Source organism: Thalassophryne amazonica, chromosome 15 (assembly GCF_902500255.1).
Source record: "Thalassophryne amazonica chromosome 15, fThaAma1.1, whole genome shotgun sequence".
Lineage (NCBI taxonomy): Eukaryota > Metazoa > Chordata > Actinopteri > Batrachoidiformes > Batrachoididae > Thalassophryne > Thalassophryne amazonica.
The window spans coordinates 62,039,091-62,549,290 of record NC_047117.1 but is presented as its reverse complement, the minus strand read 5'-3'; the positions used below and the strand labels follow the sequence as shown (position 1 = coordinate 62,549,290).

The 510,200-nt window shown below is 41.0% G+C and overlaps 7 protein-coding genes and 1 long non-coding RNA gene across 16 annotated transcripts; 2 read left to right on the top strand and 6 right to left on the bottom strand.

Annotated features, from left to right (window-relative positions):
• Positions 1-18,978: 18,978 nt before the first annotated feature.
• LOC117526181 (zinc finger protein OZF-like) lies at positions 18,979-33,620 on the bottom strand. Of its 4 annotated transcripts, none has more exons than XM_034188221.1 (3): positions 33,553-33,620; positions 22,695-22,783; positions 18,979-21,304 (listed from the first exon to the last, which is right to left on the bottom strand). In XM_034188221.1, exon 3 carries the CDS (start codon positions 21,282-21,284, stop codon positions 20,193-20,195), a length of 1,092 nt encoding a protein of 363 aa, XP_034044112.1. In that variant the 5' UTR covers positions 21,285-21,304; positions 22,695-22,783; positions 33,553-33,620; the 3' UTR covers positions 18,979-20,192. The 4 variants fall into 4 exon arrangements, with proteins under 4 accessions (XP_034044112.1, XP_034044111.1, XP_034044110.1 ...); XM_034188220.1 differs by having other exon boundaries at positions 21,705-22,783; positions 33,553-33,614; XM_034188219.1 differs by lacking the exon at positions 22,695-22,783 and having other exon boundaries at positions 33,553-33,618.
• A 6,771-nt stretch (positions 33,621-40,391) lies between these two features.
• LOC117526104 (zinc finger and SCAN domain-containing protein 26-like) lies at positions 40,392-60,142 on the bottom strand. Its single transcript, XM_034188120.1, has 3 exons — positions 60,073-60,142; positions 51,621-51,686; positions 40,392-40,858 (listed from the first exon to the last, which is right to left on the bottom strand). Exons 2-3 carry the CDS (start codon positions 51,667-51,669, stop codon positions 40,665-40,667), a joined length of 243 nt encoding a protein of 80 aa, XP_034044011.1. The 5' UTR covers positions 51,670-51,686; positions 60,073-60,142; the 3' UTR covers positions 40,392-40,664.
• An 11,717-nt stretch (positions 60,143-71,859) lies between these two features.
• LOC117525876 (zinc finger protein 501-like) lies at positions 71,860-87,889 on the bottom strand. Of its 2 annotated transcripts, XM_034187810.1 has the most exons (4): positions 87,467-87,889; positions 81,641-81,706; positions 74,235-74,297; positions 71,860-73,184 (listed from the first exon to the last, which is right to left on the bottom strand). In XM_034187810.1, the coding sequence occupies exons 1-4, from the start codon at positions 87,834-87,836 to the stop codon at positions 72,103-72,105; spliced, it is 1,581 nt and encodes a 526-aa protein (XP_034043701.1). In that variant the 5' UTR covers positions 87,837-87,889; the 3' UTR covers positions 71,860-72,102. The 2 variants fall into 2 exon arrangements, with proteins under 2 accessions (XP_034043701.1, XP_034043702.1); XM_034187811.1 differs by lacking the exon at positions 81,641-81,706.
• Positions 87,890-89,694: 1,805 nt separating this feature from the next.
• LOC117525875 (TBC1 domain family member 24-like) lies at positions 89,695-118,143 on the bottom strand. The gene is made up of 11 exons (XM_034187809.1): positions 117,875-118,143; positions 117,177-117,382; positions 116,821-117,082; positions 116,573-116,686; positions 107,337-107,753; positions 106,990-107,229; positions 106,722-106,877; positions 91,234-91,297; positions 90,997-91,095; positions 90,579-90,861; positions 89,695-90,471 (listed from the first exon to the last, which is right to left on the bottom strand). The coding sequence occupies exons 1-11, from the start codon at positions 118,075-118,077 to the stop codon at positions 90,275-90,277; spliced, it is 2,241 nt and encodes a 746-aa protein (XP_034043700.1). The 5' UTR covers positions 118,078-118,143; the 3' UTR covers positions 89,695-90,274.
• Positions 118,144-121,136: 2,993 nt separating this feature from the next.
• stx8 (syntaxin 8) lies at positions 121,137-211,460 on the top strand. The gene is made up of 8 exons (XM_034188586.1): positions 121,137-121,249; positions 127,984-128,083; positions 128,201-128,295; positions 128,544-128,654; positions 137,259-137,395; positions 145,782-145,874; positions 197,359-197,460; positions 211,235-211,460. The coding sequence occupies exons 1-8, from the start codon at positions 121,233-121,235 to the stop codon at positions 211,300-211,302; spliced, it is 723 nt and encodes a 240-aa protein (XP_034044477.1). The 5' UTR covers positions 121,137-121,232; the 3' UTR covers positions 211,303-211,460.
• A 13,476-nt stretch (positions 211,461-224,936) lies between these two features.
• On the bottom strand, positions 224,937-373,923 carry ntn1a (netrin 1a). Of its 3 annotated transcripts, XM_034188208.1 has the most exons (7): positions 373,782-373,923; positions 372,647-373,697; positions 285,179-285,367; positions 262,458-262,607; positions 258,120-258,173; positions 235,927-236,001; positions 224,938-226,076 (listed from the first exon to the last, which is right to left on the bottom strand). In XM_034188208.1, exons 2-7 carry the CDS (start codon positions 373,662-373,664, stop codon positions 225,748-225,750), a joined length of 1,815 nt encoding a protein of 604 aa, XP_034044099.1. In that variant the 5' UTR covers positions 373,665-373,697; positions 373,782-373,923; the 3' UTR covers positions 224,938-225,747. The 3 variants fall into 3 exon arrangements, with proteins under 3 accessions (XP_034044101.1, XP_034044099.1, XP_034044100.1); XM_034188210.1 differs by lacking the exon at positions 262,458-262,607 and having other exon boundaries at positions 224,937-226,076; XM_034188209.1 differs by lacking the exon at positions 373,782-373,923 and having other exon boundaries at positions 372,647-373,700.
• Positions 287,297-290,137, bottom strand: LOC117526175. Its single transcript, XR_004565224.1, has 3 exons — positions 290,128-290,137; positions 288,417-288,422; positions 287,297-287,413 (listed from the first exon to the last, which is right to left on the bottom strand). It is a non-coding gene; the product is annotated as an uncharacterized LOC117526175 (long non-coding RNA).
• Positions 373,924-399,297: 25,374 nt separating the features above from the next.
• pik3r5 (phosphoinositide-3-kinase, regulatory subunit 5) lies at positions 399,298-502,915 on the top strand. Of its 3 annotated transcripts, XM_034188481.1 has the most exons (19): positions 399,298-399,480; positions 430,758-430,879; positions 433,200-433,315; positions 473,836-473,951; positions 474,901-474,969; positions 475,174-475,312; positions 480,922-480,991; positions 481,380-481,554; positions 485,527-485,695; positions 487,013-487,081; positions 488,298-489,169; positions 490,566-490,691; positions 490,957-491,088; positions 491,170-491,263; positions 491,633-491,709; positions 497,160-497,253; positions 498,578-498,660; positions 499,114-499,229; positions 502,505-502,915. In XM_034188481.1, the coding sequence occupies exons 3-19, from the start codon at positions 433,216-433,218 to the stop codon at positions 502,653-502,655; spliced, it is 2,652 nt and encodes an 883-aa protein (XP_034044372.1). In that variant the 5' UTR covers positions 399,298-399,480; positions 430,758-430,879; positions 433,200-433,215; the 3' UTR covers positions 502,656-502,915. The 3 variants fall into 3 exon arrangements, with proteins under 3 accessions (XP_034044372.1, XP_034044373.1, XP_034044371.1); XM_034188482.1 differs by lacking the exon at positions 430,758-430,879 and having other exon boundaries at positions 499,117-499,229; XM_034188480.1 differs by lacking the exon at positions 430,758-430,879.
• The last annotated feature ends 7,285 nt before the right edge of the window (positions 502,916-510,200 follow it).

Genomic DNA, 510,200 nt, shown 5'->3' with positions numbered 1-510,200 from the left:
AATATTTGAAAAGGTACCCTCAGGATACCACATAATGTGGTACAGCTTTCTATATGATTGGAGCATCTTTTAATTTTGGCCCCTGTGTAATTCCTCAGTTGACCCTACCTACTGCCTATTGAAAATTCAAGTGGCCAATCAGTTTTTTCAAAAGAGTAATGCCTAAGGAGTATTTGTGCCAAATTTGGTGCTACTATCATCACTCGCAGGATTGTTTTAGTAATCTGCTGCATTACTGGAAATTTTCATTGAGAATATTTTTTAAATCAACATAAAAAACCTTCAGTTCCTATAAATTTATGATAAATCAAGTGGCTCCACTAGTAATTTGGAAACTTTTAGGGATGTGGATATTATGAAGTTTGTGAAACTATCACAATAATTATGCTTTATAACCTTTGTGCTGGTAAAGAGAAACCAGCAGTTGTAGTTCATCTTAATCACTGATGAGGAGCAAATAGGCCTCATTCTTGACAAGTTAAAAAACACCGTAGAACCTTCAGAACCACTTATTAAAAGATTTAAGTGAATGCATGCATACGAGGGCTGTCCATAAAGTATAAGTCCTTTTTATTTTTTTCAAAAACTATATGGATTTCATTCATATGTTTTTACGTCAGACATGCTTGAACCCTCGTGCGGCATGCATGAGTTTTTCCACGCCTGTCGTCATTCGCCTGTGAGCACTCCTTGTGGGAGGAGTCGTCCAGCCCCTCGTCGGAATTCCTTTGTCTGAGAAGTTGCTGAAAGACTGGCGCTTTGTTTGATCAAAATTTTTTCTAAACCTGTGAGACACATCGAAGTGGACATGGTTCGAAAAATTAAGCTGGTTTTCGGTGAAAATTTTAACGGCTGATGAGAGATTTTGAGGTGATACTGTCGCTTTAAGGACTTCCCACGGAGCAAGACATCGTGCAGCGCTCTCAGGCACCGTCGTCAGCCTGTTTCAAGCTGAAAACCTCCACATTTCAGGCTCTATTGATCCAGGACATCGTGAGAGAACAGAGAAGTTTCAGAAAAAGTCGGTTTCAGCATTTTATCCGGATATTCCACTGTTAAAGGAGATTTTTTAAATGAAAGACGTGTGGACGGGTCCGCGCGTCGGGACGCAGCCGGCGCGGAGCGGCGGCACAGGAAAAACACCTCCGTGTTGATAACCATTTGTAAAATCCAGGCGGCTTTTGATGGCTTTCAGTGGAGTGAGTATATGAGAAATTGTTTAACAGCTGGACATGTTCCAACTTGTCCTTAAGGCTTCCAACAGAGGTGTTCTTCCTGTGGTGGAGCGTCGCGGCAGCTGCGAGCCGACGCGCGGACCCGTCCGCACGTCTTTCATTAAAAAAATCTCCTTTAACAGTGGAATATCCGGATAAAATGCTGAAACCGACTTCTTCTGAAACTTCTCTGTTCTCTCACGACGTCCTGGATCAATAGAGCCTGAAATGTGGAGGTTTTCAGCTTGAAACAGGCTGATGACGCCGCCTGAGAGTGCTGTGCGACGTCTCGCACTGTGGGAAGTCCTTAAAGCGACAGTGTCACCTCAAAATCTCTCATCAGCCGTTAAAATTTTCACTGAAAACCAGCTTAATTTTTCGAACCATGTCCACTTCGATGTGTCTCACAGGTTTAGAAAAAATTCTGATCAAACAAAGAGCCAGTCTCTCAGCAACTTCTCAGACAAAGGAATTCCGACGAGGGGCTGGACGACTCCTCCCACAAGGAGTGCTCACAGGCGAATGACGTCACCGACAGGCGTGGAAAAACTCACGCATGCGCACGAGGGTTCAAGCATGTCTGACGTAAAAACATATGAATGAAATCCATATAGTTTTTGAAAAAAATGAAAAGGACCTATACTTTATGGACAGCCCTCGTATATTTGAACCTGGATATATAATTATGACCCTGTAGGGATTAGAGAGGTGCAGGTGCAGTTTTGTTCAATTTACAAAAATAAAACATATGATTCTCTTGACATACACCATTAATCACCTTTAATTGTCTATGAATCTGTTGAATTGAAAATCAACAAATAATGGGAATTCACCAAAATTAAATGTTTTTTTTAATTGTCACACTTTTGTAAGCCTACCATAAATGTAATAACTTCAACATGCTCTCCTTAATACTAGGACTAGTGGAACCTAAGACCAGTGAGAAGTTCCCTTCCTTAGAAGGTGGGGGGGTAATACAGGTCAGAACAGTGAATGAGATGTTGTTCTGAGTGTCGTCCCAAAGCTGGAAGATGTTACATCTGGTTTTATCTTCCTGGTTTAGCAGGACGGAGCCACACAGTCACAAACCATTCACCGAGTTATCAACTGCAGCTGCAACAACTTGGTTTTGGCAAATTAAGAAATGCTTGAGCAAAGCCCTCCTGCTCTATGGAGTATCAAATAAATGGGTAAAATGTCAGAGTACTACATCACAAAAACACAGAGTATTTGTAAAATTTACCCCCCTTGTGATTATTTGAATCACTCCACAATAGACATCAGAAACAAATCATCACATGTCACACAATAATCACACAGGCCGGATTAAAAACTGTAGAGGAATTTTTTTGGTCTCTATTTCTCTCTTTCTTTCTTTAATATTTATTTCATTCATTTAAAAGAAAAAAAAAATAGAAAAGCAGAAATAAAGCATCACAAAACACCTGAATGAAAAGGAGCAGAGAGAAGAACAAGTCTTATGTTTTCTGCCCCTTTTTACAATACAATCTTTCAATAACTGTGTAAACTGTGGTGAACTTATCAAGTGTCCCAATCTGAACTACATGTCCTCTGGGTGACCTCACAGGTGTCTGTCTTATGAGTGCCAATTCAGCAGCTATGCTGGCTGACAACCAAACAGTAATATGCTGCAGCTGGCCGTGGAATGAGGCCAGCTGGCAGCACATGATGTTAAAAAAAAAAAACACCAGTCGTAAATCTTTCAAGAGCTAACACCTGCTTAGGGTGCATCTGAGGACACTGTCATTAGAAAACCATGTTTTGGAAATAATTAAATAAAATCTCAGAGGTGGAGCAATGCCCACGGGTTTTCTATAAAAAGACAGAGCGGATAGACTGCTTCCAGTCTCTCGCGCGACAGACTCAGTTTGTCAAGGGTTCTGTTTTGCTGGACTTTTTGAATAAACTTAACCTCTGTGCATTTGTCCTGTCCAAGGCTGAGTTTAATTTTAATGTTGTGACTTCACTCTGGAAAACAACCTGCAGTCATTTTTGCGTTATCTGAGAAGGAATCCTGAGACCAACAGAGGGAAGGACCACGACAAAACCTTCAAGGCAAATTTAATATAATGAGGTGGAAAAAAAACAGACCTGAGCATATGGCCCTTAAAAAAACAAAGAGAATTTACCTGGGTGGAGAGAAAATGAACAAAATGAACAAGCATGGTGCAGACAGTCAGTGAAACTTCAGGCATTCCTAAACACAAATGAATAATTAAAGTGAGTCAGAAATCAAATACTCACAATGAAATCTACTCACACACACCAAGTCAAAGGAAACAGTAATACTGTAATACAAAAGGCACAAGAAATGAAGTTCTTCCAGGGTGTAGGACTCAGCGCCATGTTAGTGGCACAGATGCTGGTCTTATGGTGCACACCCGTTCTGCAGACACGTGCACATCTCTTGTGGGTGGAGCTGACGAAGCTGAGCTCTTTATGGAGTAAACCGTTCAGGTCAAAGGTCACCACCGGGGTGTGTCTTATGTGCTGTGTGTGTTCCTGTGTTCCTCTTCAGGTTGCAGGCTGCGTGCGCCCGTACCTTTTTGAAGAATGAGCTCAGACAGAGGCCGTGCTGGTGCAGCCCTTTGTTCTATGTGTTTGTGTCAGGGTGCAGGTGCAAAAGTTTGACGCTTTCTTGTCCTGCTCGCTGTCCTCAGGAGGTGCAAGTACCTTCCTCTCCCAACACTCATTAACTACCTTATATCATTCATTACGTGTTCCACATATGACCTATTGTGTTGAAGTTTGGGGAACTACCTATAAAACTAATACAAATCCAGTATTTTTACTACAAAAGAAAGCTATAAGAACTATTAATAATAAACCATATCATGAGTCAACAAACCCATTATTTGTCTGTTTACATATTTTAAAATACTCTGACTTGATTGATTACATCATAATACAAATTATGTTTAAAGTTAAAAATAAATCTTTTTACCACAACATGTCGAGGACCTGTTTAAAATGAGGGAGTCCAGTTATAATTTGCGAGGTACATTATTATTTGTGAAATCAAAGATTCAAACTACTGTAAAAAGTCATTGTGTTTCTATGAAGGGTGTTAACATTTGGAATAAGTGTCCTGATAACATCAAATTATGTGGTGTGCACATGTAACGTGTGTAACAGTTTATCTGAACAGGGAACGTGGAAAGTACACATGAAAAGTTTAAAATGACAAAATAAGATGTAACAGTTTAATCACATAACTGTCTTAAATCTGAATGCAAAAATAAACATGTTTTACTTGCAAATACTCGAAGTGAAAACTTCGTCTATTTTCCATACATGCTATATTGTTAGCAACTGCTAGCTTGTTAGCCAAACCACCGACTGCAACATGAACTTCATGTAGCTGAAAACCAGAATGAGACTGGATATAAAATGTGGCTCAGTCCTTGACTTAAATCAAGTTTGAGACAATGATCCAGATCTGAAGTTAATACAAAGCGTTTTATTCAGATTAATAATAAAATAAACAGAAGTAGCAGCAGTGAGGTGATCCAGGTCTGCTGCTACTGTGACATTAAAACCTTCTTCACTGATTCAACCTGGTCTTTTGAAAAGGTCAGACCACAGCTGCTGCTTGGGGATCTGCCTCTCCTGTGGGACACTCGGTTCCTTCCTGAACATCTGCCTCTCCTGTGGGACTCTCATCTCCTTCTTGGAGGTCTGCCTCTCGTGTGGGACTCTCACATCCTTTGGTTTCTGGATGGAGGAGACGCAGACTGGTTTCTGGATGGAGGAGACGCAGACCCCAGACTGTAGATGACGACCTCTGGAGTCACGCTCTGGTCTTTTTAAAAGATCAGACCACAGCTTCTGCTGGTGGTCTGGTTTGCTGGCAGGCTGATGAGGTCTCTTCTCATCCTTGTGAAGTTGGACCTCTACATGCTGCAGACCTTCAGCTGCCTTCTTCTCTATCACCTCTTCTTTTTGAGAGGGACCCACCACTGTTTTAGGCTGTGGAATGGGGTCCCTCTTTACGAAGTCTGAGGCCAGGAAGTGGACTGGTCTCCCTAAAGGGACATGAGGAGTCTCTGTCTCGAAGTCCTCGTCACCTCGGCGGAGAGCATCAAAGACCATATCGGCCTCTTGAATGCTCTGCCAGTTCAGGCCTCCCATTCCACCTCCATTCTTCTTCTTCTTCTTTCGTCTCCTGTTCTTACTGCTGGTTGCTGGTTGCTGGGTCCACACATCATCCATTCTAAATTGCGGTTCAGGCTCCACTTCTCCTGTTGCCTCCAGAAAAGCCCGATGGAGCCTCAGAGTTTGTCTCTGAGCTTTACCAAGCCGTTCCTCCCCGACGTACTCTAGGTGCACAGCCATCTGCAGATAAAAACAAAGAAACAAGTTAAAGGATTAACCAAATATAATCAAACGATTTGAGCTCAGGCTGTGTTGGTGATGTTATTATGCAAAGTTAAAGTCAGGTCCAAAAATATTTGTACCTTTGAAATGTAAAAAAAATGTTAAAACTGAAAATTATTTTTTGTTTGTTTTTTAGCTTAAGGAAATATTTAAAATGTGGCCATCTGCTTTACCTCTAAATGTGTGGCTGTTGATTTCTTCACAAAAAACACTGGAGTTTGTCGGATATTCAAGAGGTTCTTCCAAAAGCTGCAGTGTGATGAAGGCCATACTGAACAACTGATCTGCTTTGCTTTCGTGAGTTTTTAGCGCTTTGTGACTTTTTTCTGCTGATACATATTTGCTTTGTGGCTCATTTGCATTTCTTTGTGACTCATCAGCGCGTGTAACCGGGCGGGCGGGGTAAGGGAAAAAAAACTGACGGAAGCACACGTCACTCGTACAGTTCATCGCGATTGGCTGAAATACTTCGCTCAACGTGAAATGCATGATGGGAAAGGTAGTTTACCTAGCTTTTTTTATTTTGTGTTGTTGTTTTAAGCCTCGTTACCTCACAGTTGTTGGTCCCCACAAGAGACGAACATCAGTGTTACTGGAGTTTTATAAACGGTTCTCAACAAGATCCAGTTGTCTCATATCTATTTATATAACAAGTTAGCTAGCGAGCTAACTGTGTAGCTGTGTCCCTTCCAAGCTAACTCGCTCTCTTAATTTCTCTGTGTAAATCAGGTCCATGTGATTTTAAAATGGTAACAATTTAAGTGGAAATACATAGAGTCAACACTGTGATTTTATTTTTTCAGCTAACGCTAACGCTAACATAAGTCAATCAGCTAAGGAAAGAGGAACTCAACCCTTTTGTTTAAAATGTGATCTTTAGTCCAGAAGTCTAGCTTGTTTTCCAGTCCAAATCTTAGTGCTAAATTTGCTAAATATGTTGACGTCTGCACTTCTATAGGGATACAGTTTCAATTTATTTCAATTTATTAAGATCTTATTGTTCTGTTCGTTTTACTTACTTATTTTATTTTTATTTTTGGTATCCCAGTGTAAATTATATATATATATAATTAACTATACATTTATTGCTACTTGCATGAATTAATGAGATTCTGGTGTCACACTTGTGTTCTGTACATGTTCAATTGAGCTCCTCAATGTTGTCAACTGTTAGCCTCACAAGGACAACAATGGAAATAAGCGTTTATGTTTTACTGTGTCCTCCGTGTATCATTGATATAGTCCCCTTTCTGTGTTTATATTTATTTTACAAAATAAACTCAATCAGTCAACATGAAGGCGCTGGACACTTGTGCACAGAGTACAGTAATAAACAGCATATCTGGCCTGGTGTTCAGTAGGGATGGAACGATAGTCTTAATAGTCGACTACGACTAACATCCGATTAATCGACTATTCTTTATTAGTCGACTCGTCGAAAGTCATTTATTAAGTTTGTTTAACCCTTGAAAGAACCTGCTGGAGCTGCCATCACTGCATTCATTCAGTGAAGAAAATGTGTGAACCTTGGCGGGTGAATTAGTCAGCTCAAACGGGTAGTCTATGCCTCGTAAATTAATGCAGTTGTCTTCATGCTAATGCTGCTTTGTGTATTTGTGATTTTGTGCTTATATTTGTTAAAATAAATGTCACACTTGAGTTTCACCATGAAGATTTAAAATTGGCTTAATTCATTCAATGTCAAATTTAGTCGCAGACTAGTCGACTAGTCGATGACTAATATTACCCAAAGTCAATGAATCATTTTCATGAGTCGTCCCAACCCTAGTGTTCAGTAAGTGACAGACCAACCACATGTAAACTGAATGATAGCTGTTCCTAATTATCAGTAATCCTTGCAGCATCCACAAATCACCCACCAGGTGGCAGACTCGTATGGGATATGCCTAGGGAAAAACAAAGCTGCATTTTCAAATTATTACACCAAAGCTCACCACAAAGTAATTAGTTCATCCTCATGATGTGATCTTTTAGCCTCGTGACCTACAGGATGGTCGTGTTTATTGTCTGGCTGTGGTGGACTGATGAACCCGTCCACTTGTCTACAATTAATGACAATATTGTTTTGTAGAAGCATTTCGACTCAACTTCATATTAGTGGCTCTTAAAGGCTGGACAATAAGCATTTATATCAAATAGCAAGGTTTATGAAACTTTAACTACAAATAAAATGTTGGCTTTTAAGTAAGATGTAAAGCAGATTTTACCTATAAACAGAAAACAAAGATCGACTTGCTTTGGTGAAGAAGTGACAGAGCAGAACATCAAGTGGAAGGAATCTGAAGGAGAACCAGAACAGAGGCCGTGAGTGGGTCACGGTCAAGACATTTTTCAGAGTGAGGTAGAATTCTGATTCAGCATCAGAGAATCAGTCAGTTTACATTTGTGACTGATATAAGAACATATCTGCATGTTTCTGTGGAATTCATTTTGTGCCAGATCATGTTTATCCCTCAAGGCCTCAAAGCTGCACACAGTGTTTCTCTGAGTAAGTGACAGGAATGTTGTGAAACCACACACTGTTCTTGATTTAAAGCTGGAATCATGTCTATTGGGAATAAAATCAGAGTCATGAGCAAACCATCAGAACACTCTCAACATTCTATGTATCCTTCAGGTGTTAATCACCTTCTGCCAAACTTGAACTGTGTGGATTCCCCAGCTTTTCCAATTGGCAAATTAAACCCTTATCCGCTTTTACCGCTTGGATGAGAACTTGAGTTGACAGGTTGGACTCTATCTCCTTCCATTTAGCAATATATGTTTCATTACAACAGTGTAGAAGGAGGATTATTTGTGCTGCATAATAGTAGTTCGTTAGGCAACGGAGGCCCAACCCTTTCTTTCCCTTGGTGAGTTGAGGGGTGCCAGATTTAATCCATTGTTTTCGGCCCTGACAAATAAGTCTGGAGATCCATTTGTTTATCGCTCACTTCTATAGGCAAATTCCTAAAAACATAAAGCAAACAGGGTAGCATATTCATTTTAACTGCACTTACAGTGAGGAAAATAAGTATATGAACACCCTGCGATTTTGCAAGTTCTCCCACTTAGAAATCATGGAGGGGTCTGAAATTTTCATCTTAGGTGCATGTCCACTGTGAGAGACATAATCTAAAAAAAAAATCCGGAAATCACAATGTATGATTTTTTTAAAATAATTTATTTTTATGTTACTGCTGCAAATAAGTATTTGATCCCCTACCAACCAGCAAGAATTCTGGCTCTCACGGACCTGTTAGTTTTTCTTTAAGAAGCCCTCTTATTCTGCACTCTTTACCTGTATTAATTGCACCTGTTTGAACTTGCTACCCGTATAAAAGACACCTGTTCACACACTCAATCAATCACACTCCAACCTGTCCACCATAGCCAAGACCAAAGAGCTGTTTAAGGACACCAGGGACAAAATTGTAGACCTGCACAAGGCTGGGATGGACTACAGGACAACAGGCAAGCAGCTTGGCAGAAGACAATTGTTATGATTATTTATTAGAAAGTGGAAGAAACACAAGATGACTGTCAATCTCCCTCGGTCTGGGATTCCATGCAAAATCTCACTTTGTGGGGTAAGGATGATTCTGAGAAAGCTCAGAACTACACAGGACGACCTGGTCAATGACCTGAAGAGACCTGGGACCACAGTCACAAAGATTACATTAGTAACACATGATGCTGTCATGGTTTAAAATCCTGCAGGGCAGCAAGGTCCCCCTGCTCAAGCCAGCACATGTCCAGGCCCGTTTGAAGTTCACCAGTGACCATCTGGATGATCCAGAGGAGGCATGGGAGAAGGTCATGTGGTCAGATGAGACCAGAATAGAGCTTTTTGGAATCAACTCCTCTTACCATGTTTAGAGGATGAGAACAACCCCAAGAAAACCATCCCAACCGTGAAGCATGGGGGTGGAAACATCATACTCTGGGGGTGCTCTTCTGCAAAGGGGACAGGAAGACTGCACCGTATTGAAGGCAGGATGGATGGGGTCATGTATTGCGAGATTTTGGCAAACAACCTCCTTCCCTCAGTAAGAGCATTGAAGATGGGTCATGGCTGGGTCTTCCAGCATGACAATGACCCCAAACACACAGCCAGGGCAACTAAGGAGGGGCTCCGTAAGAAGCATTTCAAGGAGTGGCCTGGCCAGTCTCCAGACCTGAACTCAATAGAAAATCTTTGGAGGGAGCTGACACTCCAAACCTGAAAGATTTAGAGAAGATCTGTATGGAGTAGAGGACCAAAATCCTTGCTGCAGTGTGCGCAAACCTGGTGAAAAAGTACAGGAAACGTTTGACCTCTGTAATTGCAAACAAAGGCTACTGTACCAAATATTAACATTGATTTTCACAGGTGTTCAAATACTTATTTGCAGCAGTAACATACAAATAAATTATTTAAAAAATCATACATTGTGATTTCTGGATTTTTTTTTTAGATTATGTCTCTCACAGTGGACATGCACCTAAGATGAAAATTTCAGACCCCTCCATGATTTCTAAGTGGGAGAACTTGCAAAATCGCAGGGTGTTCAAATACTTATTTTCCTCACTGTATTTGAGCACTAAGACTCAAGAAGGGGACCAGGTTCCATCTGTGTAAATCTGTTTTAATGCTGAAAGAGAGTGGTTCATAGTTTGCCTGGAAGAGCCCTGAGAGGTCCCCAGTCAGATGTATCCCTAAATATTTAATACTTGCATGATACCAATTTTATACTGTCACCACAATAAAGCTTTTGTACTGTTGGAACTCCATTCAAGAATAGAGTTTCAACAGTACAAAGGCTTTATTGTTACTGTCTGTAATTGATTTCTTCATCAGCTTTCACTTTTTGGTAGTGGATAACAATAATTTGTTTTATCCTGATGCAGATATTGTGTTTATTCACAAAATAGTTGTAATAAATTTTTCATGAGCAAATTCAGCAAACTTTGACCATTTAGCTTCCACTAAATTTAGGACAGCTAAATTTAAAGCCTTGGTCCCACCAAATAATAAAGCCATAGTAATGAGCCACGTATGGATTTGTCAGTGATTATTCGAATAATGAACCACGTATAAAGCCTGGGTCCCACCAAATAAAGAAGGACGAATAATGAGCATGTTTTTTTTTTGCTACGAGAGGGTTTCTTCAACTATCGTGGGAGAATTGTGGCTCTTAGAGGCATTACCTTCAGTTAACGAGGCTCCTCTCTGAGCGTGGCACTAATTTCAAGATGTTCAAAATTTAGCAACAACAGCGTGGAGCAGTTTGTGTACGAGTTACTACGATGATTTAAAGGCATGTGCATGGTGCTTACGACTGGGCACAGTGATCAGCAGCTGAGCTGTAATCAAGTGCACACAAGTGATAAATTATTTAACGGGGTCATACTGTATACATTTTCAGCAGGCTAATATAGGTCACATTATGGTTTATTAACATAATACATATCGTGTACAAAAACCCCTACAGCTTTTTTGTTTTTAACTTTAAATAGAGAGAACCTGCAGCTCACAATGCCCCTTCACTCTTTATAAATGTTTCTGTGTGAATGTGGTGTGTCACACAAAGTGCAAACCAGCTCAGATGCCTCACAGAGCAAGCAGAAGTACAGATATGGGTGCTAGTGGTATGTACCATAGAAGTCACAGACGTCTTAATTATTTAACTTTGATCATTTACACTGTCTGCTTGGCGACAGTGGATTCAGTGCTCATTTGGAATCTTGAGAGCAGACGTGATCAAGAATGAATGCTTCAAATGTACTATCACGCCAATTCCAGCCCTGTAGAATTTGGGGTAACGTCCATCGTTGTGGTTCTCTGCGTTGGAGTCCATTGCCAAATCATGCCAATAACGTAAAGGTATCAGACATAATTATTACATTCTAGTTGTCTCGCAAGTGTTAGCCCCGTCCAACCACCTCTGTGTGTTGACATTTACCCGGGAGCTCAGGGGCTGTCAGACACGTTCGTAGCTGAACCATGTTCATGGACGTGCATTGGAGACAGAACTCATTCAGCTGACTAAGACAGCCACGTCAGCTGCACGCGAGCTGATTTAGGTCTTCAGCTGAAACACGTTTTCTGTTTAACACATTTACTAACAGATGCTCATTATAAATAGAATCACCTCTGTTCCCACTCACAGCCATGCTGCTGCCAACACTCCTGAAGCTCCAAGAAGCGCCATGAAGCTCCACAAAGCAAGTGGAATGAATGTTGCAGAACCACTTAGCCACTGGTGTTATGTGTAATATTTTATTTCAAAGGCGATTCAGCATCTTTTGTGCTCTATTCAGATTTTAATCATGTGACAGTAATTTCACAGCTCACCAGCACAAAAAATTGAATACAGTCAACCTGGTGCATTATTAAAATGGATATTCAGGGCCATATAAGAGAGAAAACTGACCCACCTTTTGTCAAAAAGTGATTAATGACCCTGTCAGCCAATCAGAATCGACTACGTCACTAAGCCCCGCCCCCTTATGACGTCACAGCCAATCAGAATCGATGACGTCACTATGTCCCGCCCCTAAGCCCCGCCCCTTATGACATCACACACAAAAAAGGGAATGCTGTATGTCACTCTGTCGTCGGAAAGGGGATTTTTAAACCACAAATTTCTGGAAACTTTGTGGAATTCCGGGGTCATCCAAGTCCCAGACAGAGCTCTCTGCTGCTGACTGTGTGTGCACGCCGCAGCTTGATTATTTTCATCAGCGCAGGTGCGACACAGAGTAAACACCAGTTTACCGTGGGGAGTTCTGTGTGGGAGGACGGGGAATTTTAGCCCCCGGGGTGGGTACACGATGGCTTTGATGAGCCCGAAATAAGTCCTGGGGTCTCGGAAATTTCTCTTGATAATTTCCGGATGCCCCGTGGGATATGTGAAATTTACGTTAACGTAAGGATACAGCGAGGTCACGTCGACGTAATAGACCCTCTCATCTTGCTTAGCCGTGTACCTCAGACGGGCCGCGCAAATCCGACCGCCGTATAAAGCGTCCCGAGGTTCAAGGGGCGCCGAACGCTCTCATCCCTCAGCCTCATTTCAAGCCAGTGATGCTCCCAAATTACGCTGAGGGTGACGCCCGGCATAGTCCGCAGAAAGGCTATTTTTTTCTGACACGCTGCGTGGAGCTCTCCAAATGAGGTGTTTGTGAGAGGGTTTATTTTGTGCTGTGTAAAACACCTTGCACACCCGTGGTAAAAACACCCGAGAAACTCCCACACTTTTATCTGGCCTTCAATCTGAGCATACCCATCAACATAATAACCTCCTATTTTTTTCTCGCCCCTGTTTAGAGCGTGATCAATGATAATGTTTTGCGTCTCAGCAACCCATTCTAACCACTGCACGGCCACGTCCGAAGCGCTGTTTTTAGAAAACGCTATGTAATACTCGCGTTTACATCGAGAGCATTTTTTTCTGTTATCACACACATTAACGAACTTACCGGCGGAAGGACGATACTTCGGCTGTTTATGCAGGCTGTAACAGGTGGGAGAGCGACACTTCTTGTTACATTTGCTGCAGAATACCGGGTTATTTTTCTCGTAACACTGCGTGGATTCACAAATTTTACAATATGACTGACAATTATGGGAGGCATGGTTATTGTACCCCTCAAAGCAAAACTTACATACATATTTCACTCCCAAAAATCTCTTTAAATCGATGATTCCGTAAAAATGATTATTAAACAGAAAAACGAAAAGAGCTTTCTGCTGCGCCAGTATTCCTGTCTGGAATTTTGTCAGCTTTCTCTCCCCTTCGGCTCTGAAAAACACCACAATTTTACAACCCAGAACGTTTTCAAATTTTCCCACCTGCTCTAACGCTACCGGCGTAGCTTCCGTTAATCCGACGCTATTTTGTAACGCCAGCCCGCGCTGCTCCGCCTCGTGCGTAGTCAGATGAGGATTCAATAACTGAACGAGGTTTATCGCGAAACATAAACTGTTGTCAGGATTATACACGATATTAAGGCATTTGGATTTTTTCCTCAGAACCTCGTGATGGAAGAGGTCATCTATTCTGCGCTTCCCTGCGCCGTTCTGGTTGCGGATGACTTGGACCACTAATTCCAGAGACTCGTCGGATAAAACGTTGGAATTCGATTGTATCAATCGTTCTAACAGATTTTGGAAGCCCGTCACATCGCCAGCGTCGTTATATGAGTTGATCAAAGCGGCCTCGTTGTAGACTGAGTCCCCACGAATCTCCATTTGGATAAAGTCCCCGACCCTGGCGTGTGTTAAAGCCTTTTCGACCGAGTTATGAAGAGCCCCTACGACGTTACGGTAAAATTCCGCGTAGTCAGGAATTTCGTCGGCGCGCTGGAAATTTAGAGGCAGCCTGATTTCGATATTGTTAAAAGCAGGTCTCCTGATGACGTTAGCAGCCCCACCGCCCATCATGGGAGAGTGTCGGCTGGGCCCCGGGCATGCATCATCCCCGTCTTCCATCAAAACAGAGATTGCCGCGTTTATCGGGGTTAAACGAGCTCTGTTTAAAATATCTTCTCCGTGCGCATTGCGCGGGGAGGGACTTCTTAAAGGTGAAAAAGCGCGAGCATCGTTAGGCGTTTGATTTAATTCATCCAACGCGGATTGGACGTGAGGATTAACTTCACACGCGAGGAGGTTTACGGCATTATTTAGTGGAGTCAGGCGTACCTGGTTCAACGCCGCGGGACCGGACTCGTCTGGAGGCGGGGTGTGCGGGGGGTCAGGGGGCTCTTCAGTATCAGACAGGGCCGTCGAATTTATAGCGTTAATCGCAGAAATGATGTAGGGGTTAATTTCTTCCGATTCTCGTTCAGCCGCTAAATTGTTAAGAGCCTCATTTAACGGTGTTAAATGAACACGGCTTAAAAGTCTCTCTCTGGACTCGATGTTATTTCGAGGCGGCGAATTTAACGCCTCGGGTAATGGGCCATCTGCTCCAGGAGCGCTCCCTGCTGAGTCGATTATTGAAGCGTTTAAATCCAATACACGTCCGAAGTTATTTTCCCGATGTGAATTCTCTCCTTCCATCTTTTAAAATCTGTAGCAGGAAGAATCTACCTCAAGAAATTCAATTAATATACCTCTTCAAAATGAATTCCCCCGTTCCATCGGAATAAGAGAAAAAATAAAAACAGACTACACATTTTCAAAAAAGTTGCGAGATGAGGTTAATCCCAGCTCAGAATATCTTCAAGCCTTGCGTGTCGGTGGAAAATAGACGGTCTCCCTCCACCGTGTGCTGAAAAAAAAAAAAGAGAAAATCGTTAGTTATTAAATATTTAAAATAAATAAATACATAAACTCCGACTCCTTACCGTGTACATCCGTGGATCGTTTTACGGTTCTCTCCCGCTGACCTGCTTCTCCATGGGCTGTGACAGAAAAAATCGAGTTATTCCAGAGTTTTAACCGTGATTTAATTTCGATCGCTGTACTTACATCTGCGTGGTGAAGTCGGGGCTTCCAGCCTTCGAACTTCTTCAGGGGGCTCTGACTTGATTTCTAGAATTAACATAAATAAATGAATACAAAGCAGTACCCTCGCAAGCTGATATTCTGTAATATTTCAAATATATTACCGAGGACGGGTCCGAACGCGCTCTGGACCGTCTGCGTGGTTTTGTCTAAAAAAAAAAGAAAAAAAAAAAAAGACAGTTTCAGACGGCGTGCATCATTTAAAAACACTCATTTCTATCAAAACAGATTACTTAAATCACTTACCCTGAAAGCTGATGCGGTTTTCGCACTCTGCTCGAAGACAAGAAAACTTAATTAAACAACATGGTTTTTCAGGATTTTTTTCCGCAAATTTATTCTATTTTATACCCATAGCAGGGGGTCCAGGCATCTTCACTCTTCACCGGTCGTAATGAAAATGCTCGGTGACTCCTTCCCAGGGACGTGAGCGAGCCCAAAGTTTGTTGATTTTTTCGGGTTCATCACCTCGGGGCAGGATCTCCGATCAGCAGCTGTCCAGCAGCCCGTGATCGATCGGCTAATATCTTAAAAGAAACTGCATCTGGCGTGAGTGAGAAGGAGCTTTGTTTTTTCAGCCGTCAAAACATGCGTGACGAACGACCCCGTTCTCAGGAAATTGGAGGTAATTAAACATTCAAGCTTGAACCAAAGATTCAAGCTTCTCTACTATGTTATAAAAGACCATCCGGCGTGACAGCCCCGCTCCGCAGGTCACACACACACACACACACACACACACACACACACACGCAGACACAGACACAGCTAGCATCTGCAACAGGTATTACAGCCGTGGGGTCATGTTTCCGCGAGCGGCTCTATGCGTGGGTATTTGACCGTCTTGCTGCAAAGACTTACACCCGAGAGAGACGGCTATTTGTTTCCCTTCTTTAATTTACGAATTAAGAAATATTAAAGGGGTATTAAAATATTCGTGTTTAATCACTAAATTGAAGAAAACCTCCCATAATTATGCATAAGATACGGTATTTTTTATTCCTTCTTTAATTGAGGCATTAAAAAACCATAAAAGGAGGCGCTTTAATTTAAGAATTAAAAATATTAAAGGGGTATTAGATAATAAACACTGATTTATGTTTAATTATTTCAGAATTAGTTAATTCTTTAATACATTAAAAAGATCTAGGTATTTTTAATCATTCTTTAATTCATGAAATAAAATGACATTAAAATATTAGACCCGGGTGGGAGGGGAGGTGGGGCGTGGAGGCGGTGCTTGGGGTGGGGTTAGGGGAGGAGCTTGGGGGTGGGGCTAGGGGAGGAGCTTGGGGGTGGGACTAGGGGAGGAGCCAAGGGCGGGGCTTAGGGGTGGGACATAGTGACATCATTATGACAGGCTGTGACGTCATAAGTGGCGGGGCTTGGAGGCGGGACATAGTGACATCATCGATTCTGATAGGCTGTGACGTCATAAGGGGGCGGGGCTTAGTGACGTAGTCAATTCTGATTGGCTGACAGGGTCATTAATCACTTTTTGACAAAAGCTGGGTCAGTTTTCTCTCATATATATTACCATAATACAATTTTCAACACATTAAAGGACACTTTTTTTCATCTTAATCACTGATGAGGAGTAAATAGACCTCATTCTTGACAACTTAAAAGACACTGTAGAACCTTCAGAACCACTTATTAAAAGATTTAAGTGAATGCATGTATACATTTGAACCTGGATAAATACAACCCCTGGCAAAAATTATGGAATCACCGGCCTCGGAGGATGTTCATTCAGTTGTTTAATTTTGCAGAAAAAAAGCAGATCACAGACATGACACAAAACTAAAGTAATTTCAAATGGCAACTTTCTGGCTTTAAGAAACACTATAAGAAATCAAGAAAAAAAGATTGTGGCAGTCAGTAACGGTTACTTTTTTAGACCAAGCAGAGGAAAAAAATATGGACTCACTCAATTCTGAGGAATAAAATATGGAATCACCCTGTAAATTTTCATCCCCAAAACTAACACCTGCATCAAATCACATCTGCTTGTTAGTCTGCATCTAAAAAGGAGTGATCACACCTTGGAGAGCTGTTGCACCAAGTGGACTGACATGAATCATGGCTCCAACACGAGAGATGTCAATTGAAACAAAGGAGAGGATTATCAAACTCTTACAAGAGGGTAAATCATCACGCAATGTTGCAAAAGATGTTGGTTGTTCACAGTCAGCTGTGTCTAAACTCTGGACCAAATACAAACAACATGGGAAGGTTGTTAAATGCAAACATACTGGTAGACCAAGGAAGACATCAAAGCGTCAAGACAGAAAACTTAAATATGTCTCAAAAATCGAAAATGCACAACAAAACAAATGAGGAACGAATGGGAGGAAACTGGAGTCAACGTCTGTGACCGAACTGTAAGAAACCGCCTAAAGGAAATGGGATTTACATACAGAAAAGCTAAACGAAAGCCATCATTAACACCTAAACTGAAAAAAACAAGGTTACAATGGGCTAAAGAAAAGCAATCGTGGACTGTGGATGACTGGATGAAAGTCATATTCAGTGATGAATCGCAAATCTGCATTGGGCAAGGTGATGATGCTGGAACTTTTGTTTGGTGCCGTTCCAATGAGATTTATAAAGATGACTGCCTGAAGAGAACATGTAAATTTCCAGTCATTGATGGTATGGGGCTGCATGTCAGGTAAAGGCACTGGGGAGATGGCTGTCATTACATCATCAATAAATGCACAAGTTTACGTTGATATTTTGGACACTTTTCTGATGTTTGAGGATGATGAAATCATTTTTCAAGATAATGCATCTTGCCATAGAGCAAAAACTGTGAAAACATTCCTTGCAAAAAGACATTGGGTCAATTTCATGACACAGGGTCAATGTCAACGAGCAGATGTGATTTGATGCAGGTGTTAGTTTTGGGGATGGAAATTTACAGGGTGATTCCATAATTTATTCCTCAGAATTGAGTGAGTCCATATTTTTTTCCTCTGCTTGGTCTAAAAACGTAACCGTTACTGACTGCCACAATCTTTTTTTCTTGATTTTTTTATAGTGTTTCTTAAAGCCAGAAAGTTGGCATTTGAAATGACTTTAGTTTTGTGTCATGTCTGTGATCTGCTTTTTTTCTACAAAATTAAACAACAGAATGAACATCCTCCGAGGCCGGTGATTCCATAATTTTTGCCAGGGGTTGTAATTTTGACCCTGTCGGGATTAGAGAAGATCCAAAATAAATTCACACTTCTACACCCAATTCTTGTTTTTGTAAAGCCATTAATGATGTATGCTGTACAATAATTACACTCCGGCAAAAGAACGGTTCAAAGACATCATTAAAAGCACGACCTTGCCATGACATTCATGTCCATGATGAGTGTATGTATGGTGCACCTGGAAAGTATTGACAGCATTTCAGTTTTTCCACAGATTCCAGCCTTATTCCAAAATGTAGTAATTTTTTTCCCCTCAAAATTCTACTCACAACACCCCATAATGACAACATGAAAGGTTTTTTCCCATTTTTTTTCTGAAGTTTTTGCAAATTTATTAAAAATAAAAAACTAAGAAATTGCATGTACGTAAGTATTCACACACTTTGCTCAATATACTTTGTTGATGCACCTTTGGCAGAAATTACAGCCTCAAGTCTTCTTGAATATGATATCACAAGCTTGGTGCACCTATCTTTGAGCAGATTTCCTCATTCCTCTTGGCTGCACCTCTCAAGCTCCAAGAGGTTTGATGGGGAGCGTCAGTGCACAACTATTTTCAGATCTCTCCAGAGATGTTCAATCAGATTCAGGTCTGTGCTCTAGCTGGGCCACTCAAGGACATTTAGTGTCATCCTGAAGCCACTCCTTTGATATCATGGCTGTGTGCATAGGGTTATTGTGCTGCTGAAAGCTGACCCATTGCTCCAATCTGAGGTCAAGAGCGCTCTGGAACAGGTTTTCATCCAGGATGTCTCTGTACATTGCTGCATTCATCTTTCCCTCCTGACTGGTCTCCCAGTTCCTGAAGGCAAAAAAACATCCCCACAGCATGATGCTGCCACCACCATGCTTCACTGTAGGGATGGTGCTTGGTGGTATTCACCCCAAAGAGTTTAAACTTTGTCTCATCAGACCAGAGAATTTTTTTCTCATGGTCTGAGAGTCCTTCACGTGCCTTTTGGCAAACTCCAGGTGGGCTGCCATGTGCCTTTTCCTCAGGAGTGGCTTCTGTCTGGCCACTATACTATACAGCATGATTTTTTCTCAGAAAATGGCATACGTTTATTCACATGTATGTGTTGTAAGAAAAACATAAAATTTGACAGGTGCATTGCATTTGAAAACAGTGAGCCACAAATTCAGGTACCATTAAAAATCTACTTGTATTGTCTCAGAATTATGTTAGATAGGATCACAGCCTTAGGTAAGCAGAAATGGTATTTAAGCCCATATGCTGCTCTATTTGAGATGTCAGATTAAAACTGCAAAGCTAATTAGTTTGATCAATTGTCAAACATTCCCTTATTTATTGTTGACAACATTAAGTACCTGATCGCTGTGTTAAAGGAGAGACTGTGGCCTTGAGAAGTGAATGTTAGGAGTGATATCCATACACTGCTCCACTTGACATGTTTTTTGTAGCACATGCAAGTCTGGTTAGCTCAAAGGCAAAGGTTCCATAAAGCAAATGGTTATTCCCAGTGTATAAATGTTCACCCAGCTGTTAATGTAGAAATTTATGCAAAATATACAATTGTCTAGTCCTGGCCTTTAATATACATTTACTCATTTATGATATTGAGAAAAAAAAAAAAATTGAGTCCAAGGCTTCCAAATATACACAACTCATTTTACTGCTAACAGCATATTTTAATTCTGGCATTCATGGCTAAATAAGCTACGATTGGCCGTATCAATGAAAAATTCTCAACGGTAATTTGAAGTGGAGATTGTAGTATGATGAACAGTAAACAGCTTAACACTAGTCACTAGTCACATGTCTTCAAAGTGAATCATCTAATTAATGTTCAATGAACTGGCCACTTAGTTTTGACTGTGTCACAGGGACCTTGTCTTTCTGATGTCATCCATTTATTTTTAACATCAGGCACTCTCAGATGGCCCGTCCACACTTAAGTCTTTGGATGCTGCCATGCACATCTGTTTGTGTGTGAGTGACCTCCGATGCCGGCTGAGTCCGTGACTCCATGAAAACGAGCTGCCACAGGGGAGGCACACGTAAGGTTTTTCTCCCGTGTGCACACGCTGATGCTTCGTCAGTGACTTGTACTGTGTGAAAGTTGCACCGCACTCATTGCAAATGTACTTCTCTTTCTTAATATGAACATTCTGTTCATGTTCCCTCATATTACCCACCTGTGAAAAGCCTTTCCCGCACACTGGGCAAAGATGTGGTTTCTCTCCTGTGTGGGTCAGATCATGAACATTCAAATCCCGGCGAGAAAAAAACCCTTTGCCGCAGATAAGACAGGTGTACGGTCTCTCTCCTGTGTGGCTCCTCATGTGTCTCCTCAGTACTTCTGAGCGCGTGAAGCAGGTCTCGCATACAGTGCACCTGAATGGTTTTTCTCCTGTGTGGGTGCGCATGTGGCGCCGGAGTTTCGAAGCCTTGAAGAAACACATTCCACACTGTTGACAGCTGTGAGGTTTTTCTGGCTGATCCTCGTGCGTCTTCTCATGGGATTTGCAGTGACCCAACTCGGAAAAGCATTTGCCACAGACTGTGCAGGTGAACGGCTTCTCACCGGTGTGCACCCGCTCGTGTCGCACAAGTTTGTTTAGTTTACTGAAGGTTTTCATGCAAAATGAACACTGATGAGGCACCCTGGGTTTCTTTGAGTGTGTGCGCCTGTGCCTCTCTAACCTCGACGGTCTATTAAATACTTTCCCACAGTCCAGACATGGGTGCTGGTTGGTCCGATTGTGTATCTTCTGGTGTTGAACCAGTTTCTCTCGTTCTTTGAAACTCTTATCACAATGTTGGCACTGATGTAGAGTCTTTGGCGTCTTCATGTGTACATGTTTATGCCTCTCTAGCTTGGATGGTCTGTCAAATGTCTTCCCGCAGGTGGGACATGGATAACATTTATCCGAAACGTAGCTCATTGGTTGTTTGGAGCTCTCTGGCACAGCGTCAGTTGATACATCACTGGAATCTGACTCTGAGATCACCATCACGGTGACTTCACCTGTACCTGAGAAAAAGAAATAATTTCACAGAACAATCTTGAATGTGAATACTTTACTAACATCAGTGGGAAAAAAAAGACTCACAATGGTGTGACACAAAATGACTAAAATCAACACTATGCACACTGATATCCATACATGTCCCATTTGTTAAGATTGCAGAAAGTTTCCACAACATGAAAATATGTAGTGTAATTTATTATTTTTATTAAACTTCACTACACTACATAATTGTTTCTTGATATGATACAATATGAATACAAGACATTTTAATGCCAGGTGTAAATGGGGCCTATGAGGAAAAACCTCATCTTGACCACATTATTTCTTTGTGTGCTCTTGTGGCATGAATTTTCCTTTTCCTTTTTAACTTCTGGCACTCTCAGATGGGCCACCAAAACTTACGTTTTTGGATGCGTCAATGCACATCTGTTTGTGCATGTGTGACCTCCGGTGCCGACTGAGTCCGTGACTCCATGAAAACCTGCGACCACATGTGAGGCACACGTAAGGTTTTTCTCCCGTGTGCACACGCTGATGCTTCGTTAATGACTTGTACCGTGTGAAAGTTGCGCCGCACTCATTGCAAATGTATTTTTCTGACTTAATATGAACATTCTGTTCATGTTCCCTCATATTGCCCAACTGTGAAAAGCCTTTCCCGCACACTGGGCAAAGATGTGGTTTCTCTCCCGAGTGCGTCAAATCATGAACATTCAAGTCCCTTTGAGAGTAAAATCCTTTCCCACAAACAGGACAGGTGTACGGTCTCTCTCCTGTGTGGCTCCTCATGTGTCTCTTAAGGCCTTCTGAGCGTGAGAAGCAGCTCTCACATACGGTGCACCTGAATGGTTTTTCTCCTGTGTGGGTGCGTAAGTGGCGCCGGAGCTCTGAAGCCTTGAAGAAACACATTGCACACTGCTCACAGCTGTGAGGTTTTTCTGGCTGATCCTCGTGCGTCTTCTCATGGGATCTGCAGTGACTTGACTCGGCAAAGTGTTTGCCACAGACTGTGCATGTGAACGGCTTCTCACCGGTGTGCACCCGCTCATGTCGCACAAGTTTGTTTAGTTTACTGAAGGTTTTCATGCAAAATGAACACTGATGAGGCACCCTGGGTTTCTTTGAGTGTGTGCGCCTGTGCCTCTCTAACCTCGATGGTCGATTAAATACTTTCCCACAGTCTGGACATGGGTGCAGGTTGGTCCGATTGTGTATCTTCTGGTGTTGGACCAGTTTCTCTCGTTCTTTGAAGCTCTTATTACAATTCTGACACTGATGTAAAGTCTTAGGTTTCTTTGTGTGTATAGGTTTATGTCTCTCTAACTTCGACAGTCTGTCAAACGTCTTTCCGCAGGTGGGACAAGGATAACCTTTATCCGAAATATTGCTGACCGGTTGGTCGGAGTTCTCGGGCACATCAGCAGCTGATGCATCACTGGAATGTGATTCTGAGATCACCTTCATGGTGACTTCACCTGTACCTAAGAAAAATAAATAATTTCACAGAACAATCTTGGATGTGTTTATGTTCCAAAATAATGTTAGCTAAACAATGGTCTACAATGCTTACGAAAGGACTCTGCACACATCCTGTTCCTTAATACTGTAGCGATGTTCTACAACAGGAAAACATGAATAATAATAAAAATAATACATTTAATAACTTTGTTAACCCAACTGTTTAAAACTGTTCAATTTTGAAATCAATTCATCCAATATTTCATGGCCTCAAGCAAAATGGGATAAGCAAAAATAAATCAGTTTTAGAAATAAGCACTGAATGATCTCTTGAGGCAGAAATCGTATCACCTGAGACAAAAAGTCGTACAAAAATCAGAATCATATCCCACCAATCTGTTATCAGTTTAAATCCCGTCAACCATTCCAAACCATGTTTTCAAAGGCTGTAGAACATCCTTTTCAACCCATATTTTACAAAATGTATCCCCAATATCAGACAAGAACCCACTGCTAAAAACTACTGAAGTACCAAAAAACTGTTTGCTGTAAACAGTGTATATTTTGCTTATCATCATTAATGAATAAAAACTGCATGATATAAATGAAAAAAGTTAAGCTATTGTTTATGCTGAGGCAACAAAATAACTGTAAACTGTAAAACAGTAAACCACATTTATTACTCCATTTTTCATTTCATATTGATTTTTTATCACATTTATTTATTTTTCAGTTTACATGCATTTTCATCATCTTCATTCCTTCCACCCTCAACGTTGCTTACCTGTAGCAATTTTACATTGTAACAAATGACAATGACGATAAATGACGAATACATGGAAAATGATCAACTGAATAAAATCACAAACTGTCAATCTTTTAATTTTACATTTTTTTTTTATAGGTACAAAAAGAGCTGTGAAGAGCTGGGGCAGAATCTCTGACTTTTTTCACAGTGAATTCTGGTGTTCCTCAGGGATGTGTTCTGGCTCCTACAATGTTTAATGCTTGCATGGACTGGGTGTTGGACAAGGTCATGGAAGGCAGTGGCTTAGGTGCCTTTCTTGGCGAGGAAACCTTGACTTAGTGGACAATGCTGTGATCTTTGTGGAATCTATGGATACCCTGACTGCAGCACTTGAGAAGCTTGAGTAAGGAGTCAGAGTATCAGAGTTTATGGCGGTTTTGGATCAATATTAAGATCCATGGTTTCAATAAATTCCTACATTTAGCCATCAGAAGTGTATATGTGTTGAAAGTGTCGAACTTGGAACATTCACCTATCTCAGCAGTGACATACTTGTCTCTGGGTCCTTGGCCTGGGATAAGATTAAAGAGTCATGAGGTCACCGGGCAGAAGTCTGTGGCAATGTAGATATTCTTGCAGAAGAAGCACAGTCCTCCTTTGATGGAACGTTAATTATAATATGGCCATGGAATGTGTTTCTCTGAGCATGATCCAGTATGAAGGTGCTTCAGCATTGGGGATTGTAGCAATTTGAGAAGGCCAAGGAAACACCCGCATTTCACCTGGCTGCACCAGATAGATGGTTACTTTTTAAGGCAAGGATGGACTGGTTTTCTGCCTACGTGGTTGCCATCCAAGACTCAAGGCAGTTCTGTAGTGTTGTGGAGGCAATGACATGCGGCACGAGCACATGCTTTCAGACCTGACCCTGTCTTTTTTTTAACATTCCATTTTTCAATTCACATACATTTTCAAACCTCCAGGAAAATTTTGAAAAAACTATTGCAAAATGAAGCCATTTCCTGCAATTGAGCAGTCTCAATGCAACCTGAAGATGGATGTACAGTGGGGTAAAAAAGAATTTAGTCAGTCCCTGATTATGCAAGTTCTCCTACTTTGAAAGATGAGAGAGGTCTGTAATTTTTATCATTGGTACACTTCAACTATGAGAGACAAAATGAGAAAAAAATTCCAGGAAATCACATTGTAGGATTTGTAAATAATTTTTGTAAATTATGGTGATTTGGTCAATAACAAAAGTTCAACTCAATACTTTGTAACATAATCTTTGTTGGCAATGACAGAGGTCAAATGTTTCCTGTAAGTCTTCACCAGGTTTGCACACACTGTAGCTGGTATTTTTGCCCATTCCTTCATGCAGATCTCCTCGAGAGCAGTGATGTTTTGGGGCTGTCACTGGGCAACATGGACTTTCAACTCCCTCATCAAATTTTCTATGGGGTTGAGGTCTGGAGACTGGCTAAGCCACTCCAGGACCTTGAAATGCTTTTTACGGAGCCACTCCTTCGTTGCCCGAGCTGTGTGTTTGGGATCATTGTCATGCTGGAAGACCCAGCTACGTTGCATCTTCAATGCTCTCATTGATGGAAGGAGGTTTTGGCTTAAAATCTCACAATACATGGCCACGTTCATTCTTCCCTAACATGGATCAGTTGTCCTGTCCCCTTTGCAGAAAAACAGCCCCAAAGCATGATGTTTCCACCCCCATGCTTCACAGTAGATATGGTGTTTTTGGGATGCAACTCAGCATTCGTCTTCCTCCAAACACGACTAGTTGAGTTTTTACCAAAATGTTCTATTTTGGTTTCATCTGACCACATGATATTCTCCCAATCCTCTTCTGGATCATCCATATGCTCTCTGGCAAAACTTCAAAATCTTGCTTGTTTGTTATTGACCAAATACTTATTTTCCACCATAATTTACAAATAAATTATTTAAAAATCCTACAATGTGATTTCCTGGAATTTTTTTTCTCTTTTTGTCTCTCATAGTTGAAGTGTACCTATGATGAAAATTACAGACCTCTCTCATCTTTCTAAGTAGGAGAAATTGCACAATCAAGGACTGACTAAATACTTTTTTTACCCCACTGTATTTTTTTTTTTTTTTTAGCAATATCAACCTTGCTAATTCTTTTCCTTCCTGTCATGCAACCTGCCATATAGGACAGCATATTCTTGCAGATATCTTCCATATTCTTATGTAGATTTGGTGTTTTGGGTGCTGTGCACAATTAGCTTAATCCATCCATCCAACCATCCATTTTCTACACCACTTACTCCAATGGGTCACAGCACAGCTGAAGCCTATCCCAGCAGTCATAGGGCGAGTGACAGGGTACACCCTGGACAGGACGTCAGCCTGTCACAGAACCACACATAGACAGACACATTCACACCGACACTTATGGTCAATTTAAAGTTCCCAATTCACCTAAAGCCCTGGTCCCACCAAATAATCAAGGATGAATAATGAACCAAATAACATGTTTTTTTTTTTTTTTTTTTTGGTACAATTCCAGTTATTCAACAATCGTGGGAGAATAGTGGCTCTGAGAGGCTCTTAGGGGCAGAATATTTGGCTAATGATACTCATCTCTGAGTGTGGTGCTAATTTCAAGAAGTTCAAAACTTGGCAACAACAGCGTGGAGTAGTTTGTGTGCGAGTTACTACAAGGACAAATGAGGATTTTAGAGACATGTTTGTGGTGAGGACGAGGCTGTTAAAAGCCTATTATCCGAGCACCTGGCGGCTACAAGGACAAGACAGGCTATTTTGGCTCTGCCCTCTTGCGCACTTCGGCGTGACAATCCCACCTGCTTTGTGCACTGGACACAGTATATAAGATAATTATTCTGTCGTGGATTACTCATTTTCTGTCACAGTCTGGCAGTTGAAAACACTTCTAACCACTTCTGAAATCACAGAGGACCATTTCATCTGGACACTTTTTCCCCCTCTCTCTGTGTCTCTCTCTCTCGTGTGCTGAGGTGGAGAACATATTTGGAAAAGCCTAAAAGGTAATTATTTGTAATGTTTACATTGTAATAGCTTAGTAAAACAGTTGCATGTTCATTCTTTCTTTATAAGCAGCTGTAAAAGTATGTTTATGATAGATTTAACATCTGGTTATAATGGATCAGATAAGCTCCTCGCTCCTGTGTGTGCACTGATGCACTGACTCGCACTCAAGACGAGAATTTATGCAGAGCGCAAGCTTGCAAAAGAGCAATTTTGCAGACAAATACAAAGTTAAAAGTTGGATCAAGCTTGGTAAAACAGTTGCATGTTAATTCCGTCTTTATAAGCAATTGTAAAGTATGTTTATGACATCTTGTAATAATGGATCAGATGAGACGCACTCTGTGCCCGCTGACACAATGACTTGCACTCAAGGGAGAAGAAGAGCGATTTTTCAGACATTAACAGACGAACACAAAGTTGAAAGTTGAATCAGCCATGGAAGAAATAAAGCCAGTGAAGAAGCGCATTTAATGTCTCTGGAACACAGGTGAACTGCAGACTGGTGCACGGATGCGCACACCAGACAGACTGTGCAGGAGCATCTTTTTTTGGACTACCTTTAAAAACTGTGACAACATCTTGAATGGATGCTGTGAATTGAAAACCCACACTTTAAAGGGACCATGTGTGGGAGGGCTGGAGGGTTGGACCAAACCCATACCTAAACGTGCACCAATGTAGCGTTACATGGCGCTACATGGATCATATGTGGCTTGACGTGGATCATATGCGGCAACATAAGCCATTCAAGGCTGGACGGGTCTCAAATGACAAGTCAGTCATGGCTCACTAGAGGCTGATACCTGGCACATGTGAGGTACAAAGAGGCACATAGAGGTGCCTTAGTAGCGGATACGTGATAGCTTAAAATGTGGATCATTCTTCGAATAATAATAATAATCGCTGACACACCCATGCGTGGCTCATTATTCATGGCTTATTATTCAGTGGGACCAAGGCTTAACATGCATGTCTTTGGATGTGGGAGAAAGCCAGAGCACCTGGAGGAAACCCATGTGACCACTGGGAGAACATGCAAACTCCACACAGAAAGACAGCAGGTGGGAAGCAATCCCACAACCTTATTGCGGTGAGGCAACAGTACTAACCACTAAGGCACTGTGCTGCCATAATTAGCTCCTAACATTTAATTTTGTCTTTACCTTTTATGCTTTTCATTTTAATTAGCACAAGCATGCATATCCTATATAATCACCCTAAGCAAGCAAGCTAATTGTTCAGAATTTGAGCAACTTTATCTTGGAACTGGAAATGGCACAACTTTCTTTCTTACGTGCAAACCCCATAGCTACTGTTAATATCCTACTGTATACAGCACAAAACAATTATTCTGCATATTTATCAATATTCACTTTCAGTGTAATGTCTATGACGGGGTGGCCAATTTCGGTCCTCGAGAGCCACCTTCCTGACACTCTTAGTTGTCTCCCTGCTCCAACACACCTGAATTCAGTGAAAGGCTCATTTAAAGTCTGCTAACGAGTCTTTCATTGGATTTAGGTGTGTTGGAGCAGGGAGACAACTAAGAGTGTCAGGAAGGTGGCTCTTGAGGACCGAACTTGGCCACCCCTGGTCTATGACATCCCCCACCCCCACCACACACACACCAAACAAAAAGGGAACTACCATCACAGCACGAGTGTTATGAAATTTAGAAACTGAAAAACATACTTTACCTGTGGAAAGTTCAACAATTATAATAACTTTAAATAACAATGTATTCTTAGGGTTGTTTTCATATTCTGAATCTAAATGATGTGTTCTGTGGAGCTATATTTAGTGATGTCTTGATCCATTTGTTTTGTTTTTTTGCATTTCCATACCATCTAAACTTCTTCTGAGTTGACATTGTATTTTCATAGATACGAGGTCTATTAGAAAAGTATCCGACCTTATTATTTTTTTCAAAAACCATATGGATTTGAATCACGTGTGATTACATCAGACATGCTTGAACCCTCGTGGGCATGCGAGAGTTTTTTCACGCCTGTCGGTTACGTCATTCACCTGTGGGCAGTCTTTGAGTGAGGAGTCGCCCACCCTCTCGTCGATTTTTTCATTGTTTAGGAATGGCTCAGAGACTGCTGCTTTGTTTGATCAAAATTTTTTCAAAACTTTAAGGCACAACTGAGTGGACACCATTCGATAAATTTAGCTGGTTTTCAGTAAAAATTTTAACGGCTGATGAGAGATTTTGGTCTGGTAGTGTCGCCGTAAGGACGGCCCACGGTGCCTGATGGCGATCTGCGCTTCGAGGCGGCAGCGTCTCGCCGTTTCAAGTTGAAAACTTCCACATTTCAGGCTCTGTTGACCCAGGATGTCGTCAGAGAACAGAGAACTTTCAGAAGAAGTCGGCATGAGGAGTTTATTCGGACATTCCATTGTTAACGGACATTTTGTAATGAAAGAATGTGCGGGCAGAGTCGCATGTCGGGCTGGACCCGACCGCGGGGGGTCGCGACAGGAAAAACACCTCCATTGGAAACCTTAACGGGCAAGTTGGAACATGCCCAAGCTGTTAAACAATTTCTCAGTTACTCACTTGTTGAAAGGCATCAAAAGCCGCCTGAATTTTACAAATGGTTTTCAACACGGAGGTGTTTTTCCTGTCGCGGCGCACACAGATTTGCCGAGTCGTCACGGAAACGACTCGGCGAATTTGCGCGCATGTCTTTCATTAAAAAATGTCCTTAAACAGTGGAATGTCCACATAAAGTCCTCATGACAGCCTCTTCTGAATCTTCTCTGTTCTCTCACGACGTCCTGGGTGAATTAAGCCTTAAATTAGGATGTTTTCAGGTCGAAACAGGCCGACGACGGCGCCTGGAAGCGCTGCACGACGTCCCGCACTGTGGGAAGTCCTTACACCGACAGAAACACCCCATAATCTCTCATCAGCCGTTAAACTTTTCACCGAAAACCATCTTAATTTCTCGAATAGTGTCCACTCGGATATTCCTCACAGGTCCAGAAAAAAATTTTGATAAAGCAACACGCGCCGTCTCCAGCAGCGTGTGAAACAAAGGAATTCAGCCGAGAGGGTGGGACCACATCTCACTCAAGGCCTGCCCACAGGGAAATGACGTCACCGACACGCGTGAAAAAACTCATGCATGCGCACGAGGGTTCAAGCATGATTGGTGTAATCGCACGTCATTCAAATCCATATAGTTAAAAAAATAAATAAAAGGGTCGGTTTATTATCTAATAGACCTCGTATACTTGCACAAAGCACATCTCGAACACATTAAAATAAATCCAATGTGCATGGTTGACAGTTTAACAGCGATTTCATGCCTTAAAGGACATGTCGCACCGAAATCATAACAATTTCAATTTAGGCTGTTAGTGACCATCCAATGATCCACTGGGATTACGTTGTGCACTTCTGTGACCGGTTTCAAAGTATACGGCATTCACAGCAAACAGCTACAGAGGCGTCAGAAAACAAAGTACTCATGACTACTCGGTGTTTTCCGACAGGTGATGTAGCTATTAGAAGCATTCCAGCGTGTGCTTCAATGGAATGTAGCTGTTAATGTTAAGAACTGAGGTACAGATCGATTCATTCCAAAGCTGACATAAGTGTGATGTTGCGTTATGATGACTAATTTTTAAGTGATAACTGTTCATTTTGATGCAGTCACAATAAAAGCTGCAGCTCCGAGAAGGTTTATATGCACCTGCAGCCACGAGTCTTAAACGCAGCCTGTCAATAATGATCTCTGCTCCAAGTTCAGCTTTGTGCATGATGAGTGTTGTTACAGTTGAATATATAAGTTTGGGCACGCCTGATGATTTCCATTATTTTCCTTTATGAATCATTGGCTGTTTGGATCAGCAATTTCAGTTAAATATATCATATAGCAGACAAACACTTATTTGAGAAGTGAAATGAAGTTTATAAAATTTACAGAAAATGTGCAATAATTCTTTAAACTAAATTAGGCAGGTGCATAAATTTGGGCACCCCAATAGAAATAATAAATCAATATTAGTAGATCTTCCTTTTGCAGAAATCACAGCCTCTAAACGCTTCTTATAGCTTCCAATGAGAGTCCAGTATCTGGTTGAAGGAATTTTGGACCATTCTTCTTTACAAAACATCTCAGGTTTGTTGGTTTCCGAGCATGGCCAGCCCGCTTAAAATCACACCACAGATTTTCAATAATATTCAGGTCTGGGGACTGAGATGGCCATTCCAGAACGTTGTACTTGTTTCCCTGCATGAATGCCTTAGTAGATTTTGAGCAGTGTTTAGGGTCGTTGTCTTGTTGAAAGATCCAGCCCCGGCGCAAATTCAACTTTGTCACTGATTCATGAACATTGTTCTCAAGAATCTGCTGATATTAACTGGAATCCATGTGACCCTCAGCTTTAACAAGATTCCCAGTACCCGCACTGGCCACACGGCATGATAGAACCACCTCCAAATTTTACTGTAAGTAGCAAGCATTTTTCTTGGAATGCTGTGTTCTTTTTCAGCCATACATACCGCCCCTTGTTATGTCCAAATAACTAAATTTTAGCTTCATCAGTCCACAGCACCTTATTCCAAAATGAAGCTGGCTTGTCCAAATGTGCTTTAGTATACCTCAAGCAACTCTGTTGTGGTGTGTACAGAGAAATGGCTTCCTCTGCATTACAGCATCATACAGCATCTCTTTGTGCAAAGTGTGCTGTATACTTTAACGATGCAGAGAAACACTATCTGCCACAAGATCATGTTGTAGGTCTTTGGAGCAGGTCTGTGGGTTGACTATGACTGTTCTCACCATCCTTCGCTTCAACTTATCTGAGATTTTTCTTGGCCTGCCACTTCGGGCCTTAACTAGTACTGTGCCTATGGTCTTCCATTTCCTCACTATGTTCCTCACAGTGGAAACAGACAGCTGAAATCTCAGACAGCTTTTTGTATCCTTCCCTTAAACCATGATGTTGAACAATCTTTGTTTTCAGGTCATTTGAGAGTTGTTTAGAGGCTCCCATGTTGCCATTCATTAGAAGAAATGCAAAGAGGGGAAACATTTGCAAATGGCCACCTTAAATACCCTTTCTCATGATTGGATTCACCTGTGTAAGGAGGTCAAGGCTCAATGAGCTTACCAAACCAATCTTGTGTTCCAATAATTAGTGCTAAATATATTCAAATCAATAAAATGACATGGGTGCCTAAATTTATGCACCTGCCTAATTTTGTTTAAATAATTATTACAATGCATACTTTCTGTAAATACTAGAAACTTCATTTCACTTCTTAAATATCAGTGTGTTCATCTGCTATATGATATATTTAACTGAAATTTCAGATCCAGACAACCAATGATTCATAAAGGAAATCACGAAAACTGTATCAATAAAATCTAAAAAAAAAAAATTACATTTGCTGCTGGGGAAAAAAAAATCTCATCAGCTGCAAAGCGCACACATTCACACACAGCAAGCTTCGCAGCACACATACACATTCCCGCTCCAAATGTACACTCTCTCAAAGTTAAATCTTGCCACAAACACAAAGGGTTAAAATCCTGAACATGCCAGACTCACCGTGTTACAGATTTAATTCCAAATGTAAACTCCTCACGATCAAAGAAGCATGTGCGCGAGATCATCGTCTGTAACTCCGCCTTTAGTTCTGACAATTGTAGCACGTAAAATAACGCCCATTAACCTCCTGGAAATAACGTATTCTTATATACAAATCCATCTCCGTGTCCAGGCAGCCTGTTAAAAACGTGTCAGATGTCCCCACATCCATGTCCACAAGCTTCAGTAAATCAGCATCCACACAAACATCACATCACCACACTTTAGGTTCCAAAATCATACACTCTGAAAAAGTTAAGAGTTTTGGGGTGAAGTGGTCATCTCCTGTCTGTAAATCCTCTGTAAATCTGATCTATCACTTTCAAATGGCAGCTCAGAAGCTTCATTTTTGGATGGAGCAGGTTCGTTTCCCACAGTCTGTCATTCATCGGATGTTTCTGCTCATTCTAAAATGTGCGTCACACGCCGAAAAATGCCGAGAATTGTCAAGTGACATGTTTTCTGGAATGCACCTGCCAACGCTTAGAGTGAGAGGAATAAACTACATCAGCGATCACTAATTATTAGCATGTGTGCGCGGAGAGACTTACAATCATGAGTACTTTCATGTTGTCTTGCTAACTGGGATGTTAAAAGCCATGCGACATGTCCTTTAAAACAAAACACCTTCAATCCAAACTTTAACTTGTCCTCAGAGATTTTCTTGCTGCATTGGACAGCTGTTAATTGAGCCTGTTCCTAAACATTTAGAGACGTCACTCATCCTCATTGCTTGGGCCCCAAATTTGGAGTGCAATGTGAGCACAGGAGGAATTTAACCTTCTTTCTGTCAAAATGTATGTCACACATGGGTTTTCAGGTCTCACAATGTCATCCTTATGACTATTCCCAAAGTATGGACTGACAGGCAAGAACACCTTCATGTTTTCAGCATCATCTGTTTGGAATACTTTCCTGAATAAGATCAAACTCCAGAACAAAAAAAAAAAAAAAAAAGCCAGAGTCTCTTGCAATCTGTAAATGATTTGATTGATAATACTGTGTTTCCTGCATTGTTTTTGGATTTCATTTTGAGGTATCTATTGTTTGTTATGATACTGATATGAGTCTGAGACTGTAGGAAATGCTGCCATTCTTGTCCAGGTCTCTTGGGAAAGGGGAAAAAAAAAAAAAAAAAGATTTTAATCTCACTGGGACTAACCTGGCTAAGTAGAGAATAAATAATTAAATAAAATAGCACTCATTACAATGAATGTAGTTACCAAATTAGCAATCTTAATGATTAGCTGCTGCAGCCCTTGGTACTCACATCCCCAGAACTCAGGAGCGACTTTGCAATTACCTCATCTCAAACTGATTTGTCACTTAAATACATGATTAAAATTGCAAAAAAAAAGAAAAAAAAAGAAAAAAGAAACAAATACTTACTTTCATCTGAGGACTCTGTTTTAACACCTGCTGCAGCTTCTGGTCCCATGATTCTTTTGTTGAAGTCTATTACATACAGCACACACACAGAAGAATTGAGAAATCATGTCAGCATTACAATATAATGATGCTCTTTAAGTAAAGGTTGTAATACGGCAAAATGCCAGCAGAATATATATCAGGACGTGTTGATGATCTTCAAGACACTTCACCCCTCATCCCAAAACCCTTCTTCAGTTTTTGAAACTTAAATACCACACTGGTCTGAATAGAAGTTGATATTTTTCCCCGAAAAACATATTTGAAAATCATGGGGTGTCGCAGACTACACTTTTGAATGTCATATATCTGCAGCAATAGATGACACTAAACAGTGGTGAATAGCATGAGCTGAATTCACCAGACTTGTCTATTGTAACTGTTATGGTCTCAGATACAGTTCACACTTAAGGTGCCCAAGCAGGGCACTTGTCTGCATTTTAACACCCACAATTTATCCACACAAGTTAAACCAAATCACAACAAGAACCAGCAGTCAACATTTATAAACAACACATTAAATCGCCATTATTTAGGGCCCCTTGACACATAACACGTAAGACGAGAGTGCGGTGTGCACGAACACAGTGCGAGCAGCTGGAACATGTTGCACCACATCGCACCACTGTTGTGGAAAAAATTAAAACCAGCTGGAACGTGTTGCACCACATCACATCGCTGATGTGGAGAAGAAAAAATACATGCCACCTGCAGGATGTGAACCTGCAATTTACAAAAGCTCTGATTAACAGACAGATACTTTACCACTGAGCTACCATCACTGTCTTATAACAGGAGCGTAAAATGGCTAAAATCAAGTAGGAGAAAAACTATTTTAAAAAAAAAAAGAAAAAAAAGAGAAATTAGATTATACAGACGAAGAGGAAGTCTTTAATTTTCACCATAATAACTGACAAAACAGCATTTGTTACGGCGTATTTTTGGTGATACGTGACTGAAAGTGGCATATTTGCCATACTGTTGCTCTTAGTCCTGCAGCATGCTGGCTCTGTGTGGTCAATGTGACACGTCGTGTGCACTGAGCCGTCCATTTCAGCTGAAAGGCAGGGCTCCTTGGGCTGTGTGCGCTGTCTTCCCTTCTGTACATATCAGCTTGTCATGCAAGTGTGCACAGCCCCCCCCAAGGTGGGGCGTGTGAAACACACACACACACACGTGTTGTGGGGGGGCGCAACACACAAGCACAGCACATTTGTTGATGGGGGAAGCCGACACTCTGGCACACCATGTTTTGCTTGGCAAGTCCACAGTTGTGGGTCACTTAGACAAATTTCACCTCAAATTAGACCTCAGTGCTGCTTTTGATACTGTGACCATAAAATTTTATTGCAGAGATTAGAGCATGCCATAGGTATTAAGGCACTGCGCTGCGGTGGTTTGAATCACATTTATCTAATAGATTACAATTTGTTCATGTAAATGGGGAATCTTCTTCACAGACTAAGGTTAATTATGGAGTTCCACAAGGTTCTGTGCTAGGACCAATTTTATTCATTTTATACATGCTTCCCTTAGGCAGTATTATTAGAAAGCATTGCTTAAATTTTCATTGCTACGCAGATGATACTCAGCTTTATCTATCCATGAAGCCAGAGGAACACACCAATTAGCTAAACTGCAGGATTGTCTTACAGACATAAGACAATGGATGACCTCTAATTCCTGCTTTTAAAACTCAGATATAAACTGAAGTTATTGTACTTGGCCCCACAAATCTTAGAAGCATGGTGTCTAACCAGATCCTTACTCTGGATGGCATTACCCTGACCTCTAGTAATACTGTGAGAAATCTTGGAGTCATTTTGATCAGGATATGTCATTCAATGTGCATATTAAACAAATATGTAGGACTGCTTTTTGCATTTACCGCAATATCTCTAAAATTAGAAGGTCCTTGTCTCAGAGTGATGCTGAAAAACTAATTCATGCATTTATTTCCTCTAGGCTGGACTATTGTAATTCATTATTATCAGGTTGTCCTAAATGTTCCCTGAAAAGCCTTCAGTTAATTCAAATGCTGCAGCTAGAGTACTAACAGGGACTAGAAGGAGAGAGCATATCTCACCCATATTGGCCTCCTGTTAATTCTAGATAGAATTTAAAATTCTTCTTCTTACTTATAAGGTTTGAATAATCAGGTCCCATCTTATCTTAGGGACCTCATAGTACCATATCACCCCAATAGAGCGCTTCGCTCTCAAGACTGCAGGCTTACTTGTAGTTCCTAGGGTTTGTAAGAGTAGAATGGGAGGCAGAGCCTTCAGCTTTCAGGCTCCTCTCCTGTGGAACCAGCTCCCAATTCAGATCAGGGAGACAGACACCCTCTCTACTTTTAAGATTAGGCTTAAAACTTTCCTTTTTGCTAAAGCTTATAGTTAGGGCTGGATCAGGTGACCCTGAACCATCCCTTAGTTATGCTGCTATAGACTTACACTGCTGGGGGGTTCCCATGATGCACTGAGTGTTTCTTCTCTTTTTGCTCTGTATGCACCACTCTGCATTTAATCATTAGTGATTGATCTCTGCTCCCCTCCAAAGCAATGTCTTTTTCCTGGTTCTCTCCCTTAGCCCCAAACAGTCCCAGAAGACTGCCCCTCCCTGAGCCTGGTTCTGCTGGAGGTTTCTTCCTGTTAAAAGGGAGTTTTTCCTTCTCACTGTCGCCAAGTGCTTGCTCACAGGGGGTCGTTTGACCGTTGGGGTTTTTACGTAATTATTGTATGGCCTTGCCTTACAATATAAAGCGCCTTGGGGCAACTGTTTGTTGTGATTTGGCACTATATAAATAAAATTGATTGATTGATTGATCCAGCTCGAAAGTGGTTGCCGCTCACTATTTTCATGCTGACAGCACGAATGACCACATATTTTCTAAGTGTCCAGTGAGCGGTGTTAGATGTTTATGTGTGTCACCTGGAATTTGGCCAACACCTGCTGCGAGAGGGTTTGAATGGACTCTCTGTCTTTCTGCCGTTGGTGTGCGCGAATAGTTGTAGCGACACCTGTACGAGGTGTTAGAGGCAGCTCTGATTTTTAACGACTGGCATGCAATTCCTCCTTTGTGCGCTAGTCAGCTTCAATCATGTTACAGTGAGGAAAATAAGTTTTTCAACACCCTGTGATTTTGCAAGTTTTCCTACTTAGAAATCATAGAGGGGTCTGAAATTTTCATCTTAGGTACACGTCCACTGTGAGAGACATAATCTAAAAAAAAATTCCAGAAATCAAAATGTATGATTTTTTAAATAATTTATTTGTATGTTACTGCTACAAATAAGTATTTGAACACCTGTGAAAATCAATGTTAATATTTGTTACAGTAGCCTTTGTTTGCAATTACAGAGGTCAAATGTTTCCTGTAGTTTTTCACCAGGTTTGCACACACTGCAGCAGGGATTTTGGTCCACTCCTCCATACAGATCTCCAAATCTTTCAGGTTTGGAGTATCAGCTCCCTCCAAAGATTTTCTATTGTGTTCAGGTTTGCAGACTGGCCAGGCCACTCCATGACCTTGAAATGCTTCTTACGGAACCCCTCCTTAGTTGCCCTGGCTGTGTGTTTGGGGTCATTGTCATGCTGGAAGACCCAGCCATGACCCATGTTCAATGCTCTTAATGAGGAAAGGAGGCTGTTTGCCAAAATCTTGCAATACATGACCCCATCCATCCTCCCTTCAATACAGTGCAGTCATCCTGTCCACTTTGCAGAAGAGCACCCCCAGAGTATGATGTTTCCACCCCCATGCTTCACGGTTGGGATGGTTTTCTAGGGGTTGTTCTCATCCTCTAAACATGGTAAGTGGAGTTGACTCCAAAAAGCTCTATTCTGGTCTCATCTGACCACATGACCTCTCCCATGCCTCCTCTGGATCATCCAGATGTTCACTGGTGAACTTCAAACGGGCCTGGACATGTGCTGGCTTGAGCAGAGGGACCTTGCTGCCCTGCAGGATTTTAAGCCATGACAGCATCATATGTTACTAATGTAATCTTTGTGACTGTGGTCACAGCTCTTTTCAGGTCATTGACCAGGTCCTCCTGTGTAGTTCTGAGCTTTCTCAGAATGATCCTTACCCCACAAAGTGAGATCTTGCATGGAATCCTAGACCGAGGGAGACTGATTTGTTGTCTTCTACCGAGCTGCTTGTCTGTTGTCCTGTACTCCATCCCAGTCTACAGTTTTGTCCCTGGTGTCCTTAGACAGCTCTTTGGTCTTGGCTATGGTAGACAGCTTGGAGTGTGATTGATTGAGTGTGAACAGGTGTCTTTTATACAGGGAACAAGTTCAAACAGGTGCAATTAATACAGGTAAAGAGTGCAGAATAAGAGGGCTTCTTAAAGAAAAATTAACAGGTCTGTGAGAGCCAGAATTCTTGCTGGTTGGTAGGGGATCAAATACTTATTTGCAGCAGTACCATACAAATAAATTATATTTAAAAAAAAAAAAAAATCATACATTGTGATTTCCGGATATTTTGTTTGTTTTTTTTAGATTATGTCTCTCTCTCACAGTGGACATGCAGCTAAGATGAAAATTTCAGACCCCTCCATGATTGTAAGTGGGAGATCTTGTAAAACCGCAGGGTGTTCAAATACTTATTTCCTCACTGTATGTGTGAAGGGGCCCTTACTGTTGTCCCAGCAACATTCCTTTCACTGCTAAAACTTAATCAGGAGATTTACAGTATAAAATGAGAAGGAACATCTGATCAGTGATCATGTTAGCTGCACTTTCTCCATTCTGGAGCCAGACAGCTTTTCAACAGACTGTTAACAGGGACTGTTGTTTCTGTACATTGCACAGTTAGGTTTTTTTTTCTCCAAGCATTTTAAAATGTGTACAGCGGCTCCCTCATCCCTTCATAGGAATCTCTGAGGGCTTTTTGGACATTTGCACATATGAAATGGCCCAGACATATGCTGTGAATCTCATTACACAAGTGGTGAGCTAGTGACAAAGAGGACATGACAAGTTAGGCCAATTTGCACTGTTACTGCATTTTTCACTTTATTACAATTTCCTGCAACCTCACTTGTTTTCCCCCTCTCCATGTGCTTTTATTCACAATATTTTCATATAAAAGTACCTTCTTTTTAAAAACAAGAGTTAGTCTTCAAAAAGTATTCTTCAAAAAAACTAAGAAATCACATGTACATAAGTATTCACAGCCTTTGCCATGAAGCTCAAAATTGAGCTCAGGTGCATCCTGTTTCCACTGATCATCTTTTAGATGTTTTTACAGCTTAACTGGAGTTCACCTGGGGTAAATTCAATTGATTGGACATGATTTGGAAAGGCACACACCTGTCTACAAATAAGTTCCCACAGTTGACAGTACATGTCAGAGCACAAACCAAGCATGAAGTCAAAGGAATTGTCTGTAAACATCTGAGACAGGATTGTCTCGAGCCACAAATCTGGGGAACTGTACAGAAACATTTCTTCTGCTTTGAAGGTCCCAATGAGCACAGTGGCCTCCATCATCTGTAAATGGAGGACGTTCAGATCCACCAGGAATCTTCCTATAGCTGACTACCTGTCTAAAGTGAGCGATTGGGGGAGAAGAGCCTTAACCCTCTGGGGCCGACGACATCGTATACGACGGCTAACACCAAGCTTTACTTAATGATAAATAACTTTTGAATGATATGAGATAGAAACTTTTTTTTTTGCTGAAAAGTTAACTCTGCGGACTTTCGAGCCAGCCATCGGCCATCTTTGTACTCCTCACAGAAGCTGTGTGATGACGTGCGCAATGTGAGTGTCCAATCAGAATTGGTTCACCGTCACATGATTTTCCAAAATCCAATCGTAGGGCAGATTTACCTCACGTGAAAAGCCAAAGATCGTTTTCAGGAGTGATATGTTAGTAGTTGGCCCGTTTGAATAGCCCACTGGGTGTCCAATAAGTACATACTATTAGTACATACTCAGTGCGCCCTGCGCCATTATGCACAGCGATCAGTGAAAGCAGGAGCACAGGGAGAGCCTCTGATGACAATCTCACGTGCTCAAACAAAGAGTGTGTAACTATAGGGATTGCTCCACTAGTTTGCATGTGAATGTTACTGGATAACTCTGTTGCTTTCTCTGTGTAAAGCACTGTTTACCATATCAATGGACAACAAAACGCATAGACCATTTTGTATATATGTTCAAAATGTGCATTTGTGTTTATTGTTTGAACCTTTTTATTGTACAGTTTTTCACACAAGTCCTCAAATTATCTTTATAAAGTGTCAAAATAGTTGTTTATTATAGTTTGCTGTGTGTTTTGAATAAATGTGTGTGGAAAATTATTTTTCGCTTTATTTTTTCCTTGCCTATTTTTTATTGTAAACCTTTATTACACTTATAAAACAACAAAACATATATATTCTGAAAGCACAGGTTGTCCTGAAAAAAAAGAGACATAAAGATGATTGTGGGATGCAGGGAGAGCTGTTAACAGCAATAATAAAACATTTATGCTAGGCGAGTGAACTGTCCAAAAAATGCCCTCAGACCACAGAGGGTTAATCAGGGAGGTGACCAAGAACCTGATGGTCACTCTGTCAGAGCTCCAGCATTCCTCTGTGGAGAGAAGAGAATCTTCCAGAACAGGACAATCATCTCTGCAGCAATCCACAGACAGGCCTGTACGGTAGAGTGTCCAGACGGAAGTCACTCTTTAGTAAAAGGCACATGGCAGCCTGCCTGGAGTTTGCCACTGGCTGATCCTCGTGCGTCTTCTCATGGGATCTGCAGTGACTTGACTCGGCAAAGTGTTGCCACAGACTGTGCATGTGAACGGCTTCTCACCGGTGTGCACCCGCTCATGTCGCACAAGTTTGTTTAGTTTACTGAAGGTTTTCATGCAAAATGAACACTGATGAGGCACCCTGGGTTTCTTTGAGTGTGTGCGCCTGTGCCTCTCTAACCTCGATGGTCGATTAAATACTTTCCCACAGTCTGGACATGGGTGCAGGTTGGTCCGATTGTGTATCTTCTGGTGTTGGACCAGTTTCTCTCGTTCTTTGAAGCTCTTATTACAATTCTGACACTGATGTAAAGTCTTAGGTTTCTTTGTGTATAGGTTTATGTCTCTCTAACTTCGACAGTCTGTCAAACGTCTTTCCGCAGGTGGGACAAGGATAACCTTTATCCGAAATATTGCTGACCGGTTGGTCGGAGTTCTCGGGCACATCAGCAGCTGATGCATCACTGGAATGTGATTCTGAGATCACCTTCATGGTGACTTCACCTGTACCTAAGAAAAATAAATAATTTCACAGAACAATCTTGGATGTGTTTATGTTCCAAAATAATGTTAGCTAAACAATGGTCTACAATGCTTACGAAAGGACTCTGCACACATCCTGTTCCTTAATACTGTAGCGATGTTCTACAACAGGAAAACATGAATAATAATAAAAATAATACATTTAATAACTTTGTTAACCCAACTGTTTAAAACTGTTCAATTTTGAAATCAATTCATCCAATATTTCATGGCCTCAAGCAAAATGGGATAAGCAAAAATAAATCAGTTTTAGAAATAAGCACTGAATGATCTCTTGAGCAGAAATTCGTATCACCTGAGACAAAAAGGCGTACAAAAATCAGAATCATATCCCACCAATCTGTTATCAGTTTAAATCCCGTCAACCATGTCCAAACCATGTTTTCAAAGGCTGTAGAACATCCTTTTCAACCCTATTTTACAAAATGTATCCCCAATATCAGACAAGAACCCACTGCTAAAAACGACTGAAGGTACCAAAAAACTGTTTGCCTGTAAACAGTGTATATTTGCTTATCATCATTAATGAATAAAAACTGCATGATATAATGAAAAAAGTTAAGCTATTGTTTATGCTGAGGCAACAAAATAACTGTAAACTGTAAAACAGTAAACCACATTTATTACTCCATTTTTCATTTCATATTGATTTTTTATCACATTTATTTATTTTTCAGTTTACATGCATTTTCTATCATCTTCATATCCTTCCACCCTCAAACGTTGCTTACCTGTAGCAATTTACATTGTAACAAATGACAATGACGATAAATGACGAATACATGGAAAATGATCAACTGAATAAAATCACAAACTGTCAATCTTTTAATTTTAACTTTTTTTTTATAGGTACAAAAAAGAGCTGTGAAGAGCTGGGGCAGAATCTCTGACTTTTTCACATGGAATTCTGGTGTTCCTCAGGGATGTGGTTCTGGGCTCCTACAATGTTTAAATGCTTGCTGGACCTGGTGTTGGACAAGGGCATGGAAGGCAGTGGCTTAGGTGCCTTTCTTGGCGAGGAAACCTTGACTTAGTGGACATGCTGTGATCTTTGTGGAATCTATGGATACCCTGACTGCAGCACTTGAGAAGCTTGAGTAAGGAGTCAGAGTATCAGAGTTTATGGCGTTTTGGATCAATATTAAGATCATGGGTTTCAATAAATTCCTACATTTAGCCATCAGAAGTGTATATGTGTTGAAAGTGTCGAACTTGGAACATTCACCTATCTCAGCAGTGACTACTTGTCTCTGGGTCCTTGGCCTGGGATAAGATTAAAGAGTCATGAGGGTCACCGGGCAGAAGTCTGTGGCAATGTAGATATTCTTGCAGAGAAGCACAGTCCTCCTTTGATGGAACGTTAATTTAAATATGGCCATGGAATGTGTTTTCTCTGAGCATGATCCAAGTATGAAGGTGCTTCAGCATTGGGGATTGTAGCAATTTGAGAAGGCCAAGGAAACACCCGCATTTCACCTGGCTGCACCAGATAGTGGTTACTTTTTAAGGCAAGGATGGACTGGTTTTCTGCCTACGTGTTGCCATCCAAGACTCAAGGCAGTTCTGTAGTGTTGTGAGGCAATGACATGCGGCACGAGCACATGCTTTCAGACCTGACCCTGTCTTTTTTTTAAACATTCATTTTCAATTCACATACATTTTCAAACCTCCAGGAAAATTTTGAAAAAACTATTGCAAAATGAAGCCATTCCTGCAATTGAGCAGTCTCAATGCAACCTGAAGATGGATGTACAGTGGGGTAAAAAAGAAATTTAGTCAGTCCCTGATTATGCAAGTTCTCCTACTTTGAAAGATGAGAGAGGTCTGTAATTTTTTCATTGGTACACTTCAACTATGAGAGACAAAATGAGAAAAAAATTCCAGGAAATCACATTGTAGGATTTTTAAATAATTTTTGTAAATTATGGTGATTTGGTCAATAACAAAAGTTCAACTCAATACTTTGTAACATAATCTTTGTTGGCAATGACAGAGGTCAAATGTTTCCTGTAAGTCTTCACCAGGTTTGCACACACTGTAGCTGGTATTTTTTGCCCATTCCTTCATGCAGATCTCCTCGAGAGCAGTGATGTTTTGGGGCTGTCACTGGCAACATGGACTTTCAACTCCCTCATCAAATTTTCTATGGGGTTGAGGTCTGGAGACTGGCTAAGCCACTCCAGGACCTTGAAATGCTTTTTACGGAGCCACTCCTTCGTTGCCCGAGCTGTGTGTTTGGGATCATTGTCATGCTGGAAGACCCAGCTACGTTGCATCTTCAATGCTCTCATTGATGGAAGGAGGTTTTGGCTTAAATCTCACAATACATGGCCACGTTCATTCTTCCCTAACATGGATCAGTTGTCCTGTCCCCTTTGCAGAAAAACAGCCCCAAAGCATGATGTTCCACCCCCATGCTTCACAGTAGATATGGTGTTTTTGGGATGCAACTCAGCATTCGTCTTCCTCCAAACACGACTAGTTGAGTTTTTACCAAAATGTTCTATTTTGGTTTCATCTGACCACATGATATTCTCCCAATCCTCTTCTGGATCATCCATATGCTCTCTGGCAAAACTTCAAATCTTGCTTGTTTGTTATTGACCAATACTTATTTTCCACCATAATTTACAAATAAATTATTTAAAAATCCTACAATGTGATTTCCTGGAATTTTTTTTCTCTTTTGTCTCTCATAGTTGAAGTGTACCTATGATGAAAATTACAGACCTCTCTCATCTTTCTAAGTAGGAGAAATTGCACAATCAAGGACTGACTAAATACTTTTTTTACCCCACTGTATTTTTTTTTTTTTTTTAGCAATATCAACCTTGCTAATTCTTTTCCTTCCTGTCATGCAACCTGCCATATAGGACAGCATATTCTTGCAGATATCTTCCATATTCTTATGTAGATTTGGTGTTTGGGTGCTGTGCACAATTAGCTTAATCCATCCATCCAACCATCCATTTTCTACACCACTTACTCCAATGGGTCACAGCACAGCTGAAGCCTATCCCAGCAGTCATAGGGCGAGTGACAGGGTACACCCTGGACAGGACGTCAGCCTGTCACAGAACCACACATAGACAGACACATTCACACCATCACTTATGGTCAATTTAAAGTTCCCAATTCACCTAAAGCCCTGGTCCCACCAAATAATCAAGGATGAATAATGAACCAAATAACATGTTTTTTGTTTTTTTTTTTTTGGTACAATTCCAGTTATTCAACAATCGTGGGAGAATAGTGGCTCTGAGAGGCTCTTAGGGGCAGAATATTTGGCTAATGATACTCATCTCTGAGTGTGGTGCTAATTTCAAGAAGTTCAAAACTTGGCAACAACAGCGTGGAGTAGTTTGTGTGCGAGTTACTACAAGGACAAATGAGGATTTAGAGACATGTTTGTGGTGAGGACGAGGCTGTTAAAGCCTATTATCCGAGCACCTGGCGGCTACAAGGACAAGACAGGCTATTTTGGCTCTGCCCTCTTGCGCACTTCGGCGTGACAATCCCACCTGCTTTGTGCACTGGACACAGTATATAAGATAATTATTCTGTCGTGGATTACTCATTTTCTGTCACAGTCTGGCAGTTGAAAACACTTCTAACCACTTTCTGAAATCACAGAGGACCATTTCATCTGGACACTTTTCCCCCTCTCTCTGTGTCTCTCTCTCTCTGTGTGCTGAGGTGGAGAACATATTTGGAAAAGCCTAAAAGGTAATTATTTGTAATGTTTACATTGTAATAGCTTAGTAAAACAGTTGCATGTTCATTCTTTCTTTATAAGCAGCTGTAAAAGTATGTTTATGATAGATTTAACATCTGGTTATAATGGATCAGATAAGCTCCTCGCTCCTGTGTGTGCACTGATGCAATGACTCGCACTCAAGACGAGAATTTATGCAGAGCGCAAGCTTGCAAAAGAGCAATTTTGCAGACAAATACAAAGTTAAAAGTTGGATCAAGCTTGGTAAAACAGTTGCATGTTAATTCCGTCTTTATAAGCAATTGTAAAAGTATGTTTATGACATCTTGTAATAATGGATCAGATGAGACGCACTCTGTGCCCGCTGACACAATGACTTGCACTCAAGGGAGAAGAAGAGCGATTTTTCAGACATTAACAGACGAACACAAAGTTGAAAGTTGAATCAGCCATGGAAGAAATAAAGCCAGTGAAGAAGCGCATTTAATGTCTCTGGAACACAGGTGAACTGCAGACTGGTGCACGGATGCGCACACCAGACAGACTGTGCAGGAGCATCTTTTTTTGGACTACCTTAAAAACTGTGACAACATCTTGAATGGATGCTGTGAATTGAAAACCCACACTTTAAAGGGACCATGTGTGGGAGGGCTGGAGGGTTGGACCAAACCCATACCTAAACGTGCACCAATGTAGCGTTACATGGCGCTACATGGATCATATGTGGCTTGACGTGGATCATATGCGGCAACATAAGCCATTCAAGGCTGGACGGGTCTCAAATGACAAGTCAGTCATGGCTCACTAGAGGCTGATACCTGGCACATGTGAGGTACAAAGAGGCACATAGAGGTGCCTTAGTAGCGGATACGTGATAGCTTAAAATGTGGATCATTCTTCGAATAATAATAATAATCGCTGACACACCCATGCGTGGCTCATTATTCATGGCTTATTATTCAGTGGGACCAAGGCTTAACATGCATGTCTTTGGATGTGGGAGAAAGCCAGAGCACCTGGAGGAAAACCCATGTGACCACTGGGAGAACATGCAAACTCCACACAGAAAGACAGCAGGTGGGAAGCAATCCCACAACCTTATTGCGGTGAGGCAACAGTACTAACCACTAAGGCACTGTGCTGCCATAATTAGCTCCTAACATTTAATTTGTCTTTACCTTTTATGCTTTTCATTTTAATTAGCACAAGCATGCATATCCTATATAATCACCCTAAGCAAGCAAGCTAATTGTTCAGAATTTGAGCAACTTTATCTTGGAACTGGAAATGGCACAACTTTCTTTCTTACGTGCAAACCCCATAGCTACTGTTATATCCTACTGTATACAGCACAAAACAATTATTCTGCATATTTATCAATATTCACTTTCAGTGTAATGTCTATGACGGGTGGCCAATTTCGGTCCTCGAGAGCCACCTTCCTGACACTCTTAGTTGTCTCCCTGCTCCAACACACCTGAATTCAGTGAAAGGCTCATTTAAAGTCTGCTAACGAGTCTTTCATTGGATTTAGGTGTGTTGGAGCAGGGAGACAACTAAGAGTGTCAGGAAGGTGGCTCTTGAGGACCGAACTTGGCCACCCCTGGTCTATGACATCCCCCACCCCCACCACACACACACCAAACAAAAAGGGAACTACCATCACAGCACGAGTGTTATGAAATTTAGAAACTGAAAAACATACTTTACCTGTGGAAAGTTCAACAATTATAATAACTTTAAATAACAATGTATTCTTAGGGTTGTTTTCATATTCTGAATCTAAATGATGTGTTCTGTGGAGCTATATTTAGTGATGTCTTGATCCATTTGTTTTGTTTTTTTGCATTTCCATACCATCTAAACTTCTTCTGAGTTGACATTGTATTTTCATAGATACGAGGTCTATTAGAAAAGTATCCGACCTTATTATTTTTTTCAAAAACCATATGGATTTGAATCACGTGTGATTACATCAGACATGCTTGAACCCTCGTGGGCATGCGAGAGTTTTTTCACGCCTGTCGGTTACGTCATTCACCTGTGGGCAGTCTTTGAGTGAGGAGTCGCCCACCCTCTCGTCGATTTTTTCATTGTTTAGGAATGGCTCAGAGACTGCTGCTTTGTTTGATCAAAATTTTTTCAAAACTTTAAGGCACAACTGAGTGGACACCATTCGATAAATTTAGCTGGTTTTCAGTAAAAATTTTAACGGCTGATGAGAGATTTTGGTCTGGTAGTGTCGCCGTAAGGACGGCCCACGGTGCCTGATGGCGATCTGCGCTTCGAGGCGGCAGCGTCTCGCCGTTTCAAGTTGAAAACTTCCACATTTCAGGCTCTGTTGACCCAGGATGTCGTCAGAGAACAGAGAACTTTCAGAAGAAGTCGGCATGAGGAGTTTATTCGGACATTCCATTGTTAACGGACATTTTGTAATGAAAGAATGTGCGGGCAGAGTCGCATGTCGGGCTGGACCCGACCGCGGGGGGTCGCGACAGGAAAAACACCTCCATTGGAAACCTTAACGGGCAAGTTGGAACATGCCCAAGCTGTTAAACAATTTCTCAGTTACTCACTTGTTGAAAGGCATCAAAAGCCGCCTGAATTTTACAAATGGTTTTCAACACGGAGGTGTTTTTCCTGTCGCGGCGCACACAGATTTGCCGAGTCGTCACGGAAACGACTCGGCGAATTTGCGCGCATGTCTTTCATTAAAAAATGTCCTTAAACAGTGGAATGTCCACATAAAGTCCTCATGCCGGCCTCTTCTGAATCTTCTCTGTTCTCTCACGACGTCCTGGGTGAATTAAGCCTTAAATTAGGATGTTTTCAGGTCGAAACAGGCCGACGACGGCGCCTGGAAGCGCTGCACGACGTCCCGCACTGTGGGAAGTCCTTACACCGACAGAAACACCCCATAATCTCTCATCAGCCGTTAAACTTTTCACCGAAAACCAGCTTAATTTCTCGAATAGTGTCCACTCGGATATTCCTCACAGGTCCAGAAAAAAATTTTGATAAAGCAACACGCGCCGTCTCCAGCAGCGTGTGAAACAAAGGAATTCAGCCGAGAGGGTGGGACCACATCTCACTCAAGGCCTGCCCACAGGGAAATGACGTCACCGACACGCGTGAAAAAACTCATGCATGCGCACGAGGGTTCAAGCATGATTGGTGTAATCGCACGTCATTCAAATCCATATAGTTAAAAAAATAAATAAAAGGGTCGGTTTATTATCTAATAGACCTCGTATACTTGCACAAAGCACATCTCGAACACATTAAAATAAATCCAATGTGCATGGTTGACAGTTTAACAGCGATTTCATGCCTTAAAGGACATGTCGCACCGAAATCATAACAATTTCAATTTAGGCTGTTAGTGACCATCCAATGATCCACTGGGATTACGTTGTGCACTTCTGTGACCGGTTTCAAAGTATACGGCATTCACAGCAAACAGCTACAGAGGCGTCAGAAAACAAAGTACTCATGACTACTCGGGTGTTTCCGACAGGTGATGTAGCTATTAGAAGCATTCCAGCGTGTGCTTCAATGGAATGTAGCTGTTAATGTTAAGAACTGAGGTACAGATCGATTCATTCCAAAGCTGACATAAGTGTGATGTTGCGTTATGATGACTAATTTTTAAGTGATAACTGTTCATTTTGATGCAGTCACAATAAAAGCTGCAGCTCCGAGAAGGTTTATATGCACCTGCAGCCACGAGTCTTAAACGCAGCCTGTCAATAATGATCTCTGCTCCAAGTTCAGCTTTGTGCATGATGAGTGTTGTTACAGTTGAATATATAAGTTTGGGCACGCCTGATGATTTCCATTATTTTCCTTTATGAATCATTGGCTGTTTGGATCAGCAATTTCAGTTAAATATATCATATAGCAGACAAACACTTATTTGAGAAGTGAAATGAAGTTTATAAAATTTACAGAAAATGTGCAATAATTCTTTAAACTAAATTAGGCAGGTGCATAAATTTGGGCACCCCAATAGAAATAATAAATCAATATTTAGTAGATCTTCCTTTTGCAGAAATCACAGCCTCTAAACGCTTCTTATAGCTTCCAATGAGAGTCCAGTATCTGGTTGAAGGAATTTTGGACCATTCTTCTTTACAAAACATCTCAGGTTTGTTGGTTTCCGAGCATGGCCAGCCCGCTTAAAATCACACCACAGATTTTCAATAATATTCAGGTCTGGGGACTGAGATGGCCATTCCAGAACGTTGTACTTGTTTCCCTGCATGAATGCCTTAGTAGATTTTGAGCAGTGTTTAGGGTCGTTGTCTTGTTGAAAGATCCAGCCCCGGCGCAAATTCAACTTTGTCACTGATTCATGAACATTGTTCTCAAGAATCTGCTGATATTAACTGGAATCCATGTGACCCTCAGCTTTAACAAGATTCCCAGTACCCGCACTGGCCACACGGCATGATAGAACCACCTCCAAATTTTACTGTAAGTAGCAAGCATTTATCTTGGAATGCTGTGTTCTTTTTCAGCCATACATACCGCCCCTTGTTATGTCCAAATAACTAAATTTTAGCTTCATCAGTCCACAGCACCTTATTCCAAATGAAGCTGGCTTGTCCAAATGTGCTTTAGTATACCTCAAGCAACTCTGTTGTGGTGTGTACAGAGAAATGGCTTCCTCTGCATTACAGCATCATACAGCATCTCTTTGTGCAAAGTGTGCTGTATACTTTAACGATGCAGAGAAACACTATCTGCCACAAGATCATGTTGTAGGTCTTTGGAGCAGGTCTGTGGGTTGACTATGACTGTTCTCACCATCCTTCGCTTCAACTTATCTGAGATTTTCTTGGCCTGCCACTTCGGGCCTTAACTAGTACTGTGCCTATGGTCTTCCATTTCCTCACTATGTTCCTCACAGTGGAAACAGACAGCTGAAATCTCAGACAGCTTTTGTATCCTTCCCTTAAACCATGATGTTGAACAATCTTTGTTTTCAGGTCATTTGAGAGTTGTTTAGAGGCTCCCATGTTGCCATTCATTAGAAGAAATGCAAAGAGGGGAAACATTTGCAAATGGCCACCTTAAATACCCTTTCTCATGATTGGATTCACCTGTGTAAGGAGGTCAAGGCTCAATGAGCTTACCAAACCAATCTTGTGTTCCAATAATTAGTGCTAAATATATTCAAATCAATAAAATGACATGGGTGCCTAAATTTATGCACCTGCCTAATTTTGTTTAAATAATTATTACAATGCATACTTTCTGTAAATACTAGAAACTTCATTTCACTTCTTAAATATCAGTGTGTTCATCTGCTATATGATATATTTAACTGAAATTTCAGATCCAGACAACCAATGATTCATAAAGGAAAATCACGAAAACTGTATCAATAAAATCTAAAAAAAAAAATTACATTTGCTGCTGGGGAAAAAAAAAATCTCATCAGCTGCAAAGCGCACACATTCACACACAGCAAGCTTCGCAGCACACATACACATTCCCGCTCCAAATGTACACTCTCTCAAAGTTAAATCTTGCCACAAAACACAAAAGGGTTAAAATCCTGAACATGCCAGACTCACCGTGTTACAGATTTAATTCCAAATGTAAACTCCTCACGATCAAAGAAGCATGTGCGCGAGATCATCGTCTGTAACTCCGCCTTTAGTTCTGACAATTGTAGCACGTAAAATAACGCCCATTAACTCCTGGAAATAACGTATTCTTATATACAAATCCATCTCCGTGTCCAGGCAGCCTGTTAAAAACAGTGTCAGATGTCCCCACATCCATGTCCACAGCTTCAGTAAATCAGCATCCACACAAACATCACATCACCACACTTTAGGTTCCAAAATCATACACTCTGAAAAAGTTAAGAGTTTTGGGGTGAAGTGTGTCATCTCCTGTCTGTAAATCCTCTGTAAATCTGATCTATCACTTTCAAATGGCAGCTCAGAAGCTTCATTTTTGGATGGAGCAGGTTCGTTTCCCACAGTCTGTCATTCATCGGGATGTTTCTGCTCATTCTAAAATGTGCGTCACACGCCGAAAAATGCCGAGAATTGTCAAGTGACATGTTTTCTGGAAATGCACCTGCCAACGCTTAGAGTGAGAGGAATAAACTACATCAGCGATCACTAATTATTAGCATGTGTGCGCGGAGAGACTTACAATCATGAGTACTTTCATGTTGTCTTGCTAACTGGGATGTTAAAAGCCATGCGACATGTCCTTTAAAACAAAACACCTTCAATCCAAACTTTAACTTGTCCTCAGAGATTTTCTTGCTGCATTGGACAGCTGTTAATTGAGCCTGTTCCTAAACATTTAGAGACGTCACTCATCCTCATTGCTTGGGCCCCAAATTTGGAGTGCAATGTGAGCACAGGAGGAATTTAACCTTCTTTCTGTCAAAATGTATGTCACACATGGGTTTCAGGTCTCACAATGTCATCCTTATGACTATTCCCAAAGTATGGACTGACAGGCAAGAACACCTTCATGTTTTCAGCATCATCTGTTTGGAATACTTTCCTGAATAAGATCAAACTCCAGAACAAAAAAAAAAAAAAAAAAAGCCAGAGTCTCTTGCAATCTGTAAATGATTTGATTGATAATACTGTGTTTCCCTGCATTTTTTTTGGATTTCATTTTGAGGTATCTATTGTTTGTTATGATACTGATATGAGTCTGAGACTGTAGGAAATGCTGCCATTCTTGTCCAGGTCTCTTGGGAAAGGGGAAAAAAAAAAAAAAAAAAGATTTTAATCTCACTGGGACTAACCTGGCTAAGTAGAGAATAAATAATTAAATAAAAATAGCACTCATTACAATGAATGTAGTTACCAAATTTAGCAATCTTTAATGATTAGCTGCTGCAGCCCTTGGTACTCACATCCCCAGAACTCAGGAGCGACTTTGCAATTTACCTCATCTCAAACTGATTTGTCACTTAAATACATGATTAAAATTGCAAAAAAAAGAAAAAAAGAAAAAGAAACAAATACTTACTTTCATCTGAGGACTCTGTTTTAACACCTGCTGCAGCTTCTGGTCCCATGATTCTTTTGTTGAAGTCTATTTACATACAGCACACACACAGAAGAATTGAGAAATCATGTCAGCATTACAATATAATGATGCTCTTTAAGTAAAGGTTGTAATACGGCAAAATGCCAGCAGAATATATATCAGGACGTGTTGATGATCTTCAAGACACTTCACCCCTCATCCAAAACCCTTCTTCAGTTTTTGAAACTTAAATACCACACTGGTCTGAATAGAAGTTGATATTTTTCCCCGAAAAAACATATTTGAAAATCATGGGGTGTCGCAGACTACACTTTTGAATGTCATATATCTGCAGCAATAGATGACACTAAACAGTGGTGAATAGCATGAGCTGAATTCAACAGACTTGTCTATTGTAACTGTTATGGTCTCAGATACAGTTCACACTTAAGGTGCCCAAGCAGGGCACTTGTCTGCATTTTAACACCCACAATTTATCCACACAAGTTAAACAAAATCACAACAAGAACCAGCAGTCAACATTTATAAACAACACATTAAATCGCCATTATTTAGGGCCCCTTGACACATAACACGTAAGACGAAGAGTGCGTGTGCACGAACACAGTGCGAGCAGCTGGAACATGTTGCACCACATCGCACCACTGTTGTGGAAAAAAATTAAAACCAGCTGGAACGTGTTGCACCACATCACATCGCTGATGTGGAGAAGAAAAAAATACATGCCACCTGCAGGATGTGAACCTGCAATTTACAAAAGCTCTGATTAACAGACAGATACTTTACCACTGAGCTACCATCACTGTCTTATAACAGGAGCGTAAAATGGCTAAAATCAAGTAGGAGAAAAACTATTTTAAAAAAAAAAGAAAAAAAAGAGAAATTAGATTATACAGACGAAGAGGAAGTCTTTAATTTTCACCATAATAACTGACAAAACAGCATTTGTTACGGCGTATTTTTGGTGATACGTGACTGAAAGTGGCATATTTGCCATACTGTTGGCTCTTAGTCCTGCAGCATGCTGGCTCTGTGTGGTCAATGTGACACGTCGTGTGCACTGAGCCGTCATTTCCAGCTGAAAGGCAGGGCTCCTTGGGCTGTGTGCGCTGTCTTCCCTTCTGTACATATCAGCTTGTCATGCAAGTGTGCACAGCCCCCCCCAAGGTGGGGCGTGTGAAACACACACACACACACACGTGTTGTGGGGGGGCGCAACACACAAGCACAGCACATTTGTTGATGGGGGAAGCCGACACTCTGGCACACCATGTTTTGCTTGGCAAGTCCACAGTTGTTGGGTCACTTAGACAAATTTCACCTCAAATTAGACCTCAGTGCTGCTTTTGATACTGTTGACCATAAAATTTTATTGCAGAGATTAGAGCATGCCATAGGTATTAAAGGCACTGCGCTGCGGTGGTTTGAATCACATTTATCTAATAGATTACAATTTGTTCATGTAAATGGGGAATCTTCTTCACAGACTAAGGTTAATTATGGAGTTCCACAAGGTTCTGTGCTAGGACCAATTTTATTCATTTTATACATGCTTCCCTTAGGCAGTATTATTAGAAAGCATTGCTTAAATTTTCATTGCTACGCAGATGATACTCAGCTTTATCTATCCATGAAGCCAGAGGACACACACCAATTAGCTAAACTGCAGGATTGTCTTACAGACATAAAGACATGGATGACCTCTAATTTCCTGCTTTTAAACTCAGATAAAACTGAAGTTATTGTACTTGGCCCCACAAATCTTAGAAGCATGGTGTCTAACCAGATCCTTACTCTGGATGGCATTACCCTGACCTCTAGTAATACTGTGAGAAATCTTGGAGTCATTTTTGATCAGGATATGTCATTCAATGTGCATATTAAACAAATATGTAGGACTGCTTTTTTGCATTTACGCAATATCTCTAAAATTAGAAAGGTCTTGTCTCAGAGTGATGCTGAAAAACTAATTCATGCATTTATTTCCTCTAGGCTGGACTATTGTAATTCATTATTATCAGGTTGTCCTAAATGTTCCCTGAAAAGCCTTCAGTTAATTCAAAATGCTGCAGCTAGAGTACTAACAGGGACTAGAAGGAGAGAGCATATCTCACCCATATTGGCCTCCTGTTAATTCTAGAATAGAATTTAAAATTCTTCTTCTTACTTATAAGGTTTTGAATAATCAGGTCCCATCTTATCTTAGGGACCTCATAGTACCATATCACCCCAATAGAGCGCTTCGCTCTCAAGACTGCAGGCTTACTTGTAGTTCCTAGGGTTTGTAAGAGTAGAATGGGAGGCAGAGCCTTCAGCTTTCAGGCTCCTCTCCTGTGGAACCAGCTCCCAATTCAGATCAGGGAGACAGACACCCTCTCTACTTTTAAGATTAGGCTTAAAACTTTCCTTTTTGCTAAAGCTTATAGTTAGGGCTGGATCAGGTGACCCTGAACCATCCCTTAGTTATGCTGCTATAGACTTACACTGCTGGGGGGTTCCCATGATGCACTGAGTGTTTCTTTCTCTTTTTGCTCTGTATGCACCACTCTGCATTTAATCATTAGTGATTGATCTCTGCTCCCCTCCAAAGCATGTCTTTTTCCTGGTTCTCTCCCTTAGCCCCAACCAGTCCCAGAAGACTGCCCCTCCCTGAGCCTGGTTCTGCTGGAGGTTTCTTCCTGTTAAAAGGGAGTTTTTCCTTCTCACTGTCGCCAAGTGCTTGCTCACAGGGGGTCGTTTTGACCGTTGGGGTTTTTACGTAATTATTGTATGGCCTTGCCTTACAATATAAAGCGCCTTGGGGCAACTGTTTGTTGTGATTTGGCACTATATAAATAAAATTGATTGATTGATTGATCCAGCTCGAAAGTGGTTGCCGCTCACTATTTTCATGCTGACAGCACGAATGACCACATATTTTCTAAGTGTCCAGTGAGCGGTGTTAGATGTTTATGTGTGTCACCTGGAATTTGGCCAACACCTGCTGCGAGAGGGTTTGAATGGACTCTCTGTCTTTCTGCCGTTGGTGTGCGCGAATAGTTGTAGCGACACCTGTACGAGGTGTTAGAGGCAGCTCTGATTTTTAACGACTGGCATGCAATTCCTCCTTTGTGCGCTAGTCAGCTTCAATCATGTTACAGTGAGGAAAATAAGTTTTTCAACACCCTGTGATTTTGCAAGTTTTCCTACTTAGAAATCATAGAGGGGTCTGAAATTTTCATCTTAGGTACACGTCCACTGTGAGAGACATAATCTAAAAAAAAATTCCAGAAATCAAAATGTATGATTTTTTAAATAATTTATTTGTATGTTACTGCTACAAATAAGTATTTGAACACCTGTGAAAATCAATGTTAATATTTGTTACAGTAGCCTTTGTTTGCAATTACAGAGGTCAAATGTTTCCTGTAGTTTTTCACCAGGTTTGCACACACTGCAGCAGGGATTTTGGTCCACTCCTCCATACAGATCTCCAAATCTTTCAGGTTTGGAGTATCAGCTCCCTCCAAAGATTTTCTATTGTGTTCAGGTTTGCAGACTGGCCAGGCCACTCCATGACCTTGAAATGCTTCTTACGGAACCCCTCCTTAGTTGCCCTGGCTGTGTGTTTGGGGTCATTGTCATGCTGGAAGACCCAGCCATGACCCATGTTCAATGCTCTTAATGAGGAAAGGAGGCTGTTTGCCAAAATCTTGCAATACATGACCCCATCCATCCTCCCTTCAATACAGTGCAGTCATCCTGTCCACTTTGCAGAAGAGCACCCCCAGAGTATGATGTTTCCACCCCCATGCTTCACGGTTGGGATGGTTTTCTAGGGGTTGTTCTCATCCTCTAAACATGGTAAGTGGAGTTGACTCCAAAAAGCTCTATTCTGGTCTCATCTGACCACATGACCTTCTCCCATGCCTCCTCTGGATCATCCAGATGTTCACTGGTGAACTTCAAACGGGCCTGGACATGTGCTGGCTTGAGCAGAGGGACCTTGCTGCCCTGCAGGATTTTAAGCCATGACAGCATCATATGTTACTAATGTAATCTTTGTGACTGTGGTCACAGCTCTTTTCAGGTCATTGACCAGGTCCTCCTGTGTAGTTCTGAGCTTTCTCAGAATGATCCTTACCCCACAAAGTGAGATCTTGCATGGAATCCTAGACCGAGGGAGACTGATTTGTTGTCTTCTACCGAGCTGCTTGTCTGTTGTCCTGTACTCCATCCCAGTCTACAGTTTTGTCCCTGGTGTCCTTAGACAGCTCTTTGGTCTTGGCTATGGTAGACAGCTTGGAGTGTGATTGATTGAGTGTGAACAGGTGTCTTTTATACAGGGAACAAGTTCAAACAGGTGCAATTAATACAGGTAAAGAGTGCAGAATAAGAGGGCTTCTTAAAGAAAAATTAACAGGTCTGTGAGAGCCAGAATTCTTGCTGGTTGGTAGGGGATCAAATACTTATTTGCAGCAGTACCATACAAATAAATTATATTTAAAAAAAAAAAAAAATCATACATTGTGATTTCCGGATATTTTGTTTGTTTTTTTTAGATTATGTCTCTCTCTCACAGTGGACATGCAGCTAAGATGAAAATTTCAGACCCCTCCATGATTTGTAAGTGGGAGATCTTGTAAAACCGCAGGGTGTTCAAATACTTATTTTCCTCACTGTATGTGTGAAGGGGCCCTTACTGTTGTCCCAGCAACATTCCTTTCACTGCTAAAACTTAATCAGGAGATTTACAGTATAAAATGAGAAGGAACATCTGATCAGTGATCATGTTAGCTGCACTTTCTCCATTCTGGAGCCAGACAGCTTTTCAACAGACTGTTAACAGGGACTGTTGTTTCTGTACATTGCACAGTTAGGTTTTTTTTTCTCCAAGCATTTTAAAATGTGTACAGCGGCTCCCTCATCCCTTCATAGGAATCTCTGAGGGCTTTTTGGACATTTGCACATATGAAATGGCCCAGACATATGCTGTGAATCTCATTACACAAGTGGTGAGCTAGTGACAAAGAGGACATGACAAGTTAGGCCAATTTGCACTGTTACTGCATTTTTATCACTTTATTACAATTTCCTGCAACCTCACTTGTTTTCCCCTCTCTCCATGTGCTTTTATTCACAATATTTTCATATAAAAGTACCTTCTTTTTAAAAACAAGAGTTAGTCTTCAAAAAGTATTCTTCAAAAAAACTAAGAAATCACATGTACATAAGTATTCACAGCCTTTGCCATGAAGCTCAAAATTGAGCTCAGGTGCATCCTGTTTCCACTGATCATCTTTTAGATGTTTTTACAGCTTAACTGGAGTTCACCTGGGGTAAATTCAATTGATTGGACATGATTTGGAAAGGCACACACCTGTCTACAAATAAGTTCCCACAGTTGACAGTACATGTCAGAGCACAAACCAAGCATGAAGTCAAAGGAATTGTCTGTAAACATCTGAGACAGGATTGTCTCGAGCCACAAATCTGGGGAACTGTACAGAAACATTTCTTCTGCTTTGAAGGTCCCAATGAGCACAGTGGCCTCCATCATCTGTAAATGGAGGACGTTCAGATCCACCAGGAATCTTCCTATAGCTGACTACCTGTCTAAAGTGAGCGATTGGGGGAGAAGAGCCTTAACCCTCTGGGGCCGACGACATCGTATACGACGGCTAACACCAAGCTTTACTTAATGATAAATAACTTTTGAATGATATGAGATAGAAACTTTTTTTTTTGCTGAAAAGTTAACTCTGCGGACTTTCGAGCCAGCCATCGGCCATCTTTGTACTCCTCACAGAAGCTGTGTGATGACGTGCGCAATGTGAGTGTCCAATCAGAATTGGTTCACCGTCACATGATTTTCCAAAATCCAATCGTAGGGCAGATTTACCTCACGTGAAAAGCCAAAGATCGTTTTCAGGAGTGATATGTTAGTAGTTGGCCCGTTTGAATAGCCCACTGGGTGGTCCAATAAGTACATACTATTAGTACATACTCAGTGCGCCCTGCGCCATTATGCACAGCGATCAGTGAAAGCAGGAGCACAGGGAGAGCCTCTGATGACAATCTCACGTGCTCAAACAAAGAGTGTGTAACTATAGGGATTGCTCCACTAGTTTGCATGTGAATGTTACTGGATAACTCTGTTGCTTTCTCTGTGTAAAGCACTGTTTACCATATCAATGGACAACAAAACGCATAGACCATTTTGTATATATTGTTCAAAATGTGCATTTGTGTTTATTGTTTGAACCTTTTTATTGTACAGTTTTTCACACAAGTCCTCAAATTATCTTTATAAAGTGTCAAAATAGTTGTTTATTATAGTTTGCTGTGTGTTTTGAATAAATGTGTGTGGAAAATTATTTTTCGCTTTATTTTTTCCTTGCCTATTTTTTATTGTAAACCTTTATTACACTTATAAAACACAACAAGAACATATATATTCTGAAAGCACAGGTTGTCCTGAAAAAAAAGAGACATAAAGATGATTGTGGGATGCAGGGAGAGCTGTTAACAGCAATAATAAAACATTTATGCTAGGCGAGTGAACTGTCCAAAAAATGCCCTCAGACCACAGAGGGTTAATCAGGGAGGTGACCAAGAACCTGATGGTCACTCTGTCAGAGCTCCAGCATTCCTCTGTGGAGAGAAGAGAATCTTCCAGAACAGGACAATCATCTCTGCAGCAATCCACAGACAGGCCTGTACGGTAGAGTGTCCAGACGGAAGTCACTCTTTAGTAAAAGGCACATGGCAGCCTGCCTGGAGTTTGCCAAAAGGCACCTGAAGGACTCTCAGACCATGAGAAACAAAATTCTCTGGTCTGTTGAGACAAAGATTGAACTCTTTGGTGTGAATGCCAGGCATCATGTTTGGAGGAAACCAGGCACCATCCCTACAGTGAAGCATGGTGGTGGCAGCATCATGTTGTGGGGATGTTTTTCACCTGCAGGAACTGGGAGACTAGTCAGGATTGAGGGAAAGATGAATGCAGCAATGTACAGAGACATCCTGGATGAAAACCTGCTCCCGAGCGCTCAACCTCAGACTGGGGAGACAGTTCATCTTTCAGCAGGACAATGACCCTAAGCATAACAGTCAAGATATCAAAGGAGTGGCCTCAGGACAACTCTGTGAATGTCCGAGTGGTCCAGCCAGAGCCCAGACCTGAATCCGATTGAACATCTCTGGAGAGATCTGGAAATGGCTGTGCACCAACACTCCCCATCCAACCTGATGGAGCTTGAGAGGTGCTGCAAAGAGGAATGGGCAGAACTGCCCAAAGATAGGTGCACCAAGCTTGTGGCATCATATTCAAGAAGACTTGAGGCTGTAATTGCTGTCAAAGGTGCATCAACAAAGTATTGAGCAAAGGGTGTGAATACTTAAGTACGTACACGTGATTTCTTAGTTTTTTGTTTGTTTACAAATTTGCAAAAATAATTAAAAAAACAACAACAAAAAAACAAACAAATTTTATGAGGTGTTGTGAGTAGAATTTTGAGGGGAAAAATAAATGTACTCAATTTTGGAATAAAGCCATAACATAAAATGTGTCAAAACTGAAGCACTGTGAATTCTTTCCAAGTGAACTGTAACATTAAAAAAAAATGTTCTGCCATTTTTTTGAAGGCCAAAGTTGCCAATACCCCCCCCCCCCCCCTTAACAACTGTTCCTACACTCATGAATATTATCTTGTCTTGACTCAAGTTTAATGATGTTTAATATCTTATTATGAACTGTAATTTTAAAAAAGGCTTCTGTGACAGTGTGCAGGTGTAATCTCTCATTTGTTTTAAATCAGTCTGCTGAGGGGGAAAATGAGAAATGATTAAAAATAACTATTGGCCATTACAAAAGAGTGGGTTAATTAAATCCTAACTTATTACACAACAACGCATTTGGGATATGGCTAGGTTAGCAATATTCTAATCTACAGGAAGAAAACATATTTGTGAGGATGATACGAGGTACAGAATGAAGGCCGAATAAGAAAACGTGTTTTTTTCTAAATGAATGACGCACTTGAGCTGACAGTAGTTTATATACAACTTAGAAATCGGTGAGGGAACATTAAAGCGGTACATTTTGAATAGAGTTCTGCTGTTAGCATAACTGTCACTGTGGGAGAATTGGCGTTTGTACACATCAATGATGTATTGTATAATGCGTATCTCTGAAATAAACGTAATTTAGCATTCCCCCCAAAATATAAACCGATCCAAAAACCAAGCAAACAAAAACGTGTATGGTTTATCGCGCTAGCTTGTGATAACAACAGCCGAACCGGGAGGGGAGATACACTGTATATAGCCTTAGCTCGGTAATTATCTTCTCTCGAGGCATAAGAGTCAGCTCCACCTGTTCCCAAAATTTAAAATCGCACTGCCAGAATGTATGTATTCCTAATTTAATGTGCAAGACATGTATATCTACCTCTCAGCCGCAGACTCGAACCTGCGTTCTCCTCTCGGCCTGATGCGCGACGCTTCCTCGTGCTGCCTTCAAATACCTCACGTAAATCCCCGCTTTCATTCCAATTCCACTTTAGATTTGGTTTTAAAAAGCACAAAAATGTATTTTGTTCTTTTTCCAAAGGCAGAATTATAATTTACATCGAAAGGGAGGAAGCCGTTATCACACAAGCTATTTATCCTATTGTGTCTGTGACTTTTTAAAAACTATTGTTAGGAAAAAAATTTTTAATCTGTAATTTTATTGTCAAATTAAAAGTCAAATTCATGAATTCAAAATGATCATTAAAAAGACTCAGCCTCTGTCCTGATGATCAGCCACAGAAAAAATGTATCTGGCTTTCGGTGAAAATTTTACGGGCTTCACAGAGAATAAGGACTTTAACTACAGCTTTAAGGACCCCTTTAAGGACGGTCGGTGCGCCGCGCTCCGAGCTGCGACGTTGCGGCACAAACCACTGGATCATTTCTAAGCTGATGGCTCTGTGGATACGAGACCTTCGTGTGCTCTTTCTCTGGTTATCACAAGAGCTGGACATCAGCCATTTTCCGGCAGATTTCACTTTTAACAAGAGATTTTGTCATGGAAAGCCACATGGAGGCTTCGCACTTCACGACCGATTCGCTGATGAAGCGAGACAAAGGAACACCTCTGTTTCGGAGTGTTAGAGGACAAGTTTGGTCATGCCTATCTCGGCTTTCAGTGCTTACCAGTCGAGTGAGTATAAGAGAACTTGTGGAGAGCTGGACATGTCCCAACTTGTCCTCTAACACTCCGAAACGGAGGTGTTCCTTTGTCTCGCTTCCAAAGCGAATCGGTCTTTACACGCGAAGCCTCTGCGTGGCTTTCCATGACAAAATCTCTTGTTAAAAGTGAAATCTGCCGGAAAATGGCTGATGTCCAGCTCTTGTGATAACCAGAGAAAGAGCACACGACGGTCTCGTATCCACAGAGCCATCAGCTTAGAAATGATCCAGTGGGTTGTGCCGCGATGTCGCAGCTCGGAGCGCGGCGCACCGACCGTCCTTAAAGGGGTCCTTAAAGCTGTAGTTAAAGTCCTTATTCTCTGTGAAGCCCGTAAAATTTTCACCAAAAGCCAGATAAATTTTTCAAATGGTTTCCAGGTGCCAGTCTCTAACAGCTTCTGAAAAAATTCTGATGGAAAAAAAGTCCTTTTCATTCCGCCATTTCCAGACAATGAAAATCCGACGAGGGGGCGGGACTACTCCTTCCACAAGGCGTGCTCACAGGCGAATGACGTCACCGACAGGTGTGGAAAAACTCACGTGGGTTCAAGCATGTCTGACGTAAAAACATATGAATGAAATCCATATAGTTTTTTAAAAAATAAAAAGGACCGTTACTTTATGGACACACCACGTATATACAGTAGTGTTCAGCATAATAGTAGTGCTATGTGACTAAAAAGATTAATCCAGGTTTTGAGTATATTTCTTATTGTTACATGGGAACAAGGTACCAGTAGATTCAGTAGATTCTCACAAATCCAACAAGACCAAGCATTCATGATATGCACACTCTTAAGGCTATGAAATTGGGCTATTAGTGAAAAAGTAGAAAAGGGGGTGTTCACAATAGTAGTGTGGCATTCAGTCAGTGAGTTTGTCAATTTTGTGGAACAAACAGGTGTGAATCAGGTGTCCCCTATTTAAGGATGAAGCCAGCACCTGTTGAACATGCTTTTCTCTTTGAAAGCCTGAAGAAAATGGGATGTTCAAGACATTGTTCAGAAGAACAGCATAGTTTGATTAAAAAGTTGATTGAAGAGGGGAAAACTTATACGCAGGTGCAAAAAATTATAGGCTGTTCATCTACAATGATCTCCAATGCTTTAAAATGGACAAAAAAAACAGAGACGCGTGGAAGAAAACGGAAAACAACCATCAAAATAGATAGAATAATAACCAGAAAGGCAATGCTCACCCATTGATCAGCTCCAGGATGATCAAAGACAGTCTGGAGTTACCTGTAAGTGCTGTGACAGTTAGAAGACTCCTGTGTGAAGCTAATTTATTTGCAAGAATCCCCCGCAAAGTCCCTCTGTTAAATAAAAGACGTGTGCAGAAGAGGTTACAATTTGCCAAAGAACACATCAACTGGCCTAAAGAGAAATGGAGGAATATTTTGTGGACTGATGAGAGTAAAATTGTTCTTTTTGGGTCCAAGGGCCGCAGACGCTTTGTGAGACGACCCCCAAACTCTGAATTCAAGCCACAGTTCACAGTGAAGACAGTGAAGCATGGTGGTGCAAGCATCATGATATGGGCATGTTTCTCCTACTATGGTGTTGGGCCTATATATCACATACCACGTATCATGGATCAGTTTGGATATGTCAAAATACTTGAAGAGGTCATGTTGCCTTATGCTGAAGAGGACATGCCCTTGAAATGGGTGTTTCAACAAGACAATGACCCCAAGCACAATAGTAAATGAACAAAATCTTGGTTCCAAACCAACAAAATTAATGCCTCGCAGATGTGAAGAAATCATGAAAAACTGTGGTTATACAACTAAATACTAGTTTAGTGATTCACAGGATTGCTAAAAAAGCAGTTTGAACATAACAGTTTTGAGTTTGTAGTGTCAACAGCAGATGCTATTATTGTGAACACCCCCTTTTCTACTTTTTTTTTTACTAATAGCCCAATTTCATAGCCTTAAGAACCTGGATTAATCTTTTTAGTCACATAGCACTACTATTATTCTGAACAATGTATATATATATATATATTCTGCAGTTAAAAGAAAGAAGGCACTGGTTCTTCATGCAAGTCATAAAATGTTGCCCAAATTTGGAACAGTTACTTTTTAAATGTCTACAAGAAAGTCGATGTTCAAACTGCTGAAATGTGTATTTTTCAAAATGAAAATGTGTATTTTTGCTAAATCGTACAGAATACAGATCAGACATTATCAATTCCTCGTACCACTGCCCTCAAGCTTTTCTGACAGTTATGCATTTGCAAGGTCATGTATCATAATTACCTCTGCCAATGAAGTTTTTCAGCTAACTTTGTAGCTTCAATTAGACAATCAAACACTTAAATGAAAGAGTCACAACTTTTCACTCCAGTTTTTGCCACCCTTCTTGAAAAGATATGATCAATGTTTATACCATTATCGTTTTTGTATGTTGGACCAGTTAATTTTTTGATTCCGTTTCAGTTCCTGATTAATTTTCTGTGGAGAAAAATGAAGGCCTACAGACACTGTTAATAACATCAACACAGCTGTTTTCATGGTTCCTAGAGGCAGAGTTTGACATCATGATCTTACATCTGAAATAAGCGCACCGCGCTCATACAGCACAAACCTCCGCAACTCATTTCCAATTCCACAAATTTCAAACTTGGAAAAAATTTTCAAGGTCAAAGTCCTGTTAGTGGCTTTTCCTGAGCTAAATTAGATGTGATCAAATGCCAGGAATATGTATTCAGTTTACACACTTAAATCAAAGGGGTTTTTTTGTGGCATTGTTAGGATTTTTGCGACAGACTGGCATCCTGTCCAGAGTGTACCCCACCTCATGCTGGGATAGGCTCCAGCCCCTTGCAACCATTAATTGGAGTAAGTGGTTGAAGATGACTGAGTGTTAGGATTTTTTTTCCTACTTTTTCTCTGCTATGCACTACTTTTTAGCACTTGGTTTCTGACTGATAACTGGAAGACAGACAAATAGGCTTAAAATTGGAACCTCCACCCATTTTTGGCAGTGTAGGTAAATCCATAACAGAAAAATGAGAGTGATTGAGGCACTTTTGATTAAGATATAATGGAAAATGTACACCAAACGGGCTTTTCAATATTAAATTCATAACTCCACAAAAACCACAATCCGAATCAGATCAGGATCAAACTTTGTCAGACAATATTGAGTGCCAGTCTGCACCTCACTTTCAAATGTGAGAGTGATTGGGGCATGTTTATTTAAGAGAATGTAAAATATACATTAAATGGGGTTTTCAATGTTAAATTGAATTGGCCATAAAATCTGTAATCCGGATCAGACTTTGCCAGTCAGTAAAGGATACCATTCTACATAACAGTCTCAAATATGAAAGAAATTTGATCTTTTGTGACAGTTGTGAATTTTTGAAAATTCATTTCATATTAAAGGCAGATTTTTCCAATTTTACAAGATTTTTTCCTGACTTTGACCTATGACCTTGAACATGGAATAATTTCTTGACTATCAGGATATGAATCTTAAGTAAACATTTTAATTACAATATAAAAAATTGTGGGCTCCAGGCTGTTCACAAACAAACGGGCAAAAACATTACTTCCACTCAACTTTGTTGGTGGAGGTAATTATGACATGAGCTTGCAATGCAGAACTGCCAGAAAAACATGAGGGCGGTGGTAAGAGGAATTGGTCACACCTGATGCGTATGATTCCAATGGAAAAATAAGAATCTGATTCTCAAGTGAAAATGGTCTCCAATCCTATCCCTACACTCATTCATTGGATATTATGTCTTAAAATACCCATAGTGTTGGCTATAGCCCCACATTTCAAGACTGGGGCGAATGACAATATTCACTTTTTTCACAGCATAAAAACAACACTTTGAAACTGCATGAATGGAGGCTGCTGTGCTGTCACCACCACAGGGACAATGCAACATTCAACTGGGGAGGTGATGGTCTAGTGGTTAAGCGCTGGGCTTCAGACCAGAGGATCCTCGGTTCAAATTCCAGCCTGACCGGAAAATCCTTAAGTGCCCTTGGGCAAGGTCCTTAATCCCCTAGATGCTCCCGGTGTGTAGTGAGTGCCTTGCATGGCAGCACCCTAACACTGGGGTGAATGTAAGGCATTATTGTAAAGCGCTTTGATTGTCTCACCCAGATGGAAAAGTGCTATAAATGTTGTATGGCTGGGGGGGCCTGGCTGCCGGTTTGTTTGCCTTTTGTGTTTCCTCCCAGGTGGCGTGCATTTGGGACTGAGTGGCTGTGTTGCTGAGGCTGTTAGGACTTCACCCTGATCACCTGCGACTCGTCAGGACTCACAGCTGAGGTGCATCTGGAGGGATTGGAGTATGTTGGCATTTAAGACTGAAGTGCACAGTGTGCATTTGCCAGAGACTCGACCTTGTGACCAGACGGGTGAGATCGTCGTCTTGGGAGCCATCTCATCAGCAGCGGACGCTGAGAATGTCCAGGTTTGATGCACGGTCTGTGAAAGAGGAGAGGGTGAGGTCTCACGCTCGTCAGCACACTTCCTGAGGTACGTTGGATTTTGTGACTAACAGTTATACAGTCAGTAAATGTGGTGTCCCTCACACCTTATTGTATTGAGCTGTATGTTAGTCATGTATCAGCTTCCACTGCGGTGGTGATTTGTGAACGGGATGTTCCATGCCTGCAGGTTGGAAGCTGATCAGTAATCAAGCCAGGAAGTGTTTGCTGTTTGTACACCTTTAAGTGTTCTGTGTGTAGAGTGTGGACTCACATAATGGTTCCTTCTTTCACAGACTCGGTTGTTGCGGCCACCTGGGGGGTGTCGGCGGGGTCCTTGGGTCCGAAACAGCTTCTGGCTCCGGACCATTAGCGCTGCTGGGAGCGCACCACGCCAGACCGCACCTGTTATTATTATTATGATCACTGTTATGTATTAAATTCAGTTAGCCTTTGTACCGTGCTCTGCTTATTTCATACTGGGTCCTTCAAACGCTGGTCGGTTCTCCGAGCTGCGTCCGACACATAACAATAAAATGCAGTCCATTTACCATTTTACAACTGGAAACGCACTTGTCAAAACAATGAAGACTGTGACTAAGACGTTAGCTTGATGGAAGCATTACTGAAAAGAGTGAGTTGGGTTAACAGCTCAAAATGGACACCAGATTGTCTGACAGAAATATCAAGATGAGTGGTAACAAGAGAACTCGGCCCCCGGGAGAACTTGGCAGGGTAGGGTTGTGTTAGCCCTAGGCCCAGTTCACACCTGGGGCCAAATTTGCATCAAGCCGACTTCTCCTGTATCCAACAAATAATGTCTAAAACAACCCAAGTGGCTGAGACATGGGCAGTGAAGGGAGTGCAGCGGAAGCTATTGGCTGTTGCTCTTGCCAATGTGCAGTTACAAATTTAAGCCGAGTAAAACATTAGTATATCAGAGGTTCACCAAAGCAGAAGACCTGTAAAAGAAAGTGGAGGAAAGTAGGCTGAAGTGATTTAAGAAAGAATAATTATCAGGAAACCTGATTGTATGGAATGTACAGTGGAAGACAAATTATTATCCTAATGCAAAGAAAACTCAATAATAATAAAAATAATGATAAAAAAAAAAATACATGGACCATTTTAATTTGTCCATTTTCTTGTTTTAAACAATCTAAACCACATTGCTATTTTGTTTTTCTTTTAAAACAAATACAAAAAGTACAAAATATACTGTGATTGAGAAAGCACTGAATATCCTGTGTCAAGGTGCACAAGAGGTCTGGATAGAAAGAGACGAACAGAAGCGTCAATTTCAATTTATTTTCATTTATATAGCACCAAATCACAACAGAGTTGCCTCAAAGCGCTTCACACAGGTAAGGTCTAACTTTACCAACCCCCAGAGCAACAGTGGTAAGGGAAAAACTCCCTCTGAGGAAGAAACCTCAAGCAGACCAGACTCAAAGGGGTGACCCTCTGCTTAGGCCATGCTACAAACATAAATTACAGAACAATTCATGAACGAATATACAAGAAATGCTATTGGCGCACAGGACAGGAGGATCGCCAACACGAATACAGCTCCCATCTCTGGATGGAGTTGCACCTTAAACAGAGAAAAAACAGAATCAGGCATCAGAAAAAAAAAAAAAAATGCTGTATAATTTGCCAGCATGAAACAAGAAAAACAGAGAAATACTAAGGTGATTGCCGGCCACTAACCCTAAACGTCACTAAAAGACCCAGAATTTAGGTAAAGTTGAGACCGCGGCCTGCTCCAATTACTAATAAATGAATTAAAAGAGTAAAAAGCGTAAAACAAAACTGTACCAGTATGCTAGCGATATGAAAGGGAAAATAAGTGCGTCTTAAGTCTGGACTTGAAAGTCTCCACAGAATCTGACTGTTTTATTGACGCAGAGAGATCATTCCACAGAACAGGGGCGCGATAAGAGAAAGCTCTGTGTCCCGCAGACTTCTTATTCACCTTAGGGACACAAAGTAGTCCTGCACCCTGAGAACGTAAAGCCCGGGCCGGTACGTAAGGTTTAATTAGGTCAGCTACTGTAGGTAGGGAGGTGCCAGTCCATGAATAATTTTATAGTTTAGTAGCAAAACCTTAAAATCTGATCTCACTGGGACAGGAAGCCAGTGAAGGGATGCCAAAATGGGTGTAATGTGGTCAAACTTTCTGCTTCGTGTCAAAAGTCTGGTTGCAGCATTTTGAACCAATTGGAGAGCCCTAATGCTAGACTGCGGTAAACCAGAAAATAGAACATTGCAGTAGTCCAATCTAGAAGAGATAAATGCATGGATCAGGGTCTCAGCATCAGCCATAGACAGGATGGGATGAATCTTCGCTATATTTCACAGGTGGAAGAAAGCAGTCCTAGTAATATTTCTAATGTGGAGGCCAAAGGACAACAAAGGATCAAAAATTACCCCAAGGTTCCTCACTTTGTCAGTGTGATGTATGACACACGAGCCGAGGCTGACCGTTAACTGGTCAAATTGATGCCGATGTCTCACTGGACCAAGAACTATCATTTCAGTCTTATCAGAGTTTAAAAGTAGGAAGTTTCTAGACATCCAACTTCTCACTGCTGCAAGGCAATCTTCTAAGGATTTTATGTGAACGAGATTACCAGCAGTTATTGGCATGTATAACTGAGTATCATCTGCATAGCAGTGAAAGGTAATCCCAAAACGCCGCAATATGTGCCCAAGGGGTGCTATATAAAGGGAGAAAAGCAGGGAGCCTAAGACAGACCCCTGTGTAACCCCAAATTTCATGTCACTAAGGTTAGAGGTGTGTTACTGTACAAAACACAGTGAGAACGACTGGTCAAGTATGACGTCAGCCATGCAAGGGCACTCCCAGTAATCCCAAAATGATTTTCCAGCCTATCAAGTAGAATATGATGATCCACTGTATCAAATGCAGCACTGAGATCTAACAGCAACAGAACCATAGTGGTGTCCGAATCCATTGTAAGCAGATCATTCACCACTTAGTGAGAGCCGTCTCTGTGGAATGATATTTTCTAAAAGCAGACTGCAGTGGCTCAGAGATTATTCTCAGTAAGATAGTCTACGAACTGCCGCGACACCACGTTTCCTAGAATTTTAGAGAAAAATGATAGATTTGATATCGGCCGATAGTTTTTCAATACACTAGGGTCAAGATTAGGTTTCTTAAGTAATGGTTTAATCACTGCAGATTTTAAACATTTAGGAACAGATCCAGAAATTAAAGAAAGATTAATAATTTCCAGCACAGTCAGCCCAAGAGTGGGCCACAGGTCCTTAAACAGTTTTGTTGGTATAGGATCAAATAAACAGGTTGTGCTTTTTGTTGACATTACGAGTTTTGTCAGTATGCCTAGTGAGATACTGTCAAATTCTGTAAATCTAGTTAATACCTCAGTAGTGGCGCCCACATCAATAGCAGGGTGTAGTGGCTGGATTAAGGCATGCTGGGATATGTTTAACCTGATGTCTTCTATTTTCTTCCCAAAGTAATCCAGGAAATCTTGTGCTGTAAAAGGAGAGCGAACTACAGGTGGTTGTCCATGCAAAAGTGTTGCCACCGTGTTGAACAAGAACTTTTGAGTTGTGCTTGTTTTTGTTGATCAAATCAGAGTAGTAAGTCCGCTTTGTAGCCAATAATGCATGCTTATAGTCTAAGATAGCATCACGACACTCGAGGTGAAATACTTCTAATTTTGAACGACGCCATTTCCGTTCTAGACCTCTTGCTTTATGCTTGAGGTCACGCAGATAATCATTGAACCAAGGTGACTGTGATTTGGGGGAACGCGGTTTTAACACAGGTGGTGCAATCTTATCGAGTGTAGTTTTGAGCACTGAGTTTAAACTATCCACAAGTCTGTCTACTGACTGGGTATTTGTCAAATGTGAAGCTAAGACATCAGGCAGTCTAGCTTCAAGTTCAGTCTTAGTTGGAGTTGATGCATCGCCGTAATGATATATAAGGTTGTTGTTCCACTAAACGCGGCAGCAAAACTGTAAACTGAGTGATCAGACACCACTGATATAAGAGGCATGATGTCAATATTCGTGACAGCAATATCACGTGCGAGAACCAGATCCAGGGTATTTCCACTAATGTGCGTCGAATCCCGAATGCATTGCCGAAATCCTAATGCATCCACAATTTCCATAAATGATTTGCAGAGGGGATCAGAAGGCTTATTTATATGAATGTTAAAGTCACCAATGATCAAAATGCTATCTACACTAGTTGACAAGTTAGAGATGAACGCACCAAATTCATCTAAGAATTCAGAATATGGGCCAGGAGGCCTATATACAGTGACAAAGTAATACCACTGATTTTTATTCTTCTGACCTTGGCAATGTGTGATTTCCTGAGCAGAGTGGAGAATCAGATGCTCAAACGAGTGATATTTGTAACCCCCAACAGTTAATAAGCTAAACCTAGATTTATAAACAAGAGCAACACCCCCGCCTTGCTTCGCATCACGAGGGACGTGACTAAATGTATATGCTGGTGGGCAGGCCTCATTTAAGGGGAGGACAGCTGTAGGTTTAAGCAAGGTTTCACATAGTCCAATCATATCTAAGTGATGATCAATAATTAGATCATTGATCAACAATGATTTTGAGGACAGTGATCTTATGTTAATGAGACCCAGTCTAAGGACCTCAGTGGGGTTGACAGTTGAACTGTTTGGCTTTAGGTGTGGTTCCAGAGTAGCATATATAAGATGCCTAGAAGTAGGTTTAGGTTTAAGACATTCCACGCGCGTTGTAGGTAGCAGAAACAAAATCTTTGCTATTGCTGGAACAACCACTGGGCCAACCTCAATTTCAACATCATCCAATATAGTAATGGGTATTAAGTTTGGAAAGCATATCCCTCTGTGATTTTTATGGACACAACTACGGAAGCAGGCCACAGTCTCAACTTGTTGAAATTCCCTTCCTGGCAAATAAACTGCACTATCACTCTAGTGGATTTTCTGCACTAAATTCCCCGCTAAGCTAATGGATTCCACACCCACATTTGTCATAAGCCTTGCAGGGTCTCCAATCACCTGCTCCGTGGCCTGCTGTAGATTCCTAATGTTACCCTCCCTGTAGAGCTCTATCTATGTTCGCAGACAAGATGGCGGTGCCTTCCCCAGTAGGGTGGAGGCCGTCCAGCATCAGAAAGCCACGGCGGCCCCAGAACGAAGGCCAGTTGTCAAAGCTAAAGCCTTGCTGTCTACAAAACTGCACCAGCCACCTATTTAACGATGTCAGCCTGCTAAACGCCTCATCAGTACCCCGGGAGGGGAGACATACAAGTGTTTAAAACAAAATCAGAGAAAAGGCCTAAAAAAAAAATCTTTATGGACAACTTATAGTCAAAATACAACTTCTGCAGGGTTGATATCAAAATTCATTCAATAAACACTGAACATGTACATTTAAAAAGTCATCATTTTGCATTATTTACTTGGATAATATACTAAATATTGCAGATAATACAAACAATATATGCATTATAAATACAAACAATATATGCATTATAAGAGGCACCAACATGGGCTGTGTTTTTGTTAAGAAGGCTGAAACACCATTAAAACCATGAACAACTAAAAGACATTTACATTCAAAGCATTGATCTATCAATAAATGTTGTTTGTTATATAATAAATCCATTCCAAGACTGGGGCGTTCCTTAAGAGCAGACTTCAGAAAGCCATGATAAGAAGAGAATGGAAAAGGGAATCAATCACAAACCGAAGTACAAGACCTCCTCTCTGAAGCATGGTGGAAGTTTAATGCTTGCTCAGTTTGAGAAAACATCATTGGGAGAAGATTTGATCCTGAAGGTACACACTAATGTAGAAAGTGTGAAAGTTAAGCCCTTTTCAATGCAAATGGTTTTTTCTGACTTAAAGCTACTGTGTGTAGGATTTAGGAGCGTTTATTACAGAAATGGAATAAAGTGTTCATAACCATTTGTTCATTAGTGTATAAATTACCTGCAACCACAAATTAGAGTTTTCATGATCTTAGAATAAGCCCTTCATATAAACACAGGAGTGGGCCCCCTCATGGAGGCTACCATATTGCACATCCATGTCAATACAGTAGCCCTGAAGGGACATACTTACTGCACCTTTTGCAGACTGGCCAGCAGACAGAAGGGAGAGGGAAAGAGAGGATCAGTGTTTGCTCCCTTATACACTGTGTAGTGGTTGCTTGTGCAGATTAACAAGAAATCCCCCACTTTTGTGTAACAGAGGATCATAGATAGTGCTCATCACAAGAGAAGGCAAGGGAGCAGCACCCCCTGTTGCCAAAGAAGTGAAAAATTTAAGCAAAACAAAATTATGAACAGTGATGGCATAATGCAATCTGCAACCTCACCACTAGATGACACTAAATCATGCACACTGTAGCTTTAATATGTGCAATTCATCTGTGTTCTCTCTCAGAATCCTAATGTAAATATTATGTACCACACATACATACATACATAAAATTACACTGATTCTCTCAAATAATTTGGCCAAAGATGAATAAGGTTAATGCTTAGATTTTACTTCTGAAAACCAGGATTTAAAAAACAATAACTCATCTTCTCTACATCCTAATGCCACAATAGTTTATTCTCCCGTTTTAAAAAAAAAGTTTTTACAGTAAAAGTCTGACAGCAAGTAGTGCAGTCACATGGCTTCAAAGTTACTTCTTGAAGTAATGTACAATAAACTGGATGTTATTTTCTTGTTGCAGGCTCCTGGACATTCTTCCAATTTATTATTTTCAACATATGGTATTCTCTGAGGGCCCATCTTTGGATGCTTCCATGCACATCTGTTTGTGCGCCAGTGACCTCCGGTGTCGATTCAGACAGTGACTCCAAGAAAACCTGCACCCACAAGTGATGCACAGGTAGGGTTTTTCTCCCGTGTGGACGCGCTGGTGCAGCTGTATTGATTTGTACCTTGTGAAAGTCGCGCTGCACTGACTGCAGATATATTTCTCTGCCTTAATATGAATACTTCGTTCATGTGCTTTCATGTTGCTCAGCTGGGAAAAGCCTTTACCACACACTGGGCAAACGTACGGTTTCTCTCCCGTGTGGGTCAGGCCGTGAGAGTTTAACTGAGCGCGAGAAGTAAATCCTTTTTTGCACACGATGCACGTGTGCGGTCTCTCTCCCGTGTGGCTCCTCATGTGTCTTTTGAGTCCTGACTGGCGGGTGAAGGACTTCTTACATACAGTGCACGTGAATGGTTTCTCTCCTGTGTGTCTGCGAAAGTGTCGGCGGAGCTCGGAGGTCTTGAAGAAACTCATACCGCACTCATCACATCGGTGAGGTTTGTCTGGCTGATCCTCGTGCGTCTTCTCGTGGGTCTTGCAGTGACTGGAATCGGCAAATCGTTTGCCGCAAACGGGGCAGGTGAACGGTTTCTCCCCAGTGTGCACCCGCTCGTGTCGGACAAGTTTATGCAGCTTACTGAATGTCTTCATGCAGAATGGACACTGATGAGGCACTTTGGGTTTCTTTAGGTGCGTTCGTATGTGTCTCTCTAACTTTAAACGTCTATCAAATACTTTTCCACAGTCCGGACACGGGTGACTGTTTGTTCGATTGTGTCTCTTCTGGTGTTGGATCAGTTTTTCTACTCCTTTAAAACTCTTGTCACAGAGTTGACACTGATGAAGAGTCTTACGCTTCTTTGCATGTATCGGTTTATGTCTCTCCAGCTTCGATGGTCTGTCAAATGCCTTTCCGCAGGTGGGACAAGGATAACGCATCCGTGGTGTGGAATTCTCTGGCGCAGAGGCAGCTGAAGTATCACTGGATTCTAATTTTGGAATGACACTCTCAGTGACGTCACCTGTACCACAAAATAATTAAAGTAATAATTACATATGACCTTTTATAAAAAGCAATTGTACACTCACACACATATGAAACACAAACAAATGTGTTACTTCATGAATTAATTACTAATTAAGGAAGTCGTCAACAAAATTTAATTATAAAAAATAAAATAAATCCCACATTTAAAATTGGGGCAGCACAAGTCACCCGCCAGGTCCCAGGTCACCTTCACAGATTCTTCTGAAAAAATTCACAGTGCTCCTAAACCCCAAAATATTAGGTCTGCATCTCAAATAGTGTTGAAGTCACAGCCCCTGGAAATTTTTGTTAATTATTTGAATTTTACCAAATGAGGCTCTCTGTGCACTTTCCAGCATGAATATCTCCAATAGTATAGAATGCACAGTTTTGAAAGCGTGTTTAGGGCTAAGGTTTTCTGTAGAATTCGAAAATACTGTCAGATTTTGTATATCTTGTGCCCTTTTTCCCTCACAAGGCTCTTAAAATGGTTGAAAATTAAAAATGCAAGAAAATGCTGCTACATTTAAGTGCTTATTACTCAAAAAGTATGCTAGATAAAGCTATTTCAGGAGTGCCAGAACAATTTTTATAAATGTGTTCGATTTATCATTTTTTCTGTTTTCACATCCTCATTTTGCTATGTGGTCACTTAAATAACAGTTCCATATTTTCACCATGAGTTCTTACTTATCCGAAGATGATATGATCAAAAGATTGTGTTGTTACTGGCCTTCTGTCTGGAGTTATCCGAAAAAAGAAAAAACTGTGATAATGAAATTATACATCACACGAGGAAAAGAGTCACCACTCCACTGCATTTTTAAAATGACAAATGTTTTCAACCATGAAAAATTGTGGTGGGATGGCAGTTCTTCTGCAATGATCTATCAAAACGGAGCAAAAATGACAGGGGACATGCAGAGCTTCTAAACAATTATGATTGTTATTTTTTTAATGACACAGGATTAATAGCTCAACCCAACTTGAGTATCAACTAAAACAAAAAACTGTATAAAAATAAATAAATACAACAAAAACTTACTTTCCTCCGAAGACTCTCTTTTAAGGCCAATCGTGGTCTCTGAGCTGTTTTCTTGACTGATCCCTATTTACACACACAGAAATTGGAAAATCACATTTGTGTCTCAATATAGTGATTCAAAGTTGGTCTTTAATGAAAATGGAATTAATTAATCTGAAGCAACTGAATAGAGGATGTGGTGGCAGCAGGCAATCAGGTCACATCTTACAATACAGAGTCTCTCATGACATACAAACAAGCTCACTGGCTAGATGTGATATGCACGTAAACCTTGACTGAATAATGAATCCCTCGTTACATCAATTATTTTGGCAAGATAGACTTCATATGAGGAGATGGTGTGAAGTAATTATTACTAGAAATGCTCAGTATTTTGCGCAAACCAGTCATGCATTTTACCTTCTGTAAAACATTCCATAGGAATTCCTTCAGGTTATATTAATATTATGTGAACAGAAGCATCTGTATAAAATGAGTTTTCCATTGTTTATGTCTGACATTGAGGCACAAAAAGATCCATTTGAAAAAACACAGTTTGCATCATTGGCTCATCTATGTTGTTGCACGCAAAATAGTCCACAACTGAACACAGATTAGTAATAAATAAATAATCAAAATAGGTCTTTTTGTATGTCTAATGCTCAGGATCACAGCTTTACCAATGATTGCTTTCCAAGTTTCAGTTCACAACCTGTCTTTTTTTTTTGCTTTTACTTACTGCCCAGTCACACTGCACTTAACGAAGGGTGAGGAAGCCCTGACGGTTGACTGTCGTTGGCATCGTTTAACCTTCGCGCAGCTTCATTCCTGCAGCTGGCACTTCGTCAGGATTTTTAAACTGTTGAAAAATTTGAACGAAGGGCAACAAAAACCTCAATTCGTCTGTGTTTCATTTTGCTGCTGTTCTTGATGTTTTTTAATCGTTTGTGTAGTTTTTGTAACGTTATTGTTTAATTTGACTTCATTGGAGCAGCTGAATGTTTTCACGCAGTGCAGAAGCCGGTTTGTGAGCGCTGAGGCTGCTGCTGCTTCATGTACTGTTGGAAATTACATGGCAAACTCAGCCTGCTTGCTTGGATTTTTTTTTTTATCTGTGTGTGTGTGTGTGTGTGTGTGTGGGAGGGGGGGTCAGCTTCAATGTGCTCAGGCACCTTATATAGGCCAGAATTATTTTTTTGTGTGGATATAATTAATTATTTTGCCAAAAGCAACTGTTGAATTTAAAACAACAAAAAAGTGTAATTTCCAACAGTACTTGAATGCAGCATTAGCAGCAGTAGCAGCTCCTGCGTGCGCTTATTATTTTGTATTAAATATACCAATATGAGTGTAGGAATGACAATCCAGTCCTTCTGTACATGTGGGAACAGGTAGATGAATCAAAATGATATAAAGAGCTGTTCTGGAAGGCAGAATTCACGTTGTGGATCAGTGATTAGCTGGTGGAATAACTGCACATGTGAGTCAATGTACGCGTTCACATGCACTGATTAATTTACTGCTCTGATATATTCAATCATCTTTACACATATTTATATTTATTCTCTCTTTTGACAGTTTTCTGTTATAAATAAATATATATGGCTTAGAACATAATACAGTGATACAGCAGTGACCACAGTGCACTTTTTTTTTCTTTTTCTTTTTTTTTTTAATTGGAGCAAGACGGAGCGCACAGCGTGTCAACAGACAGTGAGGATTCTAATGATGATGGAGATGATCCCTCTTTTGTTCTGGACGAGGAACCAGAGCAGGTGGTCCACTGACGTGCACACAGATCTCCACAGCTTCTGTTTGCAGTTTCTCCAGGACTCAGGCGCTATGAGCTCCATCTCAGCGCCGAGTCCTGGAACACAGAGATGCAGACACACACTGCTCCAGCTGTGGCTCCAGGCGTGTTTCGTTAAAGCGTCGAGATTGTGAGCTTCGGTTTTGTTAAGTTCCTCTTTCGTCCCTTTTGCACTCTTGCTTCGCAGACTGTTCGGTGATAAAAGCTCTTTCGTCCACTTTTTCTCAATGAATTGTGACATTTTTTCCCTTCATTCAGGAATCGTCATGTGCCATGTGACTGGGCCATTACAATCAGTGTTTTTCTCTCCAACCTTATTGTGCCAGCTGCAGACATGTGCACCTCTGTGGAACAGACACCACTGCTTTAAAACCAGTCACAGCACATATTTTGAAAATGTTCAGGGTAAGCACTGTGGCTGATTTTCAGCCCGTGACACTTTGAAGACACCCATTTCACCAGTGACAGTCAAGTGCACAAACTTCAAACACTTTGTCTTGAACCTGTGGCAGGGAGGTCATAACCCCAAGTATGACTGTTCCCTCAGAGAATGAGTAAAATTGCTAAATCACTCACTCTCACACTGAAAGACCACAGTCATGAAAAAGACTATCTGTGCACAGAGAGCAAACAATTAAGAAAGCAAATACACGAAACCAAGATATACGCTTAGAAGACAACACCGAGTGACGGTCGAGACTAGGGATGGGTATTGATAAGATTTTATCGATATTGATGCCATTATCGATTCCACTTATCGAGCCGATTCCTTATTGATTCCCTTATCGATACCTCTTGTGAATTTTCTGTGTATTAAAAGTAGGCTTTACAGGTTTTCTATGCCAACAACATTTTATTGAGTATTAAACTAAATAAATATGAAATCTGTCACTGTATCCTGGATCTCTGGACATAAATAAAAAATAAACAAAATCTGTAGTTCTTGTCAAAAGCATTTTCTTTCAGACATTTTGGCATGAATGTCTCTCCATACCTCTGAGCTGAGCCCAGCCGGCTGCTGCACGTCAGCACAGGATGTCTCATTTTGGGAGGAAAAAAAATGTTTTGATCGATTGTAGTTTGTTTGTATTACAACATTTGGAAAGAGGTGTCATTTGATTTAAATGGTGTTTTGCTTTGAAGTTATTAATTCCGACTGGATTCTATCGTTCTAACTTGACTTGGCAGAGAGCCGTGCAGTGTTTGGAGCTGTGTGAACAGAACGAAGGACGATTCTCATTTATTTATCCCAAGAAGACAGGAGTCCCAGTTAGTGACCTTATTCCTCACAAAAGTGACTCACGATTGACATACGAGGGCTGTCAATAAAGTTACGGTCCTTTTTATTTTTTTCAAAAACTATATGGATTTCATTCATATGTTTTTACGTCAGACATGCTTGAACCCTCGTGCGCATGCGTGAGTTTTTCCACGCCTGTCGGTGACGTCATTCGCCTGTGAGCACTCCTTGTGGGAGGAGTCGTCCAGCCCCTCGTCGGAATTCCTTTGTCTGAGAAGTTGCTGAGAGACTGGCGCGTTGTTTGATCAGAATTTTTTCTAAACCTGTGAGACACATCGAAGTGGACACGGTTCGAAAAATTAAGCTGGTTTTCAGTGAAAATTTTAACAGCTGATGAGAGATTTTGAGGTGATTCTGTCGCTTTAAGGACTTTTCACGGTGTGAGACGTCGCGCTGCGCTCTCAGACGCCGTCATCAGCCTGTTCAAGCTGAAAACCTCCACATTTCAGGCTCTATTGATCCAGGACGTCGTGAGAGAACAGAGAAGTTTCAGAAGAAGTCGGTTTCAGCATTTTATCCGGATATTCCACTGTTAAAGGAGATTTTTTTAATGAAAGACGTGCGGACGGGTCCGCGCGTCGGGACGCAGCCGACGCGGTGCGGCGCCACAGGAAAAACACCTCCGTGTTGATAACCATTTGTAAAATCCAGGCGGCTTTTGATGGCTTTCAGTGGAGTGAGTATATGAGAAATTGTTTAACAGGCAGGACATGTTCCAACTTGTCCTTAAGGCTTTCAACAGAGGTGTTTTTCCTGTGGCGGAGCGTCGCGGCGGCTGCGTCCCGACGCGCGGACCCGTCCGCACGTCTTTCATAAAAAAAATCTCCTTTAACAGTGGAATATCCGGATAAAATGCTGAAACCGACTTCTTCTGAAACTTCTCTGTTCTCTCACGACGTCCTGGATCAATAGAGCCTGAAATGTGGATGTTTTCAGCTTGAACAGGCTGACGACGGCGCCTGAGAGCGCAGCGCGACGTCTCGCACCGTGAAAAGTCCTTAAAGCGACAGAATCACCTCAAAATCTCTCATCAGCCGTTAAAATTTTCACTGAAAACCAGCTTAATTTTTCGAACCGTGTCCACTTCGATGTGTCTCACAGGTTTAGAAAAAATTTTGATCAAACAACGCGCCAGTCTCTCAGCAACTTCTCAGACAAAGGAATTCCGACGAGGGGCTGGACGACTCCTCCCACAAGGAGTGCTCACAGGCGAATGACGTCACCGACAGGCGTGGAAAAACTCACGCACGCGCACGAGGGTTCAAGCATGTCTGACGTAAAAACATATGAATGAAATCCATATAGTTTTTGAAAAAAATAAAAAGGACCGTAACTTTATTGACAGCCCTCGTATTCAGGGATGAAAGTGGTGAAAAACAAAAAAAGCTGTAACCCAAAATTACCCCCAACATCACCCGCACAAAAAATTTTGAATTCTGAAATGCAATCTGGGTCTATTCCAGACAAACTGCAGCGAGTGCAGCATCCATTTTGGTGAGAAAACCCCCCCCCCCCAACTTTCCTTATTCAAATTCATTCTAGTAGTCTTCTGCTCTTACTAGGATGCAACAGTTTCCTAGCTTGGCAGATAATTCTGGAGGAAATCACTGAAGGAATTAACAAATTGAAAATATGGTTTGACCGAAACAAAGTGTCATTAAACTTAAATAAAACAGGGATGAAGTGGAGGTGTAAGAGTCACTAGGTGTTCACAGGAAACAGTTATTTATTTCTGTATTTATATATTTATTTATTTATGTTGATTGTTAGATGGTTTTATATTTTTTCTGTTGTGTTTTTAATCAGGTTCTTTTTTGTCTCTTTCTCTAAAATTGTATTGTAGCATTATTAGTTATTTTAACTATTATTGTTGTTGTTGCTATTATTATTATTAATATACAAACAAAAATAAATTTAAAAATATTACAATACATTTGACTCTTTCACGACAACAGAAACCAGAAAACAGAATGCACACAAACGTGCTGAGATGCGAAATGCTAACTTTAACATTGAAAACACCACAGACATGCTAACGTGTTAGCATCGGTCCCATTTTTAAGTTATAAAATACATCTATCAACTGTTTCCGAAGACCATAACAGGTCGGTTTAACATAAAAAGGTAAATATTACTCAGATATATGCTCTTTGGGGTTTTAGCGGGGGAAAATGAAGATAAAGCGAAATAAAACAAAGAACCACGAAGCAGCGGGTCGGATCAATGCTTCATTTCTTCAAGCTACAAAGAAGAGCTGCGCTGCAGAAACTGTTTATTACAGACCCTGCAGGGGTTCTGTAATTGACGTAGAGTCATGATCATTTTCCCGACAAACACCCCCAAAAACAAAGGCCGCTCTGAAGGACCGATAAGGGAATTGTTAAAGCAAAAAGGCTATTGATGTCGGGGGATTGAATCATTTCTTAACGATAAACAAAAAGAACCGGTTCTCGATACCCATCCCTAGTTGAGACAAATCCATTTTGTCACAGAGCAAACAACATGGAAATGAAAAAACCTGTTTGCATCCTGATGACAGCAATGCATCATAGCCCATATCCACAAAGCAACTTAAAGCCCTCTCAAAGAGCTCCTAACTCAGCCTAAGAGTGAGTCAACAGGTGTCTGAGAGCAAGTCTGAGCAAGGAGGAGACAGAAACTTTTATCTTTGTGAGGAGGCGGGGTTGACCCCGTTGCTAGGTATGATGCAGTCCTCTAAGAGCTGTGACTGTTTGTCACAGAAAGGGGAGATGAAATAAAAAACAAATGTGCACCGCCGTCCTAGTCATGAATGAACAGTGAAATCAACAGATCATATAACATGAACTTCATTAAGACGTGTAACTATGAGGATAACTTTGTTATGATGATGAAACCCAGCTATTTTATGAAGCCCAGCTATTTTTACCTCAAAGCAGCCTAAGGCTAAAAATAGCTCCTAGTGACATTATTTTAAGAAAAATTTTAGAATTCCTCAAATTCTTAGACATTTCTTAGAATTTGCCCTTGGTAAGATGAAAGTTGTCCAAAAACACCTTGGGCCTTAAGAGAGCTCCTAAGGTGCCAAACTGGTAAGAGCAGGGAGGAGGACTTTTAAGAAGCCTAAGAGTGTCTTAAGCAGAGAAGACGGCAGAAAAGACAGAAAGGAAGCAGAGATATTCTCCGTATTTAGGACGGCAGTGAGTCAGTAACACGCTACCCGCTTGATCTACGTAATTATTTTATGTTAATTTACTGTATTAATGTATTTATAAATTGTTTAGGTTCTTGTTATCATATACACACAGTTAATGTTATCATTATCTGTATTATTAATATTATTTTCTTTTATTATTACACCTATATTGTCATTTGATTTTAAATGGACCATGGAAGGCAGAATTCACATTGTGGATCAGCTGCAGCTGGTTGAAATAATCGCACATGGGGAGTCAATGCGCAGCGCTCATACGGACTGATCAATTTACTGCTCTGAAGATATATTCAAACATCTTAACACTTATATTTATTCCCCCTTTTGACAGGTTTCTGTTATAAATCAATCTATATGGCTTAGTAATGTAATACAGGGAAGTAACAGCCACCATGGCAAACCAGCGTTTTTTTGTTTGTTTGTTTGTTTTTTTAATTGGAGCAAGACGGAGTGTGCAGTGTGTCGTCAGTCTGAACCAGATAGTGAGGATTCTGATGAGGAGATGATCCCGCTTTTGTTCTGGATGAGGAACCAGAGCAGGTGGATCCACCAACGTGCGCACAGATCTCCACAGTGGGTTGGATCGTGCACTTCTGTTTGCAGCTGGAATGCAGAGCAGGATGCAGACACACACTGCTCCAGCAGTGGCTCCAGGCACATTTCGTTTAAAGTGTGGAGATCAATGTTAGCTTCAGTTTCATTTTGTTCCTCTTTCATTACTTTTGTACTCTTGATTCGCAGGCTATTCTATGATGGGAAAAGTAAAAGCTCATTCGTCCACCTTTTCTCGACTATTTGTGACTTTTTTACTTTTTCCCTTCATTCAGGAATCATTGTATGCTGTGTGACCGGGCCATTAGGCTAAGATTCTTTGCCAGGAAATTTTAGGCTAAGTTAGGAGCTCTTTGAGAGGACTTTGAGCTGCTTCATGGATACGGGCCCAGGTCTTTTACATTCAGTACCCAAGCCCATTTCTGTAATTTTTACTGATATTTCTTATCCCATGCAAATTGAGGGAAATTACTAAAGACATGCTGTGGTAAAATAACATTGCTCCACTTCCAAATATAAAACGAATCCTGCTCAAATAGGGCTTTAAATGTACAAGAAGCACCAACACTTACTTTGTTCTTCAGACTCTGATTTTGGAAGAACTATTGATTGTGGGCTCATTATTTCTTGACCAAAGTCTGTTTAAACAAACAGTGGACACAGAAGAATTGTAAAATTGTATTAGAATTTCATGTCAACTTAGGACTGCTGTTTCAAAATTCACACAAGTGTGGAAGACAGCACAGCTCCAATATTACTTCAGTGTTTCAGTACTAGAACAGTAATTTGCCACGAAAAGCTTATGGTGTCATGAGGTCACCAGACAGAGATGTCTGGTTATACCTTCAAGAGGATTTAGTGTCTCATCCTTAATTTACGTCATGTCTCCCTTACAGTATTATAGGACTGGCAGGTCACCAGGTTAACAAGAAGCCCCACCAGGCCACAAATATTTTGTGAATAACCCCAACACAAAATACAGCCAAATATCCATTAATTTAAATGTCATTCTGGTATTCCTCACAAACAATCTTCTGTGGAGTGACTTATTTTTCCTAGTGATTTGGCAATTTGCTAAATGGCTTATTGTTATCATTTTTATTAATTATATTGTTATGATGTTAAAACTCTTTCTGCTGTCTGCTTCAGATAAAGTTAGCAGTCAGAGCATTCAAAAGAAGGCAACAGATACCAGAATCTGAGATGTACACCACGGGTTTTGACTAGTATCAACATAAATAAAAGTCGAAGATTACCCTCCACCTCCAAATATACCTTTGCACTACATGTTTTTTTTTTTTCATCAAACGCTCTCACACCCTTCATATGATATGTTGGTGGCATTAAAAACTGTCTAAAAGGTAATTATCTGTAATGATTATATTGTAATAGCTTGGTACAACAGTTGCATGTTCTTTCCTTCTTGTGAGTAGCTACAAAAGTATGTTTATGACAGATTTAACATCTCGTTATAATCTTTCAGATGAGCTGCGCTGTAATGTATCACTTGCAGTGTTTTTGAATTGTTTGCGCAATGTTCACTTGAAGTTCACGTAATTAATGCGTGATGGAGATTTTGAACATTTGTAAATTTTCTTTGTGCACGAAGCCGCGCATAGTTACAACAGTTTACAACAAGTTTGAGATGAGTTTACTCTCCTGCACAGCAGAGTGTGTGCAAGTACACAGACCAAAGTCGTGCAAGTGTCAGGGCACCTTAAGAGTGATACAGGAGGTGTCTGAGAGCAACTCTGAGCAAGGAATTACAAACTTTTATCTTTGTGAGGAGGCAGTGTTGAGCCCATTGCTAGGTATGATGCAGTCTTCTAAGAGCTGTGATTTGTTGTCACAAAAAGGGAAAGAGAAAAAAAAACAAAAAACAAATGCGCTCCTAGCTATGAATGGACAGTAAAATCAACTGATCATACAACCTGAACTGTATTAAGAAATGTGTAATGATGAAACTAATTTTATGCCATGATGATGAAACTCAGCAAAATGACATAATTGTTACACAGCTTCAAAATGTTTGAACGTACCTCATTCACATGCCAATTATATTGATTAGCTTATTGTTTTTTGGTTGTTTTTTTAATATCTTTTTATTGTTTTAACAAAGAACACAAAACAATGTCAATATAACAAGTGAATAGAATCTTTGATTAGCTTATTGTTATGTTTACTTTCCATGCTGGTAATTGCACACAAGCAATGAGTTTGAGAAACGGTGGCACGTGTTGCGATCCAAAGCGAGCGGAGATTGCTGCTTGCCAGTATCGCTTACTTTAATATTCAGAATTGTATGAATGTTATAGAATTTACACGCAATTTACATTTTTCCGGTAGCCACATATCACAATGTTGTGATAACCCTCATCTCAGGCGTTATTACGTTACTACGCTGGGTGGGAAGAGTGATCTGATTCCTGATGAGGTCAACCACAAACACTATCCTTGCATGATCAAGCTGGTAGCATGTTACTGAATCACTGCTATTCAACATACAGACAATATCTCTCCTCCCTCTCTGTCTTTCTGCCTTCTTGTCTAATTAAAGACACTCTGAGGCTTCTTAAATGTCCTCCTCCCTCCTTTTAACAGTTTTTCACCTTAGGAGCTCTCTTAAGGTCTAAGATTAGGGATGTGGACAAGTAGGCCAGTGCCTCGATATAGGTTCTGCATAATTGCATGTGACCGCATTTTCGGGAGTAACACAGAGAGTTCCCTGCGATTCGCATTGCTATTGGCTGTTGGAGAGATATCTTGAGCTATTTTTAGGTCGAAGATGTACAAGAATTACCCAGCTCCCACCTCGTGTTCGAATTTTTGTCACAGGCAATCAGAGAGAGAAGTTACCTAATTTCTTGTTTTTGCTTAGTCAAAGTCACTTAAATTGTACCAGAAGGAAGAATAGGGATTAAAAATCAATGTATAGGGAATAACGAGTAAGTATTTCTCTTCATTTTTGCTGAATTTCAGAAGGAATTGCCGCTTCACAAAGATTCTGGCCAATCGCCAAAATCCAGTGACTGCCAGTGTTGCGATGATATACCATTTAAAATGAAGGAGAATGGAGGAGAGATGGCAATCCATCATTCCTGAAAATTTCATGGAGATATCTTGGATATTAAGGAAGTTATGAGAAAAAATATGAAGGAACAAGTCCAACTTGGTCACAAAGGCCCTATTGTTTCATCTATTCATTAAGGCCAGGAAAACAAGCTCGATTCCCAGCACAAAAATGCCCATAACTTCCTTAATACTTAAGATAATCACATGATTTTGGTGTCATTTGGTGTCAGTTTTTCATGTTCTTTCTGAATTCACAGTCAAGAGTTTATATTGGTATGGGACAGAATTTTTATACACATCCCTATTAAGATGCTTTGTGAATAACTTTTATCTTGCCAAGGGAAAATTCTAAGAAATGTCTAAGAATTCGAGGAATACTAAGATTTTTCTTAGAATGACGTTACTAAGAGCAGAGCTACTATGGGATTGTTAAGTGTGATGTAACGCATCATGTGATTTTCAACTTCCAGGTCAAAAAAAATAAAAAAAATAACATGCGCTTTGTCAGCTGTTTGTGGTTGTTGGTCATCTGCATCAGCTGAGCTTCTTTCGAAGTAAAACATCATAAATATGCCACAGTGTTGTGTGCCAGAATGTCTCAATTCACCCTATTGAGGTTTCAAATCCCGCAAAATGTCGCAAAACTTCAAAGAGGACGTGGTGCTGTGAGATGTCATTAACACTGAGAACTGCATTGAGACGCTCTGATCAGGCTGCACTTAAACCGCTGCACATGGACAACAGCATAAACGTCGCAACATAAAACTCTTTGTATATTGTGCCTAAAATTCTCATGAATATATTATCTGGGTTTATAAACATTGTTATTATGTTTGTTTATGTAAAAGTGTGAGAAGTTCAGGTTGTTTCTCCGTTATTTTCAGTGGGAATCACTGTGAGCTCCGATCGCTTCCTGTTTGTGCCGTTCTGGGGGAACGTGAAGTTCTTTAACGTCCTGATTATTGTCCTTTACAACACTGTTTGTCCAGTTTGTCCCAGAGTAATACATATAAAATGTCTTAAATTCGGTTTGCGTTCATTAAATTCCACACAGATTAAACAATGCAGACACGGATTATTTGGAATATTTTGTTTTATCAAGTTTTCAAGGTCTCATCCATGCAGTCTCTTATTAATGTGATGAAAAGCACAAAAAATGACATTTTGGTAGTATATGTCATGTGGATTCTCTATGCTGTTTTGACTGCAGTGACTCTGGCGCGCAAGAAATTATGGGATATCTCAATACGGAAACATCACCGGAGCTGTCGTTTTATAGATTCCCAGCCGATGACAAACAGAAACAGAAGTGGCTACAACTGATCAGATAGGCCCCCTACCCTGGCCTTTTTGTTTTGATTGTTGACGCTGTAGCGGCTGTACCAACCATTTATGAAATGACTCTCATCAACTTACATAACCATAAGTGTTTTGTTTCGGCCCGGGAAACAGATTTATCACGTGATACATTAAGTCAGAGCTTAACAGTCCCATTAGCCTTAGGATGCTTTGTGAATATAGGCCCTGGTGTTTCCTGTCCTACTCTATGGTTGTGTAACTTGGATCTAAGGTGATGACTAGATGTCTTTGGTATTTTGTGTCTCTGGGGGAGACTCTGATGAGGAGCGTCACCTGCATTGCAAAGGAGCATTAGCTACAACATTTTGGCCATCTGGCTCACTTCTCTAGACATGATCTAGCACACAGGGATAGGGTTGCCACCTGTGTCTGACAAAAATCCTGGACATTTTCGCCAAATCGCTCTTTTTGTTTGTAAGCAATGGCGCCATTCGCACATCTAACCCAAGACAAAAATCGCCCCTCTACGCTGAAATTGTATTGCTCTAATTAGTAACAATGACACTTTTGCTAGTTATTTGTTTAGTTAATTGCTTTACATAACAGCAGGTCTTTATTATTTTGGTTTATTTCCAACAGTTTTTAGTTGTGGACACCTGGGGGCAGTAGTGGGCACAGGTAAAAGGGGAATAAATAATTAAGTTCTGTTTGTTTGCTTATGTGGAATAAAAACAAATGTAATTTTTCACCGTCTGTAAGAATACCTGAATGTAGCAATGTAAGGTGTAGTGTCAAACAGCTTACCTGATTGCTTAGAGTGTGGTGTGTGCTTTGCTTGTGCTTGCCTGTGCTTCTGCTGCTTGCTGCTCTTGGCTAAACAAATACATAGGAGGACATGTAACTGATAACTGGGCACATACACTACATACAGGAGTAGGCAGATAAGACTATTTGGATTTCATTTAATTCACCAAAACCTTACCTAATCTGACCATAAAGGACGAAATTGCCTTGGATTGACGTGAGCTCTGGATTCGATTTAGATGTTTTTTAGACTTGGCGTGGTCATCTAATGCGGTTTTACCTTTATGTTTCAGGAGAATTTTCGCTGGGCACAGGGAGCAGCTAGCATAAAATGGATCGTCTGGACATGGTCTTAGCCACATAGCATATTTCTCCTGTTTTAACCACTCATTGTTAAAGCATGTTGACCTTTTACATTTTTTCTTTACTGGCCTGTCACTGCCACTCATCGCCTCCTCCTGTAGCACCCTCGTCATTGGTCTCTCCACCCATTTTCACGTTAAAACTTCACTGATTTTAGTCACTGGATCCCTTCCTTTCGTTGTCTCTCCTTGTCCCACACACTATCCGTCTCCACCTCACCATTCCGAATGAGCCGCCAGCCCCACCACACAGTATGCTACGTCATTTTTGTAGAGCCAATAAGGCTGTGCACAAGTTTATGGACGTAGGCACGCTACAATTAAACTGAAATACACATTTTGCCCAACATGTACAAAAATCCGAGACATTCAGTGTCCCGGATTTTTTTTTTTCCCCAAGAAAGACCATGAAAATCCGGGACAATGGGAAAAACCGGGACAGGTGGCAACACTACACAGGGACCTCAGCAGCTGCAGAAGTCCAAACAGGACGTCCACGTGTTCCCTGGCTGCAGCAGACAGATGGTTATATTAGAGAAGTTGGGACAGGATGGGTGTCTGCCTGGATGGTTCCAACCCAGGACCGGAGCGGTTCTGTCTTGCGGTGGATCTGCACACATGCATACTCCCAGACCTGACTTAGGATAACAGCTGTATCATCCTAATTCAGGCTGCAGTAGATACAGTGGCCAGTACTTGTCCCACGGCGCAAACGTAACAGGAAACACCGGAACAATAGCTGGTACGTGACTGGTCCAAGCCCGGACCTCTGGGAACACTTACAATTTTATTTCTGTCCAGTAGCCTATTGTCTAAAGTTATCAAGATGTTGTAGTTAAAATGTAGGAGGGTAAAAAATACCTTCCACTGAAGACGTTTCTTCACGCGTGGACTCTTTTGGTCCTACGTCTCCGTTCGACGAATGTTTGTGTCCCAAGATTCGGTCTAAAGTCGGGAACCATTTACTTGTCTTCTGGTCGGCGCCGGTTCGCTGGTTATGATCCTTAATAACTTTATATTTCTGCCGCAATTGGTTGATTTTGTCGCGGCACTGTTGTGCAGAGTGCCGAACCCCCATTTGGGCCAAACGTGTGGAAATGTTGCGGTACAGTTGATTCCGAATGCTTGTATGATTCTTACACGTCGACTCAAAATCTTGTTGGATTCCGTCTTCGGCGTAAATACCGAGTAAAGCTCGTACTTCATAGTCTAACCACGGCGTTTTCTCCATGTTTGACAAATACGGTTTTCAGTCTGCAGCCAGCTGCCCTTCTTCTGCCCGCTCTCCTTTGATTTATCAGAGGGTGATGCTCTGTATCGCCACCTGCTGCACCGGCTGTGTGATAACAAGGCTGGTATTTCTAACCATTTTGTTGCTGACAGGACGCACAACAGCTTAGTTGTTAGCACTGTTGCTATGCATTTTAAACTAAATATCAGGAATATAATGCTATAATTTGATAAACATTTGTTCAGATGTGTGTTTGTTGCACTACTCCTCTGAAGTTCAATGACGTTCGATGATGTCAACTCCAAAATTCCCCTGAAAGGATTTGTTTTGGCAAAGGTCAAGGTCACTGGGGTCAAATGTCAAAATGATGATTTTTCAGCCTGATGTACATCACACCTGGCACACAGGGAATTCTCCAAGTGACATCAGATTCACCAAAGGTTATCACTGGGATCAAGGTCATTGGGATCAAAGGTCAAAATTGTGAAGTTTTTTATACCAATTTGTGCCACATGTAAACATTTGTAAGCAGGTTCTGGAATTGCCCAGATGAGATTAAATGTATCAAATGTTAACCATTGGGGTCAAGAGTCAAAATTGTCATTTTTAACACTGATTTGCACAATACTTAACACACATATGGGAGATGGGTTCTGCAATTGCACAACAAGGTCAATTTTGCCAAAGGTCAAATCACTAGGGTCACGGTCATGTCTGCCTGTGTGTTGGACCGCTCCTCCCAAGTTCTTTTGGTGATATCTACTAAACGTGGTATGTCATTGAAGGCTGGACTTAAAATTACTCTTAAAACAATACTTTTGGCAGAGATCAAAGTTAGAGAATTTGATTTTCAATCTGATTAGGACCAACTGCAGCACAAACGCAGGAACTGTGACAGGACCAAAGATCAGCAATAAGAATCAAAGGTCAGTTTGAGCAAAGGATTATTCTATGTTAGCTACAGGTACATAGATACAGTAAGTTACTGTCAAGTTAACCTGCTAGAATTACTCAGTAAGTGTTACCTGAAGTCCCTCATTTACTCTGTCATTCAGTTGCAGTAACTCTCCTGTTGTAATGGTTTAAGCATGACTGCAGACCCCACGGCAGAGAACAACACAGGCAGGATTGTGTTAACAGTCTTTATTCGTAACCGATGTGTAGATAGGTGTTGGTAAAGACAGACAAGGCAGTCCACTGGGTGACAGTATCCATGGGGCCAAACCAGGAACATAGTTCTGAGATACAGGCAGAGGTAAATACACAAGAGATCATCACACCAACAGAGAGTCCAAAACATCAGGCTAGCTGAAGGAACATGAGGAAACAACAATGGTTACTACAAGGAACATTCACAAGGAAGATAATTCTAGAAACCTTGTAGGGAGCAAGACATAGCACCTAGTGTGACTTAAAAAGCCTCACAGGAGCTTGATCACCATATCAAGAAGTAGTACCTGGGTACAAGAACCGATTGCTGCTGTGGAAATCGTATAGTCCCCTATAAAATGCATTGCGTGAATGACTAGATAGATGGATGGATGGATGAATGGATGAATCCATCCCCTCCAGGTTGTTACCATGATAGCGCAAAAACACTAAATGTTATCATCTTGTAAGTCTCTGAATGAAAAGGGCACAGAGGATGAACTACCAAACTTTTGCAAGGAATAATCGTATCATCACATGCATGTTGGAAAAAAGGAGCAGATATGGTTAAATTTGCATGTAATTAGTTTGTAAGTTCCTTTCATTGCCAAAGCCTATCTGAGCACATTTATTTTATCCAGACAAGAAACAATGTGAAGTCGCTGTGAATAAATCACGTTGTGTGGAAAAAGACATGTAACTGCAGGGGTCATACAGAAATAATAAAGTTTAATGGTGTATCAAATGCAAACACATTGTAAAGTGTGAAACAATATGAAAGCACATCAGTAAAATAACAAATCAATTTTCATATAACACATAAAAAATGCAAGACATTTATAAGATATTTAATCTTCCTGCCAAATAGTAATGCATTCTCATGCTTAAATGTTAAATCTACAGTAGCTGTAAATTAGTACTCATACAGTATATGAATACAGTATTCATACAGAAAGAAAGGAAGTTGCAAATTATTAGGATACATTATTAGTAAAAAGGATTTGTTGTATTGCACAATCTTATCATCATGCATGATGAAAAATATGAGCAGATATGGCTGAAGTGACATGTAGCTTGACATAATCATTTGTGGATTTCTTTCATTTCCAAAGCCTACGTCTGGTGGACACAAAGGTCATTGTCTCTTGTCAAGTACGTCCTCCCCCAGGCGGCTCAAATTATGCAAGCACAATGTATATTTCACACAATAAATATGAGGAAATAATTTAAAACTCAAATCCAAGCAAAAATCTTCAAGAATAAATTGTTTCGTTGTTGTCTCACTCACATTATAAATTGTCACAGTTTATTTCACGAGTTAAAAAAACACAAGACAGGGAAATTGAGTTCTGGATGCCCCAAACTTCTAAGGACTGGATCTTGAAATGTCTCTTGCAGAGTGGGATGCTCTTGAACGTGTCACAGGGTTCCGTGAATCCGCTGACAAGGTCGTGTTGTAAGCAGAGGGCATGACCCCCATCACCTCCTGAGAAAGACGGCAACAATTCACCAGCCACATGCCATTATTCTATTCTATTCTATTCTATTCTATTCTATTCTATTCTATTCTATTCTATTCTAGATTTGACTTACCAATAATGAGCTGCTTGTCACTGCCTGCTATGAACTTTGAAGCTTTTTGTTCCTTCTGTATCTTTGATACTTTGGCGGTCATGGGTTCTACAGGTGGGGCAGGGTAGGGGACTGTCAGGTAGCTGGGGTCCTGGGGGATCTCTGCCGGGCAGGTCGGGGTGGCAGCACTGCTGACTGTGGGGGAGACTGTGAAGCAGCTGTCACTGTTGGACCATTGAAGAGTTGGGCTTCTGGTCATGATGGTGGTCATAGTCTGCTGGTAGCGCTCCATGCTGGGACGAAGCTGAAAGAAAACACACACACACACACACACACTTCTTTATCTCCTCATACAGTATAATGGAGATTTGTGAAGTTGACAATGTCCCTCTGAATGTGACAGATAAAAATTACAACAGATGACAAATTATAATCTCACTGTGAAAACGAAGCATTCCCCAGTTCCAAAGTACACAAGACTGTCAGAGTTGTACTTTGTTCTTTCTATCATATCTGTGGACAGAAAGGCCCCAAAGACCTGTGAAATAAGAAATGTACAGTAAATATTTACCACTTTGTGCATGAAGTCATTTTCATGAAACAGGAAATCTTAGATTAAACCTTATGTTAAACAAAAAGGGCAAGCACATTAGTGATTAAAAGTAAAATTAATTACCTCTTCATCCACAGTTTTGATGACCAAGACAACTGGTTCATGTCCTTCCACGTGGGAATAGAACCTTTATAAAAAACAACAACAAATAGACTATTGGAATGTTTGTTTATTAGTGTGCCACAAATTAGCACAACATAATACATTCAAATGTCACAATATGCTATTCTTACGATGATGATGATGAAGATTATTATTATTGCTAAAATTATATAATCAGATGCTAAATGATTTATCATTCACTAAGTTGTAATTATATATTAGTAAGTTGTAATTATGTCATAAGTCATAAATATAAGTGTTGGGAAAGTGTAGTGACACGGACCCACAACAGGGGGCGCAAATGAACGGTCAATAGATGAGCCAAAAAGTAACAATTTAATGTTGTGAATGTGCACAACGAACATACAGACAATCTCAGAATATCACAACAGTCAATACACAAAGGTGACGTGTGGGCAGGCTCGAGGATAGAAGACGTCTGTCCTGAGGAGAGCCGGAACCACACAATTTCCGCTGCCCCAGAACCTGGTGAATACTGGAGCCGCCAAGTCCCGAATTCCCAGGTGATCACCGTCCCCGACTGTCGGATCTGGTACTGCTGGCGAAGAACAAAGATAGTCAAGTGTGGGTGTGTGTACACCCAGTAACAACAACGGTGGGAATGCCACCTCCACCTCTCACTCAATACTTGCAGCGGTCTCAGCTGAAAAGGAGCGCCGTCTTGCACAGCCTCCTCAAAAACGACCGGTTCTCCTGCAAACACTCACAATAAACAGATTTACAAAAGGCTGATGATATTACCTCCTATGAAGTATGATATCTCGGCAATGAGGTGGAGATGACGTCTGGTCTTTATGGAGTGAGATGATGTTGAGTAGATGGGTGACAGCTGTCAAGAGGTAATGAGCGACAGCTGTCACCCCCGGCTGTGTCTATGGTGGCAGCGCCCTCTCGTGCCTGAAGCCCGCACTTCAGGCAGGGCGCCCTCTGGTGGTGGGCCAGCAGTACCTCCTCTTCTGGCGGCCCACACAACAGGACCCCCCCCTCAACGGGCGCCTCCTGGCGCCCGACCAGGTTTGTCGGGGTGTCGGCGGTAGAAGTCGGCCAGGAGGGCCGGATCCAGGATGAAGCTCCTCTTCACCCAGGAGCGTTCTTCGGGTCCATACCCCTCCCAGTCCACCAAGTACTGGAACCCCCGACCCATCCGACGGACGTCCAGGAGCCGGCGCACCATCCAAGCCGGCTCCCCGTCGATGATCTGAGCAGGACGCGGCGCCAGTCCGGGAGCACAGAGGGGTGAGGTGTGGCGAGGTTTGATGCGGGACACGTGGAAAACCAGATGGATCTGCAGTGAAGCCGGGAGTTGGAGCTTCACTGCGGCAGGACTGAGGACTTTGAGGATCCTGAAGGGGCCAATGTACCGGTCCTGAAGTTTTGGGGAGTCCACCTGGAGGGGGATGTCCTTCGTGGAAAGCCACACCTCCTGCCCGGGCTGGTAAGCAGGGGCCGGGGATTGCCGGCGGTCTGCATGGGTCTTCGCCCTCGTCCGGGCCTTCAACAAGGCAGAACGGGCGGAGCGCCACACCCGACGGCACTTCCGCAGGTGGGCCTGGACCGAAGGCACACCGACCTCTCCCTCCACCACGGGAAACAACGGGGGCTGATACCCCAAACACACCTCAAATGGGGAGAGGCCGGTGGCAGAAGACACCTGGCTGTTATGCGCATACTCGATCCAGGCCAGATGGTTACTCCAGGCCGTCGGGTGCGCGGATGTGACGCAGCGGAGGGTCTGTTCCAAGTCCTGGTTGGCCCGCTCTGCCTGTCCGTTCGTCTGTGGATGGTACCCGGACGAGAGGCTCACGGTGGCCCCCAGTTCCCTGCAGAAGCTCCTCCAGACGTGTGAGGAGAACTGGGGACCACGATCAGAGACAATGTCGGAGGGTATCCCATGCAGACGGACGACGTGGTGGACCAGGAGGTCTGCTGTCTCCTGGGCTGTTGGGAGCTTCGGGAGGGCCATGAAGTGGGCCGCCTTGGAGAATCGGTCCACTATCGTGAAGATGGTGGTGTTGCCCTGGGACGGCGGGAGGCCCATGACGAAATCCAGGCCGATGTGGGACCAGGGGCGATGAGGCACCGGCAGCAGCTGGAGGAGTCCTTGGGCCTTCTTATGTACTGCCTTGCCCCTGGTGGTGCAGGCCTGGATATATTCCCAGACGTCGGCCTCCATAGACGCCCACCAGAAGCGCTGCCGGACAACTGCCACGGTCCTTCGCACCCCTGGATGACAGGAGAGCTTGGAACCGTGACAGAAGTCCAAGACTGCAGCTCTGGCCTCTGGTGGGACGTACTGACGGTCCTTCGGGCCGGTTCCAGGGTCCGGGCTCCGTGCCAGGGCCTCCCGGACGGTCTTCTCCACGTCCCAGGTGAGGGTGGCCACAATAGTGGACTCCGGAATGATGGGCTCCGGTGGATCCGACAGCTCTGTTTTGACTTCGTCTTCGTGTACCCGGGACAAGGCATCCGATCTCTGGTTCTTGGTCCCGGGGCGATAGGTGATCCGGAAGTCGAAACACCCGAAGAACAGTGACCAGCGGGCTTGCCTGGGGTTCAGCCGCTTGGCGGTCCTGATATACTCCAGTTTCCGATGGTCAGTGAAAACCGTGAATGGCACAGACGCTCCCTCCAACAGGTGTCTCCACTCCTCAAGAGCCTCTTTCACCGCAAGGAGTTCTCGATTGCCGACGTCATAGTTCCGTTCAGCCGGGGTCAACCTGCGGGAAAAGTAGGCACACGGGTGAAGAACCTTATCGGTCTCTCCGCTCTGGGACAGCACGGCTCCTATCCCTGAGTCAGAGGCGTCCACTTCAACCATGAACTGGCGGCTAGGGTCGGGCTGCACCAAAACTGGCGCAGTAGAGAACCGTCGTTTCAACTCCTTGAACGCGGCTTCGCACCGATCCGACCAGGTGAAGGGGACTTTTGGAGAGGTCAGGGCGGTCAGGGGGCTAACTACCTGACTGTAGCCCTTAATGAACCTCCTATAGAAATTAGCAAAGCCGAGGGACTGCTGCAGCTTCCTACGGCTTGTTGGTTGGGGCCAATCTCTCACCGCCGCAACCTTGGCCGGATCAGGGGCGACGGAGTTGGAGGAGATTATAAACCCCAGGAAGGACAAAGACGCGCGGTGAAACTCGCACTTCTCGCCCTTCACAAACAGTCGGTTCTCTAACAACCGCTGCAGGACCTGACGTACATGCTGGACATGGGTCTCAGGATCCGGAGAAAAGATGAGAATATCGTCCAGATATACGAAGACGAATCGGTGCAGGAAGTCCCGCAAGACGTCGTTAACCAAGGCTTGGAACGTCGCGGGGGCGTTGGTGAGGCCGAACGGCATGACCAGGTACTCAAAGTGACCTAACGGGGTGTTAAATGCCGTCTTCCATTCGTCTCCCTTCCGGATCTGAACCAGGTGATACGCATTCCTAAGATCCAGCTTAGTAAAGATTTTGGCTCCATGCAGGGGGGTGAACACGGAATCTAACAATGGCAACGGGTATCGGTTGCGAACCGTAATCTCATTCAGCCCCCTGTAATCAATACATGGACGAAGTCCGCCATCTTTCTTGCCAACAAAAAAGAAACCTGCCCCCATCGGGGAGGTGGAGTTCCGGATCAGCCCGGCAGTTAATGAGTCCTGGATGTAGGTCTCCATTGATTCGCGCTCAGGTCGTGAGAGGTTGTACAGCCTGCTGGACGGGAACTCAGCGCCTGGAACCAAATCAATGGCACAATCGTACGGACGGTGCGGGGGAAGGGTGAGTGCCAGATCCTTGCTGAAGACGTCAGCAAGATCATGGTACTCAACCGGCACTGCCGTCAGATTGGGAGGGACTTTGACCTCCTCCTTAGCCTGTGAACCGGGAGGAACCGAGGATCCTAAACACCCCCGATGGCAGGTTTCGCTCCACTGAACCACCACCCCAGACGGCCAATCAATCCGGGGATTGTGCTTCAACATCCATGGGATGCCCAAAATCACGCGGGAGGTAGAAGGAGTCACAAAAAACTCAATCTCCTCCCGATGGTTTCCAGACACTACCAGAGTTACTGGTTGTGTCTTGTGTGTGAGTAAAGGGAGGAGGGTGCCATCTAGTGCCCGCACCTGCAATGGCGAAGGAAGCGCCACCAGAGGGAGCCCTACCTCCCTTGCCCATCTGCTGTCTAGCAGATTCCCTTCTGACCCCGTGTCCACCAGTGCTCGGGCTTGAAGGGTTAAATCCCCGCTCAGGATTGTGACTGGGAGTCGTGTGGCAATTTGTGTGTGTCTCACTTGAATGGTTTGACCCCTCCTTAGCCCAGTCTCTAAGGGCGGTTGTTGTCGTTTTGGCCGTTTGGGGCAGTTTCTCTGTGTGTGCTCAGTTGAGCTGCAGAGAAAACACTCTCCACGGATCAGCCTCCCCATTTTGGCCCTGTGCGTTTCCCTAACAACGTCAGCAGGGGGAGCTGTTGCCCCACAAAGCGCTGCGGCTGTGGAGCGTGGGGAGGGCGGCGCCTTATCGAACCCGGAAGGGAGAGGGGCGGCGCATATCCGGTCACGTCCTTCGCCTCGCTCCCGACGGCGTTCCTCCAACCGATTGTCTAACCGTATAACGAGATCGATAAGCCCATCTAAATCCCGTGGTTCCTCCTTAGCTACCAGCTGCTCCTTCAGAACCAACGACAGTCCGTTTACGAAGGCGGCGCGGAGCGCAACGTTATTCCAGCCGGACCTCGCAGCCGCGATGCGGAAGTTGACTGCATAAGCGGCTGCGCTCTCGCGTCCCTGTCTCATTGACAGCAGCACGGTTGAAGCGGTCTCTCCTCTGTTAGGGTGATCAAACACTGTTCTGAACTCCCCCACAAACCCAGTGTATGCTGATAACAACCGTGAGTTCTGTTCCCAGAGCGCCGTAGCCCAGGCGCGTGCTTTACCCCGAAGCAGAGCAATCACATAAGCTATTTTACTAGCATCTGACGCGTACATGACGGGACGTTGTGCGAAGACGAGCGAACACTGCATAAGAAAGTCCGCGCACGTCTCCACACAACCTCCGTACGGCTCAGGAGGGCTTATGTATGCTTCAGGGGATGGTGGGAGGGGTTGTTGAACCACCACTGGAACGTTCATATTCTGCACAGGGTCGGCAGGAGGACGAGCTGCAGCAGTGCCCTGAGCGCTCGCCGCCATCTGTGCGGAGAGAGCCTCCACCCTGCGGTTCAGGAGGATGTTTTGCTCAGTCATTTGATCCAACCGAGCCATAAAGGCGGTGAGAATGTGCTGCAGCTCACCAATCACGTCTCCTGCAGACGCCTGCGCTCCCTGCTCTCCCATTGGTCGTTCAACAGCCGGGTGACGCCCCTCGGAGTCCATGACGCTGGCCGAGATATCCTGTTGGGAAAGTGTAGTGACACGGACCCACAACAGGGGGCGCAAATGAACGGTCAATAGATGAGCCAAAAAGTAACAATTTAATGTTGTGAATGTGCACAACGAACATACAGACAATCTCAGAATATCACAACAGTCAATACACAAAGGTGACGTGTGGGCAGGCTCGAGGATAGAAGACGTCTGTCCTGAGGAGAGCCAGAACCACACGATTTCCGCCGCCCCAGAACCTGGTGAATACTGGAGCCGCCAAGTCCCGAATTCCCAGGTGATCACCGTCCCCGACTGTCGGATCTGGTACTGCTGGCGAAGAACAAAGACAGTCAAGTGTGGGTGTGTGTACACCCAGTAACAACAACGGTGGGAATGCCACCTCCACCTCTCACTCAATACTTGCAGCGGTCTCAGCTGAAAAGGAGCGCCGTCTTGCACAGCCTCCTCAAAAACGACCGGTTCTCCTGCAAACACTCACAATAAACAGATTTACAAAAGGCTGATGATATTACCTCCTATGAAGTATGATATCTCGGCAATGAGGTGGAGATGACGTCTGGTCTTTATGGAGTGAGATGATGTTGAGTAGATGGGTGACAGCTGTCAAGAGGTAATGAACGACAGCTGTCACCCCCGGCTGTGTCCATGGCGGCAGCGCCCTCTCGTGCCTGAAGCCCGCACTTCAGGCAGGGCGCCCTCTGGTGGTGGGCCAGCAGTACCTCCTCTTCTGGCGGCCCACACAACAATAAGATTAAATAGACATAATCATAACGTGGTAAGTGACCATAGTCCAGTGAGTTAACAAGTCACCACTGTTTAACTGAGTCAGGTTTGCTCAGTCAGTCAACATGCAGGTACTGTCAAGGAGCAGGGTTGGTGAACCCTGTTCTAGCATTAACTGGAATCACAGCTTCATTTGGATGGGACACCAGTCAATCACAGATTACTTCCTCAGTCAAGGCTGGTACACAGTAGATTTTGCAGAGTAAAATACACTCTGTCAGGATAACATTTGGTCCCAGTCCAAATAGAGTTAAATACACTCTATTATAGAGTGAAATAAGCTCTACCATCTTGTCAAATGTTTTTCAGCTCCAATAAGAGTCATTCACAGCATGACAGAATTGATTTTAGCCTGTGATAGAACTGATTTAGCACTGTGATAGAGTATATTTAACTCTATTTGGACTGGGACCAAGCAGATGAAGCATCTTGTCTATGGACTTATGTCAATGTATATGTGTGCCAATTTTGGCTCAGTTCTGCAGCACAAAAGTGTCTCTCCGTTTAACTACTACTTCTGCTACTATTTGTACTACTACTGCTACCGCTACTACTAAAGTGCTTAATAGCCTATGTCTTTTCCCATATGTCAAAGTATATGTGTGCCAAGTTTGGCTCAGTTCCAAGGTGTGTCAGGATGGGTGGGTGCCAGGCACCCAAAGCTGCTGGACCCACAAAGCAGACTCCCAGACTAGTCTTAGGTGTGAGAGAAATCATGGCCTTTATTCCAGGCTCTGGTATGGTACACAGGTGGTCAGTCAGCGGAGCAGAGGTACAACTGGGGTCAGGAAAAAAATGCAGATGTATTCAGGCAGGGTTTGATGGCACCAGCAAACATAATTTTCAGGGATGAGGCAAAAGGTGTGGTTGAGATGAACAGAGCAAGATACGGTACACGGCTAGGCAAAAACAGGACTGTAGACAAGAGGCTGGAATGTGTGCAAAGATGACAAACTGGCAGGGAAGTGAGGGACTGTGAGGGCTTAAATGCTGGCAGGCTAATTAGGTGAACAAAGTGCACATGTGGAGTGATCTAAAAAGGGGGCTTGGCTGGAGGACAAAGATTATGCATGGTGCAAGATAGTGAGGAAGGGAGTGCACAAAGTGGGGTGAAGTAAGACACAAAGATGCGTGAACAGGTGCCAAGAGCATGAGTGAATGAAAACACAAAGCAGACAGAAACAAAGTGAGAGACAAAGACACAATGGCAGGTGCAGTGATGTGGAGTGAAAACATAATCAGATGGGAATGAGGGAAACAGAGGACAAAGGTCAAACAGAAACACAGGACTATGAGCAGAGCATGAACATGAGAACAAAAAGTGAACCATCAGATAATAAACACAGAAGATAAATTACATAAGAACTGAATAGGAAAATAAACACTAAGACAAAACTAAACTGGAACTGACTTATGACTGAAGAATACAACCAGATGACAAAACAAACAAAGACTAATAATTAACAGAAAACAAAACTGGATACTACAGCATAACTGGTAACACAAATGAGATGAACAAAATAAACAAGTGACAAACTAAAGATCAAAAGCACAAACCGGCTGAACAAAACTAGAACAGATCTGAACAATGGCTAAAGTATGAAAAGTAACAAAGAAACAAAGTGGCAACGTAAAACATTACAGAGAATAAACACATGATGTAAATAAACAACTAATTAAACAAAGCTGGGGCAGATGGCCAGCAAAAGAAAGGAGGAAAAACGGAATTAATGCTCTGATCAGGGCCAAATCGTGACAGCCCCCCCCACACACACACACACACACATGGACGTCCCCAGGTGCAGAAAGGTACAATGACACAGGGAGGGAGGCGGGGGACCCAGGACGGGGGACAAAAAAAAGGCAGGAGAAACATAAAAAGGCCTAAAAGACTGGAGACCCCAAGGATGACCGATAACATGAAAATCCACTGGGTGGATCCCGGTGCATAGATAAGTTGGGGGATTGGTGTAAGGCCAGATCCGGAGGGCAGCCATGAGGCTTTTCAAGATGTATGCCAGCATCAGAGAAGTGACTAACAGGGGCACTGGACTCAGAGGCGGAATTAGAGGCACATAAAGGAACCAACTTCGGGCCAAAACACTGGGAACCACAAAGGGAGAGAACCAGATGCTTAAAGGTAGAGACCACCATACGGGGAAGCTAAAGAAACTGAAAAAATAACAAAAGCCAAAACATCCCAAATACCCAATGAGACAAAAACTCACTATTTGTCTCCAAACCCCAATCCCGGATAACTATCCTGTCCAGGGAGCTCGGAAACCAGTTAGCTACAGTACTTAAATAAGATTTTATCATTTTAATTAAAGCGCTAAGGAGAACACAAAAAGTGAACAGACATAGGGTACCAAGGTGCTTAATCCATAAACACCAGGAGTTTGACACACAAATCATCACAAATTTTCTAAGAGCTGAAAAATCACAATCTGTCCCAAAACCCCAGATCCAGATAACAAACCGCTCTAACCAGTACAGGAACTAGTGATCTAATATATACTGACGAGACTTTGACATTGTAAATAGAGCCTTAACGTGAGCAGCAAAAGAGAGCTTATAGGAGGCACAAAGGTGTTGTGTGGGCCGCCAGAAGAGGAGGTACTGCTGGCCCACCACCAGAGGGTGCCCTGCCTGAAGCCCGCACTTCAGGCAGGGCACCCACCCATGGACACAGCTGGGGGTGACAGCTGTCACTCATTATCTCTTGACAGCTGTCACCCATTCATGCGTCATCATCTCACTCCATAAAACCCGGACGTCATCTACACCTCATTGCCGAGATATCGTCGAACCGTTCAGGTACTATTCTCAGCCTTAAAGTAAACTGTGTGTCAGTCTGAACTTTTTTTTGCAGCCGCTTTCCTGTGGTGTTCCTTATCTGTGAGACCGGATCACTTGGTGTGATCAGCGAAGGCTTCGCTTCACACCTCTACCAGATAAGTGGGTAGACAGGAGCTGCACGAGTGTGTGTTAGAGGTGGAGGTGGAATTCCCACCATTGTTGTTACTGGGTGTGCACACACCCATATCTTATTGTCTCTGCTCCCTGCCAGCAGTACCAGATCCGACCTTCGAAGACGGTGGCCACCTGGGGACTCGGGACTTGGCGGCTCCAGTATTCTCCGGGTTCGGTGGCGGAGGAAATCGTGTGGTTCTGGTTCATCTCAGGACAGACGTCTTCTATCCTCGAGCCTGCCCACACGTCACCCTTGTGATTGACTGTCTTTAAAATTTCACATTCCTCTGTGTTGTGCTCATTCACAACAGTAAAGTGTTCATATTCGACTCTTTCATTGTCCGTTCATTTACGCCCCCTGTTGTGGGTCCGTGTCACTACACTTTCACAACACAAAGGTGCATAATCCAAAATTCCAAAAGGCTCATCACCCAATTGCAACACAGCCAAAAAAAAAGAAAAAAAAAAGAAAGAAATTCCACCAGAGAATGAGATAATTCTGAAAATCTTCTCCCTTAAAAAGTGCAAAAAATAATGGATTCCGTCAGATGAGTCCAAAACGCGATTGGAACAAGTCGGTAACCAATGACAGGACTCTATAGGTGTGTGAGTGATGTTAAGTACCACAAAATAACAACCAATTTCCAGGGAGGAAAGAATGAAATGATTTTGAAGCTAATTAGACCATAATCATTAAAGTTAGAAGTAATTTACCAATAAATCATCTGTGGTTCTGATGTAACACAGATTTCCAACTGCTGCACAAAAAAAAAACAAAAAACATTTCAGGTTTAGACGTGGTGCTTTTAAGAAATTTCCAACAGATTCACAGGCATGAAAACAAATTAGCACAACCCAGGGGAAAAACAAAAAGTCACTAACCGTCCCGCAGTTACTGTCCTCCGGAGTTGTCTTTGGGACGAATGCTGGAGCTGGCTGAAGAAGTTCCGGGACGGCTGAACTGTTCAGCTGCATATGTGCGCAGAATGCTTCCCCAGGGGCCGCCGCTGGCTGCGAAGCAAAGCGCATGGAGATTCTTCTAGTGGCCACTGAGGATGAATCTGCGGCGGGACATGTAGAGGCTGAGATGAGTGCAGGCAACAATGAGGCAGAGCAAGCTGGTATTGACACAGCTGGTGTCACAGAAGCAGCAGCTCTGAGTGACGTCTCCAGCAGAGCGGCCGAGGTGCGCACTGAGGCGGAGCTGGCAGATGCAGCCGAGGAGGTGGAGATCCCCACAGGGGAGTGCAATGGGGTTCTCCCGGAAGAGATCACCGGTGGTGATGTGCATGTTCCTGAAGGCTCAACTGGAGATGACGAGGACAGTGACTGCCTAGAAGGACAGATGGGTGTGGCCGCCAGAGAGTTGTCAGGCAAAAACTAGTGCTACGGTGGTCATCGACGTAGGAATCTCAGAAGTGGGTGTCGGTGGAGTAGGCATGGGCACTCTGAGTTTCCGTGGTGCTGGGACAGGACCTTCCCGGAGGGGGCCCGCTGACATGCTTGCAACCGAGACGAGTGGTTCTACTGGATCTGGATGAGTGACAGTGAAAGTCACTTGGTTCCTCCGTGGAGCAGGCTTAGGAGGGATCTGGAGTGAGACTGGCCTCACTGGTTACATTTTGGGAATAGTATGCAGGAGGAAAGCAGCCGGATTCTGTGCTGCTGCGTGCCAGGGTGGAGCAATGGCGGTATCTGAGAGCATGATTATGCATGGTTCTTCACAGCAGGTTGCGGTAATCTCAGACTCAACCAAAATGTCCATGGGGTCCTCGATGCAGGGAGGAACCCAGCCCTGCTCAAACTGCATTTTAATGTCTCGTAGCTCAGGGAAAGCAGTAAACAGCTCAGACGCAGCTATAAAGATCTGATCGAGAGCCAAGAAAATGTACTGTTTGCTCCGCCGACTGGAACAATTCTGATACTCAAAAAATAAGTCTTGGATTTTGAACAATAACGTAGCCATGTCCTGGTGAGCTGTCTATTTCAGAAAAATCATCTTCTTTTAAGTCAATCCAGTCCGACTCATCATCTGCAGTCGAGTGCTCAAGCAGGTGCGCCTCAGGGTGCCTCATCCAATCCAGCAGCTTCTTTTCACCAAAAATATCATCCAGGCTCTGAAGCTCTGGGAAAATGTCAAAAAGTCAAGGGTTTGATTCCACTAACTCCCAGGCTTGCTCTAGATAATGAAACTTTTCCCTGGGAGCATAGCAGTCAGGAAAAAAAGAGAGGTCAGAAAAAAAAAATCCTCTTCATCACCTCAATGTCCTGGTTCATGGCAATAGAGTCCATAGCAGGGGTAGAGCCACAGTGAAACAGGAAATGTCAAATGTTAAACACTTCCTGGATCGACACTTCCTGGACTGACAGACGAGATCCCATGGAATCTCGTGGGAACCCAGTGGCAAGCTCACACTCAAACAGAAAATGCTAAATTCTTAAGCCACAGTGAAACAGGAAATGTCAAATGTCAAACACTTCCTGGCATGGGTGGAGCTAGGGTGGAGGTCAGGGTTGCAATGGACTCTCCTGAAATTTGATTGGACACAGATGATTGACATGTCACGGCACCGCACGTCTGGTTGAAAGAGCTGCATTTTGAAATCAGTAGCGAGTCACATAGACTGCTAGGTTTCTCATGTCCAGTAGCTGGTGCTATGTACCACAAAAAGTTCCAATCCACTTTAGTAGAAGTAGAAAAATGTTCAGATCTGAACTGAACAAGTCGTTTGAACTATGTACTTCTAACACCAAACTTATATTGGTGAGTCAACGACCATATTTTAGGCCAGAAATGAGGTCCTGGTTGTTAAAAGCAGCATCTCATCACTCACTCATCTTCAACCGCTTTTCCGGGTTCGGGTCGCGGGGGCAACAGCTCCAGCAGGGGACCCCAGATTTCCCTTTCCCATGCCACATTGACCACCTCTGACTGGGGGATCCCGAGGCGTACCCAGGCCAGTGTGGAGATATAATCTCTCCACCTAGTCCTGGGTCTTCCCCGGGGTCTCCTCCCAGATGGACGTGCCTGGAACACCTCCCTTGGGAGGTGCCCAGGAGGCCCGAACCACCTCAGCTGGCTCCTTTCAACGCATACCTTTTGGAATCTTTATGATCAGGCAAATAATGTAGTGCAGTTTTCCATATGATTGGAGCATCTTTTAATTTTGACCCCTGTGTAATTCTTCAATTGACCCCTACCTGGCTGCCTATTGAAAATTCAAGTGGTTAATCAGTTTTTTCAAGAGTTCATGTCTATGGATTATTTGTGCTGAATTTGATGCTTGTATCACCATTTGCAGGATTCCAATCTAAATATTCTCGTATCTGCTACACTATATATGAGATGTAAGATGCTGCTCCTCAGTGTTTCTCAATTGCCCTCAAAAGTATTGGAACACTTGGTATTTTACACATTTTAATTTGTTTATTACATTTCAGATACTTTTTTTTTTCTAAAATTACCTTCCTTAAACTCAAACTGAAAGCATATCTCTACAACTTAATATAAATTAATTAAAAATCTAAAATCCAGCTTCCTGATGAAGTAGTGTAGAGGAGGATTTTCTTAAAAAAAGACATGAAAGTTCAGCTACAATTTGACATAAAGTACATTTGAGGTGAAAGCCTAGATTTGATGTTTTGGTGAAAGAAACTTTTGGATTTCTTCATAACTGATGTAAATAGAATCCAAGACATATTCAGTGAGTTGGAAATATTCATGTTTTCATCCCCTTACTTGTCCGAAGAAAACTGGCAATAAAACTGATTATTATTTTTATCAATTTTTGAGTTTGAGGAAGATAATTTTAGAAATTTTTATTCTTTCTTTCTTTTTTGTATTTCTTGTATATGAAATGGCATAAACAAATTAAAATGTGTGAAATACCAAGTGTTCCAATACTTTTTATCCTAACCTTATGATGAGTGCAAAATGAGTGTGGTATTACTCCTGTTTTGTTTAAGGATGTTTAATTTTCACTGTTGCTGCACTATGTGTGAAATCATAGTCATATCATATATCATACTGGCATGACAGTATTGAGAAACATGTTGCACAGCCATACTGTCAACTAGCTGAAAACTTTGAATATTAATTTACATCCACATAAAAAAAATGCTTAAAGTGGCAGGGGGTTAAAAGGGCTGTAATGGGGGGGGGGGGGGGGGTGGTCACCTCAATGGCAAAAAAATTCCAAAAATGCTTAAAAAGTCTGGGTGGTCTGGGAGCGGAGCCCCCCAGAAGCTAAAAGGTTTTAGCAATGCTAATGCTCCCAAGTGTCATGATTTTGGCATGATCAGGGCGTTGAGCCCATTTCCCCCCCCTTTCTGTTGTTCTTTTTCTGCCCCAGCTTTGATTTGTTAGTTGTTTATTTACATCATGGTTTTTTCTCTGTTTTGTTTTACTTTGCCACTTTGTTTCTTTGTCACTTTTCTTACTTTAGCCATGGGTCAGTTCTATCCTAGTTTGTTCTGCCAGTTTATGTTTTCATTGTTTATCATTTAGTTATCTGTTATGCTGTAATATCGGGTTTTGTTTTCTGTTAATTATGTAGTCTTGGTTTGCCCTGTCATCTCTTTATGTATTTTTCAGTCAGTCAGTTCCAGTTTAGTTTAGTCCTAATGTTTACTTTTCATTTTTTCCCTGATCACTGCTCATGTTGTTTCTTCCTTTGCTCTCATTTTATCTTGGTTTACTTTTAGTTCTCATGATCATGCCTGATTCTTGTTCCTGTATGTTCTGTTTCAGCTCAGTTTATAGTTCCCTGTAGTTCCTCAGTCATATCTGATTATGTTCTCACTTCACATCATTGCACCTGCCCCATGTCTCTCACCTTGTTTCTGTCTGTGTTGTTTCTACTCACTCACACTCTTGTCACCAGCTCACGTGTCTTTGTCTTTTACATCACTCCACTTTGTGCACTCCCTCCTCACAATCTTGCCGTGTATAATGTTTGGTCACTAGCCATGCCACTTTCTAGAACCTTCCCTCCACAGGTGCACCTCATTACCTAATCAGTCTGCACATGCACCTCATTTACACCACCTGTTATTTAAGACCTTACAGTTTCACAGCTCACTGCCAGATTGTTGTCTTAGCACACTCTCCAGCCTTTATTCACAGTCCTGTTTTTGTCTAGCCGTGTACCATATTTTTGCTTTGTTTTTTGACTGCACCTTTTGCCTTATCTCTGATGTCTGTGTTTGTCTGTGCCACTGAATCCTGCTCGTCAATGACTGCGTTTTTGCCTGATCCTGATTGTACCTCTGCTCCGCTGACTAACCACGTGTACCGTACCTGTGCCTGAAATAAAGACTATGTTATCTCTTACACCAAAGCCAAGTCTGGGAGTCTGCAATGTGGGTCCAGCCGCTTCAGGTTCCGGGCTCCTACCCGGCCTGACACCAAGAACCATTTGCTCAAAAAAAGTCTGAAGGACCTAAATGGCATGGTTCGATGGCGAGAAGCTTCCGGGCATGTGAGAGGCAAATAAAGAAAAATGCTTAAAATGGCAGAAACACCCCCCCCCCCCACCCCAGAAGCTGAAAGTTTTTAGCCATGCTAATGCTCCCCTGAAGCATTTATTCAAAAAATGGTGACACAATATGACATGGTGAGATGGCAAAGAGCTTCACTCGTTCATGTCCACGACATATGCATATTAATTAACAGAAAACACAAATGAGATGAACAAAATAAACAAGTGATAAACTAATGATCAAAAACACAAACCGGCTGTCAGCTGAACAAAACTAGGACAGAACTGAACAATGGCTAAAGTATGAAAAGAAACAAAGTGGCAACGTAAAACAAAACAGAGAATAAACACACAATGAAAATAAACAACTAACAAAACAAAGCTGGGACAGATGGTGAGCAAAAGAAAGGAGGAAAAATGGAATCAAAGCCCCGATCAGGGACAAATTGTGACAAGGTGCAGTTTGGACAGAAGAGGGACACACACACACACACAGAGTTGTCACATATTACAGTAATCGTGATGTGACTAAACAAATCCTCTGAGAAACAATTCAACAATGTAGGAGGATATTTACCAGCACTGAGTCTTGACTTAACCTTCACACAAAGACCATATGTTGACAGTGAAAACATGGCCGCCTGGTTTTTCACTGATGGGACGTGCTGTTCAGCAGGTTTCACTTTATAATTAAGAATACACCAAAAGAGGCTATCTGATACAAATTATTTTCATAAACAGAAACAGCATAACATTGAAGCACAGTAATATCTCACTATCACGAAGCATCAAAGATCATGTCAAACAGCATTTATACTTACGAAGTAAGATTTCTCTCATGTTCAGCTGTACTAAACAGCCTAATGGGGCTAAAAAGCCCAAAGCGCTCAGGTATCCAAGCCCAGATGACTCGCATCTCTGTCCCAGTCACAGCAGTGGAACTGAAGTGGGTAAAATCCACCGACTCCACTGACTGCCTATTGGAACATTAACAGAAGCATACAAGTTTAAACACACACAAAGGGAAATGTCAAGAGTATATCAACAGGTCATGCATCTCTAAGTGGCAGAAATTTCCTTTTGACCCACTTCCTCTGGTGGATGCTGACACCTTTTTGCATAAGGGAATCCTTATTGGTATTGAACAAGAGATTGAGTTCCCTCCGTGTTGCCATGGGAATCATGAAGGCCCTTTGTAGAAGGTTTTCGGCTGTGCAGTGGCGAGATACATTCTGCACAAACCTTTTCATATCGGTTCTGAAGTCTTCCACATGTGCCACTCGGGATGACACTGATACTTTATAGAGGCTAAGTAAAGCCAATGCCACCCTGCAGAGAATTATCAAATGGTTTTACTGTTTGGTGAATCGATGTGAAGTGATTGTAATCTCATAAGTATTTATAATTACTCATTCAGCAACCTCAGAAGCACATACCTGTAGAGGACTTTGTAACCCTCTAATAGGTAGACATCCAGCACTCTAATGGCATAAGTGAATGGAAGGTCAGCAAAGATCCACATGATCCAGTCAGAATAAAAATAAAAAAGGTTCTGGTGAGAGCTGGCAATCAGTTTACGGATGCCACGGCAGCACTTATTAGCAAGGTCTCCAAAGGTCATGCACGAAGCACGGTAGGTGAGGAAGGTCTGGTCGATGTAGCGTTTGTTGGGATCGTTGTAGCAAATCAGCCGGGAGATGCTGTAGAAGCACTCAGCTTCATCTTGGCTGAAGTGAAGGACGAGGGCCACCAAAGCAGGCAAAATAGGACAGAACTTCATTTCTGGGAAGTAACTGCCCAGGCAAAGAAGGATCTTTCTCACAGAGTTCAAGCCTGCTTTGTTGAGACAGTACCTGGATAAGAGAAGAGGAACCAAGCCCTTACCTCATCTGTTGCTCTGTATACCCACCATAATAATTTTCAAAATTAGAAGTATTCCACCTTGCGTGGCATGATGCTATCTTAGACTATAAGCATGCATTATTGGCTACAATGCAGACTTGTTACTCTGATTTGATCAACAAAAACAAGCATAACTCAAAGTTCTTGTTCGACACGGTGGCAACACTTATTCATGGACAACCACCTGTAGTTTGATCTTTTACAGCACAAGATTTCCTGGATTACTTTGAGAAGAAAATAGAAGACATTAGGTTAAACATATCCCAGCATGCCTTAACCCAGCCACTACACCCTGCTACTGAGGTGGCTCCATTAATGAGGTGTTACCTAGATTTACAGAATTTGATAGTATCTCACTAGGCATGCTGACGAAGCTCGTAATGTCAATAAAAAGCACAACCTGTTTATTTGATCCTATACCAACAAAACTGTTTAAGGACCTGTGGCCCACTCTTGGGCCGACTGTGCTGGAAATGATTAATCTGTCATTAACTTCTGGATCTGTTACTAAATGTTTCAAACCTGCAGTGATTAAACCATTACTTAAGAAACCTAATCTTGACCCTAGTGTATAGAAAAACTATCGGCCGATATCAAATCTATCATATTGCTCTAAAATTCTGGAAAAAGTGGTGTCACGGCAGTTTGTAGACTATCTTACTGAGAATAATCTCTTTGAGCCACTGCAGTCTGCTTTTATAAAATATCATTCCACAGAGATAGCTCTCACTAAAGTGGTGAATGATCTTCTGCTTACAATGGATTCGGACACCACTACGGTTCTGGTGCTGTTAGATCTCAGAGCTGCATTTGATACCGTGGATCATCATATTCTACTTGATAGGCTGGAAAATCATTTTGAGATTACTGGGAGTGCCCTTGCATGGCTGACGTCATACTTAACCAGTTGTTCTCACTGTGTTTTGTACAGTAACACTACCTCTAACCTTAGTGACATGAAATTCGTGGTTCCACAGGGGTCCGTCTTAGGCCCCCTGCTTTTCTCCCTTTTATATAGCGCCCCTTGGGCACATATTGTGGCATTTTGGGATTACCTTTCACTGCTATGCAGATGATACTCAGTTACATGCCGATAACTGCTGGTAATCTCGTTCACATAAAATCCTTAGAAGATTGTCTTGCATCAGTGAGAAGTTGGATGTGTAGAAACTTTCTACTTTTAAACTCTGATAAGACTGAAATGATGGTTCTTGGTCCAGTGAGACATCGGCATCAATTTCACCATTTAACGATCAGCCTATTGTTGTGTGGGCCGCCAGAAGAGGAGGTACTGCTGGCCCACCACCAGAGGGCGCCCTGCCTGAAGTGCGGGCTTCAGGCACGAGAGGGCGCAGTCGCCGCACAGGAGCAGCCAGGGTGACAGCTGTCACGCATCACCTGCAACAGCTGTTACCACTCATCTGATCAGCAGGGGAATATCAGCAGGACGACATCTCCACCTCTTTGCCGAGATATCGTTCTACCTGGAAGGTAACGTACTCAGCTAACTGTGTGACAGTAAACCTTCTTGTGACTTTGTGCGTTGTAACAGACTTCTTTTCCAACGAGAGGTGGAGGTAGTTTTCCCTGCCATGCGGATTGCTGGGTGCAAACGCGCCCTCGTTTAATTGTCTCTTTGTTCCTCGCCAGCAGTACCAGGTCCGACACGCGGAGGCAGTGGCCACCTGGGAATTTGGGACTTGGCGGCTCCAGTATTCCCGGGGTCTGGTGGCGGAGGAAATCGTGTGGTTCCGGTTCTACTTTGGACGGACATCTCCTATCTTCGAGCCTGCCCACACGACACCTTTTGTGATTTGGCTTTTTGTCCATTATTGTAATCTGTTGTATTTGTTGTGCCCATTCACAACAGTAAAGTGTTGTTATTTGACTTCCTCCATTGTCCGTTCATTTGCGCCCCCTGTTGTGGGTCCGTGTACCGACACTTTCCCAACAGGATATCTCGGCCAACGTCATGGATCCCGAGGGGCGTCAACCGGCTGTTGAACAGCCAATGGAAGAGCAGGGCGCACAGGCGTCTGCAGGAGGAATGATCGGTGAGTTGCAGTGAATCCTCACCGCTTTTACGGCTCGGCTGGATCTGATGACCGAGCAGAACGTCCTCCTTAACCGCAGGGTGGAGGCTCTCGCCGCGCAGGTGGAAGCGCGCCCTCAGGGCGCTGCTGCGGCTCCCCCTCCTGTCGATCCTGTGCACAACAGTGACGTTCCACAGGTCGTTCAACGACCCCTCCCACCTTCCCCTGAAGCATACATAAGCCCTCCGGAGCCGTACGAGGGTTGTGTGGAGACATGCGCGGACTTTCTTATGCAGTGTTCGCTCGTCTTCGCACAACGTCCCGTCATGTACGCGACTGACGCTAGTAAGATAGCTTATGTGATTAATCTGCTTCGCGGCGAGGCACGCGCTTGGGCTACAGCGCTCTGGGAGCAAAATTCGCGGCTCCTTCTGATATATGATGGGTTTGTGAGGGAGCTCCGAACAGTGTTCGATCACCCAAATAGAGGAGAGACCGCTTCAACCGTGCTGCTGTCAATGAGACAGGGGCGTCGGAGCGCAGCTGCTTATTCAGTCGACTTCCGCATCGCGGCTGCGAGGTCCAGCTGGAATAGCACTGCCCTCCGCGCCGCCTTCGTAAACGGACTGTCGTTAGTCCTAAAGGAGCACCTGGTGGCCAAGGACGAACCGCAGGATTTAGACGGGCTTATCGATCTCGTTATACGATTAGACAATCGGTTAGAAGAACGCCGTCGGGAACGAGACGAAGGGCGTGGCCGGGCATGCGCCGTCCCTCTCCCTTCCGGTTCCGACCGCGTTCCGCCCTCCCCATGCTCCACGGCCCCTACGCTCCGTGTGGTTACAGCTCCCCCTGCTGACGAAGCTATGGACATGAGCAGGGCCACATTTAGGGCACCAGAGAGACAGAGGAGGCTGGCCCGCGGAGCGTGTTTTGTCTGTGGCTCGATAGAGCATCAGGTAAGAGACTACCCCGAGCGGTTAAAGCACCAACGCCCGCCCCTAGAAACTGGGCTAGGGGTGGGCCGAGACATTCACGTGGGACACACACACATTGCCACACGACTCCCAGTTACAATCCTTTATGAGGATTTAACCCTGAAGGTCCCAGCACTGGTGGACACGGGCTCTGAAGGGAATCTGTTAGACAGCAGATGGGCCAGGGAGATAGGGCTCCCTCTGGTGGCGCTGACCTCGCCTGTGCAGGTGCGGGCACTAGATGGCTCCCTACTCCCTCCAATCACATATAAGACACCACCAGTAACTCTGGTGGTGTCAGGAAATCACCGGGATTAGATAGAGTTTTTTGTGACTCCTGCTACCTCCCGTGTGATTTTAGGGTTCCCCTGGATGTTAAAACACAATCCCCGGATCGATTGGCCGTCCGGGGTAGTGGTTCAGTGGAGCGAGACCTGCCATCGGGTATGTTTAGGTTCCTCGGTTCCTCCCGGTTCCCAAGCTAAGGAGGAGGTCAGAGTCCCGCCCAATCTGGGGACGGTGCCGGTGGAGTACCAGGACCTTGTGGATGTGTTCAGTAAGGACCTGGCACTCACCCTCCCCCCCCACCGTCCGTACGATTGCGCCATTGATTTGATTCCAGGCGTTGAGTTCCCGTCCAGCAGGCTGTACAACCTCTCACGACCTGAGCGCGAATCAATGGAGACCTACATCCGGGACTCTTTAGCTGCCGGGTTGTTCCGGAATTCCACTTCCCCGATGGGTGCAGGTTTCTTTTTTGTGGGAAAAAAGGATGGCGGACTACGTCCATGCATTGATTACAGAGGGCTGAATGAAATCACGGTTCGTAACCGATACCCGTTGCCCCTGTTGGATTCAGTGTTCACGCCCCTGCATGGAGCCCAAATATTCACGAAGCTAGATCTTAGAAATGCGTATCACCTGGTTCGGATCCGGAAGGGAGATGAGTGGAAGACGGCATTCAACACCCCGTTAGGTCACTTTGAGTACCTGGTCATGCCGTTCGGCCTCACAAATGCCCCCGCGACGTTCCAAGCATTAGTTAATGATGTCTTGCGGGATTTCCTGCACCGATTCGTCTTCGTATATCTAGACGATCTACTCATCTTTTCTCCGGATCCTGAGACTCATGTCCGGCATGTACGTCAGGTCCTGCAGCGGTTGTTGGAGAACCGGCTGTTTGTGAAGGGCGAGAAGTGTGAGTTTCACCGCACATCTTTGTCCTTCCTGGGGTTTATCATCTCCCCCAACTCCGTCGCTCCTGATCCGGCCAAGGTTGCGGCGGTGAGAGACTGACCCCAACCCACTAGCCGTAGGAAGCTGCAACAGTTCCTCGGCTTTGCAAATTTCTACAGGAGGTTCATTAAGGGCTACAGTCAGGTAGTTAGCCCCCTGACAGCCCTGACCTCACCAAAAGTCCCCTTCACCTGGTCGGATCGTTGCGATGCCGCGTTCAAGGAGTTGAAACGGCGCTTCTCATCTGCACCCGTTCTGGTGCAGCCCGATCCTAGTTGCCAGTTAGTGGTTGAAGTGGACGCCTCGGACTCAGGGATAGGAGCTGTGCTTTCCCAGAGCGGGAAGACTGATAAGGTCCTTCACCCGTGTGCCTATTTTTCCCGCAGGTTGACCCCGGCCGAACGGAACTATGACGTCGGCAATCGAGAACTCCTTGCGGTGAAAGAGGCCCTTGAAGAGTGGAGACATCTGTTGGAGGGAACGTCCGTGCCATTCACGGTTTTCACTGACCACCGGAACCTGGAGTATATCAGGACCGCCAAGCGGCTGAACCCCAGGCAAGCCCGCTGGTCACTGTTCTTCGGCCGTTTTGACTTCCGGATCACCTATCGTCCCGGGACCAAGAACCAGAGATTGGATGCCTTGTCCCATGGTACATGAAGATGAAGTCAAAGCGGAGTTGTCGGATCCACCGGAACCCATCATCCCGGAGTCCACTATCGTGGCCACCCTCACCTGGGACGTAGAGAGAACCGTCCGGGAGGCCCTGGCACGAAGCCCGGACCCCGGAACTGGGCCGAAGAACAAACTATACGTCCCACCAGAAGCTAGGGCTGCAGTCCTGGACTTCTGTCACGGCTCCAAGCTCTCCTGTCATCCAGGGGTGCGAAGAACCGTGGCAGTTGTCCGGCAGCGCTTCTGGTGGGCGTCCCTAGAGGCCGACGTCCGGGATTATATCCAGGCCTGCACCACCTGCGCCAGGGGCAAGGCTGACCATCGCAGGGCATCAGGCCTACTCCAGCCGCTGCCTGTGCCTCATCGCCCCTGGTCCCACATCGGCCTGGATTTTGTCACGGGCCTCCCGCCGTCCCAGGGCAACACCACCATCCTCACGATAGTGGACCGATTCTCCAAGGCGGCCCACTTCGTGGCCCTCCCGAAGCTCCCAACAGCCCAGGAGACAGCGGACCTCCTGGTCCACCACGTCGTCCGGCTGCATGGGATTCCAACAGACATCGTCTCCGATCGCGGTCCCCAGTTCTCCTCGCAAGTCTGGAGGAGCTTCTGCCGGGAACTGGGGGCCACGGTGAGTCTCTCGTCTGGGTACCACCCTCAGACCAACGGGCAAGCAGAACGGGTAAACTAGGAGGTGGAACAGGCCTTGCGCTGCGTGACTGCCGTGCACCCGGCGGCCTGGAGTACCCATTTGGCCTGGATCGAGTATGCCCATAACAGCCAGGTGTCTTCAGCCACCGGCCTCTCCCCTTTTGAGGTATGTCTGGGGTATCAGCCCCCGTTGTTTCCGGTGGTTGAGGGAGAGGTCGGTGTGCCCTCGGTCCAGGCCCACCTACGGAAGTGCCGTCGAGTGTGGCGTGCCGCCCGTTCTGCTTTGCTGAAGGCCCGGACGAGGGCAAAAGCCCATGCAGACCGTCGGCGGGCCCCGGCCCCTGCGTATCGTCCGGGGCAGGAGGTGTGGTTATCCACAAAGGACATTCCCCTCAAAGTGGACTCCCCCAAGCTACAGGACCATTACATCGGCCCATTCAAAATCCTTAAGGTCGTCAGTCCAGCCGCAGTGAGGCTTCAGCTTCCGGCCTCACTGCGGATCCATCCTGTGTTTCATGTGTCCCGGGTTAAACCACATCACACCTCACCCCTCTGTACTCCGGGTCCGGCGCCGCCTCCTGCCCGGATCATCGATGGCGAGCCGGCTTGGACTGTACGCCGGCTTTTGGATGTCCGTAGGATGGGCCGGGGCTTCCAGTATTTGGTGGACTGGGAGGGGTACGGCCCCGAAGAACGCTCCTGGGTGAAGAGGAGCTTCATCCTGGACCCGGCCCTCCTGGCCGATTTCTACCGCCGCCACCCGGACAAGCCTGGTCGGGTGCCAGGAGGCGCCCGTTGAGGGGGGGGTCCTGTTGTGTGGGCCGCCAGAAGAGGAGGTACTGCTGGCCCACCACCAGAGGGCGCCCTGCCTGAAGTGCGGGCTTCAGGCACCAGAGGGCGCAGTCGCCGCACAGGAGCAGCCAGGGTGACAGCTGTCACGCATCACCTGCAACAGCTGTTACCACTCATCTGATCAGCAGGGGAATATCAGCAGGATGACGTCTCCACCTCTTTGCCGAGATATCGTTCTACCTGGAAGGTAACGTGCTCAGCTAACTGTGTGACAGTAAACCTTCTTGTGACTTTGTGCGTTGTAAGAGACTTCTTTTCCAACGAGAGGTGGAGGTAGTTTTCCCTGCCGTGCGGATTGCTGGGTGCAAACGCGCCCTCGTTTAATTGTCTCTTTGTTCCTCGCCAGCAGTACCAGGTCCGACACGCGGAGGCAGTGGCCACCTGGGAATTCGGGACTTGGCGGCTCCAGTATTCCCGGGGTCTTCTGGCGGAGGAAATCGTGTGGTTCCGGTTCTACTTTGGACGGACGTCTCCTATCGTCGAGCCTGCCCACACGACACCTTTTGTGATTTGGCTTTTTGTCCATTATTATAATCTGTTGTATTTGTTGTGCCCATTCACAACAGTAAAGTGTTGTTATTTGACTTCCTCCATTGTCCGTTCATTTGCGCCCCCTGTTGTGGGTCCGTGTACCAACACTTTCCCAACACCTATAGGCTCGTGTGTCATACATCACACTGACAAAGTGAGGAACCTTGGGGTAATTTTTGATCCAACATTGTCCTTTAACCTCCACACATGGAGATAAAAATAACAAATCAATACAAAAATGTGGCTCGGGGCATTTTGGTAATGACTCCAATTAAATCCGATCACCATTGATCAATTTTTACCAACACTGAAGGCACTGTAAAATGACTTCCAACCATCATGCTTTATTGTTGCTGTTGTCCCACTTGCTTATTTACATACTTTATCATTTCGGGTATTTATTTCATGTCAGTTTATTTATGTAGACCAAAATTAAAGAATGTCTCAGTAGGGTATACTTTGCCCAAATCCTCCGGGACACCCCCGTGTCACACCTTGTCCTTTCATGCTCAGCCTGGATGAGCTGAGGTCTAAGAGTATCATGTTAACTGAAGACATTCTGGCAATTAAAAAAAACATGCATTTTGCCAAATGGGAGATGCAAAATGCAAACTAGAGAGCAGTAAGTAAAGTTGAAAGCTCTGAGAAGGCACAATAGGCATTTCTACCACATCAAGCCCAAGTTATGAAGTAGTCCAATTGTTATACAATATATAGTTATAGTTGTTTTAGACTGTTGATATGTTTTATATCCTAGGTTGAAAGCAAAAAGGTTTGCATTAAAGGAAACTGAACAGAGTTGATATGATTTTTCAGAGTTTCTATACCACCACACTTTTTGGAGTTATGTAAATAAACACTATTAATAGTGTTAAACATTACTCTTTTTCTGGAGTTCCAATTTTTGACTTCCACCAGTGTAAGTCTGAGGTCTATAGAAATTTTTTTAATGCTATTTGGATTTAAAGTTGTATTTAGTTGTGCAAAGAATATTTATATGGGATAAGCAAGTTTTCAGTACCACTTAAGGTGGCAAGACAACACTTACAATCCAGCTTCAGTATACACTGGCCTACACAAAAATGGATGATGGTCATCCCACGGTGGTACCTATTGCTAGGTTGGGGTGAATGAAGACTTACACAGGGGCCAAAATTTGAACATCCTTCAGTCATATTGAAAAGTATACCCCATTATTTGTCTGATTGTAAAAATTCCAAAAAGATATAGTTTGGACTATCTATGTCTGAATGTTTTGGAGTTATGTGGTAAAAAGAGCAAAAATGGTGACAAAGGTCATTTTCATGTTGAACAGGCATTAAAAGTTAAAGTGGCTCCAGTTTTGGTAGAACATGATGCGACTTGTTGGTTGAGCATATGCAAAAGTTTTAAATCAACTCCATAGCCGTATAACATATTTAATAAATTCTGTTAGCGTTAAATCAAGTTGACCAACAATAATAGAGATATTTAACCGACAGAACTGATTTAACACTATTTAAATGTAAACATATGCAGACGATGTAGTGTTAATTTAACACTGAAATTTATAATGGAGCTCTGGATATGCTTCAAAATTTCCGCACCTCTTTGCCTCCTGTTCTGCCCCTTTCATAATCCTGGTGACAACCAAACAAACTGTATAGATATGATCATACATGACATTCTGTCATGATTTGTTCATCTCATATTAAAGGACAAGCAACTGTAACATTATCATAATATTTTGTTTGTTATTTCAGTGAGCAGGTGCATCTTTTATTGTCATGATTTTAATACAGTAATAAGTGTATATGTTCATCATTGTAAAAGTACCTGGGTATTTCTCCAGCTCCCATGTATTCTGGAACTGGATGAGTGCTAATTTTTTCTTGTCCAAAGAGTTTCTTCACCACATTGTAGTAGACATCCCTTTCTGGACTGACAGACCTATTGCAATTAAACAACCCACATTTAGATAGATTGGCTATACAGATTTCTAATCATTTCTAAATCTTTGTGACATTTAAGATGCTGGTCTAACTTTGCACCATTCGTATCAAGATCAAAGTTGCAGTCTTTACCTGGGATTGATGCCGTGGATGATGTGGCAGTAAGCTTTGGCCCTGAGTGTATGGGGCATCGCCCAGAATCCTTCACGAGCCATTGTCTTTAAATGTTGGCGCTCACTTTTCAGGATTTGCTGGTATTTCTCTGCAGCTTCAGGGTCAATCTTCTCCCAGTCCACAAACTGACCGTACTTCATCCCTGAGCTGGCACTGATCTCCCAGTTTTCGGACTCCGAGATGGTCATCATGGACACAGATTTCAGACTGCCTTTGGTGCCTGAACAAAACCAGGATTGAGTGTCAAATGCTTACAGATCTTTACATTGCAGTACAATTGATGCCATTAGAACTCTTAATAAAATTTTTAGTACCACTGAGTTCTCTGGAGTACAAGTGTTTGCTGGTTTTAAACTTGGTGTTTTTGGAGCCAAGCTGACCAACAGCACTGTTGCCTGCTTTCTTCTCTTTTTGGGTCACTTGAGAGGAGCTTACCGTCTGCCTCAAGGGGCTGGGTGTGCTAAAGTCTTCCACGTCATAGTCGGAGTACAACTCCGACGTCGCATAACTGTAAAAAGACCTGGAGAGCAGTTGGTTCAGTGATACAGCATGTCTAATTCTCTTCACTGACTTTTTTTTTTCAATTCGAAGTGCTTATTTGGTAATTTGCATCAAAGGACAACACAAGAACAAAGAAGTAATACTACGACTAAGCCCATCTCAAAGATTAGTATGATGCTTGATCAAGGCATTTTTTTATCAATCATGATCAGCGTTATTTAACATGAGTTGTCCTCAAATGCATCTACATATAGTCCATTTCATTCATCAGTTAGTTAGTGCTTTAGTTAGTTAATTACTTTATTCTTAATGTATTACAGAACTATTCAATTGTCAAGCATATATGCTGGATTTACTTCAATGCACTTGCAGTGGTCCTGGTGCAAGTATTACATGGGATAACACAAGCATCGGATTGGAACTCAGTAGTGGAAGATATTCAGTATTACTCAAAAACATGACTGGGAATAACAACTAATGACCATAAGTAATCCGAGAAGTGAGAACATACCTGGAGCGGGGTCTTAGATAGGTTTCCTCAGTCTTTGTCTGAAGGCCGTAGTTCTTTGAGTCCTCTGCATTGTAGTATGAGTGAGATCTCTGCTTGTTTCTAGCTCCTGTTATAGAGCTCAGGTCATCAGATTTTGAAGGTACTGAACCTGAATTTAGGATTCCACAATTGGAAAACCCAGGCGTTCTTGAAACATGAATCATGACGTTGTATTCTTCACAGAAGTCCAAAGTAGAATTGTCAAAAGTGTAAGCCTGGCCTGTTTCTAACTGAGGGTTGTGATGATGAGGGTGTTATATAAGGTTGTGGGCTGTGGCCACATGATGCAAAAACAAGATGTTGCTTCTTCATGGAAATTTCAGGCACTAAAAGTGAAAACCTCCATTGATTTTCCAGTTCTTAGCTCTGGTGACATTGTGGCTTTTTCTCAGAAGTAATCTGAGCACATTGAGACTTCAGCTACAAACATACACAGAATATGCTTACATGACAGAACATGACCTTCCAAAAACCCTTCTCAGTGAATTGCTCTTAGGTATAAGTACAGTTTGGTGGAGATTAACCCAAGTATCCCAAAGGAGTAGTGGAAGAAACACACAAACAAACATTTCTCAAATTACAGTGTGATTTGTATACACATTAAAAAGCTATATTCTAGTAGTGCATCTCACAAAATTAGAATGTAGTGAAAAAGTTCAATATTTTTTGTCAGATATATCAGAGAGCAAAAAATGTACTTACTGTCATCTTGCTAAAATAATGGCCTAAGTCCTGTATGACTTAGGCCATTATTTTGGGAAGGTGACCATATTATAGTTTCAATACATAGAAACTAATATGTTTCAGTCATTTTTTATTTTAATTTTGATCATTATGGCCTAGAACTCTAAAAAATAGAAAATGTAAATCTCAAAATATGAGAATATTTCAGCAGATCAGTTAAAAAAAAGATTTATAATCCAGAAATTTCTCACTTCTGAAAAATATGTTCAATTATGCACTCAGGATTTGGTTGTGGCACCTTTTGAATGAATTCCTGCACCAGTGTGGTGTGATGCGGAGGCGATCAGCCTGCGGCACTGCTGAGGAGTTCTGGAAGTCCAGATTGCTTTGATATAAACCTTCAGGTCATCTGGATTGTTGGATCTGGCGTCTCTAATCTTCCTCTTGACAATACCTCATAGAGAATCTATGAGGGATTGTCTATGAGGACAATCAATTACAGTAAGACTATGGTCAGCAAACCATAGTCTTACTCAGTCGGTTTTGGCACTGTGGGCAGGTACTAAGTCCTGCAGGAAAAGGAAATCAGCATCTACATAAAGCTTGTCAGCAGATGGCAACATGAACTGCTCTAAAACCTCCTGGCAGACAACTAGATTCACGTTGGACTTGAGAGAACGCAGTAGACCAACACCAGTAGATGACATGGCACCAAATCATCATTGACTGTGGAAACTTCACAATGAACTTCCAGCAGCTTGGATTCTGTGCCTCTCCAGTCTTCCTCCAGACTCTGGGACCTTGATTTCCAAATGAAATGCAAAATTTACTTTCATCTGAAAAGATGTCTCTGGGCTATACTGAGCAAGGGTCCAGTTCTTTTTCTCCTGAGCTCAGGTAAGGCATTGTTGCTGGTTCAGGAGTGGCTTTGCACCAGGAATACAACACGTGGTGCATTTCCTGGACACATCTATGTGTGTTGACTCTTGATGCACTGACTCCAGCCTCAGTCTACTCCTTCTGAAGCTCCACCAAGTTCTGGAATTGGCTTTGCTTGACAATCTTCTCAAGGTTGCGGTTATCCCTGTTGCTTGTGCATCTTTTCTGACCACACTTTCCCCTCCAGTCAACTTTCTATGACTATAATAATTTCCTTTGGGATAAATAAAGTTGATCTTCATCTGTATCTATACTTTAATCTAGAACTCTGTGAACACCAAGAGTTTTCAGCAATGACCTTCTGTGGCTTACCCTCTCTGTGGACAGTATCCCTGAGCATCTTCTTGACAACTGTCAAGTCAGCAGTCCATGGTTGTGGTTGTGTGAACTGAACCAGGTTTGAGAGACTCATGGTATTTATACTGTAGAAATAATGACTGGAAATAAAATATTCTAATATTTTGAGATATACACTTTCTATTTTTTTTGGAGCAAGAGGCTGTAACAAAAAATGACTTAGTTTCTATGTATTGGAAGTAGAATATGTAAATTTTTCACTTTCTGAAATACCTAACAGAAAATATTGAATTTATTTCATGCTATAAAATTTTTTTTAGATACACCTGTATTTTCGATACACTCACTCACAAACTGCAATATGAATCTGAGTCAGCTTCTGGTATAATATCAAAATGCCATAAGAAGCTATTCCAAGAACTCTGCCAAGGGTTATTATTCTACAAAACAACTATATGTTTGATCTCAACACAAGCATTGTTTGGTTAGGAAACACTAAACTTCTACAAACACTTAACTCATGTGGACATCCATGTGGGTTCTATGTTTAAGGGACTTTAAAAAGCAAACGTTTGTCCCTCTTCTGTGAAGAACTTTGTTATTTAGAGGGCATTTTTTTTTTTTTTTTACTCAATACTGATTTCTGTTAAAGATGCAACAGTGCAAAATTCTTACATGTATTGGTAGTTACAGGTACAATCTAAGAAAAGTGGAAAAGAAAGATCCAATTGCACCGTGATGCCATTTGATGGCCATAATAATTGAAAAATTAAAATTATGATGTAGTGGGGAGAAAAAAATCATCTTGACACAGAGAACCCCACAAAATCTGACTGTTCCTTTGAGACATTTTAAGAAAATATTCATTATATTTGTACTGGGACTCTACATACATATGACTGTCATTCCTAAATTTCTATGTGATGTTTTTGAATTAAACCTATTTGTCTACATGCAGACTGCTTATAAGGGCCAGTGGTTATAGAAATTTTGCAGGAAAAGAAGGTTCTGGGTTCAAAGCCCACACCCACGCCCATTCTTTTTATCTGATCAAGTCTGAATTTGTGTCACGATTCAGGAAGTACACCGGTGTAAAATATGCGCCAAATCAAGATCCATCAGGAATCAGCTGTGGCAGCGACACGCATAAAAGGCGCATTTACTATTGGATAAAAGTAAAGTTAGAAAATTATCACAATAATTACATGTGATATGCTTTCAGGAAGTTCTCATGTTGGTACAATTTAGCAAAAAAATCAACACACGAGAGTCGCCTTTCTGGTGGGGTGTGTCCCTTCCTGGGTGCTGTAGTGACGTCACACAAAAACAATAAGCAGGCTGCTAGCTGCTTGTGGATGTTTCGACGTGTATTTAGTTTTTACACGTAGAGTTTATCAACATGTCTCAAGACCCCTGGTAAGTAAAACGTTCAGGTGCGACCACTAATAGCCTCAGTTGTGACTGCTACAAAAAAGAGGTGACAAACAAATATTTTGTCTTTATTTTTGACGCATTTCCTTTAAAGCTCAGCGCGACTCGGTTTCAGTCTTTCATAGTTTTCAATGTTGCTAATGCAATTAAAATTTATGTCTTGTTGCGAATTTTTTTTTTTTTTAACTGTCATTCTGTTTGCCGTTTAATTTAAAACCTTAAGCGGTAGCGCTAAACAATGTCACATGATGAAATATGTGGCTGCAGGACGAGTTACATTGGCTCCCGTATCGTTGTTTCTGAATACACTTACATTCGGTGCCCGTTCTACACTGAATTACTGCGAGACACCCCCCCCCCCCCTCCACAAAATTTTGCACAAGCAGACATTCTTAATATGTACAGGTGCTGGTCATATAATTAGAATATAATGAAAAAGTTGATTTATTTCAGTAATTCCATTCATTACACACAGACTGATATATTTCAAATGTTTATTTCTTTTTATTTTGATGATTAGAACTGACAACTACTGAAAATCCAAAATTCAGTATCTAAGAAAATTAGAATATTGTGAAAAGGTTAAATATTGAAGACACCTGGTGGCACACTCTAATCAGCTAACATACAAGTTTCACTTTTTGAATGGAATTACTGAAATAAATCAACTTTTCATGATATTCTAATTATATGACTAGCACCTGCATATGCCGCGGACATGAAAGACCGAAGCTCTTCAGCATCTCACCATGTCATTTTCCGGTTTGTGGCTTTTTACGACAATGGCGGTTTGTGGCTTTTTCTCCACTGGGCAGATTTTTTTTTTTTTGTGCCAATTCCGGATTGTTTTGTGCCATTTCCGGTTTGTGCCTTCGCTCATATTATTTTTAATATTTTAGAATTGCCCCTAAAATTGAAATTGACATCAAAAGACCACAGGCCAAAGACCACCATGAATTGCAAATTTGAAAAAACACGGCCTTACATGCTAAATGTCTGTCATTAGATGCTATATTAATCTGTCTTTCAGGGTGGAACATTTAGCTCCTTGGTTACTGCCCTGAATTGTACGAGGGCTGTCAATAAAGTATAGGTCCTTTTTATTTTTTTCAAAAACTGTATGGATTTCATTCATATGTTTTTACGTCAGACATGCTTGAACCCTCGTGCGCATGTGTGAGTTTTTCCACGCCTGTTGGTGACATCATTCGCCTGTGAGCACTCCTTGTGGGAGGAGTCGTCCAGCCCCTCGTTGGAATTCCTTTGTCTGAGAAGTTGCTGAGAGACTGGCGCTTTTTTCTAAACCTGTGAGACATATCGAAGTGGACACGGTTCGAAAAATTAATTCATTAAAAAAATCTCCTTTAACAGTGGAATATCCGGATAAAATGCTGAAACCGACTTCTTCTGAAACTTCTGTTCTCTCACGATGTCCTGGATCAATAGAGCCTGAAATGTGGAGGTTTTCAGCTTGAAGCAGGCTGACGACAGCGCCTGGGACCGCTGCACGACGTCTCGCTCCGTGGGAAGTCCTTAAAGCGACAGTATCACCTCAAAATCTCTCATCAGCCGTTAAAATTTTCACCGAAAACCAGCTTAATTTTTCGAACGAGGGGCTGGATGACTCCTCCCACAAGGAGTGCTCACAGGCGAATGACGTCACTGACAGGCGTGGAAAAACTCACGCATGCACACGAGGGTTCAAGCATGTCTGATGTAAAAACATATGAATGAAATCCATATAGTTTTTGAAAAAAATAAAAAGGACCTATACTTTATTGACAGACCTCGTATACTTGTCACACTTTTGGTTATGACTGGTTAAACTATGCTTTGCCACAAAACAGAGTTGTAGCAAATAGCAAATGTTTGTCTTGGAAACTACCTATAGATATGAAAACTGTGTTGGCTAATTACAGGGCCCAACATTAACCCAAATGATGGATATAAATAACTGAATTTGTAACAGTTTTGTTGCAAGTTTAAGTCATTCTTCTGTTGAAGCATGTGTTAATTTTACACACATTACTGCTTTAATATTTAATATTTGAAATTCTGCCCCTAAAATATTCATCCCAAAATAACAGAAATTTATGTTTGTGCTAGTTAAAGAATTATTTTATTTACCTGTAACTCAGCTTCAGCCAATTTACTTCACAATATTTCATAAGGGGTAATTCAGAAATTAGGTAACACTGGGGGGCAGCCTCCTCCTCTTCTTCTTCTTCTTCTTGCAATTTATAGAGGGTTTTCATGTGACGTATCGGTCACGTCATTTTGTGTCCCGTGGCCATTCTGGATTACAACGCAGTGGCCGCTGTGATTACACTTAGTGCATTTGGCGAACAATTGCACAAGCTTCAACGTCGATGTGAAGAAGCCTCACGGCACCGTGGCGCTGTGAGAGATCCGCCGCTAACAGAAATCCACTGCTCCCAGAATTTTATTTTATTCTGCAATAAAATTATATAACAATACATAAAAAATACTGCAGAGGACAACAAAAGAACGCTTCCAATACAGATGCTTATTTGCATTGTGGTCCTCGAGCACCGAGCTGCTGATCCACAAGCTGCCCTTTCAGCGCCTGATGAGAGAAATCGTTCAGGACTTCAAGACCGACCTCCGCTTTCAGAGCTCCGCTGTGATGCTCTGCAGGAGGCCGGCGAGGCTGACCTGGTCGGCAGCTTCCTAGTTGACAATATCGCAGTGTGACACGGTCGGCCAGTTCGTTACATTAACACTAAACTCACTATCTGGTATAAGATACGGATCCACTGAACCAACTGCTACACATTTATCACGATAAATAGCTTTATCTCGAGGATTTAAAGCCTCGTAATAACCGTACATTCTCTTAATTTTTCTATCACGCGTCAGCCTCCTAGTAATCCAGAATGGCGACGGCACCTGTCCTGCAGCAAATCGGTCACGTGATTGAAAACCCTCTATAGGCGGTTGGCATCCAGAATGTTGCATTATCGCCACCAACTGTACTATTGTGAAACTACAGATGTGGAGCATCGACGACGGAGTGACAAAATAAATAAATAAAAAAGTTAACTAAATCCTACTAAGTCCCTGCAGTTAACACACTGACCCGTAGCATGCTTGCCAATAATGTGGAGATTATGGTTCAGCCTAGTGTGCCCTATCCTAAGCCTTGTTATTACCTGCTCTTCTTTACAACTCCAACTACACTGTCTTCTAGTGGGAACCCGTTTTTGAACAGTGCGAAGGAAGCCGCCCTCACTCTCCCTGTCCCACTGCCCCTGCAATAAGCCTAGCATTTTAGTAACTATTATGTGCTTAACTTCTGCTTTACTGAGTGGAATGTTCAACTGAACCGCAGAATTCAGAGCATCCTTAGCAAGCCGGTCCACTACTACTACTACTACTACTACTACTACTACTACTACTACTACTACTACTACTACTTCTTCTTCTTCGTCTTCTTCTTCGTCTTCTTCTTGTAATTTATTGGCGGTTGGCATCCGGAATGTTGCATTAGCGCCACCAACTGTGCAATTGTGTAACTACAGATGTGGAGCATCGACGGAGTAACAAAATAAAATAAAATAAAATAATATTAAAAAAAAAGACAGAAAGAAATAAAAATAAAGAAATAAATAACTAGATAAATAAGGTCAACTAAATCCTATCAAAAAGTCCTGTGTTCCTAAGGAACTTAAACACAAATCTCCAAGCTGATGGCACAGAGAAGGAAAGTAGTCCCTCAAGAGAGAGCCTGGTCTCCCCCAGTCCTCTAGCAGAATGCTTCTTTCTTTGCTGTACGCTTGGCAGGCTAACAGAACATGATGAACAGTCTCCATGTCCCTGCAGTTAACACACTGACCCGTAGCATGCTTGCCAATAATATGGAGATTATGGTTCAGCCTAGTGTGCCCTATCCTAAGCCTTGTTATTACCTGCTCTTCTTTACAACTCCAACTACACTGTCTTCTAGTGGGAACCTGTTTTTGTACAGTGCAAAGGAAGCTGCGGGGGGCAGCCTCAGGCACACCTGTGCAATAATCATGCTGTCTAATCAGCATCTTGATATGCCACACCTGTGAGGTGGGATGGATTATCTCAGCAAAAGAGAAGACCTCACTAACACAGATTTAGACAGATTCTTCTTCTTCGTGTTTAATGGCGGTTGGCAACTAGCTTCAATGGAACATTACTGCCACCAACAGGATTGCAGCGAAGGTCAGGAGTCTAACAGCTCCAAAACCAAAAAAAAAAAGACCCTTGACTCATATCCTGTGTAGTAATCCGGTATTCCTCAGATAGTCACAAAAGTATTTGAAGCAGCTCCCACCAGACCCTAGCTGAGGCATGTCCTGTAAACTGACGACCATTTAGACAGATTTGTGAACAATATTTAGGTCTTTTGTATATATAGTAAATATTTTAGATCTTTGACCTCAGCTCATGAAAAATGGGAGCAAAAACAAAAGTGTTGCGTTTATATTTTTGTTCAGTGTAATATTATTAACGCGATGTGTGTTATTTAAAAAAAAAAAAAAAAAGTTGAGGTGTAACTGACTTTAGCCCACTAACCACCCCTCTTGTCCCTTCCATTAGAGCAGAGGTCTCAAACTGGTTCCAGAAAGGGGCGAGAGGGTGCAGGTTTTCTGTGCAACCACCCACTCCAGCAGGTGATTTCACTGATTAACGATTTCACCTGCTCAAAGTGATGTTAATCGATGAAATCACCTGCTGGAGTGGGTGGTTGCACAGAAAACCTGCACCCTCTTGGCACTTTCTGGAACCGGTTTGAGACCTCTGCATTAGAGAAACCCAGAGGTGAACTGTCCCTTTCCCTTTCTTACACACTGTGTACCGCTCAGCAAGCAATGGCTCCTGTACAGCTGCAGGGGGCGCCAGTTTGCCAATTCCACACACTGACAAGAAAACTGCTTTGCAGTGGAGATGATTTTTTAAAAATTTTTATTTGATTTATTTCTTTATATATATATATATGTATGTGTGTGTGTGTATACGCTCACTCACCGTGCATCCAGAAAGTATTCACAGCACATCACTTTTTCTACATTTTGTTGTTACAGCTTTATTCCAAAATGGATGAAATTCTTTTTTTTTCACCTCAAAATTCTACACATAATACCCCATGATAACAGTGTGAAAAAGTTTTTTTTTTTCTTCTTCTTTTTTTTTTTTTTTAAGAGAGTGATTTTTGCAAATTTATTAAAAATAAAAAACTAAAATCACAAGGATGTAAGTATTCAAAGCATTTCCCATGAAGCTCAAAATTGAGCTTGGGTTCATCCTGTTTCCACTGATCATTCAGAAGTTTCTATAACTTAATTGCAGTCCACCTGCGGTAAATTCAGGTGATTGGACATGAATTGAAAAGGCACACACCTGTCTACATATAAGGTCCCACAGTTGCCATGCTTGTCAGAGCACAAACTAAGCATGAAGTCAAAGGAATCGTCTGTAGACCTCAGAGACAGGATTGTCTTGAGGCACAAATCTTGGGAAAGGTACAGAAACCTACAGTGAAGCATAGTGTTGGCAGCGTCATGCTGTTGGATGTGTTTCAGCAGCAGGAACTGGGACACTAGTCAGGACTGAGGGAAAGATGAATGCAGGAATGTACAGAGACATCCTGGATGGAAACCCGCTCCAGAGTGCTCTTGACCTCAGACTGGGGCAATGGTTCATCTTTCAGCAGGACAGTGACCTTAAGCTCACAGCCGAGATATCAAGGAGTGGCTTCAGGACAACTCTGTGAATGTCCTTGAGTGGCCCAGCCACAACCCAGATGTGAATCCAATTGAACATCTTTGGAGAGATCTGAAAATGGCCGTGCACCGACGCTCTCCATCCAATGTGATGGCGCTTGAAAGGTTCTGCAAAGAGGAATGGGCAAAAATGCCCAAAGATAGGTACAACAAGCTTGTGGCAGCATATTCAAGAAGATTTGAGGCTGTAATTGCTGCCAAAGGTGCATCAACTAAGTATTGAGCAAAGAGAGTGAATACTTATGTAAATGTGATTTCTTATTTTTTAAATTTTTTTTAATAAATTTGCAAAAATTTGATAAAAACCTTTTTCATGTTGTCATTACGGGGTGTGAAAACAAGGGAGCAGCCGAAGGGACTTACTTTTTGTAACATAAATGTGGAAAATGTGAAGTGCTTTTCATACTTTCTGGATGCACTGTGCATACATACACGTTTGTGTCTACACTTTTGAATGAATGTATCAAAAGTGTAGACACACTTTCCCTTTCAATTGGATGGGGAAAATGAAATAAAAATCCAACAAGGCAGAAAGTGAAAAGTAACAAGATTTGAATTATCGTTCAGCAGTGTCACATGTAACACTAAGGTCTAATAAATAGCAGCATTTTGGTGGTATCTGAGGCCATTGAAGGCAGAAGTTCATTCAAAACTTCATTCTGTGCTGTCTCCATGGAGTGACGTGTTCTAAATGCAGATTGCAGTGGCTCAAAGAGGCTATATTGAGAAAGATCTACAAGCTGCTGTGAAACCACCTTTTCAAGAATTTTAGTGCAGAAGGGTAGATTTGATATTGGTCTATAATTTTTCAGTGAAGCCAGATTTAAGTTACTTTTTTTAAAGAATGGTTTTTATTATTGTACATATGTTCTCACTGTGCCTACCCAAAAACTGATCTGTAGAAACTATTTGTCATAAATCAGTAACACCAGGTTGATTGTTTAGGTTACAGAATTACGTTGCTACCTGTCACCTGGCACAGGAAATTGCAGAAAACATCCACGAACGAAACCGGCAGCAGAGAACAGGCGGGAACCCTGCAAAGGCAAGCAAGTTTGTACCCAAATACTTCCATGAATGTTATGGTATGCTTGCATGCTGTTTTCTGTAATAGTTTTCTCTGGAGGTCAGTTCATGGGAATATGTTCTATCCTCCATTCAGCTTAACATGACATTGCGGGCATCACTGCAGAAGCTGAAACAGAGTGTCAATCAGCTTAAAGAGGGTCTCCTGCGAGCATCGTCATCTCGTCGCATGTATCCTTTCTTGCAATTATATTTAAGAGGTGACTGAGTTTCGTTCGTTAGGTTTCATAGCTTGCAATAACACTTCTGGTCCTACAGAGGGCAATAGAGTGTTTTGAAGTTTGTGTTGTACTACTTTTGTAGAAAAGTGTCTGATCATAAGATCACTGACTCAAGATCAGCATTAACATCTTCTACATTACAACTGCATTCATTTGAATTACCATATTATATTGTGAATGACCTTAATGTGTTCTCAGAATGCAATCAGAAGCAGATCGAAGGCAGAATCTCATTGATGACTTGCTAACCAGGGAGAAGCAGCTCACTGCCACTTTCAAGGGTGACACTGTGGAACCTGAATCTTCCAGGTAGCAAATTCCAGAACATTGTTTTATTGCAACGGGGGGGATCTAAGTGATATTTGTCAGAATTTGCACCACTCAGAAATAAATCTTCAGCTGTAGGAATGAGCAGGATTAATTCAGATTTTACAAGAGCATTTTGACGGATGGTAATATAGCACGTTTGGGAGAATCTTAATATGAAGTTTTGTGTAAAGGTTTTACACACCACATAATATTGGAAATGCAGGACTGTTATTAAATTAGTAGGTCAACAGAAAATCGAATTTGAAATATCAAACATAATGATTGTAACTAAAATCTAATGTGACAATTTTTCTTAAATCATAAAAAACCCTAGTTATTAATTTGCAAACTTTGATATTTTAAAATGTTGGCAGTACACCAAACATTTCGTTTTTTGGTGTGTTGTTTGGTACATGACAAATGATATAATCACTCAGTCATAAAATTTGATGAAATTGAATACTTTTGCTCATAAATTGCAGGGGACCATCTCTCTCTCTCTCTCTCTGTCTCTCTCTCACTCTCTCAAAGTTGAAAATTTAACAACACATTGTCTGTATACACTCATAAACTCTAATTAACAGAATTTTGTCTTTGAAGGTTGTAATTACCAATCCGCATTGGTGCCTTACATATTCCGCTCTGAGTAATGTCTTTCTTATAGTTCCTCTATTTAGATTGTAAAACTGGTACAATTTTTTTATTTTTATTTTACTTCTTTGGTTTAAAAAAATACAAAATAAAATGAAATCACTCCACGATGCTTCTCAGAAGATGCCATCTTTCATTTTGGGATTTTTCTCTGAGATGTTTGTTGTAATATCTAGCCGTGCTTGGCCAATTAAAAATAATGACTCCTCACTCACTCACTCACTTGACTATCTCCTTGACCAGAGAGGTCACACATACGTGATCTGCTTTGATGATGTGCAACCAGTCACTAACTTTCTGTGAAAGTCGTTGTACATCCGCCATGACCCACGCCTTGACCTCTCCACATTGGACGGAAGTCTGCCTGTCACGCATTTGACGGGGTCACTCACTTTGTGGATAACTCTTTTTCATTGAGTGCTTTGCACATTTGGCAATGAAACACACACACACAGTGAACTTAATTTAGAATGTTGGGAAGACTGAGTTTGCCATTGATAACACACTGCCAAGTCTTTATTCTAATGCTTGTAGCATGAATCAATGTGTCAGATGTTACAATTTATAATCTAATGTCCTGTCATTCTGATAGTTGAGGAAACTTTTGTCAGCACTTGTTATGCTGTGAGAGGTCTGTCCTAGTGTGGTCCATCTGAAAATGATATGGACAGGAAAAGGAAATGTTGGCTTGTTGTTGACCTTGTGTACCTGCTCATATTTAAACCTCAGAATCCACAGAGGAATTCATTTGATAGACATTTCGGTAAACCAGCAGCATAGGCATAGATGCCCATTTGAGGACCAACTGAAATAGCAGACAGTTCTCCTCACAGTGTTCCTCAGGCGAACACTGTATGCCTTCATATGAGACTAACTTTCATCTTACACATTTGATCCATTTAGTGGTGCTTTGCACAGCCTTTCATCTTTTGTAGAGTCCGTGCACCCTATTACATAAAAGGCTCAGTTAAAAAAAAAATCTTGTGATATTGGCCTATAAATGAGCTCAACAAACCTTAAGCATGTGGTCATACAGTTTTTAGTTTGCTTGGTAAGACTTAACTTTAAAAGTGACATGGTGGGTAATTGGGATTTGTGGGTAGGACACATTCCCACTGTGTGGTCTCTGAGGACAGAATGTTAGAGGGGGTGGGTAATGTCTAGAACTTACTCGTGTGTAGCGCTTTGCGGTAACTAATGTTATGATTTGGCACTGTATAAATGAATTGAATTGGGGAGGATTGGTCATGCTTGGATACCATAAGCTTTTGAGGGTGAGCGGAGATGGAAATCTTTCTCTGAAACAATGCAGGCATCCCTATTTCAGACTAAACAGAAGAGCATTGTACCTAAATTATTAGGCATACTTCACCCTGTTGCCCTTTGATGCACACCCTCCATTAGTGAGTCAGCATTTTCATTGAATATCATTGACCTGAAAATGTGTAATTTTTTGGACCTTCATGTTCAGAATGCATTTTTTTTTTTTTTTTTTTTTACTCTAGTGTTCTGTTGCTGCTAAGAAATGAATACGCCTGGCTGATTTAGGCACTGTTCACTGAGCGGCTAATTGGATTTTTGCACACTGAGCAATAGTATGGAGGAAGTAAAGGCCTTGCTTGCACACAGTTTTGGGACAATCCAACATTTCAGAAATTATATTAGACCCACCGCCTTGTCTCACCTTTGATAACACCAGCCTTTGTCCAAGATGAGCAGACAAAAGCAAACAGGAATAGGTATTAGTGCAATTTAGTTGAGATGAAAGCAGTTTCTTCATGCCTCAAGGGATCTGAAAAAACTGAAGGGAATATAGTACTTTGCTGATTCGAAAACCTTTGTACTTTAAAAAAAATAGAATGTTATACTTTTGGTTCTTAATTTGAGTTTTGGTAAACAAGTTCCAAAAATGACAGCAACGTGAATATCAACAATGAATCGTACGTCGAATAAGTTATGGGCAAGTTTGGTATAAGTTAAGAGCACATTGAAGCATGCTGGTATTCATTGTGGACAGCATGGTGGCTTAGTGGTTAGCACTGATGCCTCACAGCAAGAAGGTCGTGGTATCGCTTCCCGCCATTTCTGTGTGGAGTTTGCACGTTCTCCCCGTGTGTGTGTGGGTTTCCTCTGGGAACTCCAGTTTCCTCCAGCAATCAAAAACATAGTTTTACAACACCTTCGGGTAACAACAGTTCACTGGTTTCAGTTCTTAAAACCACATCAGTCTTCCGTAGGTGTAAATGAGCCACATTTGCATCATACGTGTCCATTGAAATTTATGATACCGCAGCACCAGTATCCAATTCCATATTAATCACACGTCCTTCAGTCATAGGTTTCACCATTATCATTGATCCAGCTGCATCCTTCTCAACAGCCGACATTACATGCAGTCTCAGTCCCGAGTCAGAGTCCGGTAAAAACTGTTATCGCGATCAGAAGCATCAACTTCCACCGTATGAATTTTTCCTCGTTTCTCTTCCATACGGTTTCCTTGATTTCCCCTGGTTTCATATGGGTCTCTTATATGCTTCCAATCACTTTTTCTTTTTACAAAAACAGGTTCTGTGACCTGTTCTCTTACAAGTATGGCACCGTTGTTTCCTGTAAAAGCAGTCTTTTTCATTGTGATTTGATTTAACACATCTGAAGCATTTGTCTCCCTTTACTGGTGGAGAGACTGATGCTGCATGCACCTCCTCAAGCATTTTCAGCTGCCGGGATTCTCTTGCAACAGCTTCCATTGCCACCGCTGTGTCTACAGCACTCTGGAACGTTAATGCTTCATCAGTTAGGAACTTTCTGTAAATGTTCTCATTAATTAAACCAAACGCAAGTCTGTCACGCAATGTGTCTTGCAGCTACGTGCCAAAATCACAATGTTCAGAGTTTCTTCAATGCAGCCACATATTGTGCGACACGCTCCCCCTCTTCCTTGTTATGTTTGTGAAAACAAAACCTCTTCACAATATAATGGGTTTTGGAGAGAAATGGTCACAACGTTTTCGTCAAAGCTTCATATGGTGCACTTCCTGATTTGTCCGGTGCTAACAAACTGTGCAACAAAAGCGTGTCTTCGGTCCAGTAACATTCAGAAATGCTGCAACCTTCTTCACAGATGGAACTTGATTAGCGGCAATAAAATGCTCAAACCTCTCGACATACGTTGACCATTGTTCCGTGGCTTCATCAAAGGCCTCAATATGACCGATGAACCCCGCCATTTCTTGCTCCGCTTCGCTGTCTTTGTCTTGCAACAACAGCAGTGGGTCAATAATCATTCAGTCATCCTCGTCGCCAGCTTGTTGTGACTCATTAGTCTTACAACAGAAGAATTACTCACATGCATAGCATCAATATGCTTAAGTTTAAGGAAGCCAAACGGATGCCTGAATTGCATTGCAACTGGTTTATTTGTCGACGCACTGGAACAGACACCAGCATGCACGTAACACCACACACTGGTGTGGAGGAGTAATGGCCTTTTTATACCCAAATGCATCACCACGTTTTTGGACGTCATATTAGGAGTTCCACTCAACAGCTACGAAATGCAAATTCAATATTTGGGCCCCTATGCTATGATTTAACCAGCATATGGGGCTTTTTTCCCTCTTTTTTTAAAGGACATGTCGCACATTATTTGACGTCCCAGTTAGCAACACAAAGTGGCCCTTAAAATGCAGGAAATAGTGTTTCAAAGTGTTATAAAATTCAGAAATTTCTGGGGGGGTGCCCCGGACCCTCCTACAATACTCACATCTGCAGTGCTCGTTGCGCGGCTTTGCCCCGCTAAGTTCCCCCCTATGCTCTGAAAAAATCCTGGTGAGAACTCTTTGCATCACTTGTTGTGGAGTAACAAGTGACCAGATCACACCTGGCTATGAAACTGGTTGTCAGTCAGTTGCTGAATTACTTTTATTCTCTGAAAATGGATGACATATATAAATGGCTGTAACTGATTAATGATTAATCCAAAAAAAATTTTTTTTTTTTTTTAACTGCTCAAAGTAAAGTTGAAAGTCTTCTGCACATCTTGATTGTATCATTTCATGGTGGTGTAGAGGCAAAAGTACAAAATTGTGTTAATGTCCAAATACTTGTGTACCCCACTGTATTTCATCATCGATATGCTTAATCTGTTTTATAACGTTTCTCTTGATGAACAGATGACTTTCAGCATTCCTGGTTTAAATCCAGCTGAACGACCCTGAACCTGTCACCACAACACAACGTCAGGGGGTCTGAAACACAGCTTTAAGCTATTATGAGACAAATAGCTATAAACCACCCAGAACTATTTCACCCCACACAGCATCGTGCAGAGCACACTGTTCTCAAAGTGTTGTGCAAACACCCACAACAATCTAATACACTGTGACAGATTAATGCGAAGTATTACAACATTCCTATTATCTTTCTCTAAAATAATTAAAAGCTGTGTGTCGAAATCCTTTTTTTAAATGATCCGAGTTGAAGTATATAAGACTGTGACTGTGTCGGGATTGTGTAGTATGCTTTGTGCTCATGTCCCATTCAGTCATATTGACTCTGTAATATGAATTGTAATTGTGCAAAAGTATTTCTGGTTGATCAGTTATGACCATTTTAATGCTGCAGTCACACAAAGAAAAATGATTGGAGACTGTGGCGCCAAATTAAGGTGACTGTGTGCATCACCTTGCTATCATGTTGCAATCACGAATCCCTGAAATGGGTTTGTCAAAGAAAGCAACGAAGTCGGTGACCACCCACAGTCAATGGCACAGACAGATGGAGATCAAATGACCACAAGAGTCTGACGGTGAGTCGGGTGCTAAGGTTCTGTGAATCTGTGTGCAGTAATGCACCAAATGACTGTGACAAAAAGGGGAACTGTGCAAATCTGATGCTGTCTGCATACAACAATCGGATTGAGGGTATTTATACTGGCCAGTTCTGGATCTTGACACCAGTCCCCTTGTGGCTGTAGAGGTGTCATATCACATGTTGGCTCTCCAGAGAAGAAGAATGATAAATGAAAAAACTGATTAATTTGTATTGACCATGATTGGATGAAATAAATTATAGAGTAGTAAAACATGTTACAGGTGAGCCCCATTAACTCGTGTGAGTTAGGTTACACAAAATCGGACCACAAGTTCATTAAGTTGACAAAAAAAAAAAACTTGCCATATTATAATAGTTTCGACCATTTGAAGTATGATTCCTTCCTCGATGGTGATGATTTCTTTATCTGGAGTGGGTTTGGGATCTTTTTCTTCCTCCTTCAGCTACTGCAGGTCAGCAATGAGGACTTCGTCAGTGTGGAAGATTCATGCACCTGTACGCATGTGGCAGGGGCATGTAGAAATTCTGGGCTGATCTGAAGAGTCGCATTCAAAAACTTTGAATCATCAGGAATCTTTCACACAGAATTGTCCGCCCTCATCGCTGAACTGCAGCAACATGGAGGAGGAAGAAGAAAAATTTTTGTGGTCCACAACTTGACTGCGAGTAAAGCCGAATTATGACTTATGCGTGCGCAACTTAATGGGACTCACCTGCATGTTTCCACTGTTTTCTTCCCACACGTATGATCTCGTGTGTACCACACCCTTTTTACACATCACACCACACAAAAATTCTTACTGCTCCCGTCCTCTACTGTTTCCAACCAAAAGTGCTGCTCTATTTAAACACTCAAATACGCTACATCCATGCGGGTGGCCACGTGCTTTGAAGGTGGTTGGAGATCTTAATTTTGCACACACACACACACACACACACCCCCACCCCCCAATTAAAACACCATTCCACCACCATACAACACACTCATTTCTGTCCAAACTGAGAATTAAAATGATTCTAATAACGATCAAGAGGGAGGCGGGTGGCTGATTTGTGTCGTAGTGGGTTTGTATGATGTTTTTTTTATAATTTTTTTTGTATGTTACTGCTGCAAATAAGTATTTGAACACCTGTGAAAATCAGTGTTAGTATTTGGTACAGTAACCTTTGTTTACAATTACAGAGGTCAAACGTTTGCTGTAGTTTTTCACCAGGTTTGCACACACTGCCGCAGGGATTTTTGTCTACTCCTCCATACAGATCTCTACATCTTTCAGGTTTGGAGTTTCAGCTCCCTCCAAAGATTTTCTATTGAGTTCAGGTCTGGAGACTGGCCAGGCCACTCCAGGACCTTGAAATGCTTCTTACGGAGCCCCTCCTTAGTTGCCCTGGCTGTGTGTTTGGGGTCATTGTCATGCTGAAAGACCCAGCCATGACCCATCTTCAGTGCTCTTACTGAGGGAAGGAGGTTGTTTGCCAAAATCTCACAATACATGACGCCATCCATCCTCCCTTCAATACGGTGCAGTCGTCCTGTCCCCTTTGCAGAAGAGCACCCCCAGAGTATGATGTTTTCACCCCCATGCTTCACGGTTGGGTTGGTTTTCTTGGGGTTGTTTTCATCCTCTAAACATGGTAAGTGGAGTTGATTCCAAAAAGCTCTATTCTGGTCTCATCTGACCACATGACCTTCTCCCATGCCTCCTCTGGATCATCCAGATGGTCACTGGTGAACTTCAAATAGGCCTGGACATGTGCTGGCTTGAGCAGGGGCACCTTGCTGCCCTGCAGGATTTTAAACCATGACAGCATCATGTGTTACTAATGTAATATTTGTGACAGTGGTCCCAGCTCTCTTCAGGTCATTGACCAGATCCTCCTGTGTAGTTCTGAGCTTTCTCAGACTTATCTTTACCCACAAAGTGAGATCTTGCATGGAATCCCAGACCGAGGGAGATTGACAGTCATCTTGTGTTTCTTCCACTTTCTAATAAATAATCATAACAGTTGTTGTCTTCTACCAAGCTGCTTGCCTGTTGTCCTGTAGTCCATTCCAGCCTTGTGCAGGGATTGATTGAGTGTATGAAGAGGTGTCTTTTATACAGGTAACAAGTTCAAACAGGTGCAGTTAATACAGGTAAAGAGTGCAGAATAAGAGGGCTTCTTAAAGAAAAATTAACAGGTCTGTGAGAGCCAGAATTCTTGCTGGTTGGTAGGGGATCAAATACTTATTTGCAGCAGTAACATACAAATAAATTATTAAAAAAATTATACATTGTGATTTCCGGATTTTTTTTTTTTTTTTTTTTTTAGATTATGTCTCTCACAGTGGACATGCACCTAAAATGAAAATTTCAGACCCCTCCATGATTTCTAAGTGGGAGAACTTGCAAAACCGCAGGGTGTTCAAATACTTATTTTCCTCACTGTAAATGGGAAGTTTAGCATTTTTTTCAACCTTGCCTGTATTTTTTTTAATTTTTGGGATGTCATCTCTTCACTCAAGCCAAAAATGTAATTAATTGACATCTAATTGATTTTGAAGAAATTGCCATGGACTAACTTGCTCATTAATTTAATGGCTCAGTGACAACAAAAAACATTCTTATTAACTGCTTCTCCCTGCTGAACAGCTGAAAATGTCAATAGCAGTGTCTGGTAACAGGGACATTGTCTCTGCATAGCCAAACATGAATTTCTACCTCATTAAATACAAATGTAATGAAACGAACAGGTGTGCAATTAGCTGCTTACCTAAGCCTGGCCATCCTATCCAGGTTCTGCGCTTCAGAGTGATGACGAAAGGGATTGTGTCTATAGAATGAATGAGCCAGTTACCCAGTGATGGTGTTTGCCTTTAAAATCAATATTGCCTCGAGTAATTTGTTTTTGTCACAAGTGAAAAGATGACTCCCACAACATCTAAATGTAGAGCCTGCATTGGAAAATCCCGGAGTTCTCCTTTAATGGATAACCTGGCTTCTACTGTTTCAGTTCAATTCTGATACTTCTCCATCAAACCGTTTTAGTTTGATTAATGGTGGTTGAAGTGAGGAGCTGCTTTAAAAACATTTATTTTTTATACTTTGGTACCAATATGATGATGCTGTATTTTTAAAGGTTGATGTTGTTGGCTGGCGCAGCAGGAGGAAGTGGAGGAAGTACGACACCAAACCCCTGGCTGATCAGTGAACCTGAGGAGACAAAAGGGTTGACCATTGGAGAGATAAAACAGCAGCAACAGCAGATCATTGAAGGTAATTACACTTTTGTTTTATTATGTCTGTATGATGCCATTCGTGTTGCTTTTAGCAGTGCTTTTATGCACTGTATAAACGGCAAAGTCATTTTGGACACACCTCGGATGCACTCTGTATAATTTGCAGCTTCCAAGACTTGTTAATTTGACTAGTCTCCAGGTTGTGTTGTTATTATTGTCTCAGTAAGTTGAAAGATAACCATCTAGATGTTCACTGTGAGATGTTCTGGCCAGCCACAGATGGTCTCAGTGAAAAGTGAAAAATGAAAAAAATATATAAATCTGCATTTCATCACACACTTTGACTTGTACATTGTCATTGCTCTTTTTCTAGTGAGATTCTAAATTGCTGTATACTGTTGTTTTTCCTCACACTCGGGCTACGTTCTGGTTCCTGAGGAGAATGAAGTTTTCAGATTATGTGCCAATATAATTTTGGCCAGAATGCACTGAGTGGTTCAAAATGTGTTTCGTGAACCAGAACAGAGCTGGTTCTACCTTCGATGAAAAGGCATGATAAAGTGTGAAAAGAGAAAGTGGAGCATAAATTAGATGGAGCTGCGGTGTACTTGTTACACAGGAATCATGCTGTCTGTCCGTGGGTTTTGTAAGTGCAACTCGTCCTAAACCAGATTTCAATCAAACTTCACACAGTGGTGGTACAACATATGTTTCCAGAATGAGGTGCACTACTTGCATTGTGAGCGAATGTCAACTGTGACATTTTGGCCATCTGGCGCACTTCTCTGGGCATGAACACATAGGTGCGTCAGTGTTGAAGACTCTAGCAACTGGGAAAAAACCAACAGACAACCAAAATTCACCTCACCGTGCCAAACAAATGGCTACTTTTGAGATGTATAAAGGGACCAGTTGTCAGTTGTTACCATCCAGAACCCTAGTGTTTCCAGACTGTGCTGGATTTGGTTCTGCCTGGCTCCAGTGCATTCTAACAGACATTACCTGATATGATGTTGTCCTATAGATATAAGTATGTCTCAATAAATCAGAAAAGTTAATTTATTTCATTAATTAAATTCAAAAAGTGATACTCGTATTCTCTGGAGTATATAGTAAGTCACTTTTTTCTCTTTTTTTTTTTTTTTAACTAGTTTGAGAGCCCTGCAACTCCGGAAAATATGGTATATAGATTCATTAAACACAGAGTGATATATTTCAAGCAGTTATTTCTTTTAGTTTTGACTATTATGGCTTACAGCTAATGAAAACCTACAATTCAGAATTGCAGAAAATTTGAACATGAGTTAAGACCAATAAAAAAGAATTTTAATACAGAAATGTTGGCCGACTGAAAAGTATGTTCATGTACCGTACAGTATATGCACTCAATACTTGGTTGTGGCTGCTTTTGCATGAATTGCTACATCAATGTGGTGAGACAAGGAGGCGATCAGTCTGTGGCACTGCTGAGGTGTTATGAACACCCAGGTTGCTTTGATAGTGTTCTTCAGCTCATCTGTATTATTGGGTCTGGTGTCTCTCATCTTCCTCTTGACAATAACCCGTAGAGAATCTATGGGGTTTAGATCGGGCAAGTTTGGTGGCCAACCAAGCACAGTGATACCATGGTCATTAAACCAGGTGTTGGTACTTTTGGCACTGTGGGCAGGTACCAAATCCTGCTGGAAAATGAAATCACTTACTCATTCTTCAACCACTTATCCGGGATCGGATCACGGGGGCAACAGCTCTAGCAGGGGACCCCAGACTTCCCTTTCCTGGGCCACATTGACGACCTGTGACTGGCAGATCCTGAGGCGTTCCCAGGCCAGTGAGGAGATATAATCTCTCTACCTTGGGTCTTCCCCAGGGTCTCCTCCCAGATGGCAGTGCCTCGAACACCTGAGGTGCCCAGGGGTCATCCTTACAATATACCTAAACCACCTCAATTCGCTCCTTTCAATGCGAAGGAGCAGCGACTCCGAGCTCCCCACGGATGACCGAGCTTCTCACCCTATCTCTAAGGAAGACAACAGACACCCTCTTAAGGAAGCCCATTTCAGCTGCTTGTACCTGTGATCTAGTTCTTTTGGTAATGACCCAACCCTCATGACCATAGGTGAGAGTAGGAATGAAGATTGTCCAGCATATCGAGAGCTTCGCCTTTTGGCTCAACTCCCTGTTCGTACAGTAGCGCGAACGCAGTACTGCCCGTGCTGCGCCGATTCTCCGGCCAATCTCATGCTCCATTGTCCCCTCACTCGTGACAAGACCCCGAGGTACTTAAACTCCTTCACTTGGGGGAAGACCGCATTCCCTGGAGTAGGCAGTCCATCGGTTTCCTGCTGAGAACCATGGCCTCAGATTGAGAGGTGCTGATCCTCATCCCAGCTGCTTCACACTCTGCTGTGAACCAGTCCAGTGAGTGTTATCACAGGCTGATGAAGCCAACAGGACCACATCATCTGCAAAAAGCAGATGAAAGTGATCATAGTGTTCCTTACAGTGGCGGATTACATCCTCAACAAAGTCCCATCCTTACTGTAGACAGCTTGGATGGTTCTCCGTTTTCCCCTCCTGAGGTTCCTCATGTTCCGCCAGAAGCACCTTGGTGCCGACCAAAAGTCCTTCTCCATGGTTGCTCTGAGCTCCTCCCACACCTGCTGCTTGAAATCAGCGTCTCCTTAAAGCTTGTCAGCAGAGTGAAGCATGAAGTGCTGACTTTAGACTTGATAAAACACAGTGGACCAACAACAGCAAATGACCTGGCTCCCCAAATCATCACTGATTATGGAATCTTCACACTGAACCTCAAGCAACTGGGATTCTGTGCCTCTCCAGTCTTCCTACAGACTATGGGACCTTGATTTCCAAATGAAGTGCAAAATTTACTTTCATCTGAAAAGAGGGCTTTGGACCCCTGAGCAACAGTCCAGTCCTTTTTCTCCTTAGCCCAGGTAAGATACTTCTGACATTGTCTTTGGTTCAGGAGTGGCTTGACACAAGGAATGAGACAGTTGTACCCCAAGTCCTGGATATGTCTGTGTGTGATAGCCTTTGAAGTATTTACTCTAGCCACAGTGCACGCAGCTGTGAATCTCCCACAAATTCTTGAATGGCCTTTGCTTCACAATCCTCTCAAGGTTGTGGTTATTCCTGTTGGTTGTGTATCTTTTTGTCCAGCACTTTCTCTTTCCACTCAACTTTCTATTAATGTTTCCATACAGCACTCTGTGAACAGCCGGCTTCTGTCGCAATGACCTTTGTGGCTTACCCTCCTTGTGGAGAGTGTCAATGACTATCATCTGGACAACTGTCAAGTCAGCAGTCATTCCCATGGTAGTGTAGCCTACTGAACCAGCCTGAGAGACCATTTACAGGCTCAGGCAGTTATTTAGCTGATTAGCGTGTGACACCATGTGCTAACAACCAAATCCTGAATCTGCTGCAAATCGGAAATTATCGGGAAATCGTGAATTGCAAAATGGTTATACTGAAAAGTATCTCATGTAACGTGAACGCATAACTCACAAAACATGAGTTTCTTCACGACTACGGATATTTCATGTCACTCTAAATTAATTTTTGATCATTAATGGAGCAAACCACAAGAACAAGATAGAAAATGTGAACAACGGTTTGCGGATAATTCACGATTTGCAGCAGATTCACGTTTTGGGGGTCAGCACCATGGTTTACCATATAGAATTTTTTTCTCAATATTCTAATTTTCTGAGATAGTGAATTTTGGGTTTTCATTAGATGTAAGTCATAATCATCAAAATTAAAAAGAATAAATGCTTGAAATATATCGCTCTGTGTAATTAATCTATATATTAAATGAGTTTCACTTTCTGAATTGAATCACTGAAATAAATTAACTTTTCAGTGATATTCAAATTCATTGAAATGTACCTGTATGCCCTAGGGCCCATTTGTGTTAAGGCCCGGTCCCAATGGGGAGAGGATTAATTGTGCATGAATTGAGTATACAAATTTCTGGCGTTCGTTGTCGTCCGCAACAAAATTGGCCAAAAATGCCAAATTCCTCAGTATGAATTACAGATATATTAATAATGTATAGTAAATATATGACGAACAATCACGGATATATGACGCATGTATTGAGGAAACGGATCTGACACATTGCGATTATTATAGATGTATTGAGGATGCATTGTGCATGTGTTGCGGGAACAGCGGTTGTATTGCGCATACGCGGCATCTGCATTGTGGTCATAAAAGAAGCACACTCGGGCCTTTCGGCATCACTGTTCACACCAACACCACAGCCTCTGGAGCAATAGCTGGACATGGACAAGTTGATTGGTATGTTGTTGGATGGCAGCAACTATCACACTACGTCTTTGGGGATCCATAACTACATCTGTACGTCTCCACAGCTGGACTGGCAATGACTGGCAAGTATGTCGTTTTCTGCCACATTTATATAGTACTTTGAGTTTACGTGAAGTGTTTGTTATGCATTCGCAAATTGTCCCACAAAGCAGGCGTCATACAAACGCTTTATTCATGGCCAATCTGTATGCAGTCGCTACAACTTATTTTAGTTTGTGATGTGGACGTGATAGGCACGCTATATATCCGTTTTACACACTGTCCCAGTCCGCTGCCAAGCCGCAATACCCCGTCAGTTGCGGATATCAGCGGATAAAGGCGGATATACAGCGCATAGATTATGTATTGCGGATGTCATCCGCAAACAAAATTTGTGCAGCTCAAAAATCCTGGCAATGGAAAAACGTGCCTTTGCGGATGTGTGCGAATGTTGGCCGACTCATACAAGCGTGTTTCACGGATATTGCGGATGTTTAGCGAATATAAACCAATTTTGTGCGCAATTCACACGCAAATCTTCCTAAACACCAGTGGGACTGGGCCTTTAGTGCTTATTCCTGGATTCTGTAGTGTGAAGCAGATGTGAGTCTACAACTCTCCCCTGGACTATACACTACTCTGACACTGGATATTTCTGCAGTCAGTACTAATACCTCTTTACAGCTGGGTGGACTGAGATAATGCAGATGAACTGTCTTGTCCAAGAACATAGACTGTTGGCATGACTGGGAATGGTACCCAGGTCTACAGAATTGTGGTCCAGCTCCTTATCGCTTACAAGGAGAGATTGAGTTTTTGAGCCTGACCCAGAAAATGTAGGGTGTAGTTCTCCATCTTTTGCATTCTGAGAAACCAGTATTTCTCAGCAGTGCATCCAGTGAGTCAAAACTTCACACATTCTCGAGAAATATTGGTTCAAAACGTCTCAATCACCCCTTGTAGCTCTGTAATAGCTCTATATTATGAAGATGTGCTATAGTTGACACTGTATGCTTTATAAATTCCATACATTTGTGCTGTTCTGGTTCCAGAATTGCTCTCATCAAGTATAACACACATCTGTCATGTCAAATGACAGTCGGTGACACTTCATTCCTGCATCTCCTTTATGACTCTGGTTAGTGTCAGTATTGACATGAGAAGGTTTCCCAACCACAGTGGGATTTCTTTTGGAGTCGGGTAATGGCAAACACATGATATTGCGGTTTAAAAACAAACTGTGGTGGAGTGTCTGTCAAAGTTGTAGACTTACAGAGACCTCCTGCCTCCTCTTCTCTCTGTAGTTTTGTCGGTTCTGCTGTTCAGTGTTTTCTTTACTTTTATTTGAAGTCTTCTTTATTTTAGCCACCTTGGTCTGTTGTAAATGCGGTGACAGGATTTACTGGCTGACTGTGGTACAGTATTGAATGACTCCTATGTCGCACTGTATCCATAAACCCCAGCAGTCAGTCAGTTAGTCCCGTTTCCCAAATCGTTGTCCCATTATATCAAAACTACAATTAGTATGTTAAAAAATATATGATCGGTGTACAGCCCTTATTTATTTTGCCGACCACTGAACTTTACGTACATTCTTTATCGCTATGGTCCATATCTGTTTGGACAGTGACACAATTTTTTGTCATTTTGGCTCTATACACCACCACAATGGTGTTGAAATGACAATCCAAAAAGTGATTGAAAGTGTAGATGTCAGTTTTAATTCAAAGCATTCAACAAAAGTGTGGCATTAACCTCTAATGACTTACAACCATTTTATACATAGTCCCTCCATTTTCAGAGGCAGTAAATAATTGGACAAACTCAGTATAAACATTATTGTGAATACAAATAATCGTTTTTTGTGATCACTTTTTTTAACGAGTCAGATCATGGACACATGGATATTGCCAAGTCACTGAAGATGTTTTTGATTTCATTTACATCAGTCATTTAGACATACAAACTGTGTGGTACTGTATGAAATAAATCTGTCTAGAGTAGGTAGTTCTTAAAAACTGAGTGATTGTGCAAGAAGGAAACAAGTGAGGGAAGCCACCAGCACACCCATGACACTGAAGTGGTTGTTGGCTTCTGTGGCTGTATTTGGAGAAATTGCATAGCGGAACATCCGTCTTTTGCATCAGAAGTCTCATGGTGGAGTGACACACAGAAAGATTTTCTTAAAAAGAAGACATAAAATTTCAGTTACAGTTTGCCAGAAGGCACATGGGAGACACACACGTACTCTCATCTTCAACCACTTATCCAAGATCAGGTCATGGGGGGCTGGAGCCTATCCCAGCAGTCATAGGGTGTGAGGCGGGGTACACCCTGGACAGCACACCAGTCTGTCGTAGGGCCACATATGGGAGACATACACACATACATATATATATAAAAGAAAAGAATAAGAAAGAACGATGCACACTCTGTCAGTTTCATTAGTCAGGTATCTTGATGACATAAAAGCCTGGATGGCTTTGAATTTTTTTTAAATTTTAATGACAAGAAAACTGAAGTGATGGTTTTTGGTGGCACCACTTGGACCTCTCTGCCAGATCTGGGTTCCCTGGCCCAGTATATGAAGCCAACCATAACAAATCTAGGGGTGAAAGTGGACACAAGTTGGAATTTCGAAAGTCATATCAGGGCCGTTGTTAAATCAAGCTCTTTCCATTTCAGGCAGTTGGCTAAAATAAAGCCGGTTATTTCTAGGCAACACTTTGAGACAGTAATCCATGCCTTTGTTACTACTCGGCTGAATTACTGTAATTCAGATGGTACAGAACGCTGCTTCATGTCTTTTAACCGGTACACATAAATACGAGCACATTTCCTCTATCTTCCCACATCTAAAGACATGCAGGTTTTACGCCGGATGCCTTTCCTGATGCAACTCCACAGTACATGGAGAAATGTGACAGGGGTGGGATTTGAACTGGGAACCTTCCGCGGTGTAACCAAGTGGACTTAACCACTTGGCCACCACCCCTACAACAGTGTATTACTGTAAAAAGATTACAGTTCTGTCCCACTGTTAAATTAGATTAAACAACTGTTTTTGTTAGACTAATTCTGTTACAAAACAAACAAACAGGAAAACATTTCAGTAAGATTTCACTGGACTTCGTTCCATTATTCTCAGGGTCATCCACACAGGAGGTTCGGTTTGGGATCCAAATGCTTTTCTAACACACCTCTGGCTCAATAAGGAGAATGGAACATGGCTGGTATTGAATCAAGGATATTCTGGGAAGCAAGTGCACTAACTGTGTACATCACCATGCACTGTTGAATGTACTTGACTGATGCATTGGTCAGTTTAACTCGGCTGTTTTTGCATAGTGATATACCTTATTCAGTTCTAAACAGGCCTATTTGTCTAAATTCTTCATATTGAAAATATGTCTGTGTAGAATTGAGTCAGCTATATGAGTAGGCTAAAACAGTTGACCAGTACATTAGTGTACTGCACTGTGCATAGTCCTGCATGCATTTAGCGCACTTGCCTCTCAAGCAGAAAATCCATGGTTCAAGGCCAGTCATGTCTTGTTCTCCTTGTTGCATTCGATAAGTCAAATCGCCATTTGAATCCTGAACCTCCTGTGGCAATGACCCCAAGAAAAATGGAAGGAGTCCAACGAAATGTCATTGATTATTTTGTAATTTTATTTATTTATTTATACAGAATTAGCCTGGTGACCACAGCTACTTACTGTAATTGAACAGTGGACAGTACAATACTATAATCTTTTTGCAGTAATAAACTTATATTTTACAGTAGGCACCCTGCAAAGAAACAGTACACTAACACCGTAGAATAACAATATAATGCTGGCAACTGTAGCTGCCAGTAGTTTGCTGTAAACTAAAATGGAAATTTGTTAAAGTCTCCAGGCAGAGTTATCATACTGGTGGTGTACAGAGGGGAAAATGACAATTGTAGCTAGACAAATACCTGTGTTTTTTTTTTAGCTACATTAACTGTATTTTTTCTATCTAAAATGTATAGTTTTCTCAGACTGTTTCTCTTTCTCAGACTGTGTGTGATGTTTGCAACTTTCTCTCCGCTCTCTTGGCAGATCAGGACGCTGGCTTGGACGCACTGGCGGTTGTCATCAGTCGTCAGAAGGCAATGGGCCAGGAGATTGGCAATGAGCTGGATGAACACAACGGTAATGTTCAGTGTATCTGTGCGTGACTCTGTATATATTAGTCAAAGAAAAATCCAGACACATTACACACCTCATGTGAAAGTCTTCAGATGTGTTCTTCAAAGGAACAACTCACCTCATGTAACTCCCCAGGCAATAACATTCTCACCACAATGCTGACACACACACACACACACACACACACACACACACACACACACACACACACACACACACACACACACACACACACACACACACACACACACACACACACACACACACACACACACACACACACACACACACACAAAATGGTCAATGCGTGCACACAGCTGTCACCTACCATGCTGAGAACCACTGATCTGATGTTGATATCACTACCACATATTAGTTATCATATTCTTCTTTAGATAACCCCCCCTACTCAGAATCCACATCAGGGCTGCACATTTGTACAGCTTACAGCTGATTGCAGAGTATACTGCTATGTCATTGTAGCAGCATGTACTTTGACAGGGCAAAAGTTTTATAAGAATATATTAAGTGGCACGGTCTGCTAATATGACGTCACCTCCATTTTGAACAGTATCTGCTGCCACCTAATCAATGGTGAGCAGTATCATGTTGCGTTATGATTGATCATCAAAATTATGTGTCAAGGTTCACTCAGTTGCCATAAAGTGTTTGTGCAGATTACTTCAGTCATTGTATTGCCTCCCGTAGGATTCCAGACAAACCCACTTATCACAATAAATTATATTTCAAATGATTTGAAATTTCATAGCCAAAAGGTAGTGTGACTGCGGCAGGAAACTATCCAAAAAATTGCCCAAATTAATATCAGACGGGTTGGTGACTGTCTGACTATATTTTCATTTAATAGTATTCTGACAGTACAGTTAGAATCAGACAAGTCCAATGTATATTTAAGCACTTTTAGACGGGAATAAATGTTGTGCCGTTCTCCTGAGAAGGCCTGGCAGATGTTTGGCTAAAATTAGTTGTCTTGAATGGGAGAACAGAAAACTGAGAAATTAATAAAGCTGATTGTTTTATCTTGTTTTATGTTACCTTTTAGAATCTTGCAACTAGTTATTTGTTCTGTTGGATTTCTGAACTTGATGGTCGTGTTTCCAAAAATGTAAATCTGTATGGATGATGAGAAATCTGTTATTCATTACATACGTCTCACTAAATGAAGCAATTGGACAAGTAATTTCGGCCCAATGAACAATCGTCTTTTTTCCCTATTGTGACTCGACTCAAAATGGCTCTTAAATTTAAATTTGATCAAACTTAATTCTGTTTCTGTAAATAGCCAATTGTATCTTTGTTACTCTTTGGTATTGTGATTATGTGTACCCCTCATAAAGAAAAGTATGGGTGGGGTATTTCAGACTCACACTGGCTGTCCGACTGTACGTGTGGTTTGTATGCACATATGGTATCCTCATACACCAGTTGGTGGAATTCAGTTAAACTACACATGATGGTAGGACACCATATGGGCATGAACAAAAAATAATTCTGGTATACTGTCTTCAAAAGGAGATGATTAGACTTTTGTGTTTAAATGATGCATCATGTGATGCTGACTTTATAAGTGCGACTCCACCTAAACCGGTTGGTTGAGTTCATTGGCATGTCACACAATGGTAGCACACCCTATGAAGATGGGTATAAAGGGAAAAAAAATTGTAGTCCGACATCTTCCAAGGGAGATAAATGGAATGTAGGGTTTGTCAACACACATTTATCAATTTACATGGATAAACAGGCCTGTTGGGCTCTTCACCACAGAGGTTGCCCAGTTTAACTTTATTGTTTTTGTGCAAATATTTGCTCATTTTGAAATGGATGCCTGCAACATGTTTCAAAAAAGCTGGGACAGTGGTATGTTTACTACTGTGTTACATCAACTTTCCTTCTAACAACACTCAGAAAGCGTTTGGGAACTGAGGACACTAATTGATGAAGATTTGTAGGTGGAATTCTTTCCCATTCTTGCTTGATGTATGACTTCAGTTCTTCAACAGTCCAGTGTCTTCGTTGTCGTATTTTGCACTTCATAATGTGCCACACATTTTCAATGGGTGACAGGTCTGGACTGCAGGCAAGCCAGTATAGTACCCGCACTCTTTTACTACGAAGCCACGCTGTTGTAACACGTGCAGAATGTGGCTTGGTAATGTCTTGTGGAAATAAGCAGGGACATCCCTGAAAAAGACGTTGCTTGGATGGCAGCATGTGTTGCTCCAAAACCTGGATGTACCTTTCAGCATTGATGGTGCCATCACAGATGTGTAAGTTGTGCAATTGCAAGTTTATCAGTTTGAACATTAAATATCTTGTCTTTGTGGTGAATTCAATTGAATATAGGTTGAAGAGGATTTGCAAATCATTGTATTCTGTTTTTATTTACATTTTACACAGTGTCACAGCTTCATTGGAATTGGGGTTGTACTATCCTTGATATATAATTCACTTGTAGGAAGGATCATTTTGTGAGCTTGCACATAAATGTCAAGTTTGTTTATTTTTTGTGTTGACACACAAACTTGAGGTACTTTCCAGTTCTTCAGAGTGTGTAAAACTTGTTGTAGCCTTTGTCTGAGTTTCTAATAGGCATGTTTCAAGTCTGTTGGGCAGACAAACGTTCAGTCAGGGATTTTTCAGCAGTACTTTGCATCCTGGTGGGTAAATGTTGACAGTGTATGAGGATATGAGGAACGTTTTATGTCCTTCAGTTATAGATTTATGCCTGTTTTTAACATTGATTAGATACAAAGTGTGTTTAATACAGGTTAAATAATAAAGGTTAATTCTGGTGTTGTATAATTTCAGATATTGAGGATTAATGAATCAATATTGCCATACAAGATAAATAATAAAATACTTTACTGGAATGTTTTTCCAGTGGACTTATACTTAAATTCCTTTGAAAAGGGTTTCAGACATATTTATGGGTGCCGCTGCATTTCTTACAAATATTAAATATCAAAATCGACTTCATGAATGTAAGGGGATATTTTAATGTTTTTGGAGAAGTTAAGAAAATGGATTTAAGTTATTAAGCAATGGAAAAGCAGGACTGTTTGTTGATCTTAGCAGTCGGCACGTAATCATGGCGTCCAACCGTCTTTCCTTCTTGTAGGTTTCCTTTTACCCTGATGGCTGTACTGTGGCAGTGTTTTTCTATAAATAGATTAAGCTGTTTTTAAATTTTGTCTGTGGGATTTCAACTCATGATCCAAGTGCAGTGAAGGTTACAGTCATTTCCTTTTCGGGAAACAATTTCAGCAGGGGTTGACGATTATGATGACCCTTTCCAAAGGTTTGGAGATGAACCCAAAGGCCCTGCTTGTTTACTATATATTGCTCAAAATGGACTCCTACAGACTCTGAGGCCCATCGGGTTTGTGCTTAAACACTGATAAATGGGCTATCATGTAAACATAAGAAAGCAGGATGATTATTTCCATTCTCAGCTACAGCTCTGTTACTTAACATTAGTTCATTCCCATCCTATTTGCATTATTGTTTATAAAACAAGAAATTCCAATGCTGTGTAGAAATTGGACTACTCTATGCACGGGGTGCATCATGTCACGTGATCAGGTCACTGTTATGCTCAGGGCAAAAGCATAAAAAAAATCTCCAATTCCACAATGTAAGTGTGACTGTGCTGAAACTTTGACATCTAAGAGCTAGATGAACCAGATTGATGGAACAGTTTTACCTGAGACTGTGAGTAATTTCTGTCCCAAATCTCATCAGAAAAAAAAGGTTGGCATATGGGGATCTTTATTGGGCAGGAATCTAAAAATTGTATCATGAAATTACTTACACTTCAACTATGTTTTCAGATATAACAGGTTGAGTTTGGTACTCCTCTGCTTATCATGTTAGGGACATTGAGAAAAAGGTGGTTGAGATCATTAAAGCCTACCCAAGCATGCATTGGACACATTGGATACCCTGGACACTTGCTGGTAGAGTTTCGCCAATATGGATTTTTTTTGGGGGGGGTGAGCAGGATTTAAAATTTTCAGTACAGATGCACCACAATATAAAAGTGTTTATTTCTCACTAAATTTTGCAAAATCTGAGAAAAAGTGCCAAGTATGTTAAATATATAGAGAAATACAGCTGTCTGGGAGTGTATTCCAACATCTTGGATTTTTTTTTTTTTTTTTTTTTGGGCATAGACATCTAAGGTACTTCACACCACCATCACACTCCATTCAAGCTGCCTTCCCTTGGAGTGCCAGTTGCTACATCGCATCTCTCAGCATTTGCATAAAATAGGATTCTCATCCATTTTGGCCCCGTCTTCTCTGATTGAAACTGAATGGCAAAGGGGTCACTTTGCCTCTGTCTGTTATAGCTAATATGACAAAGGGGTGATGGGGTTCCCAGCCATGATTGACAGCATCACAAACAATGACGTTGGTGTACCTTCTGCTGGGGAACCTATGTAATGACACCATTTCCAACAACCCAAGTATATTTCTACCCTATTTATTCAGTAAAATAGCACTTTTCATATTGGCAAAAATGTCAGTAAACATATTACGGCTACACTCTGTGAAGTCATGTGATGACCATCATGTCAATCACTCTGCTTGCATTCTTCACACCACCTGTTCTGCATTGGTGCCCTTGTCCCTGTATAGTTGTGAGGACACTCATAGACATAAGCCATTTCATAGACCCTAACTCCAACGTTAACCATCACAAAGATATGCCTAACAGTAAACTTAATCTAACGATAATCCAAAAACCAAGTCTTAACCCACAGCCCTTTGAAGTTGTGCTGATCAATCAGAATGTCCTCACAGTGCCAACGTTTCATCAGAATGATGGTTTAAAACCAAAACTTGTCCACACAACTATACAAAAGCATGAAAACACACACACACACACACACACTGCAGTTGTGCACAGAACAAAGACGGCCAGAAAAGAAGAAAACACACACACACACCCTGCAAATAAAATCCTGTGAAGCTGATGCGTAACAATGAACTGTGCTGTCAAACACAGATTTGTAAAATGCACAAGATAATGTGAGCATGTGTATATATTAATACATTAATTCATGACCATTCATGTACCCTTACTGAAAAGTGTTACCCATTCTTTACGGAAATATTGGACAGTGGGCAAATGCATGAATAAAATAATACAGACAAATTAAAAAGGCAGCTGAAGCAAACTGAAACAACAAAGGCTAAAATTTGATGAAATGACGAGGTCTTGCAAGAAACTTCAAAGGATAAAAAATAAAAATGTGTTTTTAACAGGCAGGCTGTTGAACAGTCTAGGGGCTGAATGCTTGGTTACCTCTCTGCTTCAGTCTTGACTCATGAATGGCCACAAGACCCATAACAGGCGAGCCAAGAAATCTAGGGGCTGAGGAGGTCCAAAATGCAAGACTGACCTTGACCACTGAATAACTTTGAAGATGAATGGGAGACTCTTGAACATAAATCTGAACCAGACTGGAAGGTAATCAGGTCCAATTCTGAAGCCACCGGTGTCAAAATAACCCTGCATACTCTGCAAGTTTCAAAAGCACTGCATTAACAATAAATAAATAAAATAAAATTTAATTTTTCCCCCTAAATTTCCAAACATTTTTTTCTTTAATGAAGCCTCATTTTAAATGTACTCTACTTTTGCCCACAGGTGTTTCAAATGTCCTCCACCAAGGCCGAGCCTTTACATCTTGCCTGCTTTTAGTTCAAAGTGTCATCCTTTTAACCATTAACCTACACTTATTACTGCCTTGTTGGCTGCTTCTTCACCCTTTCAGTAGTTACAGCCAGAACATAGGGTGGCAGAGTTGAATTATTAGTGCCTCTACAGTGTTGTCATTTCGAACATTTAAGGAACATCTCTTCAAGAATGCAACATATCCCTTTGCAAAAATATCTTTTGTCTTCAGTCAATGTTAAGCGGGCAGCATGGTTGAAAGACCATTTAACAACACTGGTTCATCTGTAAACTTTGATCCACCAGATTGACAAAAACCATGTTAGCTTTGCCACCTGCTGGGAATGTCTGGAATTGTTGTAAGGAATATTCTTATCACATGCATGATCAAAATTAGGAACACGTGAGGTTGCAGTTGCATATTGTTTGTTTGATTCATTTACAAAACCGAGGTTTGGTGGCTGTTAAAGCCATTGCTGTTTGTTAGCAGGATATCTCAAAAACACAAATACATCTTAGGGAGGTTTGCTGGTCCTTAGGTCCAGGAAGAGTTGAAGAGATGCTGAGGCAGGTCCTGTTCACCTATCATGTTGAATTCAGATTTTTTTTTATTTATTTATTTTTTATTAATTTTTGTTTGAGTTCTAGCTTATTTGTACTTTGATGACACAGCATCCCCACATACTCGTTACCCAGAATGAGGACAGATAAATGGCCCCTCATGCTCTCTGACTGTTCTCTTGTTACACTGGCATTCATGATTACTACACACCACCTCCCATTTGTCCATTCTGTCAGTAAGTCAGCCACTTTGCTCCCATGATGCAGTTTTGTTGTCTCCACTTGTGGCTAATTATTAGATCACTGATTTGCTCCTTTGTCAGCACAGCATGTCCATTGCCTTAGCTGGGCAGCACTAATGACATCCAAATAAATAGCAGTGCGAGAGGAGACACACTTGGTGCTGGAGCACAGTGACATCAGCAGCTACCCCAGAAACACAATTCTCAGCTTGCTTCTCCTGTTCGAAGCCATTCAATGAGCAAATAAACCAGACTAATGATGGCACTCAGCATAGACTCAGCTTTGTTAGGGTCAAAGATTGATTTATGGTTTGTTTGTCTCGCTCAATTTCTAAGTGCAACTGGTAGGAGTGAATGGCGTTTTCCAGACGGCATGAAAATTACGCAGTCGCGATGTGATGTTTGATAGAGTGTGGTCATCCAATGAATGTCAAGCTTTCAATGAGCTGTGACAGAGCGCATCATCTTGTTTGACCGCCAAGTTGGCTGACTGCTCGTTGACTTTGGGAATTACTCAGAGCTATGCGTAAATGACTGAGGGATCGTTTTGGATTTTGGACACCCACACTGTCATGTTCTTTGATCTTATTTTCCACTTTGTAGCAGTTTTCCCAGAAGATCTAACATTTAGCCCGTTCTCGAAATGCCTGTGCATAAATCGGCCATGTAGCTGTTTTTTTTTCTTTCTTTAAGACCGTTAAGATCAACTTTATTGATCCTACAGCAGGGAAAATCACTTGTTGCAGCAGCAAGAGTTGCACAGTAGTAAAGAAAAGAAAAATATTTACCTGAAAGACAGTTGACTAAAGTGTATTGCAATGTTTGCTGGTGGTTGCATAAATACTAATGTGAACAGATTAACATTTTTTGGTATTCTAAAGTCTAACTGCAGTTGGAATAAATGACTTGCGGAGGCATTCTGTTTTGCACCAAGGGTGCAGCAGTCTATTACTGAAAGAGCTGCTTAAGGCTCCCACAGTCTCATGTAAGGGGGTCAGTTTAGCTAACATTGTCCTCTCACCTACCACCTCTGTGGGGTCCACAGTACATTCCAGGACAGAGCCAGCGCTTGTGGCTAATCTGAGTCTCTTCTGTCCCTCTCAGAACTTGCACAGCCCCAGCAGACTACAGTGTAAAGTATGGCTGATGTTACCACAGAGTCATTAAAGGTTTTCCAGTAGTGTCCTGCACACAGCAAAGGACCTCCTCAGTTCAGTTCTCCTTTATAGTTACTACTACTCAAGCTGTTTTGTGTATGTGCACGGTTATAAAGAGTGGTGGGCACAGTTCACCTAATCAGTGAACTTTGAAGAGCATTATCAGACTAATTAGCTTCCACTAAATTTAGATCTGCTAACTTTAGGTCAACTAACATTTAAAAAAAAAAAAGAAAGTTTAATGGTCAAATCATTGGTTACCCTAAAATCATACACTGTTGCTTCTGTTGGTGTGTACACAGTCAAATCAGCAAAATCGACACCGCGTGAAGCCAACAAGCATTACCTAAAAGAGGTAGAGGAGCAGGAGATCAAGCCAAAGTAAATGCATTAATTAATTTAATAAACTTAATTGTCCAAGTGTATTTTTATTTCTCAGTATTTCATAATCGATTAATACTTTCTGCACAGTGAATAAATTGTATGTTGAACATATGTAAACTACTCTTTAATTTTGTTTGTTTGCTTGTTTAAATATGTGCATCTTGATCATCCTCTGATCTTGGCATGCTAATCCTTTTTGGGAACCTCCATGTTTCTGCTTCATTGTATTCAAGCTTTTGTTTTTCAAGGTTTATCAAACCAACACAGGCCAGTGCTAAATTCATGCGATAAAAGTTTTTGGTTATCGGTAGCTTCAGCTAACCATTTTAGTGCTTTATTGGTTTAGTGTTATCACAGTTAACATTTCAGTTAGCAGATTAGTAGATATCGAAGCTCACCTTTGGGTTGGTTGTGCCCACTAATGCTTATTAAGTAGAATGGTTAGTAGTGGAGATTATTAATTTAATCCAGAGACGATTCCAAGAAACAAAGACTAAACCTAATATCTCTGAACTACACGATATTAATGTGACAAGCCTCACATTTGAGAAACTGCAATTACATAAATACGGTAATGTTTGTTGACTTACCACGTTAAACTAACTGATGAAAGATAGATTCCAAAGCTCACATTATGTTGGCTAAACTTTATGCCAGAAGAATGATTTAAAAATTTAAATTCTATAGACTCAGCTGTTTTTTTTTTTGTTTTTTTTTTAGAATATTTGACACCTTTAATTTGTGCTGTCTGCATTTTCATGAGTCACACCGAAGACTAAATAACCACTGAAAGACATTTTCCAAGCTCCACAAATGTGAGGTTCTCCTATACTTTTGGCAAAAAAAAAAAAACTGCTTTATTTGGGAGGTGGAGAGGAGCACTGAATAAAGATTCCAAATTAAAATTGATGGCTCTGGATTGAAATGATTTATTTTAAAAAAAAGCCAGAGGAGGACACACTGCTAGCCTATGTGTTATAAATCCTAACCAGGGTACAATCAATCATGAGTCCTTGCTTTATTTTTTTTCTCTCTTCCTCTCCATCCATCTCCACATCTATCTCTGTCTAAGGCCTCTTGGTGTCATGTTGATAGAGTTGTGGAAAAAACAGTGGGCTAACAATGGAATGAGGAGTCTGGGTCACATCAGTGATGAATAAGGCAGTTTGGTTGCAGCAAGGAAATAACTATTCTGGGATTCCTAAACCAAAACATCTGAAGGTGGTTTCATCAGTCACCCCTTCTTGCCCTTAATGGATTGATGCCTCTTTTATCACTGACAAATGATGGGTTTAGATTTTAGTTTTCCCTAACGCTTGAGAAAAGCAACCAGCTCTATATTTGTGTTTTCTTGCACCTCGTCATTTTAGTTTGTTTGTATTTTGCTTGGCTGTTTTCGAAGGTCATGTAGTAACTCTGTAAACAATTTTATGAATGTAAAAGTTAATTAATACAGATGTCATTAGTCTTGTTACAGCTTTTTGTGCATTACAGTTTCACATCTATGTTTGGTTGTTTAGTCTGAGTAGCACAGTGCTCATGGTTCATTCCCAGTCATGCACTTGTCCTTTTTTTTTTTTTTTTTTTAATATTCTTATTTGTTGAAAAAGTGTTATTAATGACTGTGCAATAAAAAAAGTGTTCACACCTGACAATCTAGGCATACCATGTTAATTATTTTGTTAAACAAAAGCAGGGTTTTCACTGGCTCAAAATGAGTACCGTGGGGGTGTCTTAACTTTGCCGTTTTCTTAACCCTCAAGCGACCAAGCTATTTTAGCGACTAATATGTCCAAGTGGGGTTATTTATGACTCCATTGACTTTATATTGAATACTTCTATATTCGCCCCATTGAGATATCCCATAATCCCTTGCGCACCAGAGAGTTGCTGCAGTCTAAACAACATAGAGAATCCACATGATGATAAATGCAAATGAACATTATCCTGCCAAGATGTAATTTTTTATGCTTTTCATCACGTTAATAAGAGACTGCTGCTTGAGCCCCTGAAAGCTTGCTAAAACAAATATTCCAAATAATCTGTGTCTGCTACGTTTAATATGCGCGGAATATAATAAATGCAAAACGTATTTCAGACATTTTATATGGAACAAACAGTGCTCTAAAGGACATGATCAGGACGTTTAAGAGCAAACTTCACTTTCCCCCAGAATGACATGAGCAGGAAGCGATCGCAGCTCACAGCAACTCTCATTGAAAATAATGAAGCAACAACCTGAGCTTCTCGCATGTTTACATAAAACAAACACAATAACAACATCTAAAAACCCAGATAATATATTCACCAGAGTTTTAGGCACAATATACAAATGTTTTTTGTTGCGATGTTCGTGGTGTTGTTCATGTGCAGCGGTTAAAGTGCAGCCTCATCAGAGTGTCTCAGTGTGTTTCTCAGTGTTACTGACATCTCGCAGAGCAGCAAACTCTGACGTTTTGTGAGATTTTGCGGGATATGAAACCTCAATAGGGCGACATGCGGAGGATTTCACGTGTCGGCACGAAGCAGCTCAGGACGCGCAGCAAAAAAAAACACCTCCGTGTTGGAAACCATTCAGAAGATTCAGACGACATGTCCTGTGAGACTTCCAAGACGGAGGTGTTTTTTTGCTGTGCGTCCTGAGCTGCTTCGTGCCGACGCACGAAATCCTCCGCACGTCTTTCATTACAAAATCTCCTGTAGCAGTGGAATGTGCCGCAAAAGTGCTATGTCCAGCTCTGTTGCCATTTCTGTGGTAGTCACATGATGTCCCGGATCAACACAGCATTCAGTTTAGAAATGATCTGGTCGATCCAGCCTGTCGAATGGCCGCTCGGCGCGCCGCGCGCCCTCCGCCACTGTGGGCCGTCTTTAAAAAGGTTTTAACAGTCCATAATCCGCGTGACGCCGACAGAATCTTCACCGATATCCAACTGAATCTATCGAATGGTTTCCAACTGCCTGTCTCTAACAGTTTCTGAAAAAAATTTCATGGAGCAAAGCGGCAGTCTCTCAGCAAGTTCTCAGACAAAAGAAATCCGACGGGAGGGGTGGACCAGTGCTCACTCAAAGCCTGCCCACAGGTGAATGACGCAACCGACAGGCGTGGAAAAACTCACGCATGCGCACGAAGGTTCAAGCTTGGCTGATGTAATCACACGTGATTCAAATCCATATAGTTTTTGAAAAAAATAAAAAGGTACGATACTTTTTGGACAGACCTCGTAGACTTACCAGGTGAAATAGTGAATGTATTACTGTATATATTTTGTTATATAACATTTTGTTTCTGATGTTATGACTTTTTGTGCTGCTCTGATGAATTCTGCTTTCTACATCATTTGGCAGATGTTAGGATCTGCTAGAGGCTGGTGATAATATTAAAGCCATGAAACAACAAAAATGTTACTGATCAACGATAAAGACTGCAAGTTATTTATGCCCAACTGGGCAAACATCATCAAATTGTTGTTTTGCTTTAACGTCTGGCAAAGCCCAGCCAAGGCCGAGACAGCATGAAATTTGACTGAGGCAGCCGTCTTGCATTTCTCTGTGTAGGTAAAACCTTGAATATGTTGTCCCAGAAGTAAAAGAAAAAGGTGCTAAACACACATGGAGCTTATGTTATGATAATGCAGTAGATTTGCTGTCATTACAGATGAGCTGCCTGGTTGGCAAATGAAGGCAGAAGCACTCGTGTTGTAGAGTATTGCTTCACCCCATTAATGTTTCACCGTTACTTCTGTCTTCTGCACAGTCATTAGGGTAATCTTGCGTTATTACCGCTAAATCAACATGGGAAGCCAGTGTTGTGGTAATGTACTGCTGTCTCATAACTTAGCATGACTCCAGAAGGAGACCTGCTAAAAGAAAGAAGTTATAATGTCAGAATTGTGTTCATGACGCTGAATCATTGCTATGACTTTTTTGAGAGCTGCGTTTTCTAAGAGCTGTGAACTGATGCCGATACTGTCGCGTAATCTCTCCTTGTGGAACATTTGTGGCTGTTTGTTTCAAGTAAGCATGTTAGCTGCACTTTCAGCTGCCAGTTCCTGTGGCCCAAGCAAAGGATTCTCCGCTGTTTACACACTGAGTCAAGCTTAGCCCAGCAGGTTCCTTTTGGATAATGCAAGCGACTGCGGGAACAAATCTTCCTCTGTTTATTTAATTGCTCACCGCTCCGGTTTGGAGGCGATTTTCAAAGAGGCCGCCGAGCGGAGCACCGCCTCACTTTACTCTCAGCCTCGGGGTAGCATGGGTCATCCCACATAATGAATGGAAGGACTTACTTTACGAACTCTCCTTCAATCCAAAACCAGCACGTGGTTCCCATTTAACTGCAGGGGGAAGATTGCACCTTCATCTGTTGGGCATTTTTATGCATGTGTGTGCAACTGCAGATAATCACATCTGTTCTCTAGCAGCAGACATTAACTGTGCGTGTGCACTTGTGTGAACAGAACTGAGTGTGCACGCTGGAGTGTGTGATAAGTGCCTTTTCTGAGTGTGAGATCACAGTATTGTTTTTGAACTGAAAGTTTGCAGCACATGTCCAGCACATGTTGTCAGGTTGTGATTGGCACACAGGCTGTATTTATCTCTGCATGAGGAATGGTGAGGCCACTGGCCAGTCTGGGATCAAGTTGGAGTTGAACAGCAGTAGAGAACCTCATGGACATGCTTCTGTGTGTGCGTACACATACACACACACACACATAGTGCATTAGAGATCAGGGTGGGCTAAGTTTACCGATGCACTATGCACACTGTGAGACAAGCTCGACGGAGATTTCATAGAGTGAGAGACTGGTTGGAATGAAGGGAAATATGAGAGCAAGAAGTGATAGAAAGAACAAAGAGATTCTGATTGGCTTAGAAAACAATCATCCGTCAGGGACTCATTTTCAGGTTTTTCCAAAACCCATTGCAGAGTTCGGAGTGCTCAACTCAAGAGGTTGGAGTGCTCAACTCAAATAGCTCGACTTTTCTGTTGAGCTATTTGAAGGGCGTTTTCTCTCTTCAGGGGAACAGGATATGCGCGGAGAGAGACATCAGTCAGCGGCTTCTTTGTTTACATGAATGTGTTTTTGTATTTATGTGTATATACATGTGTGCATGTATGCATATTTTAGTAAACTCCACTCTACAACAGTTTGAGATGGTTGACCTCCCCAAAATATATTTAGTTGTCTGTGTCTGAGGCAGGGCCAGATTAATGCATTGGCTTTCCCAGGCTGAAATCCAGGAGCACCAAGTCGAATTGAGCCCCTCATTTTTTTTAATCACAAAAATGATGATGATGATGACTTATTTATTTTTTAAAGCATGGGAACATCTGTTGTTTGTTTACCACACATGTGCATGTTCTCTGTTATGGTTCACACAACATGCAAGACCCAGTAAGAATAATGTGAAATAACTACTAATGCTGTCGAGGCATACCAATTAGGGAATAACCCTGTTGTGTCTGATGATTTGCGGACGTTTATGCTGGATTTTATGGTTGAAAATTGAGTTTTAGCAGCGACGTGTTAGTGGAGCTGGTAAAACAGATATTTGCGACTGTAATCCAGCATGAACATCCCCAAATCAACAGACACAAGGGGGTTATTCCCATTATAATCCAATTCCATCATTTGCACGGTTTATTTTTCTGTAAATAATTTGGTCGGGAATACATCAAATGTGAAACGGTTGAATATTTTGCCACCGTCAACGCAATATTTTATGGTCGGAAATTTCATATGATTAACCAATCAGATTTGCAGATCAAATGTAATTGGATTAGAATGATGGTGAACAGAACACTGCCCTTTTTCATGAGGGGAAACTGAGGCACCTCCGGACACTACAATATGTCAATGTTAATTTATCAAACTTTTATCAATGATTTTATTTAAAACAGATTTTCACATATGCCCTTGGTATATATTTTGCCGCAATTTAGTACTAGAAATTGGGGGGGACAAAGTGCGAGGACTGCAGGGCTGAAGCCCATAGGCCAGGGGCCAGGGGCTTCTGGGGGCCTAAAGCGGCCCCCAGAAGCCAACGGTTTCTAGATAAGCTCAGATGCATTCTGAGCATCCAGAATAGTAATTTTAATGTCTTGAGAAGACCATAAAGTGGACACCATTTGACTTATGCAATTTGAAACTGTGGATATAAGTACTTTATTCTGAGAATAGCCAGCATTGATTTTATTAACATCCTAGTGTAAATAAGGTATCACCACATGTGTAGAACTCAAAAAGAATGATAGGTTGAGTTTTCATTTAAAAAAGCTACTGCAATGTGGTAAAATGTATTCATAAATATGAAAGAACAGGCTCTTAATAATTATTAACTATTGCATACTGTATTTTTTTCTCAAGATTTGTTTTTGCATAAGTTTGAAAAAACAACAGATCATAAGTTTAGGATAAATTACTTATCATGAATTTAATTTTTGAAGTGGCACTAATGACAACACTCATACTGAACATAATTTCGCTTGCATAGACTTGATTTTGGAGATCAAGCAATAATTGCAGATGGGCTTTCTGAGGTCCCAGATAGCTTTTCTGATTTCCTTTTCTAACTTTCAGAATTTAGTAAATTAGTATATGGTCCATTGATAATGTGTAGACACTAGTCCCTAGAGGCAGCTATTTTTGGTTTCAAATCTGGGCAAATGCAGTCCCAGAAAATTCCGAATGTGACAAATAAGAAACAGGTGTTGTAAACAAGTCAATGCTGCTAAAAATACAAACTTGCAGAAACAAAGATACTATTCTGACATGGTTTTGCACATATGACTGACATGGTTTGCACATAAGACTGACATAACATGTTTCAAGTACACACATATATGTCAGAAGGTGGGGGGGACATACCATATTCTGTCCCCCTGGTTGAAAAGGTGTCCCCCCCCATCCCCCACCAAATTGCGCCCATGCATTCTCCAATGATAATGAGATTTTTAAGGGCTCATAGACAAGTGTAGCCAAGGGCCTAGGCATGGGCTACATCTTCTTCTTTGTCTTTCGGCTGTTCCCGTTAGGGGTCGCCACAGCAGATCAATCGTTTCCATCTCACCCTGTCCTCTGTATCTTCCTCTGTCACACCAACCACCTGCATGTCCTCTCTCAGCACATCCATGAACCTCCTCTTTGGTCTCCCTCTTCTCCTCCTGCTTGGTGGCTCCATCCTCAGCATCCTTCTCCCTATATACCCTCGGTCCCTCCTCTGCACATGTCCAAACCATCTCAATCTCGCCTCTCTGACTTTGTCTCCAAACTGTCCCACCTGAGCTGTCCCTCTGATATGTTCATTCCTAATCTTGTCCATTCTTGTCACTCCAAAAGAGAATCTCAAAATCTTGAGCTCTGCCACCTCCAGCTCTGCCTCCTGTCTTTTTGTTAGTGCCACTGTCTCTAAACCATACAACATAGCTGGTCTCACTACTGTTTTGTAGACTTTCCCCTTCACTCTTGCTGATATTCTTCGGTCACAAATCACTCCTGCCACCTTTCTCCACCCACTCCACCCTGCCTGCACTCTCTTCTTCACCTCTCTACCACACTCTCCATTACTTTGAACAGTTGACCCCAAATATTTAAACTCATCTACTTTCACCACTTCTACTCCTTGTAACTGCACTATTCCACTGGGCTCCCTCTCATTCACACACATGTACTCAGTCTTGCTTCTACTGACTTTCATTCCCCTTCTCTCCAAAGCATATCTCCACTTCTCCAGACTAGACTCAACTTGCTCTCTACTCTCACTACAGATCACAATGTCATCTGCAAACATCATAGTCCATGGGGACTCCTGTCTGATCTCATCTGTCAACCTGCCCATCACCACTGCAAACAAGAAAGGACTCAGAGCTGATCCTTGGTGTAATCCCGCCTCCACCTTGAATGAGTCTGTCATTCCGACTGCGCATCTCACCGCTGTCACACTATTCTTGTACATGTCCTGCACTACCGTAACATACTTCTCTGCCACTCCAGACTTCCTCATACAATGCCACAACTCTTCTCTTGGCACCCTATCATAAGATTTTTCTAAGTCCACAAACACACAATGTAACTCTTTCTGTCCTTCTCTGTACTTTTCCAACAGTATTCTCAGAGCAAACATTGCATCTGTAGCGCTCTTTCTCGGCATGAAACCATATTGCTGCTCACAGATCTTCACCTGTTTTCTAAGCCTAGCTTCTACTACTCTTTCCCATAACTTCATGCTGTGGCTGATCAGCTTTATGCCTCTGTAGTTACTGCAGCTCTGCACATCACCCTTGTTCTTGAAAATAGGAACCAGCACACTTCGTCTCCACTCCTCAGGCATCCTCTCACTTTCCAAGATTTTATTAAACAATCTGGTTAGAAACTCTACTGCCATCTCTCCTAGACATTTCCATGCCTCCATTGGAATGTCATCTGGACCAACTGCCTTTCCACTCTTCATCCTCTTCATAGCAGCCCTCACTTCTTCCTTGCTAATCTCTTTTACTTCCTGATTTACTCTGCACATCCTTTCCAGCCCTGTCCCTTTGTCTGGCCAATCGGTACAAGTCCTTTTCTCCGTCCTTACTATTCACCTTCTTGTACAGCTCGCAATATGCCTTTTCCCTTGCTTTTGCCACTTCTCTTCTCGCCTTATGCCCCATCTCCTTGTACTCCTGTCTACTTTCTTCATCTCTCTGACTATCCCAAAACTTTTTCGCCAACCTCTTTTCTCCTTATGCTTTCCTGGACCTCTTCATTCCACCACCAAGTCTCCTTGTCTTCCTTCCACTGTCCAGATGTCATACCCAGTACTGCCCTAGCTGTCTCCCTCACCACATCTGCAGTACTTTTCCAGTTGTCCAAAATTGCTTCCCCTCCAACTAGTGCTTCTCTCACCTGTTCGCTAAATTTCACACGTCTTCCTCCTTCAGCTTCCACCATCTGATCCTTTGTTGAGCTCTCACTCTCTTCTTCTTCTTTACCTCTAAAGTCATCCTACAAACAACCATCCTATGCTGTCTAGTGACACTCTCTCCTGCTACCACCTTACAGTCTGTGATTTCTTTTAGCTTGCATCTCCTATAAAGAATGTAGTCCACCTGTGTGCACCTTCCTCCACTCTTATATGTTACCCTGTGCTCCTCCCTTTTCTTAAAGTAGGTATTCACCACAGCCATTTCCATCCTTTTTGCAAAATCAACTACCATCTGTCCTTCCCCATTCCTATCCTTGATACCATATCTACCCATTACTTCCTCATCACCTCTGTTCCCTTCACCAGCATGCCCATTGAAGTCTGCTCCTATCACCACTCTTTCATGCTTGGGCACACTCTCCACCACCTCATCTAACACACTCCAGAAATCTTCTTTCTCCTTCATCTCATAACCTACCTGTGGGGCATATGCACTGATGATATTCATCATCACCCCTTCAATTTCCAACTTCACACTCATCACCCTGTCAGACACTCGCTTAACCTCCAACACACTTTTAACATACTCTTCCTTTAAAATGACCCCAACACCATTTCTCTTCCTGTCCTCACCATGGTACAACAACTTGTACCCACCGCCGATGCTCCTGCTCTTACTTCCCTTCCACTTGGTCTCTTGCACACACAATATGTCTACCTTTCTCCTCTCCATCATATCAGCCAGCTCTCTCCCTTTACCAGTCATACTACCAACATTCAAAGTCCCCACTCTCATTTCCACCCTTCTAGTTTTCTTCTTCTCCCACTGTTCGTGGCAACGTTTTCCTCCTCTTCTTCGTCGGCATGGGCTACATATGCTTAATATTATAATATTTTATTGTATTTTTTACAAAGACAACACAAATATAAGATATCAGAGGGCTGATGTATACCACACATGTTCAACATGATCATGATATAAATGTCCAAGTAAAAATACATCTGTAATTGTGTTTTTTTACTATGTATTACTTGATCATGTCCTTTCATGTCAGTCAGTCACAAATGTTTTGATGATCAATATATATTTTATTTCATCATCTAGGCTTTTGGTTGTTGAGATGTGCCAAAGAAAGATGTTTTTCAGACCATGTCGTCATTGACTTTTGTCCTTTCACCAAACTACTTCAAAATCTGATCACCTCTAGAGATATCTGTCTAAGTAATATTTCCAAGTTTCAGTGAAATCCGTCAAGACATTTTGAGTTACCTTGTCCACACACACACACACACACACCAGTGAAAGCAATACTCCGACAAGCAGGGTAATAATGAATTGAAAATATTGCTGTTCATCACTATCTTTTTGGTCACATGCAGTCTTGAGAACCTTGCAAACTCAAAATTCAGCTAAAAAAAACCTTAACCATCAAATATTAAGATAGACAAATTAAGCAGCCTATAAAAATGAATATGAATTTTATTCACAAGTTAAAATTCAAGGAAAAACTCAAACTCCAATACTTGTGAAATGACACTGCCTTTGTCATTTCGGCCCAGGGTTTATTACTCTAAACTTCATAACGAACGCAACTGGCTAACATGAGGATTCTCTTTTGAGTTCTAGGTATTTATTTATTTATTTACTTGATGGTTTCTCATCATGCCACTTCTAGCTTTCCTCATATTCTGGCCTGTATCTTTGCTGTAGGTAGAGGAGCACATTTGTCTGATTTAATAAATCAAAGCTACAGGTATCTTCTTTTGGCCATTAACTCTTCTACCTTTACGACTATTATTAAATTAACAGAAAAGTATTTGGCAAGTATTTTGTCATGTAATCCTGAGCTAGTTCTACTGTCATCACAATGTGTTCTATTTCTTTTTTCTTTTTTGTTTTAATCATTGTGAATTTAATATGTTTTGGACTGGGAATTGGAAAAAACAAGCCGGGCGTATGGTCCGTGTAAAATTATAATTGTGAGGTTTTGTCACCTTTTTCCCTCCCACCAGAGTGCTACTTAAATCTTAAAAAATAAGTAACAAAAAGAACAATGTGCAGCCCTACGCTCATCTTTAAACTGCCATGACTTTGACATGTGTTCGACTAATGTGACAGCGTAGTCATAACATAGTGACTTTATATTTTATTAGAACAATATTTGACAAAGGTGATCGTTTTAGCGAAGGCTGTCACTAAGCCTTCAAAGTAATGCTTCAACACCAATCTTTAAACTGCTCTAAGTCTTTGATCATGCTGAAAAATATTTTATCAATCTCTCCTCTGAAAAGAAAATAAGACTTCATACAGTAATGACAGTCCTTTGCGCTCTCTCCATTTTGTCTTTTATCTGACAGACCTGCCTGCGTGCAGACACAGCTTACAAGCCAAACTAAGAACAAGAAGACCTGCCTCGTGTAATAACGGGGGGGGCTTCAAAATGAGGGTTTGCCTCGAAAATGTGGCCCTTTATTGTGTAAAATTCTGACGTCCATTTCATATTATGAATGTTGTACAGATTAAATCCACACGTGCCGAAAAAGGGATTTGATCTCTTATCTAATCATTTTCATCTGTTCATTCTTGGTTCAATGCCAACCTCCCATTTTGTTTCCAGGTTGCTATTGTTACACATTTGAGACCTTTTACTGTGAACACCACCCGTACAGTGCTTGTATACTCATCCGGGCCATCTATAAATTCTTCACTAGCAAACTTGCTATATATTTGTCTTTTTATTGATTTTATGTGGATTACATATTCATGGAATACAATTAAATGAGTAAGAAGAAAGGTTTAGGTTTGTATTCTTTGATTTTATTTGTTTCTGTTTATGAAATAAATACCAGAAAACTTTCTCGACCCATTTTTTTATGTTTCATTATATAAAATGTCTGGAAATATGGCTTGATTTTCTACTCTTTTAAAAAAATTCTTTCCTTTACAAGGTTGGTGTTGCAATCTGGAAATAAATGTGAGTACTAAAAAGTGTACGTGCACTGCAATTGTACTCAATGAAAATTTAACGTGTTTTAACATTTTGCTGACAAAAATCTTTGGTACTTTCATTTCATGTCAGTGTTATAGATTCACGGCGTGACGGGAAGATTAAGTCTTAAAGATTTTAAATTCAAACTGTGATGAGACTGAAATATATTCTTTTCCAAGAAGAGCACATTGTGGATTAAAAGAAAAAAAGAAACATCACTTTGAGCGTTCTTAGTTGTTTTTCCTCAAATTTGTTTGTAGTGTGAGACAATAGTTTTTGCTGCTGATAGACATAAGTGCGTTTCACAGTGAAAGACACTGATGCACTTTCTAGTTACAATAAAGACAATTATGGGAATAAGTTCATGGATGAATCAGTTTCTGGCAAAATAAACCATGATTCATGGGATATTATTCCATCATTTGATCAAAGTATATTTGTACCCTCACTGGGTGGATGTCTGTGGATTTATTTGACTTAAATACGTACATCGGTCCCACATGATCAGAACATCATAATTTTCTTCTGTAGTTAATTCAAAATTGTCTTAGTTGGTCACATTCATGTTGTACCAATGTACATATTCAAATCAGGCAAATTCTCAGAGTTTTTAAGTACTTCATCAATCAAACAGTTGGTAAATAAATTGACGTATCAGCAATGTCCTTTGTTTCATTTGTCATACATGGAGAATGTGCAGTGGTCTTGAACAGGAAACTTGGCCACTGTACTGCCCACTAATTAGTCAAGACAATATTGCTGGGTCCTTAACCACTGGGAGTCATTGTAACATTAATCGTATGTGTGCATGTCAGAGAAATACTCTCTACATAATTATTTTACAATGACCAAATGTATCAACAAAATGGATCAAAAAACACCACAAAATTGTTTGAACAAAATTGATAAAACCTTTTTTTCTGATTTTTGTCACAGAATTGAAAATCCAGCAACCAGAAGGTACTTTGACTTGTTGAGCTGCACATAGCATCATGAAAATTTTATTGTTTGCCCAAATCGGGGATTTAGGAAAGAGAAGTGTATTTCACAAAGTACTATCACAGTACAAATGCTATTAAAACTGAAATGACAGGGACACACAGTTTTAAATATGTTCTCAGGACCAGTTCACGAAAAACCAATAACAAACATGTTCTAAAATGGATGTATGACATAATTTCGCATTTTATGATTCCAAGCACTTTATTTGACTGATGTTCTTTCTGGTTCAGTTACAATAAATTCCAATAAGGTGCATCAAATTGAAATCAGAGACCAGCTGTTTTTGTTTCCTTGTGCAAGTTGCATTTGAATCCACTAGTGGGCAGTAGTGGCAGCGTGGGCCTCTGATAGTTGTAGTTTGTGATTAATTGAGTATCTTGTATATCTGTGTGCTTTCTCCTCTGTGGGGCAGATGTGTTATTGGGGTAGAATGAGCTGAGCTGGTGCCACAGTCCAAATATGTCACACAGCATTTGTTAATTTGTTTAATTCCTCTGAGGATGTTTGTTCTTCTCCTCAAGTATTCAGCACCTCCTTCCTTTCGCTCATTGCCCGGCGGAGCTGTGTAATTAAATGACAGCTGTAGGTGCAGCTGTTTAAATGGCTGCATCATGTGGCACTGTCAGACCTCAGCAATTTGATTTGGAGATTTGTTTTGTAGAATTGGTGGTATGTCTGATTCACAGCTCTGTGTGTCTGCGTGTGAGAGAATGATTATTTTTATGATTAGTCGACTAATCGTATCATATGTTAATTGCAGCTTAACACACCAGCATGCAGCTGTTCTTATTTATATAATGGCTGAGTGGATTCTTGACATTTGATTGATGCTTTGTACGAGGTCTGTCCAAAAAGTATCAGACCTTTTTTATTTTTTTCAAAAACCATATGGATTTGAATCATGTGTGCTTGCATGAGCCAACCTTGAACCTTCATGCGCATGCGTGATTTTTTTTCACGCCCGTCGGTTGCATCATTCGCCTGTGAGCAGGCTTTGTGTGAGCACTGGTCCTCCCCTCTCGTTGGATTTTCATTGCGAGGTGGAACGATTTGGAGCTTTGCTGCATCAAATTTTTCCAGAAACTGTGAGAGACAGCCAGGTGGAAACCATTCGGAAGATTCAGACGGCTTTCGGTGACAATCCTATGGGCATCACACAGATTAAGGAGTGTTACAACTGGTTTAAAGACAGCGCACAATGGGGGAGGGTGTGCCGCGCTCCGAGTGGCCATCGACAGGCTGAAATGACCAGATCCGGGACGTCGTCTGACTACCAGAGAAATTGCAGAAGAGGTGGACATCAGCACTTTTTCGGCACATTCCACTGTTACAGGAGATTTTGTAATGAAAGACGTGCAGAAGTTGGAAGTCTCACAGGACATGTTGTGACATGTCCAGCTCTTACACAATTCCTCGGATACTCACTCGACTGAAAAGCCACCGAAAGCCGTTTGAATCTTCCGAATGGTTTCCACCTGGCTGTCTCTCACAGTTTCTGGAAAAATTTGATTCAGCGCTGCTCCAATCGTTCAGACATTTTACTCGCAATGAAAATCCAACAAGGGGGGAGGACCAGTGCTCACTCAAAGTCTACTCACAGGCGAGTGACGCAACCGACAGGCGTGAAAAAACTCACGCATGCACACGAAGGTTCAAGGTTGGCTCATGCAAGCACACGTGATTCAAATCCATAAGGTTTTTGAAAAAAATAAAAAGGTCTGATACTTTTTGGACAGACCTCGTATGTCACGTGACATGGAGTATTTGTCCCATTTGTGTTGCATTGCAATTACAGTGCAATTTGTTTCCATACATTTGGTACCATTGCATTCTGCGCGCGCGCGCACACACACACACACACACACACACACACACACACACACATAAACAAATCCACTGCACTGTAAGCTGTCTGGGGGCATGAAGAGCTGTTAGGAGGAAGTTAGAATGAAAAACTGGACTCATTTCTGATGTGATTTTTTTTTTTTTGGAAGTACAAAGTCAGTGCGCACACAGCATCACCAGACTACACGTCACAATTTGGACTCCTATTTAAAGTTTGTGTTGGACTTCAGCAGCAGTGGAACGCCAAAATGTAAGTCCCTTTTATGTTGTTTATAAATTAGTAAAATATCAAATGACAAGGATCTATTTTAGCCGTTATATAAACAAATAATGAATGTTTTTACATTCTTTCAATGCAACAAATGGAACAATATGTTCCAGCTTTCACCTCATGAAATACAACCCCTGGCAAAAATTATGGAATCACTGGCCTCGGAGGATGTTCATTCAGTTGTTTAATTTTGTAGAAAAAAAGCAGATCACAGACATGACACAAAACTAAAGTCATTTCAAATGGCAACTTTAACAATAAATTATGGAATCACCCTGTAAATTTTCATCCCCAAAACTAAGGCCTGCATCAAATTAGAGCTGCTCGTTAGTCTGCATCTAAAAAGGAGTGATCACACTTTGGAGAGCTGTTGCACCAAGTGGACTGACATGAATCATGGCTCCAACACGAGAGATGTCAATTGAAACAAAGGAGAGGATTATCAAACTCTTACAAGAGGATAAATCATCATGCAATGTTGCAAAAGATGTTGGTTGTTCACAGTCAGCTGTGTCTAAACTCTGGACCAAATACAAACAACATGGGAAGGTTGTTAAAGGCAAACATACTGGTAGACCAAGGAAGACATCAAAGCGTCAAGACAGAAAACTTAAAGCAATATGTCTCAAAAATTGAAAATGCACAACAAAACAAATGAGGAACGAATGGGAGGAAACTGGAGTCAACGTCTGTGACCGAACTGTAAGAAACCGCCTAAAGGAAATGGGATTTACATACAGAAAAGCTAAACGAAAGCCATCATTAACACCTAAACAGAAAAAAAAAAACAAGGTTACAATGGGCTAAGGAAAAGCAATCGTGGACTGTGGATGACGGGATGAAAGTCATATTCAGTGATGAATCGCAAATCTGCATTGGGCAAGGTGATGATGCTGGAACTTGCCACAATTTTTTTTTCCTGATTTCTTATAGTGTTTCTTAAAGCCAGAAAGTTGCCATTTGAAATGACTTTAGTTTTGTGTCATGTCTGTGATCTGCTTTTTTTTTCTACAAAATTAAACAACTGAATGAACATCCTCCGAGGCCGATGATTCCATAATTTTTACCAGGGGTGTATTCGTACCATTAAACTTATAAACATTCATTATTTGTATAGAGGGTTTTCATGTGACGTATCGGTCACGTCATTTTGTGTCCCGCGGCCATTCTGGATTACGACGCGGTGGCCGCTGTGATATGCTATGTGCATTTGGCGAACAATTACAGAAGCTTCAACATCGGTGTGAAGAAGCCTCACGTCACCGTGGCGCTGAGAGAGACCCGCTGCTAACAGAAATCCACTGCTCCCAGAATTTTATTTCATTTTATTCGGCAATAAAATTATATAAGAATACATAAAAATACTGCCGAGGATAACACAAGAACGCTTCCAATGCGGATGCTTATTTACATTGTGGTCCTCGAGCACTGAGCTGCTGATCCGCAAGCTGCCCTTCTAGCGTCTGGTGAGAGAAATTGCTCAGGACTTGAAGACGACCTCCGCTTTCAGAGCTCCGCTGTGATTCTCTGCAGGAGGCCGGCGAGGCTGACCTGGTCAGCAGCTTCCTAGTTCACAGTATCGCAGTGTGACACTGTCCGCCAGTTTGTTACATCACCACTAAATTCACTATCTGGTATAAGATACAGATTCACTGAACCAACTGCTACACATCTATCATGATAAATGGCTTTATCTCGAGGATTTAAAGCATCGTAATAACCGTACAATCTCTCCATTTTTCTATCACGCGCCAGCCTCCTTGTAATCCAGAATGGAGACGACGCCTGTCCTGCAGCAAATCGGTCACGTGATTGAAAACCCTCTATAGTAACCATCAGTGCTAACTACAAAATAGACAATTGAAAGCTTGGTCTCATGTCAGTCACCAACATGTTCAAGATTGCTTCGGTCAGGATATTTGCTTGCTGAGGTGTGCATGTTGTTGGCTTGGTAACAAAGTCGTCCATTGAAGAGGAATATATTTTTTAGCACTGTAATGTAGCGTTATAAAACATTAGCGTTATCACATTTCCTATTCAGACATGACATCACTGTTATAACGTTACAGGAAACGCATAACATATGTTACCGTTTACAGCTATGAATATAAGCAAGTAGCCAGGGGCATGCTGGGAACATTTTTCAGCCCGGGAGTTTCATATCCTACTGGCCCACAAACCGCCAGTGCACAGGGATAATAAGAGTTCTGCTGTGGCATTTATGTGCTGACTGACTGTGAAAATTTGGTGGCTTATAATAGAAAGTAAAAGTTCGTTAAGCTGGGCATACACTGTACGATATTTTCAGTCGTTGTACTTGGCTCCAGCTCAAACTGTGTGACAAAACCGCAGGGTTTAAAAGTTCAGAGCGCACGATCCATGTTCTCACACTGTACGGCCTGATGCTCTGATGCAATCTGACTGTTCACATTGTACGTTCAAAAACCACGTCAGGAAGCAAAACGTAACAGAAGCTTTTTTTTTTTTCTTTTTAAAAAAAATTTATTTCATGCCTATCAGCGCGCACAGTGAGTGAAATCAGGTGGGGGGAGACTGAACGCATATGCACGCACGCACACACAGCAGACAGCAACATGAGTCACGAGAGGATGGTAAAAAAGAAAACAAACATTCATAACAGGTGTTGCTACTTAGACTGTTGTATAAATAAACTATATTTCATACGGAGGCTTACAGCTGTGTTCATCTGTCGTAAATCCTGTTGTTGTCTGCTGTGTGTGTGTGTGTGTGTGTGTGTGTGTGTGTGTGTGTGTGTGCGCGCGCGCGCGCGCATATACGTTCAGTCTCCCACCACCTGATTTCACTCACTGTGCGCACTGATAGGCATGAACTTTAATATGATATTAGGTTATTGCGAGGGAACACAATAAAAAAAAAAACAACACAAGACTTTACATGAGATCATTGTTTGCTCTCTCCGGTGTTTGCACATGAACAGTGCGCGAGGTAATCAGCGCGTAGACGCTTGTAGTGCTGCTTCAGTTTATGAGTCATGACGGCTGACCAAAATATCAAACAGGTTTGATTTTTATCCGACCATATGATTACCCATCGGGAGGTGTTCGTGAGATATTAAACACAGCTTGTTACTCCATGTAGACTGCATGATGCAGGACACACGATTAAGCTGAAATTCGGCGCAATTCAAAAAATTCTCGCACAAGTGAAAAATCGGCTGAAAAAGGGCCAAAAGTCGCACAGTGTAAGCCCAACCTTAGTTAAAACAAGAACGATTTTGTTAAATTACCAGTACACCACCTAAGGCTGGTGTACAATGTGAGACCATGAATCGTGCACTCTGAACTTTTAAACCCTGCGGTTTTGTTGCACAGTTTGAGCTGGAGCCAAGTACAATGATTGAAAATATCGTACAGTGTCTGCCCAGCTTAAGTCAGTGAAGTCTGTAAGTAGCTGGAAGAGGTGGTACTGTACTACAAATGTTGATACAGCTGACATCCTGGCATAACAGGCATGTAGCCTGTTATGCCCGGCCCTATTTATCATTTCCCTCTTCGCTCTGTCTTCTTGAAAAAATATCTGTGAGCTTTGCACACTTGGCAGCATCTTCCTCCAAAGCTTTTCTTTTTCTTAATCTAGCTTTTTCAGCTCCAACTGGCTTTTTGTCTGTCCGTCTTTTCATTCACGGGCCACTCCTCCTATACTTGCTAGTAGCGCAAGTCCCATCTGGGCACACAGGGCTTGGTTGGACTGAACTAACTGTAATGAATGCATAGGGGTGTTAAACGTGTAATGGTATGTCCCTACCTTAGGCTTTGGAATAGATAACAGCATTGCAAAAGAAGCAGTCGTAAGTTATTTTCTTGTGAATTTTCGTTATTGTAAAACATTTAGAACACTTAATGTCTTCTCTTTAAGATACAGCAGCCCAAGTGTCTTGCTGTGTAGCCTAACAGTTAGTGGTGGCCATATATGTATGCATATATGAGGTCTGAGAAAAGTATCCGACCTTTTTATTTTTTTCAAAAACTATATGGATTTGAATCATGTGCGCTTGCATCAGACAAGCTTGAACCTTCATGCGCATGCGTGAGTTTTTTTCACGCCTGTCGGTTGCGTCATTCGCCTGTGGGCAGGCTTTGAGTGAGCACTGTTCCACCCCCACTCGTCGGATTTTTATTGTCAGGGAAATGGCTGAGAGGCTGCCGCTTTGCTCCATGAAATTTTTTTCAGAAACTGTTAGAGACAGCTAGTTGGAAACCATTCGAAAGATTCAGATGGATTTCGGTGAAGATTCTATCGGTATCACACGGATTAAGGACCATTAAAACTGGATTAAAAACGACCCACGGCGGCGGAGGGCACACCGCGCCCTGAGTGGCCATCGACAGGCTGGAACGAGCAAATCACTTCCAAATTTAAGGCTCTGTTGATGCAGGACGTCGTGTGACTAGCAGAGAAGTTTCAGAAGAGGTCGGGATCAGCACTTTATTGGCACATTCTACTGTTAAAGGAGATTTTGTAATGAAAGTCGTGCGGACGGATTCGTGCGTCGCGACGCAGCCGCTCATGGTGCGGGACAAACAACACCTCCGTGTTGGAAGTCTCACAGGACAAGTTGGAACATGCCCAGCTGTTAAACAACTTCTCGGATACTCACTCGACTGAAAAGCCACCGAAAGCCGTCTGAATCTTACAAATGGTTTCCAACATAATATTGGCATAACTTTTTCAGTGACATCACAGCTGACCCAGATTGCCACTATTGTGCATCTGCGTCAAGGACAGAAAGGCAGCTGAAGGTACAGCAGCAGTTTTGAGAGAAAAACAAAGCTTAAAAAATAAACGTCGATTATTAAATTAGTCAAAGACGATTTTGAGGGAAGACATAATTGTGACTAGTCGACAAGTTGTGGCAGCCCTAATTGAGGGAAAGATGAATGCAGCAATGTACAGAGACATCCTGGATGAAAACCTGCTCCAGATGCTAAGTACCCTAAGATGCTAATGACCCTAAGCACACAGCCAAGATATCAAAAGAGTGGGTTCATCTGTACAGGGCATCAAATGTCCACCATCTACTGCCATCTTTAAGTTTGTCTTAGGAAAGTCAAAGTCAGAACAAGTAAACAGACCGAAAATAGCCAAGGTGCATTAGACAATCTCAACATGCAAAGACCCTGGGTGTGTATTGAGCATCCAGAAACCACAGCCTCAGTCTGGGTTAAAGACAGTTGCCTCCCGAGTTGGTATCTAGTGCTACATGAAGTCGCCTACTGACAAGTAAATTGCCTGCCTACTCATCAGTTTGTCCAACAGGAGACTTGATTAACACTCACTCACTCACTCATCACTCATCTTCAATCGCTTTTCCGGGTTCAGGTCGTGGGGGAAACAGCTCCAGCAGGGGACCCCAGACTTCCCTTTCCTGTGCCACATTGACCACCTCTGACTGGAGGATCCCGAGGCGTTCCCAGGCCAGTGTGGAGATATAATCTCTCCACCTAGTCCCGGGTCTTCCCCGGGGTCTCCTCCCAGATGGACATGCCTGGAACACCTCCCTAGGGAGGCGCCCAGCAGGCATCCTTATGAGATGCCCAAACCACCTCAGCTGGCTCCTTTCAACATGAAGGAGCAGCGACTCTACTCCGAGCTCCCCACGAATGACCGAACTTCTCACCCTATCTCTAAGGGAGACACCAGCCACCCTACTGAGGAAGCCCATTTTGGTGTCTTGCACCCTCGATCTAGTTCTTTCGGTCATGACCCAACCCTCATGACCATAGGGGAGAGTATGAATGAAGATTGGCCAGTAGATCGAGAGCTTCGCCTTTTGGGTCAGCTCCCTTTTCATCACAACAACACAGTAGAGCGAATGCAATACCGCCCCTGCTGCACCGATTCTCCAGCCAATCTCACGCCCCATCGTCCCCTCACTCCTGAACAAGACCCCGAGGTACTTGAACTCCTTCACTTGGGGCAAGGCCGTATTCCCTACCCAAAGTAGGCAATCCATCGGTTTCCTGCTGAGAACCACCGCCTCAGAATTAGAGGTGATCCAGTGAGTGTTGGTCACCGGCCGATGAAGTTAACAGGACCACATCATCTGCAAAAAGCAGTGATGAGACCCTGAGCCCCCCAAACCGGAAAACTTCCTCCACTCGACTACGCCTCGATATCCTGTCCATGAATATCACAAACGGGATTCGTGACAAAGCACAGCCCTGGCGGAGGCCAACCTCCACTGAAAATGAGTCCGACTTGCTGCTGAGCACCCGAACACAGCTCTTGCTTTGCGAGTACAGAGATTGGATGGACCTGAGGCCCTGAAAAGGGACCTCCTCACTCCATACTCCCGCACCACCTCCCACAGTATCTCCCAGGGTACCCGATCATACGCCTTCTCCAAGTCCACAAAACACATGTAGACTGGGTGGGCATACTCCCAGGCACCCTCCAGGATCCTTGTGAGAGTAAAGAGCTGGTTGGTTATTCCACAACCAGGATGGAACCTGCATGGTTCCTCTTCAATCAGAGGTTCGACTATCGGCTGAACCCTCCTTTCCAGCACCGTGGAGTAGACTTTACCAGGGAGGCTGAGTAGTGCGAGCTCCTGTAGTTGGCACACACTCTCTGGTCCCTCTTTTTAAATATGGGGACCACCACCCCAGTTTGCCACTCCTTAGGCACTGTTCCAGACCTCAACGCAGTGTTGAAGAGACGTCTCATCCAAGACAATCCCTCCACACCCAGAGCCTTCAGCATTTCTGGACGGATCTCATCAACCCTTGGGGCCTTGCCACTGCAGAGTTGTTTGACTACTTCAGTGACTTCCACCGGGGAGATTGATGAAAATCCTCCATCAGCTTCCAGTTCTGCCCCTACTATAGAGGGCGCTCTAGTCTGATACAGGAGTTCCTCAAAGTGTTCCTTCCGGCGCTGGATTACATCCTCAGTTGTGGTCAAGAGAATCCCATCCTTACTATAGACAGCTTGAATGGTTCCCCGTTTTCCCCTCCTGAGGTGCCTCACGGTCTGCTAGAAGCACCTTGGTGCCGACTGAAAGTCCTTCTCCATGGTTGCTCCGAACTCCTTCCACATCTGCTGCCTTGCCTCCCCCCACAGCAGAGGCTGCTGCCCTTTGGGCCTGTCGGTACCATGCAACTGCCTCTAGAGTCCTCTGAGATAACATATCCCGGAAGGACTCCTTCTTCAGTCAGACGCTTCCCAGACCACCAGTGTCCACCATGGTGTTCGAGGGTTGCTGCCCCTTGAGGCACCTAAGACCTTCAGGCCACTGGTCCCCGCTGCAGCTTCAGCAATGGAAGCTTTGAACATTGTCTATTCTGGTTCAGTGCCCCCAACCTCCACAGGGATGCTAGAGAAGCTCTGCCAGAGGTGTGAGTTGAAGATCTGTCGGACAATGGGCTCTTCCAGACGTTCCCAGTTCACCCGCACTATCCGTTTGGGCTTACTAGGTCTGTCCAAAGTCCTCCCCCACCCTCTGATCCAACTCACCACCAAATGGTGATCAGTTGACAGCTCTGCCCCTCTCTTCACCCAAGTGTCCAGAACATGCAACCTCAAATCAGATGACACGATCACAAAATCTATCATCGATCTTCGGCATAGGGTGCTCTGGTACCATGTACACTTACAAGCATCCTTATGTTCGAACATGGTGTTCGTTATGGACAATCCGTGACGAGCACAGAAGTTCAATAACAAACAACCACTTGGGTTTAGTTCAGGGAGGCCGTTCCTCCCAGTCACAGAGTGTTTTCATTCAAGTCGAGCAGAAATTTATTGTCACACCAGCCATGAACAAGTATACAGTGATACGTCAGGTCACAGTGCAACATGAGCGGGCTGTATGTACACAACGACTGCGACAAAATGTCGATTACTTGTTCTATTTTCATTGGGACAGTCACATATTTTGCAGGACCGCATACATACAGTAGTGTTTAGAATAATAGTAGTGCTATGTGACTAAAAAGATTAATCCAGGTTTTGAGTATATTTCTTATTGTTACATGGGAAACAAGGTACCAGTAGATTCTCACAAATCCAACAAGACCAAGCATTCATGATATGCACACTCTTAAGGCTATGAAATTGGGCTATTAGTAAAAAAAAAAAAAAAAAAAAAAAGTAGAAAAGGGGGTGTTGACAATAATAGTAGCATCTGCTGTTGACACTACAAACTCAAAACTATTATGTTCAAACTGCTTTTTTAGCAATCCTGTGAATCACTAAACTAGTATTTAGTTGTATAACGACAGTTTTTCATGATTTCTTCACATCTGCGAGGCATTAATTTTGTTGGTGTGGAACCAAGATTTTGCTTGTTTACTAGTGTGCTTGGGGTCATTGTCTTGTTGAAACACCCATTTCAAGGGCATGTCCTCTTCAGCATAAGGCAACATGACCTCTTCAAGTATTTTGACATATCCAAACTGATCTATGATACCTGGTATGTGATATATAGGCCCAACACCATAGTAGGAGAAACATGCCCATATCATGATGCTTGCACCGCCACGCTTCACTGTCTTCGCTGTGAACTGTTGCTTGAATTCAGAGTTTGGGGGTCGTCTCACAAACTGTGGCCCTTGGACCCAAAAAGAACAATTTTACTCTCATCAATCCACAAAATATTCCTCCATTTCTCTTTAGGCCAATTGATGTATTCTTTGGCAAATTGTAACCTCTTCTGCACATGTCTTTTATTTAACAGAGGGACTTTGCAGGGGATTCTTGCAAATAAATTAGCTTCACATAGGCGTCTTCTAACTGTCACAGCACTTACAGGTAACTCCAGACTGTCTTTGATCATCCTGGAGCTGATCAATGGGTGAGCCTTTGCCATTCTGGTTATTCTTCTATCCATTTTGATGGTTGTTTTCTGTTTTCTTCCACGTGTCTTTTTTTTTTTTTTTGTCCATTTTAAAGCATTGGAGATCATTGTAGATGAACAGCCTACAATTTTTTTCACCTGCGTATATGTTTTCCCGTCTCCAATCAACTTTTTAATCAAACTACGCTGTTCTTCTGAACAATGTCTTGAATGTCCCATTTTCCTCAGGGTTTCAAAGAGAAAAGCATGTTCAACAGGTGCTGGCTTCATCCTTAAATAGGGGACACCTGATTCACACCTGTTTGTTCCACAAAAATGACGAACTCACTTACTGAATGCCACACTACTGTTATTGTGAACACCCCCTTTTCTACTTTTTTTTTTACTAATAGCCCAATTTCATAGCCTTAAGAGTGTGCATATCATGAATGCTTGGTCTTGTTGGATTTGTGAGAATCTACTGAATCTACTGGTACCTTGTTTCCCATGTAGCAATAAGAAATATACTCAAAACCTGGATTAATCTTTTTAGTCACATAGCACTACTATTATTCTGAACACTACTGTACATACAGACAGTTAAACAAACACAGTAAATGGGTATAGAAAATGAATGACTGAATGAATAATCACTTTAATCACAGAATCATAACAATTTTGGTAAATTTGAACTTTGACCAAAAATTCCCCTGACCTTTCCACTTTTCCAAAAAAAGACATGGGGTGGGGTGGGGAATCAAACTGCTTCATAAAGCACTGCTTTGGCTTGCATCACTCAGTCTATAATGTCATAAAGCAGCACAAAGCAGCATAACACAGCCATAAAGAATAGTGTCTCCAGACTGACCAGCTTCATTCAGCTCACTTCTGTCACTGAACGTAGGTCCATATTTACATTGATCGCCAAAAACTCAGTTATTAAGAGGACCAACATGCCTTACACTGGTAGAACGACTGAGAATCATCTTGGACAATATTGTAAGGCTGTTGGTTATTTTTGTTTCTTGTTACATGTAATCATAATTATTTTCTGTTGTCTTTCTGGATTAACTGTGTTAGTTACTTTTAATTTCACTGTGCTTGTGTGTATGCGTGTGCATGCATGTCTGTGCACACCCTTTATTTTAGAGTTTTTCAGTTCATGTTAAGCAGAAAATTAATGTCACACTATCAAACACAAGTATACAGTGATTCAAGACACCAGGACCACAACAAGAGATGCACAGGGGCTGTATGTACACAACTACTGTGACAAAATGTAAATTAAATGTTCCATTTTCCTTGGGACATTCACATATTTTAGTCCTTTTTAAGTTCATTGAGAGAAAAAAAATCCTGTTGTCAAGGCTCAAACAGGCATCTGTCAGTCTGTGAGCTTTAGGCTGCTTTTATTATAATTAGACGTGTTAAAATGTTGCCAAAATGGGGATAGAAAAAAAAAAAAAAATGCTCCAGTATTTTGAAAAGTATAATGCGTTGCTCATGATTTCATTGAGAATCCAAAAATATGTAATTTGCCCCATCTCTGATACTCACTTAAGTCACTCTGACTGAAAATGTTGAAAAGTCAGTGTAATTTTGAATCAAAGTTCAAATTTACCAAAACTTATGATTCTCTGATTTAAATTATTGCTAAATTATTGAAAATCTGTTGTTATTGAGTGAATCTTCTGATTATATTATGGACCGTAGATGATGGAATCCCTAAATTCCTTGCAATTGAACATCGAGTAACATTGTTCTTAAACTGTTGAACTATTTTTTTTCATGCAGTTGTTCATAAAGTGGTGATCCTCACCCCATCTTTGCTTGTAAACGGCTGAAGCTTTTGGGGATGTTCCTTTTATACCCAATCATGACACTCACAATTAGTGCCCTCAGTTCCCAAATGCTTGAGTGTTGTTAGAAGGAAATGTGATGTAACACAGTGATAAACATACCACTGTCCCAGCTTTTTTGAAACGTGTTGCAGGCATCCATTTCAAAATGATCAAATATTTGTACAAAAACAATCAAGTTAATCAGTTTTAACATTAAATATCTTGTCTTTGTTGTGTATTCAGTTGAATATAGGTTGAAGAGGATTTACAAATCCTTGTACTCTGTTTTTATTTACATTTTACACAACGTCCCAATTTCATTGGAATTGGGGTTGTATTAAATACCTTAAATAGTCCTCGGTGAACTCCACTTTAATAACCACAATGTCAGATTTCATGCTGGTCAGACTTTAGCTAACAAACAGCTGGTGCTGAAGAGTCTTTTACATACATAATAAAACATTTTTATCACAGATGTTGAGGTGCTACATTTTTAGTGTTATGTTCCCCCTCTGTGGAGATGACTCCTCTTCAGTCTAAGCGAGGGCGTAAAATGGTTTACAGAACGGAGTCATATCCAGGAAAGGTGTGTGCTCACTTGCATGTGTTTCTTCCTTCGTTACTGGACCTTTCACCATGGGTGCTCATATGCCAGTGTTTGTGCATGTGCGCTTGTGTCAGTGTGTGAGCGTATTATGAGTGAAACGGCATCTGGTATTAAGATCACAGTGCCTCATGACTCCTTTGTCGGTCAGTCATCTGACAGCCGAGTGGGTGGGAAGCTCCACTCTCCACCAAGATACTGGCGTCTTAGTTTTAGGTCATTTGACATCAAAAACAGCTCAGTTTGTGAGCATTTATTTATTTTCTTCCTGTCATCTATTTTTTACTTTGAAGATGCTTTGTGTTGAAACCTAACAATTAAGGGCAAGTCCTAAGATTTGATTGCAAGCTAACTTGGTATTTCCCAGGACCGAGAAGTTAAAGTGACTTGATAGTTGCTTTGATTCATCTCCAGGGTTGGACTGGGAACAGATTTCGGCCCTGGCATTTTTCCTCTGGACCAGCCCACTATTGGCCCGACGAATCCACCCCCAAACACGCACACCCACCCGTCCATACCGAACCCCCAATGAACAAATACTATACACCTAAACACCATGAACACACACCTAAACACACACTTTCACTGTCATTTCACCTTGATCATAGTACAAAACGCGGACCCGGCGCCACGAGGGGGCGTCCTGATAACATTAAAGGCAATTCCATATTTTGACGAAATTACAAGTTTAAATGACTGTATGTGTGTGTGTGTATATATATATATATATATATATATATATATATATATATATATATATATATATATATATATATATATAAAACATCATGAGGTTTATGTCACAGAAATCCTACTTTACAATCACACTGCAGTCATTGTTAAATTATTTCCTTTTGCATTTATAATAAACATTTGTATTTATTTAGTGTTTATTTTTCTGGTTGAAATAAGATATAAATAATCTACCAGACTTCAAAAAAATATACAAGTTTCCATGTTATTTTATTTGTCTAAAAATAAATGTCTGAGGTTCCTTATGTTAAACAAGAAATGATCTAATCTGAAATAACAGGTGGTTTTAATACAGATGAAAGGTTTCTAAAGAACCACTTATTGATTTATTTACCTGTTTTAATTACAAGTGTTCTAACCTTTTTTTTAACAGTAATCACAAATTTTGAGGTAACAACAACAAAAAAACATTTCCAATGATTTTTCTTCAGAAAACTGCTCTGTAAATGAGCAGTCCTGTCACACGTTAATGTTTTGTACAGATCAGTGGTTTCTGCACCAATCGGATTGGTCCAATCCATTTTGTAGAGATCAGTGGTTTCTGCCACGAGTCTTCCATGTTTTGGCCCGACGCGTCGTTCCTATTGGATAATGCGAAGGTACGTCACAGCTCAGAGTGTCGAAAGTTGGCGCATCTCATCTCGACAGAACACCGGCTTTGTGGTATGCAGGAGATCACTTGACCGAGCGTCTATACGTTCAAATAATAATAAAAAAAAAAATACTGTCATCACTCTTCACTCTTAGTCAGTCTCTTACAACGGTGCAGCGTAAATACACGAGCTTTCCAGCAGCGCACATCTCCTCTGGTGCGCACTTTTTTTGGGGGGGGCAACCCCGCCCCTGTGATATATATATATATATATATTTATTTTTTTTTCCCCTTCTGTCGCCAGGTTTGACAAAATGGAAGCAAAAGCACACAAGCGGGAAAAAAAGTTTTTGTGTCTCCAAAGTGTGTGTGTGTGTGTGTGTGTGTGTGTGAGAGAGAGAGAGCTGTTGCATTTAAAGGTTAATTAAGATAAAAGAAACGATTCCAACCTTGTATCAGTAGAAGAGCGAAGAGAAGTCCAGGCACCGAAGACTCAATCCATTCACAGGGGCGGGAGCGGCCCCTGCTCTTCCTGCAATCTGATTGGCCACCCTGTATGCTTCTCCATTGTCATTGGCTGTTGGTCATGTCAATCATTGTGCTCGATGTAAGTCTCCGTTGTGTGATCAAACGGAAACAAAACTGAAACCTAGAATAAGACTGCGCTGTGTATGAAACACTACAGAACTTTTATTTTGACACAAATTCAGGAAGTGGCTCTGCAGCTGCGCCGATTAAATGCTGTACCTTCACCGATCACGGATTTTCCTCGTGTTGACAGCAGCGCACGGTTCGAGAACACTGTATATTTCCATAATCTGTATAAATATGGGACGGCCGGCCCACACACGTCTAAACGTGCAGCGGCCCACCGGGCAAATGCCCAAAATCACAGATTACCAGTCCGAGCCTGTTCATCTCCATGTGAACATCAGTCAGCAAGTATATGTGTAGATTGTAGATCTTTTTGATGTCACATGGCAAGAATATTAGTGAAAGCAGGAATTAAGTTTTACGCTGACCACCACAAAAATTGAATTGTACCTTCTGTGTCCCAGCGGACAGTTGCTCCACAAAAGCTGGTTGAAAGCCATCTGCTATTTTTAGCACTTTTCCCCCTCAGATAGGGCTGATCATACACCATAACCTCACATCTCTTACTTTTAAACAAACACTTCGGTGTAAAATAGAAAAGCCCTGAAAAAGTCTTAAGAATCACACCCAATCATCGTCTGTTGTTTTTCCTCCTCCTCCTCCTTCTTCTTCTTTAATTAGTTCCTTTTTACTGAACATCACAGTTCGTCGTGGGTGTCCGTGCTAGTGAAGTGTGATTTTGATGATGAAGTGTAACAGCAGTTTGTGTGCAGGTGCTGTTCTTGTGACAGGGTGGTCCCTGTCTTACTGCTGCTGCTGCTGCTGGCACCCTCATGCTCATCATGCACATATTGTTCAGGCTGTGGCACCTGGCCATAAGAACGATCATAATGGAAATCCTTTTAATAACTAGTCTTAGCAAATAATTGAGTCTCTGCATTACTGGCTTTTTCAAAGTTCAGTTCTGTGTTTTCATTCATACTGGAATGATGTAGGAAATTGCTAGTATATTCATTTGCTTAATGCTGTGTTTAATGAGCTTTGCATTATTTGTATTCATTATTCAGTCTGTGTGAATATATAGAATGATTAATGTTGGTGAACCTGGGGGGTTGCAAGAGGAATAACGGCATACAGTATGAAGAGAAAACTTGTCATTGTTCTTGTATCGATGATCAAAGCATAGCAAATATTCTGTTTGTGAAATTTGCTCTTAACATGAATTGGTTTTCATGTGTCTTGAGGTGCTCATTGTCACGGTTTTGATGATGTCTCTTACTCCGCTAACAGAATTTTGTTTTTATCCATCCTGGATTGTGAGAACTTAGCATGACACTCTTTGTTTCGATCACTTCCCGTCTTTGCACACAGTACAGTCATGTAGTGCTCCTGAAAAGGACATGGCTATTTAGAATTTTATTGTCCTCAACCATGGAGTGAACAGTAAGGATACCGGAATGCATTCTGTTTGTACTTCAGTGCATAATCCAGATTTGGGTTGGGACAACAAATGAAAATCATTTGTCAACTAGTCGGGTACCATTAGCGGTTGACTGATGTTGATTGACTAATCTTGACAATAAATTAGTAACGCCAAATCTAAGCAGTAAAACTCCAAAATGACATCATCTTAGAAAAATAAATAAAAAAAAATCTATGGAATAACAAGTTGAAAACATTTAATTAACACAGTGAACTACATAGATTCATTTGGAGTACAACAAAATAGAAGATAGTTTTTTTTTCAAAACCCTTAAGTGAAGGGAGTGCTGACTGCTAGTGGATGTTGGCCAGTGTTGGTTACTGCTTAATCTCTGTCCTCAACAAAACATTGTCTCTGATCTACACATCTCTGCTTCATTTGATTGCTGTGCAGTAGAAGAATTTTATCCACTGCATCTGAGTCCAGATGTGCAATGTCCTTGGCAACAGAAAATGGTGTCTCTTTGATTGAACTGAAATGGATGGCTTCCTCTTAAATTGTAGGAAGATAATGCCATCTGAATCATGGGACTAGTCAGCTAACACTAGCTATTTGTAGTCTACTATTATAAGTCATACCAAATTGGGTCCAGATGATGTAAAACTACTGAAAGAATTATGCAAGAAATTTTCCAGGTTTATCAGTTATGTATTGAATAATAATCAACCACATGCACATCACCGCTATTTTATCTGTTAAGAGATTTTCCAGTTTAAATTTTTATAAAATTTACTGATGTCCGCGTACCCTGCTAATATTGCATGTACTGCAAAGCAGATTATTATTCCAAATTATTATTACAAAACTGCAAATTATCCTGCAATGGACTGGCACACCATCCAGGTTCAAGTCATAGGTTGGAGTTACTTCAGAAATAGGTTCTCATGATCCAGGCGAAAATCTGAAGCTTCCTGAAGTTTAGTTGCAGCAACTGGACTTCTTGTTTATCTGAGAAACTTTTCGCCACTCATCCATATGGCTTCATCACTCTGGGATTGATGACTGAAGTCGCTTGGATGAGTGGCTTCAGTTCACAATGTACGGTGCATCCGGAAAGTATTCACAGCGCTTCACTTTTTCCATGTTTATTATGTTACAGCCTGAATGCTTATGTATATGTGATTTCTTAGTTTTTTATTTGTAATAAATTTGCATTATGGGGATTGTGTATAGAATTTTGAGGGAAAAAAAACTGAATTTAATCCATTTTGGAATATTGCTGTAACAACGAAATGTGAATATATTATAACGAAGTGTGAATATTTTCCGGATGCACTGTATATATTTAAATCATTAAGTCCAACAAACTTTTTTTCTGGTGTGTACAATATGTGAAATAGTGCTTTAATTATGGGTAATGGGGCACAGACTCTGAGTACTGTTTATTGCTATATGTGAAATATAGATAAAATATTATGTTAAATGTTCAGAAAACATGAGTACGGTAATTATATTTCAATGCTGTTTTAGAAGGATTTGACCAACAATCTGGAGTGAATCATAAAAAAAAAAACAGTTTCATTAAAAAAACATGTTTCTCATGTTTTTCTTTAAAAAAAAAATGGACAGGTATGTATCATATAGAGTGGGTTTTACACATGTTCTACAAACTGCATTTTTGCCTTTATTCGAGCCTTTTTATTTATCTATTTATTTTTAATTTGATAGGCATGTACTTACATTTGCTGGATTATAAGCTAAGTTTATAACTAGTCAAGCTCTGAGGTTTTGAGAGAAAGTGGCTGAAATTCTCATTCCCCACAAACACATGGGGTGAGTTTGTTTGCAGTAAGCAGCTGCATTAAGAGAAAAATGAAAATAATTTGAAAGTGTTGTTTTAGTCCAGAGAGGACTTTGTTTTGGTTGGCAGTTGACTTCAACCCTGCATATACACATACCAATTGGTAGCAGTTGTGGTTCTCCCCAACCCCCATAACAACAAGGGGTACAGAGTTAAGAAAACTACTTATTGCATGTTGACTTTTGCCCCCTTCTCTGTGTTTTCTCCAGTCTTTCCTCATATCCCCAAGAGGAATCATCTCCTGAATAAACTCAACAGAATTACCTCCACTGAGTCAGATTGTGTTTAAATCTGCAAGGGAAAACAAGCATTTTGTCTGTGTGCTATGCCCACTCTGGGAATAAGTCCCACAATAACATTCAGAGATAATGGAGCACATTGTGGAGTCGCCGTGAGGTGTCACTGTTTATAGTAATGGTGAACACCACATGTATGCAAACACATTGTAAACCAAAACCACTATCACTGTAGCCTCTGTGAGGATGTTTCAGCAGTTCTGAGTTTGGTTGAATTATTGATCTTAGATGTGGTAATATAATAATTAAAATAGAGAATGTTTTCCACACATCTGCATGGAAGCTTCATGGTTGATATCTAACTTTGTGGGTATTACAATAATGGAGTGAAGACTTTCTTTGAAAAGTAGCTTTGGACTGTTGCTGTTGCAGTTGTATTGCTCAATGTCTCATGAGTGTCTGCAAATAAATCACTGAAGTTATGTACCTGAATGAATGAATGAAAACTGTTTGTTTTGAACATTTGATACAACAACAATTACAAGATAGATCAGTAAAGACAACAACAAAAAAGTTCCTACTGTGTACCCAACATGTCCGAAAAGGGGTAGGGTGAAGCATCAGCTTATTTATCCCTACCCCTTCTTCCCCACAACCAGTAATACCCTTTGCCACATATACACATAGATTCCTACACACCTAAACCGATATCAAAATATATATATATATATATATATATATATATATATATATATATATATATATATATAATATACATACCTACTTACATACAAAATACTATATATTTACAAGCCGAAGCAAAAAACAAAAACGCCCTAACCCTCATTACCCTTCCTCCTCCCTATACCTAGAAAAAACATATTTTTGTACCGCTGTTTGAACTGGTTCATGCTTGGACATTGCTTGAGCCCCACTCCCAATCTGTTCCACATCCTCACCCCACAGACAGAAATACAGAAACCTTTTAATGTTGTTCGTGCCCACTGATGCTTTAAATTAAATTTCCCCCTCAGACTGTAATCCCCTGATCTGTTAAAAAACATATTTTTAATATTTGCTGGAAGTAAATTGTTTATTGCTTTATACACAATTTGTACTGTTTGAAAATGAACCAAGTCTGTGAATTTTAAGAATTTGGATTGTAAAAATAGTGGATTTGTATGATCTCTATAGCCAGTATTATGAATAATTCTTATAGCTCTTTTCTGCATTACTGATAGTGATTGTGTTGTACCTTTATAAGTATTACCCCATACCTCTGCACAGTACTGTAAATATGGTAAAACCAGTGAGCAGTAAAGAATGCGGAGTGAGTTGTGGTCCAGAATATAATTCGCTTTGTTTAGAACTGAAATGCTTCTTGACAGTTTACTTTGTATATGTTTTATATGAGTCTTCCAGTTTATCTTATCATCTATTATCACCCCCAGAAACTTATTTTCATGTACCCTTTCAATATCTACCCCCTCGACTTGTAACTGAACCTGTATGTCTGTATTACAATAGCCAAATAACATGTATTTTGTTTTACTTAAGTTTAATGATAATTTGTTTCTGTCAAACCATATTTTCAATTTTCCCATTTCTATACTGATCCTCCTCAGTAACTCCTGCAAATCCCCCCCTGAACAAAAAATGCTTGTGTCATCTGCAAATAATACTAATTTTAATATTTTGGAAACATTGACAATATCATTTATATAAATTAGAAACAGTTTTGAACCCAATACTGACCCCTGTGGGACGCCACAAGCATTGTCCAAGCATGATGATGTATATTCCGCCAACTTCACAAACTGTTTTCTGTTACTTAAGTAGCTTCTCACCCAGTGCAACACCAACTCCCTAATCCCATACTGTTCAAGTTTATTGATTAATATGTCATGATTGATTGTATCAAAAGCCTTTTTAAGGTCTATAAATATTCCAACTGAATGTAATTTGTGGTCTATGGCGTTTGTAATCTCCTCAACTGATTCTATTAATGCAAGTGATGTTGAACTATGTGCTCTGAATCCATATTGACTATCAGTAAGTAATTTATGTTTATTTATGAATTTGTCTAATCTATTATTGAATAACTTTTCTAATAATTTGGAAAATTGTGGAAGCAAAGAAACAGGTCTATAATTTGTGAAGTGGTGTCTATCCCCAGTCTTATACAGCGGCACAACCTTAGCTATTTTCATTTGATTGGGAAATTTACCGGTTTGAAATAAGTTACAGATGTATGTTAATGGTTCTACAATCCATTCAATGACCTGTTTTACCACCACCATATCAATTTCATTTAAATCGGTAGATGTTTTATATTTACAATTATTCACAATGTCTATAATTTCTTTTCCATCCACTGCTGTGAGGAACATTGAACAGGGATTTCTTTCTATGAGATTATTATCCCAATCCTCAGGTTGGGAATCGGGAATTTTTTCTGCCAAGCTTGGTCCAATATTTACAAAAAAATTATTAAAACCGTTGACTACCTCATCCTTATTTTCCTTCTTGACATTATTATCAATGAAATACTGAGGGTAACTGTTTTTTATTACCATTTTTGATAATGCTATTTAATATATCCCATATTCCTTTAATATTGTTTTTGTTATTATATAATATGTTACTATAATATTCCTTCCTACATACCCGTATAATATTAGTTAATCTATTTTTGTATTTCTTATATCTATTTTCTGCCACTTTAGTCTTTAGTTTTATGAATTCTCTATACAGTGTATTTTTCTTATTACATGCATTTCGTAACCCTTTCGGTAACCCTGTCCATGGTCGAGCTTGGATTTTTTGTTTTCTGTAGTCTTGTTTAATTGGACAATTTTTATCATATAATGATGTAAATATTTGTAAAAAGGTTTCATATGCACTATCAACATCACTTTCACTGTATACCTTTTCCCAGTTTTGCTCCTGTAAATCCTTCTTTAGTGTGTTCATGTTTTCCTCTCTCCGCACTCGCCTGTATTTTATTTTCTCCTCTGGCTGATTCCGCCGATGGTTTCTATTATAAACGATGAAAACTGGTAGATAATCACTAATGTCATTGATTAATAATCCACTCACAGTGTTATTCTCAATATCATTGCTGAATATATTATCAATTAAGGTAGCACTATGGGATGTAATTCTGCTTGGCCTGGTGATTTTTGGATATAAACTCATACTGTACATTATACTGATAAATTCATCTGTTATTTTATGCTTATTTGGATTGAGCAGATCAATATTTAAGTCACCACAAATGAACACAGTTTTTTGATTAGTTTTTGAGAACATTTTTCCCATACAGTCAGTGAATGTTTCAATACAAGATCCTGGTGCTCTATATATACAGCTGACTAATACATTTTTGCTTTTTTCTTCACATATTTCAATAGTTATACATTCTAATAAGTTATCAATCACAGTTGTCATATTGTCTACTATTTTATAATCCATGTTCTTATCCACATACACAGCCACTCCTCCTCCACTCTTATTATTTCTGTTTACACAATTAAATTCATATCCATCCAGTTCAAAATCCATTCCTTTATCTTCATTGATCCATGTTTCTGATATAGCAATTATGTTAAATATTTTTTTAAACTGACTTAAATATTCTTTAATGTTGTTAAAGTTTGCATATAGACTTCTGCTGTTGAAATGGATTATTGATAATTTGTTATCCGTTCTAATGATCCGATTAAACTGTTCATCTGTATAATAGCAACAACTGTCATTGATATTTGAGAAGAAATTATTGTCCGGGTCTATATCGTGCTCCAAGTCCAGTACATTGTGGTCTGTGTATTTAAATGTTCTCAGTTCTACTTTTCCATGATCAGCAATCCTTTGAGTTATATCCTTCTTGTCTCCAGATGTAGATGAATAGGTAGTAGATGAATAGGTTCCTCTGGTCTGTGTCATGGTGTTGTGATGTGTTTGTGTCCTCATACCTTATTGGTCATATTTGTCCAGATCCTCGATGTTCCTGATTACCATAACCTTCGCTTGTTCTGGTGTTCCATTCAATTTGATAAATGTTTTGCAGTTGGATGTCCATGTCTGTTGAATTTTTCCCTGCTTTTTTAAGAAACGAGCTTTCCTGGCGATGTCTGCGTTTCTTTTGGTCAGATGTTCATTGATGAATACGTTTGTTCCTTTGAGTTTCCGTCCCTGTTTTACCAATGCCATTTTATGTTTTCTGTTGACAAACCTCATTATAACTGCTCGCTTGTCTCCATCCTCTCTCCTGGGCAAGGGGTGGCACGCTTCAATGTTATTACAGTCCATTTGAATACCTTTAGATTGCAGGAAGTGTACCTGTGTAACGGCGTCTTAAGCATTGTGTGGCTCTCTGGCTGCTATAGGTTTTTGAAGTATCTTGAAGAGTAAGATGAGACTGGAGGAAATTCCTCACAATGGTACATTTCCATATCGCAATATACCTTAGTCATCCCAGAGTGTGTGCATGCACAAATACCCGCGCTTGACCCCAGCATACCAGACATATCTTATACCAGAACTAGGGTTTAGAAATAAAAGAAACAGGCAAACAAGCTCATTTCAAGCAACATGCAACTTTAAAACCAACCACACACTGAGAGATGTGTAAGAAGTCTGCTTTGCTACATTCATACAAAAGCCTTTCACATGGGTTGTGTGGACTATAACCACTGTGAAACAATTAGATAATAGTGTTTTTTAAGCATTGTACGGCTCCCTGGCTCAGTTCAATTTATTTCATTTATGTAGCGCCATATCACAACATAGTTGCCTCAAGCTGCATTACACAAGTAAGGTCTAACCTTACCAACCCCTAGAGCAAGCACACAGGTCACAGTGGTAAGGAAAAACTAACTCTGATGATATGAGGAAGAAGCCTCAACCAGACCAGACTCACTGGGGTGACCCTCTGCTTGGGCCATGCTCCAGACACAATTGACAATAAGAATTTTTGAAATTTTGGGAGTCCATGCTGGTGCACAGGATGGGAGGCCTGCAGAAGAAGACACCCACTCCCATCTCTGGATGGAACCACACCTCAAACTGAAAGAAAAGAGAACCATGTGGCAGAAAGACAACAAATACAGTATAATTTGTCAACATTAAGCAACAAGAAAAACAATTGTTGTGGGTTATTTCCCAGATTTAGAAAATTTCTGGGAAAAAGGTACTCTATTTCATGGATAGTAGTCACCAGGATTCTAGCTAGGACCATTTTAGTGCTGGGTAATTTATGTGATCACGGATCACCACTGGGAATCGAGGGGGCAGAGCCAGGGATGTGGCCATCGCCACATCCTTGCCCTTTCACACTTCAGCCCTCCAAACTGACATGCCTTCCTTCCCTTCTCCAAATTATATTTTCAGTTTAATTATCTGATGTCAGCAGTTTTTCTGTCATGGCAGTTATGTGTTTGTTTTTTTTTCCCAATATTTTTGAGTGGGATCGCATTACTTAAAAAAAATAAAACTGAAACTATTAATATGTCTATGTCAAAAACATGAAAACTGCTACCTTTTCATGTGGAAAATGAGTGAAGCCCTCTTCCAGCAGATGAAGCATTTTGGAATCACAAAGCCTTAAACCTTAACTTAAACTGTAAAATAAACCATAAATTTCTGAATGTATCACATCTGTGGACACAGACTGAACTCTGGATCATTTCATTAAAGATTAAAGATTCTGATGGAGTTGTTTTTTTCCTTTCAGTCAGAGCGGAGGAAGCTGTCTGCTTAGAGCTGCCTTCAGCGCTGTGGCTTCACAGAATGCTGAAAGCAGCTGACTGCTGATCTCTGCTGTTTGTGACAGATTTGATAAGAAGAAAATGAGCTATATATTTCTTATTTCTTTAATTATTTGGTTGAAATTGCAAAATAACGCAAACTATGAAATATGATCGAATTTGTACATTTTCAGCAACATTTCAGTTAATTTTTTGGAAAATCTGTGCTGGGTGGTACAGCCAATTTGAAACTGAGAGCCGGGTGGAAATTTGCCGAACCGGACGGTGCCGCCCACCGTAGCTAGAACCCTGGTAGTCACTCATTGTTACCTTATCGCAGTGTGTGCGTGTGTGTGCACCCGCTGTAATCTCTCCCACACTGTGGCTTTGGAAGTTTATCCAGTCTAATAGGATGTAAAATAAACAGTCTTTGCAGAAACAGGGCCTTCTTTGTGGTGTTACAGATCCTGAGCCGAACTTGCAGCTGTCATACAGGGAAGCACAAGTTCCACTCGGAATTTGAGAATTATGTCATTACAATCATGATGCGATAACAGGGATGAGTTGAAAACCATATGATTTTGTGTGTGTGTGTGTGTGTGTGTGTGTGTGTGTGTGTGTGTGTGTGTGTGTGTGTGTGTGTGTGTGTGTGTGTGTGTGTGTGTGTGAGAAAGCCTGACCTTCTAGCTCAGCCTTTATGAAGATGTTTTTGCAGCTTTTCAGTATTGTTGGTGTAACGTCATGTGCTTGCACGGTTTCATCTTGTCATCTTTAGGAGTTCATTGGTGAAATGAAATGTTTTTACGGGGGCCAAAACTGAATTAAGAAATTTGGCACACTGGACCAAAAACATCCTTTTTGACGACTTGGAATGGCATGTCACACAACTGCTTCAGTGTTTACACCCCTTCCCTGCCAGTAAAGGAAGAGGTCTTTCCTTCTAAATCATTGCCTGATGCTTGGATGATGATGTGAGAGTCTCAAGAGACACTGTGCATACGGGGCTCTCACGTCTTCCATCGCCACATCCTTGCCCTTTCACACTTCAGCCCTCCAAACTGACATGCCTTCCTTCCCTTCTCCAAATTATATGTTCAGTTTAATTATCTGATGTCAGCCAAACACAGGCAGCCTTTAATTGGTGGTGACTTGGAGGTGAGGAAGAATGTTTTCTTACTAAATTTGAAGCAACTAGAGCTAAAGACAGTTGGGCATATGACAAACACTGCACTCAACCTTGCTACCTGTGGGAGTTCAAGTGAGCAGCCCACTTTTTGGAGAACAAAACAAACTAGAAGGCCACTCAGAGTGCACATGCAACTTTACTTATATGTATTTATTTATTTATTTTCTCCCATTACTCCTGTGGGCACTGACATGCAGACATTCATGTGGAGATACTGCTGCTCCCAAAAATCATCATAACGTAGTGTAAATCTTGCAGGAGATACAATTCATACAGCATGTGGCATAGCTATGAGTTTCAGTCACATCTGTCTTAAAGTGTGTGAGGATGTTACATCAGTTTATTTCCTATTTATACAGTTGATCAGTTGCTGTACCTAAAATGCATCACCTATTAAGAGAGATCACTGCAGCTGTGTTTACATGAAGGGTTCCAATGTGAATGGAATCCTTGTGATCAGTGAATCCAAACACATCCTTTACATTGCTGTTGTATCATTACATAGGTGTTCATACGAGGTACATTAAGAAAGTATGCCACCTTTGGCAGTGAACAATACATGTACTCACCTGGCGGACACAAATCCTAATACACTTCAAAGTAGTCCCCTTGATACTGCGCACACTTCCCCCAGCGGGTCTGCCATTGATGGAAGCATTTCTGGAAGTCCTCTTTTGAAATGGTGTCCAGCTGGACATCTTCTTGTGACTCAAATCGAGTCCCTTTTCATGTGGTTTTGATCTTGGGGAACAGCCAATAATCAAAGTGAGTCATTTCAGGAGAGTAGTGAGCCTGACAAATCACAGGAGTGTTGTTTGGCCAGCAAAGCCTAAATCAGTTGAGCAGAACGGGCGAGTGCATTGCCATGATGGAGCTGCCAGCTTTTTGCTGCACACAAATCCGATTGTTTGCGTTGCACAGAATCACAAAGGTGACATAGGATCTCCCAATAATACTCTTTATTAATACCTCTGCTGCGTATTCATGATCAATGTTACCACAGTTACTTTGAAAAAGTAATCCAATTACTGATTAGTCCTTGAAAATGTAACTTAGTAAATTAGATTACTAGTTAGTTATTTTCAGCGTCTTCCGACAACAGCCCCCTGCCACCACAATATGAAAATGATAACCCATTTTGCCAGTACTCACTTTATTGTCACCCTTTCTTGACTTCAATGAACATAAATACTTGTATAAAACAAGTATTTATGTTCTTGACCTCATATTTAACTGTTGACAGCACTGTAATGGTAAAACCTGTTGGGGAAAGTGTAGTGACACGGACCCACAACAGGTGGCGCAAATGAACGGTCAATAGATGAGCCAAAAGGTAACAATTTAATGTTGTGAATGTGCACAACGAATATACAGACAATCTCAGAATCTGATTATAGTCAATTCACAAAGGTGACGTGTGGGCAGGCTCGAGGATAGAAGATGTCTGTCCTGAGAAGAGCCGGAACCACACGATTTCCACCGCCACAGAACCCGGTGAATACTGGAGCTGCCAAGTCCCGAATTCCCAGGTGATCACCGTCCCCGACTGTCGGATCTGGTACTGCTGGCGAGGAGCACAAACAGTGAGATGTGGGTGTGTGCACACCCAGCAACAAAAACAGTCAGAAGGTGGAAAGTCACCTCCACCTCTAATCACACACGTGCAGCTCCTGTTAAAGCACTTATCTGGAAGGAGTGAGAGGCGAAGACGTCGGCACTCTCATAAACCACCAATCAGCTGACAAGGCTCCACAGGAAAACGGCTGCAAACAGATCACACGTAAGTCACAGTTCTGACACAGCAGAGAATATTACCTTCACAGGTAGATGATATCTCGGCAATCAGGTGGAGATGACGTCCGGTCTTTATGGAGTGAGATGATGTAGAGCAGATGGGTGACAGCTGTCACTCATTATCTCTTGACAGCTGTCCCGGTTGTGTCCGTGACGGCAGCGCCTTCTCGTGCCTGAAGCCCGCACTTCAGGCAGGGCGCCCTCTGGTGGTGGGCCAGCAGTACCTCCTCTTCTGGCGGCCCACACAACAAAACCTACAATTTCTAACCTACATTGTTTTTAAATGTACCTATCAAATTCTTTCTAACGTTTTTCTAACATTTAAATTCTTTCTAAACATTTTAGTTGTTGAAATTATTATTATTAAGAAGTAGTAATAGTATGAAAAATGTCAAAGTGGACCTTTATTCTACACCCCACACCCCCTTCCTGCATGGATTCGCCCCTGACTTGCTGTTTGAGCAGAAGAATGGATAACATTTATTTATGCAGAAAATAACTAGATTGAAAGGTAAAAAAAAGTTTTTATCAACATTTTTTTTTACATCATGTCGTCCTCAGAAAGAGACTTTAGGTGCATTTGGGTGGGGTAAAAAAAGCATTTCCATTTGTGTGTCGTGGATCAGCTGATTTTAACAAGGAGACACACTGCAGCACAGAGTTTTAAAGAAAAAAAAGTGTAAAAATGTCTTTGTAAAACCATAGCTTTGAATGTCACTGCGCTTTGAGAGACAACTGTTTTGAACTCACAGCTGCTGCACAGTGGGTACAGCTCTGTGCAGCAGCCCACTGAAAGCCGGTGAAATGGGCAGTTCGATAGCCATTTTGGCTTGTGGATGGCTGACTGGAACGTGTGTTGCTCCCCACTGATGTTCCCTCATTTTTAAAGCAGTTACACCACTCTTTTTTTTTTTTTTTTGGTGTTATGCCCATTACATCATCACCAAAAGCTTGCTGGATCTTGCAAATGGTTTCTGCTTGGGTATCACCAAGCCTTTGGCAGAATATGATGCAAAGCCTTTGCTGAAGTCGTTCCATCATGTTATAGCAAATGATAATCCAAGAGGTGTATAGTACATCTAAGGCTGACTGCTAGCGATGGAAAATTCATACATATGCAGGGATGCTCCCTACAGCTCCCCACCAAATGACAACATGCACGCTTCATTTGTTTTCCTGTGAAATTTAAATTTTTTAATTTTAATTTCAATTAATTTTACTTTGAGAGTTTGTCGGATTTTGGATGTGCACATGGAACTCTCTGCTGATTTTCAGGCTGTCTAATGTATTTCTTACATTTTTCACTTACATTGATGACAACATTTACAAGCATGTACATAGCTGAGCCTCTAGGGGACTGTTTTTAACAGGCTACGTTCATGACTAATGGATGTGCACACGCACTGTCTTCTCACAGTGGAGAGCAGCCTCTGCTTTTACTGTAACTGCAGCAAAATTAACAGTTATCACTTAAAAACAAGTCGTGATAACACGGCGACACTTACGTAAAGTTTGCAATTTATCTGTGGCTCTGTTCTTAGCTTTAGCAGCCACATTCCATTCAACAGCGCGCTGAGACGTTTTCCTCAAAGCTTGTAGATGCTGTCCGAAGCACTCAGAAAAATGAGTACTCACGAGTCCCTTGTTTTCAGCAGTCTCAGCAGCTGTTTGTTGTGAATGGTGTATACTTTGAGATCGGTCTCAGAAGTCTGCAAAGTAATCCCGGTGTATCACTGGATGGTCACTAACAGTCTAAATCTAAGTTTCTGATTTCTGTGCGACATTTCCTTTAACACAATTCATGTCTTTTGGAAATATAGTCAGACTTTCTCTGGTGCTGCAGAATGTCATTATGTCAGGTGTTGCAGTTATTCCCCTCTTGAAGTACAAATTGGGAACCACCCCTGTGATTGACTTAGGGCTTCACTGTCATACGGTGTTATTCAGAGAACTCCGTTATCTCCCATCTAACAAACAGGATGCAGTGTATTTGAATCTGGAGTTGCGTCAGGAAGGGCATCCGGCGTAAAACTTGTGCCAGTTCAACATGCAGATCCACCTTGGATTTGCTGTGGCGACCCCGAGTACAAAACAAGGGAGCAGCCGAAGGGACTTTAATGGCCATCTCTATACAGTCCTCCAACCCTGTCAGACCATGAAATCAAAAATGATCTCCAATACACTAGTTTTCTTCCCCACAACGGAACTGGAAAAATTTTGATTGTCGGGCAAACCCTGGACTTGTTTATTTTAACTTGGGGGAGGAAAAAAAGTTGAAATGTTTCATGTATTATTATCTTTCTTATCTTTACATAAGATTAGCTTAAGTCTTCTCGGACATGAAATTCGTTGCAATTTTTGAGTACTTGTGGCTCAAACCACAACTCAGAATAAATAGTACTCTTTTCAGCGTAACATTTTCAAAGCTAATTTAAACAAACCTATCATTTTGAAATTTTTATTCCGTTATACAGTTATCTGCTTTTGTTGTTGAGCCAGTTCTCTGTGGAGAAAATGTTCACAAAGTGCCTGATTCTAGCAAATCATTTGGTTTCAGCTGGATCGTGTCAGCAAATCCAGCTGAAGGCCCACAAAATCTCCTCCAAAACTCGACATGCAAATGTAGTATTTTTTTCTGGAAGGCTTTACAACATTGTAACTCATGAATAGTGCGGTTCTGACTATATCCAGAATGGAACTAGGAAGTAGTGAAAGCATTTGAAAGGGTGAAGAGAGCTTTTACTCAGCTGTCTCTTTACATCATCACTTCTCAGACGTACATTTTGGCCATTTTTGCTTATGACTCTGTTAACTTCCCGATATCACATCTTGCTGAACATTTAGACTAATTTCTTTTAGGCCATCAAGGGAAAGAAAAATGCTTTAGGAATCATCTATTATGGCAGCAAGCAGCATAATAGAGAGTAGAAATAAACTTTGCTGACCTTGTATCTGTTTTTCTTCTCTCCCCAGAAATCATTGATGACCTTGCACATCTTGTGGACAAGACGGATGACAGGATTCGTAATGAGACACGAAGAGTGAAACTGGTGGAGAAAAAGTCAGCCTCCTGCTGTAAGCCTTACCTTTCTCCATTTTAGTGACACTAGACAGTAGGGCTACAGTTACACATTAGAATTACTCTCATTCTGTTGATTTATTTTTACAATTAATTTAGCAATCTGAAAAGACAAAATAAATGTAGGAATTTAGTTAAATTTATTTAAAATTGAGCAGAGAAAAGTGGTTTTGATCAGCCTGAAATCAGGTTGGTTTCAGTTGTAAAGCAGAAATACAATCAATATATTCCAAGTTGTGACAAAATTCAGAAACCGTTGGCTTAGCTAATTGCAAACAGGTATGCAGTGAATGATCAGCACATCAGAATACTGAACGTGTGGATTGAAAGGTTTGAATAGATACAATCAATACCTTTTTCCTGCATCTTCCAGTGCATTCATTACATTTATTCCTTTTTTCTCGCATTCATTTAACTGATGCTTTTATTCCAAGTGACTTACAAGTGAGGAATCCCACTCAAGTTATGGTTAGTGTAGCTGCATAAAAATAAATTCTATCTTTATTTATTTATTTGTTTATTTAAAGCAGACTTCATTGTAATAATAAATACCATCTCTATACACTTGCCGGCCACTTTATTAGGTACACCTGTTCAATTGTTTAACACAAATAGCTAATCAGCCAATCACATGGCAGAAACTCAATGCATTTAGGCATCTGGACGTGGTTAAGACGACTTGCTGAAGTTCAAACCGAGCATCAGAATGGGGAAGAAGTTGTGCGGTGGAGCTCATCTCGACGAGACACTTCACCCCTCGAGTTGTGCTCCCTTACCGAAGAAAATCCACCTAAGTTTAGTCTTTACATAAAAATACAGTAATAAGTGTCTTTTCTATTTAAAAAAAGTAAAAACTTGCATGTACAAGCTGTCTTTAAAGCAGAATATTGTCATTAGATGACGAGGAGTTCACCTCGATGGAGGAGCTCAACTCCACACACATAACTGTCGATTTATGCTACAGGGAGCTCAACACAATGGGGGAGCTCATCTCGACAGAACACCGGTACTAATAAGGTGTACCTAATAAAATGGCCATTAAGTGTACGGTCAGCAATTATAGACTGTATATACGTATACTGAGCAAACCCTTTATGATGTCAGCCATAGGTTTTCTGGTTTCAGTTCAAATGGAGCAGTTCCAAGTGTTGCCACCTTGGCAGTGCCTGACTCTGCATAACTCCCAGCCTATCCCTAAATAGATAAAGAGGTGCAGTGTGGGTAAGATTGGCAAGATGGATAAAGCACAAATAGATCCCCCATCTCGGAGTTTCCAAATAAGCTAAAGCTAACAAGCAAATCTTGCTTTGCATGCTTTAACACACTTTTTTTCCTCATAATGGTTGGCTTGGGCTTGGGTATTAAAAATTATGGCTGGCATGTTGTCAAAGTCACCGTGGAGTTACAGTGGAGAAAATTTCACCAAACACTTGATAACTGATAATCGGTGCTAATACTCAAATAATACTGAAATTTCACTCAACAGAAATGCTGGATCATAGACTCCTTAGATGGTCTTTTAGTATAATTAATCACCCACCAAGCCATATTATCTCAGACATTTGTTCTAAAATGCTCAGAAAGGAAAAATCCTGCTGCACAGTAGCTAGCAGCCGTTGCTTGTGGGGTTCTGGGCTCAGTTTGCCAGCACACAACTGTCACGCAAAGTAACAATTATTCATAACTCTGTGGCTTAAAATAGCCTAAATTGATGAGCTATTAACCCCCCACCTTCTTTCAGTTTGAAACATTTTTGTTTTTGCTGCTAAAGTTCGGGATTGTAACGTGTGAGTCAGTGGGGAATGACTCACTTTTGGAACCAGCCTCAAGTGGCCATTCAGGAGACTGCAAGATTTGGCAGCTCTACGTTGGCTTCATTTTCTGCCACCGGAGGTCAGGGCCTGTCACTAACCAACACTGTACGTCTCTTGTGCAGCAGTGAATAGCCTGCTGTCCATGCTCACTGCACCACTGTACAACAGTACCATGCAGAAAATAAATCTAGGCAGAAAATTTGCCTTGATGATTTATTTAGTGATCCAATTACTGAACATAATTAAGGAATCATTTCAGCTTTATTATGGCATATCCAAGTCCAGTCTGTTAATTCAACAGACATAACAGAATTGATTTGTTTCCTTGTACCACAAGCACAGTGCTTATTCATACATGAGTAATGCTTGTGCTGTGACCACGAAGGGACAATTAACTCATCTTATTCATTAGATATCAAAATAATAGCAATAATAAGCATGTGAATATGTTTATAAGACTATTTAATGATCACTTGTCCGTGTTAGGATTACAAACCATTGCATAGAAGCATCGAATGAAATGTATTTAAATAAATGTGTGGACAAACCAAGGTCTTGCAGGAAAGCTCACCAACCTGAAATTGTGTGTTTATTCACAAGGTGTTCGTGCAAGAAGACTTTGTTCAAAAAGTGATGCATTTTTTGTTCAACATAATATGTTTGTGAACCGATTTGTTCGTAAAGAGAGCCGTTCTAAAACCAAGGTTCCACTGTATGTGGAAAAGCCCTCTTGTGGTGACAGTGGGTGGAACTGCAATATCACACTTGTTAACATAATTTGTTCTGCTTTTAAAAGGGATTTTCTCATCCTCATGCTTTTAGGAATTCTCAAATAAGGTTTACAAATCAGGCCCTAAGTCGTCAAGCCCTCTGTCTCAGTGCCAGCTTGGCTTGAGTTGTTTTCTGAATGAAAGAGTCCCTCAGTTTGATGAGCTGAAAGTTTTTCTTTCTTTGTCAGATTTTGTTTGTTTGTCTCTTTGTGTTGCTTTGTTCTTTCGGAGAAAGGCCCGTTTCATGATATTAGTTGTTAGCGATCTAAAGCTAAAGATGTGTAATGTGCAAGAAGCTTTTTTGTTACTAAAAGTAGAGCTCAGTTTGCTCAGTACAACTTCAGTCGACTTTGGTTGTGTTGTTGCAGTAGGTGGGCTTGCAAACAGGCAGTCAGGAACAGAAGAAGTGCACTCAGTGTGAAGGTCAACCTCCAGAATGCTTCAATCTGATGGCCCGTCCCCATGGTGCCCAAACACAAGTTTGTTTGACGATCCCAGAGCTCATATTGTACTGTGTCGCATACTTAGAAAAACAAATCTGTTTCTCTTGTTTTTCCACAACACTGCCACACCATTGGATACAAAATATTGAGCGTGTGCGTGTGTATGTGTATGTGTGTGTTTGGGTTGTTTTGTGTGAATGGAAAGTTCCTTTATGTTCTTCGCTCTCACCTCTATGCTCTCCTGTTTTTCCATTCCACTCTGTCATCCCCCCGTTTGTTTCCTCAGTTGTTTGACACTCGTCTTTGTGTCGAGCAGTCCAGAATTGAAAATACTACATGCCCCACATTGTTCGGATTGTTTTCCCTCTTTCTCTGTGGAAACGTTTCTAATTTCTTTGGTGTAAGGTTTTATTTATTTTTTGTTTTATTCTTAACCAGCGCTCATCCAAAACTGGTGTTTAATATTACGTTTTGATTAAGTCCTTGTACAGTAATGATTGTCTGAGTTTGAAAGGTAGCATTTCTGTTAACAAATGTTTTGCTGGTGTTGTACAGGGGGGATCTATGTGTTCACTGCAGAACGCATATATGCTGGATAAACCCTCCATGATGTCACCCATAATCTGGCACCACAGAGGCTGTGGTGCCAGATTATGAACAATTTTATACACTAATCTTCCATTGGAGAAGAAAATAAATTCTTCATATGTTAATAATTTATATTTTTTCCACAATGTTACAATAGTGGTATTTTTATCTAAAATTTTAAGAGCCTGTTTATAAAGACTTTTTAGTGGCTGTAACGCTGTGTTGATCAACTGAGTTTCACAAATAAGTTAGCATTATGACATTAGGTGACATATTTCTCAAATCAGTGCATAAATTCAATGCACTATACTTTAAAGAAGATGCACAAAAGTACAGTATTATATGCTGTAAACATCAAAATTTGATTGTAAAAATGTAAAATTAATCTAACAAGCCATCCTTCTGAGATAGAACCAAACCCCTCCCCAAGTTCAGTACATAAACTGTTGAGTTAGACAGATGCAACTTTAAACTTTCAATAGAAAAATTATTTAAATCTCATTAATTTGTTGCTATTTACCTGGTGCTGTTAAGTCTTACACCTTTTTGAAATAGTAATGCAACTCGTAATATTATGTTTTTGAGTTCCTGAATGTAAATGCTGCTGTCACATAATTATTACGTAATGCATTGCGCATCATGTCACGTGTCGTGGTTTCGAGACATCCATTGTGATCACTACTTTCTAGGGGTGTTTCAGTTTACCCATAAGTACAACTACATTGATGCATGGAGCCCTGAATTGATCTAAATGTACTATGAACTGGTCAGTGGCTTGACTTTAACTTTATAAATTGGTTGACTTTAGCTGATCACACTGCTGCTTCCACATCTTCTACCAGCAGCATCAAAGACTGAGACTATTTGCTGACATTAAATGTGGAGGGGGGACAACAAATTTACTTGGATTTGCAACTCACTATTTTGGAGGTCCCCCCCACCTCCCACCCCCCCAAAGTCCTCGTGCCCCAAAGGATAGTTTTGCTTTATCCTGGCATCAAAGTTCTCACTATTAAATTACTGAAATTTGTTATAAGGGTGGAGGGGTTGGGGGCATGGTCTTTGTTCATTTCTTCAGCCCCAAGCGATGTGTGTGGTAGCTGTTATGGCTTTTAAAACTTAGACCTAAGTACAGAAGTATAATAAGTATAATAAGTATAAGTATAATAAGTATAATAAAAATGTCTGTGTTGGTAGAGCATAGAGCATAGTAATGTGGATTCAAAGTAAACACTGACTTTTGTCTTTCTTTTTTGACCTTTTAAGATTAGGCTTAAAACTTTCCTTTTTGCTAAAGCTTATAGTTAGGGCTGGATCAGGTGACCCTAAACCATCCCTTGGTTATGCTGCTATAGACGTAGACTGCTGGGGGGTTCCCATGATGCACTGTTTCTTTCTCTTTTTGCTCTGTATGCACCACTCTGCATTTAATCATTAGTGATCGATCTCTGCTCCCCTCCACAGCATGTCTTTTTCCTGGTTCTCTCCCTCAGCCCCAACCAGTCCCAGCAGAAGACTGCCCCTCCCTGAGCCTGGTTCTGCTGGAGGTTTCTTCCTGTTAAAAGGGAGTTTTTCCTTCCCACTGTAGCCAAGTGCTTGCTCACAGGGGGTCGTTTTGACCGTTGGGGTTTTACATAATTATTGTATGGCCTTGCCTTACAATATAAAGCGCCTTGGGGCAACTGTTTGTTGTGATTTGGTGCTATATAAAAAAATTGATTGATTGATTGCTTTATTGTTTTAAACTCAAGGAAACTGTAGTCACTTTTGAAATTGTTGTATACATTTATATGTTACATCAGTGAAGCTGTTTAGTCATTGAACACATAGGGCCCAAGAATGGATCCTGGGGTAACACCGCACATTTGTTTTCAGTGTTTTATCTATTCAATATTTTCTCTGTATTATAAATACACAACAAAGGCAAAGCTTTTTTTTTCTGTCACCCAACTCTGTGGGAGACAAATGATGCGCTATCCGCTGACCTTGTTAGACTAAATTTTGTCCCCTTTCTTTGGAGTTCCAAAAGGTCTTTAAACCACGACGAAAGGGCAGTAAGAAAGTAGTGCATGAGGTTCAGGTCTCTGCCTTCCCAGGGCTTTTGTCCATTATTCATTTCCACTGTGATTCGTGTTACTGATGTGTCTGAAAATTGCTTAGATGGGATGAACCCAGACACCAGCTTCTAAAGCTCTTGGGTGGTCATTTTGTCAGTAGACACCAGCTATCTCGGTCAGCTTCAGTGTCACAGCACAGGCTTAATCCAATTGGCATGCAAATGCCATTATTGCCATTAGTGTCTTGAGGGCTCCTGATTATGAGGAGTAGCTTGTTCAAACTTACCATGAGACAAGAAGCGTGAAGCTCAGAATGAGTCTCATACTCTATCACAGTTCTTTTCAGACATAGAAGCTGTAACTTTGAAAGTGTCACTTTGTCATTAAACTAACTGCCTTTGGATATTCAAACCTGCCAGAGAGTGCAGGATTTCCTTGCAACCGATAGCCTCAGCAGGTCAGTTCAGTTTTTTCAATTCATTTTATTTTTATAGTGCCAAATCACAACATGTCACCCCAAGGTGCTTCACAGTTGTAAGCTCTAACCTTACCAACCGCCCTGAGCAAGCACCTTGGCAACAGCAATAAGGAAAACTCGTAACGTTTTTTTTTTTTTTTGTTTTTGTTTTGTTTTGTTTTGAGGAAGGAACTTCAGGCAGACCAGACTCGGCAATGTTCTACCTGCTCTGTTTGCAACAGTCACACTACCTATCTGTGTGCTGGAACAAGACACTTCATCTGCATTGTCCCAGTCCACTCAGTTGTAAATGGGTACTTGCCTTTGCTGGGGAAGTAACCAGTAATTTAAATAATCTGGGTATAGGCACTGGCATAGGGGTTCGTGGTCTACATACTACATAGGGTTAACCTCTCCCTCTTCTACACACAGGCGATTGGCTCAGTCAGGTCTCTGTTTGCTGTTGATTGTCTAAGCACACCTGAATGAGCTAAACTGCTTTTTGTGGTCCACGATGACCACGATTGGCAACCAGTGGTATCGGTGGCTTAGATGGAAATTGTACAACATCCTACCTCATCTGGTGAGAAATTTATTGTCAAGTTACTTGTGGTGTTTTCAGACTTGACACAGTGGTGTGAAATTGGAGTTAAATTGACACCATAAAGTGGATGTCTGGAAGGGACATCAGTGAGTGTGAGAAGGTCGTTCTGCAGTAACATATGTGCATTCCATGCCATTTTCAAATGAAGGTGCTGAAAGATGTTGGACTAGACTAAATGAAATTCAGATGTTTAAATCTCATGTGTATTGCGTGTTGTAAGTTCCTTCAGTACCATTTACACCCTAACAAAGATAATTGCTTGGAATTTTGTGTGCATTTGCTTAAAGTGTGATTTGTTTAGAACCATCATAAGAACTATTTGAGCACGTGTTTGTACTTTGACGTGTATATTGCACCCACATATGCAAGTTATCAGCAGGAGAGGTCCTTTGTAGTCAAATAATAACTAACATTCATGTCTTGTGGCTCTCAGATATGAACAGTTGACTTTACAGACTGTTCAAGAGAAGAATCATAACCATGCAAAAGAGGAAAAAAAAACTGAGCCAAATAATATCTGAAACAATACAATGGAGGACAGAGTGGCAATGTGAGCCTGAGAGGTGTAAAGACATCTGGAGCTTTTACAGCCATTCTCCATATCCAGACAGAGAAGCTAGCATTGGTGTTGCCTTTCGCAAGACCACCACCAGCACCACAATGAGCAATTAGTTCAGCATAGCTTTATCTCAGTGTTTTTGTCCCTGTGGGAAAGACTACCAATTAGGACATTGTAGAGGAGAAAGCCAAAAAATGAGAGAAATGTAAACCCAAAGTGAAAGGCCAGTGAAAATACCAGCCACATTCTAAATAACAATGGACAACCTGAGTCAGTGAGGAAACTGTCGACAGCTCTCAGACCAGTAAGCTATCTCCCCCCCCCAATTTGCCCTGGGAGAACATTTTCCGCAGCTGGTGTGTGTGGCATGGTTTGTGGTGTAGGTCATGTGTGTGATGCTGAGGCAAAGACCACCACATCCTTAAAGTATTCAGTGTTTATGTTGTGTATGAAATAAGCCACCCACCTCCGTAGTTCAGCTTACAGACATGCAAACAGTCAGGCTTTAGAAGAGACTGCTAAATAAGCTTTTTTGGGGGGGAATTTATCCCTTTTTGAATGAATTCTCAATCATTCATGTTATTGTGCTTCAAGGATTTATTTTGGTTTTGTTGGAGTTGCCGATTTAGTATGAAGTTGGTTAATTTTATTAACTCTGTTGTTTTCTTGCATTTGTAAAGCATTGTACATATAATAAGTGTCCAGAAGCAGTTTCTGGTAAAATAAAAGGATTTGAGTTTTAGGGATACTAACTTGTTTGAAATGATTCACTTTCAGAAAGCAGATTCAACAACCTGGTGAACCCTGAGCTATGTTTTATGTCTTAGCTTTTAACGACAAAGTTTGTAGTAGACTTTTTTTTTTGAACAAGGAATGAAAATTCCACCTGCAGTGGACTTTTTTCCTGGGTGGCAAGTATAATAAAAACTCTAAGAACTGTAATATTTTCAGGTCCTGGGGGTAAAGCACTTTTGATGAAGTGTGAGTGAGTGTTTGCACATTTTTCTCCATTGTATCGGTGGAAAACAATGATTATCCTCTCAAACCAGAATCAGAAACATATGCCTATCGCAGTGTGCAATCTGTGGCTGTAAAGGTTTTGTAGCTGTTGAATGCATGTAAATTGCATTAAGTCATCAGGAGGAGAATGGTGATATGCTGTGAGTGCACAAGCACTTGGGACTTGTGTCAGATCAAGGGCTTTGGAAATTAAAAACGAGCTATGTAGGCTTCTTACCTCTTCCAATTGTAGTCCCTTGGTTGTTAATCATTCCCATCCTGGTGTCTGACGCTTGTCTAAAATCAGGTTTAGAGTTCCTCAGCTCTTTGACGTTGGAATTTTAAACATTAAACTTAAGCAGCAGTAAACTGCAATGTTTCTTTATTGATCATAAAAGATAAGGTGATATTCAGTTAAGATATTTGACAGATGGTCTTTCTTACTGCTTTTATAATCAGATCTTTGTTAATTTTCCCATTTCAATTACTGGATTTATAGATTTAGGGCAAGCCACTCACTAGTTATGCGTGACTTTGACACCTCGATGTGTTTGACCGTTGACAGGCGAAAAGAACATATGAACTGTGATTTTCATATGTCCTCACTGCATCAGTAGTTACCATCATCCAGGCTTAGCATCAGTCACAGTTGGTCATTCATGGTAAACGTAACTACCGTAGCCTGCGGGTCGGAATGGCCAGGGCGTTCCACATAAAATTCGGCCTGACAAGGGGGTGGTCAGATGCACAAGTGTGTGGCCAGTATTATGTTCATTAGAACACTTAACCCTCCATATATTTCAATTGCAATAAAATGTCTGATTTTATGTGCCAGGTCTGTTCATCCTCGTGTGCAACTCTTGTACTGCAAACTCTCACAGTGATGCTATTGTCATTCGAGTACTAACGATTAAAAAGAGAAAACAAAAATTTTGAGTGCATGTGTAAAATAACTAACTGAATTTACAAAAATGTGGGTCAGAAGCAGACCCTGAGAACTGTTTTGTACCCTACTGCTTCTCGTTGATATGGTCATATGATAGACACAAGAAGGGCTCCAGTCTGAGGTTTGATCGTCACCACTTAAGAACGGTAGCTCAGTCGACAAGGAGATGGCCTGCCAACATGTAGATCTTGGACTGAATCGTACTCATGCAACCTGCCTGTGTTTGTGGTCAAGACACTTCATCTGTGTTGACCCAGTCCACCTAGCTGTAAAAAAAAAAAAAAAGGATACCACCTTGGTTGGGGAAGTAAATGTGAGGCATTATGGTAAAGCGCTTTGAGCATCTGCTAGATGGAAAAGGGCTATAGAAGTGCAGTCTTTCTTCTTTATTTTTTGTAAGAAGTGATGAAGAAGACTTGCAAAAATGATACAGACTGTTCCCTGTGAGCTCCAGTTGCTTTTGAAAGACATCACCAGAACCCCTGTGGCTCCCATATTTATAGTGTTTGCAGCTGAAAATGAAAAGCAATGCTATTTCCATTGGCTTCAATTTGAGAACCATAAATCTGTGGGCTTTTTAATGCAAGATCAGTAAACAGCAAATCCATGATTTTGCAATAATTTATTCTTGATAATATACTGTAGCTTTTATGTATAACTAAAACCCTCCACACACCACAAGACTGCATGTCTCAAATGAGACAAAAACATATAACTTTTAATATATTGACCAGCCACAAAGAAATGGGAGAGGGAGTGCTATAGGATTTCTTCATAGAGAGGATTTTACGATTTTGAAGATAGAGTTCCACACATAATTTTTTGAGTGTGTCATGAGCAAACTCACCTTGTCATAATAGCAGTTATTCATCATTCCACCAAAATACAGTCCCCTTTTCCCCCCCTCTGAACCAGTTAAAACACACTGTTTACCTCTTACGATTTTCATATTCATGTTTATGGAAGTACTTCATCCTCTCCTTCACAGTTCCAGGAAATGGAAACTGCTTTAATCTCAAACAGCATGCAAATTTCCTCACATGTAGCCACAAACACACATTGGACCTTGTTTGTACATCCCCTTCTGTTAAAAGAATCAATATGTTTGGCAACGACCTGTCCATATCTGACCACAGAGCTGTCTTGCTGGATTTTATTGGCCCAGCTCTTGAGGAAAAAAAAATCCAGCCAGACCGTTTCCTATTGGAATATTCAAGTATTGAAGGATTGCATTTCTATAGCACTTTCCATCTACCAGATGCGCAAAGCACTTTACAGTGTTGCCTCATTTTACTTCCCCAGCCAAGACCAGTATCCATTTTTATAACCCGGATTAAGTGCCTTGTTCACAGACACAGACAGATAGCATAATTGGGATTGAACCAAAGTCTACATGTTATACAACTGCAAGCATCTTATCCACTGAACTACCTGCTCTGCAATTACTACTGGATCCAGCTTTTTTATGGGCAGGTCTATGCCACTCTTTTTGGAACTATAAACTTCCACAAACCCCTCAGGAACTTGTCAGTTTGTATAATGACTATCATACTTAGTCTACTACACAGTCTCCCTCCTGAAAGAGTTTGCTCTGTTTTCTTTGAGATCATGTCCTTGCTACTGAACAGTAAGCTTCGATGGGCTCAGATGAAGCCCACCTGGAAGATGTAATGTAAAAGCTGCAGTTCCTTGACTGGCTGCTTGAGGCCGATTTCAAAAGTGAGCAGCTTCCCATCCAAGCCCATGTTAAAATGTCCAGCTTAAGTGCAGAAATAAACTTTTACAGCCTGACACAAAAAAAAACAACAGTTTTTGTCTCTATAGATAGCTCCCCCCCCTCCGTGACAGCTGTACGTAGAAGGAGTTGGGGAGGTGGTGTATATTTGTAACACTGGAAACCAGTTGGACATATACATGTAGTATTCTTAACTTATATATAATGTTTCAGTGAACTTACACCAAAGACTGCGTATTGTGTTGCCGGCGTACACAACTTATACGCCCAACAGTAGTTCCACTTACAAAAAACGTGCAGCAGCATATCACTGATGAGCACATGGAAGTCGTACAGCAGCACCTTGACACTTACACAAATTTGATCCCCCCCCCCCCCCCCCCACTGGCATGAAATCTGGCGTGCCAGTGAGTAAACCTATCGTAACCTGTTGTAAAACTGCTCAAAGAAAATTTTGAGATGTTCAAAACCTCTGTCAAAAGTTGTTTCAGTTTGTAACACCTAAATGATTTCAGTTGTTTGAACATAAGTTAGTAAGGTATATCAACTCTAACTTACAAACTTAAGTTCAAACAACTTAATTAATTTAATTAATTTAATTTTTAATTTAGGTTCACAGCACATTACTCATAGGTTATAAATAGGTTTTGGGTATGCTAAACATTATCTTGCCATATTTGTGAGTCAATTACAAGTAACTTGTGTAGGTGTGTGCATAACGTACCTACAACCTATGTCCCGCGTATGAGAGACGTATGAGTCATATGCTGGCATGCGTTCAATAATATTGTGCATCGTGCTTCAGCATGCTCTTAACGTATATAAAACCTACCCATAACTTCTTAGACGTACAGTTGTGCTCAAACGTTTACATACCCTGGCAGAATTTCTGCTTTTTTTTGGCCATTTTAAGAGAATATGAATGACAATGCAAAAACTTTTTTCACTCATGGTTAGTGGTTGGGTGAAGCCATTTATTGTCAAACAACTGTGTTTCCTCTTTTTAAATCAAAATGACAAGAAAACTACCCAAATGACCCTGATCCAAAGTTTACATACCCCTGTTCTTAATACTGTGTATTGCCCCTTTAACATCAATGACAGCTTGGAGTCTTTAGTGGTAGTTTTGAACGAAGGTCTCTGATGGTAAATCTGCCACTGAATATGCCTTAGACTTTATTTACATTAATTACAAAGAAATACAAACAGTATGGCACTCTATGGTAAATCTGTATGGAGTAGACAGTTCTCAAAAACTGAGTGACTGTGCAAGAATTAGAAGAGTGAGGAAAGCCACCAGGACACCCAGACAACCCAGAAGAAGTTATAGGCTTACGTGGCTGTGATTGGAGAAATTTTACACAGTGCAAGCTTTGCATTTTGCATCACTACTCTTAGTTTCATAGTTAAGGATATTCTTTCACCAGAACTGATCAGATCCAGGCTTGCATCTCAGATGTACCTTCTGGCAATTTGTAGCTAAACTTTCAGGTCTTCTTTTTAAGAAAATCCTCCTCTGTACCACTTCATCATGAAGATGGATAACTGGTGATACTGTTTGTATTTCTTTGTAATTGATGTAAATAAAGTCCGAAACATATTCAGTGGCAGCTTTACCATCAGAGAGCCTCGTCCACAACTACCACAAAAGACTCCAAGCTGTCATTTATGTTAAAGGGGCCAATACACAGTATTAAGAACAGGGGTATGTAAACTTTTGATCAGGTTCATTTGGGTCGTTCTCTTGTCATTTTGATTTGAAGTGAGGAAACACAGTTGTTTGACAATAAATGGCTTTACCCAACCATTAACCATGAGTGGGGAAAAAGTTTTTGTGTTGTCATTCATATTCTTTTAAAAATGTCCAAAAAAGCAAACATTCTGCCAGGGTATGTAAACTTTTGAGCACAACTGTATGCCAGTGTTTTTAATTTGCTCGGCATATGCTAGCTAAATCGTCAAGGTGTGACAGGGTTTTAAGCTGGAGTCAGATGAGCTACAAATGAGGGCGACAAGCAGTTGGCATTTATCACTTGATGGGCGTTCCCAGGGCGTGGTCAGTTTATAGTTACTTGTCATTACTGTGCATGATGTTTAGATAGACTGCAAAGGATGGGAAACCCCCACACTGTCACTATGAACTTTGACTTCATGCTTGGTTGCTTAATGGAACCACAGTTCAGGTGATTTGCTTCAGTCCAACGTCTTTCAGGGTGACATTCTATTAGCATACTCTGTAAGATGTAAATCACTGCAGATGTTTTATCTGGATACAAAAACAGTGTTTTTAGATTTAGAAAGGTTTATTTCTCACTAACATTTACAAAATCTAAATTTAAAATGGCAAACATTGATTTATGTGGAAAAATTTTGGAGCATATTCCGCCATTTTGGAGTATTTTGTTCGAGTTAGCAACCAACCAAGCTAACACTGCCTTCACTCGGATTGGCATTCACCATGTCACATCTCTCAGCATTCACATGAAACAAAGTTTTCATCTATTTGGGTCCTGATTAGCTGGCGGCATGGCGACCACTGGTCTTTTGTCACTGTAAAACGTCCATTCTGATTGAAAATGCTTTGCCTCTGTCATTAATGTGACCAAGGCGTTATCTTCATTTCCTGTCACTCTACTATCAAATAATGGCAAATATGACAATGAGAAATATATATTAAACACACTTTTTATTAATTCACAACATTATTCTACACATGTGCCTTTCAGTTACTCCTTCCTTTCATGCAGGTAATCATGTGCATTCTGAACTTTTCTTTGTTTCTCTTTGTCCTCTTCCAGGGATGCTGGTGGTGATTGTGCTGCTTCTTATAGCCATCGTAGTTGTTGCTGTGTGGCCTGTGGGGTAGCGAGTGGCATGGACCTGCGCTGGACTACAAGTAAAACTATAAACTACTCTTCAGACCAGAGCACACACATTGTCTCTTTTTTTAATGTTTTTATTGTCTTACCCCTTGTGTTCTCAGAGAGGTGCAAAAGAAGGCAATACAGAATGTAAATAGATGGCCATAGCGCAGTTATTTTTTTGTAAAGTGTCACCTGAGTGAAGTTACTGGTGACCTGAGAGGATATTGTTATTTTAATGTGCATTGTGTAAAGCTCCTATTTGTAACACTGGAAAATCCCCCCCCCCCCCCAAAAAAAAGCCAAAATGCATCATAACCGCGGCTCAGCCTAGCTGGTGCGAGTGACAGGACTGTTTTTCTTAGCATTTCTTAGCATTGTTTTACACTGGAACACAAAATTATTCAGCCAATGTACAGAACAAATTCAAAGGTAAGCTGCTGGTGTGCACAAAAAAGAGGAATAATAATGCTTTATGAGTACACACACAGAAGCTTTAAGTACCTGGGGAATGATGTACAAAGACTTGCATAGATTTCCTACTAAAACATGACTTGCGCCAAAACCCAGAAACTGGCGTAAGCACAAAAAAAATTCAGATGTATCAGTGTGTGTACACATGGATCCAAGCACGTTCCTTTGTACATCCTAATCAATGCGGAATTCAGCACACATGCAGAAGTACCAAGCATCTCCCTGTCCACGCCCCCTCTGAATATACAAATGTATTTAAATAGCTTGGTTGTGTTATTTGCCGGTACCATAAGTGTGGACTGTAGTGTGTTCGATGACTTCTACCATTGTCTCTGTGTTGTCGTGTGTAAAAACTTAAAGCACTTGTGGAGGCAGCGTGCAAAAAACATCAGTTACCCGTTCTCCCACGCAGCCCGCCGCAATGTAAAACAAAAATGAGTGCATCCATGTGTGTAAATGCCAAGGCTCAGAGGAGCGCGCACACACTGAAGGAAAAAAAAAAAAATTAAAGAGGATAGAGAATCAAAATCATCTTTTTCATGTTTTTGGTGTTAGTTCAGAGTCTCCCCACTGTGGGGAATACACACAAAGTGCCAGCAAGTTTCAGAACCTCTGTTTCAAGTATTTCTCCTTTTTTGAATTGCCCCTAGAAAACAGGCCAATCTGTTTTTGAGAGAAAACTTACGTCACTTTTTCACCAATAGCCCCCCCACACACACACCCACACCCACCCCCTTTCACACACGCCCCTTCGAAATTAATTATTCATAAGGTTGTGCCCACCCATTCGTAACACTCGAAGAGAAGCAATGGCGAGCTACAGGTGTGCTTTCCCAGGCTGTTTTAGCGGACTACGATCTTCCCACGGAAAGCAATGTACGCGATCACTGGCATTTATTCATTTTTAACCGCATCCCCAGTACATACAACCGCCGACTATTTCTTTGCTCTGCGCATTTCACGGAGGACTGTTTCATAAACCTTGCACGATTTCGAGCTGGCTTCAGTCGGCATTTAATACTCAGTAGAGAGTCAGTTCCGACTCTGCAACAGAATCAACCCCAGCAATCAGTACAGCCTGTGAGTATCACATTTTCTTTTGTTTTAAATTTGTGTTGCGCCATATTCCTGTTGTAAGAATTGCACGTTAGAATGGCACGTTAGCTCTGGTTTGTTCCTCTAAAGGGAATGAGCTAACCCCTTAGCAGCTAGGGATGTGTATCACGAACCGGTTCCTTTTGGGTATCGTTAAGAAATGACTCGATCCACCGACATCAATAAGCTTTGTGCTTAGCGATTATGTTATCGGTCCTTCAGAGTGGCCGTTGTTTTGGGGGGTGTTTGTCAGGAAAATGATCATTTCTGTATTGATTACAGACCCTGCAGCGGGTCCGTAAACAACTTTTTTGCAGTGCGGCTTTGCTTTGAACCTTGAACCAATCGAAGCAGTGCTTTGCAGATTGAAGCAATGCTTCTTTCTTTCTTTTGCTTAATTTTCTCCTGCTAAAATCCTAAAGAGCATACGTCTGTGAGTATTATTTACCTTTTCTATGTTAAACCGACCTGTTATGTTCTTCTGAAACAGTTGATAGATGTATTTTATAACTTAAAAACGGGAGCGATGCTAACGCGTTAGCATGTCTATGGCATTTTCAATGTTAAAAGTTAGCATTGCAGCTGTCATCACGTTCGGGTGCATTTGTTTTCAAATTGTAATATTTCTTAAATTTATTTTTGTTTATATATTAATAATCTAATGATTATTATATACAATTTTAGAGAAAGAGGCAAAAAAAAAACCTGAATAGAAACACAACAGAAAATATAAAAGCAATGAAAATAAATAAATAATGCTTTCTTTTCAGTGAGAGCAAGGGCAGCCAATCAAACAACGGCAACCGATCAGCGCCACCTACTTGCATTTCATAATGAGGTTGCCAAATAAGCTCCGAAACGACGCCATTAAAGGCAAACGAGGCATTCTAAACCCAGCATAGTAACATAGCTGTTTCAGAGAGCCTTTTAGGAAGGTTCTGAGCCATTACAGACCCAACCAATTTTTGGGGGGTTACATATCACATCACAGAACAAGGATTAATGCCACATTCAACCTCTCTCTATCATCTTTAAGTGGGCTGCGGCTGACATTGTGTGACATTCACAACATTATACACGTATTTACTGTAGTATTTACTGACAAATACTGAACACAGGGAGACAGTCAGGGCTTGTTAAGAAGCTCTCCAGCTTCACCATCAAGAAAAAGAAAACTTATTAATAATCATAACAAAAAACATGTTTGAATGCGCACATTCCCGAATGTGCCAGTGCTGGTTTTTGTTAGGAACAATTACACAAATAAACTAATTAACCACCAAGTAGCCACCCATCGTGCACTGTGCCAGCCTCTAGCCTGTTCCCAACCCAACCCAATGCATATGCATATCACATATGATTTGTACATTAATGAAATGAAAATGTTTCCTGTCAACAAAAACAAATTCATCATATGGTGGCACCTTTATAGCAATATGTGTACAGTCAATAGCTCCGATTACATTATGGAAACCGACTCTTGCTGCAAATTGTGCTTTAAAGTTGGACTGGGACGTACCTGGATGACATTCAGATGATTGCTTTCCACACAGCTGGCTTGGCTCGGCTCAAAGTTGACAGGCACTCTCCTGACCAGTCGGCCAGCTCCCAATGGAATGCTCCTGTTGCCAGGAAGCACAGTGTGGTCAGCACCTGCACACAACCAGTGGCTCCTCACCGTATTGCACTCTGATCCAACCATGTTCTGCGAGCAACTCCAGTAACACTGGCCTTAGAAATTGAAATCAGCTTATGAGCCAGTTAAGTAAATCCTTGCATTCCCTGAATAAATGCCCATGTCGAATTGCACCATTTGCAATGTCCTTTAACAATGCTAATGCAGCCATTGTTAATGTAATTTTACGCATCACTTTGTGTATGCTTTTATGTCCACCCGTATAATTGCAAACATGTGGGTGTGTTAATTGTTCAGTGTGTCACTGAAGTGCACACTATTAATGGTTCCCAGCATCAATGCTACATGTCACCAGTGGACCAATATCTGTAGAAACGTGCGTACGCCAGCCAGGATTTTTGAGTGATGGCCATATCAGTTTTCTGAACATTAGCGTGGGGATGAACGTATGCAACATTTTTGTGCGTATGCACGCTTTGTACATGAGGCTCCTGGACCTGTTGAAGAGAGACGTGTTTGGGGTTAGTAAGGTTTGACTTTACTCGTGTAAACTGCCTTGAGGCAGCATTGTGATTTGGCGCTATACAAATAAAATAAATTGAATTGAGACATGTCGTATTTGATGCAATTTTTTTTCCTTCTTCCTCTTTATTAGTGGAAGAGTAATAATAACAATAATAGGTAAGTCGTATGCAGGCCCTAAGGTCCACTGGTGCCGGTGATTAGCCCCGTATTCCATAGCGTCAAGTGGATGGGCATCTATGATGACTCACCCTAGATGGGACACCAGCAGGTTCCTCCCCAACCAAGGCTGAAAACCTTTTACAGCTGGGTGGACTGGAAGAAGCAGATGAAGTATCTTTTCCAATGACACAGACAGGTAGCCTGAGCAAGAATCACACCCTGGTCTACATATTGATAGCCCGTCTCCATGTTCCACAGAGATACCTGCTCCAATAGTTATTAGTGGACCAAAAAAAAAAAATCAAATTTGAGATGTACACAGATTCATATTTCATCAAATACTGAGACTGATTTATTTTAATATTAAATTATCACTTTAGAAATTATCACTTTATGGGCAGTTTATACTTCTGAGTTCTTGCATTTTGGAAGATATGGTTGTGTAGCTAAAGTTTTATATCTCCACTACAGGCAGTGTCACATAATGGTAAGAAGCCTGGAATGGAAACTGTTTCACCCAGATAGCATAGCATATATCACTCCTTGGAGGATGTAGTTAAAAAAAAAAAAAGAGGGTGGCGGCAAATAACCTCATCTGTGTTGAAATTTGCCTGCATATCAATCAATCAATCAATCAATTTTTTTTATATAGCGCCAAATCACAACAAACAGTTGCCCCAAGGCGCTTTATATTGTAAGGCAAGGCCATACAATAATGATGTAAAACCCCAACGGTCAAAACGACCCCCTGTGAGCAAGCACTTGGCTACAGTGGGAAGGAAAAACTCCCTTTTAACAGGAAGAAACCTCCAGCAGAACCAGGCTCAGGGAGGGGCAGTCTTCTGCTGGGACTGGTTGGGGCTGAGGGAGAGAACCAGGAAAAAGACATGCTGTGGAGGGGAGCAGAGATCGATCACTAATGATTAAATGCAGAGTGGTGCATACAGAGCAAAAAGAGAAAGAAACAGTGCATCATGGGAACCCCCCAGCAGTCTACGTCTATAGCAGCATAACTAAGGGATGGTTCAGGGTCACCTGATCCAGCCCTAACTATAAGCTTTAGCAAAAAGGAAAGTTTTAAGCCTAATCTTAAAAGTAGAGAGGGTGTCTGTCTCCCTGATCTGAATTGGGAGCTGGTTCCACAGGAGAGGAGCCTGAAAGCTGAAGGCTCTGCCTCCCATTCTACTCTTACAAACCCTAGGAACTACAAGTAAGCCTGCAGTCTGAGAGCGAAGCGCTCTATTGGGGTGATATGGTACTACGAGGTCCCTAAGATAAGATGGGACCTGATTATTCAAAACCTTATAAGTAAGAAGAAGAATTTTAAATTCTATTCTAGAATTAACAGGAAGCCAATGAAGAGAGGCCAATATGGGTGAGATATGCTCTCTCCTTCTAGTCCCCGTCAGTACTCTAGCTGCAGCATTTTGAATTAACTGAAGGCTTTTTAGGGAACTTTTAGGACAACCTGATAATAATGAATTACAATAGTCCAGCCTAGAGGAAATAAATGCATGAATTAGTTTTTCAGCATCACTCTGAGACAAGACCTTTCTGATTTTAGAGATATTGCGTAAATGCAAAAAAGCAGTCCTACATATTTGTTTAATATGCGCTTTGAATGACATATCCTGATCAAAAATGACTCCAAGATTTCTCACAGTATTACTAGAGGTCAGGGTAATGCCATCCAGAGTAAGGATCTGGTTAGACACCATGTTTCTAAGATTTGTGGGGCCAAGTACAATAACTTCAGTTTTATCTGAGTTTAAAAGCAGGAAATTAGAGGTCATCCATGTCTTTATGTCTGTAAGACAATCCTGCAGTTTAGCTAATTGGTGTGTGTCCTCTGGCTTCATGGATAGATAAAGCTGGGTATCATCTGCGTAACAATGAAAATTTAAGCAATACCGTCTAATAATACTGCCTAAGGGAAGCATATATAAAGTGAATAAAATTGGTCCTAGCACAGAACCTTGTGGAACTCCATAATTAACTTTAGTCTGTGAAGAAGATTCCCCATTTACATGAACAAATTGTAATCTAGTAGACAAATATGATTCAAACCACCGCAGCGCAGTGCCTTTAATACCTATGGCATGCTCTAATCTCTGTAATAAAATTTTATGGTCAACAGTATCAAAAGCAGCACTGAGGTCTAACAGAACAAGCACAGAGATGAGTCCACTGTCCGAGGCCATAAGAAGATCATTTGTAACCTTCACTAATGCTGTTTCTGTACTATGATGAATTCTAAAACCTGACTGAAACTCTTCAAATAGACCATTCCTCTGCAGATGATCAGTTAGCTGTTTTACAACTACCCTTTCAAGAATTTTTGAAAGAAAAGGAAGGTTGGAGATTGGCCTATAATTAGCTAAGATAGCTGGGTCAAGTGATGGCTTTTTAAGTAATGGTTTAATTACTGCCACCTTAAAAGCCTGTGGTACATAGCCAACTAACAAAGATAGATTGATCATATTTAAGATCGAAGCATTAAATAATGGTAGGGCTTCCTTGAGCAGCCTGGTAGGAATGGGGTCTAATAAACATGTTGATGGTTTGGATGAAGTAACTAATGAAAATAACTCAGACATATTTGCCAATGAAACATTGAGCTTCTCTGCCTGCTTAGTTGTTTTGCTATGGTTCAGTCACTTCACCCAAACACTATTTAAACAATGTCTATCGATGTGTAGCTTTTGAGAGTTGGCAGGGTTGCACATCAGCGTGGCACCGAGCGGCTGCAGTGTTTGATTACACATACACAATGCCAGAATTGTTGCTGATGTCCAGCAACACAGCCTTCACAGATCTCACAAAAATAAATATTTCTTGGCATGTGTACTGTATGTAACATAGAATAGAATCTTTATTATCATTGTACATGCCATAATTTCCAGACTATAAGCTGCTACTTTTTTCATACTCTTTGAACACTGCAGCTTAAACAGTGATGATGTGGCTAATTTCTGGGTTTTTTCTTGTAATTTACTTTTAAGTTGAAATACGTCCATTAATGCAGTCCATTGATTGGCTGAAAGCCACGGTTCTCATGCGGGGTAAATGCAGTCTTACCTGTTAGTTTCAGTGGGATTCATCCTAACATCCTGAAGAAACATTATGCACATAAAGCCTCCTGATTCTGGAAAACGATGTCCAAAAGTCCCCCTGTGACACCGGCACTTTGCACCACAATTGCTCCGTCAGATCATGGTTTCTGCACCAGAGGTTGTCCACCAGGTGGCTGAGTTGCAGCACTGGATATGCCTGTTGAGGCCGATGCGAGACTGGCTCGGTCTGCTACAGATGTAATCCGTTGGTTGGGTGTCTGTGGTGCTGTCAGTGGAGCGTCCTTCCCCCACGACCCATTGTTTGCACCAAGTTGAAAGAGTCATAGCGTGCCTGATTCATTAACGTCTCAGTTACTACAGGCATTGGGTGATTTTGTCTGTACGTGATGAATTTATCCCATGATACACAAAGAAAAAACAAAATAAAATACAAAATAATGTTAAAATTACTCAGTTTTTCCTCCGTGTGGAGCAGAGACGCCGTGCAACACTGGGTGTATGCTTGATGTCGTGCTCGTCAATAATTGCATGTTCCACCTTCGGATAAAAACATTTACGGTACGTATTTGTGTATATTACCTGTGTGTATTTAATTAAAAGAAAAAAAAACCTTTGTGTAACATCTTTCTGTATAAATATCCCATGTTACAACATGGACACCTGTGGCTTATAGACAACTGCGGCCAATGTATGTACAGTTATTTTTTTTTAAATTGGTGGGTGCGGTTTATATTCAGGTGCGCTCAATAGTCTGGAAATTATGGTGTGTATATATATATAAAACAAAATTTATCCTCTGCATTTAACTCATCCTAATTACAATCACATCCAACCAAGAGCAGTGGGCAGCCACAGTCCAGAGCCCAGGGGCCAACTCCAGATGTAGAGATGCTGCCTTGGTTAGGGGTAGAGAAAGGAGCAGACCCTAAATAAGTATGTTTTTTGATATTGGGAGGAAGTACAGGGGTGGTGGCCAAGTGGTTAATGCGCTTGGTTTCAGTTCAGCAGGCTCCGGGTTCAAATCCTACCCCTGCCACATTTCTCTATGTAATGTGGAGTTGCATCAGGAAGGGTATCCGCCGTAAAACCTGTGCCAATTCAACATGCAGATCCACCTTGGATTTGCTGTGGAAACCCCGAGTGCAAACAAGGGAGCAGCCAAAGGGACTTACTTTTTTTGATATTGGGAGGAAACCGGAGTACCCACAGGAAACACACACAGACACAGGGAGAACATGCAAACTCCACACAGAAAGGGCAGGAAGCGATCCTATGACCTTCTGTCTGTGAGGCACTAGTGCTAACCACTAAGCCACTGTGCCGCATGCCACAACAAAGAGCGTTACCAGTGATCACTCAGTGATAATAAAAACCTGATTAAATACAACCCGATCTTTCTTACAAACCCCATAAATATGAAAGCATTTAAACACTTTCTGTACGCTTACCAGTTCTTTTTGTTTGTGTATACGAAGCATAGTGAACATGCCGAAAATATTTACATATTCTTTTTTATTAAGCATCTACATAGTCAACATCTTCATGCCTTTTCTGTAGCAGCCAAACAAGTGAAAATGCAGATGTTCAGTTCTTGCGAAAGTAACCAACACCTCATCGTGGGAAACAAGTTAAACAGTTGTGCATGTTTATCTGCTCAGGTCATCTTATTGTACTGTAATTTGTCCACTCTTGTAATGGTTCAAGTGTTCCACTGATCTGCAGTTTATTTATAAATTGCTCAGCGTAGTGAAGTGTTTTACTCTGACTGGTTCATGTTGACCCAACGGTTGGACATCCTGCAGGTCAAAGTACTTTTTGTGTCGTACATCTGTCGTCTCTGGTGTGAGACTTGCACCGACAATTTCCACAAGCTGTGCAACATTAACACTCACATTTATCCTTTCATGACTAAAGCAGCACTAATGTTGTCATTTGTGTTGGGATTTCTAATGTTTATAGAGTAGCAGTCAGCCAGAACAAACAGTTGTGTCACTAACGTGACTGTTTTCCTTCCCTGTGAATATGTTGAGCTTGTAAATTCTAATAAATGATATTTCCAGTTAAGTTCTTGACTTGTAACTACATTTATTCTTAGCCATCACGTGAGTTTTACAACTTCGAGTCAGGTAAGTAAGTATTTTGACAGACACAATTTTTGTTATTTTTCTCTCTGCAACCACCACAGTGGAATTGAAATGAAACAACATATGTTTGTAGTACAAACTTGAAGATTTAATTTAAAGCATTTAACAAAATATAACATTAACCAACAACAGCAAACCGAGATTTCTGACTGGATCCAGATCACCTCCAAAATTCAGTGGAGTCTTTCCGTGGCCTAATATCTATCTGTGGTGCAAATTTTGTGAGAACCTGTGAAGTAGTTTTGATGTAATCCTTAAAAGCCTATATAAAGTGAAATGGTTCAGAATCCACCTCCAAAATTTAATGGAGTCTTCCATGCCTTAATATTGATCTCTGATGAAAATGTCATCAAAATCTGTGCAGTAGTTTTGATGTAATCCTGCTAACAGACAGTCACGTAAATAAATAAATAAATAAATAAATAAATCTTGATCCCGAATTTGGATCTGGATCACTTCCTGAATTTAATGGAGTCTTCCATGGCCTAATATCTATCTATCATTTTGTCAAAATCCGTGTGGTAGTTTTGACGTAATCCTGCTAACAGACAAATAAATAAGTAAATACATGCCAATGATTTTATTACGTCCTTGGCAGACATAATTAGGAATCAGATATTGTTGTGCACAGTCCCTTTATTTTCAGAGACTATTAAGTAACAAGTAGAGGACAACCTTGTGCACTCAGAGACCCTGTCATGACTCTTGCCTTTGAATGTGAAATTCATTATTTTTTATTTAAATGTCAACGTCTTAAATTTTCCTGCGGGTTCCAGAGCAAGGATCAGAATGGAGGTGTTTGAGTTTTCAAAACATTTAGAATCATTGTTTCAAATTAGTAGTCACTAATTTGCAGTACAGATGATTAGTTTTGGGGAAACCTTGTGCACATCTGATGATGTATCACAAAGAGTCACAGTGTATGGATTATGATTCTATGTAATATTGTGACATCTAAAAGCTCACAAAGGGCATAAAGTACAGGATTTTTGTGCAATTTCTATGACATATGAGTATTCACTTAGCACAATTTTAATTTGATTAACAAAATAATTATGTAAAATAACAGAGTCAAATTATCTTTTTAATGTAATAAGTTTATTTCAGCTGAAAATCCGAATTCTACCATGTTGCTGTGTTCAGTAGTTATTATTTCCTTCTTTAATGGCAACAATCTAAACAACCACAAACAAGTAAAAAAAAAAAAAAAAAAAGTTGAAAAGACCATAAAATCCACGTCTTGTCATTAAATATATTCATATATAATAACCATAATATATTAGTACACATTATAAAAAAACCTGCAAAAAGTCTCTGCAATGGTGACAACTAAACAAAATTTACAATTCATATGAACACGGAGCTTTGCCATTAGTGTGTGTGTGTGTGTGTGTGTGTGTGTTCAGGTTTGCAGAGAGCTTTGACTGCAGATTGCAACATGCCAAATAGAGAATCCCACATGTACAGACCCACCACATCCACCATAGCTGCATGTTGTCACTAAAAATTATACTCCTTAATCTCAAAGTAAAAAAATAAAATAAAACATTGAAATAATGGATTGCATAATTACTCATTTTGAGATTAAAGAGCACCATTTAACACAATTCTATTTATGTCATGAAACAAAAACTTGCAGAAGCCCATAGGGGTGTCAGCTTGAATTTTAGGCTCGTACGACTTCAGTTTTATTTATTTCGTTATTTTTACAGGAACCTGTCTTGTAAAACAGTTTAGAAGGAGATAAATGTGATTTTGCAGCAGGTTTTTAGTTGTTTTTTTTATTTTTTGGCAACACTGTTTGACTTTTGACTCATGACTGATCTATAACTACTTTGCTGTTCTTCAGCTGTAAGCGTTCAGAAGACCTACAGAACACGGACCAGATGGAATCATCCTTTCCTCAAAGTGCAGCCATGAATGTTCCAAAAGAGCACAAATTCCTCTTGAAGATTTTTGAGAACAATAAATAATTGCACAACTGCATGAATTTGATGTGGTTTTCAGAATTATACACATACATATTTTTTAAATGCTGAACACTTTTCATCTTCTGCCCGAGCAGATCTTCATGTTGATTTAGCACAAGTTTTATGCCTGATGCAACTCCAGATGTATGTTCCGCACAGTACGCACATGCAAACTGTTCTGGAATTGGACTGAGATCATATCAGAATTCTGCTACTGTGCAAGACTTCCAGAAGTGCACAAAGCTGTGGTCCAGATGTACTGTTCAAATTTTCAAACCCTTTATGCATATCAGAACAATTAAACCTTGGTTGTTTCCCTGATCCTAATCCTTCATCAGTGATTCCTAAAGTATGGGCCGTGGCCCTTTAGTGGGCTGTGAAGGTAGGGATCAATTTTGTCATAAAGTTTCGAATTGCCTTAAACATTTGATTAAACATTTGATTTCAAATGTAATCAGACGTAATAATACAAAACCATGGGATTTAAATTGTATTAGTGTTCATTATCTGTTTAACAGAATATAAATGGAAACAATCTTCCTCTCATGTGTCGGTTAAAATTCTGATCAAAAATTTGAGTGGGTCACAGACCAGACCAGTGGGTTTTAGTTTGGGAGTGGGTGTCCTCCACCTTTTATGAGGAAATCATTTTCAAGGTTGCTCGGCAGCTCAGACAAAAAGCTTAGAGCCTCGTTCAGGACCCGGAAAGACGGCGTGCCCCTCCAAGGAATGGCAATCGCTTTCAGTGCAAAATCTTGATGATTTTGTGCACATGTCCGTACTGCGTGGAACATGTACCTGGGGAATGAGGTATGGGCAGCTTTGAATCGAGGACCTTCTGTTTGGTGGCCAGACGTGCTCACCGTGTCTGCTTAAATATCAGATTTATTGCTCAGTATCCATTCTCATTTTTCTACCACATAGAACAGCAAATTAGAGGCAAATTGAAAAGATATCTTACATTTTAAACACTTGCTTATTTGTTGTTTTTCAAAAAAAAAAGAAAAAAGAGGATCTCACTGAAGATAAATGTCAATTTTTTTTTGTTTTGAGTTTGTATGGAGGAAACACATTTTCAAAATACTGAATTGTGCAAAAATCTCCATTACTGTACTTGGATTCTGCCTTTTTTTTGTAAGTATGTGTGCCTGCAGTTCAGCAATTTCATCTGTGTTTTAATGTTGTACCTTTAGTAACCTTCACAACTTCATTTATTTTGCTTTCTATTAATAAAAGTAAGTTCCTTCGGCTGCTCCATTGTTTTCACTTGGGTCGCCACAGCAAATCCAAGGTGGATCTGCATGTTGAATTGCCACAGGTTTTATGCTGGATACCCTTCCTGACACAACTCCACATTACATGGAGAAATTTTGTCCTCCAGTTGGACACCACTGGAGGACAAAATTATTATATTGTTATAAAACTGCAAATAAATGAGTGTTATTCGGTAGCAACGTGACTCAAAAATTTTATGTTCATTTTTGTATACCTCTACGAATAACCAATGAGTTTTTAAAACTCCTATTCAGCAGTAATCATTAACATGATTAATAATTGTTAATGGTGGTGGCGGGCCTTTTCTATGTGATTCGTAAAAGTATAAATGTAAAAAATGGTATAAGAAACACTGACTGTTTGAACACTGGAAAATAAAATATAAAAATTCACCAAAATAATAATGTTAAAATGGTAATACAGCACTAATTGTTGCAGGAACCATTAAACCTTCACATCCAAATGCCTCTTTGCTAATACTGAACATCTACTGATATCCTGTGTGGAAAAACAGGCAGGTGAAACTGTAACGTGCTGAACTCGTTGAATTCAGTTACTTGCATTATCAGTGTAAGTGTTTTTGTTTGTGTGTTTGTTTGTTCCACTACTCCCCCCAGGTCCTTTGTTTGATTTCCATAAAAATTTCTTATGTGGATAAATGTCCGTTCCAGCAGTGCCGTCAAAGGGCAAGTTTCAGCAAAGGCCAAAGTCACTGGTGTCAAAGGTCAAAATTTGGATCCCCCACAACCTGGGCCTGGTTTAATAAAGCAGTGATATCTTTTAGTCTATGAAACTACGGTTAGTCGCCCAACATTATCAGTCTAATCACCATTTCACGTCGACTGCTAAACTTGTAGATTAGCAGTCTTAAATTAGTCTATGATTTTCACAGGCATAATGGCCTTGTGAGTGCCGTTCTCAACACCTCCATTGCACAAGAGTTCGGTTTACTTCTGGGTTGGTCTTTGTCATGAACTATCCAGCCTTTGTTTCGTTAACTAGCTTTATTAACATTTATGGACACATACGAACTGCAAAATGACATGCTTAGCTCTTAGCCTAGCGGTTCTTCTTCTGCACTTCTGTCAAGCCATTTTGTACACACAACAGTACTCAGCATAACAGCGACACCTGTTGGCTAATGTGAGAACTGTCACAAACACATCATGACAGTTGTCTGCTCTCCTTTTGGAGGAATACAAGTGATGTAGGGGTGCTCTTGAGTATTTAGCCAACTAAGCGCTTTGTGCAGCAACTAACATCAAAAGATTAGTCGATTAAGTGAGTTTAGTTGACTAAACAAGAGTAGACTGCTTTATGAAACTGAGCTCAGGCACGCATGTAGGTCAATTCCACAACTGCTCTCACAAGGTTGGCCAGAGGTCAATCATTTGGGTGAAGGTCAGATGTCAGATTGCTGTCGCCCTTACTGTCTTCATGTCTACAGCTACTGTTAAGTACTACTGTAAAATTTGGAAAATGGTTAAAACAAAGAATAGCTGACGACAGAGAACACCAGCAGCTCATTTAACTCGAAACGCAGTGTGCATTTATGAAATTCCCACTTTCCATGTGCCTCAGAAGACCATTCTACCTGCTGAATGACATATTTTCACTGCTAAAGAAGATATTCCTGTCTCAGTCTGAAAAATTATAATTTTTTTAACAGCTCAAATTTTATCGCTAAATGTGGAGTAAGATGATGTGAAAATGCAGTGGTCATTACTTTTATCTGTCATTTTTGCACCAGCAGGAAAAAAAATGTTCATAAAACCAAAACATAAAACATAATGGAGTCAAACAACATTTTAAAAAAATTATATACTGATAATACCGGTCGGTGCAAATTTGGCAAATCCACGAGTCTCTGCAAATCCACAATCTCAGAGTAATTTTTTTTTTAATCTGCAAGGTGAACTCCTTCAAGAAACATTCACTACAAGAAAAACCTAAATCTCTTCATGCTTCTACACAAAAAAAAAGCAGCGACATAAAGAGTCTCTTCTCTGTCCGTAGTCTACTGTCTCTCTTTCAACCTTTTTTCACATCACCCGTTCAGTTTCTCTCGTGAATTCATCTCCCCTGGTGCCGTCTCCACCTATGGTTTCTTGCACTTGCCTTTTTTCTCGCGTTGCTGGAACTTCCTCAGCCTGCGCGCCCACGTGTCCCTCCACTGGATGACCAGGCTGCCTTTGTCGGCCACCACTCCGCTCTGACTGGGGGAGTCTTCGTCATTCCCGAGAAGCAGGTACTTCTTCCCGGGTTTGATCTTGGGACACTTGCAGGCCACGTCTTTGGAACGGACCCACAGGAACTGGTCCCCCCGGCGGATTCGGTTCTCTCCCTGCTTGTAGACGGAGATGATGTTGACGGTGAACTTCCACCACTCTCCGGCCTTCTCTGCTTTCAGGATGTGCACCTGGACAGCTGCAGCGTGAGGAAAAGTCATAATGTGTCACTGTCACATTTTGTGAGATTTCTTCTCTGATGTAACTGATCAGGGTTTAGAATTTTTATTTCAAATTCAGATCCCAAGTAATATATTCATCTTATTTCCAACCATTCATCACCAGCTCATGTGCTATTTTCTTTTGAAAATATATTTAAGATGAGCCACGATTGTTCTGTATGACTCTATGTAGCTCCACCCTTCATGTTGTAGCCACTGGGCAGCACTTTGGGTGGGGAGTCACTCATTCAGGTGACCCTTTATTTGTGAGCAAGATAATTTCAGTCATACTGGCCTGATTCTGACCACATTTGGCATAAACACATAGTTTACGCCAAAACAAAACTGTTTAAGGACCTGTGTGGCCCACTCTTGGGCTGACTGTGCTGGAAATGATTAATCTTTCTTTAACTTCTGGATCTGTTCCTAAATGTTTCCTATCTGCAGTGAGTAAACCTTTACTGAAGAAACCTAATCTTGACCCTAGTGTTTTGAAAAACTATTGGCCGATATCATTTTGCTCTAAAATTCTGGAAAAAATAGTGTCACGGCAGCTCGTGGACTATTTTACTGAGAATAATCTCTTTGAGCCACTGCAGTCTGCTTTTATAAAATATCATTCCACAGAGATCCTACATGGTCCTTTGACCTCCACATTAGAAATATTACGTGGACTGCTTTCTTCCACCTGTGAAATATAGTGAAGATTTTTCCCATCCTGTCTATGGCTGATGCTGAGACCCTGATCTATGCATTTATCTCTTCTAGATTGGACTACTGCAATGTTTTATTTTCTGGTTTACCACAGTCAACATTAGGGGTCTCCAATTGGTTCAAAATGCTGCAGCCAGACTTCTGGCATGAAGCAAAAAGTTTGACCACATTATACTCATTGTGGCATCCCTCCACTGGCTTCAAATGTCATAGTCACTGGAGCGATTGAGGGATGATTGAAACGTTTTGAGCCCTACCGAGAAGAAACCACAGCTGAATTAATATAATGCTTTATTTTTCTACATAATTTTCAGAAATGGACTGCATTTATATAGCGCCTTTCCATCTGCATCAGACGCTCAAAGTGCTTTACAGTTATGCCTCACATTCACCCAGATGTCAGGGTGCTGCCATACAAGGTGCTCACTATACACCGGGAGCAATAGGGGATTAAACACCTTGCCCAAGGGCCCCTAGTGATTTTCCAGTCAGGCGGGGATTTGAACCGAGGACCCTCTGATCTCAAGCCCAGCACCTTAACCACTAGACCATCACCTCCCCTTTTCATGTAAGTTCACACACATTTTTCAGCAACACAGCAGTGCCTTAGTACCCTTCTCATAGAAGGGTACTAATCCTGGAGTTCAAGGAAGTCATCCACTGCAGATATGACATCATTATCAGCATTATAATGTGCTCCAGCATCATGCCTTTTCATGTTTGAAACAGATGGAAGTCCAAAGAAGCCAAATCAGTGGAATAAGGTTGGCGTGGAACACGTTTGAAGCCACATTCACGAATGGCAACCATTGCAATGACCAGCATGTGCACCGGAGCATTGGCCTGGTGAAAAGAACACCTCATTAAGGCATTCCACACTGCTTCTGCTTTATTTTCCCCCGCAGTTGTCCCAAAAGGGAAGCAAAATAGGTCCAATTGATAATCTGTCCCTTCTGGAGATAGTACATCATGATGCCTTCGGCATCCCAGAAGACCAAAGCCATGACTCTTCCAGCAGATCAGACAGCTTTGGCTTTCTTCATTGGCGGAGAGCCCATGTTTCCATTGCTTCGACTGTTGTCTGAACTCCGGTTCAAACTGACAGACCCAGGTCTCATCCATAGTCACAAATTGTTGCATGAAGTTACCCAGATCTGCCTCAAAAAGCCGAAGATTCTCCCTGGACATCTGGAACCTCGTGTGTTTCTGATTGGCTGTGACAAGCTATGGGACCCACCGAGCTGAGAGTTTCTTCACTCCCAGTTCTTCTGCCTGATCCAAATGACCTCTCTTCTGGGAAACGCTAACAGTACTGGCTATGTGATGCTCAGTTACTTTTCTGTCAGTGAGTATAACGAGGCCACTGGGAATTGCTGTGCAGTTGAAGTCAGTAAGTCTCACTCCCCAATGGCAAAAGATGCTTTAGCAACAGATGCTACAGCCCATGGTTTTTATCCTCACGGTTAGAGTGCCTGCCTCCCGTCTGGGAGATCACGAGTTTGCACCTCAAGGGGAGAACACAACACAGGTTAAACGAGGGCCATATCATGGATCTTCTGGATCATATCTGTTGAGGTGGTGGTCTTCCAGCTCTTGCTACATCTTCGACACTTGTTCTGCCTCCTTTGAATTTGGCTGACCAGCATTTAACCATTGCATAAGATGGGGCATCCTCCCCTAATGTCATTAGCATGTCCTCATGGATGTCCTCAGGAGACATTCCCTTTTCGGGAGGTACTGAATCACAGCACGCCCACCAGCTTTGTACATTTTGCCAATCAGACACATCCCTACTCACTTGACTGAAAATTTCACACTTTTTTAAGAAAAATGTTGGTTTCTCAGAATGCAAACAATGCAGAGCCACACCCTACCTTTTCTGGATCAAACTTAAAACTGTTCAATCGCCTCTTGTACTTTGTAAAAAGCTGGTGAGCGCAATAACTTCTTTCCTAATTGCCTGATTGTCACCAAACATGGTATGTGACTTAGGCAAGGTGACCCAAACAAGACTACTAATTTTGGGCTCAAAGATCAAAATCATTGACCTGTACTTTGCGAAACCTTCAACAGCAAAGTATCACTTGTCAGTGGTAAGCTTATCAACATTCGCCCGGGGCGCTGTGGGTTAGTGCATATTGTGCTGCTGTCAGTGATATTTCCACACTGTTGTCTGTTGTTCTGTGATGTCTGCTTTACCTGCTGCCTCCTCGTTTGGTCAACAAATCTTTTTGACATGGAGTAACTGTATAAATCAGACAGTTTCACCTCCTCCCTGCTGCCTCCTGTGGTTTGTTTTATTGTTTGTTTATTGTCCACAGAAACTTGGAGCACCATTTCCTACCGGTGCATGGAGCTCGGTACCCTGCTCAAAACGATCCAAAGTTGCGTCTCTTGCAAAATATTTTGCAGATCTGCATTGTGTTTGACTTCTGGATCAGTGCCGTTGGGCTTGCTTGTGGTGGGAAATAGAAACATCACCGTGGTGCGTTGTAGGTCTTCAGTATGATATTTCATGTTAAGGGTAGGATTTGTTAAAACAGTTCTCATGTACAGCACTGATGCAAAAACACTCCCAGAGAAGTTAAGATGAGATTACTCTGCACCCATGTGGATCTGTGCACTTTTTTCATGGCACATCTTAGACTTGCACCAGCAGTGTCCATGTGCACAATTGACCTGACATCACCATTGCTCAGTTGAAGGAAATAGAAAAATGAGTACTGTATTTTCCCCGAGTATCAGTCACATTATTATTATTTTTTTTTACTAGTTTGAGGGGTGGTGCAACTTAAATACAGAGAAAAAAAAAATCATGATTCATAACCACGAATTTTCTTTACACTTGAAATGAGTAAAACTCCATTAAGCTTTTTTGTATAAAAAAAAAAAAAAAAGAAAGAGGTGGAAGCTTCCTAACAGGGCTTGATTACTTTCAGCACACGTTTAAAACAAAGTCAGGTAATAATTTATAATTTATTAATTTATATAGCGCCAAATCACGCCTCAAAGCATTTCACAAACATTTAAAAGCAGAATAAAATGAAATAAGATTAAAACACAATAAAAAAATGTAACCATAAAAGGTAAAAGAAGTAAAATAAATAAAACGAATAAAAAAAAGACACACAATCATATAAAATACTAATGATAAAACAGGGAGAACAGATGTGTCTTCAACCTGGCTTTAAAAGTCTCCACAGAGTCCGACTGTATTAGCGCAGACAGATCATTCCACAGAGCTGGGGCGCGGTGATAAAAAGCTCTGTAACCCGCTGACCTTTTCTTCACCCTCAGGACACACAATAGTTCTGCACCCTGTGAACGCAGAGCCCTTGCCGGCACATAGGACTCAACCAGGCCGGCCAGATAGGGGGGCGCCAGTCCGTGAACAATTTTATAGGCCGATAGTAACACCTTAAAATCCGATCTCAAAGAGACCGGAAGCCAGTGAAGGGATTCCAGAACAGGCGTAATATGATCAAACCTTCTGCTTCATGTCAGAAGTCTGGCAGCAGCATTTTGAACCAGTTGAAGACCCCTGATCCTGGACTGTGGTAAACCAGAAAACAAAGCATTACAATAGTCCAATCTAGAAGAGACAAATGCATGAATCAGCGTCTCAGCATCAGCCATAGACAGGATGGGACGAATCTTTGCTATATTTCTTAGATGAAAGAAAGCAGTCCTCATAGTGTCCCTAATGTGGAGGTCAAAGGACAACGTAGGATCAACAATTACCCCAAGGTTCCTCACTTTGTCAGTATGATGTATAACACATGAACCTAGGCTAAGCGCTAGCTGATCAAATTGATGCCGATGTCTTGCTGGACCAAGAACCATCATTTCAGTCTTATCAGAGTTCAAAAGTAGAAAGTTGCTAGACATCCAACTTCTCACTGCTGCGAGACAGTCCTGTAAAGATTTCATGTGGACAGGATTTCCAGCAGCTATCGGCATATACAACTGAGTGTCATCAGCATAGCAATGAAAAGCAACCCCAAAATGTCGCCAAATGTTCCCAAGGGGTGCCATATACAGGGAAAAAAGCAGGGGACCAAGAACGGATCCGTGCGGAACCCCGAACTTCATGCCCCTAAAGTAAGAGGTAGTGTCGTTGCACAAAACACAGTGGGAACGACCAGACAGAAAAGACGTCAGCCACGCAAGAGCAGTTCCAGTAATCCCGAAACAGTTTTCTAGCCTATCAAGTAGAATATGATGATCAACTGTGTCAAACGCAGCACTGATATCCAGCAACACTATGGGTCATGCTTAGTGTTCTTTAAATAAAACACGCAGCAGGCTGATCTGTGTCACATCCAATCAAGAAAAAAAACCCTTTTTTTTAGCTTTAAAATATATTGATTTTCTAAATGTTAAATGCAAGTATCCAATCAACAATCAACCTTTTTGAGAAGCACGTTGCTGTTCTTCAAATGGGAATGCTCACACCTTGTACAAACTTGTGTAAACTTACAGAATTTTGTCTTTTTTTTTTTTTCCAGTTTTATGGCATCTTACTATATATATATATATATATATATATATATATACAAAACCCCTGGCAATAATTATGGAATCACCGGCCTCGGAGGATGTTCATTCAGTTGTTTAATTTTGTAGAAAAAAGCAGATCACAGACATGACGCAAAACTAAAGTCATTTTAAATGGCAACTTCCTGGCTTTAAGAAACACTATAAGAAATCAGGAAAAATAATTGTGGCAGTCAGTAACGGTTACTTTTTTAGACCAAGCAGAGGGAAAAAAATATGGACTCTAGGGTGGTCCATAAAAATGGTCAAAATTTTTTTTTTTTAAAAGTCTCACCCTCTAAATTTGTTGTACCTAACATAAAAACACATCATGTACAATTTCAGAAAACTCTAATAATTTTTACTGGTAGCACACAGCCCTTAAAGATTTTGCTCGCAATAACTTTGTCATATAGTATGGTCATTTCCAGATATTTCCAAATTATTTCTGTCAGTTTAATATTGATATGTCAGGACAGAAATTATGGCAATACATTGGAAAATCAAATCTTTTCATATCCCATAAAATAGTTAACACTAAAACATGAATTGTGAGATGCAGTTATTCTCGTACATGTATCATGCTCCTACAATACCTACATACTGGGGTAGCGAAGATTTTGTAACAATCAAACATTGCATTTTCATTTTATTGATGAAATACTGTTTCATTATTGATAGATTTAAATAAGTCTATGCTTTATATATTTCCACATATATTTTGATCTAGCTCCAAACAATAATATTCTTTATGCCTTGCAGTACTTAATATTCAAAAATGTATGAATCAGCACAAAAACCAATTATACAGCTGTGTAACATAAGAGAACATCCTTTACATGATAATGATATTTAAGTTGCTTGCATCATGACCAAGACTTGCTGCCGTTTCAGTCAGAATATAGGTGGCACTTCTGTCTGTTGTTTTGGTCCTATCCAATGCTGCTGCAAGTCCTGGTGTTACAACAGCTTTAATTTTACTGGCTTTTTGTGGCACTGGCATAACAAATTCTTCATCTGGACATTGTGTTCTCTTTACTCTGGCTGGAGACAGTGTCAGGTAGTGAGACATTAGATGGTCCAGGCTCCTCCAGTTTCTCTTTGTATTTTGCTTCTGCAGCTTTCCTTTTTTCTGCTCTTTGTTCTTTGGCAGTTTGTATTTTATCTATGCCTGTCATGCATCCCCTTCTACCTTTCTTTCGCTGAGCAAGTAGGAACTGTCTGTCATCTTCAAACTTTATCATCCTGATGTGCCATGTCAAACAAGTCCTCCAAAGATTCACAAAACACTGTTTCATCTTTCTTCTGCTTGTCTGTATTGCGATTCTTGGTCTTTTTCAATGTTTTCCATTTTCCGAACACCTTTTCTAACTTTGTGATCAGATGCTGCTTTGCCCTCAGTGGGATTCTAGCTCTCTCCCAAAAAGGAATTGCCATGTCTATAGAGGTCACAGCAGCATCATGGACAGTTTTCTTCAAATCAGTGTGTTTGAAGAAAAATACCTTGAGTATTTGCCCATTTCAGGGCAATTTGTTTCCCTTTATTTCAGTCGGTGGAACCAATAAGGTATACAAATGTTCTACTTCTAGTAGCTGACATGTTTTACTGAAGTTTCCAGTTAATGGTTAAGCATGTTAAGTCAGCAAGTGTCCCTTTTTACATTTATCTCATGTTAGATTCACCATCACCAAAGATCTGAAAGAAGAAGCTGTGAATTGAAGCAAAATTTTCAGCTTGTAGCCTAAAATAACATTTTTGAAAGTATGTTTGTGAGAAATATTTAAACCCAGGTATAGTTTTAAATTGAATATAAAATTATACTTTAGTTACACTAAGGTGGTTAACTTCTATCCTCTTTATAAGTGATGTGATTAGATACTGGATAATGGATAACCTATTGCACGGGCACTCGGGCAGCGATAATTGATATATTTACAACCTTCAGCTATGATGTGCTACCTCTAAATATTAATGTATGACAAAAATATCTGGCAGGCTTTCTTTTTTCCCAAAGCATCATAAAATGAAGGGGTGAGAGTAATGAATTTCCAACTTTTATTTTTTTGAACCACCCTAATGGACTCACTCAATTCTGAGGAATAAATTATGGAATCACCCTGTAAATTTTCATCCCCAAAACTAACACCTGCATCAAATCAGATCTGCTCGTTAGTCTGCATCTAAAAAGGAGTGATCACACCTTGGAGAGCTGTTGCACCAAGTGGACTGACATTAATCATGGCTCCAACACGAGAGATGTCAATTGAAACAAAGGAGAGGATTATCAAACTCTTAAAAGAGGGTAAATCATCACGCAATGTTGCAAAAGATGTTGGTTGTTCACAGTCAGCTGTGTATAAACTCTGGACCAAATACAAACAACATGGGAAGGTTGTTAAAGGCAAACATACTGGTAGACCAAGGAAGACATCAAAGCGTCAAGACAGAAAAGTTAAAGCAATATGTCCCAAAAATCGAAAATGCACAACAAAACAAATGAGGAATGAATGGGAGGAAACTGGAGTCAACGTCTGTGACCGAACTGTAAGAAACCGCCTAAAGGAAATGGGATTTACATACAGAAAAGCAAAACGATAGCCATCATTACCACCTAAACAGAAGAAAACAAGGTTACAATGGGTTAAGGAAAAGCAATCGTGGACTGTGGATGACTGGATGAAAGTCATATTCTGTGATGAATCTCGAATCTGCATTGGGCAAGGTGATGATGCTGGAACTTTTGTTTGGTGCCGTTCCAATGGGATTTATAAAGATGACTGCCTGAAGAGAACATGTAAATTTCCACAGTCATTGATGATATGGGGCTACATGTCAGGTAAAGGCACTGGGGAGATGGCTGTCATTACATCATCAATAAATGCACAAGTTTACGTTGATATTTTGGACACTTTTCTTATCCCATCAATTGAAAGGATGTTTGGGGATGATATCATTTTTCAAGATGATAATGCATCTTGCCATAGAGCAAAAACTGTGAAAACATTCCTTGCAAAAAGACACATAGGGTCAATGTCATGGCCTGCAAATAGTCCAGATCTTAATCCAATTGAAAATCTTTGGTGGAAGTTGAAGAAAATGGTCCATGACAAGGCTCCAACCTGCAAAGCTGATCTGGCAACAGCAATCAGAGAAAGTTGGAGCCAGATTGATGAAGAGAACTGTTTGTCACTCATTAAGTCCATGCCTCAGAGACTGCAAGCTGTTATAAAAGCCAGAGGTGGTGCAACAAAATACTAGTGATGTGTTGGAGCGTTCTTTTGTTTTTCATGATTCCATAATTTTTTCCTCAGAATTGAGTGATTCCATATTTTTTTCCCTCTGCTTGGTCTGAAAAAGTAACCGTTACTGACTGCCACAGTTATTTTTCCTGATTTCTTATAGTGTTTCTTAAAGCCAGAAAGTTGCCATTTGAAATGACTTGAGTTTTGTGTCATGTCTGTGATCTGCTTTTTTTCTACAAAATTAAACAAGTGAATGAACATCCTCCAAGGCCAGTGATTCCATAATTTTTGCCAGGGGTTGTGTGTGTGTGTGTGTGTGTGTGTGTGTGTGTGTGTATATATATATATATATATATATATATATATATATAGTAGTGTTCAGAATAATAGTAGTGCTATGTGACTAAAAAGATTAATCCAGGTTTTGAGTATATTTCTTATTGTTACATGGGAAACAAGGTACCAGTAGATTCAAGACCAAGCATTCATGATATGCACACTCTTAAGGCTATGAAATTGGGCTATTAGTAGAAAAAAGTAGAAAAGGCGGTGTTCACAATAATAGTTGTGTGGCATTCAGTCAGTGTGACTATTATTCTGAACACTACTCTGTGTGTGTGTGTGTGTGTGTGTGTGTGTGTGTGTATATATATATATATATATATATATATGTGTGTATATATGTATGTGCGTGTGTGTGTGTATGTAATTAGCAACTTGTCATTATTTTTGCATACATTACTGTAAAAGTGATTTTTTTTATAATTAACTGTACATTGTATCACATCATTGAAATAAGAAAAAACTATTCATTTATAAATATTAGTCAACTTTTAATTGTTTTTAATATTATGTGCATTAAATGTGCCTGTCGTTTGCACAATGCTATGTACTTACATACTTTTACATTTCTCTTTATTTTTTATTATCCATTTGTCATATTGTTCACATTATGATTTTAAAACACATTCATGTTTTGTATATACTAGATATTTAAAATGTTTTCATTTAGATTTTTAAATTGTTTCCTTCTTGTTTGAAACATGAATGTGGGCTTCAGTAGAGTTACACTGTTTGATTCAGATCAGTTATTTTTAGTGTTCCCCTGCAGCCGCACCACTGTTGGAGCATGTACATTTTATTTACAGATGTATTTATTTTATTGTACACCAGTATGGCCTGGGCAACACTACTGAAAATGAAATAAACCCAGTACATCACATTTCAAATGCACACTAATAAACATGTTTGAAGGCTGTTTTCAACTGAATTTAAAAATAAATTAAAAAGTCATGCTTCCTGCAGTAATAAACATCACGTTTCATGTTGACTCACCATAATCTTTCTTGCAGTATTTTTTCATGTTGATCTTCAGTTTGCCTTTAGATGCTTTGCAATAAGAGTCGCAGTCTGCAGACAGAAGCAGGAAAACAGATTGGGATGTTAGTTGCAGAGTAAAAAGATTGGGGAAAGTTTTTTGTAGTTGCTCATATGTGAGGGTTTACTTACAAACATTCTCACATATAACATTTTTCAAAATGTGAAAAAGTTTAACTGTTTTTTTGTCCACTTTTTTTATCCAATAAAAAACAAATGTATAATAAATATGTACAGAGAAAATAATTTTGAAACAAAAATGTTGAAACATTCTAAATTCAAATGTTTGAAATCATGAAGAAAGTGAAGATACATCTGAATGTGATTTTTATTTAACATAATTACTTGATGGGACGATTCCCATTTGTAGGGAATTTATATATATATATATATATATATATATATATCGATATAACAGAGATATGTGTGTGTGTGTGTGTGTATATATATATATATATCGATATAACGTGTGTGTGTGTGTGTATATATATATATATATCGATATAACGTGTGTGTGTGTGTGTATATATATATATATATATATATATATATATATATATATGTACCTCATTTTCTTATTTTATTGTACTGTTACAAGTATTATTATTATTGCTTATCTTTGTACACGCTGTTTGATGCACATCTTCCTCCACTTGCACTCATCTTGTGTGTTTTTAAGAGCTGACGTAACATGAATTTCTCCACTGTGAGATCAATAAGGTCTTATCTCTTATCTTACTTTAACACAATGACAGATAAATTAATAGAGTTTCCATCATTCTGATTAAACTTATTTAAAGAAACACTCAAATGGCATCTTCCATACATCATCTGTCTAGAAAAATAATTGTACAAATTAAGTAAATATATCTGCTGAACTAGCAGTGTTTACCTTAATGGCCACCAAACATCAGCTTTGGAAATAAAAAAACAAAACAAAAAAAACTAACAAACAAGCTCATTTTGAGATGCATGTCACAAAACTACACATATGTTCAGAGAGAGAAGGAAGAAGTGTCTGTTTTGGCTACATTCATACAAAATGCTTTTCACGGGGTTGTGTGGACTCATGGCTATACTATGAGTTTTATGATATAACCAGTGTTAAACAATACCTTTCTGTGTGGAATCTCTCTCTCTCACTCAATCACTCTCTCACACACACACGCACACGCCATTCACAGCGTACCTCACTCAACCATCTTCTTCGCTCTTTTTCTTTTGCAGCTAAATTCCATCAAAACTGTTTCTGCTGGGTTGTGTGGATGTTATGACTGGTATTTGAATTTGAAAACATAACCACTGTGAAACAATCAGAAAGTAATGGGTTAATGTTCTTATTTAGTGAATTTCTCTGCTGAAACATCTGTGTCTCTCTCACTGACAACCACACCTGTTAATTTTTGCATTTATGGGATGTTTCATAAGCAAACAAAAATAGTTCTGGTGCATCAGATCAGCTATAAAAGGGTTTGTATTATTTGCTATTTATTTGGGTGTATTAAAAATTATAGCCTTTATTTTTTCTTCTTTTTTTTTAGTTATCTTGTTGGAGGGGATGACTCATCTATTGATCAGTTCACTCATTCTATTTTACAGGGTGCATGCCTAGGCTTTTTTAAAGTCCTAGAACAACTGTGTAGAAAGCCGAGGCTGCCTTATGAGCTAAAACTGAACAGAATTTTTTGTTTTCTCTTCTAATATAGTTTATATGAAGTTACATTTTTAATATTTAACACATCATCGTGTAGTCCTATATACCATAGGCCTTGGTGCCAGTGCTTAGAACCGGATTCTGTAGTGTGAAGTGGATGAGGGTCTGTGACTCCACGTGGACGTGGGCTGTTGATCGGAACAGTGTGCACGTGTGGTGGTGGTAGTCCTGGAGTTTACTCTCTAAATGTGTACAGATGTCACCAGTGAAGGTGACCTGATAGTTCCAGCAACAGGTTTGAACATCTGTCTGAATTGCTTCTGTCACAGCAGCTTTATGAAAACGATTCCGTAAGACCCCCCACACCACTACCACCATCTCAACCACTTCAACCCCCATCTTCATCCAAGCCTCACCCTGCTTGTCGCCTCACCCCAGAACTCCCCCATTTCTTAAAAAAAAAGAAGAAGAAAACTTAGGGGTCACCTCACGGTCCCACTGAGGGCCATATTGCACTTTTTCCTTTATTGTTGCACGGACGGTGGGGAGGGCTGGTCGAAGAGCTGCCAGATGTTATGGAGAGTGGATAGCAGTGGGTGTGAAGGGGATCAGGGCACCACAAAGGGAGGTCAGGAAGGGACAATTAGCCATCCAGGAAATGTTAGTCAGAGGAACCTTTACGCATTTTAGAAGCGTCCACTCTGAGGTTGTGACAAAACAAAAATACTTCACACAGATCAATCGATCGTCCAAAACCTTCTGCACATACTTTGGAAATGGAAACATGATTTTGGCTTGATTTACCTTTACAGGTAGACTTTACCAACTTCTAAAGAAGACATGATTTTTTTTTTCCGATATATATTCATACTTTTTGTCGTGGCCTAGAGGCTGATGGGATCCAAACTATAATGGACCATTCTTCATGTTTGAATGGATCCATGAGGATTTGACAGTTTTACAATAAGAAGATGGAGACAGCATCATAAATCCACTCTCCACACACAGTTCCAAGCACCAGTGATTGTCCCACACTAACCCACAGTACTACAGTCTCTCAGAGGTCTTTTAGTGCCAAAATCAGATAGGATGCTTTCGCCAAATTTCATCCATTTTTCTTATACATTGTGTTTAAAACTGCAAATCACTGAAGACTTCATTTGAAGACAAGGGTGCTTTCATGCCAGTCATTTGTTTATTTGACCCTGGACCAATATATAATTTTTCCCTTGGTTTTGTTTGTTTTCACGCAACAATATTTCATGATAAACAAAAACATGTACATTGAAAAAAGAACACGTTAATCTGATTTATTAACTTAATTTCAAAGAACTTAATTCATTCAGGTGTTTGCAGTTGATACAATTCAATTAAGTTAGTTCAAGCATTTTCTTATTTCAGTGTATGACATTAGTCAGAAGTGCCGTGCTTTTGTTCCAGGGTTTTCGTTATTGCAGCAACTTCGGGAAGCTGCTAACCTGAGGCGCTAACATCAAAGCTACTGATTAAATTATTGCTTGACTCATTAAGTTCCAGTGATTTATTTATTTGTTTGACAGTACCCTGTTCTGCACACCAGTGAAAACTCTTCTCAGTGATCAGCCGTAACACTGGGACCTCTGACAGGTGACATGAATAACATTGATTATGTTTTTATAATTGTGCCTGTCAGTGGGTGCGATTAATTCAGCCACAATTTAGAAGATTTAAAGGATGTTCTGCCAACGTCTTGGTGCCAGATACCACAGCACAGCTTCAGAGGTTTTGCATTTCCAGACAAATGTTGGCCAAAAAATAGTCAACTGGCTTCTCTGAAATGAACGGCATTTGGCTAATCTGCCAAATGCCAGAGAGCCATAAGGAGGTTATTTACTTATTTTTTTGGAACAGTTAAAGGCAGCAACATCCTGCTGAAAAACAACCCGGTAAACAAAAGTAATTCACTTTGCAAATAAATTTGCTTTGCAAAATTCTCAATTTGAGAATTGGTCAGAAATTCAAAAGAAGAACCATTCCACCCAGTAAGTGGCAGTAATAAACATTAAAGCTGAAGATTGAAAATGTGGAGTGTTTTTATGTTAAATGTTCATAAATTTGTCTTAATTTGAAACTGTTCGTCCACCTTGCACCTATATGGAAATGTAAACCTTTATTCTTCATATTTAGTACACATAGTAAGATGGGAAATAAATTTTACGTAGAGATTTGCTGAAGGAAAATGGATATTTGGACACATTCCTGGTATTTGTCCTTGTCCAAACACTGGGTTTGTATGAGGTGAGGTTTTGAAAGTCAAAACTGTCAGACACTTACAGCAGTGACCAGAATATTGTGACGTGAGACTGTCTCGTGAAAACAAAAGTATTTAATTTGTTTTTCCTCCCTTCTCTTAGCCCTTTGCCAACTGGATCCAGAGGACTTGTTCCGTTTGCACTTGAGCGATGCAGGTTGCAGTCAAAGAAAAGAAAGAAAAAAGGAGGGAGGAAGAGATGGATGGACAGCTTTCAGGCAGCCTGAATATGAACAGACGTCATTGTAGTGATCAGATCGTTGCTCCACGCCTTTACTCTTCTTTATACTCCATGAAAATGGGGTTGCCTGGGGAACGAAACAACCAGCAAAAATGCACCCAAAAAAGGGGGGGGGAAGAAGTGGGCAAATGGATGGTGGTAGCGAGTGAAGGGATGGTAATGTTGACAGAAAAAAAACACAACATAACAGTGAAGCTTATCAGTGGGAGAAGGTTTTCACCAAATCAGCAGAAGACAAAACCAAAGCTGGCCCACGAGGCCACAGAGCCGGCGTGAGTCGTGCAAAATAGTGAAACGAAAATGGCAAAGTAAATGAAGTGAGTCTGTATAAACTGCACCTGATTACCATGTAAATGACAGAAGGGGGAGCTGTGGAAAGGAAGCTTTGTTTTCTCATAACCCCCCTTGATGCCATCATGATACTTTCCTTTGATAGCCTTTCGTTCCCCATTAGTGGACCCCTGAGACGCAGCTCTGGGCCCTGCTGAGAGAACCCCAAGATCCCCATTTAGGGCCGGGCAGTCCCCAACCGCGAGGACAAATGTTCCCTTTGTGCACACGTTCTGAGCAGGGGAAGCAGGAGCGGTCCCGTAGCACCGAGCTAAAATGTGCTTTTGGTGTTCTGAGTAGATGTAGTTACGCCGTCGCTTTGTTTCCTGCCTTTCAGAGCACTGAGAAGTGCGTAACTGAGAGGAGGACCTTTGCCCCCTCTATCAAAGTCCTGTCCAACCCTTTAAGCTAATCGTTTTCAATCGGGATTCCTCTTACTAAGACGGGACACAGTGAACTACAGTACCACATGGAGCAGCATTTACAGGAGCCAAATGACACCTCTTAGTTCTTTAGTAGAAATGTTCTTTAGATTGTAGTTTTTCAGAACTGCAAGGATTTATTATGTTGTTAAGATTCATGTAGCTTTTGAGGTCTTAATTTGTACATCAGGGGCAAAAATCCTTCATGCCTCTTCAAACATGTTGGTACTATCATACAACAAATATGTCCCTGAGTGCTCTGCTCTGAAGTCCCTCTTTCTTACGCTTTGGAAAAGCCAAGGCATGAATTAGGAGCAGGTGTGGTGAGAGAGTGTTTCTTCACAGACATTTACTGAAGAGAAATCAGCTATTATTTCTGATTGCTTCACAGCAGTTATGTTCTACAACTCAAATAACACTGTCATACCTCCACACAACCCACCCGATAGGATTTTGTATGAATTTAGTCACAAATGAAAAATAGTGAGGAAGATGGCCAAGCAAAGGATGCACTGTATGGGGTCTGTGAGCAAGTGAACATTTAGTAACAAATTTAGTAAATCTGGTAAAAAAAACCAAAACAATTATTTATTTATTTTTTCATAGCAGATAGGTTCCAAAACCCAAAAAACATGGTCACAGATGCACACAACCCAGCTGAAGGGACTTTGTATGAGTATTACAGAAGCAGATACTTCTTCCTTTTCTCTCTGTCTCTTAATATATGTGTGCTTTTGTAGTTATGTGTAGCTTGAAATTAGCATGTTTGTCAGTTTTTCATTTCCAAGGCCAAGGTTGCTTGTTCTACAAAACTGCTGAAACAGAAACAAATGATTATTAATGTGGCACCCGCAACAGTACCTTCAACTTTTGCAAATCTTAAAAATGGCATAGTGCAGTTATTATTGTGGGCTTCTATTTTATTAATACCACACATATTAGTGGCCATATAATTACATTCCTCTACAGACTGTTTTACCTACTGTGATTATCCCACTTCAAACTTCTGCTGAAGAGTCCATTTCTGGCCTTTGTTGTAGAATGGCCACAATTTTAGTTTTTTGTTTTTTCTTGGGGCGGGGGGAGCACACCTATATGTTAGTTGTTTTGGTTCATTCTAAACAAGTGTCATTTCCGCCTTCACCAGCTTAGCTAAGAGGCTCCCACCATCATTTATTTTGTAGTGGTATTAGTGTCAGATTTTGGTTTTGTTCTGTCCTATATTATGTGTTCAACATGTTATGTTTAAAGACAAAAAAAGGATTTGTAAGACATGATGCATGCATGGCATTGGTAGTAAATAAACTGATTAGCGCTAACTTCTAAGACTGATGCAGAGCTGCTATAAACCAGTATATTAGTACATGAAGGTGGAACTGTTTCTTCACAAATGTACCAATGATTATGAAGTAAGCTGCTTGCATTATTTTGGTGCTAGTTTGAGCAAACAATGGATGTTTTTAACACCCCTCATGGCTTCCCTATCCAAACAAGAGTCATCAGGAGATGACGTATCCCCCCGGCCCCCACAAATCAGTAATACAAAGTGTCAGGGGATCACCCAAGTACACCCTTATATGCTAAAAATGATATTACGCAAATGGCCCTGTCACACCTTGATGACTTAGCCTGTGTATGCTGACGTATTAAAAATATGCAGAATACGCTGACGTACATCTAATAAGTTATGGGTAAGTTTTGTACAAGTTAAGACCACGTTGAAGCACACTGGTATACATAGTAGTATGGCGAGTTCATCGAAAAATTTTGGGCATGCACAATATTTTTGACATATGCCAACGTATGACTTGTATGTTCTGCATACGTGGGACATAAGTTGTAGGTAAGTTAGGCGATTGTTGACACACATTTCTTGTAAGTTACCCATAAGTTGAAATGCATCCATTGATGTTGTCCATTGATTGGCTGAACAACTGAAAGCTGCACTCCTTATGCGAACAGTTCAGACTATTTCAAATATTAAAACTATTCATGTGCAGAGTAAATATAAAGTCTTAATTTTACCTGTGTGTTTCAGTCGGATTCATCATCACAGCCTCATGAAAACGTATCTACATAAAGCGTCCTGATTTTTGAAAACGACGTCTGAAGATACTTTAGTTCCTTGTTGTGGCTGAAGAAATGTACGTTTTTAAAGAAGTCCATCTGTGACTGTCTGCTCCCGGTGCGTTTCTCAGCCTGAACCAGAGGATACCGACACTTTGTTCCACAACAAGGAAATTAACTTATTTTAAAAGTCAAAAGAGTCACAGCACCTCATTCACGTTAGTGTTTACGAAAGACATCAATTGATTCTTCAGCATTCTGCACACGATGACCATAAATCCGATGAACCACCAAGATGAAAATTAAATTAAACTTAAAAAAATGTTAAATTACTCTGTTTGGCCTCTGTTGAGGGGCGAGGCTGCTTGAAAGTGTACACTGTATGCACTCTCAATAACATGCATGTCAACATCTATGTGTTCCAGGGTTCAAGGGTTCAAGCTAGGCTAAACCATTCCGACCTGTACCATACCATGCCATACCAACATGGACCGCTCGGTGGAAACGGGGCTGTCGGCATACACTGGCTAAATCTCATGGTGTGACAGCTGCATAACTTATTCAACATAGCCAAATTTTTCATAAGTTGGCATACGCTGGATAAATCATCAAGGCGTCACATGCCCATTACAAGTGAAAACGGATGGCCGGATATGCTGATCGGTATATCCCCCCCCTGTATTTCGTACCGGGGGAATAAATAGCGATTTCATGCAAATGGTGCAGTGGTCAAAGAAAAGATGTTTTAATATGACCAAGGATGTAAAAAAGTGAACTTAATCTTTCATGGACAGTATTTGGCACAAAGTACGTTCGTAACCAAAGATCACTCTATAAGGTGGTGGGAAGCTGATCCACAATATAAAACCAAAAATCAAAATACAGAGTTCAATAAGAGAAAAGGAAGCGTAAAGGAGAATCATCTATTCAGACAGCAGCGCCGGTGTGCAAATAATAAAAAAAAATCAGCCAACAAATCACTGCAGCCTGCAGAGCAAAGGTCTTCATGGACCCTAAATCTGAAACAGACCCGTGGAGAACTGACTTAAATCTGCCGCGCATAAATTGATTTTCAAAAAACACACCCGACCCGAGGACAGTCAGAACTGATGTGTTCCAAAATGTGGCTGACTCAAAACAGAGCAAGAATTCCAACGCCGGCAGCAGCATTTAACACCGAAAGCTGCAGTGGTTTGGAGAGAAGTAAGACTTTAAATCTTGCTTCACATTCCTCATCTCATCTAAGAACAAAAAGGGTTTTTTTTCTGTTCCCATGCACCATATGCACTCTGTTTGCATCCACTTTGGATTTCAGTACAGAAAGAGGGAACAGAAATCAAGCCAAACTGAAACTATTAGTCAGGAATAAGTCTTATAAATTCTGAAGTCGACTCAGTGTTGAAGACCCCACGTATCACCTGGCTGCAGCAGATAGATGGCTAATTCCAGGAGGTGAGGTTCAGCCGGTTGTGCACCTTAGTGGTTCCCACCTGACATGTGGGGCGGTCCCATAGTGTGGTGGATGCTCTCTGACCTGACCTGCTAGCCCATGAGAGTGCACGTGGCAGCTGTATCAGGAGTTAATGGCAATAACCTGCTTTGTATTTGTTGGCATCAGACACATCACGCCCATTCAGGATGGTCATTTATTTGATTTGAATTCATTGGGCAGTGCAGTGGGCAAGCAGTTCTTGCAACTGTTTGTAGATCAGAAGGTACATGGGTCGAGTGACCAATAGTCTGACATAAGCAATCAGCAAATGCACAACTGCGCTAATAACTAGACTATTTGATTTTAAGGTGAAAAACAGTTTGAATGTACGAGAGATGCCCATCTTGATACCCATGCATTTCCTTTTCATCTGATTTTCTTCTTTTTTTAACAGGATGTCTCTCATAAAATAATTGCTAAAAGTGATGGCCGACAATTTTTTTATACGACCGAAGTTGTAAAAAAGAAGTGAATTTTGTTATTAGAGTTTGCATCTTTGAAGAATGATCGGCTTCACGAAAGATTCAGATTTTCAAGGAATTCTAGTTTGTCTGTAAAAATCACATCTGAGTGTCCGGTTGGAGGTTTTGCTTGATATCCTGGCACCTGGTAAAGAGACAAATCTCTTTGTTTTAGCTGATTGGATAAATTCAGACTTCAGTCAACTTTGACAAGGTGTTGAAAATCAAATTAAGCTTGCAGTGTCCCTTCTACAGTCATATCCTGAAGCTCAAACATTTTGAAATTCTGTCTTGTTTTATGTCGAGCGGCGCTCACAGATTCCCCAAAGGTAAAATAATCCTCCGTGCAGTGGGCAGTGAAATCTGATCACAGCCAGATGTGACCATTAGCGCATCTGAACTGGATCAAGAGACACGATCTCAGATTGTGATGGAAGAAACTCAGTGTGAACACAGCCAGAGGCGTGAATAATGACCCGGGAGGAGGATGTTCTCAGACAAATAGACTGATTGAGAAACAAATTGCAGCAAATAAAGCATGTAATTAGATTATGAGGCCAGTGTGGCACTCTGCTCTGTTTTTAGGCTGTTTGACACCAGAGCAGGAGAGAAGGAAGAGAAACTAACATCCCACCGATATTCTATGATTGGCCCTTTGTTCGCCTTTGGTCTAATGAAGTGACAGTAATCAAATCCCACGCTGACATGACTGTGAAGTGGTGACAAGCACTAAACAGGGTGTGTGCAGTAAGAGTCACGGCTGAAAAATCCAAGGAGGCGTCTACCACGGATTTTGATCACTTCCAGCTTTGGACAGACACGCACATGCAGGACTGATCATCATCATCATCATCGCTCCACTTCTCCTCCTCGTCATCACTTACTTTCACATCCTGTGAGTCCCGACAGGCCAGAGTGGCCAACACGGGTCACAAACGGTTAATTTCCACCACATTCTGTAGCCGTGCGTACGTCTGTCATGGCCCATGGGAGTGGCAACTCACACCAGCCGTGACCTGGCAGCACAATGCGTGTTTTGTCCGGGCCACGCCATCGGAGGGATTCTCCATGCATTCCAGCCCTCCATGTGGTCAGACACAAATTAAGATCAACTCCAGTGTTTGACCGAGGGGCAATGACGCACCTGCCCCACAGCCGTCAGCCTGACACCCCCACACTCGTCATGTCTCCCCGACACATTTTATTTCGTTTAATACTTCCAACACATTTCATAAAAAAAAAAAAAAGTCTCCCTCTTTGCCATCCTCTTCCAGTCGCGGTTCCAGAAGTTCTTTTATCTTTGTGTGTGTGTGGGGGGGGGGGCTGCTTATTTAGTGGTGAGTTGACAGAATTTGTTGTAAATATGCAAATGTGTGTTTCAAATTAAATTTTAATATTCGTGTCTATTGACTTCAACAATAAAGCCAAGCTAGAACAAAGTGATTGTTTAAAATGTCCCGCCAAAAAGAGAAACAAAAATAAATTCTGTAGGCTTATAAACAAGAAAGTGGTGCTATCCTGCATCAGTCATTTTGAATGTTGGACTGTGGTCGTCTTGCTCATTTTCATCAGGTTTCCTGGATGGAACAATTTGGCAAGAAAATAATCCATGTTTGTCACATTAGCATAAAAAAGTTGAATAATAAGTAAAGTAAATATATTTTGTGTTCTGTGTGGAGTTGCTCAGTTGATCCCTGTTACTGTTGCTGTTGTTTGCCTTTCAGCTGCTCACTATCCACAGCAGATCCGTATTGGGATTTGGCAGAAGTTTTACACCAGACGCATCTTCCTGATGGAGCTCCAGTTGGGGTTTAGGGGTTTGTGTCCCATTAAGCCCCACTTTAGATGTGCCTTTGTTCTCTTGTCTTTCTCATTTCAGTTTTCTGTTTTTCAATATATTTTTTCAAATGACTGTATTTTACATAAACTTCATTAACATCTTACATCTGCATTATAACTTATGAAGTCACAATGCACAAAGATTTACTTTAATGAACCTATTGGAAAGCAGAGCTTCATGACTGCAAACAAGTGAGATTTTGGGACTGATCCATAAGTTGATCCTTTAATTTAAGATGTAGATGTTTCAGTGTTGAGGGATGGAGCATAAATAAATGGTCTTTTATAATCAAAACTACTGAACATTTTAAACCAATCAATACTGCCAAACAATGTGATATGATGGAAAGATCAAACCATAATCCACCTCTGGATTAAAAAAAATCAAATGTTACCTTTTACATGCATGTGATGATTATCAATAGTTTTTTCTACACTTCTACGTGTATTTAATATGTTTTATGGTTTTGGCTCAGGTTTTTACAGCTTGATGCTGTTACTGCGCCAACCCTGCCTGGTTTTATTGGACCTGGAACAGGGATCAAGATGGGGTTCTGTGTTTTGCTCAGCAACACTTTAAATCACAGATGTAGTCAGGAATCGATCTACTGACCTTCTGGCTAACACACAGCTTTAGTTATTCATGTAATGCAGCTATATGCACATTGTGTTTTCTTTGAAATGTTTCCACCAGCTTGATAACATAACAGCTGTCCATGTTGTAGTTATAGTGCAATATGAATATATTGCTAAAAATGTATTCAGAATATTTTTGGAAATACCTCTCTCTCTCTGTCTCTCTCTCTCTCTCTGTCTCTGTGTGTTTGTGTGTGTGCATCTTACCAAATTGGATTACAATTATCTTTATGATTTAGGAAATGTGTTTTCTTTCATTTGTTTGTTGCTTTCCAGGATTGCTCAGAAATTATGAAATGTTTGAACATGACATGGAAGAGGAACTACAGGGCCAGCTCGGAATAAAAATAAATAAAATAAACAACAGGCACAATAATGGATTAATCATTTTAAATTAACTGTAGTAGGATTCAAAATCCAAACATTTTCACCGATGTAATATACAACCCCTGGCAAAAATTATGGAATCACCGACCTCGGAGGATGTTCATTCAGTTGTTTAATTTTGTAGAAAAAAAGCAGATCACAGACATGACACAAAACTAAAGTCATTTCAAATGGCAACTTTCTGGCTGTAAGAAACACTATAAGAAATCAGGAAGAAAAATTGTGGCAGTCAGTAACGGTTACTTTTTTAGACCAAGCAGAGGGAAAAAAAATATGGAATCACTCAATTCTGAGGAAAAAATTATGGAATCACCCTGTAAATTTTCATCCCCAAAATTAACACGTGCATCAGATCAGATCTGCTCGTTAGTCTGCATCTAAAAAGGAGTGATCACACCTTGGAGAGCTGTTGCACCAAGTGGACTGACATGAATCATGGCTCCAACACGAGAGATGTCAATTGAAACGAAGGAGAGGATTGTCAAACTCTTAAAAGAGGGTAAATCATCATGCAATGTTGCAAAAGATGTTGGTTGTTCACAGTCAGATGTGTCTAAACTCTGGACCAAATACAAACATGAGAAGGTTGTTAAAGGCAAACATACTGGTAGACCAAGGAAGACATCAAAGCGTCAAGACAGAAAACTTAAAGCAATATGTCTCAAAAATCAAAAATGCACAACAAAACAAATGAGGAACGAATGGGAGGAAACTGGAGTCAACGTCTGTCACCGAACTGTAAGAAACCGCCTAAAGGAAATGGGATTTACATACAGAAAAGCTAAACGAAAGCCATCATTAACACCTGAACAGAAAAAAACAAGGTTACAATGGGCTAAGGAAAAGCAATCGTGGACTGTGGATGACTGGATGAAAGTCATATTCAGTGATGAATCTCGAATCTGCATTGGGCAAGGTGATGATGCTGGAACTTTTGTTTGGTGCCGTTCCAATGAGATTTATAAAGATGACTGCCTGAAGAGAACATGTAAATTTCCACAGTCATTGATGATATGGGGCTGCATGTCAGGTAAAAGGCACTGGGGAGATGGCTGTCATTACATCATCAATAAATGCACAAGTTTACGTTGATATTTTGGACACTTTTCTTATCCCATCAATTGAAAGGATGTTTGGGGATGATGAAATCATTTTTCAAGATGATAATGCATCTTGCCATAGAGCAAAAACCTGTGAAAACATTCCTTGCAAAAAGGAAATAGGGTCAATGTCATGGCCTGCAAATAGTCCGGATCTTAATCCAATTGATAATCTTTGGTGGAAGTTGAAGAAAATGGTCCATGACAAGGCTCCAGCCTGCAAAGCTGATCTGGCAACAGCAATCAGAGAAAGTTGGAGCCAGATTGATGAAGAGTACTGTTTGTCACTCATTAAGTCCATGCCTCAGAGACTGCAAGCTGTTATAAAAGCCAGAGGTGGTGCAACAAAATACTAGTGATGTGTTGGAGCGTTCTTTTGTTTTTCATGATTCCATAATTTTTTCCTCAGAATTGAGTGATTCCATATTTTTTTCCCTCTGCTTGGTCTAAAAAGTAACCGTTACTGACTGCCACAATTTTTTTCCTGATTTCTTATAGTGTTTCTTAAAGCCAGAAAGTTGCCATTTGAAATGACTTTAGTTTTGTGTCATGTCTGTGATCTGCTTTGTTTCTACAAAATTAAACAACTGAATGAACATCCTCCGAGGCCAGTGATTCCATCATTTTTGCCAGGGGTTGTAGATTACAGATGACTCGTACTCTGCATAATCATTGGGTAATCCAGATGACAGGTTTACTTGAATGAAAATCTGATTTCATCTGATGTTATACTGCTCCAGTTGCTACATCTTAAACATTAGCAAAATGCTATAACTACCCCCCCAACACACACACACACACACATATCACCATACCCTCCCCAGAGGCACAGCACAATCATACTTTAAATTTCTTGGGAGTTCTGGGATCCCTTGAATAGAATACTGATTTCAAGTGAAATCACACCGTCCTACTGCGTCTTAAACATTATTGATTTTATGGTAGTTTGCAATACTGATTAACCCTTTCTAAGCCTGTATATCCAATCAATGGGAAATTTCACTTTTTATTTGTGAGATACCGACAAGCCAACATGAGTTGGTGGTGGGGGGTTAATGTTGAGCTCACACAAATTAAGTTACTTCATAACACAGTGCATTGTTGTCCTGATCCCAGATTATGTCATCGTCGTCGTTGTCGTGGCTATCCCTCGTTGCTGAGGATGATGGTCTCCTAGTTGTTGGCATGGACTCTTAGGTGATTTAGGACTCCCAGTCGCGTAGCGCGCTGCCTCCCACAGGTTGGACAGGTGGTAGTTGGTGGGATTTTCTGCCTGTTGGAGTCTTGTAGTCGCTCTTTTCTTCTTCTTTTCTCTTTTGTGTAGGAGATCCTAGCCTCTTCGAAGGCCTGAGTGCCAAGGTGAATGGCGGATTATGGCAGAGCTATGAACGATGATGTCATGTATCCATGACAGCCATTGAGCTGGCTCTATCCCATCTCGTCAAAATGGCCATTTTGTGTTATCAAGACCAACCTGAGTACAAGTGGTTTGTGCTCTTGCTTTCAAAACAGAAGGTTTCTAGTTCAAGCCTGCCCATGCTCATTCTCCAGGCAATGTAAGGGTATCCGGCATACAAATGTGTGCACTCGAAAAACAAACATCGGTGTTGTTGGTTTTTATGTTACACGAACGTGAGTCTAACATGTAGCTTCTACAATGTAGAATCAAGTTTTATGGGTGAACACATTTAAATTGTAGTTTTAACATAACATGCAAGAACTTAAAATTTAATTTGCTTAGTCAACATAATAAAATTATGGAAAGTATTTCAACCCAAGTAAACTCCGTTAATGTAGCCAGAAACAATTTTGCTGAGTAACCTAAATGTAAATTTGAGTCAACATAGTGAATTTGCGTTACTATTGCTTAATTACCATGGGTCAGGCCAACTGGATTTATAAGGGTAAATGTAACAACAAAAAAACAGTAAGTCTCTTTGGCAGTTCGCTTGTTTGCACTCGGGGTCTCCACAGCAAATCCAAGGTGAATCTGCATAAATTGTGCTGATCCAACACAGCAAAGTTAAGTTGACATGTAACTGTGCTATTTTAAAAGTAGCTGTAACTATTTACAGGGCAGGGGTGGTGGCCAAGTGGTTAGTGCACTTGGTTTCAGTACGATCGGTTCCCTGTTCAAACCTAACCCCTGCCACGTTTCTCCATGTAATGTGGAGTTGCGTCAAGAAGGGCATCTAGTGTAAAACCTGCACCAATTCAACTTTGCAGATCCACCTCAGATTTGCTGTGGTGACTGAGTGCAAACAAGGGAGCAGCCGAAGGGACTTACTTTTTATTTTTGTTACATTTACACTTACAAATCTTGTTGGCCTAAACCATGGTAATTAACTAACAGTAACGCAAATTTATCATGTTGACCCAACAAATTTACATTTAAGTCTACATTTATCTTTTCAAATCTAGTTGGCCTCAACCATGGTAATTAGGTAACAGCAACGCAAATTCATCATGTTGACCCAACAAATTTACACTTAGGTCACTCAGTAAGATTGTTTCTGGCTACGTTCATGCATTTTACTTGGGTGGAAATACTTTACATAATTTTTTTATGTTCACTGAGCAAGTTATTTTTTGATTGTGCCAAATCACCACGCTGATCCATATCAGGTCACAGTGATGTCAGGGTGCTGCCATGATGTGAGATGCTCACGTGCACATCGGGACCAACTTGGGAATTTGCTGCCTTGCTCATTCGAGGGTACTTTAGTGATCCCAAACCTACATGTCTAACCTTTCTTCCCTGCTTCTGATAATATAACCTCCGGTCCTCCTGTGGAGGTGTGTATGGAAGTGACACCTCCGTTCTCCTCAGTTGGCGGCGGTAACGAATAAAAACCCAACATTTAATCCTCCTTTGACGCACTGTGCTTCCAGGTGTCGATGGAAATCACAACAGCTGTTAGTAATCATACATCGGATGATATCATATCCGTTCAAACACCAGGCTGGGCAGATGTGCGTTTTCTCTGTGACCTTCTGATGAGACCCGGACAGGAAACGTTTCTGTCCTCTGGGCCTCAAACCCAGGTGGTCCAGTAGGACCGTCCATGACCCGTGATTCTAACGTATGGTGTCGAACGTGGTTTTGGGTGCTCCACCTTGGAGCCTGTTTGATTTCACTTCATGGTGATTGAACAAACTCGTGTTCATCATTCTTTCATTTTGAAAAAATTATTTTTCTCTACATTTTGCAGTTCATTATCACAGGGTTTCCTGTTAAACATCCACAAATTTCACACCAGATGGACATTTTCATAGTTCTTAGTACTGTTGGAAGAAGTACCTCCTTTTTTGTGTGTGTGTTTGCACTGAATGGAACTGGGAACAATCACAGTTCTGGGAGATTTTTAAAGCTCCTAATTCAGGGTACAGACTCTTCCAGCACTAGTGATGTAAGTGGGTTTGGTAACACCGTGTTTGTCGTCACAACTAGATGAATTGTGGGTAATTCTCTTAGCCAGTGTCTGCTGAAATGACGTGAGGAGGAATATTGGGATTTATCCGTAGAGTAATGAATAGTGTTGTTTTTTAAAAAGAACATCAATTCACTGTCTGTGGTGTACTTTTAGCTATAAACTTAAATATGGTTCTAGGACGCCTTGGGACCAATATTAGTGTGCTAATGAAGTATGTCACATGAACCCCTTTAAATGAGGAAAAGCCCACAATCTTCAGCCATAATTTTATCTGTAGCTCCATATTAAGCATCACTACAAAGTGACTGTGGCCTGATTTAATCGACATAATAAAAACAATTACCCACAGAAAAAACTTTGCTAAATGAAATCTAAAATGACTGCATTTTTTTTCCTCACTATACGCTTTCTATAAAAGCTGTCCAATTCTGTCCAGTTGAAATTATTTGTATGATCAGATGTTTCATTAAAAAGTTGGCACAAATAAACTATTTGGTTCAGCAGAACAATCCAGATCCTCTGCTCACAGAGCCAGTAATCCCTCAACGAGGTGAGGAAAATATCTACCACCTCAAAAGTGGACAGATTCCCGACAAGAGGCCCGAGAAAGTGCAGATGCTCTGGCTCGACACCACCCACAGTGTTGTGCGTTGACAAAGCGTGAAACAGAGGAAGACAAAGTAGGTGGAGGAACGTGAAAAGAGGCTGAAAGAGAAAAGAAAGAGGTGGAGGAGGGGTGGAGAGCGTCCTGACGGCGCTGTCAATCGAGGCTTGATACCTCAGAGGATCCCACAACAGCTGCAGGAGAATTGTGCACGCCAAAAGAGGAGTCAAACACACGCACGCACATACACCGTGGATGTCCCACTACCTTAAAAGAACTACTGCAACTGTAATTTAAAATCAAACAGGAAATTTCTGTTTCAATAATTCAAATTTATGACTCCTGAAGTAATCAATTAAAAATCAATTTTGAACCATGGTTTCATTAAAAAATAAACACATAAGAAAGATCATCCAGCAGTGAGAACTGTTTTTGTACCCTGTGGAGTTAATGTTTAGCACTGACATGTGCTTACTGTCAGTTTTTTGTTTTTTATTTTGTTTTTTGTAGGTGGCACTATACCTTCTTTCTTTTTTTGACTTCATAAAATAATGGACTGCTGACATACCAAAAACAAAAACATCAAGCTCAAAGGTCAAATATCAATCACAGATCAAAGGGATGGTCCACCCCTTAATTACTGCACCAGACAGGACAGAGTGAGAAAGATGAAGCTGGACAGACGCAAGACCAGATCACAACGCCTGCACAATGCGCTGCTCGTTAGAGAAACACCTCACTGTGCCATGATTTGACTCATTAACTGTGAAAGTGAGAGAGATTAAAGGACACGCCAAAGCTGGTGCCATCCAGCTGGACTTGTGATGTATTTTATGGAAACATACTGTTTAGTAAAACTGTGCACATCAACATTCTTCCTGGTTATCTCCTCATTTTCCCTTAGAAAATGCCACATAAATATATATGTATGTCAATGTAGGTAAAGGCATCGGTGGCGGCGATACATCCAGGCCCGAGGCGTCGGCTACATCCGCGGCTAGCAGCGGCTACGTCCGGGGCTGGCGGCGGCGGCAACCGAGGCTGGCGGCGGTAACATCTGAGGCCGCCTACGGCTACATTCCTGGCTGATGGCAGCTACATCCGTGACTAGCAGCGGCTACGACCGAGGCTGGGGGCGGCTGTGAACGAGGTTAGCAACGGGGAGGGTTGGTGCGCGGCGACCGGACCTGTGGTGGTGGAGGTTACGGGTGAGAATTGTTTTTTGCAATTAACAGTGGCCATACTAAGCCACAATAGTTAACATGGCACCACCCAAGAAAATGTAGAAACTTGAGGAAAATATAGAGGAGATAAAGACCTCAATAAACCAGATATTAAAAGACATGTCTAATTTAGACAAGCTGATGGTGATTAAAGAACTCCAAAAACTGGTTAAAGAGAAGGACAAGATAATTAAGAAACTTGAACAACGTGTAGATGAACTTGAACAATTCACTAGAAAAGATGATGTTATAATATCTGGACTAGAAACAAGGCATCGGACATATGCAAGGGTGGTGGATTCTGGTGGAACCAGTGGGGAGAATGCACCACCTGAAGAACGACAATCATTGGAACAGCAAGTTACAAACTTTTTATATCAAAAAGGTGTTGACATCCATCAAGACACGATATCAGACTGCTATACTGTTCCAACTAAAGATAGAAAAAATAAAATATCTAACATTGTTATATGGTTTACAAGCAGAAAATATAAAAATGAATTATTAAGACAGGCAAAGAATTTGAAAGGAACGAGTGTCTACATAAATGAGCATCTAACCAAAAAAAAAAAAAATGCAGATATTGCTAGGGAAGCAAGACTATTAAAAAAACAGAAACACATTGTTGCTACATGGGTCTGGAATTGTAGGGTGTGGATTAGAGTAAAAGAAGGAACAAACGTTATACAAATCAAAAACATGGAGGACCTTACAAAATACAGACCTGAATAGACAATCAAATATGACTTCTGTTGGTAATTGGACAAAAAAATCAGATCAAACATGGAAACAGATGATAAAATATATGACATAGACACTAATACTGAAGAAAGTATATCTGACTTAAAAACGATTGGTTGTGAGTATTATATGGTAGAACAGCTAAATAGTGAAAAAATTGCAGAAGATACCCTGTCACTCATACATATAAACAGTCGAAGCTTGTATTGTAAAATGTCACAAATAAAAGATTATTTAAATCAGTTTAAAAATAGATTTAATATTGTTGCAATCACTGAATCTTGGCTTAATGATGATCTCATGGCTGATGTTCAAATGGAGGGATATGAGCTGTATTTTGTGAACAGAAGAGATAAAAGGGGCGGTGGTGTTGCTCTGTACATAAAGGCAGATCTGATATGTACAATTGTAGAAGAAATGACAACTGTGGATGACGTCATAGAAATTGTAACAGTGGAACTTGTACATGAAACATCTAAGAATATTCTAATCAGTTGTGTATACAGAGCACCAGACACTTGTGTTGTGAAATTTACAGACAGAATAATAGTTATTCCATCAAATTAAAAACAAAATGCTTTTTATATGTGGAGACTAACATTAACATAGAAAGCTCCAGTTGCCAAAGAATAAGTGATTTTGTGAATTCAGTGTATAGTTTGGGGTTATTCCACTTGATAACAAAACCAACTAGAATTACATCGCAAAGTGCAACGGTAATCGACAATATATTTACAAATAGAACAGATGAAATTATCAGGAATGGGATCTTGATGACAGATGTTAGCGATCATTTACCAGTTTTTCAATATTTAAATATAAAAATAGGTACAAGAAAAAACTGTTATAAACTTTAAAAGAGATAAGTCAGTAAAAGCCTTAGAGGCATTAAAATATGATCTTAAAAATCAAAATTGGGAAGAAGTTTGTCAGTGATGTTAATGTAGCATATAACTCATTTATGAAAATATTGATGAAATCATATAATAAAAACTGTAAATTAATAGAAATTAGTAAGAAAAGAGTAAATAAACCATGGCTGACAAAGGGAATAAAAAATGCTTGTGCAAAGAAAAACTATTTATACAGGTGCTTTTTAAAAATGCAAACGAAGGAAACAGAACACAGATACAAAAAATATAAAAATAAACTATTGACAATAATTAGGAAACAAAAAAAAGATTATTAAAGTGAACAATTAAATAAGAGTAAAGATAATATGAGTGTAACATGGGGAATTATAAAAAGTGTGATTGAAAGTGATGGAGCGAAAGCAACTTTTCCAAATTACTTTGTCAAAGAAAATAAAGAGATATATGACAAAAGAAGTGGCAAATGGGTTTAATGATTATTTTTCAAATGTAGGATCAAGTCTGGTGGGAAATAAACCAATAGTAGAAGATACATTACATACACTTGTAAATACGGTCAATAGTATTTTCCTGGACAATGTGGAAAAAGATGAAATAAGAATTATTGTAAAAATCTGTGTAAGCACATCACTTATATTTGCAATCTGTCTCTGTCAGCAGGGATTTTTCCAGATGAAATGAAAATTGCCAAGGTAGTCCCATTATATAAAAATGGAGACAAACATAATTTCTCTAATTACAGGCCAGTGTCATTGCTTCCACAGTTTTCTAAAATTATGGAAAAGGTTTTTGTGACAAGGTTGGATAAATTCATTGAGAAACATCATATTTTAAATAATGCTCAGTATGGATTCAGAACAAAACATTCGACAGCTATGGCAATTATGGAATTAATAGAGAAAATATCAACAACAATAGAAAATAAGGATTATTTTGTAAGTATTTTTATTGACTTGAAAAAGGCTTTTGATGTTATTGACCACTCAAGATTGCTTCACAAGTTACAACAATATGGAATAAGAGGTGTTGCACATCAGTGGGTTTGTTCAGATAAATAATACCAAATCAGAATTGTGTAATATTACTTATGGAGTACCACAAGGATCGGTACTTGGACCCAAACTGTTTATTTTGTATATCAATGATTTTGTGAATGTATCTAATGTGCTTGGTAGCATTTTATTTGCCGATGATACAACACTGTTTTACTCTGGATCAGATATACAGGAAGTAGCACAAGTGATAAATACAGAATTGGAAAAGGTTAAACATTGGTTTGATATAAACAGACTATTACTAAATATTAATAAGACAAATTTCATATTGTTTAATGACAGAGCAAAAAAAATAACGTGTCATTACAAATAGATGGAATGGATATACAAAGGGTAAAAGAAATGAAATTTTTAGGAGTCATGATTGATGAAGATCTTACATGGAAGTCACACATAAATTACATAAAAGGAAAAGTAAAATATTCATTAAATAGTTATGGATTATTAATATTGTACAATTCATTGATTGTCCCATATTTAACTTATTGTGTAGAAATCTGGGGATATACATATACAACTTATATACAACCTTTGTTTAGTCTGCAGAAAAGGGCTTTAAGGGTGATTAGCAACAGTGGTTTTAGAGATCCATCTAATCCATTGTTCATTAAGTATAGGGTACTTACATTTTGTGATTTGGTCGATTTGAAAATATTACAAACAATGTACCAAGCTAATAAAAATGCTTTACCAACAAACATTCAAAATATGTTTGAGAAAAGAGTAAGTAGTTATAAACTGAAAGGAATAGAAGTCTTTAGAAAACCAAGATTTAGAACTAAAGTAAAGGAACGGAGTATTGCAGTAAATGGTGTAAAATTATGGAACAATCTCAACAAAGAAATTAAAGAATTAAGGTCGCTTAAATTATTTAAAAAACGTATTAAACTAGCTGTATTAAGTATGTATGAAACTATGAAATAAGTCAGTGGGCTGTAAGGAAGTCAAAAAGGTAATTTGTTAATAATGTTTAAAATGTTTTAAGTTTAAAAATGTAACCTGTCAGAGATGTAATCTATTAAATAATGGTCATAATTATGAAATAAGTCAGTGGTATGGACAAGTTAAAGAAATACAATCTGTTAAATAATGTCGAATAATGACGCTGGATATTGAAAGATTGTATTGTAAAAAGGGGCAGAAAATATAAGACATGTTCTTCTCTCTGCTCCTTTTCATTCTGGTAATTGAGATGCTTTATTTCTGCTTTTCTGTTTTGTTTTTTTCTTTTCTTTTAAATGAATGAAATAAATATTGAAGAAATAATCAAAAGCGATCTGATGTGAGCGAAAAACAAACTCACCGGATGGTTCCTCTGTACTGCTGGCCGGGGTCGTTGGAGGTACAACTGGAATCTCTGCTCCCACGCACAAAAGACAAAAAGACATATCTGTTATATACCTCCGTGTAAAGTGTGGAGTGTTTACTAGTTGGGGGGAGAGAGACAGATGAAAACAAGTCCGCTGCTGCTGAGAGAAAAGCATCGTCTGACCTCCTCACTTTGTGGTTATTTGTATGATCTGTGAGCTGATGTACAGATCGTTTGCTTTTGCATCATTTTGTTTATTTATTTAAATGAGGGCGACACAATATGCGTCTCATGGGCCACATTTGGCCCCCGCTCAATTTGTTTTGGGTCGCAATGGCGATTGACAAACATCCTGTAAATTGCTTTTAAGCAGATTAAAGAGCAGTGTTTTTTTCTATTAAATATGATTTTCATTTTGAAATTTAGAATGTTCATTTTGTATAACATATAATACGTTTTATTTTAATGTAATTAATTGTATTAGTGTAATTCACACAACATCAACATGCTTTGTTTTTGTTTGTTTGTTTTTAACCTCCAGTCAGATTAATTTATGGCTCTTCAAAAGAAAGAATTTTGGAACTTCTGATATAAATATATTTCTTGTCATTCACACTGACTACTGCACCTCCTCTGCAGGTTTTTACGAAAGCTTTTTGGCTCTGAAGGTAACCCTGAATACCTCCTATCTTCATGGGCCTTCAGATTCATCTGTTTTGATGCATCATCTTGATAATATTACCCTAAGAAGAATGCTCTCTGCACATCCGAAGCCTCCTAACCTACTGATTAACCACTGATCTCTAGATACGTGATTGTGTGGCGCTGTTGTGAAAATCACATTACACAGTAATGATGCCACTTATAAGGTCTACTACTAAAAATACAAACCCATCCATGTCATAGTTTTAAAAATTAAAAAATTAACAAAGTTTAAACAAATTACATTCTTATTCAATAGAAACTACAAAAGCAATTAAATTCAGTTCAACAAATATTTCTTATTTTCTCTGCTATTTGTATCATATACAGATAATACATGTGATGAGTAAATTAAATTGTCTAAATTTAAGTATGTTCTATCTTAGGCTAATGTGAATGCTTTCTTAACAAATACTTATAATATTTAAATAACTTCATGAGCTATCAAAAACAAAAAAAAAGTCAGTAAACTGGCTAGCTAGTGATGGTCACCGTGAAAGCTGCAAATAACACTAGTCATAACAAGGACATTATTGACATCACTGCATTGCATTTACTACTACAACTGCTTTTTCACTTTTTTTAACAATCGTGCACATTTGTCGTAATTCTGCATGATTGTTTTTGCAAATAAACCAGGATGTTTGTTTTAATAGGTCGCTGTGCCAAACTAATAATATAATTTAACTGAATAGCAACATTTATCCAAGTCACAGTCATGTGACTAAGCATAGTAATAATGTGGTTGAGCGTAGCAATGGGAGACAGGCAATGGTATTAAAATTTTTTATAAAAGTTTCACAAGAAATGCTGTAGCAGTTTAGATTGCTGGTGGAATAGAATAAAATTGGAACACGTGTCACTATTAAAAGTTGATAGACGAGACCCATGTGGACAGTTAAATCACACTCATAACCATAAGTACAAAAAGTTCCTCTAAGGATCATATTAAAAATGCAACATACTTTAAATGTATGTTTTGTGTTGAATGAAGAGACACTCACTGTAAAGGGATAATATAGGAAAACAAAATGTTTGACCAGTTTTAATGAGAAAGATCCCAAATGCATCTTTCCAAGAATTGTAATTTGAGGAGTCAGGAGGCTGATACTATAACATTTGCCAGCCACAGTTCACAAAATAGGTGCTAGTAAACATTATTATTCATGTGTAACTCATTTCTCCACATTAAAATAATTGTTCTTCCTCTTCACCAGGACATTTCGTTGTTCAAATGTCCCAACACTTGATTGTCTCAGTCCTCCTGAGGACACTGAGACTCAGACAGGCCAAGCAGGAAGAACACACTTATCAGCAAAAGATGGCAACACAAAGGCGCAAAAAATACCCCCAAAAACACTTAATGCATTTTTGTTACTATGGGCCCACAGAAACATCTGTGCTGAGCAGCTGGGAGGGTGCAAAAGACAAAACCACAGAGACACATCAAAGACATGCACCAAGAAAGAAGCAGTGCACATCACAGGTGTGCTAAAGGTATGCAGGCTTGTGAATGAAAACTGATTGTCAGACCTCCTGCTGTGAACATTCAGATATTTAGTGATTCACACAGTAAAAACTGGAGCCGATATAGTGACACTTTACAATAAAGTTGTATTAATTAATGCAGTAATAAGCATGAAGTAACAGTTAATTAAGAGTTAATGTTGTTTAGTGATCATTTATTAATGGTGTTCTTGTTAGGCAATCATAAACATGAACTAACAGTTAATTAGGAGTTAATGTTTAGTAATCATTTATTAATGGTGTTCTTGTCAGGTAATAATAAATGTGAACTAACAGCTAATTAAGAATTAACACTGTTTAGTAATCATTTATAAATGGTGTTCTTGTCAGGCAATAATAAACGTGAACTAACATTTAATTAAGAGTTAACATTGTTTAGTAATCATTTATTAATGGTGTTGTTAAGCAGTAATAAGTGTGAACTAACAGTGACTTTACTGTTTTTAGTAATTGTTTATTAAAGGTGCTCAAGCAAAGTAAGGCTTTAATGTATACATTTCATATTAATTTATGCATTTGCTAATTTATAACGATACTGAACACCTATTATAAAGGTACATCTCAATAAATTACAATATTATTGAAAAGCTAATTTCAGTAATTCAATTCAACAAGTGAAACTCATATAAATTCATTACACACAGAGTGATATGTTTCAAGTGTTTATTATGGCTTACAGCTAATGAAAACCTAAAATTTAATGTCATAAAATTAGAAAATTGTGAAAAAAAAATCAATATTGTAGTCTCATGGTGTCACACTCTAATCAGCTAAATAACTCAAAACACCCGGAAAGGTTGTGTGAGACTTTAAATGGTCTCTGTCTGGTTCAGTAGGCTACACAGTCTTGGACTTGACTGCTGACTTGACAGTTGTCCAGAAGACAACAGCCATTGAGGGTAAGCCACAAAAGGTCATTGCTAAAGACACTGGCTTTTGCCAGTCATGTCAGCAGTCAAGCATATTAATGGAAAGTTGAGTGGAAGGAAAAAGTGTGGTAGAAAAAGGTGCACAACCAACAGGGATTCTCTATGAGGTACTGTCAAGGGGAAGATGAGAGACACCAGACCCAACAATACAGATGAGCTGAAGGCCGCTATCAAAGCCACTTGGGCTTCCAGGCTGATCGCTTCCACATCACGCCACATGGATGCCGTAATTCATGCAAAAGCCACCCCAACTAAGTATTGAGTGCATATACTGTACAGTACATGGGACATACTTTTCAGTAGGCCCACATTTCTGTATTAAAATTTTTTAAAAATTGGTCTTATGTAATATTCCAATTTTCTGAGATACAGAATTTTGGGTTTTCATTAGCTTTAAGCCATAATCATCACAATTAAAAGAATTAAAGCTTCAATTATATCACTCTGTGTGTAATGAATCTATATAATATATGAGTTTCACTTTTTTTAATTGAATTGCTAAAATAAATGAACTTTTCAATGATATTATAATTTATTGAGATGTACCTGTAAATGATTATAAAACTCATTTAATGCTGAGCGAGAGCTCAGAACTTGGTGCTAAAACAACCTGATGTTTATTTTCGTTGCTCCCCTTTTCTCGGCATCTCCTCAGTAGATCAGGTATGGATCCAAAGTTCATATATCATAAATTTTTTTTTATCCTGGATCCCCTTCTTGATTCAACATCAAGAAAAAAGACCTTTGAACTCCAGAGCTTCTTGCTATGAGGCAACAGTGCTGCCACTCGTGATTTTTCCACTTTCATTTTAGTACCTTCAGCTTTGCAGCTAGTGTTCGCAGCTCTTATTTTAAAGGGGTCACATTCATTTAAAGCAGCAAACACAATAACATGGAGACTTAACAATGATTTAGGCTCCCCCCCCCCTTAGCATGCTTTACCTCAGTGTCTGTTGGGTGTCTTTGACTACAAATTTTACCCTTTGTGTTTAAGACCTGTTTTAGCTTGCTGATCCTGTATATATGTTAGTTGTTTCCACACTGGTTTGGTTTTGGCCATGTGCATGCATCGTCAGAGGCAAGACGCCCCTTCCACACGCATGCACCAGACCCGATCGCACACCACATTTTCCTCGAGTGAGACATCAGACATGGCAAAACTACTTCAACGTACTTATGCAAGGGGCAATGGGCGAGCGACTCTGCTGGTAGCCTTTAGCGCAGCGGTTGCATGTGATACCAGTCACGCCGTCTTTACAGGGACATTGTCCTGTGGTTTGGTTACAGGTTTTGCCAGCAGCACCCACGGGATGGCAGTCACATGCTGTGAGGAAACAGGAAGACAAAGAGGTAACGTGAGTGGTGGAGAAACAAAAACACGGCGAGTGCATTCAGAAAGGCATCACCACGCTGCAGCTTTTTTTAAATTTACATCTCGACAAGCAACACGGACAGTGGAAAAAAGGATTATAAGGGTTTTGAAGCAAATTTATCAAAAATAAAAACTTATCTATCACGTTGACACAAGCATTCAGGCTCTTTCCTACGATGCGACCTTCAGCTCAGGTTAATTTAATTTTACTGAAAATCGGTGGAATGTTTACAGATCTTCTTCGTGGCAAATGCAGTTGACTTGACTCTGCTGATTTTCCCACTTTTGACATTTCTGAGCAAAACAAAGAGATGAAAAGAATTGACTGACTAAACGGGAACAGTAATAGGACTTGTGCGAGGTTCAGATCTGGATCGTGAAACAAAGATATTTCTGACACATTGGCAGACACAAGCAGCACAGTTCTTGATAAGACGACATATTGGGCAACCCATCTAGTCCTTGAGCTGGGCACCTGAACAAACTAAGCACTCAGAGGAGAGCGACTTGTCAGAGAGGTTGCCAAAAACCCAAATGCCACCTCAGTGACCGTGTGACTGCTGGAACCAAAAGGACAACCACTGATCTGTTTTTTACAACAGTCTGAAGCCTCTCTTCAGCTAAAAATCCTGCTTGCTAGATGCAAAAGTTCATCTCAAGGTGTCTCAACTAGGAGAAGTAAGATTCTGTGGTCTGATTGAGCTGTTTGGTTTCAATTTGGTTTCACACCGTACAGTTTGGACCACATCAGGGGTTTTATTTGTTTGTTTTTGCTTGTTTGGGTTCACGTTACTATTAGGCGAGTACACCTGTATGATCTGCCGCTCCCAATACTTCCATTTGATTAGTTTCTAGACTTCCACTGTCCCTTTGTCAATTCTGAGTCTAAATCTGCCTTCACGATGATGGTAGGAAAACCATTATACCGATCACTATAGCAATGTTTCTGTGATTACAATGGGGTACTCAGGTCAAAGCAGTTTCAGTCTTTTGTTCACGGTAATGAGTCATTCACGTCATCAGGAGAGTCGCCAGGAGAGCCGCCAGGAGAGCCGTCAGGAGAGGCGTCAGTCCCATTGTTAGGAGGGACAGCGGCCCGGTCATTAGGAGGGTGCTAACTAGAGCACAATAAGTGCTAATGAGAGCAATTGTTTAGTCATTAGCCTATAGCAGACTGCCTCTCGGTAGGAGGAGTCTGGTTTGGTTTAAAACTCCAGCTTTTGTGGCTTCCTTTATTCTTCTCTACAAGAGTCAAGACAGAAGTCAGACTACCAGAGCAAGAATTTTAGCTGAGGAAGCTTCTGCAATTTGAAGTGAAACATCCTTGCATCAAGCAACCCAGTCCAGTCGAAGATTCAAGCTTCTCTACTATGATCACTCTAGCAGAATAACTGCTGTCCGCCTGAGACATGGTCATTTTTCAGTGTTGATGAGATGGACAATAATTTACTTAACTGAAAGATACAACAGAGTGTTGGCATTTTGCACAGCATTATTCTGGAACAGGAAACTGTGGCGCTGAGAGTTGCTTAAAAACTCAGCTTTGTCAGCGTTGTTCTTGTTGCTATGACAAGCTAAAATTTAACTTATCACCGTGGTTGCTGCACTCTGCTTGCAGCCAGGGGTGGAGGAATTTTTCCGTTCTTCTTATTGTAAACAGTTGCCCAGCTGGTCTACACTATTTCATTATATTCTAATTTTCATTATAGCCGATTTTCATTATAGCCCTGACCGTGTTTACAGGCAGCAGCTGCACTTCTCAAACCAAACTGAAAATACGATGATCTGAACCAACCTAGGGTGGTGTGATGGTGAAGCATGGCGCCGTTTGCATCATACTGCGGGACCAAGGAAAAATGAACGTATCAAAGTCTAGGAATGTCTCTGAAAACCAGATCCAAAGTGTGGTGAACCTCTGATTGAGCTGAAGGTTCGCCTTCCAACGGGAACATCAGCTCAAACACAAAGCAAAGACAACACAGAGCCTCCTCAAGTGGTTCCAACCTGTCAGGCGACATTTGATGACACCTGTCCATGATTCCGGCTCTTATTTCTGCCAAATGTGCTGCAAATATTGAATGCTTGTGTCAATGTGATACTTCATTTGTTTAACACAAAATTGCAAAAACCTCTCCCATCCTTTCATCCGTCTGTCGTTCCGGAGCGCTGGATGCTGCTCGTTCAGGGGAAAACTTTGTGCAAACAGTTTAAGACTTTCTGAATGCTCTGCAGAAACACATAGAGAGTGCATGTGAGGAACCAGAAGAATCAACAACGGAGGTGGCAACAATCAGCATGTGCTGAGAGACAGGCAGAGGGAGGCGAGCGTGGACAGCTTTACTCACGTTCAACACCAAGTCCTTCTTTCTGCAGCAGCGCCGCTGACAGAGCGACAGACGCACTAGACTCCAGACGTTTCTTGACATTCTGGTGGCTTTAGTTAGTCACCGCCGGGACGTGTGTATGTGTGTGTGTGTGTGTGTGTGTGTGTGTGTGTGTGTGTGTGTGTGTGTGGCTTTGAGTGCGGCCTCGGCGAGGCTGCAGCTGCATGTGTGAGGTAAAAAGGAACATTTGAGGGTGTTTACCAAATGATAAAATAATGAGGGATAATCCTAATCGTCTGTTTTTGATTACTGCCAGACTTTGAACGTGAGTCCAATGCGTCTGTCGCGCTTCCTCCCAAAATCGCGGGGTCTGTTGAACACACATGCTTCAGGAATGTAATCGTTTTCCACTGGCTCAACCCAGTCTGAGCCATTACATTATTTCACAGCCATGATCAGTGATGAATAAGAACGGAGTTAGAATTGTTTGGATTTAAACAGTCATACTTTGACATGGATTGGTGGTTGAATTTGTCCATATTGTTAGTCCTAATATCCTAATTCATGTGGCCAGTAGGACCCTGCAATTAGCAACAAGGATTCACGAGCAGCTTCATACCGCTGTCTGTTGTCTGTATTTATGTTATGTTATGGTTGTTGTGCATGCTAAAGCCCAAAAGAGGAGACTCACAGGTCCTCATCTGTATCTATCAGACCCCAAAACATCAGAGCTAAACATATGATAATGGGGCTACAGCCCCCTTAAGCATCACCGTGGAGCCCAACATGAAAATCCTGTGAATTCCAGTGAAATAATTATCCATATCCAAAATCATACATCAAGTAATGTTTGACTTGTGTATTTTTTTCATAGCTGATGTGTTTTTACAAAGTATTAGCTAATATTTTGTCATTTTTATTTTGTTTACTATAAAAATTAATTGTCCCTTCGGCTGCTCCATTGTTTTCACTCAAAGTCACCACAGCAGAGCTGAGGTGGTTCTGTAAATTGATTTGGCACAAGTTTTACACCAGATGCTCTTCCTGACACAACTCCACAATACAAGGAGAAATGTAACAGGGGTAGGGTTTGAACCAGGAATCTTCTGCACTGAAGCCAAGCACACTAACCGCTAGTCCACCACCCCTGCTTAATGTTGACTATAGATGACTTTAAATATACGAGGTCTGTTAGAAAAGTATCCGACCTTATTATTTTTTTCAAAAACCATATGGATTTCAATCACGTGTGATTACATCAGACCTGCTTGAACCCTCGTGGGCATGCGAGAGTTTTTTCACGCCTGTCGGTTACGTCATTCGCCTGTGGGCAGTCTTTGAGTGAGGAGTCGCCCACCCTCTCGTCGATTTTTTTCATTGTTTAGGAATGGCTCAGAGACTGCTGCTTTGTTTGATAAAAATTGTTTCAAAAACTGTAAGGCACAAACGAGTGGACACCATTCGATAAATTCAGCTGGTTTTCGGTAAAAATTTTAACGGCTGATGAGAGATTTTGGTCTGGGAGTGTCGCTTTAAGGATGGCCCACGGCGCCTGACGGCGATCTGCACTTCGAGGCGGCAGCGTCTCGCCGTTTCAAGTTGAAAACTTCCACATTTCAGGCTCTGTTGACCCAGGAAGTCGTCAGAGAACAGAGAACTTTCAGAAGAAGTCGGCATGAGGAGTTTATTCGGACATTCCATTGTTAACGGACATTTTGTAATGAAAGAACGTGCGGGCAGAGTCACATGTCGGGCCGGACCCGACCGCGGGGGGTCGCGACAGGAAAAACACCTCCGTTGGAAACCTTAACGGGCAAGTTGGAACATGCCCAAGCTGTTAAACAATTTCTCAGTTACTCACTTGTTGAAAGCCATCAAAGGCCGCCTGAATTTTACAAATGGTTTTCAACACGGAGGTGTTTTTCCTGTCGCGGCGCACACAGATTCGCCGAGTCGTTTCTGTGACGCATGTCTTTCATTACAAAATGTCCTTAAACAGTGGAATGTCCGCATAAAGTCCTCATGCCGGCCTCTTCTGAATCTTCTCTGTTCTCTCACGATGTCCTGGGTGAATTAAGCATTAAATTAGGATGTTTTCAGGTTGAAACAGGCCGACGACGGCACCTGGAAGCGCTGCACGACGTCCAGCTCCATGGGAAGTCCTTACAGCGACAGAAACACTCCATAATCTCTCATCAGCCGTTAAACTTTTCATCGAAAACCAGCTTAATTTCTCGAATAGTGTCCACTCGGATATTCCTCACAGGTCCAGAAAAAATTTTGATAAAGCAACGCGCGCCGTCTCGAGCAGCGTGTGAAATAAAGGAATTCAGCCGAGAGGGCTGAACCACATCTCACTCAAGGCCTGCCCACAGGGAAATGACGTCACCGACGCGTGAAAAAACTCACGAGGGTTCAAGCATGATTGTTGTAATCGCACGTCATTCAAATCCATATAGTTAAAAAAAATAAATAAGTGTTGGTTTCTTATCTAATAGACCTCGTATCTTGGATAAGTACAATGAGAAGTTTCAGTGCTGTTATTTTTATCTTTGCTTTACCATATACCAAAACCAACAAAATTAAAAGTGAAATTATGAAAAAAGAGATATGACAGCAGTGTGATATCTCAGCCATGTTATTTTAAATGCTTATACAAATACAAGTACATGATTTTCAGGATGGAATGAAATTTTTGTTTGAGATTCAACTTAAAAAGCTGAATTGTCACTGTATGGACAATTCAACTCTTACTAGCATTACTATTATCATTATTATTGTTTTTCCCTTTAGTCATTTATTTAATCTATTTATTATTTATTGTATTGTTCATTTATTTAACTTTGCTATCTATGCTTATATGTGGTTTGTTTTTTGTTTTTCTTTTGTTTGTTTGTTTGTTTGTTTTTTCCCTTTACAGCAGTATATGGGTGTTGTGGCTGGGTGGGTTTTGTTTGTTAAAAAGAAAACAAATCCAATTCAAGATATTGTATTTAAATGCATCTTACTTTGTGCTTTCTTGAATAAAAAATATACTTAAAAAAAAAAAAAAAAAAAGCTGAATTGTGAGTTTGACTATTGGAATGTGTTGGCTTGACCTAAAGCATTAATGTGGTCGTGATTCCGTTTCGTGCTGAATGAGAAATCTACAATACTGCGCGAGCCATAACATAATATAGAGCTGTCACTAATGACTACTTTTCTATCAATTAATCTGACTACTATCAAATTTATCAAATCAAATCAAATTTATTAATTTATATAGCGCCATTTCGTGATAAAATTGCCTCAAGGCGCTTCACACAACACTAAAACACAACAAAAGAATTAAAAGATTAAAACATGATATAAAGCAACCCATAAAAAAGTACAAAAAATTAAAAATATAATATACATAATAACACATAAAATACTAATGATAAAACAAGGAAAACAGGTGGGTCTTGAGTTTTGATTTAAAAGTCTCCACAGTGTCCGACTGCCTTTTGTGCAGCAGGAGATCGTTCCACAGGGCAGAGGTGACCGGCAGACTTTTTATTCACCCTGGGAACACAGAGGAGTCCGTACCCTGCAAACGCGGGGCCCGAGCCGGTACATAGGGTTTAACCAGGTCCACCAGGTAGGGAGGTGCCAGTACTATGTGTTTAACTGATTATCTGATTACTGCAGGAGCCCAGTACAAGCACATTAAAGTTAATCCAGTGTACATTCTTAAAACTTTAACAGCTTTGCCATATACTCAAAAAAAAAAAAAAAAAAACCTTCATGCTGCTACTTAATGTATTTATTTCATTATTTTTTAACAAAATAGACTCTTCAGTGCCACCTATTGCAGCACTGTAGCAGTAAAAACAGAACCCTTACAGTAATATTTAGTTGTTTAAAATATATTTACTATTGTTCTTCCTCTCATTCTTCTTCTTCTATGCAAAAATGTCTTTAAAATAAGTTGTCAAAAGTGGGCCTTTACTTGGCAGGGAGTCTTATTTATCTGAAAACTACCTGATTGAGCAGTAAGAAGAACATCACATGTGCCATCTGGAAAAAAAACATTTAATGCATATTTGAAGCAAATAAAATTTTAAAAATATGGTTTTATAATGTGCACTGTGCTATCACATTGATAAAGCAAAGCAAGTTGATTCGGTGACTCGGGTTTAATTTATCTGATACGATCAATTTAAAAAAATGCTTTTATCGAGCCTGATTCTGATTGTTTTGGCCAGGTTGAGAAATCCCGATTCATAAATATAATTAAATATGATGTGTGTAAAAAATATTAATGTCAACATACCAGTGATATCAGCTAATGATAGGCAGCTCTTATCAAAGCTCTTGGAAACAACATAGCTGCTCTTACATGAGATATTTTGACAACTCTCTGTCCTCAGGGTGAGTTTTGGAGGAGGTGCACGTCCTCTGTGGCTCTTTTATCTCGATTGGCTGTTTCCTCACTCAGCTTCTGTTGCTGCTCTTATCTCTGGCGTGTGCACTCGTGCTCCTTCTTATCAGGCGTAGAAGGCCTCCTTAAAGTGTCTGTACCTATTAGGATGCTATCGCACCAATCTGTCACTGCTTTCATTGCTCAGTTGTGTCTACCTCAGCGGGCCAGACAGTGCACGTTACATGCACGCTGCCCTGGGGTGAGCAATAACGCGCCTGCAGGACTCTGAATTTATCAGCATGTCGGTGGCGTTTGAGGGCAAAGTGTGTTTGTAGTCAGAGACTACTGCAGAGAGCTCAAGTTGTATTTTTAAGACGTCTGCAGATCTGAAGGCTGCCAGTAAATCAAGGTGCACAAAAACATGGCTGGAAGATGGGCGTCTCTCAGTACCCATGTCTTCTCCTCCTCTTCAGCTTTCTGACTGACTGGAAGACAGACAAACTGACTCGATGACTCGATGTCAAGCTGGCTGACTTCCTGGCTAGATCAACCAGCTGCTGGTTGAAGGACCGTCTTCTTATTTATTCTCTCGTCTCAGCAAGTGTCCACTGAACTGCTAAGTGGATGTGGGCTCGGCTGTACTCCAGATGGCTCAGTGAGATATGTGGGGATGCTGCCAGGGGGTCTGTGTCACTGCTAAGGAAGTTATGTGGTCACTTTCATCTGTTTGTTAGCAAGATCACGTAATACGTTTTGAGCTGATCTTAGTCCATCAGTCAATGTAAATATTTAAAAATGTTGTATAGAATCTTTGAAGATACACTTTATTTATCTTTAGTGGCCCATAAAATAGGAAACAGGTATAAGGGTTGAATCACATTAAAAAATTAAGACAAAAAGTTTGTCGTGTATTTGTTGGTGTAGTCTTTTGGCGATTATTACTCTGATAATATTTCCTTGCTTCTTGTATCTTTTATGAGCCCTTTTGAGGCGTGTTAGTTCTTCCTCATTATCACGTTCCTGACAGTAGAATAGTTGCATCTGCAAAAACATGCTGTTATCCTCCACAATGACACAGTTCTGTACTTGCCAGCACACAGCTGGTACAATTTTCATTATCTGTTGGCAAACAGTCACAATATTATTTGAAGGATTTGGCATTTTCCCCTCAATATAAAGAATACTTCTGGAAGTTTTTGATGTATAAACAATCCAGTCCAGTTCAAAATGAGAAAAAATTATTTAAACTTATTTAAATCATAAAATCATGAGAACATTTGGCTTCACTTTGTTGATTGAAGTTACAGCAGTAATGCAGCTCACTTAGTGTTTTCCTACGCCAGCCTTTCGCTGATGTCCAGTGTGATGAGCGCAAAATAAATGCAGCGAAAGCGGTAACCAGTTAACGCCGTTTCTACGTGTTTCCTGACTTTTAATTAGTACGCAAACAGAATATATTAATTCATTTTTCCGAAATACTTTGTTGATGGAAGCCGTAACGCAGCTCGCTCAGTGTGTTCCTACGCCAGCCTTCGCTGGTGTCTGACAGGTCAACCGCTGCAGCGACGGCGGTAACAGCGTTCTCCCATCATGCACCTTGGTTTCTCCCATCATGCTTCTTGTGTACTTCCTGTTTTAACTTCCTGTTTGCAGTGATGAAAGTGTACTTCCAGTTTGCGATCATGGCGTCAGATGGACTATGACACTGACGTCAAGAGGTCCACCACCTCACGCTTCTCGGTATAATTACAGTATTTTGTATAAGATACTATGGATATTCTTTGTATTTTGTCTGCCTTTTATGCATGAAATTCTGTTAAACAGGTAAAAACACAATAAAGATCCATTTTACCTTGTTTCTTATGGGAAAATTGATTTTGGTTTCAGAACAGCTCTGTTTAAGAACAACATTTAGGATCCAATTAAGTTCTAAAACCAATGTTCCACTGTATTATGCTTTTGTGATCACAGTTATTTGTAAATTTGTCATCTTTTTTACTTTCAGCTTTACTTTTACTCTGCAAAAATGCAATTTCAAGATTTCAAGAACTCTTAAGTGAATTTTCACTTATTCCATGGGTAGACTTTTTTTTCTTGACGCAAGTTTAAAACACCTTGTTTTAATGTAAAGTCTTTCATCTTCATTTTAAAAAATCTTTCATAAACATCTTAGAAATCTAATCTGGTTCTCATTTTGAGCTATTAGCTTTTGGGAGTGTTACACCTTTTACAAATTACACAGCATGCCCGTATATAGAGGGGGTTCAGGGGGTTCAACCCCCCCCCCCCCCCCCCCAAGAATTCTGCTTTTTTTCTGATCTGGATATCAACGTTATGTATTTTCATTGATAATAAGCAACAAGCACTAACTGTTACACAGCTATTATCACACACCCTCAAGTTTCAGTTTCCTCTGCCAGAGTAATCCCTTAAGTGATGAAAGGGGAAACTGCTAGATAAACTTTTTCCATGGGGGTTGAGAATTTTTGCTCCCTGGTCCCTATCCTCCTCTGATATCAAACAGATTAGTAGGCTTGTAAATACACATGTAGACACACAATTACACTTGTCTGGTTTGTAAAAACATGTTTGTATGTATAAGCTGAGAAATAAAGGGAGCTTCTCCTTCCTGTTGCAAATACTGTAAAGGTGCAAATATTCGCGTGGGATTATTATTATTATTATGCAAATTTCGCGAGTTAAACAAGGTTGCCAAATTAAATACCGCTATTTTAATACATAACGTACATATACGTACATATTCATAATGTAAACGCGAATATTAATACCGCTAAATATGAGGTCTGTTAGAAAACTATCCGACCTTTTTATTTTTTGCAAAAACTATATGGATTTGAATCATGTGCGCTTGCATCAGCCAAGCTTGAACCTTCGTGCGCATGCGTGAGTTTTTTCATGCCTGTCGGTTGCGTCATTCGCAACCAACAGGCAGGTATAAAGTTTGCATTAATGTTATCTTGGTTCTTCCTGGGTGGTTCTAATGGCAACTGATCCAATCCCAAGCAAGGGCTATTTGTATATAAAAATGTATTTCCTAAAATGATACATTTTGGGTTTCAAATGAAATTTATGTAGCTTTTTACCCTTCGAAATCCTCAAAAAGCGACCCCAAGGTGGATCTGCATGTTGATTTGTCACAAATTTTACACTGGATGCCCTTCCTGACACAACTCCGCAAATGTGGCAGGGGTGGGGTTTGAACCGGGAACTTTCTGCACTGAAACCAAGCACACTAAAAATTGTTTCATCCCAGATATGAATGAAAACTAGATGTTTCCAAGACATTTTAGATAAACAAGGTTTTTCAGATGTAAAATATAAATAGCTAAAAACAATATATTTTCATACATAAAAAATATCTAAAAACAAATCCTGATATGTTACTGATGCTTTACTTGTTAAGTGTCATACATTAAGTGTAGATCAGATAGTTTAACTTGAAATTAGACAAATACACTTGGTAAGATTTTGTGTTTGTGAGTCGGAGCTTTTTTCAACATATCCGTCCATTTCTCAAAAGGTTTTCAGTCAGTGTCCAAAACACTTCATGGAAATGTCATGCAGACATTAAATTTTAGAGTTAATCATCATTCAGAGGTGAAGTCCACCTCATTTTATGCCGTATATTTAGTTTAATAAATGTAATATTTTTACTTTAAACTACCAACAACACAAAGTATTTTGTCGAACCACAAAACACATTTAAAAATGGTTCAGATAAAACTTCCCTGAAGTCCTGTGGCTGTGCATGAAGATACCTCCCTGTTGTAAGAAAGCATTTAGACAGAGACATAGCCTCTTTTTTTTAATAGAGAGGGTGTGGCCAACAACAGCTCATTTCCACTTAAAGTAACAGGCATAGAACAGCCCAGCTCACGCTTTTGTTCGTAGACCTGTCACAAAAATGGGGTGCTTTTTGTGAAGTGGGATTTTTTTAATTTTACTATTTATAATCCTCTTCTTCAGACATTTCAGACATTTCAGACAACTTTATTGATCCCTAAAAGGGCAATTATGTTTACACTCCAATTACCTCAGACAAAATACAGCAATTAATCCACAGTTATTACTTGTTTACCGTAATAATGGCACACATCAAAATTAAAGACAACACATATACATTTGACATTGTTTATGTGCTCTAAACTTGAAGCAGTCCGTCATCCGAATTGAGGCAAAGTGGGTGAAGGCCGCAGCAGGAGGGGCCTGCACCGCCCAGCTTGGGGGTTGCAGGCTGCAGCAGTAAAAACTGCGCTGCCTTCGAGGTGGCAGGGAGGAAGCCAGGGTGCGGGGAGTGCAGAGACAAGGGGGGGGGGGAGGTAATAGGGATGCAGGTAGGGAGACATGCGTTGTGTGGAGATGAGTTAAATTTCTGTCTGCGTGTGTGTAAAGTCTGACAGTTTCTGTCCATGTGTGTGTAAAGTCTGATGTTACTAGGCAACAGCAGGCTGGAGGGGGGGGATAGATGAGAAGGGGGAGCCGAATTCCTTCACCAAGGCCGTAGGTCCTTCTGGGGGAAGAGCAGGGAATTTGGCCTTCAGGACCCGATAAGGCTGCCATGTTGATATTAGGCAGAGAGATATAGAATTCCATTTACTGCAACTCTGACCATCTAGAGTCCAAATTTATGAAGAATATTCTCCTTTCCTCAGCAACACATTCGTTTGCAGTGCAGCGATTTGCTCTGAGATTGTATCCATTCTGTGTTTGAGTTCAAGAGTTCACGCAGTCTGAGATTACACAGCATTGCCCAACTCATTAATCATGATGGACTGATGAGGGGACGAGATTCTGGAAGCAGCCGTCTTGCTAATATTCCTGTGGGTCAGGGCAGCACATAATCCAATCTCATAACTCTAACCATAACGTAAGTGTTTCTGTTCCCCTAACCCTAACCCCCCCAGACTCCCCCACCCCACATTTTGTGCCCCCATCATGAAATGAATTCATGCCAACGTCATGAAAATGGGGCACTTTTCTTCACAATGTCGCAAACCCATAGATTAATTGACTTTTCGTAATGCCGTCACAAATTGCCATGAGACTGGTTGGCACAGAAACATATGGCGCTCCTCTGGCTCATTCGCTGTTTCGCAGTTGTGAATCTCATGCCATCTGGCAGTCCGTGACTCAGGCAGGAGATCGGTTTCAGTAGAGTTCCGGTGTCGCAGACCAAACGGTCCCCCTAAAAATCGGTCCCCCCCCCGGTGATGCAGTTCACGGATTATCACCTTGTTTCTGCTTCAAACTGCACTCCAGTGTTTTCCTATCACTCATCACAAAAAAGCATTCACGGTGTCTACCTATGACTTTGTGGTATTTCAAGAGGGCAGCACTCAGATGCACATTACATCAGCGGGTTCACCACACATGCACACTCTGTGCATAGCAGCAAGCACATACCGGTAATATGAACATGAAACAAAATTTAACATAAAAATATTAATGAAATAAAATGAATAACTAATGGATGAAGCACAAGGTCAAAAACTCTGGTGCCATATTTTAACATCTCAAATGAATGGCGCTTGAGAGACACTCATACAAGGTGCACAGTGTGTACTGTGTGTCATGTTATGGGCATGATCCGGCACACCAGTGCTTCAGTGATGTAGCACAAAAAAAGGCCAAGGGGACAGACCTTCTGCCTGGTTGCAGCAGATAGAGGGCTACTTTCAGGAGGTGGACTGGGGAGGGGCCAGTTTTCTCCCTGGGTGGTTGGCATACTGGAATCAAGCTTGTTCCGTAGTGCGGTGCATGCTGTGAAGCACGGCCCTTCTTCTTTGATACAGTATCAAACAGGGCTCATGTCAATTTTTTGCTCATAACACCAGAATCGAAAGATGTTTTAGCCACCCAGAAAGCATGTTTGTAATCTATTAGACAATCTGATGACTTTATTCACTTTTTCTATTCTTAGCACATGAAATAATGTTGGTTTTTATTACATGGGCTGTGATATGTGCTCAGAGTGCCCTTCCAGTTTGTTGCCAAGAATTTGTCATTTCTCTTTCAGCTACCCCCATTTTTGGTTAGGGGTCACTACAGCAGATCCAGCACTGAGATGTGTTGAGATTTGGCACAAGTTACTCCGGATTCCCTTTCTGACACAACTCCAGTATCAACACACACAGCCACTGGTCTTCCTACGAGGTCTCCTACCAGGACCAACCCCGTTTAGCTCCTGAGATCTGACATGATCAGACTGACACAGAACAGACTGGCTACATATTTGTTCCCAAGATTACATTCTCAAAACCCTATAAAATACTTTGTGTTGATCACACCCTGAAAGAGATTTTGTAGTGAAAATTTGGTTAAGTTGGGAGTTGGGATGCTTTTCTTTTTTTAAACCGCAGTACTTTGATCAGTATCACCAGTAGACATTCTGCACGACTCCTGGTGCCTGGAGTCGCATATAAAAGAATGAAAAATGCACTTCTTAATGAGGAAAGTATTTCAAAGACAGGTTGCCAGTCCAAGCAACTTTGCAGCAGCTTGTGACTGCACAACAGTTGCCAGTCATTTACCATAAAGCTGGTGTTTGAAGCTCGTTCCCCCGTTTGGTATGTGTGTTCTGGGCCAATATGTATAAATTGTTGGAATCTAAGCTCGCAGAGTCTGTCTTCTATTATAATTATATTTCTGCTTCTCCACAAGTATCTTTGCAGAGCAGAAAGACAGTTTGTTGTGGGGCTGTTGTGTTCTACATAAACATCTTATGGAATGACGTGTTTACCTCATAAAGAGGGTGGTTAGTGTTGAATTTGTTGGTCACGTTAAAAAGAGGTCGCCGGAGCTTTGAAATATGGGCACCCGCTTGTTTTAGAAATGATGTGTGATATATGGAGCTGAGCGTGTGCGTTTGTGCCCACGCTTTATTCTAATTGAAAACACAAATTTGAGGGGAGGTTGTGTTTTTTAAGGTTACTCTGACTGAAACAGAAATGCCCTCAATCGAAGCCTAATTTTCATCCGTATGCAAAACACGTTCCTCGTCGTCGCACTGACCCATATACTTGCGTCTTGCTTGCTGTTTGTATTTGAATGTGAAGTACTGAATTTGCTCCATTACCCACAGAACCAACAACAACATGCTCAAGACTGAGTTTATTAGGTTTCGATGCTCTTTAGAAATCAGCGTCGGCGCTCGTCATTCGGTATACAATTCGGCGTATCGTTGCTCTTCGGTACAAACTCCAAATGAAGCTGGGTTTCCATTACAAATTTGCGTAGAAGTTAAGCAACATTTTCTGAATGTTGACTAAACACTGTGGCAAAATGACAGCATTTCCACTAAGTGATTGAATGCGACTGATGGGTTTTGTCATCACATGAACTGGAATTCTAATAGTCATGGCGACAGAAGTGTACGTCCCACTAAATACTGACATTTTTATAAATCCAGTATTGCCGTCAGTCATCTTTTATAAGGTTTAAGAAGCTCTTCAATTCGTCCTCTGCCCACACCATGAATTGCAGTAGTGAAAAAAGTGTTTAAAAAAAAGAGACTTTTTCATATCACCTGAAAAAACACATCAATTGACCACAAAAACATTTTCTCAAACACATTTACATTAAGCGTATTTTCAATTCCCTTCAACTTCAAATACTCAATCGGAAGGGTAATATTTCATGTGGAACAAGCCTCAGGTGGTGAAATAACACTGCGTCTCCAAAATGGGCAGATTTTTTTTTTTTTTTTTGAAGGTGGAAAAGGCCCTGAGGCCTGTACAGAACTAATGTTTTTTTAAAAGTGCAAAACATTTTTGTTATGCAACTTCCAGTTGTTGAATTGATGCAGGTGTTTTTGTATTTGTATTTTCAGCATTTGGTGGTACTGTTTTGATGTGGGAGTGTTGTGGCCTCTCTTGGCCACCGTATCGCTCCCCTTATTGTGGCTAACAAACGGGTGTGTGACAAAGCTTTGGGAAGCACTGAACTGAAGACCTCTCACAGCAGCACCACAGAAACAAACATGGATAACGGAGGCAAAGAAGCACTTCATGTAGCTTTATCACTGCGGAGTCATGTTTGTTATCTGACTCGGGTCCTGCACACAGACCACCCGGAACGCTGCATCTGTTGGTGTTTTTCTATCTGAATAAAACTCATGCTTTTCTCTGTCAAACTCATCGGTTTAACTCAGTTTGATAAATGGCATAAGAAAGTTTAAACGAAAGCTACAAATTCAAACGTAGCCACTGGACACATTAAAACGTGAACCGCTCGGGCTCCTCCAAACCCCACACAGAAAAGGCTGTAAGTGTGAGATTAATAACTAACCGGAGCTGACGCTTTGGTGTGGCACTCTCAGTGCTTGAGGAGCAGACAGAAATCTGTTGATTTGACGGAATTGTCTTGGCGTTTATATTTTAATTAATTTATATCAAGTTGTAGAGATTTGCTTTTAGGTTGATTTTAACAAAGATAATTTTAGAAATTTGTATTTTTTGCAATGTTTTTGTATTTTTGCATTTGAAGTGGCATAAACAAATTAAAATGTGTGAAATACCAAGTGTTTCAATACATTTGGAGGGCACTATATATATATATATATATATATATATATATATATATATATATATATATATATATATATATATACACTCAACAAAAATATAAACGCAACACTTTTGGTTTTGCTCCCATTTTGTATGAGATGAACTCAAAGATCTAAAACTTTTTCCACATACACAATATCACCATTTCCCTCAAATATTGTTCACAAACCAGTCTAAATCTGTGATAGTGAGCACTTCTCCTTTGCTGAGATAATCCATCCCACCTCACAGGTGTGCCATATCAAGATGCTGATTAGACACCATGATTAGTACACAGGTGTGCCTTAGACTGCCCACAATAAAAGGCCACTCTGAAAGGTGCAGTTTTATCACACAGCACAATGCCACAGATGTCGCAAGATTTGAGGGAGCGTGCAGTTGGCATGCTGACAGCAGGAATGTCAACCAGAGCTGTTGCTCGTGTATTGAATGTTCATTTCTCTACCATAAGCCGTCTCCAAAGGCGTTTCAGAGAATTCGGCAGTACATCCAACCAGCCTCACAACCGCAGACCACGTGTAACCACACCAGCCCAGGACCTCCACATCCAGCATGTTCACCTCCAAGATCGTCTGAGACCAGCCACTCGGACAGCTGCTGAAACAATCGGTTTGCAGAACCAAAGAATTTCTGCACAAACTGTCAGAAACCGTCTCAGGGAAGCTCATCTGCATGCTCGTCGTCCTCATCGGGGTCTCGACCTGACTCCAGTTCATCGTCGTAACCGACTTGAGTGGGCAAATGCTCACATTCGCTGGCGTTTGGCACGTTGGAGAGGTGTTCTCTTCACGGATGAATCCTGGTTCACACTGTTCAGGGCAGATGGCAGACAGCATGTGTGGCGTTGTGTGGGTGAGCGGTTTTCTGATGTCAATGTTGTGGATCGAGTGGCCCATGGTGGCGGTGGGGTTATGGTATGGGCAGGCGTCTGTTATGGATGAAGAACACAGGTGCATTTTATTGATGGCATTTTGAATGCACAGAGATACCGTGACGAGATCCTGAGGCCCATTGTTGTGCCATACATCCAAGAACATCACCTCATGTTGCAGCAGGATAATGCACGGCCCCATGTTGCAAGGATCTGTACACAATTCTTGGAAGCTGAAAATGTCCCAGTTCTTGCATGGCCGGCATACTCACCAAACATGTCACCCATTGAGCATGTTTGGGATGCTCTGGACCGGCGTATACGACAGCGTGTACCAGTTCCTGCCAATATCCAGCAACTTCGCACAGCCATTGAAGAGGAGTGGACCAACATTCCACAGGCCACAATTGACAACCTGATCAACTCTATGCGAAGGAGATGTGTTGCACTGCATGAGGCAAATGGTGGTCACACCAGATACTGACTGGTATCCCCCCCCCCCAATAAAACAAAACTGCACCTTTCAGAGTGGCCTTTTATTGTGGGCAGTCTAAGGCACACCTGTGCACTAATCATGGTGTCTAATCAGCATCTTGGTATGGCACACCTGTGAGGTGGGATGGATTATCTCAGCAAAGGAGAAGTGCTCACTATCACAGATTTAGACTGGTTTGTGAACAATATTTGAGGGAAATGGTGATATTATGTATGTGGAAAAAGTTTTAGATCTTTGAGTTCATGTCATACAAAATGGGAGCAAAACCAAAAGTGTTGCGTTTATATTTTTGTTGAGTGTGTGTATATATATATATATATATATATATATATTTCACCTGAATTAAGCAATTTTAAGTGATCAAACTACATACTTGGTTTTAGATGGCCTTTTGCAATCAAGTTGTATTTCATCAGTTTTTTACCAATATTTTATTATCGAGTGCTCCTGAGCAATCGTCTTTGCGTTATCATGTGTCAGGCAGCACACAGACAATTTGTCAAAGAATGATATTGAAATCAGTTCTCTACTGAAGTAGAAAAACAAATAGTTTCATTTGAAATTAAAATGTTTGTACTTTTCCAATGAAATTTTCTGTTGCAGAAAATAAAGGTTAGAGAAATGGCTAGTGTCACTCGAAGATCATAGGTTCAATCCCCTTAACCAGATGGAAAAAATATGGGTGAGGAAGCAGAAAAGAACAACACTCGTCTCAACTGCATTGCTTGTTATTTGGTAATTGGTATTTGGTAATGTTGCGTGTTTGCTTACAATGTCTTTCATTGTTGTGACTTAGAAGAAATTATTATTATTATTATTGGTAGTAGTAGTAGTATTTATTATTCTTTTATATGGCTCTTATCAGTTCCACTTAGTGCAGCATTGTAGTGGTAAAATGAGAACACAGAATAGTCATTAAATGGTATGGATGAAAGTCTGGAGGCTGTGTTTTTGTTAACAATACATTCATCTTTATAAGAATTATTATTATTATTATTATTACTAGTAGTAGTAGTAGTATTTATTATTCTTTTATATGGCTCTTATCAGTTCCACTTGTAGTATCAGTGCAGATTGTAGTAGTGAAATGAGATCACAGAATAGTCATTAAATGGTATGGATGAAAGTTTGGAGGCTATGTTTTAGTAATACATTCATTCATCTTCATAAGAATTGTTAATAGTATTATTATTTAGAATATACTAATAAAGACCTATCTTGTAAAACAATCACTACTTTAAAGCAAATTGTGGCTTGCTCATAAATAATACAATAGTCTACTAATTCAGATAAGGTTTAACAATTTACTCTACATGAAGATGAAATCAGACAAATTTATTATTATAGTCTAATTTGTTTCTTGTCTACATTTGTTTACTAATTCAGACATGGCTCACCTTCAAGTCTATCTGCGATCATTCCACCCCTATATATGAGTAAATACAAACGGGAACAAAACTGTGTTCCTCGGGATCCTTGTCTTGAACGATTTACTGATGAACTACATGAACGTGGAAATTTTAATAATAACTACGCTCTAATTAAAAGAAAACTTTCTTACATTACTTCTTAATCTACTTCATAGGCTTATCATATCTTGTTTTCTTATCAACAGTTTGCAGAAAAGCGCACAAAAATTACTTTTAGACTTCTGTGATGTATGGCGCCCCTTAATATAAGAATGACTCATGGTTAGTGAAAGAATCAAGTCTTGAACACATGACAAGGGATGTAAAAATAACAAAGAAAGATTAAATCTCCACAATTAGCCTGCGTGGTAGACACAGCAGGCGATAGGGGTTAATGATACACAACGCCGTGTGGTGATGAATGTGTGTTTGCATTCCTAGCCGACAGGAGAATGCGCCCGAAGCTAAGGAAGGTGTCAGGGACGAACAGACGGATCCATCTGTCACAGTGCTGTGGTATGAATTTGTGTTCATGCAAAGGCTGGAAGTCACGCTTTTGCAACAGATCACATTTTTGCTGGAATTAATGGTATCGCCTGTAAACATCGCTCCTGTAGCAGATGTTCTTCCCCTGCGACTGCTGTCACGCTGACTGACTGTTCAGTTTATTTATTTACTTCCTGATGAGTGATGCGGGAAAAAGCAAGCTCAAACTGTCAGCGGGCGGCTAACGTTTCCTCATGGACGCGGTGTGGAGGTGAAGCCCTCACACAGGTATGCATGTGTGTCCAGATGAAGGTGCTGTGAGGTGTCTCCAGGCTTGTTTGCACAGGGATTTAGCTCCTCTTATTTTCCCCTCCAGCTGCAGGAGAGGTGAGGAAACACATCCTCTCTCTTTTCAGTCAGCCCCCCCCCCCCCTTCTCTTCCTCCTCCCTACTTTCTTTGACCCTTATTAGCCATGGTGAGGGCTGATGGCAGGCAATTCATCCCTGCGCAGCGCACACCTGCATGGGGTGGGGGGTGTATTCTTCTTGTCCTCCCCCATTTCATCCCTCCCATCTTTCACACTCTTGCACCCCTCTTCTCTGAATCTGAATTTTGTTTTTCTCTTCCACTGTTCTTCCCGGGTCTCATTCGTCTTTTCCCCACACCAGGGATCACTTCACACCTCGGGTCTGTTTATTTTGCTTGCTCTGTCACTCCCTCCACCCCGCTCGACTGAAGCAAAATAATGCAGCCTCCATGAGGGAATGACGTTCCCAACGTGTCCATACCATCACGACCTCTGAAATCTCAACAGACCCCCAGCTCATCCCTGGTGACAGAGGGCGATGAGGGTGAGACAGGCTCAGAATGCAAAGACTAGTGGTCTTTTCTGGTAGCTTCCTGTAATTTGACTAAAATTCTCAACTATCAAAATTTGAACTTGGGATCAGCTGCTTTAAATTGCGTATGTGCAGAAAAATTCAGTAAAAATTGTGTAAAATGTAGCAATAATAATAACATTAAAACTATAGTGTGTAGGATTTAGTGTCATCTAGCGGTGAGGTTGCAGACTTCATTATGCCGATGCATGTTTTTCTTCATGTTTTTTGCTTCTTTGGTGACGGGGATTCATCCTCCCTTGCCTTTTCTTGTGATAAACATGAGGGTAAAAACAAAAATGTGGGTTCTTAACCCTCTGGGGTCGCTGCCGTCGTATACGATGGTTAAGACCAAGCTTTATTAAATTATAAATAACTTTTGAATGATATGAGATAGAAACTTACTTTTTTTTGCTGAAAAGTTAACTCTGTGGATTTTCGAGCCAGCCATCGGCCATCTTTGTACTCCTCATAGAAGCTGTGTGATGACATGCGCAATGTGACTGTCCAATCGGAATTGGTTTATCGTCACATGGTTTTCCAAAATCCAATCGGGCAGATTTACCTCAAGTGAAAAGCCAAAGATCGTTTTCAGGAGTGATATGTTACTAGTTTGCCCGTTTGAATAGCCCCTGGGTGCTCCATTGAGTACATACTATTAGTACATACTCAGTGCACCCTGCGCCATTACGCACAGCTATCAGTGAAAGCAGGAGCACACAGAGAGCCTCTGATGACAATCTCACATGCTCAAACAAAGAGTGTGTAACTATCAGGATTGCTCCATTAGTTTGCATGTGACTGTTACTGGATAACTCTGTTGCTTTCTCTGCGTAAAGCACTGTTTACCATATCAATCGACAACAAAACGCATAGACCATTTTGTATATATTGTTCAAAATGTGCATTTGTGTTTATTGTTTGAACCTTTTTGTTGTACAGTCTTTCACACAAGACCTCAAATTACCTTTATAAAGTGTCAAAACAGTTGTTTATTATAGTTTGCTGTGTGTTTTGAATAAATGTGTGTGGAAAATTATTGTTCCCTTTATTTTTTCCTTGCCTATTTTTGATTGAAAACCTTTATTACACTTATAAAACACAACAAAAACATATATATTCTGAAAGCACAGGTTGTCCTGAAAAAAAAGAGACATAAAACTCGATTGTGGGAAGCAGGGAGAGCTGTTAACAGCAATAATAAAATATTTATGCTAGGCGAGTGGACTGTCCAAAAAAATGCCCTCGGACCCCAGAGGGTTAAAGTTGTTAGCCTTCAGTAGTAACCACTAGACAGTATATGTATGGGAGCAGCCACTTATTCCTTCCTATTCTTTTTCTTCATTCATCTGACTGTGCTTCAAAATGCGATAGCTGGAGAAGGTCTGTCCCTTTTGGACTACTGTCTCAGACATTACAAAGTATCAGCCACCATGAGGGGGCCCATTCCCATTTAGATATGAAGGGCTTATTTTAAGTTATGTTGGTTATGAATGCTATGTTCCATTTTCATGAGGGATCAAAGATTTCTGGGAATGGTTGGTTTGCCGGATGTACAGTGCATCCAGAAAGTATTCACAGGGCTGAACTTTTTCCATATTTTTTAATGTTACAGCCTTATTCCAAAATGAAACAAATACATTTTTTCCCTCAATATTCTACACACAATACCCCATGAAGACAATGTGAATTTTTTTTAGATTTTGCAAATTTATTTAAAATAAAAATAAAAACTAAGAAATCACATGTATACAGGTATTCAAAGTCAAAGTGTATTTATTTGTCTCTCTAAGGAGAAATTCGCCTTGTATTCATAGCCTTTGCCATGAAGCTCAGAATTGAGCTCAGGTGCATCCTGTTTCCACGGATCATCTTTGAGATGTTTCTACAGCTTAATTGGAGTCCACCTGGGGTAAATTCAGTTGAATGGACATGATTTGGAAAGGCACACAGCTGTCTACATATAAGGTCCCACAGTTGACAGGAAACCAGGCACCATCTACAGTGAAGCATGGTGGTGGCAGCATCATGCTGTGGGGATGTTTTTCAGCAGCAAGAACTGGGAGACTAGTCAGGATTGAAGGAAAGATGAATGCAGTAATGTACAGAGACATCCTGGATGAAAACCTGCTCCAGAGCACTCATGACCTCAGATTGGGGTGACTGTTCTTTTCAGCAGAACAATGACCCTAAGCAATACCCAGCATGTACTGCAATCATCCAAGGCCACGATGAGGCCAATGGCCAATGCCTGGAATCAGTTTCTCCATCTGCACTAACGTTGTTTAGGAACCTATTACCCAACTGTTACTGTAGTGTAGTACACACTGGAAGTAAGCGAGCAAATAGGAGAGCCTTTCCACCCAGATGTTTACAGATGACACATATGCACATAACTACATATGCCGCAAAAATGTCTATTTTGTAACAGCAGACTTTTTAATGCGGTTCCTGACATATATTTGTATAATGCCCCTTGGTCGCTGCTACTATTTTCATGTAAGTCCACTGTCTAGTTTGAATTTTCCCAGTAGGTGGTTCTTATTTGGCTAGCAGCCTTATGGGATAGCATAGTGTATCCATTTGCACACTAATGAGGTCAGTCATCGAATACCATTCGACTAGTGTGAAATGGCTCAGTATTCGGATACCCCACAATTATGACATACTGCTTTTTGACTGCTAATATGAGTATTTGCATGTGGCCAATGATACTGTTTCTATGGCTGCTAGCCTGCTTGCTACCCGTTAACTAATATCCAAACTTGATTTTAGAACACATTTTTTTCCCCATAAATGTGATTTTTGTTGACAATGAACAAATAACTTTTGTTCATCAGTAATTTTCATTTCATTCATTCATTTAGCGTGCCACCACTTGCTTCTGTTGAACTGCTGTTGGTTGGCAAGCTAGCTGGTTGGGGTATTACCGCTGCCACCACCTAGACTAAGGTGTGTATCTCATCCCAAGACAATATATAAATATATATCTATAAGTCACATTTCTCTGCAATGACAAAAGTCGCTGCAGTTTTGTTTGACCACACCAGCTGATAAAAGTCTGTCAAAAAGATACAAGAGTCCCAAACCTTTGCAGGCCTTCCGATGTGAGATGGGCTTGGACATGTCTCTGTAGTAGCCCTCCTTGCAGTAGTGACAGTGGCGACCGGCTGTGTTGTGACGACAGTTGAGGCATACGCCGCCGCTCTTCCTCCCCGACAGCTTGTACAGCTCCATGTTGAAACGACACCTTCGAGCGTGAAGGTTACAGTTACAGGCTGTGGAGGAAAAAACAGCATGAAGACCACACAGATGTTGCAGTTGATTTTTATTTCAGCTCTGAAAATGATGCATTCAGTGAAAATTGAATTGACTCAAAGTAACTGATTGGACACATTCAGTTTGGACCTGTTTAGTGGACTGTACTCCATCCATGCATGCGTCCACGGACATTATACCACATCTTCTGAAGTATACGAGGTCTGTCCATAAAGTATAGGTCCTTTTTATTTTTGTTCAAAAACTATATGGATTTCATTCATATGTTTTTACATCAGACATGCTTGAACCCTCGTGCGCATGCGTGAGTTTTTCCACGCCTGTCGGTGACGTCATTCGCCTGTGAGCACTCCTTGTGGGAGGAGTCGTCCAGCCCCTTGTCGGAATTCCTTTGTCTGAGAAGTTGCTGAGAGACTGGCGCGTTGTTTGATCAAAATTTTTTCTAAACCTGTGAGACACATCGAAGTGGACACGGTTCGAAAAATTAAGCTGGTTTTCAGTGAAAATTTTAACGGCTGATGAGAGATTTTGAGGTGATTCTGTCGCTTTAAGGACTTCCCACGGTGCGAAACGTCGCTCAGCGCTCTCAGCCGCCGTCGTCAGCCTATTCAAGCTGAAAACCTCCACATTTCAGGCTCTATTGATCCAGGACGTCGTGAGAGAACAGAGAAGTTTCAGAAGAAGTCGCTTTCAGCATTTTATCCGGATATTCCACTGTTAAAGGAGATTTTTTTTAATGAAAGACGTGCGGACGGGTCCGCGCGTCGGCGACACAGCCGACGCGGTGTGGCGGCACAGGAAAAACACCTCCGTGTTGATAACCATTTGTAAAATCCAGGCGGCTTTTGATGGCTTTCAACAAGTGAGTAACTGAGAAATTGTTTAACAGCTTGGGCATGTTCCAACTTGCCCGTTAAGGTTTCCAACGGAGGTGTTTTTCCTGTGGCGGAGTGTCGCGTCGGCTGCGTCCCGACGCGCGGACCCGTCCGCACGTCTTTCATTAAAAAAATCTCCTTTAACAGTGGAATATCCGGATAAAATGCTGAAACCGACTTCTTCTGAAACTTCTCTGTTCTCTCACGACGTCCTGGATCAATAGAACCTGAAATGTGGAGGTTTTTAGCTTGAACAGGCTGACGACGCCGCCTGAGAGCACTGTGCGACGTCTCGCACCGTGGGAAGTCCTTAAAGCGACAGAATCACCTCAAAATCTCTCATCAGCCGTTAAAATTTTCACTGAAAACCAGCTTAATTTTTCGAACCGTGTCCACTTCGATGTGTCTCACAGGTTTAGAAAAAATTTTGATCAAACAAAGCGCCAGTCTCTCAGCAACTTCTCAGACAAAGGAATTCCGACGAGGGGCTGGATGACTCCTCCCACAAGGAGTGCTCACAGGCGAATGACGTCACCGACAGGCGTGGAAAAACTCACGCATGCGCACGAGGGTTCAAGCATGTCTGACGTAAAAACATATGAATGAAATCCATATAGTTTTTGAAAAAAATAAAAAGGACCGTTACTTTATTGACAGACCTCGTATGTCATAGAGTCTTCATTTATGAGCCATTTATTGATAAGATATACGTTACATACGATATATAAGTTTCTATCAAGTCATTGAAACACTGTTAAGAACCGAAGTGCTGCCGTGGTAATAGCTGAACGCTGAAAGATTCTACATGGTACATTTTCATGTACATTTTCCCTGAAATTACCTTGAAATGCCTGTTTTGACCTTTGACACAGACATGGCCCCTATTATCTTAGTAATTGCTGGCATTTCCAGTTTTACTGTGTGGTTGGGAAGTATGCAGTGCCCTCTAGAGGATATTTTTCTTAACACAAGTGCCAAAGTAAAGAACATATGGAAGTATGTCGGCGGTGATGGCTACACCATCTGAAACACACAGATAGATTTGCAAAATAATTGTGCATTTTTGTGATGAAAGCATGAAATTTTGCACACATATTCTAAATGAGCTAAAGTTTATTTTCAGGTGTGGAGGCATCCTGGAGCTGACCTCTAATGTCCTACAAGGGTCACCTCTGGAACCACTAATATTCTTACTGTGGGTGCTGCTTTCAGGTTGGTCGTATAGTTGTCCCTGAAAACTGCATCTTGCTAAAGAATTAAAGTTGTTTTAACTCACAGAAAGGAAGAAAAACAATTTTACATCCTAAGGTGGTCTGTCTTTCCCTGAATAACAATTTATATGTGTCACTGGATGCTTGGAATGTGTATTTGTGATCATTTATATTCTGTTGGGTGTCTAATTTTAACATTGCACTGTTTTCTGTCTGACTGTAAAGTCCAGATAGCCCAAGCTTTTGGTGTCTGCCAGCTGAACCTGCTGCTCATAGCTTAACTGGTGGTGCAAAGAAAGCTGCAGTAGAAAGTTCCTTCAGTGAGAAGCTGCTCCATCCAAAGGGTGTGAAGGAGTGATACTGCAGGTCCTCCCTTCCGGCTGCTGTCAGACTCCACAACCAGTGCAGATCACTCAAATCATTAATATCGTTATAATAACATTTTTTCAGCCATTTGCAATAATACTACACATTCTGTGTACACTCGTGTACAACATCATTTGAACACTTGCATGCAATATTACAAAACATTCTTTCTATGTCTATATAGTGTAATACTGTATATATTGTTAATCCAGGAAGAACTTGACTTCCATATTTTGGTAATTATTTTTCTTTTACCTTATTTCTGCATACTTGTTCAGTGACTGCCTGTGTGCTGCTGTAACATTGTAAATTTCCCCATCGTGACACTATTAAAGGATTACCTTATCTTATCTTAGTGGAGCAGATAACTGTAATAATTGTTCATTTCTGGAAAGAAGCACCAAAGTTGGCACAAATACTCCTTAGACATTACTCTTTTGAAAAAAAGAGTAGCCACTTGAATTTTCAGTAGTCGGCCAGGTAGGGGTCAATTAGGGGTCAAAACTTAAAAACGCTTCAATCATATTGAAAGCTATACCACATTATTTGTCTGATCACAACAATACCAAAGAGGTATAGTTTGGACTATCTATGACTGAATGCTATAGAGTTATGGGGTAAAAACAACAAGAATGGTGACAAAGGTCAATTTCAGTTTGTACAGGGGTCAAAAGTTAAAGTTGCTCCAATTTTGGTAAAAAGTGGTGCAAATTACTGGTTGAACTAATAGGATTAATAAATGAAATAGTTTTGACTGTGTTGAATGCCTGGTCTGCAAGGTAAAGGTAGAGCAATCTCGACGTCCATTGGATTCTATGACATGTGACATATGTTACCCTGTAACATGATAACTAAGCATGCCACATAGTGCAAACTATTCCTTTTAAAACCCTATTAACTCAACCAATAATTTGCATCACATTTTACAATATTTAGAGCAACTTTAACATCTGACCCCTGTACAAACTAATGCTGACCTTTGATACCATTCTTGCTGTTTTTACCATTCTTGCCATTATATGAGAATAGCAGACAATGTCGTTACTCCCAGCTTACTGGCACACCTGGATGTTTTCTTCCACAAGATGTCACTTCACTGTGTGACTGCCAAACGGCAGGTCAGGAACAACCACAGCTTGCTCTCTCTGAACCTGCCTGCAGCTGTTTGTGGATTAGTGCGGACACTCCTCTGTCACACCACAAAGACACCTTCACACCCGCTTCAACAAAGACAGAGAGGACTTCTAGTCCTAATGACAACAATGCTGAAGTTCTGGAAGGTGTCTTGTTTGTTTGTTTCAAGTTGAATGTGAAGATTGTGCTTGAAGGCATCATACTCTCAGATAAACAGGACATGTTACCGATGCCCCGCCACACACACACAAACACACACACACACACACTCTGTCTTCAGTGGAATGAACAACTCTCACAGGACTAGAAAACGTCACACTTTCTTCCTCACAAAAGCCTGTTTCATGAAAACAGCTGAAAGCTTGATGTTCAGGCATCTGTCCAACTTCATGGTTTCACAAAGGAGTGACAGAGTGAATTTTATGTGCAGGAATGGAGTTTTATGTTGACTTTTTGGTACTCCTGCTGCAGCTGTTGTGCGCTACTGACCATCATGCACGGATATGTATTGTCACTCATCTAACATGAATGTTCTTTTCAGTAAAAATGAACCTTTATTTGACTCACAATATTTTGTCTGAAGGTGCAACATCTTCCACATACTGAATATTGGACAACCTGCTCGCCATCTCCACTAAAGTGGCCTAAAAAAATAAATGACATCTAATGCACTATATTCCATTTGTCTTTTTATCCGTGCGTGCAGCTGGCAGTATTATGCCACACTCCTACAACTGCTTATTTTTGGAATCAAAATATGTGCCAGATACAAGAATCTGTAGGAAGTGTTACCAAGGTGACATCCAACACCAAAAATCTGAGGGACTACTGACATTAGGCAGCTCCTTTTTTAACAACCCTCATCACTTTAAAAGGTTGCAAGTAATTAAGGTTCTGCAGCTGTAATACAATCCCAATTCCAATGAAGTTGGGATGTTGGGTGAAATGTAAATAAAAACAGAATACCATGATTTGCAAATCCTCTTCAACCTATATTCAATTGAATACACCACAAAGACAAGATATTTAATGTTCAAACTGATAAACTTTATTGTTTTTGTGCAAATATTTGCTAATTTTGAAATGGATACCTGCAACACATTTCAAAAGCTGGGATGGGGCAACAAAAGACTGGGAAAATTGTTTAATGCTCAAAGAACACCTGTTTGGAACATTCCACAGGTGAACAAGTTAATTGGAAACAGGTGAGTCTCATGATTGGGTATAAAAGGAGCATCCCCAAAAAGCTCAGCCATTCACAAGCAAAGATGGGGCGAGGATCATCACTTTGTGAACAACTGTGTGGAAAAAATAGTCCAACAGTTTAAGAATAATGTTTCCCAACGTTCAATTGCAAGGAATTTAGGGATTCTATCATCTACAGTCCATAATATAATCAGAAGATTCAGAGAATCTGGAGAACTTTCTATACATAAGCAGCAAGGCAGAAAACCAACACTGAATGCCTGTGACCTTTGATCCCTCAGGCAGCACTGCATTAAAAACTGGCATCATTGTGTAAAGGATCTTACCGCGTGGGCTCAGGAACACTTCAGAAAACCATTGTCAGTTAACACAGTTCGTCGCTACATCTACAAGTGCAAGTCAAAACTCTACCATGCAAAGTGAAAGCCATACATCAACAACATCCAGAAACGCCGCTGCCTTCTCTGGGCCTGAGCTCATTTGAAATGGACAGATGCAAAGTGGAAAAGTGTGCTGTGGTCTGATGAGTCCACATTTCAAATTGTTTTTCAGAATCATGGACGCCGTGTCCTCCGGACAAAAGAGGAAAAAGACTATCCAGATTGTTACCAGCGCAAAGTTCAAAAGCCAGCATCTGTGATGGTATGGGGGTGTGTTAGTGCCCATAGCATGGGCAAATTACACATCTGTGATGGCACCATCAATGCTGAAAGGTACATCCAGGTTTTGGAGCAACACCTGCTGCCATCCAAGCAACGTCTTTTTCAGGGACATCCCTGCTTATTCCAACAAGACAATGCCAAGCCACATTCTGCACGTGTTACAACAGCGTGGCTTCATAGTAAAAGAGTGCAGGTATTAGACTGGCCTGCCTGCAGTCCAGACCTGTTACCCATTGAAAATGTGTGGCGCATTATGAAGCACAAAATATGATAACGGAGACCCCGGACTGTTGAACAACTGATGTCGTACATCAAGCAAGAATGGGAAAGAATTCCACCTACAAAGCTTCTACAGTTAGTGTCCTCAGTACCCAAACGCTTATTGAGTGTTGTTAAAAGGAAAGGTGATGTAACACAGTGGTAAACATACCACTGTCCCAGCTTTTTTGAAATGTGTTGCAGGCATCCATTTCAAAATGTGCAAATATTTGCACAAAACAATAAAGTTTATCAGTTTGAACATTAAATATCTTGTCTTTGTGGTGTATTCAATTGAATATAGGTTGAAGAGGATTTGCAAATCATTGTATTCTGTTTTTATTTACATTTTACACAATGTCCCAACTTCATTGGAATTGGGGTTGTATATCATCAGCTGTAAAAGTATGTCTATGATAGATTTAACATCTTGTTATGGATCAGATGAGCTCTGTGCGCACTGACGCAATGACTCGAAATAAAGCCAGTGAGAAGAAGCGCAGAGGTGACTGTCCGGGAACCTGTGCTTCGGTTCTAGCTGGTCTGCTGCATTTAATGACTCTGGAACACAGGTGAATAGCAGCCTGGTGCACGGCGCATGCTGTCCGGACTGTGCAAGAGTGTCTTTTTTTGAACTGTGACAACATCTTGAATGGATGCTGTGAATTGAAAACCCACACTTTAAAGGGACTAAGTGCGGGAGGGCTGGAGGTTTGGACCAAACCCATGCCTAACTGTGCACCAACATCGCGTTACATGGCATTACATGGATCATATGTGGCTTGACGTGGATCATATGCAGTGACACAAGCCACTCGAGGCTGGACGGGGCTCAAACGACAGGTCGGTCGTGGCTCACTAGAGGCTGATACCTGGCACATGTGAGGTACAGAGTGGCACATAGAGGCGCCTTAGTAGCGAATACGTGATAGCTTAAAACGTGGATCATTCTTTGAATCATCACTGACACACCCATGCATGGCTCATTATTCATGGCTTATTATTTGGTGGGACCGAGGCTTAATATGTAATAGGAAGGCTGCAATACCTGCTGCATTTTTTCAGCAGAGAACAATGCAAAAGGAGCAATGCTTTACACACACACACACAGATACACACACCTGCTCTTTGCAAACACTTTCTTTTCTCACACAAAAGCAAAGCTGTAGTTTATTTGAGCCAATCACTCAACTCACACACCTTCAGGCAAACAAATCAGCTGCACACACACACACACACACACACACACACACAGAATCTCCATTTAGTTTAGTTTCACCTCATTTACGATGTAATCTTAATGTTATTCTGAGGAGGCAGCTGTAACTATAGATGGAATAGATTATTTTATTCACAACAACACACGCTTTAATATACGTATTTTATCAAATGTTTGTGGGACTTGTTATTTTTGAATCATGGATTTTATTCTGGAGTTCTGTCAGGTATGACAACCCATATTGGAATTTTGACATTTTCTATGATTCTGTGTTTGGGTTGGAATACTGGGGCAGGGGTTTACAGAGACAGATGTGAGTTATTTCTGTCTTATTTGAACCGTCTGAAGTCAATTGGAGAAATTGTGCATAGTGCATGTTTGGCATTTTGAATCCCCAGTTATACAGCTTCATGATGAAGTGGTATAGAGGAGGATTTTCTTAAAAAGATGACCTGAAAGTTCAGCTACAATTTGCCAGAAGGTATATCTGGTATGTAAAGCTAGATTTGATGTTTTGGTGAAAGAAAATCCTCCTCTATACCACTTCATCATGAAGCTGTATAACTGGGGATACAAAATGCTAAACATGCACTATACACAATTTATCCAATCACAGCCACAGAAGCCTATAACATCTGGGTTGTCTGGGTGTCTTGGTTGCTTTCCTCACTCTTCTCCTTCTTGCACAGTCACTCAGTTTTTGAGAACTGTCTACTCCACACAGATTTACCATAAAGTGCCATACTGTTTGTTGTTGTTGTTCATTCGGCTGCTCCCGGTTTTGTTAGGGGTCGCCACAGCAGATGCAACCAGATCTGCATTGGTAATTGGCACAAGTTTTACGCTGGATGCCCTTCCTGACGCAACTCCAGTTTTACCTGGAGAAACACACACAGCCGCTGGTGTTCCAAAGAGGTCTCCCATCCAAGTACTAACCAGATCCTGCTCTGCTTAGCTTCTGAGATCTGAAGGGATCAGGCTTACACAGAGCAGACCAGCTGCAGTGCCACACTGTTTGTATTTCTTCATAACTGTGACTTAGAAATGTTCATGTATCCATCCCTTTACATGTCTGAAGAAAACTGGCAATAAAACTGATTATTTACAGGTATTATACCAAAGGGGCCCATTACTTGTGCAACCCATCTTCTTGGCTTTTATATTTTTAATTAATTTATATCAAGTTGTAGAGATTTGCTTTGAGTTTGAGTTTAAGGAAGATAATTTTAGAACTTTTATATTGAGAAACTTGATTTTTGTATTTGAAATGCATAAATAAATTAAAATGTGTGAAATTCCACAGGACCAAATACTTTTCCAAGGCACTGTATGGTTACCCAAAATCAGGGATATTCTGATTAAGCTTTTTGCCCCAATCCTGATCTTGGTCATTTAATATTGATTATCTGTCAATACCAAGCCCTGATCCCCATACTTGTATTTCCAAGATAATACACTTGTACAAAGGCAAATGTTTGACAATTAGCAGTGATGCAATGCATTAAGAAAAAAACTACCTTCAAGCCAAGCTGCTCCTTAATGTTTATTTATATATCTATTTATTTTTACAAAACAGATTATTTTATATGGCTCTTATCGGTTCCAATTAGCGCACCATCGTAGTAGTAAAATGAGAACACTTAGAGTAATACTGATTGAATGACATGGATGAAAGACTGAAGGTTGTGCTTTAGTTGTCAGCAATACATTTATCATCATAAGAAGAGGAAGAATTATGATGTTTATACTCAAAAATGTCTTTAAAATATATCTTCAAAGGTGTGTGTGAGGGTGTTAGGACCCTTCGCCCTCCTGGCAATGATGAGAAAAGCTCATGTGTTCCTGTGGAAAGCGCTACCTCATTAGATGGTACGAAGCGCATCCGTATCCGCATCCGCCAGAAACAGTTTTACTGTATATTTGAAGCAAAGCTCAGTGTACGAAATGTGACGTTGCTGATGGACAAGCAGAAAGCATTGACACAGCGAGCCAGCTAGGCTCATCAGCACAGATCTTATGAAACGGAGCTACGCAAATGGAATATAGACTGATCATGACTCATGTTTAATTAATCCAACAGACTCAATCCAAAAATGTCTTGATTGGCCCCAATTCTGCTCGCTGTCAACCGACACCTTTAAAACAAACATAACTGAAGTATAGATTTACCCAAAGCTTTTAAATACTGGTAATACAGATTACAAACATCTGAAACAGCATAAAGCTGCAATTAAACGACATTCAAAATCTGTATCCTCCAACAGCAGAATTTAACAGGAAACAGATTTGTTTACTGAATTTTTCTGTTTCCCAAATGTCTGAGTTCACACAGAATCTCAGTACATTGCCTGAATGTGTTTTGGAAACTTGGCTAATTAGTTTCCTTGAGTGGTTCCCAGATTCTATCAACTGACCTCAGTCTCTTAGCCGGGACTCCATCAGCTAATGAGAGGGAAAGTTCAACCAACACAGCTGGATGTTGAGGTCAAGCCTGTCGTATTTATGATAAGCCCGCTAATTGACCAACGTCTGTCACAGCCTTGATTTGCTCGAAAGAGACAGACCAGCTAATCTATGACACATTCAGTTTAACTGTAGGTTTTCTGCAGCTGCTAGCTTTTTAGTACACAAATAAGACCGTACAAGCTATAACACTTGAAAATGGTAGGTTTGTTCAAACCCTGTTAAATATCAAAACAAATACACCAAAGTATCGCTGTCCTTTGTCAATGACAAATACTCAGCCAACCAGTTTTATCAACCACAGACTTTCTGTCTTTTTGCTGTGGACAAGTGATTTGTCATGTTTCCACAGCTGTCAGGAGTGCCAACCTCTGCCGCTCACCCACACGGAGACAGAATACCAAAAACCCAACAACACCACCTGTGCTGTTCTTTCAATGACGTTTAATCAAACACTAAGGGCAATGTAGCCAAGAGCAACTTAAATTCATTTAATGTTCATCTCCTCGACATCCCTCCCACTTTTTAGTTTCGGCTGCCACCAGTTTTTTCTGGGTCACCAGACCAATTCCAATGAGATCTGCATTGGGATCTGGCACAAGTTTTACACCAGACAACCTTCCTGCCACAACTCCAGTTGTACATAGAGAAACATGTGTAGCGCCTGATGTTAAGTAATCTCCCAATCAAATAATAACTATATATCACAATGAAACCAGGATTTTTTTCCTGCATAGCTTCTGCATGGCTGGACTGGCAGCTTGGTGATGTAGCCATTTGTCACGGGTTCTTGCCCATATGGAACTAGACACAGCTATCTAATTTTACAATTGTTAAATTTATGGTTAAAAAAAATACATCTAAATTTGATAGCCACCAGTGTTACCTGATGATCACATTACCAGGATCCATTATATACACACACTCAATCTCAGCAGGGTCATTTCTGAGATGCTGACTGATTTGGAGAGCATAATCGTCACCGGGCTACCCTTGCTAGCAAGCTAGTAGCATGGTCAATACAAAATATCATCATCAGATTACTGCAGCACAGATTTTACCTCCCTGAACAAATAATCCCCAGATCACAACAAATTACGCTGACATGAATTGAAATGTGCTTTGAAATTTCACCGGCAAAATTCTAGTATGATCAACATCTTGTGCAACCTTAAAACATACAGAATATCAAGTTTGGTTTCAGTGAATGTTGCCACCAAGCGGCTTAAGAGGCCTAAGAGATTGAGATGTAACATAACATACACTAAAAAAAAGAACCAACTTAAAAAAGTGTTACAATTGGTAAAACCTGGATTAATTAAATTGTTTGAACTTAGGTTTGTAAGTTAGAGTTGATCTAACTTACAAACTTAAGTTCAAACAACTTAATTTGTTCAGGTTTTACCAATTGTAACGTTTTTTAAAGTTGGTTCAACTATTCTCTTTTTTCAGTGTAACTTATTTACAGTATGTGTTGTTGAACACTGTGATACTCCCTGTGTGTTATTTTGCCCAAAATAAGCATACGCTATCAAAAGTTGTAACAGGAATAATTATTTTATTGCGTAGTCCACAGTGCTGGAGTGATATTTTGACATGATGCCTGCAAACCGGCAAGCAACAACACACACACATTAACATTTTATAACAAACTATGGGATAATTTAAGAGCACATACATATATAATAATATAAACACCATGACAACTTTCATGTTAATCTAATTATGGCCTACCGTAGCTGATTTCTAATTTGCGCTGACACACAGAGTGCATTATGACAGCATTTTACATTTTTAACTGACACTTTTCTTTGTTCTTTTTTTTTTTAGAAATTAAAGGTGAAATTTGCAGTTTTTTCAAGCTCGGCTCTACTTTCAGTGTTTTAGAGTTGAATTCAGTTTAATCACTGCAGTCAATACGGCACCTCTTCAATTATTTTTTGTATTGAATTAAAACATTAACCTCAAAATGTAGGCTTGATTGAAAATGATTTACTTACCCTTTAACTTTCTTTTTTTTACATATAAAAGAAAATGAGGGGACATTTAATTGGATGGCAACAGGACAAATGATGGTATGAGTTCAAATTGTCAAAGGGAGAGAGAGAGAGAGAGAAAGGAAAAACAGTATTATTGTTTAATGTCTGGACCTACTTTGGGTGCAGACATCCAAAACAATCATTTTGCAGCCACAACAAATCCATGTTGATGTTTGCAGCCAGGCAGGAATGATTTAACAGCCTGTGCTCCTGACAGGTTCGTCTTTGACGGAATAATCACTGATAATGTCTGTTTTTCCCGAAACACCTGTGGAAATTATTTTTTTAAGGCCTTGAACCCAAATCAATGACTAATGTGAAGTTAGAGAAATATTTATATTGACTCTGTAACGGTGATGTGCTGTGTATTTTGTTTTCTCTCAGACACCAACTTAAAACTCTCATGATAACAGCTGGTTTCATTGTCTCCAGTTTGCGCTCAGTTCTGTCACGTGCTGTTGGTGTGTCGACTTTTATGACTTAACAGTCGTCTTCATGAGGATAACCAATAATATTTTCTTATTGTGTTTGCTGCAAACACTGCCAAGAAGAAACAAAGTAACAAAGGGATGACACAAGGGCGTTCCACTCTCTGAACTCAGTTTAATAACCGTTGAAAACTAATTTAAAATTAATAGCATGTATATGGTGTATGTTTTTTGTCATCAATTTGCAATAAGATCAGTGTTCTAAATTACGTATTGTATATGCAGTCAGGAGTCTCACAATTAATCATCCCAATATTCTGAATAAAAGATAAAAAAAAGTGACTTTTATAGGAGACATGGGAATGAATGAATAAGACAGAAAACAAGCTGCCTTTAATAAGCTGCTGAAATGAATGTGTGATTATGATTTTTCAGTTCAATTTCAAGATCTGTGACGCTGGAAAAAAAGGAAGACTTGCAAAATAGAACTGTCTACAGAAATATACCATCACTTTATATTGTCATGATGAAACAAAAAATGGAGGAAAAAAGACAGCTTCCTAACTTTTCAGTCATAAATCCTAGATAACCATTTTTTAAAATAGCATTTTGTTGATTAGTGCTTGGTAATTTTATTCCTAACAAACTAAACATCACATTAAACCCAACCAAAAATGAGTATAGAATTTTTTTTAATTTAATACATACATAAATAAATTAGGTGTCAGCTTTATTCTAAATGGTCTGTGTTCTGGGGTCATACTTTTTATATAAGGTTTTAAAAATGACAAGAGTGCAAGTGATAATTTGTATTTATGAATTTCACATCCTGTTATATGTGTTTTATCCAAAATGACTAACTAGAAAAGTGCTCAACTAATGATTATTTTCTTTATCTGTTCATTGATTAACAGATGAGTGGTTTGGTCCACAAAATGTCAGAAAATGCTGAAAAATGTCGATCTGTGTTTCCCAAAACCCAATATGATGCTTTCAAATGTTTTATTTTGTCCCCAACTCAAAAATGCTCAGTTTACCCTCAGAGAAGAGTAAAGAAACCAGAAATATTCCCATTTAAGAAACTAAACTTTAAAAGAAAGACTCAAAATGATGAATCCATAACCAAAATAATTGGCAGTTAATTCAATAATTGATTAATAATTTATTTATTTTACAGCTCTATACTGGACCCCGAACCCAAAAAAGTCTGTTGAATCTTACAAATAAATCCTGTTCGATACCTGTTCGATAATTGATCGACTTTTTCTCACTTTTTATGACCTAACTGTGTATTATTTAGCCTAATTTTATTCCTTTACATTTGTTACATCATACATAATGTTGCAATATAAAATTAAGCCTAAGGTGAAACATTCATTCACAGTGGGGACGTAACGCTGGTGATTTGGAGGTTTTGTGAAACATGTGGTTGGTCCGGTTGGGTCAGTACTTCAGGGCGAGTGGACATGGGCGCCGTGTTTGACCGAATCCCCCGTCAGTGCTGATGGAGTGAAGAGGCTGCCAAGTGTGAAACGGAAAGTCAAAGGAAGCCGAGACGCCTACCGCCGAGATTATATCAGCCTAATTTAATTCCTTTATTTCAGCCAATTAGCTGCAGCACTTTGGCCCCATGTGCACCCCGTAGACCTCTCTTGTTCGCTCTCTCTCTACCCTCCTGTGTTTGCTCTTCATCCCTCACTCAGACTCTAATGACCCCTGAATAAACTCTGGATCTGCTGAAGGCCACGATTCACAGCCGTGTCACGGAAACTGTGTCAAAAGAGGAAGAAGAACTGTACAGTGACCCCAAAGGACCATTTAACTGATCTTAATCATTACTTCTTTTTTTTGTTTTGTTTTGTTTACAAAGAAACAAACTCATAAAAAAAAAAAACTTATTCAAACACATGAGCTAAATGGTGCCAATCAGTTAGTGAACACGGGTTCATTTTCGCAGCAGACAGTTTAAATCAATTCTCTATATTAATAGAATTTTGTTCTATTATTAATAGATAATATTAATAGAAAGAACCCGACCAGGAATGTTAAAGGAGTTTTCAAGTCTGTTTAACACCATGCAATGATCTGTCGTGCCAAAGCTCACTAAGGTCCATCAGTGGTAACAGCAACTAAGTGGTGTCCAAATCCAGAGCAAAAACAAGATCATCACTTTAGGGGGATTATATAGTGGGAACAGACTGTAATTTGACAATAATCTAAGATCAAGGAAAAGGAGTATAAACTGGGTTTTTCTTTGTTTATTTGTTTTTAACTAGTTTGTGAGGTCCTATGACTTATACACCAGCGCAATTTAGATACCAAAAAAATCACCTGTACATTATTGTTAATAATAATTATAAAAACCATTTATATAGGAATTTCCCAGGAATCAAAATATTAAACAAAATAAACTTCAGTAATAAAAGAATAAATGCCAATAATAACAAGTACGCTACAACAGTACACAAAAATCTTACATTATAGAGTTGATAAGACGATTTATACTCCAGTGCGATTTATACAACCCCTGGCAAAAATTATGGAATCACTGGCCTCGGAGGATGTTCATTCAGTTGTTTAATTTTGTAGAAAAAAAGCAGATCACAGACATGACACAAAACTAAAGTCATTTCAAATGGCAACTTTCTGGCTTTAAGAAACACTATAAGAAATCAGGAAAAAAAATTGTGGCAGTCAGTAACGGTTACTTTTTTAGACCAAGCAGAGGGAAAAAAAAATATGGACTCACTCAATTCTGAGGAATAAATTATGGAATCATGAAAAACAAAAGAACGCTCCAACACATCACTAGTATTTTGTTGCACCACCTCTGGCTTTTATAACAGCTTGCAGTCTCTGAGGCATGTACTTAATGAGTGACAAACAGTACTCTTCATCAATCTGGCTCCAACTTTCTCTGATTGCTGTTGCCAGATCAGCTTTGCAGGTTGGAGCCTTGTCATGGACCATTTTCTTCAACTTCCACCAAAGATTTTCAATTGGATTAAGATACGGACTATTTGCAGGCCATGACATTGACACTATGTGTCTTTTTGCAAGGAATGTTTTCACAGTTTTTGCTCTATGGCAAGATGCATTATCATCTTGAAAAATGATTTCATCATCCCCAAACATCCTTTCAGTTGATGGGATAAGAAAAGTGTCCAAAATATCAACGTAAACTTGTGCATTTATTGATGATGTAATGACAGCCATCTCCCCAGTGCCTTTACCTGACATGCAGCCCCATATCATCAGTGACTGTGGAAATTTACATGTTCTCTTCAGGCAGTCATCTTTATAAATCTCATTGGAATGGCACCAAACAAAAGTTCCAGCATCATCACCTTGCCCAATGCAGATTCGAGATTCATCACTGAATATGACTTTCATCTAGTCATCCATAGTCCACGATTGCTTTTCCTTAGCCCATTGTAACCTTGTTTTTTTCTGTTTAGGTGTTAATGATGGCTTTCGTTTAGCTTTTCTGTATGTAAATCCCATTTCCTTTAGGCGGTTTCTTACAGTTCGGTCACAGACGTCGACTCCAGTTTCCTCCCATTCGTTCCTCATTTGTTTTGTTGTGCATTTTCGATTTTTGGGACATATTGCTTTAACTTTTCTGTCTTGACGCTTTGATGTCTTACTTGGTCTACCAGTATGTTTGCCTTTAACAACCTTCCCATGTTGTTTGTATTTGGTCCAGAGTTTAGACACAGCTGACTGTGAACAACCAACATCTTTTGCAACATTGCGTGATGATTTACCCTCTTTTAAGAGTTTGATAATCCTCTCCTTTGTTTCAATTGACATCTCTCGTGTAGGAGCCATGATTCATGTCAGTCCACTTGGTGCAACAGCTCTCCAAGGTGTGACCACACCTTTTTAGATGCAGACTAACGAGCAGATCTGATTTGATGCAGGTGTTAGTTTTGGGGATGAAAATTTACAGGGTGATTCCATAATTTATTCCTCAGAATTGAGTGAGTCCATATTTTTTTTCCTCTGCTTGGTCTAAAAAGTAACCGTTACTAACTGCCACAATTATTTTTCCTGATTTCTTATAGTGTTTCTTAAAGCCAGAAAGTTGCCATTTGAAATGACTTTAGTTTTGTGTCATGTCTGTGATCTGCTTTTTTTCTACAAAATTAAACAACTGAATGAACATCCTTCGAGGCCAGTGATTCCATAATTATTGCCAGGGGTTGTATATATATATTTTTTTTTGTCTTCAAAATTCATTTGTTGATAGGTCTGACTTATACTCCAGAAAATATGGTAATATTTGCTTGGACATGTTAGTTCACATATAAAACTTTTTTCAGATGGTTGCCTTTGAATAGGTATGGCTATGTATTAATCATTAATTTTGGATTATGCTTATTTTTGCTCCTTAAACCAGAATACTATACTATTACAATCATGCCAGGCAATGTGTCATTGCAATTTAGAGTTTCACCATTTGCACTCTAAAAGCCTGAATATATGCTTTCATAAGTCATCACAAAAACATTGATCCTAGCAGGTCGGCAAGGGCCAACCACCATTCTGGACACTATGTCAACTGTTTTCTTGTCAAACTGTGGCACCTGTAAGTTTGTGATAGTGCCACTGTGTGGCACACATACCAGCTAGGCCAGGAGACAATTCAACCATAGGTTGTTAAGAACTGAAGGCAAACTGGGGAATGATTAGGAGAGGACATAGAGAACTTTGAGGAAAGCTGGTGGACTGAAAGGCAGTGTGATGTTTGTTCAATCAAAAGCTCTACCAGAGGAGACCTGACTAATTAACATCAGGTCATACAGAATATTCATCAGTCCCGTAAGGTTATCGAATGTGCGCTGAAGATGTGCCGTCAAACAGCCGTTACACACTTGCCTGACACTTTTTCATATCAGCCAAACTGTTTATTTATTTCTTCTTCCCTTATTTCATAATTCAACACTCAGACATCAGGCAGATCAGGCAGTCCGTGTTCTGACAGCGGATGATAAAATGTGGTCTCATTATGCAACTGAAGCAATTAAAGAGCCGTGAGAACGGCGCTGCCTCAGTGGAATCCTACATGTACTTATTAGTACTGGAGCCAAAGATAATGCAACAGATTTACAGTAGACCGCGAAAAGATAATTAGGGCACAACTCAATATCTACTATATACTTTCATGCATCTTACAGATTAGTATACAGGATATAAAACATTTTATGGACAACTTCATGAAAACCACAACATCTCCCAGACGTCTTCTGCACTGTAGAACTTGTAAACCCTATTAAATGTTAACCTGCATACTTCCTAATATTGTGTTGTTCATACAGTTACATTAATTGTTTAGAATGGTCATGCAAAAAGTCCTGAACAATTTTTATCTTACCCGGTTGTTATAAATGTAAGATTCCAATACCTTGTGATGATGCTCTGTACCAGATTGCATCAGATCTTATTGTCACTTTCTTTTGAGTGCACACGCAAGCTTTACTATATTTTCTTGCCACTATATCTTCTAATGTGTGTTCTTCTTGTACACTACACATAATTGATGGCTGATTTTAACCCATAAGGGTCCTGTGTCCCACCCAATGCAAAGCAGCGCACAGCACTAGTGTCGTTCCTGCTGTCCAAAGACAGATGAAATTTTCACACCCAAGGCCCTCTTTGTGCTCATTGGTGCGACTCTAAAAAAAAAAAAAAAAACAGTTGTTTTCAGGCACAAGGTTGGAACATTGCTTTAGTGAAGCTGCAGAAAACAACTGTGCCACAGACCACCAAAAACCTGGTCTAAAATTGAACACAGAGTACTGGTCTGGTACAATGTTCAGATACGCCTTACATAAGTGGGTTCAGGGTGTATGTATTGTACACAGCACTTGTATACATAACAAAACTGGACTGAAATCAATATGAAAAAATAATACTCCCAAACCTACTGCTTCACTTCAGGGAGCTTTGGTGGCCATTTGTGCATTCTGACAGTTCACACAGCTCTGTTAACTCACCCAAAAACCTCTTACTCAAGTCAGAAACTTCTGTTTGTGATGTTAGCACTTCCACTGTGTTGTTACTTACATTTTGCAAAAATCTGCAAAACATCTCTGTATTTTCATGTGTTGTCTGAATTGGCAGCAGGCACATTATCAAATTAAATTGTTGCATGTGCTGTAGGATATGTTTGTATTCTCTGTTTGCAAGTGTTTGCAAGATGTTGTTTGATGTGACTACCTGCTGTTGAAATGACTCTGGTGTTTTTTGAATTTGTAAATGTTTTCTGCATTTGCTGGTGTGGTGTTAATTTGGTGTTGTGGCCCCTATCAGCCACCATTGTTTTTAACTCCAGGCTTCTTCTAGTATATTTTATTCATAACATCCACGCAACCATCTGTCTGAATGTCAGTCGAGATGATGATGTGCAGTAGCACAGAATTCAAATCCGGCTTTAAAGCTAGAGGCGATACTACATACTTGAGTGTTTAAAATGAAATGCATTCTAAGTTTTAATAAAAGGCACTTAAGACACTTAATCTATACATTGTCCCAGTCCATCCAGCTGTAAATGGGTACCAGTGTCGTTGAGCAAACGGTCCCTTCTAAAAGTTGGTCTGCCCTGTCTTCACTGTGTATGTGTCAGCAGACTCAGACGTGCTGCTCTGATCGTTCCCTTGTCTTTTATTATGAAATAATGCTGAATTTATGTGAAAATGATTGTTGTACAAAAGCTTCAGATATCTGTCGCTGAGACAGATGATGACTGGAGTGCAGTTTGAAGCAGAAACAAGGTGATATAATCGGTGAATTGCTGCTGACCCTCAGAAATGACGCATGGGCAGTGAAGGCAGGGGGTGAGGGGGCGAATCTTAAGGGGGACCGTTCGGTCGGCGACACCGGCCTTAGCCGGTGAAGGAACCTGCAATGGACTGAGGGAGCTGTGGACTCTCGTCCACTTCATTCTACAGAATCCAGAGATAATCACCGGCAGCAACAGGCCTATACACAAATAAATAAATAACTCATTGGATGAACTTCATTCAATTCATTATGAGTAGGATTTCTATCTCATAAATATATGTAGCTCCAACTGAAATAAAGCACATCCATGCAAGATAATTGAATTTTATTTAGTTGGGACTACATATATTTATTTTTTAGATGGAAATCCTGCTCATAATTAAATTGATTTTATCCAATGAGTCAGTTCTTTTACTTATTTAGGACTTATTTCTACACAGAATTTACTTAATGAAAGCAGCAGAGAAAATGTCAAATGCAGTTGCAGCCACTATGAGGTCTCAGTTTTACTGTCAAACATCAACATGGGAAAAAGAATATTCTGAAAATAGACTTACACACTAAAAACAGCATGATTTATTTTGGTGTTGTTCTGAAACACTGGATGTGTGAAACTGATTTTAGTATGTACCCAACTGAGTTACCTGTTCTACGCACGGGTGATAGAGATGAATTTTAGCCATGTCATTGTATATTTCATGCCACTTTAGTTAAGGTGTAGTAAGCTGCATTGTGTGTATGTTGTCATCATTAATTTTCATAGAACAATTTGTGACATTCATGAGACTTAAGTGAATGATGATAAAAGGTGATAGCATGTCATATCACTGCAATGCTCTGGCATGCTGTACACAGCAGGTACATTTTAATTGAAAAATGTGCGCTTAACTCACTCGCGGCACATGCTGGCCTGTTCGGATTGTAATTAAAGTGCACCCTAGCCAGCTGCTACAACATAGTAAGTAATGTCTGATGCTTGCTACCTGACCTGAGTACCATGTGAACTGCAAAAATAAGGGCTCAGTGAGCGACTCTTTGATCTAATATATAAGGCTGACCATGTGTGTGTGTGTGTGTGTGTGTTCGTGCATGTACGCTTTCAACCTAAGGGTCCCAGTGACCTTGTTGTGTGTGGGCCGCCAGAAGAGGAGGTACTGCTGGCCCACCACCAGTGGGCGCCCTGCCTGAAGTGCGGGCTTCAGGCACGAGAGGGCGCTGCCGCCATGGACACAGCCGGGGGTGACAGCTGTCGCTCATTACCTCTTGACAGCTGTCACCCATCTACTCAACATCATCTCACTCCATAAAGACCAGACATCATCTCCACCTCGTTGCCGAGATATCATACTTCATTGGAGGTAATATCCTCAGCCGTTTTGCAATATTGTTTGTATATTGTGAGTGTTTGCAGGAGTACCAGTACCGCTGTCAGTGGAAGCTGAGAGAGCGCTAGAAGGCACTCTTTTCCCTGAGGAATCTTCAGTACTCTGCAAGTTATTGAGTGAGAGGTGGAGGTAGCATTCCCACCGTTGTTGTTACTGGGTGTACACACACCCACACTTGACTGTCTTTGTTCTTCGCCAGCAGTACCAGATCCGACAGTCGGGGACGGTGATCACCTGGGAATTCGGGACTTGGCGGCTCCAGTATTCACCAGGTTCTGGGGCGGCGGAAATCGTGTGGTTCCGGCTCTTCTCAGGACAGACGTCTTCTATCCTCGAGCCTGCCCACACGTCACCTTTGTGTATTGACTGTTATGATATTCTGAGATTTTCTGTATGTTCGTTGTGCACATTCACAACATTAAATTGTTATATTTTGGCTCATCTATTGACCGTTCATTTGCGCCCCCTGTTGTGGGTCCGTGTCACTACACTTTCCCAACAGGATATCTCGGCCAGCGTCATGGACTCCAAGGGGCGTCACCCGGCTGTTGAACGACCAATGGGAGAGCAGGGAGCGCAGGCGTCTGCAGGAGACGTGATTGGTGAGCTGCAGCACATTCTCACAGCCTTTACGGCTCGGTTGGATCAAATGACTGAGCAAAACATCTTCCTGAACCGCAGGGTGGAGGCTCTCTCCGCACAGATGGCGGCGAGCGCTCAGGGCGCTGCTGCAGCTCGTCCTCCTGCCGACCCTGTGCAGGATATAAACGTTCCAGTGGTGGTTCAACAACCCCTCCCACCATCCCCTGAAGCATACATAAGCCCTCCTGAGCCGTACGGAGGTTGTGTGGAGACGTGCGCGGACTTTCTTATGCAGTGTTCGCTCGTCTTCGCACAACGTCCCGTCATGTACGCGTCAGATGCTAGTAAAATAGCTTATGTGATTGCTCTGCTTCGGGGTAAAGCACGCGCCTGGGCTACAGCGCTCTGGGAACAGAACTCACGGTTGTTATCAGCATACACTGGGTTTGTGGGGGAGTTCAGAACAGTGTTTGATCACCCTAACAGAGGAGAGACCGCTTCAACAGTGCTGCTGCCGCTTATGCAGTCAACTTCCGCATTGCGGCTGCGAGGTCCGGCTGGAATAACGTTGCGCTCCGCGCCGCATTCATAAACGGACTGTCGTTGGTTCTGAAGGAGCAGCTGGTAGCTAAGGAGGAACCGCGGGATTTAGATGGGCTTATCGATCTCGTTATACGGTTAGACAATCGGTTGGAGGAACGCCGTCGGGAGCGAGGCGAAGGACGTGACCGGATACGCGCCGCCCCTCTCCCTTCCGGGTTCGAAAAGGGGCCGCCCTCCCCACGCTCCACAGCCGCAGCGCTTTGTGGGGCAACAGCTCCCCCTGCTGACGTTGTTAGGGAAACGCACAGGGCCAAAATGGGGAGGCTGATCCGTGGAGAGTGTTTTCTCTGCAGCTCAACTGAGCACACACAGAGAAACTGCCCCAAACGGCCAAAACGACAACACTCGCCCTTAGAGACTGGGCTAAGGGGGGATCAAAACATTCAAGTGAGACACACACAAACTGCCACACGACTCCCAGTCACAATCCTGAGCGGGGATTTAACCCTTCAAGCCCGAGCACTGGTGGACACGGGGTCAGAAGGGAATCTGCTAGACAGCAGATGGGCAAGGGAGGTAGGGCTCCCTCTGGTGGCGCTTCCTTCGCCATTGCAGGTGCGGGCACTAGATGGCACCCTCCTCCCTTTACTCACACACAAGACACAACCAGTAACTCTGGTGGTGTCTGGAAACCATCGGGAGGAGATTGAGTTTTTTGTAACTCCTTCTACCTCCCGCGTGATTTTGGGCATCCCATGGATGTTGAAGCACAATCCCCGGATTGATTGGCCGTCTGGGGTGGTGGTTCAGTGGAGCGAAACCTGCCATCGGGGGTGTTTAGGATCCTCGGTTCCTCCCGGTTCACAGGCTAAGGAGGAGGTCAAAGTCCCTCCCAATCTGACGGCAGTGCCGGTTGAGTACCACGATCTTGCTGACGTCTTCAGCAAGGATCTGGCACTCACCCTTCCCCCGCACCGTCCGTACGATTGTGCCATTGATTTGGTTCCAGGCGCTGAGTTCCCGTCCAGCAGGCTGTACAACCTCTCACGACCTGAGCGCGAATCAATGGAGACCTACATCCGGGACTCATTAGCTGCCGGGCTGATCCGGAACTCCACCTCCCCGATGGGGGCAGGTTTCTTTTTTGTGGGCAAGAAAGATGGCGGACTTCGTCCATGCATTGATTACAGGGGGCTGAATGAGATCACGGTTCGCAATCGATACCCGTTGCCATTGTTAGATTCCGTGTTCACCCCCCTGCATGGAGCCAAAATCTTTACTAAGCTGGATCTTAGAAATGCGTATCACCTGGTTCGGATCCGGAAGGGAGACGAATGGAAGACGGCATTTAACACCCCGTTAGGTCACTTTGAGTACCTGGTCATGCCGTTCGGCCTCACCAACGCCCCCGCGACGTTCCAAGCCTTGGTTAACGACGTCTTGCGGGACTTCCTGCACCGATTCGTCTTCGTATATCTGGACGGTATTCTCATGTTTTCTCCGGATCCTGAGACCCATGTCCAGCATGTACGTCAGGTCCTGCAGCGGTTGTTAGAGAACCGACTGTTTGTGAAGGGCGAGAAGTGCGAGTTTCACCGCACGTCTTTGTCCTTCCTGGGGTTTATAATCTCCTCCAACTCCGTCGCCCCTGATCCGGCCAAGGTTGCGGCGGTGAGAGTTTGGCCCCAACCGACAAGCCGTAGGAAGCTGCAACAGTTCCTCGGTTTCGCTAATTTCTATAGGAGTTTCATTAAGGGCTACATTCAGGTAGTTAGCCCCCTGACAGCCCTGACCTCTCCAAAAGTCCCCTTCACCTGGTCGGATCGGTGCGAAGCCGCGTTCAAGGAGTTGAAACGACGGTTCTCTACTGCGCCAGTTTTGGTGCAGCCCGACCCTAGCCGCCAGTTCATGGTTGAAGTGGACGCCTCTGACTCAGGGATAGGAGCCGTGCTGTCCCAGAGCGGAGAGACCGATAAGGTTCTTCACCCGTGTGCCTACTTTTCACGCAGGTTGACCCCGGCTGAACGGAACTATGACGTCGGCAATCGAGAACTCCTTGCGGTGAAAGAGGCTCTTGAGGAGTGGAGACACCTGTTGGAGGGAGCGTCTGTGCCGTTCACGGTTTTCACTGACCATCGGAACCTGGAGTATATCAGGACCGCCAAGCGGCTGAACCCCAGGCAAGCCCGCTGGTCACTGTTCTTCGGGCGTTTTGACTTCCGGATCACCTATCGCCCCGGGACCAAGAACCAGAGGTCGGATGCCTTGTCCCGGGTACACGAAGAGGAGGTCAAAACTACACTGTCGGATCCACCGGAGCCCATCCTGCCTGAATCCACTATCGTGGCCACCCTCACCTGGGACGTGGAGAAGACCGTCCGGGAGGCCCTGGCACGGAGCCCGGACCCAGGAACAGGTCCGAAGAACCGTCTGTACGTCCCACCAGAGGCCAGAGCTGCAGTCTTGGACTTCTGTCACGGTTCCAAGCTCTCCTGTCATCCAGGGGTGCGAAGGACCGTGGCAGTTGTCCGGCAGCGCTTCTGGTGGGCGTCTATGGAGGCAGACGTCCGGGAATATATCCAGGCCTGCACCACCTGTGCCAGGGGCAAGGCAGTACACACGAAGGCCCAAGGACTCCTCCAGCCGCTGCTGGTGCCTCATCGCCCCTGGTCCCACATTGGCCTGGATTTCGTCACGGGCCTCCCGCCGTCCCAGGGCAACACCACCATCTTCACGATAGTGGACCGTTTCTCCAAGGCGGCCCACTTTGTGGCCCTCCCGAAGCTCCCAACAGCCCAGGAGACAGCAGACCTCCTGGTCCACCACGTTGTCCGTCTGCATGGGATACCCTCCGACATCGTCTCAGATCGTGGTCCCCAGTTCTCCTCACACGTCTGGAGGAGCTTCTGCAGGGAACTGGGGGCCACCGTGAGCCTCTCGTCCGGGTACCATCCACAGATGAACGGACACTCAGAGCGGGTCAACCAGGAACTGGAACAGACCCTCCGCTGCGTCACATCCGCGCACCCGACGGCCTGGAGTAACCATCTGGCCTGGATCGAGTATGCGCATAACAGCCAGGTGTCTTCGGCCACCGGCCTCTCCCCATTTGAGGTGTGTTTGGGGTATCAGCCCCCGTTGTTTCCCGTGGTGGAGGGAGAGGTCGGTGTGCCCTCGGTCCAGGCCCACCTGCGGAAGTGCCGTCGGGTGTGGCGCTCCGCCTGCTCTGCCTTGTTGAAGGCCCGGACGAGGGCGAAGACCCATGCAGACCGCCGGCGATCCCCAGCCCCTGCTTACCAGCCCGGGCAGGAGGTGTGGCTTTCCACGAAGGACATCCCCCTCCAGGTGGACTCCCCGAAACTTCAGGACAGGTACATTGGCCCCTTCAAGATCCTCAAAGTCCTCAGTCCTGCCGCAGTGAAGCCGGGAGTTGGAGCTTCACTGCGGATCCATCCGGTTTTCCACGTGTCACGTATCAAATCTCATCACACCTCACCCCTCTGTGCTCCCGGACCGGCGCCCCCTCCTGCTCCGATCATCGACGGGGGGCCGGCTTGGACGGTGCGCCGGCTCCTGGACGTCCGTCGGATGGGTCGGGGGTTCCAGTACTTGGTGGACTGGGAGGGGTATGGACCCGAAGAACGCTCCTGGGTGAAGAGGAGCTTCATCCTGGATCCGGCCCTCCTGGCCGACTTCTACCGTTGACACCCCAACAAGCATGGTCAGGCGCCAGGAGGCGCCCGTTGAGGGGGGGGTCCTGTTGTGTGTGGGCCGCCAGAAGAGGAGGTACTGCTGGCCCACCACCAGTGGGCGCCCTGCCTGAAGTGCGGGCTTCAGGCATGAGAGGGCGCTGCCGCCATGGACACAGCCGGGGGTGACAGCTGTCGCTCATTACCTCTTGACAGCTGTCACCCATCTACTCAACATCATCTCACTCCATAAAGACCAGACGTCATCTCCACCTCGTTGCCGAGATATCATACTTCATTGGAGGTAATATCCTCAGCCGTTTTGCAATATTGTTTGTATATTGTGAGTGTTTGCAGGAGTACCGGTACCGCTGTCAGTGGAAGCTGAGAGAGCGCTAGAAGGCACTCTTTTCCCTGAGGAATCTTCAGTACTCTGCAAGTTATTGAGTGAGAGGTGGAGGTGGCATTCCCACCGTTGTTGTTACTGGGTGTACACAAACGCACACTGTCTTTGTTCTTCACCAGCAGTACCAGATCTGACAGTCGGGGACGGTGATCACCTGGGAATTCGGGACTTGGCGGCTCCAGTATTCACCAGGTTCTGGGGCGGCGGAAATCGTGTGGTTCCGGCTCTTCTCAGGACAGACGTCTTCTATCCTCGAGCCTGCCCACACGTCACCTTTGTGTATTGACTGTTATGATATTCTGAGATTGTCTGTATGTTCGTTGTGCACATTCACAACATTAAATTGTTATATTTTGGCTCATCTATTGACCGTTCATTTGCGCCCCCTGTTGTGGGTCCGTGTCACTACACTTTCCCAACAGACCTCCCCCTTAGCAAGTTTGGTGTCAATTGCTTAATAACTGTGGCTGTGGATAGTGAACACACATGCACACACACACACACATGGCCATCTTCATATTCGTATTAGATGTAAGAAAAGAAGATAATGCAAAAAATTTTGCAGTAACATGCAGCAACATTTACTCAAGAATTTACATCCTATTTAATGTGTTTGGCAGCCGGACTTTAAGATCCTCCACACTGCTTTCAGAGGTCAGTTTGTGTTAGTCAGAGAAAAATGATGCATTGTGCATAGATGCAGAGCTACAGTAAGATCTAACTCTCCGAGCAGGACACTGTGGATGTGGGGTGGGCGTCGGGGTGAGGTGGGGGGGATGTTGCTAATGTTATTGCTGTATGAATAACTCCAGTCTGTCCATGGAACTGAACCATTCCAGGAGCACGGGGTGATTTAAAGCCCACTGGGGCATCTCGTGAGTAGTGGCTACATAAATAAAATACAGTGGTGTCAGATTGGTATCAGCTTTTATGAGCTTTTGTAACGGAACAGAAACAGCTCGATCCCATTCAGAATCCGCAGCAGCACAACCTGCTCCACGCTGGGCTAAATGGCCCGTATCGTCACTCTCTAATAAGGACTTAGCTTTTGTCCAGAGTCTTAACTAGCCACAAAGAAGCACGACAACAATGAAAGGCCTAATGGCCTCCAATTTCCCGCATTAGTGTCCATTTAATGGCTGACCTGCCCTCTCGTTAGGCAGCGCAGCATGGGAGCAGCACACAGCCCACCACAGCCACGCCGCCTCGGGCCCCTGACACTTCCACTCCATTCTGAGACCGTATAATAGTCCAGTTTGTAAAAAGGGCCGGTGTGTGATCAGCAGCGCATCCATTTGCTGAGTAATCAAGGCTCTTTTGTTTACGTTTTGTGTACAGAGAAGTGGCGTGCACCCCTGTGAGAGAGACGGAAAGAGAGCGCTTCTCTCGCCGCCCACCTCTCTGAAAGCGTGAGCATTTGTAATTCTGTGATAAAATGCCTGGAAAAGGTCTCTACGGGAAAACACCAGCTGACATACAGTGTGGGGACAAAGGGAGCGTGGTTAGAGAGCCATGTGTGTATGTCAGCTATGCCATAAAAATGCCATGGATGCAGGATGACATTGGCAGGTCCTATTCAGAGCTATAGCAGCAAAAAAGGAGCTTTAGAGTGAATAAAGATTCCCGAGGCCTGTCAGGTCCCCTGAAGCTGCTCGCCAAACAATACCCACTGAGACCAGCTGTCTTAATAGTGTGAGCGACCAGCAGCTTGAGAAGCGATGTCATGCTCAGAGCAGCATTGACTCACACTTACACCTCTTTTTTCATATAGTCTGCAGCAAACAGCACTGCAAAGTTTGGCAAATCATGAAGAGGAGGCAGTGAATGCACCGTTTCTACAATGACAGAAATGAGATGTCAGAATCGGATGACGACCGAGCGCCATCGCCTCAGTGCAGAGCCTCATATGTGAGTGGATACGACGACAAGCAGAAGGTGATGCCGATTGGAACTAACTAGATTTACAGTTCCCATATAGGGAGGAGCACAAAATCCCCTAGTGGGGTTGAAGTTTGAATGTGTTGTTGGGCTGATGAAGCATGAGGGCAGCAGCATTCATGTCAGGTTTGCATTTAATATCTACCAAATGGAAATTATATCTGTCATCAACTCACAGCATTGAGGGGTAAAAGTTACTAAAACTAATATAATTAAATAGTAATAACATGACAAAACACATTAAAACAGGCAATAGATTAATACGCAGCAGAAACCACAATATGTATTTAATAAAGCTAATATGTCTCCAAAAAATGAATTGTGCAACATAAAATAACATCATTTCAAACTAAGTACATAAATGAAAAAAATATGAAAAAATACCACTCTGTCAAGTTTCATTTATTATGTGTTAGTGTAATCTCTGGGGCGAGAAATGCTGTTCCGTCCAGGATACGCAAAACACCTTCATCACAATGGCATTAACACTGAATGATTTCAGTTTTATCAAAGAGTTTATTTTTATCAATAGTGTCATTTACATGGTCACACACACACACACACACACACAATATATCATTAAAAACGGCATTAAAAATTAATGACACATATGTAGCCTCAGGTTTGTATTGATTGCTTTAGTTTGAATAATATTATTGTCTGCTAATAACTAATGTAAAATTGTCTAATTATTGTCACACTTCTGTGATAAGTAACATGTTCTTGATAACCATGTCTTTCATAATTAGTAAAGTGTCATCTGCAAATTTAGCAACTTCCACATTTTACACGGTTATCTGCAGCATAAAAATGATCTGTGAAAGGACTGCACTTTATGATTATTCTGTAACAATCTGTTTTAACTGCAGTAACCCATTTAAAAAAGTGTTTAAAATGTTTAAAATTTAATTATTAGCAAACTGAACAAATACAGCACACTGAGATCATACATGTTGTATGTGGTTACACTGTATTAAAAGAAGAGATAAAGTCGTCTTGCAGTGTCAAACATACAGTATTGTGCAAAAAAAGCACAGATGCTGCAAAAATAATTAAATATCAAATAATATATTATTTATGTGAAAAACGGTGTCAAAAAAATCAGATTTTCGTGCCACGTTGTATCAATCTGAAAATGTCTGTTATTTTCTTTAATAAAGTAGGCAAAATAAAAACCCCTGAAACCCCTGGATCATTTTGTTCGTACCCTGGATGAGGGTACAAACAAGGTTTTAAACCATGACTTTCTGGGATGCATATCTATGAAAGTGAAAATGAGACTGAAATACAGCTTTAAATTAATGTCACTGTACCAAGTTGTACAAAATACTGTAAGTATAGCCATCAGACCTGTCACTTCACATCTTCAAAGTGAAGGTAATTTGGTGAATATTTGCTGCTGGTGTCTGACCACCAGTATTAGCTTTGCAATGACGGCACAACACGGCTGTCAAAGCTGAGTATAATAAGGCTTCTCCACGTTCTTTACTTTGTATTGTTTTACATCCAGCCATCACCTAACATCATCTACTCTGTCTGCAGGCTCACACGTCCACAAACACCACTCGGGCTTCACTTCACAGCAAGCACACAGCGCCGGAAATACTCAAGACAGATCGTCCAAATCCTCCCTAATCAAGGCTTCTCGCCACTCATGTCAAACATCACCTCCAGCCTATTTACTCTGGGAGTTTGGTTTCTACGAGACTAAGCAGCTTCATAATGTTTTGGATTCACATAACTCTTGGCAGCTTTGCTTTGCAGGCCCGAGGCTGACGGGGATGGGCCGGCGCTGTCACTGTTAGACAATGAAACCTGGCCCACACTGGGTTTAAGTCACGCTCATCGCTAACTGTGATTCATACTAATCCCACCGCCGCTGCAATTAAGCCACTCACTCCACGCCGACAATGTTAAATAAAGATCTTCAACCTGGCATATTACACTTGAATACAGCCGAGTAATGCTGACTGGCAGCTGCAAGCTGAGAAAATAAACTGTTTTAAGATTAGATGATGAGAAGTTTAGATGAGTTGATCTGGCCCTTCAGGCAGAAGGCGTTTACGCCTGCATCATCTTCTTTCTTGCTTTCGCTCTTCTGATTTTGTGCCAATGCTGCACTGTCTCAGCCTAGAGTATAAGCAGATGATTCCCAGGTGAGGGATAAGTCAGGAATGCTTCTTCGGAATTCTGTCAAATGGGTAATCATTTCTGTTTTCCACTCCCTAATAAAATACACTTTGCTTATGACAGTCTTGATGCATTCCCACCAAAGTGTCGAAAATATGGTAGGAATTCTGAATTTTGGGTGGTATTCACCTTTGGTGTTCAGTTGTCTCCACAAAGGTCAGCAACATACGTATGTGATGAAATCAGATATTCAGATATATGAAATCAGAATTGCTTCTGTTGCTAACTTTTGATAACAATGGATGCCTCATTAGCTTGACAGCACTTAATTTGGACTTCCATCTTTTTATAATAAAGCAGACAGATGTATTTGAAGCTACTGATGTTTCCCCCTTACAGTTAAGTACTTCTGTCACAACAAGAAAGTAACTTTTTATACAATTTTACTGTACATGGGTCAGTGAGGCATGCAGAAAAATTAAACAAATCAAAGGCAAAATACAAATGGACTGCATTTATATTGCGCTTTTCCATCTGCATCAGATGCTCAAAGAGCTTTAAACATCAATGCCTCACATTCACCCTGATGTCAGGTTGCTGCCATGCAAGGCGCCCACTACACACTGGGAGCAACTTGGGGATTAAGGACCTTGCCCAAGGGTCCTTAGTTGTTTTCCAGTCAGCCTGGGATTTTAACCAAGGATCCTCTGGTCTCAAGCCCAATGCTTAAACACTAGACCATCACCTCCCCTACCTCCCCTTCCCTAAGATACACCATTTGATCCAGATCTGGACAAAAATTTAACCAAGTGTTTCAACATGAGTTCCTTAACTGGAGTAATAATGGAGAAGATATTAATGTCAACAGAGCTCGTCAAAGGTTGACTGAAAGCTGAAAGTGGCATTTACTTTTCAATGTAAAAGTAGCCAGCGGCATGACAGCGGAACTTCGTTGCACCCTGTTGATGGCAACAGTTCAACTTGCTGAACTATTTTTAACATTTGACAGCTGATGGCATTAGCTGACTTCTTTTTTCTTCTATTAATTAAATGCAGTAGACTCACAAAAAGACATTGCCTCAGAGCATTTTGTTACCTCTAAAGTGAGCCTCAACCCTATTCATGAGATCTACATGAGCCTTTGGTACCTTAAACAGTTACAAGAGTTTACAAGGATGGTCCTGGTACCTCTTGCTTGGCCATTTCATGAAAAAAAATTGGACTATTTGTACTTTGTCTGCAGTCACACTCGGGTCTTTGCCGGAAACAGAAGCACCATTATCATTTTATATTTTACTATTTCATTACGTATTTCACTAAACTATTCATAATCTTATATCAACAGTGTTATCAAAATTTGAATTCTCTGGATTTTGACCAAAGACACCACAACATACATGACATGATATCCCCCAAAATGAATACTTTACCCACAATAACATTAACTGTAACTGTGTGAATTATAACACAGAAATAAAAAATAATTGGTTATATGAAGATCTTATGTAGTTTTAAGAGCAAACTCTTATAGAGCGGATCTTTCAGTCTACTAGTGGTAAGATAAGATGTGTCATGACTACATCTCCTGGTTATTACTTCTGTTAAAATAAACACGAGTCAGAGATGTCGGTGACCTCATCTCATTAGGCTGTCGATTCTTTATTCACAGATCAGATCTGCTCAGCATGATTTTATTGTACCTTCATTCAGAGCCACAGCTCCGTGACCGTCCCTAGCAGGTGGGAAACCTTTAACACAGACACCCACACACACTGCATTCCTTCCCCAAGTCCCCATTACTCCTAAATGGCCCATGACCCTCCTCCTGCTCTCGATCTCTAACTCTGGGGATACTTCTCCACTGCAGGCATCACGAGTGACTGTTTGATCATTGCAACAAAATTCTCTATGAAATTTACCAACCATGAAAATACTCAGTGTTGGGTGGTTGAACAGACAACAAGAATTGACCCAGAATTAAGGGATCTGCTGAATATGACGATGAACTGGAGTTCCACTACTCAGCTGTGTGACCTTGTGTAACTCTAAAGCTTGGCAGACACTGTACGATATTTCAATCGCTGTACTTGGCTCCAGCTCAAACTGTGCGACAAAACCACAGGGTGTAAAAGTTCAGAGCGCACAATTAATGTTCTCACACTATACGACCCGATGCTCTGATGCAATCTGACTACTCACATCGTACGTTCAAAAACCACACATCAGATTCGTGTTTCCGGAAGCAAAACGTAAACAGAAGCTTTTTTCTTTTTTCTTTTTTTTTCAAACTTTATTTACATTTCTTATTTTTACAAAAACTCTCGATGGCAGATATCAAAGTTTAAAAAGAAAAATACAAGACTTTAAATGAGTCGAAGAATAATGGGGAAAAAAGAAACAGAAGCTGCTCTCCCAAAGAGATGATTACTGTTTATGCTCTCTCCGGTGTTTGCACAGGCGCAGTGCGAGAGATGCTTGTAGCGCTTCAGCAGCGGGATACCCTCACGACGGCCGAAGCGCTATATCAAACAGGTTTGATTTTCATCTGACCTTAAGATTGCCGATGTGGTGGAGGTGGTTGTGGTTGTGAGAGGTTAAACGCAGCATGTACATTACACGATGCAGGATGCGCGATTAAGCTGAAAAGCGGCGTGATCCAAAAAATTCTCGCACAAGTGAAAAATCGGCTGAAAAAGGGCCAAAACTCCTACAGTGTAAGCCCAGCTTTATACAACCCACCAATTACTATATAAACTGTCAAGGGGCAGTTCTGACTTGAGACCTGGTGGCAGTGAAAGACAAATCTTCTCAACTGCCCTGTGAGATTACAGGGTGAGAAGGAGGAAATTGCTGCTTTCGTGTTAGTATGCTGCTGGATTTGTGCTTCACTTTGCATGTTTTGTCCTTATAATAGCTGTCAATTTGATTGACAGCAGGCTGACTGTAATGCAAAAGGATCTTTAATGCACAGAAGGTGGCTGCACCACATGCACAAACTGACATACTCAGAGATACATGAAAACCAGAGGATGTTTGAATCCACAAATTGCTTGGGAAATACAGCAGAGATAGTACCTTCCCGTAGAATGCAAGTTGCACTGCACACATTCCATGATACCGTGTGCACAAAACAAATTTCATGCACCCCAGACTTTATTTAGTGCTTGTACAGCAACACCCCAATTAGTTGTATCAGTACAATATGCATTCTGAATAGCAAGTATTTTGATCAAGTATTACTGAATTATGGCTGGTAGAATATTTTATGCAAATGAACACCCTAATTAGCAAAATTTGTATTTGTCATCTTATATGTGTTACCATAATATATGTACATTCTGAATATAACCTTTCTATCATAAAGTATTCTTCAACAGTGGCTTCATGCTTATTACTATGAAAATGTAACAAAACCATAATCTAATCAGCTCTTCTCAGCTACTCTTCAAAGTGTACCTATGATCTAAGTATCAAGTGCCTGTCATGGATATTCAGAATTGTCATGTTCACAAGAAAAATTACTTAGTCTTTATTAATATGCAAATACATCCACCAAACAAGCCCAGCATTTAACCAGCTACATCAAGCTTCTGAGAGGGTACCTCCAACTATCAAGTCTGTATTATTTACTGTAATGTTTACAATAATAAACACATAATCCTCAATGTTATATACAGTAAATGCATGCACCAAACAATAGTGAAACAGAAGCTCATATGCTGCTCCTCTGATGGAAGTAACAAGTGCAAACCTTGTATTTTGTAATAAGTTATCTTCACAAGAAACATCACTTAACCTTCATTAATGTGCAAACATACGCACCAAGCATCCCTAAAATGTAATTTACTAATTATCAGGGACTACCTATACTGTAAGTCTCTATCATATACTGTTGTGAAATGTTCAGAAGAAAAATTATTTGATCAACATTATTGTGCAGATATACACACACCAAACAATCCCGTAATTAGTTCATTGACTCTCCAGGAGAGCACCAATGGTGGAAGTATTAAGTGCCAATCATCATCATTCTCTATATTGCAACAGCCAAGTGGCCTCTGTGTGTGTGTGTGCGTGTGTGTGTGGGGTGTGTGTGTGTGTGTGTGTGTGTGTGTGTGTGTGTGTGTGTGTGTGTGTGTGTGTGTGTGTGTGTGTGTGTGTGTGTGTGTGTGTGTGTGTGTGTGTGTGTGTGTGTGGGGCTTTGATCACAGTGAAACCGGAGAGAGCTGACATTTGCTGCTTGGCATGCTTATGTGTTTTGGGTCAAGGATGAACGTTGTGAAAACAGAAATTTTAATTTTAATTTATTTTCATTCATATAGTGCCAAATCACAACAAAGTTGCCTCAAGGCACTTCACACACATAAGATCTAACCTTACCAACCCCCAAAGCAAGCACACAGGTGACAGTGGTAAGGAAAAACTCCCTCTGATGATTTGAGGAAGAAGCCTCAAGCAGACCAGACTCAAAGGGGTGACCCTCTGCTTAGCCCATGCTACCAACACAATTTACAAAACAATTTACAAAAATGAATATACAGGACGTTTTGCCGGTGCACAGGACAGGAGGGTTGCAGAAACAGACACCATACCCATCTCTGGATGGAGCCACACCTCAAACAGAGAGAAAAATAAAAAAAACAGAATCAAATCAAATCAATTTTATTTATATAGCGCCAAATCACAACAACAGTTGCCCCAAGGCGCTTTATATTGCAAGGCAAAAGCCATACAATAATTACAGAAAAACCCCAACGGTCAAAACGACCCCCTATGAGCAAGCACTTGGCGACAGTGGGAAGGAAAAACTCCCTTTTAACAGGAAGAAACCTCCAGCAGAACCAGGCTCAGGGAGGGGCAGTCTTCTGCTGGGACTGGTTGGGGCTGAGGGGAGAGAATCAGGAAAAAGATATGCTTTAGCAAAAAGGAAAGTTTTAAGCCTAATCTTAAAAGTAGAGAGGGCATCAGAAAGACAATAAATACAGTATAATTAGTCAGCATTAAGCAACAAGAAAAACAGAAGAAATACTAAGGTGATCGCCAGCCAAACGTTGATAGGACTAATATTTTTTGAGAAATTAGCTATTTTAGTTAACCAGTAAACAATGGACATTGTGCTGCAATGCACCACAGGGGTTTGGGGTTTTGAGGTTTTAAATGTTACTGTGGTTTATGTTAGTTTAACAGTGTTGTTAGTGTTATTAATTTAATGTGTTTTTGTAGTTCAATTAGTTTAGTCAGCTTAGTGAAGTGTCATGTATTCATTACCATGAGTGAAAAGAGTATTGCTTTTGATGTTTTCCGCCACTGTCTTTGTTTGTTGGTGTGTAAAAATTAAAAGCACATGCTTGCAGCAGAATGCAGAAAAAACAAAAAGCTCTGTGTGTGTGCAACTGGGGACAGCTGACATTTGCCGTTTAATGTGCTTATGTATTTTGGGTCAAGGATGAACAGCACCAAAACTGAACATTGATAGGACTAATATTTTTAGTGATATTAGCTAACGCTGATAATTACATTCTGAACTAACACGCCATTCCAGCAGGGGGCAGTAAATCATCTTTATATTAAAAGTATGAAGTGCTTTTCATATATTCTTATTGGTGGCTTAATATCCTGTATGCTGTGTGATAGTGGTGAGACACACTGACAAAACACACACATACCAGAGAGTGCAGTGCAGGAAAAGAAAACGGTAAACTGAAGTGTAAACAGACTGTAAAGCAGGCTGACAAAGTGTGCAATCAAGTAGCATTAGAGTGCATGAGATTTTAAAGAAATATCCTGAGGTCACCGCACATCAGAGTGCAGTTTGCATTTTTATTGCATCTGGCCTTAAAGCCAGACTGCAGATTACGATGGAATGAAGAGGGAAGCGTACTTAAGGACTGTACATTTATGTCCGTGTGTGTGTGTGTGTGTGTGTGTGTGTGTGTGTGTGTGTGTGTGTGTGTGTGTGTGTGCGTGTGCGTGCGTGCCTCGCTCATTTTTGACTCCTTGCCACCAGAGCAGGGAGTGAGCAGGAAGCCGCTGGAAGACATAAATTCAAAACCCCACACCGCCGCTCCATCACTTGTGTGACACATTTATTGTTCTCCGTTCCTTCTCACTTTCTCTTTTTGTCGTCAGTTCTCATCCACTGTAAAAATGTCTACTCCTAAATGTTTTCTGGAATGCCCTGCACTGTGCTTTCGCCCGTCAGGTGTGCATGTTTCAGAGTGCGTGCACATGGGGGAAGTGATTTGTCGCCAAAGCGGCCTGTATTGTTTAAAGTGCTCAGGTCTCGGGTCACGATTGGCGTGTGAAGCCAGTGAGCCGGCGCTTCTGCCACAGTTCAGGTGTTGTTCTTGGGAAAAGCAGCAGCAAGTGGAGCTGCATGAGCTCACAAAGAAAGAATCTTTAACAGGTTATGGCAGAAGCACAGAAGTCAAGAGGACACAGGACACGACACCAAAGAATGACAAATAATCAGACACAGATATCTATGAGTTAACGTGTGATAACATCAGGCAAACCTGCCGCACCCTATAAGGTTAATAAGGAGCTATAACCAGCAGCTGGTGAATGCTTTGCAACAAAAAAGAAGCTGGAACGAAAAGGACCAAATTTGAAGAGAGATGTGTGCATCCATTTAGCTCAAAAAAGAGCTGCCTCCATATTTAATCCTCAACTGTCCTATTCACATGATACATTGAAGATGCAGATGGAGGGAAAAAAAAACCTATTCTGCATTATTATTGTTGTGCAAAATGCAATGAGTGAATGAATCTATAAATGAGTCCATCTCATCCAGGTTGTCGCAATAACAGAAAGCATAAAAACTGTTATTCTGTATGTCTCCAAATTGATATGACAAATGATGAGGATAAGCTGATTCAACATCTACAAACTTTGATATTATCAGATCAACTGAACAAGCAACTTTGTTTTACTTTATGTCGTAACCTATCACCTGCTGACCGCTGCCATCTGCTGGATCTGTCTGGGGATGTTGCCGGTAATTATTTTGGTTACATGTGTAGCAGCTTGCTCTGCATTATGATTTTGACTCCTCCCACTCTCTCCCATCGGGACACGAACTCATGTTCTTCGGCATGGGAGGTGGACCCTCCCAGGGCTCGAAGAATGCTGTTAGCTGTTGGGGAGTGAGGTTTACTGATTATTACCGCACAGCGACTTCTGCTGGCTGCCGTCACACATGCATTGCGGAAGTTAGGCGCAGGTTTGGATAAAAAAAAGTTCAGCTTGAAGTGAGCTTGTTTCTAAGTTTCCAAAGCTCAGGTGACCACAGACACGACTGCTTGATATTATTATTTTCCAGAAGAACCACAGGGATTCCTGATCTGGATGGAATCATTCTGGATTCTGGCTCTTTGAACACAGTGTCCAACACCAATCCAGTTCAGTAATTAAGTACTTTCCATGGATACAAGTGAAGGTATCATTTTATTTGTAATTATTTTCTGTGATCTATTTCACAGATGAGCTGTTAAAATTTGTCAGATGTCCAACCAGTGTGGAGTCATTTTCAGATTTATCTGTTCTTACTGTTGTCGCAATGGGCGCTTCAGCTTACAGATTGAATAGTTAAACTGTGTTTAACAGTCATTTAATTTGAATGTCTTCAGTGCACATCACTGATGGACAGCTGTGCTTTCAAATGGTGTTTAAACATCAGTGTTTCATTCTGGTTGAAAATAAAGCATTTCAAAGAGCAAGCTAAATTCACTTTGAAGACACTGAGTCTCTGCATTTCAACAATCGAGATGTTGCTGATCACTGAGCAGCTTGATGGTTTCTCTAAAAGAAGTACTCCGAAGTCATACTTAACCCATTAGAAACAATCAATCGGTGACATTTCCTGCAGATCAACACTAATGAATTTGCTGTATTGTTGGAAATCTCCTACTGTTGTCCTGCATTTGTGGCGGGATGAGCACTCAGAGTGCACGTTCTGTTAAACCAATCACCGTTATCTTTACAATTTACACAGTTCATTTGAATATTAAATAATAATACCGTAATAATTAGGGATGTTCCATTCCGATCACAGTAATTGGAATCAAGCCACCGTGGGGGGGTGGTGTGCTCTGTACGCATTCTTGATCCCATACCCAAGTGTTTGTAGGATTACTGTGGCAGTGGTGTATAAGAGCTCATTGGTTTCTGTACTGCTGGTAGTGGGAACAGTGAGCAGAGCTGTGTTAACGTCTGCAAGCCTCTCTTCTGATGGGACTGTCAGTGAGTTGTACTCTTGGTTGTGTTGCTGTCTGCTTGAGTCTGGCCACAGTCTTCATCCTCAGCTCAGTAGATGCATCTGTCATAGCAGCTGTTTGGGTATCATGCACTTCCTTAACGCTACTCTCTTCTACCAGGGTCTGCTCCTTACCTTCACAGTGCACAGTATCATGCTGTAGGCTCTGGATCTCCAGTTTGGATAGTAGCTTCCTTCTAATACTGATGTTAGAACAATAAGCGATCAGGTGCTTCTTAGTCAGTGTGGGTGTTGGTCTTCTGCTCATCTGTAGTTCCCATATGCATTGCCTGCGTTACCTCTTTCATTGGGTCTGCTGTCATAGTGGCATTCCATCAGTTTTACTTTGCCAGTCCTTGTCCATACATGTCTTTTTCAGTTGTCCATTTCCTATCAGTATGTCCTGGTTCCCAACAACTGACACAGACTTTGGTAACCTGAGAGACATCTGAGATGGCATGAACCCCCCACCCCCCAATCTCTTGCTCCAGAAATGGAAATTCCACCATCACACTATCCAGTTGGTATATGGCTAATAATATGCAGTTTATTATTACTTAGCATCTAACACGCAGAAATGTTCTCTGTGTGTATGCAGTTATGTGCATGGAGTTCTCAGCAGGCAGGCAGAACTCAACATAACACCTGCTTTTGTGTGACACTAGCACCACTGAAAATAATGGGTTTCAGAGCAGTGCATGTTAACATGACAGCAGCTACAATTCTATATGTTTATACTAGCCGTGCCAGCCTTAGGTGGCACAGGAACAACAGTAGCTTTGTTATAGGTCTAAATTAAACACCCTTATTCATTATCTGGTGCAGTCAGTATTTGAAAAATGCCCTTTGCTTTCCTTTTTTATGGAACCACAAAATCCCACAACAACCGTTGTGGTGGCCAATGACATGAATGGGTGGATTTTTACAACTACAACACAACCACCAGTCTTTCCTCAATGTTGTCCGATGATTGAGGTTTACCAGCACAATGTTGTACAAAGTGGAACTAATGTGCCAAAGGAGCAGCTAGGATTGAAGTAAGGTCGTTTATTTCTTCGTGCATTGCAGAGCTGATCAGCTGCCTAACCTATATACTGGTTTGACTTTAATGTGCCTGCAGTGGGTGGGTGGTTAAGTGTAATATGTAGGACAATGCAAGTATCAGCCTGGGAACCCTGTATTGGCAGATACTCAATGTTAAATGGATTGGGGGCAAAAGACTTGATTGAGACACAGAGCGCTCTGCCATTGTGCAACAGCAACAGCAGCCAGGGTGCATAACGGCGGCATGGCAGCTGGTTTGGTGCACACAGATTGTTTCTGACACTGATGGAGCGGAGATGTTTGTACTGCAGTGGTTCCAGAACCACAATTACTGCAACGCTCTCGGCACAGTGCCTCCTGCTCCATGTGAATTAAGCCTCAGCTGGGACATACGCACACACAATAACATGCTTGGACAAATATGTACACAGAAACATATCCATATAGTGTATTCTCACAGTACAATGCTGTAATACTAAAACAGTAGCCCTGTGATATTGTACCTTTTAATATCTTGTCTAATCAAATGTGACACATCTGTCTCAGACAGGAAGCATACAGTTGTGGATGTGGAGACAGAGGAAAAAACCCCTCTGATCCAGAAACCCAAACCCTCATTGTAATTTAGTCATTGGCAGAAAGCAATTAGTGAGCTGAGAGCTGGTGTGTGCCAGAGCAAGCAAACTGCTGACACCTGCTGAGAGTAAACTGCATTTTGTTAGAACAGCATCATTTTCCTGCAGGAATAATATGACAGTAGGCAACAGCTGGTATTTAAATAATGGTAATTGCTTTAAGAGTAACATTTTGTTCTGGTCAAAAAAACTCATTACTATATAACAAAATGAAATGAGGTGGATTTATGGCGGCCTCCTTACAGTGGAGGTGACGGGAGTCTCTTTTGTCTCATGTGTGGTATGGAGCAAGCTGCAGGAGCTGCACAGTGCACAATACAGCTACAATACATGCTGGAGGGGAGCCACAGTTCATTTTTGTGATCAAATGTGTTCATTAAGAAGGAAGACTGTCACACTGTAGAAATAAAAATCTAGGATGTCAAATAGCTTTTTCACATATTACAACTTTGCTATATTTATTATGTAATATTTTTATTGTTACATGAATAAAGTAGGAATAATGTAAGAAATACACATTGTTTTCACAATATTCCTCCGCATTGTAAATGCTTGTACAATACAGAGTGAAGTGATAGATAGACAGACAGACAGCCAGATCGATCTATCAATTTGCATTCATATCTCCATAGAACTCTGTTGAAAGGACTTTGTATGAATTTAGCTGTGAAAAGCTGTGGGGTAGCAGACTGAAGGCAGCTGACACAAACAGACTCAACAAGCTCATCAGGAGAGCTGGCTCTGTCCTGGAGGTTGAGCTAGAGTCTGTGGCAGAAGTGTCAGAGAGGAGGATGTTGAGGAAACTGCTCAGCATCCAGGACAACACCTCACACCCTCTGCATGCTACACTGGCATCCTGTCAGAGCACCATAGACTGACACCACCAAGGTGCACAACAGAACACCACATGAGGTCTTTCCTACCTGCAGCAATCAGGCTGTATAATTGTGCAATATTGTTGAACATCTTGTGCAAATATCTTCATTGTTCACTGTTTACTGTTACTGTTTCGGTACTCTGGCAAAATAATAATGTTATTCTTATTATTCTTGAAAAACAAAGGGAGCAAAGATGATGGATGAGTGAAGTACAAAGTGAATGGGGTCTGTGAGAGAGAGGATGTTAGCAGAAATGTACTAAATAGTAAGTTCCTTCACCTCCTCCCTTGTTTTCACTCGTGGTTGCCACAGCAGATGCAAGGTATATCTGCATGTTGAGGTGGATCTGCATGTTTTATGCTGGATAACCTTCCTGTTGCAACTCCAAATTGCATGGAGAAATGTGGCAGGGGTGGGGTTTGAACCGGGAACCTTCCACGCTGAAACCAAGCACACTAACTACTTGTAAAAGGCAAAATGTTATTGTCTGACTGTTCAAGAGGTTACATGTCAATACTTAACCCTCTGGGGCCGACGCCGTCGTATACGACGGCTAAGACCAAGCTTTACTAAATTGTAAATAACTTTTTAATGATATGTGACAGAAACTTACTTTTTTTTTTTTTTGCTGAAAAGTTAACTCCGCGGACCTTAGAGCCAGCCATCAGCCATCTTTGTACTCCTCATAGAAGCTGTGTGATGACGTGCGCAATGTAAGTGTCCAATCGGAATTGGTTCACCATCACATGGTTTTCCAAAATCCAATCGTAGGGCAGATTTACCTCACGTGAAAAGCCAAAGATCGTTTTCAGGAGTGATATGTTACTAGTTGGCCCGTTTGAATAGCCTCCTGGGTGCTCCATCGAGTACATACTATTAGTACATACTCAGTGCGCCCTGCGCCATTACGCACAGCGATCAGTGAAAGTAGGAGCACATGGAGAGCCTCTGATGACAATCTCATGTGCTCAAACAAAGAGTGTGTAACTATCAGGATTGCTCCACTAGTTTGCATGTGAATGTTACTGGATAACTCTGTTGCTTTCTGTCCGTAAAGCACTGTTTACCATATCAATGGACAACAAAACGCATAGACCATTTTGTATATATTGTTCAAAATGTGCATTTGTGTTTATTGTTTGAACCTTTTTGTTGTACAGACTTTCACACAAGGCCTCAAATTACCTTTATAAAGTGTCAAAACAGTTGTTTATTATAGTTTGCTGTGTGTTTTGAATAAATGTGAGTGGAAAATTATTTTTCGCTTTATTTTTTCCTTGCCTATTTTTGATTGAAAACCTTTATTACACTTATAAAACACAACAAAAACATATATATTCTGAAAGCACAGGTTGTCCTGAAAAAAAGAGACATAAAACTTGATTGTGGGATGCAGGGAGAGCTGTTAACAGCAATAATAAAACATTTATGCCAGGCGAGTGAACTGTCCAAAAAATGCCCTTGGACCCCAGAGGGTTAAATAACGCAGTCACAATCCACACAACTCCACAGAAAGGATTTTGTATGAATGTAGCCAAAGCAGACAATTCTTTTTCTTTCTCTCTCTCTCAGCATATGTTTGGTTTTAAAGTTACTTGTAGCTTGCAATGAGCTTGTCAGTTTCTTTCATTCCTGAAGTCTTGTGTCCACTACTGCTTGTGTTAGACATTATAAATACATTAATATTTTAAGTGCCTCTGCAACCTATGTGCTAAAATGATTAAGCAAATGTCCACCATTTTTTTTAAATTTCAAGAATAAAGAAGTAATCTTCAAGCACATCAACCACCACCTAATTGTGTAATTGTGTAAGAACTGATTTACTTTACACAGACATAGAGGAAATTGTTTATAATAATGTAATTGTTTGTAATAATGTTTTCAAAGATCATACCCAAAGCTGTACCTGAGATATGGAGTAGCATTCATGGAAGCATGTGAAAATCAACAGACAGGCAAAATATAGCACATAACACATACATTTCAATCAAAACTGTCATATATATATATATATATATATATATAAAACATTATAAGTTGTAATTAAAGCCTACTAGTCATTACATCCAGTGTGCTAATTTCATACATAAAATATTTCTTCTCCTGCAACAACATTATGATACAAATTACAACTTTAATTATCTATCTGTTTATCTATGTTTTCATGCGGAAAATATGTAGTATATGTACGTCTACTGTATATACTGAATATACAATAGATGAGGTACAACTTGTTAAATGGTTAGTTGTTCTTTTAAAGTTTTAATCAAAGGTTGTGTTCATGAAGGAGACCATTTCCAAAATATTAACAGATTATCACATTTATGCAGTAGTGGAACAAGAATCAGGTTAATTTCCCATATGACTATTGTTAGCTCACTGGATGATACTCTGTGTTTTTAAGTGGTTGTGTGAATTATGTCAAGAATAATATCACCTTCAGTGTGTTATTGATTGTGTAGATATTCTTTTGTATTTGCTCTGGCATGAAATCCTCCCAGTCACAGGATGATTGCAGGAAAATTGACGATAATTATCAAATAGGCCACTTAAACTTAATCTAATGAAAATTACCTCAGAAAATACCCTGACCTCACATTTTGCAGCTGAGATCTTAATACCATAGAAATCCACCACTGAAGTTTGAACACATTCGATATATCAAACTGTACCATATTTCTAACAGCACTCAAAATATCTAAGATTTTCTCATATTTAAAAATACATTGTGTCAAAAGGTTCACAATTTAATCAAGTATACTGAATTTTATTTTCATTTTTTTTATATACAGCTTTTGTATTACAACAGCTGCAGTGGTTACTGTAATAATTTTTACAACAGTAGGTACAAATGTACAGAAAATTCAACTACTACTATAATAATTATTGCAATTATTGCACCATGAGGCAGCACAAGGGATTAGTGGTTAGCACTGTTGCTTCACAGTAAGAAGGTCATGGGATTGATTCCCACCTGTGGCCTTTCTGTGTGGCTTTTGCATGTTCTCCCCGTGTTTGTGTGGGTTTCCTCTGGGTGCTACGGTTTCCTCCCACATTTCAAGACATGCACATTAGGTGAGTTGGAAACTTTATAATTGTCCAGGTATCTCTTGCAAAAAAGGTCTCAATCTCAATGGGACTAACCTGGTTAAATAAAGGTTAAATTAATTTAAATATTGTAACAACTGTGACAATAATTACAGTAACAATAAATTAGGAAAGTGACTAAGAATCCACAGACAGATGGTAACGCAGGTTCTAAGAAATGCCTACTCCAGACAGCTTTCTGACACCATACTGTCCGTATTTACATAGGATTGATATAAACAAAGACGTTGGTACTGGTGTAGCCGACGAAATGGCGCCCGCACTAAAAATCGTTGCCCCTGCCTTCGCTGTGCATGCGTCATTTTGGAGCGTCGGCAGCAATTCACCGATTATCACCTTGTTTCTGCTTAAAACTGCACTCCAGTCATCATCTATCTCAGCAACAGATATCAAGCTATCCAGCTTTTGTACAATAATCATTTCAACATATACACAACAAAAATATAAACGCAACACTTTTGGTTTTGCTCCCATTTTGTATGAGATGAACTCAAAGATCTAAAACTTTTTCCACATACACGATATCACCATTTCCCTCAAATATTGTTCACAAACCAGTCTAAATCTGTGATAGTGAGCACTTCTCCTTTGCTGAGATAATCCATCCCACCTCACAGGTGTGCCATATCAGGATGCTGATTAGACACCATGATTAGTGCACAGGTGTGCCTTAGACTGCCCACAATAAAAGGCCACTTTGAAAGGTGCAGTTTTGTTTTATTGTGGGGGGGATACCAGTCAGTATCTGGTGTGACCACCATTTGCCTCATGCAGTGCAACACATCTCCTTCGCATCATCCGTGAAGAGAACACCTCTCCAACGTGCCAAACGCCAGCGAATGTGAGCGTTTGCCCACGCAAGTCGGTTACGACGACGAACTGGAGTCAGGTCGAGACCCCGATGAGGACGACGAGCATGCAGATGAGCTTCCCTGAGACGGTTTCTGACAGTTTGTGCAAAAATTCTTTGGTTATGCAAACCGATTGTTCCAGCAGCTGTCCGAGTGGCTGGTCTCAGACGATCTTGGGTGTGAACATGCTGGATGTGGAGGTCCTGGGCTGGTGTGGTTACACGTGGTCTGCGGTTGTGAGGCTGGCTGGATGTACTGCCAAATTCTCTGAAACGACTTTGGAGACGGCTTATGGTATAGACATGAACATTCAATACACGAGCAACAGCTCTGGTTGACATTCCTGCTGTCAGCATGCCAACTGCACGCTCCCTCAAATCTTGCGACATCTGTGGCATTGTGCTGTGTGATAAAACTGCACCTTTCAGAGTGGCCTTTTATTGTGGACAGTCTAAGGCACACCTGTGCACTAATCATGGTGTCTAATCAGCATCTTGGTATGGCACACTTGTGAGGTGGGATGGATTATCTCAGCAAAGGAGAAGTGCTCACTATCACAGATTTAGACTGGTTTGTGAACAATATTTGAGAGAAATGGTGATATTGTGTATGTAAAATACAAAATGGGAGCAAAACCAAAAGTGTTGCGTTTATATTTTTGTTGAGTGTATATTCAGCAGTATTTCATAATAAAAGACGGGAGAGCGATTAGAGCGAGACAGCAGCATATCTGAGTCTGACTCTCTACACCCAAAGCAATCAAAGGGAATAATGTGATTATTAACCATCAGATGACAAAGTAAAACCTCTTAAATCATTCTAAAGTCAGTTTTAAGCAGAAATAAGGCAGGTTTAAGCAGAAATCAGGAAATAATCAGTGAATCGCTGCTGATTCTCCGAAATGACGCATGTACAGTGAAGGCAGGGCAGACTGATTTTTAGGGGGGACCATTCGGTTGGCAACACCAGTGCTCATCCTTGGATTCGGTAGCACGAAGCAAATGAGAGTCTATGGATCCCACTGGATGGGATACCAGCCCATCACAGTTTACTTCCCCATCCAAGGCCAGTACCCACTTACAATTAGGTGAACTGAGACAATGCGGAGACAGTGTCTTGTCCAAGTATACAGACAGGTAGTGTGACTGGGAATCGAATCTAGGTCAGCATACATAGTTCAAAAGCTATCCCACTGATCTACTGAAATCAAGTTCAAGATACCTAATATAATATATGCAACACGTTGGTTATCCTTGGTGTCCCACAGCAGCCTATACTCAAGGTTCTTAATATGGAGCAATATCTCCACCTGGTGGACATTTACATTAATGCAGGTAAAGTAGACTTTCCCCAAGAACACTAGGATAGTACAGAGCACAGGTGTCAAATTGATTCCAGAAAGGGCCAACAGGGTGCATGTGAAATCACCTGATGGAGTGGGTGGTTGCAAAAAAACTTGCACCCTCTTGGCCCTTGCTAGAATGTTCAATTATCCATCACGCGATTTAACTAAAGAAAACCGGCTGTAAATGTGATGATTTTGTATTAAACATAACCCTTATATTTAGTTTGTCCATTTACTTATCCAACATTATGGGGAATTTGGATACAAATGGCCTTATTTCCTAAAGGATGAATGTGATATTTTTTATTAAAACCCTTGAATTAAAAGAGAAAGTCCACATTACATAAGTTTCATTTCAACTCCATGATAGTGGGATCCAGGGAAAAATTAAAGAATGCAGCTTGTTATGAGATTAAGACATATGCAGAAGCTGTGTAAAATACTGCTGTGTTCATAATACATGTTGAAGTGAGCACGCCACATCTAATTTTCCAGAATACGTTTGGGGCATTTTCATATGCAGTCCAAGAGGAGATTGATTTCTGAGTGAGTATGGTCAGGTCCAACATCATGTATGTTTAGGTTTTGGATTTTTTTTCCCCCAAAAACTCAAATAAGTATGAATGTTAATAATAATAATAATAATAATACTAATAATAATAATAATAATAATAATAATAATAATAGTAGTAGTAGTAGTAGTAGAATGATACATATAGTGCAGCAGATACGAGAATATTTAGAGTGGAATCCTGCAAATGGTGATTTTCAGTTGGCGTTCAATTAGAGGTACACAGGAGTCAAAATTAAAAGATGCTCCAATCATATTGAAACCTATGCCACATTATTTGCCTGATCATAAAGATTCCAAAAAGGTATGGTTTGGATGGTCCGTAACTGAATTCTATGGAGTTATGGGATAAAAACAGCACGAATGGTGACAAAGGTCAGTGTCGGTTTGTACAGGGGTCAAAAGTTAAAGTTGCTCCAATTTTGGAAAAAGTGATGCAAATTACTAGTTGAGTTAACACGGTTTTAAAAAGTAATAGTTTGGACCATGTATCATCCTTACTTATTGTGTTATGGGGTAACATACGAGGGCTGTCAATAAAAACTATATGGATTTCATTCATATGTTTTTACGTCAGACATGCTTGAACCCTGGTGCGCATGCGTGAGTTTTTCCACGCCTGTCGGTGACGTCATTCGCCTGTGAGCACTCCTTGTGGGAGGAGTCATCCAGCCCCTCGTCGGAATTCCTTTGTCTGAGAAGTTGCTGAGAGACTGGCGCTTTGTTTGATCAAAATTTTTTTTAAACCTGTGAGGCACATCGAAGTGGACACGGTTCGAAAAATTAAGCTGGTTTTCTGTGAAAATTTTAACGGCTGATGAGAGATTTTGAGGTGATACTGTTGCTTTAAGGACTTCCCACGGAGCGAGACGTCGCGCAGCGCTCCCAGGCGCCGTCGTCAGCCTGTTTCAAGCTGAAAACCTCCACATTTCAGGCTCTATTGATCCAGGACGTCGTGAGAGAACAGAGAAGTTTCAGAAGAAGTCGGTTTCAGCATTTTATTCCACTGTTAAAGGAGATTTTTTTAATGAAAGACGTGCGGACGGGTCCGCGCATCGGGACGCAGCTGACGCGGTGCGGCGGCACAGGAAAAACACCTCCCTGTTGATAACCATTTGTAAAATCCAGGCGGCTTTTGATGGCTTTCAGTGGAGTGAGTATCTGAGAAATTGTTTAACAGCTGGGCATGTTCCAACTTGTCCTTAAGGCTTCCAACAGAGGTGTTTTTCCTGTGGCGGAGCGTCGCAGCGGCTGCGAGCCGACGTTGCAATCCGTCCGCACGTCTTTCATTAAAAAAAATCTCCTTTAACAGTGGAATATCTGGATAAAATACTGAAACTGACTTCTTCTGAAACTTCAGAAGAAGTCACCGAAAGGCGTGGAAAAACTCACGCATGCGCACGAGGGTTCAAGCATGTCTGACGTAAAAACATATGAATGAAATCCATATAGTTTTTGAAAAAAATAAAAAGGACCTATACTTTATTGACAGACCTCGTATGTCAGATGTCATAGAATCCAATAGACGTAGACCTTGTTTGACCTTTACTTTGGAGACCAAGCATTCAACACTGTCAAAACTATTCCATTTATTAATCCTATTAGCTCAACCAATAATTTGCATCACTTTTTTCCAAAATTGGAGCAACTTTAACTTTTGACCCCTGTACAAAATGAAACTGACCTTTGTCACCATTCTTGCTGTTTTCATCCTGTAACTTTGACCTCTGTGTAATTCTTCAATTGACCCCTACCTGACCACCGATTGAAAAGTCAAGTGGCCAATCGGTTTTTCAAAAGAGGCGTGTCTAAGGAGTATTTCTGCCGAATTTGATACTTTTATCACCATTTGCAGGATTGTTTCAGTTATCTGCTGCACTAATCATTTTTAATTCTATAAAACAGGAGTTACATCAGAGTTTGTGTCAGTTGATACTTGCACAACAGACAAATCAAGACAAACACACGGATGAAGAGAACATCAGGAAGAAGCCCCCCCCCCCACCCCCAACTTTAGAGCTTCCTTTGGCTCAGATCTTTTTTTTCTACGCCGCCCTCCTGCCTTCCTGTTGGAATTGGAAACACAGGAGAATCATCTCCCTTCAGTTATACATCTTGTTCCATCTCAACTTTCATCTCACGCCAGCGACCTGTCCTGACTGTACGAAGAATACGAGCAGAAAAACAAAATCAAAGTGCAGCAGGGGAGGCTCAAAACCCAGATGGACAATGATTGGGTGGGGGTGGGGGTTACAAAGCAGGTGAAATACATTTGTCTTCTTTTTATCAGTTGAACATGTGGATTTCTCTGCGGAACAGTGATACATAATCATTTCAATACCTGCAAGCACCTCTGTGGGTTTGACAAGAAGATATGGGGCGAATGAGACGGCAGCCAAGAGTGTGTCTTTCAGGTCCTGTTGTTCACAGAAAACACAAAGGGGGACCATTTTGGAATAAATTTTGACCATGTGAATCCAGCAACTATCACCTCATAACACAAACATTCCCATTAATGACCCAATTTCCTCATAATTTCCTTATCGGCTGAACGTAATTTGTCATTCAGCAGTGATATGGGTCTTTTGTTATTGGAAGCAGAAAGGGGAACCTGATGACTTATTCAGCTGGTCGAGCGAGGGTTGGGGGGTGGGTACTGCAAACACACATATCCTGCATTACCACTATAGGGGCGGCCCTCATCCCGCACCCCGCCTCCGTCAGAGGCTGTTTAAAAAGCACTTAGCGATAGCACGCTGAGTCAAGAGCCTTCCTCTGTCTTTATCGTCCTCTCTTAAGCTCCAGCCTTCGCTTTGGGAGCTTCTCTCTCCTCAGTCAGACACCAAGCCTAATTAATTGGCCGCATTGTCCCACAGGGAGAAAAGCCCACAAGAAGAAACGGTTAATGGGAAGGAAAGTGTTGGGTAAAGGACAGCTTTTCTGTCTTTTATACTCCTTTTTTGAAATTGTCCTTTAAGAGAGACAAACAAAAGAACATTGTTTTTCCAAGGTGTGTCGGATAAGCTCCTTTTTTCCCTTTCCACTTGTAATATTCCATTCTGGCGTGATGTGGGAATAGAAAACATAAGTGAGTCAAGAACCCAATGTTTTCTCCAGCATTTGTAACTACACGCATTCTAAAAAAAATGAAACGCTTCATTTACATCATCTAGCAATGTCAAGCAGTCCCACAAACGTTGGTGGTTTAAATGGGAAACATAATCTGTACAATAAATCTGTCATCACATTTTTTATTTATTTATTGGCGAACAGTATTTACTACATTACAACACTCTCCAGACACCCAGAAATCTGCATAATAATGTCCCACATACTCTGATTGAACATTATTTAGATGGGTCAGGTCTTGACGGGACAGTTAGCTTGAAGTCACGATTACTTGGTTTCATTCCAGACAGACAAATCCCATATAGACGAATTTAGAAATAAAAGGCCAATGAAAGGTTTAATCTGACACTGACCATAATCCAAACCCTGAACCCTAACCTGTATATTATTAATTTTTAAAAACTCATCGAACTGGTGTTCATCTATTTGGAATGACACCGATTATTTCATCAATTTTATCATTTTCTCCACACTGAGCAAGGTTTAGGCGACAAAACCTGGCAGACATAAAGAATAGTACCTACTTTACAATCGTCCTGATTTTGGTCACTTAAATGTCACTACCTTCAGTATTTGAAGGAAGCATTTTCTGATGGGCTTGACTCCAACTGTGAAGGGAATAAGGCATGACATGAGGTGTGGTCGGCTCATCAAAGCTTACCGTAGCAACAGCGTCTTTATGCCAAACTGGAAATTCTGTGAGCAGACCCACAGATTTCTCCATCTCATCAGCTGCATTGAATTAAATCTACAGTAAATCCATCAATCAATCCATTTAAATCCATTAAGTTCACGCATTTCAGGATCATTGTCACTGCACTAGTTTCTGTCACTGTCACGTGACAGCGTCATTGTTGACACACATCAAATGTGAAACAGTTTTGATATTTTGCTACCGTCCACACGATATTTTATGGTCTGAAATCTCACACGATTAACCAGTCAGATTCACGGAAAAATGTAATTGGTTTAGAATATGATTTTTTTAGATGGGAACAATGTCAATGACCCATATTACACCTTTGCCAAATTACTAAAAAGTTATCAGACAGGTTTTGAGTGATCACAATAAACGGACGACACAGACAGCTACGATGGATGCCACAACATAGGGTTAGTGGCCTATCGGCGTTTGTTTTCAGGTCATTTGAGAGTTGTTTAGAGGCTCCCACGTTGCCACTCATTAGAAGAGATGCAAAGAGGGGAAACGTGTAAATGGCCACCTTACATACCCTTTCTCATGACTGGATTCATATGTGTAAGGAGGTCAAGGGTCAATGAGCTTGCCAAACCAATTTTGTGTTCCAATGATTCGTCCTAAATGTATTCAAATCAATAAAATGACAAGGGTGCCCCAATTTATGCACCTACCGAATTTTGTTTTAATAATTATTGCACACTCCGTAAATACTAGAAACTTCATTTCACTTCTCAAATATCAGTGTGTTCATCTGCTATATGATATATTTAACTGAAATTTCTGATCCAGACAACCAATGATTTATAAAGGAAACTCCTGAAAATTATCAGGGGTGCCCAAACTTTTGCATACAACTGTACATACATGTGATTTCACAAAAAGGGTGTGAATACTTATGTACATGTGATTTCTTAAGCCCCTTTCACACTGGGGCTGCTTCGAGTTGTGTTGTGCGTCGTCATGACAACGATGCATGGAAGCAACCCAGTGCGGAGACGATGCAGCTTGACGCCACAACAGCGCGAGGGGCGCAATGAACGAAGCAAATCGGATGCCAAAAATTAAACATGTTTAATTTTTTTTTTTGCGTCCTGTGTTCGACGCAGAAATTAAGTGGTTTCGGAGCAAGTCAGAGCAACGCGACGGTACTCAACGTGAGTGGAAGCCACACCCTCACAATACAATGTTTCCCGACGCCAATTTATGATTCATGCTGTGTTCCATTGTTCCTGAAGTATAAATCATCCAGGATTGTTTTTATACCGTGTACACAATGCAGTGAAAACTACACGCTCAAAAAAGGGCACAGGAAAAAAATGCTGATTGCAGCTGCTGCTCCTCACTCTTAAATTCTCTCACAACTGTGTTTAAATAAAGTCCATAAAAGTCCTGCTCACAGACTGATTGCCAGAGACAGGACATGTCCACATCCAGTAAAATGTCTGAACATCTCCAGTCTACTCACGGACGATTCGCGCGCGCACATGTGAAGAATTAAAAGAAAAAAGAAATGACTGGCTGCAGCTCCTTGCTCGCCTCTTAAACTCTCTCATCACTGTGTTAAATAAAGGACAAAAAGGACATAAGTCCTGCTCACAGACTGAATGCCAGAGACAGGACATGTCCACATCAAGTATAACTCCAGACATCTCCACATTTACTCACGGACGATTCGTTCGCGCGGGCGTACATGCGCACGCGCATCTCACGGTCAAAGGAAGAAAGATAAACAGAACTCAGAGCACAGACCTGCAGCTCAGCACAAGAACAAATATAAACTAGAAGAGAAATCAGAGTGCACAGTCTGGCTGCAGCCAAACTGTGCACTTTGATTTCTCTGTGCAGAGAACCTGCAGGCTGCGTTCTCACCTCCTCTCTGCCCCCCTGCTGCGTGCATCTGACGCGCACCTGATGCAGACATTCCCGCATCTTCATAACACCACAGGAAGCAACTCGAAGCAGCCCCGGTGTGAAAGGGGCTTTTATATTTAATGCATTTGCAAAAATAATTTTAAAAAACTTATTTCATGTTGTTATTATGGGGTGTTGTGAGTAGAATTTTAAGGGGAAAAATGTATTTACTCCATTTTGGAATAAGGCTGTAACATGACAAAATGTGTAAAAGGTGATGTGAATACTTTCTGGATGCACTATACAGGGATGATTTCATTGGGGTCAAAGCTCAAAAACAGTAATTAATGGTCATGTCCAGGAAAAACATTCAGTTGGATCAAAAACAAATTTGAGGCCCTATCTCGACAAGCAATAGTGCACAGTTTAATGTACATAGTGCAAATGAATTCAGAACATGTCCAACTTTACAGGTTATGTGGTGTGTAATCTGAGTGTAAGGTAAAGCACGGGGCACAAATCAACCAGTCAATGCCTTTAAGCACTGTGTCCACTTAAAGCTGTTGCATTGCTACTTAAATAGTACACGCAACAGGTTCCAAAAGTGAGAGGTTTTCTGGTGAGGAAACTGGGCATGAAAATAACAAGTGTGTAGCTTGCAAACTAGCAATGACACTGGAGCTGCACTGTGTGCTGCTTTCAGATGTTCTGTGCTGCTTTGCTATGAATACATGTAAGGGTGTAGTCACACTCGACAATCCATACCATCCAGTTCATTTGACTTGTGTGAGTGCTCTGTACTGAACAATTACTGCTAACATTATTATTACTACTTGGATAATAAAGTCTTCAATTAATTCAACATTTAGGTTTAAAATAGGCTTCTTTTCTTACTGTATTGATGAACGTGAATCATGGTCAGTGAGCAAAGCCACAAAATATTTCCTCATCATCTACTGCTTCCATTAAAAAAATCTTGTCCTGCATGCAGCAAGATTGATTGATAAATCCCTTATTGCATAACCTATTTGAATGGGGCGGGCTTTACATGGGGAGGGGTGGTAAAATAATTATTTCCAGAGCTTCTCAGTGATTTTTGATTTGTCTGAATGTGCCATTTCTGTCATTTGTACAGTCTGTATGCATCTGTGCCAATTGATACTCCAGCACCTTTTACCTGCTGTAAAATAATCTATAGAAATTACCTGGGGTTATTTTACAGTAATCCTGTGTGAACACGTGTCACTAATATCATGTGGAAAAGGAGTTTTCTGCTGTTTATCTCCAGTATGGAGGCACTTAATGATGCAGTTCAGAGTCAGTCATCCCACCAACTGCAAAGAGCACTCTTTCTCAAACCAAAAGTCATGTTGTGATGATTTAAACATGCTTGGGCATGGAGGGTGTAGCGCAATGTGAGCACTATGTGTCCCCCTTCCCAGCAGGGCAGTGGGGAGGGGGACAACTGTACACAGACAAGACAACTGAGCCTAGAGTGAGTACACACTAAGACAGGCACATGGGGTCTCTTACGGAAGCCCAAAATGTTCTCTTTAGTTTCAGTGGTTACTGAGATAAATCGAGGGGCAATTTCATTGAGCTCAATGTCAAAACAGGCATTTCTGGTCAATTTCATAAATAATGATAAAAAATCAAATAGATAAAAATAATAATAATAATAATCAATTGGGCTCTCCGAATAAAGCTGTCCATGCATTACATGATGATGCAATCAGGATTAATTTGTTGCTTTCTTCATGCTTCTTTTTCACCCTAACTTTTTATTTGGTGGATTGGCACAAATTCCTGACACACAGCACAAAACAGAGCAGAAAAACATAAAAATGCTCAAACAGACCAAAACTCTTATTCAGAATATTGCAGAATTTGAACCAGATCTAATTACTATTATTTCATTTCACATTTATGCATGTTGGGTTCTGACATTATTTCTAAAATTATGAACCTCGCTCATTCACAGTAACTATAACTAAAGGTCCGATGTGATGAAATCGAACCATGGTACTGTTAAATGTTTGCTGTTGCAGGCATATTATTTTTTTGTAAATGTAACCTGCACCATGTGGAAAAACAGGCTTCAGAGAGAGAGTCCCATGTAGAGAGAAATTGTGGTTTCCCAGCCTTTAACTCTGCTATGTGTTTTAGCTGTGAGTGCTAATGAGTGATGGATTAACCTGGGATCACCCCTGGCAAATTGAGATGACCTCGCAAACTTTTCCCTAAGTACCATCTCAGAAGGTTGCATTCCACTTCTCACAGCCAACCAAACACATGCTCACACACACGTCGCTCTCAAGCTTTATGCTCTTATTTGCTTCTCAAGCGAATAAGAACATAGTGTATCAACTGGAGTGTAGCTGTGGCGCTGCAAAATAAATAAGACTGATTGCCAAGATATCATGCTGTCAAAATTTTGTGCTGACCTCTGCTGACTGAGACCCTTTTGTGCAGCCTCAGTATATATCTGTTCTAAATATATAAAGTAGAGGTGTGCATCTTTCCCTCATAAAACAATCATATACAGACCTAGATACGAAATGGGCTACGATACGATTCAGGGACGATAATGTTATGATGGAGCCATTTGATTTGGTGTGATTTAGTGAGAGCTGATACAACTGTTTGTTTAATGTAGACAGACATTTTTCATAATAAACAAAGTTAAGCCAAAAGTGGCATTGCTTACTTAAAAATACATATTTGATCAAAGACCAGAGACCTTCTTCATGTTTCTACTACTGTGCTGCAGCATGTTGCCACTGCCTCTGCTCGCCTTTTGTTCACCACTGGGGGCAGCACTACATCCAGTAGCATAAAATGCAGCATAGAAAGACTCCAGAAGAACAAGCTAGCTGTTGTTAGCATACCATAAATAGCACAGCAAAATGTTTCCATTCAGAACCCGGATTGACAGTTTTAACAAACTGTGAACTAAACTTCAAACAGGTACTTTTATCTCTTATGACCCCTAAAACTATTGGACATGATTTTAATTTTACCTCACAGACAAAATTATTGTTTCTGTGACTTGTGTCCCAACCTACGTAGCTGAACTTGACAAATTGATAATGTTAAAATCAAGTAATCTACTGGTTCATATTACATTTAGGTCAATTCAGGGGTCGATCGATATATTGATGTAGTCAAATCTTTCACTTTCAAACTTTAAGATTCTATTACTGAAGTGTTAGACCCCTAATACAAAACATTAAAAACTGTGCGGTGGGTTTAACACACTTTGTTATATGAACAACAACTGGCCCACACACACACAAAACAGGGACTTGCAGGCATCCATGACGACCGGGTGCTACAAACCTACAGGCTGCCACACACACAGCCACAGACGTGACTTATATGGGAAAGACAAAGACATCAGCAGTAAATCACCCTCAGCTATTTATCCAACACACACCCACACAAGGAATACCAGGGAGAGGGTTTTTTTTTTTTTTTCTGGCAGTAAGTGGCAATGTTTGACGCAAAATGAAACTGTTTGACATTGCTTGATCTGTCGCAGGTACTTCCTCCAACCCTTTGTGCCTTGTGTGTCTGTGTGTGAAAGTTCTGTTCTATCACAGCTGTAACACGTAGCCTGGCTGTATTTTGCAGGCAAAATTATATTAAGTGTCACGAATGTGGGCCTCCGCGTATTTGGAACATGACAAAAGTTATGAATCATGCTTTCAAATAAATTACCAGACAGATGCTCTGAGTGCGATCACCTCATTTACGGCTTCGCAGTCCCTTTTAATTTAAATTCATCATCACTTTTGTTCCTGATCAATCCGCTTTCATTGCTCCTGCTTAGTCCTGAGCTTTGATCCTCATTGTTGATTTTGGGTCCTGATTACACATCTTTGATCTTCCACATTGATCTTTCAACCCCACCAAGGAGATTACATTTTTGTCACTTTGTCTGTCTTTGATCTTGTAATAAGGATCAAGGAGAAGATCCTGACCTTTGATCCTCATCACAGAATGTACATACTCATTGTTGATTGCTCTAATGCCACAATTACAACAAATGGATGCATCAAAGCACAGAGGAATCAGATCACAAAGATCACAGCTTAAAGAGCTGGGGTCAAGGGTCAAAGGCAAGGTCTGCTGCCTTGATCATTATCAAATGAGTACTGATCAAAGATCAAAGTAGGATGAGACTCAAAGAAATCAGTTTTAAAGATTAAAACTGAAAGCATAATGCTCAAAGGCAAACTCAACCACTTGATCCAAAACTACGTACATCAAAATTTTCTCATCCTATCTACCTCTCCAGTAGATTTAACTGAAATTGTCTTTTATGGTCTATTGAGATATCAAAGGTCAAAGAAAAAAAGATCAAAGGCAAGAATTTCCCCTTGATCAGAGGCCATGATCCAAGGTCATGAAATCCATTCATGTCCTTTAGAGATATACAGAATAACTGACTGAAGGACTCCAATTGAGAAACAAAAATGAAAGCAAAACCTTCTTGGTGTAGATTTTTTTTTAAAATATGTGTGTATGAGATAAAGTGCATCCGGAAAATATTCAAAGCACTTCACTCTTTCCACATTTTGTTATGTTACAACCTTATTCCAAAATGGAGTAAATTGATTTTTCCCCCTCCAAATTCTACTCACAACACCCCATACTGACTACATGATTTTTTTTTTAAATTTATTAAAAATAAAAACTAAGAAATCATGTGTACATAAGTATTCACACCCTTTTCTCAATACTTTGTTGTTGCACCTTTGGCAGCAATTACAGCCTCAAGTCTTCTTGAATATGATGCCACAAGCTTGTTGTACCTATCTTTGAGGAGTTTTGCCCATTCCTATTTGCAGCACCTCTCAAGCTCCATCAGGTTGGATGGGGAGTGTCATTTTCAGATCTCTCCAGAGATGTTCAATCGGATTCAGGTCTTGGCTCTGGCTGGGCCACTCAAGGACATTCAGAGTTGTCCTGAAGCCACTCCTTTGATATCTTGGCTGTGTGCTTTTAGGGTCATTGTCCTGCTGAAAGATGAACTGTCCCCCAGTCCGAGATCAAGAGCGCTCTGGAGCAGGTTTTTATCCAAGATGTCTTTGTACATTGCTGCATTCATCTTTCCTTCAATCCTGACTAGTCTCCCAGTTCCTGCTGCTGAAAAACATCCCCACAGCATGATACTGCCACCACGTTTCACTGTACAGATGGTGCCTGCTTTTCATTCAAACATGACGCCTGGCATTCACACCGAGTTCAATCTTTGTGCCATCAGACCAGAGAATTGTTTTTTCTTTGTCATGTCCGAGAGTCCTTCAGGTGCCTTTTGCCAAACTCCAGGTGGGCTGCCATGTGCCTTTTACGAAGGAGTGTCTTCCGTCTGGCCACTCTACCATACAGGCCTGATTGGTGGATAGATGGTTGTCCTTCTGGATGGTTCTCCTCTCTCCATAGAGGAATGATGGTGCTCTGACAGAGTGACCATCTGGTTCTTGGTCACCTCTCTGACTAAGGTCCTTCTCCCCCGATCGCTCATTTTAGAAGGCGGCCAGCTATAGGACGAGTTCTGGTGGATTCGAACGTCTTCCATTTATGGATGATGGAGGCCACTGTGCTCATTGTGACCTTCAAAGCAGCAGAATTGTTGTACCCTTCCCCAGGTTTGTCCTTCCAGACAATCCTGTCTCGGAAGTCTTGACTTCATGCTTGGTTTGTGCTCTGACATGCACTGTGCAACTGTGGGACCTTATATGTAGACAGGTGTGTGCCTCTCCCATTAATGTCCAGTCAACTGAATTTACTCCAAGTGGACTCTAATTAAGCTGTGAAAACATCTGAAGGGTGACCATTGGAAACAGGACGCACCTGAGCAAAATTTTGAGCCTAATGGCAAAGGCTGTGAATACTTACGTGCATGTGATTTCTTAGTTGTTGTTTTTTTAAAATAAATTAACAAAAATCTCAAAAAAACAACATTGTCATTATGGGGTATTGTGTGTAGAATTTTGAGGAAAAAATGAATTCATCCATTTTGGAAAACCGGATTTCTTCAATTAAACGCCTGACCTTAAATACGGGCCTGCCTTATTTAATTGCTTGATCAAAACTCTGCTGGAAAAAAATAAACACCTGCTTAAATACACGCTGGTCTTGTTTAAAGGCTGTATCACATATGTTAGCCCCCAGACATTGCTGCCTGGCTGATTATTCGTGTGAGCAGCCGTGGCCGTGGGTTCAAATGGCAGCCTCCTGCTTGAGCGTGTGTGTTGACAGAAAAATAAATGAAGAAAAGGAAGCTCAACGTTAGTAGATCTATTTCTTCAGCTTTGAGAAAAAATAAACTTGCCATGAAATATTACAGGTGAGCCCCATTAACTCGCACACGGGAAGTTGTAATATGGCTTCACACGTGGCCAAGCTGTGGACCCCGAAAATTTAGATTACTGTACGAGGTCTATGATAAAACTATCTGACCTTTTTATTTTTTTCAAAAACTATATGGATTTGAATCATGTGCGCTTGCATCAGACAAGCTTGAACCTTCGTGCACATGCGTGAGTTTTTTCACGCCTGTCAGTTGCGTCATTCGCCTGTGGGCAGGCTTTGAGTGAGCACTGGTCCACCCCCCTCGTCGGATTTTTATTGTTTAGGAATGGCGGAGCGACTGCCGCTTTGTTCCATGAAAATTTTTTCTGAAACTCTGCCAAACAGCCAGATGGAAACCATTTGGAAGATTCAGATGGCTTTCGGTGAAGATTCTATCGGTATCACACAGATTAAGGACCATTAAAACTGGATTAAAACGGGCCATGGCGGCGGAGGGCGCACTGTGCCCCGAGCGGCCATCAACAGGCTGGAACGAACAGATCACTTCCAAATTTAAGGCTCTGTTGATGCAGGACGTCGTGTGACTAGCAGAGAAGTTTCAGAAGAGGTCGGGATCAGCACTTTATCGGCACATTCCACTGTTAAAGGAGATTTTGTAATGAAAGACGTGCGGACGGATTCGCGCGTCCCGACGCAGCCGCTCATGGCGCTGGACAAACAACACCTCCGTGTTGGAAACCATTCGTAAGATTCAGACGGCTTTCGGTGGCTTTTCAGTCGAGTGAGTATCCGAGAAATTGTTTAACAACTGGGCATGTTCCAACTTGTCCTGTGAGACTTCCAACACGGAGGTGTTGTTTGTCCCGCGCCATGAGTGGCTGCGTCGGGACGCGCAAATCCGTCCGCATGTCTTTCATTACAAAATCTCCTTTAACAGTGGAATGTGCCGATAATGTGCTGATCCCGACCTCTTCTGAAACTTCTCTGCTAGTCACACGACGTCCTGCATCAACAGAGCCTTAAATTTGGAAGTGATCTGCTCGTTCCAGCCTGTCGATGGCAGCTCGGGGCGCAGTGCGCCCTCCGCCACCGTGGGCCGTTTTAAATCCAGTTTTAATGGTCCTTAATCCGTGTGATACCGATAGAATCTTCACCGAAAGCCACCTGAATCTTCCAAATGGTTTCCATCTGGCTGTCTGGCAGAGTTTCTGAAAAAATTTTCATGGAACAAAGCGGCAGTCGCTCCGCCATTCCTAAACAATAAAAATCCGACGAGGGGGGTGGACCAGTGCTCACTCAAAGACTGCCCACAGGCGAATGATGCAACCGACAGGCGTGAAAAAACTCACGCATGCGCACGAAGGTTCAAGCTTGTCTGAGGCAAGCGCACATGATTCAAATCCATATAGTTTTTGAAAAAAATAAAAGGTCGGATACTTTTCTAACAGACCTCGTATAAAAGTCAACTTTGATGTGACCATTTTCTGGAGGGATCGTCAGTGCGGACCATTCTGGATGATGATTTCTTCTTCCTCCTCTGGCTGCTGCAGGTCAGCGATGAGGGCGGGCAATTCTGTGTGGACGATTCCTGACGATTCAAAGTTTTTTGATATGACTCTTTAGAGTCTTACTGCCGGTTCAGATTGTGCCGGAATTTATACACACACCCGCCCACCACTGTGGCGTGTATAAATTCCATCCCAATCATCAGAAAGGATCTAAAGAGTCACATTCAAAACTTCGAATCATCAGGAATCGTATGCACTGACGAAGCCCTCATCGCTGACATGCAGCAGCTGGAGGAGGAAGAAAAGGATCTCGAACCCACTTCGGATGAAGAAATCATCACCATCCAGGATGGAATCATGTGTCAAATGGTTGAAACTATTGTAATATGGCAAGGTAAGCTGATTATAAGATATTGAGAACGTCTAGCTTGATGCTACATGACAGATGTAAAGCGGTTGTCTTTGGTTGACCACACCCAGGGATATATGTGAATATAGCCTGCCTTGAATATTAGCCTACCTCATTTTGGCACCGGGTCTGCACACGGTTTGAAATAATAAATGCCTGGGCTGTTAATCAAGGAAATACAGGAAGGCTTTAATGTAACAAAACATGAAAAAGTGAAGCGCCGTGAGTACTTTCCGAATGCACTGCAACAGCTCTGCCATGCATCAAGGAAAACACCTTCAATCCAAGCTGCTCCTTGATGTTTGTCATAGGGCATGGGCCAGGATACACCCTGAACAGGATCTCATCTGTCACAGGGCCACATTTAGAGGGACAAACTCAGTCACACTCACACACTTATTTAGAGTCAACAATTCACCAAACTCACGTCTTTGGAAGTGGGAGGTAGCCATAGCACCCAGAGGGAACCTATGCGAGCACAGAGAGAACTCCACACAGAAAGGACCAGGTAGGAAGCAATCCCACGACCTTCTTACGGTGAGGCAACAGTGCTCACAACTGAGCCAACGTGCCGCCTAAAAATATATTATGTGCAAAAAAGGTCTTTAAAATGCACAGACTGTATAAAATGTCTTCAAAAGTGGACATTTACACTAAGGGAGGCACATTCCAACCCCGCATATTTGCAAACTCCACACAGAAGACCAGGTGGGAAGTGATCCCAGGACCTTCTTCCTGTGAGGAAACAATGCTAACCACTAAACCACCATAGCTCCCTGAGGAGAAACATCAAAGCATAAAATAATTTTTTTTTAGAAACTTCTTTTGGATGGCAAATATTTATGAAGACAGTTTAACTGCAAACTGTGTCAGAGAGAGTTAAAGAGACAAAAACAGAGAGAATTTTATCTCAAAATTGGCCGTGGGTCAATCAAGGTCAAATTAAATGTGAGTGTATAAAATACATTAATGACCATATCTCAGGAACTATATGAAATGTTGAAATGTGGTTTTCTGCACAGACTCCTGCTCTCCTGGGTATATCAGACCTCTGATGTCAATGATGTCACATGGTGACATCAAGCGCAGCTGGAAAATTCGCTGGCAGCAGCGAGGCACTGGAATATGTTTCTAACTTACTAAAACACCATGTCAGTCAGTGGAGATATTATCTATCTTTTTTTCCACAGTCTGTGTTAAAATGATCTGTATTTGATGATAGATCGGGTGTGTGGGCAAAAATATGGACCAACTCTTACACATCAATCACTCTGATTTTCATTCTCACACACAAGACAAGACTAGAACGGAATATTAAACAGAGGATACACAGGTTTCAGTGCACATGTGAAAGATGCTGAGGAACATTCCAGGTAGTCTTGCGTTGTTCAGGTATACGTGTGCAAAGGGCTTCACAGGCACCCGCCAGCTGGTTGCGGTTCACTCAAATGACGACAGTAATGTGTTACAGAAACAGCGGGGGGCGCTCTGATGTACACAACAGGGTGCACTGGTGGGGTGTAACTTCATACAGCCATTAATCATCTATAACCGGACCCCTGCTTGAGGGCCGATGTGCTCACGCTCACGCTAGGTGGTCCTGTCGGCGAGCGGCACAACTGTTGCCAGAGCAGTTTTGCTTTCACCTTGACTCATGCACTGATTTCCTGCATGTGTCTGTTTTTTATTGTTGTTGTCGATGCCGTTGTGGCCCTCTCTTGCAGAGAGATTTTGGAGCGGAGATGTAATGAGCCATGCCAAGGCTTTCATTTTTAAGTGCAAACAGATCTGGATAACTGCAGCATAATGTAATAACACATTCTGCACTAGCTTCAGCGCTTGTTGTGATGTGCCGTTCTACCTGAAAGCCCAAAAAGAATATTAACCTGCACAGATTTACCGAATTAGTGTGGTATGCATTTCAACTGGAGGCGCAGCACAGACGAATGGTGTTCTTTTTCTCTCTTGCACAGTTCCTTTCCTTCTTTTCTTCCTCACTCTTGGTCCACATTATATACAATATTTGCTTTGGCGCCAAGACACGTGCTCGTAACCTACTGCCACACAGAGGTGCTGAGGTCATCAGCCCTGATCTGTTACAGCACTGCAGGCTCGGGCCTCTGGATCAAGTCTCACACATGCACACACACACACAAGCTATTTCTACCTGAAATGAAAACTGTGCATTGTTATGGCTGTAATGTGGGTTTACAACACCAAAGCAACCTGATCGAGGCGTTCATTTACTGCTTTCCTTTTGCCTGGTGATGTTTTACTTAATGAGCGCATGCAAACATACAACCCCAATTCCAATGAAGTTGGGACGTTGTGTAAAATGTAAATAAAAACAGAATACAATGATTTGCAAATCCTCTTCAACTATATTCAACTGAATACACCACAAAGACAACATATTTAATGTTCAAAGTGATAAATTTTATTGTTTTTGTGCAAATACGAGGTCTGTCAATAAAGTATAGGTCCTTTTTATTTTTTTCAAAAACTATATGGATTTCATTCATATGTTTTTACATCAGACATGCTTGAACCCTCGTGCGCATGCGTGAGTTTTTCCACGCCTGTCGGTGACGTCATCCGCCTGTGAGCACTCCTTGTGGGAGGAGTCGTCCAGCCCCTCGTCGGAATTCCTTTGTCTGAGAAGTTGCTGAGAGACTGGCGCTTTGTTTGATCAAAATTTTTTCTAAACCTGTGAGACACATCGAAGTGGACACGGTTCGAAAAATTAAGCTGGTTTTCGGTGAAAATTTTAACAGCTGATGAGAGATTTTGAGGTGATACTGTCGCTTTAAGGACTTCCCATGGTGCGAGACGTCGCGCAGCGCTCTCAGGCGCCGTCGTCAGCCTGTTTCAAGCTGAAAACCTCCACATTTCAGGCTCTATTGATCCAGGACGTCGTGAGAGAACAGAGAAGTTTCAGAAGAAGTCGGTTTCAGCATTTTATCTGGATATTCCACTGTTAAAGGAGATTTTTTTAATGAAAGACGTGCGGACGGATTGCAGCGTCGGCTCGCAGCCGCTGCGACGCTCCACCACAGGAAAAACACCTCTGTTGGAAGCCTTAAGGACAAGTTGGAACATGTCCAGCTGTTAAACAATTTCTCATATACTCACTCCACTGAAAGCCATCAAAAGCCGCCTGGATTTTACAAATGGTTATCAACACGGAGGTGTTTTTCCTGTGCCGCCGCACCGCGCCGGCTGCGTCCCAACTCGCGGACCCGTCCCCACGTCTTTCATTAAAAAAATCTCCTTTAACAGTGGAATATCCGGATAAAATGCTGAAACCGACTTCTTCTGAAACTTCTCTGTAGAATATAGTTTTTGAAAAAAATAAAAAGGACCTATACTTTATTGACAGCCCTCGTATTTGCTCATTTTGAAATGGATGGCTGCAATACGTTTCAAAAAAGCTGGAACAGTGGTATGTTTACCACTGTGTTACATCACCTTTCCTTCTAACACTCAATAAGCGTTTGGGAACTGAGGACACTAATTGTTGAAGCTTTGTCGGTGGAATTCTTTCCCATTCTTGCTTGATGCACGTCTTCAGTTGTTCAACAGTCCGGGGTCGTATTTTGTGCTTCATAATGTGCCACACATTTTCAATTGGCGACAGGTCTGGACTGCAGGCAGGCCAGTCTAGTACCCGCACTCTTTTACTATGAAGCCATGCTGTTGTAACACGTGCAGAATGTGGCTTAGCATTGTCTTGCTGAAATAATCAGGGATGTCCCTGAAAAAGACGTTGCTTGGATGGCAGCATGTGTTGCTCCAAAACCTGGATGTACCATTCAGCATTGATGGTGCCATCACAGATGTGTAAGTTGTCCATGCCATGGGCACTAACACACCCCCATACCATCACAGATGCTGGCTTTTGAACTTTGCACTGGTAACAGTCTGGATGGTCTTTCTCCTCTTTTGTCCAGAGGACACGTCGTCCATGATTTCCAAAAACAATTTGAAATGTGGACTCATCAGACCACAGCACACTTGCGTCTTGCATCTGTCCATTTCAAATGAGCTCAGGCCTAAAGAAGGCGGTGGTGTTTCTGGATGTTGTTGATGTATGGCTTTCGCTTTACATGGTAGAGTTTTAACTTGCACTTGTAGATGTAGCAACAAACTGTGTTAAGTGACAGTGGTTTTCTGAAGTGTTCCTGAGCCCACGCGGTAAGATCCTTTACACAATGATGTCGGTTTTTAATGCAGTGCCGCCTGAGGAATCGAAGGTCACGGGCATTTAATGTTGGTTTTTGGCCTTGCAGCTTACGTGTAGAAAGTTCTCCAGATTCTCTGAATCTTGTGATTATATTATGGACTGCAGATGATGGAATCACTAAATTCCTTGCAATTGAACATTGAGCAACATTGTTCTTAAACTGTTGGACTATTTTTTCATGCAGTTGTTCACAAAGTGGTGATCCTCACCCCATCTTTGCTAGCGAATGGCTGAGACTTTTTGTGATGCTCCTTTTATACCCAATCATGAGTGCCCTCAGTTCCCAAACACTTATTGAGTTTTGTTAAAAGGAAAGGTGATGTAACACTGTGGTAAACATACCACTGTCTCTTCTTTTTTGAAACGTGTTGCAGACATCCATTTCAAAATGAGCAAATATTTGCATAAAAACAATAAAGTTTATCAGTTTGAACATTAAATATCTTGTCTTTGTGGTGTATTCAGTTGAATATAGGTTGAAGAGGATTTTCAAATCATTGTATTCTGTTTTTATTTACATTTTACACAACATTCCAACTTCATTGGAACTGGGGTTGTAAAAATTCTAACTCAACTTCGATATAATGAAATTATTTGTACATTACTTTGTAGAATGTATATATATATATTCATATGCATAGCAGACACTCCAACCACGAGGCTAACACCAAGGGGCTCTAGCATGTGTCACTACAACATCTTTTGTTATTGAGAAATGAGGCTTACTCACTGCACAGCAACAAAGGAATGAGTGGTCTGGATGCAGGTTCATTCATTCATTCATTTTCTGTACCTGCTTACTCCAATCAAGGTCACAGGGGCTGGACCCTATCCCACCACACAACAAGCAGGGTACACCATAGACAGGATGCCAGTCTGTCGTAGGGCCACATATAGACAAACACATGCACAGCTACAGTCAATTTAAAGTTACCAATTCACCTAAGCTGTATGTCTTTGGAAATGGGAAGAAACCACAGCACCTGAAGGGAATCCACATGACCACAGGGAGAACATGCAGACTCCACACAGAAAGGTCCAGGCAGTGATCCCAGGACCTTCTTGCTATGAGACAACAGGACAAACCACTAAGCCATGAGGGATGCAGGTTGCTAGACTGAAAAAGTTAAGTTTTTGTCGTGGATCCATTGTCAAAGTGCCCCCAGGAGTCTATGTTTTCCCCATCTGTATTTGTTGATGTGTGGATTTGTTGGGTTGAAGGTTTGGTTTGACAAGAAACAGAAGAAAATCCACTTTGGCAAGGATCTTCAAAAAGACAGAGTGGGGGCATATAAAACTTTTAACTGTGAAGTGGGTCACATTAATCCAAGCAATTTGGGTTAAAGTTACTTAAAACATGCACATTCTGGGCAGCAATCTATTGAATTTGGGGGTTGTTCAGGCTAAAACAGGCTGAGCCAGGATACTTTGGGAGGAACATACAGTAGGGCTTTTATTTATGAACTGATTTTTATGAACCTTGGCAAAAATGTTGGGTCTGGTCTGCAGTCGATACCATAACATTTTGAGGTAGCTCCATAATGGAGGAGAGGCTGTAAATTAAAGTATTTTTTTTTCCAAATTGCAAAGGAACAGTGAATAACAGTGAAGTTCGGTCTGACCTGGAATAGATACCATTAGATTTTGGGTTGGATCCAGATGGAGGGCCAGAAGAGCACCTGCAGTACTGTGTGCAGGTTTTAAGTACACTGAAATTTATGTGTGATCATTTCAATCAAATTTTATTTATTGAGGACCAAAATTGCAACAGATGTCATCTCAAGGGACGCTACATATAGAGCAGGTCAAGACCATACTCTGAATTATATAATATAAAAAGAGAGACCCAACATTCCCCCAAACTAACCACTGGAAGTAACAAAATGCTCTCATTTAACAGGAAGAAACAGAACCTTGGTGTAGAGTGTGGGGGGGGGGGGGGGGGGGCGATCTGTCACAACTTTTTCTCTTTAAAAATACATAAGGTGGTCTGCTGTGCTTTATTGGGGCAGTGCATTGTGCATTTCTAACATAGGGAACGAGAGAGTGTTTGCTCCATCAGCCACCAAAAATCTGGTCCAAAGTCAAACAGAGAGTTTATCTATTTCTCTGGTCCTTATAAGGTCCCCAAGTTGCTTCCAGTGTGTAGTGAGCGCCTTGCGTGGCAGCACCCTAACATCGGTGTGTGTGTGTGTGTGTGTCTGTGTGTGTGAATGGGAGGCATCACTGTAAAGTGCTTTGAGCTTCCGATTCAGATGAAAAAGTGCTATATAAATGCAGTCCATTTGCCATTTTTACCATTTATCTGCTATTGATTCAGCACAATATACAATTACATACTGTATGCAGGTTCACAACATGCATACACAATACTTGGATACACAGAGATATGCATTAGTGCTCAGATTCATCACTCAAAACTAAAAAAAAAATAACAAAAACTAAGCCCCAAGGCCCCCAACCACTGTTGCAGTTCCTTCAATGGTCACTTGAGGCTGGATCCAAAAGCAAGTCACTCCCCATAGGCCCATATTAAAATTATGTTACATTCATTCAGCTGATGCTTTTATCCCCCCCCAAAAAAAGAAAAAAAGAAAAAAATGAGGGATCAATCAAGGTACGTTTTGAAGGGGGGACTTTAGCATAACAATAACTACAATATTTACCAGAGTATAAGTCACTTTTTTTTTGCTAGTTTCTGACTCCAGTGCAATTTACATACCAAAAAAAAAAAAATCACATATTCCTAATTAATAATATTAATTATTAGAATGACTATTTATATAGGTCTTTCCCAGGAATCAAAGCACTCAACAAAAGAAGCTCTAATAATACAACCCCTGGCAAAAATTATGGAATCACCGGCCTCGGAGGATGTTCATTCAGTTGTTTAATTTTTTTAGAAAAAAGCAGATCACAGACATGACACAAAACTAAAGTCATTTCAAATGGCAACTTTCTGGCTTAAAGAAACATTATAAGAAATCAGGAAAAAAAAATGTGGCAGTCAGTAACGGTTACTTTGTTAGACCAAGCAGAGGGAAAAAAATATGGAATCACTCAATTCTGAGGAAAAAATTATGGAATCATGAAAAACAAAAGAACGCTCCAACACAATCAATAGTATTTTGTTGCCAACCTCTGGCTTTTGATAACAGCTTGCAGTCTCTGAGGCATGGACTTAATGAGTGACAAACAGTACTCTTCATCAATCTGGCTCCAATTTTCTCTGAGTGCTGTTTGCAGATCAGCTTTGCAGGTTGGCGCCTTGTCATGGACCATTTTCTAACTTCCACCACAAGATTTTCAATTGGATTAAGACCTATTGGCAGGCCATGACTTTGACCCTACGTTCTTTTGCAAGGAATGTTTTTCAGTTTTTTGGCTCTATGGCAAGAGCATTATAATCTTGAAAAATGATTTCATCCTCCCCAAACATCTTTCAATTGAATGGGATAAAAAAGTGTCCAAAATATCAACGTAAAACTTGTGCATTTATTGATTGATGCAATGACAGCCCATCTCCCAGTGCTTTACCTGACATGCAGCCCATATCATCAATGACCTGTGGAAATTTACATGTCTCTTCAGGCAGTCATCATAAATCTTATTGGAACGGCACCGAACAAAGGTTCCAGGCATCATCACCTTGCCCAATGCAGATTCGAGATCATCACTGAATAGTGACTTTCATCCAGTCATCCACAGTCCACGATTTGCTTTTCCTTAGCCCATTGTAACCTTGTTTTTTCTGTTTAGGTGTTAATGATGACTTTCATTTAGCTTTCTGTATGTAAATCCAATTTCCTTTAGGCGGTTTCTTACAGTATCGGTCACAGACGTTGACTCCAGTTTCCTCCATTCGTTCATCATTTGTTTTGTTGTGCATTATCGATTTTGAGACATATTGCTTTTAAGTTTTCTTAAAGTTTTCTTGTTTGCCTTAACAACCTTCCCATGTTGTTTGTATTTGGTCCAGAGTTTAGGAACACAGCTGACTGTGAACAACCAACATCTTTTGCAACATTGCATGATGATTTACCCTCTTTTAAGAGTTTGATAATCCTCTCCTTTGTTTCAATTGACATCTCTCGTGTTGGAGCCATGATTCATGTCAGTCTACTTGGTGCAACAGCTCTCCAAGGTTGTGATCACTCCTTTTTAGATGCAGACTAACGAGCAGATCTGATTTGCTGCAGGTGGTCGTTTGGGGATGAAATTTTACAGGTGTGATTCCATAATTATTCCTCAGAATTGTTTTCAGTGAGTCCCATGTTTGTTTCCCTCTGGTTGGTCTAAAAAAGTAACCGTTACTGAACTGCCACAATTTTTTTCTTGATTTCTTATAGTGTTTATTTAAAGCCAGAAAAGTTGCCATTTGAATGACTTAGTTTCTGTGTCTATGGTCTGTGATCTGGCTCTTTTTTATACAAAATTAAACAACTGAATGAACACAATCCTACCGATGAGCCGTTGCTTCCATGAATTAATGCCCAGGGGTTTGTTAAAATAGAAAACGAATAAAGGCCACTAATAAAAGTTACACTCCAACAATCGCACAAGTATTCCAAACTAAAAGCTGATAATACAGAAAAAAATGTGCAGCTTATATTCCGGTGCAACTTGTACTCTCGTGAAACACTCTGAAAAATACAGTAATAATGTCAAAGTTTATAGGAGACTTTAGCATAATGATAAATACCATCCTTACATGCAGGAACAATCCACCAGTTGATGGTGCAAAAATGTTAATGAAAGGAAGAGAGCAAAACAAAGCGCAAGTGCGAGTTTGGCATGTTTGGATTGTTTGACATGTTTTGGGATGGGCTAGTCTCGGAAGAGTTGGGTTTTCAACAGCTTCTTGAAAGTAGAGAGAGAGACGCCTCAGCATTTGGTGGCTTTTTCCAAAATCAAGCCTTGCGTAAAGTTCCCAACTTAGAACAGAAATAAACGTGTTTACAGCCTGGTACAAAAAACAACTTTAGTCTAGCTTTTAGTTTCCCCAGTCATGGCAACTGTACACAGGGTTTTTTTTTTTTATATAAATAATTTTTGAGTGAGAGCTAGTGTGTGCTGGCAGGTTCAGGGCCCTGCTAGCAGATGCTGCTAGCTGTTGTGGATTTAGTTGTTTTCCCTTTCTGAGTATTTTATGACAAATATCTAAAATATGTCTTACTGTGCAGTTAATTGTACTAATTTACCATCTAAGAAGTCCCTTCTCCAGTATTTAGTGAAATTGTAGTATTATTTAGTTTGTATATTAGGACTGTTAGCACTTATTAGCAAGTATTGATGGGTTGGGTCTTACAGAATCAGCAGTCGACTTGTAATCATTCAGTGGCACGCAGCGCCATCCAGCAACTAAGAGGCTAAAGCAAGCGTTTAACATAATCGTCATCTTGAAAAGTTTATTTACATTTACTGAGGTAAATGTGTGCATGTTTACATCCGTAGGGATCCTGTCTATGCTACCAGACTTTCCTAATGACGTTTTCACCTGTTCAGTAGCGAGAAGAAGCGGATTTCTCTGTTTCTTATTGCACTGTCTAATAACATTAATTAGCCAGTTATCTTACAGGGGTGTTTGTGCTCAAAATCAAAAATGCTGCAATTGAATTCATTTTTGGCCTGAGTGAAGCTAGATGATCTCCAAAATATCTAACAATAGAGCAAAGTTTGAAAAATGTCAGAATTTCTCTTTGAAGCAAAATCCTCCTGTGCCTAACAGTTTTTCACATGACTATAAGTTGTGGTTATAGCAGTGCTGCTGCGACGTGTTTTAAAATGTAGTTTTTCTCAGTTACATCCTAACGTGTCCTGACAATAACTCAAGATTTTACTTTTCTAAACACTGCAGACGAAGTGACCACACAACAAAAAAGATCTGCTGTGTGCAGTAAAAAAACAGTTTGTTTCAGCATTTGCAGCTCTGCATGTTGTGTGCACATATTGACTCCAGCTGTTTTATAAATGGGTGAAAAAAAGGTTATTTTATGACACAGCCCCCAAAAACACAGAAAAATACAAGATGTTTCAGGGTAAAACGGGATATGTGTATGTGTGTGTGTGTGTGTGTGTGTGTGTGTGTGCACTCACACACGTTTGTGTGAGAGATCCGGGCAAGCTGTGATTCATCAGGCTGATGAGTGAAGCAGCGCACTGTCTAATGTGTGAACACATGCTGATGTTGTCTGGCGTGTCTTTTAATTACCCCTAATCATCTGTTACCCACTCAAACCAAACCTTTCCATTCCACACAAACACCTCTCTTGCTCGCACACGCGCGCACACACACATACACACACACACACACACACCCCACTGTTGGTGCCAAACCCACAGAGTACAAATCCTCCCTCAACTGAGAAGAGCTTTCACTACGGCATCAAGTCACTAATTAATTAAGCGATGTCTCCCCGGGCAATGAATAGCTGCTCACACGTCCCAGCCAGAATTACTGTTTGTGTAAACACCCACTGGCGCACAACAAAGATTAAGAGACACACACAAGTATGAAGAGGCAACTGGCAGAGAGCAAAGACAGGTATCAACAGAGACTGACATCAGGGCAGCATCTTCACGTTCCTGCACCCGTGGGTGTTAAATATCTATGTAGTATGATTATGAGTTCCACTTTGACAACACAGTATTAGATGAGGTGATGTTCAAGTAATTAAAGTACTGAGCTTGTGACAAGAGGATCCTCAGTTCAAATCCCCATCAAATCAGAAAATCACTAAGGGCAAGGTTCTTAATCCCCCAGTTGCATGGCAGCACACTGATGTGTGTGAATGTAAGGCATCATTGTAAAGTGCTATATGAATGCAGTCTATTTTTTATAACAAATTTTCAATCAGCCTCAGTTTGAATTGGCATCTATATTATAATAGCCAAGTGGCCTCTGGGTTTGTGCGTGCGTGCGTGTGTGTATGGCTTCAATCAAGGAGAAACTGATGACAGCTGACATTTGGTATGCTTATGTATTTTGAGTCAAGGATGAATGCTGCAAAAACAGAAAGTTAATAGGACTAATATTTTTGTAGAAATTGGTGATATTATCTAACAACAGTGAACAATGGATGTTGTGCTGCAATGCACCATGGGAGTTCGGGGTTTTGTTTTTTTTTTAAAAGGTGGTTCATGTTAGTTTAACAGTGTTGTTAGTGTTATTGATTATTGTGTTTTTGTAGTTAAGTTGGTTTATTCAGTTTAGTTAAGTATCATGTTGCCGTTACCATGAGTGAAACGTGTAGTGCGAGTGATGTCTTCTGCCACCATGTGTTTGTGGGTGTGCAAAAATAAGAGCACCTGCTTCTGGCATAATATAGAAGAGACAAAAAGCTCTCTCTGTGTGTGTGTGTGTGTGTGTGTGTGTGTGTGTGTGTGTGTGTGTGTGTGTGTGTGTTGTGTGTGTGTGTGTGTGTGTGTGTGTGTGTGTGTGTGTGTGTAATTTCGATCATGGACGGACTGTGGAGAGCTGACATTTGCCGCTTGGTGTGTTTATGTATTTTGGATCAAGGATGAACGCTGCCAAAAGGGAGCATTGATAGGACTAATATTTTTGGAGCAACTACGGGCATTAGCTAACAACACTGAACAAAGGACATTGATAATTACATTCTGGATTGTGGACTCACATGCCATTCCAACAGGGGGCGGTAAATCATCTACATGTTAAATACGTGCGTGCAGGCGTGTGTGCGTGCGTGATTTTATTAACTTCAATGTAAGTACATAATATAGTTGTAAATACTTTAAAAATACATGGATGACAAGAAAGTGAAAACACTTTTTTTCCATTGTGGTCCATTTAAAAATCAAATAAAATAGAAGTAATAATAAAATAATAACAATAACAACAACAACAATAATAATAATAATAATGTTGTTGTTTTCCTTTCGGCTGCTCCCGTTTTTGTTCGGGGTCGCCACAGCGGATACAGCCAGATCCGCACTGGTATTTGGCACAAGTTTTACGCCGGATGTCCTTCCTGACGCAACTCCAATGTTACCTGGAGAAACACACACAGCCGCTGGTGTTCCAAAGAGGTCTCCCATCCAAGTACTAACCAGATCCTGCACTGCTTAGCTTCTGAGATCTGATGGGATCAGACTGACACAGAGCAGACCAGGTGCAATAATAATAATAATAATAATAATAATAATGTTAATAATAAACATCACAGGTAGGTGTTAATACCTGCTAAGCTACACAGTAGACCTGTCGCACCTCCCACAGTGCCTCTAGGCTAGCTGTGGGCTCATCAGCCAGAAGACCCCCATTCACAGATGTTTTGCTCCTTAACCCAGAACATCTCCTGGTGGCGGGGCAGTGAGCAAGTCTCACAGTCACCCCCACAGCTAGCCTGTCTCAGGAATTGCTGGCTCCCCATACCTTGTGCCACCTCCTCAACCACAGCCAAAAGTTTGCTTTCTCTGCTTCCTCTGAAAGCTCCCTGGTAGCTTTGTGTAGATCCTTGCCCCTCAGTCCCAGTTCCTTCAGCATGTATGTTGTAGATCTGTCCACAAACCCCCTTGTGACAACTTCCAATGGAAAGAGTCTTGTCCTCCATCCACTCTCCCTGCATTCCGAGACCAGGTCAGAGTATTTTGCTCTCTTTCTTTCGTGCACTTCCTCCATTCCCTTTTCCCATGGTAGAATCAGCTCGAACAAAAGAGCAGTTTTTTGGATGTGTCCCACAGCACCATATCTGGTTGCAATGTGGTGCTGCAGAGCTCTCCTGGGAAATGGAGCTAAAGACCAAGGTCCCGCCCCAATCTCCAGTCCTTCCCTGGTCCGAGGAGAGTGGATGCTGATCTCCTATTCGTGTCTGCAGATTCCACTTCTCTAAGGAAATGCATCCACTGATGTCTCCCTGACTGAACCCCCTGGCTCATGTCTTGCCTTTTCTTCTCCACCCAACTGCCAGTTTCCAGAGCACTTGATGATGGCACCATCTGAACTGTCCCTGGGATAGTGAGGACTTGCACCCTTGCAGAATGTGACGTAGGGGGACACTGATGGTTCTACAGTGGTCTGAGGCCCGTTACGTGCCCAGCCACTGTGGAGGTTTCAGGTGCAGAGCAGGGTATTGTACATTGCCCGGATGAGGAAACTGAATTGGGGCTATGGCAGTTTCCACACGTCTGCCCAGCTCACCACTCGACTTGCAACCCCCTCCCATGTAGTCTAATGACCCTGCTGCCCCTGCACCACTGCCTTGACCCTGTGTTCTTCTTCTGCCATCCTTGTGAGTTCAGAAACAATGAGATTCTTCCCCTCCTTCTGACTGGGTCTGGACCACAGGATGAGCGGATCACCCAATCCCAAGGCAGCACGCCTTGTCTGGCCTCTGCCCACCACTTCCTGGTGCTCTAACCTACTCACTGCCTTCTGCACCTCCTCTTCTGCCCTCCATCACGAGCCTCGCCTTCTCCTGCTTGTACCCTAAGGTGATGGACTTTCGGGGAAGCTGGAGAGTGTTGTTCCCATACAGGCCTGCTGATGAAAAGCACCTTGTGAGCCAAAGCCATTTGCAGATGAACGAATTGGTCTTTGATTCCATCTTGCACACAGCCGATGAGGTGACTTCACACAACTTCAGAGGCCACATTACCCATGGGTACAAGGTGTTGACAGTACGACTTGAACTTTTAGCGAGGTCCGTGCGAAAAGCACAGAGGTCTGATATTCCCGTACAGCCCGAGCAAGCAAAGTTATTGTTAATCATTTGTTTATTATATGACTAATATATATGTAAACATGCAAACTTACAGTATCGCCCGAATATTTAAGCTGCTGTCAGTTTTGGGCTCGTAGTCAGACCTGTTCGCTTTCTTCACCTCCAAACTTGCTAACAGATGGTCCTGTCATTAGCTGGTCAGCTTTCAATCTGTTTGGTTGGTTTTTCTCATCATGTTTTCAGTTTTCTGCTTTGTAACAAAAGTGATACGTGATCCGGACCGATTGTCATGGTAACAGTCTGATATGGAAAATATCAGAGCGGAAATCAGCCAATCAGAGCGCGCGTAGCGTCGTACCATATAATATGAGGTCATATTTCACCTTTCTATAGTCACATCACCTTTGACCTTGGGTGACCCTGAAAGGTCACACCCTGAACTTGTGTTACAAAGCTCAGGGTGCTCTGAAACATCAGCTCCAGTTTGTCTTCTGTTTTGGGCTGGCTGCCTTATTTCTCCTAGATGCTTGAGTATTGGAGTCTTGTATGAAAGGGCCTTCAGCCTTACAGTCTTTTATGTTCTTGGTTCTTTGGCAGGGCAAGAATAAAACTCTGACATTCCCAAGCTTCCAGCTAAGTGAATTCCAACTGATGGCACAGAAACAGAAAGACAACAAAGGGTAAGAGATCATTTAACACCTTCACCTGCAAATCTTTGGCTCAGTCACTCGACATTCAGGTCGTACTTGGATCTCATCAACCAGATCGTTTGTCACCAGCTGCTGGAACTTTGCACCGTGACTCATTTGCTAATATTTTAAATGCAACAAACACATTTTGAGTTTATGTTCAAAGTGTAATCAGAGCACATGCTGTCATACTCCTCATCAAAGCAGAGGAGACGATGACGGTACTCAGATGATGATAAGTTTTATGACCCTGCTGGACGGTGTGCTCCTGGCTGAGTTCAAGCCCCAATGAGGGTGACGAGGATGCGAATGCCGGCCCGAGGCCAGCCCAGCAATGGAATATGGATAACCCAAAAACAAAGCTGTGGTTAAAATCCTGGCACAGAGACACCAGCTGAAAGGTGAAGACACACTGGGAGTGGGATCTGGGTTACATTATGTGTTTCAGCCAAAAGCAGCGAAATAAAAGAGCGGCCGCAGCAAAGTTGACTTTGCCCAAAGGACAGTGAACTCACCAGCAGACACATTTTCAGAGAGGAGGTTTGTCTTTTCTGACAACGAAACACATTCCATCACCCCGAGCTGTCGGATCTGAGCTCCGTTAGTGGCTCCAAAATGGATTGTAATGTAAATGATCTTTTTTCTGCTTCAGCCGAATGCTGCGCAGCGCACAGATTTAGTTTTAATTTTAATGAATGTTGTCAGCCAGTGGCAAGCGTAGTTTAATTTCTCTTTCAGCACGAAAACACCCCTTTTAATTAAAGCGTTTTGCATGCAGTTGGACTTTTTAATCTAAACTCATTTTCACTTGTCAAAGAAATGTCAGAATTTATTATCTGTGCAAAACAGGGACGCTGTTGAAACAGAATTGCTTCTTGAACGGTCCTCATGACGAGCAACAACTGGCTCCAAGATCCAAGCTACAAAAAAAAAGAGCTCCTGCCAAACGCTGACAGTAATAGCTTCAAGATCATCCACCCTTCAGAATGCTCAAATATCTACACTGTTTGTCACATACTGCTCACAATAAAGCCAAAATTGTTGAGGTTACACACATGATCTGACTCCAAGGATTGTGCGGTTGAAGTAGCTTTGTTATTAAATAATCCTGTATTACCAACATTTATAGTTTATTTGTCTGTTTGACTGCTAGCAGGATTACTCACAAACCTTTCAGCCAGCCTCACAGAAACCGGGCGATTTTTATTTTTATTTTCAGTGTTTTTGAAACAGTGACTTCTTTTTCTGTTTTGAGCATGTCAAAATCCAAATGCCTTTGTGAATCAATCGGATCATAATGTTTCATTTGTTTGTTAAAATGAATCAATGTCTGAACCATTTGATTCACTTAGTTTGTTGAGCATATTGAAACAGCGGATCATATTCTCAATCAACTGGTTCACTCACTGTTTCTGCTACTTTGACACAGCGAATGGCTTCGTGAAATAATTGGTTCATTTGGTTTAAAGTTTCAAAAGGTTTATAGAATCACAACATCAAAGGGTTAAACAAATTTTAAAATGGAAAATGAAGATAAGGTAAGTGACAAAGCAACAGCATATGTGTGTGTGTGTGTGTGTGTGTGTGTGTGTGTGTGTGTGTGTGTGTGTGTGTGTGTGTGCGTGCGTGCATGCGTACGTGCATGCGTGCGTGTGAGCGTCTGGCTGTCTTCCCCAGTGTTCAGTTACACGGTTTGATATACAGCACTGTCAGCCTTGCTTACAATAATTTCTGCCTCACTGGCCGTGTTTTTGTGTGTCTGAGACATTTAACAGGGCTCAGAATCTAAACCAGAAGCAGGAGCTGATCATCTGTTGCTGGAACTGACTTTCTTTTTTCTTTTTTAGGTCGTGGTTTATAAAAATGGTGGTAAACACTGATAAGAGCTCACAGAGATATTTTTAAGTGGAGGATGAACCCGCTCCTCACTATCTGACAAAAGCTCAGTGTGTGACTGTGCAGTTGTGTGTGTATGTGTGTGTTTGTGTCTGTGTGCGTGCACATCACGATGGAGACGTGCACAAGGAGTGAAAGTACTCCAAATAAAGATTAGAACTCCTCTGTGTTTCCAGCTGTTTAGTAGCTCCAGCATGAACAACATAACAAGCCGGAGCCAATGGGATGGAAAAACTGACATTATATGGGCCCTATCTTCTGCAATGCACAAAGCAATGCAAGTGTCATTGGTAAGTGTCACCAAATCCCATCCTCCAGTGCTTAAAAATGAAGCCTAGTTCCAGACAGTGGTGGGCACAGAACTGCTAATTATCAAAAATAATGCTTTCATTATTGGATTAGCTTTTCAGATAACTTTGAAAACCATCATCGGACCAATTATCTTCCGATAAGTTTTGGTCCGATAATTTTTAGGCCGCTAACACGTCTACTTTTGCAGACGTAGTTTTTTTGTTGTTGTAGATGCGCAGTTCTATTTTCTACAAAGAGAAGAACTGGTTCCAGAATAAACCGCTCTATCCTCTGCAGGCAAAGAAGAACTGGTCATAGAAAAGAAAAAAACTCATTTCTTTTGACCCCATACTAATACGCTGGCAACAGCACCCAAGTCATCCAGAGGCATAGAGTTTTAACTTATGGTTAGAATTTTAACCAAACTAATTTCGGACAAGTTATTTAAATTAATGTCACGTCTGAAGTTTTATAAAGTGAAAATATCAGATATATACTCAACAAAAATATAAACGCAACACTTTTGGTTTTGCTCCCATTTTGTATGAGATGAACTCAAAGATCTAAAACTTTTTCCACATACACAATATCACCATTTCCCTCAAATATTGTTCACAAACCAGTCTAAATCTGTGATAGTGAGCACTTCTCCTTTGCTGAGATAATCCATCCCACCTCACAGGTGTGCCATATCAGGATGCTGATTAGACATCATGATTAGTGCACAGGTGTGCCTTAGACTGCCCACAATAAAAGGCCACTCTGAAAGGTGCAGTTTTGTTTTATTTGGGGGGGGGGGGGGATACCAGTCAGTATCTGGTGTGACCACCATTTGCCTCATGCAGTGTAACACATCTCCTTCGCATCATCCGTGAAGAGAACACCTCTCCAACGTGCCAAACGCCAGCGAATGTGAGCATTTGCCCACTCAAGTCGGTTACGACGACGAACTGGAGTCAGGTCGAGACCCCGATGAGGACGACGAGCATGCAGATGAGCTTCCCTGAGACGGTTTCTGACAGTTTGTGCAAAAATTCTTTGGTTATGCAAACCGATTGTTCCAGCAGCTGTCCGAGTGGCTGGTCTCAGACGATCTTGGAGGTGAACATGCTGGATGTGGAGGTCCTGGGCTGGTGTGGTTACACGTGGTCTGCGGTTGTGAGGCTGGTTGGATGTACTGCCAAATTCTCTGAAACGACTTTGGAGACGGCTTATGGTACAGACATGAACATTCAATACACGAGCAACAGCTCTGGTTGACATTCCTGCTGTCAGCATGCCAATTGCACGCTCCCTCAAATCTTGCGACATCTGTGGAATTGTGCTGTGTGATAAAACTGCACCTTTCAGAGTGGCCTTTTATTGTGGGCAGTCTAAGGCACACCTGTGCACTAATCATGGTGTCTAATCAGCATCTTGGTATGGCACACCTGTGAGGTGGGATGGATTATCTCAGCAAAGGAGAAGTGCTCACTATCACAGATTTAGACTGGTTTGTGAACAATATTTGAGAGAAATGGTGATATTGTGTATGTGGAAAAAGTTTTAGATCTTTGAGTTCATCTCATACAAAATGGGAGCAAAACCAAAAGTGTTGCGTTTATATTTTTGTTGAGTATATGTTTTAGTTTTAATGTAATGCAATAATTTTTAAGGTTTCAGTGTGGACATGGTGTGTGCACAGTGCATTGTGGGTAAAAGTTCACGACAGGAGAAATGACTCTGATCAGGCTCCACATGGACAACAGCATTAAACTCTTTGTATATTGTGCCTAAAACTCTCGTGAATATATTATCTGGGTTTATAGATGCTGTTATTGTGTTTGTTTTATGTAAAAATGCCAGAAGAGCCCTGGTTGCTTTTCCAAAAGCAGAAATTGTGATTCAGGCCGTGTGATATAACCAGCGTCAAAATGCAAAGAACACTGCCATCTACTGGTGACCGGTTATATCACAGTGTTGTTGGCCACAGGATTTTAAAATTATCTGTAGGGTTCCAAAACCTGAGAGTCCCCACACATGGAGATAAAAAAAAAAATCACAGATCTGACAGGATTAGTTGTACAGTGTGTGGTGTCAGCCACACGGTAAAAACAACACACACAAACTGATTTCACATACGAACATTCCCAGGTCAGACACCTCACTTTCTGATTGGCTGCATGTCACATTTAGCTCCTCACATCCTTCTTAACACACCACACATGGCAGGAATATCTGATAAGATTATATTTAGCGTCATCACGATTGTTGAGGCGTCTTTAAGACTGTCGGAAGGGGAAGATCGGCCTAATTATCTTGCCATGTGAACCAGGCTTGATGTTATGACGCCTCACGGAGTGACTGATTGATCTGTTATCACTATAATTTATTTCTTTGTGCGACTGACATTGCTATTCAAGCATTCAAAAGGCGATTCCTATCGCCACACAATTCCAACACACGAGAAAGTTTTTTGACAGTTCTTGTTATTGAAAGAAACCTTGTCTCCCTAACCGGTAATGTCATCACGCGTGAGTTTAGGTGCTGTTTAGCGGGATCTTGAAAATTTCTTTCTTTTTTATACAAATGAAAAAAATGACATATTTCACAAAAGCACATTTATTTGTAAACACCAACACGTTACATTGATTCACTTGTGTTGGTTTTACATAAAATGAATGAATCAACCAATCAGTATGAGCGAAGGCTTAGTTACCCATAATCCCCATTGGGGATCTGTGTGTTAATGTTCAAATCTTCCGAATTAGTGCATTATTTTAAAATTAACAGATATGTGTTATATATCACTTTGTACATTTTAAGAGGTTACATTAATGTAGTTATTCTATCCGTAATAATTTTATTTTTAAAGCAAAACCATAATTCAAACCTGCTTTCCATTTCACGGGACCGCTGTATCTTGTCAGGGTAAATGACACTTTCCTACAGCAGGGGGCAGAGTGCACAAAGACAAGCACTGGTTTTATCAGAAGCTTTGGTGGTGTTTAAACTCAAAATCAGCTTCTTAGTAGCAGAGAGCATATGGGAGGCAAAACTTAAAATTATCGGTTATCTGTAGCTTCCGATAATTTTTTAGGCAGTTTATTGGTTTAGCATTAAAAAAAGATAACTTTTCAGTTAGCTGATTACCAGTTATTGAAGCTAACTTTTTGATTAGCTGTGCCCACCACTGGTGCCAGATCTTGCAGTTCCTTGGCTGTCTGCTTAAGGCTGAAAGCAAGCCACTCTCCAGAGAAACCCATGTTAAAAATCCTAATTTTAGAACAGAAATAAACATCAACTCATCGGTTGAAACTATGTTAAGCTATAAAGATATGAATAATTAGATGTGTGATTGCTTTGACTGACAGCCGTGTGCTGACAAACTCAGTCCAGGGACCTGCTATCTGCTGTGAATTCAATTTTGAGTAATTTCTGAGCATTCTATGACACATATGTAACCTAACACGACTTGCTGTGCAGCTAATTGTACTAACAGCCAATGCTTTGAATAGTTCGTGGAATAAAAAGAGAAAACCAGAAACTTTTGGTATTTTGCTAGGAACAAAATTGAAATTTTTGGATTACTGGGAATGTTCTTGCATTGTTGACATCATACCTAACCAGTTGTTTTCATTGTGTCTTGTACAACAACACTACCTCCAACCTTGGTGACATGAAATATGGGGTTCCACAGGGATCCATCTGAGGCCTCTTGCTTTTCTCCCTTTATATAGCTCCCCTTGGGCACATATTGTGGCATTGTGGGATTACCTTTCATTGCTATGCTGATGACACTCAGCTGTACATGCCAATTACCTGCTGGTAAATTCATACACATAAAATCCTTAGAGAATTGCCTTGCATCAGTGAAAAGCTGAATGTCCAGCAATTTCTTAATTTTAAACTCAGACAAGACCGAAATGATGGTTCTTGGTCCAGCGAGACATCTGCATCAGTTTGACCAGCAAATGCTTAACCTAGGTTCGTGTGTCATACATCACACTGACAAAGTGAGGAACCTTGGGGTGATTTTTGATCCCACATTGTCCTTTGACCTCCACATTAGAGATATTACAAGTACTGCTTTCTTCCACCTGTGAAATATAGCAAATATTTGTCCTGTTCCTGTCTGTGGCTGATGCTGAGACTCTGATCCACACATTTGTTTCTTCTAGATTGGACTACTGCAATGTTCTATTTTCTGATTTACCACAGCCCAGCATTAGGGGTCTCCAACTGGTTAAAAATGCTGCTGTCAGACTCTTGACAGGAAGCAGAAAGTTTGACCACATTACACTGATTTGGCTTCACTGGCTTCCTGTCTCTGTGAAGTCAGATTTTAAGGTTCTGCTATTAACCTATAAAATTATTCACGGACTAGCACCTCTTTACTTAGCTGACCTACTTAAACCCTATGTACCAGCTCAGGCTCTGCGATCTCAGGGCCTAGGACTACTTTGTGTCCCTAGGGTGAATAAAAAGTCTGCGGGTCACAGAGCTTTCTCTTATCATGCACCTGCTTTGTGGAATGATCTATCTGCATCAATAAAACAGTCAGATTCTGTGGAGACATTCTAGTTGAGACTTAAGACATATTTATTCTCCCTTTTGTATGGCTAGCATACTGGCATAGTATGGTACTATGCTTCCTATCCTTTAAAATTAATTTTATTAGTAACAGAACAGATCTCGGCCTCAACATTATCTAAGTTCTGGGTCTGTTAGTGAAGCTTAAGGCTGTAGCGGCTGGCGATCACCTTAGTATTTTCTCTGCTTTCCTATTGATTTAGTGCTGATGAACTATACCTTGGGTGAGATTTTTCTGGCCGACTGATTCTGTTTTTCTCGCTGTCCGAGGTGCAGAGGGTGCCGCATGGGATTCGAGGCTATGGACCATAGGATGCTGGACTGACCGTGAGATGCCTTGCCTAAAGCTGATGCAGCAGATGTTGTTTTGATTTCATGTTTTCTGTTTCTTCAGCTTTGTGAAACTTTGTCACCCCTCTGAGTCTGGTGTGCTTGAGGTTTCTTCCTCAAATCATCAGAGGGAGTTTTTCCTTACCACTGTCACCTGTGTGCTAGCTCTTGGGGTTGGTAAGGCTAGACCTTACTTGTGTGAAGCGCCTTGAGGCAACTTTATGATTTGGCGCTATATAAATGAAATAAATTGAATTGAATTGAAATTTAGGTTAACCTCCAGTCTTTCACTTATATTGGTTGTTGTTGGCGGGTCAAAGCGCCGCCTCCTGTGTTTCACGCTGAGATATGCACCCAAACGTCGAGGGAATTCTTTAAAAACATTGAGTTTATTGGTTTTCAAGACAGTGGATGCCTGAATGGAGTGCTATGTTGAGGAACTTCTTTAAAAATCAATTTCTTCAGTAATTTCCACAATAAGGAATTAAAGTATTTCCCAGATGTCATATTCCAAAACAAGAACATCTTATCGTTGGGCTGTGATGATGAATCAGACCGAAATGAAAGAACAGGTCAGATTAAAACTTTATATTTACTCAGTGTGTGAATGATTTTAATATTTTAAACAGTCGGAACTGTATGAATGGTCACGTGAGGACTGTAGCTTTAGCTTTAGCTGCTATTTAGCGCTCGGCCCATTATGTTGGTCTCTGTGGTGGACAGCAACACAGCGCCGTGTCTTTTGAATATACATAAACACACTGCTTCATTTTAAATACACAATAAGTTTATTTCAGATGATCAGTGCTGATGTTTTTTCTCTTAAAATGCTTTATTTTACTCAGTGTTACGCTTCTGCTCTGTGCTACTGAACGCTATATTGTCGTCTTCTCTGTTTTTCATGGGAGGGTTACAGCACCACATACAGGTCTAGCATATACAGCATTTTCAGTGTCCCACAGCTGACATGGAACATTATTAACTGGTTTGGGGATGATATTTTTTGTTCTAAATGGTTCAGGGATGTCAAGTTTGGATTGGAGCCCAAAACCGGAATCGTTAACATACCGTTTCTGTTGGAACAAACCACACCAGTCTTGCCCACGTTCTCCCTCTTTACCTATTTAAGGGTTGGCTGGGATGTAGGCAGAGTCAGGTACGCCCATGATGACATTTGGTACCATCTCACTTGTGCTTCATAGAGAGTTTATCCAGTGTACATACAGTCTGCCTTTTCCACTCAGTGCTGTCATCCTTTTCATGCCCAGATCTATAGTCTAGCACAGTGAGTTTATGGCATTTTCAGAGCACAGCACTCAGATGTGCCTTACCTCAGCAGGTGCACTGTGCATGTATGCTCTGTGTATAGTGAGTAGCACATAACATCTACCTCCCCATCACTGTGGATATCATCTATGTTTATTCTGACCAGGCAGGGTGAGGTGTTGACCCTGAATGATGGCATCAATTCATTGTCTATACCCACTTATTCCAATTAAGGTTCATTGGGGCGTGGGGGGAGGTGGCTGTACACCTTGTACAGACTGCCAGTCTGTCACAGAACCAACACACATTCACACCTATGATCAATTTAAAGTCTACAAGACACCTAACCTGCATATCTTTAGAAGTGGGAGGAAACCAGAGCACCAGGAGGGGACCCACACGAACACATGGAAAGGGCCAGGTGAGGATCAAACCCAGGACCTTCATGCTGTGAGCCAGCAGTGCTAACCACTAAGACCCCATGCTGCCCAAACAGAGGATCAACAGGTTTTAAAACAAACTGGGATCTGACTTCTCAAAGCAAACACAGAACAGACATAAATCACAGTTAAGTCCAAGAGGTGACATAAAAAACACAGCTGAGAAGACATCAGATCTGTGTCCTACGTGGGCAAAGAGAAGGCAGATTTAGATCACTTCAGCTGGTAATGTGAACTTTTATATAGTGAGGTAAGAGAGTCTGTTAAAACCATCAGTATCACACTGAACCGTGCTGGATCTGCACATGCTGCATTTGTAAATCTGAATAAAAGAGAGGAAGGAAAACACGTCCAACCAGCATTTAAAGAAAAACCTGATGATTAAAACCCTCCGATAGCCCAGAGGCCATGCTGTCCCTTTACCTTGCCTTTTCTGCTCGTGCTTTCTCTTACAGCTCCCTTTTTTTTCTTTTTGTCATCCTTGCCTGAGCTCCTCCTCTTTGCCTGCTCCTCTCACGGCGCGCTATCAACCTCCTCATTCTGCACGCCTTAGAGCTAACGTTCTTGAAAACCAAATACATCCAATTGTATGCGCAAACCTTTTCCCTAAAAAAGAAAAGATCTATTTAATCAGTTCATGCGCTTTGTTGCTTTTTGAGTTAAGCGTGCTTTATATGTAGGAGTTTATCATTTAAAATGTATAAAGGTTAATCAACAGATGTGTCTGATGTGTGTCCTGTGTGGCAACACTGAAAATGCAACACTAAAAATGTGCCAATATATTAATTTTGGCTGAGAATTCTTGAGAACTTGTCTTTTTTTGTCTGGTAGATTTCACAGTGTGCACAACTTATTGTTTGGCTCACATTCGGTTCTTGGCCAAACTTTAAAAATTGGATGAATAAATGGTCAGCCAAGGGATCACATTAAATCCCAGTTTGCATCATCTTAATTCTCCTGATGGTCTCATTGCTTTCTAAGCTTTTCCTGCACTGTGGAGAGTCAATATCCCAAATGGATCAAGGTGCACATGCAGGAGGACACGTGTCCTTGGGGGCATGAAGTAATCAGCAAAGTGCACTTTAAGAGGAAATACTGAGATTTGTGTGCCGTTTTCCTCCACATACGAGATGACTGCACACAGAAATGCTCCAGAGTTTGTGGAATCCAGTCAATCCAACAGGGTCGGTCATTATGTTGGAATGCAGCAACTAACTTTCAAGCATCTGTGCGATTACTGTATGTTTGTCCACATGTACACCAATAGCATGCCTTCTCCCAGACACCTCCTTCTCAAGATGTGGTGCTTCGTACACTGAAAAACCAATAAAGTCTGTGAACAACAAACACTTGTGTTTATTTGTGAAAGAGTTCACAAATAAACAGCTTTTTCTTTTAACCAGAATCATACATCAGATGATTTTGTGGCTGTGCAATAAAATCATTGTAGTTAATATATTTAACAATATGTGACATATGTCACAGAAGACTAAAACAAGCCATTTAGGCCTGCATTCTGATAACAGCAGAGAATTTTGTACATGTAGTCATACAATTGTTGGACTTTTGGGGATGCTTAATACGAAATCTCAACCATATTTTACTGTAAAATGTTAATTTAAAACATTTTTACACAATACGGCCCCTTTAAAAACTCTGTTTCTTTAGAAATATGATTTTGAAAGTTTATTTTGGCATTTGCATGTTGATACACCAAAGTTGAAATTTCCAAATATCAATTAAAAAATAAATGATATTATTTCATATATTTTATTAAAAGTAGTATAAAGTAACAGATTTTTTGCATATTAATTTTAAAAAAGTAGCTCAAAATTCCAAATGTCAAATAAAAAATAATCTAATGCAAGAAAAATATGTTATGCATTAAATAAAATAACAAACCTGTTGAGACTAATTAAATTCCTGAATACTTTGTAGGATTACAGCCCATTCTCATAAGCTTTAAACAATATGATTTGTGTATAGGTTTCACAAAATATTATTAGGTCAGTTAAAATCAAAATGATTAAGTGATTAAGTCCATGTAAATAAATGAACTAAAGAATTTCAACAACTCAACAATAATATGTATTTTTAGTAAATTAAAACAAAAAGTTAATAGAAAATGCACAACCTCATTTACTTTTTTGAGTAAAATACATGATTCCACAAAGACAACCAACAGGATGATCATCTAAATAATCAACAGCATGATGTTTTTGTAAAAACATATGATAAATTATTGATTACTGATTTTTTCAATTGATTATTTTATAGAAACTTATACAGTCTGTAGATCACTTGTATGTTAATTTTAAAGCACTGCAGAAAGAAACAATATGAAAGGACGTTTAACTAGCTACATTAAGACAAAAGTTGGACACTGTTGTGATGATGCTAATTTAAAGAGGTTTTTTGTTGTTGATTTTTTAATCTGAGGTTCAATCAGTTTGATTATCAGTGTTTCAACATTGCCGCCACAGTGAATTGTTGTGCAGTTGGTTCAGATTTATATAGTACATGATTTGCACAAAGCTGTTGATTTAAGCGAACCTTGAGTCTGGGAATGTGTCTGAGCTTTAGACAAATCCAGCAAACAAAAAGCTTTTAAACAGCTGCTGACATGTGCTGCTCGGTGTCAAACAGCACGCAGACAGAGAATGGAAATGATCACAAGCTTTCTGTTGGTTTTTAACTTTCAGCCTCAATCATCAACATCTCTCTGCTCCTGCTGATCCTCTTCTTCTGACACCTCGTCAGCAGCAGCAGCATCAACATCCAACTGTGTCAACTCTCATTTAAAACTAAATAAATAATAAAACAATCCTCCTCCAAAATAAAGAGAATGACTTCAAACCAAAATGTCAATTCAGGCTGATGTGTGACCAAAAAGGAGTTTCCTGAACAATCAAACAAGAAAAATAAACAACACCAAAAATGAACATATTTTGAAGCTTTTGTGGGGAAAAAAAACTGCCATAATTTTGTGAAATCCTACAGAACAAAATCCACAAAAGTATTTTTTTAATACAAAATAATCTTCAAAATTCAGATTACATTCTCTTATCTCAAACTAAATTCATATTTATAAAAAAGACTGATGCTTAAACTGTAATCATCATAAATCTGGGCCATGTAATAACACTAAATTACTAAAACGTTTTCACACAAATTGTGACAGATTATTTTAGATTATTTTATAAAAAAAGCATAACTGCAATGATAAGCTGTGGTTTATTTGTAATCTTAACGGAATAATGCCCCACATGCAATTATGAAAACACCCACTATTATAGCTATTTTATTTATTTTAGTAGGTAGATAAAATGAAATCACGTGATATCACTGTTGAAAAAATTAAAATGCGTTAAGTGCCTTGATGACTTTATAAGGCTGTAATAAATAGCTAAATGTATGAAATAATATTCTTAATTACATAAGCACAAGTTGACAAATTTCATTGTGTGGAAAATGTCAGTGTGGTAATAAAATCGTGCCTGTGGTTTGAGGGTTGTTGCAGAATTCCTCGAATAAATTTCAAAAAGCATTATTTTTCTATCAATGCAGCAGTAAATGTTCTTGTGTGCAATTACAGGTGCATTTGAAGTGCTTCTGAAATTCACCTCATGTGTGACATAAAAGAAATTGAATGTTTGTGGATATATGCAAATAAATAGATAAATAAATTTATTTTAAAAAATCTGGTTTGCTGTTCGTGTTGAAAGTTTGCGCACATTTTCTCTGACATTAAATATTGTTATTATTAATAATAATGGTAATGCATGTAGAAAATGTGTCTACGTCACGAACACGGGCGCTTTTCGTGACGATATTACGAACCCATATATTAATAGACTTTTCCTAATGCCATCATGAGACTGGGTTGGTCCGATTATGACATATACGTGCACGTCTACGCGTCAGAGCGCGCGTGGATCACTTACCCACGCATTCGTTGGCCTCGCGCGCCGTGGCTCTCTGCCACGGTCGGTCGTAGTGGAACGGTTTGCACCTGTCGCACTCCGGTCCGGCGGTGCTGTGTTTGCACTCGCACACCAGATTGCCGTCCCGGTCCTTCACGCACCGGGACGCGTGCCCGTTGCACTTGCATCTCCCTCCGACCTGCAGGTCCGACACGGCGTAGAAGTAGGAGTCCCGGGCCAGCTCCGAGTCGTCCTCGTTCTCGTCGCCGAAAGTGTGCAGGCGGCTAAAGACCACTCTGATGTCGGTGGCCGTCACCCAGTCCTGCAGCACCGGGGAGCTGTCGAAGTCGTGCGCGGACGGTCGGCCGTCCAGCGTGCTGAAGGCGATCAGGCCGCCGATCAGCGGGTACATGTCGGTGTGAGAGTCCGTGCACACGGCCTCCTGCTCGTTCTGCTTGGTGATAGCGGCCCTGTTGGGTTTGTTGTACATCCTCCGGCACTGGGTGGAGTAGAACTGGAACGGCACCCAGGTCTTGCCGTAGTCCATGGACTTGTAGATGACCATGGACTCGGGCCGGGGCGAGCAGAACTGCAGGCTCACGTAAGTGACCTCAAACTTCTTGCCGAGAGACAGCGTCAGGGAGACGTTCTGCGGGTACTGCAGGAAGTTCTCCGACTGCCAGCACGTCAGGTTGTGCGGGTTGTTGAGGTCGGTCAGGTAGGCCGCGGGCCGGGAACTCTTTGGGTCGGACGCGTCGCAGGTGTGACACCTCCGGCTCCTCTCCTCTCCTTTCTCCGCCGCCGTCACCACGCAGTAGCGGCCCGCCGGCTTCCCGCACGTGCTGGACACCCGCACCTCCTTCCCGAAGGCGGAGTTGACGAAATCGGGGATGCAGCGGCGCGGGTTTCCGTGCTCGTCGTAGCACGGGTCCGGGGGAGAGCTCTGCGCCGCGAACATCCCGTAGATGCCGAGCGCGCACCGGCTCGACAGGGACGCGACGAGCACCAGCGTGAGCACGACGTCCGCGGACCTCCTCATGGCGAGCACGACTGTCCAGGAGCGCGTCCGCTGCTGGACAGAGACAAGACACACAAGGTTTCAGTGAAAACCACAACACTTATCACCTTCAAAACATCTCCAGCAAACTCACAGTACCTGTGAAAGATTGTTTGTTTGTTTGTTTGTTTGTTTTTTTAAGGCGATGTGCTGTTACTTTTCTCTGACCACAGCCCTGATTTTGTTTGTTTGATCAAATGTCCTGCAGGCGTGAAAACACAACAGCGGCTGCATTTAAGACTCGCTCGGTCACGTCCCGGTGCCACCGCTCTCTCTCTCTCTCTCTCTCTCTCTCTCTCTCTCTCTCTCTGTAGGAAGGGTCTTGGTGCGCGGATCAGCTTTTTTTTGGGGGGGGGGGGGTGCACATCCACTTTGACGCATCCGTAATGACATGTCTGACGCACACAGAGGCGCAAATTGCAGCAGCGGGAGAAGACAAAGCGCGCATCACTGCTTCGGCACTTGTCTCACCTTGATCATAAAAAGAGTTTTATTTGCACTTTGCGCAGGAAACGCGCGTGCTGCAGCTCCCGCTGAGCTGAGAGACGAATTCAAAAAGTCAAACTTGAAGCCGAATATTAGGGAAAGGAGCAATTAAAGGAAGCGAGATAAGGAAAGAAGTGGAAGTTGGCAAGTTGGAGGTGAGGAGCAAGGCAGATCGGAAGGAAATATCGTAAACATTGTTTAACTCGAAGTCAAGTTGATGAATAACAGTTAGGGCGCTGAGAGAGCGCACCCCACCGCCAAAATATCCAATCCACTTGACACTTGCATCAACCATCAAGACTTGTTTCCTAAAAAATGTATCTATGCTCATAAAATTTCATAAAACCTCTGGACCCTGGATCCAAAATGTGTTCTGGATTAAATTCAAAATAAAATCCCTCATTTTTCTGGGACATTATCCATCTGCTCTCCAAATTTCATCAACATTCTCTCACAACTTTTGAGGTCATTGTTGCTATGTGCCAAATGTTCTTCTCGATTTCAATTTCAACATACATTCCAGATCGCCTCCAAAACTGAGTCATGTATTTTCCAGAACATCCTCTATCTGCTTGCCAAATTTGATTTAAATCCTTTCATTACTTTTTGAGTTATCCTGCTAACAGGCAAACAAACAGGTGAAAACATGACCTCATATGCAGTGGTAATGATTGGATTAACATTTACATTATTCCATTTGCACTTGAGCACGGATGACTTGAAGCTGACAGCAGAACTCTAAAAAGCCAAACATGAAACTGAAGCTAAAGGAGGAAAAATTAAAGGAAGCACAAAGCAAGGAATCATTTTAAATGGGACCATATGCACTTGAGCATTGATGAGGTGAACCTGGGAACCAAAATCTAAAAAGTCAAACATGAAAGCAAAGCTGAAGCTGCAACAAGTTTAGGAAAAGGAGTATGGAGACTGGAAGAGCTGGAAATGTTCCCTCATTCATTTTCAGAACCTGCTTATTCCTTCCTGTTACAGACCTTTGGTGCCATTCCGTGTGCCTGATTTTTGCCTGCCATTTTAAATTGAACTTTATTACGGACCTTTGGTCTGTTTTTGGGTAGTCCATTTGAGAGACTGTACCCGCTGGACTGATCACCCGTTTGCCGGACCTAATGCCTATTTTTGACCAAAACTTTTAGTCTTCTGTTCAAGACTGTTATATTTTTGCCTCCTAAACAATAAATATGATTTTACCTTCCATCATTCTGGTTCTCTGTGTTGGGATCTTTTTGCCAAACCATTATATTACAATATGTGTTGTGAGGGCCGCCAGAAGAGGAGGTACTGCTGGCCCACCACCAGAGGGCGCCCTGCCTGAAGTGCGGGCTTCAGGCACTAGAGGGCGCCACCGCCATGGATACAGCCGGGCGTGACAGCTGTCACTCATCTCATGACAGCTGTCACCCATCTACACTTCATCATTCCACTCCATAAAGACCGGACGTCATCTCCACCTCGTTGCCGAGATATCATCTACCTGTGAAGGTAATATCCTCAGCCAGAATCTAACTGTGTCTTAGTCTGAATTCATTTTGCAGCTGCTTTCCTGTGGAGTGCCTTATCAGTGAGGTTGGCGTAATCAGCGACGGCTTCGCTTCACACCCCAACCAGATAAGTGTTTAAGACAGGAGCTGCACGAGTGTGTGTGAGAGGTGGAGGTGGAATCTCCACCATTGTTGTTACTGGGTGTGCACGCACCCACATCTTATTGTTTTTGCTCCTCGCCAGCAGTACCAGATCCGACATTCGGAGACGGTGGCCACCTGGGGACTCGGGACTTGGCGGCTCCAGTATTCTCCAGGTTCGGTGGCGGAGGAAATCGTGTGGTTCCGGTTCTTCTCAGGACAGACGTCTTCTATCCTCGAGCCTGCCCACACGTCACCTTTGTGGACTGACTGTTTTCACAAATTCTGTAATCCGCTGTGTTTTGGTTGTGCTCTTTCACAACAGTAAAGTGTTCATATTCGACTCTTTCATTGTCTGTTCATTTACGCCCCCTGTTGTGGGTCCGTGTCACTACACTTTCCCAACAATATGGCCATGACGGACTCCACGGGGGAACTCGGTATTAGGAGGGGGTGTGTATGAGCGGGCTCAGAAAGTCCATGCCCATGAGCAGCTGTTAGCTGAGCTAACAAACATGCTTCATCCACTACAGTCTTCTGAGGAAACAGTAATCAAATGTTTAGAGCTTCTGACTGGCCAGCAGTCATTTCCTGAATGAGCAAGTTTGGCTCCTAAGCTATTGATGACTCCCTACGGAGCAACAGCCGTCATCTAAAGCCTCCCTTTCCACCGATCGAGTGCTCCAACGGAGCTCCGGAAATCTGCCGGTCCTTCCTTTCATTCTGTCACATGACCTTCAGTCTACAGCAGAGGTCTTCAACTCATTTGAGAAAGGGCCGAGAGGGTTCAGGTTTTCTGCACCCTATATTAGATGTCAGATCGCGATCGGACTCCTCAAAGGTCGTGAGGATAGTATTTGAGTGTGGAGCACCTCACAGCCTATTGAACAGGAACTTTTCCTGGAGCTGAAGGCCCAGTTCACCACCACTCCAGTACAGAACATCCCAGATCCATCACTCCATTTCATTGTGGAGGTTGATGCCTCCAGGGTGGGAACAGGGACGATTTTGTCTCAGCACTCTGCCAAGGACGAGATGCACCCCTGTGCATTCTTTTCTAAGAAGGTGTCCCCAGCAGGTGTTCCCAGCAGAGCACAACTATCACACAAGGAATCATTATCACCTAGTGGTTAACCTATAGAGAATAGAGACACTGGCCATAGAGCACCAACCAGCCCTTCGTTGTTTGGACTAGAGTCCCATCAAGATGAGCTCTCACACCTCACCTGTCAAGCTGAGCATCAAAATGTATTAATTGTTTTAACAAAATGCAGTTTTGAAAAGTGTACATTTGTATACTAGGCATGGGATGATACTGATTTTTTTCATGATTATCTTGGTCATACTAATTGCAATTAACGATAATAAAATGCTGGAATCACAACAGTAGATTTTATTGTAGGCTAAAACTAATATTTTTATTGTATAGTTTTTCCTATGGGCCAATATCAACTGAACTTATACTAAATATAATAAATTATCTGTCCAGTAATGTCCAAAGGGTACTGAGGTTCAAATAAATGAGGATTATTGTCATGAATGATTGTTGCAATAATAATAATAATAATAAAAAATAGCCTCCACGTTAAGAATACTTATCTTTTTATAGTGGGTACATTTTACACATTACTACATTCAGCTGAACAATTTATACATTTATTTGCCCGTCAAAATAAACTAACTTTGTCAAGAGTCATATATTCAGTGAATGAAGGTGAAATGTGATAGGTAGCTTATTTCGACGGGGGAGCTCACCTTGACACATGTAACTTTCGATTTATGCTACGAGTAGCTCAAATGGATGTGGGAGCTCATTTTGACAGAACATGACCGCAAAACAATATACAGTGTCTCAAATCAGTCTGCAGGCTTAACCTTCGCCAGGTGGGCATTATTTTTCCACCCGATTTAATCTGTCATCCAGGTAACCGCAACAAAAAAGCCAATGCTTTCTCACCTATTTGCCCCTCATGATTCAGCCTTACAGGTCCTGCCGTTTGGGGGGAGGACCTGTAAGCACTGGGTGTTGACATGTCATCCTAGCAGCTCCAGGACAGAGCTTTATTTGGCAGAGATTCTGGTGGCCTTGGGATGTGCAGGAGCACGTAAATGCCTGTTATGAATGTGTTCAGAATAAGAGTTGTAAAGAACTTCCAGTCAGTCTCCTCCAACCTCTCCTGGTTCCTCGTCACTTTTGGTCCCACCTTCAGTGGATTTTTTGTAACTGCGCTACCTCCCTCTATGAGAAAATCTGTGATCCTCCTACTGGTCGACTGATTCTCAAAAATTGCTCACTTTGTTTTGTTAGCTAGGTTGCTGTCAGCTAAGGAAACCTCAGAGATTATCATCCAGCATGTATTTTGCCTCCATGGTCTCCCCTCTGGCTTCATGTCAGAGCAAGGCCCTAAATTTGACTTGCGGTTTTGGCAGGACTTTTGCAGGTTGATCAGCGCCACTGTTCATTTATCTTTGGCTTACTGCCCTCCAACTAACACTCAAACTGAGTGGTACAACCAAGAGCTAGGGTCTCTTCTTTGTTGTCTTGTTTCACAGTAACCCTTGTCATGGGCTGATAACCTAGTTTGGATAGAGTACACCCACAGTGTGCTTCTCATGTCATCTGCTGGGTTGGTTACCAGGTACAGTTACCAGCCACCTCTTTTGCCTGCACAGGAAGAAGAGGTGGTGGTCCTGTCTACATTCTGTGTATGCTTGATGATGCCACCTGATCTGGCGAAGGGCCTGGGTGTCCTTGTTGCACTTATCTCTGGTCTACCCCCATACGGCCATCAAGCATTGTTCTGTAGCTCCTTGTTATCAGGTTTGGTCAGTGTGTTTGACTCTCAGTACATTATCTGCCATTATGGGCCCCATGCTGACAATTAGCACCACATTTTGGTGAGTCCTTCTCAACTTCAAAGGTCCTTATTCCCACTGCCATGCATTTGACCTTGCTTCGTTCACTCCAAGTACACCCTACCTTTCATGTTTCCCAGATTTTCCAGGATTAAGCCAGTGGGCTCTAGTACTTTGTGTCCTTCTGTTTCGCCAGGCTTTACAGTGAAGAGTCTCCTAGCTGTGCACAGTCTGGGTCATAGGCATCAGTTTCTCATTGTTTGAGAGGGTTATAGTCTTGATGGGAATCAGAGTCTGACAATCTGCTTCTGGTATTATTTTGTGTGTGTTATTATTTTCTGTGTTATCTGGCTTATTCCCGTGTTCATTTCATGTATCTTAACTTTCAGGTTCACTGGTCTCCACACATCCGTGTTTAATTATATAATCATATTCGTAACCATACTTGTAAGCATTCCCTCATCACTGTCTTGAGTTATTGCTCCATTGCCTTTTTCCAGTGTTTTTGCCTTCCTGTTATAGAAATTTACTGCTGTTCTGTGTTCCTGATTTTTGCCTGCTGTTTTTTATTGATCACTTGGTATGAGAACTCTCTGTTAATGACCTATTGGATGTTTTTGGCCATGATTGTTCTATTTTTGCCTGTTGAGCAATAAATCTGCTTTTACCTTCTATCGTTGTGGTTCTCTGCACTGGGATCCTTTTGTCAAATCATTACAACCAACATAAAGTTTATTTACACTATGGTAGTCAAAACTCTATTTTAAATAGAGCCATGTGCATTTGCTACAGCGTTAGTTGAACACTGTGAAATTTCAGGACAGAAGAAGATGGGAAGGAAAAAAGGAATCCTGCCAGATCGATCTTTATTGTCATCTTTGTCTCTTGCTGCATTTCTGGATGGGATGGCAGAATTCTACAATCAGAATCAATCCAGAGATCCCTGTGCATGAGTTTGTTTAACGTGAGAATGTCGTTGCACACTAACAAACACATGGTCCTTAACAGATACTTAGCCAGGTCCAAATGGCTGGGAAATCCTAGATGATCGGAATCTGAGGACCTGCCGCAGCCTTCATCTACCTTCAAAGCCATCGAGTCACAAGCCATCACCTCCGCCTGCTCCACTGTTGATGACTTCTTGTTTCACCAGAGCTCCCCCTTAGCTATTCTGTATTCAGGGCTCTTGTTGGGGCTTTATGGCTACTGTAATAGCAATGGGGCACACAAGGTCCCCACTGTATTTCACCCCAATAGGCAATATATATTTAGTCTTTGGCGAATATCTCAAGCTCTTCCAGATTTTATGGTCTTCTGTCATGGACCTTAGTTTTCAGTTCACCCCACAGATTTTCAATGGGATTCAAGTCAGTGCAGGCCAGTCAATAATGTTCACTTTAGTCTTCTGGAGGTAGTTCTTCACCAGGAGCAACATATGTTTTGGGCCGTTGTTGTGTAGTAAGAGAAAGCAATAACAGAGACCCAGTTTTGGTGGTGATTGCTTGAGGCTTTTCCACACAAAATTTCAACATATCCTTCTTTCTTTGTTATTCTTTTCACCTTGAGGAGATTCATAGTTCCAGATGCATTGAAGTATCCCCACAGAATAATACTCCCACCGAAGTGCTTTGCTGTGGAGATGATGTTCTTTGGGTTATATGCCTCTCCCTTCTTTCTCCAAACATAAGCAATGTCTCTGTGTCCAAAGAGCTCTACTTTGATCTCACCTGACCACAGGACATCCTTCCAGTCTACATAATCTTTCTCCAGGTTATCCTTGGAATATTTTAGTCGGGCTTGAAGGTGTTTCTTCAACAGAAGTGGCATTTTTCTTGGTCTGCAACCAGAGTCGATTTCTGTCCAGGGCTCTAGTGACTGTCTTCTTTGAGATTGCAATTCCCAACTTGGCTAAGTCATTCACTAGTGTCTTGGCAGTTAGTCTGTGGTCTTAGACACATCTCTCACTAGTGTTGTTTCCAGAGTGTTTGAAATCTTTGGTTTCCTACCTCTGCCAGATTTGTTATGTGCTGTGTGGCTCTCTTTGAATTTTTTGAAGATACTTCTCAGGTTCTTGAGACTTGGAAATGCTGTGCTAACTTTGTGGATCCTTCTCCTGCTTTGTGAGCATAAACAATTCTTTTCTCAAGTCTAAACTGATTTATTTATTTCCTTTTTTTTGGCATGATCCTTTCTCAAGTTCAAACCCTTCCTGATATTTTATACTGTCTATAGATTGGAAGATAACTTTCAGTTTTAACTTGATTTTATAAACTTTGAGTATTACAAAGCTAAGCACATCATTGTACAACAGTGGTTTGTGCTGTGGTTTAATGAAAAGGTCAGTTCTTCAGGGGGCTAATAAGCTTGACCCTGGTAGTTTTTGGGTTTTGTGAAATGTTTCTGTATGCAAAGTAAAATAATGTAAGCATCCTAAATAAAACTAGGATGTTTTAGAAATGGTATTGAAAATTCCTTGCTCTGTTGAAAAGGCACTTGGGAAATTTTTCAAGAAAACATTAAATTACATCCGGGGGCTAATAATTTTGTCCTCATCTGATATAGTATTAACAAATGAAAAGACTTTGACCACACAAAACATGAAATATCTTGTGTTCATACTCACCAATGAAACAGATGTCAAAGTAAAGATCAGGACCAGTACTTTTTTTCTGATTTGTTGCTGGTAGTTTGGACCATGACAAATCCATGCTGATTTTTAGATGCTTCTGTAGCAGTATGAGTGATCTTAATGATTTGCACCTGGTGGTTGTGTAGCAGTATGATTGAGCTTAATTATCTTCAGCTGGTGGTTAGATTTCAACCAATCAGTGTAAGAGAGTGTTCTCATAAAAAGGGGGCGGAGAATACTCTTCTTTCTTTCACTTGTGGAGGTTTGCTGTAGGTGTTTGTCTGGCGGTTCCACTTCCGTGTTCCTGTGAAGGGAGATAGGTGCCGGCTACGGCTGTGTGTTGAAGTGTTTGCACTGATAAGGTGCTTATGCGAATGGTTTCGTTAATAGAGACCTGTGGGAGTTGTTGCGGGTTATGCACTGCTCGACATGGGTTGTGCCGGGTGGTTACTGGCTGTTGGATGCTCCGGTGTGGTGTTGATTCCTTGGCTTGTGCTGTATTGACTGGGAACAATGGAGTAGTATGTATGGGTGGCTTGGCTTCCTCCTCCAGACATTTGTGTCACTTATGTTTATGTTGTTAAAGTTACAGGTTCATGATGGAAAGGAGTGAGCTCTGCAGATGTCGCTGCTGCTTTGCCTGGAGTTGAGTTGGTTGCTCCGCCCTGATGTCTGCTGCTATCTGTCTGGATGTGTCGTCAGCCTGGAGATTAGGCCAATGCCAGTTCGAGGAGCTGGTGGTGTAATGGTGCATTTGGAAAATGTTAGCATTCAGTTTAGTTTTTGAGTGGCAGGGGTGACAGCCAGTCAGAGTAGAGCTGCACTGTGATGTCAGTCTGGTTGTTAGCTGCAAACTCAGTTTTGTGTGTAAATATATCCTTCTTTGTCGTGAATTATGTAAAAGAGAGCAAGAAATAAACTCTTCTAAAACTAAAAACACTGTTTTTAGAACCTAATAATACCTCTGAAGTCATTTAAGACATTTAGCAGATGTTAGCATTTAGTTTTTAAGCGGTGGGGGTGATAGCCAATCAGAGTAGAGCTGCTCTGTGACATCACAGTCTGGTTGCTAGCTGCAAACTCAGTTTTTGAACCTAATAATTACTTAGCAATTGCAAATTATACAGAACACAATGCTCATATGGCCGAGGGTATTTTAGCAAGAGACAAAGACTTTGTGCAAAGATGTAGAAGAGTTGATTGAAAAGTTTTGAACATGACCCAGAAAAAGTAGGGCATGGTTCTCCATCTTTTGCATTCTAAGAAATCAACATTTCACTCGAATGTGTGAAGTTTTGACTCACTGGGTGCAACAATGACTACGTTTACATGCCGTTAATATTCGGGTTACGGTCAATATTCTGGTTTCTGAATCATTAGGAATAACCCATTTACATGCTTAAGCAGACAGAGTTACTCCTGTATACATGGTCACTGGTATCATTTGGAATATCCCCATCTAAACAGCGATGCACGTCGTCCACCGGTGCTTGATTTGATCTGGCGTTCGTGCAAATCCTGCTTCGTGTAAAACCCCTCACTACACACTTTTCTCAAACAGGCATTAACATTTTCTAATTTTTCTCTCCTGCGGGCTGCCTCTGCATCAAAACAGCGAGCGTCTCTGGACCTGTTGCCAGATTTGGCGCAGCTACGCACAGAAAAGAGGGGGGCGGTGAGAGTGGTCTGTTGTGGCGTTTACCGAGCCACAGACGGTAAGCGCATTGGAGGCAGAGCAATCGCGGTGATATGCCGACAGGTGCCGCAACCGGCCCGCCTGATAAGGACGCAGAACAAAATGCGCTGTTTACATCTGCTTCTGTGGTGTCCGGTGGGCTGCACGCGCCGCATACAAGTAGTTGCTGTACTCAAAAGACCAAGATTCCTTGCGGATAGGACATGCGCAGAACACAAAATAATGTTCCTTTCTATGGGGATATCCCGATGCGCGTTTATATGACCTGATATTCGGGTTAGAAAAGGAGTAACCCAGGGGTCTTATTCGGGTTTTTAAAAACCGGAATATGAGCATATTCGGGTTTTTGCAGGCGTTTACATGGCCGTGCGCAACCGGGTTATTGCCAATATTCCGGTTATGAAAGGGTTGTTGGCTGCATGTAAACGTAGTCACTAATTCAGTGGAGTAGGGGTGTGTCTAATTGGCAAAAATGGACAAAGTTGCTGCTGCGATTCAGTATCTTACAAAAAGGGGACGTCTCTGAAGGAGATCATGAGGACATGGTAATGACATTAGGGGAGGATGTCCCCACCTTATGCTACAGTTAAATGTTGGTCAGCCAAATTCAAGAGGGGCAGAACAAGCATAGAAGATGGAACAAGACCAGGAAGACCCAGAACTGCAACCTCGACCAATATGGTTCTTGCTGACAGAAGAGTAAGTGAGCATCACATAGCCAGTACTGTTGGCATTTCCCAGGAGTGAGTTCATTCGATTCTGAGGGAAGAAATGGGAATGATGAAACTTTCAGCACGATGCGGCCAATCAGAAACACACAAGGTTCCAGATGTCCAGAGAGAATCTTCGGTTTTTTGAGGCAGATCCGTGTAACTTCTTGTGACGATTTGTGACCACAGACAAGACCTGGGTCCATCACTTCAAAGTGAAGTCCAAGCAGTTGAAGTAATGGAAACATGGGGACTCCACCGCTGAAGAAAGCCATGCTGAGGGCCTATTATGCTTTCCTTTTGCAACAATTCTGGGAGAAAATAAAAGCAGAAGCAGTGTGGAGTGCCTTAACAAGGTGCTCTGTTTCACCAGGACAATGCTCTTTTCTACATGTTGGTCTTCGCAATGGCTGCCATTCATGAATGTGGCTTCAAACGTGTTCCACACCAACCTTATTCCCATGATTTGGCTCCTTCAGACTAACATTTGTTTCCAAAAATGAAAAAACAAACATCTTGCTGGAACTCATTATGCCAGTGATAATGATGTCACATCTGCAGTGGATGACTTCCTTCAGCTCCACGACAAGACCTTCTATGAGAATGGTATTAAGGCACTGCAGTGACACTGGAAAAGTGTGTGGGCATACATGGGGATTATGTTGAAAAATAAATTATTCCATTAATTCATTTGTGGTTTCTTTTTGGTGAGACTCAAAACTTTTCAATCACCCCTTGTGTATTGGACCTTGGCAGATTGTGACAACACTGTTTGACAGGGAGTCAGTGAAAATGACATATATTTAGGCAGTTCATGCAAAAATGATCAGTACTGTACAAAAAAAGAACAGGAAAAAGTGAACTTGTCCTTTAATATTTACACGTATCATTGCCATGTACTGTTTCACATCTTCTGTTCCCAGATAAAAATTATTGTAAACAGTGCACATAATTTATGGTGTGGCCAACGTAAGATCACTAATTATTTCATTAATTTAAACTAGAGACTTATTATTACTGAGCTGTATTTCTTGAAGTAACATATACTGTTTGTTTAGAATGCATCAGCCTGGTACTTTCCACATAAAATTAGATCAAAAGTTTTAATAAAAAATTTTAATCGCTTGGCTCCAATACACGATATGACTGAGACCCATAATATTCCAACGTGCAGAAACTGACTAAAAGAAGATCCGCTCATCCAGGTGTGCTCAGAGAACAGACAAGCTGCCTCCTGGGAGAATGAATAAATAAATCCCTGCAATCTATCGCCGCACCGTTTGAGGGTGTCACGTGGTTGTTGGTGCAGGAGGCCTGTTGAATGTTTGCAGAGCGAGCAACAGCGACATCTTGCGCTGAGTGGACAGTGATGCAGCCTGCCGTCACTACCCTGGGAGCAGTTCCTCAACATGTCCCCAGGTGATGGAGGCATCGCTCAACTTATGCACAACGTAGCAGGAAGACTGTTGCTGCAGATTTGTGAATTTAAAGAACACTTGCAGGTAATGCAACAGGACCGCATGCAGCTGGGTGGAAAACTGTGCAAAAAGAGATGTCATTAAAGAAATATGTCTAGATAAAAAAAAAAAAAGTTTTTTTTATTAAAAAACAGTGAAGTCATCAAAGTTGTTGTATGGTGTGATATGCAGTCTACCGTGTGGCCAAACGTTTGACCAACAACCTCTCTGTAGGTTGTTGCAGTTACAATATTAAAATTACAATACTGTGAGAGATCTTATTGATATTAAGGCCTTTTGTGTGCACACAATGAAATGTGTCCTCTGCATTTAACCCATCCTCATTACAGTTAGACACAGTACAACTACTAGGAGCAGAGGGCAGCCAGAGTCCAGCCCCCGGGGACCAACTCCAGGTGTGGAGACGCTGCAAAAGAAAAATAAGACTTGTTTAAAGAAACTTTGACATAATTTTTGTCTAAATAGAAAAATAATCTTGTCAAGCATTTTTTTTTTTTTTTTTTTTTTTACATAAGCAAAAATGTCTTATTTTGGGAAAATTTATCTCACTTTTTCTTAAGATTTTCCAGCTAATATCAAGCTGTATTTACTCAGTAACAAGGAAAAGCAATGGATTCAAATCATCCAAGCAAAGGATTTCCTTATTCCTTGTTTTCCTTATTTTAAGATGGAGTCTAATCCTAAAATAAAAATTCTATCTAGTTTAAAGGCACATTTTGAATATGCAGTGTCTACACATTTTGCTACTTTTGAGAATTCTAACCAACTAAATTTTTCTTACTCCACTGGGAGATTTTTTATTTTTATTTTTATTTTATTTTATTATTTTTTTTACTTAATACAAGACAATTTGGTTAGATTTCAGATTATTTATCTTATTTTGAGAGGGACCATTTTTGCAGTGGAGACGCTGCCTTGGCCAGGGGCAGAGAAAGGAGCAGACCTTAAATAAGCACGTTTTTGATTGTGGGAGGAAACCGGAGTACCCGGAGGAAACCCACACAGACATGGGGAGAACATGCAAACTACAAGCACTGATACGTTCCACTTTAGATGCTCCTCCTCTGTTGGGTGGCAGAGGCAAGTAGCCAGTGAACCAACTCTGCATCATTTCCTCTTTGTGATGGATGTTTATGATACTTAACCACTGCTGTCATTTCTGAGGTCGGGCTGAGTTTGACCTTCTATTACCCCTATTGAGGAACGGTGAAGGTTGATCTCACCTGCCTGAAAAAGCAGTAGTAGATGTGTTTTGTGGTCAGGCATATCAGTTGTTTGCTTTCTACCTGCTGTTGCACGGAAACCAGAATAAAAAACAAACAAACAATGTTATCTGTTTTATGTCCACTCATTTCTTCTCTGGAAGCACAGTTCAGCAGCGAACACATTCAAACATGATCTGTATTATTGTTGCAGTGGCAGCAACCATAAAGAGTGACAAATGAACACTGATGGTCAAACATTTCACATAACTAAATCACACAAAGTCACAGTTGCTATGAAGTGAACTGCAGCTGTTCTAATTCTGTCAGACAACATGTCTTCCACCAGGGCATCTAAAATTAATCTTGTTTTCACTTCTTTTAGGAAACTAAATGAAATATAAAAAGCCATAAGCGTGCACTTGAGACACACCACAGCTGAAGATGAGCTTTTTCAACAAGGATGTAATGAAAGTCACATCAGAAAACACAAAAGATGACTTCACAGCATTTAACACTGTACAGTTTGTCATTGCAAAGGTAGGCAGAGTGGGTATAAGACATATATCAATTGATATACGAGTATATATCGCCACATATATACATTGTATATGTTGTTTACTACTCTGATTGTGTAAACATCACTTATATATACATGCGGTCCATATTCTTTGAGCCGCTTAGGTGGGTAGGGACAGTTCCCATGGGATAAACAAGCTTTTCAACCTACCATCCCTGCTTCTCAAGACCAGGCACCTAAGTGGCTCTACTCTTCTCTTCTTCTTTTTTAGATATACTGGTGAAGATCTACCTTAGAACTGGAATGTATAATAGAAGATATACCTTACTGAATTTTCATGCACACATTAAAAAAATTCTACCCCGTACAGCTGTCACGAAGGGGGAAACTAGCTGTTGACACCAAAAGCGCTTTTTATACCAGGCTGTACACAGCCTGGTATAAAAAACTCACCTGCTGAGGTGATTAGTTGCAAGGAAAGCCTGCATTGTCTTAGCCCTCATTGCCCACCCCTGCCATAGACTGTGTGTGTGTGTGTATATATACGAGGTCTATTAGAAAAGTATCCGACCTTATTATTTTTTCAAAAACCATATGGATTTGAATCACGTGTGATTGCGTCAGACAAGCTTGAAGCCTCGTGCGCATGCGTGAGTTTTTCCACGCCTGTCGGTTGCGTCATTCGCCTGTGAGCAGGCTTTGAGTGAGGAGTGGTCCAGCCCCCTCGTCAGATTTTCATTGTCACGAAATGGCGGAATGATTTGGGCTTTTTTTCCATCAGAATTTTTTCAGAAACTGTTAGAGACTGGCAGCTGGAAACCATTAGAAAAATTTATCTGGCTTTCGGTGAAAATGTTACGGGCTTGGTAGAGAATAAGGAGTGTTACTGTTGCTTTAAGGACGGCCCGACTGGACTGGGTTGCTTGACGCGAGGACGTTTCGCTTCAAATCGCAGAAGTTTCCTCAGCTAAAATTCTTGCTCTGGTGGTCTGACTTCTGTCTTGACTCTTGTAGAGAAGAATAAGTAACAAGTAACAAAAGAAGAATAAGTAATAAGTAATTCATGTAACAGTGGAATGTGCCGAAAAAGTCTTGATGTCCACGTCTTCTGCCATTTTTGTGTAAGTCAGACAACGTCCCGGATCAACAAAGCCTTCACGTTGGAAATGATCTGGTTGTTTCAGCGGGGTTTGAGCCTGTCGATCGGCGCTCCGAGCACGGCGTGCTCTCAGCAGCTGTGGGCGGTCTTTAAACCGGCTGGAGCACTCCTTAATCTGTGTAATCCCCATAAAATCGTCCCTGAAAGCCATCTGAATTTTCCGAAAGGTGTCCACCTGGAGGTCTCTCACAGTTTCTGGAAAAAATTGATGCAGCAAAACTCCAAATCGTTCAGACATTTTATTCGCAATAAAAATCCGACGAGAGGGGTGGACCACTGCTCATATAAAGCCTGCTCACAGGTGAATGACGCAACCGACAGACGTGAAAAAACTCACGCATGCGCACGAATGTTCAAGCTTGGCTGATGCAATCACACGTGATTCAAATCCATATGGTTTTTGCAAAAATAAAAAGGTTGGATACTTTTCTAACAGACCTCATATATAAATATCCGAACGGTCTTGCCCTAAAAATCGGTCCACCTTTTGCATTAGCGCATGCGTCATTTCGGACCACAGCAGCACGTCTGAGACAGAGTCTCTTCACCCAAAGCAATCAAATGGATTAAAGGGATTATTAACCATCGGATTATAAAGGTAAAACCTCTTAAATCATTCTAAAGTTAGTTTTAAGCAGAAGCTCGACAAAATTCCCTGACACTTTGAAATGACCGAAGGCAGTGAACGCATCAGCTAGCAGCTGGCGCTCTGATCACTTCCGCCACCTTTTATGATGAAATAATGCTGAATTTATGTGGAAATGATTGTTGTACAAAAGCTTCAGATATCTGTCACAGAGATCGATGATGACTGGAGTGCAGTCTGAAGCAGAAACGAGGTGATAATCCGTGAACCTTTTCATCGGGGGGACCGATTTTTAGGGGGACCGTTCAGTCGGCGACACCGGAAAAGCCGATATGAAGCCCATATCTGGGCATCACCATGTTGGCAGCAATGGTAACACTGACTCTGACTACATCATGACAAACACATAAATGGATAAAGAGATGGAGTGTCAGTGGCTTCACTGTCTGGCGAAATAAGCCTGAACACCTCTTTAAATTCAGGTGTTTAAAAGTGACCCTATGGTTTAAAGAGTGGGCACCAGATGGGTAACCAAAATGCTGTTTACTGTCAGTGTTTTTAAAAATGGCTTCTCACACATACCCCTCACTTCTCGAGAAGGGGAATTCACAGTCACACTAATACATGAAATGTAAATGACAGGCAAATTAATATTAAGGGAAGTGAGGCTAAGAGTTTCCCTCAGAGCGGAGGATGCTGTGGGGGCAACATGTAACAGCCAATAAACTGTGTCAATAAATCCAACGATAATCAACAAATCCATTAGATGAAATGAATTGATTGAATTGATGAAATTACAAATACTCAAAGTCCTGATTTTTTTTTTTTTTTTAAGATTTTTAAAAAAATTGTTTTTGTTCATCAAAGTGGTATGTTTAAAGAAAGGAAGGAAAGAACAAATACATAAATACCTCTGAAGTGGAAGCCTTCTCACTTTCAATACCAACCTCCAGACCCAGAAAAAGACTTGATTTACTGGCTAGGCTGCCTCGCTTTTCACTTTCACATTTATTTGTTTCAAGTAAAAACAGTACTGTGGGCTAATATGGTTTTGAACATTTATGAAAGGGTGTCCCTTTGAAAGAGCAAAGCATGTTTGTTGATTGTCACTTATGGATTACTTACTCCTTGTTAAGAAAAGACCTGGGGATGTACATATGGGGCTGTGAGGGTCATTTATAGAACACAAGAAAAAATTAGACTGGACAGATGGATGGACAGATGGCTATCAAATCAAAATTTAGGCTCATATATATATATACTCAACAAAAATATAAACGCAACACTTTTGGTTTTGCTCCCATTTTGTATGAGATGAACTCAAAGATCTAAAACTTTTTCCACATACACAATATCACCATTTCCCTCAAATATTGTTCACAAACCAGTCTAAATCTGTGATAGTGAGCACTTCTCCTTTGCTGAGATAATCCATCCCACCTCACAGGTGTGCCATACCAAGATGCTGATTAGACACCATGATTAGTGCACAGGTGTGCCTTAGACTGCCCACAATAAAAGGCCACTCTGAAAGGTGCAGTTTTGTTTTATTGGGGGGGATACCAGTCAGTATCTGGTGTGACCACCATTTGCCTCATGCAGGCAACACATCTCCTTCGCATCATCCATGAAGAGAACACCTCTCCAACGTGCCAAATGCCAGCGAATGTGAGCATTTGCCCACTCAAGTCGGTTACGATGACGAACTGGAATCAGGTCGAGACCCCGATGAGGACGACGAGCATGCAGATCAGGTTCCCTGAGATGGTTTCTGACAGTTTGTGCAGAAATTCTTTGGTTATGCAAACCGATTGTTTCAGCAGCTGTCCGAGTGGCTGGTCTCAGACGATCTTGGAGGTGAACATGCTGGATGTGGAGGTCCTGGGCTGGTGTGGTTACACGTGGTCTGCGGTTGTGAGGCTGGTTGGATGTACTGCCAAATTCTCTGAAACGCCTTTGGAGACAGCTTATGGTAGAGACATGAACATTCAGTACACGAGCAACAGCTCTGGTTGACATTCCTGCTGTCAGCATGCCAACTGCACGCTCCCTCAAATCTTGCGACATCTGTGGCATTGTGCTGTGTGATAAAACTGCACCTTTCAGAGTGGCCTTTTATTGTGGGCAGTCTAAGGCACACCTGTGCACTAATCATGGTGTCTAATCAGCATCTTGATATGGCACACCTGTGAGGTGGGATGGATTATCTCAGCAAAGGAGAAGTGCTCACTATCACAGATTTCAACTGGTTTGTGAACAATATTTGAAGGAAATGGTGATATTGTGTATGTGGAAAAAGTTTTAGATCTTTGAGTTCATCTCATACAAAATGGGAGCAAAACCAAAAGTGTTGCGTTTATATTTTTGTTGAGTGTATATATATATATATATATAAAATGTTAAAGTGAAAGCATATTTCTACGACATAATGTGAATTGTTGAAAATATTTTTTATATTTCAAGTTGTGTAAGCACTCGCACCATTTAATATGGCACAACTAAGTCAACACTTTTACTCCCAGTAGGCTTCAGAAAAGTTATGGGGATGGATACAATTATCTTTTCAGCCTAATCACCCTGGGAGCTTCAAGCTAGTTTGACATGGATTGGTGATGTGCAGAGGAGGGGTACAGGGTAAATGCTGAGAAGGATGCTGAGGATGGAGCCATCAGGCAGGAGGAGAAGAGGAAGGGCCTAAAGAGAAGCTTTATGGATGTGGTGAGGGAGGACATGCAGGTCATTGGCTCCTTTAATCCAATCCATACACAAAATAAACTGAACAATCAGTGGTCACTGTCATTCTTCTTCTCCATTCAGCTACTCTTGTTGGGGGTCACCACAACAGATCAGTCATTTCCAGCTCACCCTGTCCTCAGTATCTTCCTCTGTCACGCCAACCACCTGCATGTCCTCCCCCACCACATCCATAAATGTCCTCTTTTGTCTCCCTTTTCTCCTCCTGTCTGGTGGGTCCATCCTCAGCATTCTTCTCCTTATATACCCTGGGTCTCTCCTCTGCACTTGTCCAAACCACCATAATCCCACCTCTCTGACTTTGTCTCCAAACCGTCCCACCTGAGCTGTCCTTCTGATAAGAATCTCTCTCTCTCTCTCTCTCTCTCTCTCTCTCTCTCTCTCTCTCTCTCTCTCTCTCTCTCTCTCTCTCTCTATATATATATATATATATAGTGAGGAAAATAAGTATTTGAACACCCTGCGATTTTGCAAGTTCTCCCACTTAGAAATCATGGAGGGGTCTGAAATGTTCATCTTATTTGCATGTCCACAGTGAGAGACATAATCAAAAACTAAATAAAAAAATAAAAAAAATCCAGAAATCACAATGTATGATTTTTTAATAATTTATTTGCATGTTACTGCTGCAAATAAGTATTTCAACACCTGCCAATCAGCAGAAATTCTGGCCCTCAAAGACCTGTTAGTCCACCTGTAAAAAGTCCACCTCCACTCCACTGATTATTCCAAATTAGAAGCACCTATTTGAGGTCATTAGCTGCATAAAGACACCTGTCCACCCCACACAATCAGTAAGATGCCATCTACTAACATGGCTAAGACCAAAGAGCTGTCCAAAGACACCAGAGACAAAATTGTAGACCTCCACAGGGCTGGAAAGGGGTACGGGGTAATTGCCAAGCAGCTTGCTGAAAAAAGATCAACTGTTGGAGCAATTACTAGAAAATGGAAGAAGCTAAACACGACTGTCAATCTCCCTCAGACTGGGGCTCCATGCAAGATCCTAGCTTGTGGCGTATCAGTGATACTAAAGGTGAGGAATCAGCCCAGAACTGCATGGGAGAAGCTGGTCAATGACCTGAAGAGAGCTGGCGCCACTGTTTCCAAGGTTACTGTGGGTAATAGACTAAGACGTCATGGGTTAAAATCATGCATGGCACGGAAGGTTCCCCTACTTAAATCAGCACACGTCCAGGCTGGTCTTAAGTTTGCCCATGACCATTTGGATGATCCAGAGGAGTCATGGGAGAAAGTTATGTGGTCAGATGAGACCAAAATAGAACTTTTTGGTCTTAATTCCACTCGCCGTGTTTGGAGGAAGAAGAATGCTGAGTACATCCCAAAAACACTGTCCCTACTGTGAATCATGGGGTTGGAAGCATCATGCTTTGGGGGTGTTTTTCTGCACATGGGACAGGACGACTGCACTGTATTAAGGAGAGGATGACCGGGGCCATGTATTGCAAGATTTTGGGAACAACCTGCTTCCCTCAGTTAGAGCATTGAAGATGGGTCGTGGATGGGTTTTCCAACATGACAGTGACCCGAAGCACACAGCCAGGATTACCAAGGAGTGGCTCCATAAGAAGCATGTCAAGGTTCTGGAGTGGCCTAGCCAGTCTCCAGACCTAAACCCAATATAAAATCTTTGGAGGGAGCTCAAACTCTGTGTTTCTCAGCGACAGCCCAGTAACCTGGCTGATCTGGAGAAGATCTGTGTGGAGGAATGGGCCAAAATCCCTGCTGCAGTGTGTGCAAATCTGGTGAAAAACTACAGGAAGCATTTGACCTCTGTAATTGCAAACAATGGCTACTGTACCAAATATTAACATTGATTTTCACAGGTGTGGAAATACTTATTTGCAGCAGTAACATACAAATAAATTATTTAAAAAATCATACATTGTGATTTCCGGATTTTTTTTTTTTTTTTTTTTAGATTATGTCTCTCACAGTGGACATGCACCTAAGATGAAAATTTCAGACCCCTCCATGATTTCTAAGTGGGAGAACTTGGAAAATCGCAGGGTGTTCAAATACTTATTTTCCTCACTGTGTGTGTGTATAGATAGATAGATTAGATAGATAGATAGATAGATAGATAGATAGATGGACGGACGGACGGACGGACGGACGGACGGACGGACGGACGGACGGACGGACGGACGGACAGACAGAGACAGACAGACAGACAGACAGACAGACAGACAGACAGACAGACAGACAGACAGACAGACAGACAGACAGACAGACAGATAGATAGATAGATAGATAGATAGATAGATAGATAGATAGATAGATAGATAGATAGATAGATAGACATTTTTCCCATAGCCAGGTATCACAATGTTGTGATAACCTTCATCAGGAGCTTATTATGTTACTGCTGAGTGGTGAAATGCAAGTTCATTCCTGATGAGGTCAGCCACAAATATTATCCCTACATGATCAAGCCGGTAGCATGTTACTGAATCACTGCCATTCAACATACGGACAATATCTCTCCTTCCTCTCTGTTTTTCTGCCATCTTGTCTGCTTAAAGGAGACCTGCATTGAAAAAAATGCAGTCAGATTTTTTGAACAAAAAATGACTTACATTTACACATGAGATCCTTCTGAATGTAGTAAAGTAAATCTGCGTTTGAAAATGCCAAATTTACAGCTAACATTTAGCCCTCCGCAAATTGTCCCTCTCATCATCGACGCTGCCGAGATGTCACGGACAAGACCCTCTCCCAGCATGCATTGCACCAATTGTAATTTGTGGATTTACATCAGTTTGCATCTGCACCTTTTTCTTGTCTTATACGGAAGGATCTACTTTTTTTTAAAACTTCATATTGTCTTGTGGCACGTTTGGTGAGTACACATTTCTTTTATTTGTGCTTGAAAATTATTTTGGGGGACTTTTTCATACGCCCGTTTGATTGAGTGGTGTCGCAATGAAAATCTACTGTCTTTCACCTCCGGTACCATCGCGGGATATGGAGGCGAGACCCGCAAAGAATCCCAGTCATTAAAAATATATAAACCTCTCTCAGCATCCATGGAGCTCTGGGGCTCCGATTGCCGAGACATGCAGTGCTGTGGATTTTGCAGCAAGAAGTCTGTCCTTGCAGCAACAGGTGTACCGGCCGCTTCGCATTAAAACAGCGAGCGTAATCTCAGGACTTGTGCCAAGTGTGCTGCAGCTCCATTCAGTAGACAGAGAGGTGATGCCGGTGTTGTGCGCTGAATCTGACACAACACCGGCTGCAAAGCAGACACGGGCGGTGTGAGTGGCCCGCGTCGGCAGTTAACGAGCTCGTTAACGAGCCCGCAGACTTAATAAGCGCAGCGGAGGCAGAGAGTGGGAGAGGAAGAACGCCGCCCGCTGTCGATGTCGTTGCTGATCTGCGCACACAGATCTGTATCTCACATTCATTGCAGCTTACTTTTGGATGTTGAAACCAGGACGTCTATAAGTAACATTACTAACAGATAAAATCAATTTCAATGCGGGATCTGACTGAAGGCGGGAGTGCGTTGTCTTGTCCCTGATGTCATGGAAATGATACGGCTGTACAAACTGTTTTCACAGAGGGCTAAATTTTAGCTGCAAATTTGTCATTTTTAAACGAAGATTTCTCCGCTGAATTACAAATTTGGGCTTACAGATTTACTTTACTGCATTCACAAGGGTCTTATAAATACATATCAGCTATTTCTTTCTGAAATCTGACCACATTTATTTCAATGCAGGTCTACTTTAAGACACTCAGCCTTTCTACTAGTCAGGAGGACTTTTAAGAAGCCTAAAGGCCCCCTGACACTTGCAGAACTTTGATCCACGCACTTGCACGCACTCTGCCATGCAGGAGAGTAAACTCATCTCAAACTCATTGTAAACCGTTGTAAACTGTACATGTTCAAAATCTCCATCACGCATTAATTACGTCAACTTCAAGTGAACATTGCGCAAACAATTCAGAAACACTGCATGTGAGTGTGAGTGATTGCATCAGCACACCACATCACAGCGCAGCTCGTCTGAACGATTATAATGAGATGTTAAATCTATCACAAACATACTTTTACAGCTGCTCACAAGAAGGAAAGAACATGGAACTGTTTTACCAAGCCCTTACAATATAAACATTACAAATAATGACCTTCTAGACAGTTCCAATGCGTTCTCCACCTCATTAAGCACGCACGAGAGAAAAGCGCCAGCTGGAATAGTCCTCTGTGATTCCGGAAGTGATTAGAGACGTTTTCAACAGCCAACTCGGAGAGAGAATGATTAATCTGCTACGAAATACTCATTTTATATACACAGTGTCCAGCGTACAACGAGGGGCATCCAGTGGAACAAAGCGCGGTGTCCAGCTGGGAACACAGTGGGTGGAGATCGTCACACCGAAGCACGTGCAAGTGTGCGGATCAAAGTTATGCAAGTGTCAGGGGGCCTTGAGAGTGTCTTAAGCAGAGAAGATGGCAGAAAAGACAGAAGAAGCAGAAATATTTTCCGTACGTAGGATGACAGTGAGTCAATAACATGCTACCGGCTTGATCTACATAATTATTTTATGTTAATTTACTGTCTTAATGTATTTATAAGTTGTTTAGGTTCTTGTTATCATATACACACTTAATATTATTATTATTATTATTATTATTATTATTATCTGTATTATTAATATTACTTTCTTTTATTAATACTTCTATTTTGTTGTTTGATTTTAAATGGACCACAATAGAAATAAGTGTTTTCAATTTCTTATGTCATGCATGTATTTTTTAATGTATTTACAATTATATTATGTACTCACAATGAGCGTGCTAAATAAACTCACGCACGCACACATGCTTTTAATATATAGATATTAGAGGTGTCAAGTAACGAAGTACAAATACTTCGTTACTGTACTTAAGTACACTTTTTAGGTATCTATACTTTACTCCATTACTTATTTTTCTGCCTACTTCCGACTTCTACTTATTACATTTTCACACAAGTATCTGTACTTTCTATTCCTTACATTTTTAAAACAAACAGCCTCGTTACTCTTGGCTTCAGCGCGCACATCCACCGGAAGCTCGAGGCGCCAGTGCAGTTCCACCGGCGCGGCTTTACCGAGGTGCCAGCGCGGATTTATCTGACCATGGGTCCGAAGAAGGCACTGACGGCGGAGGAGGGAGACGATATCAAGAAGTCCCTGGACTTTTTGTCTGAGGAAATCTCTGTTGTTAAAATGCAGCAGAAATCCATTATGGAGCTGGTGGAAGAAGTGAAGGCTCTCCGGATCCAGAATGCCGAGAAAGACCGGCATCTGGTGTACCTGGAGAACCGTGTTGCGGAGTTGGAACAGTACACAAGGATGAACGACGTTATTATTACAGGAATTCATATTAAACCTCGATCCTACGCACGGGCGGTGTCAGAAGACAGCGGAGGGGAGGCCAGTGAGCAGGAGGCCAGTTCAGTGGAACAACAGGTGGCTGACTTCCTGCAATCTAATGGACTGTAATAACATTGAAGCGTGCCACCCCCTGCCCAGGAGAGAGGATGGAGACAAGCGAGCAGTTATAATGAGGTTTGTCAACAGAAAACATAAAATGGCATTGTTAAAACAGGGCTGGAAACTCAAAGGAACAAACATATTCATCAATGAACATCCGACCAAAAGAAACGCAGACATCGGCAGGAAAGCTTGTTTCTTAAAAAAGCAGGGAAAAATTCAACAGACATGGACATCCAACTGCAAAACATTCATCAAACTGAACGGAACACCAGAACAAGCGAAGGTTATGGTAATCAGGAACATCAAGGAACTGGACAAATACGACCAATAAGGTATGAGGACACAAACACATCACAACACCATGACACAGACCAGAGGAACCTATTCATCTACTACATCATCTACATCTGGAGACAAGAAGGATATAACTGATCATGGAAAACTAGAACTGAGAACATTTAAATACACAGACCACAATGTACTGGACTTGGAGCACGATATAGACCCGGACAATAATTTCTTCTCAAATATTAATGACAGTTGTTGCTATTATACAGATGAACAGTTTAATCGGATCATTAAAACGGATAACAAATTATCAATAATCCATTTCAACAGCAGAAGTCTGTATGCAAACTTTAACAACATTAAAGAATATTTAAGTCAATTTAAAAAAAAATTAACATAATTGCTATATCAGAAACATGGATCAATGAAGATAAAGGAATGGATTTTGAACCAGTCGAAGCAGTGGTTTGCAGATTGAAGCAATGCTTCAACCTATTGTTTCGTTTATTCTTTCTTTCTTTCGCTTAATTTTCCCCCACTAAAACCCTAAAGAGCATACTTCTGTGAGTATTATTTACCTTTTCTATGTTAAACCGACCTGTTATGGTCTTCTGAAACAGTTGATAGATGTATTTTATAACTTAAAAATGGGAGCGACGCTAACATGTTAGCATGTCTATGGCATTTTCAATGTTAAAAGTTAGCATGAAGCAGTTCCAGCTGTCCACGTTCGGGTGCATTTGTTTTCAAATTGTAATATTTCTTAAATTTATTTTTGTTTATATATTAATAATCTAATGATAATTATTATATACAATTTCAGAGAAAGAGACAAAAAGAACCTGAATAGAAACACAACAGAAAATAAAATATAAAAGCAACTAACAATGAACATACATACATACAGAAATAAATGTTTCCTGTGAACACCTAGTGACTCTTACACCTCCATTTCATCCCTGTTTTATTTAAGTTTAATGACAGTTTGTTTCGGTCTAACCATATTGTCAATGTGTTAATTTCTTCAGTGATTTCCTCCAGAACTATCTGCCAAACAAGAAAACTGCTGCATCCTAGTAAGAGCAGAATACTACTGGAATGAATCTGAATAAGGAAAGTTTTTTTTTTCTCACTAAATGGATGCTGCACTCACTCCAGTTTATCATCTGGAATAGTCCCAGATTGCATTTCAGAGCTTCTAGAATTGAAACATTTTCGTGCAGGTGGTGTTGGGGGGTAATTTTGGGTTTTGGGTCTTGGGCCACATGTAGAACGAATCAGTTTTTAAATTAAGCTTTCAATTCATATAGTGGCATCTACCTTTTTTTTTTTTTTTTTTTTTAAGGTTACTTTATACTTTTATACTTTAAGTAGGTTTTGGAGCACATACTTTTTCACTTTTACTTGAGTAAAGAGGTCACGTTGATACTTCAACTTTTACCAGAGTGTTTTTAAACTGCAGTATCTATACTTCTACTTAAGTAACAAATGTGTGTACTTTTGACACCACTGATAGATATTCTGCATATGAATGAGGTACATTTAAACATTTTCAAGCTGTATAATAATTCATGTAAAGTGTAGATGACACCAAAAGATGTGCACAAAGATTCACTAAAAATGATGAAATGTTGATATTTTAAAAAATCCTGAACAAAAAAAAACAAAGTCGATACGTGTACAGGTGAAGGATAAGCAACAGGTGTCTGAAGCCTGCAGTCTACTTCAGCCCTCAGCTGCAGCCATATTGCTGCTACGTCATAACCAGAACGGGACTTGCTGATTCAAACTCAAATTGATTGTAAACACAGCGGAGGTTGAGCTGTTTTCGGATGATTTTTTTTGCTAGTGTGGAGCGTTTTTTTTAAGTCCAGTCTGAAGGTTTTTCTTAAGCAGCAGCTGTGGAGGGCACAGCCTTATGGTTTTGAGCTGTATCAAGCTGTGTCAAGATAGGGGGAAAAAAAAAATCAAAGGTCCGAAATTGCGTGAAAACAAACACGTCATGTCACTTCCTTTTCGAGGTCAACGTCCCTTCACAATTCACACACGCACGCACGCAGCGGCTCGCAGTCTTCCTCATTGTGCTCACAGCCGTGTTGTGCGTTACTGTGTGTGTGTTTGTGTGTGTGTGAGAGAGAGAGAAACATAACCGCGGTTCGTTCGGCGGCAGCAGGATGTGTCTCGGTGCGCCGCACGGTGATGTGGGAGCTGAATGAATGGCAGCGGTACCGAACCGGACACTTTGGACCCGCACGCGCACTATGGGTGCTGGACGGTAAACAGCAGGTAAGGTTTGTGTGTTTTTCTTCTCGGTTCTTCCTTTGGATTCGGTTAGCCGTTAGCTTTATAAGTTGGAGTTGGAGTTTTAATTTTGTGGTAAAGTGATGTAAAAGTCAGGGGCGTAGCCAGAGGTGATCCTTAAGGGTGGATCCGCCAAACAAAAACTGAAGTGCTGTTGAATTACTACGTCAAAATTCACACCTTTTAAATGTTTCCAAAGATGTTTGTAGCTATATTCTCACTGTTAACTAATATCTCAGTTGTTTTCCTGATTCATTGTTTGGTCCATGAAATTTAAAAAAAATGATGAAAAATATCAATGAGTATTTTGCAAAACCCAAATGTCTTGTTTTGTCTACAGTTTACTGTCATTGAGGTGTAAAACAATAAAATAGTCAGATTTAAGAAGCTGAAAACAGAGAATCTGGACAATTTACAAGAAAACCTCAAAAAGATTAATCAATTTTCAAACAAGTTGGTGATTAATTTAATAGCTGATAATGAGTAGTCGCTGTAGCACCAGTTACAAAGTACATATTCCTATTTGTAATGTCTCTAAGGGCTTTCAAATGACGTTTTCATCCAACAGGTTAGAGTTTGTGTGAAATACATAAAAGGTCTGTAAATTTGAATAGTGCAGGTTTTGTGCACTTCTGGAAGGCTTACACAGTAGTGGAATTCTCATATGTACCAGATGCATTTTTCTATATAGCACAGATTTTTTTTTTCTTTTGTAAGTACTAACATTTTGCATATGTGCTACATATGTGACACTCCAAACTAACATTGGTTTAGAAGTCGGTGAATGCCTGCACATGTGAAAAGCTGCAGAATGTTTTTTCTGTGCATGAAAAAAGATGCTCATAGTTAAAGTCTACCAAGATTCTTTACATACTTTAGATGTGCATTTTGCATGGAGCTGGTTAATTCAAACATTTGTCCAGCAGGGGGCAGAACATCAGTGAATCATCCCTTGCTGACAGAAGATCTTCTTCATATGTGTTCTCATTGCAGAACCACACGGTAACAGCAGGTCAGACCAGGTTTGAGAACATGCATGGGTACTGTTCTTTGGATCATTATCCTTCCACAGAACCACTGTGGCTCCTGGGTGACAACCACCCAGGCATGCAACTGACCAAAAGTAGCCATCTGTCTGCCACAGCCAGGAGATACTTGGGTGTCTCCTTGGCCGTTTTGTAGTTTCTGGGGTCTTCATCACTGAAGCACCTATCTGCTGGATCTTGCCCAGAGAAATCATCCACTTGGCCACAGTGTCGTAGCTGAATTTCCTGAAAGTGCAAGTTGTATACCTTATCTCGGTGTCTTGGAATAACTGCTTGTTTGACACAAAGTCATTCCAACATTACCCAAATATCCTTCCAAGAGACCTAGTTCCAAAGATATCGAGTTTACTTTCTAGGTCACTCGTTAGCATCCAGGTCTCACCACCATGCACGAAGTACCAGCACTCTAAAGACATGGAACTTTATTCTCCTGCAAAGGTATTGGCTTCAATAAATGTCTGTCCAGGGACCTCGTGGCCCAATAAGCTTTTCCAAGGCATCTATCAACCTCAAAGACTGAGAATTCAGAGACATTAAAGGAGAATTCTGGTTAATTACAACCTAGGCTTTAGTTTTATTTCTTGTGAGGGTTAGGTATTCACACGGAGGAAAAATAAATTAAATACACTATTTATTTAGAATGCAACCATTGCATTAGAAAGTAGAAGCAAAGCCTTGGATTAATATTACTGGATGTGGCAAAAAGAACTCTGAGTAAATGCTTCTTGCTGCCACTGAACAGGCTAAAATATTGTTAGATGTGCTCAGTTGCATTGACTGGAGCTAACCATTCACAGGTTTACCTCACTAAATGTAAAAAAATGAATAAAATTAAATTGCCATTTATACAGTTAGACTTACCTTAGCCTGTCCATCCTCCTTTATTAGAGCTGTCCCACCAAGCACAAACAAATAACTCTAGGAGTGGGGCTGAGTCTTAGATTAAAAAGCCCATACTCAATATTGGCTCCATTCCCGAAAATGGGGAAATGTCACATTTTTGTTCGGCCCAGATCCCGGTCAGTGCTTTCATTGTGTATATTCCTCCTTCCAAAAACATCACTTTAATCCACTATACTATTTCCTATCCTAAATCCAGCAGATACCAGATTTTGTGTATGGACAATTCTTGGAATATTAGGGTTTTAGGTACCAAAATTAGACCTCTGCAGATCAATATGTATCAAATTTAGGAAAACCAGCATAATGAATATTTTCATAACTGATTAACCTGCTGTTTATGTTTGGCAGTTCTGTAGAAAACCTCTCAACAAAGTATCTTTAAATTTTACAACCTGGAATTACATTATTCTTCTGTCCCAATCCTGCCTTTGCAACAATTGTCTAATTGACTGTATATTGCACACAGATGGGAGGCTCGCTGAGGGTTTTTCATATGTTTAATCCCATGATGCTTGAGTCCAATGGTTTTCCAAAAATGATGTATACTTCTTTTTTCCAGGAACTCACACAAGGCACACACAGCCCATTTTAATTAAATTTGTCAGTTTGGGTTTCAATTGACGATACATAACTCAATGACTCAGTATGCAGTAGTGCAGTTTATGAAAACAATATGTGTACATGTTATGTTGTAATGGTAAATGGACTGCATTTATATAGCGCTTTCCATCTGCATCAGACGCTCAAAGCGCTTTACAATCATGCCTCACATTCACCCCAGGGTGCTGCCATACAAGGCGCTCACTACACACCGGGAGCAATAGGGTATTAAAGGCCTTGCCCAAGGGCCCTTAGTGATTTTCCAGTCAGGCGGGGATTTGAACCCATGACCTTCTGGACTCAAGCCCAACACCTTAACCACTAGTAATCACATTACTTGTAATTCAAGGCAGACCTAATTAAATTATCACATGTGGTGGAACTAGATTAAGCTATGCCTGACCTTAAAGTGGCATTGTTTATCACTCCATATGAAGTTTACTGCAATTAGTAGTGCATTCTTAGGATCAATGAGTGACTTAGTGGGTCCAAAACATTTCCACCCCATAAAAGCTACTGCCTATTCAGTTCTGAAATTTTGCGTTCTGGAAAATCCAGGTGAAGACTAGTGAACGTCCTGTTTTGGGCCATGCTGGCATCTTTTAACATACAAAATGACTGTAATGTAACATAAAGACAGGCAGCTCTATCAAGTTTCTTTTGGAGTCTTGCTATTAATCACAGCGATCTGGTGGCCATGAAAGCCACTGCTGGGTCATTCCATGTGAAATCATTAGGTGCCTCCCAGGTCACCAACTCGGATTCTCATGATTTTATTTATTTATTTATTTGCAAGTACCTACATATGTCTAATGAACACATGCAAAATATTTCTGCTTAATTCCAAGTAGTTTTTTAGACATAATTTTTTTAATAAGGGTACCCACATCCTATTTTTTTTTTTTTTTTTTGCTCATTTTTAAAAGGCATTATCTCAGCTAAAAATGCAGATATAAAGCTCAAATTTGGAATACACTCTATGTGGGCACCCCAGATACAGTAGTAAATTTTAAAAGTGGGATACAGAGCTAATTTTTCATTCTGTAGCATCACTAAAATGGCAGTTTGTCCATTCTTGCAAAAAAGTACAAAATTTTGAAAAGCTGTACTAAAGAAGGGATTCAATGGATAATCTTCATATTGTAGAATACACATATCTGGGGTACTTGTTATATGTGTGTAAAACATTGTGGTCATAAGTTGAAGGGTTTTTGAATTATTGACTCTTGAAAATCGAACATGATCACAGTATGTCAGAAATAGGCCTCCAGTCTCTTTATGATTTGACCATGTGGGCAAGTGCTCAGGCACTTCATAATTTTTTTGTGGAGAGCATATTGATATACCAATCTTATGTCAAAATCTTTTTATCTAGCTGAAATGCCTTTATAGTGAAAAAAAATTTGCAAAGTAGGGTACCGTAACATGGCACGAACCAAATTTGAACCTGTATTTGCAAATTCAGAAAGCAATATATCAGCTCTGAATGGAAGCATAAAGTTCACATTTGGTGTTCACAATATTTGGCACCCCAAAATAATAGATCAACTTTGAAAACAGATTACTGAGCTTATTTTTGCTTTCATGGCATCATGAAAGCAAAAATAAGCTTTGAAGACTTGAGAGATAACTTTGATATTTCAGAATTTACTTGAATTTACTATTTTACATGAGTTTAGGAATGACAATCCAACCCTTCTGTACATGTGGCAACAGGTAGATGATTCAGATGATCATATAAGAGCTGTTCTGGAAGGCAGAAGTCACATTGTGGATCAGCTGCAGCTGGTGGAATAACCGCACATGGAGGATCAGTCCGCGGCGTTCACACAGACTAATCAATTTACTGCTCTGATGATGTATTCAATCATCTTTACACTTATTTTTTCCCCCTTTTGACAGTTTACTGTTATAAATCAATATATATGGCTTAGTAACGTAATAGAGTGATACAGCAGCCTTTTGTTGTTTTTGTTTTGTAAAAATGAGGCGGCTTACGAATGTTGAGCAAGTGATTAAGTTTTTTTAATTGGAGCAAGACGGAGCATGCAGCGTGTCGTCAGTCTGAACCAGACAGTGAGGATTCTGATGATGAAGGAGATGATCCCTCTGTTGTTCTGGACGAGCAACCAGAGCAGGTGGATCCACTGACATGCACACAGATCTCCACAGTGGGTCAGATCACGCGCTTTTCCATCCAGCTTCTCCAGGACTCAGGCATTACAAACACACACTGCACCACCAGTGGCTCCAGGTGCATTTCATTTAAAGCATGAAAATCAACATTAGCTTTGGTTTCATTTTGTTCTTCTTTCGTTCCTTTTGCATTCTTGATTCACAAGCTATTCATTCGGTGATGGGAAAACTCAAAATCTCACTCATCCACCTTTTATAAACAATTTGTGACTTTTGTACTTTTCCCCTTTGTTAAGGAATTGTCGAGGAATTAACATGTTAAGGAAATGCCGTGTGACCGGGCCCTAAGATAACATATTCCTTTATTAGTCCCACATGGGGAAACTTGCAGTGTCACAAAAGGAGTGATAATGGAATTGGGCAGTGCAGTCTCGTTTGAGGGCGGGAGCTAAAGGGGTAAAATATGACGCATATGATATAATGTCTCTACTTCTGGGGACAGCGCATTCTCTGAGTTTTTGAGTTTTCAATGCGGTGGAAAGTGAACATGTGTTGCGGTTTGTTTAGGACCCGGAGCACAAACGTGTTGAGACGGTTGTGCAGGAGAAAGAACTTAGCTACTCTGGTTAGCTGTGTAGGCTGACACTTACTGCCGACACAACCTCTTCCATTTGTCTCATCTTGTCCACTGGGAACCGAAAAACTACACTTTCTGTGACTTCTTCGGTGATTGCAGGCGAAAAAATGGTACACCATTTTCCCGTGTGAAGTTATGCTGTGCATATATTGCACAGCGGGAGCTTCTGTCCCCATAAGTGGTCAAATCCCAAGATATCACGCAGAGTTGAAAAGAGACTGCGCTGCCTTATTATGCAACACTAAAGCAAAGTGCAAAGCCAAATACCTATGCATGGCAAATCAAGAGAATGAAAAATACAGAAATACTATATACACTGTAAGTGGTACACAAATCCAGTCTATGCAAGGGGTGGGGGGGTAGTTCTGAATTGAGTGTGCACACAGTAAAACTGATTTAACAAAAGTATTGCACAGGTTGTTGACCTGGGATGTACATAAGTAAATATACACACTTATTGGGAGCAGTTCAGATGATCTATATTATAGGGCAGGGGTGGTGGCCAAGTGGTTAGTGCACTTATTTTCAGTGTGAAAGGTTCCCAGATCAAATCCCACCCCTTCCACATTTCTGCATGTAATCTGGAGTTGCGCAAGGAAGGGCATCCGGTGTAAAACTTGTGCCAAATCAACATACAGATCCACTTCGGATTTGCTGTGGCGATCCTGAGTGCAAACAAGGGAGCAGCCAAGGGGACTTACTAGTAACCAGGTGTGTATATGTACGTACGTGTGTATGACTTTGATCACGGAGATAGTGGGGAGAGCTGACATTTGTCGTTTGGTGTGCTTATGTATTTTGGGTCAAGGAGCAGCATTGTGAAAATAGAAAGTAGATAGGACTAATATTTTTGAAAAAAATAGTAATATGAGCTAACAGTGAACAATGGATATTGTACTGCAATGCATTATGGGAGTTTGGGGTTTTAAATGTTATGGTTCATGTTAGTTTAACAGTGTTGTTAGTGTTATTGATTCGTTGTGCTTTTGTAGTTCAATTGGTTTAGTCAGTTTAGTTAAGTGTCATGTTGCCGTTACCATGAGTGAGAAGGTTAGTGCATTTGTTGTCTTCCGCCACTGTCTGTTTGTGGGTGTGTAAAAAAATAAGTGTGCGTGTGTACATGAATACAGTTTTGAACACAGACAAATTGGGGAGAGCTGACATTTGCCGTTTGGTATGTTTGTCTTTTGGGTCAAGGATGAACGCTGCCAAAATGGAACATTGATAGAACTAATATTTTTGGAGAAACTACAGATATTAGCTAACAACACTGAACAGTGGACATTGATATTTATATTCTGGAGTCACAAGCCAATCCAGCAGGGGGCAGTAAATCATCTTTATATTAAAAGTGTGCGTGCGTGATTTTATTAAGTTCAATGTAAGTACATAATATAATTGTAAATATGTTCAAAATACATGGATGACACAAGAAAGTGAGAATATTTATTTCCATTGTGGTCCATTTAAAAATCGAATGACAAAATATAAGTAATAATAAAATATAATAATAATAATAATTTTAATAATAGTGTTTATATGATAACAAAAACCTAAACAATTTCTAAATATGTTAAGACAGTAAATTAACATGAAAAAATATGTAATTGACAGGAAATAAAAGGGTTGAGTCAAAGGTTCTAAAAACATTCTGGACTCACAAGCCATTCCAACTCATAATAGAAACTTTGCATCATTTATTACCACCCGTGAAAAATGTGAGCTACCTACTTTATAAACACTACCCAATCTAGAGCCTGCGGAACCCCACGGCAATGTGCTAGTACAGTTTAACAGCAAGTGGAAAGAAGTACCTTTGATACAACTCCTTCAGACACTTAAGGTGAACCAGTCCGTTGATGAAGGAACTGTCCAGTGCTAGTGGTGACCGTAAAACATTACAGGAATTTAAGCGGCCGAAAAGTCTGCTGGGATTTTCCCTAGACAAGCTGTGCAGTGTCAGCCTTGCAGTAATGGAAAAACCAGATGTCATTTCACTGACTTGTCACCATAATGCCATTTTTGGAAGTTCTCATTTTCTAATTTTCTAAATGACTCATGTTCCCAAGTAAAATAAGATTTTGGCATACTGTATTCCTTTAGACCAGGGGTGCTGCCAGGAACTTTGGGCCCCCTGAAAAGAAATTTTACTGGGCCTCCTCACCCCACCTCCAAGTTTTCATACTGTTTTAGATACAATTTTAATGATACTTTTGACTATCATTACCATATCTGTGAAGAGAAAAACATGACAGTTACTTGGTAGGGGAAGCACTGAAAATACAGTGAAATTCATTTAGATTAAATTATTTGCTTCAAGGCTAATACTTTATATTCCAAAACCCATCTCTTTCTTTAAATGCTTAAACATAAAATTCTCTTAAGATGCATTACATGAAAATACAAATACTCGGATAATGTCCAATCGCAATTCTGCCTTCAGCTCAACTTCTGTCACAATTGTGGCACATTAGAAAAAGAGTCCATTATCTCCTAAAAATAGCATCTTCTGAGTTTTTCCGATATGAGACATACATCTGTGTGTCCAGGCAGTCTGTAAAAACAGCATGGTGGGGACAGTCCACGTCTGTGTACATGGCGGCAGAAAACCAGCATTCTGTGACACAAATAGCGTGTCACCACAATTAGGTTCAAAAAGCTGACAAACTCTGAAAAATTTAAGCGTTTCAGGGTGAAGTGTCTCGTCTCCTGTCTGTAAATCCGAGCCATCACTTTTGAATGAAAGCTCAAAAGCTTCGTTTTCAGATGGAGCAGGGTCATTTCCCGCTGTCTGTCAGTCATCGGGATGTTTCTGCTTATTCTAAAATGCACGTCACACACCGAAGAATGCAGAGAGTTGCCAAGTGAGACGTTTTCCGGAAATACACCTGCTAACACTCAGAGTGAGGGGAATAAAATCAGTCAATCATAAAATCAGTGATCACTAATTATTAGCGCATGTGTACGGAGAGACTTACAATCATGAGTATGTTTCTGTTGTCTTGCTAACTGGGAAAAAAATGTGCCACGTGTCCTTTAAAACAAGTGAAATATATAGTGCCACAGTTTTCTTCAGAAATATGAGCTAATATGGGGAGAAAAGTGAGCTAACTTGTAAACTATGGGCAAAGTTAGGAATAGACAACAGGCTAATGTTCCAGAACTTTCCATCACATGAACCACAAACAGACCCACCTTGCCTATCAAAGAACTGGGTAACATACTGTTGACCTTTTGCTTCTTTCTCCTGCCTGAGCTTTTTTGTTTTTTGTTTGTTTTTTTTTTGCTCCCTGACATCTGGGACATCTTGCTGTCTCTGCCTCCACTCACTGTCTGTGAAAAGACTCTGCAGCTATCTGGTGGAGCAGGTGGACTGAACCATTTTATGTAAATAGGGAGGGGAGGTGGGAGTTGAGAAAAGTTTCCAAAACAAATAAACTTAGTGTTCCAAATACTTTGTAAATAAAATATATGTGTGATTGATAATTTATTACTGAGTGTCATATTATTTTGTCAGCATTATATTTGTATTAGGGGCCCCTCTGGACCCCTATCAATCATTATCCTCTAGAATCCTTCTCCTTATTCTCCCTTTTTCAGCGATCCTGCTTTAGACTCTTTGTATAAGTCTGCTAAATACAAGTAAGGCACTGAAATTGTTGAGATCTCAACAGTCAAAGAAAATCATTTATTTTCTATATCCGCTTACTTCAATCAAGGGTCACATGGGGTACACCCTAGACAGGATGCTAAGCTATCGCAGGGCCACACATAGACAGATAAACTTAATTACACACATGCACGCACACCTAAGTCACCGATTCACCTAACCTGCATGTCTTTGGAGGTGGGAGGAAGCTGGAGCTAGGAGAACAGGCAAACTCCACATGGGACCAGGTCAGAAGTGATCCCACAACCTTCTTATTGTGAGGCAACAGTGCTAACCACTGATCCACCGTGCCAGCTTCTGTGTCACGATAAGAGAAAAGTATGTTCAATATAAAATCATCAGTTTGGGACTACGCTATACAAGCTTGAACAGTTATATAAACTCTGCACCTCAACAGCTTATCTGATATTAGTTGTAAACTCTACAACATTACAAAATTCCATTTCAGCAAATTGTGTTTTGATGTAGCAATGATGTTGGTACTGAAATCTACCTCGTAACTTGAATGTGATGGAAACAACATTACAACCGTGTACTTTAAAACTCAATCAAATGATGACATGCCCCTGTGAAGCCACAGGCAGGGATCAGCCATTCTCAGAAATGGCCCAATTACCCAATCAGTACAAGTACAATCATATCCTTGTGTTGAGAAATAAAAACTGCCACAAGTTCAAGAGGGCAGAAGAGGGAACGTGCCAGCTCGAAATTAAACCACGGCTAAGTTTTTTTTTTTTTTTTATTTCATTTCTACCAGATATGATGGAGGTTTTTAGGTTGTTTTTTTTTCTTTGTTGATTTTAATTCCACACGTAGCAGACTGAGTGCATATCCCAGTACAGTGCTGTGCTGTTCACCACCTTGCTTCCTGTTTGTGTCGTTACGTTGTGGTATCAGCAAAGTCTTTGCCTTCACCTTGATAACACATTCTTTCAAGTAACACCCCCATGTGTGTGACAACATCCGTAGACACATTCACAACCCACTTGTTTTTGCAAGCAGCCATTCAGTGAATCAAAACAACAACAAAAAATCATAAAAGCTGCAAAAACATTTTGCATGCACCCATTCAAACTGACATAAAAATAAATGTCGTAATTAATGTATGGTCGTCTTCTAGTCCTATGTAGGTCCTGCCTCTGTGTGTGTGTGTGTGTGTGTGTGTGTGTGTGTGTGTGTGTGTGTGTGTGTGTGTGTGTGTGTGTGTGTGTGTGTGTGTGTGTGTGTGTGTGTGTACGAGGTCTGTCAATAAAGTAACGGTCCTTTTTATTTTTTTCAAAAACTATATGGATTTCATTCATATGTTTTTACGTCAGACATGCTTGAACCCTCGTGCTCATGCGTGAGTTTTTCCACGCCTGTCGGTGACGTCATTCGCCTGTGAGCATGCCTTGGGAAGGAGTGGTCCCGCCCCCTCGTCGGATTTTCATTGTCTGGAAATGGCGGAATGAAAAGGACTTTTTTCCATCAGAATTTTTTCAGAAGCTGTTAGAGACTGGCACCTGGAAACCATTCGAAAAATTTATCTGGCTTTCGGTGAAAATTTTACGGGCTTCACAGAGAATAAGGTCTGTTAGTACAGCTTTAAGGACGCCCGGCGCGCCGCGTTCCGAGCTGCGACGACGCGGCACAAGCCACCGGACCATTTCTAAATGGATGGCTCTGTGGATACGAGACCGTCGTGTGCTCTTTCTCTGGTTATCACAAGAGCTGGACATCAGCCATTTTCCGGCAGATTTCACTTTTAACGAGATTTTGTCATGGAAAGCCACGCGGAGTCCTCGCGCGTAAAGACCGAATCGCTTTGGAAGCGAGACAAAGGAACACCTCCGTTTCGGCTTGTTACAGGACAAGTTTGGACATGCCTATCTCGGCTTTCAATGTTTACCAGTCCAGTAAGTATCAGAGAAATTGTGGAGAGCTGGACATGTCCAAACTTGTCCTCTAACATGCCGAAACGGAGGTGTTCCTTTGTCTCGCTTCCATAGCGAATCGGTCTTTACACGCGAAGCCTCCGCGCGGCTTTCCATGACAAAATCTCTTGTTAAAAGTGAACTCTGCCGGAAAATGGCTGATGTCCAGCTCTTGTGATAACCAGAGAAAGAGCACACGACGGTCTCGTATCCACAGAGCCATCCGTTTAGAAATGGTCCGGTGGCTTGTGCCGCGTCATCGCAGCTCGGAGCGCAGCACGCCGAGCGTCCTTAAAGGGGTCCTTAAAGCTGTAGTAAGAGTCCTTATTCTCTGTGAAGCCCGTAAAATTTTCACCAAAAGCCAGATAAATTTTTCGAATGGTTTCCAGGTGCCAGTCTCTAACAGCTTCTGAAAAAATTCTGATTGAAAAAAAGTCCTTTTCATTCCGCCATTTCCAGACAATGAAAATCCGACGAGGGGGCGGGACCACTCCTTCCCAAGGCGTGCTCACAGGCGAATGACGTCACCAACAGGCGTGGAAAAACTCACGCATGAGCACGAGGGTTCAAGCATGTCTGAAGAAAAACATATGAATGAAATCCATATAGTTTTTGAAAAAAATAAAAAGGACCGTTACTTTATTGACAGACCTTGTGTGTGTGTGTGTGTATATACATATACAGTGAGGAAAATAAGTATTTGAACACACTGCGATTTTGCAAGTTTTCCCACTTAGAAATCATGGAGGGGTCTGAAATTTTCATCGTAGGTGCATGTCCACTGTGAGAGACATAATCTAAAAAAAAAAAAAAATCCGGAAATCACAATGCATGATTTTTTTTTTTTTATAATTTATTTGTATGTTACTGCTGCAAATAACTATTTGATCACCTACCAACCAGCAAGAATTCTGGCTCACACAGACCTGTTAATTTTTATTAAGAAGCCCTCTTATTCTGCACTCTTTACCTGTATTACTTGCACCAGTTTGAACTTTTTACCTGTATAAAAGACACCTGTTCACACACTCAATCAATCACACTTGAACCTGTCCACCATAGTCAAGACGAAAAAAGCTGTCTAAGGACACCAGGGACAAAACTGTAGACCTGCACAAAGCTGGGATGGACTACAGGACAACAGGCAAGCAGCTTGGTAGAAAACAACTGTTATGAGTATTTATTAGAAAGTGGAAGAAACACAAGATGACTGTCAATCTCCCTCAGTCTGGGATTCCATACAAGATCTTACTTCGTGGGGTAAGGATGATTCTGCGAAAGCTCAGAACTACACATGAGGACCTGGTCAGTGACCTGAAGAGAGCTGGGACCACAGCCACAAAGATTACATTAGTAACACATGATGCTGTCATGGTTTAAAATCCTGCAGGGCAGCAAGGTCCCCCTGCTCAAGCCAGCACATGTTCAGGCCCATTTGAAGTTCACCAGTGACCATCTGGATGATCCAGAGGAGGCATGGGAGAAGGTCATGTGGTCACATGAGACCAGAATAGAGCTTTTTGGAATCAACTCCACTTACCATGTTTAGAGGATGAGAACAACCCCAAGAAAACCATCCCAACCGTGAAGCATGGGGGTGGAAACATCATACTCTGGGGGTGCTGTTCTGCAAAGGGGACAGGATGACTGCACCATATTGAAGGGAGGATGGATGGGGTCATTTATTGCGAGATTTTGGCAAACATCCTCCTTCCCTCAGTAAGAGCATTGAAGATGGGTCATGGCTGGGTCTTCCAGCATGACAATGACCCCAAACACACAGCCAGGGCAACTAAGGAGGGGCTCCGTAAGAAGCATTTCAAGGTCCTGGAGTGGCCTGGCCAGTCTCCAGACCTGAACTCAATAGAAAATTTTTGGAGGGAACTGAAACTCCAAACCTGAAAGATTTGGAGAAGATCTGTATGGAGGAGTGGACCAAAATCCCTGCTGCAGTGTTTGCAAACCTGGTGAAAAACTACAGGAAACGTTTGACCTCTGTAATTGCAAACAAAGGCTACTGTACCAAATATTAACATTGATTTTCACAGGTGTTCAAATACTTATTTGCAGCAGCATACAAACAAATTATTAAAAAAAATCATACATTGTGATTTCCGGATTTTTTTTTTTTTAAGATTATGCCTCTCATAGTGGACATACACCTAAGATGAAAATTTCAGACCCCTCCATGATTTCTAAGTGGGAGAACTTGCAAAATCGCAGGGTGTTCAAATATTTATTTTCCTCACTGTATGAATGGACCGTAAAATCAACCGATCATATCATCTGAACTGCATTAAGAAATGCGTAATTGTGAAAATAATTTAATGTTGTTATTGTGGTTCATGTTCGTTTAACAACACGTTGTTAGTTATTGATTTATTGTCTTTTGGTAGTTCAATTGGTTTAGTGAGTTAAGTGTCACCATAAGTGAAAAGTGTATCATGTTTGATGCCGCCCCTTCACTATCTATGTTGTTTTATTTAAAAAATAAAAGTGCCTCCTTGTAGCAGAGTGCCAAAAAGACAAAAGCTCTTGGTTTTCTTTCATTATTCCATGCAGTTAACCACAAAATGAATTGTTACACAGCTTGAAGATGTTTGCACATCTTATTCACATGCCGAATATCTATATATTAAAACTGTGCGTGGGTGCGTGACTTTATTAATAAGTTCAATGTAAGTACACAAAATGAGTGTAAATATGTTAAAATTACATGCATGACACAAGAAAGTGAAAAGTTATTTCCATTGTTGTCCATTTAAAAATCAAATGACAAAATAGAAGTAATAATTATATAATAACAATAATAGTGATAATAATAAAAAATTATGATAATATTAATGTGTGAATATGATAACAACAACCTAAACAATTTATAAATATATTAAGACAGTAAATTAACATAAACCTATTACGTAGCTCAAGCAGGTAGCGTGTTACTGACTGTCATTCTACACTTGGAGAATGTCTCTCCTTCCTCTTTGTCTTTTCCACCAGCTCGTCTACTTAAGACACTCTTATGCTTCTTAAAAGTCTTCCTCTCTACTCTTACCAGTTTGGCACCTTAGGAGCTCTCTTAAGGTGCTTTGTAGACAACTTTCATCTTACCAAGGGAAAATTCTAAGAAATGTCTAAGAATTTGAGGAATTCTAAGATTTTTCATAGAATAATTTCACTTTGAGCTATTTTTAGCCTTAGGCTGCTTCTTGGATACGGGCCCAGGTGTATTTGAAGTGAAGGAGAATGAAATGCGTTTTTCTAAATTGGCACTTTGGCAGCACCAGCTGACAGACACTGTTACTGCATCACTCATGAAACCGAGTGAGACTGATCCGCACTGTTGATCTGTGTGAATAAAACAGGGTTGTTGTGTATTTATAGAAAAGCAGGATGTTAAGGTACTTTTAAAACATGCTTTCCATACTGAAGCGGCAACATCCAGGACTCTGGTCTATTGGCACCACACCAGCAGAGGGACCATGCACTTTGGTGACCCTGGTTTAATTGAGTTTAATTTGTCTGATATTGATCAATCAAAAAAATGCCTTGATCAGGCCCCTTCTTATCGGATTCAATCACATTGGAACATCCCCATCAGGTACAGTTGGTTGTAATCCTAACTGAAGGCTCTTTATATTTAGTCTGAATACACTAATATGCTACTCTTTAAACCAAATTTATATCCAGCACCTGATGCACAGAAATATCACTGAAATAATCAAATACTTCCATGCATCATGGCTAATCAGTTCACTAGGTTTGATGGTGTTTAAAATGTTTGATGTCCATTAACAAATCCAATTTGATTCTCAACTGGAACAAAATGTATCCACTTGTTTGAAGATTATTAGAATATTAGAAGAAACAGTTTTATTATTAGAGACTGACGGGATTAATCTAAATGTTGGGAGTGAACCAGCAGCACACCTTCATTAACACCATGAGTTGCCTTTGTACAAGACCTTCAATCCAAGTCTTCATAGGCCTGACACTTCCTGTCTTAACTGTGCAGTTGTGAGACCTGGACACTAACTACTTAATTAAAACATTGACTGTGTGTCCGCAGTGCTAAGTCACTTCTGAGGATCCCGGTACCATATAAAAGACTTGGTGTAAAGTGGGACTATGATGCCTTTTAGCTGCATTGGAGGGGAGCACAATCACAGGTTTGCCTTGGTGGTTGGGATCTAATGCAGCTTTAGGAGATGGCATATGACATGCATTCTAATCCAATTACATTTTTCCGTAAGTTTGGTGAATCGTTTGAGATTTCAGACCGTATAATATCGGGGTAATGGTGTCAAAATATTCAACCGTTTCACATTTGGATGTATTGCTCAGCGCCCTGACCAGTGTTCTGATGAGATGTTATTCCTGTCAAATATCATTCCTGTCCTCCGCAACTGCGCACGCATGCGCAGTCATCCGCAGTATTGTCGGGATACGGAACTGTCGACTTATGTGACAAAATGCACAATTCGACAGAACACCAGCTGCGCACGCTGCTAGCTGTTAGGGCCCTGTCCCACTGGCGTTTAGGAAGATTTGCATATGAATTGCATACAAAATTGGTTCATATTCACTAAGCATCCGCAATATCCGTGAAACATGCTTGTATGAGTCGGCCGACATCCGCAGACGTCCACAATTATCTGCAGAGGCACGTTTTTCCGTTGCCAGGATTTTTGAGCTGCACAAAATTTTGGTTGCGGATGACATCCGCCTTACATACGCAATACATACACAAGCTATGCGCTGTATATCCGCCGTTATCTACTGATACCTGCAACTGACGGGGTATTGCGGCTTGGCAGCAGACTGAGACAGTGTGTAAAATGGATATATAGCGTGCCTATCATGTCCACATCACAACTAAAATAAGAGGTGGTGAATGCATACAGATTGGCCACGAATAAAGTGTTTGTATTACGTCTGCTTTGCATCTGATTTGCTGACAGTTTGCGAATGCATAACAAACAGAGATCAACATACCTGCCAGTCATTGCCAGTCCAACTGTGGAGATGTACAGATGTAGTTAAGGATCCCCAAAGACGTCGTGTGATAGCTGCGGCCATCCAACAACATACCAATCAACTTGTCCAAGTCCAGCAATTGCTCCAGAGGCTGTGGTGTTGGTGTGAATCGTGATGCTGACAGGCCCGAGTGTGCTTCTGTTATGACCGCAATGCAGATGCCACGCACGTGCATTACACCCGCTGTTGCCGCCACACGTGCGCGATGCATTCACAATACATGCATTATACGAGGGCTGTCCGTAAAGTATAGGTCCTTTTTATTTTTTTCAAAAACTATATGGATTTCATTCATATGTTTTTACGTCAGACATGCTTGCACCCTCGTGCGCATGCGTGAGTTTTTCCATGCCTGTCGGTGACGTCATTCGCCTGTGAGCACTCCTTGTGGGAGGAGTCGTCCAGCCCCTCGTCGGAATCAGAAGAAGTCGGTTTCAGCATTTTATCCGGATATTCCACTGTTAAAGGAGATTTTTTTAATGAAAGACGGGACGCAGCCGACGCGGCGCGGCGGCACAGGAAAAACACCTCCGTGTTGATAACCATTTGTAAAATCCAGGCGGCTTTTGATGGCTTTCAGTGGAGTGAGTATATGAGAAATTGTTTATCAGCTGGAGATGTTCCTACTTTTCCTCAAGTCTTCCAACAGAGGTGTTTTTCCTGTGGCGGAGCGTCGCGGCGGCGGAGCGTCGCGGCGGCTGCGAGCCGACGCTGCACTCCGCCCGCACGTCTTTCATTAAAAAAATCTCCTTTAACAGTGGAATATCCGGATAAAATGCTGAAACCGACTTCTTCTGAAACTTCTCTGTTCTCTCACGACGTCCTGGATCAACAGAGCCTGAAATGTGGAGGTTTTAAGCTTGAAACAGGCTGATGACGCCGCCTGAGAGCGCTGCGAGACGTCTCGCACCGTGAAAAGTCCTTAAAGCGACAGAATCACCTCAAAATCTCTCATCAGCTGTTAAAATTTTCACTGAAGACCAGCTTAATTTTTCGAACCATGTCCACTTCGATGTGTCTCACAGGTTTAGAAAAAATTTTGATCAAACAAAGCGCCAGTCTCTCAGCAACTTCTCAGACAAAGGAATTCCGACGAGGGGCTGGACGACTCCTCTCACAAGGAGTGCTCACAGGCGAATGACGTCACCGACAGGCGTGGAAAAACTCACGCATGCACACGAGGGTTCAAGCATGTCTGACGTAAAAACATATGAATGAAATCCATATAGTTTTTGAAAAAAATAAAAAGGACCTATACTTTACGGACAGCCCTCGTACATCCGTGATTGGTCACCATATATTCACTATACATTATTAATATATCTGTAATTCATATTGAGAAATTTGTCATTTTTGGCCAATTTGTTGTGGATGACAACGAACGCCCGTAATTTGTATACTCAATCCATGCACAATTAATCCTCTCCCCAGTGGGACCGGGCCCTTAGTGCTGTTAGGTGAGAGCTAGAGGAAGTCGCGTAGCGCCGCTGCTGCCAAAATGAGTGAATTTAAGATACCATATGAAAGTATTGATGTGGAATCTGATACAGAATTACTGTTTCACATTTGATGGATTTTCACATTTGTTGGATTACTCCGTGCCCTGACCACTGTTGGAGCGATGCTGCCTCATTGTAAACCTCGCTGAGTGAATTACCTACAGAAAAGTAATGCGTCACCATAAAACTCAATTTGCGACCGTATAACCAGCATGAAAGTCTGCAAATCATCAAACACAACAGGGTTATTCCCTAAGTATACCACTTGCCCCCCAATCTGACCTCACCTCTGGAGCACCAGTGGGTTCCTGTGAGGTGGAGTTCAGGGACAAGTTCACGTTTTACAACTTAAACTTTGTTAGCAAGTGTGTTTCTGAGTTATTGTATTTGATTAATACTTCCTATGAGGAAACCCCCCCCCCCTTACTACAAATTACCGAAAAAGTCATACCAGTATGTGGATATCAATGGGGCAACTGGACTAGAGCTGTAAATGAAGTCGAACCATAGAATTGCGTCATGTAGTCGCATTTTTGCATTTTATGATTACTTACAACTTGTATTGCTGCTGTTATTAAATTTCTAGGGGAGCGAGGAAGTTATAGGAATCGCCCTGTCTGTCCGTCTGTCCACAAGGCTTGTAAGCCAAATACTCCTAAACCGCTTCATGGATTTCAACAAAACATCACACAATGTAAGCATGCCATTTCAAAGTATACATGAAGCAAAAGGATTCTGGTTTGACATCTTCAAGATGCAAAAGTTGGACTTTTGTGTAATTTACTGTGTTCTCATGGTGAGGTTGCAGATTGCATTATGCAGTCCTGATTGTAATTTTTCCTTTCACGTTATCATTTGATTGGCAGCAGGGATTCATGCTGCATTGCCTAATCTTCTGATCTTCCATTTTACAAAAATGAGAGTTCTCAAACTTGTCGGCCTGCACTAGCAACCAGTAGACAATGTATAATGGAGCAACCATTGATTCCTCTTCATTTTACTTCAGTCTTCCAGTCATGCTGAAAAAATGTGAAAGACATATTAAATATGTCCCTTTTGAACTACTGCATCAACATGGCTTTTCCTCCATGATCCTACGGGCACTTTAGCTACAAATGAGAGCAACAAGCAGTTTGCGTTTGTTGCTTGATGGGCGTTCCTGGGGCGTGGCCAGATGACGTCACGCTGCCTTTTTACTTGGATTGGCAGTCGTGACGCCCAGCATGTGCAACAAATTGTTTTCTGGTCTGTTTTGGCCCTGCCTAGCTGGTGGTTTAACAACTGTTGTCTGTTGTTGCTGCAAAATGCCCACTGTGGTTGAAAATGAATGGTAAGCCATCACTTTGCCTTTGTTGCTTGCAGCCACTTGCATGTAATGTGACCGTAGAGGGAGGGTTCCTGCAACCATGTTGATATGAAGGGCTTATTTTAATCTTATAAAACCATGAATTCATTGCTGCAGGTTAAATTATACAAGAATGAACAGATGGACGTGAACGCTATCTTCCATTTCTGATAATAAACACCCCTAAATCCTGCACACAGTAGCTTTAATTAACCCTCTGGGGCCGACGCCGTCGTATACGACTGCTAAGACCAAGCTTTACTAAATTATAAATAACTTTTGAATGATATGAGATAGAAACTTACTTTTTTTTTTTTTTTTTTTTTTTGCTGAAAAATTAACTCCGTGGACTTTTGAGCCAGCTATCTGCCATCTTTGTACTCCTCACAGAAGCTGTGTGATGACGTGCGCAATGTGAGTGTCCAATCGGTATTGGTTCACATCATAGTTTTCCAAAATCCAATCGTAGGGCAGATTTACCTCACGTGAAAAGCCATAGATCGTTTTCAGGAGTGATATGTTACTAGTTGGCCCGTTTGAATAGCCCCCTGGGTGCTCCAATGAGTACATACTATTAGTACATACTCAGTGCGCCCTGCGCCATTACACACAGTGATCAGTGAAAGCAGGAGTACACAGAGAGCCTCTGATGACAATCCCACGTGCTCAAACAAAAAGTGTGTAACTATCAGGATTGCTCCACTAGTTTGCATATGAATGTTACTGGATAACTCTGTTGCTTTCTGTCCGTAAAGCACTGTATACCATATCAATGGACAACAAAACGCATAGACCATTTTGTATATATTGTTCAAAATGTGCATTTGTGTTTGTTTGAACCTTTTTGTTGCACAGACTTTCACACAGGACCTCAAATTACCATTATATAGTGTCAAAACAGTTGTTTATTATAGTTTGCTGTGTGTTTTGAATAAATGTGTGGAAAATTATTTTTCGCTTTATTTTTTCCTTGCCTATTTTTGATTGTAAACCTTTATTACACTTATAAAACACAACAAAAACATATATTCTGAAAGCACAAGTTGACCTGAAAAAAAGACATAAAACTTGATTGTGGGATGCAGGGAGAGCTGTTAACAGCAATAATAAAACATTTATGCCAGGCGAGTGAACTGTCCAAAAAATGCCCTCGGACCCCAGCAGGTTAATGCATCATACTGTATGATAATGTCGCAGAATCGTAAAACACCATGTGAAAATGTGCATAAAGGAAAATAATTCCCATCTTCAGGGGGAGACACATTGGACTTTTTATAATGCATCATATTGGTAAAGGGTCATAATTTAGTTAGCTTGCTCACAGATTTGCAGTTTGACTCTTTTAAGAGAGAAAAACTATTCAATTCTGTTTATATCCTGTTAATTCAGGCTACAGCAGCAACACCTTCTGCCCGGGTTTGCCAATCCCTTCCATCTGACTGGAAAGTTCTCACCATTGGTGTTTGTTTGAGTAAAAGGGAAGCATTCATTTTCAGTGGCGCTTTGGAGTTGGACCGCTGTTATTTCCTAAAGTCATAATGAGCCAGTTCACATCCAGGAGTTCAGTGGCAAGATGGGGGGAAGGGTGGATGTGAATATCAGGCTCGATCAATCACAGGGGGTCGCTCGCTAAAATGACAGGCAGGCACAAACAGAGACACACACACACACACACTCAGAGGTTCTCCTTGGCGGCCTGTGGGAGTGTATCCGAGACGCTGATCACACTAAACAATAGGGAGGCACCTGCTTCCTCATTTGAGCAGGGAAGCCACCTTCCTGTTAGGAAGCAGTTGTAAAGGAATTGGTGGGAGAGATGGGAAGAGGTCTGTGAAGAGATGCAAGGAAAGACAGGACGCTGTAAGAAATAGTCAGACACCCTCCGTTCATCTTGTACTGAGCTCCATTTCGGCAAACAGTCTGAAGGAGAGATGATTCAACATCATGTGATGATCTTAAGCAACAGTGCACAGCACTGACTAGAGCAGGAATCTCAAAATATCTGACCACATCAGACCCACGGGAATTTTTCACATGGCCCCTGACATAAAAAAACAACCTTTTATTAAATGACTGCTGATTCTTTGTTTTTGGTTCAAATACATGTTTAATCATTATTAGTGGTGTTTTACTTTGTGCATTTGCAGCTCACACACTCCTTAAAACATCAGAGATGCACCTCCATGCTTCACAGTAGGGAGGGTGGACTTTTCTTCATAGGCTCTTCTCTCAACATAACGTTTATGGTTGTGACCATAAAGTTCAGTTTTGGTCTCATCATTTCAAATGACTTTGTTTCAGACGTTCTGAGGCTTGTCTGGGTGCTTTTATGCAGTAATGCTTTTTTTTTTTCCTGGCAGTAAAACCATGCAGCCCATGTTTGTTCAACTGCGTCCTTATTGTGAAGCTTGAAACAGAACCACTTTCTTGCAGTGAAGCCTGAAATTCAGCTGAAATACTTTCAGGATTTTTTTTTTTTGTGTGTGTGTGTTTTATTTTTATTTTTTCTACTGACACCAATTTTCCTGGCAGTTGAGGCTAAAATCTTTGATGGTCTGTATGACTGTTGCTTGGTATCAATAAAACCACTAATTCTTCACTTCTTTTTGAGACTTTGAACTCAACAGCCTGACGTTTATAAATATTTACCCTGTGCATCAATGCATCAGCAAAAATATGGTATTGTTTTTATTGGCTTTAGTGTGTGCGTATCCCAAGGCAACAGATTATGTGATAATTGCTTCACCTGACCACAGTCCCAAAATAAAAGAAAGTTTTCTGCACGATCAATCACATTTTCCAAAAACTAGCCAATATTTCACAAATTCTGCAAGGATATGTAAACTGCTTAGCACCACTGTGGATGGATAGTTTAGTCTACAAAGATCTCCAAACATATTCTCTCGGATTTTGAATGGGATTTACAGTTTGACTTGCAACCAGTGTAAACGAATACCGATTGGTGGGCTTTTTTGGAGGTATTGGCCAACAAAAGCATTCTAGATCACTTGTAAGTGATCAAGCTTAAAATGGAATTAAAATAGGAAGAGCATAAATAAATAAATGCCTGAATAATTATGTCCATCTGGTCACCAAGGTTGGCAAGGTTCCTGAAATAATTGACATTCTAAAGCTGCCTTGACACTTGCACAACTTTAATCCGTGCACTTGCACACACTCTGCCATGCAGGAAAGTAAATTCGTCACAAATCATAGTAAACTGTTGCAAACAGCGCGGCTTCGTGCAAGTGTGCAAAGAAAATTTTTAAATGTTCAAAATCTCTGTCACACATTAATTAGGTGAATTTCATTTGAACATTGCACAAAAAAATTCAAAAAATTGAGTTTTAACACCACGATCACAAACCCAAACAATGAATCACCACTTCTGTCTTTGTGCAATGTGCTCCCTGCCGGAAGCTCCTGTTTACTATGTGTGTTACTCTACCGCAGCAAAAGGAGCCTGACCACCAGGTTGTCACAAAAAAAGTCATTATTCCTTAACCGCATACAGCAGTTCCGCCGTGAGGCAGAGGTCTTGAAAAATAAAGCAGTTTTGACTTATGGCTTTGATTTATAAATGAAATTATTCTGGATAGAATAACAACATTAATGACAATTCTGTCATTTGTACAAAGTTAAAATATAACACATATCTTTTCATTTTAAATAATGCACTCATTTTGAAGTTTTGTAGCAAACACACACAGATGCCAAAAGTATTGTGGTTAAAATGAGCCTCCGCTAACACTGATTGGTTGACTCATTTATTCTATGTAAAAACAAACACGTTAATGTGAGGTGTGTGTTGGTGTTTACATATAAATGTGCCTTTGTAAAATATGCCATTTTTTTCATATGTTTAAAAAAAAGCCATTGGCAAAAGCCAAAAGTCAAGTTGTGATTAGACAACCGTCTGATATAACCAGGGTCAAAATGCATAGAGCACTGCCATCTACTAGCGCCCAGACGCTCAGACCCTAACCCATAATCCTTTGCGCACCAGAGAGTTGCTGCGGTGTAAACAGCACAGAGAGAAAACACATGATGACAATTGTAAATGAACATTATATAACCATTATTTATTTTCATCAGCTGCAGCAACTCTCTGGTGCGCAAAGGATTATGAGATATCTCAATACTTAGGGCGAATGCTGCCATGAACACTACTGGCCAGTATATGGCAGTAGAGACTGCGAAAACTTGCCAAAACAAATATTCCAAATAATCCTTGTCTGCTATGTTTAATCTACATGGAATTTAATAAACACAAACCGAATTTCAGACATCTTATATATACAGTGGGGAAAATAAGTATTTGAACCCCTGTCAGTTTTGCAGTTTTTCCCACCTACAAAGGATGGAGAGGTCTGTAATTTTTATTTTAGGTACACTTCAAACTGTGAGAGACAGAATCTAAAAAGAAAATCCAGAAAATCACATTGTATGATTTTTAAATAATTAATTTGCATTTTATTGCATGAAATAAGTATTTGACCCCCTAGAAAAACAGAGCTTAACAATTGGTACAGAAACATGTGTCTGCCATTACAGACTTGACCAAGTTTTCACACACTGCAACAGGGATTTTGGTCCACTCCTCCATACACATCTCCTCCAAATCTTTCAGGTTTGGAGTTTCAGCTTCCTCCAAAGATTTTCTGTTGAGTTCAGGTCTGGAGACTGGCCACCCACAGGCCACTCCAGGACCTTGAAATGCTTCTTACGGAGCCCCTCCTTAGTTGCCCTGGCTGTGTGTTTGGGGTCATTGTCATGCTGGAAGACTCAGCCATGACCCATCTTCAATGCTCTTACTGAGGGAAGGAGGTTGTTTGCCAAAATCTCGCAATACATGGCCCCATCCATCCTCCCTTCAATACGGTGCAGTCGTCCTGTCCCCTTTGCAGAAGAGCACCCCAGAGTATGATGTTTCCACCCCCATGCTTCACGGTTGGGATGGTTTTCTTGGGGTTTTGTTGTTCTCATCCTCTAAACATGGTTAGTGGAGTTTATTCCAAAAAGCTCTATTTTGGTCTCATCTGACCACATGATCTTCTCCCATGCCTCCTCTGGATCATCCAGATGGTCACTGGTGAACTTCAAATGGGCCTGCACATGTGCTGGCTTGAGCAGGGGGACCTTGCTGCCCTGCAGGATTTTACAATGACAGCATCATGTGTTACTAATGTAATCTTTGTGACTGTGGTCCCAGCTCTCTTCAGGTCATTGACCAGTTCCTCGTGTGTAGTTCTGAGCTTTCTCAGAATCATCCTTACCCCACAAATCTTGCATAGAATCCCAGACCGAGGGAGATTGACAGTTATCTTGTATTTCTTCCATTTTCTAATAAATAATCATAACAGTTGTTGTCTTCTACCAAGCTGCTTGCCTGTTGTCCTGTAGTCCATCCCAGCCTTGTGCAGGTCTACAGTGTTGTCCCTGGTGTCCTTAGACAGCTCTTTGGTCTTGGATATGGTGGACAGGTTGGAGTGTGATTGATTGTGTGTGAACAGGTGTCTTTTATACAGGTAACAAGTTCAAACAGGTGCAATTAATACAGGTAAAGAGTGCAGAATAAGAGGGCTTCTTAAAGAAAAACTAACAGGTCCGTGAGAGCCAGAATTCTTGCTGGTTGGTAGGGGGCCAAATACTTATTTCATGCAATAAAATGCAAATTAATTATTTAAAAATACATTTTTTTAGATTCTGTCTCTCACAGTTGAAGTGTACCTACGATAAAAAATTACAGATCTCTCCATTCTTTGTAGGTTGGAAAACCTGCAAAACTGACAGAGGGTCAAATACTTATTTTCCCCAGTGTGTGTGTGTGTGTGTGTGTGTGTGTGTGTGTGTGTGTGTGTGTGTGTGTGTATATATATGGCTCTGGAACAAAGACAACAAACAGGACAATATAGAGCAAACAGGAAGCGATTGCAGCTCACAGTGATCCCAAATGAAAATAATGGAGAAGCAACCTGAGCTTCTTCTGGCATTTTTACATGAAACAAACACAATAACAATGTCTATAAACCCAGAGAATATATTCACGAGAGTTTTAGGCACAATATACAAAGAGTTTAATGCTGTTATCCGTGTGGAGCCTGATCAGAGCATCTCAAAATGCATTTCTCCTGTCGTGAATTTTTACCCATAATGCACCTCCAAGGCATGTCCACACTAAAACCTTCAAAATTAGTTCAATACTTTAAAACTAAAACATATAGCTGATATTTCACTTGATAAAACTTCAGACGTGACGTTAATTTAAATAACTTGTCCAAAATTTTAACCATAAATTTAAACTGTATGCCTCTGGATGGCTTGGGTGATATTGCCAGCTAGTTAATAGGGTGTCAAGAGAAATTTTTTTTTTGGCTCTCATTTTGGTTCTCTTCTGTGACCAGTTCTCCTCTGATTGCAGAAGATAGAGCAGTTTCTCCTGAAACCAGCTCTCCTCTGATTGCAGAGGATAGAGCTCTATGTCTACTACAAAACATTGAACAGGTAGTCTCTAAAATTTTTGATATCAGACTTTTAAAATGTTTAATTATTAAAGCTTTATTCATTCAGCTTGTAAGAATATGTTAGCGGTCTAAAAATTATCGGACCAAAATTTATCGGAAGATAATTGATCTGATGATGGTTTTCAAAGTTATCTGAAAAGCTAATCTGATAATGAAAACATTAGCTTCGATAATTAGCGGATTAGAAGAACTATGCCCACCACTGGTATCAAGGCACCTTAGCAGTCGGTGTGCAGCCATTGAAAAAGCTTGAAATATAACTGATCTAAATGGATGCAACCGACACTGACTTGGAGGCAGTAGGGTAAAATAAAAACAAAAACTGTGCCTCGAAGAAGAGAAAGTGATCCGATATCTGATTGTGTGTCAGTGAATTGCTCCTTGATGGCTGTGCTATCAGGGTTGGAGGCTCTGGTGATGTTCACACAGTAGTTGTTATTGTCTCACTGTTTGCGAGTTGCAACTCATTAAAAAGTGGAAGTGGCCTTGTTGATACTGAGGGATACGCTGCATACATCCTCTTATGAAACCTCACAGACGCCTGCATTTGCAGTGCAGCTCAAAATTCTGCGTAAACAACCCTGATGGTTGCTTTTTGGAAGTCAAAAATGATAATCACTGTTTTTATGTGATGATGTGTGGCTCTTTTGTCATTTAAAGTAACAGCCACATTGTTTATCAAAGTCCTGAAACTGGATTTTAGGACGCGCCACCTCAGCATTTATGCAGTACTTTTGGCTAACGTACTGAAAAGGTGTATAATATGACCCTTTTAATTTGAAAGTGGAGAAACTTTATATTACACCAGTGCAGACTGTTGTCAGTAGGAGGCATTTTTAGTATATGCTGAAAATTTTAATGATATGTAGATTCAATATACACAAAAATAATGATTACAACAGTGTGGAAAAATTTAGTGATAACTGCAGATATCAGATTGTCATATAGGCATCAGATTTGGAATCCACATCATTTTGCCCTTTTATTTACAAAGTAACATTAACCATGTGGCTGTTAATGCCATTTTTAATGTTTTATATTTTGGAGAATGGAGGTTGTGCTTAACCATTTTACTCTGTTTTCTAGTTCTGATTATATTTGCATTGATTTGTGTTTCATACATCTTCCACTTGACAAGCAGACTGGTTTTTGGGTGCTGGTGGAATGAATTTGTGTCAAATCAGCGGTTACTTAGTTAGACTCTGAGGAGTATCAGTCGCACTGTGAGGGAACGTCATCTACGACATTTTGGCCACGAGTTGTGTGTCTGTCTGCATTCATTCACAGAGACATAGAGCTCCATAACCAGTTTAGAGGGTTTATTGGTCATTTGGTCTACTCCCATTTCGTCTACGCTGAAATTCACATTTCATCCTAGGCAAAATTCCTGTTTGGTCTCCTCCCTTTTGGCCTACACCCATTTCATCCACACTCATTTTGACCAATATTTCCATATCGTCTACTCCTAGTTTGTCTACTACCCAAAAGTGTTGAAGAGGAGTGATATTGCCACATGAAATCTTGTCATCATGTTTTTAGAGGTGGAAAGTGATTAGCTAAGGTGTGATAATTATCAGTCACATGTATGTGTTTAATCAAATTATTACTCAAAGCTTAATCAAAGGATGAAAGTGTTCACACCTTTGTTCTGCTTAGACACTACCAGTTGGCCAAGAGGAATAAGTGGTAAATGCAGAACAGACATATCAAGCGTCTACAGCGGAAATTTGTCACTGGAAAGCTCAGTGGTGGACTTTATGGACACCGTAAGACGTGTGGCTTGTAAACTGTGATATTTAACGTGAAATAAATACTAAAAACGTGTTGTCATTTAAGACATAAACAGTGAAAAATAAACATAATAAAAACTGCACTTTTAGGAAAAAGGTAGACAAAATGGGAAAACTGTCAAAATCAGGTGTAGACGAAATGGGACATAGACAAAATGGGAGTAGGCCAAATGGGAAGTTGAGTTGTATTGGAAAACTACCTGCAAGTTACTTTCATTAAGCTTGTTATCTACCCTCTGTACAGCCCTGACAATGAGCTTTAGCACATTATCCCAGCATGCTGAACTCTGTAATCCTGCTTAAAAGACATTTGGGAATAGTCTCAGGTACAATACCCCCCGTATGTGGGCATGAGTGCTGAGAAAAGGGCTTTGTGATGTATTGTTTGCATCTGGAGCTGTTGGTATTGTTATCAAGAGACTAATGTGATGTGGGATAATCCAACTTCATTCCTCTGCACTCCTGAACCAGGATTTGTATGAGCTTCCTGCCCCAGTTCCTTGCCGGTGTTGCTAATGAGGTTGTTTCCCTTTAATAAGCATGTTTTTTTTTCAGTTGTTAAGTGCACAGCATATGTGGTTAACATGGAGGCGTGAGTGCAAGTGAGTCATTCATTAAACATTATTCATTTGACAGCTTTCATTTCTTCATTTATGTATCTTGACAGGGATTTTTTTTTCAGTTTCTCTGAGGACATTTTGAGCCATTTTCAAGCAGCAGATGGGTCTTTTGATGTCGTAGTTCATTTCTGCGCCTTTTGTGTAATCACTATCATTGTACAGATTTGCATCTTGTTCCAGAAACAGGAAACCAAAACAAATTTTGTTTTTGGTGATTGTTAAAAATTTGTCTATACCGTGTTTTTCCATGTCATATAAACTCAACAATAGTTTTCACCACAAACATCTTTGATCTGACTTGACCTTTGATTCTAATAGTCTTTGATCCTTATTAAATTGTAGAGCAGGTAGCTGAGTGGATAAGGCGCTGACCTGCCAATCTGTAGACCTGGGTTTGAAAGACACTTAATCTACGTTGTCTCAGTCCACCCAGCTGTAAATGGTTACCGGCCTCAGCTGGGGAAGTGATCTGCGTCCCATCCAGGGGGAATCGTAGACTCTCATCCACTTGATCGCTATGAAATCCAGAGATACCCACTGGCACCAGTGGGTATCATGGCCTATATACGTAGAGCCTTCTTCTTATTCTTACTATTATTACCTTCTTATTATTCTTATTCTTCTTATTATTAAATTGATTCTGATTACTTGCTCAAAGTAAAAAGGATTTAAATTCTGCAGTTAGGGTCAAAAACCAAAGGCACGACGCACCTTGTGACCTGATACCTGTGAACCTGGGATTAGGATAAATGGAATCAATATCAAGGATCACTGAAATCAAAGGTCAAATAAATGGAGTATTTTAAGTTACTCAGACACAAGTACCTCATTACTTTGTCACGCTCACGTGAACCTCTTTCAGTTACCATTACCTTAAGTCCCAAGTAACTGACAGTTCTGTTACTTTCAATCACTTACGTGGAACAAATCAGTTTTCTCAATTTACATTAAGTTCATTAATTTACTATGATTGGTGAGTTATTTGCCTTTTGATGATTGTTTTGAATGAGCGCTAAAATTTCAGCAGCTCTTCCTTGGCTCAAGATCAGCCAAACTTAATTAAAATTAAAAGAATCAAAATTGTCTTTTTGACCTATTCTGCAGTTTACAAAGAAAGTAACGGACCATAAAAACATAAGTAACATTGACTGCAACTTTTCTGATCAAGCTCCCCCGTTTCTAAAAAATGTAGATGTTTTCCAGGATTTCCACATTATGTCATTTCCACAAAATTCTGATGTGAAGCAACACATTTTAAGCAGCAGCACTATGTACCACCAACCATGTAATCTTTTCTCTTACCTTTTAAATATTCAGTAGCCCAATTTACATGGCTGAAAGTTAACCATGCACAGCCTAGACCACCTAAATCAAATGGCTGAATTACCTCCTCAGTATGCAGGCAAGTTCTCCAGAGTTCTGTTAATGACCTCATTAATTGACTCAGGTTTGTTGAAGCAAAGACTCATCTAAAAGTTGCAGGACACCGGCCCTTGAGGACTGGAGTTGAAGACCCCTGATCTAGACCATGCATGAATCACTTTTAAAAAGTGTAATTGTAATTGTTTCAGCACAGAAACATTCAAATTGGATAATAAGATGTTACTTTGATTGTTTCACAGTAGTTATGTTCTAAAACTCAAAATACGAGGTCTGTTAGAAAACTGACCTTTTTATTTTTTTCAAAAGCCTGATGGATTTGAATCACGTGTGCTTGCATGAGCCAACCTTGAACCTTCGTGCGCATGCGTGATTTTTTCACGCCTGTCGGTTGCGTCATTTCCTTGTAAGCAGCCTTTGTGTGAGGATGGGTGGAGTCTCTCGTCATTTTTTTCTTTGCAAGGAAATGGCAGAACGACTGGAGCAGCATGACTGCATCAAATTTTGTTAGAAACTGGGCCACAGCCAGGTGGAAACCATTCGGATTTTTCAAACGGGTTTCGGTGACGATTCTCTCTGCATCACACAGATTAAGGAGCGGTACAACCGGTTTAAAGACAGCCGCACAACGGTGGAGAGCACGCCGTGCTCCGGGTGGCATCAACATGCTGAAACAACTAGATCATTTCCAAAGTGAACGCTGTGGTGATGTGGGACCATCGTGTGATTATCCGAGAAATTGCGGAAGAGATGGACATCAGCACTTTTTCAACACATTCCACTGTGAAAGAAGATTTTGCCATGAAAAGAGCGGTGGCGAAATTCATCGGCACGACGCTGGTGGCGCAGCAAAAGCAGCTCCGTGTTGAAGTCTCACAGGACATGCCCTGACATGCCCAGATCTTCCACCATTCGGAAGATTCAGCCGGCTTTCGGTGGCTTTTCAGTCGTGTGACTATCCGAGAAATTGTGGACGAGGTGGACATGCCACAACATGTCCTGTGAGGCTTCATCACTTAGGCGCTGTTTCTGCGCCATCAGCTTCGTGCCGATGAATTTCACTACCGCTCTTTTCATGGCCAAATCTTCTTTCACACTGGAATGTACCGAAAAAGTGCTGATGTCCACCTCTTCCGCAGTTTCTCGGATAATCACACGATGGTCCCACATCATCACAATGTTCACTTTGGAAATGATCTAGTTGTTTCAGCATGTTGATGCCACCCGGAGCACGGCGTGCTCTCCACCGTTGTGCGGCTGTCTTTAAACTGGTTGTACTGCTCCTTAATCTGTGTGATGCCCAGAGGATTGTCACCGAAAGCCATCTGAATAATCCGAATGGTTTCCACTTGGCTGTCGCCCAGTTCCTGGCAAAATTTGATGCAGTCGCGCTGCTCCAGTCGTTCCACCATTTCCTTGCAAAGAAAAAATGACGAGAGACTCCACCCATCCTCACACAAAGGCTGCTTACAAGCAAATGACGCAACCGACAGGCGTGAAAAAAATCACACATGCGCACGAAGGTTCAAGGTTGGCTCATGCAAGCATACGTGATTCAAATCCATCAGGTTTTTGAAAAAAATAAAAAGGTCCGATACTTTACTAACAGACCTCATACATCGTCATCCCTCCACACAACCCTGCTGGGAGGATTTTGTATGTGGTTTTGAAGTTCCACATGCCTTCAGTTTTGCTAGTATTAATGGTGTTAAACTTTACAAAATAAAGAAAACTACTGTGTTTTTTTTATGTATAAGTCGGTTAAAAAATTGGGAGGTCTTGCAGCTTATGCTCCAGTGCGACTTGTATACAAAAAAAAAAGTTTGTTAATAATAATGATAATAATAATGGCAATAACAATTTCTGCTAGCCTTCCCTAGGAATCAAAGCACTAAATAAAAGAACAAACACTAAAAAGTTTATTTTAACACAGTTAATCTAATTGTAGTCAACATCTTCAAATGCTTGAGTCCATCAAGGAAAAGAATCAGTGGTATCTTCTTGAGAATTTGTAGATCGTAGAACATCTCAGTTCAGAGCTAAAGTCCTCACTGCACAATCTTATTTTGCTTCTGTTTTGACTAAAACAGTTTTGGGTAGCAGAATTCAGAATGTGTCATTAGACTCCACCTGTAACCACAAACTTTGTTTATCTACCACAGAGGCAGCCAGTGTTTTTCAGTGATGGGACGTCCCTCTGGCATTATTATGCATGCAGCTCATAACAGAACTGAAACAAGTGGCCACACCTGGGAAACCTCTGCAGCATGAAAAACCGTCAGAGGTACCAACAAACTGAAAGTTTGAAAGCTGAGTGCAGCAAAACTCGTTTCTCACATAAATGTTGCAGCAGTGCTTCAGTCACACCAAATAAATAGGCAAGAGTGCTACAACTAATTATAAAAGGCATCTCGGTACAACTTTATATCATTCAGGAAGGACGCACATATTAAAAATAAGGAATTAAATAATTTATTTTCTGAAGGTCCACTACAACCAACTATCACAACTAGTTAAACGATGGCGGAATAAAAAATAGAAATGTGATTTTCTCCACCTTTAATGGAGCACTCCATCGCCACAATTTGAAAGTCTGTTGAACAAGGGGGAAGCCAATAATCCAAAGTTGACATGCAAAAAAGGCTCTGCTTTTGTTCTGGTGATCAACTGTAAAATTTTGTCCAGCTATTTTAATGTTGACTTTAGACACAAGAACGTATTGCTTCTTCAGGTAAGCCCTTAAACACGTGGTGATTCAGAAACTTTACAATTATATCAACCTGTTTATGGAATTGTCTGTCCTGTATAAACTGGAACTGGAACAGTTAATCGACCATTAAATTAGTCAACTATTTCACTTAATAGTTTTAAGTTTTTTTTTTTTTTAATAAATCCAATTATATGATTTCAACTTTTTTAAATGTGACTTTTCTAGTTTATTTATGCTAGTTTCTTTGTGCCACTCTGGCAGTGAACTGAATATGCTGTGTTTTCCGGAGTATAAATGGCACCTGTGGAAAAATACTCACCAGTCGCACCAGAGCACAGGAACACCAAAACAAACAAACAAACAAAAACAAATCTGTAACTTCTAATACAGTTATTTGGCTGTGGACTGTATAAGACATTTGAAGGCATCCTCTCTGGCTCTGAGAGTATTGGCTGACGTTTTACAGACCTAACAACTAATTGAGTAATCAGTCCATTTTTTCCTCAGTTAATAGATGATGAAAATAATAGCTGGTTGTAGCCCTCATTGAAACAGTCATTTATCTTGGTGTGTAAACTGCTGACTCACTGACAATCTGACACTGTGTATAAAAACTGAATTAAATCAATCTTGTATAGTGCATCCAGAAAGTATTCACAGCGGTTCACCTCTTCCAAATTTTGTTATGTTACAGCCTTATTCCAAAATGGATGAAATTCATTTTTTCCCCTCAAAATTCTACACACAATACCCCATAATGACAATGTGAAAAGGTTTTGTTTTTTGTTGTTGTTTGTTTGTTTTTTAGGTTTTTGCAAATTTATAAAAATAAAAAATAAAAAACCTAATCTAAACCTAAACCAAATAATGTCTAGTCAACTGAATTTACCCCAGGTGGAGGCCAATTAAGCTGTAGAAACATCTCAAGCACGAGCAGTGGAAACAGGATGCACCTGAGCTCAATTTTGGGCTATATGGCAAAAGCTGTGAATCCTTATGTACATGTGAATTGTGAGGAAAAAAAGAATTTCATCCATTTTGGAATAAGGCTGTAACCTACCAAAATGTGGAAAAAGTGAAGCACTGTGAATACTTCCTGAATGCACTGTAACTATTATTTTAAAATAACTTTAAATGGAAATAGAATAGATATTGTAATTGACACATATTGATTGATAAAATAGAATATGTACAGTTGGAAGAAAAAAATTGAGCCTTAAAGATTTTAGCCAAGGTGTATGTAAATTTATGTTTGCGCCTGTGTGTGCTCGGGTACAAATACAAAAACCTTTGTGCACTGTGACTACTATTGCTTCCCGCCAGTGGAACTTTTGCCCTTGCTGTTGCTGTGCCTCTTGTTCTATTCCAAGCTTCTATTGTATTATTCACCTGACATTCAAGTCACTTAGGATTAAAGTGTCTGCCAGATGTATAAGTGTAAATGGAAATATGTTCTAAACAATGTCACGAATGAATAATGGCGCGCCAATCAGCATTGTTTTCATCAACAATGGGGCTGATTTGAGGTTGAAGAGGGTACAGGATCAGTTGCGCTGCACTTATTGGAGCTATGGCAACGAAACAGCATTAAGAACAGCACCTTTCTACCTCACCCTCAGCAATGACATTTGAACCATGAACTTATTTTCATAAATGCCCAGTAATCTGCCTTGATGCAAAACAGCTATGTGACACCACACAATGGATATAAAAGAAGGTGAGTGGACTGTGCTGTGCGTGCGTGCGTGAGAACATTTGCATCAATGCATTCAAGGGAATTTCAGTGGAGTACTTCAGAGTTCATGAAAGTGAATGGGAGTGCAGTCGTGGCAGGACTCGTATCTCTATGTGCACATGATTCTTAAAATGGACATGTTCTGCTGCTTCTGCACAGAGCCTGAGTGGTGAAGATGCAGCACACAACATGCACTGAAGACAGGATCCAGCATGCACTGGACAGGTGTCTGGATGGGCTGAGACAAAGTCCCACAGCAGCACATCACTGGAACGGTAAGGCTCCACAGCTACACCAGCACCAGAAGGACCAGAATGCAACACAGATGCCTTTAAACATCATGTTGCGCCTCTTCTGCATCGATATAATCAAGGTTGTAAATTCAGCTCCTGTCTGAAAGATATTAAAACTGCTGCCAAGTGAAACTGTCACTTCTTTGAAAAGCTTGAGTCTATTTAATTGTCTGTCTGATACTCATGTTTCCTCAGTCTGTCACAGTGATACGTCCCATTAATCGTAACACCTTGTAAAAGGGTTGCAACAGTTCCTGAGGACACCTGACGCCTCTGCCCCGAATAATCACATTCGTGATCAGCAGCCAAAAATGTATACTTCGTGTCATTCTTGACTTGTTGTTATGTGTAAACGCAACATTGAATATTAAACCTCAGGCCTCTACATTTTCATACGCTCATTACACGCTTTGCATAGGGCCCACAAATGAACAAATGTCAGAAACGTAACGGTGACAACTTTAATGCCAGGATGAAGAGCAACTGTTCTTTGGAGCATCAGGGGGAAAAAGTATTTCATGATTGAGCTGAGACAACAGTCAGGTAATCATGTTTTTCTCTCTCTGTGTTTGATGTCAGCAAGTATAACAGCACTGTCAAGTCTCTGTTGCTACACGTAGCAAAGTTATCCATCCATCCATCCATCCATCCATCCATTTTCTTCCGCTTTAAACCGGAGTCGGGTCGCGGGGGCAGCAGCTCAAGCAAAGACGCCCAGACCTCCCGATCCACACACACCTCCCCCAGCTCCTCCGGGGGAACCCCAAGGCATTCCCAAGCCAGCCGAGAGACGTAGTCCCTCCAGCGTGTCCTGGGTCTTCCCCGGGGCCTCCTCCCAGTGGTACATGCCTGGAACACCTCTCCAGCGAGGCATCCAGAGGGCATCCGAAAAAGATGCCCGAGCCACCTCAGCTGGCTCCTTTTGACGTGGAGGAGCAGCGGCTCGACTCCGAGCTCCTCCCGAGTGACCGAGCTCCTCACCCTATCTCTAAGGGAGCGCCCAGCCACCCTGCGGAGGAAACTCATCTCGGCCGCTTGTACTCGCGATCTCGTTCTTTCGGTCATGAACCAAATCTCATGACCATAGGTGAGGATCGGAACATAGATCGATCGGTAAATCGAGAGCTTTGCCCCCCTACTCAGCTCCTGAGAGCTCTCTCTTCACCACGACGGTCCGATACAGCAACCGCATCAATGCAGACGCTGCACCGATCCATCTGTCGATCTCACGCTCCATCCATCCCTCACTCGTGAACAAGACCCCGAGATACTTAAACTCCTCCACTTGAGGCAAGGACACTCCACCAACCTGAAGAGGGCAAAGCACCTTTTTCCGGTCGAGAACCATGGCCTCGGATTTGGAGTGCTGATTTTCATCCCGGACGCTTCACACTCGGCTGGAAACCGCCCCGTAGCAAAGTTAAATAACCTCAAATAACATATATATATTTTATATGTCGTTTTATTTATATATATATATATATATATATATATATATATATATATATACACAAAACAAAAATATAAACGCAACACTTTTGGTTTTGCTCCCATTTTGTATGAGATGAACTCAAAGATCTAAAACTTTTTCCACATACACAATATCACCATTTCTCTCAAATATTGTTCACAAACCAGTCTAAATCTGTGATAGTGAGCACTTCTCCTTTGCTGAGATAATCCATCCCACCTCACAGGTGTGCCATACCAAGATGCTGATTAGACGCCATGATTAGTGCACAGGTGTGCCTTAGACTGCCCACAATAAAAGGCCACTCTGAAAGGTGCAGTTTTATCACACAGCACAATGCCACAGATGTCGCAAGATTTGAGGGAGCGTGCAGTTGGCATGCTGACAGCAGGAATGTCAACCAGAGCTGTTGCTCGTGTATTGAATGTTCATGTCTCTACCATAAGCCGTCTCCAAAGTCGTTTCAGAGAATTTGGCAGTACATCCAACCAGCCTCACAACCGCAGACCACGTGTAACCACACCAGCCCAGGACCTCCACATCCAGCATGTTCACCTCCAAGATCGTCTGAGACCAGCCACTCGGACAGCTGCTGAAACAATCAGTTTGCATAACCAAAGAATTTCTGCACAAACTGTCAGAAACCATCTCAGGGAAGCTCATCTGCATGCTCGTCGTCGTCATCGGGGTCTCGACCTGACTCCAGTTCGTCGTCGTAACCGACTTGAGTGGGCAAATGCTCACATTCGCTGGCGTTTGGCACGTTGGAGAGGTGTTCTCTTCACGGATGATGCGAAGGAGATGTGTTGCACTGCATGAGGCAAATGGTGGTCACACCCGATACTGACTGGTATCCCCCCCCAATAAAACAAAACTGCACCTTTCAGAGTGGCCTTTTATTGTGGGCAGTCTAAGGCACACCTGTGCACTAATCAGCATCTTGGTATGGCACACCTGTGAGGTGGGATGGATTATCTCAGCAAAGGAGAAGTGTTCACTATCACAGATTTCGACTGGTTTGTGAACAATATTTGAGGGAAATGGTGATATTGTGTATGTGGAAAAAGTTTTAGATCTTTGAGTTCATCTCATACAAAATGGGAGCAAAACCAAAAATGTTGCGTTTATATTTTTGTTGAGTATATATACACGAGGTCTGTTAGAAAAGTATCCGACCTTTTTATTTTTTTCAAAAACCTGATGGATTTGAATCACTTGTGCTTGCATGAGCCAACCTTGAACCTTCGTGCACATGCGTGAATTTTTTCATGCCTGTCGATTGTGTTATTTGCTTTTAAGCAGCATTTGTGTGAGGATGGGTGGAGTCTCTCGTCGGATTTTCTTTGCAAGGAAAATGGTGGAACAACTGGAGCAGCGCGACTGCATCAAATTTTGCCAGAAACTGGGCGACAGCCAGGTGGAAACCATTCGGATTATTCAGACGGCTTTCGGTGACAATCCTACGGGCATCACACAGCTTAAGGAGTGGTACAAGCGGTTTAAAGACGTCCGCACAATGGTGGAGAGCGAGCCACACTCCGGTCGGCCATCAACATGCCGAAATGACCAGATCATTTCCAAAGTGAACACTGTGGTGATGCGGGACCATCGTGTGACCAGTGGTGGGCACAGATAACCAAAAAATTAACTTTGATAACAGATAATCAGATAACTTAAAAGTTATCTTTGATAAAGATAAACCAATAAACCACCCAAAAATGTATCGGAAGTTACAGATAATCGATAACCGATAAATTCCAGTATTGGCTCTGGTACATTTGCAATTACTAAGAAACTGAAATTGACTTTTAACACGACCGCTTTTGAAAGCATCAAAAGCGACAAAAGACCCAAAGAATGAGCCAGTAATTCCATGTTTGACCATGCTGCCCCCTGTAGGAAGCTGCATAGACGAATCCTGAGAGCACCCACAAAATGAGCTCTATACTAATCATAATGATCCGGTCAGGCGGAGGTCTTGAAAAATAAAGTCATACTAACTTATGGTTTTGTGAAAATACTGATAGAATAACTCCATTAATGTCAATTCTGTCATTTGTACAAAGTTAAAATATAACATATATCTTTTAAAGTTGAATAATGCACTAATTCTGAGGTTTTGTAACAAACACAGACTGCAAAGCATTCTGGGTAAAAGTGCCTCTGCTAAACACTGATTGTTCAGTCATTCATTATGTAAACCAACACGTTAATGTGACTTGTGTCGTGTGTTGGTTTAAAAGATAAATGTGCTTTTGTAAAATATTCCATTTTTATTTGTAAAAACAGGCATTTTTACGGAGCCCTGGAAGTGTCATCGCAAAATGTTTTGCATGTGGAGAGAATGTTTGATGATGTGCGCACGTTTTATGATGTTGTAAAACATGCACTCAATATTAGTAAGTAAATTTATTTATATAGTGCTTTTCACAGACATAAGTCACAAAGAACTTCACAGGTTAAAATGCAATAATAAAAACATAGATAAAACAAAGGACAAGGTTAACAATTGGTCAGTTCTGAAAAGCCTTATCTTGACACATAAATGTTGGTTTTACACTGTGCCTGTTTTGGCCATTTTTCAGATGATTTTTCATTCATGCGAGAATTTTTTGGACCGAGTTTCAGGTTAATCGCGCCCCCTGCATCGTGTAGTGGAGTAACAAGCTTTAACATCTCACGACCACCTCCTGCTGCTGAAGAGCTACAAAGCATCCAACCGAAGAGCTGTCTTGTAATTTTTTTGTTGTTGTTTTGTTTTTAAACTTAATTTGTAAAAAAAAAAAAAAAAAAAGCCATTTGCAAAGCCAAAAAGTTGATTTGACCACCATCTGATATAACCGGGTCAAAATAAATAGAACACTGCCATCTACTGGTACCCAGACGCTTAGTACTCACACCCCCATACCAGGCTCTTGCTTGCCTCTACTGGTGGTTGGCTCTCACTGCGGTATTGTATCACTTCCTGTTCCGGAGCACAGCGGTGTTTTGCTGTATCTGTTAGCTGTTTAATCTGCGCAGTTAGATTGATCTAGTTAACTAGATAACGATTTGTTTCACAGTGTAATCTTCACGTGCCTTAACTAAAGCACTCCCTCTGCTGAATCACCTCTAAATTATTTACACATTATTCACTTTGTGTGTTTTTAGGAATCCGCTAGCTTAGCGCAGCTACTAGCTTATCATGGCGGCTTCTCCTGTCTCTCCTGCACTTTTCTGCTCTGGGTGTGAAATGTTTAGTTATTCCTCGGCTTCCTTTAGCAGTAATGGTACTTGTAATAAGTGTAGCTTATTCGAAGCTTTGGAGGCCAGGCTGGGCGAATTGGAGACTCGGCTCCGCACCGTGGAAAATTCTACAGCTAGCCAGGCCCCTGTAGTCGGTGCGGACCAAGGTAGCTTAGCCGCCGTTAGTTTCCCTCTGGCAGATCCCGAGCAGCCGGGAAAGCAGGCCGACTGGGTGACTGTGAGGAGGAAGCGTAGCCCTAAACAGAAGCCCCGTGTACACCGCCAACCCGTTCACATTAATAACCGTTTTTCCCCACTCCACGACACACCCGCTGAGGATCAAACTCTGGTTATTGGCGACTCTGTTTTGAGAAATGTGAAGTTAGCGACACCAGCAACCATAGTCAGTTGTCTTCCGGGGCCCAGAGCAGGTGACACTGAAGGAAATTTGAAACTGCTGGCTAAGGCTACGCGTAAATTTGGTAAGATTGTAATTCACGTCGGCAGTAATGACACCCGGTTACGCCAATCGGAGGTCACTAAAATTAACATTGAATCGGTGTGTAACTTTGCAAAAACAATGTCGGACTTTCTCTGGGCCCCTCTCCAATTGGACCGCGAGTGACATGTTTAGCCGCATGTTCTCCTTGAATTGCTGGCTGTCTGAGTGGTGTCCAAAAAATGAGGTGGGCTTCATAGATAATTGGCAAAGCTTCTGGGGAAAACCTGGTCTTGTTAGGAGAGACGGCATCCATCCCACTTTGGATGGAGCAGCTCTCATTTCTAGAAATCTGGCAAATTTTCTTAAATCCTCCAAACCGTGACTATCCAGGGTTGGGACCAGGAAGTAGAGTTGTAGTCTTAGACACCTCTCTGCAGCTTCTCTCCCCTTGCCATCCCCTCATTACCCCATCCCCGTAGAGACGGTGCCTGCTCCCAGACCACCAATAACCAGCAAAAATCTATTTAAGCATAAAAATTCAAAAAGAAAAAAATAATATAGCACCTTAAACAGTTAAATGTGGTCTATTAAACATTAGGTCGCGAGGCCGCGCGGCACCAGCGCAGTGCAGATCCATCCCGGTGATAAACAACGCAGGCTGTTAACATCGGCGATCGACAAGCTGCTCATAAACCGACCATGGGGCCTAAGAAGGTTCTGACAGCGGAGGAAGGTGACGATATTAAAAAATCTCTGGACTTTTTATCAGAGGAGATTTCTGTTGTGAAGCAGCAACAGAAATCAATCATGGATCTGGTGGAGGAGGTGAAGGCATTACGGCTCCAGAATGCCGAGAAAGACCGGCATCTGGTGCAGCTGGAAAATAGAGTGGCTGAATTGGAGCAGTACACCAGAATCAACGACGTCATCATCACAGGTCTTCACATCAAACCACGGTCCTACGCACGGGCGGTAACAGATGAGAGCGGAGGGGAGCCCAGTGAACAGGAGGTCAGCTCTGTGGAAAAACAGGTTGCTGATTTCCTCCTATCTAAAGGTATAGAAATGGATTTAAATAACATTGAAGCGTGCCACCCTCTGCCCCGGAGAAATGACGGTGATAAACGAACCGTCATCATGAGATTCATCAACAGAAAACACAAAACAGCACTGTTAAAACAAGGAAGAAAACTGAAAGGGACAAACGTATTCATCAATGAACATCTCACCAAACGGAATGCCGACATCGCCAGGAAAGCACGCTTCTTGAAGAAACAGGGAAAAATCCAGCACACATGGACTTCAAACTGTAAAATATTCATCAAACTGAACGGATCACCAGAACAAGCAAAAGTCATGGCAATAAGGAACATCGAGGAGCTGGACAAATATGAACAATAGTGTTTCTTAAAGCGAGGATCTGGACAGATATGACCAATAAGGTATGAGGACACAAACACATCACAACACCATGACACAGACCAGAGGAACCTATTCATCTACTACCTATTCATCTACATCTGGAGACAAGAAGGATATAACTCAAAGGATTGCTGATCATGGAAAAGTAGAACTGAGAACATTTAAATACACAGACCACAATGTACTGGACTTGGAGCACGATATAGACCCAGACAATAATTTCTTCTCAAATATCAATGACAGTTGTTGCTATTATACAGATGAACAGTTTAATCGGATCATTAAAACGGATAACAAATTATCAATAATCCATTTCAACAGCAGAAGTCTATATGCAAACTTTAACAACATTAAAGAATATTTAAGTCAGTTTAAAAAAATATTTAACATAATTGCTATATCAGAAACATGGATCAATGAAGATAAAGGAATGGATTTTGAACTGGATGGATATGAATTTAATTGTGTAAACAGAAAGAATAAGAGTGGAGGAGGAGTGGCTGTGTATGTGGATAAGAACATGGATTATAAAATAGTAGACAATATGACAACTGTGATTGATAACTTATTAGAATGTATAACTATTGAAATATGTGAAGAAAAAAGCAAAAATGTATTAGTCAGCTGTATATATAGAGCACCAGGATCTAGTATTGAAACATTCACTGACTGTATGGGAAAAATGTTCTCAAAAACTAATCAAAAAACTGTGTTCATTTGTGGTGACTTAAATATTGATCTGCTCAATCCAAATAAGCATAAAATAACAGATGAATTTATCAGTATAATGTACAGTATGAGTTTATATCCAAAAATCACCAGGCCAAGCAGAATTACATCCCATAGTGCCACCTTAATTGATAATATATTCAGCAATGATATTGAGAATAACACTGTGAGTGGATTATTAATCAATGACATTAGTGATCATCTACCAGTTTTCATCGTTTATAATAGAAACCATCGGCGGAATCAGCCAGAGGAGAAAATAAAATACAGGCGAGTGCGGACAGAGGAAAACATGAACACACTAAAGAAGGATTTACAGGAGCAAAACTGGGAAAAGGTATACAGTGAAAGTGATGTTGATAGTGCATATGAAACTTTTTTACAAATATTTACATCATTATATGATAAAAATTGTCCAATTAAACAAGACTACAGAAAACAAAAAATCCAAGCTCGACCATGGATGACGAAAGGGTTACGAAATGCATGTAATAAGAAAAATACACTGTATAGAGAATTCATAAAACTAAAGACTAAAGAGGCAGAAAATAGATATAAGAAATACAAAAATAGATTAACTAATATTATACGGGTATGTAGGAAGGAATATTATAGTAACATATTATATAATAACAAAAACAATATTAAAGGAATATGGGATATATTAAATAGCATTATCAAAAATGGTAATAAAAAACAGAGTTACCCTCAGTATTTCATTGATAATAATGTCAAGAAGGAAAATAAGGATGAGGTAGTCAACGGTTTTAATAATTTTTTTGTAAATATTGGACCAAGCTTGGCAGAAAAAATTCCCGATTCCCAACCTGAGGATTGGGATAATAATCTCATAGAAAGAAATCCCTGTTCAATGTTCCTCACAGCAGTGGATGGAAATGAAATTATAGACATTGTGAATAATTGTAAATATAAAACATCTACCGATTTAAATGAAATTGATATGGTGGTGGTAAAACAGGTCATTGAATGGATTGTAGAACCATTAACATACATCTGTAACTTATCATTTCAAACCGGTAAATTTCCCAATCAAATGAAAATAGCTAAGGTTGTGCCGCTGTATAAGACTGGGGATAGACACCACTTCACAAATTATAGACCTGTTTCTTTGCTTCCACAATTTTCCAAATTATTAGAAAAGTTATTCAATAATAGATTAGACAAATTCATAAATAAACATAAATTACTTACTGATAGTCAATATGGATTCAGAGCACATAGTTCAACATCACTTGCATTAATAGAATCAGTTGAGGAGATTACAAACGCCATAGACCACAAATTACATTCAGTTGGAATATTTATAGATCTTAAAAAGGCTTTTGATACAATTAATCATGACATATTAATCAATAAACTTGAACAGTATGGGATTAGGGGGTTGGTGTTGCACTGGGTGAGAAGCTACTTAAGTAACAGAAAACAGTTTGTGAAGTTGGGGGAATATACATCATCATGCTTGGACAATGCTTGTGGCGTCCCACAGGGGTCAGTATTGGGTCCAAAACTGTTTCTAATTTATATAAATGATATTGTCAATGTTTCCAAAATATTAAAATTAGTATTATTTGCAGATGACACAAGCATTTTTTGTTCAGGGGGGGATTTGCAGGAGTTACTGAGGAGGATCAGTATGGAAATGGGAAAATTGAAAATATGGTTTGACAGAAATAAATTATCATTAAACTTAAGTAAAACAAAATACATGTTATTTGGCTATTGTAATACAGATATACAGGTTCAGTTACAAGTCGAGGGGGTAGATATTGAAAGGGTACATGAAAATAAGTTTCTGGGGGTGATAATAGATGATAAGATAAACTGGAAGACTCATATAAAACATATACAAAGTAAACTGTCAAGAAGCATTTCAGTTCTAAACAAAGCGAAACATATTCTGGACCACAACTCACTCCGCATTCTTTACTGCTCACTGGTTTTACCATATTTACAGTACTGTGCAGAGGTATGGGGTAATACTTATAAAGGTACAACACAATCACTGTCAGTAATGCAGAAAAGAGCTATAAGAATTATTCATAATACTGGCTATAGAGATCATACAAATCCACTATTTTTACAATCCAAATTCTTAAAATTCACAGACTTGGTTCATTTTCAAACAGTACAAATTGTGTATAAAGCAATAAACAATTTACTTCCAGCAAATATTAAAAATATGTTTTTTAACAGATCAGGGGATTACAGTCTGAGGGGGAAATTTAATTTAAAGCATCAGTGGGCACGAACAACATTAAAAGGTTTCTGTATTTCTGTCTGTGGGGTGAGGATGTGGAACAGATTGGGAGTGGGGCTCAAGCAATGTCCAAGCATGAACCAGTTCAAACAGCGGTACAAAAATATGGTTTTTTCTGGGTATAGGGAGGAGGAAGGGTAATGAGGGTTAGGGTGTTTTTGTTGTTTGCTTCGGCTTGTAAATATATAGTATTTTGTATGTAAGTAGGTATGTGTAGGTGTATATTTATGTTTGTGTATATATATGTGTATATATGTATATGTGTATGTTGATGTGTATATGTATGTGTGTGTATATATATGTATATATATATATATATATATTGATATCGGTTTAGGTGTGTAGGAATTTATGTGTATATGTGGCAAAGGGTATTACTGGTTGTGGGGAAGAAGGGGTAGGGATAAATAAGCTGATGCTTCACCCTACCCCTTTTCGGACATGTTGGGTACACAGTAGGAACTTTTTTGTTGTTGTCTTTACTGATCTATCTTGTAATTGTTGTTGTATCAAATGTTCGAAATAAACAGTTTTCATTCATTCATTCATTCATTCATTCATTCATTCATTCATTCATTCATTCATTCATTAGGTCTCTCTCTTCTAAGTCCCTGTTAGTAAATGATATAATAATTGATCAACATATTGATTTATTCTGCCTTACAGAAACCTGGTTACAGCAGGATGAATATGTTAGTTTAAATGAGTCAACACCCCAGAGTCACACTAACTGCCAGAATTCTCGTAGCACGGGCCGAGGCAGAGGATTAGCACAATCTTCCATTCCAGCTTATTAATTAATCAAAAACCCAGACAGAGCTTTAATTCATTTGAAAGCTTGACTCTTAGTCTTGTCCATCCAAATTGGAAGTCCCAAAAACCAGTTTTATTTGTTATTATCTATCGTCCACCTGGTCGTTACTGTGAGTTTCTCTGTGAATTTTCAGACCTTTTGTCTGACTTAGTGCTTAGCTCAGATAAGATAATTATAGTGGGCAATTTTAACATCCACACAGATGCTGAGAATGACAGCCTCAACACTGCATTTAATCTATTATTAGACTCAATTGGCTTTGCTCAAAATGTAAATGAGTCCACCCACCACTTTAACCATATCTTAGATCTTGTTCTGACTTATGGATTGGAAATTGAAGACTTAACAGTATTCCCTGAAAACTCCCTTCTGTCTGATTATTTCTTAATAACATTTACATTTACTCTGATGGACTACCCAGCAGTGGGGAATAAGTTTCATTACACTAGAAGTCTTTCAGAAAGCGCTGTAACTAGGTTTAAGGATATGATTCCTTCTTTATGTTCTCTAATGCCATATACCAACACAGTGCAGAGTAGCTACCTAAACTCTGTAAGTGAGATAGCGTATCTCGTCAGTAGTTTTACATCCTCATTGAAGACAACTTTGGATGCTGTAGCTCCTCTGAAAAAGAGAGCTTTAAATCATAAGTGCCTGACTCCGTGGTATAACTCACAAACTCGCAGCTTAAAGCAGGTTGGAGAGGAAATGGCGTCTCACTAATTTAGAAGATCTTCACTTAGCCTGGAAAAAGAGTCTGTTGCTCTATAAAAAAGAACAACCCCAGGTTTCTTTTCAGCACTGTAGCCAGGCTGACAAAGAGTCAGAGCTCTATTGAGCCGAGTATTCCTTTAACTTTAACTAGTAATGACTTCATGACTTTCTTTGCTAATAAAATTTTAACTATTAGAGAAAAAATTACTCATAACCATCCCAAAGACGTATCATTATTTTTGGCTGCTTTCAGTGATGCCGGTATTTGGTTAGACTCTTTCTCTCCGTTTGTTCTGTCTGAGTTATTTTCATTAGTTACTTCCTCCAAACCATCAACATGTCTATTAGACCCCATTCCTACCAGGCTGCTCATGGAAGCCCTACCACTATTTAATGCTTCGATCTTAAATATGATCAATCTATCTTTATTAGTTGGCTATGTACCACAGGCTTTTAAGGTGGCAGTAATTAAACCATTACTTAAAAAGCCATCACTTGACCCAGCTATCTTAGCTAATTATAGGCCAATCTCCAACCTTCCTTTTCTCTCAAAAATTCTTGAAAGGGTAGTTGTAAAACAGCTAACTGATCATCTGCAGAGGAATGGTCTATTTGAAGGTTCAGTCAGGTTTTAGAATTCATCATAGTACAGAAACAGCATTAGTGAAGGTTACAAATGATCTTCTTATGGCCTCAGACAGTGGACTCATCTCTGTGCTTGTTCTGTTAGACCTCAGTGCTGCTTTTGATACTGTTGACCATAAAATTTTATTACAGAGATTAGAGCATGCCATAGGTATTAAAGGCACTGCGCTGCAGTGGTTTGAATCATATTTATCTAATAGATTACAATTTGTTCATGTAAATGGGGAATCTTCTTCACAGACTAAGGTTAATTATGGAGTTCCACAAGGTTCTGTGCTAGGACCAATTTTATTCACTTTATACATGCTTCCCTTAGGCAGTATTATTAGACGGCATTGCTTAAATTTTCATTGTTACGCAGATGATACCCAGCTTTATCTATCCATGAAGCCAGAGGACACACACCAATTAGCTAAACTGCAGGATTATCTTACAGACATAAAGACATGGATGACCTCTAATTTCCTGCTTTTAAACTCATATAAAACTGAAGTTATTGTACTTGGCCCCACAAATATTAGAAACATGGTGTCTAACCAGATCCTTACTCTGGATGGCATTACCCTGACCTCTAGTAATACTGTGAGAGAAATCTTGGAGTCATTTTTGATCAAGATATGTCATTCAATGCGCATATTAAACAAATATGTAGGACTGCTTTTTTGCATTTACGCAATATCGCTAAAATTAGAAAGGTCTTGTCTCAGAGTGATGCTGAAAAACTAATTCATGCATTTATTTCCTCTAGGCTGGACTATTGTAATTCATTATTATCAGGTTGTCCTAAAAGTTCCCTGAAAAGCCTTCAGTTAATTCAAAATGCTGCAGCTAGAGTACTAACAGGGACTAGAAGGAGAGAGCATATCTCACCCATATTGGCCTCTCTTCATTGGCTTCCTGTTAATTCTAGAATAGAATTTAAAATTCTTCTTCTTACTTATAAGGTTTTGAATAATCAGGTCCCATCTTATCTTAGGGACCTCATAGTACCATATCACCTCAATAGAGCGCTTCGCTCTCAGACTGCAGGCTTACTTGTAGTTCCTAGGGTTTGTAAGAGTAGAATGGGAGGCAGAGCCTTCAGCTTTCAGGCTCCTCTCCTGTGGAACCAGCTCCCAATTCAGATCAGGGAGATAGACACCCTCTCTACTTCTAAGATTAGGCTTAAAACTTTCCTTTTTGCTAAAGCTTATAGTTAGGGCTGGATCAGGTGACCCTGAACCATCCCTTAGTTATGCTGCTATAGACTTAGACTGCTGGGGGGTTCCCATGATGCCCTGAGTGTTTCTTTCTCTTTTTGCTCTGTATGCACCACTCTGCATTTAATCATTAGTGATTGATCTCTGCTCCCCTCCACAGCATGTCTTTTTCCTGGTTCTCTCCCTCAGCTCCAACCAGTCCCAGCAGAAGACTGCCCCTCCCTGAGCCTGGTTCTGCTGGAGGTTTCTTCCTGTTAAAAGGGAGTTTTTCCTTCCCACTGTCGCCAAGTGCTTGCTCACAGGGGGTCGTTTTGACCGTTGGGGTTTTTACGTAATTATTGTATGGCCTTGCCTTACAATATAAAGCGCCTTGGGGCAACTGTTTGTTGTGATTTGGCGCTATATAAATAAAATTGATTTGATTTGGGGCGAATACTGCCATGAACACTACTGGCCAGTAGATGGCAATAGCGGCCTTGAAAACTTGGCAAACAAAATTCCCGATAATCCGTGTTTGCTACATTTAAGATGCGTGGAATTTAAACGCAAATACAATAACGTCTATAAACCCAGAGAATATATTCACGAGAGTTTTAGGCACTATAGTTTAATGCTGTCGTCCGTGGAGCCTGAACAGAGTGTCTGAAATGCATTTGTCCTGTCGTGAACGTCTGAGATTACCCTATGCTACCCATAATGCATTGCTGCCGGGCACAGCATGTGGTCACAAAACCTTAAAAATTAGCACATTACTTTAAAACGAAAACATATATCTGATATTTTCACTTTATAAAACTTCAGACATGACAGTAATTTTAAATAACTTTATAATAACAAAATGAGTAGGTTAAAATTTGAACCATAAGTTAAAAATATATTCCTCTGGATGACTTGGGTGATGTTGCGGTTATTTCAGTATGGTGTTAAAGGAAATGATTTTTTTTTTTTTTTTTTTTTTTTTTTTTTTTGCTTTTAACAGGTAGGTCTCAACTGCTTTTAAGTTTTAAAAATGTTTTTCACTGTTCAGCTTGGTTTACTACGTTATCGGTCTAAAAGTTATCGGTCAGCAATTCATCAGAAGATAATTAGTCCGATGATGGTTTTTAAAGTTATCTAAAAAGATAATCTGATAATGAAAACATTATCTTTGATAATTATCTGTTATCGGATTATCGGAAGTGTGCCCACCACTGCGTGTGACTATCCGAAAAACTGCGGAAGAGGTGGGCATTAGCACTTTGTGAAGATGGATGGATGGATGGATGGAGTGGTGTTACTCTGCAAAGTGCATTCAAACTGTATAATGCATGGCTTCGAGTTGTTTAATCCGCTTATGCCATGGTCCCACACAGTCCACAATCTTTATGCCGTTGCTTTTGTTGATCTTCTCGTTTGTTCTCCTCCTCTTTCCATTCCTCAAACATTTTATTTTGGTCAAACATATTAAAATTCACTTGTAAATCCATGTTTTCTCACGTTTCTGTCATTCACCTGTCAAAACACAGCTGATTTGCGCGTTGCTGTGGTGACTACCAGAGCAGTGACTTAACTCGCCAAACTACGTGTGCGTATACACGAAAATAATGCACGCTAGTGAGACATGGAATTCTCACTGACCATGGTGTGTGTGTGTGTGTGTGTGTGTGTGTGTGTGTGTGTGTGTGTGTGTGTGTGTATATATATATATATATATATATATATATGTATATATATATATATATATATACACACAAAACAATATACAGTGAGGAAAATAAGTATTTGAACACCCTGCGATTTTGCAAGTTCTCTCACTTAGAAATCATGGAGGGGTCTGAAATTTTCATCTTAGGTGCATGTCCACTGTGAGAGACATAATCTAAAAAAAAAAATCCGGAAATCACTGAAAATCAATGTTAATATTTGGTACAGTAGCCTTTGTTTGCAGTTACAGAGGTCAAACGTTTCCTGTCGTTTTTCACCAGGTTTGCACACACTGTAGCCGGGATTTTGGCCCACTCCTCCACACAGATCTTCTCCAAATCTTTCAGGTTTGGAGTTTCAGCTCCTTCCAAAGATTTTCTATTGAGTTCAGTTCTGGAGACTGGCCAGGCCACTCCAGGACCTTGAAATGCTTCTTACAGAGCTTACTTCCAACAGCTAGCCAATCAGAGTGCGGCATATGAAGGTCAAGAACTAGCTGACAGACGCTGGTTGAAAAAATGGCAACATACATGTCAACAACAGCAGAAAAACATCTGCCAGCGAGGTTTGCTGAGTTCATAGAGGAGGAACTGGTGGAAATATTGAACTCCAAGGATGCCAAAAACACTAAGAAGGTAGACATACACGCTACTGAAGTTTTAGAAGCATTCATCGCATCAGAATCAATCATATGCGGTTCACAACGAAATAAATTGATCTAATTTACTTGACTCTTTGTTGTTTGCTTAATTTGGGAGGGGGGTGGAGAACATAACAATTGATGGATGGCAAGTCGTCCAACATAGAGAAATAGTGGATGAAGAAAAGTTATATAACTTTTCTTCATCCAATATAATAATGGATGGACTCCTTACCATCCATTATTTGTATTTTATATATATACACAGTATGCTCCAGAAGTATTGGAACACTTGGTATTTCACACATTTTAATTCGTTTGTCATTTCAAATACAATTAAAAAAATTAATCAAATTTTTAAAATTATCTTCCTGAAACTGAAAGCAAATCTCTGCAATTTGCTATACTTAATTAAAAATATAAAAGCCAAGAAGTAATGGAACATTTTGGTATAATACTTGTAAATAATGAGCTTTATTGCCAGTTTTCAGTCAGGGGATGGATAACTGAAAATTTCCAAGGCACTGAATATCTATATCATTCTAATGCTAATATAGCAGCTTGAGTCACCAGTCAAGGACATGCAGCTTGTTGGGGAATATAAAGCCAATGCTGTTTTCTCCAAAAGTTAACCCTTCAATTCAATTTAGTTTTCCTAACCCTAACCATGGCATGGCAAGATAATTAGGCTGATATCAGACCCGATCTTCCCCTTCCAACAATCTTAAGGATGCCCCGATTATCGTAATGACTCTAAAGATAATCATAGCAGATATTCCTGCCATGTGTGGTGCATTAAGAGCACACTAGTTCAATTTTTTTTTCAATTTATTTTCATTTATATAGCGCTAAATCACAACAGAGTTGCCTCAAAGTGCTTCACACAGGTAAGGTCCAACCTTACCAACCCCCAGAGCAACAGTGGTAAGGAAAAACTCCCTCTGAGGAAGAAACCTCAAGCAGACCAGACTCAAAGGGGTGACCCTCTGCTTGGGCCATGCTACAAGCATAAATTACAGAACAATTCACAGAACAATTCATGGACGAATATACAAGAAATGCTATTGGTGCACAGGACAGGAGGATTGCCAACACGAATACAACTCCCATCTCTGGATGGAGCTGCACCTTAAACAGAGAGAAAAAAAAAACAATCAGGCATCAGAAAGACAAAAAAATAATCTATAATTTGCCAGCATTAAACAACAAGAAAACAGAGAAATACTAAGGTGATCGCCAGCCACTAGCCCTAAACTTCACTAAAAGACCCAGAATTTAGGTAAAGTTGAGGCCGCGGCCCACTCCAATTACTAATAAATGAATTAAAAGAGTAAAAAGTGTAAAACAAAACTGTTCCAGTATGCTAGCCATATGAAAAGGAAAATAAGTGTGTCTTAAGTCTGGACTTGAAAGTCTTGACAAAATCTGAATGTTGTATTGACGCAGGGAGATCATTCCACAGAACAGGGGCACGATAAGAGAAAGCTCTGTGACCCGCAGATTTCTTATTCACCTTAGGGACACAAAGTAGTCCTGCACCCTGAGAACATAAAGCCCGGGCCGGTACGTAAGGTCTAATTAGGTCAGCTAGGTAGGGAGGTGCCAGTCCATGAATAATTTTATAGGTTAGTAGCAGAACCCTAAAATCTGATCTCACTGGGACAGGAAGTCAGTGAAGGGATGCCAAAATGGGTGTAATGTGGTCGAACTTTCTGCTTCGTGTCAAAAGTCTGGCTGCTGCATTTTGAACCAGTTGGAGACCCCTAATGCTAGACTGCGGTAAACCAGAAAATAGAATATTGCAGTAGTCAGTAGTAGTAGTCAGCCATAGACAGGATGGGACGAATCTTCGCTATATTTCGCAGGTGGAAGAAAGCAGTCCTAGTAATATTTCTAATGTGGAGGCCAAAGGACAACGAAGGATCAAAAATTACCCCAAGGTTCCTCACTTTGTCAGTGTGATGAGCCGAGGCTGAGTGTTAACTGGTCAAATTGATGCCGATGTCTCACTGGACCAAGAACCATCATTTTAAAAGTAGAGTTTAAAAGTAGGAAGTTTCTAGACATCCAACTTCTCACTGCTGCAAGGCAATCTTCTAAGGATTTTATGTGAACGAGATTACCAGCAGTTATCGGCATGTATAACTGAGTATCATCTGCATAGCAGTGAAAGGTAATCCCAAAACACCACAATATGTGCCCAAGGGGCGCTATATAAAAGGGAGAAAAGCAGGGGGCCTAAGACGGACCCCTGTGGAACCCCGAATTTCATGTCACTAAGGTTAGAGGTAGTGTTACTGTACAAAACACAGTGAGAACAACTGGTTAAGTATGACGTCAGCCATGCAAGGGCACTCCCAGTAATCCCAAAATGATTTTCCAGCCTATCAAGTAGAATATGATGATCCACTGTATCAAATTCAGCACTGAGATCTAACGGCAACAGAACCGTAGTGGTGTCCGAATCCATTGTAAGCAGAAGATCATTCACCACTTTAGTGAGAGCCGTCTCTGTGGAATGATATTTTCTAAAAGCAGACTGCAATGGCTCAAAGAGATTATTCTCAGTAAGATAGTCTATGAGCTGCCGTGACACTACTTTTTCCAGAATTTTAGAGAAAAATGATAGATTTGATATCGGCCGATAGTTTTTCTATACACTAGGGTCAAGATTAGGTTTCTTAAGTAATGGTTTAATCACTGCAGATTTGAAACATTTAGGAACAGATCCAGAAGTTAAAGAAAGATTAATAATTTCCAGCACAGTTGGCCCAAGAGTGGGCCACAGGACCTTAAACAGTTTTGTTGGTATAGGATCAAATAAACAGATTGTGCTTTTTGTTGACATTACGAGTTTTGTCAGTATGCCTAGTGAGATACTGTCAAATTCTGTAAATCTAGTTAATACCTCAGTAGTGGCGCCCACATCAATAGCAGGGTGTAGTGGCTGGATTAAGGCATGCCGGGATATGTTTAACCTGATGTCTTCCATTTTCTTCCCAAAGTAATCCAGGAAATCTTGTGCTGTAAAAGGAGAGCGAACTACAGGTGGTTGTCCATGCAAAAGTGTTGCCACCGTGTTGAACAAGAACTTTGAGTTATGCTTGTTTTTGTTGATCAAATCAGAGTAGTAAGTCCGCTTTGCATGCTTATAGTCTAAGATAGCATCACGCAACGCAAGGTGAAATACTTTTAATTTGGAACGGCGCCATTTCCGTTGTAGACCTCTTGCTTTATGCTTGAGGTCACGCAAATAATCATTGAACCAAGGTGACTGTGATTTGGGGGAGCGCAGTTTTAACACAGGTGGTGCAATCATGTCGAGTGTAGTTTTGAGCACTGAGTTTAAACTATCCACAAGTCTGTCTACTGACTGGGTATTTAGGCAGTCTAGCTTTGAGTTCAGTCTTAGTTGAGGAGTTGGTGCATCGCCGTAATGATATATAAGGTTGTTGTTCCACTAAACATGGCAGCAAAACTGTAAACTTAATAAGTGAGTGATCAGACACCACTGATGTAAGAGGCATGATGTCAATATTCGTGACAGCAATGCCACGTGCGAGAACCAGATCCAGGATTTTTCCACTAATGTGCGTCGAATCCCGAATGCATTGCCGAAATCCTAATGCATCCACAATTTCCATAAATGATCAGAAGGCTTATTTATATGAATGTTAAAGTCACCAATGATCAGAATGTTATTTACACTAGTTGACAAGTTAGAGATGAACGCACCAAATTCATCTAAGAATTCAGAATATGGGCCAGGAGGCCTATATACAGTGACAAAGTAATATGACTGATTTTTATTCTTCTGACCTTGGCAATGTGTAATATCCTGAGCAAAGCGGAGAATCAGATGCTTAAACAAGTGATATTTGTAACCCCCAACAGCTAATAGGCTAAACCTAGATTTAGAAATAAGAGCAACACCCCCGCCTTGCTTCGCATCACGAGGGACGTGACTAAATGTATATGCTGGTGGGCAGGCCTCATTTAACGGGAGGACAGCTGTAGGTTTAAGCAAGGTTTCACATAGCCCAATCATATCTAAGTGATGATCAATAATTAGATCATTGATCAACAATGATTTTGATGACAGTGATCTTATATTAATGAGACCCAGTCTAAGGACCTCAGTGGGGTTGACAGTTGAACTGTTTGGGTTTAGGGGTGGTTCCAGAGTAGGCTATATAAGATGCCTAGAAGTAGGTTTAGGTTTAAGACATTCCATGTGTGTTGTAGGTAGCAGACACGAAATCTTTGCTATTGCTGGAACAACCACTGGGCCATCCTCAATTTCAACATTATCCAATATAGTAATGGGTATTAAGTTTGGAAAGCATATCCCTCTATGATTTGTATGGACACGACTACGGACGCAGGCCACAGTCTCAACTTGTTGAAATTCCCTCCCTGGCAAACTGCACTATCACCATAGTGGATTTTCTGCACTAAATTCCCAGCTAAGCTAATGGATTCCACACCCACATTTGTCATAAGCCTTGCAGGGTCTCTAATCACCTGCTCCGTGGCCTGCTGTAGATTCCTAATGTTACCCTCCCTGTAGAGCTCTATCTATGTTCGCAGACAAGATGGCGGCACCTTCCCCAGTAGGGAGGCCGTCCGGCATCAGCAAGCCACGGCGGCCCCAGAACAAAAGCCAGTTATCAATAAAGCTAAAACCTTGCAGTCTACAAAACTGCGCCAGCCACCTATTTAACGATGTCAGCCTGCTAAATGCCTCATCAGTACCCCAGGAGGGGAGGGGACCAGAGACTATTAATCTATGCCGACACATCTTTCTGGCAAGGTCACAAGTCCTCTCTATGTCCGTTTTGTGACCTCTGAGTGCTTCATCCTGATATCATTGGTGCCAACGTGAATAACTATGTGACTATATCTCATGTCATGTTCCTTCGTCTGTCTTCCCTTCTCCAGCATCAGCACCCTAAGATGAGATGCAGTGTCGGGAGCTCTGGTCCCAGGAATACATTTAACATCAGCCGGCATCTGTAACCTGACTTTGCGGGTGATAGAATCCCCTATCACTAAAGTCCAGTGTTTCGGCCTGGAGACAGGAGTGGAAGTCACTTGTGGGCTCAGAGAATTCACATCTGGCAAATCCAAGGGGGAGAACCAATTCACAGTTCGCACTGGCGAGTGTGCTCGGGGTGCCACAACTGGACACCAAGCCCTACGGGGCTTCCTCCGCCTAGCCACAGTCTGAAAGCCGTCCTCCACAGCCGGCGTTTCTAAGCTGATGCTAATGGGCTTGCTAGCCGGCCCAACACTAACCTCATCTGGAGTGCCCGTAACATCTAACTCCACTGCGCTAAGAAGCTGCTCTAACTTACAGACACGGCTCTCTAAGAGAACCACCCTATCTTCCAACATCACACAGGATTTACGGAGGGTGTAAAGTAGAATTAGTAGTGTACTTTGTGCACTAAGAAATTCAAGAATGTAGCCAAGCAAACACGAGCTAACCAATAATGGATAAGCTAACCACTCCTAAGGCTCACACAGACGCAAATAAATGAATTAAAATTCACAGCAGTTACACTGAAAAACTAACAGAAGTATTAAAGAGGTAAAAAAGCAGCAGCTATAAAATACACTAAACAGTTAATTAACTAACAGGAATGTAAAAAAATGAAATGAAAAAATGACGGGGGTCCGAAATAGCTAACGCAAGCTAACCGCTAGCGAAAATGCTAGCCGCTCCTAAGATTTTACACAGGAGTAAAATAATTAAAATTCACAGCAGTTCAACTGAAAAACGAAAACAGAAGTATTAAACGGGTAGAAAAGAAACAGCTATAAAAGTAACAACGGAGAGGGGAGGGGTCGACCTAGCTAGCGAAAGCTAACCGCTAGCTAATGCTAACCGCTAGCTAATGCTAACTGCTAGTGATTCACAACAGGACTGTTGTTAAATAATGTTCAGAGTAGATACAATTAATAACCAGAAGAGTGCTAAACAGAAACAAAAGAAGCGTATACAACCGTGTGAAGTTCAGAGTGGCGTCACAGCAACAAACAATCCGTCAGAAGCAAGTTGCCAGATCTAAATTCCCGTGCTCAGACATGTATAGGAACTAGTCTGCTCAGAAGGACGTCAGGACCGCTCAGACCGCAAATTGTGGATATTCAACATGTTGGATTGTCTTGGCCGATATCCCAGCATGTGTGGTGTTCCTCGACCACAAACAAGCACACAGCCTGTTGAATCTGACGTGTAGCCAATTAGAAAGCAAGGTGACGGACGCACGGAGCAGAATCCAAAATCAAAATGGCTGTTATGGTGCACCAGAAAGTCCAGTGGTCGCCACTCCTTTAACCAGAGCCTTTTCTTTTTCTTTTTGTATCATTTTTTCTCCATTAGAAATAGTCCACAAACTTCACTTTCATTTTCATTTTATTTATTCAATGTCTCCAAAGGAGCAACGAGCTGTACAGCAATGGGTATACAGAAAAGTACAAAATAAAAAGAAAAGAAAAGAAAAACACCAGACATTCAGTACACAAGAGGGACACAGTACAGACCTGAATCGATGGAAATGGAACCGAGTTACCTAACGCGATTTACCATCAACCCTAAGTACCTGCTTCTCTCCTCTGGTCAGCATTCAGAACAGAGATAGCCACAGGTACAAAGGAGTGCTTATATCTGTTGCTCCTCACTGTAGGAAACCTAAGCCTCACTCCAGATGGCAAATAAAATTCACCATGGAGAGGGTGGGCCCAATCAGATAAGATCCTCTGAGCCTTCCTCCTCACCTGTCTGGAAAACAAGTCAGACAGTGAGGTCTGCTGGGCCCCCAAGAGCTTGCTGCACAATTTTACTCTGTTGTGAAGTTGCTTCCTTGCTTTAATGCTGAGGTTTCCGTACCAGCACATCATCGAAAAAGTTAAAACCAATTCAACACAAGATTTATAAAATAGGGTCATTATTGTCCTGTCCACTTGAAAACATGACAACTTACGAAGACAAAACAGATGCTGCTGACCCTTCTTATACAGCAAGTCTACATTGTCATTACAGTTCAACTTGCTATCTATCAGCGTTCCCAAGTATTTATAGTTGTCCACATGCTCCACCTGTTGGCCTTTGATTGTAGTGGTTTTGGGTGAGGTCATCCGTTTCCGAAAGTCAATAACCATATATTTTGTCTTGACAACATTCAGCTGCAAGAAGGGGTCGTCACACCACTGAACCATATCTGCCCCGACAGGGCCATGTTCCCTTTCATCACCATGCAGGAGACTGATTATAACAGAATCATCTGCAAATTTTAATATATGGCGATTCTTATAGTGGCTGCGGCAGTCATTTGTATACAAAATACACAAGAGAGGGGACAGCACACAACCCTGTGGTGAGCCAGTTGAGGAATACAAAACATCAGAAAGGCAACCATTTACCCTCACTCACTGATATCTCCCTGTTAAAAAGTTCAAAATCCAACCTGCCATAGTAAAATCCAGTTTAAAATCCTTAATAAGCTTATTTATTAAAATATGTGGTTAGATAGTGTTAAAAGCAGAAGAAAAGTCTAAAAAAAGAAGACGTGCATGTATGTGCCTTAGGACTTTCTAAATGCTTCAGGACCAAATTTAAGAGGGTGGCAGTAGCATCCCCCACACCTCGACCAAACTACCTCTGTTGCTTCTTCCTCATCCACCATGTTTGTTTACGCTGCAGTCACGTTTAATCGCGAGAGATTTGACGAGATTTCCTGTCTGACCTGGGAATGTTCGTATGTGAAATTTGTTCATGTGTGGTGTGTTGTCTTTACCATGTGGCTCCACACCACACACTGTACGACCAAAACTGTTAGATCTATGATTTTTTTTTTTTTATCTCCATGTGTGTGGTCTCTCAGGTATTGGACACCTACAGACAATTTGAAAATCTTGCTGTGTGACCCAGGTCTAACTTTAACACCCGCCCCGCCCCCAAGCAAGCACACAGGTGACAGTGGTAAGAAAAAACTCCCTCTGATGATGATTAGGAAGAAACCTCAAACAGACCAGACTCAGAGGAGTGACCCACTGCTTAGACCAACAGACTAACAGTTAAAGTTTTTACAGATTTTACAAGAATTTTTTAAACAAACGGAAACAGCGGAAAAACAGAAACAGAAAAAACAGAAAAGCAGCAGAGTCCTTAATTAAACTAAAAAGCAGTCCATAGCCTTTTGTCTATCTGTGTCCATGTCCAGTTCCGGTTAGGTCCAAAAGAAGTACGTCTTTCAGTCATTGGTGCAACTGCAACAGGAACCCTATAGGAACTGTTGTTCCTATTCAGTATGTGGATGTAATATCTTCTGTTAACTTTAACATGAGTGCGGTTTGTTCACACTCTCAGTAGAAGGTTGACGTGTGATGGGTTTTGTCAGCACACTAACATTGACAAGTTTGTGAGTGCTTGAGCTTGTTGCTGATCTGTGATCAGCAGGGAAATATGTTGTTGGTGCCTGAGGAAGTTGAGTGAATTGACGCCCCAGCTGAGAGGAAGCGGTGGCACAGACCACAACATCTGAGGGAGATATCACGAGGCAAGAGTTAGTGTGGCACAGATAGGCTGTTAAAATCAACATCCACCCCCTGAACTCCAACTCAGTCTTACGCACACCTTTTGGGCTTTATGTCCCAACTCCACAGGTGTGCATAGTGAATTTGAGTGAGATTTATGTGACCACATGCTTGTCTTTACTACCTGGTGTACATTTTTGGACACACTGGCTACGAAGGTGCTTTGGTGTTTTGATATATCACAGATGCGTCTTTAGCAGAAGACTGCCCCTCCCTGAGCCTGGTTCTGCTGGATGTTTCTTCCTGTTAAAAGGGAGTTTTTCCTTCCCACTGTCGCCAATTGCTTGCTCATAGGGGGTCGTTTTGACCGTTGGGGTTTTTCTGTAATTATTGTATGGCTTTTGCCTTACAATATAAAGTGCCTTGGGGCAACTGTTTGTGATTTGGTGCTATATAAATAAAATTGATTTGATTTGATGCGAACCTTAAACGAAGGAACATTGTTTTTCTTTTGTGTGTGTGTGTGTGTGTTGTGTGAAAATTCTTTTCAGTTCCACATCATCAAGAAACTGTACAGGTGCATCTAAAAAAAATTAGAATACTGAGGAAAAGGTTCAGTATTTTTTTGCCATTTATTTCAGAAAGTGAAGATTTTATATACTAATCATATAATAAACTGGTGTTTCAAGCATTTTTCAGTTTCAAGGTGGATCCTTTTGGCCTAAAGAAATAAAATAAAAAGTATCTCAAAGTCTTAGAATATTTAATTTCAAATGTACTCACTATTTATGCTTAGCTTGTGAAGGCTCATCACTTTGATGATGGCAGTCTCTTCATCTGTGCCTACTGTGATGTGCGATACGTCCTGTCCTGGAGAGGCAAACTGTGGAACATCTGTTACAGAAAAAAAACATCTCCAGAATTGTTGTTGTTGCTCCTTTCTTCTTCTTCTCCTCCTCTATCATCACTGCCCTTGGGATTTTGATATGTCATGCTCTTTGATGTATGGCCATCCTCCCAGTGGTGCGGCTGGTTGCCAAGTTCTCAAGTTGAGCTGGGGGTATTTCTGCAATGTAAATACCATGAATGTCTCAGTCTGGTTCAGTCCACATAATCATGGGGAAGAGTGATGACTTCACTGATGTCCAAAAGTCACTCATTGACAGCTTACACAAGGTAGTGCAGCAGATAGAATATTTACAGAAGAATCCTTCAAATGGTGATACAAGCACCAAATTTGGCAAAAGTATACCTTAGATATTACTCTTTTGAAAAACCGACGGGCCACTTGAATTTTCAATGCTCCAATCATATTGTAAACTATACCACATTATTTGTCTGATCATAAAGATTCCAAAAAGCTATAGTTTGGACTATCTATGACTGAATGTTATGGAGTTATGGGGTAAAAACAAGAATGGTGACAAAGTTCAGTTTCAGTTTGTACAGGGGTCAAAAGTTAGAGTTGCTCCAATTTTGTTCAGAATTGATGCAAATTATTGGTTGAGTTAATAGGGTTTCAAAAAGGAATAGTTTGCACCATGTATCATGCTTAGTTATCACATTACGGGGTAACATATGTCACATGTCATAGAAATCAATGGATGTCAACATTATTTACCTTTACTTTAGAGACCAAGCATTTAGCACAGTCAAAACTATTCCATTTATTAATCCAAGTAGCTCAATCAACAATTTGCACCATTTTTTTTACTAAAATTGGAGCAACTTTAACTTTTTACCCCTGTACAAACTGAAATTGACCTTTGTCACCATTCTTAAGGTTTTTACCCCATAACTCCATAACATTCAGTCATAGATAGTCCAAACTATAGCTTTTTGGAATCTTTATGATCAGACAAATAATGTGGTATAGTTTACAATATGATTGGAGCATTTGATTGAAAATTCAAGTGGCCGGTCGGTTTTTTCAAAAGAGGAATGTTTAAGGTGAATTTGTGCTGTATTTGGTGCTTGTATTACCATGTGAAGTATTGTTTCAGTTATTTGCTGCACTAAGGAGGGTAAGCCACAGAAGGTCATTGCTGAAAGGACTGGCCGTTCAGAGTCCTGTATCAAAGCATATTCATGGAAAGTTGCCTGGAAGGGAAAAGCGTGGTAGGAAAAGATGCACAAGCAACAGTGATAAGACCACAACCTTGAGACAATTGTCCAGAAAAGCCAATTCAAGAACTTGGGGGAGCTTAACAAGGAGTGGACTGAGTAGATGGATTCAGTGCATCAAGAGCCACCGTGCACAGACATGTCAAGGAAATGGGCTACAAGTGTCGCATTACTCGTTTCTTAGGCTAAAGAGAAAAAGAACTGGACCGTCAATCAGTGGTCCAAAATAATTTTTTCAGACGAAAGTAAATTTTGCATTTCATTTGGAAATCAAGGTCCCGCAATCTTGAGAGAGTGGAGAGGCACAGAATCCAAGTTGCTTGGAGGAGCTGCTCTGTCAAATTGGGGGATTTCACCTCTTCCTCTGCGTCTCTAAATTATGGAGTACCGCAGGGCTTAATCCTAGCACCTGTTCTTTTTGCCCTCTACCTCCTCCCACTGAGTCAAATCTTTAAAAATCATGGCTTACAATATCATTTTTACGCAGATGACTGCCAGATTTACCTGCCACTCAAAAAACTTGCTTCTGCCCCTTTGGCACCTCTTTTGAATTGTTTGAGTGATGTCAAGGCTTGGTTGGCCAACAACGTTTTAAGTGTAAATGAGGATAAAACAGAGGTCATTTTATTTGGAAAGATTGACCCCCTCTTGGACCTGGGCCCTCTTAAACAGTACAAGAAACAGTCTGTCACCAACCTCGGCGTCATTATTGACAAAGATTTTAAATTTGACAAGCAGGTAAACGCCGTTGTCAAATCTGGATTTTATCATTTGCGTCTTTTATCCAAAGTTAAACCTTTTTTATCTTTTAATGCCTTTGAATAAGTCGTACACGCTTTTGTTTCCTCTCATTTAGACTACTGTAATGCACTTTTTATCGGCATCAGCCAAAATGCACTTTCTCGCTTACAGTTGGTCCAGAATTCTGCTGCGCGTCTCTTAACTGGGAGCAGAAGGCGAGAGCACATTACTCCAGTTCTAGCGTCTCTGCACTGGCTTCCAGTTCATTTTAGAGTTGATTTTAAGATTTTATTGTTTGTTTTTAAAGCTTTGAATGGACTGGCCCCAACGTACATTTCGGACCTCATCCAAATTTATCAGCCTCCCCGTGTTTTGCGGTCTGAGGACCAGTTCCAGCTTGTGGTGCCTGTGACGAGCCTTAAAACCAGGGGAGATAGGGCTTTTTCTGTGGTGGGCCCTCAGCTGTGGAATGATTTGCCCCTTAATATCCGAACAGCCCCCACTGTAGAGTGTTTTAAGTCTCGTCTAAAGACCCATTTTTATGCTTTGACTTTTAGCACCGCGTGAGTGTGTGGTCCTCTGTGTTTTTTTTTTTTGTGTACAGCACTTTGGAAACTGTGTTTGTGAAATGTGCTATATAAATAAAGGGTATGGTATGGTACGGTATGAAGTAAGTGTGAAGTTTCCACAGTCAGTCATGAGTTGAGGTGGCATGTCATCTGCTGGTGTTGGTCCACTGTGTTTTATTAAGTCCAAAGTCAACACATCTGTCTACCATGAGATTATAGAACACTGCAGCCTGGGCCTCCAAAACACCTCACCAGTGCCACAGACTGATTGCCTCCATGCCACACCCCTTTGATGCAGTAATTCATTCAGAAGGAGTCACAATCAAATACAGAGTGCATAAATGAACATAATTTTCAGAAGTTCAGCATTACTGTATTGTAAATCCTTTATATGAATTGATCTTATGAAATATTCTAATATTTTAAGATACAATTTTTTTTATTTTTTTAAACCATAGGTGGTAGTTATCAACATTGAAAAAAATGCTTGAAACATTTAAGTTTACACAATGACTTGTTTTAACCATAATACCCAATATTTTAGTCCAATTATATATTTGCTCTGAAAATGGAGAGTCTGTGTTCTCAAATAGCCATAATTCCCAAACAGTTAATAGTTTGTTTTTTGTCTTTTGTTTTTTCAATCCTTTGGACTAACCCAAAAGTCTTTACTACAAGCACACCTTGATTGTTTCATTCAGACTCCGTTATAGTTATGTACAGACAAAAAATATATAATAATTGTATCCAAATGCTTATGTACCTAACTGTATTTGAAACCGACAGCATGCATTTAACCTGAGGGGTTTTTGGAGAGCTGAAGTCTTCTATCCAAGCTTTGAGATTTTCAAATTCATGTGTGAACAGGGTCACAGGAGGTTTATGTGCTGTTTGATAACTAATTGGTAAACTGGTTGAATTGACACATGATACTTGTACACCTCAGGTAACAATCCCACAGATTTTTTTTAATGCATGTCTGATGTGTTAATTCATTGGAAACTGATGTGCAAGGAGACTGATTTGGGGACTTTGTTGGCAATCTGTGGGTCATACAGCATACTGGAGCGTGTCTAACTTTAGTTGTTTACATCATGTGTAATCCAGGCACAGACTAAGGCACAGAGCAGAAAGGTGTATTAATTAGTCCTGGCCATGTCTCGGGCATAAATAAATCTGCGTGCCATTTGTCATACTCTCTAAGTGCCTGAACCAATGCTGTTGACAAAATGGGCTTAACTGAAAGGCTTTTTGATAAATTAAGGGTTCTGCATGACCACGTCACAGTGGGGAGCACCCACCAAGGCTCCCTGAGGTGAAGTTTCATATTTTTACATTATTATTTAGCTTTATTTCATTTAATGGCTGTGTTCAAGGCTGTGTGTCAATTCTTATGTTCTACATATCTAAATATTATGACACATACAGTAGTGTTCAGAATAATAGTAGTGCTATGTGACTAAAAAGATTAATCCAGGCTTTGAGTATATTTCTTATTGTTACATAGGAAAAAAGGTACCAGTAGATTCAGTAGATTCTCACAAATCCAACAAGACCAAGCATTCATGATATGCACACTCTTAAGGCTATGAAATTGGCCTATTAGTAAAAAAAAAAAAAAAAAGTAGAAAAGGGGGTGTTCACAATAATAGTAGCATCTGCTGTTGACACTACAAACTCAAAACTATTATGTTCAAACTGCTTTTTTAACAATCCTGTGAATCACTTAAACTAGTATTTAGTTGTATAACCACAGTTTTTCATGATTTCTTCACATCTGCGAGGCATTAATTTTGTTGGTTTGGAACCAAGATTTTGCTTGTTTACTAGTGTGCTTGGGGTCATTGTCTTGTTGAAACACCCATTTCAAGGGCATGTCCTCTTCAGCATAAGGCAACATGACCTCTTCAAGTATTTTGACATATCCAAACTAATCCATGATACCTGGTATGCGATATATAGGCCCAACACCATAGTAGGAGAAACATGCCCATATCATGATGCTTGCACCATCATGCTTCACTGTCTTCACTATGAACTGTGGCTTGAATTCAGAGTTTGGGGGTCGTCTCACAAACTGTGTGCGGCCCTTGGACCCAAAAAGAACTATTTTACTCTCATCAGTCCACAAAATATTCCTCTATTTCTCTTTAGGCCAGTTGATGTGTTCTTTGGCAAATTGTAACCTCTTCTGCACGTCTTTTATTTAACAGAGGGACTTTGCGGGGGATTCTTGCAAATAAATTAGCTTCACACAGGCGTCTTCTAACTGTCACAGCACTTACAGGTAACTCCAGACTGTCTTTGATCATCCTGGAGCTGATCAATGGTGAGCCTTTGCCATTCTGGTTATTCTTCTATCCATTTTGATGGTTGTTTTCCATTTTCTTCCACGCGTCTCTGGTTTTTGTGTCCATTTTAAAGCATTGGAGATCATTGTAGATGAACAGCCTATAATTTTTTGCATCTGCGTATAAGTTTTCCCCTCTCCAATCAACTTTTTAATCAAACTACGCTGTTCTTCTGAACAATGTCTTGAACATCCCATTTTCCCCAGGCTTTCAAAGAGAAAAGCATGTTCAACAGGTGCTGGCTTCATCCTTAAATAGGGGACACCTGATTCACACCTATTTGTTCCACAAAATTGACGAACTCACTGACTGAATGCCACACTACTATTATTGTGAACACCCCCTTTTTTTACTTTTTTTTACTAATAGCCCAATTTCATAGCCTTAAGAGTGTGCATATCATGAATGCTTGGTCTTGTTGGATTTGTGAGAATCTACTGAATCTACTGGTACTTTGTTTCCATTGTAACAATAAGAAATATACTCAAAACCTGGATTAATCTTTTTAGTCACATAGCACTACTATTATTCTGAACACTACTGTAAATGTCAGAACAGAACGGCATTTGACTTTCGACAAAGTTTTGTTGATCCATGGCATAATTGCTTTCTGCTGCCTCACGTGAGCAGTGCTCCAACACTACACCTCACCATGTCATTTTTAGACTAACACACCCACTGGTGCACAAATGAGTGCAAACCTCCTGTTGTGGTTAGGGGTCCAGATGGGACCGGACCGTTACAGGCAGTGGACTCAAATGCTGAGAGCAAGGACGAGAATGGGTTGTGAACAAAAAGAGAGGAGACAGCGACCATCGTCCCCGGAAAATTTTAATTTATAACTCTCTAAAACACTATTGCCTGCATTTTGAGGTCAAAAATTTTGTGAAGTAAAGCCATATTTCTTTTTAAATCTTTGTTACAGCCTTACTTTAAATCCAAAGGAAATAAGGCATCAGGCCAAAACATGGAAGTGTGTAGAAATGTATGTGTGTCAGGAGCAATGAAATGGTTGTAGAGACCTCTGGCGGCTTCTTTTAGCTGCCCTGAATGTGTTCAGTAATTTTGCTGTACAGCATGTTTGTAAAATAAAAATACTAATCTGTCATTCTGGGAGGGGGATTGGCTTGTGCCATCAGTCTTATAGCCGCCATTATTAACTACTGATACTTCATACTTAAGAATCGAAATAATTAATTCTGAATCTTAAGAATCTGAATTGAATTGATTCTTGAAATTTGAATCGATACCCAGCCCTAATTTACGCCATTTTATGTCAAACATTAAAATGCATTGAAAAGACATCTTTTTGTAAACCAGACTTGACCGACCAGTGAAAAATGAATTTGGAGAAATTTAAACACGGTAATCCGTATCACCTCTGTTACAGCTTCCACTGAATGAATCACCCATTTAATGAAAAAAATGTTTTGTGACATGTTGATAATGTAGCTGCATTTTCACTGGTTTAAAAGTGGGTGAAAAGATGTTCAGACGGATATCACACAGTTCATTCATTCATCTTCTACCGCTTAGTCCAATTAAGGGTCGCGGGGGGCTGGAGCCTATCCCAGCAGTCATAGAGCGCAAGGCGAGGTACACCCAGGACAGGACGCCAGTCTGTCACAGGGCCACAAACAAACAAACGAGCACAGACACACCCACATACACACACACACCTACGGACAATTTAAAGAGTCCAATCCACCTAGCCCGCATGTCTTTGGATGTGGGAGGAAACCGGAGCACCAGGAGGAAACCCACGCACACACGGGGAGAACATGCAAACTCCACACAGAAAGGCCACGGGAATTGAACCCACAACCTTCTTGCTGTGAGGCAACAGTGCTAACCACTAAGCCACCGTACTGCCCATATCACACTGTTTTCAGCCAAAAATCAACATTGAAATTACTTGTGCTCACTGGGCATGGTTGAAGGGTTGGAACATAGATGGTTGGAACACATTTTTCTTAGAAACTCTCTGTTTCTTGTGAAGTGGGATATAATCATTAATCTGCCATTAATAATCTTTGTGTCACTTAAATATTCAACCTACATTTTATGTAACTCATCTAGCACCTCTTCTGCTTGTTTATTATCACCTTTGCACAGTTGGTGAACAGCTAACTGTTACACGTTCCCCAATGCGACAGCGTCAAAAAACCACAAGCCTCACTACACTGTCAGTGAATCTACGAGCAAAACAGGATTCATTGTTCTTTGTTTTTTTTTTTGTTTTTTTTTGCTGTCGCCTTCAAGGGCCCCAGTTTTTCTTCTGAAAAATCTGTTTATCTTGTACATTACATTTTTCTTCCAGTCACTGAGCAAAACATCCAGTGCAACACTTGAATGTGTTGTTCGTGTATAATATATACTCAACAAAAATATAAACACAACACTTTTGGTTTTGCTCCCATTTTGTATGAGATGATCTAAAAGATCTAAAACTTTTTCCACATACACAATATCACCATTTCCCTCAAATATTGTTCACAAACCAGTTGAAATCTGATAGTGAGCACTTCTCCTTTGCTGAGATAATCCATCCCACCTCACAGGTGTGCCATACCAAGATGCTGATTAGACACCATGATTAGTGCACAGGTGTGCCTTAGACTGCCCACAATAAAAGGCCACTCTGAAAGGTGCAGTTTTGTTTTATTGGGGGGGGATACCAGTCAGTATCTGGTGTGACAACCATTTGCCTCATGCAGTGCAACACATCTCCTTCGCATCATCCATGAAGAGAACACCTTTCCAGTGTGCCAAACGCCAGCGAATGTGAGCATTTGCCCACTCAAGTCGGTTACGACGACAAACTGGAGTCAGGTCGAGACCCCGATGAGGACGACGAGCATGCAGATGAGCTTCCCTGAGACGGTTTCTGACAGTTTGTGCAGATATTCTTTGGTTATGCAAACCGATTGTTTCAGCAGCTGTCCGAGTGGCTGGTCTCAGATGATCTTGGAGGTGAACATGCTGGATGTGGAGGTCCTGGGCTGGTGTGGTTACACGTGGTCTGCGGTTGTGAGGCTGGTTGGATGTACTGCCAAATTCTCTGAAATGCCTTTGGAGACGGCTTATGGTAGAGAAATGAACATTCAATACACGAGCAACAGCTCTGGTTGACATTCCTGCTGTCAGCATGCCAACTGCACGCTCCCTCAAATCTTGCGACATCTGTGGCATTGTGCTGTGTGATAAAACTGCACCTTTCAGAGTGGCCTTTTATTGTGGGCAGTCTAAGGCACACCTGTGCACTAATCATGGTGTCTAATCAGCATCTTGATATGGCACACCTGTGAGGTGGATGGATTATCTCAGCAAAGGAGAAGTGATCACTATCACAGATTTAGACTGGTTTGTGAACAATATTTGAGAGAAATGGTGATATTGTGTATGTGGAAAAAGTTTTAGATCTTTGAGTTCATCTCATACAAAATGGGAGCAAAACCAAAAGTGTTGCGTTTATATTTTTGTTGAGTATAATATTCAGTATTTAAGAATATACTGGTGCACATACATATCCAAGTCTTCTGACATCCTCTGTTTTTTTTTTTGCATTCACAGTAGTAGGACACACATGAGATGGACATGGTGTTGAGAAGGTGTAGTCATTCATGCTACTCATGTCGTATAAACTCCACAGTCTCCAAATAGTCGAGGCATTGATACTTGTGCAACCAAGCAAAGTGATATTTCATCAATAAGCCAGTTGTCCTTTCTTTTATTTGGGCATAGCCATACCATCACTTTGTTCATTCATTCATTTTCTATACTTGCTTACTCCAATCAAGGGTACCATCACTACAATATGGCACAAATAAGTGGAGTAGTTGTTTGGTGCTCTGAACGATTCCACCAATGCCCAGTTTCTTTTTGTGTAGATCTTGTATGTTCTCACTGCATCTGCATGGATTTGTTTCAGATCATCTGGTTTCCACCTAAAACACTCAAAACATGAAGATTAGAGTCATGCTTCTTTCACTACCCTTGACCAAGGCATTATCTCCAAACCTTGAGTTGGACTTGTATCATAATCTCTAACATGAAAAGGCAGGACACAAATGTGGGACTCTGAAATTCAAAAGGTTTCCAGGCAGGGGTTGGTCGGTACACAAGACAGCAAACAATACTCAGCAACAGTGTCCAAACATAAGACTACAGGCGAGGTAAAAAAAAAAAAAGGGCGGACAGTCAGTACACAGCAAGATTTGAACAAGATCCTACGATACTGTGACAGAAAGGTTGGAAATCCAAACATAAAGCACAAACCATGTGACAAAGGCGTGGAGAACGTGAGGCTTAAATAGCAGGTGTGATGAGGGAAAACAAGACACGTGCAGGAGAACAACCAGGAAGGGGCATGGCAAACAAAAGGGACCAGACACCCAGACCAAACCCCAAATAAAAGACAAGAGCATGCAGACAGAATAACACCAACCATAACCCCCAGATAAACCCACACATGAAATGAAGTAAGGAGGAGTAACGGGAAGACAGAGGGGGAGAAGATGGGGAATAGTAGTAGCCAGTAAAGTATACTCAACAAAAATATAAATGCAACACTTTTGGTTTTGCTCCCATTTTGTATGAGATGAACTCAAAGATCTAAAACTTTTTCCACATACACAATATCACCATTTTCCTCAAATATTGTTCACAAACCAGTCTAAATCTGTGATAGTGACCACTTCTCCTTTGCTGAGATAATCCATCCCACCTCACAGGTGTGCCATACCAAGATGCTGATTAGACACCATGATTAGCGCACAGGTGTGCCTTAGCCTGCCCACAATAAAAGGCCACTCTGAAAGGTGCAGTTTTGTTTTATTGGGGGGGGATACCAGTCAGTATCTGGTGTGACCACCATTTGCCTCATGCGGTGCAACACATCTCCTTCGCATCATCCGTGAAGAGAACACCTCTCCAACGTGCCAAACGCCAGCGAATGTGAGCATTTGCCCACTCAACTCGGTTACGATGACGAACTGGAGTCAGGTCGAGACCCCGATGAGGACGACGAGCATGCAGATGAGCTTCCCTGAGACAGTTTCTGACAGTTTGTGCAGAAATTCTTTGGTTATGCAAACCGATTGTTTCAGCAGCTGTCCGAGTGGCTGGTCTCAGACAATCTTGGAGGTGAACATGCTGGATGTGGAGGTCCTGGGCTGGTGTGGTTACACGTGGTCTGCAGTTGTGAGGCTGGTTGGATGTACTGCCAAATTCTCTGAAATGCCTTTGGAGACGGCTTATGGTAGAGAAATGAACATTCAATACACGAGCAACAGCTCTGGTTAACATTCCTGCTGTCAGCATGCCAATTGCACGCTCCCTCAAATCTTGCGACGTCTGTGGCTTTGTGCTGTGTGATAAAACTGCACCTTTCAGAGTGGCCTTTTATTGTAGGCAGTCTAAGGCACACCTGTGCACTAATCATGGTTTCTAATCAGCATCTTGATATGGCACACCTGTGAGGTGGGATGGATTATCTCAGCAAAGGAGAAGTGCTCACTATCACAGATTTAGACTGGTTTGTGAACAATATTTGAGAGAAATGGTGATATTGTATATGTGGAAAAAGTTTTAGATCTTTGAGTTCATCTCATACAAAATGGGAGCAAAACCAAAAGTGTTGCGTTTATATTTTTGTTGAGTGTAGTATCGATCAGTATCTCCAGTACTGTTTTTTTTTTTCTTTCTTTCACTTTTGATACTCTGTATGCTTCTTACCCTGTGTACTGCTATACAATACTGCTGGAACCTCAATTTCTCTGAGGGAGTCTTCTCAAGGGATCAGTAAGGTTCTATCTAATCTAAACCCCCAGACAAAGAAAACCCGCACAGGATATGAACCCCAAGATAAATCGAAACATCCAGATAACAACCCCACAAGCTCAACCATGCCAACACTGGGCACTGGGCTGTGACTCCCCCTTCTTCTAGTGGTTAGAATGTCTCTAACTATAATTAGAAGAGGAAGCTTCTGTAGATGCTCCATGGCTCACCGGTGTCTGGGCTTGTCCTCAAATACCATAATATGAAGCTGATGAGAGTCTACAACTCCCTGGCGACAGGACACTAGTCCATCATAGATTACTCCCCTAGTCAGGCCGATTTACTTCTACAGCTTGTGGCCTAGAACAGTGCAGATATTGTCTTGTCCAAGGACACAGACCGGTATCATAACCATGAATCAATCCCAAGGTGACCTACACCCTTATCCAATTAGGATGGATTAAATGCAATGAACAAATTTCATTTTATACAGCGACCCGGACCCAGATAAGCAGCTAAAAATGAATGAACGAATGAACGATGACAGATGACTCTTCTCTGTAAAATGTACAATAAACTCTACTCAGGCAACATTTCAAAACAAATCTCCCAAAAACACTGAAACATGAGTGAATTTGTAATTTGTAGACATTAAAAAATCTAACGGAAAAGGTTCTGTCTTAGCACAAAAGCAAAAGCTTTTCAGAGTTCTTCAATGGATTTGAACCTGTGACTTTGTCACTGTTAGAGGATGTGGTGGCCAAATATAAAACTATCAGGTTCTCCTCGTGATGTGGTCTCTCCCCACTTCTTTAAAGATGTTTTTTTACGTTAGGCCAGTCGGTTCTGACCATTATAAATAGCAGCCTGTTCTCTGGTGTTGACCCTGAAAGCTTCAGGTAGTGGTACAACCTTTGCTGAAGAAGCCTGGCCTTTATAGCACTGTTTAAGCAACTTTCAGGCCCATCTCCAAGTTGCCATTTGTCTCTAAAATCCTAGAGAAAATTGTTTATGCGCAAGTAAAAACTTTCCTTGATGAACACAACATTTATGGAGGTTTTTCAGTCTGGTTTTAAAACGTTACATAGCAGGGAAACTGCCCTTTTAAAATTTTTAATGGCAAATGATACTCAACAAAAATATAAACGCAACACTTTTGGTTTTGCTCCCATTTTGTATGAGATGAACTCAAAGATCTAAAACTTTTTCTACATACACAATATCACCATTTCCCTCAAATATTGTTCACAAACCAGTCTAAATCTGTGATAGTGAGCACTTCTCCTTTGCTGAGATAATCCATCCCACCTCACAGGTGTGCCATATCAAGATGCTGATTAGACACCATGATTAGTGCACAGGTGTGCCTTAGACTGCCCACAATAAAAGGCCACTCTGAAAGGTGCAGTTTTATCACACAGCACAATGCCACAGATGTCGCAAGATTTGAGGGAGCGTGCAATTGGCATGCTGACAGCAGGAATGTCAACCAGAGCTGTTGCTCGTGTATTGAATGTTTATTTGTCTACCATAAGCCGTCTCCAAAGGCGTTTCAGAGAATTTGGCAGTACATCCAACCAGCCTCACAACCGCAGACCACGTGTAACCACACCAGCCCAGGACCTCCACATCCAGCATGTTCACCTCCAAGGTCGTCTGAGACCAGCCACTCGGACAGCTGCTGAAACAATCGGTTTGCATAACCAAAGAATTTCTGCACAAACTGTCAGAAACCGTCTCAGGGAAGCTCATCTGCATGCTCGTCGTCCTCATAGGGGTCTCGACCTGACTCCAGTTTGTCGTCGTAACCGACTTGAGTGGGCAAATGCTCACATTCGCTGGTGTTTGGCACGTTCGAGAGGTGTTCCCTTCAGGGATGAATCCCGGTTCACACTGTTCAGGGCAGATGGCAGACAGCGTGTGTGGCGTCGTGTGGGTGAGCGGTTTTCTGATGTCAATGTTGTGGATCGAGTGGCCCATGGTGGCGGTGGGGTTATGGTATGGGCAGGCGTCTGTTATGGATGAAGAACACAGGTGCATTTTATTGATGGCATTTTGAATGCACAGAGATACCGTGATGAGATCCTGAGGCCCATTGTTGTGCCATACATCCAAGAACATCACCTCATGTTGCAGCAGGATAATGCACGGCCCCATGTTGCAAGGATCTGTACACAATTCTTGGAAGCTGAAAATGTCCCAGTTCTTGCATGGCCGGCATACTCCCCGGACATGTCACCCATTGAGCATGTTTGGGATGCTCTGGACCGGCGTATACGACAGCGTGTACCAGTTCCTGCCAATATCCAGCAACTTTGCACAGCCATTGAGGAGTGGACCAACATTCCACAGGCCACAATTGACAACCTGATCAACTCAATGCGAAGAAGATGTGTTGCACTGCTTGAGGCAAATGGTGGTCACACCAGTTACTGACTGGTATCCACCCCCCCCCCCCACCCCCCCGTAAAACAAAACTGCACCTTTCAGAGTGGCCTTTTATTGTGGACAGTCTAACGCACACCTGTGCACTAATCATGGTGTCTAATCAGCATCTTGGTATGGCACACCTGTGAGGTAGGATGGATTATCTCAGCAAAGGAGAAGTGCTCACTATCACAGATTTAGACTGGTTTCTGAACAATATTTGAGGGAAATGGTGATATTGTGTATGTGGAAAAAGTTTTAGATCTTTGAGTTCATCTCATACAAAATGGGAGCAAAACCAAAAGTGTTGCGTTTATATTTTTGTTGAGTGTATGTTGTTCTTGTCCTGCTGGACTTGACCGCTGCCTCTGATACTTTAGATCATAGAATCCTGTTACTTCATCTGCAGCAGCTAGTGGGCATTGGTGGTAGCGCCCTGGATTGGTTTAGGTCATACTCGGCAGACAGAACTACGAGCGTTGGTCTTGGGGTTTCTGAATCCTCCGCTCCACTGTTAAGGTGCACTGACACGTGCATGACTTTTATTCACACACTTGCATGACCTGTGTCGTGTAGGAGAGTAAACTCGTCTTTAACGGGTGAAGACTGAACATGAGAGGGGCGCCGGCACATGCAATTGCACAAAGAGAATTTTGAAATGTTCAAAAAATCCTTTCTGCATAAATGTCATGCTACATGGCACAATCTGCTCGCCAACATCACGTGCAGCTTGTCAAGTGGTATAAAGAAGTGAACAGAGCGAGTGATTGCGTCAGTGGATTGCATCACAGCGCAGCTCGTCTGAAGGATTATAACAAGATGTTAAATCTTTCATAAACATACTTTTACAGCTGCACACAAGAAGGAAAGAAAATGCAACTGTTTTACCAAGCCATGACAATGTAAACATGACAAATAATTACCTTTTTAGATGGCCCCAAATGCGTTCTCCAGTTCATTCAGTGCGCGCGAACAGCGTTGCTGGAGCAGTCCTCTGTGATTCAGGAAGCAATTAGAGCCGTTTTCAACAGACAGCTTGCAGAGGAAATGATTAATCTGCTATGAAATAATTATTTTAGATATGCAACGTCTGTCGCAGAGCACGTGGTAGGTGGTGGAACAAAGCACGGCATCCAGCTGGGAGCACAGTGGGTGGGATCATCACGACGATGTGCGTGAATCAAAGTCATGCATGTGTCAGTGCACCTTTATATGGGGTCCCACAGGCTTCAATTTTAGGACCCCTGCTTTTCTCCCTGTACATGAAAAAAACATGGTGTTGCGTTTTATTGTTGTGCTGATGACAGTCAGATATACTGTATGTCCCCTGAGGAAAAGTGATGCCTTTGCTCTAAACCCCTGCTGTCATGTCTTGAAGATATTAAAACCTGGATGGCCCTAAACGTCTTAGATTTTAATAAGAAAACAGAGGTGATTGTGTTTGGCCCTAGCGACTCCTTTGTACCCCCCATTGATTTGGGTCCATTGGCAGCTTATGCGAAGTGTAATGTTACTAATTTGGGTTTTAATTTAATTTGGGTGCGGTGATGGTCTAGCGGTTAAGTGGTTACCTCTCAGCTGGATTACTGTAATGCACTTAATTTTGGAGTTAGCCAGTCCTCCCTTGCACGTAGTTTAGAACACTACCGCTCTTCTGCTAACTGGAGTACGAAAGAGGGAGCACATTACACCTATCCTGGCCTCCCTCCACTGGCTGCCTGTGCATTTTAGGGTTCATTTTAAGATTCTTTTATTTGTTTTTAAATCTTTAAATGGCTTCACCCCGCTCTACCTGCACACTGCCTCCAGTCAGCTGATCAGCTGCTTCTTGAGGTGCCGAGGTCCAAGTGAAGACTCAGAAGGGACCGAGCATTCTCTGTTGCTGCTCCTAAAATTTGGAATGCTCTACCTGTGCACATTAGGAAGACCTACTCACTGTCTGTTTTTAAAACCGACCTTAATACCCACTTTTATTCACTGGCTTTTAACATAGCATGAGACCTCCGTCTGTTTTAGTTGTTTTTATTTGTTCACTACTGTTTTTATTGTTGTTAGGTTGTTTGTTGTTGTTGTTTTTTATGACCCTCATGTACAGCACTTTGTTTCAGCTGTCGCTGTTGTAAAGTGCTTTATAAATAAAGTTGAGTTGAGTTCTTGGCACATATCAGTTTTCGGAATCCATTTTATTTAGCATTTTATCTCTTACCTGATTTATTGGCTCCTTTTACCACTGGATTGGAGATTTGATCAGTATGTTTAACTCCAGCCTGAGTCTTAGCCATGCAGCATCAGAGAAGTCTCATTCACTGTTTGTGTGAATTAAGGGTTTGTAGTTCACACACTTCACTTTAGTGGCTCCACAAACCCTAGTTTCAGAACCACTGGTGGTGTATACAGATATACTGTACCGCAGGATGCAAAGACGTGCATTCTGTTGGTTGTGTGTGTAAATTATTTTTGTGCAACAAACCTAATGGATAGTTGTTGGAAGGTAATTATAAATGATGCATCCAATTCTACAGGGTGAAAAAGGGAGAAAAAAACCTGGTACAGAAGAACCAATGTCCACTTTAGACCATATCTGCGTTCTTTTATGATTGTAAATCTTAGTTTCCCTTTCTGCATGTTTGCGTGTGTGAGAGAGACTCTGTGAGTGTTGATTTTTGTGTATGCTGATATAGCTTCATGTGCTTTGTGTTGTCTCAGTGCTCATGTGTTCCACGGGGCAGTCAATGAACCGCTGGAGCCTGGAGGAGCTGGTGAAGAGAGACCCGGAGAATTTCCTCATCCTTCTGCAACAGATCATCAGGAAGACCAGAGAGGTGAGTGACAGTGGTCACTGCACAGCGAAACACTGCTTTGGCAGTGGGTCTGTTACCACCGGATGGAGCTCATTCAGTTAGATTATTTAGTCACTAGATGTTATTGGTTGATCTTTATGTTTCCACAGTGATGAGGAGCTGTTTGTTTTTGCAGCACTGTGGTATAGAGTGTGTGACTCCTCTCCTTATTGTCAAACTCCATGTGTTGATTAGACACCTTCATTTCACCTACTAGATCTTTTTTAGTCTCATAATTATGAGTGATCCTGACCTTAAAATGTGTGCTGACCGCTGTTGTTGAAAGTCTAGCCAGTGAAGGCCACTCTCACATTAAAACGTATTTAGTGGATCTCATCCATTAGTGTGTATGTGTCTTGTGTACATGAAGGCAACACACACTCTGTAGGTACATCACTCAGCACCTACCTCTGCCAATGAGTGTCAACTGTAGGCCATTGACTGCTCACAAAGGAGGATAGGCCAATTTTAACAACTTTTATGTTGGAATTCCTAGAATTGGGGATCAGCAACATTGGATCCTGCATGGATCTGGAGGTTGATTTGGCACAAGTTTTTTGCCAGATGCCCTTTTTCACACAACTTCAGATGTACATGGAGACTGGGGCCTTGAATCGGGAACCTTCTTGATCCTTCGTTGACCACCGCTGCACCACCAACGGCAGCGATTATCAGGATGACCTACATCATAGTTGGACCACTTCCCACAGTTAACAATAATAGCAATGTGGCGTTGTCTCAAGATAGTCGCCAGTCTGTAAAGCCATGTGACCATGATGGATATTTTCTCAGAAGCTGCCTGAAAACTGTAGGTAGACTGCAAAGAGTGAATTGGGCTTCACCCAACCAATAAGGAAATAACATTACTGAGCCAGCTCCGTCTGACGGCGAGGTAAAGACTTTGTCATGTTTATTGTCTGTGTGATTCCAGGTTCAGGAACAGTGTCAGTATGAGATGGTGGCTCCACTCGCTATCATGTTCTCCTCCACGCTGCTTCAGGTGAAAATGACACCAAACCCTTGCACCATATTTGATTTTGAATGTGATTCACAAATTCTTTCAGCGACAGATCAGTTCCTCCATTCAGATGATGACTTTTGATAAAAGGGCCAACTAAGAAGTGTTTATAGCAAAATATCCAAGCAACAGTAGCAACACATGCTCAAGCTGACTGGCTTTTGGTTTATTTGTGCTTTCTCACAGACGCCTTACTGTCCTCCTGACACCAAGTTGCTGGAGGAAGCTGTCAAGGTATTTCGACACTTCCTCACCTGGCCCGAGCCGTACTGCAGTGTGTGTAGAAACCTCCTCCATACACTACAACTGGAGATTAAAGCTCCAGGTAAATCCAGAGGAGCTGATTCAACCTTTAAGTATGATTTATCTCCTCAGTGTGCCACAGTGCAGGAAATTGTTTCCAACATTTATTATACAAGCCTTCCCTCTAGTGACAAGGATACGAAGTGCATCTAGGGCACTACTGTAAGAGTACATTGCTTAGTGTACTGCTAATACCAGTTCTGGGAACAGGAATGACAGGAAGATGGTTGTGCTGTGAGGCGAATGGATAACTTCTTGATATGAATGTGACATTGTTTGAAAGCGGATGTTTTACATAATAAATAGCAGAAGTGGTGACATATTACAGAAATTCATTGGAAAGGACAAAGGAAGTGTGCAACAATGAGTATATAAGTATGCGCCACTAGTTACTGAGAGTTAAGTGGTACTTACTTTTGTTTTTTATGTGATTCATTATTTCTGATTTATATTAGGCTGTTATGGTGCACAGCCATGCTTCAACCAAGAGTACAAAGACATTATCATTTCATGGCTAGCTATCTATGAGATGGTTAGCATAGCTGTGTTAGCTACCTGTCTAGATTAGTAAGAAGAAGAAGTAAGTCCAGTGTAGTAGGTCCTGATAACTGCTGCATACTCGTATCTCCAGATTCTATAGGACTAAGTGGACTCCGTAGGACTTTGACTCCCCTGGACGAGTCTCCGGTCTGATTCGTTATTGCCCCAGCCAAGGCCAGTACCCATTTAGAGCTGGGTGAACTGGGACAATGTAAATGAAGTGTCTTGTCCAAGGACACAGATTGGTAGCGTGACAGGGAATTGAACCCAGGTCTACACATTGGTAGCCGTATCCCACTGAGATACTTGATCTATACTCTTGAAAGGTAAATAGGGAGCACTATGCTAACGTTTTTGGCAGGATTTCAGTAACCAAACAGTGACCTCCAGTGGCCAATAGGGCCTTGTGATTACCAAAAAGGCTTCACAAGCAACTTGATAGGCTTTCTTTTTCTACATGTCATACAATGCCAACATTGGTGAAACTAGGATGTTCACTGTTCATGTTATTTTACATTACCATTATTTTTCTGGTTTAATAATCAAGCTGTTCACTTATAGTTACATCCCTTGTGTTAAAATCTAAAAAGAAAACCAAACAAACATAAAAATAAAAAGGGTGCACTTAAATAAATAATATACGAGGTCTGTCAATAAAGTATAGGTCCTTTTTATTTTTTTCAAAAACTATATGGATTTCATTCATATGTTTTTACGTCAGACATGCTTGAACCCTCGTGCGCATGCGTGAGTTTTCCACGCCTGTCGGTGATATCATTCGCCTGTGAGCACTCCTTGTGGGAGGAGTCGTCCAGCCCCTCGTCGGAATTCCTTTGTCTGAGAAGTTGCTGAGAGACTGGCGCTTTGTTTGATCAAAATTTTTTCTAAACCTGTGAGGCACATCGAAGTGGACACGGTTTGAAAAATTAAGCTGGTTTTCGGTGAAAATTTTAACGGCTGATGAGAGATTTTGAGGTGATACTGTCGCTTTAAGGACTTCCCACGTAGTGGGACGTCACGCAGCGCTCCCAGGTGCCGTCGTCAGCCTGTTTCAAGCTGAAAACCTCTACATTTCAGGCTCTATTGATCCAGGACGTCGTGAGAGAACAGAGAAGTTTCAGAAGAAGTCGGTTTCAGCATTTTATCCGGATATTCCACTGTTAAAGGAGATTTTTTTTTAATGAAAGACGTGCGGACGGATTGCAGCGTCGGCTCGCAGCCGCCACGACACTCCGCTACAGGAAAAACACCTCTGTTGGAAGCCTTAAGGACAAGTTGGAACATGCCCAACTGTTAAACAATTTCTCAGATACTCACTCCACTGAAAGCCATCAAAAGCTGCCTGGATTTTACAAATGGTTATCAACACGGAGGTGTTTTTCCTGTGCCGCCTGTGAGCACTCCTTGTGGGAGTGCTCACAGGCGAATGACGTCACCGACAGGCGTGGAAAAACTCACGCATGCGCACGAGGGTTCAAGCATGTCTGACGTAAAAACATATGAATGAAATCCATATAGTTTTTGAAAAAAATAAAAAGGACCTATACTTTATTGACAGCCCTCGTATACTGTGAAACCCTTGTCATACATTTTACCTATTTCCATTTAATAAATGTAAATAATATGTTACATGGTAAGGTTAGACCTTACTTGTGTGAAGTACCTTGAGGTAACATTGTTGTGAGTTGGCACTATATATATCAAATAAATTGAATTGAAATGTTTGCATGCTATAAGCCATTGAGTCATAAAATTAATGAAGATATTAAAAGATGGAACATGCTACCAATTTTAAGTTTTGAGTCACGTATTGATGTAGTTAAGATGAATATTCTGCCCAGACTGCTTTATCTGTTCCAAACTCTCCCAATTGAAATATCTGATAAACAGTTTAATGAATGGGACAAACTAATCTCTAGATTTATCTGGCAGGGGAAAAGACCAAGATTAAAATACAAATATTTACAGCTGGCAAAGGACAAAGGGGGATTAGCTCTACCGTGCATGAGGGACTATTATTTATCAGCACAACTCCCGACGTTTGTGTGTTGGTGTAATCCAGACTATAAAGCAAGATGGAAAGAGCTAGAGATGGCTGAGTCTGAAAACTATCCAATTCAGGCAAAGTTAGGCGACAAAAGACTGATAAAAGAGCAGATAGAACAAGGTAATCAATGGATTAATCTTCCGCTGAAACTTTGGCTAAATTGTCTTAATAAGAATGGTTGGCATGAGAAAGCTAGGATTTTAAGATGGTGTGCTTATGACTTGGACTTCACTCATAATAAACTAGATACAACATATAAAAGTTGGGCTGGTCTAGGCTTAGGAGCTTGTTGTATGATAAGGAAATTTTGAGGGAATTTCAATCAGTAAGGGAGCAATATCAACTAAGTAATTCAGATTTTTACAGGTTCCTCCAAATGCGTCATCATCTATAAAAAACTTTGCCTAGAAATAAGGATATTTTTGAAACTCCAATACTTAGAATTTTTATTAAGGCATATCGCACAGACTCAAATTTTAAACTAATCTCGAAATTATACAAGGACATACAGGCAGCCAAGGATTTAAATACATCATATATTAAACAAAAATGGGAAAGGGAATCAAAGGTGGTGATTTCTGATGTTACTTGGTCTAAATATTGTGCATTTCAATGGAAAAGTTCCAGCTCTAATGTTTGGAGATGTTTTGGTTGGAAAAGCTTGTGTAGATATTTTATCACTCCACCACAAACCAAATATTATTCATGCTCCTCCAGTTGTTGGAGAAACTGCGGAGCCCAGAGTGCAAAACACTTCCATTTGTTTTGGTCATGTCCACAGGTCAATAGCTTTTGGATTTGTATTAATTCTGAAATGGAAAAAATTCTGGGTCTGAAGTTCCCTTTTAATTGGGACGAACTTCTTTTTGGACTTTTACATTCAGTGGACACAGACAAAGAAACCAGATGTCTATACGGCATGTTAAGTACGGCAGCCCGTAAAGCAATCACCAAAAAGTGGATGAGCTCCCACGCTCCATCTTTAGAGGACTGGCACAGGATTGTTTACAATGGAACGAATTACATTTTCCAGGAGATTACAATCGGACAAATTCGAAGAGGTTTGGAGCAAATGGAGGAGTTACATTTCTGCCAGGCATCCTGAATTTGTATGACACTCTGTATTCTCATTTTTAATTGAATGTTTTGAAGGTTGTTTTTTAAGTACACCCCAGCATGTTCTTTGCTCTATGTTCTAAAAAATTTTTTGTGTGTGTATCTCTGTAAAAATATTTTGTTAAACTTTAAAAAAAAAAAGAAATAAAAAAAAGAAATGTTTGCATGCATATATATATATATATATATATATATATATATATATATACACAACCCCTGGCAAAAATTATGGAATCACCGGCCTCAGAGGATGTTCATTCAGTTGTTTAATTTTGTAGAAAAAAAGCAGATCACAGACATGACACAAAACTAAAGTCATTTCAAATGGCAACTTTCTGGCTTTAAGAAACACTATAAGAAATCATGAAAAAAAGATTGTGGCAGTCAGTAACGGTTACTTTTTTAGACCAAGCAGAGGAAAAAAATATGGAATCACTCAATTCTGAGGAAAAAATTATGGAATCACCCTGTAAATTTTCATCCCCCAAATTAACACCTGCATCAAATCAGATCTGCTCGTTGACACTGACCCTATGCCATGACATTGACCCTATGTGTCTTTTTGCAAGGAATGTTTTTGCAGTTTTTGCTCTATGGCAAGATGCATTATCATCTTGAAAAATGATTTCATCATCCCCAAACATCCTTTCAATTGTCCAAAATATCAACGTAAACTTGTGCATTTATTGATGATGTAATGACAGCCATCTCCCCAGTGCCTTTACCTGACATGCAGCCCCCATATCATCAATGACTGTGGAAATTTACATGTTTTCTTCAGACAGTCATCTTTATAAATCTCATTGGAAAGGCACCAAACAAAAGTTCCAGCATCATCACCTTGCCCAATGCAGATTCGAGATTCATCACTGAATATGACTTTCATCCAGTCATCCACAGTCCACAATTGCTTTTCCTTAGCCCATTGTAACCTTGTTTTTTTCTGTTTAGGTGTTAATGATGCCTTTCGTTTAGCTTTTCTGTATGTAAATCCCATTTTCGTTAGGCGGTTTCTTACAGTTCGGTCACAGACGTTGACTCCAGTTTCCTCCCATTCGTTCCTCATTTGTTTTGTTGTACATTTTTCGATTTTTGAGACATATTGCTTTAAGTTTTCTGTCTTGACGCTTTGATGTCTTCCTTGGTCTACCAGTATGTTTGCCTTTAACAACCTTCCCATGTTGTTTGTATTTGGTCCAGAGTTTAGACACAGCTGACTGTGAACAACCAACATCTTTTGCAACATTGCGTGATGATTTACTCTCTTTTAAGAGTTTGATAATCTCTCCTTTGTTTCAATTGACATCTCTCGTGTTGGAGTCATAATTCATGTCAGTCCACTTGGTGCAACAGCTCTCCAAGGTGTGTTCACTCCTTTTTAGATGCAGACTAACAAGCAGATCTGATATGATGCAGGTGTTAGTTTTGGGGATGAAAATTTACAGGGTGATTCCATAATTTTTTCCTCAGAATTGAGTGATTCCATATTTTTTTTCCTCTGCTTGGTCTAAAAAAGTAACCGTTACGGACTGCCACAATCTTTTTTCTTGATTTCTTATAGTGTTTCTTAAAGCCAGAAAGTTGCCATTTGAAATGACTTTAGTTTTGTGTCATCTCTGTGATCTGTTTTTTTTCTACAAAATTAAACAACTGAATGAACATCCTCCGAGGCCGGTGATTCCATAATTTTTGCCAGGGGTTGTATATGTATATATATATATATATATATATATATATATATATATATATATATATATAATGTATCTATAAGTATTAGTATTTTGCAGCTTTGTACATGCCTTTTGTCTACATTTTTCATTTGCATCAGTCTGACACAGTACTGTACATCCTTGCAGCACCCATTTGCCTACAGTTATTCCAATGTGGTACTTTCCAGTTTAAAACTTGTTTTCCTGTTTATCACACAGGGATTTCCTTTCAGAGACTGGTGAGAGAAGAGCAGGGCTTGAAAACTTCCAACGACTGCTCCAAGACCATGTAGGTTTACTGGTGACCAAAGCTGAGAAACTGGCTGTTTATGTTATATCTGCCATTGTAATGTCATGTTGATGCATTGAAACTTTAAATTATAATACCACTGGAACAATTATACAAATATACTGGGAATTATAATATAAAACTAGTGTATGTGAAACTTCTCTTGAAATTGTTTCTGCACTCTACCTTCTTCTTTCCTGTTAAAACGTGTTATAACCTGCATTTTATTTCACACACTAATGTCATCAGCCCTGATAGCATGCATTTGTCATAAAAATGACTAAAATAAATATTTGCTTATTGTTCAACTTCAACTAATAACTTTGGATGTACCGTTTTGATCTTTTTGTGCACAACCATGGCATGTGAGTTTGTCCTCTGCCTGTAGGACGGTGCTGCTGATGAACCCGGGTGAGGTGCCTGCTGACTTTCTCTCAGTGGCTGAGCAACTCAGTCATATCCATTGCTCACCCAGAGACACCTGCATCACCCTGATCAAACACGCCTTCCAGTCTACATTCGGCACCAAGTACCCTCTACACACCATCCACTGCGCCCTGCAGGTATGTGTTTGCAGTGACACTTCACAACCTGTGGACTACAGGCTGAAAAGAACGTCATAAAGATGTCAAATGTGTATTTGAGCAGTCTTTTTAATGCACTTTTTTAAATATAAAGAAGAGGTTGACGTAATAGTTTATGGCAGGGTGCTCAAGTTCGGTCCTCGAGAGCTACCTTCCTGATACTCTTAGTTGTCTCCCTGCTCCAACACACCTGAATCCAATGAAAAGCTCATTAAAAGCCTGCTAGCGAGTCTTTCATTGGATTCAGGTGTGTTGGAGCAGGGAGACAACTAAGAGTATCAGGAAGGTAGCTCTCGAGGACCGAACTTGAGCACCCCTGGTTTATGGTATTACAAGTTTATTGTGAAAACTGTTTTCCTTATTTGGAGAAGATATGGTCAAGAAATTAAAGAGGTGGGCTTGTGACCACAGGTTCTTTGGTTCAGTTCCCTGTCAGACAGGAAATTCACTTAGGCAAAGTCTTAAATCCTTAAGTTGTAATATGCACTTGTGCATGTTGTCATTGGGTATATGTGAAGGGGTGAATGTGAGGCATCATTGTATTGTCTATCAGATGGAACACTGCTGTAAAAATACAGTCCATTTATCATTTTATTCCTCATACCATCTTCCACTACCATCATGTACATATGTTATTGAATTGTAGACCCTCATGTACAACCCCAATTCCAGTGAAGTTGGGATGTTGTGTGAAATGTAAATAAAAACAGAATACAATGATTTGCAAATTCTCTTCAACCTATATTCAGTTGAATACACCACAAAGACAAGATATTTAATGTTAAAACTGATAAACGTTTTTGTTTTTGTGCAAATATTTGCTCATTTTGAAATGGATGCCTGCAACACATTTCAAAAAAGCTGCGACAGGGGTAACAAAAGACTGGGAAAGTTGATGAATGCTCAAAGAACACCTGTTTGGAACATTCCACAGATGAACAGGTTAATTGGAAACAGGTAAGTGTCATGATTGGGTATAAAAGGAGCATCCCCATAAGGCTCAGCCATTCACAAGCAAAGATGGGGTGAGAATCACCACTTTGTGAACAACTACATGAAAAAATAGTCCAACAGTTTAAGAACAATGTTTCTCAATGTTCAATTGCAAGAAATTCAGGGATTCCATCATCTACAGTCCATAATACAATCAGACGATTCAGATAATGTGGAGAACTTTCTACACATAAGCGGCAGGGCGAAAACCAACATTGAATGCCCGTGACCTTCGATCCCTCCTCAGGCGGCACTGCATTAAAAACCGGCATCATTGTGTAAAGGATCTTACCGCGTGGGCTCAGGAACACTTCAGAAAACCATTGTCAGTTAACACAGGTCATCACTACATCTACAAGTGCAAGTTAAAACTCTACCATGCAAAGTGAAAGCTATACATCAACAACATCCAGAAACACCACCGCCTTCTCTCGGCCTGAGCTCATTTGAAATGGACAGACGCAAAGTGGAAAAGTGTGCTGTGGTTTGATGAGTCCACATTTCAAATTGTTTTTGGAAATCATGGACATTGTGTCCTCCGGACCAAGAGGAAAAAGACTATCCAGATTGTTACCAACGCAGAGTTCAAAAACCAATATCTGTGATGGTATGGGTGTGTTAGTGCCCATGACATGGGAAACTTACACATCTGTGATGGCACCATCAATGCTGAAAGGTACATCCAGGTTTTGGAGCAACACATGCTGCCATCCAAGCAACGTCTTTTTCAGGGACATCCCTGCTTATTTCGGCAAGACATTGCCAAGCCACATTCTGCACGTGTTGCAACAGCATGGCTTCGTAGTAAAAAAGTGCAGGTACTAGACTGGCCTGCCTGCCTGCAGTCCAGACCTGTCGCCCATTGATAATGTGTGGCGCATTATGAAGTGCAAAATAGGACAACGGAGACCCCGGACTGTTGAACAACTGAAGTTGTACATCAAGCAAGAATGGGAAAGAATTTCACCTACAAAGCTTCAACAATTAGTGTCCTCAGTTCCCAAACGCTTATTGAGTGTTGTTAGAAGGAAAGGTGATGTAACACAGTGGTAAACATACCACTGTCCCAACTTTTTTGAAACGTGTTGCAGGCATCCATTTCAAAATGAGCAAATATTTGCACAAAAACAATAAAGTTTATCAGTTTGAACATTAAATATCTTGTCTTTGTGGTGTATTCAATTGAATATACAGTAGTGTTCAGAATAATAGTAGTGCTATGTAACTAAAAAGATTAATCCAGGTTTTGAGTGTATTTCTTATTGTTACATGGGAAACAAGGTACCAGTAGATTCAGTAGATTCTCACAAATCCAACAAGACCAAGCATTCATGATATGCACACTCTTAAGGCTATGAAATTGGGCTATTAGTAAAAAAAAAAATTAGAAAAGGGGGTGTTCACAATAATAGTAGCATCTGCTGTTGACGCTACAAACTCAAAACTACGATGTTCAAACTGCTTTTTTAGCAATCCTGTGAATCACTAAACTAGTATTTAGTTGTATAACCACAGTTGTTCATGATTTCTTCACGTCTGCGAGGCATGGAGTCAACCAACTTGTGGCACCTTTCAGCTGCTATTCCAAGATTCTTTAACAACATTCCACAATTCATTCACATTTCTTGGTTTTGCTTCAGAAACAGCTTTTTTGATGTCACCCCACAAGTTCTCAATTGGATTTAGTTCCGGGGATTGGGCAGGCCACTCCAAAACATTCATTTTGTTGGTTTGGAACCAAGATTTTGCTCGTTTACTCGTGTGCTTGGGGTCATTGTCTTGTTGAAACACCCATTTCAAGGGCATGTCCTCTTCAGCATAAGGCAACATGACCTCTTCAAGTATTTTGACATATCCAAACTGATCTATGATACCTGGTATGCGATATATAGACCCAACACCATAGTAGGAGAAACATGTCCATATCATGATGCTTGCACCACCATGTGGCTTGAATTCAGAGTTTGGGGGTCGTCTCACAAACTGTCTGCAGCCCTTGGACCCAAAAACAACAATTTTACTCTCATCAGTCCACAGAATATTCCTCCATTTCTCTTTAAGCCAGTTGATGTGTTCTTTGGCAAATTGTAACCTCTTCTGCACGTCTTTTATTTAACAGAGGGACTTTGCGGGGGATTCTTGCAAATAAATTAGCTTCACACAGGCATCTTCTAACTGTCACAGCAATTACAGGTTTCTCCAGACTGTCTTTGATCATCCTGGAGCTGATCAATGGCTGAGCCTTTGCCATGGTTATTTTTCTATCCATTTTGATGGTTGTTTTCCGTTTTCTTCCACACGCCTCTGGTTTTTTTGTCCATTTTAAAGCATTGGAGATCATTGTAGATGAACAGCCTATAATTTTTTGCACCTGCGTATAAGTTTTCCCCTCTCCAATCAGCTTTTTAATCAAACTACACTGTTCTTCTGAACAATGTCTTGAACGTCCCATTTTCCTCAGGCTTTCAAAAAGAAAAGCATGTTCAACAGGTGCTGGCATCATCCTTTAATAGGGGACACCTGATTCACACCTGTTTGTTCCACAAAATTGACGAACTCACTGACTGAATGCCACACTATTATTGTGAACACCCCCTTTTCTATTTTTTTTTTTACTAATAGCCCAATTTCATAGCCTTAAGAGTGTGCATATCATGAATGCTTGGTCTTGTTGGATTTGTGAGAATCTACTGAATCTACTGGTACCTTGTTTCCCATGTAACAATAAGAAATATACTCAAAACCTGGATTAATCTTTTTAGTCACATAACACTACTATTATTCTGAACACTACTGTAGGTTGAAGAGGATTTGCAAATCATTTCATTGTTTTAATTTACAATTTACACAATGACCCAGCTTTATTGGAATTGGGGTTGTATTTCCTGCCTCGTCATAGAGAGACTTCAGGCAGTATACTGTACCTTTACTGTAGCACATCATGAATTCTCTTCTCAGGGAAAAAGTACAAGCGAACTGTGCAAGATCTTCTCCACGGTGAGTGACATCTTAGAGACAGCCGCTACCATGAGTGACCCACTGAAAGGGCGCCGTCATGTGATCCAGAGGCTGGAGGGACTGAGGGAGACGATGGACATACCAGCATCCACTGGAAGGAAGTCTCATGGTAGGAGGGCAGGTCTTGTGAACTTGGATACATAATATGAGGGCTGTCCATAAAGTATAGGTCCTTTTTATTTTTTTCAAAAACTATATGGATTTCATTCATATGTTTTTACGTCAGACATGCTTGAACCCTCGTGCGCATGCGTGAGTTTTTCCACGCCTGTCGGTGACGTCATTCGCCTGTGAGCACTCCTTGTGGGAGGAGTCGTCCAGCCCCTCGTCGGAATTCCTTTGTCTGAGAAGTTGCTGAGAGACTGGCGCTTTGTTTGATCAAAATTTTTCTAAACCTGTGAGACACATCGAAGTGGACACGGTTCGAAAAATTAAGCTGGTTTTCGGTGAAAATTTTAACGGCTGATGAGAGATTTTGAGGTGATACTGTCGTTTTAAGGACTTCCCACGGAGTGAGACGTCGTGCAGCACTCCCAGACACCGTCGTCAGCCTGTTTCAAGCTGAAAACCTCCTTGTGGGAGTGCTCACAGGCGGCACAGGAAAAACACGTCCGTGTTGATAACCATTTGTAAAATCCAGGCGGCTTTTGATGGCTTTCAGTGGAGTGAGTATATGAAAAATTGTTTAACAGCTGGACATGTTCCAACTTGTCCTTAAGGCTTCCAACGGAGGTGTTTTTCCTGTGGCAGAGCGTCGCGGCGGCTGCGAGCCGACGCTGCAATCCGCCCGCATGTCTTTCATTAAAAAAAATCTCCTTTAACAGTGGAATATTCGGATAAAATGCTGAAACCGACTTCTTCTGAAACTTCTCTGTTCTCTCACGACGTCCTGGATCAATAGAGCCTGAAATGTGGAGGTTTTCAGCTTGAAACAGGCTGACGACGGCACCTGAGAGCGCTGCATGACGTCTCGCTCCGTGGGAAGTCCTTAAAGCGACAGTATCACCTCAAAATCTCTCATCAGCCGTTAAAATTTTCACCGAAAACCAGCTTAATTTTTCGAACCGTGTCCACTTCGATGTGTCTCACAGGTTTAGAAAAAATTTTGATCAAACAAAGCGCCAGTCTCTCAGCAACTTCTCAGACAAAAGAATTCCGACGAGGGGCTGGACGACTCCTCCCACAAGGAGTGCTCACAGGCGAATGAGGTCACCGACAGGCATGGAAAAACTCACGCATGCGCACGAGGGTTCAAGCATGTCTGACGTAAAAACATATGAATGAAATCCATATAGTTTTTGAAAAAAATAAAAAGGACCTATACTTTATGGACAGCCCTCGTATGTGTACTTCCAATAGATCCCGCACCGATAAACTCTTAATTTACACTTCTTTTGGGTGTTGTTTTTTTTTTTGTGCATCTCAGGAATGCTGCAGACATTACCAGTGCCCACAGCCAAGTGTTACATGTTTCACTGGGAAAAAGATAACTTTGGTAAAGTATTCAGCTTAATGATACTGACTGATTGAGATTTAAACTGAAGGACTGGCCTTTGTCCTGGTGATCAACTCTGAATTCAGATGTACCATTTAGTGACAAGTAGTATAGTTCATTTACCAGTAGTTCCATTCATTTCTGGAATCGACTTGATGTCTATGAACTTGACCCAGTGAAAATCTGACATGTTGAGTAAAAAATGAAATTAATCTATCCTGTAATCTTTTTTAAAAAAAAATTAGATGGAAATAAATTAGATATTGTAACTGATGGAATCACATAGTGATTGATAAAATAAATGTGGTCAAAGAAAACTTAGTGTCAAAGATTTTAGCCCATGTGTATGTAAGCCTGTGTCAGACAGCAAGTGCATATAGGTTATGCTGGCACATGTAGGATTACATAACCAAACATTGTGCTCTTATGCATAAATAGTTCCAGCAGCCGTAGATATAATGACATGGGTGTTGATGTGCACTGTAGTGTTATCAAAATTCTAGTTTGCCTAAAAGGTGATGGGAAATTATACATATCAGTTACTTCCTGTTTTGTCTGTGCTACTTAGCGACTTTGACAGTATTGATGTTCTCACTCTCCTTGTTAATACAGTACAGTGGGGAGGTGATGGTCTATTGGTTACGTTTTGGGCTTTAGACCAGAGGATCTTTGGTTCAAAACCCAGCCAGACCAGAAAAATCACTAAGGGCACCTGGGCAATGTCTTGGTGTGTAGTGAGTGCCTTGCATGGCAGCACCCTGACATCGGTGTGTGAATGGGTGAATGTGAGGCATAATTGTAAAGCACTTTGAGCTTCTGATGCAGAAGGAAAAGCGCTATATAAATGCAGTCCATTTGCAGTAGCTTGGGGTCTGCTTATGAATTTTTAGTTTTTCAGAATGATTGAAGGTTTTCATCAGATTTCCAAAGAATTTGGTGGAATGTCCCGTCTTTGGCAGAAGAATAGTATTCTTTGGCTTGATATCCAGATGTGGTTTCTGTAGTGACAAAACTGATCTTGAGGAAACCAGTCAGTCAGACTCTCTGGTACATTCTCTTACAGTATATTCAAACAGGGGCCACGTAACAGAAAAATTATTTTATTAATTCCAGGGCACAGTTTAAGGATTGTGCCAGATTGGTGGATTTATGCACTTAAAGAGTACTTTTATCGATGTTTAGCTTGATGTATATTTGTCTGATGTGTATACTGCAGATGTTCTGAACACACTTTTGGAACATGACCATGATGAGCTGACAATTAATGGACAGCTTGAGGAGGAACACGATAAAGAGGAGGAACGTGAAGTTGATTTGGACCCAATAGATAAAGAAGAGGAGGAACATGAAGTCGATTTGGGCCCAATATCTATCATGCCAAGCAACTTTGAGGGCAACTATCGGGCATCCACCTTCTCCACCATCTCCTCCTCCTCTACAGCCTCAAAAGACTCCATGTTCTCGACTCTGTCTGTGACTTCAGAATCCTATGCTCCATCAATCATCTCCTTAGTTTCTGGCACTGATAGTGACTTTGAAGATCCCGATGATTGCGGCTCTCTAATATTGGAGAGATGCTCACCGAAGTCAGTTACCAAAGCTTCAGCTCGGCTCAGCCAACACTTTCACCGACTCTTCAATAAACCTATACACCCTCGCTTACTGTCACGAGCCCAAAGCTTAGGCAACACAGAATCAAAAGACCTGTTGTTGGTGAGAGACAGGCGCTCCAATTCACTGCCCCAACAGGTCCAGTCACGTAGCCTGGAGCCCCTATTTGATCCAAAGACTCAGACTCTCAGACATATCTGTTTCAGAAGGAGGCCTATTCTGAGCAGTGATGAGGAAAGCAAGAACATAACGCTGAGGGTGGTGGTGTTCGGAGCAGATCACGTAGCAGGGAAAGTGGCCCGGGCTTACAGTGACCTGAGGAGGAAGGAGGGCACATGTCCACTCCTCAGCAGAGCTTTTAATCTTCGGTTCTACTTTGTACCGGTGAAGAGAGACCCAGCAGCAGGTCCAGGATATCTCAGGTCTCCTAGTCCTGTGGCCTCACCCGGAACGCCCAAAGCAGCAGCCATAAGTAATGTAAGTTGAACAAAAAAAACAAACAAAACAAAAACACAACTTAGATTATATTTGATGGAAAGTTAGTTGTGTTGGTTTGGTTTTAAGAATGTTTGTTTTGCTTTTCTTGGACAGTTTGAAGTTTGGTTATTACTTTTCTTTTGCTTGATAAATGAGTAAAGGGTAGGCGTAACAAGCCGTGGTAGAGTTACATTAACCAATTAATCAATCATTAATTGGGAGTTCTTTTGATTGTTTATAATCTTTTTGAGACTAAATTTTCTGGTTTCAACTTCTTAAATCTGATTTCTTTTTTAACCTTATTTTTTGACTGAATATCTTTCAGTTGTGGACATTTCACCATTTTCTAATATTTTATGGACAAAACAATGAATTGATTAATCCAGAAAATAATCTTTAGCTAAATCCAGAATAAAAATTGTTGAAAATTGTTAGTTATAAAACTGTAAAATAGGTCACATATTTTTACTTCCTGTGTATTTTTTTTGTGTGTAGTTTATTCCATGATATTCTCTCTCTCTCTCTCCTCTTCAATCTCTCTCACTCTCTCTCCCTCTCCATCTCTCTCTCTCTCCTCTCGCTCTCTCTCTCCTCTCTCTCTCCCTCTCCTCTCTCTCCTCTCTCTCTTCTCCCCTCTCTCCCCCCCCCCCCCCCCCCCCCCACTGTATAGATTACTTTAAAATTTTTGGCACGTCACATCCATTATATTTGGGGTTTTCTTTAAATATGAAAAACAAATTTTCTTACTGCCAAACATTTGAATACAATGTTTAAAGTAATTGAATTTGAAGTTTTAACTTACCAGTAATGTGTAATTTACTGGTAAGTTAACCAAAGGATTATCAGTGATCAGAAAATAATAGAGTAAGTGGAAAAAAAATAATTTGATTAATTGAAAAATTGCCAATTGTCACTCGAGGAGGAGGTTCGAGTCGAGCCGCTGCTCCTCCCGTCGAAAGGAGTCAGTTGAGGTGGCTCAGGCATCTTTTCCGGATGCCCCCTGGATGCCTCGCTGGAGAGGTGTTCCGGGCACGTACCACTGGGAGGAGGCCCCGGGGAAGACCCAGGACACGCTGGAGGGACTACATCTCTCGGCTGGCTTGGGAACGCCTTGGGGTTCCCCCGGAGGAGCTGGAGGAGGTGTGTGTGGATCGGGAGGTCTGGGCGGCTTTGCTTGAGCTGCTGCCCCCCGCGACCCGACTCCGGATAAAGCGGAAGAAAATGGATGGATGGATGGATGGATGAATCATTGCAGAAATAATTAATTTCACCCCTAGTGGTGGCATTGGTCTTTCACGTTTTGGTTGGAAGTCTGAACTAGTATTGTTTGTTGCATCTCTGACCTAGTAAAAGCCACGTTGGTGATTTATTATGAATGAACTTCCCTGTTTTGCAGGACCTAAACCTCTCGGGCACAGAAGACAGCACTAATGATATCGCCCACCTCCTGGGTATGTTGGACCCTTGGTACGAGAGAAACACCCTCAGCCTTCTTAACCTGCCTGCCAATGTTGTCTGCCAGGTACAGCTAATCTTCACATTTAATTTAAAATAAACATTTCTGACCTCCAGTGTAGCTCAACATTCAACATATAGTGTTGTAATTATTCAGAACTCCTCAAGAAAACTATCACATTTATCGCTGTTACAAGTTCTAATAAATACATCTTTCTTTCCCAGTACTGAAACCATTTATATTTAGTATATTTAGTCAGTATGGTATATTATTGATCTGTTGAGTTGTTTTTAGAAGCAGTGTGTGTAATTTGTGTTTTGCTGTTCTGCAGCAAACATCAAAGACTGAGTCAGAGTCATATGACAGTTCGTATGAGCAGCGCCTGCCAATCCTGGCTGACTTGGTCCTTTACTACTGCCGTTACGCCGCCCGGCCGGCTCTGATCCAGCTCTACCAAGCTGAGGTCAGACAGTTGTTGAATGTGCTGCTTCTCTCTTGTCTTGACCTGTTTTCTGGAGAGTGACTGATGATCTTGGTGTTGTAGTTGACTTTGGCTGGTGGAGAAAGGAGGACTGAGGTGTTCGTCCACTCCATGGAGCTGGGGCACACTGCAGGAACACGAGCCATCAAGGCTATGGGTTGGTCCAGCATATTGTCCGTGACACAATAAATACAATTACCCACATTTTCCAAGCAGTGAATTACCTCATCAGTTATTGTGAGGTGGAGACGGACAAAATTTACGATTGAGGAACATCTGCTATTTCTGTGTCATGATCAGCTTTAGTTCTGTGTTTCTAGTTTCATGTGTTGACACCATTTGCACTTCTGAATATTAATTTCCTCTGAGAAGTCAAATAGAAGGAAACAAGTTTTACAAGATTTTATTTCCAGTACGTGACTATGGTATGCTACCTGTTTTCCAGTAAAAATGGATTGCTCTACTAGTGCTCTGATCTTTGTCACTAATGCGTCTGTCTGGATAATGTGTCTGTCTTTTTCTACAGGAGCTGCCAGTAAACGATTCGGCATTGACGGTGATCGAGAAGCGATGCCTCTAATATTGGAGGTTGTGTACAACAGGGTATGATACCATTTCATTTGTCTGTATTTTAATTATGAAGTTTGTCCTATATTACGTCCTCCAGAGATGTTGTGATTTTGTCTGTTAACCCAAAGTTAGTTTCTGGATACTTCTCAACCCACTTTTGATAGTCATTTTAATGTCTGTGCCAAAGATGTGCGCACACACACACACATTACGATAGTTAGAACATTTCTGTACCATGAAGCTGACCAAGCAGCCTCGGTGGCTGTCACTTTTAAATATAACATTTAGAATTTAATATGGACTCCTTAACTGTTCAGCAGAGGCCACTGTTCACCAGCTGACAGCACAGCCGTGGAGTCTTTCTTTTCATACAGACTCCAAGTTATTGACTGACTCACTCACTCACTCATCTCCATTTTTTTCTGTCCAAAAGAAGAAGTCAGATGTAGTTCTTCCTGTGTTTCCTCTGTGCATTTGGCATCGGTTCACTCTCATTCACCACTAAAACTGATCTCCTGATTCTGGAAACACTCTTAGATGGATTAAACATCACAGCAAACAATGTGACTGCAGTTTTTCCCCCTAATACACGTATTTTAGGTAATATTTGAGTACAAAATGCCATGTGACTATGGCAGAATCATGTTGGGAAGTAAAGTTGAGCACAGGAGGATAACAATAATTCAAATGAGGGCATGAATTTGGGGAGCAAATATATTATACAAATAATGAAAAACATTTTGAATAAATAATCACAAAAACAATAAGGTTTAAGTAAAATAAATATCTGGTGTGATTAGTATTTACCATTAAAGCTGAATTCTTTTGAGTGACTTGTGTTGGTTGTAAAAAAAAAATAAAAATAAAATAAATGATATTCAGAAACTAAATATTTAAAAAATATTCATATTTTAAAAAAACACTAGGGTGTTTGATACTGTACACAGCACTGTGTTTAATGTAGATATATCGGCCGGCCGATATAAGCCTTTTTCAAAGTACTCACTATCGGCCGAAATTTTGCCAATAGAACGCTGATAATTTCTCATAAACAGAACAGTTACTGAAATAATGTTTGTCGGCAATGTAAAATGTCCTTGCACCATTTGTCCAGTAGATGGAGCTCTGACTCCATTCAACTGAAAGCTGCTTACACCCCTGCTTAAATGTATTCATCACCGGCCCCCGTAGTTCGCTGTCACACTGCACTGATCGGCTGACAAAAGCATACAAGTAAGTTTATAATGATCTATATCCTTATCCTGAACCTATATCTAAGTTGCAGCAACAAGAGGTACAAGATCAGATGTATTTCACAACTCTTTTTAAGGATATGTCTTTGCTAATTTCACAAAGGTTTAATTCTTGATTGCATTTTTTGAACTTGAAAATTCTTCTCTGTTATAAAGTTAATCAATATGAGGACAAAGCTTCAGCTTTTAGCTCATACCTTTTTTGTTAAGGGTCCAAAAAAGAACATTTTATTCATTAAAAAAAAACAACAACAATAATATCGGCTGATTTATCGGCTATCAGCAAATGAGCCGATTTTATCGATTATCTGCATTTTATTCATCCAAATATCGTTATCGGCATCGGCCTAAAAAAATCTATATCGGTCGGGCTCTAGTTTAATGTATGTTTGTGTATGTATACAATGTGTGTGTATATACAGTCTATGGTGTGCGTGTGCACGTGTGCAATGTTCCACATTGATTAGAGTGTGTCTAAATGTGAAACTATGTTGTTGAACTTTTGAGAACACAGATACTTTGTGTCTGTCCACATGAACCCCACCGGCACCCTCACATGTATTCCATTATATACTTATATTACTTCTTTCAAGAGTGTTTCAATTGTCAGTGAGTAATTTTGTGGCTGAAGAAAACGGTTTATGGCTTAGAAAGTAGTTGTCAGTTATGTAACTTGTATTGTACTTTACATTTTGGCTGCAGGCGTCAGACTAACCAGCGTGGTTCTTTAGAGCCCCTTCACACATAGTAAAAATAAGTACAAATCAGGGCGAATCACAGTGAAACAGCTCATATAAGCGAACCAGGACAACATCGAGCTGACGTCGGGAGGGATACGTGGTCGGGTAGGCGTGAATGATCCACTGTGAAGGTTTTGTGCACAAAATACATGCCACCCGCGGGATTCGAAGCTGCAGCTTACAAAAGCTCTGCTTAACAGACAGAAACTTTACCACTGGGCTACCATCGCTGTCCTATAAAAGATATGTAAAATGCCTGAAATCAACAAGGAGATAAACATATTTAAAAAAAAAAAAAAAACCTAAAACCACACACCTTAAAACAACACCACATTTTGTTGAATCCCTCTTATCGAGTGAACAAGTATGAACCATCTGTTCCTCTGTAGATGACCCATGGTCACAGACGTACAGTCATGATATAACATGAATGGAGCAGTATTCTCTTATCATGTCCACATCTGCTGGCTGGTGTGCCCAGCCTGAGGACAGACACCATGTCATGTGGAACAGAGCTCACATGTGTGACGTGACATTCAGATCGTCTGCTGCGTGTTATGATCTGATGGTCCATTTCACCTGGGGCAGCAAACAAAGGGGAGGTGATGGTCCAGTGGTTAAGGAGTTGGGCTTTAGACCAGAAGATCCTCGGTTAAAATCCCAGGCTGACTGGAAAATGTGAGGGGGTGAATGTGAGGCATTCTTTGTAAAGCGCTTTGAGCATCTGATGCCGATGGAAAAGTGCTATAAAATGCAGTCCATTTAACACATGCGCGATTCACATGCATTGCACACTCGGGGCACTTAGACAAATTTCACAGCCAGCTCGAAAGCCCCTGCTCACTATTTTCATGCTAATAGCGCGACTGACCATACATTTTCTAAGTGCCAAGCAGCGGTGTTAAATATTTGTGTGTGTCACCAGGAATTTGGCCAACACTTGCAGCGAGAGGGATCAAATGGGCTCTCACAGGGCACACTCTGTCTTTCAGCCTTTGGCGTGTGCAAATAGCTGTAGCGACAGGTGTACGAGGCGTTGGAGGCAGCTCCGATTTTACACAACTTGCATACGATTCCTGCTTCGCGCGCAATTTGGTCACATTCATACTATGTGTGAAGGGGCCCTTAAATACATTCTAGCTTATTGCAAAATTACTAATAGGAACCTGCAGCTCATGTGTTGATGGCTCTTGTGATATGAGAGACTAAAAGATGTGATGTCTTTAACAGTTCATGTTTGCATTCTTCTGCTCATTGATGTTTTATTCTTACTGTAACAAACAAATTGTTAGGATTCTGTGCATGTAAAGTTGTATTTTCCAATCGGAAAACCAAACAAAGCCAGGCTTTCCTCTTTCTTATTCATATTTGTTATATATCATTCAGTTGTTTCTGTTTTAATAAGGCTTGGCACATAGGTTGTTATCTTTGCTAAGGAGGTAATGTTTCACTGCCTTTTAACTGTTAGCAGGATAACTCAAAAAGTATTGAATGGATTTCAATTAAATTTGGTGATCAGGTAGATAATGCTCTGGGAAATACGTGATTCAATTTCGGAAGTCGTCTGGAAGAATGTTCAAAATGTTGTGAGAGGATGTTAATGAAATTTGGTAATCAGATAAATAATGTCCTAAAAAAGAGGGATTTTCTGCAACATACAACCCCTGGCAAAAATTATGGAATCACTGGCCTCGGAGGATGTTCATTCAGTTGTAATTTTGTAGAAAAAAAGCAGATCACAGACATGACACAAAACTAAAGTAATTTCAAATGGCAACTTTCTGGCTTTAAGAAACACTATAAGAAATCAGGAAAAAAATTGTGGCAGTCAGTAACGGTTACTTTTTTAGACCAAGCAGAGGGAAAAAAATATGGACTCACTCAATTCTGAGGAATAAATTATGGAATCACCCTGTAAATTTTCATCCCCAAAACTAACACCTGCATCAAATCAGATCTGCTCGTTAGTCTGCATCTAAAAATGGGTGATCACATTGGAGAGCTGTTGCACCAAGTGGACTGACATGAATCATGGCTCCAACACGAGAGATGTCAATTGAAACAAAGGAGAGGATTATCAAACTCTTAAAAGAGGGTAAATCATCATGCAATGTTCAAAAGATGTTGGTTGTTCACAGTCAGCTGTGTCTAAACTCTGGACCAAATACAAACAACATGGGAAGGTTGTTAAAGGCAAACATACTGGTAGACCAAGGAAGACATCAAAGCGTCAAGACAGAAAACTTAAAGCAATATGTCTCAAAAATCGAAAATGCACAACAAAACAAATGAGGAACGAATGGGAGGAAACTGGAGTCAACATCTGTGACCGAACTGTAAGAAACCGCCTAAAGGAAATGGGATTTACATACAGAAAAGCTAAACGAAAGGCATCATTAACACCTAAACAGAAAAAAACAAGGTTACAGTGGGCTAAGGAAAAGCAATCATGGACTGTGGATGACTGGATGAAAGTCATATTCAGTGATGAATCTTGAATCTCGAATGCACTGGGCAAGGTGATGATGCTGGAACTTTTCTTTGGTGCCGTTCCATTGAGATTTATAAAGATGACTGCCTGAAGAGAACATGTACATTTCCACAGTCATTGATGATATGGGGCTGCATGTCAGGTAAAGGCACTGGGGAGATGGCTGTCATTACATCATCAATAAATGCACAAGTTTACGTTGATATTTTGAACACTTTTCTTATCCCATCAATTGAAAGGATGTTTGGGGATGATGAAATCATTTTTCAAGATGATAATGCATCTTGCCATAGAGCAAAAACTGTGAAAACATTCCTTGCAAAAAGACACATAGGGTCAATGTCATGGCCTGCAAATAGTCCGGATCTTAATTCAACTTAAAATCTTTGGTGGAAGTTGAAGAAAATGGTCCATGACAAGGCTCCAACCTGCAAAGCTGATCTGGCAACGGCAATCAGAGAAAGTTGGAGCCAGATTGATGAAGAGTACTGTTTGTCACTCATTAAGTCCATGCCTCAGAGACTGCAAGCTGTTATAAAAGCCAGAGGTGGTGCAACAAAATACTAGTGATGTGTTGGAGCGTTCTTTTATTTTTCATGATTCCATAATTTTTTTCCTCAGAATTGAGTGATTCCATATTTTTTCCCTCTGCTTGGTCTAAAAAAAGTAACCGTTATTGACTGCCACAATTTTTTTTCCTGATTTCTTATAATGTTTCTTAAAGCCAGAAAGTTGCCATTTGAAATGACTTTAGTTTTATGTCATGTCTGTGATCTGCTTTTTTTCTACAAAATTAAACAACTGAATGAACATCCTGCGAGGCCGGTGATTCCATAATTTTTGCCAGGGGTTGTACTTTGTATTGCAGATCCAGAAGAGGTGTGCACTCTCTGAGTGCCTTCTGGTTAAATATTGGGACCAGTAATGTATTTTCTTATTTTTTTTATGATTGTGCTTATGCAATGAAAATAACCACTTCACTATTCTTGTCTCAATCAGGTGGTGATTAGCGGGAGAAGCCAATGGAAGAGAGAAACGAAAGTCTGCACTTCAATAAATTTAACCAAAGCATGCAAGAATCCTGAGGAACTGGGTATGCAAATTAAAAAATATTCAAATTTGTTTAGTTCCCACTGGAGAAACATATTAGACACTTCCTGTAGGGCCTGATTTACTAAAGGTTTGTGTATGTAAAAATGTGTGCAAACACCATTGCAGTTGTAAATACAACTGCATGCTGACTTGCTCAGAATATACAATAAGAATAATTTTGTCAAATGCACACAATTGCATGTATTGTCCATTTAGTGTGTTTGCCTTAATGCAATTTGGGGTTTGTCCACCCGAGAGCACAACATTCTGGGAGGGAACATGCAAATATGTGATGTTTGCACACACAACAGGATTTATCAAGGACAGAAGAAAATGTCGCAGGTGCTGACAGCATCTGTATTTTGAATTCTTGGTGTTAACGTATTGCTCTTAAAAGACTGATGTTTCAGAATACTGTACCAGCATAGAGCCCACACAGCATTAAAAAAAAATCCATTGCGAATGTTGGTCATATACTTTATTTCATGTTTATTTCTTTAAGGGTAAATGTCTCCATGTGGAACAGGTACACCAAATCAGATGCCCATATCAGTCTGTGTGGGACATCATGGCTCTGTGCACAGGACACAAAGCACTGGAACATGCTCATGTGCTGGCTATTACGACGACGACAACAACAACAAAAGAAACAAGAACAAACACTTTCCTACTTCAGACAATTAATTCTTGTTTCATTCCATGGCATTTTAGTAAACTGCTGAATAATTACGCCGTGTCCTGCCCGTGGAATGGACACAGACAGCTGTGCGCACCGGCAGAACGCAGTGTAATTATTCACCAGTTTGCTAAAATGCCACAGATAGAACAAGAATTAAATGTCTGAAGTAGAATTTTTTTTTTTTAATTGCCAGCACTTGAACAGGCTCAGTGACGTGGCAGAGTTTGTGAGTGATAAAGCCACATTCATTTTGTGCTCGTGGCCATTAACAGTTGCAAAATCGGCATTCACGTACTGCTGTCTGTGTCACATTACCACCCGCTATCAGCTGCGTGTTTACGCTCCATAAAGCACCTGCAAAATTGCCTTCAGCCCAAGATGCAAAAGTTTGGATTGTCTGTGCACTTTAGCACTTGTTATCTGGGACGTTAGTGAAGCAGGCCCTTGGAGATTCGACGTCACTGTAATAATTATACACAACAGGCATATTTGCATTTCTGATTTTACACTTATTTAAATGAAACGGTTAATGTTGTTGCAGTTTGAAATTATTCACTAAGCGTTGTTTACTCTGGATGTTCCTCAACATTTTCTTTTTGAGACAGGCATGTGCAGATGGTGTTTAATTCAAATAAATTTCCCTTAGACTCAAAAATGGAGTACCTGCAGCTCGCGATGACTGAGGTCCTGAAGAGACAAAACTGTAAAAGCAAGAAGGGCTACAATCAGGTGAGCCGCATACGACATCAGTGTGTCTCAGTGGTTTTTTTTAGGCTTGGGAAAAAAAAAAAACGTCTTCAGCAGATGTGCATGTATGCTTTCACAGTTTATAAATGAAGATGCAGATCTGAATATATGAGAGCATCTCGAAAGTGAGCGCTTGATGGAACAAAAAGCCACAAGAAAGGACAGACTCGCACCAGTTTCACATTTGCTCAGCACTTTAGATTTGGGGGTTTGGTTTGTCAACACACATCGCAGAAAACACAGTGCTCACTGTAGACCGCAAAGACATAAACATTAAAAACATCTCAGCCCAAATCAAATCAGATTTAACAGTTCTTATTGTGATAAGCTTTGTTAGTTTTGCACAGGCCTTCTGCTATTCTGCCAAGTTTGTCTTTTATTCACACAGTTTTCATGAATTACACTTTATTTTTGTTGTGTTCAACTCATGTGCAGCAGCTGAGTCTAACAGAAGTGAAAGTGGACAAGGTGCAGGTCAGCGGTGCCGGGAACACAACGTTTGCTGTGTGTCTCGACCAGGATGAGAAGAAGATCCTGCAGAGTGTCACCAGGTGAGGACAAAAGAATGTGAAGAGCTGTTTGACAAAAAACAATGAACTCCTCATGGAAGCAGAGAGTTCCTGCTAAAGCTGGACTGAATGGACAAAACATGGAAATTACCATATTTGAATATGTTGACCTCAATTTTTTTGTTTCAAAAATAATTGGACATTTGGCAGCTCAAATGTTTCTACAACTAGAGGAACTCAACTCCAGACCCACAGACATGCCTTTGTCAGTGCATAAACCTGTTTGGGCCAAACTTGGTGGAATGATTGAATGTCAGCCAAAGACCAAAGTGATTTGATTTTGAAAAAATAAAATAAAAAGTTCACTGGTAAGGTCAGAGGCCGGGATCAAGTCTTTGACCCATTTATTATATATCAGGGATATTTAGAATGGCTGTTTTGTAGAACTGGTAAAAGCTACACTTGTTTTTATGAAATTCTGATATACATCCTCCATCCATCCATTTTATAAAGCTGCTTATTCAAGTTAAGGGTCACAGGGGAGGCAGGGCCTATCTTAGCGGTCATTGAGGGAGAGACAGTGTGCACCTTGAGCAAGCCGCCAGTCTGTCCCAGGGCTGGCACGTGTCTTCACATTCCTAGTCATTCCTACGTGCAATTTCACCAGTTCACTTAACCTGCGTGTCTTTGAAAGTGAGAGGAAGCTGCAAGCATGTGGGGAACATGCAAAGTCCACACGGAAAGGACCAAGTCAAACGGATTTGGGACCTTCTCGCTGTGAGGCGATGATGCTAACCACTGAGTCACCGCACGGCCCGAAAGACTAAGATGAGTTCTTATATCACACCTCTGCTGGTCGTATGATCTTGAAAACTCAAATTCATTCAGAATGAGTATTGTGAGGACTGAATTACATCTATGGTTGCTGTTAATAATGAATATGAAGTGACATATCACTGTTTTAGTTATCAGATAACTTTGGACCTTGGAGCCTCAAACTCATTTAGAATGTGTATTTTGAGGAATTAGCTGAAGATGCACTTAATGGTTCCTGTTAAATGTGATCTGAAAGTTTGCATATTACCTATCTGTTGGTGTATTTGGCGGTATGACTTTTTGAGATTGGTGACCTGATAAGGACAGATTACTTTAGAAAGCTGTTTCAAGGACCCGTTCAAGATACACCCCTGGTGCTATTAAACACTATAAAGGGGGATGTTAAAAGGCATTAAAAATGAGGAGTGTTAAAAGAATTATTTTAGATTGGATGTATGCCTTTGGGTTACCTTGAAAGGTACCTACTTGCCTTAACAGTTGGTAACCAATATGAATTCTGATGGAAGGTTGTGGGTTAGTCACTATTGTTCAAATTGTTCAAATGTAAAGGCCTCACAAAACTACATATTATGGTACCACTGGTCAAAAAGAATTAGAACAATGTGGATTGAACATTTTAAAAGTCTATACAGTGAAATAAAGTTAAACCAAAAGCAGAATAATATAAGGGCAAAACTTGCAATCAGTTATTAAGGATAGCTAAAACCCTCTTGATTACCCCATTTCAGCAGAGGAATTGGCACAAAAGTTAAAATCACTATAAAACCAAAAAAGGCATGCTGTCCCAAAAACATCAGAGCTGAAATGTTGAAACACAGCACCCCCACATTAGAGAAAGGTGTATTGAAACTGTTCAGTCATTCTTAGTTCTGGCTGTTTTCCTGATACCAGGACTCAAGGGATTACTACCCAAATTGAGAAAAGTGAGACAAATTGGATCCTCATAATTAAAGAGGTATCTGAGTCCAACAGTAATCTGGGAGAGGTATGCAGCAGCAAGATTCACACCTTCGAGAATGCAATATCCTGAGCAAATGTTACATTAGATTTTTTTTTAAAAATCATCATAACAGACCACATTTACCCCCTACAGACCCTAATCAATGAACATCTAAAAGACCAAAAATAAATAAATATGGAATGAAGTTGTTTGTTGTAGACTTTAAAAAAGAATTTGACTCAATTTGGCATGATGGATGATAGTTCACACTTTTGCCAAGTGGTGTAGGGGTTGAAATCTTGAATATAGCACATGAACGTGTCATTATGGCACCTATTAAAAAAAAAAAAAAAAAAAATCACAATGTCAGTCTGGTACAAAATATTTGGTAGTGTAATCCATCTTATTCCGCTATATGAAAGTGAGGTCTGGGGTCCACTCAGTATGCAGGACTACACGAAGTGGGACAAGCATCCATCTAAAGTCCTACATGCAAAATTCTGCTGATCTATCGTGAAAGTCCATTGGAAAACACCCAGTAATGCATGTAGGACAGAATCATGTCATTACCCACTGGCTTTACCATTTCAAAAAAGAATATTGCTATTCTAGATGCATGTAGACAACAGTCCCAGAACACTCTCTAATTTGAAAGCCCTGAAGACCCAGGAGGTGAACCTGGGCCAGTTGGTGCTGAAGGTCACTAACACAATTCCACAACCTCTTCAATACCAAGCTCAGTCCAACAATGTTTCCCAAACAACAGAGTCAATGAAATCATCAGTCAAGCAAAAGAACACTATTTGGAACACTGGACAAACCAAACTACCACCGAAAGCAGAAGGAATATGTATCTGATCCTAAAAAAAGGATACGAACTAGCAGAGAGTATCTCATGCAGAGGCAAATCCTGACCAAGTACAGGCCCGGTGACCACAACCTGGCAGGGGAAACAGGTCGGCACAAAAAAAAACCTAGCTGCCATGGGAACACAGAATACTATATTGAACACTGTCAGGGCAGAGGAGGGTGGACACAGAGGAGCACTTTCTTCTATACTGTGCAAAATATGATCACTTAAGACAGTCTTTCGCCCTTAAATTCCATAACACCTATCCCAAGTTTTGGAGATATTGCCGACCACAACAAATTAGTACTACTGTTGCAATTACTACTCTCAACACATTTCTGTATTCACATCAACACACTCACATTGCTGTGTTTTATTGTATTCTTCTTTTACTGGCCTTGGTTTTATTTATGCATTCATTCATTCATTTTTTTTTTTTACTTTTGTCATTGCTTTGGCAACAACTGTACTCAAGCAGTCATGCTAATAACCACCTTTGATTTTGAATTAATTTCCATGAGTCCAGTCAAACATGTAAAGTGCAGATGTTATGCTCGCTGAGTATACCTTTCAAATTTCTTCATGTATTCCCAACATTAGTTATCTCGGGGGCCAAACACAATTAAAAAGCAGTACCCTCCGGCCTGTTGCTGTGCAACTAATCCATGCATGTTGCTCTGCCTCATTTAGGTGTGAGATATCGGTCTGCTATAAACCTGATAACTCCACTGACTGGCAGCTCAGAAAATCCCAGATGTCTGCCCAAATTCAGCCTCTACACCCGACCTTCTGCTCCCTCCTCTGCCTGCCCATTGTCACTTTCAGTGGAGCTCTTCCATGAGAAGCCTGATCGACCATCCCGGTGGACTTGAAGGACAGTGCACTTATTTGAAAAATATAGTGTTTCAGCAGAGCAAAAATGGACACATTTTTTGTGTTGTTTCCTCTGATGTCTTGATGGTGCAATATAAGTTCTTCTTATGTTGGTTGCCACTAATGTAAAGGAGTGTTTCACATGGGAAATCATGCTAACTGGATTGTTTTCAGTAATAACGCACTCAAAAGGACCAGCAAAGTTCTAATCTTCATCCACTTGTCTCTAAAACAAGCGTTTGACATTTATTTTGAAATCAGAATAATTCATGGAGTTGCACTTCCTCTTTGCTTGCTGGTGAATCTTTACGATTTGACCCAAACTGGTGGAACACCTTTTTTTTAATCTTGTTCCCATGGTGAGAGGAAAATGACTAAAACCACTGATTTTGGAGCATTTAAATGACTAAGAACTTGACCTAAAAGGACGTCTGTCCACTGTACTGGAATCAAAGGTTCTGTTAGGTATTGGACTTTGTTAGAATACTGGCACTATAGATTTATGCAGCATGTAAATATTTGTTTATAAGATACAGAGTTGAATGTCACACCATCATTTTTGTATATGTATATTATGACGGATTTTATGAAGTCCTTCTTTTAACTTGAATTCAAAGTGTGACATTCAGGGTCTCTTTCCATTTGTCTTTTGCTGATTTGCTGTAACACCATCTGACCTGAATTGGGAATTTTAGCTTTTTCTGCAGGTTTACTGGTTGAAAAAATATTGCAGCAGTTATGGAATTCTACTGAGAACAAAAACATTTTAAAAAACCTTTTTTTTTTAGCATTTGTGGGATAACAGGGTGTAAAGTGATCTCTGAGATGGTGCAAGATTTCTGCTTGCACAAATACCAACTGATAACTGAAAGAGCCCATTTTCTAGTTGGGTCTTAGAAATTGGTGGGACTGGAAATGGTAGCACCTATTTGTCACTGGGTAATGATCATGTAGCTTGTGCATCGATCAGATTTTGTCTTTACACAAATTTGTGAAACATTGTTTTTCAACAAACAATATTCATTTGTTACTATGGTGCTAAAATATATCCAGAATCATCTCTTTTCAGTTGTTTTTTTTTTTTGTTGTTTTTTTTTTTTTTGCACTTTGCATTTGCGCAAACCTATGGCATTTTGACATTTTTTTTTACATACTGGTCGCTGCACTGTTTAGCAATTGATGTCATTGGAACACTTATGCATTTCATAAAATGAAAATGGAAAAACGTACATTGATCAGAAAACATCTGGCACTATTATTTCCCCAATAATTTTTCTCAGATGAATTTAAATTTGTAGTGTAATTTTAACAAGTTTATGTGTCTTCTATTCACTGGATATGATGTAAAAATATCACACTTTAATATAAATTAAAATATGTTTCTACTGCTGGTGACTGTTTAATGTTCAGATTTACCTTTATGCAGTAATATTTATGCGCATACTAATTATATATATGTTACATCATCCCTACATGAAGCCTAAAATTCTATTATTTTCATCATCATCAGTGGTTCAACAGAAAATCAAAAATATAAATGACATTAATATCCAGAATGAAATGATATTTTTAATTAAAAATAATCATCAAACTAAACTCCAAATGTCATTTTCAAATTTTAATAGAAGCCAATATAAGTGTAAAATAATACAGTATCATGATTATCAGTAAAACTTGGTAATCATAATTTTTTTTAAATAAATCACAGGAGACCACCCAAAATAAATTATAATTTTTACCTCAATGAAATTATTTATAAAAGGTGAAAAGTGGTCATACATTTAACTTATTTATTACTGTATATTACAAATATTGAGGTTTTAAAGATCAGACTTAGTCATTTATTGTATCTTAATGTTTTAATTTTGGTTTTATGTGTATCATTTTTATTAATTACTGTATTTAATATTTTGGTGTCTTATTGTTCTTATTCCATTTGATATTGTGAATAATCTTTTATGTATGGTTTGAAACTGCTATACAAATAAAATATATTATTTAATTTAATTAATTTAATTTAATAAATTAAATTGATTACATTTAGAATTATGGTTATGATTGGTGTGGTGGCCAAGCAGTTAAATGCACTTGTTTGCAGTGTGGAAGGTTCCTGGTTCAAGGCCACCGCTGCCCATTCTCTATGTAATGTGAAGTTGCATCAGAAAGACCATCCGCTGTAAAATCTGTGCCAAATCAACATGCAGATCCACCTCGGGTCTGCTCTGGCGACCCGGAGTGAAACAAGTACATACAACCCTGCACTGTGATTTGAGATTCCCTTCACTACTTTGCAGTGCAGCTGAGAAATTTTAGAATCATCTCAATCCACATATCCTATCCACTCTTTAATTGCAATTTCCATTCCCATTTTGTATATTTCATCAGAATCAGAATTGACTGTATTGCCAAGTAAGTTCTCACAAGGAATTTTATCTGGTGTCTTTAGTGCAGAATCAACAATAAAAAGGGAAAAAAAAAATACTTCTGTAAGAAGTAATAGTTGCATAATCAACAATAAAAAGAAAAGGAAAAAATATTTATGTAAGAAATAAAGGAGTCAAGTAGACATTAAGCAAATAAGCAAAACTGTTCACTGTCATATAAATATAGTGGAAAGGGGCTGTGCAAAGGTATGTAGATGTATGAGGTCTATTAGAAAAGTATCCGACATTATTTTTTTCAAAAACCATATGGATTTGAATCACGTGTGATTGCGTCAGACAAGCTTGAACCCTCGTGCACATGCGTGAGTTTTTCCACGCCTGTCGGTTGCGTCATTCGCCTGTGAGCAGGCTTTGAGTGAGGAGTGGTCCACCCCCTCGGCGGATTTTCATTGTCAGGAAATGGCGGAATGATTTGGGCTTTTTTTCCATCAGAATTTTTTCAGAAAATGTTAGACACTGGCAGCTGGAAACCATTAGAAAAATTTATCTGGCTTTTGGTGAAGATTTTACGGGCTTTACAGAGAATGAGTGTTACTACAGCTTTAAAGACAGCTTTAAGGACGCTTGGCGCGCCACGCTCCTTGCCACCATCAAGAGCCACAAACCACCGGATCATTTCTAAACGGATGGCTCTGTGGATCCGAGACCGTCGTGTGCACTTTCTCTGGTTATCACAAGAGCTGGACATCAGCCATTTTCCGGCAGATTTCACTTTTAACAAGAGATTTTGTCATGGAAAGCCGAGCGGAGGCTTCGCGCATCACGACCGATTTGCTGATGGAGCGAGACAAAGGAACACCTCCGTTTTGGTCTCACAGGACGCCTTTGAGATGGTGTTCAGACAGCTGTCGTGGTTTTTCCATCGAGTGATTATCCGAGAAATTGTGGATGTGCCTGGACATGCCAGAACATGTCCCGTGAGGCTTCATCACTGCGTTGCTTTGCACCATGTGGCACCGCCGCGACGCGCGGAATTCCTCCGCACGTCTGTCTCAATGTGCCGGAAAAGTGCTAATGTCCACATCTTTTCACAATTCCTGTGCTAGTCAGACGACGTCCCGGATAAAACACAGCATCCAGTTTGGAAATGAACGGCACATTCCACTGTTACAGGAGTTTTTGTCATGGAAAGAGGAGCGGAGGCTTCGCGCGTCGCGGCGGTGCCGCATTGTGCACAGCAACGCAGTGATGAAAGGGGGAAAATCCTGAACATGCCAGACGCACCGAGGTAGATTTATTTCCAAATATAAACTCCACACGATCAAACCCCCTAGCACATGTGCGTGTGTGATCATCGGCTGCTGCTCCGCCTTTAGTTCTCACATGATTGTGGCACGTAAAGTCCATTAACTCCTGGAAATAATGTATTCTGACTTTTTCCAGTGTAACAAATCCTTCTCCGTGTCAAGCAGTCTGTTAAAAACAGCGTCATGGAGATGTCCCCACGTCCATGCACACAGCTTCAGTAAACCAGCATCCATACAAACAGTGCATCACCACACTTTAGGTTCCAAAATCCGACATTCTGAAAAAGTTAAGAGTTTTGGGGTGAAGTGTGTCATTTCCTGTCTGTAAATCCTCTGTGAATCTGGGCCATCACTTTCAAACGAAAGCTCAGAAACTTTGTTTACGGAAGGAGCAGGTTCATTTCCCTCTGTCTGTCAGTCATTGGGATGTTTCTGCTCATTCTAAAATGTGAATTGCAGAGAATTGCCGAGTGAGGACGTTTCCGGAAATACACCTGCTAACGCTCAGAGAGAGAGGAATAAAATACATCAGTGCTCACTAATTATTAGCACTGTGCGGAGAGAGACTTACAGTAGAGGTGTGTGATACCAGGAATTTTGGTATTGATCCGATACCAAGTAAATACAGACCCAGTATCGCCAGTATCAATACCGATACGTTTTCATATTTAAGCTTCATAGATCCAAAGGATCCAATAGACCTAGGATAGAATTTCGCCAAACATTGTACGTGACAATAAAATACTTTATCACAATCAACATTTTTGTTTAAAAAGATATCACTCAACACAACTTAAAACAAAATCTCCTGAGGTAGAGGGCTGACAAACCACAATACAAGGGTGCACTGCTCCGTGTTGTGTGACACAGTGCAGCGCTGCTCTTACAGAGAGCAGACTTTGATGAATCTGATATCTAATATTATCAATATTAGGATCGATCCGCCCTCCTCTAACTTCCAGTCATGAGAACTTTTATGTTGTCTTGCTATCTGGGACATTAAAAAACATGCAACATGTCCTTTAACCTGGGTTTGGGTGTTTATTAAATCATATTTTTCGGGACTGCATGATGGTTCTCCTGATAGTTTACTTTGTTGTGGACATTTAAAAGTTATGAGCAGCGTATTTTCTCAGTATTATTTCTCAGTGCATTAAGTGCACAGCCAATCTGCTCTGTGTCAGCCTGATCCTGTCAGATCTCAGAAGCTAAGCAGTGCAGGATCTGGTTAGTACTTGGATGGGAGACCTCTTTGGAACACCAGCGGCTGTGTGTGTTTCTCCAGGTTACACCGGAGTTGCATTAGGAAGGGCATCCGGCGTAAAACTTGTGCCAAATGCCAATGCGGATCTCGCTGTATCCACTGTGGTGAACCCGAACAAGACGGGAGCAGCTGAATGGACAACAACAACATTTCTCAGTGCATTAAGTGGACCGAACAGGTGAAGGTACTGACAACTGGTAAAAGCGCCAACACCATTAGCATACAATATTAAATCTGATGAGAATTTGTCTCTGTTGCACACAGAAGAGTGCAAGTGCAAGAGTGCAGATCATCTTAGATGATCTGCTAGGACATTTTATTGCACAGCAAGCCGTATTATTCTAGGTGTTTGGAATAAAATGCTCCAAAATGACACAGTCTCCACTACTAGCTGCATTGAGCAGACAGTCACAGGCATCAGTCGTTGCCACTCAAAGTGGCCAAGCCCCCAGATTTATAGAACGCTATTGTTTAAAATGTCTTAAACTAAGAAGTTCTAAAAAACACTCACTCCCCGTACAGTTGTCATGTAGGAGGAAACTATCTATGGAGAACAAAACAGTTTTTTTTGTACCAGCCTGTAAATGTGTATTTCTGCTCTAAATGTGGACATTTTAGCATGGAGTCCTATGGGAAAGTGCTCTGTTCTGGAGCCAGCCTCAGGTGGCCAGTCAAGGAACTACACTTCCCCATAGGCCTCATTTCACATGGTCTCAGGTTTCCACTTGGTATTACTTGCGGAAGTGGGCCACACATTCCCCCACTCATCTTCATTTTTGCCGTCTAAACTACACTGTTGGCACCACAGCAAATGAGTCACTTGGACGCTTTTTATTTTTAAATACTTTAAGCTCTTTAAATGTGAAAAAAAACTTTTGACAGCTCATTTTACGTTAGAGCAGTTGAAACCAGTTGCCTTCAATCTAAATTTATAAATATAAATAAATAACATACACACAAAAATGTAAAACACTCGTTTCAACTGTGGTCCTCAATAATAATAATAATAATAATATAATAATGACAGTAATTTAAATGATTGCACATTCTGATTGGCTGCCAGCATGTGTTTTCTTGTCATGCCATTGGTCGGTTACAGCAGTGGGCGGTGCTGTGTGTCAGACTCACTGTGCCGCCGAAAAAAAAAAAAAATGGTACAGCGCACGAAAGGAACTGCGTGTGACACTTTACGACAGGTACGTTACTGTAACTATTAAATAACGTGATTTTATTTGTGTCGAGTAAGTTAATGCATTTTATAACCGCTGTGTTTATAACTCAGATGTTAATGCGTGCAGCAGCAAAATCTGTCATTAAAAAAAAGTGGTGCGTCATTGTAACAGTGTTTTTTCTGGAATATAAAGACCTTCGTGCGCACAGTTACTGCGGTTTGCGTTTAACTTTCTAATAGCTTGTGGCTGACGTTTCTTGGCTTTATTCGTGAGTAGTATTTTCTGTCCCTGACTTCAGGCTGCGACACGCTTCCACACATGGCCGCCTGAGTCACGGTTTGTTTTTCCCCGCTGAGATCATAACAGGATTTTGATAAGCCTGATCTGATCTGATAGAAGGCTCTGTTGTGTCTCTTGGAGTTGAAAAACACAGCTGTATTTCCTCCTGCTTTCTTGTTTTAGATCTTAGCTTCCTGGTATCACTTTAGGGTTCAGTGGATCCAGTGTGTGTGTGTGTGTGTGTGTGTGTGTTGGCCCCAAACTGAGTGAGCTTTTGATCATAAAATAAACCCGTGTTTATTCATGTGGGAGGAAAAGCACATTATGAAGATGTCTGTTAGGGAGCAAACTCAGTAAAACTTTGTCCAGGGGTGTATCCAAAGGGAGGTCACTCACTGCCCCCCCCCCCCCCCCCACACACACACACATACTTTCAAAATCATCTTATAGTGGTTGCATCATTGAGCTCTATGTGCACTTGGACATGAGCAAAATGTTTGTTGTTTAATCTTTATGTCAAAGTGCACCAGTGTTAAAGCTAGTTTGGACTCCATACAGGTGAAATAGGTTCGAGCACTGGAGAATCCCTGAAATGTGTCAAATTATCCACTTGCCTTCATGAACAGTATTTATTTCTCCACATCCTGTAATATGAATAATAAAGGATTGTTAATCGAGCACGAGGTCTGTACGGGAAAATATCAGATCGAGATGTTGACAGTACGAAAAACAGATGTCTGATATGGGGAAAAAAAAAAACATATACGAGGTCTATTAGAAAAATATCCGACCTTATTATTTTTTTCAAAAACCATATGGATTTGAATCACGTGTGATTACATCAGACATGCTTGAACCCTCATGGGCATGCGAGAGTTTTTTTCACGCCTGTCGGTTACGTCATTCGCCTGTGGGCAGTCTTTGAGTGAGGAGTCACCCACCCTCTTGTCGATTTTTTTTTTTTTTTTTTTTTTTTTTTTTTTTTTTTTTTTTTTCATTGTTTAGGAATGGCTCAGAGACTGCTGCTTTGTTTGATCAAATTTTTTTCAAAACTGTAAGGCACAACTGAGTGGACACCATTCGATAAATTCAGCTGGTTTTCGGTAA

Bases quoted from the DNA above. Each gene is read 5' to 3' on its own strand.
- LOC117526181 (XM_034188218.1), bottom strand. From the start codon at position 33,601: ATGGGACCAGAAGCTGCAGCAGGTGTTAAAACAGAGTCCTCAGATGAA. The intron at 22,784-33,552 runs GTAAGTATTTGT...TATTTTTCTTAG, and splicing joins AACAGAGTCCTCAGATGAAA to GTACAGGTGAAGTCACCATG.
- LOC117526104 (XM_034188120.1), bottom strand. From the start codon at position 51,669: ATGGGACCAGAAGCTGCAGCAGGTGTTAAAACAGAGTCCTCAGATGAA. The intron at 40,859-51,620 runs GTAAGTATTTGT...TATTTTTCTTAG, and splicing joins AACAGAGTCCTCAGATGAAA to GTACAGGTGAAGTCACCATG.
- LOC117525876 (XM_034187810.1), bottom strand. From the start codon at position 87,836: ATGGAGAAAACGCCGTGGTTAGACTATGAAGTACGAGCTTTACTCGGT. The intron at 81,707-87,466 runs GTATTTTTTACC...TTGTTTAAACAG, and splicing joins AGAAACGTCTTCAGTGGAAG to ACTTTGGTCAAGAAATAATG. The intron at 73,185-74,234 runs GTAAGTTTTTGT...TTTGTGGTACAG, and splicing joins AAGAGAGTCTTCGGAGGAAA to GTGACGTCACTGAGAGTGTC.
- LOC117525875 (XM_034187809.1), bottom strand. From the start codon at position 118,077: ATGATTCATGTTTCAAGAACGCCTGGGTTTTCCAATTGTGGAATCCTA. The intron at 117,383-117,874 runs GTATGTTCTCAC...ACTGCTCTCCAG, and splicing joins TATCTAAGACCCCGCTCCAG to GTCTTTTTACAGTTATGCGA. The intron at 106,878-106,989 runs GTGGGTCAAAAG...ATGTTCCAATAG, and splicing joins GTCAGCATCCACCAGAGGAA to GCAGTCAGTGGAGTCGGTGG.
- stx8 (XM_034188586.1), top strand. The intron at 128,084-128,200 runs GCAAGCAAGTTT...TCCTCCATTCAG, and splicing joins CAGGCGGGAACCCTGCAAAG to CTTAACATGACATTGCGGGC. The intron at 197,461-211,234 runs GTAAGCCTTACC...GTCCTCTTCCAG, and splicing joins GAAAAAGTCAGCCTCCTGCT to GGATGCTGGTGGTGATTGTG.
- ntn1a (XM_034188208.1), bottom strand. From the start codon at position 373,664: ATGAGGAGGTCCGCGGACGTCGTGCTCACGCTGGTGCTCGTCGCGTCC. The intron at 262,608-285,178 runs GTTTGGGACTCT...GTTTCCTCACAG, and splicing joins ACATCGGAAGGCCTGCAAAG to CATGTGACTGCCATCCCGTG. The intron at 226,077-235,926 runs GTGAGTCAACAT...CTCACGCTGCAG, and splicing joins ATACTGCAAGAAAGATTATG to CTGTCCAGGTGCACATCCTG.
- pik3r5 (XM_034188480.1), top strand. From the start codon at position 433,216: ATGCAGCACACAACATGCACTGAAGACAGGATCCAGCATGCACTGGAC. The intron at 473,952-474,900 runs GTGAGTGACAGT...GTGTGATTCCAG, and splicing joins TCATCAGGAAGACCAGAGAG to GTTCAGGAACAGTGTCAGTA. The intron at 491,089-491,169 runs GTCAGACAGTTG...TTGGTGTTGTAG, and splicing joins TCCAGCTCTACCAAGCTGAG to TTGACTTTGGCTGGTGGAGA.